The following is a 540,234-nucleotide window of genomic DNA, read 5'->3' as shown; positions in this document are numbered from 1 at the left end:
TTTATTTATTTAGTAGTTAACGTTTAACACAGTTCTGTACTGTATTTGCTTTTCTTTTTTGGTTTCTGCTGCTGCCTGATTGCATACTTCCCATTCCAAATGAGGTGTGTGGTTGACTGGTCAGTTCATAACTCTGGTGTTCGTAACTCTGAGGTTCTGCTGTATTTATCTAAAGGGAGAAAGCACTGACTTTCAGTGTACATTTTACTGTTTTTTTATGCATATGTTGTTTTTATCATGCAAATGTAACCCTTGTGAGAATTTACTTTTACAAGATGATCCCTCAGTTGGGTTTTCTCTGAAATATATGGACTGTGTCTAACTCAAAGTTGGGGCCAGGGCGAGAAAAGACCCTAACAGAGCATGCAGTGAAGTTGTAGCCAAGTTGCTCCCAGGATATTAGAAAGACAATGTGGGTGAGGTAATATTTTCTATTGGACCAACTTCTATTGGTGAAAGAGAGAAGCTCAAAATACCATTTTGAGGCATTTTGACTGAGTTCAGAGGAATTTTGACAGAGAGGACTGACGGGGAGGCCAAAGGCTCCATATCCAGTAGCACAGTGCTGTGTATATGGAATTGAATGTTTATTATTTTATTGTTCATGTTCACTCTATATTAATGTAAATTTTAACTGTAAAGTATTTTTGGTCTGGCCGACTGCTATCACGGTTTACCACATTTATGGAGAGGAATGGATTTGAGGCTAAGAAGAACTATTTCCTCTGAACCTAGGGATGAGAGATAGCACCATAACCCTGCATCAAATGAGTCAAAAAAAGTCATCTAATAATTTATTCAATGATGTAATGTGATAAAATTCTAATTTTTACAAAAGTATGATTATAGTTCATTATTTGTACTAGCACCTGAAGCATACTAGTGTTATGTTACTATGTTTGAGAATTATTTTCACATACATTCTACTGCAAATATATCAGAACTCAAAAAATCATCTCACGCGGCATAAGTCAGTGTTTACTGTTGAGATTTACACTTCCATGCTGTAGAATCAAGACTAGATTCTTAGCTGGTGTAAATAAGTATAGCTTCAGGATCTGGCTCTTTATATTTTGTGATTCTGATGCTTCCAAATGGAAGCAAAATCGATAAATTGAAGGGAAAAGTATTACCATTTCATTTTTCTCCAAATGATCCTAAATACAAGTCATCTGTGAAAAATATATCACTGCTTTTAAAGGTAACAAGCCAGCTCTCAGCTGTAGCCAGGTTCTATAGGGCACAAAGGAAGAGGATCCAAAAGATGACTTGTCATGTTTCTCTGAGCCAGAGCTGGTTCTCACCCAGCACTAATGCCTGCATAGATCACAGCAGCCTGGGAGTTGTTCTAATTTATGTCAAATGGCTAATGGAAGCATTGCCTGAGTGGCAATTTGCCAGCCAGAAATTGCCATAGGGCAATGCACGCGCCTTCCCATTCCTAAAACTGCTGGGGGACAATGGTGTTTGGGTCGAGAAGGCTGGCATACGAAGGAGCTCTCTATGCCTACTGGTGACCCCATGCCAGCAGAAGTCATAGTCAGTAGTTCAGGGTCATACTTAGCTGTCATCAATGTGGCTGATTTTATTTTCATTTTTTAAAGTATTCACAGCACTCTTATCTGATATATAATATTTTGTTTGAGTGGTTTCTCCTGGGACTTTTTCCCAGAGTCCTTGCAGATGTCCAAAAGGAATTTTTGTGAATAATGTTCCCTCAACACACATAAGTTTCTCAATCTGACTTTTCAATACATGTGTAATCTAATTCTAATTGGTCAACTGTAATTATAAATAGCACTATATAATTCAGTGTTCATACATTTGAGTCAGCTTAATTATGAGTTCCTTTTGTCACTAAAATTTATTGATGGTGTTTGTCAAGTTGTGTTTATTACATTTTTCTCTCAAGAGTTTTTTCCCAGATACCTGAAGGAGATTGTTTCTTCCTGGCTGTAGAGGTTGATTTTTGTTTTGCTTTGTTTTGTTTTGTTTTAATATGCCTCATCATTTTAATTATATTTGAAAAGTGGGGGGAGATTGGAAAAAATCCATTTATACTATTGCAAGTGTTTGTTATGTGTTTTCTGCATTAGTTTGACATTATTGCAGCTCACTCACTAAAACAAATTAACACATAATTAGAATCATGGGATTTATCAGACCTTTCAGTCATCAAGTCCAGAATCCTGCTTGTGTTGCTTCAGAGGAAGGGGGAAAAAAATTGTATCCTGTCAATTGTCCACTGCTTCACACAGCAAAAAAACCTCTCACCCTTGTAGCAATCAGCTTACACCTTGAATCACGAGATAGGATTCCCTTAGTTTAGCATACATAGAACTGCAGCATAAAATGTTAGTCATGAACATAAAGTTAGTCCAACCATTTAGAAATCCAGCTTAAGTAGTTAACTCTATGACCTCTTGTGGCAGTGAAGTTCACAGATTGCATGTTGTTGGATGAAGTATTTCTGTTTAGATTTTCTAGCTTTAGTGGCCATTTATTTAATCAAAAGACCACACTTCTTGAATTAGGAAGACAGAATAACATAGGGAGGGCCTAGTCACTTTTTAGTCTTCAGAATCCTGAATACTTCAGTTTAGTCTCCTCTGATTCTTGTCTTTTCCCTGCTAAATATCCTAGTTGTTGTTATATCTCATCATACTGTTACCCCTTTTTGACCCAAATGACTAGTCAAAGTTCAGGGCCCTGGGGATGTTCCAGCTGAGAGGAGATATTGATGGAGCCTGGTATTTTCTTTGATGCACTCTTGTTAATTTACAAAGAATGTACAAAATCCTGCTTCTCTGAACACAGGAGGAACCAAGAACAAGGGGTAGCTTCTTTGCCTAGGATCAGACTCAAAATTCTCCCTTGTGGCTTCACCCAGCATACAGGCGCCTGTGTGGCTTTCATTAGGTTCTCTCGGTTGCTCTTTGTATCTGTGTTCTGTCTTCTCTCTCACTCACCTCCACACACTTTTCTAAAACAATACTCAGACAAAAAAAAAAACCCCAACCCTCTACCCACACAATCCAAACCGTGTGCATGGGTTCACATACTCCTTTTGTCTAAGGTGGGGGCTTCTGATTAACTCAGCTTTACAATGATGCGAAGCAAACATTCACACCAGACATCTATCAATTGCCACAAGTTTTTAACTCAATCCATCAAGTTTAAGCCAGCTCACAACACCACATTAACTTTCCTGTATACCTAAGCCCTCGTCACTGCTGTCCTCTGGACCTTTTCAGCATCCACTACACCTTCCCTAACACAGGGGCGTTTCGTCATTAGACATAGTGGTTCAGATGAGGGCAGACACTTGTTCAATATAGGAAACATTATGCTCACGCCTGCTCTTGAGCAGCACTTGCAACTTGCATTGAAGCCATTGTGGGTAGGAGGCTGGAAGGCGTGATTAGCTGTGGGATGCATTATTATTTTATTAATTTAGCAGGTAGGCATTTGATTACACTATATAGTCTTTTAATATGTACTATTTTATTACTGTGTGGTTTGCAGTGGGCAAAGTGACTGAAGCATTATATAGGCACTAATAGAAGTTGAAATGAATAAATTAGCTACCCCCTTCCCCCCCCCCGCATATCTTGCTTTTCTGTTTCATGATCTACTACTCATGAACCAATTCTCAAATAAGTAAAACGTGTATGAATAAACTTGTTAGTGGTTGTCAACCATACATTTGGAATTAAAAGCTTCATAAATATATCAGTCCAAGTAACAGCATTGAGCTAGGAAGTTTTAAAATGTAAGCAGGGTCTGAAGGAGTTCTCCCCTGACAGCTAGCCAGGTGGAGGAGCGATTTCAGGAGCAAATTGTATTTATATGAACCCACCTATGCTGCCACGATATCCAGCAGATAGAGCTGTGTTGCTCAAATTGATCAACTTTGACTGGTGTTGGGTTACAAATCACTTTAGTACTGAACGTAGGGCAGGGGTCTCAAACTCAAATGACCATGAGGCCACATGAGGACTAGGGCATTGGCCCGAGGGCTGCATCACTGACACCCCGCCCTTCGCTGCCCCCGGCCCCACCTCTTCCCTGCCCCCATTCCAACCCCTTCACCGACGTCCCCACCCCAACTCCACCCCTCAGGGGGTGCAGGAGGGGTTCGGGGTGCTACAGGGGGTCAGAGTGCAGCGTGTGGCAGGGGGCTGGGGTGCAGCAGGGGGCTCAGGGCAGGGAGTTGGGGTGCAGGAGGGATGCGGGATCCAGGGTGGCAGTGGCACAGTGCTCTGCTCTGGGAAGCAACTGGAATCATGTCCCTGCAGCCCGGGGGAGCAAGGGCACAGGGCTCCGTGCGCTGCCTTGCTGCTCCTCTCGGTACCTCCCCTGAAGCTCCCATTGGCTGCGGTTTCCTGTTCCCAGCCAATGGGAGATGCGGGAGGCGGTGCCTGGAAGCCATGGCACTGCACGGAGTCCTCTGCCCCCCCCATCCCCGACCCCAGGCCGTTGTGCGGGCTGCTTCAGGGAGCGGAGCGGGGCTCGCTGTGCCACTGGGGGGCAATCCCTCGTGCTGTAGTTTGCCCACCCCTGGCCTGGAGGTAGGCCGCGGGCGGGCTGCAGGAAATAGCCCCCCTGAGGCAGACCCCTGATGTAGGGGGTAGTGAAACATTGTTGTCTTTATTGTACAAATAAAGGGGAGCAGACCTGTGCTTCACCTGTCTCAAATGGGGGGCTCACCCTCAGCTGAAAGGACCTCTTTAAACCAGGGGCTCTAATGTCAGACTCCTGTGAAAGTAAGAGGGGTGGGGACAGGTGTCCCAGCCAGGAGATGTAGACTCTCCCTAAGGGGCCCCACTCTGGTTGAGCCTGTTTCTCCCCCCCATTCAAAAATAGAGATAAATAGGCTTCATTAGGAGCCTTTTGTTACCCTAAATACTCAATAAGAGCTAAAATCACTTGTGGTGGGGCAGTGTTTCTGCTGAGAGCTAAAAATCACTAAGAGACTGATCTACAGAAGTTACAGCAGAGAGGCAGACAGCAGCAGGAGGTGAGTGACAGGTGGCCATCAGGAGAGTGGAAAGCAGTTGGCTGAGAAACAGTGGCTGGCCAGGCAGTGAGAAACTGTCGGGGTGGCCAGCCAGAGCATATGCTCAAATGGCACAGCAAGCAAGGTACCTTCTTCCCCTGGTGGGAGGTGAACTCAGAGTTGTGTCCTCACTGTCCAAGGGCAACTACCATGAGTGGTGTATGGTGAGGGGGCACAGTAATGGAACTGTTGGCTATAGAACTCAAGAACATGAGGCAGAAGGCACTGCCCCACACACACTCTAGGGTGGGTGTCCTGATCACAGTTTTATGATTGTGACATTTTCCCTAATTAATGTTGGGTGACTGCCCTCCTTTCATTAAAAGTTTCTTTTCCACACTCAGACTCTGTTTGTGAGTGGGGAAGTATTGCCTCTCAGAGGTGCCTAGGAGTGCTGTGTAATTTTCCCAGGTTACTGGGTGGGAACTCAAGCTGGTTCTATGCTGTATTGTTGAAAAGGAACCCCTAGATATTGAACCTGGCCCTGGTTGCTGCAGAAGGGTTACAAAAATATCTAATAATCCGAGTACCAAGCCAGTGTAATATAGGTCTAAATTTGAAAGCAATCATGACGCTCCATTTTGTATTAGAAGAAGACAGGTATTGGTCTCACTGCTGGTGTACCACTAGTCAGCAATTAGACTGTTGACAGGGTATGGAACTAGAGTTGGATAGAAATAGCAGTCAGCCAGGAATATCAATTCCCAATCCAGACTTTCCCAATGGTGGAGGTGCTTGGAGTCCCAAGTTTTGATTCAGTTCCACTTTAGATTTTAATTTTAATTTTTAAGGGAGGAGGAAGAGAAACAAAATAGCATGTTAGTTTTTTGTTGCAATTAAGTTTCAAAAACGAAACTTTGGGGAAAGGTGCGAGTTAAATTTGATGGTGTTTTCAGGGCAGCATGGACTGGGATTGCTGTGCAATTACTACATTATCAGTAACTCATATGGTTTCATTTTTGCCTTCAAGAATGTATAGTTATTGCTAGGATCCATCCATATTCAAGGTTTTCTTACCTCTGCCAGGAAAAAGATTGCTAATGGAAGCATTCTCGTTTCAATATAGCTGAGTATGATATTGCAGGTCATGTTCTTGAAGCATGATTTATTAAGCAGGTTTGCTACACTCCAACTGGAACTCTTCTTCTGCCCTAGTCAGCAGAAAATGTACACAAGGGGAAGCCACAGAAGGTCACCTCTATGTTTCCCACGCTGGGCTGAGCAATTAGCAGGAAATACAGTTGTGCCACAAAAACATTTTTGCCAAGTACATAATTGCCGGCAATAGAGGGCTGGTCAAGGACGATTATTTGTTTGGTTCTGTTCCCCACCCCCCACCCCCCATCAGCTCGTGCAGCCTGATTTAGCAGAGTTAATCTAGTGCTAAACTGCAGGAATGATGGAATACGCCTTAGCCAAATCCATGACACTGCATTCTTGGATGGAAATCAGGTTGCCTAATACCCAGACTTCTCTTATATACCAACACTTATGCATATCTGTTATGCTGGCAAGATAGCATGCTAATTTTAAGAAAGTGGAGGCAACCAAAGGTTTACAGGTGAATTGTCTGTTGTATACAGGAATTAACATCTCTTATTCAGGAAGATCCTCTGAGGGGCAAGTAATGCTAAAATGGGCTGGCTAGACACTTCAGAATAAGGGCTCACTGCTGATACTTAGGTGTTATAGTATCAATGAGGGTCTTCACCTTCTTTTTTCTTTTCTAGAGCATCTTGGTGCTCAGAATTTTGTACATGAAAAGAGAAAGGCATGTCATGTGTAACATGTTAAATAGTGACATTCTGAGGCCTTTAGTTAATTACTGTTTCCATTTAGGTCTCCCTCATAATTAATAAACCACTTAGAGGTTGAAGCAATATGATGAAACTTGTCACCCTACAAGTACATATTATATTATTATTATTATTAGAGAGGCTTTTGAATTTGTAAAGAAGCATCTAGCAGTCACAATCACAGGCATTTTAAGTAATAAGAAGATGATAATTTTACTGAGACATAATACTGCCTAGTTATTTTATTGCTGGTCACATCTCATCAAACAATTCTTTAATTTTAACAGGTAGGCCATAAATGTTTTCACTTCAGGAAAGATATAGAAATAAGCCTTAATAAGAAATTAGAAAGAAATTATTATTAGAAATTATTATTATCTTATTAGAAAGAATAAGAAAGAATAAGAAAATAAGAATAAGAAATAAGACAGCAGGAATAATTTCCCAGGATAATCATTCAAAATTCCACAAGTAAAAATGCCTCCTGAGATATTAGCTAAACAGTCACCATTCAAGAACTCTCTAATCTCTGGAGGCCTCAGCTGGTAAGAGAAAGAAAGGTGAATGCTGCATTCTGATTCGTTGGCAGAGAAAAGAATCGTAGAAAACACAATATGCAACACAAATAAATTGACTCCGTTTGGGATCGATATTTTGCCAACTACACTAGTCCAGATCCTCAGCTGGTGTAAAACAACATAGCTCCACATACTTTAGTTAGAGCTACATTAAACTACTACAGCTGAGGGTCTGGACCACTGTGTCTCTTCAGTTATCCAAAATTAATCCAGAGATGATAAAAACTAAACCAGATCCTTGGCACTTCTGTCTTTCCCGGCATTTAGACAGAACTACTCTTATGCTCATGACCCTTTGGGAGTATAAGAGGACATACTGGAATTGTAAACGAATATAGCACATAACCGATTATTTCATTGCAAAGAGTCCATCACCACACATGTGGCAGCCAAAAAGCCTAGATCAGTAGATCTCAAACTTTGGAGCACTTGCCAGTGGCTTAGATTGCTTTATCGTTAAAAGATCAACAGTAATTAAATATTGTTAAGGAAAAGTTAGCACATGTGACTCCATTTTGGTTTGGGGCCCACCATTGTCTAAAAGCAAGCACATCATGCACCAGGAGGAGTGTGTCTTCTGCATTCCTGTGAAAATCCTCCTCCTTGCCTCCAGCCTGCCTTGACTCCCAGTATCTGTTTTTTGTCAGTCCCTAACTCCCTATCTCCTGGCCTTTGATGTCAGGCCTCCCATCCTGATAATAAAAGTTACTGATGCATCGCTTTAGGACCATGCTGTGTAATTAACATACTAGTTTAGCACGAGGAATGCACCAAGCAGGGATAGGTGGTAGATAAGAAAAGGGTTTGTTTATTGGCTAAGGTTTCCGATGCACGAGGGCAACATGCTTTGCTAAAAAGTATATAACCTTTGCATAATCTGTATTCGGGGTTCCCTCCTGGCTAGCGGGGGGCACCACGCTCGAGTGTAATAAACTTGGTGTTTTTTGGGAACTCTGCAGTTGTGGACTTTGTTTATGTGCCTCAGCCTAGATTCAAACTGTGCATGTCCTACAAATTTGTAGCATTTGTGTGCGTGTCCTACCAGGTATAATTCGCAGCAGTTGTGTGCATGTCCTACTAGGTATAATTCGTAACAATATATGTCAAAATATTACTTCTCTAAATAAGCAACTGTAGTTACCACAAAGATGGTGTGTGATCACTATTAGGTGGACATGGACAACACGGTCACGAAGGGGAGAGGAGAACTGGGGAGGAGCCGAAGAGAAAAACTCCCTCTATTAAGTTTCAGAGTAGCAGCCATGTTAGTCTGTATCCGCAAAAAGAAAAGGAGTACTTGTGGCACCTTAGAGACTAACAAATTTATTTGAGCATAAACTTTCGTGAGCTACAGCTCACTTCATCAGATGCATTCAGTGGAAAATACAGTGGGGAGATTTATATACATAGAGAACATGAAACAATGGGTCTTACCATACAGACTGTAACAAGAGTGATCAGGTAAGATGAGCTATTACCAGCAGAAGAGTGCGGGGGGAGGAGGGGTACATTTTGTAGTGATAATCAAGGTGGGCCATTTCCAGCAGTTGACAAGAACATCTGAGGAATGGAGGGGGGGAGTGGGGGGAGGAATAAACATGGGGAAATAGTTTTACTTTGTGTAATGACCCACCAACTCCCAGTCTTTATTCAAGCCTAAGTTAATGGTGTCCAGTTTGCAAATTAATTCCAATTCAGCAGTCTCTCCTTGGAGTCTGTTTCTGAAGTTTTTTTGTTGAAGAACTGCAACTTTTAGGTCTGTAATCGAGTGACCAAAGAGATTGAAGTGTTCTCCGACTGGTTTTTGAATATTATAATTCTTGACGTCTGATTTGTGTCCATTTATTCTTTTACGTAGAGACTGTCCAGTTTGACCAATGTACATGGCAGAGGGGCATTGCTGGCACATGATGGCATATATCACATTGGTAGATGTGCAGGTGAACGAGCCTCTGATAGTGTGGCTGATGTGATTAGCCCCTATGATGGTGTCCCCTGAATAGATATGTGGACACTGTTGCCAACGGGCTTTGTTGCAAGGATAGGTTCCTGGGTTAGTGGTTCCGTTGTGTGATGTGTGGTTGCTGGTGAATATTTGCTTCAGGTTGGGGGGCTGTCTGTAAGCAAGGACTGGCCTGTCTCCCAAGATCTGTGAGAGTGATGGGTCGTCCTTCAGGATAGGTTGTAGATCTTTGATGATGCGTTGGAGAGGTTTTAGTTGGGGGCTGAAGGTGATGGCTAGTGGCGATCTGTTATTTTCTTTGTTGGGCCTGTCCTGTAGAAGGTAACTTCTGGGTACTCTTCTGGCTCTGTCAATCTGTTTCTTCACTTCAGCAGGTGGGTACTGTAGTTGTAAGAACACTTGAGAGATATCTTGTAGGTGTTTGTCTCTGTCTGAAGGGTAAGAGCAAATGCGGTTGTATCGTGGAGCTTGGCTGTAGACAATGGATCATGTGGTGTGGTCTGGATGAAAGCTAGAGGCATGTAGGTAGGTATAGCGGTCAGTAGGTTTCTGGTATTGGGTGGTGTTTATGTGACCATCACTTATTAGCACTGTAGTGTCCAGGAAGTGGATCTCTTGTGTGGACTGGTCCAGGCTGAGATGGTGATGGGATGGAAATTGTTGAAGTCATGGTGGAATTCCTCAAGGGCTTCTTTTCCATGGGTCCAGATGATGAAGATGTCATCAATGTAGCGCAGACCTAAAAGTTGCAGTTCTTCAACAAAAAAACTTCAAAAACAGACTCCAAGGAGAGACTGCTGAATTGGAATTAATTTGCAAACTGGATACAATTAACTTAGGCTTGAATGAAGACTGGGAGTGGATGTGTCATTAGAAAAAGTAAAACTATTTCCCCTTGTTTATTTCCCCTCCTCCCCCCACCGTTCCTCACATGTTCTTGTCAAATGCTGGAAATGGCTCACCTTGATTATCACTACAAATGGTCCCCGTCGTCGTCCCCCCCCCCATGCTCTCCTGCTGGTAATAGCTCACCTTACCTGATCACTCTTGTTACAGTCTGTATGGTAAGACCCATTGTTTCATGTTCTCTGTGTATATAAAATTTCCCCACTTTATTTTCCACTGCATGCATCAGATAAAGTGAGCTGTAGCTCACGAAAGTTTATGCTCAAATAAATTTGTTAGTCTCTAAGGTGCCACAAGTCCTCCTTTTCTTTTTGCAAAACAAAGATGCAAACAAGGGAACAGCTACATTACATGGCTGAGTATTCTGAACTCCACATATAATTCTGAAGACATTAAAGGTTCCCAAATTAAAGACAGGATCATCTGTGGAACATGTGATTCCAGCTTACGGGAGAGATTGCTGAAAGAAACAGATCTAATTCTAAAGAAATGTTTCCAAACAGCAAGGGCAGCTGAACTTCCCAGAGAAAAGATCTAAACAATGACAGCCTCTAGTTCAGAACACGTACACTGGCTTAAGCTAATGGAATGCAGGAAGTAGGACAGAGACAGACCGACCAAGCATGGAGGCATCATGGTCCCCAGTGTATAGATTTTGAAAAGTGATACAAAAAATAGAAAAATGCTGAGACTATGGGCAATAGTGTAAGGGTTGTGAGAAGCAGAAACACTATGTCCCAATGCCACAGTAACCCTAGGAAGAAAATTAATCAGTACAAGCAGCGACTGATGATATAGAGCCTTCCAATGAGCATTCCTATATCTTGCAACATGACTTGAGTAGATCAAAAGCTCTCAACATACATGCACTGCAAAAGAAAGCTACCAGCCATTCTACTGCCATATCTGCTATTGGATTAACAACTAATTTGATTCCGGATGGATTGCAGAGCCAGCTACAACATAATCCCAACAACACTGATAAGCAGCAATATTAGATTGGAGAAATGTAACTAGGTGCTGGTGAGATGCAACAAAACCATTCTGGGGGCAATGAGGAAACAGAACACTACAATATCCTCTACTTGAGAGAGGAGGGAGAACTGTCATCGTGGGTCCTGTCCAGCATTCTAACAATATAAGGGCATATTTTAAGGAGATTAACACCCAGGGGGCAAGACAAAGTTACAAATAGACCCTCATGTGCAGCCTGCTAGACTACTAAAATGCAGAATTCTGGAGGAGCCACTGCACAAGGAGTTGGCAAGCCTGTAAACAAGAGGCATCATTACACCCATTGAAACTAGCACAGAGCGAACCGGCAGCCTCATTGTGATAAGAAAACCTTTAGGTAAACTGAGGACCTGCATTGATCCAACACCACTGGAACAGAGCATTGAAAAGAAGTCACTAAATATTACCAATGATGGAGTACATACTACCTGATTTATCCAGGCCAAAAGTAGGAACTATATGTGATGTCAAGAATGGATTCTGGCACATTAAGCTAAATGAGCCAGCCACCTGATAACTTTTGCCACATCTTTTGGAAAGTATCATTGGGTGAGAATGCCTCTGGGCATCAACGCAGTCCAAGAGGTGTTCCAGTGTAAACTGAAATAGGCACTAGAGGGCAGTGGTGCTGGAACAATTTTTATAGTGGGGGTGCTGAGAGCCATTGAACCAAATTGTAAACCCTGTATATGATGGAAACCACTTCAAGCCAGGGAGTGCAGCAGCATCCCCAGCACCTCTAGTTCCAGCACCTATGCTAGAGGGAATCCCAGACAGCCAGATCATAGCTGATAAGATTGTTAATGTACAAGAAGATAGAATCATAGAACTGGAAGGGACCTCAAGTGCAGTCCCCTGCACTCATGGCAGGACTAAGTATTATCTAGACCATCCCTGACAGGTGTTTGTCTGACTTGCTCTTAGAAATCTCCACTAATGGAGATTCCACAATCTCCCTAGGTAATTTATTTCACTACTTAACTACCCTGATGGTTAGGAAGTTTTTCCTAATGTCCAACCTAAACCATCCTTCTGCAATTTAAGCCCATTGCTTCTTGTCCTATCCTCAGAGGTTTTCTCCCTGCTCCTTGAAACAACGTTTTATGTACTTGAAAATTGTTATGTCCCCTCTCGGTCTTCTATTCTCCAGACTAAACAATCCCAGTTTTTTCAATCTTCCCTGATAGGTCATGTTTTCTAGATGTTTAATCATTTTTGTTGCACTTCTCTGGACTTTCTCCAATTTGTCCACATCTTTCCTGCAATGTGGCACCTAGAACTGGACACAATACTCCAGCTGAGGCCGAATCAGCGTGGAGCAGAGTGGAAGGATTACTTCTCCTGTCTTGCTTACAACACTTCTGTTGATACATCCCAGAATAATGTTTGCTTTTTTTGCAACAGTGTTACACTGTTGGCTCGTATTTAGCTTGTGATCCACTATGACCATTAGCAATTATCTTCAAAAAGTCATGAAAGATGGGAGAGATTCCAGAGGATTGGAAAAGGGCAAATATAGTGCCAATCTATAAAGATATCAAGGAGGAGGTAATCCAGGACCATGATAACAGGAGGTAATCTGTGGAAACTCCTAAACAAATGCCAGGAGCAGAACATTAAGCTGAATGTGGACAAACTGAAGATGAGAACTGAGTCCCCAATATGGGACATCAATTGACCTCTCCACCAGATTCTAAGAAACACAGCCATTAAAGAAACGCCCACACCAAAGGATATGAAGGGATTTCACTAATGTATAGGGATGGCCAACTGTCCTGCCAAATTCTGCGCACACCTGTCCAAAGCTTGTGAACCCTTAACACACCACAGTGCTGTGTGGGAATGGTTAGAGACCCAAGAACAGGCATTTGAAAGAGTAAAGAGAATTATAAGCAAGGCACCAGTCTTTGGGTCCTACAGCCCTCCAGAGTCACTACAGCTACAGCATAATGCCCCAGAAGGAATCCTAGGAGCAGTACCGATGCAGTGCCCAGCAGCTCATAGCATTTGCTAACAGAGTCCTGACAGACATGGAAAGGGGACGTGCTCAGATCGAAAAGGAGCTACTGGCTGTGCTCTTTGACATAGAATGATTCCATCAGTTCGCCCTCGAGCTCACGGTGGACGTGCAGTCTGACCACAAGCCAACAGAAAGCATCAAGGAGAAGCTACTGCTGAGTGCACCCAAGTGACTACATCACATGTTATTGAGACTCCAGGACTAAGATTTGAGGATAAGATATTGCCTAGGAATGTCACTACTGGTGACAAATACACTGAGCAGAGCATACCTTCCAGATTACTATCAAGGGCTCTGTGGAACTGGAGAGTCTATCAACATGCTGTATCTTTGTATCTCCAGTGGGGGCTCCAGGCAATCCAACAAAGCACTGAACAGGATGTGATGCTACGGATTGCAAGTTAACAATTTCCATGTGAGAGATGAGCTGTGTGTGCAAGAGCAGATTTTGTTTAAAAGGACTGGGCAGTAATCCCAGCAGATTTAAATTCTACATCATGAGATGGAGACACACTCCACATGTAGGGATAGAGGCATGTATGAAATGAGCCAGGGAAGATATCAATTGGCCAGGCATGAATGCACAGTTATGAGTGGCTACACTGAACAGTGCAAAGTGTGCAAAGACAATAGTGATTGATAACAGAAAGACTCTATAGCCTGATGACATCCCAACCCAACCCTGGGAAAAGGTCAGAACAGACCTCTTAATTTTGATGGCAGGAACTACATGGTCAGAGAAGATTACCACTCCACTTTCTGGGAGATGGACTATCTGGAGTGCACTCTGGCAAGAACTGTGATCAGGAAACCCGAAGCACATTTTGCAAGTTATGGAATACCTGACGCACTATGCTCAGACAATGACACTGCACCAGAATTTAAATGTTCCAATGCCAAAAATGAGAATTTGAGAACAAAACATCTTCCCTTGAGTACCCAGAAAGCAATGAGAAGGTAGAGTTAGTAAAGACAGCCAAGAGACTCCTGGCAAAGGCAAAATAGACAGGAAGGGATCCCTACCTGACAATGTTGGACCATTGCAACACACCCTCTCAGTGACTAGGTGACTAGCCCAGGACAGGGACTGATGGGCCAGAGAACCAAGATTCTGCTACCCACAAGGGGTAGTCTGCTGCAGCCCAGAGGAAAAATAATAGACAGGACACAGAACCAGTTAATAGAATGCCAAGCTAGGCAGGCAACTCACTACAACAAAAAAAACAAGGACTTGAGGCCACTACACACACGTGATCAGGTCTGGGTCCAACAATCAAATAGCCACAAAAAGCAATGGCAAAAGTCAAAGCGACAGTGGGACACAGGTCATATGAGGCTACATATAAGCTACAGACACATGACTGGTTTGGGGACCAAATTGAAGGCAACTCCAGAGTAGTAGCAGACAGCTGGCACCCAAACAAATGGGACCAAGGCCAGGACTTGGAGGACTTAGAAAGACCTTGTCCATCAGCTGAGAGTTCAAAGAAATACAGTATCTGAGCAACAAAGAGGACCAACAGGATACCAATCAACAGAATGAAGGTAACAACAGGATAGAAGCAAGTCCCCCACCAACAGCGACAGCAGAAACAAGAAATGGAAGACAGGTTTGAAGACCTGATAGACTATCAGGTCGAACAGGCTACAATGGATGGGTGGCAAAGGCCATATCCCTATCAGGGATGCCGACTCCGTGGGTGCTCTGGGGATGGAGCGCCCACCGCTGGCCCCGCAGATCAGTGCCTCCTACCCACTGCGATCAGCTGTTTAGCGTGCAGGAGGCACTGGGGGGAGGAGGAGGAGTGGGGGCATGAAGAAGTGGGGGAGGGGTAGAAAGGGGGCAGGGTGGGGTGGGATCTTGGGGAAAGGGATGGAGTGGGGGTGGGGTTGAGGCAGCAGTGGCAGGAAGAGGCAGGGTGGGGATTATTAAAAGGAAAGATGTAGCAATCTGCAAGGAACTTGGAGAGGGAAAAGTTGGGACTGGGAGCTGCGGGGGGCCGTGCCTGCAGATAGTCAATATCAGCACAATGTCTTGTGGCCTGCAGTCAGATTACCCTGATGGGCCGCAGGTTGCCCGTGGGCTGCAGGTTGCCCACCACTGCTCTAAATGCTAGTGTAGAATCACAATTCGTGTTTTTGAACACCTTTGCTGTACTACATGGCTAGGAGGATGCACTGCTAGTTATATAAAGGTGTAGTGTCCCCATCAGGTTCTTCCTAATGTTAAATGTTTCTAAATTCTGCTTCCCTCTGATCTGTATTAGTTACACTGTATTGCTTGTACGATGGAATACTCATTGAGTGGTCAAACCTAAACACCCTCCTCATTTTACACTAGAGCACTCAATGTCAGAGCTTGCTTTCTTGTTGTAGTGCCATTTACAAGATGTCCAGGGCAAGCAGCTGCATGCTGTGGATATGTACAGATATTTCTGCTCAGCTTTTGTTCTTTGACCCGTACTGCAGTGAGACTGAAGCTGCAGAGGGGCAGAAAAGAAACCCTCCCTGTGCATTTCCTCTACCAAGCTGAATATTTCTGAACTAACTGCATTTCTGGGTTCACTGCTTTTGCAAGGATGCCAGCTTGACACTCCAAGCAAGCAAACAAGCAAATCCACACTATGTTTCAATTAGGTAAGACTTTGTATTATAGTATACATTTTTTTGTATCCCCTCAACAGCCGCTACAGGGATCTGCAACCGATTCCCTTGGGAGCTCCTGGGTAAAAACTTTCCATTCTGTAGAAAGGTTGTTTCTGAGCAGCCATCTCCAGAGCAAATCATGTCTGAGCTAGTAGATGGTAAACAAAAGCTAAGTCCCACAGGGTCTAGAGTGACCTGAATAAGGTTCACATTAAAAGGTAGGGACTACAGTATAGTCGTTTCAGATTGTGTGTGAACATGTGTGTATAATATTACCAATACCCTTAGCTAAGGCTAACGCCCAACAATTAATTCTTAAGAGCCTGGCAGCAGTCTAAGATCTACATAATGAAATTTTGTTTGTCATTCTTAGTAGGCTATTTTTGTGTGCACTAGTAAACAAATTTCCCACTGTGTCATGCTATGCTCTTATCAGTCATTGCAAGGCCCTTCTTTATACCCTTTGCTCTAGTGTAAAAAAAAAGTTAATATAATCTTTACATAACTGGGGGGCACCCACCTCTCACAGGAGCCCCCTGGTTGAGTGGGTGTGCCTACACTCTTAGTCCACTGTGACCTCTGTCGGTATTTTCTCAGGCAAGTTTTCAGTTACTCAGCCCTCCAGCCAAGACTCTCACACAATCTGTATGTGAAACAAAACAGACCCCTTCTGAGGTATATAGTCCAATAGGGCTTATCCAAGTACCCCTCCATTAATATCTCTGTAGCTCCCTGAGTCTTTAAATAGTCCCAGCCATGGTACAGGGCCATCCCCCCAGGGTTTCCTCCCTGGAGACACAGTCGTTGCCTGCTCTGGCCCTTCCTGGTCCCAGCTGGGCCACTAAACCCTCCAATCCCCTTCGGGGGGGTATCAAAGTCCTAAAGACTGACCCTCTGCCAGGTCTTCATCCCCTTTCCTGGGCTTATGTACATTCCCCTTCTTTGGGACTTATGCCACTTCCCTCATGGCTAGTGGGGTGGACCCAGGCCCGCCCACTACTGATTCCAGCCAAGGAACCCTATGAATATCAGCTGCCCATTGTGTCCCTTTAACTAAACTCTGTTTCCGTTCCCTGGGCCACTTCACCACAGCCCAGCACCTTCTCGAACACTTCACCCTTACTATATGGCTGAAGTCTTTTACTCAGTCCCAGCAGTTAGCCAGGAGCTCTCTTGCTCCCCAGTTCACTGCCAGTGACTGATCTGTCCATGGTCCTGTTGCTCCTTCAGCCAGCCAGGAAGGCAGTCCTCACTCCTTCAGCTCCAGGCAGCAATTTCCCATAACAAACACACTTAGTGAACTGCTTTTGCCCTTTCTACAGGGAAATGGGACAAACGGCCATTGCCATCAGTTTTAAAATGCAACATAGATTGGACCAGTTTTTAAGAAAACCAACTTTCCCTTTGAATTCCCCAGGTAAACGCCTCTCTTCATTTTATAATCTGATATCACCCACTGAGCTGTGGAATACATTTTGGATGTTTTCATTTTAGTTTTACGACATATTGGCCCAAATCCTACATCTCTTATGCAAATCTTCAATAGAAGTCAACCCCTTTCCCCCTCCCCTTGAATAATATAGACTGGGGTGGCCAAACTGTGGTTTGAGAGCCACATGTGGCTCTTTTACCATTAAAGTGCGGCTCACGAGCCCTTCCACAGCCCCCCACCCACCCATTCTCTGCCTACCAGATTGGGAGTGGGCTGCTCTGGACCTCTGCCTTGCAGTGGGGTAGTGAGGTAGGGGCTTCTGTCCAGTGGGGAGGGGGATCTCAGCTCTCAAACTTCTGAAGACTGTCGTATGTGGCTTGGAGGGCCAGTAAGTTTGGCCACCCCTGATATAGACCGAGAATTGTAGGCTTTAAACCTCAGCCCTGGCAGAAACAGATGCCGTTCTGTTTGCCTTTAATTAGAGTCGCACCCACTTAAGCCAGGCATGAATTTAGCCAGCTTAGGTGTATATCCCAGTTAAAGGGCCCAATCCTGAAAGCTACTGAGCATATGAATCAGTGGCTGTTACATCATCTCTAAGACTTGAGTCAGTAAAGGCAAAATTTTCCAAAACACCGAAGTGACTTAAGAGCCTAAGCCCCACTTCTTAAAATGCAACTGATTTTTACTTACAACAGGCTTAATTGACACCTACAAGAAATTAGCCAATAATGGTATGATAGAGGATTTATTAGGGATCACTTAGAGTAGACAATATATAAATCTTATACTTTTGAGTATTTTACACCTCTTCCCTAGTCATTATACACTGCTCATTTTATTGGCGTGTAAACTCTGTGGGCAGGGACTATATTTTGTACATAGCTGGAAAACAGTGCATAATGGTTGCTACCAGGATATAAATAATAACATGCAGTTTTTTCCCTCTTAGCCATGGCCCACACCTTTAACAAATAAAAATGAAAAATAAATGAAATTTTTGTCATTCGTTTGTGACCAGCGAAAATGATACAATTTTGAATAATAATCTTATCAAATTGTATCCACTTCAGTCCACCTCCTGCAACACAGATGTGAAAGACAGAGAAAGGTTAAAACAGTAACAACATGGCGTTTCATGTAGGTTTTCATTTCTTGTTGTTTTTTCACTCTTGACCTCTGACCTAGAGCCACAGAACCTCAGGCTGTGTCCCTGTCACATGTCACTAGCAGATAACTAATATTGAAATGTCATGTCTAAATCCTGGGGTCAAATCAAATTGCGTACTAAAGTTGCACTGCATCTTTTAACTAAGGGACACTGCTGCATTTCACGGGTGCGATGCTTTCATCTGAAGTCAATAATTTGAAAGAATAGTTAACTCCTTAATTATGTTTTTAAATGTCTGTCGAGACAAGAACTTTTACCAGATGTCTTGAACAACCAAGCATCCCCTTAACAAACCCTAATACCAGTAGGCACATTTCTCTTCACTTCTTCCTGAAGTGAGTAGCAATAGAATCATCTCTGGCTTGTGATGTCTCTTATGGGTAAGATTGCCCTCATACCATTCACTCTTAGAGGCTGGAGGGGAGAGCCATTTCTTAAACTAAGAGGAGATTATGTGATCTTGTTAATAATATTGTTCTGCATCTGATAAATCCCAACATATGAAACCCTGGTTTGCAGAGATGCTTTTCTCAGTCATACTAAAGACACAGTAGTAGAAACACACTGTACCTGAGGCAGGTACTGTGCATTCCATAGGAAGCCACCCTCCTTTGTTTTTACTGATACTCTTGTTTTAACTGAGCACACAAAGCTGTTCTTGCCAGATCTTTACCCTTTATATGACTTTAGCCTTTTCCTTCTATTGCTTTCTTTTCCTTCTTGACATGGAACAGAGCTCAAAAAGTCAATCACACAAGTCTTATGGAAAATTAAAAAGCATTAAGCACTGCATCATACCTTAACATGGTTTCTCACTGTACAAATAAAAGGTTTATCACCAATCCAAGATTTTTTTTAAATTTTTTTTTGTAGGTACTAACTACTGGAGGTACTTGCATAAAGCAATTTAACATTTAACAAGGAGAAAAAGGGTTTCCCGATATGAATAATAAAATCTTTGCCTTGCAGGGAAGACGCTTTGAAGTGGAATATGGGGCACATACAACGAGTGTCAGAGAGCAAGTAGTTCATGAAAATGCTTATAGCGTTACTAACCTAAATGCACTGAAACTGTAAAACAGGAACAAACTACCTGATACAGCAAAAAGTAGCTAAACTCATGTACATATTAAAAAAAGTGCGATTATTTCAGCAAACTGAATAATTCTTGGGTGAGTCTGCCAATTTTAAAGGCATTATTTGCAAAATTATGCACAAGTGAGAGCCCACATGTGCCTCTGACAGGAGAACTTGGCCAATCTCATAGATTCATAGACTCCTAGATATTAAGGTCAGAAGGGACCATTATGATCATCTAGTCTAACCTCCTGCACAATGCAGGCCACAGAATCTCACCCACCCACTCCTGCGATAAACCTCTCACCTATGTCTTGCCTACTGAAGTCCTCAAATCATGATTTAAAGACTTCAAGGTGCACAGAATCTTCCAGCAAGTGACCCATGCCCCATGCTACAGAGGAAGGCAAAAAAAACCCAGGGCCTCTTCCAATCTGCCCTGGAGGAAAATTCCTTCCCGACCCCAAATATGGCGATCAGCTGAACACTGAGCATATGGGCAAGATTCACCAGCCAGATACCAAGGAAAGAATTCTCTGTAGTAACTCAGATCCCACCCCATCCAATATCCCATCACAGGCCATTGGGCCTATTTACCATGAATAGTTAAAGATCAATTAATTGCCAAAATCATGTTATCCCATCATACCATCTCCTCCATAAACTTATTAAGTTTAATCTTGAAGCCAGATAGGTCTTTTGCCCCCACTGCTTCCCTTGGAAGGCTATTCCAAAACTTCACTCCTCCGATGGTTAGAAACCTTCGTCTAATTTCAAGTCTAAACTTCCCGATGGCCAGTTTATATCCATTTGTTCTTGTGTCCACATTGGTACTGAGCTTAAATAATTCCTCTCCCTCTCTGGTATTTATCCCTCTGATATATTTAGAGAGAGCAATCATATCTCCCCTCAACCTTCTTTTGGTTAGGCTACAACAAGCCAAGTTTCTTGAGTCTCCTTTCATAAGCCAGGTTTCCCATTCCTCGGATCATCCTAGTAGCCCTTCTCTGTACCTGTTCAAGTTTGAATTCATCCTTCTTAAACATGGGAGACCAGAACTGCACACAGTATTCCAGATGAGGTCTCACCAGTGCCTTGTATAATGGTACTAACACCACCTTATCTCTACTGGAAATACCTCGCCTGATGCATCTCAAGACCGCATTAGCTTTTTTCACGGCTATATCACATTGGCGGCTCATAGTCATCCTGTGGTCAACCAATACTCCAAAGTCCTTCTCCTCTTCCGTTACTTCTAATTGATGCGTCCCCAGCTTATAACAAAAATTCTTTTTATTAATCCCTAAATGAATGACCTTACACTTCTCAATTAAATTTCATCCTATTACTATTACTCCAGTTTACAAGGTCATCCATATCTTCCTGTAGGATATCGCTGTCCTCCTCTAAATTGGCAATACCTCCCAGCTTCATATCATCTGCAAACTTTATTAGCACACTTCCACTTTTTGTGCCAAGGTCAGTAATAAAAAGATTAAATAAGATTGGTCCCAAAACCGATCCCTGAAGAACTCCACTGGTAACCTCCCTCCAGTCTGACAGTTCACCTTTCAGTATGACCCGCTGTAGTCTCCCTTTTAACCAATTCCTTATCCACCTTTCAATTTTCATATCGATCCCCATCTTTTCCAATTCAACTAATAATTCCCTATGTGGCACCGTATGAAACGCCTTACTGAAATCTAGGTAAATTAGATCCACTGCGTTTCCTTTGTCTAAAAAATCTGTTACTTTCTCAAAGAAGGAGATCAGGTTGGTTTGGCAAGATCTACCTTTTGTAAAACAATGTTGTATTTTGTCCCATTTACCATTGACCTCAATGTCCTTAACTACTTTCTCCTTCAAAATTTTTTCCAAGACTTTTCATACTACAGATGTCAAACTAACAGGCCTGTAGTTACCCAGATCACTTTTTTTCCCTTTCTTAAAAATAGAAACTATGTTAGCAATTCTCCAGTCATATGGTACAACCCCTGAGTTTACAGATTCATTAAAAATTCTTGCTAATGGGTTTGCAATTTCATGTGCCAATTCCTTTAATATTCTTGGATGAAGATTATCTTGGCCCCCCGATTTAGTCCCATTAAGCTGTTTGAGTTTCGCTTCTACCTCAGATATGGTAATATCTACCTCCATATCCTCATTCCCATTTGTCATGCTACCATTATCCCCAAGATCCTCATTAGCCTTATTAAAGACTGAGGCAAAGTATTTGTTTAGATATTGGGCCATGCCTAGATTATCCTTAACCTCCACTCCATCCTCAGTGTTTAGCGGTCCCACTTCTTCTTTCTTTGTTTTCTTCTTATTTATATGGCTATAGAACCTTTTACTGTTGGTTTTAATTCCCTTTGCAAGGTCCAACTCTACTTGACTTTTAGCCTGTCTCACTTTATCCCTACATGTTCTGGCCTCAATAAGGTAGCTTTCCTTGCTGATCCTGCCCATCTTCCACTCCCTGTATGCTTTCTGCTTTTTCTTAATCACCTCTCCGAGATGCTTGCTCATCCAGCTTGGTCTACAATTCCTGCCTATGAATTTTTTCCCCTTTCTTGGGATGCAGGCTTCCGATAGCTTCTGCAGCTTTGACTTGAAGTCATCCCAGGCCTCCTCTGCCTTTAGATCCAGAAGTTCTTCAGTCCAATCCACTTCCCTAACTAATTTCCTTAATTTCTGAAAGTCAGCCCTTTTGAAATCAAAAACCTAGTCACAAATTTATTTTTGTTTATCCTTCCGTTCAGTTTGAAACGAACTAGCTCATGATCACTTGAACCAAGGTTGTCCCCTACAACCATTTCTTCTATGAGGTCCTCACTACTCACCAAAACCAAATCTAAAATGGCATCCCCTCTAGTCAGTTCAGAAACTACTTGATGAAGGAATCCATCAGCTATCACATCTAGGAAAATCTGAGCCCTATTATTATTACTAGCACTCGTCCTCCAGTCTATATCTGGGAAGTTAAAGTCTCCCATGATCATGTAATTTCCATTAGTATTACTTCGTTAAAAACACTAAAGAGGGCTCTATCCATATCCAAATTAGATCCCAGCGGTCTATAGCACACCCCAAGTACGATCACAGGGGAGGCTCTAGTAGTTTTCTTCCCCAAAGTGATTTTTGCCCAGATGGACTCTGTCTTACCCATTCCATCGCTTCGTATTTCTTTACATCCTTGATATACAATGCTACTCCACCACCTTTACCTTTATTTCTGTCTTTCCTAAACAGCACATACCCTTCAATAGCTGAAGTCCAGTCATCACTACTATTCCACCATGTTTCTGTTATCCCTATAATATCTGGTTTCACTTCCTGCACCAGTAGCTCTAGTTCCTCCATTTTGTTACCTAGGCTCCTCACACTGGTGTACAAACATTTTAATTTTTGCTGTTTGGCCTCGCTCACATTCTTTACCTGATTAGGCACGGACATTCTACAGCCAGTATGACCTATTAGACTGATGTCCACACTGCTCTTCCTCCTTATGTCCATTCTCCTACCCACGGCTGTATCCTCTCTTACTTTGTTTTCTTCCCTCTCAATGCCAAAATCCGACGTGGAGATTACCTGGACATCTCGCAACCATCTCCCCCAAATTCCTAGTTTAAAGCTCTCTTACTCAGGTGTGCCAGCCTCCATCCTAGAAGTCTATTTCCTTCCCTACTCTGATGAAGTCCATCCCGAGAGAACTGTCCTCTGTCCATGAATGCCTCCCAGTGGCCATACATCCCAAAGCCCTCCTTATAGCACCATTGCCTGAGCCATCTGTTGATAGTCATAATCTTGTCACACCTTTGTTGCCCTTCTCTAGGAACAGGCAGAATCCCACTGAAGATCACCTGAGCCTCAATTTCCTTAAGCGTCTTCTCCAGCCTGGCATAGTCTTCCTTGATACTTTCCAGCGAGAATCTAGCCGTATCATTTGTTCCCATATGAAGGACAATCAGTGGATTCTTTCCCGCTCCCTTTAGGATCCTCTTCACCCTCAGGTCCACAACACGTATCTTAACACCCAGCAGACAGCACACCCTTCTGTTCTCCAGATCAGGTCTTGTTACAGGCCTGTCTATTCTTCTCAGTAAGAAGTCCCCAATCATGTAGACCTGCCTTTTCCTGGTGATGGTGCAATTCTCCAGTCTATCGCCTGTTCCCTCTGGCTGCAAGTTCTTTCCATTCCTATTCTCCTTTGTAATCCTCTTCAAACCATCCTGTATCCTCCTGGGGCTCACATTTGGTGTAGTCTCCATTGACTCTTCCCCTTTTCCTATAGGCATTCTCCTCATAAAAGCAAGTAGTATATATCTGTGATTCTGAGAATACAAAGGATTTGCTAGAGGCTATTCAAAGAAGCTGCTTCTTACAGACTGAAATAAGTTGGCATCAGTCTTCAGATTTCTAGCCCCAGATCCAGGCTGGCTCCCCAGCCTCCACCTGTAGGCACTCTTGCTTTTCTGCACTGCAGGCTGCTCAGCCCCACATGCTGGAAGGGGAGAAGCTGAGCAGATGGAGCCCAGGCTACTCAGAAAAGGAGCCTGCGTCCATACCTTGAGAAGGGACTCTCTGAGGAGAACTGGAGGGGAATACTATTAGGGCAATTATTGATGGAGAGGATTCTATCAAAATGTAAAATTCACCCCTAGCCCCTCACCTGGGTTAGATCTTGAGGTGAACCCCAAGGGGAGGACTCCATCCAAAGGAGAGAGCACAAAAACAGAAAACCAGTCGTCATCAACAATGGAGTTTACTTTTTGTAGCTCTTGCATAAGGGTCAAGCGCAGATGAACAAATTCCCCCCTCCACACTACACAAATCAAACGATTACTAAGAATAATGGAATGCTGTAAATGTATGTATGGCAGCTGCCATCTTTACCAATACCAATACATTGGGAACTGAACCAGGGACCTCCAGAGCTAAAAGCATGAGATACTACTGCTTGAACTGAAACCTCTCACTGCGGCTATAACAAGCCTGCATTCTTTGTGGATCCGACATAAAAAGGGACCTGAAACATACGCTCAGCAAGTTACATATGCATTATATACAAATTGAGGTTTAAACACATTTCCAGCTACAAAGTACCCACAATCCATAAAAAAACAGGAAGAACACAGAGAAGACAAAAAGAAAAGGAGGACTTGTGGCACCTTAGAGACTAACCAATTTATTTGAGCATGAGCTTTCGTGAGCTACAGCTCACTTCATCGGATGCATACAAATTGGTCAGTCTCTAAGGTGCCACAAGTCCTCCTTTTCTTTCTGCGAATACAGACTAACACGGCTGTTACTCTGAAACAGAGAAGACAGAGGACCAGAATTCAGGCAAATGAAGGAAGTGAGGAGATTATTGGTAAAAGAGATAAGGTAGTTAAAATTCCTGGAAGAAGCAGATTTTAAGAAAAGTTTTGGAAGAGATGAAGACACTTGGCAAATAAGAAGTGGGAGCCTCTGCCATGCTTAGAGTGCTGCATAATAGAAATCACAAACCTGAGAATAGGAGGAGAAAAAAGGAAGCACCAAGAAGTGAGGATTGGGAGGTACATCAAGAATGAAATGGGGCAGGAGGACAAGACATGTTATGGCAAGACAAAGAGATGTGAAGACTGTCTTGTGCAGCAGGAGACAAGAAGCCAGTGAAGAGATTCTAGGAAAGAGTGTTGTAATAAGAGCAGCAGAAGTGCTTTGTACAGACAGGAGAGAGCTGCAAGGAGGCCAAAGAGGATAAGAGGTCCAACAATAAGGAAAACAGTCAGCAAGCTAAAGCTTTATTATTTGCATACAATCAGCAATCTTAAAGTTTTCCCCCCATGTTGACATTCTGCTGGTTTGAGAGAGAGAAATATCCTTTGTAAGAAATCGGGGAATACCACTGACATTTCTAGAAATTGTTAACTTGGACAATCTTCTTATGTCTCCCTCGATAAAAGAACTTTTATAAGCTTTTAAAAACATAACCTATTAAAACCCGAACTTGCTTAAATAGTGCCTCACAGATTAAATGCTTGTATTCCTGTTTCAGCTCCCAGATGCCCTTGGAGTGTCAGTGCTATGTAATGTGAACACATCAAGATGACAGGCACAGCAGACTGGACACTGCAGAATGAAGCATTTGCTGCAATGAGCCATTTATGAAAGAGTCTGGCAAAAATAGAGGACCTGTTCTACAGAACAGAAATATTCCTAGTCATTCACATAATTAAATCATGTCTGTGTACACTCTTCATTTGCCTTCATTGCCAGCAGTGACTCACCAGAAGTGCTTAACTGTGAAATCTCTGAGCTCCACAGATTATCTTTTGAGTTACGTCATTCCCTTAAGATCTCACTCAAAATAAAGAGTTTGGACTGCGTAGTGCTGCAGTCCCTTCATCAAGGTGAAATGCAAGATCAACACATGATAACAAACAGCATGGAGGGGGACATATTAATATATAATTTATACATTGGTGATGCTAGACAGCATTGCTATATCCCCTATATAATTTTACACCAAATATGTTTAAACAAACAAAACCAACTTATTTGCTATATAAAATACATAGCCTTTAAGGCTGCAGACCATGATAAAACTAAGACAAAAAAAAAAAACTAGTGGAAACTTGGTAAGAAACTTATGCTATGTACGATAATGGCAAGAGACCATTTGGCTTGCTACTGGTAACTATTAATATTTGAAGGAACACCCCACAGTCTAGCTTCCTTAAAGGAAATCCAAAATAAAAACCCAATCGCCATCAAAGCCCAGAAACACACAGTGGTGGTTCTGCTGCTGGACCAATTTCAGACTCTGAAAAAAAGAGAAAATAGAATAAGACTGAAAACCATTTATCACCATCCAAACTCTAGGCAGCATTTTCCATGTAACAGAACAGTTCTTTCAGCTGAAGCATCAGCGCTTCAGACTGCATGCTGCCCATACGCATATTCCAGCAGAAGGCTCTAAAGCAACAAGCAGGATTCACTGAGCAAGCTGACAGCCAGGCTGGAGAACTGAAGGACATCCGATGAAGTGAGCTGTAGCTCACGAAAGCTCATGCTCAAATAAATTGGTTAGTCTCTAAGGTGCCACAAGTCCTCCTTTTCTTTTTGCGAATATAGACTAACACGGCTGTTACTCTGAAATCTTCAGCAGAGAGCTTTAAGTAGGGCCACATCCTAGGGCCCCTTCTGTGAAGTGCTGAGCCTTCTCAGTCTCCACTGAACACTGCAAGGGGATTTGATTGGCAAGATTTGACTCTCAATGAACAGCCTCTTTGAAGGTGCTGTGCCTCATTTAACATTTTGATTTACAGCCATCACTAGAAACATAGAAAGAAAATTCTAGCAGGACAGAAAACTATTCATAAAATGTAAATATGTTCTCCTCAGTGAAGCAATGGATTGCTAAATAAATTATAGTTGGATGAAACAAGGTCATGTGTTCCAAAATTGATTTTGCAATTTTATCCTGACTAGCCAATCAATATTGTAGTTCCTTTTAAATACTGACCAGATAGAAAGTTGACTGAGCCAAGATCACATTACCAAGCTACTGAAACCTCAGCAGAGAACAAATTCATAGCTGTTGTGTATCTGAGGCAAAATAAAAATGGTATGGGAGTGTGTATTATATTCCTGTTCCCAAAACACTCCATTAACTTCAGTGGGCTTTGGATCAGGCCTAATGTAAAGTATGGCTATGTTGATGCAGTTTTTAATGTTTCCTGCGTTAAAGGTTGCAGTTCATATCTCCCTTCAAAGTACATATATTATTTAAACCAGTTTATCATAATTATTCACATTCTAGGGTCTTCTGTTCTTAGGGGGCAATGAGATAGGAAGCACAAAACCAAAAGTGGGCAAAATTAAAAGCGGTCTTTTATTTTAAAAGATCTTCAATTCATATAGCACCTTATCACACCAAAACATGTTTGGGTGTGCACCAGCATCATCAATCATATTAGCAGAGGTCTTGAAAGAATGGCATTTGTTCATTAACAGCTGTTGCGAAAAATCAGGGAAGGGTGTGAATGTGTGCAGTACTGTTTTTGTGGGGTCTATAAAACTAATGACTAGTGCTAGTCTTTTCTTTGTTTTAAATTTCTCACAGATAGCTATTTTAAAGAAACCTACAGTGGACCAGTTTCAGATCTACACCTTTGCCCTGATTTTCAGGATTGCCAAGCACGCACAACTCCAGCAGAAGTCCTTGGAGCTGCAAGGGACTCAGTCTCTCTGAAAATCAGACATGAATTGTAGAAGACTCTCTCACCATAAAATAATAAAGTACGTTACAATTTGCACCAACAGCATTGACAGTGACCTTTTATTATTAGGTTATGAACATATATAATATAGTATAACATAGGTTAGCATCCTTCCTGGAATATAACTATGCTTCACAGAAAACATAACTGTCACATACTCAGAGCTTCAGCTGGTCTCAGGGTGTTTAGGAAACTGATAATGGACTAAAAGTAGATCCTATTCAAAGCTAAGCTGGCAGTTTTCAAAATGGAGTATTCACCAGTTGTCCCCACAGGCAAGAATTCTGAGTAGTGACTTAAATATGCTACTATTAGTCTGTATAGCCTAATTGTCAGAGCACTTGCATCTCTGAATTGCTGCTCTGTATTGAGAGATATCAGTAAAGTGGCATGAACAAATTCAATCAAAGGCTGGCACACTGATGAATGACAAATCATGGATATTCAAATGTCACACAAGGTGCTCATAAATATTGCCAGCTTCAAGTATGTAAGACAGATATCAACTGGTTATGCAGAAAGCAATAGATGAATTCTCAGCCAAGATTCTCAAGGTGAAATAAGATGTTTAATTCTGCTGCTGAGTCCTATCTTCCATTTTTGACCCCAGAAAGAAAAAGCATCTCAGAGGTTATGAATACACTTTATCATCTAGCATTACCTAATCCATATCAATTCATTTTATGGGAAGAGAATTATCAAATAATTTGGGACTACTTTGCTGTATTGCAGGTGAGATCATCCATTCCATAGTCCCTGCACGAGTTTTCTTTTTTTCTTTTTCTATTTATAAACTATTTACATAGAAAAATTCCCTGGTACATGTTTCTTCTGATGCATATTTTTGTGTGAAATGCATATAATTAATTCCGTGAATTTCCCAAGGCAAAGTCAGTGAGCACCAGTGGACTTCATAGGAATTAAATCCTGGCGTGAAGGGATTATGTTCTGTGGAAATCAAGGTCTTATATGGTTATTTCTTTGGTCTCTTAATATTTGCTGCAAGATGTTTTCCTTATTTAAAGAAGATAATTCAGATATGCTTATATTTAGTTTTCAAAAATCTTCATTACAAATTCCACACCAGGAGACTAGATAGTTTAGGGACATTGGTAAGAGGATACAATTTCTTTCAACCCTAGGCCATTGTTGTGAATTTGGCCCAAGTTAGCAGTGACTGAAAGTAATCATTATCACATCTTTTGCGACCTAAGTGAAATGAGCTGGTTTTATCAGTCCAATTCCGAGTCACTAAGTTTCTATTTTGCACGTAGCACTATTTTTAGTACCTCGTAGAGTGACATATGAATTAATAGTTCATAGAGACTCAACCATCATGTCATCCCTAGACATGGTCCCTCCAGAACAAGGTTGAGGGACATTGGTGGGATGGGGTAAAGGTAAATTTGTAGGATGGATGTCTGTATTTTCTCTGTTCCAGTCTTATTTCAGCGTTAACATCTTCTATAAGGAATTTTTTTTAAAAAAAATCACAAAGTCTCAGAGAAGTTCTTCACATTCTTCTACAGTATTACAGCCAGACTATTATCCATTGAGGAAAGCAAGACAAATCCAAGAATCAAGCCCCTTTGGAGTCCAGAGATAGTCAATGAATGACTACATTAAGTATTTTTATTTGACATTTCCAATGCTATTTTGCAAATCATTTCTTAGAAACTACAGTACATAAAGGAACCGTGATGACTAATGCAGTTCCAATGCATCTCTTCAGTAGTGATTCCACTGTGACTTAAGGCAGAGTCCAGAGCAAAGGGCGCTGTTCACACTGCACCATGCCTCAGGAGTATCCCTGTAAGGCATGACGACTCCAAAACACACCTCAGGTCACAATTTCTCCCCTGCTTCCTCCACCCTTTTTGGGGGGAAAGGGTAGGGGAGGAGTAAGATAAGGAAGAATAGTAATTTGCAACTGACAGCAAATTAAAAACAGTCTCTGCTCAGCTGCCCTGGTCAGCAAGTCAAGGATGGAACCACATTCCCCACCCACTTACTCCATTGGAGGATAAAGGTCACATCACATGAATATAAAGTATGGGAGATATTAGGGCACTGACCTAGGATGGGGGAGACCCAAGTTCAAGTCCCTGCTCCAATGATTATTTATTTATAAAAAAGTGGAACAGCTTCAGCAGGAGACACTGGGAAAGCTCCATAGCAGAATATCCCATAGCCCAGTGGTGGGGGGACTCTTTTGCAATGTGGGACAACCAAGTTCAAATACCTTCTCCACAACAGGCAGAGAGGGAAATTGAACTGGGTCTCCCAATGCCCTAACCCCTGGGCTAAAGCTTATAACGGGAGACAACCACCACCACTACCTCCTCCCCTTGTGAATCTAGCCCTTTAACTTATGTCATAATGCCTGAAATTGAAATGTATTTTTCAACCTGTAACATGTTTCAGTGTTACCAAAACATTTCTATTTTTTGTTTTGGCTGAAACTATTCAGCAAATTCAACAAAAATTCACAAATCATTTCAGTTGAACCAAAATGGCATTTTTTTTGGGGGGCAACTAAACTGTTAACTGAAAATGCTTCATCTAGCTCTAATTTTAATATAAAAATATATATTAAATGTAACTCCTTATGGACTTATTCCGGTGATTTGGTAATTTATTTTATGTTTAGTCGATCAAATGTAAGATTAACATTGCCGCCAAATGCCATACGAGACACTTAGGTCACCCAAATACCAGGGTTAAATGGATGGCAATTAATTATTATTATTTATCAAATGCAGTTCCATGAAGTGCACATAAATGCAGAGATAACAGGCCTTTGAGCAAAATATATCAAGAGGAAACATGTTTAAAAAACCCTGTATGGTACAATGGCTACTGACCAACAACAGGATTTGAAAATTAATATACTGAGATAAATCCTGGGCTCCATTAACTCTGTAATTCCAATGAAAATACCAAACATAATGCTGAGGAGACTCATTACAGAAACGCAGCATAAGTAAATTGAACAGGCAGCGCCGCTGAATGAGTCATCCGTTAGACCACTCTAGAAAGCGCTGTATCTGTATTGATTCCCATATCTCAGAAAATCTATAACTGCTCATGAGGGAACAAAACTAAATAAAGCAATCTGGGTGAAACAAGCCTTCCAAGACTCAGGTTATGTCTACACTACCACGGTAAGTCGACCTATGCTACGCAACTCTAGCTATGTGAATAACATAGCTGGAGTCGGCATACCTTAAGTCAAGTTACCGCGGGGGCTATACCACAGGGGGTCAACGGGAGAAAATCTCCCATCGACTTACCTTATTCTTCTCATCGGGGGTAGAGTACAGGGGTCAACCGGAGAGCAATCTGCAGTCACTTTGGTAGGTCTTTACTAGACCCGCCAAATTGACCGCCGGTGGATCGATCTCAGAGCGTCGATCCCTGCCGTAGTGTAGACCTGCCCTTAGATTCTTCAGAAGTAAAAGGTAGGTTTAGGCCACTCTGGAATATCTTCTCATCTCAATGTGTCAGGAAGCTCCCAATAATGACAACTCTCCTTATTAAAGATTATACATATCGTCTCTCTCTCTTTCTCTCACATCCACACACCCTCTCTCTCTCTCTGACCCATATTCAAATTATGAAGCAGAAGAAAAGCAAAAGACAAAACTGAATTTCAAATACACTTCAAAGAGAAACACCAGTGTGCTTTAGAATCCCTTGTTTAAAGGTTAATTCTGCTATAGATGTCAAATAGGTTTTGATCATGTTAATATATTTTATATGAGGTTTTTCCCCCCCAGGGTCTCTGTTCTTCTAAATGAATAATTCAAAGAGACTGTAAGGGCTTGTATACATGGTGAGGTATAGCATGGCAAGCCGTGGTGTGAATTCACAGTGCACCAGCTAGCCACACACTAATGTTTTGTGTGGACACTGATACAGAGCACTGAAAATCCAGCCACACTCCAGGACTCTCACTAGGAAGGAAAACAATTTATCTGCATAAGGTATTTGACTTAGTACCACATGACTTTCTTATTAAAAGATTATCACTATGCAATGTCAATAAGGCACAAGTTAAATAGATTAAGAACTGGCTGACAGATCTCAAAAAGCAGTTGTCATTAGGGTATAAATAATTGAATGGGAGTGTTTCTTCTGTGGTCCTCAGGGATTAGAACTAGACCTGATGTTATTCAACATTTTCATCAATGATCTGAAATATGAAATGACTACTGAAAGAAAATAGCACAAATATTGGTGGAGTGGAAAATAACCATGAGGACAGAACCATCATACAGAGCAATCTGGATTGCTTAATAAGCTTGGCCATTCAAACAAAATGTGTTTTAATACTGCCAATTGCAAAATTATATGTATAGAAACAAGGAATACAGTTCCTTAAATATCCTAGGGTGAATTTCTTCAGGTTCTGCCAACTTGAAAGCATCTAACTTATCTACATATTTGTTAATCTGTTCTTTCCCTCTTTTTGGTTTGTGTTCCTTCCCTCCTTGTTAATATTAATTGTGTTGAGTATCGGTCGCCATTAACCTTTTTAGTGAAGACTGAAGCAAAACATGAGGTCATCAATTATTAGCTCTCCTTCTTTGCTAATTAGAGGATCTACACTTTCCTTCCTCTTGCTCCTAATGCTTGTATAGAACCTCTTCTTAGTGCCTTTTATGTCCCTTGCTAGGTATAACTCATTTTGCGCCTTAGAATTTCTGATTTTTTCTCTACTAGCTTGTGCTACTCTTTTGTAAAAAGAAAAGCCATCTAGGTCAACTGAGGTCTCATTGAATGAGCTGTGACTCTGTAAGTGGGGTGACATAAGCCAGGTCACAGCACATGCATATACAGGAAGCTATCCAAGAAGAAATTCTTTCGGTGAAGACTGATTGTCCTTTTATTCTGTCCGCCGCTGCTATAAACAATTGGGAGGATTTACAGAAGTGCCTGGTTCTGTCTAAGTAGAACACCAGAGCTCTTTTGATGTCCAAGGTATATAAACACTCCTCTTCCCTACTCAAATGTGGCTTCACGTAGAATGCAGGCACATAAATTGGCTGATTGATAATGGAAAGATGACCCAAATTTTGAGACAAACCTTGGATAAGGACAGAGGTAAACCTTGTCCTTAAAGAATATAATATAGGGAGGCCCAGGCTTTAAGGCACACAGCTCTCCTACCCTGCTGGCCAAGGTGATGGCCACCAAAAATGCCATCTTCATTTATAGATGCAGCAGAGAGCAAGTATCCAAAGGCTCAAACAGGGGACCCATAAGTCTTGACAACACTAAGTTTAGATCCCACGGGAGAATGAGGTCTTACACCTGGGGATACAATTTTGACTAAGCTTTCAAAAACCTTTTATGGACATGTCATTAGAGAAAATAGAACGATTATCCATTGTAGAGTGGAATGCTGAAATAGCTGTCTGATTGAACTAACCACCAAACTTTGGTGTTTCCGGTGCAAATAAGTAGTCCAGAATATGTTCAACATGATGGTGATACTCCATACTAACAAGATCAGATGGAAAAACATCTCCACTTAGGTAGGTAAGTAGCTCTTGTAGAAGGCTTTCTACTAATTAGCAGGATTTCTTGAACTTCTTTTCAGTAAGACCACTCTCTAACATCTAGCCATGGAGCATTCACGCAGCTAAGTGGTAGCATTGTAGGCTCAGGTGAAGTAAGCAACCACAATCTTGAGAGATTATGTCCAAGTCTAGTGGAAGTGAGATTGGAGATTTTACTGACAACTCTAGGACAGTGGAGAGCCTGTGGTGACAGGTTCATGGTGTGGCTATGAGTATGACTCTGGCCTGGTCCCGTCTTATCTTTAGTAATATCCTAAATGAGCAGGATTGGTGGTAAAATGTAGAGGAGCCTGCCTGACCATGGCAGTAAAAATGCATTTGTCACAGAACCCAGGCAGTGACCTCACAGGGAACAGAAATGCTGACATTTTGTTGTTCATTGTCACAAACAGGTCTACTTGGGGAAATCCCCACTGATGGTCTGTGGGGGAACACTTGATGGCTTTTACACATCCATGTCCGAGAGCTGAAAGCTAAATCTTCTAGGGACCATTGCCCCTGATTCGGACTATAGAGGGGCTGCTCCAGTTGGTGTCCAGGACCAGTGCCTAGAACCTTGTGATGGGGGAGTGCCACCACCATTGCTGGCTTCCCCTTAAATGATACTGATAGTCCAACTGTCCGGGAAGTAGGCAGCTGGTACAGTATTGAAAATTGCTCTGTTGGTGCCAGATAGGCCAACAGGGCCGAGGATCTGACTCCTGCACTGCCAGTGAAACTGGCACCAAACGGCAGAGCAAATTCCTTGCTGCTGCAAATGCCTGTGGGGTAGTCAGCATTGAGATTTTTTTCTTGTTGCAGTGCAGAAGAAGTTGACTGTGCCACTTCTGGCACCAGGCTTGACAGTGCCCTCTCTGGTGCCAGAGTCAACTATGCCGGCTTAGGCACTGATTTGAAGGAGGAGTGCTTAGATGTCATATGCATTCTACTTGACTCCTTCTCACCCCTCTTACCAGACTTGGATGGTGGTGGTCTTCCCATGGTCAGAGCCTCTGTGGCAGACTTGCATTTCTTCCTTGGCAAAAGTCAAGATCAGTGCAAAGACTGTGACAACGCCAAAGGCGCGCTTCTTACTGAAGCTGCAGGATTTGGCACCAAATCGGACCAGGACTGCTCCGATGGTGGTCTGAGTGCTACCTCTGTCAACAGGAATTTCAGCCTATCCTCCCTATCCTACTGTGTTTTACACTTGAATTCCTGGCAAATCTGGCATCAGTTTTTCACATGTGCTTCACCCAGGCACTTAAGACAACTACTGTGCAGGTCACTCACAGGGATAGGCTCTGGGCAAGAAGCACATGGCTTAAAGCCCAGGGTATACTCGGTGCCAGCAGCAGAACCCCAAAACAGGGGGAAGCAACAAAAATCAGGAAAAAAAATTGTTAAACCTAACAGCTAAAACTTACTAACTATAATAACTATATTAGCTACTAAACTAACTATATTCTATGCAGAGCTGAGAGAAACTATTCTGGCAATGAACAGGGGTTCCAATGACTATCACAGGCAGGAAGAAGGAACTGAGGGGGGCTAGTTGCAGCTCTGCCCTTTATACCTGCATACAGTGACATGTGGCAGTAGAGGGCACTCGACTCACTCAACTTGCACCACTGAGAGAAATAGTTCCCAACAGTCATGTGCTGGGCACATGGGCAGCAAAAGTGGAATGCACATGTGCAATCACTTGAAGAAGAAACATGAGCTTTATACAGTACCACTGGAAAAGGGAGACTGGTAGATTCCTATCTTCCCAGTGGGAGTCAGCCTTCCCTTCTACCCCTGGAAAAACCCAAGATAATGGGCTTTTTTTGTAGGTATAGAAAGGTTATTTTGGGCCATTTTCATAAGTTTTTATTATTTCCCCTGAGCCCTGTACAATTAGTACTCATAGGGCTGGTAATTAAGACATCTAGCTCAACAGGTGAAGAGGTACAAAATAGTCCCAATATTTAAAAAAAAAAAAACACACACACACACACAAATTTTCCTAAGATAGTTTTTCCTATACCAGAGAGGGCATATACAGAATATATGGCATGGTGTGTTGCATAGCCATTCATGAGTAATGTAGCCATCCCAAAATTGTTGATAAAAGCCTTATGTATCATGCCATTCTGTATTTTCTACATATATATTTACACAAAACCTACATTTTGGGTCTAACCTACCTGGCAATATCCATTGAATTAGCAGAGCATAATTTTAAAAAAATAGACAAATAAATCTTCATGTGAAAAATAGGTTAAAAGCTATTTTAATGATATCACCATCAAATGTATATATGCAATCTTTCTAATGCCAAATCCTAATGTCAGAACCATCCATTTTTCACATCAAGGAGATTCAATATGCAAGCATATTTTATCAGTCTGATAGTGAAATCTCTGCACAGTGTGACCTACTTTTTATGTACAGTGTGTCTTCTCTGATAGAATTAAAAACGTCATTGAAAAGCCAGACTGAAGTGACCTAATTTACTATCAAGAATGTAAAACTGTATTTCATCATAGTGAGAGAGAAATATTTTCACAAGGTTCTGTAATAAGTAATTTTCTGGCATGTTTTGCAGGTCATTTTTCCTGTTAGATACATTAATGCAAAATCCTCAACACTTATAATATATTACTGGTATCTTCATTTGCCTTATGTTACTTACTTACAGAAGATAACCTCACATGCCATAATACATAATTACAATCCATATACCAAAATTTGTATCACTATGTTATCTTTTCCCAAGAATTCTCCTCAGCATTAGTATCATTTTTATTTTTAATTTCACTACTCCTCAGCTTTATATTTGATTTTTGTTTTGAAATCCCTCAAAATTATATATTTTCAGATAATATTAGTGTTCACAGAAGATGCCAGCTTGACAGTCTTGGAGACTGAATTACCGTTCTCCTCAGAATGGGCACAGTATATATACTGGCAGTGCAAGTCTTCCGCTCTATTCCATCAACTGTCTTCAATAAACCATCTCTTGAAGTGTAAGGGGACTTTCTTCTCATTGGCCCTTTCAATACTTTTCTTCTCTTCTGAGTCTGTCTGCAAAACATTCCATACTTACTGTTGAGATCTATTTCTGAGGAGACCACCTTATTACTGAGAACTGGACTGAAGTCATTTAACTCATTTCACACTGGCCACAAGGACTCTCACCTGATGTGTCGCTGTGTCAGCATAAAAACTTAAACATAAATTAAAAAATACATTTGGTTAGATGTTTGTTTACAACAATTAAGTATAAATTTTGGACCTTTATACCATTATACATACTAAACAAATTTTGGGTCGAATCCCTGGTAACCCTTTCATGAGCAGGGATTACATGAACAAGGATTTGCTGGATCAGACATTTTGTGTGATAGATCCCTACTGCCACTACAATTTCTGGTATATTTCAGTCTGAAGGTTGGCCATTTACCCATGAAACTCTCAGAATTCCCTTAACAGATCTCTGCTTATCAAAATCACAAAACATACCCTTGTGTGTACAAGGATGAAGCATCTCTCAGTAAAAATGACCCTGATTCTGAAGAAGATAACAATGGAGAGCAGATGATCCTCAGTTAAATATTCCCCTCCCCTAATTCCTACACACACAACTCCTACAATTCAGGTAAAGAGTTTCATTTAATTTCAAAGCACCTCTCCAAGTGACAGAAATCTTCTGTTTTTTTGGAAGTGTGACCTTTCACAAGGTATGATTTTAAGCAGAGATAAAGTGCTAAAAAGGGTATAAAAAATAAGTTGAAATGGCAAAACCTTCCAACTGCGTATGACCACAGCAACACTTTTAGGCCAAGGATAGCTGCTTGTTATAGCGAGGACAGATAGCTCATAAAACACTGAGAACAGTCAGGCTTTTAATCGGCCATGTTATATAACAGTGGCTAAGTGTTAAGTGAAAACTGCAATGTTTATGCAGGAAGCTAAAGACTTGGCACATTTGTTCCTGTCTGACAGGAAGTCTTCCAAAGAGACACACGTTTATATACACTCAGAGAGAGAGAGAGAGAGACACACACACGCTTATATACACTCAGAGAGAGAGGTAGGGAATCATTCAGTTTAATAAGTCTTTTTCAAACATCTACAAAGTGGAAAAGAAAAGGACAATGATATCAAGGAGATGTCATGCACAAACCGTAAAATTAAAGCCACTACTGTATCTCTTCCCCTACCTATAGTACTTAATTACTGGGGTCAGATTCTGTCTTCAGATATACACTAGCAGCTCCTATTATTTCAGCAGAAATATATACCAAACTAGCACACTTCAGTGCTTCTGTAGGCTGAGCACATTGCACCCACCAGGGACTCCAAGCATCCCTCCATTCCACCTACAAGCTCCCTGTGTGCCACCCTCCCATTCCCCTCTATTTCAAGGACTCCTTGCAACCCCCTCATCCCCACACCAAGGACTGGTTATGTCCCCCCAGTTCCCTTTTCCTCCTCATGCCCCCTTTCCCCACTGCTCTTATTTCTCTTCTTTCTGTCTGGCAGAAAAGTCATTCTGGATATGAGAGAGGCAAGGTGGGTGAGGTAATATCTTTTATTGGACCAATTTCTGTTGTTGAGAGAGACAAGCCCGCCTCTCTCACTTACAGAAGCTGGTCCAATAAAAGATATTACCTCACCCACCTTGTCTCTCTAATATCCTGGGACCCACATGGCAACACCACCACATTCAGACTGTCAACATTTTAAACTGTACTGGGGCAACGGGCGGAGCTGAGATGGAGATATTGTTATGCTGGAAGGTGTTAATTGCTGCCATCAACTGATCTATAGATACTGTGTTATACACAAACCGAATGCCATGAAGTTGAGTGTAAGAAAAACCTCTCTTTGCTCAGCCAATAAAGCAGAAAATGGTAAGGAAGCTGAGCTAATTTAAAGTTATTTAATGATAACTCGGTGCTTCCTGTTCATGAGGGAATTACCATAATCTGGATTAAGTTTATTTTAGTTTTGAGTTAATTATTTCCTATTTACCAGGGAATAACTATACCCTGGGCAAAATCATCTCTGAGGCCCAAACCTGAGGTATTTATTACCCAAGGAGAATGCAATTATTAACAAGTTAACAGTAAGCTCCGTCAAGTTATAATGATACAGCAAAGTCTCAAAATTAAGTATTTTGAGACATAACTGGGCTAAAAATAATGGTGATATTTTAACTGGAGAAAAAACAAACTGAGGCAGCCAAAGTGATTGTGGGCATTCAGATGATTCGTTCTGAGGGCTGTAGTAAATCTGAGTGCCACATTTTATATAATGTACAGTTTTTATCAAAAGCTACTGTAGAGCTGACAGTTAATAATTGTACAGCAATTTTGAGCTATGATTGATCAGTTGAATCCTCTCAAATTTAACTGTGCTGTTGAATAAGACTGATGCCATTGGTTACAACACAGAACACTTCAAATCTGCTATTTTTATTTTAACCTATTTTTACTAAATTAAAGATTTTAGTTCTCCTAATGCGCACACATCCATTGTTAGGTTAAAAACAAAAACCACCCGAAAAGTGCAGTGCTTGACATGGATGCTCTTATAGTTAGGAAAATAGTTGAAAATAAGTTTAAGAGTTCTAGAATAAAATATTTGTAATCCCAACACTCTGGAATATGACACTTTTTCTTCCAGCAAAGCTTATGCTCAAATAAATTGGTTAGTCTCTAAGGTGCCACAAGTACTCCTTTTCTTTTTGTTCCAGTATTATCTATTCACAAGGTTGACAAAAAGGGCTTGATTCTGGCCTCAGACCAGTTGTACACTGCAGAATCCAATTCTTCTGTCGGAGGCTTTCACCCAGTAACTGGAAAAGTTCACTTTGGCTTCATAAATGAAACCAGACTATATTCACTAAACTAAATTCAGCTGGAGACAGAACCACTCGTGTTCTCTTAACACCCATTCACTAGTTTAAATAGAATTTTATTTTAATGCGGGATTTCTACATATTATCTTTTCTTTCCTTGGCTCATGAATCCTGTGCAGTTCATTCCCCAAAGACTGCTAATCAATTATTGCTAATAAAGCCCAACATCATTAAAATAGAAACTTCTGGCTGAGTAAGCTTTAAAAATAGACTCCCACATTTAATCTTAATTCTGGCATTTGCTGTCACATTTAGATAAGGTCGTCTTTACAGAGCCTAAATGCACAAACCAATACCATTTATATTTAATGACTGTAGACTTGGAAAGTGCATCTTGCCTATTTTAAGAAACCTCATTACTTTTGAAAAGTGCAAGTCCTGTCTGAAAGGTGTTAATGTTTGTCCAGTTAGAAATTCCCAGTGCACTGGAGGCTGCATAGACTGCTTAAGAGCTCTGTGTAGGTCAAAAGCTTGTCCCTCTGACCCACAGAGGTTGGTCCAACAAAAGGTACTTCCTCACCCACCTTGTCACTTTGGGAAAAAAATGACAGGAGTGACATCCCATCACTAGTCTGAATTGCATCCCAAAACATCATACACATCCTCATCCCAGTTGTAACCATTATAAGGTTGAAGGATTTATCTTCAGAAAAAGGTTACTAATGAATTTTAAAAGGACAGTGTGGCATTTTGGGGACTATCCAGACCAGTTCTGTCACCGCCTGCCCTGTAACCTTGGAGGCCTTTGTGATGTGCCTCTGTGGTTCAGATCTCTGACACTCAGTAGCCAGCCCACAAGCATAAGGTCTCATCCTGGCTCTCACCAACCCAGTTATCCTTTGCAGGTTGATACTAATAGCCCTCCTTGTCCTAATTCTCTCCAAATACATCCTGCCTTGATCATCAGACACTTGGACCATTCCCCTTTGGTTCCTCAGCTCACTCTGGCACACGCACTCCTTTGCGCACCAGAGACCTGCTAGGGATTAAAACAAACAAAAAGGTTAATAATAGAAAAACCACAGCAGATTCAAAGATGAAATAGTAAGGAAAAGCAAACATACACAAGTTACACTGAAAATAAACAAAGATGCAATCTCAGGCTTTACACTTTCATATTAGACTGCTCACTGCCGTGCTGTGACGCAGAGTTGAAGTTGCAGCCCAGAGTCTGAGCACTGTTTTCTCTGTACGCAAATTCATAGCTACACTCTATATATGTATCTCAATGACCATCAACGTCACAATATGACAAGCTTTCACAAAAGCCTTCAATATACTTTTATAGTACTATAGTACAATAATACAGCTCGCAGTCAGTTGGTTTAACTGCTTATTTTTTAAAGTTTAAACCTTCAGTTCTCCTAGTGGGGTGTCTGGACCACCCTGTTTGTCACAGACAGAAGTTACTTTCCTTCATTACCAGAATTGTACATGAGAGAAAATGTGTTATCAGAGAGAGAAGATAGGGCATGTTTGTAGAAAAAAAACCCTGGAACCAGCATTGCATGAAAATGGATTAAGTGCTTTTATCCAAACCAGCTGACCACAAAAAGGACAGATCAATAATTAGGGAAGTTAGCATGCAGGACAGGCACTCTGGGGAGAGTATTTATGCTATTTATCTTGCTTCTCCTTAACAAGAAAGTCACATCTGAGTAACAGGCCAGGCCCTTGCATACATGGATGATTCACTTCACAAATTAAAGGAAATTGTTTCAAGCCTGTGATAAAATCCACAAGATATGAAGCTAACAGAATCCTGCCTCTTTAAAAGCCAAACAAAGATTTCCCATTCTGTTCCCAACTCATTCCTTCCAGACTGCCTTTTGGATTCACCCCTGCTGAGAGTTCCAAGGAATGGGTGGTTTCCCTCAGCCTGTTCAGACACATCTAACCACTCCCCAAGCATCTTACCCTTCATCTAGCCCAGAGTTTCCAAAACTTGGGATGCCGCTTGTTCAGGGAAAGCCCCTGGTGGGCTGGGCCGGTTTGTTTATCTGCCTCATCTGCAAGTTGGGCCGATTGTGGCTCCCACTGGCCGCGGTTCACCGCTGCAGGCCAATGGGGGCGGCGGGAAGCGGCGGCTGGTACGTCCCTCGGCAAAGCATAAATGAGAATTCATTATTATCCCTCTTCATTATTAATGTCTTTTTTCTGTGGCACAACCTCCAACCTTTCTCCAGATAATTTCTAAAGCATAATCTCAGTTGCTTTTTGCTGACTTGTGGACACATACAGAAAAATACTTAACAAGAGTGATAGATTTTCTTCTGCCTTAATGAGCTTAACAAGCCCTTAAGAATTTTGACAAAGCAAAAAAAGCTTTCATAACAATGGGTTTTTTTGGCTAGTATTATTCCAGACAACAGAAATAGATGCTTAATTCTTACAGGGAACTGTGTTTTATATCAAGGCAGAGAAAGCATCCAATGACATTCCAAAGAACTGAAAGCATGCCCGCTTCAGTTTTCATCTTGGCCTCTTTTACCAGGTATGACTTGCTCCGAAAACCAAATTATTTTTCAAAGTTACTGAAACACTGAATGCACTTCATCTGAAATAGGAATGATGTTAAATGATGCTATACTTGCTCTCCGTCTTTTATATGAGATCCATCATGAATTTAACCAGCTTTTGACAGCAGCATACCTAGACTTAAAGGCAGCCTTCAATTCTGTCACTAGAGCTTCCTTGTGAAAGACCCTATGAGGCATCAGTGTTCCCAACATCCTCCTGAGACTAATTCAAGATCTACATAATGACTCAGGGGCACCAGGGCATTGGGGGACCCATAGGTCTGACAGTTTTCACACTAGATTCAGGGTGAAGCAGGGATGTGTCAGGCCCCCGGCTCCTTGAACACATCTCCACAAATATCAGTATAACTGTGGGTTCAACCTCTTTTACCAACCTGGATTACGTAGATGATGTCGTCGTCTTTGTTCAGGACAGAGTGATCTCAAAAATGCTCAAAAATGAGCTTTCAGCACAAGGCAGCTGCTCTTGGGCCAAGGGTTTCTTGGGCAAAAATAAAATCCAGAGTGTCGGTGCGAAAGTGGTGATACAAGACAACAGTGCTTCCAGACAAACTGTAGAAGTAGTGGATGACTTTATCTATCTAGACAGTAAGTGGTCATCTAACAGGCACACACAGACATCCTAAGTACAACTGGTTTAGCAGCCTTGGCCACAAAGGACCCGCATAGGGTATATAGCCAAAAAAAGGTCAAACTATATATAAAAGTATGGATTTAACAAACCTGCGTACTTCCAATTCTCTTTTATGGATCTGAAACGTGGACAGTGCTTAACCAAGCCATCAGGAGGCTGGAGGCATTTCATATGCATTGGCAGGAGCGACTACTGGCTATACGATCATTTGACTTTATCAATAATGGGGATGTATCATTGAGAACTGGGCCCGAGAGGACTGCCATCATCATCGGCCACCGCCAGTTGGCCCTTTATGATCATGTTGCCCTCCTCAGAAACAAAACCCCTGCATATCAAGCTCTAAAGATTGGATATGATGTTACGAGGGGACACTGCTCGGCCACAGACTGGTGGTGGGCACGCAGTTGACAGTGATGAATCTGGCTGCACTAGATGAATAACCACCACGCGGAGCTCTTATATGTTTGGAATAAAGCCATACAGTGTGGTCATGGACACTCAGCACTACAGACCTCCACTATCTAAGCATGCTGCTGTTGTGTTTGTAACCTCTCCTCTCCTAGTCACGGATTTAAATCCTTTACTGATATTAATTAAGCCTCAGCACCCCTGTGAGGTCTATTCAGCATGGCATCAGTCCTTTATTATTTATTTTATAACACCCACAAGTGTGCTTCAAAGAGAACACATAGAAGCAAACCTCTGCAATGAAGAGTGCTATCTAAGCCCCTGATCCAGTAAGGTGATCTGCATAGGAAGATCCTTATACCCATGAGGAACCCCACTAAATTTAATAGGGGTCTGCATGAGTCAAGACATCTGATCTGCTTGCTGAACAAGGACATAGATTAACCTGTAAGCCTTCGCAGTTAAGAATGCTCTTTGAGTTCTGTATGTAGAGAAACATAATGGCAAACAAAGTACTAGGGTCAACATTTATTTAAGTAAATTGTTGTGGTCCTTTATTTGCACATACTTGGATCAAACTGCAACATCCTCTGAAAGCAGAGGCTGAATAAAATGGCTGCACACCAAGAGGCAGACTTTTTTTCCCCCACAACAGTTTTCCCCAATTTCATTTTGTCTGTTTTCACAGAATTGTCTGAAAATGGCAATTTGGCTGAAAAATCATACAAGATTGCAAATTTCCATCATCATTTCACTGAAAAAAATATTTGGCTTAAAAATGGTCCAATATTAGAACACTTCTTTTGGTTAAAAAGGGGCCAATTTTGAATCTGCAATGCAATGCAAAAAAGACTGAAATTCGGAATACTGCAAATTTCATTGTAAATATTATACATCATCCAGGCATTCTAGCTTTCTTTTTACCTAGATAGGTTTAGGTAACAAACAGGATCAGAAGAACTGGGTTTTTTTGTTTTTTTTTAAATGACTGACTGTAAAGTACTGCTAATTTTAAAGTTTCCTTGTAGCTCAGTTTAAAAAAGAATAGGAAATAAAAGCAAAACTCATGTTGTTTGAATTTGTTGTCCTAGTTCCTTCACCTATCCATAACAGCAAAATATTGTAAGTTTACTGTCTTTGTTAACGCTAAAATCTATAACAGTTTGTTTGTTGTTATTTTTGGCAAACCCCAGGAATGTTTCTGTCCTTTTATCCTTACATTTGTACAAAAAACATACTGTAAATTGTAGAATGATGCAAGAAGACAGAGCCCAACATTTTATAGTTAATTTTATTCTGCTTACAGAAATTACTTTTGCTGTCAGCAGGAGTAAAATTTATTGCCACGGGAAAGTGTCTGAAAAAGTCAAATGTGCTTTTGCAAAATTACAGCATAGGTTGCATATAAATATAGCCACACCTACAAAGGGCCTCACCTCCCAGAGGGTAAGTCAGGGTCTAAACAGCTCTCTCAGAAGTTGCTGCAAAATTCGAAGTGGAAATGCAATTTATGCTCCCTTTGTTCAGGGGAAAAGAACTATATCTGCTTTGGAAAACAGAATCCCTTTTACTTGCTATTCACAAGTAAGGCTAGTTCCCCTAGCAACTGCCACATCACATGGGACTTTGTTTCTAGGCTGCAGAGCACATTACGGAAACTTACTGGCTTTTGATCTTAAACAACCATTTTAAACAAGCGCGGACACACAGAGAAATAAGCAAATGATTATATGAATAGAAAGAGCATATTTATATTTATGAGTAATGGCTTGGGTATTTTTGTATGTTTCTGCGCTATACTCGCCTTGTGCTGTTTCACCCAACAAGGGTGAAAATTAATACTATATTGATATATAGAAACATGAGATGTTTTGGGCATTGGAAAAGCAGGAACTTTGAGTAAACTAAGTATGACACACACAGTTCCCCTTAAGTATTGGAAGATCATACATTTTTAATGAGTGTGTATCACTCACACTTAGTTTATTCAAAATTCTTGTCCTTCCAGTAATTCAGTGGGACTACTCTGAGTAATAAGGATTTAAGGGCAACAGGAATAAAGGGTTTCTCTCTGACATTTAAATATCCACACCCATGTACCTATTATTTTCCATTTATTAAGCATACTATACATAATTCATGGTTCACCTACACAGTAATGGATAAAAGTCGCTAGATACAGTTTTATGGCCATATTGTTTCTCCCTCCTTGCTCTAAACAAATTTAATAGAGAATAAAAGTGTCACAGAACTTCACTAAATGAAGAGAGAAAGATAAACTCTGGGGAAAAAAGGTGCCCCTCATTTTCCCTCCGTCCATGCATTTCTTTACATTCCTGTTAACTTACCATTAGCTGCAGATCTCCTGGAAAATACTGCAGATCTTGTACCATTTAATCTTCTGTGCACAGATCCAGTAACTTTTTTCCTGCAGGCTATATACCATAAAAGAGAGTGTAATAGCAGTGTCCATTTTCAAATAGCTATGACCTAATTTCAAAAGCTAATGAAACCAGTAAGAAGCAAAGCATTAAAACACAAAAGTTATTTATACTTGGAGCCAAAACTGAGACTTCTATAAAATCTGTAATAGCAAATACCATGATCAAGGAGCACCCTATAACATACTCAAAGAGTCTGTATCCTTCAGTAACATATATATTTAAAAAATAGTTACGCTCCCAGTTAAAACCCCTAACACTAAACTCTGAATGTATATCAGTAAATGACATGAAATAATAAATATGACCTAAATATAGATTTTCATGAGAACAAAATATAACCTGATTTCCAACTACTTCTTTGTGCTATTCAACCCAACTATATCCTTTATATATTAATAGTGATGTTTTTTCTGTAGATATTATGAAAAATAATGTGTTAGTAGTTGCTGTATTATACTTTAAAATAATCAAGAATAATGAAGGTACATTTTTGGCAGGATATTAATAAAAATCCAGTAATGTAATATTTTAAGCCTTGATACACAAAAAAGGAAATTTATGCTGAACTCTAGTCAGAGATTTTTCTGTTTTTATATCATACCCAGAACAGCACTAAAACTATAGGAAGACCTAGAAGCCACCACTTAGTTAAACATATTACTATCATATGAATATACACACACATTCTATGTGCGCACGCATGCGCACATGTATATAAATACTCACACAATATCCCCCACAAACAAATGGCTAATATAAACACTAACACAGAGTTCCATAAATTGTCATGCTTCACTCTCTTATGATAATTTGTTTTAAAGCATAATAATAAAAATACAGATTTCAAAACTTAAGCAATACATTTTAATGTAAATAATTTCTGATGAATATACATCTCCCCATAAATAAAGTCACATATGGACAGTTCTTGAAGGGCTGGAGAAGAACCCAGGCTTGCATATTGCTACTGTCCTTGTGAGACTCCCCCACAGCATGCTAGATAACACTCCAAGCAGATTTTAGATGATGCAGTCAGACACAGAGAGTCAACAATGTAACAACATTACAGTGCAAATAGAAATAATGCTTTCTGACATCTGGCAGGTAAACTGGTTTTGATTCCTCTTTCTCCTTCCCAATCTCATGCAGCAAGTATTCACTAATGAAATACTCCTTATGTATTACACAGAAATACATTAATAACATTAAGATTGAGAGTCAAAGAGACAAAAGGGGGATACAAAGTTGAAGTTGAGTCACGCAAATACACGAAAAGATACACAGTTCATACTTTTCAGAGTTTGGGGTTTTGTTTGTTTGTTATTTCTTATAACATGAACTAAGTTAATCATTAATTTGCATATTCTAGGTTTTGGCAGTTGAGGTTAAAACTTTCATGTTATTTACTGTTTTGTTTTTTTGAAAAAAACAGCTATCATACTTTTTAAAAATGTATTTGTATTTAATGTGATAATTAAAACAGAGCGCTAGATTCTGCTTTTAATTACACTTGTGCAATCTAAGTGCTTTCTTTCACTGTGGCTAGACAAGTGCAAGTGAATGAGATATTTGGCCTATACTGCACGATATACTGCATCATATAATACTGCATACAAACAAAACCAAAAAGAACCACCAAAAATGAACCCCCTTGGCATTCGTACATTATTTAAAGGTCAGGAAAATTAGCATTAAATTTGAAAGTTTCCCCTTAACTCTCTGCCCTCATGCACATGGCAGAAATAATAATATGATGGACACTCAGATTTTTTAAACATAGCCTTACATGTAGCATGCATACTGCACAACCATGTAATACAGACACTTAGCCACATCCCACTCAATTTACCCACATGTGTAGTGACTTCAATGGAGCTACTTACATAAGTAAATCAAGCAGCGTTTGGCACTGCATCCAGTTTAGAAGATGAGAAACAGAGTAGCACTATATCAATGGTTCTCAACCTTTCCAGACAACTGTATCCCTTTCAGGAGTCGGATTTGTCTTGCGTACCCCTAAGTTTCACCTAATTTAAAGGTTTCAGAGTAACAGCCGTGTTAGTCTGTATTCGCAAAAAGAAAAGGAGTACTTGTGGCACCTTAGAGACTAACCAATTTATTTGAGCATGAGCATCCGATGAAGTGAGCTGTAGCTCACGAAAGCTCATGCTCAAATAAATTGGTTAGTCTCTAAGGTGCCACAAGTACTCCTTTTCTTTTTACCTAATTTAAAAACTACTTGCTTACATAATCAGACATAAAAATACAGAAGTATCACAGCACACTATTACTGAAAAATGGCTTACTTTCTCTTTTTGTCTGTATGAAATTTTAGTTTGTAATGACTTCACTAGTGCTTTTTATGTAGCCGGTTGTAAAACTAGGCAAATACCTAGATGAGTTGATGTACCCCCTAGAAGACCCTGTACACCCAGTGGTGCACGTTCCCCAGGTCGAGAACCACTGCACTATATCATTCACTGTTCTCCTCTCTCTTCTTCGTGCTAAAACAAACATTAAACCCACTGCTGTCTTTTGTATTCCTTCCAACTATGCAAATGTTCTTCAAGCCTTCTCATTTAAAAATGTGGTTCTGCTTCTTTTTTAGTCAGTCAAAGTAAGCACAGGGGCCCTGATTCAGGAAAGCATCCCAACTCAGGAAGTCACCTAGGCCGAGATTCAGGAAAGTACATGCCTAACTCTCCAGGAAAGCACTTAAACAAATGCTTAAATTCCATTGTTTTAAACAAATAATCTGGGATACCTTGGTAAACTGAGCTCATTTGAACAACATGTGTTTCAATACACTGTAAAACGTTTAGTAACACCATAGTCAAATGTAAGACCATACATCTAGGGATAAAGAATGTAGGTCACACTTACAAGGCTGTCTGGTAAGTAATGCTCTGATAGGGACCATGGGATCATGGTGCATAAACAGATGAACACAAGCTCCTGATGAATGCAATGGCTAAGAAAGCTAATAAAACCTTTGGATGTATATGTAGGGAAATATTGAGTAGAAGCAAGGAGGTGGTATTACCATACTATATAGCATTAGTGAGACCATTACTGGAATACTGTGTCCTTTTCTGGTCTCCAAATTTTAAAAATTATGGGGGGGGGGAATTGGAAAGGTTTCAGAAAAGAGCTAGGTGGAAAAATGGACTCACCAGTAGAGCACCCCTCAGGGCTGGATGTGGCTGCTCTTTCATCGTCTAGCACCCCGTGCTTATGCCGACGGTCACTCTGGTCCTGCAGCAATCTCTCTTCTTGTGACTCAGCCCTTGGACAAGGTGACCATTGTTTTTCCCCTTCTGGGGTAATGGAAAGTCCAACAAAAACAAATATCTGATCCCTTCATCTGCTGTGCCACCCTCTATTCTGGTCTCATGGTCTGGCACGCCCTTTTCTCAGGGCTTCCAGTAGTCCATATCCCCTTTCCAGGGGCTTCATGCCATCTTACTAGTGCTGGTAGGTGAACTCAGGCTCGCTCTCTACACTGGGTTCCAGTCCAAGATTCCTAAGACAGGCAGTAAAGGTTCATCCTGCCAGACTTCCTGCTGCCACCTCCCTGGATTACCTCTTATCAAGCCTTTCCCCAGACTTTGTCCTCACCCTGCCAGAGCCTTCCTACCCCCTACAGGTCTCTTCACTCCCTACTACTAGGAGAACAACTGCAGAAGTCCTCCATCTTTCCTTGCAATCCCTTTCTGCTCCACCCAGCCCCTCCCCAGCTGGATTGCATCATTAACGAGGCCTTGCCCACACTCCAGGTGCAAGCAGTTCAGTTAATTGGCCTCTCAAGCCCACATTAAAACCTCTTCACCAAATGTGGGGCAGGCACCCCAGCACAAGATACAATAATGATTTAATGTCTGGAAAACTTACCTGAGACTAAAGAAACTCAATCTATTTAGTTTATCCAGAAGAAGCTTAGGAGATGACTTGACTGCAGTCAGTAAGTACCTACCATGGGGAAAAACATTTCTGATAGTAGAGGGCTCTTTAATCTAGCAAACAAAGGCACAGCAAACTCCAATGCCTGGAAACTGAAGCTAGACAAATTCAGATTAGAAATACTGTGAAAAAAATTTAACAGTGAATATAATTAACTATTGGAACAACTTACCTAGATTCTCTATCACTTGCAATCTTTAAATCAAAATCTGATCTCTTTTTAAAAGATATGCTCTAGCTTAACCAGAAGTCATGGGCTTGTTGCAGGAATTACTGGGTCAGGTTCTCTGGCTTATGTTATGCAAGAAGTCAGACAATCACCATAATGACCCCTTCTAGCTTTACAGTCTTTGAATCTATGAATTATGAAAGATTGTCAAAGGAGTTTTTAAATTCTTAGCTCTAGAACTACTGCATTTGATGCTTCCAGAACACTATGTCCTTAACAGTACAATCCTAAAGCCAGGATGTCCTTTGCCAATGTGCCTCAAAACTCAGGTCTGCTCTTAACTATTAGGGATGTAAATATCCGTTTTAAAAGTTAACGGTTTAAATGACTAAAATTATGTTGTTTAATCGGTTAACCGATTAAAGGGAGAGGAGCTGGGGTTGTTCTGGCCGTCTGACCTGGGGTTCAGTCTGGGGTTGCTCTGTCCGTCCATCCTGGTGCTGGTCCAGCTGGCTGGACGGCCGGCCGGCGTGGCTGGGGGTTAACGGTTAGGGTGGTTAACCAGTAAGACTAATGCTTACCGTTTAACCATTTAGTATTTTACATCCCTATTAACCATAGTATCCTTATGCCCTGGATCATCTCAAAATGGCATTTTGGGATGTATAAGTAGGGGCATTGCCAGCAGATCGAGGGACGTGATTGTTCCCCTCTATTCGACACTGGTGAGGCCTCATCTGGAGTACTGTGTCCAGTTTTGGGCCCCACACTATAAGAAGGATGTGGAAAAATTGGAAAGAGTCCAGCGGAGGGCAACAAAAATGATTAGGGGACTGGAACACATGAGTTATGAGGAGAGGCTGAGGGAACTGGGGATGTTTAGTCTACGGAAGAGAAGAATGAGGGGGGATTTGATAGCTGCTTTCAACTACCTGAAAGGGGGTTCCAAAGAGGATGGATCTAGACTGTTCTCAGTGGTAGCAGATGACAGAACAAGGAGTAATGGTCTCAAGTTGCAGTGGGGGAGATTTAGGTTGGCTATTAGGAAAAACTTTTTCACTAGGAGGGTGGTGAAACACTGGAATGCGTTACCTAGGGAGGTGGTGGAATCTCCTTCCTTAGAAGTTTTTAAGGTCAGGCTTGACAAACTTCTGGCTGGGATGATTTAATTGGGGATCGGTCCTGCTTTGAGCAGGGGGTTGGACTAGATGACCTCCTGAGGTCCCTTCTAACCCTGATATTCTATGAAATTCTGTGCCAACTCAACATTTGGATAGTTTGGAAACTAAGAAAACCAGAGAGCAAAACTCTACCATACATTTGAGAAACTTCTAAGCTTAAAATGCACATATCATTAGAACTATAAAAATGATATTTTTAATAGAAATTTTGATTGTTCTTTATACAAAGAGGTCGACTGAACAAGCCAGCCATTCTGAATTTTTAAGTATCAGCCATTTCCAAATTATGTATATGAAAGATACGTGATGTGAACATAATAAGATTATACCATTTTCTCCTATGTATGCATAACTCAAAAAAGCTAAGTTTTTAAGGGACTCTTCTAAACTAAAATTTTAGATGATCTCAAAGCTAAAGCAGTTCAACAGTTCAATTATTCTAACCCAATCTAGCTTTCAGATCAATACAAATTCAGAGTACAACAATTCTAGTTCATGAGTGAAACTCAACTTTAAAAAATGATGAATCAAGCTTTTCCAAACTTAACTTATTATTTGATCTCAACAAGATGAATACAAGCTAATGTTCATGTTAATATCTTCAGCCACCAAGTTATTCAGGTGCAAACTTTTTGTTTGGAACATACGGGGGAAAATATTTATCATATATACACAACTCAGAAATGGCCAAACATATTTTGTGCAAAGTTTCCAATATTAATCACTTCTGGGCTGAGATAAAGCTAGTATAATGTCAGCATGAAAGGATGAGCAATCTAAGTGGGGAAGGGTGAACTCAACCTTCACTATTCAGTATTAGCCACACACAGTGTAATATAGGAAGAAATGTACCAGTAGCATCCACATTTCCATCCATAACAAATCTTGTAAAACAACCAAGAATATTACAAGTTAAATCATGCATACATGTTCAACAGGGTTCCTTATGTTGTTTAAAATGTGAAGACCAAGGCCCCATGTGAATAGGACGAATTATTAACAGGTTACTGACCTACAAAACAGCTTCATTTTTCATTCCATGTTACTTCCCACTCCTCCACTCAGTGTTCAAAGTGCTAAACGAAACCTGAGGTAACTCAAAACAATTCAGGTGCTAAACCTGGCTTTAGCAAAAGGTACAGAGCACCAAGGTATTGGGTTTTGTTGTTGTTGTTTTTGTATGGTTTTGTTGTTTTTCAACATATAAACCGCGGAACAGATTTCAACTGACCCATCAGTAGAAAAAAAAAATATTTTCTTTCTTTTAACCCTTTGTTGCATAATTATAGTGTTTGCCTGAGCTGGTACTGGATTCTTGCCGTAAAAAGGAATGGCCAGAGAATAGCTCCCACGAACCCGACTTACTCACAGCTATCTTAAGCCTAATTTTGCCTCCAGGGCTGCAAAATCCATGAAATATTAATGAGTTCTCCTGAGCTTCACAGCAGTGGAAGCTGCTCTCTGTTTTGCATTTCCTTCTCAAAAGGTAGCCACTTAAAATCAATTTCACTTTTATGAGGTTTCCCAAGCCTGCTCCCTTCCAAAGGGTGGAGTCCCATAATCCACTTTACTGTGCTGCCTTGTATAGCAGTGGAGCCATAGGGAATGACACGACATACAGAGCACGCAGATCATAGCCTCTGACATCCTTGGTGAGGAGCAGTGTATTCCTTAGCTGACTAACAAGTCATGAGCCAAGAAAAATTCTTAAATGGGCCGGGATTGCTTGAAGACCTCTTAAAATGACAACTTCAAAACAGACTTTAACCCGAAGACGACGACTGGCCCCCATCAGAATCAAAGAGATCTCTCCAATCCAATGGCATTTTGGGAGTAGGAGCTAGAAGAATATAGATACCATCTCACCTGAAAAAGCAATACAGGTGCTTGAAATGTATTTGTAGTGCCTGCTACTCTTTAATAATTTGTCATAAGAGAATCCTACAAGGTTATCAATGTTTATGGAAATGCCTAAGGTTTCTAGCCAGTGATTCAGTTTTCCAAGCCATTGTCCATACAAAGACAACGTGAATTTCAGTTGCCATCTTTAATTCTGTAGCTACAAAGCTTGAAGCAACATGAACACCAGGGGACTATCTCCATGGCTGCCATTGTGCTGCCACACTGAAGTTAGCCAATGACAGTTGGTTAGGGCGTATGTCCCCTCTGTCTGTTCCACAGACAGGGTCAAACCCGCTCTACTCCAGTAGAGCAACCAGCATGAAACTCCACCAGCTGAAACTCACCAAGTTCTCTCCTCCCTGAGTAGGAAAAACAAACATGCAAGAGGAAAATATAGTCCACAGATTTTACCAAAAGAAATACAACATATATTTAGGTAGGAAAATGGTAATATAAATTCATTAAAAGTATGTAATGTACACAAAAACTCAAACACCAAAGACATTGCTAACCCATTAAAAATACATCATAATATACTATTTTAAAATGTACATTCTTTACCCAACAGTGTAAACATGCACATTCACATTTAGACACAATCAAAATCCTGTGACGGTAGAGGATTACAACAGAACTGCTGTCAATACACAAGCACTGAACAATAATGCCATAATACAACATTACAACCCAAATGTTTTTTTTCACCTACACTGGTCTTCAGAGACTAATAGTGGTGTATGTAAAGGAAACTCATAGAACTATGAAAAGGCAATATATAAAGCACAGTCTATGTTTTCATTTTTCCAAGTTTAGGATTAAGTTTCCATTTCAGATAAAGGGCATTAATCTTTTTGACAATTTATAGTGTCCTGGTGATGTCATTTTATCAGGGTGATTAAGGACAGATTTAGTCTCCAATTTAGTCTTCCAATCTCAACCGGAGCTTTAATCAGAATGATTACTCACTGTGTTGAGATTGTCCCAGTGAATAGTGCATTACTGACCTTTCCTCCACAGAAAATTTAAACTTGTATCATTTGACCAGTCAGGATTATTTCCCCACCCTCCAGATCAGGATTAAAGGTGAATTTTCAAGATCAGCCACACAAAGTCACTCTCTCGCACATACGCTTCCATGCACACCCACCCCTCCCACTTCAGAGTGCTGAAGGAGGTTTTTCTCTTATTTTTAACACTTACCTGCAATGCACACAACCTCTCCCTTCATTCACTAAAGCTGATTCGAGTTCTTCAAGATTGTTAACCAGAAATAAAACTGCTGTATGCTTCATGGGCAGTACTTTTACAAATCAGTATTAAGTGTTAACTGCTGTCAATTAAAGGTTCTCTCTCTTTTCAAAGAGTACACTGTTACGGGGGCAGGGGAGAGCCCAAAGTCCCCAGAAGAATGCCTTGTGACAGACAAGTCACAGCTAAATGCAGTGTAGTTGTAGTCGTGTAGGTCCCAGGATATTAGAGCAGTATGGCAAGCAAGGTAACATCTTTAATTAGATGGGTTTCAGAGTAGCAGCGGTGTTAGTCTGTATCCGCAAAAAGAAGAGGAGGACTTGTGGCACCTTAGAGACTCACAATTTATTTGAGCATAAGCTTTCTTGAGCTACAGCTCACTTCATCGGATGCATGCAGTAGAAAATACAGTGGGGAGATTTTATATGCACAGAGAACATGAAACAATGGGTGTTAACATACAGACTGTAACAAGAGTGATCAGGTAAGGTGAGCTATTACCAGAAGGAGGGCGGGGTGGGGACCTTTTGTAGTGATAATCAAGGTGGGCCATTTCCAGTAGTTGACAAGAACCTGTGAGGAACAGTAGGGCGGGGGGGACGGGGAGGGGGGAAATAAACATGGGGAAACAGTTTTACTTTGTGTAATGACACACCCACTCCCAATCTTTATTCAAGGCTAAGTTAATTGTGTCCAGTTTGCAAATTAATTCCAATTCAGCAGTCTCTCGTTGGAGTCTGTTTAGAAGTTTTTTTGTTGAAGAAGTGCCACTTTTAGGTCTGTAATCGAGTGACCAAAGAGATTAAGTGTTCTCCAACTGGTTTTTGAATGTTATAATTCTTGACGTCTGATTTGTGCCCATTTATTCTTTTACATAGAGACTGTCCAGTTTGACCAATGTACATGGCAGAGGGGCATTGCTGGCACATGATGGCATATATCACATTGGTAGATGTGCAGGTAAACGAGCCTCTGATAGTGTGGCTGATGTGATTAGGCCGCTTCTGTAAGTGAGTGTTGTATTTCTCACCAACAGAAGTTGGCCCAATAAAAGATATTACATCACCCACCTTGTATCTCTAAGTCACAGATAAACACATTTTTGAAACGTATAAAGCTGAGGTAAAGTTTTTCTACTGAAAATTGCTCACTAGAAAGAATCTCATTTGTTCCAGAAATTTTTTGCCTTTGGGCTCAAGCTCTGCTTGTTTAATCAGTGAAACCATTACAAAGTAGTGGAGGTGGAAACCTGCAGCTGTTGGAAGGACTGCTATCAAAATGGCAGATTACAGCTTCACTTTATAAAGTCTAGATCCTGCACTATTAAAGTTAACGGGCATTCTTCCATTGAATGCAAGCAGGACAAAGCCCTAACTGAGGAAATGTGCTTCCTACTTACATACGAACTTTAAAAAAAACAACAATCACCTTTTACTTTGGGGCAGAACTGTTCAAATTACTGATAACAGTAATAGCAATAATGATGATTTTACATAGCATCTTCAAACCAAAGGATACAGAAGTGTTTTAGAGACATATATGTAAATTAGCATTTCATCCTTCACAGAAATGCACCCGTCACCTCTAAGGTGAAACCAGTAGCTGTTTCACAGCAACACAGTAAGTAAGGACAGAAAATTAAAAATATCATATAGAAACTATAGGGAGAATTGAAGAAGGCAGAATACAGTTCCCAGTTTCAGTGTTCCCAACTCTCACAATTTCAATTTGAGTCTCTACAACATTTGGTGAAGTCCCAGGTTCTGGAATCAAGAGACTACATAATCTCAGCTTTTCATTTAAAAAATAAAAAGTTTCTAGCCTTCCTGAGAGCAGAGAAAAACTTGATACCATGAAGCCAGAGAATCCTAAAGGCTCAAAACTAGGAGGCAAATAAAAATACTCCCCTCCCATTTATTATTATTATTATTTTTTAAATAACATGATTTTAAGTCAATTGCATGGTTTTGGAGGGCCTGCCTTAAGATTGTTGAACACATGGACTTGTCAATACTTCAGTTTCCCTACCCACATTGGAACTTTGCTAGGTAACTGGGGAGAGCCCCTCTAATCTTGCGTGAGGTCTTTAGCAACCGAAGTTTTATTTTGGATCAGCTAGCAGCAGTGTCCTCTACCTTCCACACCATCATTCTCAGGCATTGCTTCACGGCTGATTTAGAGGGAGAGAGCCACACATTGACTGAATCATCACCACCACAACTTCCTGCAACTCTTGGAACTTCCTTGGAAACCTCTGCATCAAGGGCTGGCTCAATTGGATTCAGCTGAGCTTGGGAGATAGTCTTAGAAGGTACAGATCTAGGCCAGATGGTGCTCTGTTTTTCTAATCATCCATTTGTGGATTTGAATATTCAAACTCCAAAGTTACCTTTTAAGGGAAAGCATCTTAAAATAGTATCTTTAGACATTTGTTCTTAACCCTGTAATTTCACCATTAAGGCTCATAACTCTCTGTGCTCCCTTCCTTTCACATGCAGCTGTTTAGCTTTTGAAGAAATTTTAAAGGGGGCTATTTTTAGCTAGGTTTATTGCTGCTGAAATGCCCCAGGTATTATCAGACCAATAGAAAAACTAATGTGAGAAGCTAGCATGCAATAACTGATCTAATTGATGAGAATTTCTAAATAATCTAGCCTTCGAAAGACCCTTTTGAAATGTTTAATCACGGACTGGATTTTATGAACTGCTTGAGCACCTCTAAAAGATGACTGTCTCACAGAAATTAGAGATGGGAACTGTCTTTTCAGATCCTCTTGTCCTGCCTCAGTTTCCTACAGCACAGCACTGAGAGCTTTTTTGTCCAGTTCTGCTTTTAGGCTGCCATCCTTTGTTTGAAAGACTATCCCCACCCAAGTTTAATAGATTTCATGGTTACCATCCCAGCCCCCATTAGCCTAAGGTGTTTTGTTTTTTTTTCTGGTTCTAAATAAAATAAAATGATTGAACAACATAAATTGAATTCTGTGAAAGATTTTGGTAAAAATTAAAAGGAGCACCTTAAATGCTATAGTGAGAAATGTTATAGAAAAATGCTAATATAGAATGACAGTTTGAAATCTTCAATGGATTTAATTACTTATAACATGATTGTTGTTCTGGACACCTTTCACAATTTTCCCTTGATTTAGACCCACATTTTCCTTCATCAAATTCTAAGCAAGTTGCTCTCAATCAGAAATATTAAATCATTGAACTAAGTTGTTAAAGAAAATAATCTTACATTGCTTACACTTTCCTGCTCTTTTCTCCCCAACCTCATATCCTTAACTTAGTCCTACTTCTGCTGGGCTCTGCCAGATCCAGCACTATGGTACTCTATTCCTCTCTTTGTACTTTCATCCATTTGCAGATGGTAGCTCACACAGTGCAGCTTTTCAGCCACTGCAGTATCGCATCCTGAAATAGAATGCTAAAAGCATCCCAGTTCCTAACACTTTTGTTAGATTTTTTGTACGTGAGAGAAAAATAGGTTAATGCACAGTACTACAGAAAATTCATGGCCTCCTCAGGTTTTCACAAGGCGCTCAAGCTTCTAACACCAGTTTCAGAATTGTGGCATGTTTCAGCACTCAGGTTTCCATGACCTTCAGAGAAATAACTGATCACCTTGATTTAGAGTAGGCAAGAATCTTGCTAAAGAGAGACTGGGTTACAAAGCTAGTGTAAAGGGTTTGTCATCTCAACACATGCTATATTTCACATTTATGCTGGAATACACAGATACATTTGGGAATAATTTTTAAACCAAAGCGATCTAATCAAAATGTATAGTATAAAATTTGTATGGTTTCTCTCTTCTCATTGCTCAGATTGCTCCTTATATTTTTGGCATTATCAATGAACAAGGCTGTAACAATTGGGCCAGCTGCCCATGCACGCTGACCAGAGCTTCAAGCTTCAAAGCTTCAGAGCTTCAAGCCACCTTTATAAGGTTGAGGGGCTGGTATACGTTACTTCTTTTGCAAACAGTGCGTGCAAAAGTATTGAGCTTACTGACTTTTTATTATTTTTTTCATGCGATTTCAGATTTTTCTCCCCTTCTCTTCCAAGTTTACTGAGCGTTCAGTACAGCCATAACCTCAAGTTCCTCCCATCTACCCCTAGCCTCAGCCCCCTCCAAATGGGCTTCTGCCCTCTCCACTCAACTGAAACTGCTTCCACTAAGGTCTCGATCAACCTCTTCCTGGCCTAACCTCAGGCCTCTACTTCAACCTTGACATCTCTCTGCTGCTTTTGACATTGTGATCATACCCTCCTCCTTAAACCCTTGTCTTCTGATCCTGCCCCGCACTTCCAGCTCATCTTCTTACCTCTCTAGCCTTTCACTTGACATTTCTCTTGGTGAATCCTCCTCCGTCTCCCACTGTCCCAGGAAGATGAGAGAGGTCTCCCACTGTGCTTCCCCTTTGGCCCCCTCCTCCTTTTGCTCCACGCAGTTTCCTTGTGTGATCCACTCATCTTTACACAGGTGACTCAAACATGATAACATTCATGCCCTTACCTGTCATTTAATTTTCCTCTGAATGGGAGTCTGTTGCTGATGGGCTTTTCCAAGTCCTGGAGGTGAACAAGAGGGTCCTCTTTCCCACTAGTGCAGTTTCTGTCAGCTCCTTCCACAAGTGTGCCTCAATGACATTATTTCCTAAGCCATGCTGCCAAAGCTAAGAGGAACATGAACGAAATCTACAACAAACAGATCAGATATTGAAACATCAGGCTGAACTTACCCTTCCACACCCAATAAAAATAAAAATAAAGATTTGTTATTTCCTCTCTAACCAGAAACATCGAGAATCAATAACCATCACCATACAACCAGATGTTCGAAAGTTGCCAAATGCAATAAACCAGGACAGGTTGTGATGAAGCAGGGCATGTTCCCACTGAAAGACAAAATTACAGGCAAGGAAATGAATATGATCAATCACTCTCCTCATACTGCCTAGCTGAAGGCATTAGTGTGCAATGCCTGGGGAGGATTCTAAGGAATTGCTTAATGAGGACTTGAATTTCACTTTAAGCAACACTTCCATGCCCAGTTAGGTTTTAAATAGAGCTTCTGGGTCTAAGAGTTTCTAAGATGACGTAAGGGAGCTTTTTGAATAAGTTTTCTATGAATCCATGATGTTCCATGGCTCTGTTTCTTATATCCCACCACCCGAAAATCCAGGTGCCTTAGTAATTATGAGTACAAACTGCACAGGATTCAGAAGGGAAAAATTAAAACAAATGAAACACTTCCAAAAATGACCTAAAGTAGCATTTCCATACATAAAAATGTCATGGCTTTACAGAAGACCTTATAGGACAAAAGGCTGCTGTTTCTAGCCCTGGAGAACCAGCAGACACCAAGAAAAAAAATCTAATTCTTGCTTGGGATTGGGTAATTGGATGGAGAGTAGGCATTCTATCTTTGGAGTAGGAGAGAATGGTGTAACGTTTCTCTGGCAGGGTGAATGGGGCAGGGGAAACAGGATTTGTTTGAAGCTTCTTAGGGATTTGGAATGTTGGAATAAATCCCAGGAGACAGTGCTGACATGATGATGTCTCACTCATCTCTGACTGTATCAAATGTCTCACCAATTTAATCAGGATCATACATACACACACAATCTTTTATAACATTTTGGCTACACATTTTCTGTATCTTTTTGAAGGTTACTACTACTTCGTATAGCTTTGGTTTTGGTTGTCTTTGCCTTAGCTTTCTAGAGCTAGATAGGTGCCTCTTTTCTTTTCTTTTTTAATGGCTGCATTTCCTTCTCAGATTTACGTTTTCTATTTAATACCTTTAAGAAACCATTCAGTGTTTCGTCTAAGACCATCCTTCATCTCTCCAAGAATTTTTTTTCCTTTTCTGCTTATGTTCTCTTTCACATTCCTCCCTTTCATCTGTTATTGTTTGTAGGTATATTTGGGGTATATTCTGCTTACTCCCAGAATTTATATGTGAAATTTAACTTAAATTTATACTTAACCCCGGCCAACCTGCAGATCTAGGATTCCTGGATTTGATTATATACCGCTACATTTTCTGGTCTGTTGCTTCTGGTGTCATCAGCAAAACTTGGAAACCACGTTAGTGATACTGTCACAGTCGAGTGTTTGGAAAGTATTGGCTGTCATACTGACCCTCATAGTACTCCACAACTCACCTCCCTAACCCCTTGCCTGCTGGATACCTTTTACTTTTAGCACTTTTGCCATGGACCCAAGCTTAAGTTCTATCTATTATTTCTCTTTGCATCAAAAGCACATTTTGAAACCCAATTAGACTTCACCAGTCCATAGCATTGTGCTCTCAGCATTATCTCTTCAAAAGCAATTACCCAATTTTTGACATGACCTAGCTTTTCTGAGACTGATCTGTTTTTAATCAGCTCATATTTCTCTAGCTATTAGGGATTCTTCTCCATTATCACTAGGATTTTCTCTACCACTTCTTCCTGGTCTAGGTCTTTCTGACCCTCCCTAGTCATCTTCTTTAAAATTGCAATTGCTTTTCTTCACTCTACATCTCCAATGAACTATCAAAATGATATATTCAGAATTCAGGGTGTAATACAAGTACAGCATATCCTTAATCAACATGCAGTGATATTAACACCCACAGCACTTGAAGAGTGCACATAATCCGTCTCTGCTACCTACTTCATTCTCCTTCTTAAACAACTGTGTTCTAGTCTGGTACAGTTTTAAACTTAGTTCTGCTTCTAACAGTTTAGGCACTACAACAGGACAAATAATGATTGGGGTCCCATTGTGCAAGGCAAATACAATGAAAAGATGGTTTTCTGTCAGGAAACTTCCAATTTAAATACAAGATGAGACATAACAGGCAAATAGACAGATATGGGGTGGAATAGGGACAAAGTACCACAAGGTAACAGTCGAACAATTACTAGTTTTGTAGGTGATGGGTTTTAAGGAGATATTTGAAGGAGGATAATGTAGTGGCTCTTTACTGGGTGCTCTCTTCCATGAATAAAGGGCAGCATGGCAGAAGGCGTAATGGCTCTTGTTGGAAAATGTGACAAATGAACAGCAAGGTCTGGTATTGCTGGTGCAGCAGAAGTGGGACATGAAGGCTTAAAGGCACATACAATAGGAAAGGCAGAAATAGGACACAAAGGGCCTAAAAAAAAGACAAGTAGTTTATGCTTCATGTGGTAGAAAAGGGGAAGCCAGTGAAGTGATGTAGAGGGGGTGTCATGTTCTTGAAGAGCTTGTGGAAGCTTCAGCTAATGCTGAAATCCGTGACTTCCTCTCAAAGTGCCCCAACATGTGTGTTTTTTGTATATCATACTCACAACCTAGTCACTTCTGGGTGAAATTCAAGATGCTTAAGATAGTCTTTAAAGCTCTGAATGGTCTCCAACAGTTATTTAAAAGGTTGCCTCCTTCCTTATGTGCTGCTGCTACATGTGAGGTCTGCTTAGGTGGGTCTGCTTTTGAAATCTGATTTCTGAGGTCAGTAGCAGGAGATTCTCAGTTGAGCCTCAGAAATCGGGGTGAAGTCCTGAATCCATCGAGGTCACTGAAACTTCCACAGATTTCAGTGAGGCCAGGACCTCAACCTCTGTCTGTTACAGCCAGAGTTTAGAAAAACTCATATCGTGCTACAAGTGTTTTGGTTTGATTAGGCTTTTGAGTAAACTATTTTAAAAATAGGTATGTATCTATTTTGCCTGGTTGGTTGATATCATGAACCAAACTGGAATTTCGGAAGGGAAAAGCTGAATTTTGAGCTGTTTTTAATGATTTCCTATAGCAGCTATTAGTCTGTGAACTATGTATCAGAATTTGTATGTATGTACTTCAACACCCATTTACTTCCCTGAATATGCTAAGTCAACTCTGTTTTAAGTGAAAACATTGTTTCTCTAGCTTCACAAAGCCCTATAATACTCCCAAGAATGTAAGGCTGGTCTCAGTACATCAGTAAGTTAGCCATGTTTTCCTAATTTATCATGAAGTTGCTTTTGTTTTGCTAGCCCTGCATAAGGCAGAAATAGTAAGTCTCACATTACCACCCTTCTGATTTTGTACTGCTACAGAAAAGACTTTGCCCACTCAAAGATTCTTTTTGTATTGATAGATCATTATAGACTGAAGCTCTATATTCAAGATAACCTGTGAGGATCTCACTTTCATGATTCAGAATTTTTCAGATTCCATTTCAATGCATCTTTAGAGTTTAAGGACTTTAATGGCAGACACTGCACCAGGAAAGCAAGAAGACAGCAATGGATTTCACTGGGCTGAGATTTTCGCTTTCTTGTAAGTGTAAGAGCCACTTTATATGCTCTGAAACCTTGACTGAGAGTATCATTGGTTGAGAGGATTCTCAAAGTATCAGGCATTCAATTTTGTATGTGAAATTGCATGCCTAATTGGCATACACCATTACCACAAATGAGCACATACATCTGTTATTTGCATGAGCAAAGGGACAGTTAGATGCATGCACTGACTTAATATTTCACATTGGCATTTGGTCACACGCATCCCTGCCAGTCTGCATGTGTAGCATTCAACTGCAGTAACAGCATGGATACTTGCGTACTTACAATTGCACATCTGACTTCCTGAAAATCAGGCCTCAGGAATCTAAATGCTTCATGCAGTCCCAAGCTAATACAGGACTTACGGTTTTGAAACACTTATCTGTCAGTGTCCTCCCATTTTCTGCACATCAAAGCACGACACAACAATATATATATTTACATCACTCTTTTATTTCATAGCCAGAAATACAGTTCCATAGGGTAAAAATCAATAAATAGTGATGTTTAATCATTAAACATAAAACCCATCTCTCTTTGGCATCTGACAGTATTCTGTTTGTGAAACTAGAGACTATATAGGAATAGTTTAGAGATCATTCTTCAATACAATAAGTTCACAGAGGTGCAGTTTACTTTAAAATATACATCAGCTGTAAAGATTCCTAACATACCTAAAAAAATCAACCAAACCAGTAGACTGCAAAGTATCCACAGGCTCTTCACTGTAGCCAACTACAACTGTGGAGTAAGTGAATGGATGAAAAGAATTCTTGTTTTTCCACAACACACACTCTGCACTAGTGCTTTCCATTCATTCTGAAGAAAATCAGAATTGTGCCAGGAATGACTGACCAATTAAAAATTATTTCTATTTCATAGACATGGTGCTTATTTAAATCTTTATCTTCTAAATAACTCGCTGAGCAAAACCAAGCATGGTTGCACACTGCCTCAGTAATAACCTGCACCTTTAAAAAAAGACAAAGAATGAAAAATAGTACTTTTACAAAGGCAAGCTACATATATTTTCCAAATATATTTAAGTTTGCAGTAGTTAAAACTGCATTTCCTGCCATGGTTGGACACGATTTCTTAAGCAACAAATTAAGCCAGTGCATTTGATGTAAATTGTTAAATCCAGATTCAGCACTTCAAGGCTGCTATAGAAGCACTCTATGCCTTCAAAAGAATTCAGGCATCTGGATTTTTAATTTTAAAAAGTGTTTAGTGCTGCAAATAACTGGAATTTCCAGTGCAGTGCTAAAGTTGTGTTTTTAACACCTTCCATAAGTACGTATGTAATATAATTATGATTTAAAAATCAAACATTTCATTCAATGCTACTTTCTGATGTAAACATTCTAATCTATATATTGGAATCTAAAGTGGATCCTTGTTTATATGTCACGACAATGTAAAACCCGCAAAATTTATTACAGTAAATCCTCTTAAAATTTAATGAAAAAATCTTTATTTCCAGAATGGTTCTTTTTTAAAAAATATTCCAAATACTTATTTAACCAAAGTTTTTAAAACAGAGGAAGAAAGAAGAAAAGCAACTATTCCCATGTGCAACTAAAAAATAACTGTTCAATAATTTTAAGTAAAAATAAACCTTTGTTCATTTGCATCAGTGAAACGTTTTTCTAGCACAGACCCAATTTCAAAATGTTTAAACTGGATTGTTTTAAATAACAAGTGGTTCAATTCAGGTTCACATTCTTTTCTGTAATACAACAAACCATTACCATACATACATTTTATTGTAAAGTATAGAAAATGACAAAAGGAGAACTTGATGCTTATCCCACAGCAACTTCCAATAGCAAGCCAAATTAGCAACAACTAAGCAGACACCATCACCAATGTCTGAGTGTCAAATCACTGTAAATACTAGATACCTGTACAAAAGCCTTTTCTTTGTTAAAAAGTGTCCCAAAGAAATGTCCACCAATTGCAGTCAGATTTTCTTCAGAAATTAATCTCTCTGAAAAGATTTTCCCCTCCAAATATTTGTGACATTTTGAGTGTTCAAAATTGTATTCAATAAATAACGTTCTGATAACACTTAGCTGATACAACCACCTACAATGTGGACAGTCATGTACACAGTACAACAGTGGATTTTTGCAGCAGTGAAGAAATTACCAGGAGTTGGCTTTAACTTCCACATGGTAGTTCATGTGTTGTTTCTAGCAAACATACGGTCCCCTCTTAGGGTAAGGTGCTGGAGCTGGTATTGTAGCACTTCTGTGTCAGCAGGTTCCTTGATGTTCATTTTGTCTAAATTGAGGTAGTCCAGGGATTTAGAGTGAGCCCTCTTACCTTTGAGGAGACAAAGAGGCAGAGGACCATGAAGTGCCTTGTAGGGTTCATATGGTAAAGCCTTAGTGCATTTATCCCCTGAGCTGGGCATCCGTCTTCTCCTCCTTCCATTTACAGCTGGGATCTCATATGGCTGATAGTATCTACTTCTAGCTTTGTACAACCGTGAGGAACGTGTAAGTCCTGAATCAAGTTGTTTGGAGCGCACAGTGGGCACAGCTTCCACTTTATTTTCCTCACTTCCTGTACACTTCTGGGCTAACTTCAAGAGCTCCTCACCAGTTGTGAAGCCAACCAAGTAGTTAGAATCCATATGAAGGATCTGATAACCTGAAACTGTCCGTCGCATCGGTGAGCATGGGGTGCTGGAGCATCGAGGTTTCTCTGCTTCCACTTTGCCTGTAGAACTCACCTCTGCAATAGGTAAGGGAAGCGTAGCTATGGTAGTTCTGGTCTCTCCATTTATGTCAACTTCCATTTTAATACAATTCTACTCTCCTAAAAATAAAACAGACCTGAATTAGAAATACAAAAACCACTTATGAATCCTTCAGATGAGCAGGATTATCTCTGGAAGCATAATGCTTCTAAACTTACTTGGGTCAGAAAATGCAGGCGGTACCTCTCTATCCAGTCTCATATCTCATTCTACAAAGTGTCTTAAAACAAGGTATCAAATGCACTTCATTTCTGTCTCTCAGAATTACTTGGCCAGTTTTAACCAAGAATGCCACAAAAATGTTCACTTTCAATACAAAAATTTGTGTTGCCTTTCTGTGAACACAGCATTCTATCTATTCAGTACAGGCAGTTTATTTCGTATAGTGCTATTTTTAACTGGACAAAGCACAATATGAATATTCTTTCCAGTTCCTACACCTGAAATCTTTTAAATCTGTTCTAAAAGTGTTACACTCCCTTTCCTCTAAGGCCATCTTCACAACAACCCATTATTGCATGTAAGGTAATTTCCAGATATGTTCAACCATAACAGGGAAATACTGGCATGTAATCCTAGTAAATGCTTGAAAAATTTACCCAATAGCAACTTGCCCAAAGACTAGACCTATTAGCCAAGTCTGAATATACTTGTGAAGTCATGGTCTCCTCCTCTCTCTACATTTGAAGAAAGGAAACAGTTGTGTATTAGGCCCTAGTGAGAGAGGCCTCTGGGTTGTTTAGATTAGCCCTTTTCATAGGTGGCCCCAACCCCCCCACTCAAAAGATTTAACAACTTTCTCCATTCAAAAGAAGAAACTTCCAACTCACCCACATGTGATGCAATTATCCAGGTAAACCACCCAGCATATTTTAATTTACCACATCACAAACATATATAAGAGTTATAAAATGCTATTGAACTGCACTTCCCAGAATACCACAACCTTAAAGTTAAGATTCACACTCCATTCCAGCCACAGGAAACACACACTTACAAGAAACTCCTTCCAGTAAGACCAGGGTAGTACTGACGTTCTAGCTTTTGTTCACCATTTTTTAAACATACCCCTTTTAAACACGACCGTGCCCTTCAATTTTCCCTTACTCCACATCCTCTTCACCACTTAACCCACTCTCAACAGTATTACTTGTGGGTATTTGGTGTAGTAGTGTGGTGTATTTGGAGGCAACAGCATGGTAAAATGGGTGCTGGAAAGCTGAAATCCTTAGAGTGAGGAGTTACGGCTGTGGTATACAGTAACAGTAGTGGAAAGGTGTATGCCTGTGGGTGGAGGGGTAGATGTTATACACTGGTGAGCAACTAAATTTTCACATCCTTGCTTTTGTGGTTGTGTTAGCAATTCTAAAAGTTTCAAAAAGTGTTTTATTTAATTTCTTTTTAAATGGTTAAGCAGTGAATGTAACATCAACATGCAAACCCAGACTTCTTTCTTCATTTCCAGGCCCACCCAGTGATAACAGATGGCTCCCTGAGGCCAATAAACTTCCAGGGATTCACCAAAAAGGAGCCTCCCACTGTAGCTTTCCAGGTCCTAGGACATGAAAGAGAAAGGGAAACAGGCAGGCAAGCTCCCCTGCGAAGCATAATTCTGAGCTCCATTACTGAACAGCCCCTGGATCTGACAAACTTTCCACAGTTTGCCACCAGGGGAACTATTTTATCACACTCCATGGGAGCTTTGCTACTGGTCTCCATTCTGAGGCTGAGGAGATTGGGGGTGAAGACAGAATCAGAAATTGCAGTGGGAGGAATGAAGGAAGGTGACAGATGCAGTATTGACATCTGGAATAGATTCCTAAACATCATGAGACTGACTTAAAAATCACACGATTAAGAGAAAATTATGTTGTTCAAACATCAGAAGGCAGAGGAAAATGTAACGGGGAGCTTCCTCATACACAATTTGTGCACGATATCTCAGATTCAAAATTCAACCTTAAATGCAAAATGTAAGACTGCCTCGTGTTTGCTTGGAGGGAGAAAGCCACTACTTACCCTCTACTAGGTGGTGAAGCTGCCATTATAGTCTTCCACATTCCTTTCCCTATCGTAACAGTGCCCACCTCAGTCTTCTGTTCCATTCATGTGCCCCTCTCCCATATTTGTCCTCCCTTCCCCCTCATCTCCTACCCCTCATTCTTTCTCATGTGCCCACATCTGTTTCCTGCCCCTCAGATTCTCCTCCACACATTCCACCTTTCCCATTGCCCTCCACATTCCCCTAGACACAAACACTCCCCCAGTTTCCCTCCCTGCTCTTGGATTTTACCTTCCCAGCATCAACTGTTCCTCACATTGCCTCCCTCTGTCTCCTCCTTCCCTAAAGGCAGCCTGGCTAATTCCCATTGGGATCAATGGAAGGCATTGGCCATCTTTGCTAGGGGAAGCCAAAGCTTCCTCCTGCCAAAACTGTAAAGAATTAGGCCTGGGCTACACTGTGGGGCTTCGAACTAAAATACGCAACTTCAGCTACACGCAAAGCATCTTAGTTCCACTTACCTGGCCGTCCTCACGGGGGCGAGTCAACCATGGCAGCTCCCCCCTCGACTCCGCTTACTCCTCCTGCCGAGGTGGAGTACAGGCATCGATTCGGGGATCGATTTACCACGTCTAGACAAGACGCGATAAATCGATCCCTGCTAGATCGATCTCTACCCACCGATCTGGTGGGTAGTGAAGACGTACCCCAAGAGGCCATTTTAACCTGAAGCCAGCCTGTGGCCTTGGTCCTATGTTAACAACAATGGGACATGGCAGCCATTTTGAAGCAATTTCTTTATGAGTTATGAACCAAATATTCTCTGGAGGAGATTTTACTCACCAGCCCTTGACAAATAAACTTTCAGTTATGAAGAGAAAGTGAATAAAAAAAAAAATCCTTTAACCCTAAATACTTCTTTTCAGCAATTACCCATAGTACTGGACCTACTCAAGATTAATCTCTATCAATTTTGTGTAGACTTAAACTCTTGTTTTAAAGATGATGACGACAATATAACATGAGAACCATGATAAATTTCAGCCAAAAACCCAACTTGAAACATTTCCTATTAAAAGGATATTATGCAAAAATCTAGCCAACACGACACAGAAGATTCAAAGGGCATAAAAACAAACATGGAAATTTAAATCTGAAAGGCCACCTACACAAAATAAAAATAGAAATTGATGCCCCAGTTTAATCTTAAGTATGTAATTTAATTATGGAGTCAATCCAACTAATAATAGAAGTAATTGGCATTTGCTATCCCTTGCATATTTACCTCCCTATCTAGGCATCAAGACAATACAGACAGTCAAGAATGCTGAGCTATTACAGTCAAAGGTATTCATGCCTTACAGTTCTTCATGTTAAATTATAATTTCTATAACATCAAGACCAAGGTTATTGGAGGGGCAGTATGGGAAAGCTTGCACCGAAACTTTTGGGCTATCCTGGGCCTGCAGCTAGAGAACTTCAACATCTAGCAGTGCCAGATCTTTAACTTTGATGTTTTATCCTCCCCCACCATAAAGCAAAGCAAAAATACTTAGAAATATTTTTGATAATACCTTTTAGAGAGATTGAGCAGTTTTCTTAAAAGATACTGCACAAGTATCAAAAAAGGTTATAAAATACTAGAAGGGTTAATTCCTAACTTTCTTGCATCACTTCATATCCATATAAATGATTAAAACTACCAAATCTGCTTTCTGTACTGGTGTTTTTACACCTTCTCTAAAAAAAATGAAAGTTATTTGTCTAAAATAAAGCTAAAAGAAAGGCATTGTACTTTACGCTTAAACCCTGAAGGCTGGAAATCAAACAGAACCGAATAAAAAGGTTTTATTACATCAAGTGCTCTTTCACTATTAAGTTTAATTCACTTCAGTTCAAAACACGGTGTCTCCTGCTATCAAAAAAAAGCAAGAAAATATCAGCATCCCATAGAGAGTTTAATTGGGGGAAAAGACCAGGATGGTCTTTATAGGAACAATAAAGTCTCTCAAGAGCCAAAAGTGGCATCATACAGAGTGCAGACAAGAACATCCCCAAAATCATCAGTGTTCCAAGTCTAGCACTGAAGTTTCAAAATGCAACACGATTTGTACTGTCTCTCTATGATGTTGCAATGAAAAGCTCTAAAAAAATAGATTGCAGAGGAACTGGGAAACATTTGAAAGGGATGGGTAGGATCTGAAAAAGCAGAGTAGGTATGTTTAAATGGAACAACTAGGACTAGATGAATATTAGAAGCTTCACAGGGAGGGATATGCTAATTACTGAAAGAAAGGATCCTATTGTTAAGGACCAGCTCTGAAACTCAGATGTGTGTTCAGCTCTGCCACAGAGTTCATGTGATATTTTGGGAGGTCAATTAGTTGCATTGTGGCTTATTTTCCCCACCTGATAAAAAAAGTAAGAATATACTTTCCTGTCTCAGAAGGAATAGTATGAGGAGCAAATCATTAATGTTTGTGAGGTGCTCAGATTCTGTGGCAATAGGGAATCACAAGTACCCAGAATCTAGATAGTGCAAAAGAGTCTGGCAAATATAAGCAAGGTTTCCTTAAAAGATTTTCAAGCCATATGACTCCAGGAAATGGGGGGTGGGAGGCCGCTATCTGCCACTGCGTGGTTCATTAAGAGTTTACTGGTTAGATAATTCTAATCTTTACCAGTATTGACTAGGGTGAAGGTGGTGACAGTGGAAGTAGTGACCAGGGCTCAAGGTCTCAATAAATAAATTCTCAATAAATTAACAGATGGCTGAGCATACATAGCACCTTGCAGGAAGTTATCAACAACTTGCGAGGTGGAACCATAAATCAGTTTGCCTAGTCCTCCTCGCCATTCTTTAAAGTTGAACTTTTACACTGAAGCAAAGAAAAAAGTTGAAGAAATGTGCCTGGTCAGTGTTTCTCAGTTTGCATTTTGATGCTGAAGAAGACTTCTCCTCAGAGCCCAGGTCCTGAGTGAAGTCTGACATCACAATACACTGTTTTGGAAGCAATTCCAACTCAGAGTTCAGAATTACGACTTCGCTGCAGAATCAAACAAGAGGAAGGTGAACAAGATTGGACTGCTGATCTAAGCCATTTCTTCAGACATGGTAAAGGGAATACATGGAATACATACCTAAAAGGTAAATGGATTATGCTTAACCAATACTTAAGCTCTCTCCATCTGCAAGTCATTTATTTAATTAAAATAATTTGATTTTACAACATCTTTATAAACTACAAATAATGTAACCACCACTTAACTGAAACTATTTACACTTCACAAATTTAAAAACAAACAAACTAACAAACAATAATTCAGATGGAACCCCTCATCAGTTTTAAACTTGCTGTGGACCCAACTTCTACTTTATGCATAGGTGTTTTCAATGCATTGTGCATTCCTCTAAAGCTGACAAAAAGTCTACACTCTATAACAATGAGCCAAACAGATAATGTTGTTTATGTGTCTTCTACTTCTTTACAAAGCCACTAAAATATCAGGATGCTTCAGGAACAGTTCACGGGTATTTGTTTTTCCCTTGCAAGACAGTTAGTTATCTTCCCATGACAGCAATTACCAATAAATAATCAGCTTGGCTTATACCAAGGCCTGGATTTAGTAATCTTATAGGCATGCTACACAGTCTTCTTTTCTCACAGGAATGTGGGAAAGACCTGGTTCTTAAGTCTTGTCTACACAAGCATTTGTACCATTTTAATATCTGTTTAGAAATCCGCGCAACCCCTCTGGGGAGGCAGTTATACCAATATAAAGGTGCTTACCTTGATACAGTTTATTTCTGTAAACAGATTCTATCCACATTTGTGCTCGCTTAATTATATCTGTTCTAATCAGATAAAACTGATATAAAAAAGTGACTAGACCAGGCCTTAGATTGGAGAAATTGGAATTACAGCAGTCAAATTAGTTGCAGTAGTACAGGTTGTTTGTTTGTGCAATCTGTACTCTGATATTTAGCGAGACAACTGAAATTTCTACTAATGACTAATGTTGGCGAAGTTACTGCTGTTTGTTTTAAAAGTACTGTGATAAGCCTAATGCTAGGGATAGGCTGTGGAGAAAATAAAACAAACAGTCCTTGCACCTATAGCACCTTTCATCTGATGATTTCAAAACACTTTACAAAGGTGATAAAATAGCAATAATTTACAGAGAAAATGAAGCACACAGATTAATGACAGATCAAGTTAACCTGTAAATCAGCGATCCAGTCAGGAATAGAGCCCAGGTCTACCCCTTAGTCACTTGCTCTGCTATCTATAGTGATTTTAAGAGATTATTAAAAATCATTTACTTTGTTATGTGTATAGTTTGTCTCTGTCCTCCTTTTTCCCCCCCCCCCTTTTTTTGCTATATGGATGTTCAAAACTAAAAGTATACTGATGATTGCCCTGGTCTCCCTGACTTTGTAAAATGCTCTCATATTGTTCACTGGTTGGGAAGTACCACCTCCACTGAAATAATGGTTCATTTTGGAGAATTGAGAGCAACAATGAACTCAGCAAAGCTTGTCAAATTAAGTTTCTCCATTCTGTTTTTGTTTGGGGTTTGTTTTTTTTGTAATAAACGTTAGATTTCTGTGCTCCAACCCTCAAACAAGCCCTTATAATACACACACACACAGACTCAGCACATTTATCTGCTTCCCATAAACAATAATAAAAACAACTAGCCTTTACACATTTTCCTTTCTGGAGACGAATTTGGCAGCTGTCTATTAGTGCTCATGTAAGACCATGAAGACATCTGACTCATGCAGTTCTTTAAATAGAACCAAAGACACAGATGAAGCGGGGTGATGTACAGAAGGTACTGTAGTCAGTATACGCCAAGTCAGTACAAAAATCTAAGCCACAGTGTTCAGAAATCTCCTCAATTTGGCCCAAGTCCCCGCAGCCAATTTGTCCAAAAAGAGATTCAGGCCAAGGGGTCAACTGCATCAGATAAAGAAATTAAAGAGGAAAACATCAGTAACAATTTTACAGTCCTTGAACCTACCACTTCATTTTGGTATTTGTGTTTTTAAAAACATCACGAAAAAAGGAATTTATATGTGTAATATACTGTAGAAGTATTGGCACAGAAGGGAAGATTTTGTTCTTTGCTCATTTATTTTAATACTTTAAAAGTGCTTTATATAAAAATTATATACATCACATGAACTTTATTTCTCTTGAACTTCACGAAAGAATGTAGCGAAGTGACACTTATGGCTGTGACAACTGAAGGTCGGCAACTAACGGAAGTTACTAGATCGCGGGCCCTGGTTCTCATGGGAAACTTCAATCACCCTGATATCGTCCAGGAGAGCAATACAGCAGTACAGAGACGACCCAAGAAGTTTTTGGAAAGTGTAGGGGACAATTTCCTGGTGCAAGTGCAGGAGGAACCAACTAGGAGCAGAGCTCTTCTTGACCTGCTGCTCACAAACCGGGAAGAATTAGTAGGGGAAGCAAAAGTGGATGGGAAGCTGGGAGGCAGTGATCATGAGATGGTCGAGTTCAGGATCCTGACACAAGGAAGAAAGGAAAGGAGCAGAATACGGACCCTGGACTTCAGAAAATCAGACTTTGACTCCCTCAGGGAACTGATGGGCAGGATCCCGTGGGAGAACAACATGATGGGGAAAGGAGTCCAGGAGAGCTGGCTGTATTTTAAAGAATCCTTATTGAGGTTACAGGAACAAACCATCCAGATGTGTAGAAAGAATAGTAAATATGGCAGGCGACCAGCTTGGCTTAACAGTGAAATCCTTGCTGATCTTAAATACAAAAAAGAAGCTTACAAGAGGAAGATTGGACAAATGACCAGGAAGGAATATAAAAATATTGCTCAGGCATGCAGGAGTGAAATCAGGAAGGCCAAATCACACCTGGAGTTGCAACTAGCAAGAGATGTTAAGAGTAACAAGAAGGGTTTCTTCATGTATGTTAGCAACAAGAAGAAAGTCAAGGAAAGTGTGGACCCCTTACTGAATAAGGGAGGCAACCTAGTGACAGAGGATGTGGAAAAAGCTAATATACTCAATACTTTTTTTGCTTCTGTCTTCACAAACAAGGTCAGCTCCCAGACTACTGCACTGGGCAGCACAGCATGGCGAGAAGGCGACCAGCCCTCTGTGGAGAAAGAAGTGGTTCAGGACTATTTAGAAAAGCTGGACGAGCACAAGTCCATGGGGCCGGATGCGCTGCATCCGAGAGTGCTAAAGGAGTTGGCGGATGTGATTGCAGAGCCATTGGCCATTATCTTTGAAAACTCATGGCGATCGGAGGAGGTCCCGGACGACTGGAAAAAGGCTACTGTAGTGCCCATCTTTAAAAAAGGGGAGGAGGATGATCCGGGGAACTACAGGCCAGTCTGCCTCATCTCAGTCCCTGGAAAAATCATGGAGCATATCCTCAAGGAATCCATTCTGAAGCACTTAGAGGAAAGTGATCAGGAACAGTCAGCATGGATTCACCAAGGGCAAGTCATGCCTGACTAATCTAATTGCCTTCTATGACGAGATAACTGGCTCTGTTATTCCTTGACTTTAGGAAAGCTTTTGATACAGTCTCCTACAGTATTCTTGCCAGCAAGTTAAAGAAGTATGGGCTGGATGAATGGACTATAAGGTGGATAGAAAGCTGCCTAGATCGTCGAGCTCAACAGGTAGTGATCAATGGCTCCATGTCTAGTCGGCAGCTGGTATCAAGCGGAGTGCCCCAAGGGTCGGTCCTGGCTCTGGTTTTGTTCAGTATCTTCATTAATGATCTGGAGGATGGCATGGACTGCACCCTCAGCAAGTTTGCAGATGACACTAAACTGGGAGGAGTGGTAGATACGCTGGATAGTAGGGATAGGATACAGAGGGACCTAGACAAATTAGAGGACTGGGCCAAAAGAAATCTGATGGGGTTCAACAAGGACAAGTGCAGAGTCCTGCACTTAGGACGGAAGAATCCCATGCACCGCTACAGACTAGGGACCGAATAGCTAGGCAGCAGTTCTGCAGAAAAGGACCTGGGGTTACAGTGGACGAGAAGCTGGATATGAGTCAACAGTGTGCCCTTGTTCCCAAGAAGGCTAATGGCATTTTGGGCTGTATAAGTAGGGGCATTGCCAGCAGATCGAGGGACATGATTGTCCCCCTCTATTCGACATTGGTGAGGCCTCATCTGGAGTACTATGTCCAGTTTTGGGCCCCACACTATGAGAAGGATGTGGAAAAACTGGAAAGCATCCAGCAGAGGGCAACAAAAATGATTAGGGGACTGGATCACATGACTTATGAGGAGAGGCTGAGGGAACTGGGATTGTTTAGTCTGTAGAAGAGAAGAATGAGGGGGGGATTTGATAGCTGCTTTCAACTACCTGAAAGGGGGTTCAAAAGAGGATGGATCTAGACTGTTCTCAGTGGTAGCAGATGACAGAACAAGGAGTAATGGTCTCAAGTTGCAGTGGGGGAGGTTTAGGTGGGATATTAGGAAAAACTTTTTCACTAGGAGGGTGGTGAAGCACTGGAATGAGTTACCTAGGGAAGTGGTGGAATCTCCTTCCTTTGAAGTTTTTAAGGTCAGGCTTGACAAAGCCCTGGCTGGGATGATTTAGTTGGGGTTTGGTCCTGCTCTGAGCAGGGGGTTGGACTAGATGACCTCCTGAGGTCCCTTCCAACCGTACTATTCTATGATTCTATGAAGTAGCCCAAACAGATTCTGTATGTTGACACTCTCTGCAAAAATACTATAATCTTGTCAAGGAAATAGCTGTTTTACATATTTGTTAAATGAGAAAAATAAAATGCAGACTGTGCACTTTATAATCGCTAAGGCATATTTATATATATGTAATATTTTGTATATGTATGATAGTAACTATATATACATTGCACACACAATTATGATGTGGAAATTCCAGCTTGTTTTCATGTCACTAAATCCCCTGATGGAATTGTATACTTGTATAACAATTGTTTATTTTTGTCAGAAAGGATTATTTCCATTATAATAAACAAGCTCAATAAGAATCCTACAGTACACACAAGGCAAAGTTGAATCACATAGCTGAAAGAAATAAAGTTCACCCAAAATAAACTCACAAGAGATGTCACTGTACACCTTCCAGAGGACCTTGGGAAGAAGCAGGCATATTAATTGGTTCAAACATCCTACAGACCAAATATAAACATTTCTCAAAAACAGATACAATTGAAACCACACAAATACAACTAACTGAGGAACTGTATTTCTGAATGCACTTGAGATGATGAAGACAATAATTATTAACTTAATGCCACAAATTATAGTGCTTGTCATAAATATAAAGGGAAGGGTAACCACCTTTCTGTATACAGTGCTATAAAATCCCTCCTGGCCAGAAGCAAAACCCTTTCACCTGTAAAGGGTTAAGAAGCTAAGGTAACCTTGCTGGCACCTAACCCAAAATGACCAATGAGGGGACAAGATACTTTCAAATCTGGAAGGTGGGTGGGCGGAAGAAAACAAAGGGTTCTGTCTGTCTGTATGATGCTTTTGCGGGAAACGAATGAGGAATGCAGCCTTCCAACTCCTGTTAAGTTAGTAAGTAATCTAGCTAGAAATGTGTTAGATTTCCCTTTGTTTAATGGCTGGTAAAATAAGCTGTAATGGATGGAATGTATATTCCTGTTTTTATGTCTTTTTGTAACTTAAGGTTTTGCCTAGAGGGATTCTCTATGTTTTGAATCTGATTACCCTGTAAGATATTTACCATCCTGATTTTACAGAGGTGATTCTTTTACCTTTTCTTTAATTAAAATTCTTCTTTTAAGAACCTGATTGCTTTTTCATTGTTCTTAAGATCCAAGGGTTTGGGTCTGTGTTCACCTGTACCATTTAGTGAGGATTCTTATCAAGTCTTCCCCAGGAAAGGGGGTGTAGGGCCTGGGGGGATATTTTGGAGGAAGACGTCTCTTTCCCTGTTCTTTGTTTAAAACACTTGGTCGTGGCAGCATATGGTTCAAGGACAAGGCAAAGTTTGTACCTTGGGGAAGTTTTTAACCTAAGCTGGTAAGAATAAGCTTAGGGGGTCTTTCATGCAGGTTTCCACATCTGTACCCTAGAGTTCAGAGTGGGGAAGGAACCTTGACAGTGCTGAATACTCTATTCATGCAAATCTGTAACCAGCTTAGGTAGAGCACCCAGCCAAATTAAGCTTCAAATATTTGCTCATCTTCAGAGTAAGAGGCACTATAACTCAGTTTCAAATTATATTTTGTTTTAGGGTCCTATTTGAAACTCAAGAATATAATGATTACATTAGGACAGATGGTGGTGAAGTGCAAAGTAAAAAAATTCATAATATGTAACTAAGTTGCAATAAGCTATTTGTTTGTACTTTTGACTCAGAGGCTGAAAACAGTATTCAGAGGTGCTGAGTCAAAATTAAAAACAGCACAGAATGACCAAAAAAAAGGACATTAAGATGGCGGTACTTTATTCATTCATTTTATAACGTTATCCGTAATGTTAGTAAATCAGTACTGCCATTAGGAATTCTATCAGTACACAGGTTCTGGAAAAACATCTTGTGTTGCAGTTCACAGTAAACTCAACATTTCAAGATCCTTTTCAAGAAAAATGACTTACCCAGAAATGAAAATGACTATCAGGTGGTAAAGGTGGGGGAAATACACATGGTTTATATTATCTTATCGAAAGGTTCAAACCCAAAACTCTTTCTGCATTAGAGAGGCTATTGGTATTAAAAAACAGACTCTGAAGAATTTAAATGAGGTATCCAACAGCAGACGGGATCCACAATTGTCAGACATTTCTTTCCTAAACAGGCAGATCCTGTGTTCTGGGGGCTTGGGAGATATCACAGGACTATCAAACTAGAGAGAAAACTTCAGAGATTAAAATACCCATAAATTGCACACATTCTTCACCAACTGATTTCAGAGTAGCAGCTGTGTTCGTCTGTATCCGTAAAAAGAAAAGGAGTACTTGTGGCACCTTAGCGACTAACAAATTTATTAGAGCATAAGCTTTCGTGAACTACAGCTCACTTCATTGGATGCATACAGTGGAAAATACAAAAGGTTCTCCCCCTCTCGCCCCTCCGCTCTCCTGATGGTAATAGCTCACCTTTCCTGATCACTCTTGTTTCAGTCTGTATGGTAACACCCACTGTTTCATGTTCTCCGTGTATATAAAATCTCCCCACTATATTTTCCACTGTACGCATCCGATGAAGTGAGCTGTAGCTCACAAAAACTTATGCTCTAATAAATTTGTTAGTCTCTAAGGTGCCACAAGTAGTCCTTTTCTTTTGCCCAACTGACAAATTGTTCCAAACATACAGAAATATACAGACAAAGCAAACAGCTTAAAAGAAAAACTGAAATGTTACCTCATGAGAGAAAAAATATTCAGATTGGAAAGAAATAAAATATAACAGATAGTTTTGCAAGAAGAGGCATGAAAACTAGAAGTAAACATAAGACAGCATGACATGACCCTGGCGACTACCAAGGATGGGAAAAATCTGAAGAAGAAAAACAGAAGCCTCCTGAGAGTAAAGTCCCAGATGGTTGGGTGAGAATGAAAAGATGGAACTGAAGTCAAACTGAACTTATCATTCAAGTGAAAGAATTTTATCTAAAAGCTGTATCAACCTGACAAGGAAGAATGGCAGCTTTCAAAAGGCAAGACAAGTTGCAGTCACAGGTGAAGTAGCAAAAACCTTTAAGGAAAAGTTGCCCTGAATGATTGTCTGAATTACATTGTAACTGATGCTCCAAACACTAGGAAACAGGGCTTTGGAGCGGAGCACAGCTCCAAAGCCCTGTTAGGAAAGACAGAATACTTGGCAGAGAGGACCCCCAAGACATTCAATACAACCTGTAATAACAGGTCCTACAAAAACAAAAAAAACCCAACAACCCCACACCACCTACTTCTAGTTAACAGCCTGCCCATTCTTCAAGGACAAAATTTAACAAGATGCTCTAAGTAGAAAACAAAGATGGCCCAGAGAAGTATGCCATAAATGCGATCAGAATCACAAATGAATTACTGAGGAATCAGAATTGGCACATGTGACAACCAGCTCATCCTGTAGATGTGACAGCCAGTGGACTAGACCGGCATGATTGAGTGTATACCTTATATGGACAAAAAGGCATGGACTTCAAAAGTAGCTTTGGACAAATGCATTTTGTATGAGTAGGCTAAATGAATAAACTTGCATGAGTAGACATTGAAAACAGTGAAAAGAGAAAGGCCAGATAGAAGGCCATTTAACTTTTAATGACTCATTGGGAAACAATTTAAGAAAATTCAATATTCTGGTAATATTTTCATGCATTACTACAGGAAATTCACAAATAATGTGTTTGACAAATTTAACTTTTCCTGAAGATCTACAAGTTCCTTTAAATTGTATTACAACCTTCTTGCTGCATTTAACCATCTGTTAACAGTTCAGAAAAATCTCCCTGCATTTTCTAATAAAACAACGTTTCCAACCATCACAAGGACATTCCTGTTTATAAGTGGTTCTTACTGAATGACTGGGAGCCTTGATTTGACAAATGAAAAAAAAATAACCCATACGTTGTAAACAAATTTATTTCCCTACATTGCTAATAACTTAGATTTATTAAAAATGAAAATTTTAAAAGAGCAACTTCTCTTGTAATTATTTATACACTCTGTTTACTTTTTGCATGCAAGTGACAATGCAAATGGATAAAGTACATTTCCTTTTGACTATAGTCAGTTTCACCTTAAGAATGAGACCTTGAATGTTTTGCTTTCAAACATGTTTATTGTTCAAAAAGAACTAAACTAACTTCTAAAGCTTGTTTTCACATTTTTAATTTTGGAACACCTGATTTACCCAAACTTCCTGCAATTAAGACTTCAATTACCCTGTTTAAAAAAAAATTAGAAGCAGAAAAATAATGAAAAAGTATTTTTACATATCACAAAATTCATTAAATCCTACAAATATTTTTTCATGAAGTCTTTAGATAATACAACTCTCCTTAAATGTAGCCTCTTCTACTACTTTGTTAGTCTGACCTATATAGTTTCACATATATAGCAGAACAATGGATGCACGTTTGTTATTACAGCATATGCTAGCGTACCTGGAAATACAGGTCTTTAAGGATTTTGAATGTGTCATTTCTGAAACAATACTATCCTAAGCTCAACCACTATGTTGGGGACAGCCACTCAAATGAAAAAAATACTATTTATTGCAACTCAGAATGGAAATTTATAACTAAGACTCTGTGTCATGTAATTCAAAATTATTGCTAGGGTTAAATGCTTTGTTGGTGGAGTGAGTGTCCCGGTCCATTACCCTATTCCAATTTTAAATAGATTTCTGCCTCAGATGACCCATAATCTGTGGGTACATCATCCTTTTAATTTTGCTTCTTTTCAAACACATTCCCATATGCTAAGAAATGCTGAAAGCTATAAATGCTCTTTATTCATTTATACAAATGTAATGTGAGTCCAAGATAAAAGACTATTAAAAGCCAAATTGCACTTGTTTATACACCAGACTTGCCTCAAATTTACTGTTAATGTCACCAGACAATTGAACTGAGTATTAGCAGTCAGTCAGTCCATCCGTCTTTATTGTAAAAGCAAGTGTCGGTGTCTGACTGTTTAAGCCTGGTGGCCAAGTAGGCAGCATATGGCCGCTCAAAGGAGAAAAGATAAGAGCCATGCTACAATGCCAGTAGTGCTATGCAAAAATTTAATTTCAGTGATCAAATAACTGTTTTAAATGCTGTTGCCTCATATCCTCTCTCCATCTCAAAATGATTGAAAAGTGCCATGCTCTGTGCTTATTAACCTCATAACCCCTTCTCGTCTAGCGAAACATATAAACAGACCAAACCATAATCCAGCAAAACAGCTGAGCAGCTAAGTGAGCAGCACTGTACATGACACTGGAAAAGGACAAGAAATCCCATTCGGGAAGGGGACCCTGATTTACATACACTTCCCCGGATGGAAAAAAAGAGGGTGTCTTTTTCATCATGGTGAAGACAACTTGTGCATCTGAGAGACTGCTTCTCAGCTCTCGTGTCAGTAACTCACACTCCCCTTCTGAGGTAAATCATTAGTCTCTCTCTCTCACTCACCATACAGAGTTCCACTGTGTTCAAATGATGGCGGAACAGAAGACATTCAACCACTGCCAGAGGTACAAGGTCATCGTCACAGCACATCAACCAGCCTCCCCTCTGCAATTACTAACCAAATGTCTCCTAATCATATCTGTATAACTGCAGTTCTCTACCCTCAATTCGCTACCATATTGCAGCTATTTAAATATATACACATAACTATCTGAGTGTCTGCTCAAGGTGAGGTTATGCATGTAATCTCAAACACATATTAGTACACATCACATGCATTAAACACGTCTCCATATATTAAACAGATGCAACGGTATATGAACATATTATATACAGTACATAGAAGTAGAGTGAGTTTAGGCTATAAATAATGGAAACAAAACTATATAATACGCTCTTATCAGCAGGAACACTGTTTTCCTACATATTTGTTGAGCACTTGGAACAATGTGCACCATACTCTGATTGGGGCCTATGGGCACTACTACAATCTAAATAATATGCTGAGGGAGAGGGAGCAGAGCAGGCCTGAGACACACATTACTCTGTCAAACCAGAAGCAGCTTGCCAGCTAATATATTTGACTAAGTAAATGTTCTGGTGTGTGTGGGTGTTGGATAAACACACTAGAGGTGTGCCATATAGACGTTATACAAGGTGCACTATATATCTCCACTCCAAATTTTTGTTAACTGAAAGTTAAATGCAGAATATAAATCCTAAACAACTATTTTAAGGCAAATGGAAATGCGGATGGTGGTGAACTTTATTACTTCTAGACGGAATGGTCTGAGGTTGGAGTTCAGGTTCTACATTTGAGTGGAACTTTGAAGAACTGGATGATGAGCACTGTGGTTGGTTATATATGGAAAATGAAAAGAAAGTTGTTGTGGAGCTGCAGAGTCTGTGTTTTAATCTGGGCATTAAAAAGATGTGGGTGGTGAGATCAATGAGCCAAGGCTGGTGCTAAATTTATGGATGATTTCTTAGGGTTTTAGTGATTGCATTGATAGGAAATGCACTTCAGCAACCTTAATTCAGTTAAAGTTTTTAATGTGAACATTTCCCAGGTTTCTGAAGATGGGTAAGCATAGATATCTATGTTAAATAGATTATTTATCTCCTAAACCATATCTTAAAAGCCCCACTGCTCTGCCATGCCCCTCCACTGCCCAGCCGCAATGCATTTTTTCAAAGTTTTTATATATTAACTGGGAGGAGCTGACTCCTGCATGAGGGAAATGGGGGTGATTGGGCAGGGGAGAGGCAAAACAGACCTGGAGAGAAACTCGACTTTGACACAGAACATACCATAAAGGAGCTCATCTTCAGCCCCACTTTGCCCCTCATGCTATCCACAAGACAGGTGGGGAGATTCGGGGAGAAGCCGTGCTGCGTGAAAGAAGAAGGGTAAGGTGCATGCATGCACTATATACATGGCTCTGAGTTGAAAATGGAGTGAAGTCTGTATTTCCAGAAGCACCAAGGGCTCCCAGCCCACCAAAAGGGCTACTGCCCAGGATGCAGGGGTAGCACCAACTACTCATGCATTGCACATGTAGACTAGGCTCCCTTGTCCAACCCTGCCCCTGCACAATCTCACTTCAAACACCTCACAACCTCTACTGCCCAGCCTAAATTCCATGGCTCAAGGATAATGAAAGCATATCTGAGGAATGGCTGGACAGCTTCAGAGAACTAGAGTAGGTGGCAGAATTTAACAGTCCCACTGGCTTTTCTTACTGAAGCTAAATTAGGTTAAGAAGAATAAAGGTATTAGCTCTTTCTGCTCAAGATTAAAAGTGTTAAGCTGTCCTCCTATCCCTGGGTCTTACAGATGAAGTTTGGAGTTTGTTGTACTGTGGCTATTTAACTATAGGGGCCTGATACCCTGCCACCATGTCACAGATACTCTACAATCTTTGCTTTATATCACTGCACATGTACATACATGCCAGACCCTGTACATCTTCTCTCCCACCACATGTTACACGCCACCGATGTTCTACAATGCACACACATGATACAACTGCTGAACTACAGGACCCTGCATACACACGCAACACAACACGGAACAGTATATTGCCGTGCATGCACACACCCTATTTCACAACTACACACTACAACACTGCTTACCTACCACAGCGACTCTGACCACTGCACAACATACCCTCCAGGCCAATGCTGTTCGGTGAACCCTATCACCACGCGCCCTGCAGCTATGCCACAGCGAGGCGCTCCAGCGAGCCGGCAATGGGTACCACCACCCCAGGCGCACGCAGTGTGGACCACCCGCCCGCCGGAACACGTGCCCCCTGACTCAATGACAAGCAGGGAGACGCGACGGCCCTGCCCCCGCACGCTACACGCCCCAGGCCCTGTGCAACCCCCCGCCCCGCGCGCGCGCTCCGCACACCGGGGGCAGCGGCGTCACCCACCGCCCCGCGCCGCGCAGCTCACGCCCAGCGCGCAGGCGGCACCCGGGCCGGGGGCGCACCCGCGGCCGCAGCGCCCCAGCCACCGCGGCTGCGCGCAGCCAGCCAGGGCGATGCCGCCGGTTCTCCCGCTCCACAGCCAGCGCCCCCCTCCCCGCTGGCACGGGGGGCGCCCTCCCTGCACCGGCAGGGCCCGCGGGGAGAAAGGAGCCGGCCCGGCCTTGCCCCGGCTGCTCAGCGAGCGGGGTCGGCCGCAGCGCCCCACCCCCGCGCTCCTACCTGGGGTCCAGGGCGCCGGGGCCCGGCTGGCAGCGGCGTTGGAGAAGGAGGCAGCGAACGCGGGCAAGAGACACAGAGACGCCGCGGAGTCCCGCCCCGCTCCGCCCCCAGATCACACGGGCCCAGGGCGGGGACTCGGGCGGGCAGGGCGCCAGCTCGCTGCGCTGCGTGCAAGGGGCCCCTCCTGGCGCTTCAGACAGCCCCAGTCCCACAGGCGAATGGCGGCGTGTGGGGCTGGAGAGAACCGCCTGCCACTGACCCTGGGGAATCCCCTCCCCACTTTCACGGCTTGAACTAGCCACCCCGCAAGCGACGTGAATTACACGGACCTAAACGCTGGTGTGCACAGCGCTGTACCCGTGAGAGCGCTTCTCCCACCGACACACATAGGGGGCTGAGCTACACTACCGCTTCCATCGACGTAACCTACCTCGCTCAGGGGTGTGCATACCCCCGGGCCAGGTAAGTAACATCGACATAAAGCAGCGGTCACACCGCACTATGGCAGCGGGAGACACTCTCCCACCCATGTAGCTTCTGCCTCCTGTGGTGGTGGAGTAATTATGCCGAGGGGAGAGTGCTCTCCCCACAGCTTCACCAGATAGGCTGCGCTGATGAAGCATTGTAGTGTAGAGTTGCCCATGGCTAGCGCCATTCGCGGAGGTGGTTTTACTGGGTTGCCACCTCTCCAAGTTTTCCCAGGATCATCTCTTTTTTGAGGCTACGTTTACACTACGGCCTATGAGAGCATAATTTACGTCACTCAGGTGTGAATAAGCCCCCCCCCGAATCATAAGTTATACTGACCTAAGCACTGGTGTGCTCACAGAGGTGGGGTTTTTATACTGAGGCATAGAGCATCTTCACCAGACATGCTGCAGCAGCACAGCTGTTTTGGTACAGCTGCAGCGCTGTATGTATAGACATGGCCTGAGGTAGCTGTCCTGGCTCTGGGAATGTTGTAAGCGTGCTGTGTATCCACTGCCAGCTCTCCAAGTTTTATGGGCTCAGGATCATGCTGGATGCCCTGGCTTCTGCATCTCAGAGCTGGCAACCTTCAAATTCAATCAGTCTGACAAACCTACCTTGCAACGGTGGAAGAGGCAACAGTGTGCGACCTCCACACTTATATCTGCTAAAGCACGCACATCCCACTGACCCTCTCCAGTCTCCGGTCACTTGATCTGCCCCAAATACCCCAACTTGACTCAGAAACAATCAGCCTACCTTCTGCAACTGGGGGATGGCTTCTTTGGCCACCAGGAAGTACACATTGAATTGGACACTAACCATATGACAACCTTCACATCACACTTAGGCCCATGACTAAACTTTTCAGGAGAGCAACTCTCATTATGTGTACATATAGCACACAAGTAAAAATTAACTCAAGTAGGAAGGTTTGGAAACAGAAAATCAAGTCATGCCCTGCCACTCAGATCTATAATTTTTTAAGCTGGTGAAGAAAGCCAAAAGCATCTGAATTCCTTAACAGATTGTTAGTATCTAATTTGAAGTGGGAATCTACCACTCACTCCAAGAACTCAATTATTTAATAAGCCATTGCTTGTTACAACGGACCTTAGTAAACTCACCCAGTAGTTAACATCCCCCCTCCTCCTATCCTCCGAAAAAGGGGAGGAAAGGAAAGGTCATAACCCGATTCAGTCACCCTCTCTACTTGGGCACCAGGTTGCTGTGAATAGACCCAACTGCTGGATCCCTCATGCTTCTAAGCCCTCTGGGTCAGCATAGAGCTAGGTCACTTTTCCTAGGTCTGGATCTCTCAGGGTATGTCTATACCCCCTCTCAGAGCAAGCCTTCCAACCCAGGTAGACAGACTCGTACTAGTGGAGCTCAAGTTAGTGCACTAAAAATAACAGTGTGGACATTGTGGCTCTGCCTCTGGCAGAAACTAAGGCTAACCACCCAAGCTCAGACCCAGGGGATAAGGTGGTCTTGAGACAACAGATGCAACATCTATACTGCTATTTTTAATGTCTTACCTCAAGGCACAGTTGCCAACTTTCGTGTAGTAAATAAGCACCCTGACTTTCACAATAAGCCAAAAATCAAGCTAATCCCATTTCAAAACAAGCCAGTACCTAAGAACCCCAACACTCTATGTGACTCGATCACCCCAGCGTGTAGTCTGGGACTGTGATGGGCCCACTGTGCACCCATGACTCTCTCCCCTGCTTGCCCCTCGCCCCCTGCTTGCCAGGAGCCCATCAAAAAAAAGAAGCAACAAGCTACAAGCCAATAACTAGCCAACAAGAAACTCACAAGCCAATAAAGCCAAAAACAAGCTCAATTTATATGTTTTTTTCATGACTTTGGCATGTCTGCCTCAAGGGAAGGACAGAGAAGATGTAGGCTGTGTAGGCAGACAGAAAAGGCCAGATTCTGGGAAAGTTACAAAGGAAGAAGTGGCATGCCTGGCTATGCAGAGCTAGAGAGATGGAGGAGTCAAAGATGACCCTAGTTTACACTCTGAATGACAGAGAGGATGGTGGTGTTATAACAGTGGACAGAAAATGGGGGCAAATCAGAGTGTTCAGAAGGAAAGATAAGGAGTTAAGCAGACTGCAAAACATCCAAGAGGAGCAATCAGAGAAATGTGCTGAGATGCAAGTTTGGAGAGAGAAGTCAGGAGTGGAAAGAGATTTGAGAGTCATTATCATGAAGATATTAGTAGCTGAAGCTATATAACCAAAGAAAGGGTATAAAGTGAGACAGGATCAAGGACACAGCCTTGTGCAACTTCCCATGAAGACTAAAGGAGCCAATGACACAAGGAAAGTTGTGAAGAGAGCAGAGGCAGAGTATACTGAGGGGAGAGTAGTAATCAGTGGGGATGGCTGGACTGAGCAAATACGCAAAACCAATCATTCAAATAGGGTGGAATTATCAGGCTACATTTAGAACATCAGCAGTCAAGCAAAATGGCAAAGCAATCAGATTACAAGTAGGAACGGTCATTTGGAAGCTTGTAGGGCAACTAGTTGAAAGAAGCAGGCCAATTTAATGGTGGTAGTAAATTAAGTCACAGTTGGAGTCATGGCTCTGATAACTACAGCAATGCTCAAGGGAATATTCATTAAGTTGCAGAGAGTACAAACAACAAGTAATGGGGACTGAGGCAGTGAGATGAGCACAAAGTGGGGCTAAATGCCATTGGAAGCTCTTTGCTCGTCTCCCAAGAGACTAGCAAATTGCCTTCTATGGAACCAAATCGTTGTAATCCCTTGTATTTACCCCATGCATGATCCTGGGATGCTTGAGCTTTTGGTTCCTCTTCTGCTGCTAGTATTGCTTAAGTGAAAAAATAAAGCATAGGGAAATGTCTAGAGAAATACTACATATTTGCTTTCTGCCTCCACCTATCTAGTATTACAATAATCCTCCAGTGCCTGTCATTTTATAAATTATTGTGAAACCAAAATGATAAAGTAATGGGGAAAATTACTTTTCCTAGGAACTACTGATATTTAGTTATCATATACTATTAATGTACAAAAAGAAAAGGAGTACTTGTGGCACCTTAGAGACTAACAAATTTATTTGAGCATAAGCTTTCGTGAGCTACAGCTCACTTCATCGGATGTATCCAATGAAGTGAGCTGTAGCTCACGAAAGCTTACGCTCAAAATAAATTTGTTAGTCTCTAAGGTGCCACAAGTACTCCTTTTCTTTTTGCAAATACAGACTAACACAGCTGCTACTCTGAAACCTATTAATGTACAGATTTCTAAAGCTATTTATTTTCTTTTAGTTTTGCTAAGCAAATAGTGCATAAATTTTAAAAAAGCACACATACACCTCCATATACTTGGGAAGACGGTCTAGCAGTAATGCTTTCTGTGGTTATGTGGTTAGATTTTTGCAATTCTAATAATGAGGTCAGAAGGCACTCATTTCTAGAGGCTGACTTTGAAATGGAGTTCCATCTAGTGGTGAAGGTTGAAAGTGGGAAAACAACAATAGTAAGTGACCTCAACAGTGGACAGATACCTTTGTGGAAAATTGTAATGCATTTTATCTAAGTAATTGTTTAAAATATTCAGCTGTTCGGACATATTTTCTACATTTTTCTTTTCAGATTTGCTCCCACAACTCAAGTACTTGAACATCTAAGTGACAATAATTGTACAACAAATTAATGTGGTGTAAAACTGCATCTGTAATTTGTCAATGCAAAAGAGGCCAGCTGCTGAAAACCTGTTCCTTTAAGATTACAATTATATTTGAAATCAAATGTTTGAAAATCACCTCCTCCTGTGCCTCGGAATTAGGTGTTTGCCTTCTTGCAACAGCTGAGGATATTTCATTAATACCTATACCAGTGTACAGAACTTTACAAAATTTTCCAGTGTTTGCAAAATCATCTAAGGTTTACACTGAGCCATGAACTCAAGCTTAAGAAGTTGATCATTTTTGTTCACTTTGAAAGTTTGGGTAGCAGGTTAGCTGCCCCACTTATTTCCCCAAATTCCAATTATTGTTGATAATTAAATATATCCTTTTTAAAACTCTTGCCTCTGCCGACCACTTTTCTCCCAGTACTTTTAATTCAGCTCTCCAGAACAACAGCTTGGTTTCCTGGCATGTATTCAAGAGGTCCTGTTAAAGGCAGAAGAAGGAGGAGACCTATATACATCAGCAGCTACTGTAGGACTTTTCTTATTGTCATTGTGCTGTACTTAAAAATAATCTGACAATCGACCAAAGCACAGATCAGCTGTAACACACATTGGTAGACATCTGTAGAAGCTGTTTTCACCCCTACGGCAGAATTGAAATAATTTTTATACACATTAATGGTGAGCTACAAAGGTAAAAAGGGACTTTTTTTTCTCCATCTATAAAGAATGCCCCAAAAGTTTTTGTTAAAAGGTTTTCTTTTCCTTTGATTGTTGTTGTTGTTTACATTATACATGGCAGTCTTGTCTTCCCTGGAAACTGTTGTGGTGACTTTATTACATCACAAACACTGAGAGATTGAAAGCTGAGGAAATGACAATTAACGTCCTTTTTTGTTAGCATGTAGTTAATTCCAATGCCGAATAAGCACTTGGGACAAAGGACATGTTTGTTAAAGATGCAATACTCCAGTCTCTTCAACAGAGCTCACAGTTAACATTTGAAACCCCTGATTTTGCTGAATATCAGAATGTTCATTCATGATATTTCCAGAGGTAGAACAAACATTTTTTAAAAATAACACTTTACGTCTTCTTAATACATTCTGACAAAATGAAAGAGGCACCCCCCTCAACTAACAAAAAAGTTATTTGCAGATCAACTATCTAAATAGATTTTGGCACAATTTCATTTTTATTTATTTTTTAATTCTAAAGCAAATTAAGCAAACAAAATGGGCAATAGGAGTACAGGCATGCAGCAGTCGGAACTGAATTGCAGATACCCGGTCACCTACAGTACAGCTGACAGTACATAGAAATGACAGCGCTGTGGCAGCACTGAGATGTGAATGCAGGAGGTGGCTGAAGAACCAATGCAATTTTTATAACTGAAAACATAAAATAATCGGTGGGACCACTAAACATTGTTTATATCGGTAAAAAAAAAATTCAAAATTAGGTGCAACACTATCTATTTAAGTTTGGGGAAATGAGATCAATTTGTGCTAAACAATTAAAAGCTCAGCCATTATTTTCCAACAAGCCTTTAAAAAAGGTCTGATAAAAACATGGTGATCATTTATTTAAAATCTAAGTGCCATGCACCAAGCATGTGATTTACTGTAACTCCATTTTTGTATGGATTAGAGATAATGACTTTTAAGGAGCTGTTAAAGGGCTCCTTATTGCATTTATTCTTTGGGCCAAAATTCATCTTAGCATAATTGAGCTAACTACAGTGGGAATTATGCCTACTAATACAGGGATTGAATTTGGTCCTTCATATCCAGTTGGAATAAAAAAAGAATAAAAAAGAAGAGATTACTCCCTCAGTGCAGTAACTGTGGTTCTTCGAGATGTGTATCCCGGTAAGTGCTCCACTGCAGGTACACATGCACCTCTCAAGCCCTCAATCAGATTTTCTATTAGCACTGTCAGTCCATGCAGGCATCCTATATATCTGCGTGCCATGCTTAGATGGCATATAGGGCTGTGTGGGCACCACCTTCAATTCCTTCTCCATCCAAACACCCCGCACAGAACAGTCCGAAGCAGAGGGGAAATAGGTTGGATAATGGCGCACCCATCAGGACACACATCTCAAAGAACCACAGTTACTGCACCGGGGGAGTAACCTCTTCTTCTTCGAGTAGTGTCCCTACAGGTGCTCCACTTCTGGTGACTCCCAACTAGTATTCCCATAAAGAGGAGGAAGCTTCAGAATTGAGTCCAGAACTGAAGATAGGACTGCATTAACAAGTACTGCATCTGAACTGGAGTCCTGGATCAAGGCATAGTTCTCAGAAAATGTATGTACTGAAACCCATTTAGCAGCCTTACATATCTCAGATACTGGAACGTTTTTGAGTAATGCTATGGACATTGTGAGAAATCTGGTAGAATGTGCTATTGACCTTTGCAGAGGTTGAGCACCAACTCCTTCGTACCATGTGACAATGCCCCTGGAGATCCACCTCAACAATCTCTGGGCAGAGATCATGAACCCCTTGGATCTGTATGTGATGAAAATAAACAGCTTAGGCGGCTTCTGAATTTGCTTGGTCCTATCTAGATAGAAGACCAATGCCCATCTAACATATACGTTATGAAAAGATCTCCTGTTGTGACTTACATGGTTTTGGAAAAAACACTGGTATGCATGGTTAAGATGAAAGTCTGATAGTACCTTAGGTAAGAATTTAGAGTATGGGTGTAAAAAGATCGTGCCTTGAAGAACCCCTAAATGGGGATTGGGGGTCTGCCATCAAGGCCCCAGTTTCTCTGACTCTATGGGCCAACATGATAGCTACTAAAAAGGCCATCTTCTGGATAAGTGAAGCAAAGAACAGGTTGCCGTTGTTTCGAATGGAGGTCTGATGAGATATCTAAGTACCAGGTTGAGGTTCTAAGTTGGAGTGGGGTCCCCAAACCCTTAATAAACCTTGAAGGCATAGGATGAGCAAATATAGAAAACCTTTCTACTAGAGGATGAAGAGTTGATGTTGCAACCAAGTGAATTTTAAACGAGCTAACTGAAAACGTTGATTCCTTTAAGTCCAGCAGGTGACCCTGGATAGCTGAGAGCCACAAGAATTCAGACACGAATCGGTGGCTTTGAAACCAGTGGCTGAATCTCTTCCACTTTTGCAGGTAAGTAATTCAGGCTGACTCCTTTCTATTGTTCAATAACACGTGTACTTCTGCAGAGCAGGTAGATTCTAAGCCTGTGAACCATCAAGGAACCAGGTCCTGAGGCAGGAGATCCCTAGGTTGCTGTGAAGTAACCTGTGTCTTGGGATACGAGATGATGAATGACTGGAAGCTTGATCACTGGATGCACAGATGAAGCAGTTAAGGATACCAAGCTTGTCTCAGTCAGGTCGATACTTGAAGGATAACCCTGGCTTTGTCCTGTCTGATCTTGTTCATCAGTCTATTAGCAGTGCTGGAGGAAATGCATACAACAGTCCCTTTGTCCAAGGTAGGAGAAAGGCATCTTCCAGAGAGCAATGGACTACACCACCTCCTGAACAAAACAGAGGACACTTCTTATTCCTGGAATATTGAAGTGGTTTACCTCTGGAAATCCCCAATCTTGGAGAATATCATGGAGAATTTGAGAGCCCAGTTTGCATTCAGAATCATGTGAGAAATGCCTGCTGAGAGTACTGGATGTGGTGTCCTGAATGCCAGGGAGGTAGAGAGCTGAAATTTGGATCCGATGGGCTACATACCAGTTCTACAATTTAATTGCTTCAGTGCACAGGGACGGGGATCTTGCTCCTCCTTTTTTTGTTGATATAGAACATGCAGCCACATTGTCATGATCCTGATTGATTTGCCCCGATAAGGGGTAGGAAATGAAGACAAGCAATCCTGATTGCCCTGAGTTCCAACAGGTTAATGTGGAGACAGGTTTCCCGAGTTGCCCATCTAACTTGAGCCATGAAGTGTGGTACTGAGGTGACCTCCCCATCCCAACATGGATGTGTCTGTTCTCATGCTTATTATTGGAGTTGAGCGAACAAAAGGAATGCCTGCACTGATGTTGAGTTGATTTTTCCCCCCACCAGTCTGGGGAGTTCTTTACATGAAGGAGAACTGCAGTTTGCTTGTCCAATCTGTTCAGTGAAAAGATTGTTCTGAGCCAGCCCTGGAAGCAACAGAGACATAGTCTTGCATGATTGGTCACCAAAGTGCAAGCTGCCATCTGACCCACAAGCTACAGACAGTTCCTTACTGAGGTTCGAGGATTCCCTTCAATGGTCCTGACTAGATTTGATAAAATCACGAGTCTGTCTGTGGGAAGGTAGGCCATGGCTGCCAATGAATCCAAGTATGCCCCTATGAACTGTATTCTCTGTACAGGCGTTAATGTTCATTTTCTTACCTTGAGATGAAGACCCACTTCCTAGAAAAGCAGATGATGTATGACGATACCGCTTTATAAACTCAACCCTGGAGCAGCCCGTCATCGAGGTACGGGAAGACTAAAATCGCCTCCTGCCAAAGGTAAGCGGACACTACTGCTAGGACCTTTGAGGACACACTTGGAGCCGAGAAGAGGCCAAAGGGAAGTACTTGGTATTGAAAATATTCCTGGCATATAGTAAAGAGTAGGTATTTTCTGCAAGAGGGGTGTATTGTTATATGGCAATAGGAGTCTTGTAGATCAAGGGGCAAAAACTAATCTGCCTCTAGTTAAGGGATTATAGTTGCCAGGGTCACCATTCTGAACTTCTGAGACTTCATTAATATGTTTAGTAGTCTCAGATTCAGAATCAGTCTCCACCCTCTATCCTACTTTGGCACAGGGAAATACCTTTAATAGAACCCTTTTCCTTTGTGAGGAGCTGGGACTCACTCTGTCACTGCTATCGAAGGAGAGTCTGTTTCTTGTCTCAGTGCAAGCTTGTGAGAGGGGTCCCTGTAGGGGGACAGGAAAAGGAGGAGTGGAAAGGAAGCAGGGTTGCAAAGTGTATTGGACCCAATGTTATGACCTCTGTGAACGACTTGTCTGTAGAAATCCACCTTGAAGCATGCTGGAAGGGAAAGGTGGTCTCCAAAAGGAGACAAGTGGGCAAAGGATTGCAACTGCTGAATTAGAGGTGTGGGAAGATTCGAACCCTTGACGGACCCGTCAAAACTGTTGTTTCAATGATGACTAGGTACTCGTGGAAGGCGGTTGAGCAGCCCTCTTTCTCTGGAACTTATGTCACTTTGTGTGTGTGTGGGGGGGGGGTTTCAATGGATCTCTGAAACCCACAGAAACAAGGAGGGCGAGATCTCTGGGGGGTTTGAGAGCTACAGAATCTTCTTTTGTTCTAGGTGTATATATTGTGACAAAGTTCTGTCCTTGTCTCAGAAGGTCCCGCACTTCCTGGAGGATTTCGCTAGCCTCAGAGGCTCACTGTGACCCTCCACATAGCCCTTCTCTCTCTAGAGGCAAGGGTCACAGCCTACTGAGCCATTTTCATCATAAGCCAGCAAAGAAGATGAGGAGAAGCCACCCTCCCTCGCACAGTCTCTGTTGTCTCCCAATCTCAGTGATTAATCTGGGAGGGGAGAGCCTGGGCCCACCCTCTACCCACTGGCTCACCACCTGCCATCTGCCTACTAGGGCAGTCTCCTGGCCCTGGGTCAGGATCCGGGTTCCCAAGGCCTTCGCGGTCTTCCTCTCTTTTATCTTCCAGGTCTTTTGGGGGGCTGAGAACAGATCCTGAAAAATCTCAGTGAACCTCGAGGGTTGACATTCCCTCGGTGACGAGTCGCTGTCCTCAGGGTCCCCACCTCCCTCCAGCCTCTCCGGGGGGGAGTAAATTATCAAACCCTGGATAGTCCCTCCCAATGACTACCGGATATGGGAGTTTAGGAACTATGCCCACGGTCACCTCGATGGGGTTCTTCTGAACCTCTATCTCCACCGGGATGGTGGGGTAATGCCTCACGGCCTCCTGTATGCACGTCACTGCTAAGCGTTTGGCTTGCAGCAGCTGACTACTTTTTACCAGCTTACCCGATATGAGGGTGATAGCACTCCCAAAGTCCACAAGTGCTGTAGTCTCCGCTCCGTTTATCCTCACTGACCTGGTGTAATTATGCGGGGCTAAAGTGACCCCTGCAAGGTGGATAAGGGAGCACAGGACCTCCCAATCCCCCAAGTTACATTGCATAGGCTCCTCAGTGCTGGGACACTGTGCTGCTATGTTTCCCCACTCCTCACATGCATAACATCTATAATTGCTTCTAATCACTCCCTTATCCCAGGGGATTAAGTCCCAGGGTTCCCCCTCACTCAGGCCAATCCCTTCCTTCTGGGGTCCCTGCTGGTTTTTGGCCCCCCTTCTTCCACCTAGGACTCCCCAGGGGTTTGGCTGCCCAACCTTCTAGGGTTGGGGTCAGGTGCTTGCTTCAAAGGAGACCTTCCTTGGGTAGTTGGGTCAATTCCCTGGCTATCATCTGTCTTCCTACCAACGCGATCATCTTGTCGTAGGTGGATGGATCGTTCTGGCCTACCCATTTACGGAGATCTGGTGGCAGTCCCCATATGTAATGGTCCATGACCAGGGTCTCCAAAATCTCCTCCGGGCTGCATGCCTCAGGCTGTAACCACTTTCGTGCGAGGTATATGAGGTCAAATAGCTGGGACCTCGGGGGTTTGTTCTCCTGGTATTTCCACTCACTGAACCTCTGGGCCCGTACTGCTGCCATCACCCCTGATCGTGCTAGGATCTCTGCCTTCAGCTGGGTATAGTCAATGGCATCTGTAGCAGGCAAGTCAAAGTAGGCCTTCTGGGCCTCTCCGCACAAAAAAGAGGCAAGAATGCTGGCCCACTGCTCCTGGGGCCATGCCTCACGCTGAGCAGTCCTTTTGAATGAGAGGAGATATGCCTCTGTGTCATCTCCCAAGTCATCTTTGGCAGACCACCAGTGGCCCTCAGGGTTTGCCTCCTGTCAGACCCCCGGGCCTGGGTGGTGAGGATCTTCAGCTGATCCACTACTTCTCGCAAGAGGGTACGATCTTGGGTCGCCTGGCCCATTAATAATTTATTGGTTTCTTGCTGTAGCCGCATAGACTTCTGCTGTGCCATTCCCTGAACCCGGGTGGCCTCCTGCTGGGCTGCCGTGGCTTGTACCAGAGCTCTTACCACCTCCTCCATTGTGGTACAAAACAAAAACAAACAAACAAAAAAAACCCCCAAAGAACTTTTTTTTAAAAACCTCTTTCTTCCGCCACTCTGTGAATGATGATCCCACTCCTCACACCAGTTTTGACAAAGCTCTGTCCTTGTCTCAGTGGGTCCCGCGCTTCCTGGAGGATTTCACTAGCCTCAGAGGTTCACTGTGACCCTCCACATAGCCCTTTTCTCTCTAGAGGCAAATGGCTCAGTGGGCTGTGACCTTTTCATCATAAGCCAGCAAGGGAGGTGAGGAGAAGCCACCCTCCCTTGCAGTCTCTGTTGTCTCCCAGTCTCAGTGATTAATCGGGGAGGGGAGTGGGGAGCTTGGGCCCGCCCTCTTCTCTGGGCTCCAGCCCAGGGACGTTAAAAGTAGCAGCTATGGTAGTGGACTTTTTGGAAATAGGATGTGTACAATTTCCTGGGCCACTTCACCACAGCAGCCCCCACTCAGTATTTCCTTCACCGTTACCTCAGGGCCTCCTTCCTTGTGCCTGATATTGTTTGTACTGCTTAGTTCCTCCAACAGCATGGCTTCCTCCTACAGCTCCTGACACACACCCAACTGACTAAGTGGGAGGCTTTTAACTAGTTTCAGCCAGCCCCTAACTGGCTTCAGGTATCCCAATCAACCTAGCTATCTTTCCTGCCTTCTGGAAAGATCTTAATTGGCCCCAGGTGTCTTAATTGACCTGGAACAGCTGCCATTTACTTATCCTGGTAACAGGGATTTGTTTAGCCTGGGGCTAATAGATCGGTCTCCCACTACTTTTCTGTAGCCATCTGACCTTGCCCCGTCACAATATATACCCAGAGATCTTAGTGTGGCCCTGAAGTTTTTCAGCATATGACAAGAGTGGTCTGTGGTTTCTGAGAACAACTTTTGACCATCAAAGGGGAGGTCCTCAACAATATTCTGAACTTCTCTTGGCAACTCTGAAACTTGGAGCCATGGTGCTCTGTGAATACTGCCGCGGAGATGGGCCTGGCAGCAGTGTCTGTGGCATCCAAGGACACTTAAAGTGACGTTCTGGCTAATAACTGATCAACTGCAATAACCTGAAATTGTTCCCTCTGTTCCTGTGGAAGATCATCAATAAAGGTTGTAAATTTATTATAGTTTGTGAAATTATATTTAGCCATGACTGCCTGATAGTTTACAATCCAAAACTGTAGGGTCACGGATGAATTGGACATCTGTCCAAAGAGGGCTAAGCACTTTTGTTTCTTGTCATATAGTAGAGACTTGGAGTAGTGTTGTTCACCCACTCGTTTACCGCATCTACCACCCGAGAATTGGGTTGGTGGGGGGAGGGAATAAAAGTTTGGAGTCCTTGGAGTATTTTTTAATCCTGCTTTCCCTATGGCAGATAAGTGTCTTTAGGTGGTCCCTATCATCCACCCCTCTCCGACTTCTCACGAGGTCCCAATGAGCTCTATCATAGGTGTCCTTCTGTTTTATGTCTTCCCGTGAATGTAGCTATTCAATTGACTTTAAAACTACCATATCTACATTGGTAATTTATGAATTTGCCTCTTCGCTCCCACTTAACTGGGATTGGCAATGGAGTTTCTCTCTTTAGAGGTGGATTGCATTGTTAAATTCACCTCTGGAAAATCATTGCTTGGTGAGGACGGTCCATTCTGCTGAATCCCAAGAGTTGAAAGGACAGATCCACTGTTGCATGTGTCTCTGGAGATGTTCTAGGTGGCTGTGGAAGGGATGTGGAGGCCCCAAAAAAGCAGTCCAGCTGTCATTATCCCACTGATTGAATTAGGGTGCACTCTATGGGTTGGGCGCAATCATGGCAGAGCTCCCCGTCTGTGGCTCGAGAGATCTCATCACAGTTGAAGCACATCTTTGTGCTTTTGGCTTCCTCGGTCTATTCTATTCCACCAGGATGAGGCAAAAAACAGTTACAAGGAATAGTATTTGTCTTAAAATAATAAAATTACAAGCAGCTGCCATCTTACACATGATACCGAGTAGGACTAAATTAGCATCACAATTTGGAAGCACCAGAAGATACTTAAAGTTATGAAATCTTCAGTTTTTAAAAACTGGTAAAGTAATTGTATAACTTCCTACAACTTTTAAGTTATTTCCAAAGCTTTTGAATTGTGAAGCTGATTTGTTTGGTCCTAACTCCACATCAAACTGTGTTGCTTGCTTTATGGCTGAGGGGAAAACCCTGAGTCACTGATTAAAGATAGTGACAGGGTGTGACATAAAACTGATTTTGAAAAATTCTTTACTTGTGCAAGGACCAGCGCCTCTGCATAGTTAACGATTGAAAGTACTTGGTTATAAACCCAGATTTTCAGCTCATCTTTATCTTCAACAACAACAAAGCAATCCACCTCAAATTTTCACATGCCACATCTCATGCCAGGGCAGAATGTTTCTGGAGTATGTACATTTTAATAAATTTAGCCATCAAATGTATTGCAACCTACTCTAGAATTTAAACACAAATTTGAGAGTCAGCTACCCCAGGCAGAAGCTATCTACTCTAAGTTTCACAAGTAGGCTGTTTGAGTGTTTGGATAGTTCCCCTCCCCCACCCCCTCTTTAATTCTTCTTTTAGACTAATGGAAATTGTACTGAATTTGTGTTTCTCTGGAAGTTGTTTCCCTACTTTTGATTTGCCCAGATCTTGTCCAAATTATTTTTCCTTTTCATATTTGAGCGACTTTAGGCCCTGATCCTTCAGTTTGTTGCATGAGGACAGACTGCTGTGCCCATAAGGACCCCCCAGAAGTCAATGGAGCTCTGCATGGGTGCAGCAGTGCACTCACAGGCTTAGTGTTCTCCTATCCCCATTTCAGATGATTGCTTTTAATGATGATGTACATAACTGCCTCCAATTCTTATACAAATTCATATTTCTAAACATGTTTTATTTCAGCTTTTTTGTACTGGGATGAGCAAAAAAGCAGGTAAATATACAGAAAGTGAGATACTATCTATTCATGAAAAAGCAGAAGAGACATTAAATTAGCCATTAACCTTGTTTTTTATTTAGGAGCGCATCAAAATTTTTTACCAGAGCTTTGGTTGACTGGAATGATATGCACGCTTAATTTTAATGGTGTTTTTAAAAAACAGTAAACATGATGTGTACATTCAAACGTGTGCAAGACAAACATTGTCCATACTACATGGTTACATTATAGAAAATGAAATGTTTGAAATATATAGCTGTGAACCCTTTATGTTTTTGGTATAATTTATTTAATCAGCACTTAATAGGACTATTTTCTAGAAGCCATTTCACATGTGCCCTATTTAAAGATTTGTACTGACTATGGCAAGTTCATAGTGTAACTGTAGTTACACTGAGAATTTCTGGATAAGGAAAACAAGGCTCTTATGCTTAAATATTTCTTTGACACTAAATCTCTTGTAATTTAAACTGGAAAAAAAAGTCTAACTTGCAGTTTATAAAGTCATTATTAATAATCAGCCGCTTGAACTTTCAAAAGGGGACAATGACATTTTGAATACATTCTATAATTCTAAATGCCACAGATGAAAGCACAAAACTGCTGAACCTGGATGATTGCTCTTCAAAATCTGACCATTTAAAAGCATAATCTGAGTTGCTAAAGCTTCTCATAGTTCTAATAAAGTCTTCAACAGTCTTAATGAGAGCCGCTGACAACAGCTGCGTTTAGAATGCCAATGGTATGAACATTACAGAAAATGCTGAAGCTTAAGTATTCAGATAAACTTGGAAACATTAAACATTCTGGTAACACTGCAGTTTCTCTTTAATATGAAAGGGCGGTAGGACGCACCACCTACAGAGGGGGTATTTAGAGTTAGATACCAGACCAACTGTAATCGCTCCTTAAAAACCTTGTCTTTTAATGTGGCCTTTTTTTAACTGACTTTTTAAAAAACAAACCTATATAGCAAATAAAGGCATCTTCTTCAGTAAACAAAAGAATTTCTTAGAATAAGAAAATATATAAACAGAAATCTTTTCTGTAGGAGGATATACAGACATATACCTTATATAACCGTGTATATTAAACAACAAAATAAAAAGTATATTCAGATGTTAGGAGTCTGATGTAAACTAACAACAAGGAGATTCAAAGTGAAAATACACTATCCTTACTTCACCCCATTGTGCCTAGTTACTGCAGCATATATGGTATTAAAAAATTCAAATGCAAGAAGCTCTTGTTTAACTCAAAGAGCCAAGCGATTTCTTTGGAAATGTATTCAAATAAAAAAATGCTCCTAACCAAGATCATGTGCATCAAATTTCAGCCCAGGAAAAAAATTCACAGCCACATTATAAACCCCTTGAAAATAGGAGTTTATGACTACAACTACAATGGCGCTTTGAGAGCCATTATAATACATACCATTGGGTTGGGGCGTTTTTCTTTTTGCTTAGTATACATATATAGTAAACAGACACTGGGAAAACCGGCGTGCAGCTTTTTCATTAAAGTTGTGCAATTCATTGAACTGCTGAGTAAACCTCTTTGCCTTAAATATTTTAGAAAATGAGAACAGACTTTTCAGCTGAATATATACAGTGTGCACTAGCTAAGAGTATTTAAATTTATATACAGGTAAGTGCACCAAGACAGACAGAGACATGAATGGCTTTGGAGAGTTGAGTCAAGGTTTAGTTTGCTTTTCTACCATTAAAAATGCACATTGAAGATTGTTTTTGAAGGAAGATGCTCCCAATTTTGTCTGAAGTGCTTCATTTCTTCTCAGTAAGGGTTTAATCACCAAATTTTATATCAAGCTAGATTCTTTAGGAGATGGTGTAACATCAGAGATGCCACTGGAGGGTCCGCTGGTAGCTGCAGAGAAGCAAAAAACCCTACACTGGTAAGATTGTACAGCAAAAGAAAGGTCAATATTAAAACTTACATCAATCTTGCTGTAAACTGAATTCAGGTAACCCATTATAATCACTAAGTAACAAGTGAATTAAGTAACTTTTGAGATGTTTGGACTTAAAGTTAGACCTACTTTGACACTGTTACAATGTGTTGAGCAATTCACTCTTGAAATTCAATAGTCTGCCACAGATGAAAAAAATAACCCACCAAGAGCAACTGTTTGTGAAACCCTCTAACATCTGCTCTTATAGAAATCAGACAGCCAGAAGAGGGAACACATTTTAACAAATTATATTTATCGGAGCTGCCCTGAAAGCCACAGAAAAACAAACAATGCTTTCTGTCTAATGAAGAGGCAGGAAATTGGTGGGAAATAATATTTTCAAGCTTCTCAGAGCTGTAGAACAAATAAAGGAAAGTTTTACAAACTGTTCTTGACAGCATTTTTAAACAGATTTACGTATATACTTGAGCCAAACAACTTAAAAATGTGTTGAAGCAAATTTCTAGTATAAACTGAAGACAGAGAAGGCAGTTTCAGTTTGGTATTTTTACAATAAGATGTTCAATCTTTTACTATAGTCATTTACAATAGTATTGAAGTTTTTCATATGATTAGTTATAGTCAAACAAATAAAAATTCTTGGATTCATGTACCTGTGCATAGGCTTTGTGGGAAATCTCAGCCAAAGGCTCTAAAACACTGGACCCAATAGGGGAGTTATATGGTATTCCTGCTGTGATAGTTAGACTGGCTTCAGTGCTCCAAACAGTCAGCTTCTTTTAAGCAGGAAGCAACAATAGACCCCAAACAGCCAATTAAAAAGGACAGAAGACAAACTTCAATATCCCTTAAATCTCTGGAGAAGATAAATGGTTGACTCGGGGGGAGGGGAATCACATTGCAACAGGAAGCAAAAAACTAAACAAGACATATCCTAAAGAACAAACATAAGACATCTTGAAGGGATAAAGATAGTTACCGCCCAGAAATATATATTTCTGGGAAGTACACTATTATAACAGCTATCAAAAAGATGTAACACCAAAGTATTAAATAGGGAGGGCAGAAAAGTCTGAGGTCCCTTCAAATGGAAAATTTTGTAACAGATAGGTCAAATCTAAAGAACAGCATTTTGTAAATGCACGTAGAAAAGACAATTCTGCTTCTTTTCAAATCTCCTGGATAGACATCGGGTAAGAAATTGGCAAACTCTCACAGAGTGAGCCTTGCTAGGCAAATCTAGAACTTGAAGGCTACGTTTATAGGGCTCAGTATTTAGACATGGTTCTCTTGGAGACAGAGCCTGTCAAGACTGAATAGACAGACAGATAGACAGAACCTGTCAAGACTGGATGAACTTGACAAAGATTTCAGTCAGAGCTAGAAAAAACCTAGGAACCTTTTTGTTTCTTAAATAGACACTGGGCCTGTGGAGAATGGCTTCACTGGAATGGATCTATTGGCAAATGATTAAGGTGAAAGTCAGTCACCCTCTTTATGATTCATCTGTTGCATAATATATTTATTGTGATTTACAGAATTTAGTTGTAAACTGGATCAGTCACTAGAATCTGAACCTTACTGTACAAGGTTAAATTTATTGTTAGAAAAATGGCTTCACTTTGAACGGTTTCAGAGTAACAGCCGTGTTAGTCTGTATTCGCAAAAAGAAAAGGAGTACTTGTGGCACCTTAGAGACTAACCAATTTATTTGAGCATGAGCTTTCATGAGCTACAGCTCACTTCATCGGATGCATACTGTGGAAATTGCAGAAGACATTATATACACAGACACCATGAAACAATACCTCCTCCCACCCCACTCTCCTGCTGGTAATAGCTTATCTAAAGTGATCATCAAGTTGGGCCATTTCCAGCACAAATCCAGGTTTTCTCACCCTCCGCCCCCCCCCCCCCACACACACAAACTCACTCTCTTGCTGGTAATAGCCCATCCAAAGTGACCACTCTCTTCACAATGTGTATGATAATCAAGGTGGGCCATTTCCTGCAGAAATCCAGGTTCTCTCACCCCCCCCTTTTTTTTCCCCCAAAAAACACACACACACAAACTCACTCTCCTGCTGGTAATAGCTCATCCAAAGTGACCACTCTCCCTACAATGTGCATGATAATCAAGGTGGGCCATTTCCAGCACAAATCCAGGTTCTCACCCCCCCCCCTTTTTTTTCCCCCAAAAAACACACACACACAAACTCACTCTCCTGCTGGTAATAGCTCATCCAAAGTGACCACTCTCCCTACAATGTGCATGATAATCAAGGTGGGCCATTTCCAGCACAAATCCAGGTTTTCTCACCCCCCCCCCACACACACAAACTCACTCTCCTGCTGGTAATAGCTCATCCAAAGTGACCACTCTCCTCACAATGTGCATGACAATCAAGGTGGGCCACTTCCAGCATAAATCCCAGTTTAACCAGAACGTCTGGGGGGCGGGGGGTAGGAAAAAACAAGGGGAAATAGGCTACCTTGCATAATGACTTTCATTATGCAAGGTAGCCTATTTCCCCTTGTTTTTTCCTACCTCCCCCCCCCCGACGTTCTGGTTAAACTTGGATTTGTGCTGGAAATGGCCCACCTTGATTTTCATGCACATTGTAGGGAGAGTGGTCACTTTGGATAGGCTATTACCAGCAGGAGAGTGAGTTTGTGTGTGTGGTTTTTGGAGGGGGGTGAGAGAACCTGGATTTCTGCAGGAAATGGCCCACCTTGATTATCATGCACATTGTGAAGAGAGTGGTCACTTTGGATGGGCTATTACCAGCAAGAGAGTGAGTTTGTGTGTGGGGGGGCGGAGGGTGAGAAAACCTGGATTTGTGCTGGAAATGGCCCAACTTGATGATCACTTTAGATAAGCTATTACCAGCAGGAGAGTGGGGTGGGAGGAGGTATTGTTTCATGGTGTCTGTGTATATAATGTCTTCTGCAATTTCCACAGTATGCATCCGATGAAGTGAGCTGTAGCTCACGAAAGCTCATGCTCAAATAAATTGGTTAGTCTCTAAGGTACCACAAGTACTCCTTTTCTCTTCACTTTGAAGAAACCCAAGAGCAACTGAAAAAAGAGCTCTGTTTCATTTGGATCATATTAATATCATATAGGACAAGAAGCAATGAGCTTAAATTGCAACAAGGGAGGTTTAGGTTGGACATTAGGAAAAACTTCCTGTCAGGGTGGTTAAGCACTGGAATAAATTGCCTAGGGAGGTTGTGGAATCTCCATCATTGGAGATTTTTAAGAGCAGGTTAGACAAACACCTGTCAGGGATGGTTTAGATAATACTTAGTCCTGTAATGAGTGCAGAGGACTGGACTACATGAACCCTTAAGGTCCCTTCCAATCTTATGAGTCTATGATCCTATAACAATGTGACAAGTGCCTCATGTACTTGATAAACAGCTGCAAAGAATTAGTCATGATTCAAAATTTGTTTAATTGGTAGTTTTATCTATTTGTTTGTATGCATCACTCCAAGGCTAAATTTCATCTGTTTAACACAGGGAGAAACACTGAATTTGATTACTATCAATTGCTAAAGCCTTCCCAAGTCTAACCCATCAAAACTAAAATCTAAAGCCTATGGGGCTATTGGGAGCCGTGGGACACTACTCAGACCTTCACCTGCATGGGTGGAATGATCCTTTCCTCTCTGCTGATTTATTTAACACACAGTAGCTCGATTATACGTTTGCATTAGGACGAACATCAGAGATACTAGATTTCTGAAGAGCCATAGTACATTAAAACTGCCTTGATCACCAAAATATTTGTGTGTTGCTGCCTTTTTTTTTTTATTATTAAACACACTGTGTCTAACTGCCTTGAGTCTAAATCGGGAAGTCTAGTCCTAACTGCAGATTGACTGCCACCAAGTCACCTGAATACAATTTGAAAGTTTGTTTGTAACCACCAGGGTACACTACATCTGTATTCTATGGAGGCCACAGTTCAGCCATTATTGCTGAAGTGTTATTTTTAAAGTAACTGTACAATGCCCTAATGAATTTATTTTGTGACTATCTGAATGATTCCAAATACAAGGATAGGACTGCTATTTCATAACATTCTTGAAGAAATTATTCAACAGGTAGATGGCACACTATCTTAAATATGTAACAAATCTTTGCATCTTGAATAACTATTGGGTATATTTAAGCAAAAAGAATGAGCTGTTCTGCCTCTGTGACAGAAGTTACTTACATAAGGCTGGTTTCTGTATTGCTAGCCTCTCAGGCAAGGCTGCAAGTGGTGTTGGTTGGATTTTTGCAGGGGTGTATGTATTTAACGAACTTTTTCTTCCAGACAGTGAACTCAAATACGCTGAAGCTGAAGGGGGGTAGGGGGGGAAAAAAAAAAGGTTGTCTTTACCATCATGAACAAAACGTTTGTCAATTATTTGCACATTACCAAAATGAAAAAAAGGCACAAAGTCTATACTTATGGAATCTGGAATCCAGCCATGGATTTTGGGTCTTTATTGTGGCTTCATAGTGTGGGGAAGGAGATGAAATCTGCCTGATCCATCTTAAGAAAGCAACACAAGAGCTTCACAGTGCCAGGAATAATCAGGTTAGTGAATAGCGATTGTTGCTTTGCCAGAAGTGCTCCTGACTTTTGATAGAGCACGTAATGCTGCGAGGACTGGCATTTTGTTTGCTCTACCTAGTCTGAGACATCTAATTAACAAGCCTATAATGGAGCAAATAGACATTTGGTAACTGCTAGAAGACATCATAGGAAGAGGACCAAAAAAAAAAAAAAAAAAAAAAAAGAGTCCACACAAATGAATTCTCCCCAAAGGGAAATAGGGTGGGGAAAAATACTTCTTTCCGCTGCCAAAAGCATTCATGCTCCATCCTGTCAGTAACGAGAGCACTGACCCTTCCTCCCAAGTACCAAAACTTGTTACCAATAAAATCCAACTCCATACACACAGGGGAGCCCTTTCCCATAGCCACTAACTAAGACTCCCTCCTCCTTCCAACTGCCAAACAGTCCCTCAAAAAACAGGGCAACCTGACCCACTTCCTTTCCAACAGTTAACCATTTAATTCTTTAAGGTCTCAAGCCCTCTAGGTTTCCTCTCAACATCACAAAAGACAATTATTTTTCTATTGAATCTTGAAAATTAAGATTGCATTTTAAAGGGACACTATCCGCTTAAAACCTCCTTTTTCCCCCTAAATGTAGTATACCTGCTGGTGAGCGTCCGTGTACATTTTACAATCATTTTTCTATTTCAAAAAAATGTTTCTCCATCTGTTCATGTATAAAAGACACATAAAACAAGATGGGGAATTGACTACACTGGGTAAAAAATGAAACGGACTATTCATAAAGTGCTGTCAAAGTAAAAACACTAGAAAGAGGAAACTAATCTTGTTTGTTATACCATATCAAAGAATAGCAAGTACAATTTTTACCACAAGTAGTATAATTTCTTTACATGCCCCTCAAAAGTTTGCATTTCCCCTTTCACCCTACACAAAGAGTATAAATATCACAGTGAAAACCACACATCTTGCAAGTCTAGCATTGCAGAAAACCGTTTCAAGAGAAGCAGCAACAGAGACACAGTGGAAGGCAATCATCCCCAGCACATTCACATCAACAAGATGCAAACTTGAAGTTCTATTCAGGACCATTTAAACATAAACATGTAGCACAGGGAATCTTTTATAGAAAGAAAATTAAATGAAAAGATATTGTGCATGTGGAACATTCAGATTCAATAATAAAAAAAGAAACAGGAAATACAGATGTTATGGTTCTAGAAGGAACATTAGCTCAGCCAGGTTGAACATACCATATTTTCTATTCCTGTATTTCTGGTTAACTGTGTAGTTTAACATCTGTTTGCCATAATATACATACCACAAAGCATACAAGACGCACAACACATTTAAGTTTGGTTTAGTTAACATTGGCATTAACAGATATCCTGTAACAAATTACATCCAACGTGGAAATGTAGCGTAAACCACAAAGTACTGCATATTTGACACTAGTAAAATTGATTTTCCCCTGCATTCCAGACTTGCAATAATGTGGGTGGGGAAGAGTGTTTTCACTAAAATAAGAGAATAATTAATTGGCTCAAGTATGATAATGTTCCCAAGTTTGCCATATTAAAAAGAAACCAATGACCACATAGTGAAAAAGTATTTCAAACATATTAAGAGTTGATTAACATTTTTGGTAAATTATAGAATCATAGAAATGTAGGACTGGAAGGGACCTCAATAGGTCACCTAGTCCAGTCCCCTGCACTGAGGCAGGACTAAGTATTATCTAGCCCATCCCTGACAGCTCTTTGTCAACCTGTTCTTAACCCCCGCCCCAATGATTGAGATTCCACAACACCCTCCCCCAGGTAATTTGTTCCAGTGCTTAACTACCCTTCCAGTTAAGATGATTTTCTTAACATCTAACTTAAATCTCCCTTGCTGCAATTTAGACCCATTACTTCTTGTCCTGTCCTCAGTGAATAACAATGTATCACCCTCCGCTTTATAACAATCTTTTACATACTTGAAGACTGTTATGTCCTTCCTCAGTCTTCTCTTTTCCAGACTAAACAAACCCAGTTTTTTCAATGTTTCCTCTTAGGTCATGATTTTTAGACCTTTAATCATTTTTGTTGCTCTCTTCTGAACTCTCTCCAATTTGATCACATCTTTCCATGAGTGTGGTGCCCACTACTCCAGTTAAGACTCCTGCTAACACATCCCAGAATAATGTTCAGTTTTTTTACAACAGTATTACATTGTCGACTCATATTTAGTTTGTGATCCTCTATAAACCCCAGATCCTTTTCTGCAGAACTCCTCCTTAAGCAGTCATTTCCCATTTGGTATTTGTGCAGTTGATTATTCCTTCCTAAATGTAGTACTTCGCATTTGTCCTTACTGAATTTCACCCTATTTTATTTCAGACCATTTTGTCAAGATCACTTTGAATTGTCCTCCACACTGCTTGCAATGCCTCCCAGTTTGGTATTGTCCACAAACTTTGTAAGTATACTCTCTATACCATTATCCAAGCATTTATGAAGATATTGACTAGACCCAGACCCAGGACAGATCTCTGTGGGAACCACTTAATATGCCTTTCCAACTTGACTGTGAACCACTTAACTACTTTGAGTATGGTTTTCCAACCAGTTGTGCACTCTCCCTTACAGTAGTAAGTTCATCTAGGTCAGGGATAGTCAATAGGTGGACCACAGGCCAAATCCAGACCGCCAGACACTTCTGAATGGCCCCAAATCTTTTTATTTATTTATCTTTTTAAATTGTTATTATTTTCTCCGGAGCCCAGACTTTGACTATACCTTGACAAAGAAATTTGGACCTTGACAAAAAATAATTGGCTACCATTGGTCTAGGCTATATTTCACTAGTTTGTTTATAAGAAGGTCATATGAGACAGTGACAAAAGCCTTAAAGTCGAGATATAGCATGTGTGCTGCTCTCCCCCATCCACAAGCTTTGTTACCCAGTTGGTTTGACATGATTTGTTCTTGACAAATCCATGTTGACTGTTACTTATCAGCTTATTTTCTTCTAGGTGCTTACAAAGTGATTGTTTGATTATTTGCTCAATTATCTTTCTGGGTACCAAAATTAAGCTGTCTGGTTCATAATTCCCTGAGTTGTCCTTATTCCCATTTTTATAGAACAGTACTATGTTTGCCCTTTTCGTATCCTCTGGGATCTCTCCTGTCCTCCATGAATTCTCAAAGAGAATTGCTTATGGTTCAGAGATTTCTTCAGCCAGTTCCTTAAGTATTCTAGGACACATTTCATCAGGACCTGCTGACTCGAAGACCTATGAATTTGCTAAGTAATTCTTAATTTGTTTTTTCCATATTTTAGCCTCATATCCTACCCCATTTACACTGATATTCGCTATGTTAGTCATCCAGTCACTGATAATCGTTTTGGTCTGTTCACTTTGAGAAATGGCCTATGGATCAACTATGACCAATAATGTTTATGGTTTACAGTAAAAAAAAAATTAATTACAACATAGATCAGTAGACATCTCCGGTAGGTTGTCACTTGAAGTAGCAGCAATGGAGGCAAGAAATTCATCCACCTGCTTTAAAGACAGGGAGTTGTGCAGGGTTTCTAGAGGGCAGATGGAAGGCACCATGGAATATAGTTCAAAACCTACAAAAATAAAGAGAGAGAGAGGATTTCCAGACATTAGAAATAAGACCAGAATGGAACTGTTGTACAGACAGGAAACACTGCATAAAAATGAACATAAAGTACATGTCTGATATCAAAACATGCAAACATACAATATCCTTGAAGTCATGACATAAAATGCTATGCAATATGGAGTTAGAACAAGGTATGTCAGATTCCATCATATAGTAAGCTCAAGATAGCGTACTACAGACTACAAAACCCATGTCCACATAAATCAGTGTACACAGATACAAAATATATCTTTGCTCAGTACAGGAAGTTAACAACTGTTCCAGACAAACTTATTCAATCATTAAAAAAGGTGCGGAATGTCAGTATTTTCCCTACTTGTTCCCATACCGGTCATAACAACATATAGGTAACTAATTCATTCAAGATGGAGTAGCAGCGTGGTCATGCTGTGAACATTTTTAACTGAGTTGTTCTGACAGAGAACAGCTAAAAACATTGGCATTCCTGACAGGCAACGCCTTGTAGCATACACTCTCTAGCCTCTCAGGTATCCTAGGGACAAGACTTGCTTTAGGTTTCCACTTTAAGGTCTTCCAAAACCACTACCAGCATTTTTTTACCTTGAGACTATATTTTAATTTTATAACAAACATTTATACCTATCTTTACTAAAACAATGATTTATATCACTAGAAATTTCACAACTTAAAACTGCAAATGATACCAAGTCAAAATTGAAGTGTTATTAACTTTGTTTCCCAATATTAGTATAGACATATTGACATTTCATAAACCAGCCATGCACATTTTTATTCCTAATGAAATAAAACAAAGCATTTAAAATACATATCTATGCTTAATAGTGCAGTTTTGTGAACTGATGTAAGCTTGATAGCACTCAATGAAATCTGCATCTCACAGCATTTCAAAAGAGGAGACACTAGTCCACATTAGCATTCTTATATACAGCTGCAACATTAAATTTACAGTATTGAACTGAAAAATTAGAAATTGGTATATTTCTTCCGAGATGTTTATTTCAATGAAAAGACAATACTTAAAGAATGTCTAAAATTTCAATTCAAGGTACATTTCTTTTTAAACATAAAACATAAGAATGGCCTGACTGGGTCAGACCAAAGGTCCATCCAGCCCAGTATCCTGTCTACCGACAGTGGCCAATGCCAGGTGCCCCACAGGGATTGAACCTAACAGGTAATGATCAAGTGATCTCTCTCCTGATACCTTTGTAAAGGTATCAATATGTGAACTTCCTCAAAAAACATTACTAAGCATTTACATAGAAAATAATTCTACAAAATTTCAACTCAAGAACTTTTGTATTCATATTTGGACCCAGCCTTGGATTCAAATGAGAGCCAATCCTGCTAAGCAAGCTGCTCAAGGGTACTTAAATCAGCTTCACTTACCCTATAACAGTTCTAATGTTGCATGTTTTTAGAAACTCAGATGTCATGTGCAAAACAAACACTACCACACAATGTCATGTATACTTTCTTTAATATGACAGCAGCTAAGCTGCAGTATAAGCATTAAAATAAATGTGTTTGGCATAAGTGTAAGATACTAAAAATACTATGCATGCGTGCAAAGCGCAGACCCTTTCTTTGCATTACAGTAAGTTCCACCAGATTTACATTTTAAGCTAACAGAAGTGTTACCAGCACAAAAATGTTTTCCAAAATATTTACATTTTAGTCTAACAAACAATTTAGTGGAACAATGTCAAGTTAGGTCATGACACATGCTTTAAAAAAAACAAAAACAAACCTACTTATATTTCAATGCCTATTCATGATGATGATGATTATTAATACTACTATGGTAACAGCTGTTATAGAAAATCCATAGGACTTTTCAAAGAAAATTTTAGAAGAACTAACTATTTATGTTTACTTTTTGAAATTTCATTTACCCAGACCACTCAAATAAAACTAGTAACTTTTTAATGGCTTTTTAAACAAATACCACAGAAACCCACTTACCCATATTATGTCTTTTAAATAGGTTGTCTTTATAAAAATTTTTAGCCAAAAATGCCTGACAGTGTGTATCCCTTTAAATAATATATGTGCCTGCCAACTACCCACCCTTGGGTTTTGGTGGTATTCACCTGTAACCCCTTCAACATACAAGACAATGAAAGGGTTAACACAGCAATTTAAAAAGTCATCCTACTGTCTTACATTTAATAGCTAGAAACACATACCACTGGCGCCTAGAAATTCCATAGAGGAAATGGACCAGCACTAAAGAGGTGTGGATGTTCTGCATAGACGCCCACAAAATAAGGTGAAGCACTGTCAGATTACTTGTTTCAATGTGTTCCTTGAATTAAAGATGAAGGGGCGGGGGGGGGGGGGGCGGAAAATAAGGGGGTGGAGAGTGTCTGTGAAATGGGTTAGAGGTTGTAATGACATCACAAAGTTATGGAAATAAAAGAGTGAAAGGGAGAATTAAATGACAGTCCAGAAGACAGACAAACAACGATAATTTTAAAAAGTTGGTAGAGAACACTTGGGAACCTGGAACACCTCAGGGAATGCATTTAGGATTCACAGGAGCACATGTGGCATGCATTAAATTGTAAAAGGTATGTGGAAAAATATTTATATTAAATGAATCAGAATACACAATGTACACAAAGTAATTGTGTTTAAATAGAGATTTTTATTAAAAAAATTATCCAGTTACAATAAGTTTGTTGCTGCCTGTTCCCTTTAGAACTAATTTTTTGAAACTGTTACATAACAGATTCTACACCGTGAATCTAGTCTCACCTTCCAACTTTCAAATGTTTTGCCAACACTGAGTTTTTAAGTACATCTCTTTTAAGTACATCTCAAGATTATCTGACTTGATTTTAATATAGAGTAAGGCCCACCTTTCTCATTTTCAAGGATGATGTTTAAGTCAGCCTTTTAAAAACTTTTTAATAACTGCAGGTTTGGTGGTGGTTCTAACAGTTTTATACTAAACACTTTCTTCAGGAAGCCACTGCAGTAAAAAAATTGACTAAAAATTCCAGATGGATACAATATTTCAAGTACTACTTCATGACTTTATTCAGAAGCAAAACCAAGTGAGAACTATGCTTTTTTTTTTTTTAACCTGAACCATCTTTTAAGTAAAAGGTTTGTTGGAGGTCAATAGGACAGATCTTTATGGCTATTTTCACTTCACTTTCAATGGCAGGACCTTATTACCCTGCCACTGTATTGTGTCAGTTTTAAAATGGTAATTAAAAAAATCTACACTAAGATGTGATAAATGCTGAAGATTGAAGCCAACTTCTATTTAAAGGGCATGCTGTAGGGCCTATGTAGTGAGCTAGAAAGTAATAAGTAACATATTTCATACTTTCAACTTGCATATGTTAAGATAGGCTTCATTAAAATATGGTAGACTGGAGATGAATTAGCTTTCACCATAGAGTTCAAGAGGTCAACACAAGACGAAGTCAACTCTAACTGATTATTAGTGAAGTATTCAAGTAACTGGCATACATGATGAACATATTGATCATTAAGTATGGCAAGGATAAGTAGCAGTTTTTCTGTTCAGTCATCAGAACTGCAGATTAACTGAAATGGATCCTACATTTTACTTTACTTTTTAATCAAGTGACACTTCAAGAAGATGGTAGCAAACGCCTGTTGTCAGATACTGTGATTTTATCTAGATTCAGAAGGCTTAGGGAAACAGTGGAGCACAGCAGCAGGAAGAGGAAGAAGTAGAATGTTAAACTATTGAGAAGTATATGCCATTCAAGATCAGAAAAGTTTGTTTTTATCATATACCATACACAGTCTGATCACCTGAGACATTGGAAAGAATTCAATTTGTCAAAGAATTCATGATTATAAGCAATATTTCCATTTTCACAAGATTTTCTGATGAGTGAATTTTGAAATCATATTTATATAAATGAATAATAAAGGAGGTATTTAAGACTATATCAATGTATCTAGTGATTATGAATATGTTTGGAACTGTGCTTGGTTGAAGTTAGGAAGGACAGATGATTGGACGAAACTGTACACCCCGTATTTGAAATAAAATGAAATTAAGGGATGAAGCAAGGGAATATTTTTTTTTTTTAAATAAAAGCAAAACGTACCATTGGTTGGGTGTCGAGCAAATGAGATAGAAAATCTTTTAACAGCAGAACCACGTGTGGTGTCTGAGAAAGAGAAAAACAGGTACCTGAAATTCATAACAGCTACCAAAAGAGGGACACATTTCAAAAAAGGAAAGAAGAAAAAAGATGAAAACGTTAGAATTAAGTGGCATGCAGAAAGGACCAGGGGAAAGGGACAGAGGCCAAAAAGAGGTAAAAAGTAGAAAATATGGCTTCATTGATAACTGCAAGGTATTTAATGAAGTGTATGAAAGAAAAGCAGGATGAGCTGGTGATTTTGGCATACAAAGTTATATCTGGTTAGAGCTGAACATTGAGAAGAGTGAATGTTGGAAAAAATTACATTAATACTGCTCGACCTTAGTGTTAAAAAAGTAAATTAGCACATTTTCTTTAAATGCTGAAGCCTGCTGTGAAAGCTATTCTACCCAAGATTACTGAAGCCTAAAACCTATCACTCCTCTATCCACACCCACCAAAAAGGAATCCTAAAATTTTCACTCAGTAATATCAAGCTAGTCTTTTCCTTTTGAGTCCTTGTAAATTCTGCATGCAATGTAATATGTTTCAATTCAATGTCAATACGTAATTATCAAAATCAGAGGCTTAAGTGATGAGCACTTCCAACTACATTTTCACCTCTTCATTGTTCTTAAACTGTACATTCTGAAAATCTTTCAATGTATATTGTCTACATGGTACACCAAATGGAGAAGCCAGGAACAAGGATTAACTGTGTCATTAAACTAATATAACCAAGCTATGGGCAGTAAAGAGGCAGTAGAAAGTCGTACAATTAATTAATGCTAAGACAAAGGATTCTACGATTCCACTGAATCAGTAGCCTAGGGTTCATCTTTAGAACTTCAATGTGTGCACATGGATTTGTGTGTGCATCTGAGAGAGTGTGCACATACCATCTATGCAGCCAGAAGAAGTCAGCTTTTTACGTTGAGTACGAGCATAATCCTGTAGGTTAGGTGCGCTTGAAGAACCCCCGAGTACTGAGGTGCTAAACAGGCCCGCACAGTGAGACCCTGATGGGAGTTAGAGAAAATACATACAACAACCAGGTGCTCTTCCATTCACATTGGGGATGCATGCAGCATGCAAGCACATGGCTCTTACCACACAAAAGGCAGCCTTTGGCAGTGTCTTGAACAGTTCACAATATGCTTATAATGTCACAGTGGTTGTAACTACCATAATTTATTGTAACTTCTACACATTTGACCACCCTCTGCTATATGTGACTAGAGAGGACTGGACTTTAACAAAGGGACTTCGTTTCCCGTTGTCAGGTTCGGTAAAGAAAAATTACCAGTTAGCATCAACATAAATAAATAAATAAATAAATAAATAAATACATAAATAAATAGACATGGAAGTTACATGTTTTAGAACCTGCAGTTCTGAAACAAATATAACCTGGCAAATCTTGCTTATTGCTTTCATGGAAATTGACCCCCTTGACATGGCAGTCTGTAACTTCAAGTACTCACACATTTTCCTCAGACTTTTCACAGAAAAATTTCACTTTCCATCACTCATGATTTAACATGAAACAAGTTAACCAAATTATCCATTCTTGTATCTGTATTTCAGCTATTGTCACAGCCAACTATAGAATTTTAAAGCAGAAGTTTCACCAGGTTTAGCTTCACTTCTTTCCTAAAAAAGACCCTTGTATTAAGTAGTCCTCCATGTAAAAACCTGTATACTTTTGTTGCCCAATCATGAACAATTTTACCATTACAAGTGGTTTAACAAGTAATTGATGAAATACCATTCATACACTTAAGTGTGAAGACATTTTGTTTACATAGTCCACCATACTATGAAAATCTCATCCAAATTAAGAAAATGGGAAGAAATTACTCTGTCTAGAATTTGTATTTTCCTTTAATCTTCATTATTATTCTGTAAAGCCAGTGTTATTACTTGATGGAGGCCCAGTTCAGATATCATTGTCTGTATTTCATATACATGGCAGGATATTTAAAAACAGCCACCTACCCACTGATTTATTGCCTTCCAACAGTGGGAAACATTAGTAGCACATGTGATGAATCATGGCCGATATAAATTGGTGCTTGGTCTGTGGCAAAAGCCTTTTCACCAAAGTAATACCTTCAACTATGCACGCAAATGTAACAGCTTCTACAAACTATACTGTGTCATATCGAAGAAGGGTACTATAATTTTAGCAAAAAGTTAGAAAGATTGGCTTCAGTAGTCAAGACCACAAGATGTATACATTTTACTAGGAAAATGTAACAGGAGTAAGAATATCACAGCAATAAGACATACAAATAAGTACAATGCCTTAAATGGAAAGATAGTGGAACTTTTACTTCTAACGTGCAATGCAAGGTATTTATGTGTGTGTTTTGTTTAATGTGTCCTGAGTTAGTTATTTCTGAAAACAGACAATTTTTTGCATTTACAGAAAAAGATACAACTAACTTACAGTAGCGCAAGATTTCCTATCTAATGCATAATAACCGTAATGCCTGTTTCATGGTAACAGCAGAAGAACATTTCCTGAATTAAAGCAAGTTAAGATGTTATAATTCACAGTTAAAATTAATTATTCTGTCCATTGATAGGAATATTTGAGGGTGGGAATGAGGGGGAGGTGCAAAAACCTCAGTCTCTCATTAGAAACTAAAGTTTCTTGGTGAAGGACAGGAGGCTGGGGTTTCTTTACACCCACTAGTATCTCTTCAGTTGTCTCAACTGACCACAGGAGAAGACATTTATTTTCGCTTGAGAAGTGTTTGTAACAGTTTGCATACTGCGGCTTTTGCTTTCAAAGAATTCCACAAAAATATTAACATGTCAGTCATAATTTAAAATTAAAAATAACCCTGAGAACTTTCTTTGGTCAGAGTAAAGAATCAGTGAACAGTCTCAATTGTTTTACTGTTCCCTAAGATCCCGTTTCCATTAAAAGAACTTTTTCTGCTGAAATATTGGTCAACTCAGTGGGTTATACTGTCCCAATGAATTAGTAGATACTATTATATTCAAAATACTTTTTGCTCTTGTTTACACAAGAGTTTTAAAAATCCAAGATCATATATCTGTGTGCAAAACAAAAAGCATTGGAAAATCTGCTTACTTGAAACAAAATTTCAATTGCATGTACATACCTAAACCACTCTGCTTTTGTTCCAGAATAGTTCTTGGTGTTCGTAAGTTACTATTGTTCTCTGAGAGGACCTGCATATGGAAAACAGAAAAATAAGAAAAAAATAGAATAGCAGCATGAAGTGTCCACTAAACTTGATATATTGGCCTGCTCCAGACCGACAAGTGTTAATAAGCTGTATGATAAATGTTAGTAGAAATACATAAACGAAATATGAAAGATCATGCAATATCCCCTTGTGAAGGGAGTCCATTTCACATATGAAGTCCTTGCAATGAGGTGGTGCAAAGCGGGCATTCAGAATTAAAAAGAACACAGACCAAGACAGAGATGAAACCACAGACGACAGTTGAGATAGATTTTACTTTATTTTACCAAATGCACACTCCTAAACTGCTCCTGTATTGAAAGGGGAATGGGAGCGGGGAAGGAAAGACAGACAGGCTGTTGAAGTCACCATACAGTCACTGATCCATGCACGGGCTCTATCAGCATAGCCTTCAGATGCTCACAGCCTTTACTGATACACTCTTTTACCATATACAAGTTCCTTAAATTTCCAAAAAGGAAATGGAAATTACTGAAACTCTTAGAAAAAGAAAGGGGCATGGTTAGAACACCATCCATTGTCCTATATACAGACAATATTTTGAATTGAGCAATCTTTAGATCGTCACCGATATTTTGACTGTGTCATGTCCTGCTCTTTCCCCAATATTTAGACAAAAGTCTTCAAAATATTGTACAATTCAATGGATGAAGTACTGTGTTTGATTTTTTAATTAGATATCTCCAGATATAGGAGTGAAGGCAAGAATGGTTAGTGCTAGAGTTTGTTTCCTGCTCAGTTAATACCAGGCCACTGAAAATATGATCTATACAAAACAAGTTTTGAATAGTAATATCAGACCCCACATCAATTATTTTAAGTGGCATCGTCTGTCATTTATTTAAAAAAAGTTTCAATTTACCTACCACCAAATTAAGCAATGCTGTTTTTAAAGTCTTAAAGGACAACTAAGCCAAAGCTGAAGTCAGTTTCATTAGACAGTAGTCTATGCCTTTTCTGGAGCGTTAATGTTTACAATTCCTGTAAAAAAACTAATTCATTGTGGAAATATCTAATTCAGTGAAAATTCTGTGAAAAACATGCATTTGCTTTCTCCTCCTTCCTCCCCCAATATTCTTGGAAGTAACTAGTATTTTTAAAAGTGCATTTTAATGACAAGTGTAAGAATTTACTTGGAATGTAATCCATAACAAGGGATTAGATGTCCTTAAAGACAGTTGGTTGCTGCTTGGAATGCATAATAATGTTTAATGAAGTAAAGTTTAAAAACCTGTTGCCATGAGCCAAAAATACTGGATGTGAAAGCCAATGATTTAGGGGAGACAGGGGAAGAAGTGATTTGTTCCCCTGATCTGCGTCTTCGACGCCCAGTACCCACACCACTGGTGTAATGCAGCCAGGTACCAATACACTCTGGGCTAGACACACTCAGGGGGCTCTCTTCCTGGAAGTGAGAAAGGGGGCAAAAAAACAGCAAATCATGCAAAGTTAGATTCCACAGAGCCAGTGATCAGAAAAAAAAAATACAGTTTGTTTGCACTCTTTCATATACAGCTTTAAAACTATTAAACAGTAATTAGGAATGACTAACACTTCAAACTACATCTTTTAATCCACTACTTTCACCAAGTTTCTGGTAGACTAAAATTTTACCAATAGCAAGATAGAAGAACAATGGTAGTCAAAAACTGGTCCACAGCTTTAAAAATGACTGGTAACAGAACACGTGTTACTCTGAACATACTGTTTAATAGTTTTTCCCCCTTCAACGTATGGTAAGCTTTTCTATCTGTTATTTAATAGATTTTTCTTTTGCATTTAAAGTACTACCACTTATTTCAAAGAGCCAGATGATTTTGGAATGGGACTGGAGATTACATGACTGACCCCCAAGGAGTGGCAAGAAGGATTTCTTAACCTTAAAGCACTAAGGAACTTCTGGCGCCAAAGAGTAGAAAGAGATTTCAAGGGACAATGTCAGGCTAAAAAAAGCAATATTCTTCTACCTGTGTTAATACCACCTAGATTAAACAACACTGAACCTTTTTAGAAATATAAGTTTGTTTCTCACAATTTATATTCTTTAGTTTTTCCATTTAATTGTAAGCTCAAGGAAATGAGACTACTCAACTTCATTTCTTGTCTCCATGCACTAGTACAGTGCAGCCATGTTTGTATTAGACCCTTCTGAAGACTATAATCCACATAAAATTCAAAACTTTAAATTTATTTTACTACAGATTATTTAAAAAAAAAAAAAGACTTAGGTTGAGCCCAAACTACCTGACAGTGTCCCTTTAAATGAATGGACTGGAGTGGAAAGAGTCTTATCTTTAAAAAAATAATACTAAGGCAATTTAAGATGAAGTCAAACTATACTTTCAAGATACCAATTGGTCAAAATTCTTCAAAGACTGTTTTGCAGATTTCAGTGAGGGCAGACACAAATATATTAGCTCTTCCAATTTACCTTTTTTGCACAAACTTTCACAGCTATATGAGTAAAATCAAAGACTATTATTCAATAGGAAGTAAAAATTTAGAATTTCCATAAAAGCTGGATGCTGGAACAGATTCTACTTGAATGTTTTACCTGCTGAAAGTCAAAGTTTAGCAATGCATATCAATAATACCTCTTGAAAGCAGCTTCTGAAAATTTACAAAGAATGAAAATGGTTAAAAATTTGAAATACTATAAAACTGCACGTGAACTTCTCTCTAGGAAGGGAGCTTGCATGATCAGAATGAAAGCCACTTTCAAAAACATTGATATTACTCCTCTCAAACATTGCTTATGTTAAAACAGGAAATGCAACCTGCAATACATTCACAAATATCACCTCTTAATTTTTTTATGTTATATATGGATCATAACAAAACCATCCGTATTATTCTCCACACGTTGACAGTAACCAAGTTACTTGGAATTCTTACTATTGAGGTACCCATTCTATATAAGCACCTATTCCTGAGACAATATGCAGGGAAAAGGGCATACAGTTCTTTGAGGTTTTAAGCAACTGAGAATAAGGTAGTAAACTGCACTTTTATGTTCTAGTGTCAGGCCAGGTCTACACTATAAACTTACATCGTTGTAACTATGTCCCTCAAAGGTGTGAAAAATCCATACCCTTGAGCAATGTAATTATACCAACCTACTCCCCGGTGTAAACAGCCGCAAACAGGGCTTCTCCCATTGACATAGCTATCATCTCTTGCAGAGGTGGATTAACTACACCAACAGGAGTAGCTCTCCCCTCAGTGTAGGAGCGTCTTCAGTGAAGTGCTACAGCAGTGCAGCTACACCGGTGCAGCTATGCCACTGTGGTATTTTAAGTGTAAACCTACCCTCAGTGTCACTGAGGTACTAGTGTGCACCAGCAGAGTCTTTACTGTTCAGCCATATTAATGGCATACAGTGAATCATCACTGACTTGCCCCACTATTGTGATGTTAGAGCACCTTTTATGACAGTTTCTCAACTCCTTGGTGTCATGGCCTCTATACCAGGAGCACAAAAAGTCTTAGGGCACTTATCTGAAGACTCTGGAAAACACACATTCCCTGCCCCTCAAAGCATGCTGCCAATTTGCTCTCTTACCTTCAATCACTGTGCCACTGGAATCAGCTGCTCCCTATGAAAGTTAATTGTAGATGGCGAAATTTTCTTGCAGCCACCTCTCCTTCCCCCACCCCAATCCCCACAAATGAAAAAGCTCAATATTTTGTTTCCATTAGCAGCAGTCTTGTGAGAATGCATATGCAAGCAATGTACGTTAGTCAGCTTGGAGAAGAAAGAGTTGAGACAAAAAAATGTGCACCTTCATTGTCATAGAATAAAAGTTATATATTAAGATTTGAAATACTAAAGGAAAGAAAAAGAATTTATATGGCCCAACAGTCATATGCTGTTTCTGAAATTCCTTTCAGACAACCATTGCCATGGAGAATTTCCCATGGAATAACAGCACCACTTTGAGAGGAATGACACCATTCTATTTTTGTGTAATCAAAAACAGAATAGTCTTTACTTTTTTGTTAGAAGTAAATGAAGAATTCATTTCAGTAGACATGCACTGTGACCGAAACACTTACTTCAACAGAACCAATCTTCCTGGATCTTGGAAGGGGTGACTTTCTGTGTATGTGAATTGGGTCTGACACCATTGGCTTGAATACCACTACTGATCGATCCGTTTCATCCCTTTTAGAAGTATGTGACTCCTCATCACTATCATTTTTATGGCAGGTTTTCTTTGAGCCTTCATTCTACAAGTAAAGATGTTATCTGTTCAAGTTATCTACATACGTTGTACTATTTGGACATGGAAATCCATTAAGGAAGTCAGTTATAGAATAATTTAAGCATTTTTTGTATGTAGTAAAGCATTAATTATATGCATGAAGTTTGGTGACACAAGGTTTTTAAACCATACAAATACTGGTTTTTATATACCTAGAAAAAGAATTTGCTACTTTAACTCTCTTCTACAACATGTGACAATGTGACGATATCATTGCTTACACCACCATGTCTTCTTACATGTTTCACTGAATATGTAAAGAGTAAAATCCTGGTTCCATTTAAGTCAATGGCAAAACTCCCACGGACTTCAATGGGGGCAGTATTTCACCCACGGAGTCTTAACATTTGTAACACCAAATTGTTTAACTATATAGATGTACACAGATACAAACTGAAAAATATAATCTATAGTCTCACTAGCCAATATTCCCCCAAATTCCAATTCATATTTTTTCTTATGCATTTGTCAGAACATTGGAGAAACAGGACTATCTCCAACAACAAATTAGGCAAAACCATAAAAGGTTGCAATTACAAAGGCAGTAAAAACAAATGAGGTGAGTATACACCTTTTATTGAAGTAAAGTATCTATTTGAAATCAGAGGGCCTGAATTATGACGTATAACTGTTACTCATAGTACACTAGTTTATTTTTATATGCATACAGTACACACAAAGTTAATTCAAAATCATGCGTCATTCTTTCTAACTAATTCTCCAGTGATTAACACAAAAGTTATTGGAACATATTCATGAACAGAGAATCCTTGAACTTTTGATCTAAGTACGCCAGAAGTATTACCTCTCGGGAGGCAGGTCTATATCCAAAACCAGCTGGTAAGTTTTTATCCTCTTCACAGCCTTTAGCTCCGGGACTAAAGTGAAGCTCCACATGAAAACGTTCCTCTGAAGAAAGTTCCTAAAGACAATGAATATCTACTCTTTAAAACATGGTTTGAACTAATCATATTTCTGTAGATATTTATCAATTTTATTTACTTACCTTGTTTGGATCCTCATACAGCATGATAACAATCTGGGTCATGTAATTGAGTTCACTGACAATATTGAGATAGTCCATAGCTCGTTTCCACTGTTCCTCTTTTGACTCCTTAAAGAAATGGAAACATTTTGTAACACATTTTAAATAAAAAACCTTTGAAAATAAAATTGAAGTGATTTAAGAGAAAAAGGTGATCTTAACTTATGAATATTTAATTCATATTTTAAAAATAAATTTTACATTCAACCCAAAATGCCCACAGCTCCTCCAAATGAATGAAAATGAAACAAACATTCTAGAAAAACAAACCAAAGACTAGCCCTTCAAGTTCAGATCACATTTAGAACCTTGCATTTGCTGAAATTTTATGGCTGCAGAAATGACTAGAGAATTTTCTGTGAGCCACAGAATGTACCCCTCAATAAGAATGCTCTTCCCTGTAAAAAATAAAAATACTGAATCAAATAGTGATCAATAAACCCATTACTGAGCTCATAGTAAACTTATAATAAGTAGGGCTGTCAAGCAATTACAAAAATTAATCGATTAATCATGTAATTAAAATTAATTGCAATTAATTGCACTGTTAAACAATAACAGAATATCATTTATTTAAATATTTTTGGATGTTTTCTTCGTTTTCATATATATTGATTTCAATTACAACACAAAATACAAAGTGGACAGTGCTCACTTTATATTTATTTTTATTATAAATATTTGCACTGTAAAAAACAAAAGAAATAATATTTTTCAATTCACCTAATACAGGTACTGTAGTCCAATCTCTATCATGAAAATTGAACTTACAAATGTACAATTACATCCAAAAAAATAACTGCATTCAAAAATAAAACAATGTCAAAACTTTAGAGCCTACAAGTCCACTCAGTCCTACTTCAGCCAATCACTCGGACAAACAAGTTTGGTTACAATTTGTGGGAGATGATGCTGCCCACTTCTTGTTTACAATGTCACCTGAAAGTTAGAACATGCATTCACATGGCACTGTTGTAGCTGGCATCGCAAGATATTTATGTGCCAGATGTGCTAAAGATTCACATGCCCATTCATGCTTCAACCACCATTCCAGAGGACATGCATCCATGCTGATGATGGGTTCTGCTCAATAACAATGCAAAGCAGAGCGGACTGACACATGTTCATTTTCATCATCTGAGTCAGATGCCACCAGCAGAAGACTGATTTTCTTTTTTGGTGGTTTGGGTTCTGTAATTTCCGCATCGGGGTGTGGCTCTTTTAAGACTTCTCAAAAAGCATGCTCCATACCTTGTCCCTCTCAGATTTTGGACGGCACTTCAGATTCTTAAACCATGAGTTGAGTGCTGTAGCTATTTTTAGAAATCTCAGATTGGTATGTTTTGTGTTTTTTCAAATCTGCTGTGAAAGTGTTCATAAAACGAACTTGTGATGGGTCCTCACCCGAGACTGCTATAACATGAAATACGTGGCAAAATGCGAGGAAAACAGAACAGAAGGATATACAATTCTCCCCCAAGGATTTCAGTCACAAATTTAATTAACGCTTTTTTTTTTTTTTTTTTAAACGAGTATCATCATCAGCATGGAAGCATGTTCTGGAATAGTGGCCAAAGCTTGAAGGGGCATATGAATGTTTAGCACATCTGGCACATAATGTTTAGCATATCTGCAATGCCAGCTACAAAAAGGGCCAGCCGAAAGCCTGTTCTCACTTTCAGGTGATATTGTAAATAAGACGCAGGCAGCATTATCTCCCATAAATGTAAACAAACTTGTTTCTTAGTGATTGGCTGAACAAGAGTGGACTTGTAGACTCTAAAGTTTTACATTGTTTTGTTTTTGAGTGCAGTTATGTAACAGAAAAAATCTACTTTGTAAGTTGTACTTTCATGATAAAGAGATTGCACTACAGTACTTGTATGAGATGAATTGAAAAATATGATTTTTTGTTTTACTGTGCAATATTTGTAATAAAAATAATATAAAATGAGCACTATAAACTTTGTATTCTGTGTTGTAATTGAAATCAATATATTTGAAAATGTAGAAAAACATCCAAAAATATTTAATAAATTTCAACTGGTATTCTATTGTTTAACAGCGCAATTAAAACTGCGATTAATCGCGATTAATTTTTTTAATTGCGATTATTTTTTTGAGTTATTCATGTGAGTTAACTGCGATTGACACCCCTACTAATAAGTAGTACAAATTCCACCAGAAAATAAAATCCCTTCTGCTCTGCACCACTGGGCAGAGCAGGAGAAACATGCTGATTAGTGCACCCTTATTCTGCCAAGGCTCAGGCAGAACCAACAGAAGGAGAGGTTACTCACGTTGCACAGTAACTGGAGTTCTTTGAGATGTATCTCTGTGGATGTTCCACTTCAAGTGTACCTGCGCCCTGCACCTTTGATCATGTATTTTTGACAGCAGTGCCCATCTGGCCCACACATATAACCCATGCATCCTCGTACCCCACACCGAGGCTTTATGGAGCTGTGCAGGCAAACCACCCTCGGGTCCTTCTCCACCAGAGAATCCCTTAAGGGCAATTCTGAAGAAAAGGGGAAGGAGGGCACGTAGCAGAGCACCCTTTCTTTTTTCAAATAGCAGCTCTGTGGGTCCTCCACTTCAGGTGGCTTCTAAACAGTATCCCCTTAAAGAGGTGGAAGGTTCGAAGCACAGTCCAATACAGAAGAGAGAACTGCATTGGCCATAGCTGCATTTGATCTTGCCAGGGGCACCAGAGTGTAATGATTAGAAAAGGTATGAACAGAGGATCAAGTTGCTGCTCTACAGATGTCTACAAGAGGTACATCCTTAAGGAAGGATGTAGATCAGGGGTCTCAAACTCGCGGCCCGTGAACCTCCCCGCAGGGCTCCAGCAGTTTTGGGCTGGGTCTCTCCTTTGGCCACACCTGCTGCCCCTGGGCGCTCCCTCCCCCACAGGTGATTTAAAACAGTTCAGTGCCCTGGCAGCGCAGCAGAGCTGAGCGGCGTCTACTGCTCGCTCCATGTGTCTGCCGGCCGCTCCCTGTGCTTCCCCGCGCTGCCCCTGCCCCAAGTGCCCCTGCAGCCAATGGAAAGCTGCAGGGGCGGGGGCAGCAGCGCTCGGAGGCCACCTGGCCCACCCTGCCTTGGAGCTCCAGGTAAGCGCCACACACCCTGACCCCCTCCCAGAGCCTGCACCCTCACCCCCTTCCTGCCCTCAAACTCCCTCCCAGAGCCTGCACCCCCTCCCCACGCCCCTCAAACTCCCTCACAGAGCCTACACCCCTTCTCTCACACCCTCTCCCACCTCCAAATTCTCTCCCAGAGCCTGCACTCCCTCCCCCCTCCCAGAGACTACAACCCCACCCTCCTCCTCCTGCACCCCCACTCTCTGCCCCAGCCCAGAGCCTGCACCAAGCACCCAAACTCCATCCCAGACCCCGTCCCTCACCCAAACTCCCTCCCAGAGCCCAACCTCTCACCCCTTCTGCACCCAGACTCCCTCCCAGAGCCTGCACCGCAATTCCCTACCCCAGACCTCCTCCCCAACCCAAACTCTGTCCCAGAGCCCTAGGCAGGTGGGGGGTGGAGTTTTGGGGAGCATGAGTGACATTATTGGCTCGCTGGGAGGATTTGAGGACGGGCACTGGCCCTAAAGTAAATTGAGTTTGAGACCCCTGACGTAGATAATGCTCTTGTAGAACGTGTTATCACTCCTGAAGGGGGTTGGACATGAGCTCTGTCGAAACAAGTCTTAATACAACCCGAGATTCACACAGACCACCACTGTTTCAAAATTACCAATTTAGTTTCTGTCTGCAACGGATACAAATAGCCTAAGAGATTTTCTAAATGGTTTGGTCCTGTCTAGGTAGAAGGCAAATGCCCGTCTCACATCTAGAGGCTTCTTGACTAGTCCGAAGTAGTTTTGGAAGAAAGCCAGAAGATGAATGCTTTGATTAATGGGGAATTCCGAGGACATTTGAGGTAAGAATCTTAAATAGGCCCATAACACTGCCTCTTCGGAAAAATACTATAAATCAATTCTCCCACCTTTCAGGCAAAAGTGATCGCTACCAGAAAGACTGTCTTCAAAGATAAATCTAATAATGAACACCTAAGCTAGTGGTTCAAACAGATACTTCATAAAGCCACTGAGAACAGGTTCCGGTCCCAGCTACGAGTAGGGTCTCTGATTTGTGGGGAGCTATTTGACAGACCTTGCAGGAATCTTGCTGTAGAGAGGTGAGTGAACAGAGAACCACACCCCCCGCAGCTCTCAGTGGCAATGGTTTGCCATTCCCGGCCAACGGGAGCTGTGAGGGGGCCGTGCCTGTGGATGGTTAATGTCAACAAAATGTCTCACGACCCACAATCAGATTACTCTCGTTGCCTACCACTGACCTATGAGAACCACCAAGCTGAGAATATCATGTGAAGGACTCTGCAGTTCAGTTCCCATTCATAATTTAGAAAGAAATGTCTGCCATAGTGTTTTGAATAACTATGTAGTAAGAAGCCGAGATGACTATGTGGTTCATTATGCACCAATTACAGAGTTTTATTGCTTCAGCAAAGAGAGATGGGGAACATGTTCCTCTCTGACACTTGATATAGAATCATAGAAGATTAAAGTTGGAAGAGGCCTCAGGAGGTCATCTAATTCAACCCTCTGCTCAAAGCAGGACCAATCCCAACTAAATCATCCCAGCCAGGGCTTTGTCAAGCCAGGCCTTAAAAACCTCTGAGGATGGAGATTCCACCTCCCCCCAGGTAACCCATTCCAGGACTTCACCACCCTCCTAGTGAAATGGTGTTTCCTAATATCCAACACAGACCTCCCCCACTGCAATTTGAGACCACTGCTCCTTGTTCTGTTATCTGCCACTTTGAACAGCCTAGCTCCATCGTCTTTGGAACCTCACTTCAGGTAGCTGAAGGCTGCTATCAAATCCCCCCTCACTCTTCTCTTCTGCAGAGTAAATAAGCCTAGTTCCCTCCTTTCTGTAGTGGGGGGTGGGGGGGGCAAACTGGACACAATACTGCAGATGTGGCCTCACCAGTGCCAAATAGAGGGGAATAATCACGTCCCTTGGTCTGCTAGCTCTGTCCCTTACTAATGCAGCCCATTATGCTGTTAGCCTTGTTGGCAACAAGGGCACATTGTTGACTCATATCCAGCTTCTCGCCCACTGTAATCCCCAGGTCCTTTCCTGCAGAACTGCCACTTAGCCAGTGGATCCCCAGCCTGTAGCGGTGCATGGGATTCTTCCGTCCTAACTGCAGGGCTCTGCACTTGTCCTTGTTGAACCTCATCAGATTTCTTTGGGCCCAATCCTTCAATTTGTCTAGGTCACTCTGGACCCTATCCCTACCCTCCAGCCTACCTATCTCTCGCCTTAGTTTAGTGTCATCTGCGAACTTGCTGAGGGTGCAATCCATCCCAGCATCCAGATAATTAAGGAAGATGTTGAACAAAACCAGCCTTAGGACAGACCCCTGGGACATTCTGCTTGATATCAGCTGCCAACTAGACATCGAGCCCTTGATCACTACATGTTGAGCCCAATGACCTAGCCCGCTTTCTATCCACCTTATAGTCCATTCATCCAGTCCATACTTTTTAAACTTGCTGGCAAGAATACTGTGGGAGACCGTATCAAAAGCTTTGGTAAAGTCAGGATATATCACGTCCACTGCTTTCCCCATATCCACAGAGCCAGTTATTTCATCATAGAAGGCAACCAGGTTGGTCAGGCATGACTTGCCCTTGGTGAATCCATGTTGGCTGTTCCTGATCACCTTCCTCTCCTCTAACTGCTTCAAAATGGATTCCTTGAGGACCTGCTCCATGATTTTTCCAAGGACTGAGGTGAGGCTGATCAGTCTGTAGGTTCCCTGGATTCTCCTTCTTCCCTTTTTTAAAAGATGGGCACTATAGTTGCCTTTTTCTAATTGTCCGGGACCTCCCCCAGTCACATCAGCCAACTCTCTCATCACCCTCGGATGCATTAGTCTGGACCCATGGACTTGTGCATGTCCTGCTTTTCTAAATACTCCTTAACCTGTTCTTTCACCACTGAGGGCTGCTCACTTTCTCCCCAGTGCTGCCCAGTGCTGTCTGTGAAGACCAAAGCAAAAAAAAGCATTCAATACTTCAGCTTTTTCTACATCTGTCACTAGGTTGCCTTCCTCTTTCAGTAAGGGTCCCACACTTTCCCCACACTTTCTTCTTTTTGTTGCTCACATACCTGTAGAAACCCTTCCTGTTACCCTTCATATCCCTTGCTAGCTGCAACTCCAATTGTGCTTTGGTGTTCCTGATTACACCCCTGCATGCTCGAACAATATCTTTATACTCCTCCCTAGTCATCTGTCAAAGTTTCCCCTTCCTGTAAACTTCTTTTTTGTGTTTAAGATCACTGAAGATTTCTCTGTTAAGCCAAGCTGGTCGCCTGCCATATTTGCTATTCTTTCTGCACATCGGGATGGTTTGTTCGTGCGCCCTCAATAAGGCTTCTTTAAAATACAGCCAGCTCTCCTGGACTCCTTTCCCCCTCATATTAGCCTCCCAGGGGATCCTGCCCATCAGGTCCCTGAGGGAGTCAGTGTCTGCTTTTCTGAAGTCCAGGGTCCGTATTCTGCTGCTCTCCTTCCCTTCTTTTGTCAGGATCCTGAACTCGACCATCTCATGGTCACTGCTGCCCATGTTGCCACCCACTTCTACTTCCCCGACCAATTCTTCCTTGTTTGTGAGCAGCAGGTCAAGAGGAGCATGGCCCCTAGTTGGTTCCTCCAGCACTTGCACTAGGAAGTGCTCCTCAACACTCTCAAAAAACTTACTAGATTGTCTGTGCACTGCTGTATTGTTCTCCAAGCAGATGTCAGAGTGACTGAAGTTCCGCATGAGAACCAGGGCCTGTGATCTGGAAACTTCTGTTAGTTGTCCGAAGAAAGTCTTGTCTACTTCATCCTCCTGGTCTAGTGGTCCATAGCAGATGCTCACCATGACAACAGCCTTGTTGCTCTCGCCTCTAAACTTAACCCAAAGGTTCAACTGGCCCTCAATATAATACACTCATGTCACGTTGTCTGTCATTATCTTTACTGACTTCAATCTGATTAGAGGTAGAAAGCATAGGCAAACATTTTTGACTGCTCTCAGGTCTTGTTCAGGTTCTTCCACCAGTTAAGTGAATGTAGAACTTATTGGGGAACACACAGTAACCTGCCTAGATTGTGTTTGTGGGGTTTGCACATCCATGTAAACCTTGGAGATGTAACCTGGCATGCTGCACTACACAGAAATATGTGGATATGCATCACAGCAGCTGAAGGCAATCTCTTACTGTAAGTTGAGCGCTGCCCTGAATTCTTGAGATAAGATTCACTAGTGCGAGAAATCTGCTAGTTGCTAGGTATGCTCTGCCTGTCAATGCATTCAGGAAGCCCCTACAAAATCTAGACACTATAGTGGAGTCAAAATGGACTTTTTGATATTGATTTGAAGGCCTAGGCTAGAAAACCAAAAACATGTGATCTTTGCTAACTCCAGCACTTCCCAATAGGATCTGTTCTTTTTCAGCCAATCGTTTAAATACAGGAAAATGATTATGCCCAAATGACAAAGCCTGGCAACAACTACTGCCAGCATCTTTGAGAACATTCTTCGTGCTAAAGATGGTCCAAAAGGAAGCACCTTGTGTTGATTGTTCATTGTTGATCTGGCAATGAAGAAACCTCCTGTGTAATAGGCAAACGGCATCATGAAAACGTGTGTCTAGTTCGCGATTCTTGACCTACAAATCTCCTAATTCGAATAACCAAATTATTCTGCCAGGGTCACCATCCTGAATTTTTGCTGTTTTAAATATCTGTTTAGAGACCTGTGGTCCAAAACTGGTCTCCATGCTCCCTTTTTTGGGGGAATATCTGAATGAAATCCACTTCCTCCAGGTTGCATAGGAATGGGTTCTATTGCTCCTAAATTTAGAAGTGAGGTCACTTCTTGTTCTAGTACTTGACCACCAGAAGGATCCCTAAAGAGGGACAGGGATGGATAGGAGGGATAGCCTCGAAATGGATAGCGCAACCAGAAGTTATGGATTCCAAAACCCATTTGTCCGATGTTATATGCTCGCATGCATCCTGAAAATGGGAGAGGTGGCATCCGAAAGGAGGGAGGGGGTAGGATGTTGCAGCTGGAAAGTCACTTTGATTGGGAACAGTTCAGACTCTCGACCAAATCATCAGAATTGTCACTTGGAGGACATGGATGGTTGAGAAAATGTAGTTATAGCTGATGGAACTTGCAGCCAGAAAGTTTGAGCCTCTTATGGTCCTTGCTGTATGGGGTGGACTTGAGCTATGTTGCCTACCTCGTTCATTAACGGCATCTACTACTAGGGAGTTCAGAGCTGGGTGAGAGAACAGAAACTCTGATTCTCCATCAGGAACATAATAGTTTTTATCAACTCTGCTGGAGGTAGGCAGTGTTGTAGCTAGGGTTTGCCAAACAGTCTTAGAGGGCTTCATAAGAGCTTCATTCACTTGAATGGCAATTCTCATCGATGACAAGGTGTGTAAGATGTCTAGGAGCTTATGGTGGGACTCCTGAATCTCCTCTAAGGTAGGGGGTTCTCAATATTTTTCTTTCTGAGGCCCAGCCAATATGCTTAAAAACTCCAGAGCCCACATGTGGAACAACTGTTTTTCTAAATATAAAAGCCAGGGTCAGAGTTAGGGAGTAGCAACCAGGGCAATTGCTCATGGCCCCACGCCACAGGGGGCTCCGTGAAGCTAAGCTGCTCAGGCTTCAGACCCGCCACGGCAGGGCTCTGGCTTTGGCTTTCTGCCCTAGGCCCCAGCAAGTTTAGTGCCGACTAATTGGCGAACCCCCTGAAACCTGCTCAGTTGAGAACTGCTGCTCTAAGGGAATCTGAAGCAACTTGTGTTGTCAGCAACTTGTGTCATCAGTTCCTGAAATGGTCTGAAGTCATCTTCCATAGAAGGTGGTGGAGGCATGACAGCTTCATCTGGTGATGGAGGAAACATTCATAAGAGGTGTTACCTCCTTGTCTGCCCTTGTTCCTCAAAGGTCTCTTCGTCTGGCATAGTTGGTTGTAAAGGGGGTTAAGGAGAATGGGTCCTTCTCTGTTCCCTCTGGTGGTGTGAAGACCTCATCACAAATTTCTGGTGACAGAACATCCATGGATCCCAGAAAGGCCACTGAGGGGGGCCAAAAGGCATAGGTTGAGGCATCTGTGTTTCTGCCAGGAGGGTGTCATTTGAGGTCTATCCTCTTGCAAAACATCAGGGCAGGAGGATTAGTGGTGAGTTCTAGAACAGACAAGGGAACACTGCACAGAGATCCAAGAATCTGAAGCATCCTATTCCACATACTCCAGAGTATGGTGGGAAGTTGTTCAGCTTGCAAAGACGAGGGAAAGCATGGTTCCTATGTAATACAGGGGGTGGTGACTGAGCAGGTCTTGACACTGACAAACCCCAGCACTCATTAATAGGGGAGACTCTGGCTCTGAAGAGCAGAGTCCTTAGGTACCTGAACTCTTGAATTACTGATAGTAGAGACTGGTCTGGGAGAAAGCCTGAGGTATGGTTTCTGTACCAATGTAATTGGCACTGAGAGCCTGGCCTAGGACTGTGTTAGTCCCAATTCCCTTGGTACCACATGAGATTTGGCAGTCTTTGGTACAGTTGACTTCCTTGATATTGGTACTGAGTGTTGTTCTAGGACAGGCTTATAACTCTTTCCACCTATGTCTCTGCCAGTCAGGATCCAGGTACCCAAACTCAATACCAAGTCTGTCTTAGACTGAGTTTTCTTCTTTGCCTTTGCAGTACCAGCATCACTCTAAGCCTGCATGGAACTCCCCTTGGGACCTGAGGTCTCTGTAGCTCTCCTGTGCTTTGGTGACTGAGATTCTCTTGGAGATTTACTCCCTACCTCCTCCTGTTTAGAGGCAGATGAGGACTTTGCTACTGCAGAAGTACTTGATGCTGCAGTACCTCCTACCTTTCTAGTGGTCTCTGTTGACTGAAGTCTTGGCATGGACGGGGCACTATTGGTACTGGGAGATCTATGTACGGGGGGGGGGGGGGGTCCTCTGCCCTTGGCTCTGAAGCTGAATGTAAGGCTTGCTCTATCGTTAGAAGTTCAAACTTGATTTCCCTATTTTTTTCAGGATCTACTTTTGAAGGATGTGCAGATCTTGCACTTACTAGGCATATGGGTATCACCCAAACAGCCGAGGCACTGGGGATGGCCATCACTGATTAGAATAGCCTGGTGGCAGGAGACACCCATCTTGAATCCCAGGGAACTCAGCATTCCCAAGGAAAAAATTACAAAATAAAAGATAACCCGAAAGAAGAGGAAGTTCTAAACTAAGAATAAAAAGATTTTAAAAACAATTTTAAGGGAAAGAACAAGAGAAGGAAAGTAACTAACTATCCAAATGCTGAACAGAGAAGAGGCAAAAATTGCAGAATCTGTCTCGGGCCAAAGGCAGTTAGCTGAGAAGGAATTGAGGGCTGTTTGTCTGCACAGCCCCATGTAGTCTCGGTGCAGGACACAAGGAATGAATGGGCTAAATGGGCATCATTACCAAAAATATCTGATCAAAGGTGCAGGAGCCCTTGAAGTAAAGAATCCATAGTCCTGCCCACAAGATGAGTGCCAATCTTTGTACCCACAGTGTTCCATGAACGGCCGCCAGTGTGGATCAGGCGATGGAAAATGGGAGGAGGATGATCCCGACCTAGAAGTCAAGGAGTCCTGGGCTTCAGGGGAGAAAGGTGGAGCCAGCCCTGAAGGTCTGAGTAACTGGTTGGACTCGTCCATACACCAGAATGAAGAGGGAACTGGCGCCAACGGTGGAAATGCTATCGCTGGCACTGAGTACACCTTTGTTGTTTCCGGCACCAGAAGTGGTGTCAACCCCGAAGTTGGCAGCGGCACCAACGTGACTGTGGCAAAGTGGAGGGCGGCGAGTGCTGTCACAGTAACATCGGCTGAGCCAACAGCAGGGGTGCTGAAGACGTTCTCTTCGCTAAGGACGTCCCTTGTGCTGAGCCTGGCATTGGCTCCTGCTTCCACTGACTATGGAAGGGAAACACCAGGGTGCGGTGCTGACAGAACCCCAGGTTCAGCAGCTCGCCTAGCCAACGAGCCTATAAATGACACAACAATGGCAAAGTCCTGGACCAAGGAAGAGGTTGAGACAAAAAGGCAGAGGAGATCCATTGTTGCCTGATACGCTGTTGACACAGAAACAGCCAGTGCTGGCATTGCCCTCGTTGGTACCAGACTCAACAAACGCCCCGCGTCCGAACTGGGGTCGACAGTAAGGGGTCTCTCACTTCCTTGTGCAGTACTAGAAAGTGGTTGACGGGACCTGATCCATCCCATGTACCAACATTCACATCATGCCAGTCTGCACTCTTTCTGAAAGGGACGGATGAGTCCCCACACGATTTGGAGTGACCTTGATGGTCTTACGTGTGGTCTTTTCTTGATGGTCTTTTCTTCAGTGCAGTTGAGGAGGAGTGACTCCTTGTCTCTTTGGAAAGGTGCCAGCTCCAGAACGCAAAGTAGCAGCACTCTCAGAACCCAAGGGTGACATCCAATCCAACGTAGACCTTGGTGCTGAAGCAGGCCACGTGGCCTGTTCAACCAAGTGCTGATTTAGACGAAGATCTCTCACCACCACTCCTTGGCATGGGCTTTGCCTAAGCACAGCAAACACCGTGTACGGTAATCATTCCTCCACATGACAGTATTTAAACCATGGTGAAGGTATCACCAGTGAAATATTTAAACTAAAGCTAACTAACACTATACTAAGGGTACTAGTTAACTATCTCCAACTAGAAAAAGTCACTAAGAAATAGAGAGGTTGTGAGGTTAGGAGCCACACAGAGCTGCAACTCCAGCCATGGGCGGTAGGAAAGAACTGAGGGGGGTTGGGGCAGCGCCACCTGATATAGCCAGGGCTATAGTTACGAGACACGAGCACTGCCCATCTACAAGTACTGCTAGGCAAAGTTATCCTGCTCTGGTGCATTGGGCGCGCACACACCAACGTAGAATATATGGCTGCATCTTCTCAAAGAAGAATTTGTGTTTCTCCCTAATCTCTCTTCTCTACCTCTATTTTACCATTGCCCAGACTCATATTAGTGCAGGATCCAACTCTTACACAGCAATCATTCTCTTGGTACCACATCCTTTTGAGTTAGGTTTTATGCTCTTCAGGATTTGTGTCCACAAGAAAAATATTTAACTGCTTGTAAAATTCTAAACACTGCTATGATGCTGCATAAATAAGATGCTATTGCCAGATATGACAAAGACCATGTTACTCTTTCAAATAAAAAGTGTACATTAGTTTTATGATTTGTGGTGCAGATGTGAGAATTTGACACTAAGTGTAAAAAATTAATTTTTCTGCCTATCTTACCAATAACCTGGGAGGAGAAATTATTCTTCTTAAGTTCCAGGGACAGAACTTTGGAAAGTGTCCTGCTTGATTTCTGATGAGGCAGCTACCAGGTGTAGGCTGTTTAAGCTAAGTGAAATATATTCATGTGTTGCATATTAGACACCACCAAGTTAGTTTTAAGGACCAATTGTAAACAATTTTGGAGATGGACAGTACTGCTCAGCTTCCCAGAGAAGAATTTCAACCTACTTACAAGAAATTCTTAAAAGGTATTTTGCATTACTGCCTGATCGGAATATAAGTATGGTCTTTTCTGAGCATGAGGAATTTAGAGCTCAAAATGTTAGCAAATACACTAATATTTACTAACTTCCATAAAAAAACCAAGGTAACGCTAAATGTTTTCCATCTTGTTTTCTGCTAAGAAAAAAATCTATATGGCAAAGATTAGTGTTATGCGCACAAGTCATATTGCCAAACATATTACAAAATCAATATGTTTAATAAAATAGATTGTGATTTTCAAGGTAGCCTAAGGGAGTTAGGCACTCAACTCCCATTTAATGTTAGTGGGATTTGGTCCCATAGGTTCTTCAGAAAATACCAGCAGCAGCATTTGCTCTAACAGAAAAATGACCAACTTACGTCACATAAGGCACCATAACGAAGAGTTGATAATAAGGAGTGGACATGACTCTCACTTGTGAAATATAACCGAGTACGAACATGACGTTCAGGAGACATAACACCTCTGGAGTATCTGAAATCAAAAATATAGGGGGAAAAAGACGTAGTTAATTATTTAAGACATTAAAATATACCCATATTAGAAAACTTACTACAATCTTACTATAAATCGTTTGAAGTAAGCATATCTTTATAAGTACGTGGTTATCTATCGAGGTTGCGGGAACGTTTAAGTACTGAAGACAATTGGCAGCATACATGTATTGAAAAATTCTGAACTTACAGAGGGTGAAGCTTGTTTACAGTGTCGTCATCCTGAGTCCTCTGAAGGTCAGAACGAATTTTCCTAACTAGAGGAGTGCAGTAGCCTTTGGCAATCTCTAGTTTCTCAGCCTTGGAAATACCATATTCCTGGATAGAAAGAAATTAAGTTTTTGAAACAAAACTATAAAGAACACTGAAGTGAATTTTGAATTCAAGACTCAACTGAAAAACAGTAGCTAGCTATCTGCCACTTCCTGTGGCTGAAAAACATGGATTTTAAGAGTCTGAACATGGACAAAGAAATTGCACTGGAAATGTACGAAGTATGAATGGAAAGAATGTTTCCTTTGGTGGCAGCAGAAAAGTACCAAGCTCCTTCATACCAGGATGAATCTGATTTTGAAAGAAGGTTCTCTTTTGTGGCCTAACTGAAATAAGGAGGCATTCTATTTTTTCATTTGACCTCCAACAGTTGCAAGAAAGGTACTTCCCTTTTCACTTCTGAAGGCACCATCTATTTCAGTGAGTAATTCAATTCTTAAATAATTTTTTTCATAAAACAGACACAAATTCTATTGGTAAATACATTCTGAATTTAAGAACATCTTATCTGTGTCAAATATTGCTATACAGACTATAAATAGCCTTACTAAACCAGGTATTCATTTTCAGCATTAACCCAAAGAACCAACACAAGCAAATCAGGTTGCTGAATGAGCAAAAGAGGAGGTTACTCATCCTGTGCAGTAACTGATGTTCGAGCTGAGTGTCCTTGTGGGTGCTCCACTCCAGGTGTTGGTGCGTCCCTGCACCTTCGCTCGGAGATTTTTACAGCAGTACTTGTACCGGTCGCGTACACGCAGAGCTTGCCCCCCACTCTGAGTGTACCTTAATAGTACGCGTGCGCGACCAGTCTCCTCAGCTCCTTCTCTACAACGGAGGCTACCCCAACTCTGAAGTAGAGGGGAGGAGGGGGGGCAGTGGAGCACCCACAGGACACTCATCTCGAAGAACATCAGTTACTACACCGGGGGGGAGTAACCTCCTCTTCTTCGAGAGAAATGTCCCTGTGGGTCCTCCACTTCAGGTGACTGAAAAGCAGTGTATCTCAAGGAGGTAGGGACTTTGGATTTGGTAGGAATGCAGTAGATAATACAGCTCTGCCTAATCGTGTATCAGAGGGACGTCCTTGAGTAAGGGCGTAGTGCTTAACAAATGTGCGTTCAGAAGACCAAGTGGCCGATTTACAGATGTCAGCCAGGGGAACTTTGCGTAGAAAAGCCACGGAGGTAGCCACAGATCTAGGAGTGAGTTCTGATGCCGGCTGAAGGCGTCACTTTCTTTATCTGATAGAAGTCAGATACACTCAGAAATCCAGTTTGAAAGTCTCTGGGTAGAAATAGGTGTCCCTTTGGAATGCTCCGCGATGGAGACAAAGTCTAGAAAAGTTCCTAAAGTTCTATTCAAATAGAAAGACAAAGGCCTGTGTACATCAACGTATGCATGGTGGAGTCAAAAGAGTTTGCATGTGGTTTAGGAAAGAAAGTTGGTAGGTGTATCGGCTCATTGATGTGGAATGAGGAATGCACCTTTGGAAGGAATTTGAGACGTAATCAGAGGGTAACCTTGTCCTTAAAAAATAGTGTATACGGTGGGTCTACCATGAGAGCTGCTATTTCTCCTGCCCGTCTGGCGGAGGTGATTGCCACTAAGAATGCTGTTTTCATAAAGAGGTGTAAGAGGGAGCAAGTGGGTAGGTGCTCGAATGCATGTTGAGTTAAGCAGGATAAAACTAAGTGAAGGTCCCATGGAGGAGTAGGAGGTTTAATGTCTGGGTATAGGGATTGGAGTCCTTTGAGAAAACACTTGGTGATTGGATGAGCAAAAACAGAGGTATCGTCGATCTTATTATGAAAAGTTGTAATAGCAGCTAAGTGGACTTTGATGGAGCTGAAAAAGGCCCGATTGCTTGAGGTCTAATAGGTAGTCAAGTATAAGCGGAAGAGGTGCAGAAGTAGGAAGAGCACCATTAGTTGAGCACCATTGTGTGAATCGCTTCCACTTTCGGAGACAGGTGATGCGAGTAGATTGTGTTCTGCTATGTAGGAGCACTCTTTGAACCTGCTCAGAGCATGCTAGTTCGTTTTGGGAGAACCATGTAGGAACCAAGCTTTAAGGTGAAGCATGGACAGGTTGGGGTGAAGAAATCGACAATGTTGCTGTGATAGGCGGTTCAGAGTGAGGGGCAACGAGATTGGTGGGCGAATTCATATTCTGGTGAGGAATGGAAACCATGGTTGTCCAGGCCACGACGGGGCAATCAGACCATGGAACAATCTGTCCGTATCTTTATTAGAACTCTGTGGAGAACAGGTATCAGAGGAAAAGCATATAGCAAGTCCTGGTGCCATGGGATCATGAACGCATCTCCCAGGGAACGTTTGCCCAGTCCCTCTCTGGAGGGAAATTCGGGACATTTTGTGTTTTTCGCAGCTGCGAAAAGGTCTATAGTTGGGTAGCCCCATATGTGGAATATGTTGGGGATGATAGTCTCGTTTATCTCCCATTCGTGATCCCAGGGAAAGCGTCTGCTTAATTTGTCCGCTGTGGTATTCATAGCTCTGGGAAGATAGGCGGCTGATATCCGAATGTTGTTCGCAAGGCACCAATTCCAGAGCTTCATGGCTTCTGTGCCAAGCGAGTGAGAGCGAGCCCCTCCCCGCCTGTTTACACAGAACATGCAGGTGATGTTGTCTGTCATTATCCATACATGTTGCTTCTGGATTAATGAGAGGAAGTGACAGCAGGCGTTGTGTATGGCTTGAAGTTCTAGGACATTTATGTGCAGGGAGGTTTTGGTTGAAGACCATAGCCCCTGGGCTGTGTGGTGGGACATGAGTGCACCCCACCCTGTGAGGGATGCATCGGTAGTCATGAGGGATGGAGCATCCTAGAGAAAGGGGACTCCAGAGCAAAGGTTGGAGGGAACTGTCCACCATAGGAGAGTCTGACTCTGAAAGGTATGGATAGAGGCTTCTTTAGAGAGTGCACATTTGGTCTGTAAACCGTGGCAAACCAAACTTGGAAGCACCTCATGTATAGTCGTGCGTTTTGGACCACAAAAGAGCACGAGGCCATGTGACCTAGTAGTTGTAGACAGTCTCAAGTGGTGACCTGAGGACTGTTGCGAAGTTTCGCTGCCAACAGTTTTATGGTGTTGAAGTGATCGGGCGGGAGAGATGCTATTCCCATCTGGGAATCGAGGTGTGCTCCTATGAACTCCAGATGCTGGGTAAGAGATAATGTGGATTTGTTTTTGTTTATTTGTAGGCCGAGGGATAGGAAACAATCAACGGTGAGCTGCGTGAATCGAAGCGCTTTGTCATGTGTTGAGGCTTTGAGGAGACAAATCGTTGAGGTAAGGAAATATTATGACCCCTTGTTTCCTGCGGTAGGCAGAGACTACAGCTAGGAGCTTGGAAAAAAATGCGGGGGGGGGGGGGAAGGAGTGGATAGGCCCAGGGGTAGCACCCTGTATTGAAAATGTGTTGAGCTGAGGGTAAAACGAAGGAAACGTCTGTGGGCCAGATGTACAGTCACATGAAAATAGGCATCCTGTAGGTTGAGGGCTGAAAACCAATCACCCTGCTCCAGCGCTGGGATTATGGTGGTGAGGGTAACCATTTTGAACTTTTGCTTTTTGATAAATTTGTTGAGCCGCCTGAGGTCGAGGATAGGTCGTCATCCCCTGGTTTTCTTTTCTGTTAAGAAATAATCGGAGTAAAACCCCTTTCCTCTGTGCCATTTGGGCACAAGTTCCACTGCTCCCAATAGAAGATGATGTACTTCTTGGAGGAGCAGTTGCTCGTGAGAGGGGTCCCTGAAGGAGGACAGGGAGTGTGGGTGGGTAGGAGGCAAGGATAGGAAAGGGATTGAATAGCCAATTGTGATGACCAATATAACCCACTTGTTGGTGGTAATGTTCTGCCATTGATGGGAGAATGGTCGTAGGCGGTGTCCAAAAATAGGGACATGCGGTGTAAGCGTTGAAGTGAGAACGCTGTTTTCTAAACCCTCAAACAAGGCTTCAAATCTGCTTATTAGTCGGAGGGAGTTGAGACACTGCCGAGGAATTGAGACGGTGACGCTGGTATCTGGCGTTGCTGCTCATGTGCTCTATGGAATTGCTGGGTATATGCAAGGTAGCGTGGACGCTGATAAGGTTGATATCTATATTGTCGCCTTCTGGTCTTAGGAGTTTGAATTCCTAGAGACCGGAAAGTTGCCCTTGAGTCTTTGCCTGAACGACGTACTTCATTCAACGGAAGAGTTTGTCACGGTCGAAGGGAAGATCTTCAATGGTATTCTGGACCTCTCGAGGAAAGAAAGAGGAGGAGAGCCATGAACCTCGGCGCATGACCACTGCTGTAGCAGTGGATTTTGCTGCAGTGTTGGCTGCATCAAGGGCCGCTTGAAGAACGGTATGTGAGATGATTTGTCCCTCGGAAACTAGAGCCATGAATTGTTGTTTCTTTTCTTCTGGAATGTCATCAATAAAGTCCATGAATTTGTTGTAATTTTTGTGGTCATATTTTGCCAGAACAGTAGTATAATTAGCAATACGAAATTGTAACGTGGAAGATGTGTATACTTTACGTCCAAGCAGATCTAATCGCATATTGTCCTTGTCAGATGGGGTGAAGCAGGGAAACGGGCATTTGGTCTTTTGGTTGACTGCATCTACTATCAGCGAGTTTGGCGCTGGATGAGTGAAAAGGAATTCAGAGCCCTTGGAAGGGAGGAAGTACTTGCAGTCCGCTCGTTTACAGGTAGGTAGGCTTGCAGCAGGAGTCTGACAGATGGCCTTAGCAGGTTCCAAAAGGGCTGCATTGATCAGTAATGCAATCCTAGAAGAAGAAGAGGGCTGCAGGATGTCCGTTAACTCATGCTGCTGTTCAGGAACCTCCTCCAAGTTAATTCTTAACTCACTGGCAACTCTTTTGAAAAAGTCTTGAAATTTTGAGAAATCATCCAAAGATGTGGGGAGAGGAGGAAGTAAGGCTTCATCAGGCATAACAACTAGGTCTACTGGGTTTGAGGCAGGTCATGCCGGATCCTGCAGTTGTGACGGTGCTGCCTGGTGCCTTACGTCAGTGGCAGGTTCGTCAGCTGGCAGGCCGGACAGGTGTCACGCCTGGTTGAGGTGGCATAGGGAGTGTGGTCTCGAGGATAAGATGCCTATGTGGCCCAATATTGCCACTGTGGTGGGAAGGGCATAGGTGGTGCCATCCAGGGGTTTACACACCACGGGACAGTATCCAGAGAGTAGGATGAAGTAATTTTTCTATGACCTCTATTGACTGGGGTCTGAGGATGGGAGATTTGATATGGTGAAAATTCTTCCTGTAGTCCAGCTTCCTCATCACTGGAGGAAGGCTGTCCGGACCCTGACTGAGCATTTGGAGAGAAGTAGGCATCGAGTAAGGGTGACTGCAGGATAGGTGACACCAGCAGGTCCCTTGACTGTGTAAACTGCAGTCCCGGAGCTCCTCTGTGAGGTGAGGGCTGTGCAAGAGGAATCTGCTGTGAAAGACAGGCAACTGGAAGCCTGAAGCCCTGGCACTGGAGCTTCGCGGACACAGGCGGGCGAGTTTTGTGCGGCGCCGGAGGAGCCCAGCCCATCAAAAGTGCTCAGCCGGAGAAGTGCCGGGAGAGAGGCTGTAGACCTGTCTGGGGAAGTCTTCTCCCGAGAAGTTCCCTTTGCAGGTGAGAGAAGGTGCCATTTTTTTGAAGTTTTTTTGTCCTTCTTTGAGGCAGGGGGGCTGTGGTGTGCTGCGGAGCCGGAGTCGGCACCTGGGTCTGAAGCTGACCCTAAGGATTTTTGAATGAGGAGCAGTTTTAGCCTCAGTTCCCTGTCCTTCCATGTCCTAGATTTAAGCTTGCTGCAGTGGGCACATTTTGGAGGGATGTGGGACTCCCCCAAACATTTTCTGCATTTTGAATGGCCATCTGACAGAGGGATGGCATCATTGCAGGTAGAGCAGCACTTAAAGCCTGGGGAGCGAGGCATGTCGGAAGTGGCAGCCACTGACAGGAATGAAGAAAAAAAATATTTATTTATTTATTTTGAGAGAGAAAAGGATAGAAAAATGGTAATTAAGTACTACTCGTAACAAACTAACTAGAAAGGTAATTGTAACAAAGGGAGAGAAAGTCTCTGACGACTCTGCTGAGCTCCATCTCAGGCCGGGGACAGTAGAGAAGGAACTGAGGAGACCGGACATGCACGCGTACTATTAAGATACACTCAGAGCGGGGGGGGGGGGGGGGGCAGGCTCTGCGCGTATGCGACCGGTACGAGTACTGCTGTAAAAATCTCTGAGTGAAGGTGCAGGGATGCACCAACACCTGGAGTGGAGCACCCACAGTGACATCTCTCGAAGAAGAATGACTTGTTGTCTATCCAGCTATTTGTACAAAAAAGCTTCACATGAACGTCAAGCCTTCAACAGCTGAACATTTCTGTAGTGCAGTACAGCACACTCCACTTTCAAAACAATCTTGATTTGTCCAATGGCATCCAACACCTTAATATGAGAATAGAGTCCATTCTTTCAAGAGCTGACAAACTTGTACAAAAATATTGTCAATAAGTATAAGTTGTGAAGGTTACAGATGTGCATAAGGTACAATATATGTATTCCAGTTATATGTTTATTAGTATCTTCTCAGGCTCTCAATGTCCCATGTCACAATATGAGATCTGATCCCCTGGGCAACTCCCAACAGCCAAGAGTTTTAAAGGCATTATAGTGGTATTTCAATTAGCTAGTTCTCTTCAGAAAAAAAGTTCTCTCATCTAGGCAAAGAACTAGTAGACAGAATTGGAAATAAGACCTTGCAGAGCAGATATTTTATCAGAAATGATGCTACATATTAAACAAAAAAATGAAGGCAAATCCATTACTAGAGTGAATGAATTAGTCTGATTCACAGAGGAAGAATTCTGGTTATATGAGAAAGAGACATTAACACTGAAGGTAATACTTAGGTTTTTTTCCTTAGTCTACTCAGCACAACACTGAATGCAGTTTAGATTTGACTGACAAAGGGATCTATGTGTTCATCTAGATCCAGTGAAATTCCATGTAATGTATATGACTTTCTCAGTTTTGAAATTGCACTGCAGACAGATTAAAAAAAAAAAAAAAGGGAAATGAGAAGTAGACAGATCTAGAACCATGTGGTGAAGACAATACTAATGTGCACTCATTTCCATAATCTTGCTCTGTGTGTTTTTTCCAGGAACTTTGCTATTTTAAGTTTTGTTTCCTTTACTGATAGAAGACAATTTGCTCCCACACTAACAGTGAGATAACTATTTCCTACCTCCCTGGTTCCCTGTTGAATGCCATTCGTTAGTAGATACTATTTTGTTCAGCAATATGGATAACTATTAAAGATATAATTTTACAGACATGAACCAAATTGTATTTTTTTGCCTGATGAGCATCTGTCTTGTTAGAAACAAAAGGAAGATGAAAGCAACAAGGAGTCCGGTGGCACCTTAAAGACTAATAGATTTATTTGGGCATGAGCTTTCGTGGTTAAAAAACTTCTTCAGATATGCCAAAATAAATCTGTTAGTCTTTAAGGTGCCACCGGACTCCTTGTTGTTTTTATGGATATAGACTAACACGGCTACCCCCTGATACTAAAAGGAAGATGGTATCTGTATTTAACTGCTAGCATATTTAAAACCAAAACCAAAATGCATTTTAGCAGTAGAAAGCTCCATTTTGGTTTAAACTCTTTACCAGTTAGCTTCAGTTAAGTGAAATTAGGCTAACTGTGTCCCTTACAAACAGCCTGAGAAGGAGTCTTGTAAGCAAAAAGGCTGACAAAAAAAAAATCCAACTTCAGATAGGGACATCTTTGATTACTCCAATTATACTGCCCTCCTTAATCTATGAAGAATAGTAGTTATGGGGCACTTAATTTTAGCACACTGGGCTAATGGGAACTAAGACCTAGTCCAGGTGTTGGGAAACTTTGTGGCCCGAGGGCCACATCGGGGTGCAAAACTGTATGGAGGGCTGGGTAGGGAAGGCTGTGCCTCCCCAAACAGCCTGGCCCCCGCATCCTATCTGCCCCCTCCCACTTCCCACCCCCTGACTACCCCCCTCAGAACACTGGATCCATCCAGCTCTCCCTGCTCCTTGTCCCCTGACCGCCCCATTCCGGGACCCCATGCTCCAAACTGCCCCCCTGGGACCACGCTCCCTATCCAACCATCCCTGCTCCCTGTCCCCTGATTGCCTCTACACCCCCGCCCCCTGACAGGCCCACCAGAACTCCACCCCCTATCCAATCCCCCTGTTCCCCATCCCCTATCCACACTCCCGCCCCCGACAGGCAGCTCAGAGCAGCTCAGGAGCTCACAGCCCCAGCGCGCAGCAGTGTAGCTGCAGGGGAGGGGAGACAGCAAGGGAGGGGCCGGGGGCTAGCCTCCCCAGCCAGGAGTTCAAGGGCTGGACAGGACGGTCCCACGGGCCACTAGTTTGCCCACCTCTGACCTAGTCATATTTATGCAAGCTACTGGAAAATTCACTCTAAATTTAATCGATTTGATGAACTACTAATTTATTGAGGCCAGTTAATCTGTACTCTACCATTGACATTCAATCTCTTCAGTAAACAGGTGGTCATCTTGGAGCCTCTAGTCACTGCAAACTATAGAAGCCTTCCAAAAACAGGAGACAGCAAGCATCTTTTACTGATTTTTATTCTAAAGGTGCCATATTAATGTTGTAAAGTGCTTACCTGAGGGATCACAATGTCAGCTAACGCCTTTGATAGCCTGTATATTTCCATTGTGTTTTCTAATTTTAAGGAGCCATTATGTTGGACATCATATTTTATACAGTCGTATATATCAGGGATTTTGCTGATGTCATATCGTCCATTCTTTGTTTTAAAGTCCTTTTCCAGCTTGGCCCACCTGCGCAGCATTAACTCTAGTGTTTCACTATGGTAAAGTTGAATATCTAGACAGATAAATATTTTACTCTTATTTCACTATTTAGGATTGACAACAAAAAAGTTAAACTGATTTAAATGTATTATTGAAATTATAGTCTTAAAATGTGTTTTAAGGGTAAAACAATGTTAGCTCACTCCAGATAACAAACGCATTGAGGCAAAGTGGTCAGAGGCCTGTGAATACTACCACAAAGATACTTGAAATCATTATCTGAAGGGCTCAAAATAGAGGGAATAGTTATGTGTATGGGTAGTTTTGAACTCAGTTTTCGTTGCCACTAGCATGGAATTATTACATGGTAACTAAGACAGAAGCATGTCTGCTCTAGCCCAAGCTCCCTTTTCCAAGTGCATCGCTAGGTCTTCAGGCAGAATTGTACCATGATAAATCATATACGGTGTGGTTTTAAGAAGTACTCAGGGACTTTTTAAAAATTTTAGATTAAAATATTTTTTTCTGGGGATGTGCCCCTTATTTCCCATACACTCCTGTACACATCCCAAGGGCAGAAGCCAGGAATATGGGGAGCCAGGAGACTGGCAGGAGCAGGGGCAGATGCCCCAAATTGCAGACTAGAGGTTTGGATGGGGAAAAGGAGCAGTAATGGTAGAACATCAATTCTAGTTATCAGTGCAAGTCCTACAGAGATAAAATGCAACTATTAAGAAAAAAAATGAAGTTGTTTTAATACTACATAATTTATAGAGCAACATTTCTATTCATCATGGCCCGTGTTTTAGTGTAGAGCAAACAAAAGCTTTAATGAAGATACTAACATTTAAAGGAAATCTTCCCTTAAATTACATTTAGAGCAGCCTGCCCTCTTTGTGAACTTAAAGTTTTGCAGCATATTTGAGTAATATTACGCCTGTCTATCACCTTAGTTTTTAGTATAGATCCCAGAAATAACTGGTTATGGCAACGTTACTACATAGTCTTTTGCTCTAAACCTTGTGCTAATTGCAGCAAACTCTCTCAGGGGAAAAGCCTGTACTCTAAAGCCATATCTGCTCAACTTCACGAGTCCCTAAAGTATCATTAGCAAAAATCTGTGAAACAGTGAAGCAAACGAGGAAAGGGTGCCTGCCTTCTGCATATCCATTAAAGTTAGTGGTCTCAAATGGACATAAGTCAAATTAAACACACATTTTAAAACATTTCAGTTACCCGCAGACTTGGGATCTTCCATTCGCTGCCTGATTTGAGAAGTTAAACTCTGAATCAAGGAATAAACCTTGTCACATGTTCTCACAGGATTTCTGATCACCTTCATTGATTTTATCAGAGAGATGCTTCCAGACGGAGTAAGCTGCAGTATGAGATAAAACAGAAATATTCCTTGCCAAATTGGTTATATCTAAATACCTAGGAAATCCTAATGGGATGCATTAACAAAACAAAACCCCCCACATCTCTCAACTCTCAGATTTCTAGACTCAACATATGCATAAAAGTACACAGTCCACACTTTCCTTAAGGCAGAATTAATACACTGCGATCTAAATTAAGAGTAGAAAGCTTAACCCAAGTGTCAAAAGCTAAGGCTGTATGAGATACTTAGAGGACAAACAATTCTGTATGGAATACCACAGCAATGTCAGGAATGGAATTAAACTTCCCCACTTATGTTAATTATTTTATTCTCAAAAGTGAGAATTCTGAGGAAGTTCACAACTTTATGCACATTTAATAATTTATTTTATTTTGTTTTTAACAACAAACATTTTGTTAAAAGCTTTGTCAAGAGAAATCAGAATGGTACACTGTGACTAAATACTTCCTAATACATCATGAAAGGAAATTTTACAGAACAAAACTTAATTGGAGGGAGCATACATGGCTGCTCCTGCACAGACTTTTTATTTCTTTCAAGATACAACACAAAAAAGTTACTAGCAGGAATCAACAGTCAATCCTCCAGAACTGAACCAATCATTTAACTTTAGGAGCCAAGCATGATCACCGTTAAGTAAGCCAGTAATGCTATATAAGACATTGAAGAGTGGCTGAATGCCTCTTGATTTACCTTCACTTTTTAGAAAGGTGAAGTGCAGGGTAAGCGAGTGGTCAATCATAATATTTAAACATGTATTTTCACATTTTAGGAGCACCTGCAGGACCTTTTCCCTTTTTTCAGACAGAAATCTGGCTCCCTGTTCAGATCGTTCCCCCACATAAGCAGAGAGCAGGCCAAGGAGTAGCAACAGCATCTGGGGGAAGCACATACTGCCTTACAATAGCCTACTAGGTACTACAAACAGCAGTAATCTAATTGCAATGAGGACAAGAAGGTAGGGGAAGCAGATCCCCTGTGCTCTCAGCCCCGAAACTTCTGGAGCAAACATGGGAAGTCAGGTGGTGAAACACTCTCCTCCAATTAACAAGAGAACACGGGCAGGTGGTGGCAAGGCAGGAGTACCTGTGCTCTCAAAGAATCTGAGACAGCCTGGAGGTCAGAGGGATAAGTAACCCCTTCCACAAAAAAGGTAGGAACAGATGGCTGCAGGACAGAAAAGTACTCAGTGGAACTACCTGGTGGAGGGTTGGATATAAGGATATATAATATGATGGTGTTTGCTCTGAATCTCCCATTCAGAATGGGTAAGGCTCAATCTCCTCCCCACCTGGCAGTTCACTATTCTCTCTTTATGCTATCTGAATACACTCTCTTTCTGGCCCTTTGTCGCTCTATTTGCCACCACGAAAGAAAGGACAAAGTGATGCCTCTGTGGTGCCTCACCAAGAATGTTTAGCACTCGTGCTCAAGACAAAACAATCCCTGGACTCCACGAGAAATTTTAAGGATGGAGGAGAAAAATCCCACTGAGGTCATCGGCAGTACTACTCAAGCATGTGCACGTGATAACACAGTGAGCAAAAGTTTCCTTACCAGAACGCCAGATTCTTGGGGGTAATGAACCTATATGTGCTTCCAGCTTCCCCTTTCCTCTTATCCCCTGTTACCTCTACCTACTCTGTTGACATTAGGTACTCTGTGCCCCCTCTTTATGACATAGTAATTCAGCAAAGGCAGGTCTCTGGAGAAAAAAGAATTAGGAGGGACAAGGCATGTGGGGTTCCTAAAATAGCTAAAATTAAAACAGTCACCATCAACTTAAAAACCAAAAAAGAAAAGGTCAGTCGTATACCATGAGTCTCCTCTAAAAGAGCAAAGTTCAGTAGTTGCTGCTGCTCTTCAAACCTGACTGAATTCACGTTACATCAAAACACACAAATGCCATCTAATTACGCAATTTTCAAATTGAACTATTGAACTCAATGTTCATGTGACACTGTATGGATTATGTGAGACACTTAATATTATTACCAATATTATAAAATTGCAAGGAATCTTACCAGATATGTTGTGTAAGGTATCAGAGGAAATGTTACGTTTTCCCAAGTATGATCATCTTGTTTATATGTTTGTATCATCTTTGTATTGTGAATTACAAATGTGTGTTGATACATCTGTATTTTAAACTTGTGCTATGCTTCTGGGTGACACCCCCCAGACAGATTGGCATCAGCACTATCCAGCCTGCTTGATGGCCTATCAAAGGCAATCAGCTATACAATTAATCCATTGAGAGAAGGCAACAGCTGCACCTTATGAAAGTCAGCAAAAGATGTAGGGCATGCCTGTGGACAGAGAACTCTAAGGCTTTTCCATGGCATGTGCGTAAAGCTTGTGTTTGGGACAAAAGAAGTACAGGCCACATGCGAAGGATATAAAAAGGCAGAGGCATCATCTCCATTTTGTCTTCAATCCTACTTTTCTTACCTCTGCAGCAACTTCTCTACAAACTGAAGCTTTGAACAAAGGACTGAATGACCCATCCAAGCTTTGGATGTATTCCTGAGGGACTTTCAAGCCAAAAAACTCACCAATACTGCTACGAGTCTGATATATGGACTCTGAAGTCTTATGTATGTATTTTATTGCTTGACCATTTAACAACCCGCTTCTTGTTCTTTCCTTCTTTTATAATAAACCTTTAGTTTTAGATACTAAAGGACTGGCTGGAACCTAGGCTTGCCAACTCTGTCTAAAGCTATTCCAGGAGATTTTTTTCCTTCATCGTGACATGACATCATTTTCTTAAAATATCCTATTAAAATCTCCCGGATTGCTTTCAATAGTCACTGGGAGATCAACGCCAATTCTGGGAGACTCTAGGCCAATCCTGGAGGGTTGGCAACCCTCCTGACAGCTTAGTATTTTGGGTAACAGCCAAACTAATATTGATCTGGCCATGTGGCTGGTCCCTTGGGGTCAGAAGAACATTTTGTATAGTGAACAGTGTTTCAAATAATTTCTTACTGTACTGGACCTATGTGCTGATTGGGAGATAGAGAACTGGAATGCAATAAAGGGGGCTGTGTGATTTCTTTTTTCAGCTTCTTGATAACCCGTGTGGGGGATTAGAAGCACAGTTTGTGACTGGTTGGTGAGTCTAACCAGTTTTAACCACCAGTTTTGGGAGAATCTGCTCTCCTTTTTGAAGCTTGCCCTGAACTTGGAATTTTCAGTGAACGCTACCCCAGGCACCTCGGATCACAGCTAACATATACAATAGTGACAAATATGTAGACCAGGGTTTCTCATACTTCATTACACTGCAACCCCCTTCTGACAACTACTACAAGACCCCAGGAAGGGGACTGAAGCCTGAGCCTCCCTGCCCCCTGGGGGGTGCCAAAGCTTGAGGGTTTCAGCCCTAGGTGGTGGGGCTTGGACTTTGGCATCAGCCCTGAGCCCCAGCAAGTTTAATGACAGCCCTGGTGACCCCATTAAAAAGGGGTTGCAACCCACTTTGGGGTCACAACCCACAATTTGAGAACCACTGATGTAGACTAATCTCGCACTGCTTTGATCTCTATGCCTCATATCTAATGGCAGCCTGGACTTCAACACTGTTCTGAATATTAGCAAGTTTCCATTTGTTTCTTTAGACACAGTGAGGACAGCCACTGGTAAACATGCTTATCTAATCATGATGAAATATGCCTAGTGTGTAGAACCAGAAGTGATCCCTTCCTTTTAATTTGTACAACCTGATGTAACCTGCATTACAGTACAATGTCTTAGTACGTAATGGAACATTTCTTTTATCTTCACTGGTTAGAAAGTAACAGCTTAGGGCACTTTAGAATTCCCAGGACCAGAATAGTGTTCTGTAAAGAATTCAATAATGGCAAACCTTTATAACAGATATATAATAGCTTTTTGAACACACACTGTCACCGTCAATATTACTACTAAAGAAGCAGAGTGTAAATGGTTACACACAAAGGCAGGTTAACACTATCTTTTCAGTTGTGGAACAGGTTGAAATCTTGCTTATGGAACAATAAGGAAGGTTTGCTGTTTTGTTCCCCAAACACATGTTCACAATCATACCCAAAAGTGTATCTGTTCCTGTTGTGGGACTCGTATAGCTCTATGTGACAAAGTATTACATGACTGACCATCAACTTCCCACACAGCCACTGCTATTTGCCAATTTCTTTCTTCACACAAGACATTACCAACAAGTGTACAAGATTGATTTTAGAAAACTATGGGATAAAAACTAGGGCTGTCAAATGATTAAAAAAATACAATTAATCACAAGATTAAAAAAAACTGTCATGATGAATCGCAGTTTTAATCACACTGTTAGCACAGTAAAAACCAAAAGAAATATTTTTCAATTCACCTCATACAGTACTGTAGTGCAGTCTCTATTGTGAAAGTGCAACTTACAAATGTAGATATATATTTTTTTTAATACTTAACTGCACTCAAAACCAAAATAATGTAAAACTTTAGAGCATACAAACTGAAGCATGAAGGGGCATATGAATGTTTAGAATATCTGGCACGTAAATACCTTGCAACTCTGGCTACAACAGTGCCATGCAAATGCCTGTTCTCACTTTCAGGTGACACTGTAAATAAGAAGCTGGCAGCATTATCTCCCATACATGTAAACAAACTTGTTTATCTTAGCAATTGGCTAAACGAGAAGTAGGACTGAGTGGACTTGTAGGAGGTGAACTGAAATACTATTTCTTTTGTTTATTTTTTTCTACACTGCAAATATTTGTAATAAAAATAATATAAAGTGAGCACTGTACACTTGGTATTTTGTGTTGTTACTGAAATCAATATATTTGAAAATGTAGAAAAAACATCCAAAATAATTTATAATAAATTTAAATTGGTATTGTAGTATTGTTTAACAGTGCATTTAAAACTGTGATTACTTGCAACTACATTTTTTAATCTAGTTAATTTGTTTTGCGTTAATCACTAGAGTTAACTGCGATTGACAGCCCTAATAAAAACATTACTTTTAACCAAATATTAGGATCAAGACAAAATTTTATTTATTTTGTTTCACAGAAAACGAATCCTGCTAACTATCTTGTAGGAAGATAAGCCTACATTGAGCCCAAGTAAATGCTGGTCTTAAACTGAGTTTGGATATTAGCATGAGCAATAGGCCCAAAGCATATGACTAAACAGAATTAAATTATGAAAAAGAAGCATTGTTTGTGTTAAATTTGTAGTGACAGTTGAAACCAGAGTGTTATTTTATTTCAGATTTGGGTTGAGGTAACCATGTTTTCTTTATTTTGATTAACTGGGCACCAGGTGCAATAAATAACTGGTTATATATAGTTTGTTTACAAAAAAATGCTTAGTCCTGAAGTTGGGAAGAAATATGGCAAAAGAAGGAAAGAAGATAACTTTGAAAAGGGGGCCCAACCATTAAGCTGGTCTAGACCCTGCAAAAGCGTAGCATCCAGACCTAAAATGGCTCTCTCTGGCTTTAGCTAAGGTCTTATAACCAGCAATGACATCACTTGTTTATTACAGTGTATAAAAAGGCAAGGATTTTAGGGATTTTCCTTACCCTTCTGGAATCATGCCCAAGCAAGATCCTGTTATGAATATTTGGCCAATGTGTGTAACTGTATTGTTGCTAGGATATAAAATGTGTTTATGCTTGTATTGGTATTTTGGATATAACCAACAACAAGTGGACTTTGGACTAATAAAGGAATACTTGTGTGAAAACTTAGTTGTGGTAAACTTTAATAAACGTATGTTGGAAATAATTTTTTTAGTATCTTCTAACCTTTTCATAGTCTTCAGGTGTAAATTCTCTGTCCCTCTGGAGTATTTCATGGAGCCTTGCTTTAACACGATGCTGGCAGCTGCTTAAAGAGTCACTGTCACTGTCCAACAGACCATTCATATTAGCACTTTTCACCATCTGGACAAGAATAGGAGTCAGCTCTCCCTCTAAAGCCAGTAATCCCTGGAAAGAACAACACAGTTATTCAGAAATGAACAAAGATAAAAATGTAGTAATGCATCTATTTCTAAACCAAGATGTAAACGTAAACTCCACATTATATTGTTCAAATAACTTGCCAGTATCTCAAATGTTGTGGTTACCGAAATTCAATCACTCAATGAAATCTTTATGTAGCAGCTTATTGTATGTGCTCTCTCATATATGTTTAGGATGCCTGATATATCCCTCTTCTTGGAGATGGGAATAAGCAATCAAACTTCTGCTAAAAGAGAAATGAGTGGAAAACTTAAGCAGGTACAGAGCTTCTGGACTGTGATCAGAGGACTGGGAAATTTGTCTGATATGAAGATAGGTAAAGTATTGTGAAAGTTTGGTCAAAAGTTTCTAATTCTACATGGAAGTTCTGAAGATTACATTTTTCACAGATCATGTCTAAAAGTTCACAGTGTTCAGGGCTATGGAACAGTTTTTATTAAATTTTACAAGATCACCCTAGAATTTTTACAGCACAACAAAATTACTACATGCATACTTGAACAGCATAATGATTAAGAGCATTTCTTTTGTCAGTTCGCCACTGTATCTCACCAGTTAATTATTTTGAGATCAACTAAATGTTAAGAAGTTTCTGCTCTAACAATCTTACAAAAGGATATTCCTGTAGTAAAAATGTTTATATAATCTTGTAATATCTTATCTTAAAAAGAAAATGAAATCAGGTTATATTAATTTTACATCTCTGGTGGTATCAAAGCACAAAAGCAATCTGGTCCTCTATGTGTAATTTGCCTTACAGTTGCATGTCACCTATGTAAAGTGAACTTGTGGCCTCAGTTCATTTCCTAAAAGATGCCTATATTTCACCCATCATGCCCACAATTTGTCATAGTTTGTTGGAACTTTTAGATAAACAATTAAACGGGCATGTAGACTAAAATACCCTTTTCATCCTCAAAATGGTCTACTGGAAAGGACTGATGCGCATTGCATGGGCTATGTAAATAAAAACTTGTACTGCAGCTTCCCATGCTGTATGTCTTCCGATGCTTGGAAGGCTTCAAATGCAAGAGATGTCAATTTGGATCTCTTTTCATGAGCACTAAATGAACTTTAAATAAATTTCAACTTTTCTTTTTATTCCATTGGCTGCAATAAAACTGCATTTCCCTAACTTGCTAGAGAACACAGACAAGATTCTTGTTGAGAGTTTCAGGTTTCTTTGTTGAAAATACAATTTCACACAGTACCTTTGCAAAAGCTGCTGCAGTCATCTGAACTCGTCCCTCATCAGAAGCATAGATTTTCAGATCATGTCGATAAGTACTATGTAATCTAAGTAAACCACATCCAGGAAATCCAGCATAATCTCCTACAAAACAAACAGATCTTCTTCTTCAGAGACTCTTGTTGTACATGTATTTTATTTTTATGTATAAATTAAAAGGCTAATTTATGCCATATAGCACAAAAAGATTACCTTGTCCACCTGGGTACATGCATCTGAAAGCTCTCCCTAGCTCCTCTGCCTGGACCCTGCCTGCAGGGGTCAGTTCTCCTCCCCATTTCAGAACCAGAAGTAGAGATGGTTCATCTCTTCTGTTATCTAATTATATGTAGACAGATCACTTAAAATAATGTACACACAAATGCAAAAATTTAAAGACTATTAAAGAATTATGATTAAATTAATATTAAAGAAATACTGGAAGTGATACATTGAGTTTTGTGTGCTTAAGGAAAGTGACTTCAACATTTGAGTCTCTTGCTATTCTAATAGAGAAATACCCCTCTAGTTCAGCGAAAGCTAATACTTAACTCTGAAGACACCCATGTTTAGGTACTTTAAAAACAAGTGAAACTTGTATTACAGTGAAAACAAAGTAATTGAAAGTAAGCACTAAACTAATCAGCAGTCAGGAAATTCACAGGTACTGGATTTTAAATACCTAGGCATTATTGTATATTTTAGACTTTTTTGTATGAAAGGAATAGGAGTACTAGGAGATTTATGGAAAACCGAATTTTTTCTAATCATCATCATCTTTGGTGAACAGCTTACAAAATTTCTTCCCTCCATATTTTTGTTATGTAGGAAACAATATTAAAATGCAAAAGTATATCTTAACCTTACTAACAGAAACTCAGCATCTTAGAGATTGCTAATCACAGTATCTCATTACAAAACAAAAATGTTTCTGAATACTTGGCCAGAGTACACGTCCTTGTTTTATTTAACACCGTATTAAACAATTAACTCCCTTATTATGTTAAGTTCTACATATTATGTGAGTGAGTACGTATCGGTTATACTATACCTTCTTCTTCACTAGAAGTTTTCGGACAGCCATGAGGGAGATAGGTTAACTGGACTTTGCGATTTATGCCAGAAAAATGCCCATACCTAAAGTGAGGGGGAAAATAAACTGACGGATTTTCCAATATATATTCAATACTACCATATCCCTCTATCAATTAGGGACATAATTCCTTGAATGATAATTGATTTGTATACTAACCTGCCCATTTTTGCTGATTTGTACTTGTACATAGCAAATAAAATATTGAATGAATACTTAAATGGTCATCAACATGTAGCACTTGCCATATTAAGTACTGTCCATTGCTTATTTTCATCACATTGCCCAAGAAACTTCATGTCTCTCTCACCAGAAATAAACACTCCCATCCACCCACTCTCCCCAACTGCATGATTAGTTTCTTCCACTTTGGCACCATACACCCTTATGGCTGTCAGTATTCAGATCTGATCTGTCACATACTGATAGCCACTATTTGTTATCCAATGAAGCCCCAAAATGGGATTCATAACACTTGCAAGTGTAACAAGCTTTTATTATTATAGGGCAAGTTAACTGTCTAGAAACAATTATTACTATCTAGTTAATATTTAATATAAATTTCAGCACTAAGTGTTAGTTAGAAACTGCCATACCTTAAATACATAATGAGATACTGAAAATTATTTAAAGTTTAAAATGAGTTTTCATACTATGAGTGGGTTACTGAGAACAAGATTTCATTCAATTGCAACAACACTTAATTACCATTTGTATTAGAACTGTGCCTACACATGCCAACTGAGGTTAGGACTCTATTGTATAAGACACTGTACAAACACATAGCAAGAGGCAGCCACTGCCCCCAAAAGATTATAATCTATATAGACAACATGGATAACAGGATAAGACAAAGGAAGTATTTTCCCCATCATACAGATGAGGAACAGGTTAGATTAAGTGATTTGTACAAGGTCACACAGGAAGTAAAACCAGACCTCCTCAATACCAGTGCAACGTCTTAATCACAAAACCATCATTCCTCTCAATATATTCAAAAATTCAGGATTAGTATTGTCATACATTAATTTATCAACTGACAATATAATGTAAGGGAATTCATTTTAAAAGCTAATGAGATCAAAATAAGAGTCATGCCAGTTCTGATGTGAGGATTAAAAATTAGATCCTTACATCTCCAAAACAGTCTTCAGCTGCTCAAGTTTTGCTTTGCTTTCTTCAATTTCAGAGTCATTGTTTTGCCCAAGTTCTAGTAGGAGCTGTCTTGCTATATCAAGCACCTCCTAAAAAACCAAAAACAAAACCACTATATAACAAGGAATTCTATTATTCATCAATTATAGAACCAAGAAAAAGAAAATCAAGACAGACTTACCTGTAACTGTTTTGGTTTCTTCAGTTTTAGCTTTCCAGACTTATATCCATCACATTTTTCGAAGAGATCAAAAAATCTTTAGGAGAAAACATACAGATTAAAAACATATCTAATAAGACTGTTAATATAAATATTAATACACTTTAAGGCAGGGGTGGGCAAACTTTTTGGCCTGATGGCCACATCGGGGTTGCAAAACTGCATGGAGGGTCAGGTAGGGAAGGCTGTGTCTCCCCTAACAGCCTGGCCCCCACCCACTATCTGCCCCCTCCCACTTCCCTCCCCCCCTCAGAACCTTCGACCCATCCAACCCCCCTGCTCCTTCTTCCCTGATCCCCCCCGGACCCCCCATGCCTAACCGAACGCCCGCCCGCCCACCCCCCCCCCCCCCCGGGACCCTACCCCCTATCCAACTCCCCCTGCTCCCTGTCCCCTGACTGTCCCAACCCCTATCCACACCCCTGCCACCTGACAGGCCCCCCGGGACTCCCACGCCTATCCAACTGCCCCCTCCTCCCTGTCCCCTGACTGCCCCCAGGGACCCCCTGCCCCTTATCCAACCCCCACCCACCCCCCCTACCCCCTTACCATGCCACTCAGAACAGCAGGAGCTCGCAGCCCTGCTGACTGGCCAGAGTCAGCCACACTGCTGTGCTGCCTGGCAGGAGTGGCGGGCCAGAGTGCTGGCAGTGTGGCGAGCTGAGGCTGTGGGGGAGGAGGGACAGCAGGGGAGGAGGGCTAGCCTCCCCAGCTGGGAGCTCAAGGGATGGGCAGGACGGTCCTGTGGGCCGGATGTAGTTTGCCCACCTCTGCTTTAAGGCAACAGGAAGATTTTCAATTAAAACAGAATGAAGAGCTGGAACTAACCCCCCTCATCAATCCCCAATTTAAACACCCCAGAATTATGAGAAAGTTTGTTCTGATATGAACCTCTCTGTTCAATGAGGTCTCATCTCACTAGCACATGCCTTAAACACAACTGCAAAATGAGAGAGCTTACAGTTTTTCTATTAGCTTACTAACACTGAAAAAATACAGGTACTACACAAAAGATATGACGAATCCTGAGTAAACAGCCATATCTGTTCAAAATTTAACAAAAAAATCAACACAACATTATTAGCTATAAAATACTAAACATATGGCTCTGCAGACTTACACCAAATCTTTCACTTAAAATTTGAGTGCAGAATCTATCCCTCAAATGATATTTTTATTAATTACTGTAGCACCTAATCATAGATTAAGGTCCCACTGTGTTAGGTACTGTACAAATGCATAACAAAGAGGGTCCCCTGGCCTCCCAAAATGCTTACACTTCAAGTACAAGGCAAGAGACAAAAGGTATCAAGAAACAACTGGGAAGCAATAGCTTATGAAGGCCTTAAAAGCAGAGACTAGTAGTTTGCAATTGATGCAGTAGAAAAGGGAGAGACAGAAAAAGGGCAGAAATTAAGAGGTGATGCGGTCAAAGCAATGAGCCAGGAAAATGATCTTTGCAGCAGCATTAGACAAACTGCATTGTCAAGGCTGGAGAGAAGGAGGTTACAGTTGCGGGAGATGTGAGAAGACGGAGTTGTGGGCAAGTGAATTAGCTATGTAGATCAAGATGATGGGATGCATCTTAGAGATGTTATGCAGGAAGAAGCACTAAGATTTAAATGTAGTTTGTGCATGTGCAATTCCCACTTAATTCATTGAGTTGAACCTGCATATCCCAGGCAATAATTTTGCCCTAAATGCCAAACTTAGGTTATGTCTACACTTACGGCAGCGCGTAACATACAAACACAGCATGCCCAGCTAGTATCGGGATAAAAAGCAGTGCAAATGGTGAGGCACTGCTTAGGCTAGTAGAATGCCCGACATACCTGAACGCTAGGGGATATACCCTACTTGGCTCTCTACTCGCCCATGCCGTGCATCCCACATCTACAATACTATTTCTAGCAGTGTCGTGTCCCACTGCTGGAGCTTTTCACCACTGCAATGAAAGACTCCAGCAATAGGGAAAGGCTCTGCACGGTGGAGGCAGTAGGAAGAAAGGCTCCAGTAATGAGCCTTTCCCCACTGAAGCCTTTCACTGCTAGGTGTAGCTACACACCGCACTGAATATGGATGCAGCCTGCCTCTCACTGCAGTGGGTAGCTCATGTACCCTACATGCTACTGTATGTGTAAATAAGGTCTGTCTTTACCCAAATTCAGACTTACTTTTGATGTTTAACTTCCATTTTCATTTTTTGTTTTGGTGTACGGTCCCCGTGACGTATTACAGCTATAACACATCTCAACTCCATCCTGAAATATAAAAAAAAGTCAAGTTACATTTCCCAGTTCTATACACCACTCATGGTTTTTATATTATTAAATGTGTGAGTCAGACAGACAATTATTTAGTCGACAAAAACATACTTTAATAAGTATTGAAATGTTTGTAGGATAGGCAAGAACATAAGGTTATCTGAAAATGATGTAAGAATGTAATTTACTATAAATACTGGTTTTAAGAGACTTAGCTAACTACAGAATATCTATTTTAAATAGTTTTTGAAACAGATCCATTTTGAGGTTTATTTAGTAAAAGCATGTTTATTAAAAATGTGTGTTAAACTGACAGTAGAATATTGATTAGCAATTAAGCAAGCTATTTTTAGAACAGACTACACTTGAAAATCTGCTGTTCTGTACTCAGCTTGACTAAGGGTAAAAAACTTCGATTGCTGGAACAGCAATCACAATTCACTTCTTGTTTTCATCACACAAAACAAGTGTCCTTAGCCAAAAGCTGATATACCTTGGGAGAAGAGAAAATTCACATAAAGGTTATGTAAGGACTTTGCACAATTCAGCTAAAGATACTTTTCTCTTACATTGTTCCAGATGTGGTTGGCACAATAGGGATATCTTCAGCTTCCAAAGGTATTGACCATGGGATTTGAAATTGTGGAGCAAGTTCTCGCATTATGATATTTCTAAATGGGGAAAAACAAAAATGTATGTCTAAATTAAAATGCTGAAATACTGTATATATTAATTTCTTTAAATGGAATATTCTGTTTTAGTCAACAGTTTATTAGACAAACACTGACCACTGGATGGGCACTTACAGATGTATTTTTATTTTTCAAATATTTAAATACTATTATGTTGAACTATTAAAGTCTGGTCACAATAACTACAAAGACAACAATCTAACATTATCTGTAAAATATAGGTATAATAAGTTCGTGTAAGAGCTTCTTATGATCTACTCTAGTAAGTGTCATGTTAAAATACACCAACCAGAAGTATATCACTGTTCATACAGATTTTATTCTGGAGAACTTTAAAGGATGGTGTAATGTATCTTAGATACTTAACTCAATCTAAGAAGAATGATCCCTAGACTTCTCAAACTTAGTGCAAATATGCTGTTGATTTAGCTCTGCTATAACAATGCTATTTTGAATATAAGGAAAAAATGTAGATGAAAGTTTTTTGCACCATGGTAGGAATCAAGACTAAGCTGACGGTGTAAAATTGGAGAAGTGCACGCAAATCTTCAGAATTCCTGCCACTAACTCGAAGCAACAAGACTGTAGTTATTATCTAACAGGAATTATTTCCCTCCTTTCAGCTCAGATAATTCAGCGTGGTATGGCCTTTTTGAACTACACCAGTAGTATAATTTTGTTGTAAAGACAGTTTAACTGGACAACACAGAATCACCCTAGTTTATGAGTGACAAATCAGTGGCATGGTAGCACAGAAAAGGGGGCACAGTTGAAGGAAGGGAAGGCACAGTCAGGATCCTTCTATTTCACTCCAATCCTGGTCTAAATTTTCAGCCCTTTAGGCTGTTGTAGCCAATATGAATTACAGTAGTCTGATGGCTGCCTCAACACAACATTGGCAGCAACAGCCATGCCCAAAGCCGCACCCGGACGAAGGCAGTGCAAAGGTGTGCTTTCAACCAACCTTTGTACAGCACACCTGCACTTTTTATTTGGGTTAGTTAATCTGTTAAGCAAATTTAACAAGTTAGCATATTTCTTTATTTTTCTCTCTAACAAAGATGTTCTCAGACTACTTTTGAATTCTGCAACTGTCACTTTTCTAAGGCATAAGGGAATGCACACGGAAATAAAAAAACTTTTATAAATTTATTTTTGATTTCTAGTTATTCTAGATGATGCTCGCTTTAAAAGCAAAGGCTTTTTCTGCTTTAAAGAAAAAACTATCCAAAAGATTCTTTGAACTTGTTTCAACCCTGGTCTAAAAGTAGCCCTCAAAAAAAATGTTTAAGACAGAAATACTTTGGAAACTGGATGAAAAAACTTCCATAGCAAAGACAAATGATTGCATGAACATATACACCAATCATATAATATCAATTAATGAACTCTTACCCAAGTATCTTCGCACAATCATCATAGTATTTCATGGAGTTCTTCACAAAACTGAAGCCATTGACGTCACAGACATAGGATTGTCCATTAGCACGCAACAAGTCAAAGCCACAAACTGTTTGCTGTTAAGAATAAATAGTGAAAAGCACAGTTTCCATTTCAGTCAAGGGTCTCGTGTTTCCAGACCTGCATGTTAAGTATGGTTCTGATCTGAAAAGGCAACACAAAAATGGCACTGTGGGTTCTATATTTATTGTTCTTCAGTGACTCCATATTAAATTTGTTCAGATTATACATGATGTTTCCTAATTACATGCCTGACATCCCAACCTGAGTTCTTAACTTCTCACACACCACTAGCAACATGAATTCTGCAGGCCAAATTCTGCTTTCCGTTACACTTTTGCATCCACATTATCTTCAGAACTCCCTCTGTCCACAGAATTTGGACTGTGGAATCATCGTTTTTAGTAGCGGTAAGAGATAAGGAGAGAGGTAAACACACACACACCCTTCTTATCTCTCAGAATTACCAAAAAATATGCTATTTATAAACTTGATGCAGTAATGCCATTTACAGTCACCTTTCAGAATATTATTTATTATTTGTATTACTGTAGCACCTAGGAGCCCTAGTCATGGACCAAGAGCCACTGTGCTAGGTTCTATACAAACACAGAACAAAAGACAGTTCCTATCCCAAAGAGCTGTGAGAGTAGAACCACACACCTGAAATTAGGGGGAATGTACTGGGCATGGCTCAGCTATGCCTCCGCTGTCACCACTAGTGCTATCATAGCTACACTGTTATACTTGAGCTAGCTTACTGAGAGCTAGTGTGAGTATGCGTACACGAGGAGGGGAATCATAGCCCTAGCTCATAGTGTAGATGTAAGCCTTAAAGAGTTATTAGTAAAGATATTTTGCTCCTTTCCCAGATTATTTCAAATTAGTTTTCAAATACAAAAACTACACATTTTATTTGGGACTCTTGGTTCTGACATCACTGAAGACTTTATAGGTTAATATATTCTAGCACTGGGACCAGTGCTGGCACCAGTTAGGAGCCACCCCTATGTGATTTACTGCAACTGCATCACAAAGGCCCATTGTTACTAACAAAGCATATATTTAAGATTATGCAAACTGAATGCAAATGGATTTGTTTAATACAAAAAAATCAGCCTTTACAAATTAAACTTTACAAATTAAACTGAGTGAATGTAAGTTAGCATGCACACATGCAAAACAGGACAGAAAAAATACGCATGTCACATTACTCTACAGTTGTATATTTCATGTATGAGTTTTCTGAATTCAGCTGTCTCTATTTGTCCACAATGGCAATAGTAGGCATCTTTCAGTCTCGAGAGACCATGGGAATCCACCCCAAGAGGTAAAAAATGTACTCAGTTGGTTTTAACGGCAGCCGCGGCTGTGGCTGAAGAGACCCATTCGAGAGATAATCTCTGCTGCATTTGTCACATTTAAAAGTGATGTTTCGACCCTTCGGGCTCTGCCTTCTGCAAGCTCTTTTCTCCTCTGCTAAGCTGGACTGCTTCCCCTCATAACTCAGGAGACCTTTGTTTAGTTCTTGTTTCCAAAGGCTGCATTCTTGAGTGTGATCTTCCCAGTTGTCCACACCCATGTCCATTTCTTTGAGGTCTCACTTACACACATCCTTAACACACAATTTTGGGTGTCCTTTGGGTCTTTTTCCAGATGCCAATTTGCCGTAGACAATGTCATTTGGGATGCGCTATCATTCATTCAGCACACATGCCCAAGCCAGCAGAGGCACCTCTGGTTGAGGAGAGAGACGGGTACCCAGAAGTCACCTACTACAGAACAGGCCCAACAAGGAAAACAACAGAACACCACTGGCCATCACATACAGACCCCAGCTAAAACCTCTCCATCACATCATCAACGATCTACAACCTAACTTGGAAAATGATCCCTCACTCTCACAGACCTTGGGAAGCAGGCTAGTCCTCGTTTACAGACAGCCCCCAACCTGAAGCTAATACTCACCAGCAACTACACACCACACCACAGAAACACTAACCCAGGAACCAATCCCTGTAACAAACCTCGTTGCCTACTCTGTCCCCATATCTACTCTAGCGACACCATCAGAGGACCCAACCACAACAGCCACACCATCAGGGACATACCTGCACATCTACTAATGTGATATATGCCATCATGTGTCAGCAATGCCCCTCTGACATGTACATTGGCCAAACCAGACAGTCTCTATGTAAAAGAATAAATGGACACAAATCGGACACCAGGAACGGTAACATTCAAAAGCCAGTGGGAGAACACTTCAGTCTCCCTGGACATTCTATAACAGATTTAAAAGTAGCCATACTTGAACAACAAAGACTTCAGAAACAGACTTCAAAGAGAAACTGCAGAACTAAAATTCATTTGCAAATTTAACACCATTAATTAGGGCTTGAATAGGGACTGGGAGTGGCTGGCTCACTACATAAGCAGCTTTGCCTCTCCTGGAATTGACACCTCCTCCTCAATTATTGGGAATGGACTACATCCACCCTGATCGAATTGGCCCTGTCAACACTGGTTCTCCACTTGTGAGGTAACTCCTTTCTCTTCAAGTGTCAGTATAATAATGCCTGCATCTGTAATTTTCACTCCATGCCTCTGAAGAAGTGGGTTTTTTACCCACAAAAGCTTATGCCCAAATAAATCAGTTAGTCTTTAAGGTGCCACCAGACTCTTTGTTGTTTTTCTGGTTGAGGAGAGTTTGCATGCTGGCCCACTTAAGCACCTCAGTGTTGGTGAGACTGTCCTTCCAGGAGATACCAAAGGTTTGATGAAGGCAACGCGTATGAAAGCTGTTGAGCCTCTTTTCCTGATGAGAGTACAACATCTCGCTCCCATAAAAAAAAAAGTGTGCTGATAACACATTCACAATACACACAGATCTTTGTGTGTAGTCAGTTTGTTGTTTTGCCATACCCTCTTTCTTAGTCTAGACCAGGGGTCTCAAACAAGCGGCTCGCGGGCTGGGGTTATTTTCTGCGGCCTGCCAGCTCCCCGCAGCCCCCCTGCCATTTAACTAGAGTGGCTCCGGCCCGGCGGGCACCGGGGCCAGGGCAGGCTCCCTCCCTGCCTCCTGTCCTGCACCTGCGCTGCTCCAGGAAGCGGCTGGGACCTGGGGGGAGGAGGAGGGCACGGGGTCTGTGTGTTGCCTTGGCTGCTCCTCCAGGTACCTCACCCAAAGTTCCCATTGGCACCTTGCACCCTGACCCCCTGCCCCACCCCGACCCCCTGCCTGAGCCTCCCTGGGGGCAGGGAGGGGGCGGAATCGGGGTGGAGATTTCAGGGAAGGGGTTGGAAGGGGTGGGAAGAGGCAGGGCCTCACAGAAGGGGTGGAGTAGGGGCAGGGCTGGTGGAGTGGGGTGTGGGGGGGTGGTCAGTGGTGCGGCCCTCGGGCCAATGTACTAGTCCTCATGTGGTCCTCCTGGTCATTTGAGTTTGAGACCCCGGTGTAGACATTGTGGTGGCTTTTCCCATGTGGATGTTGAGTTCCATTTCAAGTGAAAGGTTGACTGTGATAGTGGACCCCAGCTATGTGAACTTGTTCACCACTTCAAGTTCATAGCTGTTGATCTTGAAGGAGGGTGCTTCCTCAACTCCTTGGAGCATTATATTAACCCTTTTTAGGCTTATGGTAAGCCCAAAGTCTTGGCAGGCTTTGGAAAAACCATCCATAAGGTTTTGGAAATGAGTTTCTGTGTGGTCCGTCACTGCTGCGTCATCAGCGAGGAGGTGTTGGATAAGGGCCTCCCAAGTCTTGGTTTTAGATCTGAGTCTTGCAAGATTGAACAGCTTCCCATCAGATCTTGAGTGCAAGAAGATTCCCTCAGTTGAGAAATCAAAAGCTTGTTTCAGTAGCAAGGAGAAGATGATCCCAAACAGAGCTGGGCCAAGTACACAACCTTGCTTAACTCCACTACATATCTGGAAAGCCTCCCAGACTGAGCTGTTGTATTGAACTATGCCATACATGTTTTCATGGAAGGATCAAATCATGCTTGAGAGCTTGCGGGGGGGGGGGGGGGGATCCAATCTTTTCTAGAAGCATAAATAGTCCGCCTCTACTGACAAGGTCAAAAGCCTTCGTGAGATCGACAAAGGCTATGTAAAGGGGCTTTTTTTGTTTTTGTTTTTTTGTCTGTAGTTGTCTCAGCAAGAAGATCATGTCAATAGTAGATCTTTCAGCTGTGAAGCCGCACCGTGATTCAGGATAGATTTTGTCTGCAAGGGTCTGAAGTCTATTTGGGACAACTTGGGCAAAAGCTTTTCCCATAATGCTAAGAAGGGAAATGCCATGATAGTTGTTATATTCACTCCTGTCACCCTTGTTTTTATAGACTGATGACGTTGGTGTCTCAGTTCTTGTGGTACTTTGCCTTCTTTCCAGCACAGACAGAGCAACTTATGAAGATGTTGCAGTAGAATAGGTTTTCCTCTGACAGTATGCAGTAAGAATATTAAAAAAATTAATTTTTTAAAAACAGGAGAAGTCCACCAGATTAGGGGGTAAAAAAAAACGTGAGTGCAATTTCTTTTTCCATCCCAGGAGATCTCTAACAATAATACCTCTGTTTATGAGCACTGACTAACAGAATTTTCACATAGTAAACAATTAGTACTACACATTTGATCAGCTAGTAAGTGGTCTGTTTACCTTAAATGCAAGGCATACTTTCCAAGCAATCAACTTCTCTCTTGCATTCAGGATAACTGGATATCTCACTTCTTTTCCTTCACTGTCTCGTTCTACCTTGCCATCCAAAGCTGGGGACTTCCTCGCTTCAGCATGTGCATAGTCTGGACCTACTGTGTATACCTTTATTTAAAAATTAGAATTTATTAACTTAGTTACACCGAGTTTATGTCAAGTTCAAATCATGGAGCTGCATACACACGTCCAAAAACATTACTAGGGCTCGTGTATACAGCAAGTTATTGTGTGGCCAACTACAGGCCAACCTTCAATCTACAGCACACCAGCCGGTGTAAGTGTTCCCTTACACCTTAACCACACTTTTAGAACACATAGGGAACTGTGGTTAAGTGACCAGGGTGCTGGTTTCCATAGAACCCAGTTTTAAGCTCTTAACAGCATCCTGTCAGAGAGACTCACTGCAAATTAGATAATGCTCCTAACCAATGATGGGGTGGCTTCTAGGCTCCCTTTTTGTTTTGTGCTCACAGGACATCCAGCCTGATGGATTATCAGTTACAAACAAAGCAGGAAGGAAGATGGCTAGAGCACCAGTGGTGGAGGTCTTGTGTGAAGGCTAAAAAAAACCCAAAACATTTATGCTACAATTGATCAAACACATATGCTGTGGCAGTACAGGAAACAAAGAATAAGTTCTCTTCGTCCACCATAGGACCTGCAAAGTCTCAGACAGCAGATTTTATTTTATTTATTTATTTATTTTGGGGGTAAAATGTCTGGTTTTACCAAACTATCTCAGCTTGGGAGCTACTCCAAGTACCTCCTGTTGTGAGGAAATTGCTTGATATTTTGCAGACAAAACTGATCAAATTAGGGGTGCTTCTGTGGTGGCAGAGTTTGGTCTTGCGAGAAAAAGGGCCTTGTCTTCTCTGCTAGAATTTCAGCCACTAATACTTGCTGAGGTACTGAGAGAACTTCATACCAGAACCTGTATTTTGCATATATGTCCCTCCTGAGTGGTAAAGCCAATAGGAAAGTACTGGGTCCTTTATTTTTGGAGACTGTTAATGCCCCTGAGAGCTGGTAGGCTGCCTATTACTTTGAAGGAAGCTGTAGTGTGGCATTTAGAATATAAGAATGGCCATACTGGGTCAGACCAAAGGTCCACCAGCCCAGTATCCTGTCTGGCGACAGTGGCCAATGCCAAGTGCCCCAGAGGGAGTGAACCTAACAGGTAATGATCAAGTGATCTCTCTCCTGCCATCCATCTCCACCCTCTGACAAACAGAAGCTAGGGACACCATTCCTTGCTCATCCTGGCTAATAGCCATTAATGGACTTAACCTCCATGAATTTATACAGTTCTCTTTTAAACCCTGTTATAGTCCTAGCCTTCACAACCTCCTCAGGCAAGGGGTTTCACAGGTTGACTGTGTGCTGAGTGAAGAAGAATTTCCTTTTATTTGTTTTAAACCTGCTACCCATTAATTCAATTTGGTGGCCCCTAGTTCTTATATTATGGGAACAAGTAAATAACTTTTCCTTATTCACTTTCTCCACACCACTCATGATTTTATATGCCTCAATCATATCCCCCCTTACTCTCCTCTTTTCCAAGCTGAAAAGTCCTAGCCTCTAATTTCTCCTCACATGGGACCTGTTCCAAACCCCTAATCATTTTAGTTGCCCTTTTCTGAACCTTTTCTAATGCCAGTATATCCTTTTTGAGATGAGGGGACCACATCTGTACACAGTATTCAAGATGTGGATGAACCATGGATTTATATAAGGGCAATAAGATATTCTCCATCTTATTCTCTGTCCCTTTTTTAAATGATTCCTAACATCCTGTTTGTTTTTTTGACTGTCACTGCACACTGCATGGACGTCTTCAGAGAACTATCCACAATGACTCCAAGATCTTTCTCCTGATTAGTTGTAGCTAAATTAGCCCCCATCATATTGTATGTATAGTTGGGGTTATTTTCTCCAGTGTGCATTACTTTACATTTATCCACATTAAATTTCATTTGCCATTTTTGTTGACCAATCACTTAGTTTTGTGAGATCTTTTTGAAGCTCTTCACAGTCTGCTTTGGTCTTGACTATCTTGAGCAGTTTAGTATCATCTGCAAACTTTGCCACCTCAATGTTTACCCCTTTCTCCAGATCATTTAGGAATAAGTTGAATAGGATAGGTCCTAGGACTGACCCTTGGGAAACACCACTAGTTACCCCTCTCCATTCTGAAAATTTACCATTTATTCCTATCCTTTGTTCCCTGACTTTTAACCAGTTCTCAATCCATGAAAGGATCTTCCCTCTTATCCCATGACAACTTAATTTACGTAAGAGCCTTTGGTGAGGGACCTTGTCAAAGGCTTTCTGGAAATCTAAGTACACTATGTCCACTGGATCCCCCTTGTCCACATGTTTGTTGATCCCCTCAAAGAACTAACAGATTAGGAAGACATGATCTCCCTTTACAGAAACCATGTTGACTTTTGCACAACAATTTATGTTCTTCTATGTGTCTGAATTTTATTCTTTATTATTGTTTCAACTAAATTTGCCCAGTACTGACATTAGACTTACTGGTCTAATTGCCAGGATCACCTCTAGACCCCTTCTTAAATATTGGCATTATATTAGCTATCTTCCAGTTATTGGGTACAGAAGCTGATTTAAAGGACAGGTTACAAACCATAGGTAACAGTTCCGCAATTTCACATTTGAGTTTTTTCAGAACTCTTGGGTGAATGCTACTTGGTCCTGGCGACTTGTTACTGTTAAGTTTCTCAATTAATTCCAAAACTCAATTAATTCCAAAATTAACTCCATCACATTTACTCAAGAAGTCATCGCTTAACACTAACAATCTAATTATTGACCAGTATCACATCTTTCCCAGGAGAAGGTTGTGGTGAGATACCTCTCGCTGTATCTAGAGGTCTTTGACCTCCTAGGCCGTTGTCACACTAGGTAAAGGCATGGCTTTGGCACAGACTTCAGTGGTCAATAATCTCCTCCTGGATGAAGATCATTTGTCTATACAGGTACTACTACTACTTCTATCAGCTGCCTTTGATACCACTGATCATAGGGAGGTGTTTCTTGTCAGGACTACTCTGTCTTCAATAGCTTCACTCTTTTCTCTCCAAGAAGTCAATAGATTGCTGTGGGCAATTGCTCCTCTTCCCAAAGAATTCTCAGGTATGGCTCCTGCATGGTTCCATTCTGTCAGCTGTTCACTGTGTATATGAGGTTTTTAGAAAGCATGAGGCGTGGTGTTTGCAACTTGCTGATGATACCCAACTGTATGTCTCCATCACATCTGATGTGATTCAGCAGCTCAGCCAGTGTCTAAGTGAGATTAGAGAATGGATGACGGTGTGCTGGCTGAAGCTCAACCTAGCAGAGTTGGGGAAGTAACTGGATGAGATGGTGGAGGTAACATCAGTCCCTCTAATTGTTGGAATACAGACATTAGTTATGAGAGTTTGCAGCTTAGGGTTAATTTTAGACCCACAACTTCTGTTTGGTTGTATTACAACCCAGGCCGCCTTTTACCATCTGTGTTTGGCTAGGTGGCTCTGATGCAGGCTTTCATAACCTCAAGATTAGCTACTGCAATGTGTTCCATATGGGACTACACCTTAAAAACATCTGAAGAGTGACAATGGTGTACAATGCAGCAGCTTGCTTACCAAGTAAGGCATCTCACTGGGAGTATACAAGATCAGTACTCTGGGATCTGCACTGCACCATCTTCCTACTGGTCTCTAGGTGGAGTTTAAGATGTTGGTTATGACCCATAAGTTCTACCTAGCCTGGGACTAGGCCTACCTGAAAGATTGCCTCTCCACATGCCATACTGCCACAGTTGTGGGCAGCCAAAGTGTCCAAGTAGGATCTCTCCTTCATTATAAGAGGGGGCTGTTGGTAGGGCATTCACAGCAAGGGCTCAGAGACTCTGGAACTTGATCCCTCCCATGGTCCAAAATAACATGAATTTGGTGTCTTTCCAAAATCTATTTCCCATGCAATGAAGGGAAGGAAATTCTGTAGGTGACTGGCTGAGTTCCTGCTGAAATAATTAATGTAACGCTGCTGGGATTTTATTAACAATAATGCAAGGATGCCTAGTCTTTTATAATCATTTTAAATCTAAATTAATAAAAACTAAATATATAAAGAAAATGAACTAAAAAAACCCTGTGGATAATGCATTAACAATGTACTGTTAGTGTATTTTCTCCAAAGCAGTGTACATTTATAATTCGTCATAGTTTATTAAAATATACTAATACTTCTCTAATGTCTACTACTACTACTAACTAATAATTTCTAATACTAATAATTCTCAAACTTCATTGCACCGTGACTCCCTTCTGACAACAAAAATTACTACACAACCCCCACAAGGGGGGACCAAAGTCTGAGCCTGCCTGCGCTCTGCCACCCCACAAGACACATTTTCATCTCAAAAACTGCCAAAGATCTTGGAATATTTGACTGTTCTAAATAGAAATCAGAATGTGCGGTTTTCATACCTTTACATCAGTGCCATCTGTAGGCATGAACTCCTCATAAATGTATGAGCCCGTTTTTCTCACATTGCTTTCAGGGGAATAAACACTGCTCCTGCTGCCAATCTGAAAAATATTTTTCTGTTAAAGCCTCTCTTTAAGATAGACCCTTTCACCTCCTTAAATATGCACACTCTCGGAGCTTATTTCTGTCTCTTCTTCCAAAATTTCCCTCCCCCTCCTGGTTTTATGGAGAACTAACTAAACATATTCCACAAAGGAAGGCTTTATCAATACAAATATTTTAAACTATCTCGAGACTTGACTATGAAGTCATATCTATTTAATAGAGGTTGAAAATATTAAATAAAAAGTTTCCCAAATGACTGAGTACTTCTTTACCATAAAATGGTACCATGCTACCTCTGTGCTAATATACTGCAGCACTACCAGATTCTGAAATTACACAGTACAACATTTAGGCTATACACAAAGTTACATTACATCCAGCCTCAGTATGCATCCTCACTGTTAATTGCAATGACTTTTTAATTAATCAAAAGTTAGTAGGAATGCATTGTCACTAGAAAGAACCTTGTTTTAGTCAACAGATTCGGGTCAACAGATCTCTATAACAGCTTCAGTTCCGACCTGTTTGAGTATTCGAGGTGAAAATTCAACAACCTCATCAAGAGGAGTTTGTGTATGTTCTCTCATCAGTTTAGTTTAAACCACCACTATATTAGGCAACTTGTATTCTTGAAAATAAATCCATTCATATGCACAACAAGATGGTGGGCAGAGAAGCAGACCCTGGTTGCAGTGTGGATATCCTAGCGGACCTCCTCTATGTTAAGAAAATCGTCTGCTGAGCATCTGTAGGTAGATTACAGACCCTTTTCATACTACTTCTGTGGTACAAAGGCCATACCTCTGCTAGAGAATTTGGTCTTTTGATTCTGGTTTGTATAGATTTGCATCAGATTCTCCAAAGATATTTTGGGGTTTCGGGTTTTTTTAAGTCACTATAATAGAACCAAGATTACAGTCATTCAGTATAAAAACATTTTAAAATAATTTAAGTGTGGCAATTTCCGCACCTTTCGAAAAAGCCTTTGGCTTCCACCGCCAGCAGATGTTGGATAATAAATGTATACATTGTGGTCCTCGGCACTCACTGGCTTCTCTACAAATGGCTTTTGGAAAACTTCCCCATTCACCTCCACCTGGTCTTCTCCTTCAATCAAATTGCATTCTGGAGAAATGAGCATAAATTAAAGACGATATCATGTGGTAACAGTATACAATAAAAGTCAACTGCTCACTTTCAAAAAATTAATTAATATCTTTAGTCTTCAGTTTAAGACAAGAAAAATATTGAACTATTGAAATGGAATCACCAATTTAAGTTCTTATAAATCATGTTTGGAGCAGTTATTCAAGGAAGGAAGTACTAAGAACAGACCCAGATTTGGCACCAGAAAATCTCTCTTCTACAAACTGGGGATGGGCCTCTACTCTATTGTATTCAATTCAATCAGTGCTGGGCTCAGCCCAGCCCTAAAACAGTTAACCAGTGAACTTTGGTGCACTGTTGCCTGCTCATCACCCTCCTCTCCATAACTCAGCAGCTCTCTGCCATCCGTATTGGTGCAGGAAGGGAACTCACCCTGGCTGGGGAGTATCTGTGTTTCTTCCCTGCGGGTCACTGGGAAGTACTTTCTCAGTGCAACAGTGACTTACAAGCACCATCTAGGCACAGAGAAAACACACCAGCATCTCTACCACCCCTGCTTCCTGGGTGGAGTGATTTAAATCAAAGCAATTTAATTATGAGTTAAATGAGCATATATGAAACTTTGATTTCAATCACCAATTTTAATCACATTTTGCCTTTGTACATTATTTTCCTAAAGAAAGGCAGATTCCCAATGGTTGGTGTAATTTGGTACTTCGTTTTGCTACCTATACACATTTATTTATTTAAGCAATTATATAATTGAACATACATTTTTTCAGGTGCTTAACTGATCCATTTATTAAGGCAGAAAATGGTGAATGATACATTTATGTACTAGATTGATTTTCTATTCATGTCTATTTGTCATTTGTGGATGGAAACTTGAATTCAATTAAAAAGGTATAAAACTAGCATTTTAAAATTGTTTATTTGTTAAATAAAAACTACCTTAAATGTGCATGATACATAAGAAGAATGAGTTTTTCAAAACATGTTTTACATTTAAAACTGATCTGTTTTCAAAAAAAAGGATGTATTACCAATAGTTAGTGAACTGAACTGATTGTTTCTGGTAACCATGTCCTTCCAGATTTTAGAACTAATAGATCTCATCCTCTAAACCTCATTTTTATTCATATAGTGGAAGAGAAAAATAAGCTTTCCTACTTTTTCAGCTCCCAATCGGATTCTCAACATTTGATTAACTAGCCGCTGAACTCAACTAGTTGAATAAACCGAATAAAGAAAATATTCTCTGTGCCTGCAGAAGAAGCTACTGCTACCAAAGTCTAGTCCAGGGCTTCAACAAACACTGGTTCCACATGCTTAGCCAGCGAATTCCACAAGTTCACTGGTCTGTCTTTTAAAACTTTGGCGGCAAACATGCATTGCCTGATTTTTTTCATTGTATTTTAACGATTTTTTAATAAATTATAGCAAGTTTTGTTCTTAATGTGAGTTATGATAGTTTCAAATTTAATTGAAAAGTTTTAAAAGAAAACTATTGTATTTTAATAAAAAATGCTATTAAAAAAGATTTTTAAATCACTGATCTTTTTTTAATCCACTCTGCTTGCCTCAGTCCCTCAATTTCAGGGAGAGAGCGTGCCAGCCTCTGTGCTGCAATACCTGCTCATAACAATCCCCTTGGTATTACAGAACAGGGAAAGGAGCCATCATTGTCACATCCTTCCACACTGGGCAGAGCCAGCCTTGGCATATCAATGTTTTCTTCACCTTAGTATCTCTCCCCTCACCCTCTTACTTCAAGAAGATGCATATCCTTGTACATAACCTCAAGAAATAATTCTGTTCCGTTTCAAATATTGTACTATTTTTATGAATGATCTGTCCCAAAGTGTCTGTTTAATCATCTCAAACCAACCATGTTCACTGCCATATATTAAATTAAAAACTAACCCTTAGATAGAAATTCAGATTTTTGAGATAACTTATATAGCATGCTACAATTCTACCACCAATGAAATTAAAAATACAAAAATCTTAAAATCTCTGAAACTAAGTATTTATTAACGGAATAAACTGTAAGACTGCATCATAATGGATACAGAAACACTTGGCAAACTTTCAGTACCTTGTATTGCAATTTCTAACTGAATTGAGTTCACTTTTTTCAAGTTGCCTATTGCACAAAGTCCAGCGAGCTACAATATTTGCTTAAGCAGGCCATGTGCAATTTCCTGGCTGTGGTTTGTACTTTAAAAAGTTTATGATACAAGAGCTAGAATCTGATGAAAGTGAGTGCCTGTACTGGACTCAAATGCAATACACAATAAAAAGGGGGGCCACAAAGAGACTTCAATAGTTAAATGGATGATGTAAGTAAGTGACTTCATGAATTATTCTTGAAGTAAGATTGTTTCATTTATGGCTATCACAGCTATATTTACATCTTCATTCCTTCTTCCCTCTCCTGGCAACATCAGGTGTGAGAATATTTGTCCATATGTATTAGAAGGATCCAGGTTCAATGTCTCTACTATAAATGTGATTAAGACCTAGTAGGCAAGGGACATCCATTTCTCCAAAAATGGGTCTCTAATAGCCTTCCTGCCAAACCATCTTAGTGATACAAGTCTCAGTATCCATTAGTCCACTTCAAATATCCCATTTTCTTTCAAGCTGCCCTTATATGTGAAATGCCTTTCCTGAGGTAAGATACCAGGCCATAGTCTCTCCTCATTCAAATCCTTTTATGACTTTCTATTGCAGTGACATGAAATACTGAGTCTATATACACACACAACATTAACAAAAAAATTATACTTTCCACTAGCTTTTGCCGGGTTATCTTAATGTTCTAACTCCTGTCCGTCTAGCTGTGTTATATTTTGTTACACCAAGTCTGAAGTTCGATTGTCCCATTGTATTATTTTAACAGTTTCTAATCTGGGGTACTCGGAACTTTTTGAAATTCAGGTCTCTAACAGGAGTCAAGTTAAGCTTCCAAATTTTGAGGTACCAATGGGTACAATTTTCCAAAAATGTCTCATTAACTTATGAGCCCAAGCCCTATTTTCAAAAGTGATTTATACTTCACTGAAAATCAACTGAAAGTGATTGAGGCACTTAATGTTTTACTTTAAAATTACCGATAATTTTGGAAAATTCTGACCTATGCTCTCAGCTTGCCTTCAAAACTTCATAGTTTTTCCAGTTTTTGACAGACCATTCAACTCCCCCCCTCCCTCCCCCCACAAAAGAGGAAATTAGTTGTATTCAGGGAACACAATTTCCCTCAATCCCAAAGTTCCCTAAACCCTTTTTTGTGGATTCTTTCTCAGTTTTTAGCTATAACATCTTACAAGATTTACATAAAAACTAAAATTTGATATTTTTTTTTAAAGTATTAGGGAATCATCAGTAGGCCGATACGCAGTTAAGGATGCACTGAGATTTGCACTTCTAGTGAGGAAGAAACTTCTGTTTTTTTAAAAAAACCAAACAATATATAAATCGGATTCCAACGCAACAATCTTAAGCAGAGTGAATTTTCAAGACTGCCTCTCAAGGACTCAGACTTTAAGGACAGAAAGAACCATCAAAATCATCTAGTCTGACCTCCTGCATACTGCAGGCATAGAACCTCACCCACCCTCTCCTATAATAGACCCCTAACATCTAGCAGAGTTACGGAAGTCCTCAAATCATGATTTAAAGACTTCAAGTTACAGAAAATCCATTTACTATACTTTAAACCTGCAAGTGACCCATGCTGCAGAGGAAGGCAAAAATAAACCAAAAAAAAACAAAAACAAAAACAAAAAAACCCACCCAAAATCTGTGCCAATTTAACCCAGGGAGAAAATTTCCTCCCAACCCCAAACATGGTGATCAGTTGGACCCAGAGCATGTCAGCAAGAACCACCAGCCAGACAGTTACACTTTCTGATCTCCAAGAGGTAGCTTTCCTTGCTAATTCATCCCATCTTCCATTCCTTGTAGGCTTTCTACTTTCTCTTAATCAACTGTTTGAGATGCTTGCTCATCCAGTTTGCTCTGCAACCTCTCCCCATGAATTTTTTGTCCTTGCTTGGGATGCAGGCTTCCAATAGCTTTTGCAACCTTGACTTAAAGTAATTCCAAGCCTCCTCCACATTCAGATCCTTGAGTTCTCCAGTCCACTCCACTTCCCTAATTCTCTTAATTTTTAAAAGTTTTCCCATTTGAAATCAAGGACCCTAGTTGCAGACCTATTGTTGTTTCTCCTTCCATTTGGTTTAAACTGAATTAGCTCATGATCCCTCAAACCAAGGTTGTCTCCAACCACGAGTTCTTCTATGAGGTCCTCAACTATCCATTAATAGAAAATCTAAAACAGCATCACCTCTTGTTGGTTTGGTGACTATTTGGTGTCGAAATCTGTCAGCTATCACATTAAGGAAAATCTAGGCCCTATTACTCGTATTGTGGCATTTGTCATCCTATCTATATCTGGGAAACTAAGTGCCTCTTAATCACAAAATTCCCAGCAGTATTTATTTAATTAAATACAGTCTCTGTACTTCAATTCCCACCTGTAAAAAATAAATAGTAGCACTTCCCTGCCTGACAGGTGTGTTGTGAGTATAAATACATTAGACTGCATAGCATTCAGATACCTTAGTTAGATCAATAGAAGCTTGGACAGCCTGGTTTCATTATGAAGTTATTTGCATATTTGCCATAACTGTTGATGTTGACCCTTTTAGCCCAGGAGCAACATCTTTGTTGTAAGTCTGTTAACACGTTAACACATTGTCTGTGTAGGCTCCTTGGTACCAATTCATCCCTAGCATGCTTCAGAACGACAGCCCTCAGCCAGCTCAAAATATTAGCTCCTCCTACTGTCTCCCAGTATCCTGTGCCTTCTGTGGTCTCATTATACTGGGCAGAGGGAGACCAGCCAGCCAGACTGGTAAAGTTATTCAGGATGGGACTGCTTCTGATGGACCATAGCAAGTCCAAAAGTTAGAAGCATCTCCATAGCAAAGTTACAAACTACATTTTGTAGGGAACTTTTGCTGTAAGCATCTGCTCCTCCCCATCTCCTTCCCCCTTGCAATGAGCAGGAAGTCATTGACTGAATTAAAGGCAAGGGGCACAGAAGTGGGTGCAGGCAAGCAGAGGGTTCAGTAAGTTAAAGGTTACTATTCAAAATGTTTAACAAAATACTCCAAGTTGTAAAAATAGAACCTTAATAAGAAAGTTAAGAAAATCTGTTACCTTTGGGATTGTTTGGATCACGGTTCAGAATTGCATAACGAGGAAGTAAAATGCCTTCAGCTTTGAGGATGCTATACACTTCTCTCCTAAAAGAAGAGCACAAAAGTTATCCAACCAAAGCGACAAAGTTCGAACAATATTTACATTTTATAGTCCATGAAACACAAAGCTTACTTTATATAATAACTATCATGGTACTCTGTTCACGTACACAGTGCTTTAAGGGATGTCTATTTAGACAGTTGCACTTCACACCAATGTCACTGAACCAGTGCAAATTGCAATGCCAACATTTTTAGCTTGTCACAAGACTGGAACAGCAGAGTACGGAGAGACTTGTTCAATGCAAGTGCAATTTCAAATTTGTTGAAATGCTTGTGCATTGTTGCAACTACTGTTGTGTTTGAAATTTTACTTTTTTTTAAACTGTACAAAAGGCTCCAGTGTTTCTATACTATTCATTTGTTAATATTTGCTTTTCATGATGGAGAGAGAAAAGGTGGGTCAGATAATATCTTTAATTGGACCAATTTCTGTTGGTGAAAGAGACAAGCTTTTGAGCTACCCAGAACTCTTCTCCAGCTCGTGATGCAGACAGAGAAGATACTTTGGATGACAATGGGGACTCGGAACACTAACATCTGAACAGGCTTTTGCTTTGTACAAATTTTTTAGATAAAAACTTAGCAAATAAATCACATGAACTCAACAAATAATGTTGTACGTAAGTATAACAAATAGTATATGAACTGTAACAGCTGACTTTTTGGGACATAGCTAACTTCTCTGTGCATTTCAGTGAGACCCATCTGTTTAATACAGGGGTGGGCAAACTTTTTGGCCCGCGGGCCACATCGGGAAATAGAAATCGTATGATGGGCCATGAATGCTCACAAAATTGGGGTTGGAGTGCGAGCTATGGGGTGGAGCTGGGGATGAGGAGTTTGGAGTGTAGGAGAATGCTCTGGGCTGAGACCGAGGGGTTCGGAGGGCTGCAGGGAGATCAGGGCTGGGGCAGGGATGCGGGAAGAGGTGCAGGTTCCGGCTGGGGGTGCAGGCTCTGGGGTGGGGCTGAAGATGAGAGGTTTGGGGTGCAGGAGGGTGCTCCAGGCTGGGATCGAGTGGTCTGGAGAGCAGGAGGGGGATCAGGGCTGGGACAAGGGGTTGGGGCCTGGGGAGAGACTCAGGGGGTGCAGGCTCCGAGTGGCTGTTACCTCAAGTGGCTCCTGGAAGCAGTGGCATGTCCCTTCTCTGACTCCTATGCACGGTAGGGCAGATCTGCACACTGCTTCATCTGCGGGCAGCGCCCCTGCAGCTCCCATTGGAGTACATAGGAGCCAGAGGGGGGCCATGCTGCAGCTTCTGGGAAACGCGTGGTCTGGCCCCGACCCTTGCTAATATCTTTCAATGTTTGTCACTAAGTGTCTTGTGCAACGACAAAGTGAAATGCTCATGGAATAATACTTTGAGACTGGTTTCAGAGTAACATGTGGCACCTTAGAGACTAACCAATTTATTTGAGCATAAGCTTTCGTGAGCTACAGCTCAATTACACAGAACAAAGTTGAAAGTAAAAAAAATTAAACTCATTTAATTAATTTTAAAAACTCATCAGGATCTCACTGCTTGCTTCACAGACTCAACTGGTGTGGGTAAGGGAAGGACAGTAGGGACATACCTAAGCGAGATAACTTGCAATTACTATTTCGACCGCAGTAGTACCCACTATATGCTAAATCTTTCCAAACTGAGAAAGGCACCGCCCTTACTCCATTCTAGATTTACTTTCAGACTGTAAACAATTTGAGGCAGGAGTTGTCATTTAGTATATGTTTCTACAGAACCTAGCACTATGAGGTCCTGACCTAGACCAGGTCTCTAAGAGATACCGCAACATAAAGCGATAAATAATTCTAAAGTATTGATCAAAGGAAGTACAGTCCAATACCAGATTACGGTCAACAAGATACACCTATTTATTATTTACTAGTCATTTGTTTTGTAATTTATTGTCTTCTACATGTATGTAAGAACATAAGAATATGTATATATATATATATATATATATATATATATATATATATATATACACACACACACACACACTTTTGAGATATTGTCAAATGATGACTACTCTAGAATGATGCACATATTGGTGTTGTCATTGTGATGACAATCCCAAGATATTACATATCTCCAGTATTTCACAGTCTTAAATACTTATTTTATTTGCTGATTTTCAGCAAAATAGAGCTGAAGTGGTTTATATCTGATTTGTAGTTATTACTTACCTATCTTGTATGCGATACTGCATATTCAAGTCATTGATTACAAACGGATTCCTGAGTTTTGCATAGGCAACTGCTTTGTCCAGTGGAAATCCTAAATAAGGTTTATTAAGGAATATATATTAACTTACTAGTGTCATGTTTAAGTATTTGGCTAAAAAAAACCAAAACCCAATTTCAATATTATACATATGACCTGAATGAGTAGAGGTTTTTTTATTTTTGTTTTAATCAGTGTGATCTATAGCTGAATTGACCTAAGCACAAAAGTCAGAGTAGCCTAGTAACCCAGTAAATCAAGTTAGACTACCAGAAAACTCTCTTCCTCTGGCTCCTTGCCCTTTTGTTCCAACCATTAGAAAACTATGTTCTACGTCTCCAGGCACTCAATAATTTGGTATTTTGCCAGTATACAGAGGCGAGAGGTAGAGGGATGTGACTATCCAAAATGAAAGTTGTTTATAGAGCAAGATTCCTCAAGAGATGTACAGAAGTATTTCTTTAAGTGAGAATGGTCCTGTGCTTACTGGGCTGAGGTGAACAAGTACATCTGATAGCTTCGTAAGTAAACGTTATTTGCAAGGTCAGCCATTAGATTTCAAAAGCCACACCAGACTAGATGATCCCAAACAATTTAATACAGTAATATTTAAATACTGTAATAGCAGAAATACTAAAAGCTGGGTTTAAAATATTATAATTGTGATGTTAATATTTTTCAAATACCCCAAACAAAAAGCCCTAGAAACTTGTAATTCGGCTAAATATTCAAATAAAAGAATTTAAAAAAAAGTCTAAAATGAAGTTAGAGGTTCATGTTACTACTTGAAAAGCTTTACCTTTAGAATGAAAAGAAATGAGACAGTCACATAAAGGCCAGTTTTCTACAGGTTCATTCAAAATAACATCCTCTTCAAATATTACCACTGTGATGTACTTAAACATGGAGAGGCGTTCCAGAATTTCGTTCATTGGTTTGGACTTGGATTTCTTTGCCATGGAACATATCCCAACCACAATCAGCCTTTCTGGTGGCTAACACAAAAAATAAAGTTAAGAGTTAGTGGTTTGGGGGGTTTTTTTGTTTGTGGTGGTAGTGAAAGTGATTAAGTATTCCCAGCGTACAATAAGTGCTTTACTAGTCAATTAACAGGGACGTTTTATTTCAGTCCAACATTTGTAGATTTTACTTTTAAACCATCATCTAGCAATTTGCAATATTAGATGTTCAGAAAAAACAGTGTTTGACAATTTGCCTTACTATTGCCACGTGAAGAATGACCTGACAAATTGTCAGCAGTGCTAGCGTTGCAATAATTCTTTACCAGTTCAGGTGCACTACCGCACACTTATGAATATTGTTATGGGTCCTTTTCTCAGGCACAAATTTGAGAGAATCAAAAACTGAGCTGTGAATGTCAAAACCCAATGAGATTATGCAGAAGAATCCCTTGGAAATTAATGTAAATAATTTAGACATACCTAGAAGCCCCAAACCTCCTTTTATTTTATTACACACTATTTTTACAAGTAAAGTAGGATTATTGTAACAGATTAGAGAAAAATCTCTAGTTTTCCTGTTTACTTTGTGCATGTCACAACACTTCCTGTATAGACAGTTTCACACTCTCTCTTTATATTGGTTTCTCCTTTTTTCAGTGGATCTTTCAAACAGCAAAAGAGGAAAGCAAATTTTTTAGAGATAAGAAAATGTGACGATTTTAAGTGGATTTATTTAAATGTGTAGTGTACAACTTTTTCTTAATGTATACCACAAATATATGAAAAGCCAATACAGTCCAAGTTATCAAATGCTATTGGATGCTTAGTTTGCATTTCCAAATTGATTTTAACTGTGCAGCCTTATGATTCATTAACAGTTTATTGTGCTTAGCTTATAAGCAAACATGCCCACAATCAATGAAAATGTAGTCTAGTGACCACTTCCCGTAGAAGTCAGAAGTTATGCATCTGCTAGTATTATTTTGAAGCAAAGGCTGAGCTATGAACTGTAGTTTTAAAGAGTTATAGCATAATAATTTAGATGGACTGCAAAGCAAGAACTGCTATATCAGTCAAGCTAAGATGTTAGCAAATACACCAACTTTAACTCCAAGCTCAGAACCTTCTGAAAGACCATCTATGGTATGCTTTAAATAAATAAAAATAAAATAAACCTACTTCCTTGTGTGAGTTCCTAGAGACCAGTGTAACAAACAACAGGAGAGTGAAAAGGTGGCTGTCAATTACTGGAAAATGAGGAATAATTGAGGGAATGAAAAAAAATCTCTCTTATTTTCCATCCACTACCCTACCATGATAATCATGAGTGACCATATGATCACCCAAGTATCAATTTTAGATCACTGCTTTAGAAGCACAGTACAGTACAATGTAAATTAAATTGCAAGATTTCAGAGCTGAGTACTTGCTTACAGACAAACTTGTAGCACCAGAAAATTGCACATATGTGACCTCTGAAGCAACATACAAGGGAAAAAAAATTCAGAATTTTTTTAGAAGTTATTAGCATGTGACTTTCTTCATATAACATGATTTCATATTAAAGCTGAAACAAGGACCTTAATCAGTGATTTTCTAAATTGAAGTATTTTTATAAAAATATTTCTCTCTCTCGGTTAATATCTTGACTTACCAACAGCAGCAATTAAGACCCCATCTTTTTAAAGTAATCTGAGTAGGTACTTGTATACTACACTGATGAAGACCTAATAAGAGTCCTGTAGCAGCAACAGAAAGTAGCTACAAATATGTTAGTAGGCATACTTATTCTAAGACCATAAAGTCATGTTATTTTTATTGATGCCTTTATTTCTACATGTTGCACAAAGGACTCAGTCCTGCAAGATTCTGAGCTACCTGGCTCCAACTGACCAAAGCACTTAAGCACATGCTTAACTTTGAATTTAGTAGACTACTCATAATTTAAGTTAAGCATATGCTCAAATATTTTGCTGGATTGAGTCTAATGCCTCAGCAACTAACAGAATCAAACTCCTAATGCATATTATGATCACAGTACCCGTAAATTCTGAGAATATTTCTCAGCATTTAGTATTTTCAAGTAATGCCATTAACTATACCTTAAAAAAAAAAAAACACTTTCCTACAGTACTTACAGAATCATACTCTTCATCCTCCTCTTCTGCATGGTCATAGAAATGATCGAAGTTGACAGATCTGGATGAATCCAATAATTCATCTCCATCTTCGCCACCCACAAAGAACCTAGGAGGGTCACTCTCTGTTGCGCTAACCGACATCTTTACAAGCACTAAACTGATCTATGTTGAAAATGCAGCCACTCCAATAGCTGAGATACTGTGCATATTCTCCGTAGCCAGGGAACATACAAATCCTTTGCAGTTTGTCACTTTTTGCAGTCACTTGTTACTGTGACAAAGTCAGCTGCCAAATGCACTTTAACTGCTATCATCAGTTCATTGAGTTGTTGCTCCAACAAAACCCCATAGGATAAGTTTCTCTGAGAGGGCAATCTTTTATCCTAAAGGAAAGAACAAACAATTCCTGAAAAAAGTTACCTTTCATGGAACCATTCTTTTATATCACAATTTTCAAACTTATCATCTGGCGCAAAAAATACACAAATGGTCAGGAAAAAGTGCTAAAATAATTAAAAATTCCAAGACAGACTAAAAGTAGTTTTAAATAAATGTGTATTTTAGGGGAAAAGTTTATTTCTGAGACTGATTCACAGTTTAATCATTAATCCACAGGAATCAATCATGAAACAAAGGAAAATATTAGTCAAAAGCAGATTTTTTTCCATCAGGAAGGGTGGTTGAAAAAGATGAAGTGCAGAAAATATTTTTTTACCTCTGCCTTTGTTAGAGAAGTGAACAAAATCCTCTTTAGAAGTTCAGAAATTTAACTCCCATTCTTGACTTCAGCTACTTTTATACTACACAGTTTTCTGATCACATTACGCAACTAACAAAGACAAAAAGAAAGGTGTTTGACAAAATTAGCCAAAAATTAAAGGGAATCACCATGATTAGAGATTTTAAAGCCAGTTAAGTTCTGCAAATAGACCTACCTTCAAATAAAATTCTGCAGTAGCAGAGAAACAATTATACTTCTACTTGACAGCCTGATTTTTTCCAGCCCATTTAAAAAAAAAGATTGCAAAATAAATGCTACTTCTACACTAAATAGATAAACACAAACAAACATTTACAGTGACTTTCATTTCAGTATCAAAGCGGTTTTTAAACATAAAGACTCAATGCTTTTATGATGAAGACATATATTATGCCCATTTAAGCAGAAATCTGAAGCACAGCAAAGTAACTTGGCCAAAACAGTTGTCTATAGAACCAAAGAGCCCAGATGATCAATCCCCTGTTGTAATCCGTAGCTTCTGGGATCCACACAGACAAAACAAAGAATCACAATTACTTGTAAGGTAAGCAACTGTTCTTTCTCTGAGTCTTTATGTGGATCCCTCTTATGGAGGCTAGCTAGCAGTTCCAAATTAACAGGAGGCGTGTCCTGTGTCTTAACTACAGCTAACTAAGAACCGCTCACATCACCAAACCCAGGGTATAATGTTTGATAAAGATGTGGGCTGAGTGCCGAATAGCTGCTCTGCACGTCTCATATACACAAATATTTTAGGCATGTTAAAGAGGTAGTCTCGGCTGTAGTTGAATGGGCCTCAGTTCCTGATGGAAAGGACGTTTCTACCAGTTGGTAACAGACTGTAATGCACTGAGCTGAACACTAATCTCTGGGATGAGTTGGCGTGACCTTGCACACCCTTCCCCAATGCCAAAAACAGGGTGATTTCTTGAATGACTTTGTCCTGTCAAAGTAATAAAGAAACAAACTCTGAAAACATATAAAAGTACTTCCTCACAGATTTCAGGGAGAAGAAAACAGGAAGTTGATGGTTTAAATGGAAAAAAAAACCAAACACACACAAAAAGCCTACACCCAGACATCATCTTATCCCGGGAAAAGCGTCTATATGGGCCTGAATCTCACTAATGTTTCTGGCTGAGGTGATGGCCACCAGGAAGACTTAAGAGTGAGATGGTGAAGAAAGCACTTAGATAAGAGTTCAAAGGGGAGGTGGCGATAGTCTATAAAGCACTATTGCTGATAGGAGGAAACTTTCTGAACTGTCCCTGTTATCTTAGAGGGTCTTCTCCTGGGAGCAGGTATACAGACATCCAGGGATCTCAGTGTAGACCAAAAGCCTAATGGGAAGAAACTGTCTCAAGTACAAGTGTACTCCATTTTGCTTATTTTGCCTTATACTCCATTTTGCTAGCTTTGAATTAGCAAGAAGAAATTGTAGCCTTGAATTAGTAAGAAGAAATTATTCTGAGTTTATTCTTTGCTGATTGTGTTAACATTTGCTCTCAGAAGGATAGAAGTTTTATGGCTGTAATTGCCTTATTTACTGTTTGGTGTGAGTGAAGAATGTATGGTGATTAACTGAGAAAGGATGACTGGGCCGGATGGTCAGGAAGGGAGTGGAGGAGTCAAGAGGCACCAACTTTACCATCAATCACCTGGATGGCAGATCGACCACCCTAAAGCAAAGGCATACACCCCAAGGACGAGAAAAGGAGTTGAGCCAAAGGGACAGATAAGAAACAGCTGTGGATCCTCCTAAGTAACAACTCAGAATAATGCTCAACAGAGCAACATTGAATACCTCGTGATTGACAGCTCTGGTGTGACACAGCAAGGTCCATAGACTTGTATGGGGACTTATCACTATAAAAGAAGGGCGTATTGCCATGGGACTTTGGGTTCGTTCTGCATCAACATCGGAGCTTCGAACACGTTTGACAGAGCCCAGCTCCCCCTCCCTCATGTGCAGTTTCAGCTGGCCACTGGAAATGACTGAGCAACACTAAGGACTGGTAACTATAAGATCCAGCTGCTGAACCTTTAGATGTGCATGCGTATGGAAACATATGCTGATTTCAATGCTTAAATTTCATAAACGCAGCCTATTGCTTTATCCCCTTTAAAAAGATTCCATTTGCTTCTTCTAAGCATAACATCAGAGCAGCTCTAGAGTATTTACAATATGCAAGAACTCATCCATGCAGGAGCTCAATAGATCTGGACTTTCAAAGAGGAGATCTTCTTTAGTCATTTGGACTTCTGAGAATCCTTGAGGATTGTAATAAAGATGCCCTTCTCATGGTGATATCTATGGCCATGGAACACCTAGGCCACTTGGAGCCAAGTTCTGGCTACTAATTGTTCATCTTAAACAATGGCTATCAGGTCAGCCCTAGCCTCCTAGGGGAGCTCAATGAACAGTTATACTCTGTCCCAGGCTAAATAGTCGTATTTAGCAAATAGGGTTTGAGAGTTGATTGTCTGTAGTTGAAGAGATGCCCGAGTGTAGGTCCTTCTACCTAAGAGGTCAAATCTCTAGGGATCTTTGTCCTCAGGAGTGTGGTTTTAGGTGGTCCTGTCTGCTTGGATTTGTCCTGTGCTGCAGATACCACTAGGGAGCTAGGAGTCGGATACAAGTAGAACTACTCAAATACCTTTTGAGTGACTTGGTATCTTTTCTTCTGCACATTTCACATTGGAAGTAGAGAGGCTGAAGTCTGCCATAGGCCTTTTGCAGGCTTCTATGACTCCATTTATTTGCATTGCCAATCTGTCTGGCAGATTGGAATGGAGAGTGTCAATTTATCTGCTCTCTATCATTCCCAGTAACTCCTGAAAGAACTTGAAGTCATCAGGAGATGTTACTGGAGCAGCTGTCACCTCCTCACCCAGAGAGGAGCAAGTTAGACCTTTAAGGTAAGAGGTATCTCCTGTGGACCTTTGAGAACCTTCAACAACTCTCTCCTGTTCCTCAATACAGTATGCTTTCAAGGTGCACCAAGTTAGACTGTATGTACCCCTTATACCTTGACTGACAAATAGGCATTCTGTTTTACAGTTTAATCTGTAAATAGCTGTACTAGTGAAAAATTGTGGTTTTGCAGAAGATACCTAGCAATGGTAAAATTCCTTCAAAGGGAACGTCAACAGAATGCACATCATGTTCATACTTCCTGCTTTAAGTTACAAGCCTTGGCACTTCCTGTTTATGCTCTCCACAGTTCATTTCTTGACCATGCATAGCAGTAGCATACCAAACTATTTCGCACCTAAGCATGTACCAGGAATAACACAGCAAACTAATAAATCAAAACCAGAAATAAAATACATATACGCAAACTTAATCCTACCCAAACTAGGGATGTGTGTTCTAGTGATATAGACCTTCAAACATTCAGCAATAAAACAGCCAAATCAAACCTCTGAGTTTTTTACTTCAGTGAAGCGCCATAGGAGTTTTGGAATACAATGCCACCTCCCTCTTCTCCAAATGTACTCCAAAATAGGAATTATAATCCAATGTAAAACCGAATCTTCCTGATTCAAATCCACTTCCCTTCAGCAGTTTTCCCTATTCCCAGAAACCTCCACAGGAATTCAACTTGGGATTTACCATATTCACCTACATAAAAGTTAGTATTTCAGCAACTGCCAGAAACAAAGCAGCTGCACCATTAGTAGTAAAGGTGCATGTGCTCGTGTGGAAATGGCTCTGGATTTTACTGCTCTTATGAAACCCTGATTAAACCAAAAAGATAAGTACTGTTGCATCTGTGCCATTACTGTTGGTTGCTGAGATGGGGTACTAATTTTGCTAGTGTGGACACACAGGAAAGTAACGTAACATTACCTCTACTGCATTCTACAGGGGGTTAACCATCACTTTTAAAAAAATTAAAATTACAGTATATATGTCCTTTTGTTCTCTCTCATGAAGGGCTGTATCATATTCCTAGTAATGGCTAAGCATTGTTGGTAAAGTATGTTACCTACACAAATACTTCCTAAATCAAAAATTACACTATTACTGTCAAAACGTAATTTCACTTACATTTTGGAATTAAAACTTCTGACTTTTACAAAAGTCATACACCCTTAATAATTAGGGGAATTTGATTTAGTTTGCTTTTAAAAGCAGGTACCCATCATCTGGTTTCAGTTCTAATCAGAGGGAAGTTGGTCAGACTTAAGAGTTTCCTTCAGTTCTCTCCCATTCAAATTCCGCGGAAAAAAAGAGAGACGTACAACTCGAGTGGTCAGGAACTAAAGCAGAGACTGCAACTGTATGTAGCAATTAAGGGATCTATCCAAATTCTGAAGACTGAAATTCACCTGTTGCTATTTACAGGTCATTTCAGCCTAAATTATCCATGCGGGGAGAACAACAACAGAACAGTATTGATGGCAGGTATGTTATTTAGATACCCTCTGTAAGTTGTCAAAAATTGTATTCAAGATGCATACTATTCACTGGGACAACTATGCCATTGTCAAGAACCAAGTGTTAGAAATATTTGACACTTACTGTCAAATATGTTCTGTGGTCTGAAAAAAGCCAGCTTCACAGTGTAATAAAGCACATGTACAGAGCACATCAGATTCATAAGTGCAGTAACTTATTGATAACACAATTAAAACAAGGGTAGACACACTGACCAAACCCAGGCATTTGACAGCATTTAAAAGCAGTCAGTATTATACAACTATAAGTTTTTGCCTTTGGAACTTTATTTACTCCTCTATTCAGAAAGAAGCTGACAATTATGTTTGCTTAAGCTCATATGTTTCCAAAAGCTTCTTAAAAGCCTGAAAATAAAATGTTTCTCCTTACCACTTCACTTTCCTCATCTGCCACATGCAATGATTTCTTTCCCACTGCTATGGAGTTTTATTTGACTAAAAATTCTAGTTTTGCAACATAGTTGATGATGTAACAGAAGACTAAAGATAAGGTTTGTTAGGTTGCTGCTGATGTGGAGCCAAATGAGGGAGCCGAGCAGTACAATATGTAGAGCTTGGATAAAGTCATGACTTCGTTCTCAGGAGGACTGTACTCCATAGGGAAGCTTCAACTAGAACAACTCAGGATAAGGCTCTCAGGTTTAAGGGACTATTTTAAGTGCCAGAATTACGGATGCAGAACCTCTTACTATAGGGGATCAAACCAAAGGCAGATTGAAATGCAAGAATTACACTTTTAATAAGGCCTACCCCCCAGTAAAAGCATCTTCTCAAATCCACACAATCAGAAAAATTTGCAAGGGGAGGAAGGCAGGCAAGATGGAAAGAGGGACAAAACAGAGTGAACAAAAATGGTTATGAAAATATTACCATCCAGGGCACATTCAGTGCTTTACTTGTTGTAAAGTTCCATATATCTTACATGGTAATAAGACACATTATAAACACAGGTTTCAGAGTAACAGCCGTGTTAGTCTGTATTCGCAAAAAGAAAAGGAGTACTTGTGGCACCTTAGAGACTAACCAATTTATTTGAGCATGAGCTTTCCGATGAAGTGAGCTGTAGCTCACGAAAGCTCATGCTCAAATAAATTGGTTAGTCTCTAAGGTGCCACAAGTACTCCTTTTCTTTCTATCAGAAACACAGAAAGTGGTGTACATTCCCCACTAGTTTACCACAATTTTAAGAATAGATCTGACATTTTAAGATCTCTGATCCATTTCAAGTAATTAAATACTGATTGTGCCACTTTGATATTAATCTTCCCATAACAACATTACAAAAATGTTTAACACACTAAAATAGTGCCCAAGATGTGTCAAACATCTGCCAGACATTAATTACATGGATAGGATCTTTTAAAAGAACTAAAAAATGTCTATCCTACTACTAACCCCTGTCATAAATATAAAGGGAAGGGTAACCACCTTTCTGTATACAGTGCTATAAAATCCTCTTACCTGTAAAGGATTAAGAAGCTCAAGTAACCTAGCTGGCACCTGACCAATAAGGGGCCAAGATACTTTCAAATCTGGGGGAGCGGGGCTTTGTCTGTCTGTCTGTGTGATGCCTCTGCCCGGGGACAGATCAAGAAAGCAAGCAATTCAACTCCTATAGAGTTAGTAAGTAATCTAGCTAGAAAATGCATTAGATTTTGCTTTTGTTTTGAATTGTGAAATTCGCTGTGCTGGAGGGAATGTGTATTCCTGTTTTTGTGTCTTTTTGTAACTTAAGGTTTTGCCTAGAGGGATTCTCTGTGTTTTGAATCGGACTGCCTGTAAGATTATCTTCCATTCTCATTTCACAGAGGTGCTTCTTTTACCTTTTTTCTTTCTAATCAAGTTCTGTTTCTTTTAAGAGCCTGACTGATTTCTCTATGATCCTAAGACCCAGGGGTTTGGGTCTGTGATCACTTTGTAACCAATTGGTTAGGATATTATTCTAAAGCCTCCCCAGGAAAGGAGGTGTAAGACTTGGGGGAAATAGGAACTCCAAGTGGTCCTTTCCCTGATTCTTTGTTAAATCACTTGGTGGTGGCAGCGTACCCCCCAAGGGGAAAAAGTTTGTGCCTTGGGGAAGTTTTACCCTAAGCTGGTAGAAATAAGCTTTCATTTGGGTCCCCACATCTGTACCCTAGAGTTCAGAGTGGGGAGGGAACCCTGACAACCCCCTCCAGCCATGCAGACTTATTTTAGGAATTTCTGATATGCAGTTTTGATGAAAAAAAGGAATTTTCAATACAGAATTAGTTAACTTAGAAAAATTTACTACAGCATACAAAAAAGAATTAAATGAGTTTAATCCAGTAAATGAGATACAATAACTATTATAAAAAAGTGATAGAAAATTCACACAAAAATCTACGAATAGCCAAGAAATTATGGGTCAAGAACCCCCAAATCAAGAATCTTCAACTCTCATTGGTAGATACGTACTTTTCAAAGGCAAATTAAAAAGTTCATTCCCATCTTCCATAGATAGTAAAATAGCAGCTCTTTGCTTAATGCTACAGAAATAATCACAACCAATAAAACACTGTGTGAGCACAACATGTTTAAAGTTGACAAACTTCTCTAAAATTTTTCTTTTTACATCTCACACACACTAGTTGAGGAATTAAATTAATATGCAACTGAAGTCAACAAGTTGGCTATAAAGAGCTTGTTTCCAAGAGCCTGTGGGCCACAACCGAACAAACAAAATACCTAGTAAAGCCTGTGCTGTTTCTTCTCAACCTGATGTCAAAGACAACTTGTTGTTGCATCAAACTGTGTAACAATCCACACTGAGCTGTGGATTATTTCACAATGCCATTAACAGAGGGAAACTGTATATTAGGAAGAACTCTATTCAGAAGTTAACGCTTTCATTCATTAAAGCCATTTTTTCCCCAGTCATTTAGAAACAAGGGTCTATGCTGGACACTGATTGTGGATATCCTGATTTTTTCAAAACCACTCTGTTTACAGAGTATTGCAACTATTACTTTTTGTCTGGTGCTTAAGGAAAAAAAAGTAAAGAGCTATGTAAGAGCAAGGACGGGGGAAACCACAGAAGCACCATATTGAAACAGACAAGCCTAGTCAGTTTAAATCTAATTTCCTGTTGGGCCCTGGGGAAATATTCTGAATAAAAAGTGAAGTCAACGTCCCCTTCCCCACTTGTATCTGACTGAAACAGAGAGGACCCAAACTAGAGAGAATGAAAAGAGTGAGAATACAAGCCAAAAAATTTCCCACAACAATTTGATACGGAAATAGGAATGTGAAAAAGCAAAGTATGTGAATTAAAGTCTTTCAGCTACTAAACTAGATGTATCCAATTTAAAATAAATATGCTTGTATTAGTGCTGTATTTCATCAACAGACTGCTGCTTGTAATGTAATCTCCTCAGTGCCCTCCCAATGAATGCTACATTCTAATTCTCAATCAGAAAGGAGAGGTACAGAATGATATTCACGGCCAACACTATAGAGAGAAATGCTACAAATGAGCAACAACTCATCTGGACAACGTACAGAATCTAAATATACTCCAATAAGAAATAGCAAAATTCTATTTAACCTTAAGTTAAACACACACCTGAGATGAGAATGTTACACAAAACCTGTAGCTACACTTGAGTACCAGCAGGCTGTTTCTGGACTGGAGTATCATACTGCTTCCTTAAATCTTCTCAGCAAAACTGAACAATTTAAACATACAATATGGCTTTCCTCTATCAAACTTCACTGTGACAGTGCACCCCATACTCTTCACAGTGTCATTATGATATAATCATGGCATAATTATGATGAATTTTATACAAGACAGGTCACGTGAGATGTCATTGGAAAAGTTATGATTTGCTGAATATGACTATCCTATTTGTATGCACGTACCATTTTTGTATCTAAAGTTAAGAATATTGAATAAGTATCTGTATTTGAGCCGTGCTTATTCTTAGTGACACCCACAACTAGCCTTTCTGGTACAACAGTGAAGCAGCCAGACAGTGCTGATGGCCCATCAGCAAAGACAATGGACCATGGAAGAACTTAGCCTTCCTGTGAACGCTTTGGCCATCGGGTAAGCAATGGCTGCTATAACACAACATGTCTCTGACTCTATCTTGGGATGTCAGTATTTTTCCACAAACCGGTCTGGGAACCAAGTTTTGAAACAAAGGGTTCCCGCCATATGCTAAAGCTATATAAGGCAGGGAGTGACATCATTTGCTGTTCTCCACCCAAGACGACTCCTGGAAACACCCGAGGAACAAAGACTGAACCAGGGGAAGTGCTGGACCCAGGCTAAAGGGATTTCTAGCCTGTATGTGAAAAACCTGGGATTCCAAGCTGTAAAGCCAATGCAGCTTGTCCCTTAAGAATCTGCAGCCTGCTTGTATCATCAGCCAGGGTGAGAATTTGCTAATTTATACTCTATCTTTCTAGTATTTTAGGCTTAAGTTTGTGTTTTTGTCTATTTGCTAGGTAATCTGCTTTGATCTCTTTGTTATCACATATAATCACTTAAAATCTATCTTTTATAGTTAATAAACTTGTTTTTGCTTTATCTAAACCAGTGAGTTGGAGTAAAGTACATGGGAAATCGTAGCTCAAAGGGCAAAAGCTGTTGCATTTCCTCTCCACATTGAGGCGGTGGTGAACTGGATAATAAATTGATACTGGTTGGGATTTGGACCAGGACTGGACAGTACCACTCTGGGGTCCTAGGCTGGGAAGCTGGTGGTTATTTTGGCTGTAGCCTCTCTATTGTTGGTTCACATGCAGTGGCTGGTCAGAGAGCCTGCATGTAACTGCAGCTGGGTGTGTCCCCACCTACGTGTATACTGGTGGAAGTTTAAAACCAGGAGCGTGTCTGCAGCTTGTCACAGCAGCACAGTGAGAGAGGGACCCAGGCCAGTGGGTCAGAGGGCTCAGTGGTTCCCCAGTTTCAGGTGGCACCCCGCAGGGAACCTGTCACATTCATATAACAAATATTTGTCTTTCCAGGGCATGACAGGCACAACTGAACTGTACGGAAACACGAGTTACCAATACACCAAATCTGCCAAGCCCTACTAGTTTATGGAGCTGCTTTACTTCTTTAATCAAGAAGTACAGTGCAATATTCATCAGATCCCCTCTTAAGATGGGGGAAACACTAAGCCAAACAGATGTTTCTGTTATCCCAAGATCTCTTTCACATATCAACACTCAGCCATGACACACCTTGGCGAAGTAGATTTAAGAAAAATACATATAAATTTTTAAAGCATCTAAACATTGTAAAAAGACATCCTCATATTTGAAGACAAGAAACTGTGGAAATAAACTTTACTGTCCCCTAATATTCCCATTCCCTAAATTAAATACAAGACCAGACCATTCTATGTTTCAGCAATCATCATACTGGCATCTACAGCCAAGAGGAGAGGAGCCAACGGTTCAAGATGCATGTCATAACTTAGCACTTTCACATCCCTTTTCATTTAGAATGAGAGAAGTAGTATTCATAGTAACCTTACCATCATTTCAGATAGGAAAATTGAAGTGCAGAGAGGTTAAGTGAAACATTCTAGATAACAATGAATCAGCAACTATTGCAGTAACAGAACTCTGGACTCAGAACCGCACCAAGCTGTGTGGATCATGGTTCTATCCCACACTCCACAAAGCTTGCTTCTGGAAAACAGAGCTTTTGGAGTCACTATGGGGAGGATGGACATAGCTACACTAGGATTTCTACTCTCTGACAGACAGGCAACTGGTAGCTCTCACTATAGGTTTTTTTTTTTTTCCCTAAAATATTCAGTTTTGGAGCTGAAGTTTTCCATGTTTGGTCTCTTCCCAGTGGTAACATATTTTGGAAGCTTTAAGCAAAATCCTTCCAGTGATTTAGGAGGCAATCTGAGTAAATAATCATTAAATACAAATAGTTTATTCTGTGTTTGTAAAAGAAAATATTTGGTTACTATATGGCTGCACACCAAAAAACCTCAAAGTGGAGGAATGCAAAAATAAGGTTCCATCAGCAACAATGGTCTGGTTCACAGCCCTACTGTATTAAGTGCTCCTCAAACACAGGAAGACAATTTTGGAGACAAAGACTTTCAAATTAGATTTTGTCTTGCTTACAAACGTGTAAAATGAAGGAAGTGGGAAGTAACAGCAAAAATATCACACTACTACACAACCTGATGGTTCAAAAATCCTTAGAATGCCTCTTTCACCTTTTATAAATGAAAATCAGCTATCCCCATCTGTGGCTCAACCTAGTCATCAGTATTTGGCTTATTAATTACAGGTGTCACAGAAGAAGTGGATCTTGAGGAGAAACGTCAAGTCGGATTAGAAATTAGCTCAAGGAGAGCATTCCATGTGTATCATAGAAAGCAAAGAGAATTGAGAGAAACATACGCTCAAGTTGGCAGAACAGATCGAAAGGGTATTATAAGACACCAAAGTAAATAAAAATACTGTGCTTCCCTGTTTATGCCTATTTTAAAATACAGTAGAACCTCAGAGTTATGAACTGACCAGTCAACCACAGACTTCACTTGGAACTGGAAGTACACAATTAGGCAGCAGCAGAGACATAAAATAAAATAGCAAATACAATACAGTACCATGTTAAATATAATCTACTAAATAAATAAAGGGAAAATTTAAATAAAGATTTGACAAGGTAGGAAACGGTTTTGTGCTGGTTTCATTTATATTAAGATGCATAAAAGCAGCATTTTTCTTCTGCATAGTAAAGTTTCAAAGCTATATTAAATCAATATTCAGTCGTAAACTTTTGAAAGAATCACCATAATGTTTTGTTCAGAGTTAGGAATATTTCAGGTTACAAACAACCTCTATTCCGGAGGTATTCATAACTCTGAGGTTCTATTGTACATAAGTATTTGTACTCCACAAAAAAGCCATGATAGTGAATACCATTCAAATTTAGGAAGAGATTACTTATGTGCGCTGTGTAACCATTGTGTACACTATGGTTAGAGCCCTGCAAATCCGCAGATCCCCGCTTTATATCTGCAGATATCCGCAGATCCCCACTTTATATCTGCAGATATCCGCAGATCATCTTTGCAGATTGCTGATGTACGCGGATCCAAATTTTGTATCAGCGCAGGGCTCTAATGATGGTACATGCACCTGTTTAGACTTATCTGCTACAATCAATCCTTCTTTTAGGTATTCCGCCCCCCTCCAATGAGGCAGTTTCATATTATGCAAAAATAGGCAAGATATTAACTCTATTCTTCATGCAGAAATGTTTCTAAAGAAAAAAATAAGTTGTGGATTTTTTGGTGCCAGTACTTTATGACTGAAAGGAGTGAACACTGTGCATTAACTAGTTCAAAAACAATCCTGACCCAAGTCATTTAATGGGTGGAAAGGCTGCTAATCACTGCTATGTGGCGAAAAAACTATTTTCATGGAGTACATACCATGGTGCCATGGCAGCCTTAGGGTCCAAAAAGAAATCTGGTCAAGATACAAAGATATTAGCAGCTGTGCTGCCAAACACTACAATGAGCTGATGTCTGGCACAAATTGCAGATATCTAAACCATATTCATAATGCAGATACTCTTCACATTCATTAACCTCTAAATATACTTATAAGCTCAATCTGTCCAACATATCACACACACCAGCCATCAAGGAAAGTTATGCCCACTACAAGTTTGGACTTTTAAAAACAAATCACTGCTTTTAAATTAAGTGTATAAAAGACCCCTTTTCAAAAAGCAGGAAACAATTTTTCATAGCACCATAAACACAGACAGCTGAACTAGTTATTTTCAAATTTCAAAAATTCACATTGGAATGAGACAAAGACTGAAAAGTATCAAGGTTAAAAAGGCATGAAAACAGAGCCTTAAAAGTTCACGTGCCCTGATCCATTATATGATTCCACTGATATGAGAAAGTCCCTCTTGAAGCGCTCTGACCTTGAGTGTAAAATAAATATTTCATGTCACAGATTCAGAAGTTCAACATGGAAAAAACGTATAACTTGATCCGGCCCCATCTTCCTGGCAAGAATATATTTTAGGGCTGTCAATTAATTGCAGTTAATTCACGTGATTAACTAAACAAAATTAATCACGATTTAAAAAATTAATTGCAATTAACTGCAGTTTTAATTGCACTGTTAAGCAATAGAATACCAATTGAAATTAACTATTTTGGATGTTTTTCTACATTTTCAAATATATTGATTTAAATTACAACACACAATACAAAGTGTATAGTGCTCACTTTGATTATTTTTATTACAAATATTTGCACTGTGAAAAGAGATAAACAAATAGTATTTTTCAATTCACTTCTTACAAGTACCATAATGCAATCTCTTTATCATGAAAGTGTAACTTACAAATGTAGATTTTGCTTGTTACATAACTGCACTCAAAAACAAAACAATGTAAAACTTTACAGCCTACAAGTCCACTCAGTCGTACTTCTTGTTCAGCCAACTGCTAAGACAAACACATTTGTTTACATTTACGGGAGATACTGATAACTGCTTCTTATTTACGTCACCTGAAAGTGAGAACAGGCGTGCACATGGCACTTCTGTAGCTGGCACTGCAAGGTATTTATGTGCCAGATATGCTAAACTTTCGTATGCCCCTTCATTCTTTGGCTACCATTCCAGAGGACATGCTTCCATGCTGACGACACTCATTAAAAAAATAAATGCGTTAATTACATTTTCACTGAACTCCTTGAGGGAGAATAGTAGGTCTCCTGCTCCGTTTTACCCACATTCTGCCATATATTTCATATTATAGAAGTCTCGGATGATGACCCAGCATGCTGTGAATTTTAAGAACACTTTCACTGCAGATTTGACAAAATGCAAAGAAGGTAACAATGCAAGATTTCTAAAGATAGTTACATCACTCGATCCAAGGTTTAAGAATCGGAAGAGCCTTCCAAAGTCTGAAAGGGACGAAGTGTGGCGCATGCTTTCAGAAGTCTTGACAGAGCAAGACTCCAACGTGGAAACTACAGAACCCAAACCATCAAAAAAGAAAATCAACCTTCTGCTGGTGGCATCTGACTCGGAAGATGAAAGTGAACATGCAGCGGTCTGCACTGCTTTGGATAATTTTTGAGCAGAACCCGTCACTAGCATGGACTCATGTTCTCTGGAATGGTGGTTAGAGATGAAGGGGCATATGAATCTTTAGCGCTCCTAGCATATAACTAACTTGCAACGCCGGCTACAACAGTGCCATGCAAATGTCTGTTCTAACTCTCAGGTGACATTGTAAACAAGAAGTGGGCAGCATTATCTCTTGCAAATGAAAACAAATTTGTTTGTCTAAGTGACTGGCTGAACAAGAAATAGGACTGAGTGGACTTGTAGGCTCTAAAGTTTTACATTGTTTTGCTTTTGAATGCAGTTATTTTTTGTACATAATTCTACATTTGTAAGTTCAACTGTAATGACAGATTTCAGAGTAACAGCCGTGTTAGTCTGTATTCGCAGACAGTTTCCACAGTATGCATCCGATGAAGTGAGCTGTAACTCACGAAAGCTCATGCTCAAATAAATTGGTTAGTCTCTAAGGTGCCACAAGTACTCCTTTTCTTTTTAATGATAGAGATTGCATTACAGTACTTGTATGAGGTGAACTGAAAAATACTATTTCTTTTGTTTTTTACAGTGCACATAAATATTTGTAATAAAAATAAAGTGAGCACTGTACACTTTATATTTGTGTTGTAACTGAAATCAATATATTTAAATAAAAAGTATTCTATGAACAGTGTGATTAATCACATGATTTTATTAATCACACGATTAATTGAGATTATTTTTTTAAATTGCTTGACAGCCCTAATATATTTCTATTGTTTTGTCCAGCCTAATTTACATTACTTCCCTTTGTAAACAATTTCAGTTTGAGAAAGGTCAAAGTTTTTCCCGAATTTATCTGAGAGTTCCCCTTAATTTTGTCTCCATACAGAAATATACCCCATCTTGTATTACTATAAATAATTCTTCTTCATCTTTTGTTTTTACATCCTTCAAAATCCTCAGACTCAGTGACACCTAAGCTATTATTCAAGCCTTGCTTAGCTCTTTTATTCTTTCTGCAAATCAATCTTTATAACCCCAATATCTTCCACTGATATTCTCTAAATCTGTTCCTCTTTGTGAGCATCTTTTTAATAATATGGCACCCAAAACCCAAAGTACTATGAGGTATGATTACACCCAGGACTATCATTGCCTCCTTGCTCCATGTTTCTCTGTACGCATTCAAAAGGTGCATTGGCCTGTTTGTTACCATATCACATTGCAAACTGATGTCAGTACAGCTCCATATAAATTCATTTATACAATACTGTTCTGAAATGGGGTTCCAGCTGGTTGCTGCAAAACCTGGACAGTTATCTTTGAGCACCTCTCCAATGCAACAAAGATGAAAGTTCCATGGATAATTCTCTCCGAGGTCTGGTCTACACCTAAAACTTAGGTTAACCAAGCTACATCACTCAGGGCTGCGAAAACAGTCTCACAGGGCAAAAATTTAGGACAACCTCACCCCCACTTTAGATGCAGCCAGGTGGACTGTTAACCTAGCTACCGTCTGTTAGAGGGGTAGATTATCTACTTCACTTGAAAAATCCCTTCTGGCAACATAGGAGTGTCTACACTACAGTGGTACAACTGCAGTGCCATGGCTGTGACCCTGTAGCATAGACATACCTGGAGTCAGCTAACCACAAAGTAGGTGAGAGCAGGACATCAAGCCTAATGATTATGCCTACTATGTTTGAAAGAAAATATGTTTAATTTGCTAGATGATAGACAGAATATGTTTGGGAAATGCTGAAGTGTCCTGAAAAGCCAATGGAAATTCGGGTTTCAGAGTAACAGCCGTGTTAGTCTGTATTCACAAAAAGAAAAGGAGTACTTGTGGCACCTTAGAGACTAACCAATTTATTTGAGCATAAGCTTTCGTGAGCTACAGCTCACTTCGGTTTCTTTGCAATAACACATTAGGATTGTATCCAAGTTATCTGATTGCATACTTGGAGAAAATCACCTGGTGGCCCAAGAATCTTTATTAGTCTAATTTTATTTCTTATAAGTTCAACTAAGATTTTGCAAACACATTCATGCAATAGTCTTTAAAGGGTTTCAGTCTGTAAATCTGTGCATCACTCTAGTGTATTGTCATTCCACTGTCCTCAGGCTGACTCTACAATTAAGGAATAAAGACGTGACATCTTGTGAGTGATCATGTTTACGGAACAAAGCCCAGGGTCACCCACCTCAAACACGCGGTTACCGATTCAGGGGAGTTTTGTGAAAGTAAGAGTTCGCTTTCTCCTCCAGAAGTAACCTCTAGCTCCCTGGTTAAGATCAGCACTTGGTCCCTAGGAAGCAGCCCTAGCGCTGCCTTTCACCACGGTGTCTGTTCATGCTACACACGCGAAGCCGCACGGGGGGTGGGCGGGGAGAGCGAGCAGACCAGCGACACTGGGCACCTCCTGTGCCCCCACAGCCCTGGGGAGGAAAGGCGCTGCTGGAGCTGGGCAGCGGGGAAGCGGCCATCTAGAGCGGGGCCCAGGTGCCTGCCCCGGGGATCGCTGCTCGGGCGCTCCCCGGCTGCGCTGCAACACGAACAAGCGGGAAGCGCCTAGGGTGGCGCTGGCCACACGCGGATGTAAAGGGCCCCCGAGCGGCCCTGGGACTCAACGACCCCCGCCCGGAGCCCGGGGACAGGCACCCGACGCCGCGGAGATGGGCACGGACGCGAGGAGCGGCCCTGCCCCCCGCCACCTCCCTCGGCGGGGACCGGCCTGGCCGCGGGCGCGCAGCAGCCCCTTCCCCAGCGGGCTCCAGCTCCCCGCGGGCCCGGGAGTGCGGAGCTGTAGCGACCTTCGCGCCACGGGGCTACACCCCGCTGGGGAAAGCGGGCCCGCGCCGCGCCGCGCCCCCAGGCCGGGACCCATCCCAGCACCGCGGGACGGGGTCTCCTCACTTACCCACGCCGGCTTAGGTGCCGGCGGCAGCGCGCCGCCCGAGCCCATTGAGGAACGAACAGCAGCCACCCCGCCCTGCCCCGCCCTCGGGCTGGTGGGGCCCGCCCCCCGCGGGCCAACCCCCTGGGAGTCGTCACTTCCGGGGGCGCCACATAAGTCTCTCGCGCGGAGCTACTACTTTGTCTCGCCAGCCCAGAGAAACACGGTCCTGACCCTCCTCGGGGAGGGTATCGCGATAGCCAGGTGCGTGTTTATGAATCCAGTGGGTGATTGGTTACCGCTGTACGTGCCCGACTCGTTGCATGCTAGAAGCAAGGGGGACAATATCGCCCAGGGTTTGTTTCGCGCATGTGCAAATCCTCACAGGCAAGCGGATCTTAGAAACGGCCGGCCGGGACTGAAGACCCCGGCTTGCATCGCAGTCTCGCGAGGACTACCATTCTCAGCATACAACGCTCCATTTTCATCTCCATGGAGACTAAAGAGTTCCAACCTGCTGCGCCGCCTGGCCAGGCGATGATCGGAGCGGTGCACGCTGGGAATCGTAGTCCACGTGGCTCGGAGTACTCCCGCTGGCTGGGCAAGGGTTGCTGCCGCGGCGGAGAGGGAGGCTCGGCGTGGGCTTCCCCAGGGCCGAGGGAGGGACTCAGCCACGCTCAGTCTGCAGCCTAACATCTGCTCCGAGGCGCCCGCCCTGCAGGCCGCAGCACCGGGCACAGTGAGTCCGTGCGTGAGGTGGGTAGGGCTGGGCTGGAGCCGCCTTCGGCGCCCTGCCCCTGCCCCGCGATGTGACCGCCAGGCCCTTCAGCTCCGCCCAGGACCCTCAGCTGGGGTGTGGGATGATTGGGGTTGGGAAACTCCGCTGGCCACTCAGGCGCAGGACCCCTCTTCTGGCGCGTGGGGCTCGCCCATCGGTACTCGCGCACAGTAAACTTCCATGTAGAAAACCCTCCCTAGCATTTGCGGTTGCAAAGACCCCTTTGGAAATCTTAGACATAGTCTGCAAACCTCCTCGGGGGCCATGGACCAGCGGTTGAAAACCACTGGTCTACACTGAGGCAGTGATGTGTGCCCAAGCCCGCAGACAGATGGCTCCAGTGCCAGCCACTGCTGCTGGATAGCTCTGCCCACCAGCAAAGTGATATTAACAAGACTTTTTGTTCAGTTTCATGTTGCCTTGCAGCATCCTCCCGGCAACCCTGAAAAGCATGTTTTTGCATCCCCACAAAAAATGTTAAAAGAACATCAGTGTTGCAAAATCAAGCACTCCGAAGTTAAGGAAGGACAGCTGCCCATGCAACCTTCGTTCACTTCCTTGTGTGTACCCATTATGATCATCTTTAATTACACAGTCACAAACTTTTTTCCCCCATAGGACCCCTGTCTCATTCATTACACAGGATGTACTGTGCTCGGAGAAGCTGAATCAGGGTTGTATAGTGAAGGGGCTTTTGTCTGTAGGATTCCTGGTCCATTTGTTGCAGAAGTTACAAGGTACACAAGGAAAGAAACAGGAAACTGCAGGACAAGAAAAGATGGTAGTATGTGGTCATGAATTAAAGACTATCAGAATGCATATGCACAAGGAGGGATAAATTAAGATTGTACAGACAACTTTAATTTGACATTTCCCAGTAATTTCCTAAACTTCTCAGTGCTTGACTTCTCCTTAACATTATTTTAATGTAGCATTTTGGGATATAAATTCTTAATTGTTTAAAAATTGTTGAATAAACAGAAATTCCATCTTGGAGAACCATATTAAGCCCTCAATTTCACTTCATGGATTGGACCAGATCCTAGCCTCCCTGCTCTTGGGGCTGGGTTGCTTTGTACCAGCTGCCTGTTGCCCCTAAATTCTATTCTGGCAGCTGGAGATCAGCCTGGCATGGCATGGTGCTGTGAGGGGGAGGGGAGAGGAGATGCTGCTGAGGAACCATACCACTTGTTAGCCCTCCTCAATAGAGGGACTCCTTAGATAGCTGTTTAAGGGCTGCTGTGCACCACCGGAGTAGCAGAAAGTAGCTGGAATAGATTAAAAAATCTGGCCCAATATAAGCAGTAATATCTGATGAGTTGCAAGACACTTCCAGTTCCCTTTCCTTCTATTGTTTGTCATGTTCACTTGTTGAGACGTTAATGAGATTGTAAAATGTCTGGGTACATCCAGACTAGGAAAAGCTGTCATGATGGAGGCGGGTGTTTCCCCACAACCTGCTGACTTGAGTTAGGACTATAATTGCCTCATCCGCACTATGATTTTGACATGTGCTAGCTAACAAGTGGTTTAAAAAGCCCATCTCTTCTAGTTACTAGAGAGGGAATTCTGTGCCCCCTCCCCCCACCCAAAAAAATATTCTGCACAGAATATTTTAAAATTCTGCAAATTTTATTTGTCAACAAATAAATGCAGAGGCTCCACATAGCAGCCCCCAGACACAGACTTGCCAGTGAGGCTGCACCTGAACCTGGCACATCGCAGGGGCCAGGCCTGCCCCAGAGGTCTATGTCCTGGGTGTGGAGGGGAGAGGGAGGGCTGCAGGGTGATCTCTGACCTCCATGCAGCCAGTGGCCTGTGCTCCCCACTGCCATGCTGGAGCCTCCACATTTAATTACTGACCAATAAAATTAGCAGAATTTTAAAATTGTGCTCAGAATTTTTTTTTTTTTTTTGGTGCAGAATTCCCTCAGGAGTAGGAGGTGAAGCAACTCGCTAGGGTTAGCAGCCCCATGCCAGGCACACCAGCTGTGGGCAGGGAGGCTCAGCCCAGCAGGATCCAAGTGTAGAGGGGCTTAGTGTGGGGGGGATCCAGGTATGGGGTGAGAGGGTTCTGTGTGGGGCAATCTGGGTGTGGATGGCTCAAGTGGGGGGGGGCGGTCCAGGTGTGGGGGCAATGGGACTTTGCAGGGGGGTTCAGGTGAAGGTGATTGGGGCTCAGCAGAGGGGTCTGGGTGTGGGGGGATGGGGCTCAGAAAGGGGTCCAGGTGCTGGGGAAGTGGGGCTTGGCGAGGTGTGGGTCCATGGGCAGCTGGTTGGGGTTCAGTGGGATAGGGGTTTGGATGTGGGGGGCTCATGGGGTGGTCCAGGTGCATAGCGGGTGTGGTTCATCAGGGTGGGGGTTTGAGGTTGGGGGACTCAGCAGGGTGTGGTTTGGGTACGTGGGTGGGGGGATCTAGATGCAGGAGGGATGGGGTCAGCAGATGGGCTTGGTGGGGGTCCAGATGTAGGGGGGGTTGAGGCTTGGTGGGGGAGTCTGGGTATGGGGGATCCAGTTGCAGGGGGTTGGGCAGATGGGGGAGCAGCTCGCCGTACAGTGATCCCTCCCACTGCAGCTGAGGAGCGATGGGGGCAGGAAACAGGGGAGGTGCAGAGCCAGGGGAAGTTTCTGGGGCAGGTCAGACCCGGCCACTCAGTGCAGGGGAATTGCACTCCTCCCCCAGCACAGCCAGGACTAGCAGATGAGCCCAGTGCAGGGTAGGAGCCACTGGCTGGGTGCAGGGGATGAAGCTCAGTGGCTTGGGGGGCTTGATGGGGAGGTTCTTGTTGTGGGGGGGGGGGCGGTGAGGCTCAAGGGGTCTGAGCCTGGGGTGTCTAGATGCAAGGGGTTGGGTGGACAGGGTATGGGTCTGATCCGGCACTCGGCAGGGTGGCACTGGCCAGGGTGTCTCCAGCCTTGCCCCCCTGCTGTGATTTACCTCTCCACGAGATGCTCCAATACCCGAAATGATACGCCCATGCTGCTGGGGAGGGGCACATTACCATTCTTGCAGCTTCCTTTGGCTTCCCTGTCAGAAAGTCCTCTAATTTGGTGTGAAGAAAAGCACACAGTAAGAAAGGAAATACTAAAACTGCAACAATCCATAGGGACACAGGAAATTCTTAGTGTCCAGAAAGGAAGCTTATTTAGTTTTTTCCAGCAAAGCACCTAAGTACATGTTTAAGCATTTGTTGTAGTGTTTGTTGAGTCAGCCATCATACTTGTAGTCTACAGTATAATCTACTTATCAACCCTCTTTTTCAAACTAATATAGTTGCTACCATTGCTGGAGATGAGTAAAGACTTCTCACTTAACCAAAACAAAAGCAATTTTCCTGCGCAGGAAGACATAGGAGCAATTCTAAATAGTGTTGTGTGGTTTCGTGCTATTCTAACAAATGCTGTATGTTATGTGAAAAACATCCACTGTTTCCAGTGACTTGGTGTATGTGGTACTTAGAAAACTTATTACATTTAATGCAGCTTAGCTTTTTAATGCTGCTGTTCCAGCATGTCTTATCTTATAGCAATAGTATAACTCAAAATTGGAAATATTAATGTTGATTACTGATTCTGTTATTTTACAGCAGTTAAAACAGTCTCATTGCTGTGTAGCCCATCCTTCCTCTCCCCATCCGCTTCCTGATGTTTGTTATCCTATATATACCACTTCCACCAGTTGAGTCAGAGCAGCTTCTGGGTTGCTCCAATTTATGCTGGCAAATTACACTTATGCTGGCTCCCAAAGAGCCACTCTGCCAACCGGGATCACCAGAGCACATTGTGTTCAGGCCCCACTCCTGATATAGCCCTTCCCCATCCACAAGTGTCATCTATGCTGGAGGACCGGGATCAGCCAGTATAAACTTAGCTACCCCAGACCTATAGCTCCTGAGGAGTCTCTCCTGCCTTACAGCTGTAGTAAGCCCCCTCTGTGCTTCTGAAGTAGTACAAATGGAACTTATATGTACATGAAAGTCTGGCCCATGATGCCCAAAATTAGACATTCTATGGGGTAAAGACCTTGTCTTTCTGTTGACCTGTGAAGCACAATTTTAGGTTCCTTAAAAATAACAAAAGCAACACTTGGACCTGCTATGTGTTGTTGATATTTATGAAATCTCATTTATGGCAAACACACATGACATTTAATTTTTTTTTGGAGGGGGAATATACTGCAAATTCATGCCTACATAACTGTAGAGCTTTTTCCCCTCACAAGAGTTTAACAAGGAAGGTATAAACAGTAAACTGAAAATCAATAGTCCACTGATTTGTGTTTTTAGAGTTCAAATAGAAACATTAATGAGACCATACAAGACACAGTGGATCACTTCCAAAATGACTAGATAGTGACCCACATCCTTTCATGTATTTATACCTGCTCCTGTATCTTTTACTTCATACATCTGATGAAGTGGGTTCTAGCCCACAAAAGCTTACACCCAAATAAATTTGTTAGTCTCTAAAGTGACACAAGGACTCCTCCTTCTTTTTGTAGATAGTGTCAGTTCCTCTTAATCATTTGTTTCTTGTTAGACATGGTATGGAAACTAAAATTCTGATTATGTGCTCTGTCACACTGCGCATCTTGTGATGCAGTGCAAGGATGAGTGGGGAAATTGCTTACACACCAAGAATAATTTCCTAATTACAATAAGGAATGATATATAGCATGTCAGTCTGTTATGGCCTGATCTTGCTCCCATTGAAGTCAACTGGAGCAGGATCAAACTGTAAAAATGTAAACACTTGCTTATAAATGCTGGTTCAGACTTTTTTTAAATGGACTACTGGAAAAATCTATGTAACTTGCATGGACTTTTCTGTCTTTCACATGGAATTTATTGGGAATTATTCTGAAGCTACTAATGTTAAACCTAAGCTTTTCCTGTATTAATGACATATTCTATTAGTGGCATTTCAGTTTATTACCATGAACCGAGGAAAGTCAGCACTTGGATGGGGAATTAATTTTTACCTGTTGTGCAAAGTCTGATTTCAAAATCTAATTTGCCTGACAGATTAATGAGTAAGACAAGCTTTTATGTTAATCTCTATTCTGGGAGTTATTTTTGTCTATTTTTTTCCATCAAGATGCCTGTCTGTCTGGGTAGTTACTTATCTGATCCCCAACCATAGTATTTGAGAGCCTTATAAGTATTTAAAAATAGAAATAGCTGTCTCCCTCTGTGGTTTCATTGTCTTTCTAAGGGATGTGATGGAAGCCCCATCGCTTGGATCTTTTACAATATAATTGACTAAACAACATCATGTATAGGCAGAAGGATTGACTACATGATGTGATAGGTGTTGTGTATGTTTTACATCTGAGTGAAGGATAAGATAACAAATGATGGAGCATGATGGTCATAAAAATGGAGTAAGGGAACAGTGTGTTTAGCACAACAATTAATATGGCCAGATATTTACCTGGACCATGTTCAGATTCAGGAAAGCATAGAGGCACGAGTCCAGCATGTAGAACCCAAACACAAGAACGTGGTGAGGAAGTGGGAGCTTGAGTAGGACTGCGACAGTCAGACATTGTGTACAATTGATATTCAGCATAAGGGAATGAAGGGGCTAGAAGGGATCCAGTAAAAGTTGGAGCAACTGTCACTGCAATACACTAAAATATTTGTGCATTTTAGGCAAACAATGGTTCGTAGCGGAAAGAATGGTGGGCTACATCTGAAACAAATCTCCTATTACAAACGAACAGGAGAATATCATCCAACTACGTTAGCAAGTGAGAGAAGTGGAATAAGAAGAGCAGCCAAAAAATTTGTTTTCAAAGGTCAGAAATATTCTCTCCCTCTTGGGAAATGCATTACTTCCTGGTTTCCTTCAGGTGAAGACTGCTCATAGCACATTGAGAACAGTGTCTGATTTTTTTGTACTTGCTTTATAAAATAAAACTCATCTGTCTATCCCAGGTTAGCATACACATGAACATTCTACATAAATAGAAAATCTGTCCCCTTTAGCCTCTTTATCAGCATGTTTAATTGTATTTAAAGGAGATGGAGATCCATCTAATAATTAAAGCCCATTTTAGCTATTAGTGAAATCTGTAGCTATTGGGGGACCATGACTCAAGGAAACTCAAAATATAAACCCTCAACTTTAACGCCTGACAAGGAGCATTTGGTTTACCATAATAGTAGGGCTGGAAGGAATGGCATAGAGTGGATGGGAGGGTGCTTGTGTGGGAAATGGAGGGATGTGCAAAAAGTCCCTGGTGTGTGCAATGAGCTCTGCCAACAGAAACTGTAAAGCATGTGACCCTCTTAGTCTTAATAGATTATGCTTCAGAGAGACTTTATGGGGGAATGTCATCTCTCTTGTGCTCCTATGGGGATAAGTAAGGGTGCATTGCCCTGTATGCAGAGTTGGTGGAGTACTGCAGTAAACAAATATTCCCTGCAAAAGAGAGATGTGATATGTAATTGTACACAGCTGAAAATGGTGAATAACATGAGTTTAATAAAATACCTAACCAAGTATATCCAATAGTTTAATAGACTTCTGTGATTGTTCTGTCTTGGTGATGACACATAATCTGTAATGTTTTTCCTTCCAGAAAATAAGTTGTTCTATGTGGGAAAAGACAGGAAACAGATGCGTTTGGTAATTGTTTCAGATGAGGAAAAGAAGAGAGTGCTACACAAATGCCATGAAAGTGCTGCAGGTGCTCATCATGGCATATCAAGGACTCTGACTCTGGTGGAGTCTAGTTACTACTGGACTTCCATAACAAATGACGTCAAACAGTGGGTATGAGTCATAGCTACAGACTATCTTTATCTGATCTTTGTAATAAGCTTAATTGAGAGAGTGCTGATTACTTTGTATAATTCTTTTACAAGACTCATATCTTTTGCTTCACTTTGTTAACTCAAATAGCTGAACAGATATTTTGCTCATACTTAAAAATTTAAAAAAATGTGTGTGTTGGGTGCGTGTGCATGTTTGTGCTAAAAGTAAACCCTAAGTTACTTAAGAACATGTTTCTCATTAAAAGCCAATGGGACTTATGATCTGTAAGTACTTTTGAAAAAACCATTCAAGTCTCATTGGCTTCTATGAGATTTGTGTTTAAGTCACTTGGGGGCTTTTGAAAATTCCTCCTCAATTCGCTGTTGGGCTGATACCTAGCATCAGTTCAGAAAGAGAGACTATTTTCAGTGTTATGAGTGAGTGAAAATGTGCTGTTAGAAAAACTATGTTTGTGGGCTAGATCATTGGGACTAAACTTCCAGTGCACTGTGTAGCTTGGGGTCCTGAGTAGCTCTAAGACTCTGATTCAGCAAAGCACATGAACTTGTTTAGATTATTAAATTATTTTTGAAGTTACAGTGTTAGTCAGACAATAAAAAAAAAAAGTCAGAACTACAAGTTTAAGATCCCAGAATCAGTGTTTTTGTATATGCAATGTGGCCAAGGTGGTGGTATTTTCTTTCTCCTTTTCTTGTTAACAGTGTAGCTTAATGTATAGCACAATTGTGCATTGTAGGCACAGCCTGTACTGAGTGATGGTGAGAGGCTGTGCTGCCTCCGTGAGCGCACCAGGGAGACAGAATACATGTAGGTGCTCGTACGTACATCGAGGCTGCAAGACCACTGTTAAACCCATTTATGGGATACAGCTTACTATCCCGCACCACCCACGCTCCACCAGAATGGCTGGTCAGAGCATGGGAAGGACAGAAGTTGTGGCTCTGCCGATCTTTATCTCCTTTTGGGCATTAGGGGTACATGGGGGTGTTTCTTATTTGGGACACCCAATTGGAAATCTTCTTGCACCTCTTATCACACAAACACACACAGATTGTGCACCCACAGAATCTAGTCTTGAGACATAACATGTATTACAGATACATATATACATTTGTTCAGTGTTGCCAAATTATTGTTGCTCTTGTAGTCAGCTACATTTCCTTATACCTATGACCATTTATCTAACTTACATGTTAAATGAAAACAGTTCTTTGCATTTAGTTTAGCAGGATCTCGTCTTATATCTGCTTAATCAGATAAAGCTGGTCTGTGCAATGATATGCCAGATTCTGCCTATATAACCCGTGCAACTAGGAAAATCACCTTAGTGCAGGGGACCTTCTGGTGGCATAAAGCCAGGATAACTTGTCCTATGCACGTCGCCTCCCTCCTACCAAAGGAGGAAGCTTGACTGGAGCAAAGTGGACATGACCTGGGCTTCCCTACCTGCTGCTGGTGCCCAGCTGCTGTATTAATCAAAGATAGTGAAGGCTGCTTTAATTTATACTGTGTGTCTAGAACAGCATGCTGAGCCCCAGGATCACTGGTATTCAAAGTTGAACTGTAAATTACTTTCATACAACCACCTCCCAGCCTGTGCTGTGTTGTGTGGTTGTATTTGTTTTTGCTATAGCTGAATATCTGTCTCAAATGTTTAATAGTATAAAGAAATGTAAAATTAATGGGTTGGGTGGGGAATGACTGAGATGCTCTTATCTCCGGCTTTCTTTGGAATGATAATAGATATTTAAATTTTTATTCTTTTGACATTATACCTTCAGCAGACACTTGTTGTTAATGTCCCTCTTTTCTTGTTTCTGACCTAGGTGTATGCTTGCCAGCATTGCCAGGTGGCAAAGAATACAGCCATCATAGTACCCAAATTACACCCTATCAAAGCAGAGGATCCATGGACTGCAGTCGCAATAGACCTAATGGGACCTTTTAATACCACGAGCAGAAACCATATGTATGTCATAACGATGACCGACTTGTTCACAAAATGGGTGGTGGTTCTGCCACTCCAAGACACTTCAGCGGTAGAAATTGCTAAGGCAATTGTCAGTGTGTTTTTTTTGTATGGACCGCTTAAAAAAATGGTTATTGATCAAGCAGAAGAGTTTGTTCATCAGGTAAGAGAAGTCAGCCCTAAAAAGACTTTATTTTAGGAAGATGGTATGTTTGTTTACAATACACTTGTATTCTAGACAATCTGAGAGGCTTAGTTGCCAAATTTACAGTGACTTTTTTATAAAAACTGATGTGTTGCCAGTTACCTTTGCGGAGTTGAGGCCATTGACTTTACTCTCATGATTCAGGGCCTGGTCCAAGCTATCTGAGAGTGGGCACTAATTATAATGCCTTAGTCTTAGATATTTTTCCAGAGTGCTCATATCTGATCACTGAAAATTAAAGGATAAAACAACACTTACTCATCAAGACATACCAAAAAGTCAAAGTATTTTCTCTGTCTTGTATAGACATAAATGTATTTTTATTAGTAAGAGTTCTGTGAAGGAGTAATGGCAGTGACATATAGAAGACAGTCATGTTTCAAGAATAACTGTCTCTCTACCTCATGAGAGAAGGTTCTGTTCTTTCCTTTATTATTTGTAATGCTGTAGTATCCTAGTCATAGACCAGGACCCCTGCCTGTGCTAGGCACTGTACAAACACAGACAGTCCTTGCCTGTGGAGCTTACATTCTATGTAGTCTCCTTAGTATTAGTAGGAATTCTCTGCCTCCTGCCTGTACTACAGTTTGCTTATACCTTAGTGTATATTACAGTGGGAATCCAGTCTGTGGCCCGAAGATCACTTGTAGCTATCAATGGTGACTCTACTAAATTTGTACTTTGTGACAAAGTTCCTCCTGTACCTTGGTGGGTCTTGCACTTATTGGCAGACTTGTTTGCCTCGGAGATTCACGGCAGCCCTCAGTTTGGCCGTTTTCGTGAACCCACAGTCCTGATCAGACACAGGAGGAGTTGACCTGGAGTTGGGAGGTTTTGGGGGGGAACCGGGGCCAGCCCTCTATTCTGGGTTCCAGCCCAGGGCCCTGTGGAATGCAGCTGTCTAGAGTGCCTTCTGGAACAGCTGTGCGACAGTTAGTAGCTGGGCTACTTCCCCGTGGCCTCCTCCCACCACCTTCTTTATCCTCACCATAGGACCTTCCTCCTGGTGTCTGATAATGCTTGTACTCCTCAGTCCTCCAGCAGTACGCCTTCTCACTCTCAGCTCCTAGTGCCTCTTGCTCCGAGCTCCTCACACGCACACCACAAACTGAAGTGAGCTCCTTTTTAAACCCAGGTGCCTTGATTAGCCTGCCTTAATCGATTCTAGCAGCTTCTTGGTTGGCTGCAGGTGTTCTAATCAGCCTGTCTGCCTTAACTGTTTCCAGAAAGTTCCTGATTGTTCTGGAACCTTCCCTGTTACCTTATCCAGGGAAAAGGGACCTACTTAACCTGGGGCTAATATATCTGCCTTCTATCACTCTCCTGTAGCCATCTGGCCTGACCCTCTCACAACTTACATTTTCAATTTATAAGCATTTCACAACCCACACCCTGTGCTTGTAAACTGAAGTATTTTGAATCAACTTCATCACTACCTCTTCTTCAACTGCATCTCACCACTTTCCTTGCAGTCCCAGGAATACTTCTAGTGTGAATTGGGAGCACTCTGAGCAACAGCTTCCTTGCTGGCTGCCTGCTGCACTGCAAGGGGAGAAGAGAGAATAGCTATGGCTCCTCTATGGCCTAGTTCTCTGCTGGGCTGTGGGAGAGTAAGGCCCTGTCTACACTACAGTGCTTTGTCAGTGTACCTATACTGTCCAAGCCCCTTCATGTACAGTTTTTCTGTCTGCATAATACCCCTCCCCCCCCAAATATGAGCTATGCCTAAAAAAAGCCTGCTTCTGTCTGCATAGCTGTGTCTAGGGGGTTTGCTGGCACAGCTATGACACTAGTGTGTTTTTTTTCACATCCTTGACTGACATAGCTATGCTGACAAAACCTTGTAGTGTAGCCCTGGCCTAAGATAGGAGTATGACTGGCTCTGCCTGGGCCTAGATGAATACCTAGCGAAGGATTGCTCCCCTTCAAACAGCTAGGGCAGCCCAGAAGATAGGGGAGGAGAAGAAGCTGAGAACCAATCAACAGTTAGAGCTCCTGATTCTCCTCTTCAATTTTGCTGCAGGCGAGATTAGTATGGGTGCTGCTCTAACTTCTGACAACAATCCCCAGGAACCACCTGCCAGCTGGGGATAGCATTCTAGCCACTTCCTCTTCCTGCCCCTAATATGCCCCTTTGCTCCAAAGCAGTTCCTATTGAACTTGATATATTAAGCAATAAAATAACCAATTTTCATTGTAATGTATTTGCTCCAGTCTCTATTGACTCATCCAGCATAAGGACATTAAGTGGCTTTCCTGAGGTCATAGTCTAAGGCCTGGGCTACACTAGGGGGTGGGTTCGAACTACCGAAGTACCTTAGTTCGACTTACCTGGCCGTCCTCATGGCGGCTAGTCGACTGCGGCAGCTCCCCTGTCGACTCCGCTTACTCCTCCTTCTGAGGTGGAGTACAGGCGTCGATTCGAGGATCGATTTATCGTGTGTAGACAAGATGCGATAAATCGATCCCCGATAGATCGATCACTACCCGCCGATCCAGCGGGTAGTGAAGACGTACCCTCAGTTAGTGACTCAGCCTGAATTAGAACTTTTTGTTGGCCTCCAGCTCTCTGCTGTATGTTGCCTCTCTTTGTTATCTGGTAGAAGAACAGATTTGCCCCAGGGGGAAAATACTGTAATACTTAGTGATGCTGAAGAACTTTACATTTTCAAAGCACTCTACAAATACTAATTAACACCTCTGAGAGTTAGATTGATAGTAATCACCATTGTACAGATGGGGGGAAAATAACAGACTTTGATATTCTTGAAGCCATAGTGAGTCAGTAGCAAAACCAGGTTTAGAACTCAGCAATTCCTGGCTCCCCCACCCGTGCCCATTTCTTCAGACCACACTGTACTGCTTAAATTGGATCTTACATGTAGACGGGTGTATACAAGGCAATCTTTTCTGTCACCCATATGGTGGTAGGAAAGGTAGAAACTGTATTGAGTACATAATATTTACTGCAGTGTAATACAAGCACTGATTGTTCCTGTGCATTGTGTGTTTTTGTCTTTAAAGATCAACAGAGAACTATTTGAGCTCTTTGGAATGAAACAAATAGTATTATCGTATCCTCAGACAGATGACACAAATGAAAGAACTTGCAAGACAATCAAAACTTTCCTGAACAAATACTGTGCAGACCACCCCAATGACTGGGATGATGATTTATCTGCCATTGCCTATGCTTTTAACTTGACTCCCATGGTATGTGTACGTTATGTCTCTTTTGTTGGGAGTTAACCGAAGTTGTTATGCAAGTACCCACTAAGACAAGTACTAAGTTTACCTGTGTTCTCCCCCTATAAATAGGAGCCAGTCCAAAACACACCATATTTCAAAATGTTTAATCGTAACCCTTATGTGTCTGAGACTTCAAATGTACTGCAGGAAGCACAAGAGGATAATAAATGTATGTTTGCCAAAATCCTTGAAGCAATTAAACAGGCTGATCGAGTATTGGAGGAAAGGAAAGCTACAAAATGCCAGGTAAATACCTAATACTTAAGTGTTATCAACGAGAAGATTGAAAAGAGTTAAGGTGAACATGTTTGAAATATTTAAAAAAATCCATGAATCCTTCATGACCAAAGATCTTTATATAACACTTCTGTATACTTCATGGTAAGCTCTGTATTCAATCAATGTTATGAAAACATGCAACTCCTCTCAGGAAAACAAGCTCTAATTCATGTTATTTCTCTATGTAGATTGTGAAAAATAGGATTGATGAACAGCAAACTGGAAACAAGGTCAATATTAAAAGGAAGCCAAAGCAAGTAAATCCATTTCATCTTAAAGTTGGACATGAAGTACTTAGACAAAGGAAAAACTGGTGGAAAGATGGCCGTTTCCAGTCAGAGTGGATTGGTCCCTGTATTATAGACTACATCACAGATAATGGATGTGCAATACTAAGAGATACCACAGGATCCAGACTAAAAAGACCCATCAAAATGTCTCACCTTAAGCCATACATAAGAAGATCCAATGGACAAGGTAAATCTGTTACTTCTCTAATTCTACTTGCTTTATTGTCAGACAAGGGTATATTATTAAGCGAGAGGAAATCTTAGCAAATATATCAGTATTAATTACAAAGACCTTGTACAGTAGTCCGTGCAGTCAGTGCATTTTCAGCAAAGGAGGTTCTGGGCTGGAAACAGCATTAAGGAATCATGTTTAAACTAACATCATTTGGCCCTAATCACATTAGCTGGTAAACACATTAAAAGGTTGAACTATGTTTAAAGATTATTTCTTAACTCCCAATGAAGACAGGAGCAAAACTGCTGTGTTTTTGCATTTATTTGTTCATGGCTCAAAGGGGGTAAACTATTAATTTCACACATCTGGAATTTTGGATCATTCTCAGTAATCCAGAGAGAGCAAACAGCTGAATGTTACGAATTATGTAAAAAGCACCTATAATATGAAAAGTCTATGTATAAAGGTATGGGCAGTCCCTGTGTGTCCCCTTGTGACCCAGTGTGGTTCTTCTGCAGGTGTGGCCTCCCCTTAATTTCCCCTAATTGGGGTGGCAATAGCCGTGGGCCAGGGGGGAGAAGCCAACACACTAATAAATAAATAACATGTCGTCTTTTTAATAAGGCTCCAGCGCAGGACCAAGTACCATACCAGTTGATTAAATTCTCACCTCAGGGCCTAGGTTCAGAGCTCCCAAACATAACCCCAAGACTAAATCAGGCTTGGCTGGACTTCTGGAGCCGGAAAGAAACCACTGCCTGCTGCAGCACAGATGGCTCTACTTCCCCATTCTCTCTCAGCTTCCTCTTCCCTTCCTATTTATATATAGCCCAGCCACAGGGCAGGGACTCCTTGACTACCCTGTTAGTCTGTCCTTAAAGAGTAGGTGCCATCTCAATGGACTGTTTCTGGTAGGGTATCTTTCAACCTGTAGTGTAGAGGGGAAATGCTTTTAGTTATTTTGCTAACTATTAAGGGTGTGGTCCACAAGGTACCTAGATGCCAAATTCCTGTTTTAGGCACCACTGCAATCCGCAAAACTCCTGCTTGGCTGCCATCTAACCTTGTAGGTGCCTAAAGTCACTCATCCCCTACGCTTCACCTGTCTGAGCATGTGCACTACTGCCTCACTATAGGGGTCAGGATGCCTATCTCCCAAAGCCCCAGAGTGATTCACAAAGCAGGAAAGTCATTGGGAGCTGTGGGGGCGATGCCTGCAGGCAGAGGCAGCGCGCAGAGCTGCCTGGCCACGCCTCTGCCTAGCAGCTGAGCAAGGGGGATGTTGCCACTTCCAGGGAGCCCCACAAGTAAGCGCCGCCCAGACCCTGCCTCACCCTGTCCCGTGCCCCAACCCCCTGCCCCCTCCCAGACCCAAACTCTGCTGCTGGGTGGGGAAGGCGCAGAGCCAGGTAGGGAGCCTGCCAGCCCTGCCCCCTCCACCCCCAAAGCACCATCGGGGGTTCTGGGCTGCGCGCTGCCACCCGCTTCCCCCAAGCAGCCCTCCCCCAGCAACCGGCAGGGCCCCCGCCACCCCACCAAGTTTTATTCACTGGTATTGTTAGTAAAAGTCACGGACAGGTCACATGCCATGAATTTTTGTTTGCTGCCCATGACCTGTCCGTGACTTTTACTAAAAATACCCGTGACTAAAACATAGCCTTACCCATGACCTCTAATAACCCACCTTTACTCAAAAAAGATTCCAGCCGCACTCCCCAAGGGGTTTACAGTCCTGCTATGGGAAGAGATGGGTGAATAACGGATTTTTCAGTTTAGTGGCAATTCTGAAAAATTTGTTTTGACCTAAAATGAAACATTTTCCTTTCACTTTTGAGTATTCAATGGTTTTCTTAATTCTTTTTGTTTTAAAAATTAAAGGAAACTTCCAAAGTTTTCTTGAATTGAAAATTTGAAATGCTTGGTGGGTTGGATTTTTAGGTTTTTTTGTTTGTTTTTATTCTTTCTTTTTTCGTTGTTTTACCAAAGCAATGTGGCTAACTCACAATGAACTCGCTAAATGTTTTGGTGTAGCCAAGTCTCCATCTTTGGCTGAAAAAAGTTTGGGGTGAAAAATTTCACCCATCTCCTAGCAGAGGTGGGTTGCTCAGGCTCAGCCTGCCTTTAACAGCTGAAATGCCTGACTAAATTATGCATGTTTCAGTCCTCCATCCCAGATCTCTATGGTGACACTACAGCCAGACAAAACCTCCAGGGATCCTGCTGGAGTTAACCACACAGACACTTCTGGAGTGTGTTTTCTTTTGTTAAAGTTGCTGGTTGATCTTGTTCAAAAGATCCTAATGCAAATTAGCAGTTAGCTAAGTATTTCACTCTTTGGATTCCCGTGGTCAGCAGCCATGTGAGACAGGACTGTAAATCTGCAGATTTAGAGAACTCAGTAATTCTCTTCCTTTCTAAAAGGTAAGGAGTGTCAACCTGCACTGATTTTTAAACACTGAACAGCTTCAACTCAAATGAAAATCTTCAGCTCTGACCAGTCAAATTACAACCCAGCACTTGGGCACAAATATCATAGAAGGAGGCCTAATATCAGTGGTGCAAGTAGATTTTAACTCTCACTGGTAGGCTATTGCCCTCCCGACCCTGCTCCCCCTCACAATAAATGTTCTGTGACTAGAGCCCTACAAGAATACAAATTTATGCCTGCGGATGTGGATATCCGTGGATAGAAATTGGTATCTGGTGAAACCCAGGGCTCTTCCGGGAACTGCAGCGGTGAAAGGAGCAGAACGTAGGGCTGCTGCTCCCAGGAGCCAATGCCCCGTGCTGGCAGCTCCTCCGGTGCAGCTGTACCACCCCAAGCCCCGTCCCCAGCCCTTCCATGCAGCTGCGTCTCCTGTGTGGGGTCTGTACAGCTGTGCCAGAGGAGCTGCCGGCGTGGAGCGCTAGCTCCTGGGAGCAGCAGCCCCACATTCTGCTCCTTTCACCACTGCAGTTCCTGGGAGAGCCCTGCGGTTCAGCAGATGCTGATTTCTATCTGCATCCACGGGTATAAATTTGTATCCGCGCAGGGCTCTACAATTCATACTTGAAAATTTATCTTTCCTTTACAGTGTGCCAGCAATAAATGTCTTAATGGTATGGCATACCTAACCCTACCGGCTTACTTGCACCACTGCCTAATATACAGTAGCATTCAATCTTTCCTCTTAAATTCTTTCAGTCTGCAGTGTGTGTGTATATACAGTGTGTGTGTTCTATATATCAGAAAACATAATGTGGTGTAGTATAAAAGGTTTAAGGTTTTCTAGCATGCGTTTGGGATGGCCACATTTAATCATAAGTATATAAAGAAAGAAGAATCTAGGATCCATTGCTTAAAGCACTGATTTCAGCGGGAGCTATGCTAGTGCTCAGTTTGGCCCACAGACATATAGCAAGGTGAAGCATTAAAAATAAAGGAATGTACTCTACTATGATGGCATTACAAGCCTTATCTTAGAGGAGAGGAGACTGACAATTTGGTGCACATAGAAATTAAGGTGCTAAAGTTCTGTCCACATTGTAAGACAAAAATTCTAGCCATGCTCCTGAAACTGCTTTGAAAATAGGTTCGCACCCAGCATCATTTTTTTTAGTATTTCTATAATTATATAGAATGACTTTAAATCAAGTAGAAAGGGCCACTCTAACCAAAATGTTCTTTGTTGTTGCAGACAACCATGATCTCTTACAAGGTGCAATAGTGGTTGACCATGACTACGTTGGCTTATCAGAAAGTTCGTATGGGCCATGCCCACAAAACACCATTGTCGAAGGGGAAGTAAATACCCTTGCAGCAAACAATCTGCTGCCTCTACCTTGCAAAGACAGTGAACCATCAGAATGTAAAAGTCAGTCTGAGTTTACCGAAGATCATAGAATTCTGCCAGCTAACTCAAATCCAGAGCAATGGTCTTCAACCTGCTGGACTCTTCAAACCAAGCTAGAGGATACTTAAGTAAATAAAACCCCACAATGTTTCACTGGAAGAAATGGTCCTCAACTTCTCTGGTGGAATGGAAAGGGCTTTAGTAGCTTTAAATTCCTTAGCCAAGTTTTAAATATGGAATGTTAGATACTTGTATTTACAACTGTATATGTTTGGGAATAATAGTACATGTCTGGTAATTAATTTGTATATATGCACTGACATGCTTATGCTTGTTTTACAAGGAATATGGGAATAGTTTAGTAAAAGCACATTACACCACTATACAATGGGACTTAGTCTATAATCGCACTGCAGATTAGAGTTAACAGTGTGGTCTTATCCACAGCGCATTAGTCCTTAACCACAAAAGTACAGCATAGCATTCATTTTATGGCCTCTTCACTAGTCCTGTGGGTGGCTCAAGAGCTCTGAGAACCCCAGGACTGTAAGATGAACAACGTGACCACAGTCTGCCTCCAGCTCCAGGAAGGCGAGGTGGTTCACACCCTCCTATATTTCTACAACTTTGTTTCCAGCTCTTTGGGAAAGTCGTGAGCTCTGCCTTTTATACCTTCTATTCTTCATCGCTGGCGCAAGGCTCTGCCTTTTATACCTTCTATTCTTCATCAGCAGAGCTGCCAAAGTGCAGTGCAAGAACCGGTCTGCTTGAGAAACAAACAGTCCTACAGCAACATGGGCAGAATTTCACCAGTTTTACTCCCAGCCCATCAAAACACTGTTAGGGAAAGGAGGTTTTTAGAATCTGTTAGGCATGTTGGGGCTGCCTAAAGCACGTACAGGGGCTGTCTCTGCTTATCTCCTTATCATCTTCAAAGCAAATCTCAGATGTAGCCTCCTTGCAGCATGAGCACCACACCAATTGGTTTCTGTAGGTGCTTAGGACTGCCTGGCTGGATGCTCAGTCTGTCTCCGTCATTGGTGATTTTTATCATGCCATCAAAGATTTTGGCACTCATGTGATTGACCTGTAGTGACAGTCCTTGGTAAATGTGTTTTGTGTGGTTCACTGATCTTCCAGCTCTGAATCTGTCCTCAGTCTCCCTTATTATTCTTTCTTTTCATAAAAAAAACTTGCTCTAAACATAGGACGAGCCCTGCTCTTCCTGACATCCACACATCTTACCTTGTCTCTCTCTGAAAATTTGCCAAGGTGAGTTGTGAGCTGGGGGGGAATTACCATGTGTGCATGCACAGGAGCTGTTGTATTTATGTGCTTGCTATGGCGCACCTTGCAGAGTCCCTGAATCACAAATGGGGCTTGACCCAAGAACCATGGAAGTAGATAATTACCACCTGTTGGCTTAGGGGAAGGAGTCCAGGTCTGGGAGCTTTAGTCTCACCTCTTTCACTGACTGGTGTTACTCGTTTTTTGCACTTCATGACCCATATTGTTGACCAAGGCTTCCAAGCAGAGCATCTGGCCTGGATGTTTTTCACCAGATACTAACTGATCTTTTCTGTGTTTGTGTACTACCTAGGGTAGTGGGGCCCTGATCCAGACTGAGGTCTCCAGGCATCAGTATAATACAAATAATTAATGAGTGCTTTCATAGTTACAGAGCCCAAAATAGCACCAAACTGACTGTGTGTTGGACAGGAAAGTAAAGGGCTGAATGCACTAAAAGGAATGATACTAATATTTCATATTTCCTGGTAATTGCACAGTGGCAGCTACACATGAGCTCCTCAGCTCAGCGGACTCGATCCCTCTCCGGATATATATAGCCAGGAAGATAATTAATAGTTTTAGGCAAATTAGCAAAAGGAATTGGGAATTTCTGGTGACTTGTTCAAATTTGCTATGTGGTGAAACAGCCAGGGGCGAAATTGGAAGAATGGCAGGAGGAAGCCTGAACAATTGCTGCAGGTAGGGTTGACAACCAGCCATGCTCAGAGAAGTATCATAGAAATACTCCATATACTTATTACAGAAAATTATTCTTCTGACCCTGTTTATGACATTCATTGAGTTCTGTCTTCCAGGAGAAAACTCAGACACACTATTTCACCAAGACTGACTGCCTGCTCTATCAACTGCACATGCATTTAATTTACAAGGGGACACTCCTCAACTTCCCAAGTCAATTCTTTAAAGGGTGGTTTGTGACACATTGTGGTGTTTATAACTAGAAGGGGAAAAAATGGAGCACATATGTTCAGGGAATTCAGAGAGAGAGAGGTAAAGTTGGTGAGTTCCCCAGTAACGTAAATGCTTCTATCTGGTTAGTGTACTAAAATTATTTACATATGCACTGTTAGTTGAAATAAATGATGGAAATTCACTATGCTACAGTAAGAGGGTTTTGTTCAACAATAGGTGTGTGTTTAAACAAGGGAGCCCTGAGTATAACAATGATTTCTTGACCTTGCCATTTCTCCTGCTGGGGGTGGTTATAAACATACCACCCTAAAATGTTTACTTTTTAAGGACAGACAATGTATGGACAGTTCTTAGCTTTTTGCAATGGGCTTAATATGCCACAGCGGAGAAGGCTGTGATGAGTCATCGTGTGCTTTTCACAACAGGCGGCTCTTGGAAATGTCATTCTTCAGGACTAGATTAATTTCTTATTCATGTGTACAGCCAAGATCCATGACCTTTTGTGACACATGTAGTTATTTTAATGATCTATCATAATAAACTGTTATCACAGAAGCCCCTCCTGATATTTCAAAAGTAGATAATGGCATATGGCATGTTTTTCTTTTGGGAATGGAGCTGATGCAGACAATTATTGGACTAGCTAAAAATAAGACGGGTGAACTCAAGAAGCTCAGCAGGCCCTGGAAACAGAGGAAGGCAGCACATCAGCAGCCATCATAATCTGCTGGCCTAAATTGAGTGCATGTCTCTGTCTCTAAATTCAGTCTAAAGAAATGCTATTATAAGACTCTGATGGTAGGAATTGTTTTAAATTCAAAGAACAAAAAATGATGGGGGAGAAAAGAGAATTTAACAGTGTCTACCGAAAAATATAATGTTGCTCCGTAGCACATTAAATAAATTTCTGGGCCAAGGTAGAATTTTTTTAAAGACATCTTTTAGGCATTTCTAACCAGAATAATAAACAATGTCAGAAGGAAGTTTCTATCAAGTGGGAAGAGTCCTCTACGAGGGAATCTAATGTAAAAACACCTCATTCTGGAGGTGTGAATGATTACCTTTGGCTATTATTCTTGACAGAAATATTCCCCTTTCAGTTCTTGCTTCTTCCTATGTGACTTTTTATATATTATTACACACCAAAACCTACATTATTAAGGTTTTAAAGTCAAACAAACATGCACAAGTTTGGAAATGCTAGAATTAAGGCTGCCAGTGCAACCTTAATTCAGCCCCCCTTGGGTATCACACTGTGTACACAGTGTTTAATTATCTGATCACAGGACTCCCTGCCTCATTCAGTGCACAGGCCTACTTGGCCCCTATATTCACAGCATATCCCCTGGGGATCTATTTACCAAACCAAAAGGACCTCCCACTCTTCATAGGGGAACGGCCATAAAAGACCATAGGAATCCCCTGAATTTAGGGGATGACAAATGAGAAAACAAAAAGCAAATGCTGTTCAAAGTTAAAAAATCAGGGTTCCAGAGGGGCACATCAAGAAGAGAACCCCTAATAGCATCCATTGCTCCTCAAAAAGAGTCCAGGGAGTGAGTGGATGCCCCCAGAGAAACTCTGCCTAGAGATGTGATCAAACAAGTGATCAGAAGTGCAAACCACAGTTGCAGTCATGATCCAACCGCCTCCTTCTTGACTGATAGATGGCCACCCCAGGACTAGGCAAAGGCTAACAAGAAGGTCCAGGGACTTTGTGGGGCCATAGATAGGCTGTGACTAAATAAAAAAACCACAAGGGAAAAAAGCAGTCATCCTCCTCACCGGTTCCACATCCTACCTGCGTTGGGCAGCTGCAGCTCCCAGTCTCAGCTCCGCAGGTGAGACCATCCTGATGTGGGGGAGGAGGCGAAGAGCAGGAAGTGACAGGGGCGGGAGGAAGAGGAGTGAACAGAAGGCAAGGTACTGGGGGGAGAGGCGGGGTAGGGGCAGAGCCTCAGGGAGAGGAGGGGCCTGGGCGGTGCCTTGAGGGAAGAGGCAGAGCAGGGGAGATTCTGGCACTCCTGCTGGAGTGTCTGGTTTTAAATGTTACAAAATTGGCACCCCTAGATCCACACAGAACTTTACCTCCCTGGAGCACAGGGTGGGGCAACCCCATACACTGAGCCAGCAGGCCCGTCCCACTGACTGTAGTCCAGAAAGTATCTGACTTTGGTGACACCTCCCAGGACCAGCTTCCAACACACTGAGTGGGGCCTCTTCCACCTATGCTGTGAGACGTGGCTTACACAACAAAGGTTCATAACCTTGGCAGCTGTGATGGACCTGGTTACAGAGACAAACGTCCAGGAACCGGATCTCCTGGAAGATCACTTGGAGGCCCCTGCCTACCATAAGGGAGTGCTCCCCATCAGCGACCGAGATGAGATCCACCTCGGCACCAACAGTGGAGACAGATCGCAGAAAGGCAGTGGGGGGTGAGTGGGCTTTGAGTCCTCCTCCATAAGGAACTCTGTGAGGTGAGTGGCATCACCCCTCTCCCCCACCACTGCCAGAGCCGCCTCAGCCAGCTCTACCTGCTGGACTTTCTTGGGGGGCATGGAAGCAGGCCCAGCTGTGGCGCCCCCAGAGGCTTTATGGGAGACCTTCTCCCTCTGCTTGAGGGGGAGGTGCTGGGCCTGTGCCTTACAATTGCTGCACATTGCCTCCATAACCAGGACCCAGACCTCTTTGGTGGTGTCATTAGAGAGCTGGCCAGCAGCTGTGGGTCCAGGAGGCAAGGGTGATGGGACTGGGGCTTGGGGAGGCAGGTAATAGAGAGGGGGTGGTTTGCCTCCAAAACGGGTCCTCTCCTGGGCTCCCTGGCCACTGCCACCCCCTCCGTTTCATCAGCAGTAGGGTCAGCTGTGTGCATATTGGAGGCCACTTCTGGCACCTGAGCAAATTGTTGGCTGGTGGAGGATGAGGAGGGGTAACTTATTGGGTAAGGTCGCTGGTGGTGGCAGGGTTGGCACCCTTCCGAGTGCTGGGAGGACCCAGTGTCCCTCCTTGCTAAGCCAAGGAACAGTCCCTCCAGACATGCCCCAAAGTCCAGCAGAGGATGCACCGAGCCTTCCAAACTGAATAATGGATCTGGTATAGGGCACCTTGGTAGGGCACCAGGAAGTACCCCTCCAAACTTCCTGCGCCACACGCAACTGGATGGTAACTTGCCAGCAGAACAAGAAGAAGTGACAGAGAGTGAAGTCCTTATAGCCTAGCAGTGGAGAACAACTTTCCCAAGTTGGAAAGGGGAAGCAGAAGGGCAGCAGTGGGCAGGAAGGGTGGGGCAGAGGTGAGGACACCCTCAGGTCCTCCAAGGGCTTGAATGACACAAAGAGGCTTTCCAGCGAGATGCCTTTTCCCACCACCTTTTGGGCAGTGTTCCCCCAATGCCAGGCAGAAGACAACCTTCCTATATGTCTTGGAGGCCAGTACACTGGCCAAGGGCCCCACTACTCATGCGAACACCCACACACAGGTTTCTATGTGGGATAAGGTGGCCATCAGGAAGCAATGGATGTCATTCTTCCTATCAGGATGGGGAAGGGGTCCTGGCTGCTGTTGATGGTTGAGGTGGTGGAGGCAGTAGCAGGCAGAGGTGCTGTGGCAGATGGTGATGGGGTGGGAGACAGGGCCATGGCCACCTAGGTGCACACTCTGGGGGCTGAGGATCAAGCTCCCCCAGAGCTGCTGGAAGGGTTTGGAGGGGACATGGGGAGCCACAGCCAATAGTGGCCAATATGAGGTCCACAGCAGTAGCTCTTTCTTCTGACCGAAGGGGCTCCCTTGGCAGTGATGGGAGGTTTGGCAGCAGAGTCCCTGCTTGTGATGGCTGCTGCTCACAGGGGGCACTGATGGGCCTGGCAGTAATGTCGTGGTGATAACCACGAGGACAGATGGGGGAGAAAGCTAACGTGGGGCAACAATGGTGGCTGGGGATTCCCCCGGCTTCCCCCTCCATCATTCCCCCCAGGGGTGATGCAGCCAGAACGGAATCCTCGCACTTGGCTGAGTTGGGGATCTATTATCGAGGGCAGGAGAGCAGAACAGCCACCAGAAGGGAGGAGAGAAATAATAAAGAGAAGGGAGGGGGGGTAGGGAAAATGGAGGTTGACCCTTGTTTTGCATTAGGCTACATGTGTGGTAGGAGGGTTCAGACAAAAACTTGGAGGGGGGAGTTGTTAATGAAAAAGTAAGGAGGGTGTGGGGCACAATAGGCAGTGTTGGGGGGCACTGGCTCCTCTGATTACAATGGGTTAGTGGTAGCTGTAAGGGTGAGAGGTGCAGTGACTAGGTAATGAAACAAAATGGTGGGGGGCAATCACAAGTGCAGGGAAAGCACAGGTGTGTGAGGCAGGAGACAAAGGGAACAAACAGCAAAGAGGTGGGGCTGAGCTGGGCAGGTGACTACCAATCACGAGACTGGGGCTCAGAAGTGAAGGTAGCAGACAGTGAAGGGAGCAGGGGTAGGGGAAGAACAGGCAAGTAATAATAAGGGGACAGCAAGTAACAATCAGCAAAGTGGTGAGGGGAGGTAATAGCAAACTGCAAGGAGAAGAGGGCCAGTCAAGGGGGAGGGGGTTTGCGAACCACAAGGAAGAGGGGCAAGTGGGCAAGCAGGAGGAGGCAGCCCACCAGTTCAGTACAAAGTGAGAGGAAGTGAGAGAGGGAAAGTCCAAGGGGGTATGTATACTCACATGTGCTTGTGAAAGAATCTCCGCTGCCACCATCCCAGGTCCCAGAGGGGGTGAATGGAACCAGGCAGGTCAGCAGTCCAGCCAGCAGATGGTCTTCAGAAGCCAGAGCAGGAGTGGATGGACTGGGAGAAGGGCTCTATGCTGCTCCTCCAGAGATGCAGCACCAACCTCAGGGAAGCAGAAGCTCAGCAGCAATGGCAACCCCCCCTCCCCGCCACAGATGTGCAGGGAATGAGGGAGGGGATTGCAGGAAGAGAAAGGAGGGTCTCATGGTAAATTCAGTTGAATGCTGCCCTGGAGAACTGGATTCTACCTCTGCCTCTACTACAAAGTTCCTATGTGATACACTAACTCCTCACTTAACATAGTTATGTTCCTGAAAAATGTGACTTTAAGCAAAATTATGTTAAAAGAATCCAATTTCCCTATAAAAATTCACGTAAATGGGGGGGGGGGGTTAGGGTCCAAGGAAATTTTTTTCACCAGACAAAATACTATATTATATATATACATGCACTGTATAAGTTTTAAACAAACAATTTAATATTGTACACAGCAATGATCATAGAATAGCTGGGTTGGAAGGGACCCCAGGAGGTCAGCTAGTCCAACCACCTGCTCAAAGCAGGACCTATCCCCAGTTTTTGCCCCAGATGCCTAAATGGCCCCCTCAAGGATTGAACTCACAACCCTAGGCTTGGGGGGGGGGGCAATGCTCCAACCACTGAGCTATCCCTCTTCCTGCTAATGATGGTGAATCTTGGTTGAGGTGGTGAAGTTAGAGTGGGCTATTTCCCAGGGGATGCCTTACTGCTAAATGATGAACTCGCTAACTGGGCTGAGCCTTCAAGGGTTAACACATTGCTGTTAACGTAGCCTCACACTCTACAAGGCGGCACAAATGGAGGGAGGGGAGACAGCATGGCAGGGGGAGACAGAGACACCCTGTGTGTGGGAGAGAGAGAGAGATGCGCATTGCCCCTTTAAGTACCCTGACACCACGCTCTAAGTACATCGCCTTTAAAAAGATCGGGAAGTTGAGAGAGCAGCTGGGGCCAGCTCTCTCTGTCCTGAGCCCTGTTGTGTCTCCCCCCTGCTCTATATGGAGAAGGGGTAAGCAGGGGGGGGCACCCTGACACTAACCCCCCCCCCCTTCCCCACCTCCCCTGCACAGCAAGCAGGCGGCTCCCTAGAGCAGTTCCAAGGCAGAGGGCAGGAGCAGCACATGGCAGTGGGGGGAGGGACAGCTGAACTCCTGGCAATTGAAAGCCGGCTGAGCAGCTGCTGCACAGGGAACTTAGGGGAGCGGTGAGCTGATGGGGGTGGGGGGCTGCCGGTCCACCCTGGTTCCAACCACCCACCAGCTAGCTGCAACAGGCTGCTCTTCCTGCAAGCAGAGGACAAAGCAGGCGGCTGCCAAACAACATTATAAGGGAGCACTGTGCAACTTTAAATGAGCACGTTCCCTAATTGATCAGCAACATAACAACGTTAACCGGGACGACTTTAAGTGAGGAGTTACTGTACTGGACAAATCATTTACACAAACTCTCCATTATTGGGTGTTTCTCATTTTCCGGGTGCCCAACTTGAGAGCCTGGGGGTCTGATTTGCAGAAGTGCTGAGCACTCACAGCACCTGTAGCTCAATAGGAGCTGTGCTTTGAACATATAAAGTACCACAGGTGTTTGGCTGCCCGGGGAGGCACTTGACGGCGGGTGAGTAGGGGTCTTGGGGGAGGGGTTGGAGCGGGGGTAGGGCCTCAGGGGAAGGGGCACAGTGGGGGTGGAGAACCCCCAGGGAAAAATAAAGTCAGCACCTATGTAAAGTACCACATAATACTAGAGACCCCAGACTCCTCAAGTCAGGCACCCAAAATTAATGGACACTTTTGACAATTTGGCCTTAATCTCTCTGTGCCTCAGTTCTCCATGTGTAAAATGTGAATGGTATCCATCTTGTGCTCTGAATGAGGAGTCCGGTGAGAAAGAATAGTACGGGATCAAGTCAGGATAGACTGTATCATAATACACACATAGCAAGGGGCTGAATGTAGGTTGCAAAGTCAGCCATAAATTCTGGCATTTCCTAACTCTGGAGTGTTTGATTTTGCAACCTTAACAATCTTTTATAGCAGTTTTGGAAATTATTATTTGGACGTGATAGACCCTGACTTTAGCAAAGCTTTTGACACGGTCTCCCACAGTGTTCTTGCCAGCAAGTTAAAAAAGTATGGGCTAGATGAATGGACTATAAGGTGGATAGAAAGCTGGCTAGATCGTCAGGCTCAATGGGTAGTGATCAACAGCTCGATGTCTAGGTGGCAGCCGGTATCAAGGGGAGTGACTGACTTCTGGGGCTGGTTTTGTTCAAAATCTTCATTAATGACCGGGATGATGTGATGGAGTGTATCCTCAGCAAGTTCATGGATGACACAAAGCTGGGGGGAGAGGTAGATACGCTGGAGGGTAGGGATAGGGTCCAGAGTGACCTACACAAATTGGAGAATTGGGCCAAAAGAAATCTGATGACGTTCAACAAGGACAAGTGCAGAGTCCTGCACTTAGGACAGAAGAATCCCATGCACTGCTACAGGCTGGGGACTGACTGGTTAAGCAGCAGTTCTGCAGAAAAGGACCTGGGGATTACAGTGGACGACAAGCTGGATATGAGTCAATAGTGTTTCCTTGTTGCCAAGAAGGCTAATGGCATATTGGGCTGCATTGCAATTGCATCCCATTGCCAGCAGATCGAGGGAAGTGATTATTCCCCTCTATTCGGCACTGGTGAGACCACACCTGGAGTATTGCATCCAGTTTTGGGCCCCCCACTATAGAAGGGATGTGGACAAATTGGAGAGTCTCCAGCAGAGGACAATGAAAATGATTAGGGGGCTGGAGCACATGACTTATGAGGAGAGGCTGAGGGAACTGGGCTTAGTCTGCAGAAAAGAAGAGTGAGGGGGAATTTGATAGCAGCCTTCAACTACCTAAAGGTGGGTTCCAAAGAGGATGGAGCCAGGTTGTTCTCAGTGTTGGCAGATGACAGAACAAAGAGCAATGGGGGAAGTCTAGGTTGGATATCAGGAAAAACTATTTCACTAGGAGGTGGTGGACTCTCCACCCTTAGAGATTTTTAAGGCCCAGCTTGACAAAGCCCTGGCTGGGATGATTTAGATGGGGTTGGTCCTGCTTTGAGAAGGGGGTTGGACTAGATGACCACCTGAGGTCTCTTCCAACCCTAATCTTCTATGATTCTATGTATATAAAAATGTGGTTGTATTTCTTCCTTACAAACTTTGCCACAAGGTGTCAGTCACTCACTGCAATAGTTTAAATAAGAACTCCATTGTAAAGCTAGTCAAGTCAATAAACATGGATGAAAACTCTGTAGTAACCATTAGAAACAGATGGGGAAACAAATGACTGTAGCACAATTCTCTCCCAAACTATATTTTTGACAAGAAAGGGGGGGCACAGCACTTTAACGTTTCATGGTTCTTTGTGTGGTTTTATGCCATTATCAACAACCCAACCACTACAAAAATACCAGCTTGGTATCTTGCAACAACCTCGGAACATAAAACAAACCTCCCTATAAAAAAACAGCCACTATGTGCAATCAGATACATCAGTGTATTTCTCCGACTGCTGAAATTTTGTGCTCTGCAGGGTATTACACAGATGATATACTAGAACAGATACATGGGGTACAGCTTTCCAAAATGAAAAACTAGGGCTCCCATAATAGGAAAGGTGAGGTGACAGCAGTGCAGAGGATGGTTCTGGTGGCTATCTGGTTGATGAGCATGGGAAAATGAGAAAGAGAAAAGGGTGACCCATGTCTCCCTCTCCTTCCCAAATCCCTGGCTCCAGTGGCTTTGACTCTACATGCTGGGGAGAGCTAATTCAAGGACTCAGGGAGCCAGGGTAGATTCAGTGAAAGTGCTTGTGTGGGGAGAAGATTGTAACCTACATCTGTATACACCTGATAGCACACTATCATTTTCATGAGCTCATCCAGTAGTTGGCTCCTTTGGGTGGCCAGTTTGGAGGGGATTACAAACACTTACGTAAGACAGGTTTTGAAAAACACCAGGGCAGAAACTGAAAGTGGACACTATTAGTATTGTTTGTTTCTGTCTCTTCTTACTACACCCATAATGCTCAGTTTTGAGGAACACATGGCCCACCCTACACTGATGATGGAAATTATGTACCACAGGTTTATGCAATTCCTGCCATTACTAAATACTGCACCAAACACTAGCTATGTTTTGCAATTGCACACTGAACATCCTCTTGAACGCACACTTGAAAACCCATCGCTATCCACATGTGCCTCGCTTACAAAGGGTTGTGTAAGTAACAGAAGATGTGCATGAAGCCCACTCAACCTGCTCGTTTTCAAATGTGGGACACAATAAGTGATCCAAAATGAACTATAAACTATTCAAGCAAAAAACAAAATATTGTGGGATTCATGATTTTAAGGTAAATGGCTCTTTCTAGAACCTCAGTGTCATGCTGTTTTGTTTCTGGTGTTAATAGCTTTAACAATAAAAGTGAGAGGATACCAAAGCTCTGTGGAATGGAATTACAGAGAGTGACATTTGAGCTGTATATGCACATGCCTTAACTCTATGTCCCTATAGTTTCACCTACTGTGTACTTGCTGGAAGAGTTGTACAATGAAGTCAGCTAGGTCGGTTAGCTTCTCAGACAACAAGCGTCAAAAGCAGAAAGGAGTTGCAGGTTTTGCAGAGAGAAATAACAGATCTCTGCAGAATGCAAACCCTCCCTGTATGATAGTAAATTCCTCTCTGCTGTCCCATGCTGTTCAATCGCACAGATGAATCTAAATATTACACAGGAACAATAGTGGAAAAGTATCAAAGAAGGGTGATTTGAACAGACCATTCATGCAGATGCTGAATATTTTAAAATCACATTTTATGATAATTCATGATGAATCAAGAAGTTATATTCATTCTAGAGTAAGAAAGGTTAGATATAAAAGTAAAATGATGGGATGTTACAACTGTGCTGTGCAAGCTGTATGCTGCTATTTTAAACAGAAAACATGTTCTAAGCAACATAGTCATTTCGCTTGTGCTCTTCTTTGTAGCATCTGTTACAGGCGTGCAACCACACTGAAGTGCAGAGCCAGAATTTGACTAGCGAGTCAGAGATGAATTAGGCATCCCATGTCTAGGTTCAGAAACAGCGGTCTTTCCCCTTTTTCCTGTTACAGCAGTCATCCATTACACACAGCAAGAGACCAGAATAATTGCACAGTATGTCACAGGACATTGTTTCAATAAGAAAAGCACATTTAAAAGAACAATGTCATGGCGTCTCTGAATGTTTGATTTAATCCAGCGTAGCCCTTATTTTTGGCTTGCTCTATAAGCAGTGACCTTACCTAGTTTTTCTACCCAAGACATTTTATGTTAATATGTTGCTAGCATATTTGGATAAACAAACAATGTTTATTAATACAACACTTCTTATACACTTCAGGGTAAGGCAGCAGAAATCTGCAGGTTCCTCATGCCATGCCCCTCACAACTCTACCCAGCCACCACCAATTCATGCCCCTATGCGACAGTACCAGGAATCATACTAGGAAACTAAAAGTTCTCTGAAAGGATGTACATGAATCTAGCTTAGTGGAGAGCAAGGAACTGTTGCAATTTACTGCATTGATCTATAAATCCTCATTAACTACTACAGTGCACTGCTTAATTGGAAAACTCTACTTAATCAAGATGCCTCCTAGGGAGCCAATTTACACCTAATGGTACTTGATAGAAAGGACAGCTGCTTAACTGGGATATAATTTTGTTTAACCGGGACACCTTCAGGTGACTTAGTGGTGCAGGTCTGTTTGTTGGCTCTTCTACCAGGAGCCTACAGTTGCCTCCTGGTTTGCTCATTGTGAACTACCTATACTCAGAGGGGCCACCTCTCTGAGCTGCCCAGGTCAAACTTGGGACAAATAGCAGGTTCCTTCCCTGCCTTATCCAAAGTTCATGGCACTATTCACTAATGGGAGAGGGTCACTGCAGCTCCTCAGGCAGCAGTGTTGCCAACTCTCACAGTATTTGGTGTTTTTCTCAAAGCCCCAGCTCCTAGAGCCATATATGAGAATCTGAGCTTTCAACTAAAAAGTGTCTAGCCCCCGCAGTGGCTGAGAAAAGCTCAAAAAAAGTGAATCCACAAGATACAAAAAAATCCATTTAAAAAAAAAATCACACTATATGATCAGTCATGATTTTTGAAGGCTTGGAGTTGGCATTTCTTCCAGTGTTTATTACTTAACAAGCATTTTCTGTTAATTGGTGGACATCTGCTGTCAGTGAGATAAGAGGGCACATGCTATGTAAGCCAATTCTACTTCGACAACAAATAACCAATATTTTTCTTTCAGTAGATAACACATGGTTATTCTTTTAACAGATATTCTTTTGAGGAGGATCTGCTGGTTATTAAACAATTGTGCAAAAAGAATACTCTGATCTATTGTTTTCCTGCATGACTTTTCCATTGCACGTTATCTTTAGGTACAGCAAAAGATAGTTCTTTTTATTGCATCTCTCCTCTGCTTATTTAGGGCCAGACTGTGTTATTAAACACAGCCTTGAACAGGAAAAGCTGTGGAACTGCAGTATGCCTCCTGGGGAGCACAGCTGTGGTGGCAACCCACCCCTTTGGAGATTACAGTATGTGCCCTTATCCAAAGCTAGCAATGCAATACTGGCTAGTGGAGCTATACTGTGCCTGATTTCAACCATTTTTGGGATGGCTTGCACCACAGTGGGGTCTAGTAGAGAACAGTCCTTGCACGCTGGAGAAGGCATAGACTACAATTGTTTTATGTCCTGCTGAACAAGTCTGTCTTTTTATACTTCCATTTAAACCATGCTCAGTTGCACCCATTGTCAGCGATACATAATTTTTGTAGTGTAGACAGGATTAAGTAAGGAAGAGAAGGCTCATATGCACTCCACCCAGAGCCACATCTGAACAAGAGGCAGTCACAGCTGGCTTTTAAAAACCCCAGACTATTTTCGATTGGTTCCTACAGAACATTAGTGACCCAGGTTTATCATTTATAACAAGTGTTAAAGAGGGCTCCACTTTTAACAACATTCAACAAAACAATAAATGGACCCAACTGGTGTAACATTTCCTGTAAATACTATGGTGACTTTATGCTTTTTGGTCAAGTATGTGTTCGCCTGCACTCAAACTTGATAATTTTCATTTAAAAAACCACCACCACCCTCAATTGGGATGAGTTTGACCACCCAGATTTCAAATGCAGAAGTTATACACTGTCTTCTTCACTGCAGTTGTTTTCAGTTAATATTTAATTACACGCTAATCTCTGAGTGCATTTCCATACATTGTGGCTCCCAAGATAGTTAGCTCACAATTGCTAAATCTAAACATCAGAAAATAGACAGGCTCATAACAGCCCGTTTAATAAGAGTGCACATGCTCAGATGCACTCATTATTAAATATAAGATCTTGTCTTGTCCAATAATATGGTGCCACCATGGGTTTTGATTAACTGTATTAGTTAAAAGTTGGGCAGTGCAGCTCTCAACACAAAGCAGGTAACATCTTGCACCCTAATGAGGTACCCTCAACGGTTATGTATTAATTGGAGCAGGAAGAAACCTAAAAAAGTCTCATTATTTTTGCTTGTATGCAAGTTTAAGGCAAGAAAATGGCTCAGCTATAATAAAGTTGCACCCAAAAGAACACTAATGCTCTCCAGGGTCCCAGGTGTGAGACAGAGTCATTTTGTTAGGGGGAAAAAAACAGTACTTTCAGAGCTAGAGCATCAGCGCTCTAATGGCCTGAAAAATGGTTGCATTTTGGGAGTTTAACCCTGAAGAGTTACCACTTCTCTTCTAAGAAAAAACAGAGAAGGGTAGTTAAGTTTTTTACCCTTTGTTCCAGAAAGAAGAGGTACAAGGCCTTATCTGGTCAGGGATGAATCAGTCTGTGTTCCAGCAATACGATATATTTGCCCCCAAGAAACCTCCTTAAGCACCAGCAACAGCCCATTATAGTAAATGTGATGAAAGTTATTTCATAGGACCCTGTAGCAATATTTTGCGCTCTCAGCCTGTATGTGCAGATTTTAAATAAAATGAGATTAATCTATGCCTCTGATCCTCAAAGGAGACTGATGAATCATGACAATGTCACACAAATGAGTCACTTTAGATGACTCACACATTCAGCATAATTATCTAGCAGGTCTTCAGCAAATATAAAATAGTGAGTCATCACATTGCAGAAATGAGGACTATGTTGCATGAATGGGGGAGGAAATTTAGAAAAATTAAGAGTATCGGTTCTGTAAGCAAACTTATACTAGTTGCCTAAACTAATTTATTTTCATATGCAGTCTGAGACACAGGTTTCTTCTTAGCTCTGATCATGTTTTATTAAAATAAATACCCTGCAATTTTGATATACAGGCAAGATTCCTCTTTAAATGTTTGTTTGATTTTATACATGTATGTAAGTTATTAGTCTTGTTTTTTTCCCCTTTAAAGCTGCTACATAACAAAATATCTTCCAACTCATACAAAATAGCACATTTTTCACTGTAAGAAGTGGTCTGTGTTATTGTTACAAAAGTTGTGTACAAAAACCCTTCAAATATGCAAAAATTCCAAAATACACTCTGACAGCAAATGCTCTGCGAACACTTTATTACACAAATTACATTCAGCCTCAGAAAATAGTATTTTAACAGTAATACTATCTAAAAATAAGACATCTCAGAAACACACCAACTAAAGAGGAAGAAAAAAGAATTAAATAGAGACTTCTTCTCTCTCTCAATGCAATATTATGTTAGTGATTTTAAAAAAATAGAAGAAGATTTAGCAGCTTTGTTTTCTTGTGGCACTGTATTTCCTCGGTACTGCAATAGTTTAATGATATTGAACAGGAAAGGCACAAAAGAAAGAAACTGACAACTCAAATGTTATGAGGAAAATATTGTGCTAAAGCAGATAATGGGACTTATTTACAAATACAGAAAAGGTCCCAAAACAGAAATGATAAAATACTACTACTTTAAATCAGTACTGCCATTAAAAGAGGATTGTTTTCTTTATTAAGATGTTCACATAAAGACAACGGCACTGATATAAAACTTCCACACACTCCTCCACTTAAAAAAACCCCTAAACCAAACTAAAACCAAACTAAAACCAAAAAAATCCCAGTGTACAGCCCCACGCAGACTAGTACAGTTTACAATTAAATACACAAAATCTTAAACGTGCTAAAGGGAAAAGGAATCTGATGTTCTTGGTAGAATCATTCAATGTAGAAGAAATCAAAGGCTGGTTTCATGAGGAGGAAGATACTGGTGGGGGTGGGGGAGCTGAATACTCTTCTTCTGAGTCTGTACCATCATCTTCATCTTTTTCTTGATCACTCCCTTCAGTACTAAGTCGGTCAAACCCTTTCCGACTGTAGCTTTTGTGGCTTGCAAAGAAGTTCCCAAGGTTAAGGCCTCCACTACCTTTTCCTGTAGAAAGGAAATACCTAAGGTAAGCTTTCCATTACTGAATTTGAAAAAAAATTCCTACCACTCATCCATTAGCCACTTTAATGACCCTTATCCTTTTCCCAAAAGCACCTTCCACCAAGCCCTCGAAGAAGGCCAGCACATGAACCATCTTGGGAAGCTAGGCACATAGGTTGTGGCAAACAAAATTACAAAAGGGTTTTTTTAGAGCTTCCATTAGGATTCAGCTATAACAACCGTCTGAACAGCATCTCGTGTCCCTACCAGTCTGAACATAATTAGCCATCCCAGAGGCAGCGCTTCATTTCATTCACTATAAGAAACAGGGATAACTCACTTTGACAGGTACCAGCTTCTTGGCAGGAATGGCAGATCATCTTGAGCGGACATATAAAAGGTGGTAGGAGGAAGGCATTATATATATTTATAATAAAGACAGAGCTGAGGAGGAGAGACTTCCCCCACCTCTGCCCTTGGAAAATCCCACTCCCAGCACCAAGGTATTAAATATACAGTATTTATTCTCAAACATGTTTCTGTGTTGACTTACTTGAATAAAATCTGAGTTATTGGACTCTTAACAGTCAAAGATATCTTGCATTTTACTTACCTTGAAGTCTGCCCAAGATTCTTCCTGAACTTGATTCAAGTTTGTGATCTGCATCAGCTGAAAAGATAAAGCAAATTTCAAAATAAGCATCAATGACCCTATTCTGAAACAGTGCATTTTCTGATACTGATCAGCAGTTGAGAGAAAAATTGATATTGTCCAGTTTCCTGGTTAGGGTAGAATTATAACTCATAGTGGGGAAAAAAGGCACACTCTTTATTTTCAGTTTGTGCCATTCTTTCTATATGTCATTCCAGCCATTAAGATGATTAAATTCTCAGTCAAATCCGAGAACCACTTTCTCAACTGCTGGCTTTTGTGATTGTGAAGACTATAGTTGGAGAAGAACAACTTCATCACTTACACTGTCTGGATAATTATATTCCAGCACACTGCAAGTTGTAGTAAGACATGCCAAACAGTACTATACTTCTGTTCTCATTTGGACATGCATGTGGTACAGTTTGCTCTTGAAACACTCTAGATCCATGGTAGACACTTCAATGATCTCCAAATTTCTTGAGCTACTGGAAAATGATAGTGATTCTCCCATTGCAAATCCAAAGGAAAACAAAAAACTACAACCAAATTGTTTTTTCTACACTCTACTTTGTATATACTCATAAATCAGTGCAAAGAATTTGCAGAACTAAGTAATTTGTTTTTACCAGTTTAAATATATTCTAGATATTTAACAAAGTCCAGTTTTATCAAAATGTTCCCATCCACTGTAAATTCAGTTACTCCAAAATGCACTAGAAGGAACAAATCTGCATGCTGGGAGATGGACAGGTAGATTCAAGAGGTCTTATTCATATCTGCTTTTTATAATAATTTAGCCCTCTGGAGTGTTTGCATATTTAACACTAAAAACAACAACTCCTCATGCAGTATTACTTTTCAATGCTGAACATTTGCAAGCAAGATTTTCTTCCACCATTATCACTGCACTTCAAACTTTATGAATTTTGTGTGAGGATTTCCATTACATTGGGTCTGTAATAGTGGTGGAACTATGTTATTTGCACAACTCATGTATGTTTTATTCTGTCTGTGTTTTACCAATTTTTTTATGGCATACAGATAACCCAGGAAATGAACATTTAATTGCTAATTCATGTGACAGTTTCGAAGAAAGTAAAATGTGTTATAATAGGTTAGTACAGTATGAACTGGGGACAACGTCACAGTTTTAGCACTATAAATACGCATTAAGAAGGTCACAGCTGGATTTCAAAGGGATGACGGCACATACATAATAGAAACGTATGTATGACTCAGAAAATGCATGAGATAGTAAGTGAACTACCATTTATGTTCCCCTCAGACATTTTTTGTTAACGTTTGCAATTTGTTTATTTCTGGGAAATCCTGTAATACTGTTTATATCTTTCAGAGTAGCAGCCAGGTTAGTCTGTATTCACAAAAAGAAAAGGAGGCCTTGTGGCACCTTAGAGACTAACCAATTTATTTGAGCATAAGCTTTCATGAGCTACAGCTCACTTCATCGGATGCATCACGAAAGCTTATGCTCAAATAAATTGGTTAGTCTCTAAGGTGCCACAAGTACTCCTTTTCTTTTTGTTTATAACTTTATCGGTCATTTTTTTTTTTTTTAAAGCTGCACTTATTTTGAAGAAAAAAGTATTCTAAGCTTTCCCAACATGAAAAGCATCTCTAAGTACATTATACATTGAATTTTAAAATAAAGGATTTATCTAAATCAAAATAATTATAATCAGAAGGCTCTTTCTGGGATTTCAGAACCAGTTTTACCCTGATAACAACTAAAGGGAAGATTTAGAAGGAAATACTGAAAAAGTGGTTTATTAAGGTACAATAATAAATGTATTTGCAGACACAGTCATTTGTGGATGCCAACACAGGATTAGAATGCATTGCCATAGTACCTGTACACAGGATTAAATACAGACAACAGGACTCTTTTCATAATTTTGGCCCTGCCTGTTCAATGATGTCTTTGAATAATAAAAGTCTGTTGTTCTCGAATTTAAGAGTTATTCATGGTTACCTCCATAGACCCTTGTCTTCCTCCATCGAATAAATACAGCAATTGCCAACAGGACAACAATAGGAATAATTAGAAGAGTTGTAATAAGAACAAAGGAAATTCCAGGGCTGGCCTGTTCGACAATATGATGTTTTTCCCACTTCTTTTGAGACTCCGTTGAAACAGGTTTGTTTTTCAGTCTGGCTTCTATAACTGTCTCTGCTTCTTTAAGAAAAGAAGAGAATTGACATCGGTATCTTGGCATTTCAAGCAACATGCTTGAAAAGAACATGCTAATGCCCCGGAAATTTTCAGTAATTAATAACAGGCACCATTAAAACTATAAAATGACACGCTCACAGGATTTCTTAGCTACTGCTGGTGTCATCTCAAGAGCCATGCAAGGGGATAGAGATAACTTTCTAAAAGTCTGAGAAGATTAGAGTGTACTCTCTTTATTTCTCTAATATTTGCAGTTCAGAGGATGGAGATGGGACAACTGTCAGGGAGAGTTGCTCCTAAAGAATTCCAACATTTGAATGATGGGAAAATCCTGAAGCATTCCATTGTTATAACAAAGCAAGGCATGACATTACTTTCTCAGGAAGACATCCCCTTACATTAGCTGCATAAATCCTTTTGCAAGTAACTGGTTACATTTTTGTATTATCAAGAATAAAAAGGGAATGTATTTGTTACAGTCCTTGAAACAATTAACCCAGAGGGGACTTGTATGTGTGTGTATATATATGTGTGTGTTTGTTCAGAGCAGCTCGCACTTTGCGAGATAGACATTGTGTTGTGGTTGCATTTTATCCACAACTTTAGTTGTTAGAATTATGCCATGTGAAATAATTCCACCAGTTCATTTCCTTTTCCCTACAGTGCCATGGAGGAGGATGAATGGGAAAAGGAGGTTGATGCTATTGGTAGACTATAGTTATCAAGGAGGAACATGTGCCATATTGAGAAGGGAGCTGGATAATATGATCCCAAAAAGGTGCAATTTCAGCTGTGAAGTTTGACATGTGTGTATTGCTAGTAAATCTGTACAGCTGGTAATGTTTTGGATGAACTCCAATAAAACTATATACACTTCAGTATTTTCTACTGGGGTAGCCAAAGTGTGGCCTGTGGAGTCAAGTAAAGTCCAGAGAGTTCTATAATGCAGCTGTGAGTTCCCTTTGTCTTTAATATGGAGAAGTGGCAGCCAACGATTACCAGGTCCCAGCATGAAATGAGCCACTGAAACTTCTTAGGGCTTGTGTTCACTGGGGCATTTGAGAAAGTTACCTACACTTGAGTTAACTTCTCATGAGTTAGCCTTGGTCGAGTGAGAGCAGTCACACTGTAAAATGGTCGAGCTGCACAGTGGTTGGATTAGCAGCTGACTGAGTAAGCAAGTCCCCACTGCTTTACTAGCTGGAGCATCAGCAGCACTCAAACTTCAACCCACAGCCCCTGACAGGCCAGCTGGCTTTAGTTTAAAGCAGCAATTCCCAACATTTTCCCTGTATGACCCCATTTTCACATGTATTGCTTCCTGCGACCCCAGACAGCATGGAGGATGCCATTTTTAAATGGAGTTGTCCTTGCAGCTTGACCTCATATGCAGTTTATGTGCGAAGTCAACTGCAGTATGTCGGACACCATTTTGTTTTACAAAATGGCATCCTCCACACAGTATGACCTCGCACACATATGGTGTGTGTGAGGTCACGCTACATGGAGGGTGCCATTTTGTAAAATGGCATCCTCTGAACACTTGGGATTGCAGCAACCTTACTTGGGATCATGACCCAAAGTTTGGGAATTGCTGGTTTAAAAATATCACTTAACTCGAACTAAAATTTGTGTGTGCACAGGAGTCAGGCTAGGGGCAACACTTCATTTATATCTCAAGCTAAAACTTTAGTGACGACAAGCCCTTATTCTCCATGGACCACACTTCTGTAATGAAGATGAGAATTGTTGCAGACTGTTCAATTTTATGCCTAAGTAGGCGTTACCTTTCAGTTCCCAGAAAATTCTTTATGTTGCTCTCACTTTGACACAGCAGAGTTGGTACTGGGGACAGCCACTGTGACCACAGAGGGGACTGAGCTCTAGTTTAGCTTCTAGGAAGTGTAAATCAAGACATTTTAAAACAAATTTATTTTGTTTATATTCCATTTTCTCCATTTTTAATAAATCTTGTTTTTATTAAGACTACTGTTTGGGTGTATCCAAGGAGAAGAGAACTCCACAACTTCTATGAGGAGGGGTTGCAGGATGAAAAGTTTCTGGAACCTACATCCTGGACTCAATCTTGGCCAAAGAGCATGGAGAGAGGAGTCCACTCCCAGTGCATTGTGCTGCCATCAGGCTGCATCAAACGAACACATGAAGGGAAAAGCCAGAAGAACAAGGAGGGTAAGTTGGAGGAGGTGTTTGACCTGGGAACATAGGGTGAAACTTCAAGCAAAATGAAGACACAAATTCTGTTTGGAACTGAACCCTGTCTAACCCCAACCAATAAATTCACTCCTTTGAAATCTGAACACTTTAATTCATCCTGGAAAGTATATTGCCAGTTAAGTCATACAGCCGCCTTCTCCTTCCCAATAAGGTGCATACTGTACCCTTTAAAATTATAGCAATGGATAGACTAACCTATTTTATGAAAATCTCACTGATTACTTGACTGCTCATTGGTAACAGATTACAGATTGTGACTATTGAAAGGAAATAGGATTTAGGCTCTTTGCTCACTTGGGTGCATTTGAAAATAATACTCTGATTCTAGAACTGTATTTTGTTGCCACATAAGATTAGAAAAGGGGTTTCTAAGGAAATTCTTTAAATTTATTTATTTATTTATAAATTTCGAAGAAACTTTTATGGCATATTTTTGTGAAACATTTTTAATTAGTAAAAACACAACTTCATACTAATATCATGGACTAATTTATTTTATATTATTTTAAACTTTTTTAAAAAACTGCTGCATCAGAAACCTTTTCTGATATTATATTAGATGAATTTAAAAGCTTGCTATACGTCGTATGAACATATATATGCATATGTGCAATATTTGTATGTATATTTATAAAATTATATCGTTTGTTTTGTGAAATGCTCTCCAAGTTTTGCTATGTAGTGAGTCTTCATATTTTATGGGTCATGACAGAGAATGATTGTGGGGGCTTTTGTAGATCTTTAGCTGCTCAGGTAGCAGCTATAGCTAAAGGCACTTTCTGATGTTAATCAGTTTTCCAAATTTGTGTCTCATTTTGAGGTTAGACTACTGTAATAAGAGCACTCTACCATCTGTAAGTTGTAGCTAGTGCATACCACATCAATCCACATGAAGCAGAACATCCCACAGAAAGTATATTATATCTATACATTTTACTCCTGGGGGAATTCTGTGCCACTACATACGAGCAGAATTTATGTCCCCAGCAGATTTTATTTTCTCTGCAGAATACAGATTCTGCTGGAGAGGTGCTGCACTTACACCTTTCACCCACCAAGGGCTGCTGTGGTGCCAGAAGAGAGGGCAACCAGCTGGTGGAGAGGCTGCGTTCGTCAGAGCAGGGCCAGGTAGGAGGCACCAGACAGAATGGAGCACATGGGGCTGCTGACATGGAGTACAGAAGGGCTAATGGGGGAGGACAGACTGGGGCATGAGCTTAGGGGCTAGTAGGATGACAGCATTGTGCCAGGGGCTGAATGGGAGGGTGGCTGCAGGGCCCCATGGGGACAGGGGGTAGAGAGGCGCAGGGATTCATGGGTGTAGGAGGGGGAAATTTTTGGTAGCCCAAAGTGCAGTGGCATGCCTAGACCACTGCCCACAGCCGGCATACCAATTGTTATATTCATTGCTGAAAGCAGCTAGAAAGGCAGTTGCTGAATCCTTAGCACAACTAACAGACCAGCAGGGGAGGGGAAAGCGAGTGACAACAAGGAGTAAACATGACCCAGTGCCCTCCTGACTTGAGTTTTTGCTGAAGCATGCAGTTGCGCAAAATGAAAAATCTGGCCATAGTTAACTATTGTTATGTGAAATACAGCTGGTTAACTGAAGAAAAATTCCCTGCCTGACAGGCTGGAAAACTCCACACACAACTTCAGCTCAGCAGTTTTTTGATGAACAAGCCATGTAATACTAACAAACTGGGTATAAAAAGAGGAAGAGATCTGAGCTCGGTGGACATTTGAATACTTGGGATATTTTGGGACACCTCTCAAGTTCCCCTGCAGATGGCAAGCTGGCCACTGGAAGTCTACAGATATCCACTTGAGACCTTGGGTAAATATTAAACTGGGGTTAATTTGGGGTGCTCTACTAATGTGCTGCAGACATGTGCAAGTACTTGATGTGACGTTGCACTCCATACGTTTTATGGAAATATGCTTATGAATATGACATAACTGGAATATGCTTTATGCTAAATACCCCTTGTATGGTGTCATTAGAAAGCTTATAATCTACTAAGTGTGTTCATCCTATTTGTTTGCATGTATTATTTCTATGTCTGGAGTTACGAGAATAAGATATAAACTTGTATCACTGATGTAAACATATTAAGTGGGGGCCATTAAGGGTGGTCCAGAAACAATCAGTTGAAAATGGCCTTAGTTACTTGAAAGCCTTCCTGTGTACGTGTGGGCCTGCCCATGGGGAACGGGGACTAGGGGTCTCACAGTGACATGTGACCATGTCACCTGATAATGAAATCCATCTTAAATCTGGTACTTTTCCATTTAGGAGGAGGGGTGGGGACCCAAAGAGAAAAGATTCCCGCCTTGTGCCAAAGCTATAGAAGGGGGTGGAACAGAACAAAGGGGGCAGCCAGTCATGAGAAAGCCCCTGTCTACCACCTGAGATGTCTGCTGGAATGAACAAGGACTATACCAGGGGAAAGGATTGGCCCCAGACTAGGAAGGAGTGTAGTCTGTGAAAGACGCTTATTGGAACATCTCTGAGGGTGAGATATTACCTGTAATCAGTTTCTTTAATGTATTTAGGCTTAGACTTGCGTGTTTTTGCTTTATTTTGCTTGGTGACTTTGTTCTGTTATTACTTGAAACCACCTAAATCCTACTTTTTTTACTTAATAAAATCACTTTTGTTTACTAGTAAACCCAGAGTAAGTGATTAATACCTAGGGGAGCAAACAGCTGTGTATATCTCTCTATCAGTGTTATAGAGGGAGGACAATTTATGAGTTTACCCTGTATGAGCTTTATACAGAGTAAAACGGATTTATTTGGGACTTGGATCCCATTGGAAACTGGGTGTCTGGGTGCTGGAGAGGTAACCTGCTGAGCTGTTTTTGGTTAAAGTCTGCAGCTTTGGGGGCATTGGCCCAGATCTCGAGTCTGTGTTGTTGCAGGCTAGTGTGTCTGGCTCAACACGGCAGGGTTCTGAAGTCCCAAGCTGGCAGTGAAAATGGGCTCAGAGGTAATTTCAGCACATCAGGTGACAGTCCCAAGGGGATCTCTGACCAAATCCTTCACACTTTAGACTAAATAAAGTAGACGCTTAGAGTGAAAGCACCTTTGTTTGCCTGCTTACATCAACTATCTATTGGCCAGACGTGCCGTGTCCCCCATCGATTTATTTCCTGCCATCACCTTGCAAAGAGTAAAGTTACCAAGAGCTCTGAGTTCAGCAAAACCCCGGGTAACATGGAGAAGGGGGCTGCAGACACAAATTGGGACATGGGGTAAGAGGGTGCAGGGATACATGGGGACGGGGGCAGATGTGCCCAACTAAAATGGGAGAGGCTAGGGGTCAGCCAGGGCCTACATGGGGGAGGCTCCCCAACTCTGTACAATCCCTTCCCACCCCCAACCCCTCCAAAAACCTGTTCCATACTTCTCCCATCCACACGCAACCACTCTCCAGGTTTGCTCCCAGGCTCCCTCCCTCCCTCTACCCCAAGCCTTTGCACTTCTTCTGAGGGGTGCAGGAAATATGTTTATGTATTGTAGTCTAAATGAATTACTCAAAGTTCTGTATTAATATGTCTAGTAAGGAATCTATTTGTCAAAAAAATTTTCCTAGATCTTTTTTTTCCCTCTGTATTGTTACAGACATACTTGCTGACCGGTATTTTGAAATAAATTACCAACATAATTGAAACTGGCATGGTTATATTGACAAATGTAATAAGCAGAATTTTAAAATATTGTGTGCAGTATTTTTAATTTTTTGGCAGAGAATTCCCCCCGGAGGAACATTTGCTGCCTATTAGCTTCCAGGGGGAAGCTAAAAACTATTGATTTTAACCTATGTGCCCCAAAGTTGTATAGCAAGTGGTTATTTGAAAGACTCTCTCTGAATCTATGCGATACTACTGAACTATTCTAATCTAGATATCCCTGATTAAATGAGAGGCGGCAGCTAGCAGGGTACCTTTGCCAAAAGAGCCTCAGTGCTGCTATGGGCTTTTCACCCTCATCTGCCAGAGCCTGGATTTGTTGCACTTCCAGGCATATTTTTCTGCTGAGTACTTTGGGTGAGACTGTCTGATGAGAGAAGAGGATGCTAGTATTATCGTGTCTTAAAGGCAGTCTACTTTGTACTAATATGTTTACATTTGGTGATGTTGATGCTTTTTTCATATTTCCATTTATATCTAAAGCCTGGTGCTCTGAATTCTGCCAAAGTAAAAACAGTATAACTACAGTGCATTTTTTTCAGGGTAAATTACCACTTCTTCTGTAGAAGAGACTGGTGCAATAGACTATCATAATTTTAAAATAATTCCTCTTCATCTACCTTAGATCATTACCTTACCCCCTTTAAACCTTGTGCTATCTATGTTTCTTTACCTGCCTATTTTAAGTCCCTACGTTCTTTTGATTCTTTTCTCTCTTTGAATTCATTTTCACCCTGCTATTTTGAAAAAAGGGGAAAAAAAGTAGATTGGAGGAACAAATTTGAGCAAAAGAAAACGCTTTATGCCATTATTAATAATGTAACCAGCACTGTCAACATGCTGTACAGACTAAATAAAAAGAAAATGGAACCAACAGCTATTTCAAATATGCTACTATTTTTTTCTGGATAATTGAGACAACTACATACCACAGCTACTTCTGCATCTAACAGAGCTGATGCCGATGCTATTTTGTGGATAATGGAGGGTCATACAGGACAGTCCACTGGGTACATTTCTGAGACACACTTTTCACCAGTGAAGTTGAAGTGTTTGATTCTGCCATAACATTGGGTCTACCAGCAATGCAACATGCTACCCTATGTCCCCTCCCCATGCCAGTTCATTGTAACTCTGAACTACAGAAAATGATAGCAAAAAATTTAACTACTGTCAGACTAGTTAGCATTCCCTCCCTGATATTTCCTGGCAAGAGTATTTACAAAGCACAGAAACGCTTTCCAGTACAACTCTGGTATGCCCATTCCCATAAGGAATCTGACTAACCTTTTATTTCCTGCACTTCAATTCCAGCCTTTTTAACTGATCGATGCTCCATTTCTGTAACACAAAATTGCTCTTCAGGCCAACTGACATTTTAGAAAGACTCTTGACATCTTTACCAAATGTACAATCCTCTAGTAAATATCACATTGTGTCTGAACTTCACCAAAGAGCGTCAACTAACTATCAGTGTCATCAGAACCTTATGAAAGCATGAGCGTGATTCACAAAGGCAGTTCTCAATAAATGTCCAACTCCTGTGCCACGAAGTGGTTTTGTGGGCACATAAGAGCTCATAACATCTCATATAATTAACATGGTTGGATTTAATTAGTAATAAATGGGACATTACCAGGGGAAAAACCTAACCCCTGGAGGAAGGTGTGGGGATATAGTAAGTAGTACTTTGCCATTAGAGGCTTCATTGAATCAATACCCCAGTATGGCATTTGGGGCATTGTGATACTGGAGGTGGAGTCTTTCAGGTGAAACAAACAACCCAAGGTTCACTTGTTATTAAAAGTCCTACGGCACTTTGCACAAGAGTTGGGGTATTAAATCTAGTGCCTTGGCCAAATTCCAGCATAGCAATTTCATTCTCCCAACCCGAACTTACCTCTGAAATTCCAAGGGACATTATTCTTCGCTTCCTGCCCAAACTGTGTTGCAGCTGCTATATAATATGAAACAGCCACCACATTCTACCTCAGAAGTGGCTGTATTTCATCAGTGGATGAAGTAATTCTATACATGCAGTTTGCAATATGGTTTATAAAAGCATTTTGAGACTTTTGTGGAAGAAAAGGTTTTACATAACATAAAGATAAGTCATTAAACAGTGTAAGTGTCATCCTATCTGAAAAGGCACATTCTGAAACATTTCACTAGTTTCAAATTCTTAACACTATTTAGGGGAAAGAGGAGGAGGGGAATCAATGGCTGATACCATGCTAACATGTGGTCTTGGACAGGTGGGTGAGGACCAGTTTAACAATGTTACCATAAATTAGATGCAAATCCCATCTACTAGATGGATATCACTTATAGTTACTATAATTCTATACTTCTAAAATATAAACCAAGTCCCTCTCCTCAAACCTCTTAGCTGTGTTGACTGAACTTGTTAGTTTTGTGTTTTTATAAACCTTAGCTGTTCCCATCCACTTGTGAATGAAAGCTTGGAGGTGCTTCCTGTTTGGAGTTATTCTTCATAGGAAGAGACATATCCAATCAGACCAGTTGTCCATCTAGTCCAGTGTATTGTTACTAACAGTGGCTAGTACCATATGCTTCAGAGGAAAGGGCATGAAATGTAACAGACAACTATGGAATAACCGGATCCGATGGAAAGTATATATTTTTAATGATAGACAACTAGTGGTTGGATTTCTACATTTTATACATTTTCATCCTATCTAACGTAACGGTGGATTATATTGTTATTCCTAGAAAATGCCTAATCCATTTTTTAATCCTGCTAAATTCAATGTCTGACTCAGATCATATTCACCCCATCCCCCGGAAGTCTAACTGAGTATAGTAAATTGGGAAGTATTTCCAGTTAATGTAAATAGGACTTTAGATTAAACTGGACTGATTTGTCAAAGTGACCTACTCCCGGTGCAATTAAAATGGACTCAGTTTGGACTTCTGGCTTTACTTCAGCTACAGAGAATTTCCTGTATCACAACCTCTAAGTAAACAGAGGGCATTGTCAACAAATGATACATTAAAGAACTGGAAAAAATTAATCTTAAGCATTTGTTTAAATACGTACAAATGATGTAACAAGAAAAATACTCACTGGGATATACAATTTCATATGAAGCTCTGTGACAAATTAGTTAATCTGCCCAGGATTCATATTTGATATAGACCAGGAATTAATGTTACAAACGAATGGTAAAAAGAGCAGCCAGTTTTTTGCGAAACATGCTTATTTTAAGCAATGAAATGGGAACATGAACGTGGAAAAAGAAAATTCAACTGTTTAGCTAAAGCAATGAAACCAATCCTTAATCAAGGTACAGACAATGGACAGGGGATGTCAGTCACTGAGAACATGGTTTCAGGGAAGTATCTTTTAAAGTTCAAGTCAAAACAAAAGCAACATACTTTCTGTGGAAGTGAACTTCCATACTGTTTTGGCATAAGCATCTCCAATGTACACTGTTTTGTCTTCTGAAGCAACAACGTCATGTGGCATCTCAAAGCTCTGTCAAGATAAACAGCCACAAATCACTCCTGAATGACTACACAATGTATTAGAATTAAATCACAAATGCAAAAGGCCTGTTTAATCAAAAATTTGAGATACAGAGCCAAATTTAGCTCTCGTATAATGGGTGCTATAGCTTATGCTGGCGCCAGGCCTTCAAAGGAAAGAAGAGACAGGAATTACATCTCCATCAGGTGTTCACTTCCTCCAAGGGCAGTAGTTATTGTCATGATTTATAGAGAGCTTAACATGCCATACATTGTGCAAACAATTCAAACCTAGTGATTTACACTTTTTTGCACAGTCCATTTTTGTCAATATTTTGCTTAAACATGTAAAGAACTGAATGTGGATATTACTGTGCTACACAATTAAATTAAAAGCTAACATGTTTATAAATATAGTAGATGGACAGAGAAGAGGGAAAGTGACGAATATGTATAGCCATCACATAAGTAGAGTGCACGTATATTTTATAGACATATAATATGCACTAAAGTAGAAGATTTTTATGTATAAACCTCCACATACTTGTATAGGCAACTGGCGTTTCCTAACTTTTGAGTGCTTGACTTTACAACCTTGATGATATTTTAATGTAGGTTTTTTGGACATAATATAATATACTTCATCACTATTGCAGCTGTAAGCATTGATACAGAATCATTTATCCTCTACTAATTCTAGCAAGGTGTATACCAAGTGGTTAGTTACTTCCAAAGCGGAATAAAATTAGTAAACTTAAGAATTGGGCCCAACAGCTGTAAGCCAACAATATTAGTTTGCCTTTTCTCCCATAAGGTCTCCATATACTTTCAAGTCAGCAACTGTCCCAATTACTGTACATTCTCAGCAGCATGGAAAATGCTAAACCCCTTCACCACCTCCCTACCCCTGCCATGCAGTCTTTCAAGGATTGAGATATGGGAGTGAAAAACAATGAGAATGTTTCCCATGTATTTGGGAATAAGAATCATGAGGCTGATCTTGTCTCCTACATGATAATGCATAGTGATATCCACTGTGTCATCAGGCCTAGCTAATTGTGTCTGAATATTGGAAATAAACAATTATTTCTGAATATTTTACATACTAATATATTTTCAACTGTTGCAAACAACTGCATATTTAATTCTTGGAATAGGTGGATGAAGGGCTCCTATGTTAGTTAGGGTTGCCAACTTTCTAATTGCACAAAACTGAACACCCCATCCCGCCCCAGACCCCGAGGCCTTGCCCCTGCCCCACCCCTTCTCCAAGGCCCCGCCCCCACTCACTCCATCCCCCCTCCCTCCGTTGCTCACTCTCCCCCACCCTCACTCACTTTTACCGGGCTGGGGCAGGGGGTTGGATGCAGGAGGTGAGGTGAGGGCTCTGGCTGGGGGAGCAGGCTCTGAGGATTTTGGGGTGCAGGAGGCGGCTCCGGACTGTGGGCTCCAGCTGGGGGTGTGGGCTCTGGGGTGGGGCCGGGGATGAGGGATTTGGGATGAAGGAGGGGACTCAGGGCTGGGGGCAGGGTGTTGGGGAGGGTGTGGACTCCGGGAGGGAGTTTGGGTACTAGAGGGGACTCCAGGCTGGGGCAGGGGGTTAGGGTGCGGGAAGGGATTCTGGTTTGGGGCAGAGGGTTGGGAGGGGGATCGGGGTCCCAGCAGCACTTACTGCTGCTCCCAGGAAGCGTCCGCCAGGTCTCTGCAGCCCCTAGGTGTATGGGTGGCCAGGGAGGCTCCACGTTCTGCCCTTGCGCCCGCAGGCACCGCTCCCGCAGCTCTCATTGGTCACGGTTCCTAGCCAATGGGAGTTGTGGAGCCAACCAGACTTTTAACGGCCCAGTTGACAGTGCCACCTGGAGCCGCTGAGGTCCGTTTTCGACTGGGCATTCCAGTTGAGGACTGGATGCCTGGCAACTCTAATGTTAGCATGCTGGCAAAAATTAACTCCTAGCTTCGAGAAGTTGCATATTTTACTGGAGCAAATTATTAACAAACAGTTTTTTGTGCCAGATAACATACTGTGAAAGACAAAGCAGGGGCAATATCAAGGTACATAACAGTGTTAATTCAAGTCCATCTCGTAGTATCAATCACTAACTGGTTCTCATAAAACCCATAGGTAGTGTTTGCGGCAAGTGGTAATCTTTTCCTAGTTAAAAAGAATGGGGGAGGAGGGTAGTGCGGAGGAGAGGGAAGAGGCTGAAACATAGGGAAGGAAAGAATAATAAAATTGGACATTTGGCCTTTAATCTGCAGAGATCAGTCTCTTCTTCTGTTCGGCTTTACACATCAATTTAGTTTCTTGGCTGGAACGCTATCCTTAGTTAAATGACGGACTTCCATGAGAAGCAATAAGCTGCTTTGTACTGGGTAAATTCTAAGGCAGTACGTAAGTGTTGTGCAATTTAAAACTCATTTACTTAGGGGAAAATGGACAATTAAATATCTTCTTTTTTCTGTTGAAACTACTATTGCCGAATTTTCAGCAGTGAGCCTGATAGCTGACTTTAGCAAAGCTTTTGATACGGTCTCCCTAGTATTCTTGCCAGCAAGTTTAAAAAGTATGGATTGGATGAATGGACTATAAAGCGGATAGAAAGCTGGCTAGATCATCAGGCTCAATGTGTAGTGATCAATGGCTCGATGTCTAGTTGGCAGCCGGTATCATGTGGAGTGCCCCAGGGGTCAGTCCTGGGGCCGGTTTTGTTCAACATCTTCATTAATGATCTGGATGATGGGATGGATTGCACCCTCTGCAAGTTCATGGATGACACTAAGCTGGGGGGAGAGGTAGGTATGTTGGAGGGTAGGGATAGGGTCCAGAGTGACTAGAAAAAAATTGGAGGATTGGGCCAAAAGAAATATGATGAGGTTCAACAAAGGACAAGTGCAGAGTCCTACACTTAAGACGGAAGAATCCCATGCACTGCAACAGGCTGGGGACCAACTGGCTAAGCAGCAGTTCTGCAGAAAAGGACCTGGGGATTACAGTGGATGAGAAGCTGGATATTGAGTCAACAGTGTGCCCTTGTTGCCAAGAAGGCTAACGGCATATTGGGCTGCATTAGTAGGAGTACTGCCAGCAGATCGAGGGAAGTGATTATTCCCCTTTATTCGGCACTGGTGAGACCACATCTGGAATGTTGCGTCCAGTTTTGGGCCCCACACTTCAGAAAGGATGTGGACAAATTGGAGAGAGTCCAGCGGAGGGCAATGAAAATAATTAGGGGGCTGGAGCACATGACTTATGAGGAGAGGCTGAGGGAACTGGGCTTACTTAGTCTGCAGAAAAGAAGTGTGAGGGGGGATTTGATAGCAGCCTTCAACTACCTAAAGGTGGGTTCCAAAGAGGATGGAGCCAGGTTGTTCTCAGTGTTGGCAGATGACAGAACAAAGAGCAATGGGGGAAGTCTAGGTTGGGTATTAGGAAAAACTATTTCACTAGGAGGTGGTGGATTCTCCATCCTTAGAGGTTTTTAAGGCCCGGCTTGACAAAGCCCTGGCTGGGATGATTTAGATGGGGTTGGTCCTGCTTTGAGCAGGGGGTTGGACTAGATAACCTCCTGAGGTCTTTTCCAACTCTAATCTTCTATGTGCTCCACCCCCTACTAACACTGCCCTCAAGAGTTAATCCCTCTCAGAGCTAAGACAGTTTCATGAGTCTTGCACTAAGGAGCTATCGGCGCAGGAGTGAGAATCCTTTAGAGATATCTTTAGAGAAGCAAATGTTGTTCCTGCCTTACATGCCTTTTCCAGATATCTTTCACACCGTTCAAGACACAGATATCAACTGATCCCTCACTGGACAAATATTCCCATCAATGTAGGCACATCCTCTCTCTCACTCTTCAGCTTTAATTCATTGTCTTTCAGACTAATTCGGGAATTGTTATATTTCCAAAGAGATCAGTCTTAGGAATCCTATTTAGGATCAGCTTCCTGTTCAGCAGCAAGGAAACAACTGTCATGTCAAGCCTTTTCTGTTCCAAGTGAGTACACGGGAGGCCTGAATGAAAGGGTGAACTAGTCCTGTTGGGTTCTGAAAGGTGATCTATTTCCTTAGAACTGATCAATATATCCTTAACCTGAGAATCCCAACAATGATCTGCTATACACAGAGAAAAAAGTCACACTAAATATACGGGACCATCAGCTAATATGGGACAATTATCCCCAATTTCCTGAATGGGGTGGAGAATGATGCAGAAGGAATGATATAAATATTAACTACAAGCATAGGTGCAGTTATCCTGTCAAATCACTAATAAATATAAGATCTCCCTCCCCCATGTCAAACTGTTTTAGGTTATTTGTCCCTTCCTAGGGGAAAGGATGCAGATGAGTGCTTTACTTGCTTTTATTTGTAAGAACCTTAAAAACGTTCTTGTATGAAGAAATATTGACTCAGAGCTTAAACAGCTTTCATTCATTTACCTCTCTGAAGATATTCCTGGGAAAAAGAATTACATCTTTTCACTACAGGATATTTCTGAAAGTTGTGCAAATGGTTTACTATGCAGGCCCAAGAATCAAATTTTCAGCAATCCCCTTTAAGTGTGCACGAAAAGTTTGCCAATATAATTAAGGAAGTCAGCTTCAAACTTTGTCCTGATTATCAACATCCACTCCCTCTCAAAAAATAAAAACAACATCTCCACAGTCTTATAAGGTCTTTCTCTGCCTGGAAACAGTAGTAACACAAAAATTAAAAAGCATAAATTACTGTGTGGCATGTTTCTAAAACAGGTTTGTGCAAAACCATGAATGTTGGTTTCAAGCCAGTTTATTTTTATTTATAGAATTGTGTATTCGTGCACAGCAATTTATGAACACTGAGAAAGACAACGTTTGGCACAGCTTAAAATAGGATTGCAACAAATAGGGTATGAGATACACAATACTGGCAACTTCTGACACCCCTTCTTTGATTTACGATAGGCTATGAGAATTTTTAGTATATTGTGACGAAGTTCCTTCTCTCCCTTGGTGGGTCCAGCGCTTATTGGTGGATTTGCTCGCCTCAGAGATTCACGGCAGCCCTCAGTTTGGCCACTTTTGCTAGTGGCTCGAACCTGCCGTTCACTCAGCTAACCTCATCACTGGCTAGCATAGGGAAACAGAAGGAGAACAATCCCTGCTGATCCACCTAGTGGGTTGGGAGACTGGCCAGGGACCTTCCCCTCTGGTGGGACCCACAGTCCAGGACAACTCCTCCGGTATCGAATAGGGAGTTGGGGGAACCCAGGCCCGCCCTCTACTCTAGGTTCCAGCCCAGGGCCCTGTGGATCACAGCTGTGTGACAGCTACAACTCCCTGGGCTACTTCGCCATAGCCTCCTCCCAACACCTTCTGTATCCTCACCACAGGACCTTCTTCCTGATGCCACATAGCATTTGTACTCCTCAGTCCTCCATCACCACGCCCTCTCACTCTCAGCTCCTTGCACGCCCCCCACTGACTGAAATGAGGTCATTTTTAAACCAGGTACCCTGATTAGCCTGCCTGTCTTAACTGATTCTAGCAGCTTCTTAAATTGGCTCCAGGTGTCCTAATTAGCCTGTCTGCCTTAATTGGTTCCAGCAAGTTCCTGATTGTTCTGGAACTGCCCATGTTACCTTACCCAGGGAAAAGAGACCTGCTTAACCTGGGGCTAATGTATCTGCCTTCTATCACTCTCCTGTAGCCATCTGGCCTGACCCTGTCCCAATATTTAAAAATAACTTTAAATTACAACATTACTTGAGTGAAAATTCGGTATCCCATAGTTCTACACTGGTCTTCTGCAAGGAGCGCATGTAGTCACATTATATAAATTTATATCCCCAGACAGGAGTACTATTACTGTTTATATTGGTATATTATTACTGTTTAAAAAAATAAGAACAACTCTGAACCTCTACCCTTTCCTTAAACTAACTTGAAAGGCGCAGCTCAGTTTGGATAAGTCACCCAGTCTCATCTCTGACTTGCAATATCCACATGGCAATTTAAAATGTCAGGTGCGTAGTGTCTACTGAACCTTGGACAGCTGCTGTATTGAAACTTGTATTGTTCTGGGGTTTCACCTGATCAACAGTGTGCAAAGGATGCCTTAGAGTATATGAAGAAAAATTACAATCCAGTACAACATAATACAGCAGCCTCAGACCCTGGAATCATCCTGCTAAACGTTAAAGTTTGTATGAAGTGTGAGGGAGTTAGACATCAGTGTACCCATGTGCTAAATCCACCAAGAACACTGTGAAATACTGTACCTTTCTAACAGGAATGAAAGTGTCAATTATTTCTCCAGTGGAAAAATTCATCACAAATCCTTGCACTATGTCTCCAGGATACGGCATTCCATTAACTGCAAAGAGCACACCGCCTGCAACAAACACACACTCATTCATTAGTGACCTACAGATTATTTTCTTCTATTTACAAAATAGCATAAATAAAAAAGTTGCCTCAAAGAGACAGAATCAGAAGCAACTATGGAAGAACAAGAGCTCCAGACACAATTCAACATTTATTTAAATTGAATTACGGAATGTTGGAGGCTGTGTAAACCAATAGGATGGAACAGAAAAGTCCTCCGAGGGAGTTACCTGCACTTCACCAGATTCAGAATGAATAGAGGAAGGGAAAAAGAAACCAAAAAGAAGCATACAAATTCCCTGGAAGTTTAAAATCTAGCAGAAATGAGCTGGAGCTCTTCTCTGAAAAGATGATATCTGTAAGCATTTAAAGGTCAAAAGAAATGAGTCCTCCTTCTCTACCCTTTTTTGTCTTTTAAGCTTAATTTAAAACAAACAAAACGAAACACCCTGTTTTCATAGAATCATAGAAGATTAGGGTTGGAAGAGACCTCAAGAGGTCATCTAGTCCAACCTCCTGCTCAAAGCAGGACCAACCCCATCTAAATCATTCCAGCCAGGGCTTTGTCAAGCTGGGCCTTAAAAACCTCTAAGGATGGAGATTCCACCACCTCCCTAGGTAACCCATTCCAGTGCTTCACCACCCTCCTAATGAAACAGTTTTTCCTAATATCCAACCTAAACCTCCCCCACAGCAACTTTTGTCCCAGCAATGGGCTGGTTTGGATTGGATTGGACTGACAGAGTAAAAGACACCAGCTGGCACTCTGTTCAGAGTCAGGGTGTATGTGTGTGAGCATGATGAGAGATGGAGTACCTGTCTACCATAATGGTTAATTGGCTACTTCAAAGGGTGCTGTGATGGCAGATTGGTTCTTGTGTGCTATGTGAGAGCACAGAAGATCCTCTCAACCACCATGCCACTTGGCATCCTTGGTTCCAGTTGTGTCCAAGACAAACAAAAACAAACAAAACAAAAACCAACTCAGGTTGGTTGCTTCAGCACTTTTCTAGAGCTTTTGCACTTCCAAATCTCTGAACTGGCTCTTCAGGAAGCAGTACTTCCTGTTTATGACGGACAAGAAGTGCTGTTTTAAGCATGGTATTCTCTCCCCCTTTTGGTTTATTCTTTCTCCTGTTTTCCCCACCCTTTTATTTTTCTTCCTGTTTTCTCTTTTCTACTTCCTTCTCTGGTTATTTTGCTCTCATCACTGTCATCCTCTTTTACCTGACCATTTCTCTCCTTTCATTCCCAAATACACCTCTCCTTCCTCATGCAAAAGAAGCAACACATACCCATAGTTAGAGCACAAATAAAGAGATGAATACAGATTTCAAACCTGGTATGAAACTGTTTAAAAACCTTAGAAGGTATTAATGTCTACTGTTTACTTTGAGTTTTCAGGCCTCAGAATATAGGTGGTACATAAGATATCAAACTGGAGGGTTCTTTTTATTTTATTTATTTATTTTTAAAATAGTAGCCGAAGGAGAGAGAGAAATGCAGCCACAATCTGAACATCCCTGAACTCTGGATTTAACTTTTTACTTTGCTCCCAACATAAACATACACATTTGGCTATTAAATTAAAAAACAAACAAACAAAAAAAACCACCACCTTAAGTTTTGGTATTTAAAAACAGCAACACCATCATGTAATTATTTTTTATTCTCTGATTTTTATTATTGTTCTCTAAGAAATTTGACAATTTCTTTTCCTGTTGTTTGGAAATATATTTTCCTGTTTCTCTAATGGAGCTTGTTATTTGACTGTGCAACCACGAAGGTAAAAAGTGCAAACAATATTGCCTATTTGTTGGCATTACATTTAAGAAAGTTCATTTCTTCATAATTTCTCAGGAATGGAAAGGTATTTTTTTTCCAAAATTAGTTGCAAAAATCTATATAATTTTGAAAAAGAACAAATTTCTGGCCCAAGATATGAGATAGTCTCTTAATTAAATAATATTGTGTGTTGTGTTATCGAAGTGATTAAGCATATAACTTAAATATGAAGAACATGAAAAAAGCCATTACCTGGAATATATGAAACTGCAAATAATTCTCTTCCAAACAATTTGTGTTTGATTTCTCTTGTGAATTCTCCAGTTTCTGACCTAAAACACTGAATTCGTCCATTTTCCCTGTCTGCTACACACAGCTGACCAAACTCAGGTACCAGTGTTAAGCTGTGAGGGATTCGGAACTGGCCAGGTTTGGCTTTGCCTACTGAAGTCTCTGCAAAAGAAAATATCCAAAAAATTCGCAATCTGAAATAATCATCTTTGGCTAGAAATAGTGTTATTCTACATTGTGCAATATAACCATGGGAAAAAGAATACACGATTCTCATTCTCACCAACAGTTTAACCCTAATAAAGTAAATGGAGTTATTTTCACTTTAAACCACGACACTGAAGGGAAAAATCAGGCACAAATGTTTGTACTGAAGTAAGTTACTTCACCACAAAATGCTTGGCAAAGAAAAAAGTTTCATATATAATTTCTTGAGTTAAACAGGGATTTAATTATTTACAAGAATTGAAAGGACTATGCCAAAGCTTAAACAAGAAGTTACCACACCTCAGAATTTTAAGTTCTTATTCAAGCAATATTTTAAAAAAATGTTTATTAAAATAGGGGCATTTTATTGATAACCTAGTAAATTCATGTGCATAGTTGTTCTGGAAGCGTACACAGTCTTTTCCTTCTGCTTTTTAAAAGATGTGTTAAAAAAAAATCTACATATAGAACTACATATACATATAGAACTATGTATGATGGCATTCAAAAGATAAGAAGGCCCTGATATCCAATCAGGGCCTGTGAGCATTATTTACCACTTATTTCTGTTACAGTAATCTCAGTAAACAATTTTACATATGCTGCATTTAATAGTTTAAGACCACAGCAGGCTCAGTAGCTAGTTAAACATCAAGAGCTTTAATCAGTACCTTCCCCCCACTGCATGATGAACATTCCGTTTGGAGAGAACACAACAATTCGGCTGTTACAGTAGCCATCAGACACATAAATGTTGCCTGTGACTGGATCCACGGCCACATCGGTTGGTTGACAGAAGTGATTTTTGTCACTGCCTGGTTGCAAAGATCTTCCCAGGATCAATAAAGGTTCTTTATCATGTACTCCCAATTTGAACACCTTTTGTAGTCAATGGAAAACATAAGAGATTTCAAGTTATAGAAAGTGATGCATGATAGCTAGTCCAAGTATAATAGTGATTGTTTAGGGAAAGTATATAAATCTGCTCTATAGAAAGAACATTTTTACATGCACATTTATTTTATTAGGCTTTTTATATACATATCGCTTCAATGAAGAAATCCATCATCAAGAATGTAATGGCGTTGATTCTGGAAAAAATCTGCATAAAATATCAATCATCAGCAATTTCAGCCAATGAGGTAGCTGACCATTTAATACTTGTCTATATGGGGAAATTGACCAGCATAAGTTATTCTGCTATAGCAAAGTAATTATTTTAGAATTAAGTCACTTTTATTCCACAACAGTGTCCATACAAGACGTTATTCTGGAATAACTAATTCCGCTATAGCTACTCTAGTGAACTTCCCCATATGGACAAGCCTTTAGCGTATATCTTAACAGCCACAATTTAATAATTTTATTAAGCCTTTAGCAAAATATACAAACTAATTCAACTAAAAGTAATGAGATCACATACAGTACTTCCAGAAAAACACTGAAAACAGAAACATTGAACAAAACATTGTTCCAGAAAAACACATACCTGATGGAGAGCTACATCAGTGACCCAGTAGTTACCATCTTTATCTACACTCAAGCCATGTGGCAAATAAAATCTGCAAACATAAATTTAAAAGAACTGCATTTAAAAAACGAAAGTGATGTGGCAGATACTGTTACAATCCATGACTGGTCTATTATCTACATTAGTGTCTAATTTTTTTCCCAAGAGCAATTCAAGATTTTGCTCATCATCTACAAAGCCCTGTGCCCCTACTACTATCTAAGATACTGAGATACCTCTATGCCCCACTGCTGCAGTCGGTTGGAATGCTCTTGTTGTCAGCATACAGGGTTAAAGTTACGGGCAGCTGGACTTTCTTGGTAAAGGGCCCTCAGCCCTGGTCCTCACATTCAATCCCTTGTGCCAACAAGAGCAGCCTTTACAATGCTCTGCCAGATACGTTTGCTCCATACGAGTATTTGTTAATTTGGGTCAGTAGATGAAGGGTATTGATTGTTAGGGACTGGAGGGAGACAATAGCAAAGTTGGTTTTCATCCATTGCCTGCTGTTCGCAATACTGGTTGATTTTTTAATTTTTTATAAATGAACCCAAATGTGAGAGAGATGATATGTGACATAAGTCTCAGAATAAAAAAAATATACTGATTAAACTCTTCAGGATGAAATGTAGTATACAAGAATATAAAAGTTTTATTAATAAAAGTAAATACAACTTACAGATTTTTGCCTGTGGAATCAAGAATGTCTGCATTACTTGGGTCTATTACAAGAATTGTGTTCTGTTCAATTGGTCCAAGTCCTCTTTGTTGATAAACAAAGCTACTGTCAAATGAACTATAAAGATATATTGAAATACAAAGTGAATATGTTAGAAGTTTCAGTTCACAAGAAAGATACATGACTTATATACATGACTTGTAGACTAATAAGGGAAAACTCTTAAATTTTGTAAGTTTTTATGCATTTTCTTATACTTCTGTATTATCACGGAAGTGTTTTGGATTGCAGCTCTTCTCACAGATGTCATTCCCTGTGACAGTGAATGTGTGTAATCAAAATGAGCAGACACAACCAAGACAATCCTGTATTTTCAATCATTGTTAAAAAAGCAAATTTCAGCTTCACTTTTTATTTTCTTTGCAATGACACAGAGAATTTTTGTTGTTTCATGCTTCTCAGAGTACTCATGAAGATAGTTGCCAAGAAAGTCTTAAACCTGAATTGTTAACTTACTGTGTTAATTTATGTAAATTTTCTGTGCACTTTAATATTCTTGCCGGTGTTTATTCCAGTAACACCTACTTTCTTTTTCTACCTTTCAGAAAACGTTTGGTAGAAAAGCATGTCATACTATGTACATGTCCCCTTTCCTACAACTGCACCCCCAAAATAACTAAGTATACAGCAAGTAAATTCAAGAACAAGCAAGATTTAGTTCTGCCATCTCAACTTTTAACCCAAAATTTAGGGAGCTAAGATTTCTTAAATTCACAGAAAGTGAATTTGAGCTACTTATATGAGGTCAAATTTCCACATGCTTAACTAAGAAGAAAGTATTAATGTACGTATCTCTGTCCATAAATTGATTTCAAAAAGTGCTCCGCATTCAAGGAAGCTAAGCACTAACGGTACGTGCATATAAGTGGAATTTTTCAAACCAAAAATTTAATCTAATTAGGTGTAGAAAATGTAATTTAATTTTGACTAAAATGTTTGAACATACTTGAATTACTATTACTTTTTCTTAAAAGCAATTTCTTAGTCCCTACTGAGTTCAATCCAATTGTGATCAATACATTTTGGTAAAAAGGAAGCTACTTTACAAAGCTTCAGACATGGCTGTGAATAAAACTATTAATACGCTGTACATTACAGCATGAGCGGTATAAATATTTAATGTTATGGGGAAGTTATCTGTCCACAGTTTTCCATTTGGGAAAGTGATAGACTACTCAGGTCTGTCTCACATCCATTGATTAGTTGGTTGATTTGTTTATTAAGTTTATACACAAACCACAATTAGAAAATCTTTAGGGTTATATTCCTGTGTCATTAAAACGTGCATGACCTGACACTACTTGTTATATCATCATCTAGGTTTTATTTTTTGAAAGGTACCAATAAATCCCTTCCTTTTCTTATAAACGATGATGAACAGGGTGGCAGTTTCTAGAACATTCCTCTTTTTTTTCCATCCTAAACTTAGGAGCTAGAGCCCTTTGTACAGAGGCAAGGTAATTTACTATTCAGTCACTGATCAAGACACAGACGAATGACAGATACATGGAATGGATTTAAGCAGCAGGCTGCAACTTTATTTAACAGTGGGAGGTGCATTATGTGTCCTGTCTCCTATTCTCTCTTACCAGGGATTTAACTGGGTCCAGTGCGATGTTCATGTCTCCCACCATACAACCAATAACTCAGGGCACATCTGCCTGGGCCTAAACCCCCATCCACACTGCCTGGTAGCTATTTCCTGCCTAATCTATTTGTTAAAGCCATGGAGCCAGTTGTTAGCCCCTGCATCTGACAAATGGACTTCGCTGTCCCTGAAAAAAAGCTCAGGCCTAAGATATTATACATCCTTGTGTGTGATCATGGACTTTCTTCTGTTTAAATGATTTGGGAGTGGGGGAGGAGAACAGAAATATGGATCATGCTGACTAATACTAGGTCTAAAATCAAACCCAGGAGGCATGATACTTAAATATCATGCTAGTAAACTCTCTGTTTACTCTCAACAGACTGATTTTGCTGGCAAGCATTCTGATCTAGGATCAGAGTACATCTGGAGTCCTCCATGTTATGCTGGTGGCTCTAATTCCACCCTTCATGTATTTCCATAATTACAACCCCACCTCCTTTGTTAACGATGTTGCTGATAACGCTAATAAAAAAATCCACTATTGGGAAGTGCTAAGGGCTTCTCTCTCCGAACGCTTAGTTTGTGGTAAACTGGAGTGTACAGCTGTTCCCGCAGTAGTCTGCTGTGCACTGAATACCTGGGGTAGATCCTGCTGCCATGCATTACAACTTCTGTAATGCATTTTGATCTACCGCTTCTTTGAAACTGGAATAGTTTAAAGCGCCTAGGGAACTTTTAATGCAGAGTAACAGGGTCCACACAGATAGCTAGTGTAGGATAGAATTACACCCCAGCTTGCTACAAAGTAATGTTCATACAGGCAAGCCCTAATACTATGATGAATCAGGCATGTACTCCATCAGAAAGCAGACAAGTCACCTTTGCAGAGCACCTGATTTCCACTGTCCTAGAGAGCATAGCTCCAGAGGTCACTTTCTGATTAGTTATCCCTCACAGTTGTAACACTTGGCACAGCATTTTAAATTCATATTTCTAGCCTTTGCTAATTAGAAATGCAGCTTTGAGAGGCACTCACACCACAGCAGACTTACAGTTCAAAAATCTGATTTAAATCCTGTATTACATATTTTATAAACCACATAACCAGACTGCCTTATTTCATCATAAAACTGTGAAGATACTCACTTTGATCAGTTACATAACTGACTGAATAGTTCTAGTCTTTCCCACTTTGAATAGCCCTTGCTTTATAAAAACAGGAAAAGCTGTTCTGTAGTGGTCGCACCGACAGGGTATTTGATTCACTTAAGAAAAAATGTAAAATCACCTCAGATTCACTGAAGCAACAGAGCAATTTATAAACTAACCCTGGATTATAGAGGTTAGCATTGTACAACAATATTAAACTGCCTAGTTTAGTGTTCTAAAGCAGACGGAGTTTGCATTATAAGCCATACAGACCTTTCACTCAGCTGCATTCTGCTGTCTGAGGAGCCTCCTTGTTATAGCACATATTAATAATACATGGGAACCATTTGTGCAGTGCTAAAGCTCTGCAAATTTGTGTTTGCTTCTTTCTATCTAGCATGCTGGTGAAGCACTCAATCAGTGAAAATGAATTGAACCCCAAGGCCAAGAATTCATCAAATTTATGATCTGATGAAGGTTATTATGTTCAATTAATGGCTTTGCATATTGGCAGCCAATCAGAAACATTAACTTAGTTAAGACTGATATTGAATTGTGTGTGTTTTCCTGCTTTGCTTCTTCTCCATGTTTCCTTCACCAGGCACATCTAACTCTGCATGTTTCCGTCCCAGTTCCCTCTTCCATCTCCATTGGTAGGGCTGACCTCACTTAGAATAGGCAGCATCCAATATAATGAATATGCTACGTGGGACAGAAACACGTCTTCAAAGGCTGAAAAGGCATTTTAAAACTGCTCCGTACATATACCAGACACTCATGATCATTATTGGTAGGTTCAGTTTCCAGGTGTATGTTCTGGACTTGGGGTGAATATATCACAATTGCCAAACTCTCAAAACACAAATTTCAGAAGTGACAAATGATGATAGGAGTCACACAGTAACAATAACTGCCAATTATTCTGAAATGTTTTTGATTCAACTTTTTCTTCAATGACACAAAAAACAGCATTTATGTGCATGTGTGGGAGGGGAGATGAAAAGAGTAACTTCAATATAAGCTCTTACTTGAAGCCTGAACAACACAACCTATGTATGCGTCACCCTTTCAAATCACACAGTCCATGTTTATAAACTTCAGATAGAAAGATCACTTTGAAATACTGCACAAGAGACTTAAAAGATTTATTTCTTATCCATCATAGTAGTCTATTGGCTAAAAGCTATAATCAAATGTACTGTTTTCATTACAAGGATAGGAGACAGCTTTCTCAAGCAAAGAAAGCTATAAAATAATTTATCAAAAAGTACAAACTTTTAGAGAGACTATTAATTATGATAAAATTAAATTTCACCACAAAGATTGAAACAAACATACTCTTAAGTGTCATGTTTATGTATACATATATGTAGAACAGGTTACTCGCAAGATACATTAAGCCATTTTTAGTAGAGATGCTGTGTTTTTTTCTTCCTGAATGTTTTAGAATTTATCCATACAATTTTAATATATAAATAGAAAAAAAGAGATAGTTACATATCACTTCAAATAACAAAATATATTAATATACTTTTCTGAATCAAGACAGAGCAGCCATATACACAAACACAACTTAGTTCTTCATTATTAGTAAGGATATGATTTAGTCACGGAGGTCACCGATTCCATGACTGACTAACCTCCATGACTTCTTCGGCTTCGGCCCTCGTGGCTGCAACAGGGACTGGGGTTGTCAGCCCTTGTGGCTGCATCGCAGGCTGTCAGCCCTGCACAGCAGAGGCAGAGCCTCAACCGGGTGGCAGGGCTCAGACTTCAGTTCCCCCCACCCCACCGCAATTCTTAGTAAAAGTCACGGACAGGTCGCAGGCTTCTGTGAATTTTTGTTTATTGTGCCCCGCCTGTCCATGACTTTTACTAAAAATAACCGTGACAAAATCTTAACCTTAATTATCAGTGAAACCTCCTTAGAAGTCTGAATAAAATAACTTCTTCTCATAACAAATTAGTCTTTTTCAATGCAGCAAACTGATTGCTGCCTCCTAGTATTTCAAAGAGACCACCAGCCACCATGACTGCATTTTGTTTACCTTGTTTGTGCAACACTATCAGTGCTATCAATTGTAAAATTCATACTTCTACAGGCTAAATTCTGTTCTCAGCTGCATGCTTAAATTGATTTCAACATCAGCCCCATGTCACAGATGCTCATTCAGGGGTAGAATTTGGCTTGAAAGACAGTAGGTGGGATTTTCAGAAGTGCTTAAGTAACTCATCAGCACCAGTCCCACTGAAAGTCAGTCACTCAGACACTTGGAAAATTCCATCCAGCGTACTGACTACCTGTTACAGGACAGCAGGAGGAACTAACTTTATGGTATGTAATACCAAAATAGTGGTTTATTTTTGATTTTTTTAATTGCTCATATTTTGCTACAAATAAGTTGCTCTTACTTTTGGGATCTCATTTTATTTCTCCCTTAAACCCCAAGCAGTGGAGAAATAGCAATTTTTGGAATGAGAAGTTTTATGGGAGCACAAAAACACTGAAGTTTTATCAAATTAGTGGATCAAATTTGTTTTGGGGAAGCACTACATGACACACTAGCCTTATCTTACTGTTCTAAGGATCTAGTAACTCGGGAGACTCAAAACTATGTCATCTAACCAGTCACCCTCCCCATATCTAACTATTGTAAGCAGGAACATTCTATGTCCATTTCCTGCCTAAAGAAAATATGTTGAACAAACAGCATAGTCAACTATTTAAATATACTACTCGATAGAACATCCACTTACTTTCCATCCCACATGTGATCACCCCTGTGGAAAATAACCAGGTTATTTTTAGGGTCCAGGGCCAGCCCAGAAACCTGGCCTAGTTTGAGGTTTACTCCAGGCCAGTCCACAGCCTCTTCTATGTGGAAATCTAAAAAAGAAATTCATGCAGTATATTAATGTGAAAATATGAAATTGGTAGAAAATTCACTGATTTATGATAGAAGGACATGCACATTTCCTTACATGCAATATTTCTATTAAATATTAAATTAAAACACACTTAAATGTGTTGCCATTTGATTCCAAGCAGTAACTTTCTTATGATAAATGTATATCATGCACAAGCAGTGGCATCCTGAGCTATGAAAAATGACAGAAAAATTGAGAACCTGCCTTTGATTTTATTCTCTTCTCCATCTTAATAGCATATATATGCACAGAATATTGTTTTATTATCAATTGTATGTTCCTAGTACACTGAAAGAATTAATAAAATATATACAAAATCTATCTCAAATAATCAGCATGTATAGTTTAGAGATAATTCTATTAACACCACATTAGTTTGGCATTTTACTAAAATACTTTTAATGTTTTCTAGTTTAATTTTAATTGGAATGGTATCAAAAGTGGGTGACTGAGAGCAAGCAGGGCAAGCCTATCATGTTTTTCAAAACAAAAATGTTGTATAAAAAACACAGGGAGGGAACAAGCAAGCAATACAAAAGAAAAACAATGATGTGACCCAAACAAACTAGCAGTACCTTGCAGGATTTACTTATGTGCTTTTGGGAGTCAGTCACCTCCTTTACTATAGTCCGCATATCCTGAGATCGCGCATTACATAGTCCCAGGTAATTTACTGACAAAAAGAGCTAGAAATTATAATGAAGTATCTGAAAAGACCTAAAAAAAGTTGGGGTGGGATAGGTAAGGAGGGAATATCTGTCCTCATTTATCTCGTGACCCACTTTACATCTGAGGACATAAATATCTGGTAATTTTTACATAAGCCAGATCTGATTTTGACACTATATATCAAAAGCATAGTAATATAACAAAAGAGCCATTCTACTAATTTGAGTCAGTCTCCTTGTTTGTACCAAAAAAGAAAAAGAAATATGAAACTAGGAACATTTAAAAAATACTGACTTTGGTCAATTTTGTTTGTGGTTTAATTTTTTTTTTTTTTTGCTTTTACCTCAAATTTTCTGCAGTAACAAAATGATTTCAGTACTGAAGATTTTTTTTTCCCACCTTGTTCTTCAAGGAGTGAAATTAAATGAATCCAGGGACTTCTTGGCCTAAACAAAATAATTTAGAATCGCCTCTGAAATCCTTATGTCCCAAGATCTAGCATTCAACCATCTTTTGGGTCCTATATTGTCCATCCCAATCCAGGTTGGATTTACAGTGTAATACATACACTACCAAAGCCATTAGTAACGACGGCTATAATCTCAGAGTTAGTCATTATGATTTACACTTCCAGTGGCATCATATACACTATACTTATTTTCAAAAATGTGATGTAGCATTTTAAGTTTATAATGTAAATACCAGAGATTGATGAGTCTCTTGTATGACCCATCACTCTACTTGCAATGGTTTTGTTGTCTGAATTCCTGAGGGTAGCCAACAAAGCATAATCCATGCAGAACCTGAGTTATGTCCTTCAACAGTGAGATCAAGAGTGCTTTTGGTCTTGTTTGGTGCTCAGTATTGTTTATTTGTCTACATACACGCAGACATGATGCAATAGGAAAATAAATTGTATTTCTATATGACAACTGCTTCTCTAGAGGAGTATGTTTTTAAAATCCAAGTCTTTCTATTTTTATGTGAGGAAAAAGTAAGTCACTTGTAAAACGAGACAATCAGATCTGTGAAACAATATCTACTGCTTGGCTTCTGAAAGAGAAGAACAATTAGAACATACAAGAACAGATTCACAGGGTAATGGTTTGCCATAGTTTACATTTAATTTTATTGCAGTAGTGCAGATATTAAATCCAAATATGGTATTGTAAATACCCATTTTTAAATATAAGCTCTAAAGTCATTTGAACAATTCCTTCTTGCTTAAGTTTGAAAGGAAAGATCACCCCATTACAAAATATTACAGCTAGATTTTTTCCTTCATGGAAAAATGTGATTTCTTCCATACAGGAAAATGGTAAAAAGTTTCATGAGGCAGCATTATATTAAGAAGAATATCTTAATGGCAAGTATCCACAAAGCAACACTTTGTGATGTGCTGGAAAAGTTTCTGTACACATGAACAAACAGAGAATCGCCACTCATTTTTTCGCATAAGAGTTTTTCTTGCTTAAAAATATATTCTGTAGGCAGAAGGGGAGGGAAAAGGGAGACGACAGGAGAGGCTCCTCTTTCCCCAAAGGGCTTGAGTTAAATTTTCCCCTCTCATTTTCTGCATGGTATAGTTTCCCCTCAGGCAGCTGAAACCAGAACCCTGTTCTGCAGACTAGGCCACTGAGAACAGCAGAATGAAGAAGGAAAATAAAAAATAAAACATAAAACTCTTCCCATTTTTTTGCAGGGTGGGGGGAGGTGTCCCCGAAGCACTTCTTTTCCTTCTCACACTTCTTTTCACTGGTTCTGTCATTAAGTTGAGCCTGAGGGAGCTCAAGGTGAAAAAGGCCCCACCCATACATGTCTCCTTCACTCTCAACAAGATCTATTGCTCAGTTACATCTTGATTCCATTTCTTCTCCCCCAAAGCCTTGTTCTTTTGGTGCACTTTCAAGTAATCAAAATCAAAAGAAGTTTAGCACAGCAGAGGAAAATGAAAATAGCAAGGAAATAAGTAACCACACATAAGATTACTGAACTAGATAACACAGTTTGGCCAGCCAGTGTGGACAGAACCAAATCATGTTATAACTGGGTTTAAGTTGATATTTTCAACTCTAGGTGTGTGTTTCTCTCTCTGCGTAAGCCACTGTTGAAAGGTCTAAGTAGATGGGTTGAGAGACTTTTACAACTTGAGTGTGGAGAAACAAGAAAGAACAAATATGTTATATAGGGATTAAAATTACATAGATCTCTCACGCAGCACAGTTTTTGACATGGAACTAAGATAATAAATTTGATCACATTTGCAAGAACCAACAAATTAAGAGTCAAGGACAAACATCTCGGAGCCTGGTTTTGTCTTCCACCTTCCATTTGCTGTGCGACTCTTGACTACTTCATCTCAGAGGAGCATCCAAGTCAGAGCGCTCGAGGTATTCTTCACTTGCAGATAGCAATTCTTTGTATCCAAGACCAATGTTGGAAACAACACAACTTCTCTAGTTTGCACAGAACATAGGAGCCAGCTTCTCAGTGGTGTAAAGACATTGTGAGTACATCACTCTGTACTCTGCATCCTCCATTGGCTCAGCTCCAAATCTACTTGTTTTGCCAGTTCAGGGTCTTAGTTATAATCTTCAAAGCCATCAATGGTTCAGGACCCAGCTATATCAACCACCACATCTCCATCCACAACACACCAAGATACCTGCACTTTTAGATAATGCAGATAGATTCACAGATTCCAAGGTTGAAAGGGACCAGTCTGATCATCTAGTCTGACCTCCTGTATAACACAGGACATACATTTTTCCCTAAGTAACTACAGCCCATCTTTTAGAAAAACATTGTATTGCATTTAAAAATGGTCAGTGATGAAGAATCCACAACAACCCCTCGGTAAATTGTTCCAATGGTTAACTACTCTCACCATAAGAAGTTTAAGCCTTATTTCCTGTCTGAATCTGTCTAGCTTCAACTTCCAACCACTGACCCATGTTATACCTTTCTCTGCTAGACTGAAGAGCCCATTATTAAATATTTGTTCCCCTATAGATATCTATGGACTGTAATCATGTCACCCCTTAACCTTCTCTTTGTTAAGCTAAATAAATTGAGCTCTTTGAGTCCATTAATATAAGGCAGGTTTCTAATCCTTTAATCATTCTTGTGACTCCTTTTTGAACCCTCTCCAATTTAGCAACATCTTTCTTGAAGTGTGGGCACCATAACTGAACACAGTATTCCAGCAGCAGATGCACCAGTACCAACTATAGATGTAAAATAACTACTGAATTTTCCGTGCACTAGCACCAGTTGAACTTCACTGTCTTTAATGGTGCTATTCCTGATTTACACTTGTATACGGGAGAAGAAAATCAGGGCCATAACAGTGAACACTCCTCATCCTTTCCTCCCTGCCTCTCTTGCCTATAACTGTGGCTGTATTTCATTTAAAAGCAAGTAGCAACACCTAATACTAGAAGTCCATATCTCTGGTACTCTATTAAATATTAAATCCTGTATTTAGCAATTATTACACTGTATTTGAACTGCATGTGAGCAGAAAGCATTCCATGCTCATATTTTAAATTGCAAATAAAAATCAAATGGATGATGAATAATTTATGTTTGTAAGGAAAATGTATTTGGAAACAGCAAGCTGGCTGTTTGCAACATAAAGGCAGCCTGGGCTGCTACAGCTCACACACACCAATGGCTGCCATGCATACATAACAGATACTCTTCACATGCTGTATTATCTGCCTTTCCACATTAGCGAGACTAAACACAATCAATATCACAGAGACCACAACACAAGAAAAACAAATATGCTTTTATGGTTTTTGCTGTCATAGAAACCTGATGGGAATGAGTTTTAATCTGCTAATTAGAGTAGCCAATCCTGGTTTGAAATAAAGAAATAAATATTGACTTTCTGGACCATTCCTCAATAATAACTACTTTTCTTCATTTAGGGGAAAATAGTTAGTGGAACTACAAGAAATAGAGCTTGTAAAATCTTGATGTTTGACAAGTCAAGTCAGCTGAAAAAAAGTCAACAAGGGTGTGAAGATCGCCCCCATTAGTCATTTCAATGAAGCCAGTTGCAAAAAGGGAAAAATAAAACACTTGAATTCACTACTATATCCATATTTGTTTACATCTATTTAGCAGAATGCCAAATTAACCACAATTTATTCAACCCTCAATGTTTCAATTTAACAGCCCAAAAAGTGAACTATTTGGATTTGATTATTCTAACTCAATTTTTCCAGTACACTATAGCCTTTTGTGATAATGGGAGGGAAAAGTTTATGATTTATTATCATCGAGAGATGTAAAAAGACACTTTTCATCATTAGATATTTTTGTGAAAGTATTTCAAGCATCAACTGATATTCCCTTCAGATTTTGCTAATGTGGATCACAGCTCCTACTTTGCAGTAGTACATTACTTAAAATGAACCCCTAACCCACCTCCAGTATGTTCTTTTTCCGAGCTTCCCTCACCATGCTGTAAAGAGACATGCCTGTTCTCTGGTGGCCTCAAGGTGGATTCTAGTCTGTGAAATTTGTGAATTCTGTTTCTGGCGAGACTAGTATTGGCCCTTTCATCGTGATTTGTAACCTCTCTGGCATCAAACCAGCCAAGATCCTTCTTTTGGACTACATTAGCAATCTCAGCTACAAGATCTGATTCTGCTTTTTCGGTAGGGTTATACTTATGCACATGAACAACATCTTCCCTTTCTCCTAGCAGCTTGGAAATGAGTGAATAGAAATCACCTGTACAGAAAAGAGAAAAGATAAGGGGGAGGGGGGGAGGAGATTATAATAGATTATAAAGTTTTCTACAGTTTTAGCAAACTACAGTAATATAAAAAAGTATTCATACAGTCATTGTTATGGCTAGTGCATGAAGGAACTGTTTTCAGTCTTTCATAAATTTTAATGAAGAAAGCCTATGGCATGAAGAGATATCAACCCTTTATTAGCCTTAATTTACATAATAATGTCCAATTTTTCCTGACATTTCAGGACCAAAAAAGAAAACATCACCTCTCTAAAGATGTTCTTAGGGACAAAGGAATGCGTCCATGATTTCAACAAGAATTTCAATAGAGGATATTTACAGAGCACTCTGCTGGATTCAGAAGCCAGAGTACTGCAGACTTATAAAAGAAAGATGAGAATTCTGTAGTCTTGTCAATGTTATCATTTCTGAAGTCAATAATGATAATAGGCATACCTTTCAAAATACCTTTTTTTTAAAAAAAAGTATTATTGCTTAAGAAGCCCAGGCTACAAGAAAGAAAACCTAATCTGCAATAATTTCAACATAATGTGCTGCAGAAAGCAGACTCACTAGCTACTAGATATATTTACAAACAATTTTTAATTAGACATAGTAGCATTCTTCAGTCCATTACTGCAGATTGCAGAAGACTCCTTCCTAAAAATCATTCCCCAAGCAAACAGGAAGCAGTTGTACCTACAGTATTATAACAAATCAGCATGCTTTCCCATAACCTACCATGCCTGTATCAAGTTCTAGAATGTTGGTCCAAGAACACAGAAAAAGAAAAATTAACCTACGTGTAAATGTAGATTTTTTTTTTTTTGCCAAAAATCAGTTTTAACCGCACTGATTTATGTTTAATCTTGTAAACAGACTTAAAATGGTAACAGTGGGGGCTATCCTTAGGGATTCTGCTGCTCTAAGCCAAACTAGCCTATATATACTCCACCAGCTTGCAGTCACCCACACAATAACTGAACATTTTGCTGCTCTAAGCAAATGTCAGTTCTGTCTGTATGTTACAGCCAGAGGGGAACAGAAATTCAGCAAACAAATTATGCTTCTAATTTGTGGTAAATATATAGTGATTTCATTTCATTCTACGTACACCTAATGAGGAGATAAGTTATGATTAAGGAATTCATTATTTAATTTTTAAATTACACTCAGAGTACCATATACATTTTTAAAAAAGTTTTACATTAAGTATTAGGAAGTCAGAATGATAACTAAGTTTCAACTCATTCACTGATAATTCATGATCATTAACTTGGTAAGGGGGAAATTAAGTTTTTCAAAAAAAAAAAACCTAAGAGATTCTGTCATGTTTATAAACGGTCCTGGTTCAATGATTTCAACTAGGCTTCCAATCTCTGGCCTTCAAAGAGGAATATCCCAGGTGAAAACTTCTGTCGGATAATAATTGCTGAAGTAATAGGGCCAATTTCAGCAAAATGAACAAAGCAAATTAGACCTGAACAAAATTTGTTATGCCATCTCTGCTAGTATGCCTCATAAAACCTATTCTAAATGGCAGTCTACTGCTAAACTCAACTAACCTGTCCAAATGCAGATTTACAAACCAACAACCCCAGACATTTAAAAACACATTTCTATAATCAGCTTTGCCTACAATATATATTTATTCTTCCTCAGGGTCTATTTGGGTTTGTAGCTGGGGCAGTTAGCATGGGCCGCCATTCCCATTGCCTGCGCTACTGCAGCTAAGCTACTATTTTTGTCCATCACATTGTACTCTGTGAAGGGGAGAAGGACTCAGGTTGCTGGATTCTTAGGCAAACAGAAAGGAGGGCTTTATTTCTGACTAAAAGGCAGCCCCGTCAGCACAGTCCTAATAATTCTGAATTACATTTGAGCAGCTCTCTTTTCATTTTAGTTTTTGCTCTGCAGCAGGGATTGCCTGGAGCAGCAGTTCTCCATCAGGGGTCTGAGGTCCCCTGGGGGGGCTACAAGCAGATTTAAGGGGATCTGCCAAGCAGGGCTGGAATTAGACTCACTGAGGCTCAAGGCAGAAAGCCGAAGCCCCACTGCCCCAAGCTCAGCCACCCGGGCCTGAGCAGCTTCGCTTCCTGGGGTCCCCTCCCTGTGGCATGGGGTCCTGGGGTCAATTGCCCTGTTTGCTTCCTCCTACTGATGGCCCTAGCACAGGTGTACCGTGGAGTTTTTATAGCATGCTGGGGGTGGGAGGGGCCTCAAAAAGAAAAAGGTTGAGAATCCCTGGCCTGGAGCAAGCCTGCTTGCACTATTGAGGCTCTGGGGGAATTGGCAGATGCAGTGGAGACAGAACTGGAACTGTCTGGGTCTTCAGAGACTTTGACACACCCTCTTCTTGCCAGTGACTAACAGGACTACTTATACCTCTAAAGCTACTAATAGGGTGAAGGCCTGCTGCATGGAATCAATATGAGGATCTGTGGATCTGACTATGAAAGAGAAAGACTTAACAGGAGGGCAAACAAACATCCAGCAGCGATTGAGAGAGAATCCTTGAGACATGGCCATGTGGTCTGAGGAGATACAACAAAAAGGCCAATCTAGTAAGCAAGAATTGCATTTAAGAGTGCTGGGGAAAGGTATGTCAAAGAGTCTAAGGGAAAGAAGCACCTGTTTGAGAAAGAAAAATTAAAGAATCCTGGGAAAAAAGGGTTGGGTAGAAAAATCTATGTTGGAGAGGTTACAGGTTTTTTGAAGGAGGGAGAAGGGCAGGAGAGATCTTGGTGGATCAGTAAATTGTCTGGATCACTACTGGTAGTTGGCATATCAATTATCATGCTTATCGCCAAAAACAGCCAGGTCAATAGGTCTCTAGCGGGCCTATGCAGCAGCCTTAGCACAACTAAGCCAGAAGGGATATGTGTTTGAGCGACCACAAGAAGGGAGTCTTTCCCTGCATCCTTCCTGAAAAGATCTCTGTTGAAACTGTTGAGGAAAGTGGTTTTAGAAAAGAAGGAAGCTTATCTATATTTGCCCTCTGGAGGTGTTTGTCAGGACCTTCAAGCATGTGGACTTCACAAAAACACATCTGTCTAATTAATAGTCTCAGGAAACCCCTTGCTTAACCTTTGAAATTGCTTACTTGACCAGTTTTTTTGATTAATATGTTATTGTCATACTAACACAATAAATAAGGGGGGAGAAGTTTGGGCTAGTTGGATCACCTCATGGACACATCTGAGGATCCCCAATGCCAGACAGAAGAAAGGCCATCAGATGTCTGTCGTTCTACCACTTTAAAACCATGCCAGACTTTGGTAATTATTGAGGGTTGGAGTGTTTTTACTACCCTGTTGTAGATATGTGTTAAGTGCTTGAGACTAAATACAGCGTAGCTTTAAGTAAGAGCACTCTTGTATTATACTGCTTGTGTCAACCATCTATCAGCTGAACGGCCGTGTCCCCATTGATTTATTTCCTGCCACCGCCTTGCCAAGAGTAAAAGTTACCAAGAGCTTTATGTTCAGAAAACCCCAGGTTACAATATGGCTATGTATGAGAGAGATTTTAATGAATTTGTATTCCAGTCAGACTTAATCCATGTCATTGCCCATGCTACTCAATTTGAGACTACATTTACTAAAATATATTTTTGCAATCTTCAGATTCACAGTTTCTTTTAAAAATCTAGCTTTTCTATTTTTTAGAACAAAGAAGAGACCTTCATGTTATGAAATGTGATAAGCCAGCTGCATCCACATAATTATTTTCCTTAATATAAAATCAGGTATCATTCTAATAAAAAAATATTTTCCTTGACAATGTGGTTCTCATTTGTGTCATGCTTTTACTGGAATATATCTTCACTTATATCTGTAGTTTTATGATTGGTAACTGCTGCTGGACAGTCTTTTGAATGTTACAGAAAGTAAATAGGGAAAGTCCCTAAACAGTTAAACATAACATTACTTCACAAACCACATAAGCCTAATGGTAAATCCAGTGAAGACTGAGGATATGTTTACACTGGCAAGTTTCTGTACCACAAGTTATACCACTTTTATTAAAACGCTGGAATTAAACCGCTGTTGTGTGTCCACACTGTGCTCCTTGTAATGCTGGAGTACATCCACAATAGCAGCTCTTGCAACGGCAAAGACAGCAGTGCATTGTGGTAGTATCCCACTGTACAACTGGCCACGCGGTGCTTTGAGAAGGGTTTGCAATGGGGCAGGCACAAGTCACATGATGCAGGTTTCATGGGCATCCTATTACATTGCCAGCTACTTTTCAACTGAAGTGTGTGTGTGGGGGGAAGTGTGTGTGTGTGTAGGAAGGGGAGAGAGAGACTGTGTGTTCTGGGGGACAGAGAGTGTGTCAGCATGCTGTCATGTATTTTCAGACAGTGGCAGGAAGCAATCAGTCCTGAGGCAGGGGGAGGGGGAAACCTCGACATCAGTCCCCGCCTCCCTCCCTGGGCGCTCTCTCTCTCTCTCACACACCTGCCTCTGTGTTCAACAGCATGAGCATTCCACATTAATGGTTTGCTTTGTGTCCTGGAGCAGATCAGCACAGCACGCAACGGCCGTCAGAAACGGTGCTTTGAAAGGGGAGGGGTGCATGCATCTAGGGCAGCCGAGTTCAAAACAGTGAGCAGAGCAGTCACTTGAGGCATTATGGGACAGCTCCAGTGGCCAATTACAGTGCAGAAAGCAATTAAATGTCTGCACTGGCAATAGAGCGCTGGAGCCTCTGCTCAAATAGCCTTACGACTCTCATCAAGGTGGTTTTTTTTGCAGTGCTGCAACTGAGGAGTTTCTACGCACAAAGTGGCCTGGCAGCGTGTACATGTCTGCAGTTTGAGTGCAAAAAGTTGCTTTACTGCGCAGAAACTTGCCAGTGTAGACAAGCCCTGAAACATCCCATTTAAACTGAGTACTTGTTTTATTACTCTCTCTCTGCTCCTGGAATATGCAGTCTATTCCCACTCCCATGACTTTCTCTGCTCTAATTCTCTCTTGGATCACTGGCAATCTGGTTTCTCCCCTTTCTGCTACACTGAAAAGGTATTTGCCAAGGCCATCAACAATCTCCTTCTGATCTAATCAAAGGACTTCTCTGTTTTCATCTTCCAGCAGCCACTTTCAGCATGGTCAATCAGCATCGCATTTTTGAGCATAATGCCATCATGTAAAGTCCTGGTTCTCGTCCTCCTCTAACTCCAGCATTTTTCAGTGGCTCCACCTCCTCAGGGTTAGATCAGTCCTCCTCCCCCTTTCTCCCCATACTCTGTCCAGCGGTCCTCAGATATCACCTCTAGACCGAAGACTCCTAAAAATCCCTCAGCCTCTCAGACCTACACCTCTCTATCCATCATTTAATTCAGGGTGTCTCAGATCAACTCAGGTTCAGAATGGTGGAACCTGAACTTTCTCTTCCCTTTCAAGCCTCCCTCTTTCTGCATCAGTATCAATAATTCCACTATTCTCCCTGTCATCCAATTTGTAACCTCTATACTATATTGAGCACCTCTCTCCTCCTTTGCCCCTGATTCAGGCTGTCTCTAAGTAATAGTGCCATTGAGTTCTTCCTCTGCTACATCATTTGTAAGATCCAGAACTGCACTAAGAAGTTCAGGCAGCCTGAACAATGTATTTCTAGCAATCCCAAAATACCATTGTGTGCAAGAATTATATACAAAAAAATTACATTAAAATATTTTAAGATTGCATTTAAGTCAGGCGTTGAAAAGTTAGGAAAGGTCAGAATTAATGTTGCTTGTGCTACCTTAATTCGTCCCTCAAGTGCATTATGATACAGTCTTTAATTATATGATCACACGTTATTTTTCCACAGGAACCCCTGCATCATTCTGTGAATGAGGAGCTATTTAATAGCTCTTTGTACCCTCCTCATTTAGTGTGTGGCCTCAGGCCTTATTTACTGCACACTATCCAAACCCTAACTGAATAAAAAAACTATTAATTTTGTCCTGGGTGTCTCACCATTGTATAAATGTTTTACAAACATTAGTAACTATCTGCACAACACACCTGTGAGATTAGGGGGTATTACTATCACTGTTTTACAGATGGAGAACCGAGGCACAGAATAATGAAGACCAAAATTGGCAAAAAAATTATCCACTAATTTTGGGTGGTCAACTTGAAACACTAGACACTGATTTTTCAGAATACTTATTATATAACACAGAATATGTTCAAAGCACACGTCCAATCATTTCAACTGCATTGAAAGGGCTCAGAACTTCTGCAAATTTGGCCCCGGGTGTTTCATGTTGGGCACCAGAACACACAGTTAGTGTGAGGAACACAAAATTAGTGACCATCTACGAAAAATTTGGTTTATGTGACTTGCCCAGCATCTCACAGGAACTCTGTGGCAGAGGCAGGGATACAATCCATTTCTCCAGGGTGGCACAGAACTGCCTTAACCATGAGACTGTTCTTTCTCTCCCTGCAACCCTCTGCCTTATTCACTATACACCTTCCAACTTCTGCAACAAATGAAGCAGGGTCCTTCACTACACAACCCTGGTTCAGTCCCAGAGCAGATCCAGCCTGTGCACTGAATGAGGCAGGAGTCCTGTGGGGAAAATAAGATGTGGTCATGTAATTAAAGACTATTATAATGCATATGCACAGTGGGGCTTAATTAAAGTTGCAGGGCAACCTTAATTCTGGAATACCCTAACTTTTGAATGCTTGACTTTGCAACCTCAATGTTCTTTTAAATGAAGGGGGGAGGGGGAAGTATGTAATTTCCTAATTTAAAAAAAATTGAAAAAACACCAATTTAGAACCATACAGACTCCCAACTTGGGTCACTAGCAGGGTCGGACCTTTAGATCCACAGCACAGACCTCTGCTATTTGATCTAAGGGAATAACTGATAGCAGTGGTAGGTTGCCGTCCCCTATGTGGATCAGCCATTAAAAGGGGCTGAGACACATGCTTTCCCAAGGGATTTCACAGATACTTGCTGACAGCAGAAGAACAGTGAGACTGAGGAATCTCAGGTTCAGTTTCAGGTGTAGGGTAAGAGGTACTATATGTATGAAATATTTACAGTCCTAGATTCCTTAGGCCCAGACACAGGGACGCTTTTTTTTTTTAAAACTGTTGGTGCCCATTAAACATTAATGCTGATTACTAAAATGAAAAAAAAAAACAAAAACGAAACTTCTTTCTATATATATATATATATATATATATATATATATATATATATAAAATTCTACAACAAAACCATAACTAATCTAATGTCTTCCTTCAGTCTCTCTGGTTTATTTACTTTAAATCAATTAACAGTTCACAGTAGCTTTTCCAGTGAAAGATTTTTTCACAACAATATTTTGACACCAATACTGGACTCCGAGATCAAATATTTCTTCCTTTCTGTTCTTCTTCTTTCAGCACACACTGTTTCAAAGGAAACTTTTCCCTTTGTGATTAAATCAGATGCACAAAAAATGAGAGAGCTTCCCATTACTACAAGGATGGCCTGAAATCATGAGCTTTAAATTTGTAATCCAAGCCATGGCAGTTTGATAAACTATCACCTGTATCTGACTATTCTGTTAGGAAACAAATTCTGTAACTGTCATTCACCAGGCTTCCTACAGCTTTCTAGAGTATTCAGAATTGCAGTTGATAGATGCGTTCACTAAGTAAGCGATACCTTGCTGCTTTTTTTAAGCTAAGGGCTGGGGAAAGCTGACAGGTGCGGAGGAACACACGGTTTGGATAGAGTCATCCTTTAGGGAATGACTTATTAAAGGGGACAATGTATGTCCTAGTAAAAAGAAGAGGACAGAATTTGCTAATGTACAAGTAGGAACTGAAGAGAAACAGTCAAATGAAAGAGTCCCATTCAATTACATCACATGAACATGCTTGTATATAAGTGCTAGAAGTCTAAATACTAAGATGAGTAAACTTGAGTGCCTGGTATTAAATAAGGATATTGATATAATAGGCAACACAGAAACTTGGTGGACTGACAATAATCTACGGGATATGGTAATACCAGGGTACAAAATATATAGGAATGACAGAGTAGGTCATGCTGGTGGCAGAGTAGCCAGTATATGTGAAAGAAAGCATAGAGTTGAATATAGTAAAAATCTTAAATGACTCAAACAGTACCACAGAATCAATATGGTCAGAAATTCCAAGCTTGAATAAATAACAGTATAGTAGTAGGGATACACTACCAACCACCTGACCAGGATGGTAATGGTGACTGTGAAAGGCTCAGGGAGATTAGAGAGGCTACAACAACAGAAAACCCAATAATAATTGGGGATTTCAACTATTCCCATATTAACTCAGAACATGTCACCTCAGGATGAGATGCATAGATAAAATTTCTAAACACCACTAATGATGGCTCCTTGCAGTCTGGGAACCCACAAGGGGAGAGGCAATTCTTGATTTAGTCCTAAGTGGTGCACAGGGTCTGGTCCAAGAGGTGCATATAGTTGAACCGCTCGGTAATAGCAACCATAATGTAATTAAATTGAAAATCCTTGGAGGGAACACACACCAAAGAAATCCCCACAGTAGCATCTAAGTTGAAAAAGGAGAACACAAAAATGAGGAGTCTAGTTAAATGGAAATTAAAAGGAACAGTCACAAGAGTGAAATGCCTGCAAGCTGCATGGAAACTTCTTAAAAGCACTACAATAGAGGCTCAAACTATATGTACCCCCTGCACCCACCCAAAAAAAAACAAAAGCAGTAAGAGGACCAAAAAAATGCCACCATGGCAACAACAGAGTAAATTAGGCAGTTAGACACAAAAAGACATCTTTTAAAAACTGAAAGTCAAATCCTACTAATTAAATAGAAAGGAACAAACTCTGGCAAATCAAGTGTAAAGGTACAAAAATGAATGGCACATTTTTTAAAGTACAACAGAAGCAGGAACAAAATCAGTGGGGTCACTGGACACTCAAGGTAGTAAAAGAGCACTCAAGGAAGACAAGGACATTGCAGAGAACCTAAATGAATTCTCTGCATCAGTTGTCACTGCAGAGGATGAAGTTTCCCATACCTGAGCCATTCTTTTTAGGTGACAAATCTGAGGAACTCTCTCAGATTGAGGCATCAGTAGATGTGGTTTTGGAAAAATTGATAATTAAACAGTAATAAGTAACCAGAACCAGATGGTATTCACCCAAGAGTTTTGCAATTTCAGAACTATTAACTCTGGTACGTAAGCTATCACTTAAATCAGTCTCAGTACCAGATGACTGGAGGATAGCTAATGAAACACTGATTTTTAAGAAAGGCTCCATAGGCAATCCTGGCAATTACAGGCCAGTAAGCCTAACTTCAGTACCAGGCAAACTGGCTGAAACCATAGTAAAGAGTAGACTTATCAGATACACAGATGAACACAATATGTTGGGGAAGAGTAAACATGTCTTTTGTAAAGGGAACTCATGCCTCACCAATCTATTAGAATTCTTTGAGGGAGTCAACAAATTGTAGACAAGGTTGATCCAGTGGATAGAGTGTACTTGACTTTCACAAAGCCTTTGATAAGGTCCCTCACCAAAGTAGGCAGTCGTGGGATAAGAAAGGTCCTCTCAGTATCAGTAACTGATTAAAAGATAGGAAACAAAGAGTAGGAATAAACAGTCGGTTTTCACAGTGGAGACAGGTAAATAGTGGGGTCCCCCAAGGATCTGTACTGGAACCAGTGCTGTTCAACATATTCAGAAATTATCTGGGAAAAGGGGTAAACAGTGAGGTGGCAAAGTTCACAGATGATACAAAATTACTCAGGAAAATTAAGTTCAAAGCTGACTGTGAAGAGTTACAAACAGATCTCACAAAACTGGGTGACTGGGCAACAAAATGGCAGATGAAATTCAATATTGATAAGTGCAAAGTAATGCACATTGGAAAATATAATTCCAACTAGACATATAAAATATTGGGGTCTAAATTAGCTGTTATCACTCAAGAAAGAGACCTTGGAGTCATCATGGATAGTTCTCTGAAAATATTTGCTCAATGTTCAGCAGCGGTCAAAAGAGCTCACAGAATGTTAAGAACCATTAGGAAAAAAATGGTTACTTACTTTCTCGTAACTGTTGCTCTTCGAGATGTGGTGTTCATGTCCATTCCACTTTAGGTGTGTGTGCACCGCGTGCACGAGTGTCAGAAACGTTTCCCCTTAGCGGCTTCCGTCGGGCCGGCGGGCCCCCCCGAGTGGCCCCACTGCGCCCCGCATATGTACCCCCACCAGCCCGACCCCCTCCAGTTCCTTCTTGCTGGTGACTCCAACAGAGGGGTAGGAGTGTGGCTGGTGGAATGGACATGAACACCACTTCTCGAAGAACAACAGTTATGAGAAAGTAAGTAACCGTTTTTTCTTCTTCGAGTGCTTGTTCACATCCATTCCACATTAGGTGAATTACAAGCTTACCTCTGGAGGAGGGTAGGAGTCACGGAACAACTGCTCGGAGGACCACTCTGCCAACTGCCGCGTCCTCTCTGGCTTGCTGGTTGACCGCATAGTGGGTCGTGAAGGTGTGCATCGAAGACCAGGTGTCTGCTCTGCAGATCTCCTGGATCAGGACCTGTGCCAGGAACGCCGTGGAAGTCGCCTGCGCCCTGGCCAAGTGGGCCAGGGCTGCCAGAACACCTGCGAGCTCATAGCACACCTGGATGCAGCTTGTAATCCAAGACTAAATCTGCTGTGCCGACACTGGGAGGCCTTTTAACCTCTCAGCCACAGCCACAAAGAGCTGCATGGATTTGCGAAAGGGCTTGGTACGCTCCAAATAGAACACCAGCGCTCGACGCATACCCAAGGTGTGCAAGCTGCGGTGACTCGAGTCCGTATGGGATTTTGGGAAGAACACCGGCAGACGAATGTCCTGGCCCAGATGGAATTGGGACACCAACTTAGGGAGGAACTTGGGGTGCAGCTGAGCTGCACCTTGTCCTTGTGAAATACTGTGTATGGTGGCTCAGAAGTGAGGGCCCTCAGTTCGGACACCCTTCTGGCCGAGGTAATGGCAACCAGAAACGCCACCTTCCAGGAAAGGTCAAGGAGAGAACAGGTAGCGAGGGGCTCGAAAGGGGGTCCCATGAGTTTAGAAAGGACCAGGTTAAGGTTCCATAGAGGGACTGGGGGGACGGGAGTACGGGAACACCTCTCCAACCCTGTAAGGAACCGGCCCACCATTGGGTGGGAAAACACCGAGCCCCCCGAGAAACCCGGATGGAAGGCAGAGATGGCCGCCAGGTGCACTCTGAGTGAGGACGGGGCTAGCCCTTGTTGCTTGAGATGCAGGAGGTACTCCAGAATGGCCTGCACCGGGGCCTGGCCCGGCCGCATCTGTCGGGGTTCACACCAACACGAGAACCTTTTCCACTTGGCCATATAGGCTACCCTGGTAGAGGGCTTTCTACTGCCAAGCAGAATCTGCTGCACAGGAAGGGTGCACTGGCTCTCCAGGGCATTTAGCCACAGAGCCTCCATGCCGTCAGGTGCAGTGACTGCAGGTCGTGGTGGAGAAGCCGCCCGCCATCCTGTGTAATGAGGTCCCGGTGTAGGGGCAGGACTACTGGGGCGTCCACTGACAGCTCAAGGAGCGATGTGTACCAGTGTTGGCGGGCCCAGGCTGGGGCAATGAGGATCACCGCCGCCCTGTCCCTGTGCACCTTGAGCAGGACCTTGTGCACCAAGGGGAGCGGGGGGAAGGCATACATCAAGCCCCCTCTCCACGGGATCGCAAACACGTCCGCGAGTGAGCCCATGCTGCGGCCCTGGAATGAGAAGAACCGTGGGCACTGGGCATTGGCCCTGGTGGCAAACAAATCTACCCAAGGAAACCCCCACCTGTGGAAGAGCAAAAGCACAATGTCCGCCCTGAGCATCCAATCGTGCATGCGGTATGACTTGCTGAGGTAGTCCGCCAGCTCGTTCCGCACCCCCGGGAAATAGGATGCCTCGAGGTGAATCGCATGGGCTATGCAACGGTCCCAGAGGAGGAGAGCCTCGTGACAGAGTGGCGAGGAATGAGCCCTGACCTGCTTGTTTATATAAAACATGGCAGTAGTGTTGTCTGTCAGAGCTGTCACGCTGTGACCACTCAGAGTGGCGTGAAAGGTCTGGCAGGCGAGACCAACTGCCCTGAGCTCCTTCACATTGATATGGAGCGACCGCTCTGCCTCGGACCACAACCCCTGGGTCATGAGGTCCCCCATGTGAGCCCCCCCATCCATGGTCTGACGCGTCCGTCACCAGCGTCAGGTCTGGAAGTGGGGCAGCAAAGGGGATGCCTTCACAAACCACAGGCTGGGACTGCCACCACAGCAGGGAGTCCAGCACATCCCTTGGGGCTGTCACTACCAAGTCCAGAGGGTCCCTGCCTGCACGGTACACCTGAGCAAGCCATGCCTGCAGAGTCCTGAGTCTCAGTCTGGCATGCCTGACCATGTGCGTGCATGCTGCCATGTGGCCCAGCAGCCGCAGGCAGCACCTGGCCGTTGTTGTTGGAAACTGGTGCAGGGAGGCCACTGCTTGTTGGATAGCCCAGAATCAGGATACCGGAAGGCTTGCCCTGGCCTGCACCGCGTTCAGGACTGCCCCTATGAATTCCACTCTCTGCGTGGGTACGAGCGTGGACTTGGGGATGTTGACCAGGAGCCCCAGCTCGTGGAACAATCTCAGGGCCATCTCTACATGGCCCCGCACCTCCGCCTTGGATCGGCCCGCCAGGAGCCGGTCGTCGAGGTACGGGTACACCCAGATTCTCTACCTCCGTAAGAAGGTCGCCACCACCGCCATGCACTTCGTGAACACCCTTAGGCCTGTGGTTAGACCAAACGGGAGAACCTGACAATGTTCTCGGCCCACGGTGAAGCGTAGGAACCGCCGACGTGCTGGGAAAATGGCAATATGAAAGTACGCGTCCTTCATGTCGAGGGCAGCGTACCAGTCCCCCGGATCCAGGGAAGGGATGATGGTGCCCAGAGAGACCATGCGGAACCAGGCCTTGACCAAGAATTTGTTGAGCCCGCGCAGGTCTTGGATTGGGCGAAGGTCCCCTTTGGCCTTGGGAATGAGGAAGTAGCGGGAGTAGAACCCTTTTCCCCTTAGGCCCATGAGGCACCGCCTCTACCGCCCCCGCCCGTAGCAGCGAGCGGACTTCCTCCTCTAGGAGATGCTCGTGAGAGGGGTCCCTGAAGAGGGACGGGGAAGGGGGGTGGGAGGGGGGCGAACTGCAGCGAGTACCCATTCCGCACCATGTGTAAGACCCAACGGTCCGACGTAATGGTGGACCACGCACTGGAGAAATGGGACAGGCAGTTCAGGAAACAAAGGGACAGATCCGGTGACTGGTCTCGTACACTGTCCTCGAGTGCACCTTCAAAAGCCTGGCTTAGTGCCCGGCTGGGGTTTGTGCTGGCCTTGGTTCTGGCCCGGCGCATTATTGTTGTTATTATTGTTGCGCCGTCGCCAGTTACCCCTGCCTCGCCTATGGTAAGGCTCATGCTTATGGCCAGGCTGGTACTGGCGTTGAGGGGGAGGCTGCGGCTTAAAGGGCTTCCTCTGGGTCGCCGGGGTGTGCATACCCAGCGACTTGAGCATAGCCCGCGAGTCCTTAACACTATGCAGCCTCGCATCTGTCTGATCCGAGAAGAGCCCGGGGCCTTCGAAGGGGAGGTCCTGGAGTGTATTGTGGACCTCGAGGGGCAGGCCTGACTCCTGGAGCCACGCCGAGCGCCTCATGACCACCCCTGACGCGACTGTTCTAGCTGCCGCGTCTGCCGAATCCAAGGAGGCCTGGAGAGAGGTCTTGGCTGCTGCCTTGCCCTCGTCCACCAGGGCCGTGAACTCCTGTTGGGAACCTTGTCCTTAAGCTTCCCCACCATCGTCCAGGAGTTGAAATTGTGCCTGTTGAGGATGGCCTGCTGGTTAGCAATCCTCAACTGAAGGCCCCCAGATGAGTACACCTTTCTACCAAAAAGGTCCAGGCGTTTTGCCTCCTTGGCCTTAGGGGCCGGGGCCTGGTGTCCATGGCGCCCCCTTTTGTTCACTGCCGAATCCACTAGGGAGCATGGACTCGGGTGGCAGAATAGGAACTCATAGCCCTTAGATGGGGCAAAGTATTTACGCTCCAATCCTTTAGCCATTGGAGCACTGGAGGCCGGGGTGTGCCATATAGTCTTATAGTTAGACTGAATGGTCTTAATGAGCGGGAGCGCTATTCTGGATGGCCCTTCGGGGCTCAAAATGTCCACCATGGGGTCCTCCTGCTCAACCATCTCCTTGGCCTGCAACCCCAAATTTGGGCAACTCTGCGCTGCAGTTTCTGGTGGGCTCCATGGTCTACTGGCCGAGGGCTGGATATCTCTGTACCCACCACCGCCTCATCGAGGGAAGACGAGGAGGTTAGCTGCTGCTCGACCCCCTCTGGTTGGTCCTCCTGTTCATCTCCTGTGGCAGGGGCCCCCGGCTCAGGCTGGGGTGGGAATCCATGAGACGGCACCAGGCTCGGTCCCGGACTCTCCGATCTAAGCTGGGAGGATGCTGGAGGCCTGGATACTGTTGCCTCCGGCACCATCTGGCATCGGTTTGGGGACTGGGACTGCTGCACCGAGTAACTTGCCCTGGGCGGAGCCCCTTGGTGCTCCTGATAGGCCCAGGGGGTCCAGAAGGGCCAATGGCCTGGCGGCCCCCATTGACATTGCCAGCTCCCCTGAGGGTCCCTGCTGTCCGGGCCCCGATGCGGGTAGCTATAGCGGCTGGCGCCGGACTGCGGTGATGCCGATCGCGAAGGCCATGGCGGTGCCAATGATCTGCGCCGGTGGGAGAATGAGCGGCTCCTGGCTGAGCAGGACTGGGAGCGGTACCGAAACCCCCGAGACAGGGACTGGGACCGAGATGCATTCCCTGGACCATCTGAGGGAGATCTCTGGCGAGGGCTGTCTCAACTCCTCCCAGTGCCGGTCTCTGGGCAGTGCCGGAGAGCAATGTGCCCTTCCTGGCGCTTCTTTGCGTCGACCTGCTGCCAGTGCTGCAACCTCCTTCTGGGCCACTGGCAAGTGTGAGTCTGCGGAGTTGGCGCTTGACTGGGACCAACTCCAGGAGCGGTGCCGGGACGGTGTCTTCGAACGACACACCATTGCCGGCTTACCCCTCGAAGGCACCCAAGGCATGGGTGCCGGAGGGTTCTCCCCATACGGGAGGGGGCTCACTGCCGACAGCTCAATGAGGTCCTTTGCGGCCTCAAAGGTGCCAGGTGTAGAGGGCTGATCCTTTATGCCCTCGAGCCCATCGTCCACACTGAGCTCACTTAGGTCTGGGCTCGGTGGGGCTTGTGCCACCGGGACCACCTGTACCACGGCCTTCCTGCTCTTGTCAGTGCTCGGTGCCTTGGGAGGCGCCAGCCTCCTGTGCGGGGAACGACCACGCCTTCCTTTAGGCTGCGCCGGGGGCCGCACCGGGAAGGGCGATCGGTGCCGGGGCCTAGCCTGGCGCTCCGGGGCTGACAATTTACAGTGCTTCGCTGGTGCTGGGTCTCCTGACGGCTCTGGGGCACTACGCACTGAGGAAGCCTGAGCCGGCGTTGGGTGCTCTGGACCCGGCGCCTGCAATGTGGCCTCCATCAACAGTTGCTTTAGGCAAAAGTCTCTTTCTTTCCTTGTCCTTGGCTTGAATGCCTTGCAAATCCTACACCTTTCAGTTTGATGTCCGTCCCCCAGGCAACGTAGACACGAGTCGTGGGGGTCACTAACTGGCATAGGTTTGCGGCACGTCGCGCAAGCCTTGAAGCCATGGGCCTGCAGCAAGCCCTGTGGCCAGTGCTGGAGGCCTCCAAGCACCTAATCACTTAAGTGTTCACAATCTATATGTAAACAAACTGATAACAGCTACTCTAAGGCTAAGGGACTGCTCTTCTACGAGAGAGAGAGAGAGAGAGAGAGAGAGAGAGGTTGCTCCAACGCAGCCACGGACGGTAAGAAGGAACTGGAGGGGGTTGGGCTGGCAGGGGTATACATGTGGGGCGCAGTGGTGCCACTCAGGGGGCCCGCCGGGACCCAGTAAGGGAAAAAGTTTCTGAAGCTTGTGCATGCAGTGCGCGCACACCTTATGTGGAATGGATGTGAACAAGCACTCGAAGAAGAAGAAATAGATTCTAAATAGGTTTATAATGCCACTATATAAATCCATAGTACCCCTGCACCTTGAATACTGTGTGCAGTTCTGGTTGCCCCATCTCAACAAAGATACATTAAAATTGGAAAAAGTACATAGAAGGGCAATAAAAATGGTAAGGATATGGAACAGCTTCCATCTGAGGAGAGATTAAAGACTGGGACTGTTCAGCTTTGAAAAGAGATGACTAAAAGGGGATATGAAAGAGGTCTATAAAATCATGAATGGTGACTAGAAAGTGAATAGGGAATTGTTATTTATTCCTTTGCATAACACAAAAACCAGGAGTCACCCAATGAAATTAATAGGCAGCAGGATTAAAATCAAACTAAGGAAGTACGTCTTCACACACTGCACAGTCAACCTGTGGAACACACTGCCAGGAAATGCTATGAAGGCCAAAAATATAACTACGTACACAAAAGAAGTAGAGGGTATGAAGGATACATCCATCAATGGCTATTAGCAAAGATGGTCAGGGACACCCCCCCAGGTTCGGGTGTCCCTAAACCTCTGACTGCCAAAACCTGGAACTGGATGACAGGGGATGGATCACTCAAATTGGTCTGTTCTGTTAATTCCTTCTGAAGTATCTGGCTCTTGGCACTGTCAGAAGACAGGATACTGGATTAGCTGGACCATGGGTCTGACCCAGTATGGTCATTCCTATATTTTTATTATGTGAAAATACGTATAAGCATCTAATCAAATACTAGTTAAAGACACTTATAAAGAAAAATTAATGCTATTAAAATGATTTCGACAATTATGTAATCATTGGAGTATTCACAACATGCCAGCTACTACATTAGAGAATCTTGTAAGAGAACATAAATTTCATGCCTATATTCCTATTATTCTTTTAGTGAAAATGATTACAGCTACTGTGCATTCCAGTTCCCTTCTTTTTGTTTGATTAAATATGTCAATAGTAATTCATTTTAGTTAGCATAAAACCACTTGTTAAATTATTCTGTTTCACAGAAGGTGTTTGAAGACCTTTCACTACCAGAGGTCATATAGTGTTTTCCCTCTACAAATTATATTTTTGTCCTATCCTCTGTGTCTTGGGAATACAGCAGTTTGTGTTAACCTTTGAGCAGAAAGACTGATTATACTGTGCCACAAAGACTACAGCAGGGACGGTTTTGAACAAACGGAATGAAACACATTAAGGCCTTTTTCCACGAGGGGAGAAGAGATGCCTAATAGACACTATGGTGACTGGTATGAACAGATAATAGTGTTCTCAGTACTATATATGTTGTATCCAATTTGTCCAAGTTACTCTAGACAGACAAAAAAAAATTCTGAGTAAAAATTACTCACTTTGACTTTCCCCTATGACAGGCAAAAGGTGTAGTACTAGCTCTGCTTTAGTAATAGCAGAAAGCACTCAAGACTGTGAGCATGTCTAAATCAGAATATCAAGTATATGTAAACATAATGTTTATTAAAAAAATAAAGATTCCTTCCACCCACCCCTCACCACGTATTTGCATGATTGTGCTAAACATCAATGAAGTGAAGTCAGTTTCATTAAGCTAAACTCTGTTAAAAATCTTCATTTTCCATTTAAAGGATCTAATTCTGCCATCCTTACACAGTGAGTAGTGTTCTTCTCTGTGCTCAGTAACATTTATTTCAATGGGTTCACAAACTGAATAGGGTACTATTCATCATGAGTAAGGATGGCAGAATATAATTTATTTCTATTTTTCCCCAGATGCTTCCAGTATTGCAAAAGAAACAAATATTCATTATTCTGACTCTGAGATCAAGTTACTTATAAAAAAGCTTCAATTGTCTAAAGAAGAATTTTAAAGTACCACTGTTGCTTTGTCATTTTTGTGTCAAGCAACACGGATACTGTGCTAACCATTTTCCCCTCAGGTAACCACCAATATGAACCCTTTCCTCCACCATGAAAGGGCAGAATATGCAATCCCCTTCAAAGAACACATAATATAGCTTCTTTAACTCTCCCTCCCCCTTTCCTGACCTCCTCTCACCTTCACAAAACATCTGGCTTCTATTGGGATAAGGCGGCACATCTCTCAAAAGGCTGCAGCCATACCACTGAACTCACAATAAAATACATTTTACATCATGGACGTGTGCAATAATTTGCACAGACAAACCAAATTTCAACAAAATTGATTTAGTTGATTGATTTAGTTATAATTTAGTTGGGGATTGGTCCTGCTTTGAGCAGGGGGTTGGACTAGATGACCTCCTGAGGTCCCTTCCAACCCTGATATTCTATGATTCTATGAATAATCAGGATGGATAATGTGGTATTCAATACCTGGTAAAATACAGGTAATGATTTTACAAAAACTTTCTGGGCTGAAAGATACTTTCATGTGGGGGATTTTGAGACTCTGGAAATCGTGTTTTGAGACTAATACATTGATATAATAGCAGCTATTACCTACTTTGTCCTGCTGATCTACCCTGGAGCTGCAAATATTTTTTGCACATTATTTAATATCTCATTCTTTTGAGATAGTTATGGTATATACTCTAAATACCTGGAAGTAAAAAGGGGAAAGCAAAGTTGGTATGTTACAAAGATTCATAAAGAATGCAAAGCTTTACATTAATAAATCAGAAAACTATTTCAAACATGTGCCAGTATTTTTAAATGCTTCTCCAATAAGCAATAAAGATAATTAAGGATAAATTATCACTAAAGAACTATTCTCTGAGCAAATTTAAGGGCCTAATTTATTAAAAAAAGAACACTCAGAACTGCATGCAATTTAATAGGCCACCTTCAGTTCCCTGGTTTCTTCATACAACTTACTAGCCTGAGCCAGTCTTTTGTGAACATCAGTTGGTGTACTTGTGTCCACAGATGTCTCTGACTGTGTGGTTTGCAAAGGACGGTGGAATTCTCTCTCCTCTGTTAGCGCCTATTTTGATATAATTTCTATGTGATTGTACCATTGTAGCGGTGGCTTATAAATACAAAGAAACATGATTTATACCAATACTCAACAGCTGCTAGGAAGAAGAAAAATCTTAAAGAAAAGAAGCAAAATCAGTGGGTCTGATTTTCCCTTCATTGCACCTAGGTAAAAAGGAATTACTCCACTGAACTCAATGAAGCTATAATGGTGTAAAACTGGTGTGAATGAGAGGAGACTCTGGCCCAATCAACATTTAAGAATACAAAACAAAATACCCTAATCTAGACTCTTCAAGGGTTTTGATGTCTTAAAACACAACTAACTTCAAACGGACAATACAACAGCGATCCAGTTTCCATAGAAACAAGTTAGATGAAGATGTGCACACCAAATAGTGGTCTCACAGCAAACAAGACTGCATTGCAGATATTGTTCTTTGAAAACATCTGGAAGTGTTTCAAACCACATCTTTAAGAAAAATAAATGTGTTTTGAACATTACTGAATGCTCTCAAACAAACAGAAAACAAATCTTTCCTAAATATTATAGTACTCATTGCTAATGTGGCCACGATCAAGGTACAAGTTGCTTCTCATAGTAAATCTTGTTCGGTGTTTACAAAATGACTGATTTATTTGGTATTGGACTGGAATATCAAATAAGAACCATCAGCCTAAATTTATTACTTTATAAAAATATACATCTGGAATAACTCATGGTGCATCTACTCTGGAGCTAGAAGTGTAATTTTCACCTCTGGTAGAAATACCTGTGCTAGCTCTGACAGAGCTTGCACATTAAAAAGAGAAGTGTACCTGCAGCAGTGCGAGTGGCAGGATGGGCTAACTGCCCCAAGTATGATCCTATCTGAAGCCCTATGTACACACTCAGGTGGCTAATCCATCTCGTGGCTCATGCCACTGTGGCTATGTTTTGATATTTAGCGTGCAAGCTTGATTGGATTTATTGTGAGGATGTTTCCTTAAGCTGCAAATTACAAGGCCAACTCCACTGTAGACATACTTTAAGATGTGTTTTAAATACACAGTTGTAAAACCAGGCTTTAGTAATTTAAAGTACTTTTAGTTAAGATGCTCTAAAACTTATGATTTTCTGAATTCCAAATTTTTATTTATTTGTAACTTTTAGTGATTTAATTTATTTAACTTTACAAAGTGGTTTTTGCAAAAAGAAAAAGGAGTACTTGTGGCACCTTAGAGACTAACCAATTTATTTGAGCATAAGCTTTATTTGAGCTCACGAAAGCTTATGCTCAAATAAATTGGTTAGTCTCTAAGGTGCCACAAGTACTCCTTTTCTTTCTGCGAATACAGACTAACACGGCTGTTACTCTGAAAAGTGTTTTTTGTGCATGTGGTAGATTTACCACTTTGGATGAGATACTCAAAAGCTCTTAGCAATGGCCTAACTCTGTGCCCACCGAAGTCAAAGGAAGTTTTACCATATTTTTCAATGGCACCAGAGTAAGGCTCATGCTGAGTGCACTTTTGAAAATTTCATCCTTTAACATAAAATTAACTGTGACGGACACTCTTAACTCATTACAATAATCCACCAGTTCCACTTATGTATTACTGTGCACTTCCAAATTGTAAAGACCAGCTAAATTCAAGTAAAAATGCATCAAACTTCACTGACATCATAGTGGCTCCTTGGGAAAAGTGTAATATCAAATCAATATTCTTAACAGGTGCACTGGTATTATATCTGGTCCAAATGAACCAGAAATACTGCCAAATTTTAATATACATCTCAATGTCCGATGTGATGCAGTAACTTCTGAGAAGCATTACAAAGGAACAAGATACATAGCAGCTGTTTTGCAATCCACATATGTGCAATACACTGGTACATACATTTTAAATTTGTCAATTTAAATATAGCAAAAAGATGCTCAGTATTAACCGTTACACTATACTTAACTCATTACATATTGCATCAATACAAAGCACAAGATAGTACTCCCTTGTATGTATAGAGGTTTTCTTCTCATATTATTCCACACTTAGGAATGTAGGATTGCTACGCCACTCAATTCAATTTTAACTCTTAATTTCCCTGATTTTGTTCAAATGGTTTTCTAATAATAGATCACACATAGATTGTTAATTTTAAATATACTTTCATATTAAAGAAATGAAAATATAATAGAATAGTTATTGAATTATCGTTCTGCAGGACAACCACCACTCCTGTGATCCCATGCTATGGCACCGTGAACAGACAGATAAATTAGAATGGTGTTACACAAATTAAACCAGGAACAGGGAAATCTAATGAGATTAAATTGCACTAATGAATTTTACCTGCAAGGCTGGAGACCGGTAATTGACCAATTCCTTCTGAATTATTCATGATATAAAGCACAGCAACATAGTTGTAAAGAATGCATTACATTTTAGATGATAAAAGAAAAGATACAATACTAATACATTAATTCATAATATAATCAGGATATGGTTTACTGGTGATTTAAATTAATGAATCCTTTTTTTTTCTTTTAATATGGTTAGAGTTCATTATACATACCCTGATCCAAAACCTCTTCCTCTTCTCTTTTTGGCTGCTTCAGTGAAAAACTATCATCTGTTTTCTTGGTTTCTAAAGAAGGTTAAGAATATATCAATAAATCTCTTTGTATATAGACTGAATTTAACATTTTCCTATACATTTTTATTTTTAGCGAACTCAAGCATTTACTTTCTATATGTTTCTATTGCTCAGGGAAAACAAAGTAGTAGTACAGTAAATGATATACATGTAGGAGATTATTAAAACATAAAATATTACGTTTCATACAACTGACCAGTACAATTAAGTATTCTAAAATTAAAGCAGGAAGAGCCAGTGACATGACATAATATATTACTTTCAGCTCATAGGACGGAAGTGCTTTACAAACATTAAGTTTCACAAAAACTTTAGATTGGCATTACACCCAGAGGTGAAAGTAAGCCGGTACGCCCCAGCAACCTGGCTTCCCCAGGGGGCAATTTAAAGGGCCTGGGGCTCCCAGCAGTGGCTGGAGCCCCAGGCCCTTTAAATGGCCTCCAGAGCCCCACTGCTGGAGCCCTGGGGTAGTGGCTGCAGGGCCCTGGAGGCTATTTAAAGGGCCCTGGGCTCCCCTGCTTCTACCGCCCAGGCCCTTTAAATAGCCGTCGCAGCCCCGCCACAGCTACTCCAGGGCACCGGGGGCTATTTAAAGGGCTGGGGCGGTAGAAGCAGGGGAGCCCTGGGCCCTTTAAACAGCCCCCAGAGCCCTAGGGTAGGGGGAGGCTCCGGGGGCTATTTAAAGGGCCAGGGCTCCAGCTGCCTCTGCCGCCCCGAGCCCTTTAAATAGCCCCCGGAGCCCTGGGCTGCTGCTGCTACCCCGGTGGGGGGGGAGGAGGGGGCACTTACCTCACAGGATGGGCTGGGACTGGCTCTGACCTCCTCAACCCCGCCCCTTCTGGGGGCCAGAGCTGGCTCCAGCGTACCAGTAAATCACTCGACTTACTTTCACCCCGATTACATCAATTTTAAAAATGTCAGAGAGAGTTTAAAACTACTTTCTACGGAAGACTCTTACTGATTTCAATTGATTTCAGATCAGGACTACAATGAACTGGTAGCTGGAAACAGAACCTAGGATATCCGACTTCTAGTCTATGTTCTAACCCAGCAGACAACACATCCTCATTTAGGAATGTTTGACACACAGTCTAGAGCTAGAGCAACGTATGAGAGCGCTCAGGTGTGTGGCAAAACCTTTGGGCTCTCTCATGTCAACCAGCACTTGCTAAAAATATCACTGAAGTGATGTACTGGACCACACAGCAAACGGGACAGGGAAACTACAGTACTAAACGCTTCTTAATGGGAAATATAGGATGTGACACTTTGGAAAGACTGAGACACACCTTAGTTGCACAAGCCATGTAATGTAATGATAAAACTATGGCTGGACCATGGGAGGAAGGAAACTTGGCAATCCTGAACAAAGAAGTGGATAAAAGACTAATAAAGCAAACTTCCACAAATCACTGCTACCAATGAATCAGCATTTAACAACTGCATCTCAGACCTATGCATTTCATAAATTTCAAAAGAACATATCTAGATTCTTAAAAAAAAATCCTTATATACAAATTGCATAGTTAAGCATGTCTCTCATACAATAAACGAAGAATGAAACCAATTTCAGACAATTTTCTTTTTACCTTCATGATGATGTCCATGTGTCATCATGATCATATCAGACTTGACTGGAATAGGAATATTTGCCTCCTGTGGAATGTTTCTGAACATATCTGGGTTTATATTCTGTGTACAGGTCATGTATGAAACAGCATGTTTGGCCTCCATGTAATACATAATGTAGAAATTGCACATTTCGTCACTGGCTGTGCCCCTAAAGCAACACAATATAGAATATATTTTTTAAGAGTTAGAGAATAAAATGTGAGCTGTGCATTTAGATGTTATCAAATGCAAGAAAAAAAAATCTATTTTAGTCTGCCAGCAATTGATAAAAAGGTTGCACTGAAGCTCTTTTGAAAAATAGTTCCCAATAAAATACACACCACAGCTTTTCAATACATGCAGCTTCTTTCCATTTACACTGTGGAATACCAGATTGCAGAAATTCCTTAGTCATCCAAGAAAACCCTTGAGAATGGTTTGTGTTTTGAATGTAAAGGAAATGGCATTAAGTTAGTGGGGGGTTCAAACTGCCCTTCTCCCATTTTCTTCTCCCAGTCCCCCTTGCATCTCTCGGCATGTTACCATCAACAATGTGCTTGTTTTGTTGAAAGGGGATAACCACGTATCAACCATCTATTTCACCCCTTAAATATTCTTTGCTGCAGTGTCTTTCAACCTAGATGTTATGTCTTATTTACAAATCTTTACAAATAATTTACGTTTAATTTCAGTACCTAGCATTCAATGCGATTATCTTTTTCACAATCTAATTCTTCCATTTATTGCCAGAAATGAGAGGAGTAATGCAGCACCACAGTCAGTTTCACTACATAATAAAACACCATAAGCATCTCCCAGATCGGTAAGGTGGTACTGCAGTCTCGAGAAAAAACGTAATCACAAGCATCTGAGAGGAAGCAGCTTGTGTTGCAGGAATGATCCAAAATACAATTCAACAATAACTGTTCCTCATGGGCTTGAGGAAGACGTGGGCTATTCTGTATTGCCACATAACTCTGTCTTCAAGAGAAATCCATTCAATATGAAGAGCAAGTTTTTCAGAAACAATACTTCATGGCTTAAATAAATGACCTATTGTTACATAGGCCTGATTTTTTTTCTTAAAGCCACTCAGGTTGCTCTATATTTTATTTATAGCTGCATGTTGGTAGATACATTCTTCAGTATCCCTGACAATTCAATAGACAGGCTTTTTAATGAAAGGTTCACAAAAGGTGGCTTACATTGAGAAACATTTTTTAATTAGTTTGCACAATTAGCCAGACAGACTACACTCATAAAAAAGGTACGGGGGCGGACTATTAGCCGTTTGCAAAAGACGTCAATGCTGACTTTTCCAGTGACATCATCAAGCACTGCATTTATGTACCATAGCAATAATAACACCACCAGTCAGAGAGGAAGAGACAAGAAAAACCGTTCCAAAAGGTGAATTGATTTCTTCATGCTTTGGAAATGTAGTGTCCCTTGGGGACCACGGAAATCAGCCTCTGTCTTGGCAAGCTCTGCTTAAGCTTTTAAAAATCATTCACTCCCTCACTGTCTAACTCTGATACCTGCCAGTATAATTGCCTCCTCTTTAAAACCTAAGTAAAATGATGTGCAACTTAGAAATGGACTCTGGTTCACTTGACACATCTTGATAGTGTCAAAACATTTATAAGAAATTAAATGTAATATACTTGACATTATCTAGGAAATAAAGGAAATAATTTATGAATAGTAAGTTTTAAATAATATACTGAAATTCTAAATTCAGACATTCAGAATGAAATATTCAGTTTCATGAATGAAAGCTTTTAATGAATGGAAGAACTAATATAGAGATTCATGTGGCTACCCTAAACACACTGCCTCATGCATTAGCTTTGATTCCATTACTTAGCTTGCAGAGCCACAATAATCAGAGGGATTTCCAGATCTTATTGTGCAATGTGGACAGGTACAGCTGTAATGAATTCATAGATTATATGGCCAGTAAGTAGCACACTGATGTAGTTAAGAAATCTCCAACAGCATGCAGGATAGTTTTGCTATAGGCGCATATGAATACAGCCCAAGGATGTTTTCTTGCACATCTTTACTTATTTGCTTGACATGTGCATGAAGATTAGAGGGAAGATATGGGTTGCAGTTCAGTTTGTTACTGAGGTTTTGAGCTGTGGTACATATTGTGTGGGAGAGACCTCAATATTGATGCAAAAATGAGATTTATATAATTATTATAACTTAATATTTTCTAAGTCATTAAAACTTGTTTTCACCTTTACTGAATATTAAGCTATAGCTAGAAGAATAGGAGTACTTGTGACACCTTAGAGACTAACCAATTTATTTGAGCATGAGCTTTCGTGAGCTACAGCTCACGAAAGCTCATGCTCAAATAAATTGGTTAGTCTCTAAGGTGCCACAAGTACTCCTTTTCTTTTTGCGAATACAGACTAACACGGCTGTTACTCTGAAGCTAGAAGAATGTTATAGCCAGGATGCTTGGGATTATAGTAACATATATGTGTAGCTAGTTATGTTACAAAATGTTAAAGCTGATCAAAGACATTCTAGAAGCTTCCTGCTTCTATCTCCCAAGGATGAGCAAACCTCAAGGGGACAGAGCATATAAAACACTACAATTTTAAGCAGAGGCCTAACAGTAAAAAGAAATGTAGGGTGTGCTATCAGAGCAACAAATCTAGGTAAACTGGGCTCTACCAAGCCCCACCCTCTTGCAAGAAAATCTGCTTGTGTTCTTAAAAGTTGTAGAGGAAAAACATGTTAAGTTGGAGATGTTTTAAACTTTTGTTTTCTTCTTAAATGTTGAAATGACAGATACCTTTATGAAATACATACCTGCAAATAGGTTAGCTAAATGCAAAGCTCTTAATGTCACTGCTGTGTAAATAGTAAAATGCTCTGTGTACCAACATGGAATCTAGTGACCTTGCTAACCTAAAGAAAGAACCATTTACATATAGAATATTTATAGTGATAGGTAATTAATTATTGGCAGTGCACAAACAAACCCCTCAACCAACTCCAAAAGACAAGAATCATCCCTCCAAAGAAACAACTCTAAATATTTAAGCTGAAGACTTTGTAAGAGGTATTTAATTTAAAAAGACTGTGTTGAGAACTAAATCCTTTTGTATAAAGAACAGGAGCGTTTGGACTTTTTGAAAACAGAATTTTCTTTTTTTTTTTCCCCAAACGCTAATAAAATTGAAACTCTATCTCAAAAAATGGACCGAATAAAAAAAGTTAAAATTAATTTTAAAAGTAATCTGGGTCTTTCTTGCCATAAGAAGAACAGAGGCAAGTAAAGAAATGTTGCATATTCATTAAACAGATGGCCTACTCAGGAGCTAGAAATGTCATCTAAGCCAAACCAGAAGGCATGAAGCCAACGGGAGAGGGACAGCAACCAATCGAAGCAGGTTATGATTTCCTATAATTTCATGAAAAAAGAAGAAGGGTTTAAAAACACTTGAGCACCTCTCACACACCATTTACTACCCTGCTCAAACATAGCACTTCACAAGCAAACTGACACACATGCACACACGGCTCCAGAAGAAACCAACCAATGAAAACCTCCTAAAGACTTCAACATGGACTGGTGAGAGGAAGTTAACAGGGGATTCGTTTTAAACAGGGGTGGTGGAGCCTTCCCAAAACTAGGGGACCAGGGCCCCTCTGCTCCCACCCCTTCCCCTCTTCACCCTGAGGCCCTGCCCCTGGCCAACTCAGAAGCCAGAGTGGGGCCGGGAAACCTGGGCCCCTCCACCTGCCCGGGGTGTGGAGGACCTGAGAGCAGCCCCTGGCCCATGTCTTCGCCCTCCAGACTCTCTGCCCAGAGCAGGTGAAGAGTCTGCAGCTCCCCGCAGCTCCCTGGGCTCCAGCAGCTGGCCTGGCCAGGGGGCGGGGACTCATGGGAAAAGGAGTGGCAGGGGCAGGGTCTGTGGTAAAAAGTGGACCAGCAAGCCCATCCACTTTCAAAAAGTGGGAGGGCCATGGCCCCCTGGTCCTGCATCCCTGGTTTTGTAATGATTTTGCTGGAATATTAAAATGCTGTTGTAACTTAAGACTGTTTCTCCTGTTAATCAACAAGTGATTAGACCATATCCTGGAGAGGAAATCGGGCCTAAACATTGATAAACAGAGAAACAGTGGGACATAACTGGACTGAAGATTCCTAATATTCATAATTTACCTGTCTTAGAACAGATCCTTAAATGGATTATTGTAGGGAACTAATTTAAATATTTTCTTCAGTTTCATAGGGTTTAGTTAAGGCTGTGTACTTTCCCCAAATATAAACTGTTTGGTTATTTATTAATAAGCAACAGGATCCACTTGCCCCTACACAAACAGTTTTAGGTATCTAATAAAATATTAAAATTGAATTAACTATACTTTGGAGAAATAATATACTTTGGTCTTAATTTACCAGGAGAAAAGCACCCCCAATGGTGTCATCTCTGTTAAAGCCTTTCACAGAGAGATATACAGAAGAGATTGTACTGGACATCACCAGTTTATCTCTTGTATTATATCATTTGTGGTGTTTTGTTTAATGTTTTGTTTCCTTAATAATTGCAATTATTTCACTTGATCTTGATGTCCCCAAAGGCGACTAAATAGTGGGAGCCATACCCCTAAGTTGGCAGCAAGAGAAACAATTAGTAAGAGCTTGCCTACCATTTCTTGTTTCTCTGGACCAAGAATTTTTAATAATTTTTAAATAAAATTATTTGGTGGTCCAATAGTTTAAAACTGCCCTTCCCTTTTCACCCCAAAATATTATATCTTAAGCTGCAAGTGGATTCATAGACAGAGCTATGGGCAAGACTGCTCTTCTCCAGAAAACTATGATCTTTATTTTGGATTTGGAGCCTGCTACATATATGCATATCTGTCACTTTAAGGTTAGGCTAGCGTGCTGTGTGTCATATGGGCCTACTTCTTGACATCAATATTTGCTCTGAAAAAGAAGATTTACCTGTATAGTAACCTTCTTTTCATGTTCAAGATGTGCAGTCCTTATACATACTCCACAGCTAGTGACTGCATGTCGAGTGCACATGTCAGAGCACTTTCTAGTTACCAGTGCCTGTGGGGTGGTGCATGTGCCCTTTGCTCCCTTGTGCACCCAGTGAGGGTATAAAGGGTAGAGTCACCCCTTCAGGTCCTTCACCACTTGCAGAGCTCATAGCTTGTGGACTCTGAAATAGCGGGGATCGGTTGTGGAGTGAGTGAGTGTGGTGTATGGATTACACATCTCTAAGAACATCCATTACTATACAGGGAACATCTTTTTCTTCTTCCGGTGATAATCTGTATCATATTCCACAGCTGGTGACTCCCAAACAGTAGTCCTTCCTGGATGCAAGTACAAGGAGTTCACGCCAACAGGGACTGAAGCACGGTCTTGCCAAACCCAGGATTGGCCTTGGTTGCTTGCACTAGTGTATAATGCTTTGTGAATGTGTGTACAGATGACCAAGTTGCTGACCTGCAAATGTCCCTTATGGGAAGCCGCTAATGCAGCCTGCGCTCTGGTGGAACGCACTAGCTAGTACTCTGCCAGTGGGAGGTGCCACTGCCAGTAAAAACCATGAACTAATGCTCTGGGCTATCCAGCTAGATACTCCTGAGTGGACATTGCCTGTCCCCTAACCCTCTCTCCATAAGCAACAAAAAACCTGGCGGATTTCTGAAAGCACCTAGTCCTGTCCAAGTAGAATAGCAGGGCCCTTCTCACATCCAATGCATGTAACTGCTACTCCACCCTTCCCGCATGAGGCTTCGGTAAGAATACAGCCATACTGATGGTTTTATTGATATGGAATTTGAATACCACCTTAGGCAGGAGTCTAGGGTGGGATCTCATTATCCCTATGTCTGATAGTGTATGGTGCTCCTGTCATCAAAGTCTGAATCTCTCCCATCTGCCAGGCCAATGTAACTATCAGGAGAAAGGCAACTTTCACACACACACAGAGAGAGAGAGAGAGAAATGGACATGTTGCCAATGGCTCAAATGAGGCCTCCATGACAAGACCCAGATTGAGGTCCCACACTGAGGCAGGGAACTTAGGTGGCGGAAAGATTCTAGAGATGCCATCCAGGAACCTCTTTGCCCCTGAGTGTGAAAAGACAGAGAAGTGGTCAATCAGTGGATGTATGGTCAATATGGCTGTGAGATGCACCTGCAAAGAGCTTAAGGAGAATACTACTGTTTCAAATGACAGAGTGACTCCAGTATATCCTAGACAGCTGCCTGGTCCAGGGAAATTCTGACCAACTTCCATTGGTCCAACGAAAGATATTACCTCATCCACCTTGTCTTTCTCATGTCCTGGACCAACATAACCACAACAACACTGCAAACAACATATTCAAAGTAAAACACACCGGGACAATGCGTTTGCATTAGCTGGGAGAAAACCTTCCTTCCTCTTGTTTGAAGGGGGTTTTGGAAGAAATTGACAGTTACCTGGAACAGAATAAAAGAAGCAGGTCACCCCAGCATTAATCTATAAAGGGATCTCAGTGGGGAACTGGGGAAGAGAGCCATTTTGCATCAGAGCATGATGAGGGAGGCTGCTGCAGCAGGAGCATAGAAAGGGGGTGAAGATGCTGCCTGTCTGTCTGCCTGCCTGATGCAACACAGATGTTGCCCCAAGAACTCCCAAGGCAAGGGTGAACTAGTGAGGGACACTGTAGTTAGGATGTTTCATTGTTTTGGGAGATCTGTAATCTGTACTTTCAATGATTAAATATAGCAGAGCACTAAGATGTTAGACTGGGCTGTCTGACTACTGCATGTCCTCAAGAGAGTTAAACTGTAAACCAGAAGTTTCACACCTTTGGTGTGGAATCGTGGGAGAGGGGTGTGTTTAAGTACTGGGGAGTCTCAAGGGCCAGTGGAGTGCCCAGAATGGCTAGGCAGCTAGATAGCAAGTTCCTACCCTTAGACGGGGGTGCCAGATAGGAGGTCTGCACCCAGAGTGTGTGCCTAGGGATGTGAAGATTTGGGTCGTGGTTGGACACTGTTCAGATGCCAGGAGCTTGAAAAGCACAAAGGCTTGGATTCTTCTCACAGCATTCCTAGTGGGTGGCCTGAAAGAGATGCTTCCTAGGATCTGTGCCAACAAGGTCCAGGTTGATTGCTTCCTGCTATTTATCAGTATCTCCTGTATTGAGCTGGAGCATGAGCTCTCTGACAGCATCAACCAGTGAGTGTCCACACAGTCAGGGGGAGAGAGTGGAGGGAGAAACCAGCCCTCATTCTTAGTCAGAAGATTTGGTCACCAGGAGAGAGGCTGGGGGCACTATGGAGAAGTTGCACAGGACTGAATACCAGGTCTGCCTTGGCATGCTGGGGCCAGTAAGATCACTGTAGCCCTCTCATGCTGGATCTTCTGCAACACCTTTGGGAGCAGCAGAATTGGGCGGGGGGGAGGGCAGGGGGAGGGACGGAAGACATTGTAGAAGAGCGCCTTTATCCAGGGGAGGAGGAATGCATCCAACTAGGACACTGAGCCTCTTCCCCCACTTAAGAAATATCTGTGGCAAACAGGTCCCCCATTTGCAAAGACCAAGAAGAAACCCTCTCAATGAACTGACCATTCATGATTCCTCATGAAATGTCTACTCAGATTGTCTGCCACTATGTTGTCCAGCCCTGTCAAGTCAACTGCTAACAAACTGATGTCATGCCTCATGACAAACTTCCATAGTTGCACTGCTTCCTGGCAGGGTCATAATGATCTGGTCCCTCCTTGCTTGCTGAGGTAAAATATTGCAGCCATGTTGTCAGAAATCATCTGGATGGAATAGCCCTGAATGTCCAGCAGGAATAATCTTCAAGCATTGTGCATAGCCCATAGTTCCAGTACGTTTGTTGTGAGGACCTCTCCACCACTGACCACTGGCCCTGGGCCAAATGGTTGTCATATGTGCCTCCCAACCAATCATGGAAGCAACTTTAAGTATGATCCTGGATGGAGAATCTGGAGAAAATGGGACTACACCGCAGGAGTTGTGGGGAATCTTTCCACCAGTCCAGGGTTTGAAGGACTGACAGTTAGATGTATACTCACAAATCCAAATGCTGTCTGCAGCAAGTTGACAGCATCTATGCCTGCAACTGACTAAAGTGGAACCTTGCCTATGGTGTGTTGAAGGTGCATGCTGGCTTGAAGCCCATCAGCATGAGGCAGTCTCTTATCTGAGTTTGAGGGTTGGAATGTAGATCAAAGCACAAGTTCTGCAAGGTCCCAAATCTTCTGGGTGGCAGGCAGGCCAAGCCTTGGTGGCATCCATCACAGTCCCTATGAAGACTATCGGTCACGTGGGTGTAAAGGTCAATTTCTTTATGTTCACCAGCAGGCCTAGACATGACAGTATCTTAAATATTATTCTCATACTGGACTGCACCTGGGGCTCTGAGTGACCTTTGACTGGCCAGTTTTCAAAGTAGGGAAACACCTGGACACCTATCCTTCTGGATTAGGCCTCCACCGCTGCCAGACATTTTGTCAATAATGTGGGTGCTGTTGAGAGCCCAAATGGCAAAACTTGGCACTGGTAGTGATTGTCTCCTAATGCAAACTTCAGGAAGCACTTGTGGGCTTAGTAAATTGTGCTGTGGACATATGAATCCTGAAAGTTGATGGCAGCATGATGATCTAGGGACGGGATGCTAGATGCCATGGATACCATCCGGAATCTGAACCTTTTCATGTATGTGTTCAGGCCCTTTACGTCCCAGAATAGCTCAAAGCCCTCACTTTTTTTTTTTTTTTTTTGGATGAGGAAAATCTTTTTTTCCTTTGCTGCGAGATGACCTCTTCTATGGAACTGAGAGCTAAGAGGGACTGAACCTCCTGGTGTAAAATGCTCGGAGTGGTTGGGGTGTAGACCACAAAGAACCTGAGTGTGGCCCTAGAGTCTTTAAGTGACCTCATGTTATAAAACAAGGAGCAAACTTCAAAGGGCAGGTCCCTGACTGCAGTGTGTAGCTCCCTTGGAATTCCCAAGGAAAGAAGCCACAGTGAATGCAGCAGCCATTGCCCAGGAGTGTGCATCTGTGGCATTTAAGGCTGTCTGAAGGTCAATTTTAGTGTCCAGCTGCCCCTCTGACACCAAAGCCTGGAATTTGCTTCTGTGTTCTCTAAAGTTGCCACTAGTTCCTGGTGTGGACACGTGGATTCGGCTGTGGAAAAATATGGGCCAAGGATGACAGGCAGTACTCCTCTGAGAGTGGGAGAGTCCTCCCTGGCATTGGTAGCACCAATGGTATCAGTCCCAAGGGGCACAGAGAACTTCCTGCAGGCAACACCCGACCCAGGAAACTGGACCGTGGAATTGGCATATGGTGCTTGCATTCCTGAAGGGGCCAGGAGACTTCTCTGTGTACATGGCGGGAGGCCCTAACTCCCATGCCACTGAGGTGGACTGAGGCTGCAGTCTTGCTTGCGTTGTTGTCGGTGTCTTGTGAGGTGGAGTTGGGCTTGGTACCATGATGCCAGTATGGCTGAGATAGTGCTAGGCGATACCTGCAGCATGTCTGGGTCACCTCAGCTAGTGCTCATCCCAGTGCTCAGTAAGAGCTTTTCCTCAGCTTTGAGGGACCTTTGATAACTGACAACCTAGTTGTCTTCTGAGGTTTAATGTCTGAGCCTGGGGAAGGTGTTTTGTGCCTCTTTTCTCTGCTTGGTGTCCAGTCGATCCTGGTGTTTTCTCAGTAGCGAGGCTGAGTTGTGAGGCACCTTTGGATCATTCTGAAAATGCCTCAAGTGCAGACCTTGAATACTTCTGATCCCTGACAGTCTGGAAACATCAGGACAGGGGTCCACACCTGGATGCATGGACTACTTGAGAAGGAACGTCTTCAGGTGAGACTCCCTCAAATTCTGGGTCTGCTTCAAAAAGGACCTGCAGATCATTCACCAGTCCAGAACACGCCTCTTGCTGAGACAAATGAGATACTGGCATGACTGCTTCACATGAGGGACACAGCTTGAAGGTGACTTGTGGTCTCCCATGTGGAACCAAAGGTGGTACCAGTCCCGTTGGCGGACGGTAGTCTTGACAGTCCCGTAAAGACTGACTAGCTAACACTGCCAACTAAATAAAAGAGGTAATTTGCTCTGAACAGAGCTGTTCCATGGCAGTAAGAAGGACCTGAGGATGTTGGCAGGGGGTGATTCTGCCCTTTATACCCATCCTGAGTACACAAGGGAATGAAAGGCACCTCCCCACAGGCATTGCTAATTAGAAGATTCTCTGATGCATGCACACAGGATGTGCAATCACCAGCTGTGGAATATGATCTGGACTATCACTTGAAGAACTCTGGTGATAGGCATGGTATAAGAAGCTTGATAGTTTCTTATACCATGTCTATCACCATAGTTCTTTGAGTGATGGTTGGTAGTGATAGTTGCAAGGACTGCCTGTTGGTTTCCAGACACAGTTTAAAAACTAGTGATCTTGATCTATGAATCTTTGAATACTTTGGGACCAAGCTACTGCACAAAGTAAAACTCTCTACCCATGTTATATTGTAACAGTTAAAAACAGCAGAGGAACTCAAGCTTACAGAGGTAACTGATGTCAGGCAATTTTTGAAGAGGTATCCTGTACCTCACCTCAATAAATCTTGGAAACTGAGGTAATGGTTCTGCAATTGCCCAGTCACTTTCATAATCAGGGCCCACAAATTAACCTTGAATCTGGTCTGTCAGGGCCCACATAGACAGATCTTTGGCATGTGCAACATGACCCATCTATTTTCACAGACAGTTGGGGAAGGGGCAGATTGAGGGATGTCATGAGGAAACCGGGGAGGTTTAAATTCATAAAGCAAGATGATGTGCAGGAGTTAATATGTTGGGGGTATGTCTTCTTATTCCTCTGGTTGTGTGTATGTCAAGTTCTTTAAAAAGTTCCTTGAGCTCTGGGCGGGCACTTTTGTGTCTACTTTTGAATAAATATTGACTAAGGAGTTAATAGAAAAGGAATAGGAAAACTTGTTTCTTCGATAAAATAAAAGTTTCTTTGCCATACACAATAGAAATCTACTTAATAGTTACCTTTGTATTCAGATTATTTATACATCCAAGTGGGGTGCATACTTGGATTTTTTTGTCAAATTCAGCACTCATTATTAACAGTTAAGATAAAGAATCATGGAATAAGATTACAAAATAAGGTGCAAGTTAAAGAATATTTTCCACGCTTTCAAGGTCACCTCCAAACCAGAAGATCTTTTCTTTATATATTTCAACACAAACATTAAAAAACAAGACCAAGAAATTTTCACTTTGCAGAGGAATGGGTGGTACAACGTTTAATGGGAAAAAGCAACTAGATTCTAAATAACTTAAGTGGGCCAAAAGATGACAAATTCAGTTTTATTTATCCAGATATAAAAGTAAATAATATAGGAGGAAGGAATTGAACTGAAAAAAAAGTGTGATGAACAGGACAATCATCCAGCACATTGATTAGGAAAAAGAGTTTGGAGGTTATGGTAGAAAAATCATTAAAACCATCATTCTGTGCACAGCAGCAGTTAAAAAAAAATCAAAGAAGATACTGGTATGTATTAGCAGAGGAATAGAATAATAAACCAGAGTTGATACTGTGACAAAGCTCTGTCCTTGCCTCCGTGGTTCCCGCGTTTCCTGGCAGATTTCGCTAGCCTCAGAGGCTCACTGTGACCCTCCATGTAACCCTTCTCTCTCTAGAGACAAGGGTCACAGTCTACTGAGCCATATTCATCATAAGCCAGCGAGGGAGGTGAGGAGAAGTTATCCCTCCTTGCACAGTCTCTGTTGTCTCCCAGTCTCAGTGATTAATCAGGGGGCAAAAGGTGGGGTGGGGGTGGGAGCCTGGGCCGACCCTCTACTCCGGGCTCCAGCCCAGGGACCCTAATAGTATCAGCTATGGTAGGTGACCTTTTAGAAACATGACATGTACAATTTCCTGGGCTACTTCCCCCACAGCAGCCCTCACTTCCTCAAGCTCCACTTCACCCTTACCTCAAGGCCTCCTTCCCTGTGCCTGATATGGTGTGCACTACTCAGTCTCTCCAACAGTGCAACTTCCTCCCACAGCTCCTGACATGCACACCCACCTGACTAACTGGGAGGCTTTTAACTAGTTTCAGCCAGCCCCTGATTGGCTTCAGGTGACCCAATCAACCTAGCCTTCTCCCTGCCTTCTGGAAAGTTCTTAATTGGCCCCAGGTGTCTTAACTGACCTGGAGCAGCTGCCATTTCACTTATCCTGGTACCAGGGATTTGTTTAGCTTGGAGCTAATATATCTATCTCCCACTACTTTTCTGTAGCCATCTGGACTTGCCCCGTCACAATACCGAACAAGACATTTGTTAGACTCCAGATGGAATATTGTGTGCAGCCATGAACAGTGTAGAGAGAGATGTGTGAAGTAATATCTTTTATTGGACTAACTTCTGTTGGTGAGAGAGACAAACTTCTTAATTACAGAGAGCTCTTCTTCAGGTCTGGGAAAACGTATTAAAAGTGTCACAGGCTAAATGCAAGATTGAACAGGCAGTTTAGCGTAAGTAGTTAGCACATATTCTAAGGGACTATTCACGATGAAGTATAAAAAAATATTACCACACCCACCTTCTCTAATATCCTGAGACTGACAAGGCTACAACAACATTGCATGAACAATCTAGCACAGCTAAGTCTTTGTTGACTTTAAAGAGGTGAAGTATAACACAATAGTATGACCATATCTGAAGAATCTTTTATGAGTAAAGTTTAATGCAGCTGGATAAGAGAGGACCCAATGAAAGTTTTCACTGATATGAAAGAGACTGAATGCCTATTAACAAGAAATTTTTACACAGTTAAAAGAGTCAAGAACTAGAGAACAAAATCTGAATTTTAGATTAAAAAAATAATTCAATAGGGATTTTCTAAGTGTAGTAAGTGGTGTGTGTATGAATTTTTACATATATTTGATAGGAGGCATGGGAAGCAATGATGATGGTTAAAGTTATCTGACACTTTCCATTTTAAGCTTTCAGTTGCTTATAATTTTGCCAAACTAACTGTAGCATGCCTCAGGCTGAATTAGTTTGGAAAATTTCAGCTGAAACAGGTCAGCGGTTTCTGCGAATGCTCTCCCTGTTGGTGCTCAGGCAGCAAGGAAAAGAAGAATGTAGTCTGACTAGAATGCAGAGGGATGAGGAGTTGGGTCTGGAGAGGTGGCAGGGAGAATGTTAGGAGTATTTGCACTTCCTAACATTTGAGGGTTTGACTGTGCAACTGTAACATTCTTTTAATGTAGGCTTTTGTATGACAAAGGAAAAATAAGTTAATGGTAAAAGCAACTGAAGCCAGAGGAGAAACAGCAAAGGAGCTAGCTCTAGCAGCATTTGGGTTGTCTGACAAATACAGTCCAGTGTGGATAGGACAAAATTTGATTAAACCAAGATAAACTTGTTTCTTTTCGGAATCAATGTAAATTTAGAATTATTATCCTTTGCACAAAGAAACACAATTAAACAAAACAAGATGAACCTTTTCAGTCTTGACTAGGCAATTCACTGTGCATGGAGACAGGGCAAATGCAGAATCAGGGCCTTGTTTTCCAAGATTTAAACAAGGACTGCTAAGCTGTACCTCAAACAGAAGTTGTGGGCTTGATGCAGGAATTGCTGTGTAAGGTTCTGTGGCCTGAGTTATGCAGTAGGGGTCAGATTAGATGATCATAATGGTCTCTTTTGGCCTTAAAAGAATCTATAAACATTATATAGCTAAATCAACCATTGGTATTTACTGACAAATATAAATTCCAATTATTTTTGATACATATTTCCTTGTTAAATGATTTTTAAAGCTCAGAACGGGAACAATAGAAATAAAGATACGGCTACCTTATCCATTTTCCAGGAAATAATGTGTGTGGCTCAAAGACTTGTTATTAGTCAAGGGGACTATCTTCAGTTTCACAACGTTTTCATTTGTTTTTAAGAAAGATACGTAATCCATGCATTCTTTATAGTTTAATTGTATTAGTAGTAACTTCACAGATATCCAGTGCAATACTTAGTAATGTTACTTGTGGATCTAATTGTGTGATTTTCATCTAGAATTTTTAATACTTATTATGGTGGTAATTTCTTCTTACCACTGTATCTTTGTGCACTTCCACAAAATGCTTCAGCCTTCGGTGTAACTGCCTAATGTGCATGTGTTTTTGCTCCAGTTTAATGGACGTCAAGTACAAGCAGCATAATGAATTTTTAAGTTTTTTTTTATATTAAACATTTAGCATTAGTGTCAGGGCACATCTGTTCCCAATATTTATTTCAAGCTTTTATGTGCAGGAAATATTCAAACATTCTCGAACTGAATAATGTTTCGATTTACTGGTTTAAGTTTTCATATGCAATAGCAATGGATTTGGAAATTTCTACAGTATGGCTACAATGGCTGGTTGGACAGATATATACTGAGAGGGAGGTAATTCCAATGCCTAAATGAAAGGAATTAGCAGAAATTAACATGAGATTCATATTACTCTTAATCGTTGAAAGGATATTAGCACATACAAAAAAATCTTCCCTAGACAAGATATCCTCTTACTACCATTAAAAACTATATTATTGTTCAATAATAGTCTTAAGATTATTCTATAGTGGGGTACATTTTATTCATTGTGGAAGTTTTACATTTCTTTTTTTAAACAACTTTTCAGTTTGTATGTTACATTTGGATATATTTATATTAATTTTGTGAGCTTTATAAAAACCAGTTTTCCAACATACTCCCTCTCATTTCTCCTTCAGTTGCTGTTACCCACACAAGTACTTTAACTATTTGCTTAAAGAAATATGACTATCAAGTGCCGAACATCAAAATCTGTGCTGAAGTCAAGGGACTTGAGGGTGCTCAGCACATTGCAGGATTAGCCCCTTAAACAGCTGCAGTATCTAACTCCAGAAGTGGAAGACTCAACCTCTACATATCCCTTTTCCTACTATATCTCACAGAGTGAAGAAAGAATTCATGTTTTAAAAAATGGACCCTCACGTGAGAAGCTAATGTGTCTATTTTAAAAATAAAAATGTATACATAGTAAAATGGACAATTTACAGCCCAGGCATTATCTCCTGCTGAATAGCACCACTGAAAAGTAATAAATAATAAATCATTCAGAAGAAAATTTGAATCTTATTGTTGTCTGTCAGCCTGTACATGAAAGAAAAACTCAGTCTTTTATCCAACAATACTATTTTTCCTTTTTGGTACTTAAGATTTCAAAATGTAACCCAAAATAATAAACTTAGGTAATAATTACTCCTGGAAGAAAATATAAGAAAATCTGTAATGTGTAGTTAATCATGTGCTATGTTGTCCTTAAATTATCTTGAGCCATCAATGCCATCAAGTGACAGAAAATACTTTTAACTTGGAGCTTTTGAAAAAATACTCCTGTGAAATAGTCCTTTTAGATATACTTCTAAATCAGGTATTTGGCTGAATGGGTTAACTTGAGCAATGTGGTTAGAAGGGGGATTAGCAGCCAAAGTACAGGCAATTATGTAGGCCTGAATGGCCTTTTCCTGACCATGTTTATATTCCTAACTGTCTGGGGAGCAAGCCAAACAATTCCAACAGAATGAAGAAGTTTGTTCAGATACCTTTGAGGGGATCGAAAACATGAATGCATGTTCTACACAACCAGTACAATGGTAAAAGAGGTTTTTTTAATAAAGTATAAAAATCATACCCTATGTGCGTCTCCATAGTTCTACCTTCACCAGTGAAAAGACACCTCGCTGCTAAAGTATCACCAAAGCTAACGTCTACCGGGTGTTCCACAGGATAGAAGGCCTGAAAGAGAATCCAAGGAAAATGATGTATTAGAATTAGTGAACACTCTAAATAGGTGACGTCCTCTGTTTTCTTATTTTATCTGTGAATCATTTTCATATATATAATTTCATTCTCTATATTAAAATATATGCACACAAAAATAATATGAGTCTGAAATTAAAATGTTTTAAAGGTAATCCACAGAACAATTAACATAATTCTACCATGACTAATCAGTCTCAGTGAAAGAAACGAACAGAACATAAAACCCCAACAAACCTAAAACTATTTTAAGTGCCACACCTCTCTCTCAGTGGCTTTCACTACGTGTCTCAACACAAATCATGATGGTGACATCAGTTAGCAAAAAACCTTTTGAACACTGTATACTAGCTCGCTGGTGAATAAACAACAGCTGGTTTTGTTTGTTTTACTCTCTGGTACAACTTCACAATGTTTTAAAAAGGTAAAAATATGTCAAGGATATAAAATAATGAATTATTAATCTTGCTCACAAGACTGCTCCCTATATTACTAGATATATGCAAGGCACTGCTGAGAATGCAGACTGTCAGTGCAGGAGCTGTTCTCCTTTGTGAAGGATGGAGATAGGAAAGGAAAGAGAGCAACTAGGATTCCCTCCCCATCTTTTAAGTAACCGAATGGAGAAGTAAAGAGATAAAGGAGAAACTTTCTTCTACTGTTTCTATCTCCTTTCCTGCCAGCTGCCTGGTATGAGGAAAGAAGATTGCTTTTGGCTATTATGACACTTGTGCCAATCAATGTTTGTCATAAAAAACACAACATGCTATTACACTGTGATGTCTACATCATAATGGGGCTGGGGGATAGCTCAGGGGTTTAAGCATTGGCCTGCTAAAGCCAGGGTTGAGAGTTCAATCCTTGAGGGGGCCATTTAGGGATTTGAGGCAAAAATTGGGGATTGGCCCTGCCTTGAGCAAGGGGTTGGACTAGATGACTCCTGAGGTCCCCTCCAACCCAGATATTCTAGGATTCTATGATAATATTGCAGCAAAACATAGCAGCATTCGGTAGTGATGGCACAAAATCACATATCAATGAAACATGATGCAAATATGACTGTTACAGTATGATAACTTTGTGGCTCTCCAACTCCATTTGATGAGAAAAGTTAATTACATGTTATAGTCTGAACAGAATCCTATAAATTTTAAAAAACACAAGAATATATCATGGAAAGCTAAAGCAGAAATACATAAAACAAATTTATTAGACTTTGCTGCTAAGACTTAAATAAGCATAATTAAAAACAAGAAAAAACTAAACAAACCTGTGGTAGTTGCGGACTCTGTCTACCAATCAAGGTCCACTGACCATTTCTCACTCTGTATCCACTTACCACCTTACCTACAATAAACATTTACCACTGCATGAATGTCAGATGTAATACTTTAGAAAATCAATATATTTTGTATTAGCTATTTTTCTCTTAAAGATGTATTACTTAAATTAATAGAATGATTAAAGAAAGAAATATTTTAAACAATTATGTACATTTTCTGCTCAAGTTTAAATAATGCGGTAATAAGATTTTTCGATCTATATTTAACTGAGATTGTAAGTTAAGGTTGTATAGCATTTTAGTTATATTAGTTATAAAAGAGAGGCAAATACTTGAATTATAGTGGTAATGAAGTCTTACCTAATCGGTGTGTATGAACTCTATAGGCAAAGAGGTGCATTGGATACTTTTGATAATGGCAGGCAATATCTGCATCAACCACTGTTAAAACGAACAAGAATAAAACATTTTAAAAATGCTACTTATTCACTCAAGGAAAGTGACTTTTACAGTACTTCACTGAAACATAAATTTGGAAGTAGCGTACAAAATCTGCAATGTAGGTGCAGGTTTAAAAGGCAGTGGACAATAATCTCTTATATTTCTATAGGAACTTTAGGCCAAAATGATCCCCACATACTTTCACTAAGAAGCTGACATACAAATTATACACATGGATCACTTCAAGCACTACTGAAATGCATCTACTTCTGGGCTGAAACCTAGAAGCTATAGCAAATAGCTCTGCAATAATTTAGAACAATAAATTTGCTAATATATTATCAGGTTGAACAGTACAGAAAAAACATAGATAAGAGACAAAAAAGATAAACACACTGGGGAAACTCACGTAGGCAAATTAAGAGTAGTAAAAGAGATAACGGAGGTTTCATTTTAATGTATAAAAACCACGTATAATCACAAGGCAGTTTCAGAGAGTCAGATGCAGGCATGGACACTAACAGGGCTATGTCTAGGGTCCTGTCTTCTTGAGTCTCTCACACAATCTTATGCTTTTGTGGATGAGGGCTTCCTTTGGGAAAGACTCCAGCCTGCCTGAAGACTGGGAGCCATCATCTGGGGAGAAAATAAGGCACCAGCCTGCATAAGGGACATGTTGCCCAGCAGACAGCTCTTCTACTGGGGCCTCCTGTAACCAACCATCTCTTCTTTTTACCACGTCAAAATTGCTGGGCAGGTTAGAGTAAAACAGCCTATAAAGAACTGTTAAACTGGGTGAATACCAGGAGGTCCAAAGTTATTAGTTGAGCTGATTGGGAAATTTTCATTTAAATGATTTTTTTTTAAACAGAAAATTCAATTTCTGCAAAATGAAAATTTTCTGTGAGAAAGTTTCAATTTTTCAGATTTTTTTAAATTTTATTTTCTGTCTGAAAATGCATCAAAATATTTAGCTTTGGTTCAGACTGACTCAGATAAAAATATTAGTTTGCTGAACTGACCTAAAATGTTTCATTCAGTAACAGTTGAATATTCGACTGCATTCCATATGGTGGTGCATTGCCCCAGTGGAGTTGTGGTTAGGAAACAATGGGGACAATCAGGCATCCAAGCTACAGCTCCTGTGAGGCAATGTACCACCATAGGGAACTGCAAATTAATGTTAAACTGCTCAAAATGAAACACGTTAGGTCCATTTAATAAACAGAAACACCATTTTGATTTGGGAATATCAGAATATTTTGATCGAAAATGCCACAATGAAACATTTTCCCATTTCTGAACCAAAATGTTATTGAAATATTTGTTCCTTGAACAAATTTCAATATTTCAACTTTTCATCTCAATTTGGGAGAAAAACAGCATTTTGAAATATCAGAAATTCCTGCAAGGAAAGAAATTCAAATTTTTGATAAACTTCTTAGTAATTAAGGAAATCTGTGGCTCAGGGGTTGGCAACCTTTGGCATGAGGCCCATCAGGTAATCTGTTGGCGGGCCGCAAGACATTTTATTTAGGTTGACCATCCACAGGCACAGCCCCGCTCAGCTCCCAGTGACAGCAGTTTGCCATTCCTGGCCAATTGAAGGTACGGGAAGCGGTGGTCAGTGTGTCTCACAACTGGGAGCTGTGGGGGGCTGTGCCTGCGGACGGTCAAGGTAAACAAAATGCCTTGCAGCCCGCCAGTGGATTACCCTGATGGGCTGCATGCCGACAGTTGCCAACCCGTGCTGTAGCAGATTAAGAGAAAGATCCCAGAAACTTCAGATTTCAGTGGGTTGCAGATGAAGTCAGAAAAGGGATAAAGAGTGAAATATTGCAATCTTAGACAGTAGCAAATGTTCCTGCATGCATTACAGTTTTTAAAGAAAAAATAGTCACCTATTTTTGCCCCAAGAAGTGAACTTTTTATTGGAAAGTAAAATGTTTGTTTCTCTAAAGAGAAGAATTAGGCTATATATATATATATATATATATATATATATATATATATATATATATATAAATAAATAAATAAAATAAAATAGTTGCCTATTGATTGTGTAATTTTTAAAAACAAAATCAAAAACAATTTTCAGATTATGTTACATTGATAATTATTCTTCTATTCCATACTGTTAGACTCTTTGAACCTAGTCTGATGGAACAGCAATATAAATTGAAGAGTGTAGGTATTATTTTAGTTAGCAATAAACTTTCACCTATGATTTTACAATTCAGAGAGTCTCTGTGAAAATATTTTCCATATTAGACAGATGAACATCAGAAGATAAAAATTACACAGATTGCTTTATAAGGTTCTCGCTCACCTTTTTCCCCTGGTGGTATAACAGTATTCACAGACATCATAAGATACATGCCAGCAATCAAAGGCTGCCTGCAGAAAAATAATCACATTTACCTCAAAGCTCCATAAACCAACTAATTGGAAAATGGTCCTCTACAGGCGATAAAATCCATAACAAGTAAAGTCTCCATAGATACCAAACTTAAAATGTAGTATTACTATTAAAAATTAGTTTTCAAGGTGGAGAATCATAAAATCATAGGACTGGAAGGGACCTCAAGAGGTCTTCTAGTTCAGTGCCCTGTACTGAAGGCAGGATTAAGTATTATTTAGACCATCCCTGACAGGTGTTTATCTAACTTGCTTTTAAAAATCTCCAATGACGGAGATTCCACACCTGCCTAGGCAATTTATTCCAGTGCTTAATGACCCTGATAGTTATGAAGTTTTTTCTAATGTCCAACCTAAACCGCCCCTGCTGCAATTTCAGTCCATTGCTTCTTGTCCTATCCTCAGAGGTTACAGAGAACAATTTTCCCCCTCCTCCTTGTAACAATCTTTTATGTACTTGAAAAGTGTTATGTCCCCTCCCCAACCCCCGCCCAGTCTTCTCTTTTCCAGACTAAACAAACCCAATTTTTTCAATCTTCTCTCACAGGTCATGTTTTCTAACCTTTAACCATTTTTGTTGCTCTTCTCTGGACTTTCTCCAATTTGTCCACATCTTTCCTGAAATGTAGCACCCAGAACTGGACAATACTCCAGCAGAGATCTAATCAGCACGGAGTACAGCGGGAGAATTACTTCTCGTGTCTTGTTTACTACACTCCTGCTAATGCATACTAGAATGATGTTTGCTTTTTTTTTTTTTTTTTTTTGGTAACAGCGTTACAATGTTGACTCATATTTAGCTTGTGATCCACTATGACCCCCCAGATCCCTTTCCGTAGCACTGCTTTCTAGGTCATCATTTCCCATTTTGTATGTGTGCAACTGATTGTTCTTCCTAAGTGGAGTATCATAGAATCATAGAATATCAGGGTTGGAAGGGACCTCAGGAGGTCATCTAGTCCAACCCCCTGCTCAAAGCAGGACCAATCCCCAACTAAATCATCCCAGCCAGAGCTTTGTCAAGCCTGACCTTAAAAACCTCAAAGGAAGGAGATTCCACCACCTCCCTAGGTAACCCATTCCAGTGCTTCACCACCCTCATAGTGAAAAAGTTTTTCCTAATATCCCACCTAAACCTCCCCCACTGCAACTTGACACCATTACTCCTCGTTCTGTCATCTTGTATCACTGAGAACAGTCTAGATCCATCCTCTTTGGAATCCCCTTTCAGGTAGTTGAAAGCAGCTATCAAATCCCCCCTCATTCTTCTCTTCTGCAGACTAAACAATCCCAGTTCCCTCAGCCTCTCCTCATAAGTCATGTGTTCCAGTCCCCTAATCATTTTTGTTGCCCTCCGCTGGACGCTTTCCAATTTTTCCACATCCTTCTTGTAGTGTGGGGCCCAAAACTGGACACAGTACTCCAGATGAGGCGTCACCAATGTCGAATAGAGGGGAACCATCACATCCCTCGATCTGCTGGCAATGCCCCTTCTTATACAGCCCAAAATGCCATTGGCCTTCTTGGCAACAAGGGCACACTGTTGACTCATATCCAGCTTCTCATCCACTGTAACCCCTAGGTCCTTTTCTGCAAAACTGCTGCCTAGCCATTCGGTCCCTAGTCTGTAGCAATGCATGGGATTCTTCCGTCCTAAGTGCAGGACTGTGCGCTTGTCCTTGTTGAACCTCGTCAGATTTCTTTTGGCCCAATCCTCTAATTTGTCTAGGGCCCTCTGTATCCTATCCCTACCCTCCAGCGTATCTACCTCTCCTCCCAGTTTAGTGTCATCTGCAAACTTGCTGAGGGTGCAATCCACGCCATCCTCCAGATCATAAATGAAGATACTGAACAAAACCAGCCCCAGGACCGACCCTTGGGGAACTCCGCTTGATACCAGCTGCCAACTAGACAGAGCCACTGATCACTACCCATTGAGCCCGACAATCTAACCAGCTTTCTATCCACCTTATAGTCCATTCATCCAGCTCATACTTCTTTAACTTACTGGCAAGAATACTGTGGGAGACTGTGTCAAAAGCTTTGCTAAAGTCAAGGAATAACACCTCCACTGCTTTCCCCTCATCCACAGAGCCCGTTATCTCATCATAGAAGGCAATTAGATTAGTCAGGCATGACTTGCCCTTGGTGAATCCATGCTGACTGTTCCTGATCACTTTCCTCTCCTCTAAGTGCTTCAGAATTGATTCCTTGAGGACCTGCTCCATGATATAATGCTAATGACTCAGATATCGCTTTAATCAGCTCCTTGAGTATTCTAGAATATATTTCCTCAGGCCCTGGCGACATGGAGACATCTAACTTGTTTAAGGTTTCAGAATGGTAGCTGAGTTAGTCTGTATCAGCAAAAACAACGAGGAGTCCTTGTGGCACCTTAGAGACTAATAAATTTATTTGGGCATAAGCTTTTGTGGGCTAAAACCCACTTCATTAGACGCACAGAGTGAAAAATACAGCATCAGATTAGGCCTGAATAAAGACTGGGAGTGGATGGGTCACTACAAAAAGTAATTTTCCCTCTGCTGATACTCACCCCTTCTTGTCAACTGTTGAGAATAGGCCACTTCCACCTTAATTGAATTTGCCTCATTAGCACTGAGTCCCCCCGCCCCCCTTGGTAAGGCAACTCCCATCTTTTCATGTGCTGTGTACACACACACACACACACACACACAGCTTACTATATTTTTCACTCCATGCATCTGATGAAGTGGGTTTTAGCCCACAAAAGCTTATACCCAAATAAATTTGTTAGTCTCTAAGGTGCCACAAGGACTCCTTGTTGTTTTTGCTAACTTGTTTAAGCAATTTTTAGCTTGTTCTTTCCCTAAGTTAGTCTCTGATCCTACCTCATTTTCACTGGCGTTCATTAAGTTAGATATCCAATTGCTACTAAACCTTTTGGTGAAAATTGAAACAAAAAAATCATTTAGCACTTCTACCACTTCCATATTTTCAGTTATTGTTCTTCCCCTCCCCGCCCCCAGCATAAAAGGTCTACTCTGTCCTTGGTCTTCCTCTTGCTTGTAATGTATTTGTAGAATGTTTTCCTGTTACCCTTTATGTCTTTAGCTAATTTAATCAATCTGCCTTGGCCTTTCTAATTTTGTCCCTATATGCTTACGTTGTTTACATTCATCCTTTGTAATCTGACCTAAAAAACTTTTTGCAGGACTCTTTTTTGAGTTTCAGATCATTGAAGATCTCCTGGTTAAGCCAGTATGGTCTCTTGCCATACTTCCTATCTTTTCTACACAGTGGGATAGTTTGCTCTTGTGCCCTTAATGTCTCATTGAAAAATTGCCAGTTCTTTTGGACGGTTTTTTCCTAGACTTGCTTCCCATGGGATCTTGCTAACGTCTGCCTTCTTGAAATCCATTATCTTTATTGTGTTGTTTTCCCTCGTACCATTCCTTAGAATCATGAACGCTATCATTTCACAATCACTTTCACCCAAGCTGTCTTCCACCTTCAAATTCTCAACCAGTTCCTCCCTATTTGTTAAAATCAAATGTAGAACAGCCTCTCCCCTTAGTGCAGAGGTGGGCAAATTTTTTGGCCTGAGGGCCACATCAGGTTTTGGAAATTGTATGGAGGGCCGGTTAGGGGAGGCTGTGCCTCCTCCCCCTATCTCCCACCCTTGCTTCTCACCCTCTGATGCCCCCCCCCAGGACTCCTGCCCCATCCAACCCCCCCCCGTTCCCTGACAGCCCCCCCAGGACCCCTGCCCCATCCACCCCCCCTCCCTGCTCCCTGTCCCCTGACCGCCCCCGGAACCCCTGCCCCTGAATGCCCCCCACTGCCCATCCAACCCCCCCTCCTTCCTGACTGCCCCATGGGACCCCTGTCCCCATTCAACCCCCCCACCCCCCGTTCCCTGCCCTCTGACCGCTCCAACCCCATCCACATCCCCACTCCCTGACTACCACCCCTAACTCCCCTGCCCTCTATCCATCCCCACCTGCTCCCTGCCCCCTCACTGTGCAGCACAGAGCACCGGTGGCTGGTGGCGCTACAGCTGCGCCGCCCAGAGAATTGCCAGGCTGCCCAGAGCATTGCGATGGTGTTTAGTGTAGTAAATTGCTCTCTGTAACTGCTACCAGTAGCACATTCCTACGTGGAGCAGTTTAATACACTACATCAGCAGCATGGTGCACTGAGGCTGCAAGGGAGTGAGAACAGCGGGGGAGGGGCCGGGAGCTCACCTCTTGGGCCAGGAGCTCAGGGGCCGGGCAGGATGGTCCCGTTGGCTGGATGTGGCCTGTGGGCCTTAGTTTGCCCACCTCTGCCTTAGTGGCTTTCTCCACATTCTGAAATAAAAAATTGTCTCCAATACTTTCTAAGAACTTGTTGGATAATCTGTGCCCTGTTGTGTTATTTTCCCCACAGACGTCTGGGTAGTTGAAGTCCCCCATCGCTACCAATGACTGCACCACAACTAAAGGGGGCAGAATTTGTCTCGGCTTACCCAAAGAAGGGCAGCTCTGCTTTGTGGTGGTGCGGAGGAGGTGGGGGGAGAGGAATAAGGTCAGAAACTGCTGTAAAAGGCACTCGGTGGTCAGCTTTGTAGCAATGACTCCCCTCCCATCCCCCTCAAGGAATGTGCATAAAGGTACGAAACCTGGGTGGGGCAAGTCTCTATGTCCAAGCAGCGAGGAAGCCAGCATGTCTCCAGGGAAGCACAATCAGGATTGTTTAAGCAGCATGTCTCCAGGGGCACGGAGAAGTGGGGAGGCAGCCTAGCAAATGGCTGGCGCCTCGTTGTGGCGGATGTTCAGTGCAGGTACTCCAAAGGGAGAGCAGCCAGTGACCAGATAAATGGCCTGGCAAAGGACTTAAAAGGAGGTACTGGATAAAGGAACAGAATGGGGGGAGGGGGTTCAGGGACTCTGATAACTGGTATGACAGGAAGCCAACCCCTTTCCCCCTCTGTTTGCATAGCCCTCCTTAACCCTCTTACGAGGCTGGTGGATGGTAAGGTCCAAGCCATGGGTCGGCTGGGGGACCTGGATGGAAACAAAGGGGGGCTGGTGGAAGCCCCAAAAAAATGATTTGAATAAGCATGGATTAAACAAAGGGGGGGGGCTGGTGGAAGCCCTGGAGAATTGATTTGAATAAGCATGGATTTCCCTGCACTGTACACTTTATCAGCAGGGTAGTCCCAGACATCTATATAATAAAGTTGTAGCCTGATTAAAACCCATAACAAGTCTCCTGTCCTTCTTGCGGTGTACCCTCACAACTCCTGTGCTTTGGATGATTTTGTTAGTTGTTTACAAAAAGCCTCATCCACCTCTTTTTGCTGGTTAGGTGGTCTGTAGTTGAACCCTACCATGACATCACCCTTGTTTTTTACCCCTTTTATCCTTACCCAGAGACTTTCAACATGTCTTTTTCCTATTTCCATCTCAATCTCAGTCCAAGTGTATATATTTTGGATATACAAGGCACCACCTTCTCTCTTTATCCCCTGCCTGTCCTTCCTGAGCAAGCTGTACCCTTCTATACCAATATTCCAGTCTCATGTGTTACGCCACCAAGTCTTTGTGATGTCAAATGAGACGTCATAGCCTTTCTCCCCCACTTTTTTTTTTTTTTTTTAAAAGATGAAGTAAATTTGAAAGCTTTTTTCACAAGCTTGAGAAGAAATAGGGCAAACACTAAAACAACATTAACATGTATATTCCTCTTTAGTTTCTTTCCCACCCCTAATTTCTAATACCATACTAGGCTCCCAAACTAACATCTTCCAACGGTGTTATGATGTATGTGGAGCATAATATAAGAAAGTTACCTAAAGTGAGAGCATTTGACTAACAGGCAATAAATGGTGCATTTTATTGTAAAACTATAATGTTATTCAAAGCTTGTGTTCATGTGTGTTCATTTCAGGCTGTGCAAAATAATTTTGGACCTGTTGCCACTGAAATAAGTGACCAAACTCACATCAGCTTCTACGGCAACAGGGGACCCCTGGATTAAATTTGGATGAATTCCATTACATGCATTAGAAGTGCTTACCTTTGATGTGTCAGATGTAATGTTACACCAGAGCAATCCTTGTGTTTATCTGCACAAAACATGAAACAGGAGTTAATTTATTTAATGATTAGTAACTAAATGTTATGTGATTTTTACTTACTGGATAAAAAAGTGTCAAAAGATAAGATGTCTTTGCTATACATGTTACACTTATTCTCCCTGCACCAGTCTTGATGGTGAAATTGTATTTGCATCACAATCCTCTGAACTGTGTAAGGCTTTGAATTATTTTATTTATTGTTCAGAACTACAGCAGTCTGAAATCATAGCGCTGCACTTAGTTTTTAAAAACAAAACCAGGAGTGATCTCCAGCATGAAAAAGTAACAGAGACAGCATTTTTTGGCAGGATTAAAAAATGCAGAACTTTGTGCCTTGAAATGTATATGTGAGTTGGTGGGAAGACATTTTTGTAAAGCTCGAAAGCAGTCATTTTGCTACACAACCAGCTAATTTAAGTTTGGCAAAAAGGATTGAAAACGAATGATTTTGCAGAGGGGAATCTAAACTTTTTATCCATTAAAACAAAATTCACTGACAGAAATGGCCACACTGCCTCATTATAAAGTCAGCATTTGCACTTAGATATTGTACTTGAAGAAAAAAAAATCATTTCATACAACTATTGAACTATTCACCATCCTCCACTATGTTCAACATCATTAACGTATTGTGTAATCATTGCCCAACAATTGTAACACTTCAACTTAAAAAGGACACTGTTAACTTGATATCTAGTCAATTTGAAACAGAGTTAAAAACAGTTTCAGGTTTTTAACCGGCTTGACTTTTTTTGTTTTTGTTTTTACAGCCATATCTTCCTATTGTAGAAAATGTTTTACATAGAAACCGGCTATACTGAGATAATGAAAGTGTCTAAAGAACAACTGCTATTAAATAATGACAGGTTTCAGAGTAACAGCCGTGTTAGTCTGTATTCGCAAAAAGAAAAGGAGTACTTGTGGCACCTTAGAGACTAACCAATTTATTTGAGCATGAGCTTTCGTGAGCTACAGCTCACTTCATCGGATGCATGTATCGGATGTATGCATGCATCGGATGCTGTAGCTCACGAAAGCTCATGCTCAAATAAACTGGTTAGTCTCTAAGGTGCCACAAGTACTCCTTTTCTTTTTGCTATTAAATACACAAAGTAAATGAACTGGATAAAAAACACAGACAAAAATTCTTATCTCCTAATCTTTTTGTTAATCTTATGTGATAACTGTAACAATTATAGGTGAAAAGTGTTCAAACAAATGAATTTTTTTAACTGATGGTATCTTTAAATGTTTCAAATAATCAACCAGAAATAAGGTGCATGTAATGTGGTTCATTGTGATGCACAAGGAGAGACAGAATTGCTAATGACATTTTTTAGATAACTGGACTCTGGACTAAAAGCAGGATCAAGCTTTTTGTTACAGAATTAATTTGACCGATTAAAAAAGAATGGGGATATTTTCTGCTAATCAGGAAGCAACTGTACTTTCAAAAAAAGAGTCAATCTGAACAGTGTGGTGTATTTTCTTCACACTGGCATACACACCCTTACCTCAAGAAAGAGTGGTGAACATATACAGATATGAGAAAAAGAGTGATCATAGTCTGGCTAGTTACAAAGGGTTAAGATTTAAATAAAATCAGCATAAGCTTTTTTTAATAACTAGATATTGTGTTGCATACAACATCTCACGATTAACTGATAATCTTTGCTTCAGCTTTCTTTCACTAACATTTGAGTTTTCCTTAAATAAAACACAAACAAATTTAGGAGAAAATATAAAATGGACAATGGTGGAAAGTAACTAACTCTTTTTGTAGTACTGTGTACTCATGAATTATTAAAAATGCTACATCAGTAAAGAAAGTTGTCAAAACAATCTCTCTAGGTTCTCACTTAGTCCCATCACCATGGTATTTGAGCGTTTATGTTTCCTTGGTTACATTTTTCCAACAGGTATATCTACAGCAAACAAACTGAACGTGCAAGTCATTGGTGCTGAATCTTTCACACACCGAAACAAAGCAAAAAAAATCTTAATATGTATAAAGGAAACAAAACTGAATGAAGCTTTCTTATCTTGATCACTGTTATCAGCCAGATAAGACCCATTTACTATAGTCACATCAAATGTTCAGAAAGCAATGACTAATGAGGTTTCTTGAAAGAAAAAAGTGTGATGAAGCAGAAACAAAAGCAGCTGAAAACTTAAGTGTCAACACAGATAAGAAAAGCAGATCCTTTCAATATAAATGGAACCTCTGACTACATCTCAAAACTGTGTGGAGTAAGGCCTGAAATAGAAAGAATTCTGTAATTCTTAATGCTCTTTTACAGTGGGTGAAATATGGTTTCAGCAGAAACCACAAGCACAGAATTTCAATTACATTCAAAGTAACAGTCCTGCAAATTGCCACAACAACACAATGATATTCTCAAAATTAGCCATTATTGTTGTCACATCTCTCTCCATATTACAAAACAGCAAAACAACTTGCCAAATACACATGGTTCACTATGAACAATGGGAAATGAAGACTTTTGATGGGGGCTATTCTTTTTTAAATACCACATACGTTTTATGTAATATGACTGGTTTAGTACTAATCTTTTAAACAAAGCTTTAGTTAAGATAATCATAATGCCCAATAAGGGTGAAAGACAGTACTTTCCCACAGAGAGTTATAAAACAAAGCTCTTGTTATAATGAAAGATGTGCTCTATAATATGGATTTTTATTTGCTGAGAATTCTAAAAACCAGGAAAAATGCAGATCACTAACATGTATGCTTTTTAAGGAATAGCCTTTCACATTTTGAACTATTATGTTATTCAAAAAATTATGTGCACGGGACTGCATGTGAACTTTAAACCTGTTTAAAACACCTTTACTTCAGATGTTTCATATAATTCACAGAAACACATAATATTCAAATTCAAATGCACTAACACTAATGCATGTAGAACATTGGTTAAATTTTAACCTTGAAAGAATTCTTTTAATCAGAACAGGGCAAGCACTAAACCACGTTGTGTATGAAAAACATTCAAATGAGTGAGCAATGCATCAATACATTCACAAACGATGAAATACTCTATCAAAAATTAACTTGACCTATTAAATTCTGAGTGATGACACATTGACCACATTGAAGTCTTTTCCTCCCCCGATCTATTGATCTTCTCTCAAAAATTCCATTTTTTCTCCTCTCGAGATTTTAATATCAACATATTGGGGGGGTCTCTATGGAAAGCGAGAATTTATTTTCCATGCTCATAGGTCTCAGTTTATTTTGAACACACAATTTAGATATATAGGGAGAAAAGAGGAGGAAGGCAAGATTGAAAGCTAAAGCAGACCATGAAAAAAAATGCAGTCAGCAGTTGCTGAGGTCCAGGGGAAAAAAAGTGGTGAAGATACTTCATGCCAGAAAGAGCAATACTTGTCAACCACACAAAACAAATGCTGCTTCCAAAAGAACCAAGTCCAGGGTCAGAAAACACTAGGGAAGGAAAGTTATTGGACCTTGAGTAGGAAAACTGAAGAAAAACTAAGTAAGGACAGAAAGAGAGAGAGAAAGGTCGTTTAATTTTCTAAGGCATTAAAATGCTTCTAGATTACATCTATTTTTCACACAATCTTCATGAACAAATACCTATCCTGCCTGGCCTCATCCCCATAATTAACACCATGTTCATTCTATGTACCACAATCTTCATTTTTAGGATTCAGTTCCTTCTTGGGGTCTTCTCTATTTCACCTTCCCCACTTCAAATTGTGCTAAAAATTTTTTTTTGTTGTTTTATGGCACGGGCTGCAGTGCCACAAATCGTGGCTTGTACAAGGTTGAAACTGTATAATAGTTTACTCTGTAGCAGGTGTTAATGAAGGTTGGAAAATATTTGCTATAATAGAGAATGTTTTGGAGACACCCTTTTTTTACTAAGGGCCAGATTTTCAAGTGTGTTTAGTAATTTTTTTTTTTGCCTCATTTTTGGGGTCTCTAACCTGAGACACTTTTAGGGGGCTGATTTTCAGGAAGCAGCAAAAAATCTGTCTGAAGTTGGACACCCAAAAAACAGACCCCCCCCCCCAAATTACTAGTCACTTTTTAAAATCTTGGCCTTCACTTTTAGTGCATAGCGGTTTTCTTATATAAACATGTCAGATGTATTTCAGTTTACTCCTGCTCAAATGCTTTCTACATTCACAACTTTCAGAGAGTTGAGCAAACAGGCAAAGTTCCCCTTTAATCTGGATTTAGCAATACCAAAGTAAAGCCAAAACTATCAGCGAACAAGCTCACCTGTATTGCCACAAGATAAAGCACTCGTATTACTCAACTCGGAGAATCACATCATTGTAGATAATAGAAAGTTGACTTACAGTGCACTACAGCAAAAGCAAAATTAATACAAAGACTGGGCTAGATTTCAGACTTGTGCAAGTGATCGCCTAGAGAAGTTGCTAATTTTTGCAGGTAAATACGAGCATTTGCTCTAAATAGTCTCAGAATGTCTGCAGAGATAAATGTTCTTTAACAACTGCTTCCCCTCCCCAGAACTCACATTCCTGAAACTATCAGAGCTGCTGAGCACTCAGTTCAGCACAGTTGAAAAGAATGAAGCAATGGCAGCAGATGTCTCAGTCTCCAATAGAGCTTTCTAATAAATGCTGTTACAACTAAGCAACGGTGGTGAAATATTGCACAAATCCAACAAAATCTTAAAATCATCTTTCCAACCTGTCACTCTGGCTAGCCTAACTGCTTTAATTTTACATTTCAGCTATAGAGCAAGTACACATTGCTCTAGGACAAAAAAATTATTAGCTTCCATTTTGCCCTACGGCACATACAAGAAAATACATTCATCCACCTCAGAAGCAGGTTCCTTTCAAGATGATTCTCTATGCTGGATTTCCAACAGAGATCAAATAAGAAGAATCCTGCCTTTGTTCATATCTTTTATCAATGCAAAAATAACGGTGCAGCACTATGGTTAGAATGCAGCACTATGGTCTGAAATATAAACAGAGATCATTTTCTTTATCACCATATTAAGATTAACTTTTAAAAAAGTATTACTAAAACTAAGTCCAATAGTCAATGTGTGCTTAATTCAGTAAAGAAATGATATTGTGCGTGCGAACTGTGTCACTTTTCACCAGTTTTTATGGAGAAATGAGTTACTAAATGCTAGAGCTGGTTGGAAATATTCTGACAGAAAGGGTTTTTTTGGTCAGAAAATGCTGATTTGTCAAAATTTAAAATGTTCTGAAAAGATGTGTCAATTTCGGCAAAAATTCTGATGGAACTTAGGCAGGTTTCCTGAGAGGTCACCCTCCTGGCCTCTTCCCTGGCTGTATACAATCAGGTGGGCTGACACAGAACCAGAGCTCCCAGGGCTTCTGGGATTGTTTTAGTTTCCAAAACAAAATATTGAAGAATTTCAGTTCCATAAAAAAATTCAAGTGTTGGCATTTTATCCTGACTGAGGATGAAATGTTTTCCAAAATGTCAAATTTTTGAGGAAAAGAAATTCAGTTTCTCAGCCAGATCTACTAAATACTTGAGAAAACTCTTCCTCTAGAGATCTTATCTATTGTTGGAAACAAACAATGTCTAATTTTTAGTGCCTTTTGCCTAGATGGGTATTTGTTATGAATTAAGAAACCTGGTCTGAAATCTATCTTCAACGTTTTCATTATTTTATCCTATGTATTTATAATATTTGCATAGGATTCAGTGAATAGTATGGGAAGTTCTAAGTGGGCAATTTAATACCTATACATTTATATATATATTTATCCATTGGGCTACAACTGTCTTCAGTTAAGTATCTTCTTTAGATTTCAACCCTGTCAGGACTGTATTTTTTATTAAAAATTCTTAATTTTCTATCTTGAGAGTCAAACAGATCACTACATTTTCAAACCAATCATGGTCATCATCCAAACCATGCAGAATCTAATGAAAACACTTAAAATCCGTTTAAAAAAATCAAATTCAATACACATCATTCAATTTGTTTTACATTACATTTTTCTAAAAAGAGGTTTCTGAAATTCTCTATGGAATCCACTTTGCACTCTGCTGCCTTTGGATAAAATGTTTGATTATTTTTTCTTTGTAATTTCCAGTCTGTTCCTACTTTATTCATAGTACAATTTGTGTTTCTTCTGCTGAATAATTTAACACCTATGAATTCTCTTTTTTATTAGTCAAGGAGACTCTAGCTTAATAGTAAAAGTATTTGCCTTATATTTGGATCATAGTAACATAAATCCTGTAGGGTTTATATTTTTGATAAAAGATCCTCATATCCATTTTCTCTGTGTCATATCATAGTCATTTTCAGCACTTAAAGTGTAGTTATATTCTGAAAAAATGATGCTGTAAAAATGCTCAACAGATCTTGTCCCTGTGTGTATTCAGAGTCACATATGCTTACTGCAGTGATAAAACAGACTGTACTGATTTTTTCTTTTTTATGCTTCTGTCAGCTCTGCAGACTCAACGCAGCTAGGAGAATGCTAGCTGGATTCTATTTCTTCTTATAAATCAATAGAATTGTTTACTTTACTTTCCCAATTAGTTACACCTATGCAAAACTAGTTAAGGCAATGGCGTTGCACAGGTATCTATGATGTCATAATTTAGCCTGCAGTTTTTTTGTTTTGTTTTGTTTTTTGAAGTCATGAGGACGTATGAAAAGGAGAAACCTCACTGACTGTTAATTTCCAGGTTTAGTTTGCAAGGTTGTTGGTCCTTTTTCCTTGTGGCCTGAGAACATTAGATATGCAAAACAATATCCCATGATGCAATTTTACAGTCACTCTTCTAAGTAGCATAAAACCTCTATAATCAACACACGACTGCATGTGGATAGACTACACAAATACCGTATATAATTTTTTCAACAGCAAGCCAATCATCATGCAGATCTTTGCAGGAAGCTGGGAATTTTAACCTTATCAAGAAAATCAACAGACAATGTATTGTAAATTCTATAGTCACTTATGTTTTTAATGGAAAATTATGGTAGGTCTGCAATGCCCAAATCACATGCCCATTAACCAAGAACCACATCTATCTACTGTATTTGTAAAGTGTATATCACTGTAGTACCTAAGCACCATAAAACTCCTCCTAAGGAAAAAAATAATCACAGAAAAGTGTTACACCCAAGAAGGAATGGGCACAAGGTAAAACATGTTGGATGAGAAAGAATGGCAGCTGCAAAAAGGAGCGTTTGGGCGTCTAAACGCATGGAGCCAGAAAATCCAACAGAAATCTCAGCTTCAAAGTAGAGCTGGGTGGGAAATGATTTTCCCATCCTGTCAATATTTTGAGAGTTCAGACATTTTTCCTGTTTCACATCGGGACAAAACTGACACCTCTTGATTTTTTTTTATTGGGGGCAGGAGAGACCCACCATCCCAGAACAGCCCATAGGCTAGCGGTTAGACATGTTTGGGGGTGGATCTCAATGGGTATGCGTACACTGCAAAACAACGACCCCCCCCCGCACCCCAGCAGTGAGTTTCAGAGCCCAGGTCAACTGATTTGGGCTTGTGCTACAGTGCTAAAAATGCCAGCATACTTCCTGCTTTGGCTGGAGCCTGGGCTCTGAAACCCGATGATGGGGAGGGTCTCAGAGCCCAGGCTCCAGCTCAAGTTGGGAAGAATACACTGTTATTTTTAGCCTCATAGCATGAGCCTAACTCATTTGATCCAGGCTCCAATACTTGCTGCTGTGGGGCTTTTTTCCACAGTATAGATATACCCAACGTCTCCTCTTGGAACTGTAACGGGAGCTCACCTGGGATGTGGGAGAGTCAGGTTTAAGTCACTGTACCACCTTATTCCGAGGAAGGACTGGAACCTGGGTTTCCCACCCCCACCCCCAGGTGAGTGTCATAACACTGGGCTATTAGCTATTCTGGGGCAGGGAGTTTCCCTCCTGTTTCTTCCCTCCACAACTTCCACTCTGGACTTGACAAACATCTAGCTGAATCTGGTATCTGTCAAAATTGAAACTTTTTGTGAGAAAACCGGCATTTTTTGACAAAAAACCCTTTTGAAAAATTCCTAACTAGCTTTACTTCAAAGTTCTGAATCCTGGGACATCCATACAGAGTGCCTGCCCTTCATGCACCACCCAGTCCCCTCACAACAAACAGCAATGAGTGGTTCAGCCACTATTTTGCCATTGCATCTGCGTAGTAGAGCCACAGAGGACTTAAAGCTGGCATGAGCAGCACTCCAATTCACCACTTTTGACTGGAAAAAGGTCTCACAGATTTGTTGATCCAGAGCTGCATCCTTCAAACAGATTAACATTCAAACCAGTAGTATGTGTACTTGCTGCTTTAAAAAGGCTAATTCACAGGGTTGAAAACAATTATGAGCCAAATCACAGAAAAAGAATTTAAACAGAAAAATTGAACTGTTTACGAGCACTTTACTAAATACCTCAAAAGCCACAATCCAAAAGCAAGCCTGGTATAAAGAGAAAGTGAAAACAGCTATGCAGTATATAAACAAATGTAAAAAAAGGGGAAATGGATAGCAGTAAATATCAGTTAGAAGCTAGGAAGTGTAGAAAATTGGTAAGAGAAGAAATCTATGGCCAGCAGGCATCCTAACAATGGTACTGGCTGATCACTATATAAAAATGGTAGAATTGTCAATAATAATGCAAAAAAAGGGGGCAGTGTTCAATAAATACAGAACTGAAATATTTGGGTGTCAAAAAGCAGATGATGTCATAATGATGAAACAATTTCCACTCCAACAGTAAATACAGATGTTAAAAAGCAACAACTAAAGCTGTATTTTAAATCATCAGATCTAGGTAATTTACATCTGAGAATTCTGAAAGAATTAATTGAGAAGTTCTCTGGACCATTGATGTTGATTTTCAATAAGTCTTGGAACACTGGGAAATTGCAGAGGACTAGAACAAAGCTAAGGCTGTGCCTATATTTAAAAAGAATAAACCCACGTAACTACTGGCCTGTCAGCGTGGTGTCAATCTGAGGCAAATAATGGAATGGCTGAGATAGGACTTGATTCATAAAGAATTAATGAAGGGTAATACAATTAATGTCAATCAACATGGGATAATAGAAATTAGATATTCTCAAACTAATTTGATATCTATTTTTCATAAGACTACAAATTTGGTTGATTAAGTATATTACATTAGTACTATTACCTTTGACTTCTGTAAGGGATTTGACTTGGTACTGCATGACATCTTGATTAATAAACAAGAACAATACAAAATCTAGATGGCAAACATGATATAATTAAAAACTGGTTAAATGATAGCTGCCAAAATGTAGTTCTAAATGAGAAATCATTTTCAAATGGCTATGTTTCTAGTGCAGTTTCGCAGGGATGGGTTCTTGGATTTAGACTATCATTTTTATTAATGAAAGTGAAAGAAACCATAAAGTTGTCACTGATGACACATTGCGGACGACACAAAAATTGGGAGGATGGTAAATAAGGAAGATGGCAGGTCCTTGATACAAAGCGATTCGGATCGTTTGGTAAGCTGAGCACAAGCAAACAATGTGTGTTTCAACATGACCAAACATATGGACTTATATCTAGGAACAACAAACGTAGCCCATAATTACAGAATGTATCCTGGGAAGCAGTGACCATGAAAGAGACATGGGGATCATGGTAGCTAACCAGCTGAACATGAGCTCCCAGTGCAATGCTGTGGCCCAAGGGGCTTATGCAAACGTTGAGGGTATAAACGGGGTAATTTCAAATAGCAATAGTGAGGTCATAGTACCTATTTGGCACAGGAGCAACTGCTATTGGAATACCCTGTCCAGTATTGGTGTCCACCCTTCAAGGAGGGCACTGAAAAACTGGAGATGGTTCAGAGAAGTGCTACAAGAATGATTAAATGATTGGAAACCATGCCTTATAGTTATAGGCTCCAAGAACTCAATCTGTTTAGCTTAACATAGAAAAAGTTAAGGGGTGACTTGATCAGTCTTTAAGTACCTACACAGGGAACAGAAATATGATAATAGAGGACCCTTCAATCTAGCAGAGAAAGGTATAACAAGAAACAAAGGGTGGAAGTTAGAGATAGATACATTCAAACTAGAAATAAAGCAAAATTTTTTAGAGAGAGGATAATTAACCATTTAAACAGTTTACCAAGGGCTGTGATGGATTCTCCATTGCTGGAAATTTTAAAATCAAGACTGGATGTTTTTCTAGAAGTGTGCTCTAGCTCAAGTACAACGATTAGATTTGCAGCAGGAATTAAAATAGGGAAGTTCTATGCTCTGTGTTATACAGGATGTCATATTAGATAATCACAATGGTTCCTTCTAGTGTTAAAACCCTGTAAATCTATATAGGTGTGTCCACCTCACTGAAATATGTGACAACACTTATTTTGTCGAGGAAGGGGTGGGAGAAGCATTTTAGCTCCTGTGCCCTCCACATGTTCTCTTCCTTCTGAAGCCCAATGGTGGGTGCAGAGGTTTCTAGACTTAACTTATGAAAGTGGAGATTTTTTCAAAGGCACAAATGGCAGTTGGGGTCTGTCATTTGTGCATTTGAAAATCTGCCCCAAAAGTCTTCACCAATTGTACTTAAAGATACAAGGTTTTTCAAACAATGCAGTAAGTTAATTACAATGTAAAGCAAAGAAAAATATCAGATCCAAAACATTTCATGTGGATAAAACAAGTTTAAAAAAATCGCTATTAGGAAAGAATCAGCTTTTTAAATGATCAAGTTTAACAACACAGGGTAACTTGGTACATCCAAAATTCAGAGCTACATAGTGTGCATTTAAGAACCCTAAAATAAAGATAAAATAGGTCCTAACTGTATCTTGCCTGACTTCTCCCACCAAGCCTAGAGAGCTCATGCCCTGCAATACTGGCCCCATTTCAGCCACCAACCATATGGCTTCCACCTTCTCAGTGGACCTGTTGGGTCAAAACATTTCAGTTTCCCTAGAAACCAAAGCAGAAAGGGAAGTACAGATCGAGGTGCCAATGTGCCCTTTTCCATGACTGCTTCCCATCTCCCTCTTCTTCTTCTTCTATTCTCTCACTTCCCATATGCCATAAACCTCTTCTCCTCTTTTAGTCGATTACCATCCCAAAAAACGTGCATTAAGTAGTCAGCTTGACCGCTTCACTTGCGAGTTGTATTTTTTTCCCTCGGCCTTTGTTATTCTTAATTGTTTTAGACTCTTTGCGGGCAGGGACTACAACCTGGTATATGCAGAGCAGGATTAAGGCACACACATTACAAGCGGCCAAATAACATTAACTCTGCCCTGTAGCAATGGTATTGGGGGGGGGAGGGGGAGGGAATCCCTGCGCCTCCCAATATATTTTTAAAAATCAGTTTAATCCAATCTGGATCCATTCACACTGAAATAGATTAATCATAGTAGCAGGGTTATAGCATTGCACATCCCTACAGGGCAGAGTTAAAGTTGTTTGAGTTCCTTAATTGTGCATTTCTATACCTTAAAATATTCTGATTTCATTTACACTGAACCTTAATTTTGAATGTCCTGGTTTTGTAATGCTTGTATTTGGAATAATTGACATCTTTTTCACCCTTAATTTCATCATATGTACTTCTACAACCAAAATTCCACCTTAATGTAGTTTTTTGTTTAGGAGAATAAATAGTAATAAAACAAAAAACTGATTCTCCTCCCCCCCGCCATTCAATTTGATAACCCTTTTCTAAACATGACTGTTTTTACAGATCTCACTCTATATAGCAAAGTTTGTTCTTTTTGCAGTTAGGCTTTATTTTTTAACCCATAAGTGTTTTGGACTACATGTAGTGGTCTTTAACTTTGGTCTCTGACCACAAAACAGTAATGTTTAACTAAATACAGAAGCATTCTCATTTGGGCTGTATCTGAGAAAAATAGCATAATTTGCTTATTAACTGGTTAAATGAAATCAGTTGAAAAATTACAGTACAGATCTGTGTGTGTACTTTGGGAGAAAAGAATGAAAGTGCAAATGGGAGCAGAGTTGAATAATTAAAATATGTATAATTCATTACTACATCTACAGCCAAATATTTTATACTTATATATCCAGTAAAAAAGTATATCTGTAATGTCTTATGTCACAGTACACTGAACTTTGAATACTGCTACTGAATCCGTGGTCTGTTACTATTGTTTTCATTACTGAGAAAGTGCCAGATGACATGAATTAAATGAATAGATTTCATCCTTCATTCTGAATTATTACACATTATGTGTACTCTACTTTGTAAAAAAGTGCAACTATTATATTCTTACAATTGGAAATCCCTCTCTTAGCAGTTTAAGTCTTGGCACATATAAGACAAGTTTCTTTTGGATAATTTCTGAAGTGTTAAAAATATTTCTAAAGCTGTTCACAGAGCTCAACATTAAATCTGCTTGAGAAGCGCAATCAAGGTTTAGAGAGAATTATATCAGATTACATTTTTCCCTACTCAAACTGAGATTATCACAAGCAAGCTAAATTAGAGGCTTTTTTTGATCACAGAAGAAAAATGAAATATTTTGCATGTTAAAAATAAAAGGTTGGAGCACACAGTACAAGTACTGAAGTAAAACCAAATGGTATTTTGTCACACTTATTTTAATCTCTCTCTTCTAATAACTTCAGTAGTATCCAACAATCCCATGAACTATTGACAAAAAGTAGAGCTATTGAGATTAACAGAAATACTAATAATCTTCCCCCAAGCCCTTTCTTCTACCTTACTTTGGTAACTTGAAAAGATAGGTTGTGTAAGTTAAAGCAGTCACCACAATGGATTTTTGTGACAAAGAACAGAAGAGGAACAAAAATCTTATTAACTGTGAGATTAAACTATCAGATTCATTCCCTAATTTAAGAAATTTTAAATGCTCGTGTAGCAGGCAAACAACTTCAGGGGTTCATTGTTTTCCATTTTAAAAAAAACCACACATACACAAGCTTTATTATTAGAAATTTTATAAAAAAAAATCCCACATGCGACTTGTACTTAATACTGAAAAGGAACTCTCAACTTCCCCAAGCAATAACGAAGAGCAGGCTCTCTCCTAATACATTTTCTTCGGAGGGTTGTGATTTTAATTATAAATTCTTCTGGCAAATGACGATTCCCAAGGGTTTACACTGGCTCACCTGTATTGTTAGATGTAGAAACAGATTCTTTCTGAGCACAGATAGGAGCAGCCACAGTTGTGCAATATACCCTTCTACTGTCCACATAAAATTAAAACAGGTACAGCACTCTCCATTTGTGCAGACTTTTTTTTTTTGGTCAATTATTATGAGGCTTTACAGCCTTATATCCCCTCATATAACAAACATTTAAAAACTTTTAAAAATAAAAACAAGTAGAAATAGCAGGAACTTATTCAATCACTGAGTACATCTCCCTGCTTGTGCAGAATTATTTTCTACAGTACAGTTTCTAATGCTTTGTATACTGAAATCTATTTTTAAGTGCTTGAAATGACAGGGTTTTCAATACTGGAAGATTATACGATTTTGTAATATACTGTATCTTGCTATTAGAATTCAACCCCCACACCCATTCCTGTTATATAAACTAGTCATGCTCCTTTATGCCACTGTATGAAATGATGCAATTCCCCTATTTCATTTTTTTTTCTTTAGCGCCTACAAATATTTGTATTTCCCACCCTAAATCATCAGGGATCTTCATACTCAGGTTTAAAAGCCACATTGTAATACATCATGGCCAAAATCCAGCAGCATAATAATGTACAGTTTGGTCTGTTAAAGGATAACAGAAGGCCATATGGCTAATGCACCAATCCTGTATTGCAAACAGTCCTCAAGTGTGGAGAAATAAATGCACATATCCGAAAAATGTCAGAATAAGTCACTTTATGTTTGTTTGTTTGTTTTGAAGTTCTGCATTAGTTACACTGCTATATATATATATATATATATATATATATATATATATTTCCCCTTGTCCAGAAATTAGATTAGAGAGGGATTTATAATAATGAAATCCAAATGCTCACTTATACCAGTTAACAATATACTAGCTATGCTTGAGATGATTAATTTGAGATATCAAAAGATACTTACAAAAATGAAACCATCAAAACTAATTATTTTTTATAACTCTGGTCACAGCTTTTCTATTAAATATCAAGATATCATATCCATGTCACCAGAAATATAATGAATTCTTTTGGTTTTTTTGTGCAAGTATTCCACTGTAAAGCAAGAAGACAACACTTTAATCTGTTTCTGAGATTGGTATAGTTCTTGGCAGGTTCAAGTCACTCTGCTTTTTTACCTCAGGACCCAGTACTGAACATTTTAGTGAAGTCCTTGTTATTTTAAGGACAGGGAATAAAACTATGCTGACAAAATATTAGCAAGAGATATATTTTAATAATGGTGTAATTCTACACCAAAAAGAAAAAAAGATTTGATTTACCATTTAAAAAGGGGAATCGTTTCCTAACTCATACAGTTTAAGTTTTTGAAACAACATATAGAATTGACAAATCTTTTAAATGCATGTTGATCCAATTTAGCAAAGCTGAATGCTTTAAGGATTTTGAAAGTAAACATAAACAGCACTTTACAAAATAAATCAAACAAATAAAAGTCAGTGATCCTGCCTCAAAGCTTTCACTAACAAATTACTTTTCGGATCCAAACTTGTTACTGTATTTAATCACAGGTGTACTACCTAATTTATAAGAGCCATATTAGCTCCAGTTTTGAAAAGGATTAATATTTGAATAGCTGATTGTATTCATGCCTCACATAAATTGGATTTTTGTGGTGTTTAGATGAAAGTGTATCAAATGCAGTCTGTCCCTTTGGGTGACGGTAAACAGGGAAGCCACCATCTGGATTTTTGATTCGTGACTAGAGAACAAAACTACTAATTCAGAAAAATGTGCAGAAAACAGGAGGCTTACAAGGTGGGTATTTGCCCCTTATGTTATAGAAATTCACAAAAAATGTGTAATATAAATTTATGGTCCTCCCAGCCTTTCACAGATGCTGGTAGTACTGGTGTATATTTTAGATGTTCTATTAGATAGATATACTAGAGCAAAAAAACATATATTCTGGCTGTAGAGTCTATCCACATGCATCAACAAAAACAAACCAAAGAGCAATGTTTATATTTTCTTAACAACATGAGTATTTTGAGAGTATTGTGCTTCTTTGAATACTGATTGATTGATTAACGTCTCTCTCTCCTTAACCAAGATTCAAACCAGATATAGGCATAGCTATTTTGCACTGATTTATTGCACTCATTAACAGAACTGAAAAATCAAGGTTTATGAATACAAAATCTATTCTAATATGCTATTCTATTTTAAAGTATTTTACACTAAAATATAAACTTGAAAGAAAGATGCAAAATAACTTTCTCAGAAGAAAAAAGATGATGATAAATTGTTCTGAGAAGGAGTCTGACTCTGCTCACAGAGCCACCGTGAAGATGACCACAGTTGCCTTTTGTTGTTTTGTTTGAAATTTTACTAAAATATAACCTTGTCTTTCTCCTTTCCATACATCTTTTAAAAAGTTTAAGTCAAGCTTATATTTTTAAGTTAACTTCTTAGGTACTCACCTGAACACTGCATGCCCTTTTCTTCTACCCCCACTTGTGGCAACTCCAATGGAAATTTTAATAGGTAATAAATGCTTTTATTTTTTTTTTTGGTGGAGCAATCTAAACTTGTTCAGAAAGGAATATATGAAATCATATTTACAGACTACAGTTTCCAAAATACATACCTCTGAATGCACTGACATCCCCATAATGTACTTGGAGCACAAAATATTTGCTACCTGTTTCTCCTCCAACTTTGAATCCAACACCTTAAAATAAAGAAGATGAGTTAGGGTTATGGAAACAATACAAAAGGTGTATTTTAAATAGTTAGACACTAGTAACACTGTCTAAAAGTCCAAGACTGAATATTTAGACTGGCAGTGGAGGAGGAAAGTTTCATTTTAAGATGTCTGAAAAAACTACTGGTCATAGAAACTACAAAATAAATACATAACTAAAATAGAGCTGAAGTGTCACAGAACATAAACTTCTGATATTCATCAGTCTGAGTCATAGTCATCAATGAAGAGTAGACTGATTTAGGCAAATAATTCCTTCATTCCAATGCATATTAGGTAGGATTATAAAACAAGAAGATGCACGTGTTCTTTATTAGCCACAAAGGATCCTAATGTAATGAATGTTTATTTTCATTTCCCCTTTTAACAGTTAATTTAAGTGTAACAAGATGTAAATTGCTATGTATTTATGCATAAAATATTAAGATTAGAAATACGGAAACTTAATTTTCCACCCCAAAATGTTTAACACAGCAAAAATTGTTATTTTCATGGAAGTTGTCAAAATGTGCAAAATGGTTTCCAAGTAAAATAACAATGGGGTGACAAATCATCAATAGATATTACAGAGGAACTTGAAAGAATGAACACAAATTGCAGAGCACCAGCATCACTGATAAGGATCTTTCCACACCTGCCCAACAATGAAAATACTTGGAGAGAAGCAGAAAAGGCAATCTCTGCCTATTCAGCCTGTGAATCCCACTAGATTAATAACTGCCAGTGGCAAAGCTTCTCTGTGAAGAGGGTTGCAGAATCTCTACGCACAATCATAATATCAATAAGAAAAAAATAAGGAAAGAAAGGAAGACTGGTATCTCATTTAAACATCTGCAGTCATGAGTGGTTTAGAGACAGCAACAAATTGCCAGCTGGGGTTTGGCATGTACTTTAGCACCTTGGCTCCCTGGATTGTGCAGTTTTAGTCAACTGTAGCTACAATTCAAGTTTTTTTCCCCCATCCAAGTGAATATGCTCAGAGCTCAAATAATGTCCCTGCTGATTAATATACAAGGAGATTTCTAGAAAAGCTAGTCACTGTTCATGGAAATGGAACTCATGGATAAAGGGGAAAGGTGACTCAGTTTAAAGAGATTGCAATAAAATAAAGATATCCTTAAACGAAAGCTACACCTTCCATAGATTGTAAATATATTTCCAGTACACTCCAGAGGCTGTCCTGGAATAATGCAACAGAGTATTACACTGAGAGTGGCCCACTGAAAATCTGATGGGATTCATCCAAAGAACGTCATATAAAAATGAAGGCATATATGTGCTCTCCAATTGTTTCAAAACATCAAGCTGTGAAACAGATTGTGTACAGAAAGGCCTTACAGATCTGTAAGTTCCCAGACTCAAAATACACGACAAAATTGAAAGACACATATATTTACATGGAAGCCTCTAATCAGATAGTTTCTCTCTCTTTTTGGAGCTTGTCTGAAATGCACTTGTGCTATTGAATTACAAACAGGACCCATTATCTACATACGCAGTGGTGTGTGTTGTAAGGGGATAGATCTGGCATTTTAAAGGCTCCCAACTCCTTGTATAATTTTTGTCAACCACCAAGCTCTGCTTCCAAATTTTTCTTTTCCAAGTTAAATTCTTTTTAAAGTTGGGAAAGTTTATCAAAATCTTCCTCAACCTTCTCCACTTAATCCAGGGAGGATTTCGGATAGTCCTTGAATAACATTAAAAATGCATCTATTCGCCCAAGCTTTTCCTCAGAGGTAAGAGGCACAGAGGAGAAGAGATGGCACAACTGGAGGGAAAATGTGATTGAATCCGTAAGAGAGGTTACAGCAGAAGCGATATAGATTTTTGTGGGATTTTGTCATTGTCGCTGTGATGATGTTCTCTTTTCTTTACATTTCATAAGTTTTTTTTTTTACATATGTGATTTTAAATGTGTGTAGTGGTGCACCTAACACATGGGAAAGGTGAATCAAAGAGAAAATACCACCACCATGCATTTGTCACAAAGGCATGCCTGTCAATCATCTCATTAAGGCTGTGACTGCCTTGAGTTTTCAGATACCTGTCCTGGAAAATTCCCAGTCCTAGGATGCGCGTTGAGTTCTACAAAATAAGGTTTTTTATTAAGGAAGATTTTGATAAACTCCTATAGCTGTGGTGAGGAGCAAGGAGGTCTGTGGCTGCCTGTGCATTCCTTCCCCTTTTCCCTGCTCTGTCCCCTCTGTTGGGCCTCTGAGATTGGCACAGAAAGATAATAGCCACAGAGCAAAAAATGCATCCGATGAAGTGAGCTGTAGCTCACAAAAGCTTATGCTCAAATAAATTTGTCAGTCTCTAAGGTGCCACAAGTACTCCTTTTCTTTTTGCGGATACAGACTAACACGGCTGCTACTCTGAAACCAGAGCAAAACACTGTCTGTCCAGTCCTTTTCTATACCTCTGCCCGGATTCTCATCTTAGCACTCAGAGGCAACAGGGACAGCTGGCAAGCACTTTGGCAGGAATCAGGAGAAGGGAAAACAAGGTGCAGAAATCCCAGAATCTTCCCCACTTCCAAAAGAAAGGCAGACAGAGAAGACCAGATGCCTCCCAGAAGAGATACAATAAGGGAAGAGAGAAGCCCCAGAGGTCCCAGCTCCTAGAAAGAGATTAGGGGAAAAATCACCCTGAAGATGCTGGTGAGGGAAAGCCCATCCATCCATTACCTACATATGCCAGGCAATGTCCCAGAATTGCAGGTCCAGGGCACCCACTAAGGGAGGTGGGGTTGGGGACAGGGAATCACAGGGTTTTGTGGGGCCCTCAACAGGTTTGGTTAGGCACACAGAAGTTAGGATGCTTATATGAATCCTAAAACTTTACATGTTTCAATCATCATATTAAAAATAACCTAAATTCCTGAGCATGTACACAAAACTTTCCAGTAACTCCCCAGCCCACAGCTTATTTAAGCTATAAAGATTTAAATTTTGTAATTACAAGATCACTGAAAGGTACCCAGTTCAGAGGTGGTGCTTGTACAGACCTCAGTGACAGCATGTATAAATTCCTAACAGCCCTCCTTCTACCACCTGCCCAAACCAGCACAGACAGAAAATAAGGAAGAATACAGAGCATCTTCCAACTCCTCCAAGGCGTCTAGTAAGGCAAAGGGGATGGACAATAAATAAAACCAGCTGGGGACATGAAAAGAACGAGTTCACAATTTCCACCTTATACAAGCCTTGCTTCCAGAGGAATGCAAAAGATGCAAGTGGAGGCCAGGCAACTTCTGGTGGACTGCCACTGTATGTCCCTATATAAAATCTCACAATTCTCGCTTAAGAGTTGAAGGGTCTCTAACTCTGTATTTATGAAAAGAAAAGGAGTACTTGTGGCACCTTAGAGACCAACAAATTTATTTGAGCATAAGCTTTCGTGAGCTACAGCTCACTTCATCGGATGCAACTCACGAAAGCTTATGCTCAAATAAATTTGTTAGTCTCTAAGGTGCCACAAGTACTCCTTTTCTTTTTGCAAATACAGACTAACACGGCTGCTACTCTGAAATTTGTATTTATGCTTTCTCTTTTTTCTTAAAAACAAAAAACAAACAGCCCCTGCTCCTCCGTCCCCCCACTGTAGTGGGATGCAGTGCATTCAAGTGGCAAGGGCACTGAACTAGAAGTCAGAAGACCTGGGTTCTATTCCCAGCTCCACCACTGACCTGCTCTGGGACACTGTGCAAGTCACTTTCTCTCGCCCCAATTTCCCTATCTGTGAAATGGAGATAATGAAACTTTCACTTAGTTGAAAAGCACTCGGAGACCTATGCATGACGTGTTGTGCAAGAGCTAATTATTATACTGTTCTCCTTTAGTTCTGATTTATAATCCATAATGTTACATGGAATAAGAAAACCACATATGTTCATTAGCTCCTACAAAGTAAATAATATTAATTACCACAATTAATGAGATTGAAGTATGTACACTTTTAACAAACTGAAACCACTAAATGAAAGACAGAAAAAAGAGATTGCAGGAGGGAGCAGGGAGCGCCTCCTCCTTCTCTCCTATCCCTCCTGCCCAAAGAGGGAATTCCATAAAATGAAAGGTACCATACCTTTGGGTAGTCTGGTGGGAGGAGCATTTCTTGCCCAAGCATATAAAATGTTGGACTTGTCTGTGCACGTTCCCTCATCACAGTCCCTAAAACCATAGAGAAAAGAAAATATAATTTATTATATTTTGATTTTGCCAGTTGCAGCTCTCTCAAGCTCCGGGTGGACTATGTACATTGAAATGCTAATTTTACCAAAATATGTTTCATGAACCCTAAATACAGTGCTCCGACAAAGAAAACTTTCCTGGCTACCAATATGGCCACCTTTGCAGCGTACATCACAACCTCCTTTCCTCTCCCCCCAGGAAGAGACTGGGGAACAAGAGAGCCTTGCAGAATGTTTCGATGGTCACCAAACTGTCCATCTGGCAAACCAAGGTGAGAAGTGAGTTCCGTAGCTCATGAATCCTTACTAAGACAGCATTTCTTTCCATCCAATTACACCAAGAGGTTGTTAGCTCAAGTGCCTCAAATGACTGCAGCTAACAAAGTAGCACATGGGGATAGAAGCCGTGATGTCCCACATAGAAAGAAGACAAATCAGAGTTTCAGATTAAAACCAACACTTTAAAATTACCCCAGAAATCCACGAGCAACAAGTGCAGATGGCAGAGGGAAGTCTGTCTACAGCATGGGGTGGGGAGTGGAAAGCAATAGATAAGAAAAATAGCAATGCAATCAAAGAACAGCATGATCTTATTGCCTTTCCCCTCAACCTATCTATTTATGACCCTCACTTTATCAGGTCAGAATTATTTTAGACTGTATGCTCTCTGGGACAGTGGCTGTATTTTACTCATTTGTGAGAAATTTCTAACACTTTTCTTGAGTGTGCAAAAAATTAAATTATAATAATCGCAAAGGAGAGGTGTAATGCTCTTGTCAAGTGACAGATCACAAAACAGGGCACCAATTTTAACACTAACTGCAGACTCTAGAGGGTTTGAACCTGTAGCCCATACTAGAATACTAACTGATCCAACCCAAAGTGGGATAACCAAAGCAAGGTCCACACTTAACTATCGTGGGTGTGCCACGATAGTTAAGGGTGTGTTATTATGTGTGTTTAATGGTGGGCATTTCTAAGTCCCCTAAAATCAACATGCTTAGATTTCTTTAAAATTTGCTGTGCCTCGGAACAGTGCAGGGTACGGTTAATGACCCAAATCTGGAATCTGTTAAACCAGGGGGTGTGGAGATATAAGCCTCCTGCAAACAGCCATTTATATCAAACTATTGATGTGATAGGTTTCAGAGTAGCAGCCGTGTTAGTCTGTATCCGCAAAAAGAAAAGGAGTACTTGTTAGTCTCTAAGGTGCCACAAGTACTTCTTTTCTTTTTATTGATGTGATGTGGGTTGAAATGGCCTCAGTCTGTTGAGTTTTACCTATGGTAGGCATGGCATCAATTAAATCTTTGAGGGACCCAAACTGAGAACAGTATTTAAGAAAATGTACATATTTTACACTGCACATGTGCCAATGCAGAAAAAATGTCTAAGAGTTTTTCATTTCTTTCATCTAAAATCCAAATGGTTACTCAGATTTCTATGAAATTTGGTAGGCCTTCTGGGGCATATTAGTGATCCAAATTTGGGGTCTAAAACATGGGCAACCTTAACTCTGCATTTCCTGGTTTACCTATGTTACATGTTTTGGTCAACTGAACGTTCTGCCAGGGAATGACATTCCACCAAACAAGTTTAACATTGAATTAATATATTTTTTTGCCACTGAATTTGCTTTGGTGTGCATGTTGTCTTCCTAATAATGGAAGAAAATAAAATATGCAGACCATGAATTTGGGAACAAATCTGCAAGAACTGTTTCCAACTATGCTAAACTGTTCAAGCAGCTAGAAAATGACCAGAGATTGTTTTCTTAAAAAGAAGAAAAAATAATAATAGCTGAGAAAAAACAAAGTTTTCAAAACACTGACGGAAAAGCTACATTTGTATTTCAAGAACTCCAGGTTTTCTGATCTTCTAAAGTGTACAGATACATGCATATATTTTAAACTTTTGGTGCAGATTGAATGTGGGCTCAGTTCTCTAAATGGAACAAAACAAACTATACAACTATCAAGATGGTGAACAGTCTTAGCCGAGCATATGCTATGTCTGACCTGATATGAACTTATACAGTATGAATTAATAATGGAAAATTGAAAATCAAAAACTAAAATTGTTACAAAACAGGAAAAGACAAAAACACCATGGAGTTCAGGACCAAGTAGCAATAAATTGTGTTATTTTCAGCAATTTACAGCAAAGCTGCTTTCCAGTGCTCTCATTCCTAGCAGCTAGGTTATTATTTCAGGTTAGTCCTCATAGGATTCTCATTTATATTGCCCTTTTCAAATATTAATGTCCCAATCAAAATTTAAAATGTGTTTCAAAGCCCCCTTTTGACTTATTAATATTCATACCATATTGATGAGAATGCATGTCTGCAACTTTAATTGTCTTGAGTTCCTGAACCTTTGATATCCTCTTTGACAACCTCTTAACCTCCAGCTCGTAAGGGAACAATTCTATAGCGTAAGTGCCTTCAACTGGGTCAGTCACTAAATAGTGCTAGCCTGTCACTCTGAATTACCCTAACATGGAGGGTTAGCATGGCAAGCAGCCTCTTCTTGTATTTTGTTAAAGTACATTTAAGTTCCAAAGTTATCCTAGAAACATCCAAAGAGAGAACTGGAGCAAAAATCTAATCTTTACAAAACGTTGTAGTATTGTAAAGTTCAAATGGCTAGCTTTCAAATCTTACCAAGTTTACAAAATTGGAAGTCTCCACAACATCCCGCTCTTTCAATTATTTTTTTAAAACGGGAGCAGCCATCTTTTATTTTGAATGAATTACTTGATAAATAGGTCTTAAGCTTTTATCTACTCATTCTAAACTCTGGATTAATCCTTCCAGCTCTGCACAGGGGACGATCGCTGGAATGCACAGGCTGATAAAGGTCGAGAAGGCAACCAAAAAGGATGATCTTTTTAATAATCCTGCTGTTTAAAGATTTCTGAATGACTCTACTTGTGACTTGCAATAGTATCTGGATATTAAAATACAAACATAAACATACTATTAAGCAAACCAGAGGAAACAAATATGAAATTCCAACAAGAATGCCATACATTTTTGTTAAAGCCAATGAATACTTGCACAGTTTTTTGGGAAATTCTCAGATTTTTCTCTTTATTATACCCAACTGCTTTTCCCCCCAGATATATTAGATGCACCTGTTTCAAACAATTCAGTAGGGGGAACTTTCAGTTTCTCTATAGCAATAAAGTAACCTGCTAATGTTTATATGAAGTGTTCTGTAATGCTATCCAATTTCCACTGGTGGTGAAATTCATATACACAAATCTGAAACCCAGAATTTTTATACATTTCTTTTTGGGCTATTTATATTTGAGCATGCTCCCCAAAAAGCACCTTTCAAAAAGATCTGACACTAGACGGAAAAGATTCTCTGAATTCACACAATCCTATGGGTAACATGAACTAACCAGTTTTATTCCAGTTATGTTGCACTCAAGGATGGCTACACTGCACCCAGAAATAGCATCTTAAAATGTAAATAGTTCTATTTTTGTCAAGCAGTGATAACCTAACATGTATCATTGTCCTTCCAATCATTATTGGGGCTATTGATGCAGTTATTTCTGGGATTTCTACGGTTTACTGGTTTAGAAAAATATTACAGTACGTCAAGAGAATAAACTTCATTTGTTTTGACTATCTGTGTCTGTCACAGAGAACAGAATCATCTCAGATTGGAAGAGTTGAATCTACTGTAATTGTACCTTTCGAAAAACACATGCTCTAACTCAAACAGAAGTTAAAGGTGTGATGCAGCAATTATTGGGTGAAATTCTATGCCCTGTTTTATGAATGGGGTCAGACCTGACAGGTGATCATAAGGGTCGTCTCTGGCATTAAAGTCTATGAATCCTTGTGGAGTAGACTATGCTCCGATTTGTACGTGCAGGATGTTGTGAAGCAGAGAAAAAAGACACAGTTATATCTTCTTCTAATTTTTGATACTGAAAGATGATTGTTGTTAAGAAAATCTTGTTACATATAATAATAATAATAATTTCTGATAATGTCCTTTTCCCATCATTTCATTCTTCCTAAACCTTCTTCACATCCCAAACGATTTGGCTGAGAATTGTAAAATATTGTTCCAGAGCCCATCACCACTCATGTTCCTTAGTTATCCACAGGAGTTGGTGAGAAAAGTATTGTTGTTTATAGTAGTATTACCAAAGTACCTAGGTGCCCCAGTCATAGACCAGACTCCTATTGAGCTAAGAGCTGTTCAAACACAGAACTAAAATATGGTCCTGTACCAACGAGCTTACAATCAAATGTAAGATGAGACAATAGATAAATACAGACTGAATGACAGGGGAGTAAAAAAAATAAACTATATTGGTTAACATGATAAACAGTGGTCCTCAGCATACCAGCTGCCTAACTGTTAAGTTTTCTGTAGGTATCATGGAAAAGGATTGTTTTAAAGAGGGATTTGAAGGAAGATAATACATTAGTTTTATAGAAAGTTCTTCCGAAGCGTGAGGCGCAGCATCGGAGAAAACACAAAATTTAATAAGTGGTAGCGGAGGCCGACATCATGGGCCAATTGGAGTTGACAACTTGATACTGAATGAAAGATGATTGGTAGGGTTGGGATAGGCCATAAGGGAATTTGAAAGTAAAGACAAGTAGCTTATGTTTGTTGTGATACAGAAGGGCAAGTCAGCTGAGGGAGGCAAAAAGAGGGATGACGTGGTCAAAGCGATAGGCTAAGAAAGCGATCCTTGCTGCAGCATTCTGAGTGGATACGAGACAGATACAAGATTGTATTTCTCAAGGTCAGAGAAAAGGATGTTGTAGTAATCATTATGGAACATAAAAAGAGCCTGAATGAAAGTTAAACTGTGGGATGGATAGGAAAGACTGTTTCTTAGAAATATTACACAGAAAGAATAGTCAAGATTTAGACATAGGCTGGATGTGAGGACTTTGATAGAGGTCTGAATAGATGAGGACACCCCAGTTATGGGCCTGAATATCAGGCAGTACAGAGTTGTCCATAGTGATCAAGAAAGGAGGTAGCAGGGAGAAAGATGAAGAGCTCTGTTTTCGCCATGTTGTGCTTGAATGGATAGACAGACATCATGAGATGTCAGAAATACAAGCTGAGATTTTAGTTTGGATAGAAGGAGACTGTTCTGGAGCAGAGAGGTAGATTTTTGAGTCATCCTCATAGGTAGTTGAATTTGTGTTTTCAGATGAGATTACCCAGAGAGAGGATGCAGAGGCAGAAGAAAGGGACTAAGGAAAGAGCCCTGTATGCTGACCACAGGAAGCTGGAGGGGAGATGGGGAGGGTCTTCTGAAGGACACACTGAAAGAATGATTAGTGAGTAAGAGGAGAACCAGGAAAGGACAGTCAAGCAAGCCAATGAAGGACAAGATTTCAAGAGGAGCATGGTTGGTGGTGTCCAAGGTGGCTGACAGGTCAAACAGGATGAGGATGAAATACTGGTTCTGAGATTTAGCCACAAAAAGGTCATTAGAGACTTTGGTGAGGGTGGCTTCAGTGGAGTACAAGGAGCAGAAGCAAGATTAGAGAGAGTCGAGGGTGTAAATGGAGGAGAGGGACTCCAGGCATCAATTATAAACACTGCGTTCAATGAGCTTAGAGTTGAAAGGTAGACAGGGTGGTAGCTGAAGGGGCTAGTGGGGTCAAAGGTGATTTGTTTTAAGATTGGAGAAACTAAAACACGTTTGTATTGTGAGGAGAAAGAGCCCTTTCTCTTTTTTTGAGATGGTCCCCTCATCTCAAAAAAGTTATACTGGCATTAGAAAAGATTCAGAAAAGAGCAACTAAAATGATTAGTTTCAGAGTAGCAGCCGTGTTAGTCTGTATCTGCAAAAAGAAAAGGGAGTAGGGACGAACAAATTTATTTGAGCATAAACTTTCATGAGCTAGAGCTGTAGCTCATGAAAGCTTATGCTTAAATAAATTTGTTCGTCTTTAAGGTGCCACAAGTACTCCTTTTCTTTAAAATGATTAGGGGTTTGGAACAGGTCCCATATGAGGAGAGATTAAAGAGGCTAGGACTTTTCAGCTTGGAAAAGAGGAGACTAAGGGGGGATATGATAGAGGTATATAAAATCATGAGTGGTGTGGAGAAAGTGAATAAGGAAAAGTTATTTACTTGTTCCCATAATATAAGAACTAGGGGCCACCAAATTGAATTAATGGGTAGCAGGTTTAAAACAAATAAAAGGAAGTTCTCCTTCACTCAGCGCACAGTCAACCTGTGGAACCCCTTGCCTGAGGAGGTTGTGAAGGCTAGGACTATAACAGGGTTTAAAAGAGAACTGGATAAATTCATGGAGGTAAGTCCATTAATGGCTATTAGCCAGAACAGACAAGGAATGGTGTCCCTAGCCTCTGTTGGTCAGAGGGTGGAGATGGATGGCAGGAGAGAGATCACTTGATCATTACCTGTTAGGTTCACTCCCCCTGAGGTACCTGGCATTGGCCACTATTGGTAGACAGGATACTGGGCTGGATGGACCTTTGGTCTGACCCAGTATGGCCTTTCTTATGCTCTTATGAGCCACAGGAGAGGGAGAGGTTAAGAAGAAGAGTAAGGGGTAAGGGAGAAGGCAAGAGCAGGCACAAGTGAGACCGGGGAAGGAATGGGATTAGTGGGCCAAGCAAAGGGGTTAGAGGAGGACAGCAAATGAAAATCTCTCCTCCGTCTCCCCTATCTCAGACACAGAAATGTGGGAAGGGAACCTGAAGGGTGGGGGAAGATCCTTCATATCATGTCAATTTTCTCTTCGAAACAGATCAGTGAGTTCCTGTGTTGGGAGAGAAATTAAGTGCAGGCAGAACTAAAAGAGGAGAGAACAAATTTGTATTGGAGGAAGTTAGCAGTGCCATGGGATTTCCACCAGCGGGAGACTCCACAGTGCAAGAGCAGGAGCAGAGTGTTAAGGCAGGGCTGTTGTCTGGCAGGGCTGACCTTGTGACGGGAGAGAGGGGCTGAAGACTACTTTTGCATAGGTTCTCAAGCACTGCCATATTTTTCTCTGGTGGACGAAAGTTTAGGAAAAGGTATACAAATGCTACTAACTGAATAAGAGCTACATGAGATTTTCTTGTACCATCATAATATCTATAGTTCAAATCCAAACAGAAAAATCACTTCCTCACAATCTATTATTTTGAACTGAGCACCAAGTCAATCTAAACAGGAACCACAGCACAGTATATTAAAAGCTTCAGGGACTAACAAGTTCATGCAAATGTAGGAGATTTCCATATATATATAAAAACAACTACATACATTATTAATGCAATCTGCTTGTTTTAAACAAGACATAAAAGGCTGTAGTATGGGCAGGCACAAACTAATTTGAAGAGGCTACATCCTAAGAACTCTTTCATGCTGTGTATATCTTTTTCATGTAACTTAATAACTGTAAATATATTTTAATAAATGACAGAAGGGGCAGTTACTGAGGACAAAGAAAAGTGTTTACTGGGGCTGGGAGGAGGAATCAATGGAAACTCTGTACTTTCAAATTAATCACTTAACCTGAGCATAAAAAAAAAAAAATAAAGCTATGTTTTTCAAGACAAGATGGCAGCATTCATTGTGGTTACCAGAACTGGGTGATAAATGTGAGAGAAAACAATTTGGCTGAAAATGTTCTCAGCTTGGGAATTTGCTTACCTCCTCAACCCTTAAGCCTAAGAGCACAAGTCTTTGCAACGTGTCCTATTTACTCGGGCATTTTCCAAGTATAGCTTGAAAAAGGATCCGATTTTTTTTTTCTTGTGGTTGTACATTCATATTATTTTGTAATTATTTGCTGTATGTTCACTGAGTGGCCATAACTGGCACTATGTTTAAACTGAAAAAAAAAAAAAGTAAAATCTAAACTACATTTTTGATAATATATAAGAAAATGAATCCATTAATTTTAAGTGGAAGAAGTTTCTTTCCTCTGAATTTCTTTGCTTTCAGGAGGTGTAGCCCTTTCTTCCTTCATCATTTCATTTCTATTAAAAGTTTTTGTTTAGAGGAGCAACAGTTGGATGTAAGTTTAGGGGTAACTTGAAATTTTTGAAACAAAACCAATTTTCACGTCCTCACCATAAAACTACCATAAATGGGGAACCTTCCAGATTAAGGGCCAAATCCTGCTCTTCTTACTCCCATAGTTAAATAACTATTTACTCTAGTTCAAAGGGAGCTTCTGGATGCTCAGCATTTGTAAAAGTTAGGCCTCTTAGTTAGCTTCCTAAATATGGCCTTAGAAGCCTAAAAACTTTAGGCTCCCATTTTTAAAAATCTGGGCCTCCATGCCTCAGTATTGAGTTTTAGTGCTTCGAATTAAGGAGTTCTCAGTAACTTGAACACAGCAGATAACAGTACAACAAGGGGCAACTCAAATTCTGATGTTGGGAAAATTTTTAACTGTTCTACTTTATGAGCCACTGCTGTGGATTGGTAAGTCTTGCAAATTTCCTGGGACCAAAAATGTAAAGCTTATATTTGTATCTAATGTTTAACAAAAAACATTCAAAAATAAGGTTTGGAAGGAATAAGAACTGAACGTGTTTCTTCTCCCTTCCCTTCTTTTTTCCTCAATTAAAATCTGTGAGAGCCTTATAAAATGTGTGCATGAAGATAAGTCAGCATTAGTGACATGTTAAAGCAAAACAATTGATATGAGCCTGTAACTCTTACCAGTAATTCTCAGTAGAAGAAGGTACGTTACATCCAAAAAGTAACATGTGATGGACCGTGTCCATGCTTGCTTGAGGCCTGAAGTCAACTGAAAGACAAATTAATAAACAAGCATAAATGTGAGTTTTATTCTCACTACAGCAGACCATTTTGAGATTGTCCATTAGGTGCATAATGAAGATATTGTTATACCATCGTTTGTTCATGGTGTCATGAACAGGGATAATTTTTTGTTTTTTGTGTTCACTCTGATGTGTGGGCTCAACACTGCCAGAGTGTTTAAGTAACAGAAAGAAGAGCTGTATATTGCAAGTTGTGTTTTTGTTGTTTTTCAATGTCAATTTCTTACTACAGGACAAAAAGGAATTACATTGAATGGATTATACCTTCTTTTCCCTGTCCAGACATACTTCTAAATATCATATCTCAAATCCTACCACTTTCAATCCAACTGTGTCTCCATGATGCTGCGAGAAAGGCAAGAAACCCTACCAGACCTCTGCCAATTTGGCCCAAATTGAAAAAAAAACCTTCCTGATCCAAAAACAGGCATTTGGTCAGACCCACAGAATCCTAAAGCCACAGCTCCTGTAGGACAGATGAGGCAGCTAATAGAAGTTAGAGGCTTTTGAAAATCCCGGGAGAGACTTTAAATGGGGGGGGGGGGGGTTTACGGGAAGCATGTGAGAGACAATGGGTCAGCCCATTCCCACAGCCAATATGAAGATGGAGAACCCAGTCTTGCCAAGCAAGGCTCTTGCATCTTCCCCATTCCTCTCCTCCAAGCACTGTGTCACATCCCCTGAACATCCATTCAACCTTCTCCCCCAAACTAATCGATGTGGGGAGAGGGGAGAGCAGCTCCACTAAAACTGCTCACATGCTTAGACAAAATAGCCAAACAAATGGCTAGTTTTGCTCACAGATATCTGTATGTAATATCAGGTATCATACAACGATACAAATGAGTCAAGTCTTAGGGGTACCAAAAGTTCCCATTACATTCTGAAAGAAGTCTAACAACCATCACCCCAGATTCAAACATAACTCTGGCAACATCTGCAGCGCAAACATTGTTCTAGTTCATGCCAGAAACCACAAAAGAAAAAAAAGTAAAAGCTTTTTGTCAGAGCTGAAGGAATTTCTAGTAAACAAACAAAATGGTGAAAGTTAAATGACTTTCTTAAAATGAGACAAGGTGGGTGAGGTAATGTCTTTTATTGGACCAAATTCTGTCTGTAGACCAATATCTACAAAGCTGGATATGAGTCAAGAGTGTTCCCTTGTTGCCAAGAAGGCTAATGGCATTTTGGGCTGTATAAGTAACAGCATTACCAGCAGAACGAGGGACGTGATTGTTCCCCTCTATTCGGCATTGGTGAGGCCTCATCTGGAGTACTGTGTCCAGTTTTGGGCCCCACACTACAAGAAGGATGTGGAAAAATTGGAAAGAGTCCAGCGGAGGGCAACAAAAATGATTAGGGGGCTGGAGCACATGACTTATGAGGAGAGGCTGAGGGAACTGGGATTATTTAGTCTGCAGAAGAGAAGAACAAGGGGGGATTTGATGGCTGCTCTCAACTACCTGAAAGGGGGTTCCAAAAAGGATGGATCTAGACTGTTCTCAGTGGTAGCAGAAGACAGAACAAGGAGTAATGGTCTCAAGTTGCAGTGTGGGAGGTTTAGGTGGGATATTAGGGAAAACGTCTTCACTAGGAGGGTGGAGAAGCACTGGAATGTGTTACCTAGGGAGGTGGTGGAATCTCCTTCCTTAGAGGTTTTTAAGGTCAGGCTTGACAAAGCCCTAGCTGAGATGATTTAGTTGGGGATCGGTCCTGCTCTGAGCAGGGGTTGGACTAGATGACCTCCTGAGGTCCCTTTCAACCCTGATATTCTATGATTCTATGGTGAGAGAGAAGCTTTCAAGCCACACACAGCTCTTCAACTGTTTCTTAAAACGTCCATTGTTGAAGGACAGTGCTTTACGAGTACAAGCAGAGCATTTTTAATATCATTTTTAACTTGATGGAATCACTTTTAAAAACAACAGGATGTAAACTACCTTATCCTTTAATTTAATGTTATGAATTGAAGAAATGAGCACCTTTCAGGTGATTGCCCCATCTTGTTTTTTTGGCAATATATTAAGTACTTAACCATTGCACAACCGGGGGGGGGGGGGGGGGGGGGAAATCAATCAGAGGCAATACTGAAATGCGGTCTATTGACATTTTAAAAAGCATTGCTCCACAGGAGCCACAAGACTGTGCAAAAGCAGTTTACAGCCAGGCACTCTTTTGGAGAAGAATGCCTGGGGCCAGTTCATTATTTTAAAGCTTTGTTTAATATTACAAAAGAATATTTAAATATTTTAGTTATGCTTATGCATCGGAAAACAAAGCTATAAAGCAATCAGCAAAGGAATAATAGAAGCAGCAATTCCAAGATGACATCTGGAGTTTTACAATTCCCTCAGGACGCTACAAAATCATTTGTAAGCTGTGATACTTAAACTGACAGCACAGTATCACCAAAACAACTCAAAGTATGGTGTGAGATGTCTACGTACTTATTTTTTCCAAAGAGAAAATACTATAGTCTTGTAAGATAGTAGAAAGGGGAAGAAAGAATTGAATATAGAATCTTCTTTCGGTCTAACTAAAGTCTTTGGGCATAATCTAGGGCAATATCAATAAAATCCAACAGCCTGTGATATACTGGAAGTCAAATGAGATAATCTGATGAAGTGCCTTTCAGCCTTAAACTCTATGAAAGTATACATGCATCAAGTCAAGCTATATCTCAAAATCCAAAAATTAGCCTATTTTTATAAAAACTAGAATTTCTTGAGAAGCCCTCTTAATGATTTGTCTTCCTCAGCAATGCTTTCTCTCTCTCTATTTGCCTTTGACATCCAAATATTTTCATGATTTCTTCCTCATTATCCACCTGTCCTGAGAACGATCGAACACTGGTTGTGCTCCCCATGTCAGATACTTGCTGTTAATCACTATTAATCATTCGCTTATAAGCAGCTACAAATCTTTATTTTCAGTAGTGGTGAAGTAAAATCTCTCAGGATAGTCCCTTGACTTCAAAGCTAATGCCATCAAATCATCATATTTTGCCCGTAGGACCTCAATTAAATGATAAATTATCAGTGGATACTGAAAGAACTTCAGAGAAAACAGACCAGCCATTTGCTTCATTTTCTGAAAAGACAGGATATGGACTATATGTATTTTAGATGACTCAAAGAGGAGGTAGGGAGAAAATAAACAAACCAAAATTAAAACAAACAAACAAAAAAGCATGTGTTCTTACACTGGAGCTGATCCGAGAAAGTTTAGCTGATGGGAAAACAGAAACCCTTCTCCTAATTGCCTTACCAGCTCAAGCACGGGTCAAATACTCATGCTCTGGGTCTCACTCTTCCCAATTTACCAAACCTTATTCAAGTGAAACCTCTCACTCTATGAGAAAGGTCAACTGGGCACCAGATGCATACAGGAATACAGGCTACAACTGGGATTTTCTAAGGTGCCTAAAAGAATTAATCCCAATGAAGTGCAATGGGAGCTTGGTGCCTAATGCCCTTAGAATTCTTTAAAAATCCAAGTCTATCTTCCTATGTTATGTGACTGGGGGATTGCTAAGAACTAATACTTTTCAGAAAGAATTAAGAAGCCTGAAATAGATTTTAAAGTGGGGAGCTGCCTAAATAAATTGCTTATCAAAATTAGCTAAGACTGCCTCTCCTTCCAAAATACCACATATATGGTCTAGATCTACAGAATTTACTCCTGCTAAGCTACAGATGTGTTTAAAAGTGAATATGGCCACCTTGCCTAAGGCTTTCTGTGACTGAGTGCCTTGAAATCCTGGACAAATGGGTAAAGGTTAACGATTCTTTGACTAATAGCATTGTGGTTTTGCTCTTCACATTTTAAATGCTAGTGATCCAGTTTAAGCCATGTATACAGAGCATCCAGATCCCACTGTAACAGGCACATTACAAAAATATGTATTCAGTGCTGTTAGTTTTACTTTTACCTGTAGTCCATTTGCAAGCAAGACAAAAGCTCAAAGCAACAGCATACAACATTTTTGCCCGAAAATTCTATTTATTCCATAATCATAGAACAATTCTGTATTAAAGACCTTTTGTTTCCACCTTTTTAATCACTGTGTCTTAATAGTGAAATTACAATTAACTCTTGAATGAGACAATGTGTCATTAATGTGAAGTTCTCAACTTGGTTCATAAGCATTTTAAGCTGCTATTGACAATTTAAGCAAGAAATAAGTTTTCTAAAGGAGGTCGTAAATAGTTCATAAATGTGAAACAGGATTATCTTTATTGTAGAATCTGACACATGTGGAAATTATATTGTGAGTAATATACAGAAAGGCCAGCCTTCAAGAAAGTAATAATTAAAGGAAACACAGTTAACTTTAAAAAAAAAACTCAACCAAAAAACACACCACACTTCTGTCTGAATTTTTTTACTTGCTGTTTTAACTAACATCTAATATTTCAACTGTAGTAATTTCAGAGAAAATAAAATGTTTCTTTTAAAAACCGGAAAATGTAATTGTAAAACCATAAAAATTAGCAGGAGCAAATATACCATATATACTCGTTCATTAGCCTGTTTGTTTATAAGCCAACCCCCATGGATAGGTAAAAATACTATAAACTGTATGACCCTTTAATAAGAATACCCTGTATTTTAGGGGTTGGCAAACTTTTGCTCCTGGCCCATCAGGGTAAGCTGCTAGCAAGTTGGGACGGGACGTTTTGTTTACCTGGAGCGTTCACAGGCATGGAGTCCCTCAGCTCCCAGTGGCCGCGGTTTGCCGTTCCCAGCCAACAGGAGCTGCAGGATGCTTCCCATTGGCTGGGAACGGCAAACCGCGGCCCCTGGGAGCTAAGGGGCTCCTTGCCTGCAGACGCTCCAAGTAAACAAAACATCCCGACCCGCCAGCGGCTTACCCTGATGGGCTGGGAGCCAAAGTTTTCCAACCCATGCTATATTTTAAAAGCTGGCATCACAAGAAATACCCAAAAGTTTTGCTAGAATTATTTTAATGTAATTAACAAAAAACCGGTTATAATAATAACTGAACAAATATGTATTCACCTTCAGAATTACAGTCAATATTTAAAATCAGTAAATGGATATTTAAAACAAGTAACTTAGAACAATATGAGACTTTAAAAAGCCTTAAAATCCTTCAAAATCTGAATCACTTTCTGATTCACCAACCAACCAATTAAACTCTGCTTCAGTCACAGCTGCACCTGCATTGTCATTGTAGATGTCAGCAGTGTTGTCTTCAGACTCAGATTCCTTCTCATCAGCCTCTGTTGTGTCATCATCAAATATGGCATCATCTTCTGACCCGTCGAGTGCATTGCTGATACAGCATTTCCCAAATGATTTTTCTATAATTTCCGAGGAATGGACACCCATGCGTCCTTGATCCACTGGGCAACCAGATTGATTTTGGGCTTCATAAGATTCCTGCCTTTTGTCAACTTTACCATGCCTGAGCACATCCATTCAGACCACATTTTGCGTAGCCTGTCTTTAAAGGGTTTGTTCAGGCAGACATCAAATGGTTGTAGAACTGTAGTTAAGCCTCCAGGTATTACAGCCAAAGTAGTTTTCATATTTTTGGCCACATTTTTCACCTCATCCATCTTGTCTGCACTTTCATCCATCCATCCCTTTTTGTGTGCACGTATGACACGAGCAGGAAATTTCATGTTTTTAGGCAAGGTTTTTCTTTTAAAAACAACAAGAGGGAGCTTTGATCCATTTGCCAAACACGATAAAACCACCATAAAATGGATTTTTTCAGAGCCAGTGGTTTTAATTAAAACTGTTTTTTCACAAACACTGGTTACAGTTCTGTTACTTCGAAGATCAAATGTCATCGGTGTTCCGTCCATATTTCCTATTTGTGACAGTTCAAATGCATATTCCTTTCAAAATTTTACAATAGAACTTTGGAAAGATTCATAGATTCATAGATATTAAGGTCAGAAAGGACCATTATGATCATCTAGTCTGACCTCCTGCACAATGCAGGCCACAGAATCTCACCCACCCACTCCTGCGATAAACCTCTCACCTGTGTCTGAGCTATTGAAGTCCTCAAATCATGGTTTAAAGACTTCAAGGAGCAGAGAATCCTCCAGCAAGTGATCCGTGCCCCAAGCTACAGAGGAAGGCAAAAAACCTCCAGGGCCTCTTCCCATCTGCCCTGGAGGAAAATTCCTTCCCGACCCCAAATATGGCGATCAGCTGAACCCTGAGCATATGGGCAAGATTCACCAGCCAGATACTACAGAAAATTCTTTCCTGGGTAACTCAGATCCCACCCCATCTAACATCCCATCACAGGCCATTGGGCCTATTTACCATGAATAGTTAAAGATCAATGAATTGCCAAAATCATGTTATCCCATCATACCATCTCCTCCATAAACTTATCAAGTTTCATCTTAAAGCCAGATAGGTCATTTGCCCCCACTGCTTCCCTTGAAAGGCTATTCCAAAACTTCACTCCTCTGATGGTTAGAAACCTTCGTCTAATTTCAAGTCTAAACTTCCCGATGGCCAGTTTATATCCATTTGTTCTTGTGTCCACATTGGTACTGAGCTTAAATAATTCCTCTCCCTCTCTGGTATTTATCCCTCTGATATATTTAGAGAGAGCAATCATATCTCCCCTCAACCTTCTTTTGGTTAGGCTAAACAAGCCAAGCTCCTTGAGTCTCCTTTCATAAGACAGATTTTCCATTCCTCAGATCATCCTAGTAGCCCTTTTCTGTACCTGTTCCAGTATGAATTCATCCTTCTTAAACATGGGAGACCAGAACTGTACACCGTATTCCAGGTGAGGTCCTCACCAGTGCCTTGTATAACGGTACTAAAACCTCCTTCTCTCTACTGGAAATACGTCGCGTGAGGCATCCCAAGACCGCATTAGCTTTTTTCATGGCTATATCACATTGGCAGCTCATAGTCATCCTGTGATCAACCAATATTCCAAAGTCCTTCTCCTCTTCCGTTACTTCTTATTGATGCATCCCCATCTTAGAACTAAAATTCTTGTTATTAATCCCTAAATGCATGACCTTACACTTCTCACTATTAAATTTCATCCTATGACTATTATTCCAGTTTACAAGGTCATCCAGATCTTCCTGTATGATATCCTGGTCTCTCTCTAAATTGGCAATACCTTCCAGCTTTGTATCATCTGCAAACTTTATTAGCACACTCCCACTTTTTGTGCCGAGGTCGGTAATAAAAAGATTAAATAAGATTGGTCCCAAAACCGATCCCTGAGGAACTCCACTAGTAACCTCCCTCCAGTCTGAGGGTTCACCTTTCAGTATGATCCACTGTAGTCTCCCTGTTAACCAATTCCTTATCCACCTTTCAATTTTCATATCGATCCCCATCTTTTTCAATTTTACTAATAATTCCCCATGTGGCACGGTATCAGACACTTTACTGAAATCTAGGTAAATTAGATCCACTGCGTTTCCTTTGTCTAAAAAAATCTGTTACTTTCTCAAAGAAGGAGATCAGGTTGGTTTGGCACAATCTACCTTTTGTAAAACCATGTTGTATTTTGTCCCATTTACCATTGACCTCAATGTCCTTAACTACTTTCTCCTTCAAAATTTTTTTCAAGACCTTGCATACTACAGATGTCAGACTAACAGGCCTGTAGTTACCCGGATCACTTTTTTCCCCTTTCTTAAAAATAGGAACTATGTTAGCAATTCTCCAATCATACGATACAACCCCTGAGTTTACAGGTTCATTAAAAATTCTTGCTAATGGGCTTGCAATTTCATGTGTCAATTCCTTTAATATTCTTGGATGAAGATTATCTGGGCCCCCTGATTTAGTCCCATTAAGCTGTTCGAGTTTCGCTTCTACCTCAGATATGGTAATATTTACCTCCATATCCTCATTCCCATTTGTCATGCCACCATTATCCCCAAGATCCTCATTAGCCTTATTAAAGACTGAGGCAAAGTATTTGTTTAGATATTGGGCCATGCCTAGATTATCCTTAACCTCCACTCCATCCTCAGTGTTTAGCGGTCCCACTTCTTTCTTTGTTTTCTTCTTATTTATGTCGCTATAGAACCTTTTACTGTTGGTTTTGATTCCCTTTGCAAGGTCAAACTCTACTTGACTTTTAGCCTGTCTCACTTTATCCCTACATGTTGTGGCCTCAATAAGGTAGCTTTCCTTGTTGATCCTGCCCATCTTCCACTCCCTGTATGCTTTCTGCTTTTTCTTAATCACCTCTCTGAGATGCTTGCTCATCCAGCTTGGTCTACAACTCCTGCCTATGAATTTTTTCCCCTTTCTTGGGATACAGGCTTCCGATAGCTTCTGCAGCTTTGACTTGAAGTCATCCCAGGCCTCCTCTGCCTTTAGATCCAGAAGTTCTTCAGTCCAATCCACTTCCCTAACTAATTTCCTTAATTTTTGAAAGTCAGCCCTTGTCAAGGTTCCTCCCCCACTCTGAACTCTAGGGTACAGATGTGGGGACCTGCATGAAAAACCTCCTAAGCTTATCTTTACCAGCTTAGGTCAAAACTTCCCCAAGGTACAAAATATTCCACCCTTTGTCCTTGGATTGGCCGCTACCACCACCAAACAAATATTGGTTACTGGGGAAGAGCTGTTTGGACACGTCTTTCCTCCCAAAATACTTCCCAAAACCTTGCACCCCCCCTTTCTGGACAAGGTTTGGTAAAAAGCCTCACCAATTTGCCTAGGTGATTACAGACCCAGACCCTTGGATCCTAAGAACAATGAACAATCCTCCCAACACTTGCACCCCCCCTTTCCTGGGAAATGCTGGATAAAAAGCCTCACCAATTTGCATAGGTGACCACAGACCCAAACCCTTGGACCTGAGAACAATGAAAAAGCATTCAGTTTTCTTACAAGAAGACTTTTAATAAAAATAGAAGTAAATAGGAATAAAGAAATCCCCCCTGTAAAATCAGGATGGTAGATACCTTACAGGGTAATTAGATTCAAAACATAGAGAACCCCTCTAGGCAAAACCTTAAGTTACAAAAAAGATACACAGACAGAAATAGTTATTCTATTCAGCACAATTCTTTTCTCAGCCATTTAAAGAAATCATAATCTAACACGTACCTAGCTAGATTACTTACTAAAAGTTCTAAGACTCCATTCCTGGTTTATCCCCGGCAAAGACAGAATATAGACAGACACACAGACCCTTTGTTTCTCTCCCTCCTCCCAGCTTTTCAAAGTATCTTGTCTCCTCATTGGTCATTTTGGTCAGGTGCCAGTGAGGTTACCTTTAGCTTCTTAACCCTTTACAGGTGAGAGGAGCTTTCCCCTGGCCAGGAGGGATTTCAAAGGGGTTTACCCTTCCCTTTATATTTATGACAGCCCTTTTGAAATCAAAAACCCTAGTCGCAGATTTATTTTTGTTTATCCTTCCATTCAGTTTGAACTGAATTAGCTTATGATCACTTGAACCAAGGTTGTCCCCTATAACCATTTCTTCTATGAGGTTCTCACTACTCACCAAAACAAAATCTAAAATGGCATCCCCTCTAGTCGGTTCAGCAACTACTTGATGAAGGAATCCATCGGTATATATACGGTAATATATACGGTAATACCTGCAATTGCTTTTAAATATTTTTTTAACTGATTACAGTCAATCATAATTGATAGTCTCCCTTTAAATTCTCACAATAATGCACAATTTGAAATTGAATGTTACTTTATACACTGAAGAAAAAGACAGTGGTATTGGTCTGACACCAACAGATATCCAATCTATTGATCTGATACCAGTAGGACTGGGATTTTTTTTCTTTGATGTTTTGTGGTGCGTTGTGATTGGCACAATCTATATGAGTGCTGAAAGACCGATCAATCAAGGTGATCAAGGTTTTGCCTCAGGTTTTTGTTGGGATGTTTTAATCTAAGCCACAGATACAACTATTAGAACACTGCATGCTGAGAACACTAAGAAGAATGTTTCCTTATGTCTAAAGGTGAAAACAAATGGATAATTAGATATGCATGCATACTCAATGTAAGGGCCTGACCCACTGTTATTTGAAAGGCTCCCATTGACGTCACTGAACTTTGGTCTGGACTGTAAGTGTTCTTTTGGCTCAAGGAGTTCGTAAGTTTTGCAAGCCCACCTTGTGGTGGGGAGAGAATGGACGAGCCCACAAAGGGAGCTCTCCAAGACTGCTGTCCTGCAATTCTGTGTTCCAGCTGCACCCTGAGTGCCTAAATCCTTGGCACTAGAGGCATGAGAGACAGCAGGAAATCACCAGCCTCTACATAGAGATATATGACTATAGCTACCTCCCTTCTCTGACCTCTCCTCTATCTATCCACAATTGTAAACCACAGACCTGCACTTCAGGCATAAGCGATGAACATGCGTTTAGCTGTAAACACCTGAATAGTTTGTATAGCACAACACTAGACAGGTAACAGGAGCAGAGTGGCAATGATATTTGCAGATGACCTCAAGATTGAGGTGTAAAACCATAGCACCTATGCCCTTCCCCGGGGACAACCATAAACTCATCCAGTAAGTTAGGCCTCTTTCCCACTCCAACCCCATTACTCCCAAGCAGGCAGCCCAGAGAGCCAGATGGCCCTGGAATCTGAAAGTCCCCAACCTGGTGCAGTCTACACGGTGGGACAGCCCCAGAGGGGAGGTCACTGGGACATGGTTCTAGGACTTCCAGGCTCCCAGCTCTATGATAGTAACCCTGGAAGCCTTGAGAACCCTGGCTCAAATAGGGAGCCTAACAGCCCCCAGAAACCATGGCTTCAGCCTGGGCTCTGGCAGGATCCCTGCCACAGAGCAGGAAGCCTAGTGGCCCCCAAAGATCTGGTTCTAGCTGGGGTTCCAGGGGCTGCTAGGTTGTCTGCTGCAGAGCTGTGCCCTGGAACACCAGCAGATTTCCAACAGAAGCTTGCCTGTGTTTCAGAGAAAGTTTTGACAAATCTGCATTAGATTAAGTGAAACATTTTGCTCCAGAGAATCAGCATTTGCTGACAAAACTAAGTTTCGTTGTAAAGTTTCCAACCAGCTCTGTATATAATCCCTTTATGTTATTTATTAAATTCACCCAGCAAACATAGTGTGTGCATTATGTAGTTGAAAATAATATTCTTGCTCAAATTTTCACTCATACATCTTCCAGCTGGGATTTTAACTTCAACCTCAATGTATTTTGTAATATAAAAAAAAGTGATATAATTTATAAATGCCATTATGCTACACAGAGATTAGCCATTTTAATAGTCGAATTAAGAATTGCAATCTAGGGACATATACTAAATATCTGTATTTATATAAAGAAACTTGGCCTCCCTTCCCAACACAGAGCTCCCCATCAATTGTATTATGAACTCTGAGGGAGATTGGGGGGGGGGAGAGGGGGGAATTGATTCTAACTGTGTCTAGTTTAACAATTTAAACAACTAATGCTTTCTAACATGGCTATCCTTAAAGATATTAACTTTATATCTCGTACCCTTTTTAAAAAACAGTTCCCCCCCCAAACTTCCTAAAAATAATTTTCTATCAGATTTTTTCAGGAATGTAATAAGACTGACCAGGATATATGAACACTCACTATTTGATGGATTACAAAGGAACCTAGATGTGTTACTTTAGCAGTGAGCAATGTCACCTGGCAATGAGCATGTTTAAATATGCAATACTATGGTAACAAACCAGCAACATTCAGGAGTATGGGGAAAAAAAGCAATAAATCAAATTATTTCCATCTGCAAATAGGCTCCATCTCATTTGTAGAGTGCAGTTTGTCAGATAAAGGCTCAACATCAGTCAATAAGAAAAAAAGACATTTATTTACTGGTCAGCCATGTGAGCAAAAGTAAAGGGATGAAGATGACAGTCAAATTTCTTGGCTGAGTGGCTTGCTGTCAGACTCAACTCTTCTGAGTGTCTGTAGAACACCCTTCAGCTATGACTACCGTTCAGTAGTCAAAAACAGATTGTAGCAATGCCAGCACCAGTCGGAGTGAAGACACTTTCTATTTGCCCAAATAAAAATAACCAAACATTTATGAAGATATTTAGAAAAAATCTTGATTGTTTTAAGTATATTAGGAATTGTCACTTATACCTTCAAGACAATTCTCCTCATCTGGTTTACCTCACAGGCATTTAATTTCATTTTACATGATATATATTTATATTCAGCTTAAAGTCAATGGTGGGATCTACACAACAAAAATAGAAATAGTCTTTAGTCAAGATGCATGGGCCTAGAGGGGAGAGAAAGGTGGAAGCTCAACAAGTTCCAATAAGCATCCAATCCTGACATTTTGACCCTATCCCAAGAACATCATACAGTGAATGGGCAATGTCTACCAGAATATACATAGCTATCCCTAAAAAAGGCCATCTAGAATAACACTCAACAGCTAATTATGAATTTCATCTTCTAATAGAAGTCTGATGAAGAATTAACTTATAATTCCTAGTCAGTATAGTCTATGGACAGGCTCTGGATCAGGTTGGTCAATTTAGACAGAGGACTCTTGTGGCTTTTATCTATGCACAACATACAGTGGATACAGCTGCAAGTGCGACTCTATTGCTTCCAACTGTTTTATTTTTAGAATGAGATATGGTGGGTGAGATAACATCCTTTATTGGACCAACTTCTATTGGTGAAAGAGACTGGCTTTTGAGCTCCACAGCTCTTCTTCTGGTCCAAAAAAAGATATTACCCACCTTGTGTCTTTCATATCCTGGGACCAACACGGCTACAACACCACTGCAAAGAGCAGTGGAATATATCACATTTTATTTTTAGAAAGTAAACTTTGCTTGTAAAATGTAATATTTTATTTTGGGAATCTAAATTATGATGGTTGCAGTTTGAGAATTTTATTTCTGCGGATCCATTCCCTCTTGTTCTCCTGGATATCGATCGGCATCTGGAGCAGTTTCTTTTTGGTGGATCTATACAAGCTTTGCCTTGCCTTGTATCATACTCTGTGTCATTGATTGATTGAACTGTGAGTTTACACAACATTAACTTGTGCATTATTAATAATCATCCAGAGCACCTGGTACTGAGTAGGCAACATCCTTGCTCCAGAAAGAGCTGTGAAATAGTGCATCCAAATACCTCATGGACTAGTATCTCCGTCTCCTATGGTATGTCTATACTGCAGTTGAAGGTGTGATGGCAGCAGAGGTTGGCATACCAGCGTTAGCTTTAACCTAGCCAACATGCCTAAAAACAGCAGTGAAGACATGGCACCACAGGCAGTGTGGGTTGCTCAAGCACACCAGGGACACAGGATATGTACTATGCTATGTTCAATGCTATCTTTAGTCAGTGTGTCTAGACCGAAGCTAGTGCAGGTATGCCAAACTGGGCTGCAATCATACTTTTCACTGCAGTGTAGACATACCCCTAGAAGTAGGGATAAATTGGCCCTTTTGCTACACACAGGAATATCCTCAAGATTCTGATCTTAAACAGAAACCACGTGAGGAAGAGGAGAATAAGAGTCTCTGTACTTTGCTGCCTGCTGGTATCTGACAGAACTCAAATTAAAGAAAAAGAAGGCATTTTAAGGAAAATGAGAATGACAACATCTGTGGACGCAAGAGCACTAGAGACTTAAGATGCCCACAACATCAATACAAGGCAGATATAGGAATATCATTGTGCTGTTGAAATCGCCCATACACACGTCACTAAACTGCAGTGAATCATTCTGGATGGTGGAAACTGGAATTTCTAATTCACCTAAGGCGCTCACCTATTACACGTCCAATTGTAATAAATGCATGTTATGGAACAAGTGAAACAAAGGGTTTAAACCATCTAAAAACAAGAAGAGCAATTCCTCAGGAGACACAGGTATCCAAAAGCTATGCTTCTGCCTTTTTACAGACATGAAGGGGTTCATCTGGATCATCACTGATGCCTTACATGATTCACAACTACTGTGAATTCGCCCACGGTTGTGGTTTTTTTTTTTAAAACCATGCTCTTTGGTAAGTCACTCGTACAACAAACAACAAAACATTTCATACATATTTAATGCTTGTAAATACAAAAATTTAAAAAAGTACTGCAAAGAAAAAAAAAAGGTTTTCACTGTAAATTTCCTAAGAAAGGAACTGCTGCAATTTTGAAATTAATTGAAGTACTACGCATAAACTTGCCTATAATCTAGGTTAATATACATTTTTCTAACCAAACTAAAGCAGCACAGTCTACTACACACACTGTATGGTGAGTAATAGTTTATTAAAGAATGAACTATTTTGATAACCCTGTCATGCTTTTTTCTTTACAGGCATCAATCTCACAGCCACAAAATAATGCTGCAGCTATGGGCTGCTTCGCTTCTTGACAGTTCCTACTTTTTTATTTTTGATATGGCAATTAGAACTATATGGGGTGAAAAATTCAAGTGTATTTGTCCTATTGCAGATTTGTGGGTCAGTTCCTGTGGGGAGCTCCATATGAAAATATACTCAGAATATGCCACCAGCAACTATATATACTTTTCAACCCATTTATTGATCACCTCATACAGCGCACTAAGGCCGTTCTGGCAGAAGGAAGCAGAAAAATACAGGGGCTCTACCTTTACCATTGTTTTCCTTTCCCAGTATTTACAATGCATCATGAAAATGAAACTAACTTCAGTCAAATGAACCATTTGCTTGTCTCCTCCCTTTCCTGAACAACTAGATTGTTTAGAAGCAGAGTGGAATAAAACTGAAGCTACCCAGAAGACATACTGAACATCTGGTGCTTACTTTAGTGATCTACTTACTTGATTTAAACACTGATACACTACTACTATAGTAGGTCCTGTCAATTTATTTGTCATCTCATTCATGCCAGAATATATTTAAAAAAAAAAAAAGACGACTTTTTTGCTGACAAGTAAAATCTTACTGTGCCCATTGTTGATGGTAAGTGCAGAGGATTTACCGCCTGTACCAGCAGGTAAATAAACAGTCTGCTCAGTAGAACGGAATTAAATATCCAGCTACAGACAGAAAGCCAATACTTTACAAATGGGACTGCTTGGTATTAGCTGCCATAGGCATCTGCATGCAGCTCCTTAACTACTATTACTCATGAATCTCCCCAGATACAGTTTGTTATCTTGACTCTAAGTGGCTCTCTCTAGTTTGTTTCTGCATTAGGCATGATGAATGCATTTTAGAAACTTTGACAGAAAAAGATTAAGTTCTTATGAGTCAAAGAAAGCTGTGGAGTGATTTCAGAAAGTCCTGATCAGGTTTTTCCCTTTAGCTCATACTCACCTACATAGGCTTCCTCATCCACTGGCAGATGTAATGACATGCAGAGGTAGGTATCAGACTATTAAAGAAACAAAAAAGAATAAAAATTATCTTAAAATTGTACCTTGTTAGAATGGAAATAAAATAATTCTAACATTGAAACTCTGCTCTACTGACACATGGGAACAAGCAACTGTCCAAACTTATAGCCTCATAAATGGAAATTATTTGCTAAGGCTATCCAAAAAAACCAACAACTAAGAACACAGAGAAAGGGAGACTTGTTACTTGCCTTCTAATCCAATCATACAAAGTAAATCAAAGGAGCACACTAAATAAAACAACACCTTATTGGACATTTGAATATTTTTTCTCTATTTGATTATAATCTATAACTTACTGCATTCTAGAAAACAGCAGTAAGTCATGGCTAGATACACATCTACCTGAATCAGTAATTCTTTGCTTGTCCCTAGACTTAAGTAAGTGGTTTATTTCTGCCACGAAGCACATTAATATTGAAAATGTGTGCTAGAGCAGCAGCAATCTAAAAACTATATATTCTTTTTTAATGCATGCACCTCACTCCAATTAGAATGAACTGGAACTATGCCAGAGCATCAGGAAAAGAATGTACTCCTTTAAAAAAAAATAATGGAAAAGAACAGAAGCAATACAAAATATTATTTGCAGTTCTCTTCAACTGTTAATTGTACAGAACCATCACTTTTCAAGAGCAATTAGGTCACTGCTCCCATGAGACATAATGAGACTGGTCCCATGAGATGCAATAGGAAGTCCAGCCATCACATGTTATTCATGGTTACCATCTTCAAGTCTGTACTGATGCTTTTGGGGGCAATAAAACATTTGTTTTAGCATTAAATGCAAATCACTTAAAAATTGGAAGTGCTCAAGTAGATACTTCAAAATTAAACGTGAACTACTACAATGCCAGTTGCAGTCACTGTGAACCCAAGACAGTGGCCATGGTGAAATATCAGCAACTGCTTTTGCAGTTATGAACAACTTGGTTCATATTTTCAGAGATGCTGAGTACCCAGAACTCCAAATGAAGTCATTGGTAGGGAAGGAGAGAGGTGGAAAGAATGAACAAGAACAATGCTAAAGGAAGTTTTTCTTTATGAAAACCTAAAGCTTCCAAAAAAAAAAAAACACCAAAAGACTGCTTATCAGTCCTTTTGACGTAAAAGCTATCATCATATTTTAAAGGCAGGTTGCCAAATCCATTGTTTACCCTGAGGGTTCAGACTGGATTTTAAAATCATCAAAAGATGGACTGAATTAAATGGAAATTTTTGGATCCCTGTCAACCTAATAATATCAGGAGGCTCATCAGTAGAATGGGCAATAACCTACCAATTCAGAGCACGGGGTATGCTTGCTATGGTGTGTGAACTATACTGCAAAACAGAATAACGATGTGATGGACTGCACTGGCCTCAACGTGAATTAAATAGTCAATCCCATCTTCGCTGCCGGTTATAGGACAGGCGCCATAAAAATAAACAGGGTCCAGCAAAAGCACAATTAATAGCAATGCTCTTCTATAAAGATCTTGGCCAAGAAAACTGTACGATGTATGAGTTAGCTTGCTACCATGGTTTCTTTATATCCCAACAGATATCAGTTTGTCTCTGAGGCCAACAATATCATATTTATATTATGGTATCAGATGAAGAAAAAAAAAAAAGATACCATTCACTACTGCATCTTAACATGAACATTTTATAGGGCATAATTTCTTAACAAGAGAGATCATCTATTTTTATTAGACTAGCGCCCACAAGCTTCAGTAGGACAGGGGCCTCATTGTGGTAAGCACTGTACAAAATACATAGTAAGATAAAGTTTCTGTCCTAAAGAGCTTACAATATAATTTAAGACAAAATACAGCAAACATGCCTAAATAATAATAATCAGATATAACTGAGGAGGAAGGACAGGTGTAACGTTGATAAGACTATGTGGTTACATAGATCAGCTATGTACACTATTAGATAAGAAAAAGCAATATGCTAAGTTGTTTTGTCTTTTGCCAGGAGCTAAGAAAAAGGAGAGAAGGACAAATGATACAGCTGATGTTGGGTGTGGTTATATATTCTAGCTAGGTGCCTTTGTGGAGTCAACACTGAAAACATAAAACTCTCAAAGGAACTGAAAGAGCAACACACTCTGCACATTACTTTTTTTCATTAAATCTTTTGGTTCACAAGCAGCATGTTTAAAAAAAAACTTCAAGTAAATCAAGAAACAAACTCTGTTCAGTGTTTTGAAAGTCAACAAGAACTAACAGGTAGAAGCTGAAGTCAGACAAATTAAAATATAAAAAAAGGCACAAAATGTTAATAGTGAAGGTGATTAACCCGTGGAACAAATCACCAAGGGAAATGGTGGATTCTCCATTTCCTGGATTCTACAAATCAACAATGGATGCCTTCTGGAAGACATGATTCAGCCAAACACAAGTCATTGGGCTCAGTACATTGGTGAAATTCTATGGCCTGTGTTACAAAGGAGGTCATACTAGATGATCTATTGGCCCCCTTCTGGATTAAGAAATATATGAATCCATAAACATCATTGGAAATTAAGGGGCATTAAATCGGGTGGTGTGATGTGCATTTGTTTCAGCTGTTGTTGAATCACAATGGTGATTCTCTGCCCTACTATTACAGTATGTAACCAAGTAGTAAAATGTCCTGGGCAAGGTTTTCATTATTCTACACACAATCCAATCTAACACCACACACATTCACACCCATTCTTTTTTTACACTTACTCTCACAATGAAGTGTTCTATATCTTAGCATATTGCCACAGGCTCTTAAGTAATTTGTCAGAAAACTCAGACTCTAACCTACTGAAAACAGATGACACAGTAAAGGAAGGAATTAATCACAGTCATTGCTTTAGGGTCTTTCACTCTGGTACTCTGCCAGTCCTAAAGCAACAACAAAACTTGAAGTCTTAGAATCATAAAATCATAGAAATGTAGAGCTGGAAGGAATCTAAAGAGATCATCTAGTTCAACTCACAGTGGTGAGGTAGGACCAAGTAAACCTAGACCATCCCTGACAGGTGTTTGTCCAACCTGTTCTTAAAATCCTTCCAATGATGGGGATTCCAAAACCTCCCTTGGAAGCCTATTTCAGTGCTTAACTACCCTTATATGTCCCCCTCCCGCAGTCTTCTCTTCTCAAGACGAAAGATGCCCAGTTTTTTTTAAACCTTCTCTCATAAGACAGGATCTCTAAATCTTTTAACATTTTATTCGCTCTCCTCTGGACCCTCTTCAATTTGTCCACATCTTTCTTAATGTGTCCCCAAAACTGGACACAATATTGTATCTGAAGTCTCACCAGTGCCAAGCAGAGCGCGACAATTACCTCCCATGTGTTACACACAACTTTCCTGTTAATATGCTCCAGAACAATACTAGCCTTCCTGGCAACTGCACCACAAGATATGTCTACACTGCAAAGAAAAACCCTCAATGCTGAGTCTCAAAGCCTGGGTCAATTGACTTGGGCTTGCGTGGTTAGGGCTGCAAGGCTAAAAATAGCAATATAAATGTTCGCAGTAGGGCTGGAGCCGAGGTTCTGAAATTCAACAAGGGGGGAAGAGTCTGAGAGCTCAGGCTCCAGCCTGGGCCTGAACGTATACATTGCTATTTTTCTTAATATTGACGTGTTAAGTATCTGGTTTACAGTTTACCTTTTCAGTGAAGACAAGCAAAACAGGCATTAAACATCTCAGCCTTCCTGATGTCTTCTATTATTAGCTCTCCTTCCATGCTAAGTAGAGGACCTTCAACTTTTTCGTTGTCTGTCTCTTGCTCCCAATATATTTCAAGAATCTCTCCTTATTGCCTTTTATAACCCTGCCAAGGAGTAACTCATTTTGTGCCTTAGCCCTTCTGATTTTGTCTCTAATGTTTGTGCTGTTCTTTTGTGCTCCTCCTAGCAATTTGTTCATGTTCCCACCCTTTGGGGGATTCTTCTACAACTTTCAGGTCATTCTTGATGGAGCCATATTGCCCTCTCGCTATTCTTCATATCAAAATAGCTAGCAGTTGTGCATTTAATATTGTCTCCTTGAAAAACCGCCAGCTCTCCTGAACTTCTTTTTCTCTTGGAGGTGCTTCCCATGGGACCGTACCTTCCAAATCTCAGTTTGTTAAAATCTGCTTTTTTTTTTTTTTTTTTTTTTTTTTTTAAGTCCACTGTCTTTATTCTGCAGCACTCACTCCTTCCTTTCCTTAGAATCATGATATCTTTCATTTTATGATCAAATCCAAATTGCCTTCAGCTTCGCAACCCCATTCCTCCTTGTTAGTCAAAATCAAGTCTAAAATGGATGTCCCCTGGTTACTTTGTGCACCTTCTGAGACAAAAAGTTGTCCCTGATAAATTGCAAGAATTTATGGGACATTTTGTGTTTTACCAGAATATTGCTCAACTTCTCTCTTTTGCTATATAAAGCAACACTGGGAACTGTACAAATAAGGAATGTTTGCTGCAGACAATGTGCGGTTTGGAGACAGAGCCTCAGCGATACCATCCCATCGCCTGATCTCCCTCAGGTTCACTCATCCCATCCCTTACTCTTCTTAACCTCTCACTCGCCTCTGACTCTTCCCCCAAAAATGCAAACTTACTTTAGCGTCTCTCTCATCTTAAAAATCCTTGACCGCACTTGCCTCTCCATCTGCTATCACATTTCCCTTCTTTCTTTTCATCTCTAAGCTCATTGAATGCATTGCTTGTAGTTGCAGACCTCTTCCACTATTCCATCCTGGACACTGTCCAGTCCAGCTTCCGCCCCTTGCACTCAACTGGAACTGCTCTCATCAAAACCTCTGGTGACTTCTTAGTCAAGTCTCAGAACCGGTACTCCATCCACATCCTCCTAGACCTGTCAGCTGCCTTCAACACAGTCAACCATGCTCCTCTTCTTGAAATCTTGTCCTCCTTTGCCTTCTGTTACTGCGTCTTCTCTCAGTTTTCCTCCTACCTCCCTAATTACTGCTTCAGTGTGCTCTTTGGACGATCCCCCTCATCTGCCTTCCAGCTTTTTATTGGTGTTCCACATCACTCTGTCCTTATTCCTATGTCTTCTTCCTCTACCCCTTATCTCTGGGTAATCTGATCCACAAAAACAAATTCAACTATCTGTGGATAACTCTCAGACCTACTTCTGTGCTCCACACCTGTCTCCTTCTGTCGAAACAAAGCTCCAGTTTTGGTAATTCACCTCTAAATGTTAATATCCCACACTTCTCCACAGAAAAAAGTTACATGGGATATTAATTTTAGGAGGAACACCACTAATTCTGTTTTTTCTATGTTTGTCTCTTCTCTCTCTGCTGTAGGTAGGGTGTGTACACGTGCATGCGCCTCTCCTCTAACAGGATCTGAGAAAGATGCAATAATAAACTATTGCTGTTCAATATTTATATATCAGCAAAATTATGCAAGATGGTTTACATAAATGAAAAGAAACAGTAGCTTCTCCCAGTATCCCTTGCTACCAAGGTATAGCCAGAATTTTAGAAAAAAATCAGAAAGGCAAGAGGCCAACAGAACATCATGCTTAAGACCATTTTACATGAAGACTTTAGGAAAAACACTATTTTGTAGTCATTCATTTTAAAATAAAAGCACCCGTATAAAAATATATTGTACTCTGCTTGTCATCTTTTTAGAAAAGAAACGTCAACATTTATGGCCATTGCAATTTACTATTAAGCTAGTATTTGTAAATCTCTGAGTATTAATATTCACTATCTCAGGGGTTCTCAAACTGGGGGTTGTGACCCCTCAAGGGGTCGTAAGGTTATTACATGGGGGTCATGAGCTGTAAGCCTCTCCCCCAAGCCCCACTTTGCCTCCAACATTTATAATAGTGTCAAATATAAAAAAATGTGTTTTTAATTTATTGGGGAGGGAGGTTGTACTCATAGGTTTGCTGTGCGAAAGAGGTCACCAATACAGAAGTTTGAGAACCGCTGAATATCTCAGATACAGGTCCACCTTCTTTAATGAATAATTAAGATATACTTTTTGAGATGTTCCACCACTAAGTTATCCCTACTGTCGTTTTGAGCTGTGGGACATCAGGGATTGAAAGTTTTTGCAACTGTGTATTTTGCTATAAATGGGAAACAACGGATATCAAACTAATATGGTCTATTATTTGATATACCTCCATATTTGTTTTTAAGGTGTTGTCACTTTTCAAGAACCTGAAAAGTTCTTATTATGACAGAAACCTTTTCATACATTTGCATTTCTAACCTAGAGTACGCCACAGCAAAAGACAAACAGAGGGACGCCCACATCTTGAATACTGCGTGCAGATGTGATTGCCCCATCTCAAAAAAAGATATATTGGAATTGGAAAAAGTTCAGAAAAGGGCAACAAAAATGATTATGGGAATGGAACGGTTCCATACGAGGGGGGATTAATAAGACTGGGACTTTTCAGCTTGGAAAAGAGACAACTCAGGGGGGATATGATTGAGGTCTATAAAATCATGACTGGTGTGGAGAAAGTAAATAAGGAAGTGTTATTTACTCCTTCTCATAACACAAGAACTAGGGGTCACCAAATGAAATTAATATGCAACAGGTTTAAAACAAACAAAAGGAAGCATTTCTTCACACAACGCACAGTCAACCTTGGAACTCTTTGCCAGAGGAGGCTGTGAAGACCAGGACTATAACAGGGTTCAAAAAAGAACTAGATAAATTCATGGTCCATCAATAGTTATTAGCCAGGATGGACAGGGATGGTGTCCCTAGCCTCTGTTTGCCAGAAGCTGGGAATGGGCGACAGGGGATGGATCACTTCACTACCTGTTATGTTCATTCCCTCTGGGGCACCTGGCATTGGCCACTATCAGAAGACAGGATACTGAGCTAAATGGACCTTTGGTCTGACCCAGTATGGCCATTTTTATGGACAATGGAGCACAACTATATATAATATTCTCAAAAGATTAATACACTACTAGCCTGCAAAGCTAAAGTTAAACAACCTAACACACAGCTGTTTGAGTCAATGCTAACCTACTTGCAGTTCCACATGCCAGATACTTTACAAACAGTGATTGGGAACATAATTACATGTTCCACCTTTCACCATTTCCTTTTTAACTGTTCAGTAATATTTATGGATAGATTATGAGGGTTTAGGAGAAGGAGACAATATCTCCATTCCAATGCAGTTGCTGGGCAGCAGTGCTGAATTCTGAAGAGAATACTTTGTGTAATCTCAAAGCAATTAATTCAGAAAATGAACATTCAACCTTGTTTCATGTTACTGGGGTTAACTGTGCGTCATCTGTCTGCTTGGCTGCCACCATCTATCTCAGAAGTGACCGACCTTCAGTTATTTTGTACGTAGCTGATGTTATAATAATTGGGCCTACAAATTTATCCTAATTGTGAGCTCAACTCTGGGAAAGTGGATGTAAGTTTACAAAATGTTTCAGTAATCTGTAACAATAAATGCTAATGGGAAAAAATGCAAAAGGGAGTCAAAGACTGAATTAGTTCAAACTAAAAGCCCTACTGATATAACTCAAGGATTGTGTTAAGATCATGTCTGATAAACAAAAGAAGCGTGGAAATCAATGAACCAAAATTTAGGGTCCTTAAAAGAGAAGACTTTAGGGAGAAATCAGTGACGTGAAAGTGCAACAATTGCTGACTGAAAGAAGGGGACGGCACAAGCTTCACCATCATGTCTGCCACTGTCTCCTGAGTCTCCAGCATATACCATAATACCTTCACTGTTTTGATCCCGAGAGATGTTCTGGCCAGGCTAGGGCTGCCAATTTTTGTTGAACATATTCCTGGAGGCTTCATCACATGACAATCTTTAATTAAAGATTTATCTTTAATTCCTGGAGATTCCAGGACAATCCTGGAGGGTTCGCAACCGTAGGCCAGACCAGGCCAGCCCAGCAAAAAGGACCCAGATGATATCGCCACCTCCATCAATTTCAGCTAAAATCCATCCACCACCCGGAATGTCATCTCCCCTGCCAATGAGTCCTTTTCCTTCCCTGATGCCTTATTTCTTCTCTTTCCTATCCCTCTCCTTTTTGCTTCTGTTCAGTAGGAGTCTGGCTTATCCAGCCAAGACTGCATATTCTGCAACACTGCTGTAAGCCTGTGACCAGAAAGGCAGCTAAAAAGCAATGCCCTAACCAGCCCAATGTTTGTACAAGTTTGCTAGGTCTTGAATTGCTAATAAGACCATTTGCTGTGCCTCTGTTTTTCAGCAATGAAACTGCAAGTCAAAGTCAACACCAGAGACAGAAGCTGCATTTTCTATCTTTGCTGTTCTGTTCTCCACCTCTTTTGCTATTGCCTAGTTTTGTCTTCTAGGAATGGGATTGGATTTTAACAACCGTAACAGCTCCTGCCAAAATAAACTAACTTTTCCCCCATGTCAAGGTTCCTTCCCCACTCTGAACTCTAGGGTACAGATGTGGGGACCTGCATGAAAAACCCCCTAAGCTTATTTTTACTAGCTTAGGTTAAAACTTCCCCAAGGTACAAACTATTTACCTTTTGTTCCTGGACCTTATTGCTGCCACCACCAAGCATCTAACAAATATAACAGGGAAAGAGCCCACTTTGAAACGTCTCCCTTTCCCCCTCCCCAATCCCTACACCCCCTTCCTGGGGAAGGCTTGATAAAAATCCTCACCAATTTGCATAGGTGAACACAGACCCAAACTCTTGGATCTTAAGAACAATGAAAAAGCAATCAGGTTCTAAAAAAGAAGAATTTTAATTGAAGAAAAAAGAATCACCTCTGTAAAATCAGGATGGTAAATACCTTGCAGGGTAATCAGATTCAAAACATAGAGAATCCCTCTAGGCAAAACCTTAAGTTACAAAAAGACACAAAAACAGGAATATACATTCCATTCAGCACAGCTTATTTTCTCAACCATTTAAACAAAACAGAATCTAACGCATATCTAACTAGATTGCTTCTTAACCCTTTACAGATGAATGGGTTTTTCCTCTGGCCAGGAGGGATTTAAAGGTGTTTACCCTTCCTTTTATATTTATGACACGCCCCCCAAATCACAGATAGGGTGAAACGCTGGCTGTGATTTCTTCCTGGAGCTCTAGGAGAAAACAGAGTCTAACGCATATCTAACTAGATTGCTTATTAACCCTTTACAGGAGTTCTGACCTGCATTCCTGCTCTGGTCCCTGCAAAAGACAACACAGAGAGAACCCTTTGTTCCCCCACCCCAACTTTGAAAGTATCTTGTCTCCTCATTGGTCATTTTGGTCAGATACCAGTGAGGTTGTCTTAGCTTCTTAACCCTTAACAGGTGAAAGGGTTTTTCCTCTGGCCAGGAGGGATTTAAAGGTGTTTACCCTTCCCTTTATATTTATGACACCCCACAAAAGGACATTTATTAACATCTGAGACACTCAAACAAGGGTTCCCACTCCCCCTTCAAAATGTTCTCTACACCTAAAGGGAAGGGGAACAAGGGATTTTGTTAAAAAGAAAGACTTATTTAATACTTAACATTTTAAATGCTTTAATTCTTTCCATTATTTTCTGTATCTTTAATACAAGGTTAAAAGGACGTTTAATGGTGTGTTTGCTATGGTACTAAGCAGACTGACGTCTCCATATATCAAACCCCAGACCTTGTTCAGAACTGTTTAATGTTTGACAATTTCCAGGTCATGTTAACACCTTTGACTCACTGGGCCCATTTAATTAAAATTAATACAGCAATGGTTTGTAAAAGCACTCTAGAATAAAAGGAAATATATTAAAAGTAAAACATTTTTAAATGGATATTAGGTGGCCAATAGGAAAGTTGTTCTAGTTACTAGCTGACAAGTGCCCTCCCCCCCCATCTCTCTCTCTCTCTCTCTCTCTCTCTCACACACACACACACTCTTACTTCATTCTCTTTAGTCTCAGAAAGGTTGTGGAAGTGAGTCAACAAAAGGACAGTTAAAGCATTAAGCATTAATGCATTAAGCATTAAGAGGACAGTTAAATGACATTCCCGAGGTAAATCAGCTGTGCTCCAGAAACTGTAAATTCACTTACATTGGGGAAGAAAAATCTGTGGTTGCTCCCACATTCCCTGCAATAACATTACTTTTAATAGTAAGAGTTCAGGAATATGTTTGCCAAGTTTGTGATGCATCAGATCATATGCAATTTTGTCTGTGTAATTAATGTTTTTTTTTTAATTGAACTATTTTGTCATATTACTATTATTTGTGTCTAGAATACCCATGTTTGGGTGCAGAATGGAAAATCTGTTCTTATCTATTTGAAAATTTCTTATCTTGTTACTGTCTGCTCATTGGTTCACATTCTGAACATTTTGCCGTAAGTGAGTAAAAACAGTCAGGAAAGGAGGAAATTAAGGAATATCTCTACAGAAGTACTTAGAGATGTACTAAATTCCGGTCACTCCTGTCAGAAGCTGTATTAGCCAGCAGCAACTGGTCAAGTTTATAGTGTCCCCTAAACCCAGGAACCTTCGAGCAAGATTCATTTTTCTTCCTACATGAATTCCACTCGTTCTGCCTGGGAAGCTGCCATTTTTCTAATGAAGTGTACTTTGTTACAACTGGCTTGGCTACTAGTTTTATAAATCTCCGATAATTAACTTGATATCTACTTACTGAGGCTTTAAATACATTATTTCTGATTTACTAATTCGTAACAAACAACATCAGCATGATAATCTTAGTAAAACTGAGTGTGATTTAAGAATGTTTTGATGACTTTTCTTACATCCAACTAGGACCAGAATTTTTTTTTTTTGGTTTAGGATTTGGATAGGATAATATTGTTACCACTTAAAATTGGCAAGAATCAAATTTTGGGATAAGGGCTAGGTCTGTTCTTAATACTACCTCATCATTGCTGAATACACAGCATTGGTCCTCCATCAATATGACACCCAGTTCTGATATCCTGTGAGGAGAAGACAGATTTCCATTTTGAGAATTTGTGGACATGGCTGCTTCTGAGAAGGATATATTATTGGTCCAAATGAGGAAAGAATTTTAGATTTCATTTGTTAAATTAATAGATTTCTTAATAGAAAAATGATTTCCTCTAAGGCTGTAACACAATATGGGAACAATGGTGTCCTCCAAAAAGGAACCTACGTATTTTATTTAAGAGGTTACGCCAAAACTTGGATCAAATTTACAATAAAAATAATGGGTCAGGTTCTCTGCTGGTGTAAACTGACATAGCTCCTTTGAAGTTAATGATTTTGATTTACTCCATTTTAGGATTGAGCCCCAAAAGATGAGCTTCTATTAATGAACTTGATCCACATTATTGGTGAAAGCATTTTCTTTGTAGGTGAAGCAGGAATAGGCCCACTTCCTGTCACTAAAACTCCAACTAACCAACACTGGTGCTTGTTACAATTATTTGGACAGACCAATAGAATGGAGCCCACTTGTCTGACTGGTTCTGGTATGCGGCCTCCTGCTCTGTTGGCCCCACCCCATAATTATACAATGGCTGTGAATGCGAGTGTGCTTTGGGTAAGCCATCTCTTTATGTCAGTTTTCTCATGTGTAATACTGGGATAATATGTTTACTTCCCCCCTACCCAAGGATGTTGTGAGGATTCATTAAATTCTAAGTTTTGTGAAGTACTGTGAAGAAAGTATCAATTATTACTAGCTCTGGGGCACTGATCTGTTCTTTAAGCACTCTAACTGCATAACCACAAATTCAAATTCATACTGCTGTATTTTTGCCTATTTCATCAATTCACAGTGAATAATTCTTACACTATTTCCCTTTATCCATCTTCCAAACTGCCAGTGGTTGATACTAACCCCTCAGTTAATGGAGACACTGCTATTAATGAACAATATGACTGCAGAGAAGCAAATGTCAATTGCCCTGCAATCTTCTGTCATTATTTCATATTAAATTATAAACAAACATTATGTGTACGATCACAACAGCATTACCGGTTTGCTAAAGCTTGCTGTTAGTCTACAAATTGAACATGTTTATACTCTGCATACTTAAAAACATTTTCATAAACAGCATTCAACTTGCCTGAAAGTGTTGTTTTTCATCTTTCATATTGACCAAATGTTTTTAAATTCATCTCCCCCATCCATTCCCACTCACACTGTCTCTGAAAGAGACTCGTACATCTATTTTCATTCTATCTTTAAATGTTCCACACTGGTGAACAATGAACAAAGTCCATAATGGATCATTTTCTTGTACTGCTACCACCTCTAACAATTTGCTGAATAAAGACAGATTTAAGAACATCCTCCTAAAAATTAAATAAAATCCCCAGTACTCCTCCCAGATAAAACCCATTAGGTATTGAACCTCCAGCAGTAAGATGTACTGAAGTCCTTATAAAAAGAAAAGGAGGACTTGTGGCACCTTAGAGACTAACAAATTTATTTGAGCATAAGCTTTCGTGAGCTACAGCTCACTTCATTGGATGCATTCAGTGTGATCTCCTTATGTTACACATCTTACTTGTACTTCTCCTCATGTAACCCTACTATACAGAACATCTGGGACAAATGCCATCCGAAAGTTTTGGTATAGTTAGTAATAAATACCAGAAGAAATTTACATACTATGGGTTGTTGGTTTTTCACATGTTTGAGATAATGCATTATTCAAAGTCACCTATTAAAACTCCTATCAGATCAATAGGGAAAATATACCACTTCACATTTATTAACCAAACTGGAGAATTATTCTATTTCATTTATTTCCAGATTTATATTGCCTGAATTTGTACTTCAATGACCCTGTTTATAAGAACTGCTTAGAACTATTCCACATGAATGTTGCATTCTTTACACAAAATGCAGACAACGCTCTCGCAACACAAAGCTTGCTTTTCACAGTTAATGTACTCTCCTTAATCACACATAAAGGGCCAGTTCTGAATGATTCAACGAGGAAGATTTGTAGTTCTAGTACGTAAAAAAGGTCACAATACGCAAAAATCCAGAAAAAAATGGAAAACATTATTTAAAAGAGGGCACTTCAGATACTGCAGGGCTGCAGTATCTGACATGCCAATATGTTGCGTAGATTATCATGTGCTTAACAATTCTGGTATTCAATTAAAACAAATGTATGTTTACCATGGTAACCTTTGCTTCACATAGCCTACACAGGACTTATAAAATACAAAATATATTTTTTCTTAAATGATCTTTCACACTGAATTCTAGCACACAGAATTAATAAATGATTTGAAAACGTGACCCACAAGTTTTATCTTTAAAAAAATAATAATAATCAGGAAACTAAAGGGGTATGCATCCAATGGACAGCTGCAAGAGGCAGACATTCACATCTTAACTTTAGCTATAGTTTTAAATTTTGGGTCTCCAGAAGTAACACCAGCTGGCTCCTAGTAGGATGCAACATACTAGCATACAACATACAGGGGCACCACCAATGCAGCTGCTGTTGAAATCCTTCACCTGCCTGGAGCATGGAGTTACTCCTTAAAGAAATTATGTTTTTTCTCCATTGTTAGAAAACTGCCCAATATATTAAAAAGCCCACTACTTACAGGACCCATATGTGGACTAGCTGCATGCAGTTTAAGTAGCAAAGCTTCACCCACTTGTATTCAGTAAATTACTGGGCAGAAAAAATGCCAAAAAGATAATATTTGGGACAGTGAAGTAAATAAATAAGAGCAAAGGAAAGAAAGAAGTAGGATGGATTAAAAAAAGATTACAAATATGTTAATAAGTCATTTTCCCATAACGTACATTAAGAATTCTAAGCACCACCACCATGCTCCTATTTAGCACTTTTCATCAATAGATTTCCAAGTGCTTTACAAAGGAGGTCAGTATCATTATCCATTGGTAGTGCCAGAGACCTAAATCAGTCTTCTGAGGATATGTTATGGGCAGTGCAGACCCTTCAGGACCCAAAAGGGTACCCTCAGATTCTCAAGTCTACCCATGCCTCAGTTTCCCTAGGGAGGCAACATCCGCCTGTGGTGGAGGAAGAGCAACTTGAGGTCAGAGAAATACACCCAGAAGCTCAAGAGGAAGAAGGCAGCACCCTATAAACAAAGATTTTAATAAGGCATCCAATACAGTGAAAGGTGGCTGCTGCTGCTTGAAGGAGATCTCTCCTCCTGACACTGTTTGTTGAAGAATGTGTGCACCTGTTAGTTTACTTCTTTTTGGGTTGTGGCCTTAGTTTAATTAAACAGCCACGAGTTGAAGACTGTTTTGAAATCTGTCTGGATGAAAATAAACCAGAACTTTTCATAGGTGCTGGAACAAGGAGTGCTGCCACACCCCCTGGCTAGAAGTAGTAATGACAACCCAAATACATGGTTTCCACCTTCAACACCCCCACTATAAAAAATTTTCCAGCACCACTGGAACTTTTTAGGAAAAGCTCTATTTTCCCCCTTTTAAACTGTCTTTGCTTGTTTGGTAGGACTTTTGTTAGTAAGGTTTGCTACAAAGTGCATTGGTCCCACTGATCATAAATAAAGGAATGAATTGAGGATCACACAGTAGTCCTATAGAACAGGGATGGGCAAACTACTGCCCACGAGCCGTTTTAAGTCAGCCCGCAAGCTCCTGCTGGGAAGCGGGATCTGGGCTTGCCCCACTCCAGCCAGGGCGCAGGGTCAGGGGCGGCCCCGCTCCGGCCAGGGTGCAGGGGCCGCTCCGCGCAGCTCCCAGAAGCCACAGCATGGCCCCACTCTGGCTCCTAAACGCTCCAATGGGAGCTACAGGTGCAGTGCCTGCCAATGGGTCAGCGTGCAGAACTGCCTGGCCGCGCCTCCGGGTAGGAGCTGGAGAAGGGATATGCCACTGCTTCCGGGAGGCACTTGAGGTAAGTGCCACTCGGAGCCTGCACCTCTGAGCCTCTCCCCATGCCCCAACCGCCTGCCCCAGCCCTGATCGCTCTCCAAACCCCTCTATCCCAGCCCGGAACACACTCCTGCACCCCAAACCTTTCATCCCCAACCCCACCCCAGAGCCTGCACCCCCAGCCGGAACCTGCACCCCTTCCCACATCCATGCCCCAATTTTGTGAGCATTCATGGCCCACCATACAATTTCTATTCCCCGATGTGGACCTCAAGCCAAAAAATTTGCCCACTCCTGCTATATAACATGTCTATTAGTTGTCAAAGTCTCTGTTTTCTCTTTTTAGAGTATTCACTAAAAAGACAGGAGAGGGGAAAGGTTTGTTTGTGAGACTGTGACAGGGTGCTATCAGCAGCACACTGATCACTGACATTGCTGCAGTCTGGAGGCAGATGCAGGCCTACCTGAGGGCAATTACACACTTTCCATGGGGGACTGTGAGCACCTGAGTGATAACTACTGCGTTAACAAGATAATTGGGGAGAATATAAGGAGAGGAAACAGGAAGCAAGAGGAGCTCAGAATATGAGCCTGAGTTGGGGAGTGAGGGCTGCAGGGAAGCCTGTCTTTGCAATAAGCCTGTGTTGCATAGCAGACTGGGATCCCGCAGATCTTGCTGCCATAATAGCGGGAGCGGGTAAAATGTATTTTGTTGTGGGAAACACTTTATAACTTTTAGTACTTAAATTTAAGCAAGGGATTGAAAGATTTCATATCTATTATAAGAGGAGTTAAAATATTTTTTACGTGGTTTAAGCAAGATTTCTTTTATTCTTTGAGTGGCAAAAATTGTGTCTGAATTCCGTTTACATATTAACCAACCATTTTTTTTGTTTGTTTCTAGTAGCATTTGCAGGATCTAAGGTTTTTGCAGGTGGGAGTGGTATAAAAATGCAAGAAACAATGCAGGAGTTGTTGGGAGTGGGTATTGTAAAGTGGAATGGAAGTGGTATTAAAAAATAGGTTTCAGAGTAACAGCCGTGTTAGTCTGTATTCGCAAAAAGAAAAGGGAGTACTTGTGGCACCTTAGAGACTAACCAATTTATTTGAGCATAAGCTTTCATGAGCTACAGCTCACTTCATTGGATGCATACTGTGGAAAGTGGATGCATCCGATGAAGTGAGTTGTAGCTCACGAAAGCTTATGCTCAAATAAATTGGTTAGTCTCTAAGGTGCCACAAGTACTCCTTTTCTCTTTGTATTAAAAAATAGTCCCACATTGGGCTCTATTGTACAAGAAGATGTAATACTCCACAGTAACTTTGTTCTTATTGGCTATAAATTATTTTAAAAACATTTAAACAAAAAAATCATTAAGATGTAGAGGAGAAATTACCATCAAGTGGATTTTTCATCAATTTTGTCTACTTTTGCAGATTTCTTTAGCTTTTAAAATCAGTTTAGTTTCCAATAATCGAAATGCCATAGTCTTATTTCTTTGCCATTGATACTGATTGGATATAGCTGCTCAACTATTATCCAAGAAACTTTTATATCTTCACCACTACTTCTCTATCCTTCATAGAGAACACAATGTTAAGAGGGGAAAGTTCTGCCCCAGAACAAATAAGTGTAGCTTACTCCTGTTTACTCAAATTAGACTGCACTTGCTGGTTAGAACGATGAACTTCTCAGTTTCTGCACATCAATATTATAGCAATATAATGCAACGTCAACACATTTCTCTCTGAAGAAAAGCAGGACTCAGAAACAGAAGGCATGCACCCCTAAGCCATACTGGCACTTCTCTAAAGTTACTAACTTGCCCCCCTGAATCCCAGCTTTCATTTTTTTAAAAGAAAGTCTAACTGTTATGGTTGTGAAAAAACCCGCAAGAATGTGAGCCATGTGTAACCAAAGCAGAGACAAGTCTACACAGAGCTCATAACAGCAGCTTGGAGAGGTGAGAACTGCCCCATACATCTCATTGATGCCTGATAAATGTCAACACTGTTAATTATTTAATTCCTTGTGTAAGGAGGAAGACGGTGGATCATAATGCTGCAGACTTTACCGCAAGTTAAGTATCATTTTGGCATCATAGGTAGGTGATGTTTGAGATGTACCACTACTTATTTTTTCCTCCCGATCAAGAAGGAATGAAGCAAGAACACAGTTACATTTTGAATATCTGCAAGATCTACTATGAGTAGTATCTTATTTTGGCAACTCACATGGGTGGAACTTAGAAAAGTAGCACCACTTTTTTCCTTCCCACTCTGAGCCCCAAAGGATGGGAAATTATGATGCTTTTACATGGCAGCTGAAATTATCCATCAAGATGAATGGCTTTAATAGAGAGGTCTCCAGTAGAGCCATGTTTAAGAAGCACACGTCAGTCAACAGCCAGGAGCAAGAGTCTTCTGCACTTGGGTGACAGAAGGCATGAGACAGCAAAGAGACCATTGTATAGCTCCCCGCCCCACACATACGCAATGAACAGATATCTACCCTCCACCAGTGTTCTGCCCTGTCACAGCAACTGAGCTTACTGCAGATAAAGCTGCTGCTAGCCATCCCACACAGTAACCTTGAGCAGAAGGGGGCTACCTTCTCAGCCTGGGGAGGACGACTCCTACCTAAACTCTTGTAGAACATACCAAAGTTTATCTGTGACATTCTGATCAAAGACCAAGACCAAGTTTCCTTTCCAAACTGTAAAGGATTTCTTTGTTTCTTTTATGGAAGATATCTTTACTTATTTTCATTTGCCTATTTGGGAATTGGGTAGGGTTCTCTTATCTTTTTTTGCTTACATTTTACATCTTAGTTATATTTTTGATAGTTGCCTGAAGGCTCTTGAATATGGGTGTCAAGTAAATGTACGATTATCCTTAAGGGTATGTATCTGTCATGGATTCCGTGACTTTCTGGGACCTCCAGGACTTCTTACGGGGCAGGACTGAAGCAGTTGTCTGCCCTGGAGCAGCAGCCAGGGTTGGGTTAGTCCCCCGCCCTGTCCCCAGGGTATTTTTAGTAAAAATCAGGGACAGGTTGTGGGCTCCCGTGAATTTTTGTTTAGTGACCATGACCTGTCCCTGACTTTTTCTAAAAAAACCTATGACAGAATCTTAACCTTAATTATCATGATTCTCTCTCTATTAGCACTAATGGATTTTAGATGAGCAAAGTAAAAACAGATAGCTCCTCAGAGTTAGACACATTTTTTTATATCTTCGACTAATGGGTCTTGTGCTTTGCTAGCAAATACCTGTGAAATTCCATACACGCACCTCAGAATTCTTCAAGCACTCCCGCCCCACCCCAAAAGAATATTTTTAAATACTTTTTATGCAGTCAGAGGCTCCAGTAGCAGTAATTTTACTTGTTTTGCAATCATTAAAATGTCACAGCTGGCTCAAAATTATATGCTCCAAGGGGGTGGTCCCCAATAATTGAAATCCTTATATTTCCTCAATAGTTTTTCTAGAAGTGCTATCTGCAACAATGAGTCATCTACTGCAGCACAACATCCTGTTCTCATGCCACTGCAGCCCTTTAAAAGGAAAAAAGTACTACCTTTTAATAAAGGACATAATCCCAGGCACTGCATGGCCGCAAACAATAATTAATCACAATTTATCATGCTTAATAAAATTGTAAATGAGACAGTAGAAAGTTTGACTATTTTATACACACCTTAAAAATAAGGTACTTTTTAAAAAAATTATATATATTTTTTTTTAGTATTCCCTGCCAACAATCTATCATATCAATCTATATTTGCCCAGGATATGATAAGAAAATCATGCTGAGAAAACTATGCAATGAACCACGTTAGGGTCGTTTTCCTGAACTGAATTTAGTGTCATAAATATTGCAGCACAAATGGGGGTTTGTGCGTTGCATGCATTCTATTTCCTTTCTGTTTGGCACAATTGCCTGAAACAGCAATATAAGGGCTAGGTCCTGTAACCTGAGCCTCCTGGACACCCTCCCCTCCATCACCAGAGCCAATAGGTGTATCTTGGTGTATCTAGCTGTAACCTGTATCAGCGCTTCTCAAACTGTGGGTCGGGACCTGTTTTAATGGGGTTGCCAGGACTGGCTGAGACTTGCTGGGGCCTGGGGCCAAAGCCCGAGACCCACCACCCTGGGCCGAAGCCCAAGCTTGAGTGCTTCAGCCGTGGGTGGCAGGGCTCAGGTTACAGGCCCCCTGCCTAGGGCTCAAGCCCTTGGGTTTCAGCTTTGAGCCCCCCGCCCAGGGCGGTGGGGTCAGGCTTTGGGTTTGGCCCCCCCTTAACGGGGTGGCGGAACTTGGGTGGGCTCAGGCTTCGGTCTCCCCTCCTGGGGTCGTGTAGTAATTGTTGTTGTCAGAAGGGGATCGCGGTGCAATCAGATTGGAGAACCCCATACCTATACAAACTAATGTGTTAAAGCACAGTTGGAGAGGTTTTCATTTTAAGAGTCATTTTCCTTTGTTAATGCATACTCCATCACTGTGAATATTATTCTATTGAAAACACAACACAATTAGGCTTTAAGGATTCAGTTTATAAAACAAGTATAATCTAAGTAACATTAATCAAATGACAACATCTTATGTAATTTGAAAGTTATAATCTCTTATTTTACTCAATATTTTAGACTCTTCCTGTAGGAATCTATAGCTCTGTCTGTATTCAGGGGACTAGAAAGTTTAGCCTGTTGCTTTTTAGAAAATTATTAATGCTGTAAGCAAAATTCATTTCCTCTGGTTTTAAAGTGTAATGGAGAGGGACAATGAAATACTATATTCGTCTCACCTGCTTAGGAGTCACCCCAGGCATGCGAATATCCAATGCAAAATCTGTTAGACCAAGAGAAATCACTGGCCTGTTGTTTCCAAGGCATTCACTTGAAAGAGATCTAGTAGTATCTTTATACCTTAAGAGAAGAAAATTAAAAAATGGTTCCAAGTTTACTGATCAAGAGTTTGTATTTTTATATTACCAGAAAAAAAAAAAAAGCAATATGTATAAATTGGGATTATCAGTAGATCGTAAGGGAATTAGACACGTAATTCCCACTGATTTTCAATGTAATTTGGGAGTCTAACACCCTTATGATCTTTTGAAAAAAAAGTGAGTTACTGAATATTTTGGAGGTGTTCATGGGACTCATTAGAATAGACTGAACTATGAAGTACTAGACAAAAAAAGTTTACTACTAAAAATAAGCTCTTTATATGAACTACAGTTTAAGGTATATACATATATGGACATTTTTTCTTAATATGCCAAAACATATCATATAGTGTTATCAGCTGAGGAAAAATAGCAACACTTTTTAAAAGTTCAGATTTTATATAGAATTCAATTTGAACGGGGCAGAAAAACAAAATCTTTCTGATTTTAGATTCTAGAGATGCTAATTTATTATAATTGAATACATATTTGCCTACAGTATCTCCAGACTATCTACCAGTAAATTTTACAACTTCGTATGTGGGAATTAAGTGGATCTGTAGTAAATGCTACATGTAACCAAAGAAACAAAGCAAATATTCAACTTGTTACTAATGAGGACTACATGACAAAAACATTTAATGTAATGTAAATTCTAAATATATCAGTTGATAAATGTGATGTGGTAACTACAGGGTGTACATGGAATATATAATGCTATATTTTCTTATGTGCTAATACAGTGGATTTCCCCCACACATGCAACCCCCAAATTTATCTACATAATTTAGTATTCAAGACCTCAAACAAACACCAGATCCCTAATTACAAACTAACTGACACTATCTCATGAAGAAGTAACAGTTTAGCTAGTAAGCTCATGGGGACAGGGACAATATATATTATGTGTTAACTATGTTAGTGGGGCTACACACAAATCTTAAGTTATTATTTTATTATTTAATCTTAATCATATTGCTAAGGCAGATTCATATTTCAAGGAGCAACAGAAGGGGTTCAACAGATTCTTCTTTTTCAAGACTCCAAAATACAACAAAAGAACGTCTTTTCAAACTCTGAAGAGGATCTCAGTTCAAAGGAAGCTAGCTATACAAAAATGTGTCTTCTCTGTAAATAATTTTTAGCTAGTACATACTTTTTAATCTTTATAACACTTGCATTAGACAAAGTGATAGCATCACTAAGCAGCATGCACCGAAAATACCAAAGGATGTTTTCTGCATAACCCACCTCTTAAAGACAGAAAGTGGGTTTCTGAAACCCAAACAGCTATTTTGAAAAACAAGCAACAGTATTAGCAGGTTGTTAATGAGGCCAGCCATGTCCACCCTGCTGTTCCTGGACCGATTAAGGGAGCAGAAAAAGGGTAGTGCAGCTCTGTCGGCTGTGTTCCTGACAATTAGGCAGCAGCAGCTCACTACTTCGTTATTGTGTGTTCCGCAGGCATCTTACAGCTTTTGACACACCATCTGTCTTGGAAGGTGAAGCACTGTAAACCAGGAAGGTAGATGATGTTAGGTAGTCTTTATTATTAGCTGCAAAAAAGAAATCAGTTGAAGATTCTCGCTTTGCAAATAGGCTACACTGTACTTTTGTCCAGTTAAGGAGCTGAAGCAAGTGGCATTCCTGATGGTTTTTTTCCCCTGCTGTACTGTTAAACCTGCAGGTTACTTGTCAGTCCACAGTGACAGAGGCTCCGAGTGGCATCACACAAACCAACGTCAGTCATCCTTCAGAACCTATAAAAATAGAAGCAGATAAAGGATGACTAACACATTACAACATTAGTCCTCAGCAAATCCCTGTTGAAGCTTTTTAATACATTAGTACTTTCATAAGCTTTAGCCCAACCCAGTGAAGAATGCACCGAGTCTCTCACTGCCCTTCCATCATCGTAAATGCACAAAAACTATTGCAATTCCTACACTATATATTGGGAAAGTTATTCAAATGGAAGATGGCTAAGTAGCATGTGAAAAGAGAAATAAATAGTGCTTAGACCCAGCAGCATATGAGGTAAGGAAAGAAGCTTTAAAGAACAAAGCACATTATACACACATGCATTCAACATACTGAGGGAAAACCCACATGACAAGCATCAAGGGTTGTAAATAATACTGTAAATAAAGACCAAAATTATTATACAGAAAAATGTCTGCAGATACCGTAAATTCAGAGAATAAAATGCTTCATATTTTAATTAAACCTTTAATACGCAATTATAGCAAAATGGCATACTGTTTACTCAATATATCATTGAAATAATATCCACACAAAAGTACACATTTCTTAATTTTTATACTGTAGGTACTGTAGTTATCAACTAGTAAGGAATGGACACAGGATTTTAATTAAGAACTATTTTTAGGAAATAATTTAACAAGCATGTGATAGCAGAACATGCTATTTTCATCTAGTAAATAGGTGTTCCAGCCTTTTGTAAACTAGAGAAACTTAAGCTTAAGGTACTATTCCATTCACTGCTTTAAAACTGTTGGAATCTCATTTTTCTGATTTATGAGATTCTGCATTTTAATTTAAGGTTATAAATACAAAGTTTAAAATTTAAGAAACACAACTACCAAATAATCCATGTGATATTGCAGATGGACTAGTTCTCTCCAAAGGGAAGTGGAAAAAATCAGTTTGAAAATTTCACTTCCAGCAGTAAATACAAACATCAAATTCTAAAGAACGTATAAAAATTCTGAAATATGATCCGGTGTTTCTTATAAAATAAATTTTAAAGGATAAATTAACTTTTTTGCCAGCAACCAGAGACTGTGATGAAAGAAACCAAATAAAGATAAAGATAATAAAATATCTAAAATGAAATGTTTAACTTAAATTACTGTATTTAAAGTAAACTGCATTTCATTTTTAATATAAAAAATACATAATTTAACCATAATATTCATTTGCATGGTATTTTATTCATTTGAAGACGATACAAAGTATATGGTTACTGAGAAATAACCATATTCAGACCTCAACCCCCTAGCTCTTAACCTGCCAAGGCCCAAGTGTAGGACAAAGACGTCCCCAATATTCATACCATAAGTAACTGTCCATGACTTTAGTTTCATGATTCTTTATTTGTGATGTGCATGATTTTCAAGAATAAAGTGAGGGAATATCAAAAACAGTGGCAAATGGCGGGGGTGGAGGGTATGGGATGTGGATGTAGACAAGTTTGGGGGCAGGGAGGCTGTAGTGGCAGGGTACAGGGATGTGGGCAGGCTACAGTGGGTGGGTAGAGTGTGGGGATGTGGACTGAGTTTGGGAGCAGGGAGGCTGTAGTGGCAGGGTACAGGGACTGTGAGGGAGTATGGGGTGTGGATGTGGGGGGGGCGGTAGGGTACGGGATGTGGATGTGGGGTGGGGTATGTGGGCAGGTTGTGTTAGCAGGTACAGGGAAAATAGGGAGTTCTGGAACTAAAGTGAGTAACAACTATCAAAATAAGAGATATATGAGAGACAAGCCTCGGACAAAAATCTGATCCCTTAACAGAGGGCAGATAACCACACGCTTAAATGTTAATTATAAGGTTATGGGTCACTAACTGTACAGCATCCTGGCACTTTGATTGTACTAAAAGAGAATTCTCAGCCAATGTACATCAGACAGCCTTTAAAAAAATCATGAGTGTGTGTGATCACATGGAGGAGAAGAGAAATGTAAGTTCTGATCACCTCTTCTCCTCAATATGGGTAAATTCAAAGTTTAATGAAGAATCTTTTATGAGAAACCATTATGGCACTTTCCCCACCCACAGGAGTGGGACATTAAAAAAAAAAAAGCAAACTTATTCAGAATCCCAGTTACAGAAGCTTTTCGAGCTAAAGAAATGCTGTCGTGTCAGTAGTTACTCATGTGACCATTTTGGGCTTTTTATTTATTTAATTTTTATGGATTTTCTGCAATGTGCTACATAGTCTTCATAGCACTAATTTGAGTGCTAGAAGCAAAAACATTTAAAGAAATGAACCATGTTACCCTAATATCCTGACTTGAAAGGGTTTAAAAAGTTGGAATGCACCTAGCTGGCTATTATCGAATTATATCTGGTTTGCTATTTCAGAGGGATATGATAGAGATCTATAAAATCATGAATGGTGTGGAGAAAGTGAATAAGGAAGTGTTATTTATCCCTTCACATAACACAAGATCCATAGGTCACCAATGAAATTAATAGCAGGTTTAAACAAACAAACAAAGGAAGCACTTCTTCACATAACACAGAGTCAACCTGTGGAACTCATTGCCGGGGATACTGTGAAGACCAGAACTATAACTAGATTTAAAAAAGAATTAGAGAAGTTCATGGAAGACAGTCCATCAATGGCTATTAGCTAAGATGGTCATGGATGCTACCCCATGCTCAGGGTATCCCTAAGCCTCTGACTGCCAGCTGCTGGGACTGGATGATGGAATGGATCATTTGACAATTGCCCTGTTCTGTTCATTCCCTTTGAAACATCTGACACCGGCTGTTGTCGGAAGACAGAATATTGGGCTAGATGGACCTTTGGTCTGACACAGTATGGTCATTCTTATGAGACTGTACAAAGTAGAGAGCAAAAAACCCAAGTTACCTAATACTACCTAATGTTATCCTTCACTTTCACAAGCTGAACACCCTATAAGTATATATCTACAACACAAGAGCTATAAAAAACTTAGAGGCAGAAATAAGGAATATATTTACTGTCATTTGCGTAATCTTACAGTGTAGGAAATTATTCTCAAATTCATGAGATATAAATTTTGACAAAGTATTTTTCAGCATCTATGAAACAAATCTTTGGTAATTTTTACTAAAACATTATTTGAGATTATGTGCAGCAAACCTTATTATAAATATCCATCCACTAACTGAACCCAATCTTTAGAGGAGACTACTGATAAACCTACTGTTAATGGCGTCTCCCACTACTGAGGCAATCAGCACACTGAAATGTTTTCTGCTCTATTCAGTAGCTTTCAGTGTTCATTGCAGAGTTATGCATAGTAATAGTCTGTGCAAATCAGAATAACCTGACATGCAAGAAAACATGCTTTATAAGTCTGATGATTCACTGCCTGTAGAAGAGTACCCGCAAGAGCTAGAAAGATAACCTACTGTTATCTAACAAAGCTAAAATTTAAATCAATGGTGACTGAGACAATTACATCTGTATCCAATGATTATATATTCTACTAAAGAGAGAGAGAGAGAGAGAGAGAGAGAGAGAGAGAGAGAGAGAGAGAGAGAGAAACTTGCAATAAATTGGCACAATTGCATGCACAAGTGTCATACTGCACATCCAAACTGTGTGTAGCTAATCAGACCTTAGTGGAATTTCACCAGTAAATTACTGGGTGTTTTATATATATATATATATATATATATATATATATATATATATATATATATATTACACACACACACACAGTATCTAAAAAGTGTATTACCTACTTTAAAAAAGAAAACAGGATATACTGCTCAGTCCTGAGGAGATTGCACTCTAATTTCAGAGATGATGCAATGAGTGAGAGTACCAGGCAGTGAGAGGGAGAAAAATGAGGACAAGGGATACAATAAGAAGATTATACTGTTACTTAGGTTCATTATATGCACATCTTGATAACTGTGGTTTTGCTTCCAAGTTGCATGGGTTCTCCAGAGGGCGCAAGAGAAAAGAAGTAAAAGGATGGAAATAATATGAGAGAAACTAGAGCCCAAGGGACAGAAAGGAAAATGAGAATTATTTAGGGCAGGAGGGGGAATGTGGGAGAGTGGAAGAACAGTCATGAGCAGCTAGGAAGAGGATGAGGCCCTGACAGACTAGGTTGAAAAAGTGGCCAAGAAGCTAGAATTCCATAATGATAAAATATAAATCAGATTAACAATACTATCGGAATATAAGTTTATAAGGATCCAAAGCAAGCAGTTCAGAGGAACAACAAGAAGGAATGAATTATCAATATTGAAGAATGGAAGTGCAGACAGGAACTTGGTCACTCCAATAGTTCAGTGTCGACCGCAAGAACACATCTGAGAAAGGGTTGCAAGTGTTTGGTAGTCTCAATTTAGCCCTTAAAATCTTTCGTCCACAGCACAAAAACACCAAACAATTCAGTGCAATTGGTATTCTCTCCTTTGACAAGGATGCAAGGAAGAGAGGCAAATGGCCACAGTGAAGTAGACCGACAAAGCTTTATCTCGGAAGCTTACATAGTGCCCGTTTCCAGTTTTTAATTTTTCTTTCACAAATGCTGTTTGTCTTCTTGTTTCATAAATATTAAACACACGATACTGAGTGAGACCACCTAGGTTCTTTTTCCAGCTCCACCACAGATGGCACATGTGATCTTCAACAAAGCATTTAACCTGTGCAACTCAAGTTTCTGCATCAGTAAAATGTGGATATTGACTGACACTTACCTAATACATGGGGTGCTGTGAAATTAAGGGATTTTATAAAATGTAACAGGACGGTTGGATGGCAGAATAGCCAGTTGCAAATTATTCAACTGCATCTGTATCCCAGCCACCACACAGACTTTTATGGGGGGTGAAGGGGCATTCTTTCTGCTCTTCCAGAGCTTTTTATCTGTCAAAATAGGATGTTCTTTTGCAAAGCACAGCATTTTCCAATTCTCAAAGCTCTTTTTGAATTTTATAATACTGTATGAGTAGGTGCCTCTCAACCAGCTTTAAAACAAAATCCACACTATGCAGAGGTAAAGCCCCATTCCCTTCCTGGCATTTGGCTTTAATAACAAAACAAGTTCAGGTTTCAGATTAGCAGCCATGTTAGTCTGTATTCGCAAAAAGAAAAGGAGGACTTGTGGCACCTTAGAGACTAACAAATTTATTTGAGCATAAGCTTTCGTGAGCTACAGCTCACTTCATCGGATGCATTCAGTGGAAAATACAGTGCGGAGATTTATATACATAGAGAACATGAAACAATGGGTGTTACCATACACACTGTATGTAAAAAAATAAATGGACACAAATCAGACGTCAAGAACTATAACGTTCAAAAACCAGTCGGAGAACACTTCAATCTCTCTGGTCACTCTATTACAGACCTAAAGGTCGCAATATTACAACAAAAAGACTGCAAAAACAGACTCCAATGAGAGACTGCTGAATTGGAATCCCCCCCCCCCCCGCCAATAGCTCACCTTACCTGATCACTCTTGTTACAGTGTATATGGTAACATCCATTGTTTCATATTCTCTATTTATATAAATCTCCCCACTGTATTTTCCACTGAATGCATCCGATGAAGCGAGCTGTAGCTCACGAAAGCTTATGCTCAAATAAACAAGTTCAGTTCAAGACTTTTCTGTTAGATTTTGCTACTCTTAAGATCCCTTAGAACTGTTCAGCCCACACTGTAGATCCTCTCCCCCTAGTAAGCCATTCCCAACTCCGTTATGTCAGGGTGGTATAATGAACCAACATAGCCAGAGTCTGTTCAAACAGATATAAAATGTAATAGAGGCTAGCAGCCTCTATTACATTCATAACACATCTGTATCTATATAAAGTATACTGTACCAATGATATATTTCAATTAAGTGCATTCCTTGGTCTTCAAACTTCTCTGTTCTTTGACTATCCCCACAGAAAACATTACCAAACAAATTTTTCATGAAAGCTTTAATGTTTGACCAGTATCATTAGATGCTCTCCTACTTCACACCATGTGTAAAAAGTTCAGTGTTTGCGGGTTTCACCCAAGATGACAAAACACACCCCTTTTTAGCAGCATACATCATCTCTTCCCTTTAAATTGTGAATCTGCATTCTACAGTCCTCAGGAGAATTTCACACTGTACTGGAAAGCATTTACTGGTTGATGATAATGCAGTAGACTTCTCAGATAGGTACAGTATCCAGTTATGTCCTGTTCTAAAGCTACTCCATTTTCCCAGCAGGAAACATGCAAGAAATACTCCATTTAACAAAAAGCACAGAAATGATTAACAAGTCAGCAGGATCCCTAAAAAGAATTTAAAATTCCAGATGTCCACATTTAAGGGGGAGAAAAACTACTAACAAAATTACACAAATTATGTGCATAGAGCACAACTCAACATTTATTTTCTCTCATTTGATCTTCCCAGCCCAATTGGGAAATGGTTTCTAAAAAAGCATATTTATTATGCAGTTCATACATTTTGAAATAGTGTGCAAAAATTAGCTTTAATACATGTAAAGAAAAAATAAAAATGAAATTGTGTACAATATCTTATAAAATTAAGTAGCCCTTAAGATAAAATTCTTACATACTTCAGAATGAATTATACATACTGTTGTGCTTCCTCTAACCAAGTGTGTAACAGCTTTCTGATCAGCATAAGACTTATTTCAAAGACAGCTAGTGCTTATGCTTTGCAGATCATCTTTAGAAAGCATTATGATGTTGTGTTTTGTTTTTTTACAATTATCTAACAGTCCTTATAGTTCCATTTTTGACTTGGGTATCCATATCTTAAAGGAGCTTTTATAATATTTTAATAATGATTTAAAACCATTAAATGGAAGACATTTGTAAAATTTAATTTAATTAAAAAGGAGCTCAGTTTGTTGGCTACAGAGTTCTCCGTTCTCTTCAATGAAATTTCTTCTTAAAGAAACAGTCAAATGGAATTCTAGTCAATTTAAAAAAAAAATTAGTTAGGAACAGTTTCCAGTACCCGGGAAAGCATTTCTGAGTCCTCTTCCCGTCTCTGCGGGTTTACAATTACCTTTAAAAAATTTTTTTCTCTCCTCTATTTCTCTATGTTAAGACCCACAGTAAAGGAAAATTTAAGTAAATAATTGACCACAGGGAAAACAATTACAATGGATTATCAAAAAGAAAAGGAGTACTTGTGGCACCTTAGAGACTAACCAATTTATTTGAGCATGAGCTTTCGTGAGCTACAGCTCACTTCATCGGATGCATCCGATGAAGTGAGCTGTAGCTCACGAAAGCTCATGCTCAAATAAATTGGTTAGTCTCTAAGGTGCCACAAGTACTCCTTTTCTTTTTGCGAATACAGACTAACACGGCTGTTACTCTGAAACAATGGATTATGCACATGACAGAAGGTACAAACCCTTTACCAGGCAAGAACGGGTTAAAGAGCAGCTTTGGGCTCAGACAGCCCTGCTCCATCTCACTTGTGAAACATGCCAGTCTTGGAGGAGGACACTTAAAAAGAGAGAAGTCTAGTTCAGAAGGGATCAGCCTGCGGAGGTGGACAGACCTTTCATCCTCAGCTCCCAGAAAGGAGCAAGCAGAGATCCAAGCTTTGTTCATCTCTAGGAAGCACACAGAGGTAGGACAGAGGAGCTGGTGCTGCTCTTTATTTGTTAATTTAGTTTCCTCTCCTTTATTATCTTGAGAACTGGTACTAGGGGGGTCTAACTCTAGCACAAACCCCTACTGAGAATGTCAGAAAGAAGATGCAACCTTAATTCTATCACCATGTACTCATTCTGACAGTCTCTAATTGAATCATCATTAGCATTCTATGCACAGCATAGATGGTGTTCAGGGAATGAATCAGACAATATAGTGAAAGATAGGGGTGTTATCTGTAGGATTCCTGCCTCTTTTGCTCTAAAACCTGTAAGTTGAGCAGAGAAACACTGTCATGCAGTTAAAGCAGCTTAATACCATCCAAGAAGGGTATTTCCTGTCATTAATGTGCAGGCATTCCATGAGGGAGAACCCGCAGTGGGAGGGAAAGGTTGCGTCGCCAAACTGCTGCTAGCCTTTCCTCTGCCTGCATCCTATGGGGGTCCTGCCAGACTGGCATCCTGATCGTACAGGCTTCCTCCAAGTCCCTGGTCTTGACTTGCTGGGAATGCTGGCTGCATGTCCCTACCAATGAAAGCCAGGCAGAGGAAACCTCCTAATGTGAGAAGTATCCATTACTGGAGTCCCCCAGTAAGCACGAAAGAGAGCTGCAAGAGGAGACGGCTCATCTATGTAGCATCCAGGAGCATGAGAACTTCTTCAACATGACACACATGGAAACATCTGGGATGGAGACTGTTAGCCAACTACAGATGACTACATCTGCACTGGAAGAGGAAGGAGAGAACCAGTGGCTCCACAGGGAGAAGACTGGCTGCTCACCAGCTTGGGCAGCAGACAGTGCTCCACCCCCACCCACCCAGGTATCACGTTCACTGCAGTCAAGAACTGGCAATTCTGTAATGGCAACAGATGACGAGCAGACCCCATTGGCTGAGGAGGAGGAGCCACCTCATCCGAAGGCTGGGAGGTTGACAGCCCTTGTACCCTACAGGAGGGGACAGAGGGTGCTGGTGGTCAGGGACTCCCTTCTTAGGGGGATGGGCACACCCATCTGCCAACCTGACATGATGTCCTGGGAGGTGTGCTGCCTGCCTGGAGCCTGTATCCACGAGGTTACATAAAGGTTGCCAACGTTCATCCATCCCTCTGAGCAACACCCCATGCTGCTTATCCATGTGGGCACTAATGATACTGCCAGGTATGATCCTGAGCTGATCAGCAGTGACTGTAGGGTGTTGGGAGCAAGGGTGAAGGAGTCAGGAGCCCTGGTTGTGTTTTTGTCCATCCTCCTGGATGTAAGGCTTTTGACACAATCCCAAATGACATTCTCATAAGCAAACTAGGGAAATATGTTTTAGATGAAATTGCTTTAAGATAGGGGCAAAACTGATTGAAAGACTATACTCTAGGAACAATTATCAGTGGTTCACTGTCAATCAAGGAGTGCGTATCCAGTGAGGTGCCACAGGGATCAGTCCTGGGTCCAGTACTATTCAATATTTTCATTAATGACTTGGATAATGAAGTGGAGAGTATGCTTATAAAATCTGCAGATGACACCAAGCTGGGAGGGATTGCTAGAACTTTGGTGGACAGGGTAAGAATTCAAAATAACCTTGACAAATTGGAGAATTTTTCTGAAATCAACAAGATGTAATTCAATAAAAGACAAGTGCAAAGTACTACAAAGAAAAAATCAAATGCACAACTAAAAATAGGGAATAAAACTGACTGCTGAAAAAAATCTGTAGATCACAAATTGAACATGAGGCAACAGTGTGATACAGCTGAGAAAATATCCTTCTGGAGTACACGTGAACAGGAGTGTCATATGTAAGGCATAGGAAGTAGCGGTCTTGCTCTACATGGCACCGGTGAGGCCTCAGTTGGAATAGTGCATCCAGTTCTAGGCACCACATATTAAGGAAGATGTGGACAAATTGAAGAGAGTCCAGAGTAGAGCAACATCATAAAAAATGATTTAGAAAAACCTGACCTATGAGGAAAGGCCAAAAGAACCGGGCACGTGTTCAGTTTTAAGAAAAGAAGACTGAGGGAGTACCTGACAACAGTCTTCAAATATGTTTACGAGTGTTATACAGAGGACGATGATCATTTGTACACCATGTCCACTGAAAGTACTTGGCTCCATCTGCAGCAAGGGAGATTTAGGTTAGATATTAGAAAAAACTTTCTATCTATAAGGGTAGTTAAGCTCTGGAATAGGCTTGCAAGGAATCATCCCTGGAGATTTCTAAGAACAGGTTGGACAAACATGGTCAGGGATGGTCTAGGTTTACTTGGTCCTGCTTCAGTGCAGCGGCTGGAGTCAACTTCTCAAGGTCCATTTCAGCCCTACTTTCTATGATGCCATCAGAGAACTGGCTTCTATTCCAGTCTCTGACAGAGATTCCTACGCAATGCCAGGCAAGCAACTTAAATCAAAATTTTTAACAGGCGCCTCCTAATTGTGATTCCTTGTTTTCTAGCTGCCCAACTTGAGATGCCTTGGGCCAGATTTTCAGTAGTACTGAGCACTTGCAACTGAAACACAGATTAATGGAAGTTGTGGATATTCAGTATTTCTGCCAGGAGGGTAGCATGCCAGGGTGAAACTATAACAGGGTGGGGAGTCAGCAGGTCCTGAGTTCTAATCATGGTTTTGCCACTAAATCACTGTGCAGCCTCAGGCAAGTCACTTGGTCTTTTTCTCAATTTTTCCCACTTGGTAAATAGGGATAATACACACAGTCCCCCTCTTTTTGTCTCATGGGAGTTATAAAGATAAAATCATTAGTACTTATGAAGCACTCAGATATGACAATGATGAGTGCCATGGAAAACCCCAGGAGAAAATCAATTCTATATTCAGTTTAGAATTTGGATGGTGTGCAGAAATGAAGGCATGGTCGCACATTAAATGAAGCAGGTAAACAGAAATATCAAACAGCTTAACACACATGGAAACAGTGTGTTACCCATATAACAGACAACAAAGCTAAGGACAAAGACAATAATAATAATAATAACAACTGGCTCTTTCACAGAGGCAACGTGGATATGTGACTAGATTTGAGGTCTAAACTACCAGAAGGAGAGGTTACTCACCTTGTGGAGTACCTGGATTTCTTTGAGATGTGTGTTCCATGAGTGCCCCGCTTTAGGTAACTTCCAAGCAGTAACCCCACCCTAAGGGGGCAGGAGGTTCAGAACAGAGTCCAGTACTGAAGAGAGAACTGTGTTGCCTACTGCAGTATCCAATCTAGCATTGTGAACCAAAGCATAATGATTGGAAACAGTATGCACCAAGGTCCCTGTTGCAGCTCTGCAGATTTCAGCAACCAGAACATCCTTGAATAAAGCTACAGATGTAGACTGAGATCTAGTAGAATATGCAGTCACTTGTAGAGGAAGTTGGATGTGAGCCAAACATGTAAAAATATACCCAGAGTTCCATTTAGTATGTCTCTGCTTGGAGTGGATCCCTTGGACCTATCTGCAATAGACATAAGAAGCCTAGGGGACTTTCTAAATCATCTGGTTCTGTGCAAGAAAAAGCCTAGAGCTTTTCTGACATCAAGTATATGGAAGGTAGCTTCCTGGATAATCTGATGCAGCTTTGGAAAGACAACAGGAAGGCGAATAGTCTGGTTAACATGAAACTCAGAAGAAATCTTGCATAAAAAAACTGGGATGTGGTCTTAACTATATCTTCTCCCTAGAGAACACAGTGAACAGAGGGACTGCCATTAAAGCTTCAAGCTCAGCAACCCTTTGGGAAGAAGCGATGGCCATCAAAAAGGATGTCTTAATAGACAAATGTAACAGGGAGCACATAGCTCATGGTTCAAATGGCTGTTTCATAAGACAGTTAAGAACAAGATTGAGATCTCTAAATTTGAAGAAAGTGATTCATAAGACCCTGTTGTGGCTGGATGTGTGGAAAAAGAAAATCGAGAAACCTATTGGTGATGGGTTTGCAAAGCCATTACTGATCTAAATGAAACTTGATGGAACTCAGATAGCCCTCTGATGTCTTTCCATCAAGTAATCCAAGATTGTGAAAGAGATGACTGTGCCAGGTGAAAGATGTCAATTACAACGAAGATGAAACTGTCTCCATTTCTGGAAGTTAAATTAGTCACCGGGGATAATATTTCTTGGTGAGGATCCGTTCAGGCAAGGGGAATTGTTACCCCATCCTGTTAAGCCCACAATGTGATGCAAGGCTCAACTGTTTAATCTTACACACTACTAACAGTTTCAATGGAAAACCATCAGAGGCTTCAATAGACTGAACTTTTTGGGAAGTTTTCATTAGGAAAAGTAATTATTAATAGGTATAGACTCAGGTTGATGTTTTATTATTTCATTTTGTTACCATTTGCTTCCACCACTCTTTCTTATTTCTAGTTACTTTATTTTTTAAAACAAACCTACTATTGTTTCATTGTAAGAGCTCACAGGTGCTGTGTGGTTTACAGCAGCAGTGATTAAGGTAAACTGGGATCTGAGATTTTTGTTAGTAGCCCAGTGTCAGGAGCTAGATATCACAGAGGAATGCTTCAAAGGGATTCTTGGACTGGGATCAGAGTAGCAGCCGTGTTAGTCTGTATCCGCAAAAAGAAAAGGAGTACTTGTGGCACCTTAGAGACTAAAATTTATTTGAGCATAAGCTTTCGTGAGCTACAGCATCCATGCATCCGATGAAGTGAGCTGTAGCTCACAAAAGCTTATGCTCAAATAAATTGGTTAGTCTCTAAGGTGCCACAAGTACTCCTTTTCTTTTTTTGGACTGTGATGTGCCTATTGTTAACCTGCAAGTTGAAGACAGGGCACGCATAGCCCAGAAGTGAGTGCTCAAGTGCCTGAACGGCTGGTGGTGTTAGGGAGCTGACATATTGGCCAGGCACAGGCAAGACTCCATCACACTAGAGGCCAGAGGAAACAAGGTGAGAGACAGCCCAGAGTGCCCTGAGAATCCTCACAGAGATCTCCTACGAGAAGGTCACAATAATTTTTATAATAGAAAGTTTAGGGAAATTTAAAATAGGCATTACCACCACTTCCCTAGAGCATATTGCATTGCCATCCCCAGTACGTAGGGCCCTACCAATTTCACAGCTGTGAACAACGCATCACAGACTGAAAAATAAGCCAAATGTCCCCTTGTTCCTAGGAGTGCCACAGCAAAGGGGTCTCCTACCTCTGGCTGGGCAGGGGAGGGACAGGACTTATCCATCTCCTGCACAGCTGCTGCGGGGTGGGGCAGACCTAACTCCAGATACCTCACCCTGCTGCAGGACACTCTCTGGGACTGAGCAGCAGCCTCACAGGTTCCTGCAGCTGGAGGAGGCTTCTGGAGTTGGATCTGATCTTCCCTGTGGTGTTGGGAGGGCCCCAGCAAAGAGGACTCCTAGCTCCAGCTGGGCAGGGGAGGGACAGGACTTGCTCTTCCCCTACATAGGTGCTGTGGGGGGGGGGGGCGGGTGGGGGGGGAGACCAGACCAACTCGGGGAACCTCCTGCGGATGCAGTAAGCTCCATAGTTGCAACCTTCAGAGTTCAGGCAGCATAGCGGTGAGGGTGGCAATCGCATGACACCCCCACACATGCTATCCCCTTTTGGGTCGGGACCCCTCCCATGTTGCAACACTGTGAAATTTCAGAATTAAACATCTGAAAAGAGGCAATTTACCAATTTTAAAATCCTATGGCCGTGAAATTGACCATAATGGACCCTGAATTTGGTAGGGCCCTACCAATATGTTACGTACTTTACTTTGATACCCATTAAAGGTGGACATTTGTCTACAATCTTTTAAAACTAGTATTTTAAAAATGTCTTAGGTATGCAAGTGTAATATTAAATCACATGATAGGAACATTTATAAGTACAATTTTCTATAACTGGTGCTTTGCATCTCACTTGAGTGCAGGATTCCAAATATTCAGTTATTGAAACTTCTAGTCATATTGTCCTTATGCATTCTACTATCTGTATACTTTATACTACTTTTTCACTCAAAAGCCTATACTATATGTGAATTATCAATTTATATCCTCACTCTCTCTGTACCGTACTGGATCAAAGAATTTTCCCCTTGTTAGAAAGCAGATAACATTCTTTGATTTTGTGCACCATCAACACAGTTGGTGATTTAAATTCTTAACTTGGTATATTAACATTAAACCAGTTGTTTCTTGCTGTGAAAAGTTACATTTCAGGCCAATTCTAGCAAAGAAATATTCATTTAAAATATGCAGCACATATGCACTTGCTTTATTCTTCCAAAAAAGCATTTTCCTTTCAACATTGCTCATTTGGGCAGCTAGAAACTACCTGCAGTCCAAGAGACACACTGGTCCATAAGAAGAGTTCATACACTTGTACTTCAGATCCAGCACTATGGAATCAAGAATGCAGGTGCTTGCCCTCTAATAATTTCCAGTTCCTTTAAATTTAGATTCCTTAAATCTTTGATGAATAAGGGAGAAGGGGCTTAAGTTAAGAACAGATCTGCAGAGACAATACATTAGAACTACACACATACTGTTAAACATAGGAACTAACTTCCTCTCTAGCCGGAGGGTGCTTGACCCCCCTGTCCGCCCCAGGCCCCGCCCCCAACCAAGCCCCAGCCCTGCCTCTTCTCACGCCTGCTCCACCTCCATCCCACCCCCACTCCAGCCCTGCAGCACCCACGGAGTTCACGCCTATGCTGTTAAATCAACTTTCTCCTTCATGACACAGGAATTCTGCAAATCCATACCATAGAAGGACCAAGAGTGACAGTTCCCACGTGGAGGGCTTGGGTGTATTATAATTAAAGGTAGCAAAGAATACAAATTGATCATTCGCTCTGAACTCAACTTTGAGAGAATTCTTCATGAATCTGAACTGAACTCCATGTGTCAGCTTTACAGATTTCAACTGTGCAAAACTGGTAATTAAAAGATGCAAAGGTCTGCCATCACAACAGTAGAATAAGCTCTAAATCCTACAGGTAAGGAATGGCACCGATGTTCTAACACAGATGACCGCCCAATTTAATAAATTTAGTCTAATCCCTGAATTTAAATAACTTGGTCCCTTAATCTTTGTATCAAAAGTGACAAATAAATAGACTTCCTTAACAACTTCATTCCTTCTAGCTAGCAACTATTTGCTCATCTAACATCCAAGATATACTCATATTGCTATTAAAAGACTCAGGAAGATAAAAATACAGACAAACTAATTGATTTATATAAAATTTGGAAAGTATTGTAGTCAAAAACTTCTGGATGAGGTGAGTGTTGGCCAACTTTTGTAACTGAATCTCACAATATTTGATGATTTTTTCTTAAAGCCACAGTTCCTGAGTCATGTTACTACATGAGAATCTCAGGTTTCATTAAAAACAAATGACATTTCTAGCCCTCGTGATTGTGGGGGAAAGCTTGAAAACAAATCCTAGAGGCTCAAAGAACAGACAGCAAATAGAAAGAATCCAAGATGTATTTGTAAAATCTCATTCTTACTCATGATTTTTGAATGCTTAAACTTGGCAATACTGTGAGGTCTAAAAATAATGTTATCCTTAAGAGAAGTTGCTTCAAAAATGTCTGTCAAAGCCTGCAGCTCAGAAACTCTGTCTTATGTTACAGAACCTAAGAAACCAACCTTGAATGATGGATAATAGGAGGGAACATGCATGAAGAGGCTCAGTTGAAGCCTTCATGAGTCTTGTAAGGAACAGATTTTATGTCCCACGTTTATAGGCTTACAAATTTGAGGAAACATACATAGATAATAATACTAAGGAATGAGAAGGACCGAGCCTCCATAAACAGGGATATGGCAGGCAGAGATGGCTGATAAGTGTGCTCTTTAGTCATAAGCAAAGATAATCCCAAATGCATCAAGAATATGAAGAAAAAAAACCCATTAAAAAAGTTGTATATACTTCTACTTAAAGTACGTGCATGCTGAGTGGAAAGGATCTACATTCCTAAAACACAGATCTGATTCTCTCAGAGAAATGTGAAATTTGCTCAAATAACTCACAAACTGGACTATCAGATAAACATCTATTAAACTAGGAAGAGCTCCTGCCCACCCTTCTGAGACAACAGTTCTGTGCTCAGGAGACGAACAAAGGGCAGGTCCTTAGAAAGAGGTAGTTGTTCTACAGATGTGATCTTTAGATCAAATGTTAGGAAACAGCTCATTCTTACACTCATTCTCTCCCCTCTCCTCCCCCGCTGGTAATCGCTCACCTTAAGTGATCACTCTTGTTACAGTGTGTATGGTAACACCCATTGTTTCATGTTCTCTATGTATATAAGTCTTCCCACTGTATTTTCCACCGAATGCATCCGATGAAGTGAGCTGTAGCTCACGAAAGCTTATGCTCAAATAAATTGGTTAGCCTCTAAGGTGCCACAAGTACTCCTTTTCTTTTTGCGAATACAGACTAACACGGCTGCTACTCTGAAACCATTCTTACACTAGTAATTCAGTACAAACAAATTTTTGGGGTCAGTGCCAAGACCCACTGGGCTAACAGAAGTAAAGGAATTGAGGATAGTAATGGCATGAGGGCTTGTATATCTTCAATTCCAGAATGTTTGACCCCAGGATGTGCACCTGTACTGCTTACTGAATACTTTGTCAAGAGTCTCAAGGCACAAGAAGCAGGGCACGAGACTGCTGCAGCACAGATCTGCAGTAATAAGGTGACAAAGAAGCAACAATTCTTGTCAAGGTTACGTTAACCATTCTACATCCAGTGGATACAGATTTCAAGAGTGAAGTTTATATTGTGCCCTTCCTGTTTGCAGATTAATAGGTTCATAATGTATTTTGGATGTTCCCAACTAGCATCAAGGACAAAAGTTCCAAAGCTGCTCTGAAACATGTCCTACCCACATGCTATTACTCAGGAAGCCATCAGGCGCTGATTGGCATTGTACGTTTTTATAATAAAGACAATATAAAGTTCATAGCATCCTTGGAAAATCATCAAAACTTTAAAAGCAGTCTGTGAAAATAGAGATTAAATGAAATAAACTGTTATAGCACATCAAATGTGTTTGTCCTCTGCATAAACAAAGGCAACTACTTCCAATGGGATTTAGACAAGAATTTTGATTTTCCCTTCTATTTAGTTTATAGAGGTAGTAGACAATAATAATTATAACAACAACAACAAAAAATTAGAAAACCACAAGCAATCTCCTCTGTGATCTAAATGAGATAAATGGGAAGATATATAAAAATAGGGAACTCATAGCAGGGAAAAAGTTAGACATAATATAACATTCTTATTTTTATTTCCACGTTTATGGAGTATGTTTATGTAGGACTGGTGCCATCTTCTTGTATACGTTTAAACTGTACTACATCCTCATGTTCCCACCCTCTTGAAATGAACAGAAAGCATTCAGTCTAATCTGTTTGGAACATGAGCAACAGATGCACTCCACAATGATAAACAGGAAAATATTTACCCTGGCAGTGCAAGTGAAAACATAGTTACTTAGAATTTTAGGGTTATGAAGATAGATTAGCTATAGATAGCTTATACATAGGAAAAGGATTTTTTTTTAAATGAACTAGACTGGAAGGGACTGACATCAATAAATTTTTTATAATGGTAACTAATTTTTAAAAAAATACATCAGCACTGAAGTTGTGAAGGGAAAAGTTCTAAGAGGCTCAGATACAATTTCCTAACACAAAGCATGACCGGCTTATCAAACAAACACTTAAAATCAGGCAGATAGGTAATTGTATATCAGTGTTCAGAACTGAGCGAGCTACATTTCTGAAAAAGGAAGAAATACATAGCACTGCTATGAGATAAAATCTAATCTTAGTTTTAGAAATCTAAGTGGATTTAAGTTTCCTGAATTCCTAAAGAATAACAGTAAACTATAAGTCTTAAAATGCCAATATGATACTATTTGGTTTCCCAGGTCTGCTATAGCTATAAATAAGAAGCTTAAATCTTTTGTTTTTATTAAAATCCATAGAAATTACCCAACCATAGAAAATCTTAGATATATCTGCTGAATTATTTACAGGGCCGAGCTGTCACTGAATTTGCAATGTAACAATATCCATTACCTAGTTAATCAATGGGCTTGTGCAGCACAGCTATAAGATTAGGCTCTAACACATAAACAGAGGTTCTCCATTTCACTGAAGATCGTTCCCTGAAATTGTGAATCAGATTAAAATAATCTCCATTGAGCAATCTACCCAGTTGTACACCCGTATTCTCAGAAAGGATATATTTTATCCTTCTCTTCTTTACTCTTATACACCAATGTAGACTGTTCAATGCACAGGTGCTGACTTTTGTTTTTGCCGGTGGGTGCTCCTCTCTCCCCCTCCCACCTGTTTCAGCAGCAAGTCCCTGGAAAAATCATGGAGCAGGTCCTCAAAGAATCAATCCTGAAGCACTTACATGAGAGGAAAGTGATCAGGAACAGTCAGCATGGATTCACCAAGGGAAGGTCATGCCTGACTAATCTAATCGCCTTTTATGATGAGATTACTGGTTCTGTGGATGAAGGGAAAGCAGTGGATGTATTGTTTCTTGACTTTAGCAAAGCTTTTGACACGGTCTCCCACAGTATTCTTGTCAGCAAGTTAAGGAAGTATGGGCTGGATGAATGCACTATAAGGTGGGTAGAAAGCTGGCTAGATTGTCGGGCTCAACGGGTAGTGATCAATGGCTCCATGTCTAGTTGGCAGCCGGTGTCAAGTGGAGTGCCCCAGGGGTCGGTCCTGGGGCCGGTTTTGTTCAATATCTTCATAAATGATCTGGAGGATGGTGTGGATTGCACTCTCAGCAAATTTGCAGATGATACTAAACTGGGAGGAGTGGTAGATACGCTGGAGGGGAGGGATAGGATACAGAAGGACCTAGACAAATTGGAGGATTGGGCCAAAAGAAATCTGATGAGGTTCAATAAGGATAAGTGCAGGGTCCTGCACTTAGGATGGAAGAATCCAATGCACCGCTACAGACTAGGGACCGAATGGCTAGGCAGCAGTTCTGCGGAAAAGGACCTAGGGGTGACAGTGGACGAGAAGCTGGATATGAGTCAACAGTGTGCCCTTGTTGCCAAGAAGGCCAATGGCATTTTGGGATGTATAAGTAGGGGCATAGCCAGCAGATCGAGGGATGTGATCGTTCCCCTCTATTCGACACTGGTGAGGCCTCATCTGGAGTACTGTGTCCAGTTTTGGGCCCCACACTACAAGAAGGATGTGGATAAATTGGAGAGAGTCCAGCGAAGGGCAACAAAAATGATTAGGGGTCTAGAGCACATGACTTATGAGGAGAGGCTGAGGGAGCTGGGATTGTTTAGTCTGCAGAAGAGAAGAATGAGGGGGGATTTGATAGCTGCTTTCAACTACCTGAAAGGGGGTTCCAAAGAGGATGGCTCTAGACTGTTCTCAATGGTAGCAGATGACAGAACGAGGAGTAATGGTCTCAAGTTGCAATGGGGGAGGTTTAGATTGGATATTAGGAAAAACTTTTTCACTAAGAGGGTGGTGAAACACTGGAATGCGTTACCTAGGGAGGTGGTAGAATCTCCTTCCTTAGAGGTTTTTAAGGTCAGGCTTGACAAAGCCCTGGCTGGGATGATTTAACTGGGAATTGGTCCTGCTTCGAGCAGGGGGTTGGACTAGATGACCTTCTGGGGTCCCTTCCAACCCTGATATTCTATGATTCTAAGTAAGGCCTTGTACGGAAGAGGCCTTGAGGCAGAATGGGGGCAGGGCCTCAGGTCGGAGCAGGGGCAGGGCCTCAGGGAGGAGCCACAGTCCGGGTGCTGGGACCCAGAAAAGATGAATCTGGCCCTGCGGGTACTGTGCTCCCCCTATTTTTTTTTCAGTGGATGCTTGAGCTCCAGAGCACCCAATGAGTTGGTGCCTCTGGTTCAATAGTAAACATAACCTCACTGAACTAAATGCTGAGTGTTTTCTTTTTCCAAGTGAAACCTGTGAATCGTTTGTGCAAATAATGGAGTCCCCAGATGGACAGAATCAGAGGTAGCACATGAAATATAGTAGATGAGGAAAAAACACATGGATTTTAATCACATTAACTCTACCTAGGAATGAGGGAGGTAGCTTATTTCATCTGGATAATGGGATTTAAACGGAGCTTGGCATCAGACCGAAATTTGATTTAAAATGTTTACCTGGAAGAAATGAAACTTTTTTTGAAGACAGGAAAGTCTTCACAGTTCACTTGAATAGCAGCTCAAATGAGATCTAATTTCCCATTGCATAAAACCAAGAGTCAGAAAAACTCTGACTTAAGTGTTGACACCTGAGACCTTCCCATAACTATTATCTAGTTAGGTGTACACCACAGTAGTATTCATCTTCTGAGGTGAGAGATTTTATTTTCACATTTTCCTTATACCCTGTATTTTTTCAGATGTAAGACCCAAAGTAGGGACAAGAGGTGACAGGAGGCCGGCCACTCTACTTTCTACCTTGCTCAATCTACTAGCCCCCACATACCACGGCCCACCACACAGTAGAAAGTCAGTTTAACAGAAGAAACCATACCATCCCCAAATACATCTCTGGGGCATGTAACGCATGTAGTTCACTGATTTTTAGAAAACATTCGAAGTATTAAGAGTCAGTTTTTAAAGGTTCCTTCCATTCTGAAAATGGATATATTTTCATGCCAATTGCTAGACTGAGTCATGTAAAACTTCCACCACAGGCAATTTGTGGCCTACTATTACCTTAAATTCTAGGTGTTCCCAAAGTTCATTCATTATTGCATGCACAAAACTCACTGGTCCTCTCCAAAATTTTAAAGCCAGGCCTGTGTATAGTGGTGGGATTACAATGGACAGGAATCAGTTAACTCAGAGCAAAAGTACACATCCCAAAACTAAAGCTTAGCAGGTCTTTTAAAGGAAGTCTACCTTCTATAAAATACTTAAATCCATGGAAGCAAAATGTAATGAGTGACTCTGCCCTTGAATATATTAGAGCTGGTTTTAAATTATAAAAGGAAAAAGGTATATGAAAAACCTGCTCAGAGGGCTAAATGAGCACAAAGTGTTAATGCACTTTCACTCTGTTAAAATTCTGTTTTAGCTAATAAAAGAAAAAACTATTGGTAGTTCATTTCAGTCCCTGATGGACATATGTTCACGTCATAGAAATAACTCCCATGGTGGTACAGATGGCAGTGTCTACTTTAGACTGGTCCAGAACTGCAGTTAGCAGAAGTACAGGGACAACAAATCAGGATAGATTCTCTTGAAGAGCTACAGGTGCAATTTTGTATACCATGTTCTAAAGCTTTGCCATATGACAGAATTCTTTGAGCAACTCATAGCATGCTGCAGGCTTTTTCATGCAAGGTATGCAGTGAACTCCTCCTTCGTGCAACTATGAGACAATAGCATCTTCACTGTAACATTGGAGATGTTCGTGGAGTCAATGATGTTGTACTGGACAGGTGCAATACCATGGAGTCTCATCTTTCTGGTAATATTTTTAATTGATTCGTCTCCATATATGTCACACGAGGTGGACTTTGTCATAGGTCCAGTATTTTCTCTGCAGCCACATCATGAGGAGTCCAGCCAAATCTCAGTATATGTTAACAGTTTCTGGTCTGCTGAGAGCTTGTACCTCAGCTATATCATCTATGGCTGCTACACTGAAAGGCTTCTGCTAGCATAAGATACTAGTCATATTGTTAATAGGTGCTGACTTGGGGAAATCATGCAAGATATGCATTAGTTTGCTTTTCACCTGGCACATATGCATTGTTCTGTCATATTTAAACACCAATTGTGGTACCATAGAGAACTCATACATTCCTAAAGTCTCACGTAGATCAACATCATGCTGAGATCTGCACATGACCAGGAGCCAAGCAAACAGTGACATGACTGCATTTCCATAAAAGTTTAGCAGCTGCAAACAGAGTCTCCATATTACTGTTGACATCAGCACTTTACTCCCAATTTTGATAAAAGCATCAAAAGATGTGGTGCTAAGGATATACACTGTGATTCATTTCTGCAGATAGGATTTCTAAAAACTACATTCATATCCCACAGTTCGTCTTCAGTAAGTGCTTTAAGAGCCTGTTAAGCATTTATTCCTCTTCATTCCTGTTCAAAGCACATATTTCTGTGTACTTAGCCTCCGCATTGGCCATTCCCACCACTTTCCCATCCATTAGAGCCTCTACAAGGCAATTTATGAATTCCAGCTGAGTCACACATTTTGCAGAAGTAAAATCAGTATTTGTTTCTGTTGCTTTTACCTTTTGATAGAACACATTACATACACTCTTGGTGTAGCATTCGTAATATGCAATGTTGTATTCATCATTTGGGTCAACGCACCCACTTAAATTTACTTTCCATACATTTTCACTAAGAGTGACTGCTTCAGACAGTTTTTCACTCCCATGTTGAAACTGCACTTAATGGATGCCTTCAGGCTTCTGACTTACAACAGAAGAATCAGTGTTCTTCTCCAAACATAGGCCATGGGACATAACATAAGGGCAGTCTCTCCCACAACTAGCACTTATCCCAGCATCTTCAACTTTCTTCTGTTGCTTGATGTACTTCTTCTCCTGCCTTGGCAAGTTCAGTTTATGGGTGCACTTCTTATAGCATGTAAGGTGATACCAACTGTTGTGTTTAACCAGGTCCTCCATGCTAGTGTTCTCCAAAGACTAAGCTACTAATCAGTACTCATCTCCCCACTGATGGCTAAAAATGATCAAGACCAAAGTAAAAACAAGGAGTCTATAATACCTTACTACGGGAGTGTATGTAATCTAATGTATGTTATGTAACGATGTGCATACCATTTGTGGATGAATTCCAGTAATTTCTGGCTGGATACTGAAGTCTTAACCAATGGCTCATTATGACTATCAAAGCTGATAATCAATACCACTGAACTGCTTCTTTTTTTTTTTTAAACCAATAATAGCAAATCATCTTGAAGCACTCCTCCCTTTATAGTAATCTGTAACATTATAAAAAGTAATGAGGTATCACGTTCTGTGCATTAACTGATAACACAGCACTGTCAGTCAATGGACATAATTTAATTTTGTGGGGGCTGCATGTGTGACATGCCTGAGTTAAAGTATAGTTAAACATTGTTTTTTAAACATTTTCTTTAATATCTATCTACATAATTGTTCTAGGTTTGTCATGTTTGGTACTACTGTGTTTGAGGCAGAAACCGCTTTTGAGCGATACGTAACTTGACCCATTTCCACAACACTTAACAAAATTTCCACCAACCGGAGAACCTGAAGCTGGGAGCCAGGAGGGAGGTGCAAGTCCTCCTGCTAGGCAGCAGAGGGGGATACCATTGAAATTATAATTCTCAAATTTTTACAAATCAAAATTACACCTCCCTTACCTTTCTATCATTACCTTGCCCATGGAATTACACACACTTCCAGACTATAGATGAGAATATGGACAGCTTCACAAACTTACACTACAACAAGCCCAACAGTGGACTTTCCCACCCCAAAATGGTCTACCACAGACCAGTAGCTGTCTGGCATTGCCAGTTTCCAGAGGGCAATAGCCACCTGCTTCTCTACCAGTATGAGTCTAGGGAAGAGTGTGTTCTGCTGCCGTAGGGTTGGGGCCAACTCCTCATTCAGGACTCAGGAACATCTGCTTCCTCATTCTGAAATTCTGCAGCCACTGCTCATCATCCCAGTGTGATACCACCATACTGTGCTGGGTTCTCCTGGTCTAAAAGCAGCAGTCCACCCATGGACATACAGTCACAACACTGGCAGTCTCCTGTGTCTCTGTGTCATGAGGGGACAGTAAATCAGTCAACATCCTGGTCACCTATCTTCCACTTGTGAGAAAGGTCCAAGCCTATTCACCCAAGATTCTCGTCAGTCGTGTACCTGTAATGTGTGCACATTTGACCCGCAAGGAGGAGCGGGAGGAGAAACACATCATTGGTCATTTGCTCTAGGTCTTCCACCAAGTTGGGCAGGAGAGATGGGTGAGCAGGAACTGTTATCAACAAATACGTGAAGGCAGTGGCAAGTGCCAACAGCACACTGCAAAGCAGTTCCTAGAGTCTCCTGTAACACACAGAACCCTGGGACACTGCCCCATAATTGGTAATGCCAAATGCACGGATCAAAAAAAGCGGCAGTGGACATAGGTATACAGCTTGTACCCATGTCTAGTACAACACATGTGTACGCTCAGCGTCAGTATGGGGGCACATGCATGAGCATATAATAAGTACCTGAGTTGCACACCAGTTTAGACCTAGCCTATGACAGCATTAAAGATGGCCTGCACTTAACAGCTTTACTACCCTGGCTTATGTGCTACAATAAAATTTTATTGTGTGTCTTGGATTGTCCATTTTATCTTTCCCCTGCATAATCTACTCTTCTCAATTTCTATTTCTTGTTGACAATATTTTATTCTGCCAATAACCATGAACAGCACAGAGGCAGCAAGGGTTCAACATTGGAGAAACCAGCACACAGCCTTTTCCTGCCAGGCAAGTCCTACCGATCCCAATGACCAGTTTGTAATTACTAACAATAATATTCTATTTTACTGTAATAAATTATCCCCAAATGATTCAAACTATACCAATGTCTTTTATTCTCCTTTTCTATAGGAGAACTACGTACAGGTAATCTGCAGTAAAGACGTACGTTTTTGCTGGAATATCACTACTAAAATATTTAATATACAAAATCCTTGAATTCCAACTTTTCAGTATGTGATGAAATTAAATGCAGCATTTTAATAAACTCAAGATCCAATACTTTTTCTCTTTCAAAACATAAATCATTAAAGAAATTAATAAAAAAAAACTTGTTGAGATTACAAAGTGTACTTGAACACATGCTGGTAACAACACAGATAGATAAATGTGCAATTCCTGAACAGCATTAAATCTTTGAAAAAACTCAGACATGATAGATTTGCAAACGCACTGTAGAAATTTATGCAAACAGAAAATTCCTTCAGTATATAAAGAGAAAGGTTACTATATAAAATGAATTACTTGTCCAGCAAGCAGTGCTATTAAGTACACTGGAAGATCTGAGCTTAGAATTCATGAGTTCCTAACTCCCATTTCCATGCTCAGATGGTATCAATGTTCAGTTACCAACAGCCAGCTATGATCCTGTAACACAAATGCAGAATAAAACACTATGACTATTTTGCATATGCATAGTACCTTTCATCTGAAGATGAAAATTTTCACCCAAAATTTGCCAAATTGATATTAATTTGTAAAATGTTTTGGTTGACCCAAATCTGCATTTTCTGCAGAAAAAAAATTCTCCTCTCTGACGGAGTTATTTAAATTGTTGCAAACAAAGGGACCATCTGGTTCATCAAACCCATGTACAAAGCCAGAAATTATAACATTTTCATAGACTCATCACCACAAAATTGGAATTCTTCCTATAAAACAGACATTAGCACCTTTTTGGGCTACTTCCTCATAGGTTAGTGAAGGAGAAGCGTAAGATTGAGGTATTCAGTTAACCTGATTAACCTAACTCCATTATGCATGCAAATTGGAGATCTGTATGCATAAATATCCATTTAGAAAGGGCCAGATTTTAGAAGTGCTCAATACCCCCAACTTTGGCCAGATTTTTCAGAAGAATTCAGCTTCCATTTTGTCATCAAAATAATTGGCTACATTTTTGAAGAGTTCAGTAAATTGGATACTGAATACTAAATACAGACACTGAGCCTAATCCAGCAAACATATGACTCTCCCCACATGAATTGTCCCACATGAATTCAGTAGGACTACTCATCTGAGTAGAATTGCTCGTGTGCTTAAGTACTTGCAAACCTAAATCATGGTCCAGGTCCTATAATGACCAGAAAATGATACGCACAAACGTGCATCTGACTGTTTGAAAATCAGGACTTCAGAGTGAATATGATATAATATGAGACAGCACAATCAAATTACTATTTATATTTATTATTTCATATTATAATTTTTAAGAACAAGAAGGTATAAGTTAGTGTGAAAACATTTTCAGTCATTAATATTAGTTCAAGGAATCTCTAAGTTTTTAGTAAAGGAAAAATAGTGTTTTCATATAAAGTTTACTCATTTATTACTGTAAATATATTTGTATCTTAAAATAGTGGTGCATAACCAATACAGAAGACATTTAAATAAAGCAGCTGTTTCTGAAATAACTGATAATTGAGCAAAAGGCTTTTGTTTGCAGAGTTTCAAGATTTCTTTTGTAATTGACCTGTAGAACATTGAAGTTGGAAGCTCATAGTGTATTTCCAATCTAATATTAGCACAAGAAAAACTTTGGTTTTAAATAGAAGTAATTATTAAAAGCAGGCTCATCTTTATTTAAGGGCATATTACATATCTTTTGATAATGGAAAACTGATTTACTAAAACACAAACTCAGATGGTATGGAAATTGTAGTAAAAAAATTATGGGAAAATACTAGTTAAAGCTATGCAAAATTCACATATTTTCTTAGAATTTCAAACAAGTTTTCATTGTTATACTTCATACCCCTTCAAGTTAAACTTTATTTCAATTTGGACAAATGGCTATTTCTCATAAAAAGTTTTAAAAAATGCTTTTTTTTCTTGCTAGTGAAGTCTTTCTGGCCCAACAGTCATTATTACAGAAAATTCAAAATATAAAATTTTGCATAAAAATTGACACTGTAAATAAATGCATAAAATATTGATTTTTTTGCATTTATTACAAATTTTACCCACCTAAACAAAAGAAAAATTGCACGACAGCTTTTCAGTACAGAAATTATTACTCCTGTTTGAAAACCTCTGTGCATATAATTTGTTGCTACAAACAAAAATTATTCAAGATAATCCTCTGAAGAGTTTACAGATATCTATGCAACAAAGTTGAAAGTGTGCAGATTAAAAAAAACAGGTATTGTGCAATGTAAAAAATTCAAAGAACGAAGTTTTTAAAACAGTTTTGAAAGACATGCATACTGTTACTTGTGTTCTCCTGCTTAAACATATAAAAAGGTCAGCTATATTTACCTATTTGTTTCAGTTGAAAAACATTACTAAATTATAATGATTCTGTAGTAAATGATTCATTGCAGTTCATTATGTAAAACAACCCACAATGAATAGTTGGCCAGCTTGGGCACATTGTAGGAAACAGGGCCAAACTCCTCCATGCCACAATTCTTTGAGAAACAGGAGTATTCCTGTAATATCGCTTTCCAAAATGTGTGATTGTTTTATTTTCCGAAGGATTGGTTGTTAGAACTAACTCACCAGCAATGTAATTTGAAGTAATTTATTTGGTCAACAAAATTTAATTTATTTCATCCAGTTTGTTTTAATACAGTAGCAATAGCATTAAAATATTGTTTACAACCTTTAGATAATTTGAAGGTACCACACTAGTCCACAGACTAGAAGGCCTGGAAAGAGGGGAGGAATAGTGCAGGTGAGAGGTACAGAAGAAATACAGAAAGCTGCATAATGCTGGACCCATTCTGACTCCCCACTTGAAGTGCATTATGGGCAAAACCATGGGTAGCGTCTTTGAACCCAAACTTCTTCCCTGATGCTGCAGAGGTCCCTATAACAGCTCATGAACACAAGGGCTACGTGCTTAGGAAGCAGCTCACTGGCTCATGCTTTGTGAGAGCGTGTGTTGATCCCACAACACCACCAACAGGTCCTCTAACCGGAGCAGCATGGAGCCTAAATACACACAAAGTGAAAATGAAGATCAGAGACAGGAGAGAGAAAGAATAGGGAAAGAAAAAGTAGACCGATGAGTACTGTGTCACAATAGGGCAGAAGGGGATTGGGAGGGGGGTGCATGCCCATTAAAAGAAGTAGCTCCAACAACAAAAAGTTGTTCCTCATAATTATAGCTTGAAAACTCAGTATTTATCTACCTCATTACGCCTATGAATTATTGCAATACCTCACCACCGCAGATGACACTCCCAATCTCCAAATCCCTCCTGAAAACCTTTTTTATAGTCTTCTTTGTATGGCAGATTAGTAGTGAAAGAGTGCCTTAATCATTTAAAACTGCACTACTTTGTGACAGATACTACAGATTACCTAGTGCTGGGTCTCTGCACTGTATTGTCTAAAAAGATTAAAGTCTTTGAGGGAGAAACCTCTGTTCTATACAACACAGAGCTCATACATCACTCACCCCAAAAACATGACTTTCAGCTGTAATAAACTCTTCTGGCTTTGAGCACATACCAGATATTTTAATATTAAATACAATATATTTGAATGACGAAAAGACAACAGCATATATTATGGCATACAGACACACAATTTTGTCATTGCTTTAAAGATACCAAAATAATCTAATCCATATTATGGACTAAACAACAATTTTGTGTTCCTAATAGTTCTTGTTTCTTTGGGTAATGCAGAGAAGTGGTATTCCAGAAGAATACCTCTACTGACCAACTCACCCCCCCCACAACTCCCCCAGTAAACCCAGCAACACAAGGAAACACCACACACAGAATGACTACTCTAGGGTTCCTCTTAAAAAAACAGCATAATTGTTACAACTCTACAGTGATGGGCACATCAGAAATGCCTATTAATAAATTTCCATTGAGTTTCTCCTGATTTATCATGTATAAAAGTTGGAGGACTTTAAGTGGAACTATATATGATCATTTATTAAGAAATATCAAAATCTTTACTGTAGTATTTTCCACAGCTCTAAGTCCTAAACCCAGCTGATAAATCATCTGAATGCTTAAGGAGAATTTGACTGACCATAGTTTAAATGGATCTATGATGGCACATATAAATCCTCACTACAACTGAGGGATTAAGGAGCAGTTCTGGACCAGGTCTCTTTGGCCCCTCTCGCCACAGCTGCAGTGCATGCTCCAGGTAGAGAATGAGTTTAAAAGGGAGCCAGATAGCTTAGATATGGCAGACAGGGTAGGAGGACAGACCTACCCTGAGAGCTCCTGAATAACCATGTTGCAGAAGCCTTCATTACATGGAAGGTAGCCAGCAGCTGAAGTTCCAAATTCTTTTTTGTCATTTTTTTTTTGTTGTTGCTATCTTATGTTAGAGTTTGAGACTTTGGGGAGAGGTGAACTGTAGGAAGTGGCCCAGGGAGGAAGTCTCGGGGCACTCCAGGATACCTCAATTTGTTGCCTCTCATTGAGCCGGGGCCACAGCCAATGCCTGCGCTCCTCTACCAGCCAACCTTGTTACAGAAGGGACATAAACCTTTCCCATTTCTCCTCTCAGGAGTGAAGGGAGGATAAAGATAATGAGAAAACCCCAGGGTGAAGATGAGCCATGCTACTTTGGACTCTGTTATCCCAGAAAGGGGTAAACAAAAAAATGGTGACCCAACCAAGGACCAAGTCACCACGCACCGAATGGCAGGCCTCACAGTACTGGAGGAGTTGTCGACAAGATGGAGGAAGTGGCGGTCTTAACCACTTGGAGACGCTACTGGTAAACCCAGCCCTCCGTAACAGGCTCCAAATCCAAATGGGAATATTTACTGATAAATAATTATATTCATTGCCAAAAGAGAATTGGTCTTTGCTTTCTCAAACATCTGATCAATGGAGAGAAAAAATTTCTGTTTTGCCTTTTGAAGTAAGCTTTAAACTTAGAGAACACTGAACATAAAATATCCTCCATTAACTTAGATATGTCTGCAACACTTGCTCTCCGTATCCAAAGCATCCCATAACAATTTTTCAGGGCAAGATACCTGAAGGAGCAGCACTGGAAACTATTTTTAATTAATTTATTTAGAAAGGAACAGCAGTGCACAGCCTTCACAGCAGAAAGCCTGCACTGGCACACTGCCAGGAACCTATGTGCAGGTTTCATTAGATTTACAGAAGATTTCAATTATAAATAGATACATGCACACATTTTTATGTAGGCGCTGTAAGTATACAAAGCCCATTTCTAAACGCAGACAAATATGCTTTGAGGGCTATAGGAGAAGGAATATCCACAGTATGAATGGCACTGCTTTTCACAAACCAGCTTCCTGATATCAGACTATCCTTGCTGGAGTAGAATTATCTATTTGGGACAAGTGAAAACTGGCACTTTTGATTTGGCAGATAGTACCACCACCATTCTCATCTGTAGTCAGATGTCTTTCAGACCATGTTAGTTCCACTCCTCTACCAGGTCAGTGCTTTTTCTACAGTCCTATCCCACTAACCTGTTTTAAAGTGAGATCTTAAATTCTACAGAAAACATATGGACTGAAAGAAATAAGGCTGTAGGTTGTGAAGAGTAATTCCATTTAGCTAAATGCACTTTTCTGTACATGTTATATCTAACTAGTAGATAGGAAGCGGTCTCGACTTTCCTTTCACATGTCAATCATTTTGTAAAACTTTCCAAGAAGCACAGGATTACCAGCCAGATCAAGAGATTAATTTATATTTTTGTACGGATTACTAATACTGTTACCTTTCAAAAGGTGTGAGATTGCCCATTTCTCTGTCTCTTTAAAAAAGTCAATCTCGCATGTATCTCAAAGCATTCTTTAGCAAGGCAGCCACAGACAGTTCAGATGAAAATCTCACTTGTAGGATCAGGATAAGATCAAATATTGCTTCTTGCTAAAAACTTGATTTTTCCCATTGCAAACACAGGCTTTTTTAAACAAATTCTATAAATATTTTAAATTGCTGCATCTAGACCAATGGGGTCTTTCATAGAATCTGCGTGTCAGAGCACATATTAACTTACAACATATAGACATTGCTGACATTTTCATCTAAGGTGCAAGATTTTGGCTGTCTGAAGAAAAAAAAAACTCTCCTCTTATCTTTAATTTGTACAAGTACCCAAAAGAGCCAGTCCCCATCTTCCAAGCTTCATTATTCATAACACACAGAGGAGTCTGACACACACTTTCTGACTGTGGTAGCATCAGAAGTAGTGTCTACTTTATATCTAATTAAATTAAGGCTAAACCCAACTTTTAGAAGTACCAGTGGCCATTTTCTAATAATGTTCTCTTCTATAATACCATTTAAGTTTTCTAAATGCCAGTGAAACTAAACACTGATATCTTTCATTTAATCTCTGAAAGATGGGCACTCTGATGAAAGGTACTTAGTTTGTATTTGGGGGCCCATTTAAGGATCTGAAAAAAAATATTTCCTAGCTGGGTTCTGAAACCTTTTTGAAAGTTGGCTGTGTTAAATCTTGGAAGGAAAAACAATAAAAACCTCCTCACACTCAAAGATTTTTCCAAAAAAAGAAACCGTCATGTCTTAGCAGCCCACTAATGTTGAGACGGTCAAACAGGTTCCCCCTTGGTACATATGCACATCTGATTCAATATAGAAACTGAAGAAAGCCATTTCCATTTCTCTGGAGCAGCTGGCATTGGAAAATCTGACCATGGGGCCAGAAATGCAGCCTGCGAGTCAATCACAGCAGTATACTGTGTTCATTCACTGACCTAGACTTATAAATAAGGGTCTGCTTAAATCACGGAGAAATATCACCTTTTTCGTGGGTTGGTCAGGGCATAAAGAGCACATTTCACGGCTGTGTTCATACAGTTGTATATGCCACGTCTCCTTTATTTCTGTACTGCCTTCAGAGCTGGCCAGAAGCTGCTGCTCTCTGGCCACCCAACCCTGAATGCAGTGGAGTGGAGAAGTAAGGGTGGCAATACTATACTATGCCACCCTTACCTCTGCTGGCGGCAGCACTGACTTCAGACCTGGGCCCCTGGCCAGCAGCCACCGATTTCCACTCTGCCTTCAGATCTTTGTGGTTAGAGAGTAACGACTGCTGGCCGGGTGCCTAGCTCTGAAGGGTGTGCAGAAGTAAGGGTTGTCAATACACCACCGCTACAAAAAGCATGTGACCCCCTTTTGGGTCCAGATCCCCAATTTAAGAAACTTTTGTTTAGATAGGGTAAAAACACAAAAGGCCACATTTCCCAGAGACACCATATTTCATGGCCTATGACATGTACCTCACAGCCATGAATTTGGTAGACCCCTACTTATAAACCTGAATAAATAAAACCAACATTCATAGAATACAGTGGGCTGGCATGGTAGCCTGCATGCTGAATATGCTCCATTGAATATGCTCAATGGAATATGGTACCACTGAGATTTTAGTGGCTTGAAAACCAGGAAGAAGACAATGGATCTGTGATACAAGTCTCACTCTCCATGTGAGAGTAAAGTTTGCAAGAACACGCTCCAGCAGAGATACGTTTTCCCCTAGTTTCTGTGGAACTAAGCTTTTGGAAGAGTTTCTGAGGCAGACCAACAAAAGTGATATCTGAAACACAAGCAAACAAAATTGCAGCTATTTTCAATGCCTACAGGATATGTAAAATATGCTTAATTTATCTTTCTAGAGTTTACCAATAAACTCTTAAAAAATACAGATAGAATGAAGGCCAATATATTTTCTACTCTCCCTCTCATATTTAAAAATGATAATCACCTGCCTCAAGCTAAGGAAGGAAGGATTTTCCAGAGGTAATTAAAATAAGTCTGATTATGGAGATATATGTTTTCTTGCTCTTCTGAAGAGCCACATCAAAGAATGAACAACCATAATGAAAAAAAATACTCTGAAAATAGATATGGTGGAAGATAGAGTTAAATAAGCTCTCAGCAATATGAAGACAGACTCCTAATCCATAAATCACATGTGACTAATGTTGGAACATATTTAATTTCCCTTTTCCAAGAGAGGAGATTTAACACGAGAACACCAATTCTAAAAGCACGTGTCACAAGTCTTCAGGTAGAAAGTTTGAATGTAAAAATAATGCAATAGAAAAAACTGTAATTCTTGCTCCCCACTGTTTCATTACAGCCAGGGAAAGTAACATATCTCTGGCTATCACTATAGATGGCACGACAGCCCACATTGCCTTACTAAGCCTGATAGTGATCTCACACACTTTCAGCTGTGGACAGAATGAATCCTTAGGCCTAACAACCATCCACAATTATCCTGGTCCTCATATAAGTAAAAGCAGACCAACTCCAGAGCAATTCCATCTACTCCTAGGGACTATGCGCATACCAATACAACTCCTGCTCAAAGTTGATGCATCTAAAAAAAACCAAACACAAATGATTCCCATTAGCTGCTAGAAGATAATGATCATCCAATAATATCAATGTAACTTCTGACCTATACATAGATCCAAAAGCAGACTGGGGACAATTGAGAAAATCCAAGGGTTCTATTTGCTGCCAGAGTTGCTTTGCACAAGCAAAAAAAGGTTGATTTGACAGCTCCCACATTCCTGTCCCGTCACTCAGCCTTTCATTGACTTCTACATCATCAGTGATGATGATTTCTCTCCTGCTCTCAACCCTCTTCTCCCTGACCTCTCTTCCCTTTTTTCCCCGTTCATATGGTTTGTTGATTCTCTTCACCATTCACTTTCTTCCACCCTTAACTCTCTTGTCCCTTTCTCCCATCTCAAGGTCTGCCCTGCCAACCCCCCACCCTCACTCACCCCCAACACCTGCTTCTTCTGCGCCAGCTCTCCCATGCAGATTTTCTCTGGCGAAAGACCATTATTTGCCCAGCTTCCTCGGCTACAAATTCATTCTCTCCTCCTTCAGTTTTGTCATCTTTCTAGCTAAACAACTCTACTTCTCCAACTTAATTGAATCTCACAGCCACAATCCCAGATGCATTTTTGCCACCTTTGATTCACTCCTCAGACCTTCCCTTCCTCCTGTCTCCACTTCTCTCTGCACAGGATCTCACCAATTTCTTCCAAAAGAAAGGTGACTATATACAATGTAGCCTTCCTCCTCCCCTCAGCTTGACTTCCCTTTTCCTCCCACAGTTTTCTCCTCCTCCTCCCCATCAGTTTGTCTGCTCTGCACCTCTAACCCCTTCACCACTTGTGCCAGTCACCTCATCCCATCCCATCCCACCTCTTGATCTCCCTTGTATCCATTCTCTTCCCCTCCTTCTCTCCCTAACTCTTCTCTTTAACCTCTCTCCCTCTGGCTCTTTCCTCTCACAATATAAACGTGCTTTAGTCTTTTCCCATCTTAAAAAACTCACGCTTGACCCCACTTGCCTCTCCAATGACCTCTCCTGCACCTCCACCTAAGCTTATTGAAAGCACTGTTTACAATCACTGGAATGCCTATCAGATTCCATCCTAGACCCGCTCCAAGCCGGCTTCTGATCCTTGTACTCTAATGAAATCACTTTTTAAACCAATTTAAGTAGACAAACCCTTAGATTCTAAGGCACAAAATAACAATTGCCAGAAAAAAACAACTGTCTCTCAAAGCTTCCATGAACCAGCCCACTTTTATAAAATAAAAATAAAGAATATGCACTCTCACTGCTACTAATTTCTTTCAATTACAGTAAACTTGGGTGTCATTCGTAATTAAGCGTGGATACAAATTTTCAGATGCGAGATTTTCCTGTTGTTGGAATCCCTTTAATTGCTGTCTTTGTTGATACTGCAATCCTGAACTCTCTGGTTGAAGAAGATGGATATTTTGCTTAAATGGGGAGGTTAAAATTAGCTCATGTGACAATCATAAAAATTCTACTGAGACCACCCTATGTAAGCAGACTGAAGACAGATGGTGCCTATGTGTTCAGGACAGACTAATGCTGACCACAGTGTATCTGCCAATCAAACATTTGGGAAAGAAATGAGCTCCATCTGTGTTTTAATTACTCTAGTAAAACCATCCACTGTAACTGCCAAAGCTCCACATTTTCACAGTCTTGGAAACATGACCCATACTCTTTTCATAAGAAGGGTTACTACAATTACCATGTTCAATATTTCTGGTAAAAAACAAAAAAAGTTCTAAGGTTTAAAAGAAAAATTAAGGTGTTGATAACATTTTCAAAAAGCTGTTATACCTTAAATAAGTTTAATGTTTTCCATAAATGCATATAGTAAAATGGTTATTAAAATAAACTCATCCTCCCTCTTAGCCACACATTTAAAAAAATAGGCTTAAACATAAAAGTTTTAACTTATTTTCATATTTAGCATCAAAGTACACCTAAAGGAAATATTATGATTGCAAAAAGGTTTACTTTTTTTCTTCTATACTTGAAAAGTTCTTGTCCAAAGTCCAGGATAAAACTTCCAAAGACATAGTAACATTGCACACTATTGGGCTGTGTCCTACATGTAAGAGCATAACTAAATAATTACACAGAAAAGAGTTGAACTGTTTTCGTTAGATCAAATATAAAATGAAAAGCTGTGCAATACTAAAGCGTGCTTGGAAAAAAAACACACATTGAAAAGCACTGAACTAACAATTAAAGCTTTGTATAGCAAGAGAAAAAATAAATCTATTTGTCCATCGTTATGAGAGTTACAAAATTATTCCTAGAGAACAGTACAGAAGGATGAGATAGAAGAGGTACATTTTTCAGCACTTATGTAACAAAGGCTTTGTTTCTATTTCATTGTGTATTTAGGTACTTCTGTTTTTATCACTAACATCCAGGCTTCTCGTAATCATTAATAGATTTTATCATTAACACCTCTGTGATGTTGGGAAGCACTGTCGTCATTTTACAGATTGGAAAGTAAGTCACAGTGTAAACTAAGTAACATGCAAGGTACCCTGCAGCTGAACTGAAGACGTGTCTCCTGGATCCCAGTCCAGTACCATACCTGTTAAGTCATCCTACCTATTCCTGGATAGTCACATACCATCAATAATACAGTGGCAAACAAATACTGTAATTACTTCAGCAAGTTTTTCACCTTTTTCTGAACATGTATAATTGAACTATGAGTAACAGCTTATATTTTTTACCAATGGTATGTAAAAATAAAATTGCAGGCACCATAAATATGAATTACTAGAGGAATGAAAAACATACATTTTACAATTCACATTTGCTAATATAGAATTTAGCTAATTTCTATTAATAACTGGGGGGAGGATTTCACAAATCATTGAACATTTAGTCCTATGGGCTCTGCTCACAAAGGGCAAACTGGAAGAAGCCTGAATTACTCTGCTTTTTTGTTTTGCTTCCATAAACTCCTCCACAATTAGGCATTTCTGTTAATGAAGGGTAGACATAAAGTACAGTACTTAGGAATTTAGTTAACACCTCAGTTCCACAATATGGCATAGTATAATTCTTACTACCACCATCTCTTGTTTATAATTCCATACTTGTTCCCCCAAGAGATGATCCAGATACAGTAAAGTTATCCACTATGGTTGAAAATAATTTTTTATTTTGATGGGAATGGAAATCATGTTCAAATCGAAAGGGCAGAGGGATGGGAAGTGATAGAAGATTTCACTTCACACACACGCACCCCCTAATAGGCAGGAATGAGAAGATATAGTGAATCCAACTATACCGCCTTACTCCTGAACCCCACCCTAGTTTGAGTACTGTTTCTAAATTGAAAGTATACGATGTCCCCCACAAAAAATGGCAATATATCAACTATAAAATAAAGTCAAGCAAACCTGCATCCAAAACATTCAGTTCTCTCAAGAAAATCTCCTTTGAAATATACCTGCTTCCTTGTGGCAGAATCTTGTATTGAAGTTTCTTTATTTAAAAAAAAATATAAACACAAAATAAACTCTTGTCTATAGTATGCCAATAGAATTCCAAACCCCTGAATATTATAGTTTTAGAACAGGAAAATACCATTATGAAAATGACTGCACTACATAAAGGAACATCAGCTACCAATCAATATATACCAGAAGTATTAACAATCAACAAACCACTTCTAAAATCAGTTCTAGGTTTGTACTGGATCATGCTTCTGCTACAAACTGATTTCGAAAAAAGTCTGCATGAAAGAAACACACAACTAAAATATAAGCCAAATTCCATAACAACTTTGTCACGCTATGTTCCTTTCCACTGCACCCACACCAGTATGGAGAGCCAATGATAAGCCCCACACTTGCATCTGAACAGTTTTCAGGGAGATATGGAACCATTTTCTGAATTATGAAAAAGATAAATACACATTTTTATAGTCTAATCTGGTGACCCTTCTGATAAAGGCCCCAATCCTGCAAGATTTATGCATGCGTTTATCTTTAAGTAGAAGTAGTCTCACTGACTTTAATGGAACTACCAACTTTATGTACATAAAGTGTCAGGTTTCAGAGGGATAGCCGTGTTAGTCTGTATCAGCAAAAAAATGAGAAGTCCTTGTGGCACCTTAGAGATTAACACATTTACTTGGGCATAAGCTTTTGTGAGCTATAATCCACTTCATCAGATGCAGAGAGTGAAAAATAAGGTAGGCAGGTATAAATATACAGCACATGAAAAGATGGGAGTTGCTTTACCAAGTGGGGGTCAATGCTAACAAGGCCAATTCAATCAGGGTGGATGTGGCCCATTCCCAACAGTTGACAAAAAGGTGTGAGTATCAGAGGGAAAATTACTATTTGTAGTGACCCAGCCACTCCCAGTCTTTATTCAGGCCTAATTTGATGGTGTTAAGTTTGCAAATTAATTCCAGCTCTGCAGTTTCTTGCTGAAGTCTGTTTCTGAAGTTTTTTTTGTTGAAAAACGGCCACTTTTAAGTCTGTAATTGAGCGTCCATGTTGGATCATATTAAAGAAGTTCTGTATTAAAATCACAAATGAGTTTGATTCCCCATAGTTTAAATTCCAGGGTATTACTAATTAAGAGGTCTCTTGGTTTTTGGTACTGTTTCTCTCCCTCTGTGTGTGAAACTTGCAAGCTGCTAATTGTGTTAGTACATTCTAAGACAGAGTCTGTTCTCAAAGCAATTCACACAGAGAGACTCAAAGCAATACTCTGTAACAATAGAAACAGCACCCAGAGACTCCCCACCCTTTTGTTGTATTAACAATTGTGATTAAAAGAGAGATAGAGGATGTATGTGGATGGATGCTTGGTGTGGATAATAACTGAATGATCAGAGAGGTGCCAGCCTAAGAATCCAGTGTCCATCGGCTGAAGAAGGCGTCAAGTGGAAACAAACAAAGGACCCCCGGAGGGCAGACTGGAATCCACCCAACAGCCTCAAGAATGGGAGAACCAAAGAACAAGATAACATCTGGCAGCACGGAGCCGTCAGGAATGTGCCATCTGCTGATTGATTCAGCAACCGCATGATGAAGCGATTCCCATAGACTGGCATAGGAAGAAATTCCTATAAAAATGGACTCTGGAAAGTGAGAACTTTGGGGGTCTGATTCTGCAAACCAACTTCCAGGAGCATATCGATGAGCATCTGACAAGGCCCTGCTCCCTCCTCATGTCCAGGCTACTGGCCAGTGGCTTGGCATGAGCAACTCTAAGGCTGCTAACTATGATAACAACCTTGCAGAACCTGTGTGTGTGTGTAGGAATGAATGTGTGAATAAATATGAGATTGAATGGAATGTTATAACTATAACTAACTGCTTACTATGATTCTTTCTGTATTCACAATAAATGTGGTATTTTGCTTTTTTCCCTTTAATAAGATCCTGCTGGGTTTTTATTTTATTAGTACAACATCCAGGGAGATTGAAGTGCTCTCCTACTGGTTTTTGAATGTTACAATTCTTGATGTCTGATTTGTGTCTACTTATTCTTTTGCGTAGAGACTGTCCAGTTTGGCCAATGTACATTGCAGAGGGGCATTGCTGGCACATATCACACTGGTAGATGTGCAGGTGAACGAGCCCCTGATGGCGTGTCTGACGTGGTTAGGTCGTATCATGGTGTCCCTTGTGGACAGAGTTGGCAACAGCGTTTGTTGCAGGGATTGCTTCCTGGATTAGTGTTTCTGTTGTGTGGTGGGTAGTTGCTGGTGAGTATTTTCTTCAGGTTGGGGGGCTGCCTGTAAGAGAAGACTGGCCTGTCTCTGAAGGTCTGTGAGTGAGGGATCGTCCTCCAGGAGAGGTTGTAGATCCTTGATGATGTGTTGGAGAGGTTTTAGTTACTTTCTTTGTTGGACCTGTCCTGTAGTAGGTGACTTCTGGGTACCCCTGGCTGACTCTTGGGAATGGGCCACATCCACACTGATTGAACTGCCTCTTTAGCACTGACCCCTACTTGGTAAGGCAACTCCCATCTTTTAATGTGCTGTATATTTATACCTGCCTACTGTATTTTTCACTCCATGCATCTGATGAAGTGGGTTATAGCCCATGAAAGCGTATGCCCAAATAAATGTGTTAGTCTCTAAGGTGCCACAAGGACTCCTCGTTGTTTTTATATTAAGTGTGTAAGCCTTTGCAAGATTGGGGCCTAATTCCTTTATCTCTTGGCTCTTAAAAAGGTGAGCTGCAATTTTTCCCCCCAAGTTAAAAGAATGAGGAGGTAGATAGCAAACGCCTTTAATTGATTTTTAAAGATGTTTGCTATCTACCTTTTTTTTCATTGTAATTACTGTAATATAGTAGAGAGAAGGCAGATGCTATGTGCTTTTTTTTTTAAAAAAAAGAAAAAACGAGTCAGGAGAAGATTTATCTATGTCCACTCTTCTATAGTCTACCTGTGCAAAACAGGCTTAACGCACTGGGGTACTCCTTTTGAAGAGTGGATTATAATGCAGCAGAATTTTTTTTTTTTTTAAGTTAAACGCTTGAAGTCTTTGTCATTGACAGGTCTTCCCTAGTCTTGCTGCCTAGACACTATGATAAATTTCACCATCAGTTTAAAGAGCAACAGAATACTAAAGTTGAATCTTCAATCTCATTTATTCATTTAGCAGAGATTCCCCTAATATATTTTTGTTCTGAAATATATTGGCATGTTCTCATTTTGTAAAACAGACCTCTACAATATGTATTATTTGTATCGTAATAAGAAAGGAATTTTATTGATGTCAAGGTAGAGTTTGGCCTCTGAGGCTAACCTAAAATCTTCTGGTGCTAACATTTTTAGGCGCTGACCAGTGGTTGTTCAGCATAAGGAATTTAGGAAGGGTCAGCTCACCACAAAACAGATGGCAATAGGAAAGAGGAAATCTTCATTTTTTAAAATGTATCTAAATAGTTATTGAAAGAAACGACTAGATAAGGTTGACTAAGTTATGTCAACAAGAGTAGCCATGACAGCCACTATCCTGGATGATACACCAGGATGGTGGCTGTCATGGCTACTCTTGCTGACATAACTCAGTCTTCCTGAGCCTGAGCTCAAGCTGCTACAGCTTGACCTAAATAGCTCAGGCTCGCTAGCTAGGACTGTAATAGCTCATGTCCTCTGTGGATTGGGCACTAGAGGAACCTGTAAACACACACTCACCAGTGGGTTACATAACCGCAAGTATAAGCAGCCTGTGGAACACTGTGTTTTCAAATAGTTCACTAGAATAACAAGTGTCAAGAAAAAAAAACTTTTAAATAAGTATACAGAAGTGTGTCTTTTACATTAAGGTGGATGAAATACAATGTGTAATTCATGTTGTAAAGCCAATGTGCAGTTTTTATACAAGACCCAGCTAATGTCTAAGGACTGAGTGTTTGTCCACAAGGATGCTAGCCACTTGAGTAGTCACTGAAACTTGTCCACTACTGGAGAATCAAAAAACAAACCCAACACAGAAACACTGACACAAGTAACTAATTGCATGATTGAAAGGTCAAATTAATGTATGCAACAGGTAGAGATGCATATACCTACTCGGCCCTGACACTTCATTAACCATCAGTTGTTCTGGTACTGTACCAAGCTAAGTGAAATTGCTAACATATGACATTCTTTATATGCACTCAGTCTTAAAACACTAAACAGGATGAGAAAACTGCTAAAGATCAAAAGAAAATGGAAACGTCTGAAAAAGGGATTTAGAAAATAAGAACTGCCAGACTGGATCAGACCTGTGATCCATCCTGCCTCCACCTGTGGCCAGCACCAGGTGCTTCAGAGGAAGATATAAGTAACCCCAATGTTGACAGATGTGGGATAATCTGCCCTACACATTATGTGTCTTCCTTATCTTTTATAGTTATTGTCTTAAGACCTGATGCATGAGGTTTAATATATTTTTCAAAAATTGCTGGCATTAATTTTCTAAATTTGGATATCCTGGTTATCATATAGATGTCCTATCCCCTTTGAATCTTGCAAAGTTTTTGGCCTCAACATCATAACGTGGCAATAAGTTCTACAATTTAATTGCATATTTTGTGAAATATTTCCTTTTATTGGTTTTGAATTTTCCTTTTTTTTAATTTCATTGACCGTCCTCTTGATCTTGTACTATCAGAGAGGGACAATAGAAGCTTCCAATCTATTTTCTCTAAACCACTCATTATTTTATATATTTTTATAATGTCCCCTCTCATTCATCTACTTTCTAAGGTAAACAATCCCAATCTTTACAATCTTTCTTCAGATGAGTTTTTACACATCTCCTACTCATTCTTGTTAGCATTCTCTGAACTCCCTTTAACTCCCTCTAATTCTGCAATGTCCTTTTTGAGAGGAGGTGACTAGTACTGCACATGGTATTCTGGACAAAGACGCATCATTAAATAAATTAGGGCTGTCAAGTGATTAAAAAATTAATCGCAATTAATCGTGCAATTTAAAAAATTAATCGTGATTAATCACACTGTTAAACAATAGAATACCATTTATTTAAATATTTTTGGATGTTTTCTACATTTTCAAATATATTGATTTCAATTACAATACAGAATACAAAGTGTACAGTGTTCACATTATATTTATTTTTTGATTACAAGTATTTGCAATGTAAAAAAACAAAAATAGTATTTTTCAATTCACCTAATACAAGTACTGTAGTGCAATCTCTTTATCATGAAAGTTCAACTCATCCCAATAAGTTGCCAAAGATCTTCTCTTAAAAGATATTTATTCTTAAAAATGAACCAACAAACAACTTACAATATTGCCGTATCAGACATGTAAAGAGATTGAAAGAAAAGCTGAAAAACAAGGGGAAGACAACAGCCTGGGATCCTGTCATTACAAATAATTTTAAACCTAATATACACAAACAAAATGTTTAGAAGTCATGCAAATTTCTCCTCAGAAAGAGTAGAGCTTCTGTAACATTTTGTACATAATTCCAGATTTGAAGGTACACAGTAAAAATATTTGTATTGATCAGGACAGGTATAACAACTTTCAATAATAACTTACATTCACTCAGGTAGCAAGGATGGAGTTCATATAAAAAAAGGCAAAAAAAAAAAAAAAGAAGGTGGGGGAAGGAATATCTTTTATTTGACCAACTTCTGTTGCTGAGACACACAAACTTTTGAGCCACACAGAGCTCTTCTTCAGATCTGGGACACTTACTCAAAGGGTATGTCTACTCAGCAGAGAAAAACCCGAGGCTGGCCCATGCCAGCCAACTTGGGCTCAGGCTGTTTCATTGCCGGAGCCCGGCCTCCATGAGTCAGCTGGCATGGGCCAGCGCAGTGCTCTTTGCTGAGTCACGTCACAGATAAATACAAGGTGTAACAGAACGTTTAGCATAAGTAGTTAATATATATTTCAAGGTGAAGTGGCCTGTTAACACCCCTCCATTCAGAGAGAGGAAAGGTGGGGAGGGGGGACAGAAAGCAGCTGGGGGTTGTTAGTGGGTTACAGATTGTTCTAATAAGCCATAAATCCAGCATCTCTATTCAGTCCATGATTTTTAGTGTCTAGCTTAGTTATGAATTTAAACTCCCAGGTTCGTCTTTTGAAGGTGTTGTGCAGGTTTCCTTTAATGATGAGGACTGATAGTGATCACTCTATATCTATACCCCCTGATACTCTATATCTGACCTTTGTAAAAAGTGTTCATCCACAGGTGATGTGATGCTTTTGTCTTATTTTCCTGTGTGAGTTCATTCGAGAGCATAGTGATTGTCTGGTTTCCCTCACATAGTTATTGGGATATTTATTGCACTGGGCAAGGTACACCACATGTTGTGATAGGCACATGTAGGATCCCTGGATCTTGAAAGGTATGTTGCAGGGTGTGTGGCTTATTGTAGCAGTGAAGATATGTCTGCAGGTTTTACATCTGTTATTCTGGCTGGGTCTGGTGCCGCTTTGAATTGGTGTCCTGGTTTGTGAGGAACCTGGATGATGAGCTTGGAGAGGCTTGGGGGTTGTTTGAAGGCCAGAAGAGAGGGTTCAGGACAGATTTCTTTCAGGGTGGGATGAAAGTTGTTTGGCTGTAGTTGTCTGAGGATACCCACATAGGGGTGAGTGGTCGAAAGGGGTTTCATCTCTGTATTGAAGCAGGTCCTTTGGAGTATTTTGGTGGTCCATTCCATGATGCGATCTACTTCGCTGGTAGAGTGTCCTTGTTTGGTGAAGGTGGGTTTGAGTGTGTTAAGACAATATCCCTGATACACATTAACGATAAATTTCCACCACAATTTCAACAATCATCACTCATTCATTAAACTCTCTCTAGAACACTCCCACACCAGCATCAACTTGCAGGATGCCATAATCAGCTTCGACAACTATATACACAAGAAACCCACGGATCACCACATTTACCTCCACAGATGCAGTAACCATCCCAAACACGCTAAGAAATCTGTTATCTACACCCAGGAACTCAGATACCACAGAACATGCTCCAAAGAGAAAGTCTAGGATATATGCATGTGTTAACTACTTATGCTAAATATTCTGTTCCACCATGTATTTAGCTATGACTAAGGCGACGTTTATGTCACAGAGGTCATGGAAGTCACGGAATCCATGACTTCCAGAGACCTCTGTGATATTCTTGGCTTCAGCCCCAGGGGCTGCAGAACTCTGCAGCTGGCAGCCAAAGGGGCCCTAGCAGGGTTCCAGTGACAGCAGCAACAAGAGGCCCCCTGCAAGGTTCCAGTGATGGGTGACAGCCTTGCAAAGGAGGGGGATGCCTTGGGCGAGAGGCTGGGGGTGTCTCGTTTTCTCTTTGGGAAATATGGTCACCCTGCAGCTCCCAGCTGCTGTGAGCGGAGGGGGGCCCTCCTGCAGCTTCCAGCTGCCACAGGCAGAGGGGAAACCCCACAACTCTCAGCCACCATGGTGGTGAGGGAAACCAGGAAGGCACAACAGCAAAAGTCAGACAGGTCACAGCTTCCATTAATTTTTACGTATTGCCCGTGACCTGTCCATGACTTGTACTAAAAATAATCATGACAACATCTTAGCCTTAGCTATGACACCTGAGTAAATTTCCCAGACCTGAAGAACAGCTCTGTGTAAGCTCGAAAGCTTGTCTTTCACCAACAGAAGTTGGTGCAATAAAAGGTAATACCTCACCCACCTTGTCTCGCTAACATCCTGGGACCAACACGGCTACAATACCACTACATAAAACAAAAGAAGAGGCATGCAGAAAGTCCACACAAAAGTAGGCAGATGATTAAAGAGGCATCACATGTGGATGCCTCTTCAGGTTTTAAAAAAAACAAATCTAACAAATGTGCAAGCTTGATTTTTACAATCTACAGGAAAGCTAATATGTGAGGCTAGAGGGAGCATCTAAGCATCCCCATTCTACTTAAATCTCTTTTTTTTTTTTTTCAGTCTGAACATGCGGTAGTAGAGTTATGTTAAACATTTTGTTTATAAACAGTGTGCTTTTGTTGCTTATGAAGACACCCACTGTCCTAAGAGTGGGAATTGTTTATATTAAGATATTTGCATTTATTTTAATCACTAAAAATAAAAAGTCCTTTTTGACTTTACTAGATTTGCTTACTAACTGGGGTGCTGACCAATTTCTAACTATAAGTTTGTTTTTAGTTTGCACATTTTATAAGGTTAAAAAAGCTTTGGGAAGTTTAAATGCTGTGTTCTAGGAAACTGGTTCAAATACTAGAAGACAGAGACACTCTGAATTTAAGCTAGTGATGCAATGAGGAAAAAAACCTCCTATTTCACACAGCAGAAGGATATGTTTAAATATGAAGCAGAAGCCACTTACCTTCCGAGCTCATGAGTTTCCAAAATAATACTAGAAGATATAGCATATGGAGTGGGGCTTATGATCTTTAGCGAGGGGTGAATCATCTTCATGTAGATGCTCTGAATAACCCTTGTATGCATACTGACATCATCAGTAAAGACTTGGAGGCAGAGGATACTATGGTAACCATGCAATGTGCTGAGAGACAGAAGCCTTTAATTGCTTTAACAACTTCCTGGGGCTCTAGCTACCAGGCTTCGATTTGCTAAGTAGGAAATGAAGGTTGTCACAGAGGCACTGAATGTGACACTGAGCTGAAAGAACTCAATGAATCCTGAATCTATTAATTGTGATGTGATTTTTAATGATAAGAGTCACAGCTTGAAGCCATTACTGATATTCTTCCAACATCTACAGAAGTCACAGATCAAGTAATAATATTGTCAGGTATCAATTTCATAAGCAGTCCTATATTATTTTCCCAATTAACACATTAATATTATTACATTAAGGCAGACGTCCTTTTCTTCAAAGTGAAGACATTGTTTTAATAGGATGTACATGTATGCTTTTGAGGGTCAACGTACTGGTAGCAACAGAAACTGAAGCCCCCATTTACTTATAGGTCAGGTACTGTATAATACAAACAGGCATGCTTTAAAGCTTCCATATACCACCACATTATATTTATCCTACATTCACATGTCTCAGCTTTGATGACTAATCTGCCAATACATTACTTTGGAAGGACAAAGCTCAAGTTAACAGAGAGAAATGCGTAGTGACAGGATATCAAAAGAAGCCTACATAGCAAGGTTTCTTTAGTAGAGATTTCTAGCGAACCCACTAATGTCACATCATATCTTGCCATAAAGAATTCATCCTGGTTTTCAGGGTTTTTGTTTGCTTTTAAGGAAAACCACAGGTGATTTTAGATGTTTAGTACTGAACAGTTTGCCTTTTTGTTTCTTAGAAAAATCATTTTCTATAGCTTTGTCTAAATTGTGACAAAAGTTTGATCTGAAATCAGTTTTATTAGCTTATGACAGTTAAGATACTGGCCTGAAAGCAATGATTCAAGCAGTTGCTCAGCTTTTAATTATTTAGTGTATGTGGAGCATGCACACGTTCCCCCTCCCATGCTATTTCCCAACTTACAGCTCTGCTTGAGCACAAGTGAACAATTAAAAATCCCTTTCTATTTTTAACACAAAAACTTGGATCAGTGTTATCTGTTTCTTTTAATTCAACCTGAAAACTGAAATCCAAATATATTTTACTACTATTTTTATATTTCTAGTTATAACACCTGTGACAATTCATTTTTTAATATGAATCCATTTTTAAGGGGCACATTTTCAAAAATTACCTATATATTAATAGGAAAATAGTTGTTTGCACCAGTATTTTCCTCCATACTTGAGCAAATTGCTTTTAATCTAACATTCATTTAAAGTAATGTTTTCCCTTAATGTTAAACAGATTTTCATCTATTCTGAAATCTAATTCCCCTCCCCCACTACAAGTATTATGAAACCACAGAGACGGGCAAAACACGGTCAGCCTCACTTCAGTCCCTGGCAAAATCATGGAGCAGGTCCTCAAGGAATCCATTTTGAAGCACTTGGAAGAGAGGAAGGTGATCAGGAACAGTCAACGTCGATTCACCAAGAGCAAGTCATGCCTCACCAACCTGATTGCCTTCTATGATGAGGTAACTGGCTCTGTGGATATGGGGAAAGCAGTGGATGTGATATCTCTTGACTTTAGCAAAGCTTTTGATAGGGTGTCCCACAGTATTCTTGCCAGCAAGTTAAAGAAGTATGGATTGGACAAATGGAATATAAGGTGGACAGAAATCTGGCTAGATTGTCAGGCTCAATGAGTAGTGATCAATGGCTTCATGTCTAGTTGGCAGCCGGTATCAAGTGGAGTGCCCAAGGGTCGATCCTGGGGCCGGTTTTGTTCAATATCTTCATTAATGATCTGGAGGATGGCGTGGACTGCACCCTCAGCAAGTTTGCAGATGACACTAAACTGGGAGGAGCGGTAGATACGGTGGCAGGTAAGGATAGAATACAGAGGGACCTAGACAAATTGGAGGATTGGGCCAAAAGAAATCTGACATCATCTATTAGGTTCTATTGTACAATTAGTTCTCGAGTTAATTCAATTAAGGCCGCTTTCTTAGCTTGGAAATCAGACAGTTTTCAAATGTCACTGCTAGAGCTAGGCAAAGCTAGAGATTTCCAGTTCATGGAAAATTATACTCACATCTTTGACTAAAAGATGCATCAAATGAGCACTACCCCCACACGTTGTAAATTTCAGGTTCTCTTCATTATCTTCTTCTACATTTATCCTCATCTTTACTACAGTTGTAGCATTGTCTATGACAAAGTCACACACAGTACCTGACTCTTGGATTTTTATTCTAAGTTTGTTAAAGCTTTTACTGCTACTGCTTTTAAGTATTCTGCTGTGTAGGCATTTCCTGATATATCACTTACACCTTTAAGACAGACAATCCCATATTCTTTTGTCACACAAGCACATTACTGGATCATTGTATACATTGCTGCACTCATCAAGACAAATTTCTCGTCAATGTTTTTTGTACACTGTTCAATTTCCTTCTCTCATACTGTATGCAGCAACCTTCCAACAATGTCTGCTAAGCTGGGTGGAGTGTAACTTGGTCATAATGACTGAACCATGTCAATGAAATGTTTATTCTGAACAAGACAAAAGGGAGAATTTGTTGCATAAAACGAATCAAGCAATGGTTCATCTATGCAGTCTTGCTAGAATTTACATAAGAACTGCCATACTGGATCAGACCAATGGTCCATCTAGCCCAGTCTCCTTCTTCTAACAGGGGCCAGTTCCAGATGCTTCAAAGGGAATGAACAGAACAGGACAATTATCAAGTGACTCATCCCATCTTCCAGTCCCAGCTCCTGGCAGTCAGATGTTTAGGGACACCCAGAGCGTAGGATTGCATCCCTGACCATCTTGGCTAATAGCTATTGATTGACCTACGCTCCAAGAACTTCTTTTTTGGCCTTCACAATGTATCATGGCAACAAGTTCCACAGGCTGACTAGGTGTTATGTAAAGAAGTACTTCCTTACGTTTGTTTAAAATCTGTTGCCTATTAATGTCATAGGGTGATCTCTGGTTCTTGTGTTACGTGAAGGGGTAAATAGCACCTCCTTATTCACTTTATCCATACCATTCATGATTAATTAATCCAATTCTCCACAAAGCAAGCATGTTTTGCATTAAACCAGCTAGACATCTCTAAATCAAAGCTCAATAAAGGCTAACTTAATTTTAAATACTATATGTTATACTGTACATTATTTGGAATTGGGAGATATATTCTGTGAAGTAACAACATTCCATTGAATCATTGACAGAAGTTATTTTGGGGACATTTTATGGCCTGTGTTGTACAGGAAGTCAGAAGAGATGATCACAATGGTTCCTTCTGGCCTTGGACCCTATGAATCAGTGCCTTATAACTCTAAGATCCTACTATCAGTCACTTTTTAAATCTAGAAGAGTAGTTATGCACTGTAACTGTTTTTATTACACTATTTATAAACATGGGGAAGTAATAAGGGATGCAGTAGTTCCTCTATACTAGCAATACCCCACCTAATATAATGGTCACACTTAAAAGCCAACCCCACACACCTACCTCACACCTAAATCCACCTCTCCTAGTTCAGTGTTGGCCTAACTACTAAATCTGAACTCTTCTCTTTTCTTTACACTGACCAAGTACAAAGTCTAATAGATCTGATTCTCTACAAAAAATTTACAATACCTTGAAGGGTTAAAAATTCAAATGCTTCAATGAATTTTACATAGAGTAGAATGGTCACTTTTATCTGCAAAATGTAGTCATGCACCTTTCTCCATAGCCTGCCATGACGTTTTTGTAGTTCTTTGCTTGAATGCTTCCCCTGTGACTTCAGGTAAAAAAAACCCAGTGCCTTGCCACACACAAGGTGACTTTTCACTGAACCTTATTTATACTTTTTAAGCATTTGCAATAATGCAGCTGTATGCAGTGATATACCTTTAATATCACATTTGATATTTTGTAATTAGGACAAAATTACAACGCTGTCACATGCACTAATCTTGTCCAAATGATGTATTTCTATATATAAACACAAAGAGACAGCAAGGTCATTTACACTGAGAAGTTCACCCAAATGCCCTATAACTAGCTTAGCAAGTATACTGCACAAACTACATGGTATGCCATTAAATAGATCATTCCAGGCTCTCTCTCCAGTCTGTGCTCATGTAAACAGCATTGTCTGTCACAAACCTCAACATCTTTGTGTGCAGAAAACGAACTGTTGTAGTGTTTGTACAACTACTTTGAAAATGGGCTCCAGAATACCACATTCCAACAACATAGTTTGGAGCTCACTTCACCTCATCGTTCAACATCAACATGTCTTGGGTCATGGAACATATGTGAATATGGACTACATGTGCAAGCATATTTATTTCAATTACTTGGTCTGGTCCACTTCAGGCCCTGTAGTGCCAGACATGTGGTCACATTTGCCTTTTCTTTAAAAAGAATTTTATGAGGTAGGGTCTGCCAGACAGACCTTTGTCAATGTAACATGACAACAGTGCTCCCAAGACTTTTCAGGACCATGATGAGACTTAAATGCAGCACTTCCACTCATTCCTGCACATACCACTGTGGCATAGATGTTCCACCCATTGTGAAACACACACACACACACACCCCCCTCTGGAAACATTATTTTATTCTTCTTCCTTAAACGCAAGGTAACTTCTTTATGAAAGTCTTTTACCTGGTAAAGAGACAATCCGATAAATTATCTATAATACCAGAAACAAAGTCTTGCTCACAACATGATCAAAAATCCCAGATGACACCAGGTAACAACATTGTGATATTCACCCAGTTATTCCAATCCTTAATTTATCATTTTAAAGTTCACATCTACATATCAACGTTTAGGTGAAAGGGGTGTTTGGGGGAGGGGAGTGTTTGTATGGGTTTTTTGAAGTATGCACCACTTCAATTAGGATCTTGCTTAAGAGGCTTCTGTCTCAATTGGTTTGCTTTGCTCCATAGCTAAGAAAATGGGGGCGGGCTGGGGGGAGATTTCAGAAGGTCTGAAGTAATACTTTTGCTTCTAAAATGCTTTGTGTAATGTGTTTACAACCAGCGTGTGCCTAGACACTTATATTAATATATCCATATGAGAAAGCACGCAGGGGAGGTTTAGGTTGGATATTAGGAAAAACTTTTTCACTAGGAGGGTGGTGAAACACTGGAATGCGTTACCTAGGGAGGTGGTAGAATCTCCTTCCTTGGAAGTTTTTAAGGTCAGGCTTGACAAAGCCCTGGCTGGGATGATTTGATTGGGGATTGGTCCTGCTTTGAGCAGGGGGTTGGACTAGATGACCTCCTGAGGTCCCTTCCAACCCTGATATTCTATGATTCTAAGAAAGACATTCAGTAGATGTTTCCTGCAGTTCAAGCACAGCTCTGAAGATTAAAGTCTGCACCTGAATACAGCACTACAATACCCACATGCATTTCACTGCTTGTAAACATTGATCCTTTAAACGTACAAGCAATTTTTCTTGTCAAAGACAGCCAGCACTTCCTTTTAAAAATATACCAGAAAGGCGGGAACGGCAATGCTAACAATAATACCCACCAAAGTTTGAGAAGGTGCAGCAGTACACATTTATACTGTTTATGAAGGAAGAGTAAAAGTGCTGCCACTCAAATTATATTTCAGTTTACATTTTTTGTGTTAGTCAAGAATTCCAACCCCCTATTTTTATATGAATATATACACTGAGAGAGAGTGCGCGCGCTATTCTGGGGCATATACTAACACTAAAGGACCATTTATGTAGAGAACCATAGGGTTCTCTTCCGACAACTTTCCTGTTCAATGTTCAGCCTGAGGAGATGGCTTCCAGTACAGTCACTGATATGACAGTACAGCTTTACGTCTCTTTCACCGGACACAAACAGTGAGGCTGTTTGGTTTTTCCTAGCGTCTGGCTGAAACTGGTGCTTGGAAGACAGACAACTGACTAAAGCTCAATCCAGAACAGAAAGGAGATGCTGGTTAGCTGTAGGGAAAACCAGAGGGGATGGCAAAAAAAGAATATTTGCTCCTTTGAATATACCCACTTTTTTTTACAAAGTTCATATTCTAGGGGCTTCTGTTGAATTCTGTGCTGCTTCTGGATGTCCAAAAAAAAAAAGTGTCAGAGGCCAAGAGTGCTTTCTATATCTATGCTAAGCAGAGAGGTTGAAAATTTTTCCTCTGGGTGCAGCAGATCTTGTCTTCATTATCCATGCTTCTGGACACTTCCAGATTTTATTTCTAAAGTGAGAATTACAATGCATTTGTAACAGTGTGCAGATACACTAATGCCTAACCTGTTCCTGATTCACACACATACTCCAGGCAGGGGCCATAACAGCTGCTCCAAGAACAAGTAGGGAGAGACTGCTTGAGAGAAGGCCATTCTCCTAAGCCCCAGAGGCTGTGGGTGTGGGAAAGAAATCCCAAGCTATAGAGTATTTTTGTGTCGAATTTTGATGTTTGTTGTTGTCTGGTTCCTGTGACCAAGAGATACAATTCTCAGAGACCACGGTAAAATGCATCTGAGTTTTTTTTATGCTGAAACTCTTTACTGGTTTACAGTGTTGCACACATGAAGCATGTTGTACCTGTGTTCCACGCATTGGCTACCAAATAATTTCCAGGTGCAAATTACAAGTGTTAGTTTTGATCAATAAAGGACTTTATTATTTGATTACCAGGCATCTGGGAAACCACCCTCTCTCTACATGCTCTAGCCATCTGGCAGCCTAGATTAGCAGGGAGGCTGCCAATCCATAGATTCGTTCAGCTGTGACAAGGAGCTCTCATTCGAGGGTCCTCAACTTTGGAATTTGCTTCCCCGCTTTGATCCAACGTGGCCCAAGTTTAGCTCACCTTCAGGACACACTGAAAGGCCTATTTTCTTAGGTTTTTATTAGAAAGGAGGATTCAAAATATCCAATTTTGTTTGCTTGTTTTATTAAAGGGAGGATGGACAAGTTTTTTTTTTTTAATTAATTCAAATAAAGGGTGTGTGTTTAAATAAGCGAGATTGGAGACTGAAAATTTGACATTCTAAGGATAAATAGCATCACTATGAATCTACCTCAAGAACAGAATTTATCACCACAAAAATATTTGAAGTGGGATTTTTCCAACAAAGATAAATAAATCTGGAAACAGTGACATTTGGCCTCTTTTTGTCTTGCCATAGATCACCTCCCTACCCCTCATCCCTTGAATGTAAAATTGCCTGTGTAGAATATGTGTAATTAGTCTCCCACAAAAGAATACTAAACTTTAAGTATGCACTAGACTGGAAAATATTAGAAAAAATTGCTTCCAGGAGAAAATTTGCTATTTAACTAGTACTAGATCTTTTGTTGGCATGAGCCAAAAATTTTACAAAAGAACCAGTATTCTTTTAAAAAGAAAACTGAGAGGAGTGGAGCTTAAATGAGAATGTTCTAGCAATATACCCTTGCATACAAGAAAGAGTTTCTGAAGTTGTCCTTTAAAAAAAGATTTATGATCTTAAGCCCATTGTGACAAAGTGACAATTTTCTGTAATATTTTTATTCCTACGTGCGCCTCAGTTTCCCTCTCTAGTTTGCATTTCTTGAAGAAGGGTTAGGCCTGGTCTACACTAGAAACTTAAGTTGTCTTAACCAAGTCACTCAGGGATGTGAAAAACACACCCACACACCCCCTAAGTGGCATAGTTAAGCCAAACTAACCCTCAGTGTGCATACACAGTGCTAGATCGACAGAAGAATTCTTCTGTTGACCTAGCTGCTGCCTCCCTAGGAGATCGATTACTTATGCTGATGGGAGAATCCATCCGAGCAGGTAGTGTCTGTACTGAAGTGCAGCAGCAGCGCAGCTGTGCCACCGTAGCATTTTAAGCATAGACATATCCTTAGAACCTGCTCTTGTGGGTGTTTAGGTCACACAACTGTCTGATCCAAAAGAGGGACACAGGGAGCTGGGGGACAAGACTATTGTAGGAGGGTTGTCATATTGCCACTCTTACTTCTGCACTGCCTTCAGAGCTGGGTGGGCAGAGAACGGCAATTACTGCCCCCAGCTCAAGATCAATAGACTGAAAGGTGTCAGAATATGGGGATAAGAATTTGCTTTTGGGAGGGCCTCAGCAGCTCTCACCTGGTATTAAGGACAAAAGGAAGGGAGCCAGCGTCAGAAAGGGAGTCCATAACAGCTTGGCTGGCTGATTGCTGCAAATACTAAGAGAGCAGTGCACCCTGAAGGGGACTAGTACAACTCTCGCACAGGGGCCTGACTTAGCTGGGTTTGATGAAGCGAGCCAGAGATAGAGATCACTGGTACTGGAAGGCCCAGTCTCAGAGTCTTGAATGCCAAAGGTCTGCCCCTTTGGAACTGTGACACCCTTTGGGATTCAGCACAAGAGATTCGTTGCAGCCTGGGGAATAGACCAGACCCTATGGATCCAGGATACCTATGCCCACCCAGATTTTTTACAACTTTTGTTCTTAGTAGCAGGGAAGAAAAAAATCCACAATCCTTCATATTGTCAAGAAATAAACCAGAGTTGTCAAAGGATAACTGATGGGTATGATATAGCTGTCAGCATACCTGCTATGGAACACAGCCGAGAGAGCCGCAGCAGGTCAGACTGTTAAAAAACTGGGCAGACACTCCCACACGGGTGGTATATTCTAGAGATTTAACCAAACCAGCAACAAATGTGTGCTCCTGTATCAACACTGCATGTGAAGTTATAAAATTTTGCTATAGGATTGTAACTCAATACACTTGATACACACATTATAACAAGATGATAATACTCAAACGATGACTTTCTGAACGATACCTCACAAAGCATACCTTGTTCAAGATTTATCACAATTTTGTAACAGTGGTGACCATATTAGTGTAGATGGTCACCTTCCCCTTTAGACAGCATCACAACAGTCATTCTTGAAAACTCTGAATAGCTTTTTGAGAAAAAAAACAAAACAAAACTGTGACCTGGAAAATAAACTCCAGAAGACATCAGACTGGTAGGTAATGCCTAAATTGCAGACTGAAGCAAGACTAAAAGATGTTTTTCTAAATAAATCATCATTGGGAAGAGAAAGGGATGTATTTGCTTTCCCTATTCCATGTGCTGTAGAACAGAGAGTTTCTAAGCCAACTAGTCTAGTAGGTCCACTTTCTTCCCTTCCCCCTCCTTTCATATTTGTGTCAAACTGTGCCAAAATGTATTTTGCTTTTACAGCAGGATTAACTAAAGGGTTTATTTCCTTGGAAATATGTACAGTATATAATTTGTATCCACTATCGATACCTCAAAGTGTGAGGACAAGAAAGAAACTGACAACTCATGTACTGAAAAAGAAAGGGCCTCAGAGGATTCAGATATGTAAGATAACTAGATTGCTTTAAGACAAGATCCAGTTAGCTGATTTGCAAGGTCTCCATTAGTGCCCCCCGTTTCTGGTGGATATGTTAAATTACCGATAATAGGAGTGTTACAGTAGTAGTTTTAATTGGCTCAGATGACATACCTAAGTAAAACACAAATACTAATACAATGTATATTTTAATCCCCAGTATGCGCAATTCTGTTATTCAGGTTAAATGGAAGTCGACAAGAGCTGCAGGGGTTGAAATAACTGTCTAGTCACCTACCTGGGACATGTGATATTTTGGCCAACATGCTTTTTCTTTAAAAACAATCTCATCTGGCTTCAGATTGACACTGGATTGACAGGAAGAAGCAAATGCTCCAAGGTAGACAGCTGACTGTAGTGTACATCAGAAGCAAGAACACTACCCTTGGGTAAAGCACAGTTGGTAACAATGGCAGCCACTGAAATAAGTGACTGCTAAATTATGGGTGAACAGTGGTTGATATCCATGTGATGGGTATATAAGTAACCCTATACAACTCAGAAATGGACCAATAGATTAATTTGCCTATCTTAAAAACTGGAAGGAAAATAGGAAACGCTCAGTAAGTTAAAAACAAAAACGGCCAGCCAGCTAGTTTTTAAGTAAACAGCCTCAACAGTGGAATGCATTTGCTAGCAATACATAGAATACTGACATGTAGTAAAATACTGACCCACAAAATTAAAAAAAAGTTAAAAGAAAGTTATGAAATGTAGACCCCAATAATCCCTTTTAGGGCAGGTCTACACTTAAAACACTGCATCGGCGCAGCTGCACCGATGCAGCTGCTCTACTGAAGTGAAGAGGGGCCTGCGCCAACAAGAGAGCTTCTCCTGTCAACATAACTAATCCATCTCCACGAGAGGCAGTAGCTACGTCAATGGGAGAAGCTCTCCCGCCAATGCAGCACTGTCTGCATCGGGGTTAGGTCAGTATAACTACGTCACTCGGGCGTGGATTTTTCACACCCCTGAGTGACGCAGTTATACTGATATACATCTGTAGTGTAGACCTGGCTTTAGTTAGGGAAGTAATGCTGTGTCAGTCTAACTCTCCGCAACACAGATTTAAACAAACAAACAGAAAGGTACGACCAAGACATGTCCACACTGATCTATCAATGTGACAAACAATCAATAAACTTTCTTGACTTCACTGAAGCAGAAATGTAGTAAGTTAATTTAAGTACTCCAGCTTCAGAAGTGACGTTAATCTAATGTCCCTTTTAGTGAAATCTGAGAACTACCACAAGTTTAAAATCAGTAGGTATAATTATTGTCCTTGATAATATTCCCTTCATAAGAGACGTTGCAATAAAGAATAGCGTCTAATGAAAGCTAATATACAAAATTATTACAGTTGTTGATACTGTAGGATTTCAGGCCTCAAATAATTAACTTCCAAAAAGTATTATCACAGTGTTGAGTTGATGTTTTTAATGGTCTTATTCAAGTTCTTGAACTACTAGCATGGATAAATACATCTGTTCAACCACAAACTGACCTAGATAGCAGGTAGGTCAAGTTAGTCTTCATACGCACCAAAGAAATGTAACAATGGAGACATAAATCAGTGTTTAAAGCAGCCAATTTTATCAAGTGGTTAGAACCCAGAGAACCCAGCATTGAAAAGACTCTTCTGAAGAAAGACCTTTGCCCTAAGAACATAAGCTTACTGTTCTACTGGAAGTTCATAATGATTGTAGAAAGAGAGTCTTGTCCTGCCTACAATCTCCCAACGGTGCTGAGATAAGGAGTCTTACATGTCCTCAGGAAGCATGCTCCATTCTATGCTAATCTGCTCCATGACTATGAACTTCAGTCAGGCTGACTTCATCTAATAAAAATATAATTCAGAAAAAGGATACATGGCTAAAGATAGGTATTAAAGTGGAGAAACTTGTATTCCGAGATAGAAGATTTCTAAATCCCAATAAAGCAACACTTTAATGTTGGCTTCCCTAATTTGCTTAAGTAATTGAAAATCATTAACAGTTAATTAGGCATACCAAAAGCCATGTGACAAAAGTAAACCTAGTACAACAGATGGTGCAGAATTCACAAATTATAGTACACTGGAAACTCAAACATGTAGGAAAACAGTCAGATATAAGAGCCAACTATAGACAAGCACGTGTAGGTAATACATATTTTGATGATATAGCTATAGAGATGGGAGTTATGGAAAAAAAAAGAGGAGAAAATTAAGCTACCTAGGAAAAATAAGATTCTCAACTGTAGTATTAAATTAATGACTGATGGGGCTGGTGGTACCACCTATTACTAATGTTTGCTGACCGTTATCACTATAAAAAAAGAAGTCCCTGTTTTCAGTTGCTTATAAAACTTTGCCATATTTTAACCATTTGGGCTGAAGTGAATTTGTTTGAGATAATTTCATCCAAAACTGTTGAGCCATTTCCAAGAACAAGGCTAGGGAAAAAAATGTTTTCCTACAATAAAAATTTTTAGCGACCATTTCTTTGAACAACTCTCATGCCCCCATGCTTTGAACTTTGGCAGATGCAACACCTCCATGAAAGTAGGCCCCAATTTGGCCAAGTTATAAGCCTTTGGGGGGGGGAGGGGGGGAATAATGGAAGTTCACACATGCTTAGTAGAGACTACCTAGATGTTAGCAGCTATATTCCCTGAAGATTCCGTCAGACTGGGCTTGTTACAACACAGCTGAGAAGCCCTTTCCAGGCAACTGCACCTCTGCACTGCAGTGGGCTATGTCAGGTCCAGTCCAGACACTTGAAATGAGAGCAGAGAAAATGTCTCACCTGTGTTTCTCAGTTACTTCTCTGCTGGGTTCAGGCAGCATGGAGGAGGAAGCTGCCTAATTCAAATGTAGATGGGACAAGGAGACTAGGGAGGAGTGGGGGTGATGAGAATGGAAGCTTGGAGTGGAAGGGGGAGACTTGGAGCCAGCAAGGGAAATGGGGGAGGGAGGAATAGAAGTCTGAGATCAGATGAGGAGCTGGGGGAAAACTGGGACTGAAAACAAATGGGGCAGGGAAGACAAAGATACTGAGACAAAGCGTCAGAGGGACACACACTGATATTGGATGAGGAGCCGAGGAGCCCAGGAAGAAAGACTGGGACTGGGAGCCAGTGGGAGAGGAGACCTGGGCAAGGGTACTTGTGCAACTGCATCCAGAAGGCTGCTCTAACTTCGGCTGGGTACGGCCCTAGTAGGGACAATAATATGGGAAGGGACTTAAAGCCACCTTTGCTCTTCATTCTGCCGCATAATATCTTCCCCCCAAAGTTTACAGACTCATCTTAACAATTGATAAATTGCATCTTTTAAAACTGAATCTGCCACCATCCAAAGGAGCTAACAATATAAAGGTTTCCCCAGGTTCATAGTACACTGAATTGAAGAACTTCAACAGTATTTTAAATATTTCATAGTAGTACCAAGATAACTATTTGTAACCCAATTTCAATATGAACATACATACAAAATGGAGTTCAGAATGCAATCTGGAAAAAAAAAAGGGGGGGGCTGCCAACAGTAAACGTTTCAAGCACACTATTTATAGCTGCAAAAATCTACAAATTGACTCAAAATGACAGTAAACAACACACATACAAATAAAGAGATGGATTCAAGGTTAATGACATCACTATTTATTTTTAGAAGACAAACACTTCAGCGTGGCTTCAGGAAAGTACTACATGTTAGTTATTTCATACAGGTCATCCTGAATGTTTAAGGGGATTTATGTTTGTTTTATAATTACAAAGCAATGTTGAACAAAAATAAACCTTATGTGAAATTCACAAGTATTTATTTTTCTAAATTGTGTTACAGTTTGTTTAAGTTCACCTCCTAATGTTGACTAATTTTAAAAACTCTCCAGAGCCACTACCTACACCCACCTTTCCTAGCTCTAGCTTTTACTGCCCTAGAGAGTTCTTAAGGAACCGTGGCATAACTTAGTAGTCCAGGGAGCCTGAGGAGCGTAGCTTTATGGGGTAGAGCAGGGATCGGCAACCTTTGGCACGTGGCCCGCCAGGGTAAGCCGCCTGGCGGGCCGGACCAGTTTGCACACCTGCCGCATCCACAGGTTTGGCCGATCGCAGCTCCCCCTGGCCGCGGTTCACTGCTCCAGGCCAATGGGGGCCGCAAGAAGCAGCAGCCAGGACATTGACCCACAATATTCCACATAATTTACCATTTATAGGATAAAGCGTAATGGAAATTGAGAAACATGTGATGGGTTCATCACAGAAATTGTTACACAGCAAACAAACAAATATAAAATGTAAATGTATTTTTAAATGACACACACTGTCAGATAAATAAAGCCAAAAATCAACTTACAAAGAATATCTGGAATTCTTTTCCCACATAAGTTACATAAAACTAGGCACTAAAATATTTATATACAGGAAAAAAAATAGGTGTCCTTTTGATGCAGAGTGCTTTACTATTAAAAATACAATTAGATATGTACAAAACACGCCAATAACAAACAAAAATACTAGTAGTTCCTCAAGCACCATACAACCTACAAAATAAAGTAAGTTTTATTGTCTAATTTCCCTCCTCCTCCTGATAGAAGGATTAATACAGACCTCCAGTTGTGGGCTCCCCTCATAGCTCTGGGACCACCCCTCCAAACTAAGGTGAGCAGACAGCACCATCAAGTGGAGGTTTGAAGATGAGCACAGTCCAGAAAGGCCAATAAACCTTCTTCAGAGTAGTTTCTTCAGATAGGTTGGATCCAGTCTTTTTTAGCCTTTGCATCTCAACAAATCATATTTGCAATTCACTCATTTTTCTACTGGCAGCCAATGCAAAAAATATTCACAAGTGATCACATCAGAGAATAAAACAAATTCCCACATTCTGCCCGTGATGGAGATGCCCTGCTGGTAGCTCACAGCAGAAGGAGTTTCAATGGCAAAATCCTGTGACAGGAACTAGATCACTGTGAAGAAGGAGAATCTCCCAGGTTACAAGTCTGGTAGAAACATCCTGACTTCCTCAGAAAACTGATTCCTTCAGATTGTGAATAGCCAAGAACCATCTCCAATTTATTAACACATTACAAGATCTGGTTGTACCCTACACACAGATAAGAAGACAGATCAGAACACAGCATTTCACTTCCATCTTGATTAGGCTCAACAGCCAACTCTGGCTAATTTAGTTCAGATTTCCATCCACACAGGCCCCTTGCCCTCTCGACTGCTACATATTGTGAACATGACAGGAATTATACAGCTTGATGAAATCAGTCAATGAAACTAACTCCTTGGTTTCCAATCATTTTGCCCAAAGGCGTCACTTAACATTGAATAATATGAGTAGGAAACAATATAACTGCATCACATCACATGACAAGATTTGGGATGTAGACTCAAATTAGCCCCTTATCACTTTTTTTTTTAATCTATTTTTTAAAGTATCAACTGGATTAGTCAAGAAAAGCTGTGGATTCCCTTGTGACTGTGCTCAAATGGGGCGATATAATTCCATAGTCCAGACCATCAATGGTAGCTTTTGGTGAATTAACTGCTCATTCTGTTCAATTTATTCTGAACCTGATTTGGAGCTCACCTTTGATAATGAGGGGAAAAAAGAGCTGGTAGGCCTTGAGCATCCCAAATGAGAAACAAGGATCGATATCAAACTTCTCAAGCCAGTAAGAGAGAAAATAAAATAAAAAAAAAGATGGCCCACAACTCAGCCAGATAAACAGGATGTTCCTACCTGATTAATCTTCTCCACACAGAAAGCCAAAAAAGTCTCAAAGTGAGATGGACTCTATCCAGGTTTTTCTACTCTGCTTATCACACGGTATATTGTCACCTGACTGAATTACTAGTATGTTTGTCCAAGGCTAGAGATATTCCAGCTACATCAGATTTGCCACCACACAACATCTATGGTTCACTACTTGCTGTATCTATTCCTAGTCTCAAGAACAGTGTTCCTATAAGCCTGCATAAATTATGTATATAAAGAAGTCAGGTTAATTTGCAAAAGTTCATATGCCATCTCCTCTCAAACCTCTGGTTAAGTTATTTAAATTCAAGTTATCATTAAACCATGAGGCAGGCATTCTGTACTGATAAAGTCAAACTGTGGACAGAAGCCAGAAAGTCAAGCTCTCCAAACAATGAGATATACTAGCCTTCAACTAGTTTAACCACCACCAATCCCGGGGCAGCTGTGATTCACCAGGAGATCATCATCAACTCACACAACAATTTAAAAATATTCAATATATAAATCCTGTATAACATATGTCGAGTCATTTCCAACCTGAAATATTTATTACTCATGCACATTGTAGTAGCAACTTCTTGCCTGTTCTTTAAAAAGAGGACAACATAATTAAGCATATGAAAGACTATGTATATTTCCTCTCCTGATTGCTGGGGCTCCTTTATCTTCTCTTTGCTGTTCTAGGATTGCATATTGCATAGATTGATAATATTTTTATTTGCCTTTGTGTATTCTTGGGTGTTATTTTTAATACCATTGCATAAGCTGCAAAGAATATTTTTGATACAGTAATTTAAAGTTAAATATTGAGACAGACATTACTTCTGAAATGCATACATCCTAACCTGGAAAATTAAGGGTTCACTCAAACAAAGAGCCATTGAAAGCTGCCTTAAGCAGCTACTTGATGGACAAAATCAAAACAAAAACAACAACAAAAGGGCATTCTCCTAAAGAGGTGAAATATAAAACTATCCATTACATTTAGTGATAGCTTGAGGATGTCTCTTAAGACAAGAGTTTCAACGTTCAGGGGTAACTGCACCATTATCCCTTTCCCTATACTGCGATGGAATTCAGATATTCTCCCATGCCTGGACCAGGCCGTGGGCTACAGTACCCTGTGTATCAATCATTCCTACCCAGCAGGTCCGGCTGACTTTAGGTACCTGCTGTTCTTCCCCAGTGGTATATGGTGATCAGACAGTTCTCTGAAAATAGCAATATTGATTATTTTGCAGTAGGAACAAAGCATTTCAAGAAAAATAATTTTAAAACAAACAGCCTACATGTTTGTCTATCTTACCTAAAGACTTACCATCCCCTAATAATTTAGCAAGCCCTAACTTCTTCAGACCCCCATCCTTGGCTCAGCCTGACTCTCCAAAACAACTAACTTCCCCACTGTGTTTCCCTCAAGAATGTGTTCTTTAATAAGCCTGCCAGAGTTCTTTTGATCACCTGCATTGTGGTGCCTTTTCCTGTCCTGGTTTAAGCCAGCTTTGTAAATTATCTGGAGAGAAGGCAAAAATCTCCATAGCTAGTAGTCCTGGCATTGCCCCTTAACCACTCACAGGTCTGCAGAGAGGTACCTTATCTTGAGCCATTCTTTCTATTCCTGCTTGTTTTTTCAGAAAGTCTCATGTTGTGTTAAAACCAACAGTCATACAGAACACATCTCAATAACCACGTCAACATACAATATTAAGAAATTACAAAGCAGCTCCAAATGCATCACAAAGAGGATCTGCAAGAGCAGTCTTCAGTGTTACAGGTTTATTGTACCATAACTGTAACAGTTATAAAAATATTTTATTCAGCAACTTTAAGAAAATGTAACCAGCATTCACATGAACAAGTGATATCAGTCTATGTTCAGAAGAGACTGACATGTCACAGACATTTCTCCCCTACCCTGGCTACACCAAGTGACCATTCTGCATCCACTGCTGTGAATTACTGACCACTTAGAGAGAAATACAGATTGTTCTCACCAAGAAGAGTTATTTTTCCCACGATCCATAACTTTAGCACTCCTTTGGCATGATAAAGTTATTAAGCTCCTTTCCACAAAGGAAAGGCCATAACAACTCACTGCCACCATCATCACAGCTTTAGAGTTATGGGTAATATGAAAGATAACTGCCCTTCCCAAGTAAGTTATATGGGCAATTTTTTATTATGGAATTAGAAGGTATTTTTATATAAATCACTGTGCCTTATTAACAAACAATTTAAACTCACTTTAGATTTTGTGATTGAGTCATAAAGAAAACCTTTTCATGCCTGTGAAATTCTTATCAGAAATGGCACAATCATCAATCTGTTCCTATAGGAGGGGGCCTTTATTGCGCAGCAAAGGAGGCAGTCAAAGCTGTAAATCATTAACAGACCTCTGGAAGAGGACCCATCATTTCTTTAAGTTTCCAGAACGGTAACTAGGATAGTACTGAGAATTATAATTTAAAATCATTTTAGCATAATTACTGACTTCCACTTGTTTCCTAACTAGTGTCTTCAGAGGGAATGCCACCCCTTAAAGTGAGTTTGGACTGGTGAACTTGATCTCTCTATATTAAAAAAGAGACGAGAAAGCCAGAATAATGTACATTTTGCCTTTCACTCAACTAATACACACATCAACTTGTCACAGAGGGACATAACTAGCAATGCTTATGTATTTTATATCATACAGATGGAGTAAAGAGAAATCTTCTCCACAGTGAAATGCTGCAAATAGCCTTGCCAATAGCACCTATCTAGGCTATCATCATTTTCAGATGCAATAACTTGGAACAGGAGAGCAACCTCTAATTTTGGAAGCAAGTTACCTGACACTATTTTCTAATATGAACACTCATAATCAATCAAGTATATTTTAATATTAGAAGTATGAGAAAAATGTCTTAAATATCAAAAATATCAAACCCCACACACTGGTATTTCTAACCTTCAGCTTCCACCACAGTGAGGAAGTAGTTCCTAGTCCAATTATATTCAGCATCTCGGACTTCAAAGAGCACATGTGTGCACAAAGATAAAACTAACTGGGGTAAAACTGGTTTCAACCAAAGTCACCTCAATTTCAAAAAGCCCGTTGACGATAGCGAGTATGTATTTGAAAGCCAGTTAATAGTGTACCAATGATTTTAAATAAATACAAATATATAAGTTATCTAGAAGGGATTTTTTTTTTGTTACTATTACTTGTGTTTAATCTTTTCAGAACTTGTTTTCTATTAAACTGCTTGGAAATGACCATTTAAAAATTTTTATATAGCGTAATATTTTCAATTTTTTTGAAAATGGAGTTGGGCACTTTTGAAAATGTTACGCTTCATAGAGACATTTATTTTAAAAAGGTCATTTCCAAAAATTTAGAAGATTTTGTTTAAAATTATGGTCCACATAAGCAAATGTAAAAACGTACACAACATCCACATAAAGTCTACCATGAGATGAAAAATACCTCTTTATTCTAAAGAGAGACGTCAACCCTCCCGGAACATATCCTAAAAGCCCAAGAAATAGAGGAGTCTTGTTGCCAGCCCTGAAGATTGGCATTCAGGCAATTCATTAATGTGGTGGTCTGATAAGAATGTTCACTGATTAAGGGCTCCTCATGGAGAACGCTCTGCCAGTCTGAAGATGTTCTATTTTAGGAGCCTCTATTGATTGTAACCATAAATATACCACAGGGGGAGAAAAGGTTCCCGTCAATTAAGTTAGTCCAAAACCATTCAAGGCTTCATTGCTCAAAAATCAACACCTTAATTTCAGTCCGGGAGCATTGGAACACAGACATTCAGCGGAAAAACACTCAGTTCAATAAGCACACAGCCACATTCGCCACTAACTTGAGAATATGAACATGCTAAAAGGTGCAGAGCACACTGAGGGGACAAAGCATCCACCTGTAAAGGAGCTCTGCTTCTGTAAGAAAGCCCTGTAGCCTGGCCAGATGTAGATGAAGAAAGCAACAGAGTTGTAAAAGGATAATTTTATGGTAGCACAGATTCATAACCGCATACAAAATTGCAAAACACCAATTTCTATTGTGAATAGTAATTGATTATAATTTGCAGCACGAAAAAGGAAGTCTTTTAAATGTCTGGTTCCAAAAGCATAGCAAACCAGCTCCTCCATACAACATAGCAGTCATGGTATTCTATCATGCCTCTTGATGACACAATTGTGGTTTCACTCTTCAAAAGAAGTCCCTGCAACAGTTTAAAAAGCTTTATTTTCACCTGTAAAAGTACCTTCAAACACTACTTATCAGAGTTATAGAAGAAGTCTTAAGTCATTTAATTCATTGTCCTTATGTTTCATAAGTCAGTTTAGGCACATCTTTACTCATAAGCATATCACCATTGTAAAAGCAAGGTTTTTACCCCTGGCCAATAAAAACCCCACTTATTTACAGTAAACTCCCACTCCTGAAGCATCTGAAATCTACAGCATTGTTCTCGTACAGGAGATACTAAAACTGACTAGGCTATCTTCATTGTCTGAGTGCTTGAGTGTACATAGTAAACTAAACAGCATTAATAGAAAAAAACAGATTTTTTTAAAATTCAGTTTAATAATGTACGGTATCTTAGTAGCAATACATGAGGATTTTTTTTTAACCTCTAAGATTCTTAACCTGACATTTCTTTAACTCACTCATTGCATGAACCCTTTGAAACTTGGCGTTAAGATCCCCTCTCTCTCAATTCCTCAATGCTATTGTACAGACAATTTTTTGTTATTGTCTGGCTTGTCATGAGTATTGGACTTCTGGCACGGATTTTATTAAAAGAAAAACAAGGACCATTTAGGTATATTTATTTATATGAACTTTAGAAACAGAAATAAGACACATGAAGCTTTTCAACCTTGTAATTTCATTTAACAGACTATTTAAATTGTTTTGTCAGTTGCAGAAAGATGTATCACATAGAACACAGAGTTTAATATCATAACAGAAACGAACTAAGTTATTGTCTACATACATTTGTTCTCTGAAAAACTGAGCACTATATATCTCTGTTACCTAAACCTGTGGATTAATCTCATTTAATATCCTGATATAACAATAATGAAGCAAATTAATGCTATGGGAGGAAAAGACAGTGGGCTATAGTTATTAGGCATTATTATAGCCACCAGGGTCTATAACTGGATGCCTGCTGTGAAGAGAAAGCTCTTCTAAACTGACGATTGCAGAGCCCTTTCCTTAGACGGAGGTCAAGCGTCTCATTTCTATTCACCACTGTGAAAAGAATTCTTCCTAACAGAAGGCTCTTTGCACATTGTCTACTTACATCCTTCTATAAACGATTTACAAATTATTTATCTGCACAGTTAGGGTAGCTCACTAGACTACAGACCAAAACAATATCAAAATATCTTCTTAAAAGAAGAGTATAGATAACAGACTTGAAAAACAAAGCAGAAATATCTGACACTGAACAAAAAGGGCCAGAAATAGCCTGACGTGCAACAAAGTTATAAACAAGCTGCTTCTACTCCACTCATTGTAAGGAAAACTGATAATTGACAAGTATAAAAAATAAGTTCCACTCAAAAACTTATGTTTTGAGAACATTAATATCCAAAAGCTGGGGTGGGCCATGCAACCTTAACCCTGCCTTTTTTGTATGTACATTACAGTTTTGTCTTTAATTACATGGTCATATTCTTTTTCTCATAATAAAACAGTTCACTACAACCTTAGGTACAAGAGCAGCTCTCTGTAGTGTCTGTTACTCCTATATACTTATGATATTTACTCCCATCCCTTCTGATATTTTGACATTTGTTTTTATCTTAAATTGGGACAAAGTCATATATGAAATTTTTTCATGCAACAGAAAGTTCAAATAAAATTGGTTCAAAAATGTTTAAACAAAACATTATGACTTTCCTGAATAGAAACATTTCATTTTGGTTTGTCAAACTAGATCTAAATGTTTTGTTTCAGCATTTATCTGTGACCCCTGAGCTGCCGTGGTAACTCATGGAAATTCTGGTTTTGGTTCCCTCACACACTATTCTCATCTACCAGCAAAATTTCCTGAGCGGACTGGATTTCCCACAATGCAGCAGAAACCCCCCTTCCCTTTCTCTACCCCTCCTCCCCCCTTGTTGAACTGATATTGGGAAACCCAGCTCATTGAGAATGGGGGCATGAGTATCCAAACCTCATTTCCCATTATGCACTGCAACAGTTCCGGCAAAAACAGACCAACGTCTAACGCAGGGGTTCCCAAACTTGGTTCCCACCACTTCCTGCAGCTCCCATTGGCCGGAAACAGTGACCGTGGCCACTGGGAGCTGCGAATGGCTGCACCTGCGGATGCTCAGATTAACAAAGCGCCTCACGGCCTACCAGGGACTTACCCTGAACAAGCTGCGAACCAAGTTTGGGAACCTCTGGTCTAATGGATACAAAACAAAAACATTTTGATTTAGTTTGACAAACTGTACTATTTTGATTCATGTTGACCAGCTCCCAAACTAAATACTTCATTTTGGATTTTTTCCCCACAATGGAAAATCTAAATGTTTTGGGGAATATGAGATTTCCCTGCAGAAAACATCTATTTTGCAGAAACTGCATTTTTCACTGAAAAGACTGCAATGGAAAATTCCTAACCAGCTCTAATATGTTCACTAAATTCATGATCATACTGGCAAAGAAATATGCCAGTTCACTGTGATTTTAAAGCAGAAACACCCACTGAAATAATTTCCGTCTACAAATGTTCTACCTATTCCTGTTTCAACTACGGTCACGTCACATTCAGACACCAGCTCTCTGTATACCAATACCAATAGGGTCTCCACTGTGTGTGCAGATTTTACGATCAGCTTTTAAGAAATCACTGCATACACTGCAGCTCCAAAATACACACTTTCAACCATTGTGCTCAAAAGATACTATTTGAATATGCAAACATTGTACTTGTGCATGCAGATACTAATTTTTCATGTGCAACAAGCATTTTTGGCCATTTAACTATGTATTTATATTCCTCCTCCCAACCACTGTAGTGTCCGGGCTTCTCACAAGTATTCATGAATTTATGTTCAACTCCCATTTGAGGTAGGGATATATTTATATATGTTTAAAAAATGATGAACTGAGGTAAAGAGAGATGAAGAGATTTGTGCACCCAGGAAGTATGAGACAGAAGAAGGAACTGAATCCCAAATCTCACTGGGGTATATCTGTCGTGTACCTTAACTACAGACCACTCTTACCTCACCACAACTTAGCTGAGTTTTGAAAATTCAGCCCTTAAAAACTAAAGAAATGTGCCATAACTGGCAATAATTTTGAATGACACCGCTTTTATGAGCACCAATTCAAGTTTTCCTGTCTTATCTTAAAATAAATAAATATCTCTTTGCCACAAACCACCTAGCAGTTTAGAGGGGAAAAAGAATGAAATGAGTATTTGTTAAAAAACCTCAGATTGATAAATCTGGAAAAAGGTCTCCCTATATCCACAAAAACAGGCTAGAGAAAGGCATTGGAGGTATCCACCAAAGAGTAAGATCAAAACCGAAGCTGCATATAGAGTAGATCTTTCCTTCTCACATCAGCCCAAAAGCTCTGAACTGTGTGCGTGCACACACACTTCGAGGAGATGGAGAAATGGGGAGCACCCAAGATAGAAAGAGAGAAATCAGCTTGGTTGAGACTTTACCTATACAGTCTGAATATCTCTGTTGTGCCCTTCCAAACTGTAATTCTCTGCAGTCAAACCCAGTACTTAATTCTGTCTCAGAAAAATCTTATATTTGTTAAGCATAAGTACTGCAAAATAAGTAATGTTCATTGAACTCAGCTAACTAAGCTTGATATGTGAGGAGCAGAGTGAAATATAGTGTTAGATTTCCCCATTTTTTAATTTAAAGCAGAATATTTTCAATATTTCTTGTGTTACTTTAATGGACTGTAAGATGTTTATGATTATTTTTACAAATAATCTATATTGATATTTCTGTGTCTTACACTAGAGTTCTCTTTTTGCCTGGAAGTATTTCAACTTGGATTGAAATGGTAGAAACTGAATAAATACAAAAAATAATAATAATAATAAAGCAAGTTTTGATAATATACATAGGAAATCGCCATTGTAGATCAGACCCATGATCTAGTCCAGTAAACTGTCTCCAACAATGGCCAGAACCAGATGCCTCTGACAAGGTACAAAAACCCACAGTACATAAGTGAGGTGTAACTTGCCCCCATGAAGTCTCATCCTAAAAGTTAGATATTGGCTTAAACCAGGGTTTAAATTCAGCCGGAGCTGTTCAGAGCTTTTCAAATCCGCAAGGCAGAAGCTGCAAGCTCTGGGAAATACTTCTATGAGAATTTAAACCCTGGCTTAACCCCAGAAGCATGAGATTTTAATCTTACTTCCGAAGTTTGTCTACGTTAACGCTAAATATCTTTATTATCCATATAAACATCCAATCCCTCTGTGAATCTTACTAAATTTATGTTCTATTGACATCCTGTGAGAGTGAGTTTCACAGTCCAATTATGTGTGAGCAGAAAATATTTTTTCCATTTACAATTTTGATTTTGCGACCTTTCAGTTTAATTTTGAATGTCCCCATGTTCTTGCACTGAGACAAAGACAAGATTATAACCTGTTGTTTCCCTTTGAGCAGGGGTGAAAGTAAGCCGGTACGGTACCAGTAAACAGTGGCCCCGGGTACCGACCCAAACGCAGGTGATGTTAAAGCGCTGCCGTGGCAAACGACCCAGTTTAAAGCACTGCCGGGGGGGGGGGGGGGGCACTAGCAGGCAAAAGGAGCGGCTGCCCCAGGGCCGGCGATTTAAAACGGCCTGGGGCTCTAGTTGCTGCTGCCGTGGCAGCAGTCAGAGTCCTGGGCAGCAGGGGCCAGGCAGTGCGGATGCACTGGCTGGGGGACACTGACCCCACCTCCCTGCCCTTCTGCCTCAGGCCCCACACCTTCTGGGGGCCAGAGCCAGCCCCCGTTTTGGTAAGTCCTCTGTGTTACTTTCACCCCTGACTTTGAGCCATAACAATACTTAACAAGGAGGTAATATGCTATACAGAGGTTCTGCCCTTACATACATGTGTATAACTCATTGCAATCATGACAATTGTAGACATATATTCAAGACCAAACTTTGTCTCAATCTAAACACTGTGACACCCATTGCACATGTTTAAGTCACTTCCAAAATAATAGAGGAAGTAAGGTGTTTCAAACTAAACCCCTGTTGGGACTCCCCTGATTTGGAGCTCCCTCCCTTGCTTCATAAACAAATTTAACAGGATAATAAATACAATTTAAGACCTTGTTTTTGCAACTCAATCTGTAGATTTAGAACCCTGCACAAACCTCTACTGAGTTCAACGAGTTCTGTGCAGGTCTCCACCTGCACTGACCTAGTTGCAGTAGAAAGACCTAGATATTACACACACCTTTTGGTTATTAGCCCTTTCCCGACAATTTCTCATCTTTTCACCACTGGTACAACTCCCATGGTGGGAGCACTAGACCAGGGAAGGTGCCAGGTTGTCAGGAGTGTTTTAATCACCACATCATCTAACCCCTAATGCTGTTCTGAGTTTATTTTGTCATCCAGGAATTAGTTGATTCATTCTGTTAACAATGTGAGATGACTAGTCATTTATATTTTATTTTGTACTGTGAAGCTTTAAATCATCAGATAGGAACTTTATGTTTTATTTTTAAATAAATTTAAATTGATCAAAAAAAGTGCTAATTATAGTTAAGATTTCTGGAAAGTCGGCATTTGGCTTCTGGAATCTGGGACCATCAAAAGGTTCATTATATTTTTTTCAGTACACTACCACACAGGACATGTAAAGAATGGCCCAGGGAAGATAGGGATGGTGGAGCCTTGTTTGACATCTGGCAGTGTAGGAAGGATTCAGAATACCAAGCTATAAGCCTGTGGTTTTGTTATTTTTTTGTTTGGTTTTGAATAAGGAGCTTTGATAATTAGTGTTTCCATTTTAATACCCATACTTGAGTTACATTGTAGGTTAACATTTGGTAATTTATACTGTGTTTCTCTGGAGAGCTGTGTGTGTGTGTGTAACTCATTATTTCTCATGTGAGCATTTTTATGTCTTCATATCATCTTTACAGAGTCTTCCAAAATATGCTGGATGCAAAACTTTACAGGGATAGTGTCAATTTACATTTTGGCCTAATGGCTATGTTTTTCAAAAACAACCTTCTATAAAAATCTAACACCCAAAGGTTTCTACTTCTCAAACATTCACATGAGGAATTCAGACTTTTTTAAAACAAGTGTTCTCCAGTTGACAGAAGAAGCCAGAACATTTAGTGCTGGGTAGCTTAAAGTGAAACTATGACCAAAAGCATACATTTAATTGATTTTCATTGCTCACCTTGTAGATACACAGAAGTCAGAACATAAACAATTTCAAACGTGAAGTGTAAGAATGAAAAGCACTTTCAATAGCGGATAAGTCAGGTCCATGATAAACAAGATGGCACTACCGACAACTGCAATTTAAAAAGCTGCACCATCACCTTTAATATACCTGACTCTACTACCGACTCTTCCTCTCACCCCAGGACAAGTACTACGAGGTCTGTTGTGCTACTATCATATTAAAGATGTACCTGTGTGTGTATATATGTAAGCAATGCAGCATAAGAAACTTTGGTCAAAGGGAAGCTGAAGTGTTTCTTGGGCAAGGTAGAAAGAACAGCATATGAAGGTACAGCTAGAGGATGAGAAACACACACTTGTCAAGCAGCGCTGATCCACCACTCCAGACACAGGAAGGGGTGTGAGTCTTCCATTAAACGGGAAGCCATAAAGCGACTTTCTAAACCCCGAAGTAACCAGGAAAACACAAAAATGGTCGTTTCTTCGTAGGAGACACAAACCGCTAAGCAACAGGGGCTGCAACAGAGACCCCAACTACCGCCCCCGCCCGCACGAGCAGAGGGACCCGTTCTCTCCGCAGCAGCTGGGCGAGGAGCGCCCCCGACTCAGCACCGACCCTCGGCCCGGAAACCAGCGGGGGAAGCCCTGGCCCGGGAGCGGAGCAGCTGGTGGCCTCCAAGCCTTAGGGGCGACTCGCTCTACCCTTGCCCAAGCCGAGCCCGGCCAGCCCCGGCCCGGCCGCTGCCAGACGCGGGGGCGGCAGCACCCAGCAAAAGTTGCTCCCATGCAGTGGCCCAGCCCAGGCCGGGGAAAGAGGGGGCGCGCGGCGGGGTAGGTGCCCTTCCCTGCCGGGAAACACGTGCCCGGGGGGTGCCTGGGCAGGGGGCGCTTGTGCCAGGAGGGCGGGCGGGTGAGGACGCTGCAGATGCCCGGGGAAGGGAAGACGGGGGTGGCCGCACCCAACCCTAGGGAAGGGAGGTAACGACACAACTCCCCGGGGGCTACAGCCCCGCGCACTCACCCGCTGCCCACGGCGGCTCTGGCGTTGGCGGCTCCTCCTGGCCGCGGCCGCTGCTTTACCCGACGCTTCCCCCCGCCTGACGCCGAGCCCGCCCCGCCCCTAGGCAGAGCCGCCTGCCCCGGCCCGGCCGCGGCTCCGCCTCCCGTCCCTCCCCGCAGAGCAGCGCCGGGAGCCAGCCGCGCACCGCGCCCGCTGGAGCAGCCTCCCCAGCGCCTGACGAGCCGCCGCTCACGTCTTCCGGCGAGCCCCGCCTGAGGCAGCCTGGGCTGGGAAAGACACCGGCGTGCAGGCAGGCAGCGTCCCCGCTCTGGTGATGGGGTGGGGAGTGCAGGGTGTCTGTCCCCGCGCCGGGCTGTGGGGTGGGATGTGGGGTGCAGAATGTCCCCGCGCCGGGCGGTGGGGGACGACAACAAATGTAATAGAATAACGCCGTTCGTCGGGGCGTGAGTGTTTCTCTAGGGAAGAGCCCCCAGTGCGGGGGGGTATTTCACGGAGAAACCTCCTGAGCTGTCATAAGAGATCAAAGAGAAGGAGAGTCTGCTAGGGGAAAGGTGTCTTTGGGAGCATAAACCGTCTCTTGATTTTGGGAGAGTTTTTCTTCAGACAACGCTGTCTGAGAGAGGAGGAGGAAGAAGAGTTGGTGCGGGCAGGGTACAAGCAGCTGAGAAACTCCTTTTAAGGGAGTCTGGGGTGTTCCCAGCTAGGGAAATCCTTGAAAACATCCTGCCGTGTAGTGCTTTCCCATGCTGAATTCTCATTGTAAACAATCTGGAGAAAAGGGGGACAAACTACACTAGAGGCAAGGAAACAACATTGCTCTCACTGGAAAAGCTCCTGGACAATGAACAGCATCAATAACTGAAAGCAGATTTGTTATAGCATGCAAAGAAGAGGAGCTAGAGATCCTCTAGATGCTGGCGCTGTTGTCATGCTTTTGGAATAAAATTAACTGTAATTTTCAAATCTTACAGAGAAAAAGTAGCTTTGGTTGGCTTTTGGGAAGCTGATAGTGAAGAAGACTGCAGTGGCCCTTCTGTAGTGGGATGATCCAGCTGTGACAAACTCAATGAGTTTATGCCCAAATAAATTTGTTAGTCTCTAAGGTGCCACAAGGACTCCTTGTTGTTTTTGTCTTGGTAAAACACTCTACCAAATCCCTTTTGAGAGGTTTTTTGTGCAGATTTAAAATTAATACCAACAGCTAGATTGTGCAACCCTTACATTGGTGAGTACTTACTTGCCCAAGTTTTCCTATTAAATTAAATAGAAATAATCATAAGAGTAAATGCTCACCAACATGAGTAAGGGTTAGAATCATAGACTATCAGGGTTGGAAGGGACCTCAGGAGGTCATCTAGTTCACCCCCCTGCTCAAAGCAGGACTAATCCCCAATTGTTGCCCCAGATCCCTAAATGGCCCCCTTAAGGATTGAATGCATAACCCTGGGTTTAGCAGGCCAATGCTCAAACCACTGAGCTATCCTTCCCCCTGAAGGGTTCCACAATTTCAATGCAAATGAGTAAGTAGATCTTTCCAAATGAGTGAATGTTGGCAGGTCTGAGATTACTTTGGGGTTTCTCTGTAGTGTATATTACATTGTATGCCAATCCACCCTAAAGATAAGAGGAATGTGACTTGTGCACAGTTTGCTTGTGGACCAGTTGGGTAATAAATGGGTGGGTGAAGAGAGGTGGGATCTAAATAGGAAAAGGAACTGTGCACAACTAACTTAAATTATTTCTAATGAGTTGCTGATCATTCAAACTAAAAGTTCAGAAATGTGTTTCTTAAATTTATCTTGGAGGCCCACTAAACGAGAATACTAGTGAATACAAATATTAATTTCAAGAGGACTGTTCACAGTAGTAAAGTTAAGCAAACATTTAAGTGCTTGCATTCAGCATCTATTTTTAAATTTAATGTCTTAAGCTTGACACACAAAGCAGTAAGTGAGTGAATGGCTAAGGCCTTGATCCTGCAACTGGTACATACAAGCAGACCTTTACACCTGTATTAAGCCTCACTGAAATAATGCAGCGATCCACCTTCATGTTTGAAGGAGTGGTTTCCCCAGGAATTGAATTACGGGGGGGTGTTCGAATTTACAGGGTGGGTGTCAGGGCCGATGAGGGGTGACTGTGACGGTGAAGGTGGGCTGTATGGCACCATAGTAAAAACTGAAAAAGGTTTCATGACCATTTTATTAGATTTAACTCATGTTTTAAAATCATCACACAAATTAAAGTTAGCTACTCAAGCCTTCTATGAAGCACTATGTCTACATCCTTCTTGGTTTCTTGTTATAATTTTGCACAACTCGGTTAATGAACTTCTGGAATGCAATGCGTTCATCTTTGGTGGCTTCTCGTGTATCTGGTACTTCCATTCCTTCAGTTGATACGCTCATTAGTTCATTCACATGATCAGGCAGAAGGCGACTTCTTTCAGAACACAAAATTCTATTCAATGATGAAAAAGAACTCTCAACTGTAGCTGTTGTGACTGGGAGTAGCAAGAGATGAATTCCTACTTCTTTCATCCCAGGAAACAGAACACAAAGATCATCGGGTTGAGCCACTAGTAATGATAAAAAAGAAGTTGAAGTCAAATCTTCATTTATTCGTTGTATGATATTCCACTCTGTGTTCAAATTCTCTATTCTGTCCTGAGCACATGGCAGCCCCATTGCTGGTACTGCCTCACTCCACTCAGCTGTCGGTGTTTTATAGGACAGGCATCTGTAAAAGCTACATAGAGGTTGAGTAGAATCTAGAAGTCGCTGTTGTAGATTTTTAAGAATCAAGTCTGTGTACTTTTTCAGTTGTCTTAACAAACACTTCTTGTCTTCTTCACTTAAGGTTTCAATATAAATGCCTTCATTAGTCAACTTCTGGACTGAAGTCTTTGCTTCTTCCAGAACTTTTTCAATGGATACCTCTCTGATTGATCCAAATGTAGCTTCTGTTGCTGGACAAAGATCTACTACTGTTGTAGCAGATGCCTGAATGGCATTGTTTAATGACCCAAGTGGTTTCAACGTGAGAGAGAAGGGCAATAGTCTTCTCTGAACGTAGTAGAAAAAGTAATCCACCAGCCTCACTACTTAGATCCATCTCATCTTGGTAGATACTTTCCAAAGCCAGTAATAACGGCTGGAGTAATTTTAAGACAACAGCCAAGGATCGCTCATGAGAAAGCCAGCGGGTTTTCCCAGGTTGGACTAATGTGAACTTCAGTCCCAGTGTATCGTCTATATTTTCCAAGATATTCAGTCTTTTTGGACTCTTGCTGAAAAAAGAATATAATGAAGACATTAAATTTATAGCTTTTTTTAATGTCTTTTGAAGATTCTGCAGATCGTACCAGTGCTAGTTGGAGTAGATGGCCTCTGCAGTGTGTACAGGAGAGATTAGGGTTACACTTTTCTCTGAGCAAAGCTTGTACTCCACCACGTCTTCCAGAGAAGTTTGCAGCTCCATCAAATGCACAAGCAACCATCTGTTTGGGGTCCAATTGACAAGCATTTAACTCTTCTAAGATGTAGGTTGTCACAGATGCAGCTGATGTGCCTTCTATAACTTGAACATCTAGAAATGCATCTACTGGCCTACCCCTGACATCAAGATAACGTACACAGTGACTTAATACTTGATGCCCATTTGCATCTGTGCATTCATCATCCATGTATGCAAATTTTTTGAATGTGGTGAGAGAGTTCTTCACTTTTTCAACTGTTGAGTCTTTCACTGTTGCACCGCATGCTTCTAGCCAGTCAGTTGAGTTTGTTGCAGAAAAATAGTGAGCATTTGCTGGTCTTGTTCAGAACCAGCGTTCAACTTCAGGATGAATAAGTGACAATGCACTTAACATTGGCCTCCAGTTTGTCGTTTGTGGTATCTCTTGCTTAAGTAGAAAGTAGGATGCCACAGCCATGTTTGTTCGCATGAACTGTGTTGTGTCTCCAGCATTTTTAACAGACTCATTAAGTACTTCTAAAATTGGCTTTGAAAGTGGGCTTATAAGACTTTCTGCACCAGAGGCCTGGTGTTTTGCAGCCTTTTCTCGTAGTTTGTCAGCACTGGCTTTGCTGATCGGTCTGACAAACCAAGCTCCTCCACTTTTACCAATTATAGCATTGGGAAGCTTTCCTTCTTCGCAAGCTTTTTTGCAAGAGGTGCACCAGGAGCCATCTTTTGTAACTTCAATAAATGGGAACACTTTGACCGACAAATATTCACTGCCTTTAGGTTTTGGAGACACTGTTTCTTCAATAGGTAGCTGTATTTGTGCTTCAGGCTGGTCGGATGTAGATATACCACTTGAACCTTCAGATGACATGTTGCTATATTCTTGGTTCTTGATGCGTTCTTCACCTTGGTTAGTTTTTGAGGCCTTTGAGTGGAAAAATTGTTGTATTGTTTTTTGTCTTCTCATTTTCACTTTGACCTGCAACATATAAAAGAGATATGAATAAAGTAAATGTTTTGTTAGTATAATGCAAATTTAACATAAGGATAATGCAAGTTACACCAAAATACCATAACAGGTCTAGATTTCTAAAAAAATATAAATTAGGCTTGAATAAAGACTGGGAGTGGATGTGTCATTACACAAAGTAAAACTATTTCCCCATGTTTATTATCACCCCCCCCCCACCCCTTTCCTTACACGTTCTTGTCAACTGCTGGAAATGGCCCACCTTGATTATCACTTCAAAAGGTTTTTTTTCTCTCCTGCTGGTAATAGCTCACCTTACCTGATCACTCTCCTTACAGTGTGTATGGTAACACCCATTGTTTCATGTTTTCTGTGTATATAAAATCTCCCCACTCTGTTTTCCACTGCATGCATCCCATGAAGTGAGTTGTAGCTCATGAAAGCTTATGCTCAAATAAATTTGTTAGTCTCTAACATGCCACAAGTACTACTTTTCTTTTTGTGGATACAGACTAACATGGCTGCTACTCTGAAACCTGTCAGAGTTCAGAGGTGCTTTCACGTGATTACACCTCCCAGGTGGGGGGCAAGAAGGCACCTTGCTCGTTCCTCCAGCTGCTCACTGTTCGCCCTGGCCACTGCTGTTTGTTGTGCCACCGTTCACTCCACCACTCTGTTGCCAATGGCCCTGCACAGTCACCTTCTGCTGCCACTGTGACCTCTGTGAGTTGGTCTCTTGAGGTTCCACCCAGCTCTCAGTGATTTCAGCTGAGTTCTCAGTGGGGGAACCTCTCAGCTAGTGCAGTTTGGGCTGTGTCTTCCACAGAAACACTGTCCCATAGCAGGACTAAGCACTTAGACCTGCTTATCAGTGATTTCAGCTGCAGTGGTCACTTAAACACAATGAAAGACTATATATGGAGCCTAATCAGCTCTGTCTTTAACAGTGGAGAGGGACAGGTCCCCACCCGCTTTCTTGATGCCCTCAATCAGCACAGGCTAAGTACAGTTCTACTGCCCTTTACTCATACAATAAGAACAACAGCATTTCACTCCTCCTGCCCCCCCTCCCCGCCCATGGCATTCAAGTGATTTGTAACCCAACCCCAGCCAAAATCTATCACTTGGACAACACAGCTCTGTTTGCTGGATACCTAGTTAGATTAGGTGTGAATGTAAATACAATCTGGTCCTGAAGCCTTTCCCCCCAGTACCAGCTCATCACTAGCTGTCAGGGAGAGCTCTTTTAGACTTTGCTTACAAATCATCATCTGATATTATTAGGTTGGCCAACATCACTGAAATGAATGCATTGACATTGTCATAAAAAACAACAGCTGTATAAGGAAGCTAGTCTATGTTCATACTTGTCAAATCTATTATACTTTTTCAGATACATGTATTTTATCATACACTGTATATACTTTTAAAGTGTGTATTAATGTTTCAATTTCAATTCAAATTTCCAAACAGTCACTAAATTGGCATGTAACTAGTTCACAAAACTGGGGGGGGCGTGTTGCAAAAATTCAGGGGGGGTGTAGGGAAATCACGAGCCTATGTCTCCACTACATCCCAGAAATATTCTAGTGCAGCTATTACCAGCAGGAGAGTGGGTTTGTGTGGGGGGGGGCAGGGAGGGGATGAGAAAACCTGGATTTGTGCTGGAAATGGCCCAACTTGATTATCATACACATTGTAAGGAGAGTGATCACTTTAGATAAGCTATTACCAGCAGGAGAGTGGGGTGGGAGGAGATATTTTTTCATGCTTTGTGTGTATAAAAAGCTCTTCTACACTTTCCACAGTATGCATCCGATGAAGTGAGCTGTAGCTCACGAAAGCTTATGCTCAAATAAATTGATTAGTCTCTAAGGTGCCACAGGTACTCCTTTTCTTTTTGCGAATACAGACTAACACGGCTGTTACTCTGAAACCTGTCATGCACTGTGTGAAACTGTTTTATGCCATTTAAAATGGTACTTTCTCTATACCTCTATTGCATTATTCCTTACATTCAATACGTTACATTGAGTAATTCCTTACTCCATAAGTAGCCCTGCTGACTTCTGTGTGAGTGAAGGTTGCATAATGAATATTTCAATAGTTCTGCAGAGAGCAGTTATATTATCATTACTAAGGGTGCTATTCATCTAAAATTCTTGGCTCCCTAGGTATCAGCTGTGCACACACTCTATGAACTGACACTTCCAGAGCGTAATCATAATTCATGTTTCCAGGATTGAGGTATATTGATAGGCTTTTTTGTTTTAAATTACTGTATCCCCTATCTTTGGAAGGTGAAGACCTGCATTATTGCCGGTGGTTATAAATAAGCCTGATATAGCAAATCAAAATTAATCCATCCTAAAGGTGTATTCATTTTTAATTATAAGAAAAAATTACCCTGGATGTCCAAGTTTTAATCATAATGAATCAGGCAGAAAGTTGAACTGGTGTGGAAGGACTCATTTATATGCAATCTGCTCTCTGCTGTTAGAAAAAATTAGCCAGGCCATGGAAATTAGCTTGCCTGCTAGAAAACCAAGTTCCACAACTTACCACAGCTTTGGTGAGCTTACACAAAATGGAAGGTCATAAATCATTACAGATTAATAGATTGTAATTTAATCTAAGAGTCCCTGATACAAGATTTCAATTCCTACAAGTAATTCTCTCAAACTATTAAACAATTACCCAACATAGCAGTAAAAGAGACTTATAATTCCTTCTGTGAAGTCTGAGATTTAAAATCAAAACAATAAGGACAACTAGGTTCACTAATTTTTTCTTAAAATGCCAAAAAATGAAAAGGATAATTCTGTTCTGAAATAGAAATATCTGTTGCTGATGACAGTTTCACAAAAATGGTTATACCAAAATTGTAATAAAAACATAATTGTAGCATTTTATAAACCTCAGTATTTTCATTTATGGTTTCAATGAGGATAGTACCTTACCAACAGAGTCTGATCTTGCAACCTTCCCTCGCACAAGAAGTTCATTTTCACACGAGTTGTCCCACTGATCAGTGCTCCCACTGGTTTGAATAGGGGTTGCAGGATTGCACCATTGTACTGCATTTTAAGATCTCATAGAAAGTAGTGGGATTTTCCTCATTTGTGATTACACATATTTCAGCTCAGCTGCAGCTATCTCATTGGAACATAACCATTTTGTGTGTTTTACTGAGGGTTTGTGTATTTTTTAAAGGGTGTCTAAAGCCCAGGTCCCAAGTCTGTATTTAGGCTTCTAAATAAGTGGACTGATTTTCAAAAGTACTGAGCCCCCAGCAACTCCCACTGAAGTCAAACACCCTTATACAGGCCCACCCAAATCTGACGAGGTTGGCTCTCCAAGAGATCCTTCAGAGAAGAAATAATGTGTCCAACTGATGGTGGCAACCACTGTTCCCTCTAAGCTGTGTGCGTGTGCACGCACACACAGATCCTAAACCCAGCGCACATGGCGAAACACCGTGCACACAAAAATTTGCACAGAAGAAATTTTTTGTGCACGTGGTCTGTCAAAAATTTGCACAGAAGAAATTTTTTGCATACACGGCCTGTCAAAAATTAGAGGGAACATTGGTGGCAACCCTACTAACGTACAATGAGGAAACCAATTTCATTTTCAAGCTTTCAAGAGGTATAGACAAAAATGACTATAAAATTATGAAACTTCAAAATCTTGTTCTTTTACACAAAATACATTGAAACCTACCATTTTCAAAAATGGAAGCCTAAAGGTAAGCTCTTCAATCCATATCTAAAGTTCACTAAACAGGTGGCCTGCTTTTCAAGTTTACTGCATACCCAGTAGCTCCCACTGACTTTCAGAGACAACATAGTATTTCTTTAATAAAAGTGGCAAAGAGTCCCGTGGCACCTTATAGACTAACAGATGTATTGGAGCATAAGCTTTCGTGAGTGAATACCCACTTCGTCGGATGCATGTAGTGGAAATTTCCAGAGGCAGGTATAAATATGCAAGCAAGAATCAGGCTAGGGATAACGAGGTTAGTTCAATCAGGGAGGATGAGGCTCTCTTCTAGCAGATGAGGTGTGAAGACCAAGGGAGGAGAAACTGCTTTTGTAGTTAGTGTCAAATTTGCAAATGAACTGAAACTCAGCAGTTTCTCTTTGAAGTCTGGTCCTGAAGGTTTTTTTTGCTGCAGGATGACATCCAAATAAATTGCAAATTTGAAACCATCAGCTCAGGATTAAACAAAGACTGTGAATGGCTCGCCATCTACAAAATCAGTTTCTCCTCTCTTGGTGTTCACACTTCAACTGCTAGAAGAGAGCCTCATCCTCCCTGATTGAGCTAACCTCCTTATCCCTAGCCTGATTCTTGCTTGCATATTTATACCTGCCTCTGGAAATTTCCACTATATGCATCCGACGAAGTGGGTATTCACCCATGAAAGCTTATGCTGTTAGTCTATAAGGTGCCACGGGACTCTTTGTCACTTTTACAGATCCAGACTAACACAGCTACCCCTCTGATACTTGACAAGATATGACAGTTTCTCTTTAAAATTCTGTTCATTTCAAAAGAGTCTTGACTTCATGAACACAGAAAAGAAAAAAATCCCACATTTTTGTTGTTATTATGGTTCAGTGGTAATAAAGTTATCAGTCAGTTGCTTTCTTTATTTTTCTTTCACTACAGTAAACATAAGGCGACTGACTTAGTTTTTATGTTTAACACCCCAACTTATTGTACTGTATTTATTTCCATCTTCTAATATGGTTTCCATTATTCTGAGTGTTTGAAGGTTCTCTTGAATTTGATTTCACTTTCTGTTCACCTGGTGATCTGTGAGCTAAGTGATCACATACCAGCTCACAAACCCAGTGAAAATGCTCACATTGAAATGTGGAGTTTAACTTATGTCTGCTGCCCCTTTGTCCTTCTCTCACCAGACTTATGTAAAAAGATAATAAGGGCAGCATAACCTGGCAGTTCCTTGTGTAGCACAGTCAAAGGAAACTAGGTTCATTTTATTATTAAGCTGTAGCCTCTTAGCATAAAGCATGGAAAAATAAATACACCTGGTAACCAAGAGCCAGATCTTGTAAGGTGCTGAGCACCTACTGTAAGACAGGCTTCACTAAGACTTGAAGGGATTTGGCATTTTGCATGATTGGGTCCCTGCTTTAATGAGTACCAGTAAGAATAAAGTGGTTCTTCATGTTCTTTTTTATAACAAGATGATTCATCTAAGGGTAGGGCATTTATACAAAAAAAGAACATTAAGTATTGTGTGGGAGGGAGGGGGTTGGGTTTTTTTTTATTATTTTTGGCAAATCTTTACTTTTAACTCTGCAAACTGCTGTGTTAGGCCTTAATTCAGTAAGGTACATAAGCATTGGGACTAATCAAATGCTTGAAATTGGGCACATTAGGTACTTTGTTAAATTGGGGGCCTTAGAGATGAAACAGTTGATTATTCAAATATTGAATAAAAATGTTCATTAGGGCTGATATTCTGATTTAGCATTATTGCACTACACTGTTGTGTAGAGGACAAGAGGCTCAGTTTCCAGTCCTGTGCTCTCATTTTGTGGTATTTGCTGTTATGCTTTGAAGATTTTCTTAATTTTGTTCTCACTACCCATGCAGTTGTCACTAGCTGTTTCCAAACAGAAGAAAAAGCCCTTTATGCGCTTAAATAGTTTTGGATCACATCCTTCTGTTGCTTGCACATACTTGCACAACACAATGGCACCCTCACTGGCAGACCACTCAGAGTATATAGCATCATTTAAGTACAGTTACATATACTTGAGTAACTAAATATTTGAAAATATATTTTATAGGCCTTTTGGCTCCTTGCTTATTTGAAATGTGTATCATTTGCTCCAGACAGTTATTTCATTTTTTGTTTCATAGGCTAAGCCGAATGCTAGCCTCCCCTTTTCCTCTAGTGTATAGGAAGCACAGTCTGTATCTGGAGATATGCATGGGGATTTTACTTTGCAAATGGAAGAGCATGCTGGCAGCATAAAGGATGAAAGTCTTTGAAGAGCTCTTTTGAAAATGGAAATCAGCCCATTAACTCCTTCAGGCTACAATCTTATTCATAGTTATTTCCAAGGTTTTCTTTTTTTCCCCCCAGCCATTCACCAAGATAAATTCCAATTTAAAAAAATAGTCTCGGTAAGCTGGAGATGTATATAGAGCTATGTAATGCATATCGACAGTAGTTCGTACTTAAACATTTTAAACATCAACAAAATACAAAAATGCTATAGAACAAATATATTAAAAACCAAATTGCTGGTCTTAGTTCAGTCCCTGGTGAACAGAGGATTAAACAAAAACAGTTACCAATATTGGCATCCTTATCATTGAATGGCATAGACATTGCTTTTTTCCCTCAGTGCTGTAAGTGATCTCGGCAGATCATGGGTGAGATAAAGTGTTGGGGAAGTGTGAGAGAAGTTTGCATTGTTGTTGCCTGTGCAATGCTTTTTTTGTGGACAGATTATTTCCATTTTCAGCTCTGCCAAACCAACACTAAATTCACTTAAAAATGAATAAATAAATTGTATCCATGTTATAAGGACATATTATAGCCTACCAGTATATTGTCAGGAGGTGTATCACATTTTAAATACATCTGCTAATGATTCCAATAATGTGTAGCATCAAAACAGTAAATACTTGTTTCACATTCGTGGCTGTTGGTGTCTTAAATATACATTGGTCTTACAGTATAAAAGAAATTTCACACTATTGTAAATAGATATGATTGTAACAATGCTGGCTTTGGTGGGACCCAACTGAGAGTACCACATTCAGGATAAATTGCTTAAAACAGGGCAGTTTCAGCCCAAGGCTGGGGTTCCTTTGCACAGTAAGGTAAACCAAACCAGCCAATCAGAGAAGACTTCGGTTTTACCCCACTGGCTAACCATAAGTCATACAAGCAATTCCCTTAGACACTCCAGTTTTCCAGAATCACCACCAGTTCCACTCGTTATGGGGATGAATGGTTATGAAAACCAATACCCCAGTAAAAGAAAAATGGTTCTCCTGATCCCAAAGGACCAATTCCCCAGACCCAGGTCAATATACAAATCAGATCGTACCCACAAATCATGCTGTTGCCAATCCTTTAGAATCTAAAATCTACAGGTTTATTCATAAAAGAAAAAAGATATAGATGAGAGTTAGAATTGGTTAAATGGAATCAATTGCATACAATAATGGAAAAGTTCTTGGTTCAGGCTTGTAGCAGTGATGGAATAAACTGCAGGTCAAATCAAGTCTCTGGAGTACATCCACAGCTGGGATGGGTCATTCAGTCCTTTGTTCAGATCTTCAGTTTGTAGCAAGGTTCCTCCAGAAGTAAGAAGCAGGATTGAAGACAAGATGGAGGAGACGCAGCAGCCTTTTATAGTCTCTGCCTATGGAAGGACACCTCTTTGTTCTGATTGTGGAAAATTACAGCAGCAAGATGGAGGTTGGAGTCACATGGGCAAGCCACATGTCCATGTATGACTCAGTTCTTTACAGGTCGACACCATTGTTTACGTGTTAGTTTGAACGTTCCCAGGAAAGCTCAGATGTGGATTGGCATCTCCCACAGTCCATTGTCAGTTAAGTGTTTCTTGATTGGGCACTTACTGAGAATAGTCCCTTCTCAAGAAGCTGACCAAATGCTTCACTGAGGCTACTTGGAATCAAACACATTTGATATTCAAGTACATAGCCCATATTCATAACTTCAAATACAAAAATGGTACACACTTACAGCTATCATAATTATAACCAGCAAATCATAACCTCTTTATAGATACTTCAAATGACAACCTTTGTACAATATTTGCTGCAAATATATAACAGTGGTTGCAACAATGATCTGTACCATCATAGCTTATGTCAATAACATCACAATGATGTGCACCCTAACTTCACTTACATAAACTATATAACAAATAGTAGTGAGTTTTTGGGCCCAAACGCAGATCATACAGTTAGTTATGGGTTTACTGTATGTAACAACCCAAACAGAACTCTTTCTGGGAAATTATCTAAGTTCCTTCTTAGGCTTCTTCCCATGACTTCAAATACATCCTTGTCCCTTGACTTGCAGACTCAGTATACACACCTGACTTAATTAGAGCTTTTCCACACACTTCTCAGTTTCTTTTTCTTTATTGTAGAGAAGATTCCACACATCCTAATGATAATAATGCAAAAGATTTCCTAAGCCTATGCACTGTGTCAAGCAATTGTGAATCAGACCCAAGATTGTATCTCTAAAACTGCCTTAAGAATTTTAAGTGTAAAAAACAAGTAAAATGTTGACCCAGTGAACAGAATTACATTAAGTAGTGACTACAGTAAGTACCCAGCTCATTGTTCAATTCTACAGCCCTTACACGAAAGGCCCAGCTGAGTAAGGGCTGCAGGGTAGTAGCTTCAGTTTGCAGAGATATGGGTCACTACACAAGGTTTATTTTTAATAGTGCTAGTCTTGTTTACAAAGAAGGGATTTTTTTTTTAACTTCTAATGGTCTTTTATTGTTCCTTGATAGGCCTGGGGCCTGCTACATTTAGGCCTTGTCTACAATGGCGGCAGCAGTGTTGTGAAGGGTACAAGCACTACATACACACATATCTACCCACCACAGCACAGAGCGAGGTGCACCTGTACTGCAGTGTGTAGAAACACATAGCAGTGAAAGGCTCTGGCAGGGGGAATGCAATGGGGTAAGGCTCAGTCAGTAGGGCGGCAGCAGGACCTACACTGCTAAAAACAGCAGTGTAGATGGGGGAGGTACTGCTTGGGTGTGTAGAAAGCAATGTAGGGTACATACCCTATAGTCCAGGCATGTCTTTAATTGCCTAAGAAGTGTGTCGCTGTCTAAAATGCTATTTATATCCAGGCTTGGGGAATATGCAGTGTATGTACTGTACATGCCGATTGCTGCCATAAGGAGTGTGCACGTACCCTTTGTGTTTTGGGTTTCTCTGTCAATGAGTCTCATGAGGAAATCCCATAAGTATATTATATTTCAGTGGAGTAGCCACCTGCACCCAGCATAGAGTGGAGACCTGATAGACTCAATTATGAAGTCCTGAAGGTAGGATAGTTAGCTGTGAATGAGGGAAGAGGAAAAGAATTAAAGATAGAGGAAAAGACTAGACCAGACACAAACCTTATCCCATATAACATCCCTAGCTGAATGTACATTTACATTATTTAAATACATGGGCAAAATCTATTGAGCAAACAATTAATGATTCCTAGGGTTACTTTGGAGCTCATTTATTTTATACTAAAAGCAGTTTTTGAAAGATAAAGCCTAACCAATACACAGAGATTCAAAAGAAAAAGGAACGAGGTACAGCATTGGTATCAAAGATAAGTGAAAGAAAATTAATTATAGTTAACGTTACTTAGTACTTTATATCTTCTGATCACGGTGCAGACTAACTAATTAATCATTACAACAGCCCCACAAAATAGATAAGTATTCCCATTTCTTCCAGGTTTTACAGAATTTTAAGAACTGACCACATGACATTTAAGGCAACCAAGAAATAAACATTCTAAAGCATCTGCTCCAGGAGTCCAAAGTGATCCAAAGTCAGCCAGGTATTGGAAAGCTCACTGGGAGTTTGTGTGTTTACACGGTTAAGGAATCAAGAGCAAGAAGCTGTGCTATTGTTTGCCCAAATTCACAGATGAAGGAGATAGAAGACTGAGGCAAAACTGAGAACTTTGAATAGCTTGTTTCAAGGTTAGAGTTCATAGCTAATCATTGAGATCCATCAGCAAAAGGAACAAACTTCCTTATAAGTTAAAATCTTTATTTTTTAAAGCTTTAAAACTATATAGAAAGTTTGCTGAGTAAGCTATGGATGTAAACTTTTTTATAATATCTTACTTCAATTTATTAGTAGTTTAAGAAATTAAGTAGAGAGCCAGTGTAATAAAGTCTATGCCACTCCATGCTGAGGTCAGCACATGAGGTGTAGCTGGGGTTCCTTGTGCTCCAGCAATCTCCAGCTCCAGTAACAATCTCTTGGGCCCACTGGCATCTGTCTGAGTAGACTACTTTTCCACTCCGCCCGCCTCCTGAATTCCAGTTTGTGCTCCTTGGGCCTGAATCTCCACTCCATTACATACATTCTGCTGGTATGGCTCCACTGACCTAAAAAATGGTATAATGCAGTGTAGGATCAGGACCCTTGGCCACATCTGAGGATCAGAGTCATTGGTAATATCACTTTGCCCCAGTGCAAGTGATTAATCCCATAAAATAATGTATATCTGCATGTTCCTCTCAGCCAGCCTTCATTCACCTCAACTTTTCATCACACTATAGATATAATCAGGATTTTAGGAATAACAATATTTAATCCTGTGAAAACCACATCTTTTAAGAGTGCACGTATTTGGTATGGCACAGTAACAAAATACCAGGATAATCAGTCCCTGTGTGAGCTAGATGCCATATATCTTAAAACACCAAAGTGGCTAAATCTCCATTCAACTTTATTAACAGCAGGGGTGGAGTAACATAATTAAAACAAGCTATCATTAAACCCTCCAATTTAACAGCAGGGGAAGGGGCAGTGGGAATATGTTGTTGAAGAACAGATATTATTATTCATAGCCAACAATTACGCCAGCTAGTATATGAGAAATAAAGCAGAAGAAACTCATCTAGTGTCAACTCGAGTATATATACATACACAATTTTTCAATCCAGAAACATTCCAATCTAAGAAAGTTCTCCCCACCCCCGCCCCTCCAAAAAGAAGAAAAAGATAATGGGGAAAATAAAGGGGAAGAAACACTGTAAAACATAATCAATGGCGACATTCTGGCAAATATGAATCCTTACTATTATCTTTGAACAATATTAATTAATCCTTATCAGATGGTGAATCAGCTTCCTCCATGAGAGCTTTTGAGGAAAAAGCATTCTGAAGATCTTCTTTAGGGTTCCTGGGTTTCTTCCATTGGTGGAGAACATTCTTTCTTCACATAAAACAGGCAGCCGTTCTACCCCCAAACTGCCCTCCTGTTCACTGAAAATTCAACTCCATTAGAATTGCACTGTCAGTGATTCCTGAGTTGTTCTTCAGAAGTCTCTTTCCAGACTACTTCCAATGAGATCACCGTTGGGACTAAGCAGTTACAATCTATTAATGTCTTTAGATCAAACTTGCAAAATGAACATATTATGAATACACCCCCCTTCATCATATTTCACATTTTGCTATGTCGTCACAGATATAATCTTGCCCTAGACAATAGTCTTTTGTTCAGCACTGTTACAAAAGTGCTTGGGGGAACTCAGTTTCTGAAGCATATAACTTAGTTTTGTAATGAATATACTCAACAACATGATTAATAGGAGACTTAAATATGAAAGTGCTTTAAATATAACTTTCACTAGCAAATAGTGGGAAAGATTTCTGCAAACACCTCAGAATTTAGCTGGAGAGAGTCTAGTTCAAAATGATGTACTGGATTCAAAGTAGATTGTTAAAACATGTCCTGAGGATGATCTACTGCAGAGGTATTGAGCAGACATTTCTGATATTGGGCATGTGCTGTGGACATACCTGCCAATATAGGTTGTTTAGCACAAAATGGTACAGATCATGGAAACGCTAGAGGAGCAGTAATTTCTCAGTCCAGAAAACTAAGGACGCAACTCTGAAATCCTTACTCATGCAAGTACTCCTGTTCACTACAACAGGGATACTAGCATGAGCAAATGTAAGGATTACAAAATTTTGCCCAAATACTCTTGCATGATTTCACTGAAATTCAGAACACATCACAACTGAAGTGAATTGCAGATAGTGCTACAGGGCCAGACCCTCAGCAGGTGTAAACTGGCAGAGCTCTCTTGACCTCAATGGAGCTGCATTGTTTTACAGGCATTGTAAATTTGGTCCATAATGTGTGAAAAAGTTTTTACTATGAAAAGAGTGAAATCCAGATCTACTGATATTAAAGATTTGTTTCAGTGCATAAAGAAATAACCTATTTCGAGAGGCTGATACATCAGTTTAATGGTTTCAGGAGCTACGGGCAGAATTTTTGGAAATATAATGGTGAAGAGATATATGCATGATCATAACTGCAAGGAAGTGCTGCATCATCCAGACATCCATTTCCTTTTACTTTTTCCTAACTCCATTTTGTTTTCTTTTTTCAATGAATTATTTTCACTCTCTGTGGGTTTTTAACTCTCTTTTTCTGTTTGATTATCCACGTGATATATGTTTGTAAATATGAATAGAATTATCATTAAAAATGAAAGGAAAAATTAAAAGCTAGAATGCTCACAGATACTGGCTGGCACAGGCTCAACACTTTCTGCAATCCATGTCCTGAACCCTCTCCTAAACAAATGGAAATATAATTTTCAGTTCAGTACATTGGCTTCTATCCATCAGAGATAAAATGAAAATACAAAATACTCCCTACAGAGAGGTAGAGTGTACCCCAAATGATACATTAAGAAACCTGCAGCACCAGACACAATGGCATGGGAAAATGTACCTTACTGTTAACAAACACCACAAGTCTACCACCAGCCGCTATCTTGTTCACATCACCTCATCTTTTACATTTTTTCTTCCATTTCACCTTTCACCTTTATTTACCCCAAAACAATTGTTCATTCCTATATATTCCCTTTCTCAGTCTTTTCATCAGTTTCTACATGCCATTTCTCAATCTCTACAATGTCAGCAGTTAATAAATTATAAAAAATAATCTCTTATAGCTGTTTGTGTAAGTACAGACTTTCTGATTTCCAGTTAAGAAAGTGTATAGGCTAGATAATCTAGTTAACATGTAATTCTAAAATGCTGTTTTTTGCTGAATGACAACGGTTCTAGATTCAAATAGCTGGAATGTGTCTTAACTGTTAAAATTGGACTTGAAAGCTACAACAACAATGTTGGATTTAATTATTTTGATGAAGCTGATAAAATGTCAGATAATGGTGAATCCCCTTAGAAGAGAAAATGGTTCTGTCATAACACTGTTCTTTGTAATCAGGAAAAAAAAAAGAGCCTTTTGAAGAAATGTTCTTAATGCTTTACAACTCCTCTAATATAATTGTGGTTTTTATTCTAACTACAGCTGTGCTGGCTATTCCTTCTGTTTCCCCAAGACAGACTAATGCCCCATATGGAGTCAAATATAGGGGATTTTTAGCTTGCTTCATCAACAAAATATGACAAACAAAATTTGGTTTTTAATTTAATTTCTAAGAAAAGATGATAAGAGAAGCACATCTTTACCATGTCACATTGGCAGGCAGAAATACTAATAGCATAATTGACATGCAAACACAGGAAGCTACAGGCTTGAATGTGTATAGTTCGCAATGCAAATAGTTAGGCAAGTGCCAGAGGACAGCAGCTGTCTGAAATTTAAAGGGACAGAAGTAGTAACTTTCTGAGAGTGACAAATGAGCCTACAGCAATCCTGCACCCTGGTGTGCCCTTTTTACCTTCATAAGAGCTTGTTTGGAGGGCCATTAGGGTTGGCCCTATTAACCAGCCTAAGAAAGCTACACATGCAATTTCCTGCTGCTTTACGTAGAGACCACAGACTATATCTTGAAAGGGGAAACTTATTTTTTCCAATTCTTTTTGCCTTCTGAGAAGGTATTTTCTCCTATAAAAAAATCGAACATACCTGGGAGACTAAGTCTCCTTCAGAAGCTGAACAATGAGCTGAATAGGACCAAAAGCTTCTAGGATACTTAGGGCCATGACAGAACCGAAGAACAGCAAGGTGCATTGATTAAAACTGCTAGATTATGGTGTACAAGACCAAAGTCCAAACTAGTCAGGATCATGAACTAGAATTAAATAGTCCTCTCATGACTTCAAGTGAACAGCTCTGTTAGTTGAGAAGAAACTGCTTCTACATAAAAAGAACAGGAGTACTTGTGGCATCTTAGAGACTAACGAATTTGTTAGTCTTTAAGGTGCCACAAGTACTCCTTTTCTTTTTGCGGAAACAGACTTACACGGCTGCTACTCTGAAACCTGCTTCTACATAGGGGTTTAACTGATGCAGGATCATGTAGAGACTCCTACAGTTTTGTAGTGATTTTTCACTCCTGGTGACTTTATTTGGAAATGACATTTGTTTCCTAAGGCTCTTGCAAGTTTATTTTAGAATCAAAGGGACAATGTGTTTGTTTTCTGAAATCTACATCTAAGTATAACTGTAGTGGCAGAACAGTAAAATAGCTATTATCTTCCTTCAATATAAGTGAGCATGAAAAAATGCATATTTTTGTAAATGACTCAGTAATGTAGATTTTGCTTATTCCATTAACATTTTGGTCCACAATGTGCCAAGAAGTACTAGTAAAGCAAGTTAAATTTATTATATTTTATTTGCAAGATTTTACATCTCAGGGGCTAGCATTAGACTGCTCAATACTAAATTCATTTATAAAAGTGCTTATTGCTCCAGACCAAAATTGGGGACTGCAACAGCAGACCCTACAGCATTATGTACAGTACTCAATATCTACTTTGTTTTGTCCACTCCCCCCACCCCATAGTAGATAGTGTAAGAGACAGGAAGATAGTTCTGTGAGAATTTTTAACCTTAGATAACAGAAATTGAAAATCACATATGAAGTTTTCAAAACCAGTCAGCAGGTCTGAATTTGTTTAACTGATTATCCAGGGGCAGGTATGATGTCTAGCTCTATATTTGTATAGCGCCTAGCACAACAGGGCCCTGACCCTGATCTGAGTCTTAGAGCACTACCATTATATCAATGTTAAATAATAAGATTCATCAGCATTAACAAATGGAGTCAAGACGAAATTAAATTACCTAATTTTGTCTTCTTTCCTTCACTTCAGGTGATTCTTTGCAACTGGAAAATCTTGAATGGAAATATACCACAAGACTGGGAGGAGCCTGATCACAGATAGCAGTTTCAAAGAACAGAATACAGAGATCTGTTCTTTATTTCTTAAGCTGATATGAAACAGATGATTCTTCTGAGTATATGTCAGCATAGTACAACTTCATATCATAGGTTTTTATCTGTTTCACTCATCAAATATATTTGTACATGGTAATTTTGAATCATAACTAATGTGTTTTGTATTTGTATTTACAGGATATGAAATAGAAAATGCAAACTTAAAAGACCCTTTTTGCTTCATAGATGGACTCTCCATCTGCTTTCACTCTGGAACTGGAATTGCTATTGGTGGTGATGGACAATCCAATATACCTACAAAGGTGCATATGTTAATGTTAAAATTCTTGGCACTTGCTTGGATCCAGCTCCTGCTCCCATTAATGTGAATGGAAGTTTTTTCATTTACTTAAATTGGTGCAGTCCTGGAGTGCTAATTTTCATACCACAGCTTTTCAGGGCACTACTTCTGAAAGGAATGTAGGATTTTCAACTGCTGTTTTGTAGAGCACGCGCAGTTGGGCAAAACATGGCTTTTACTGAAAAGGAAGACCAATAGGAAAGTGTGAACAAGTGTTAAATTTAGCAAAAATTTATTGTATAGTATGGCTATGTTGTTATAACATGCAATTATCAGCTAAGGAAAGTAGGAGAAATTTAAAAAAAAAAAAAAAAGCACTAGCATCTGGGGCCCATGTTGGAAATGTAGATGTTGTAGAGTGTCTTGTGGGTGGAAGATGGATGGTGGTATAAGGGCAGACTTAAAGTTGGCATTTGAATGGTAATATGATGCCAGATTCTCAGGAAATTTAAAGTTCAACTTTAACAAACATTCTATTAACGTTGATTTAAAAGGGAATGTATTCTCAACCTTAACGATATAATCACAAAGTTATGTGCCTTGCAATATATGAATACCCAGCAGATTTACTCACAAAATTGGTTAATTTAACAGATTAGGCAGTAATTATATTACACCATTTACTACATGTGGGTTTTAGTTATATAAAAATGTAATAGCTTTTATTTACTATTTATTTAAAAGGCTTTTATAGTATGGATGCATAATTTAAATAATCTAGAAGAGCGATGAAGTGAGCTGTAGCTCATGAAAGCTTATGCTCAAATAAATTGGTTAGTCTCTAAGGTGCCACTAGTACTCCTTTTCTTTTTGCGAATACAGACTAACACGGCTGCTACTCTGAAACCTTATATAACAAACACATTTCCCTCACAAGTAATTATGTCCCTGTTATGTTGCTGGTATGCCTACAGTGCTTGAAAAGAGACTGTACTTAAAAAATAAACTCTGATCCCCTAATAAATATCAGTGATTCAGAAATAACTTGAAATTAATCGTTGAAACTGCACCATATTTAGTGACAGATTGCAGCCAAAAAGCAAATTAAAACCTTACTTTGACAGTCAAATGTTACCTCGTCTTTAGTGGGACAAAGCCCATTGTACCAACCAAGTTAGAGCTTGTGGCCAGTATGGGAAAGAGGGCTGCCCTCACGAGCACTGCAAATCTGCAGCTATGCCAGCTTATGTGCAAGGTATTGATCTCCACAGAAATCAGGAGTCATTCCTCCTTCTGGAGACTGACAGTAAGAATCATACCAGTACATTGCTTCCAAGGATCAGTCTGAACCACGTGCTGCTACAGAACAAAGCACAGACTGTTCTAAGGCAAAAAACAGAGGAATATGAGATATGAAAAATTAAAAGAAAACTAAGAATTAATAAAAGAGTCAAAAGTGAGGTTTTAATAAACGAGGTTAGAACTGAAAAGGGGTCCTCATAAGCTGCAGATAGGATGGAAAATAAGGTGTTAGCTGATAGCCAGCCAACACATCCTCCAGCTTGTGGAATTGGAACATGTTTTGTTTTCGCAGTAATTTTACACATTTATGCTAAGCTGTAGCATTTATCCACTGGCCTGAGTAGGGTGCAATAGAGAGCTGTACTGCCCTCCGGAAAGGCTCAGAGAGGGATTGTGCTTTGAGAGTCCCTGCGCACAGAGGCACTGGGCAAACTGCAGCAGGATGGTATAGTCTGATCAGATCCAGTGGACCTAGCAGGGTCACGGCCCAGCCTCTTTTCTGCCCCCTTTAGGCCATTGTCTGCCTTGTGACTGGGAGTACATCAAAGACGTCTCTGCACTTCCTTGAGCACACAGGTAGGCTTCCAAGAGCCCAGCTGTGATGGCTCTTTCATGGGCACTCAGGAGCGCCAAAAGTGAGGGGAGGCTCCTTGCATGTTCTCTCTCCCCACCCCCATGCCCCTGCATATAGGACCTTCATATCTGGTCCTATATAAAGAAGTGTTTTAAAAAAGACGGTATTCTCATATATATAGACAGCTATGTCAAATAAAATCTATATTATCAGACTGAACATACCCTTATGTGTACACGCAGCAGTGGCTCCAAAAAAATGTCATCCATACACAACATAGTCATAACTGTGGATGTAATTTTAGCTATCTCAGAGTAGGATTATTTTATTTAGGTTTCGTATGCATGGTATGTAAACCAGGATATGCTTATACAATTTACTAGCAATACCACTCTCACTTTTGCCCAAACCATGAGTTTATGTACTACTAAGTTTTCTTTGTTTTGCATCATCCATCATTGCTATTCATGGCTGCAGAGACTGTTGAAATCTGAAAAAGGGTAGATGAAACTGATTCATGCAGCCTCCACTGATCTGCAGGCTGAGGTTTGGGAAAAACTGAGGCATAAAGGTTTTCTGACAACTTTACTCTGGTGTATTAACATATGGAGATGGAAGTTATTCTTGTCTTCTTGCTTTTGTTATTTAGATTTTTTATTATCAGTTATTGTACTTAATTAACATCATGTCTCTCAAACCAGTGTCTTAGGCACGAGACCAGTCTTCCTTTCGCTTTCTGATGTTGTCATGACATTACTCCCTCTTATATTTTAGAATTCTACAGCAGGCAATCCCAGCTTCTTCCTTTTCAAACCTGACAATTAGATTTCTGTACTACCTGATTCACCCATCCCTAGTAATTATACCTCTACGTGAAGCTGACAAAATTAACCTCACCTTTTTATTGATTATTATTAATAATAATAATAGGAAAGAACTAGCTACAAATTAAAATCAATGGAGAATTTCACAGAAGGCAATAAATTAGACCAGTAAATATGATTATGAAAAAGAGCTAAGGAAAAGTCAATGGAACCTTATGGTAGTCACAGATATGAAGGAAAGGGTTATGTCACGAGAACTAAAGTGCATCAAGATCAGGCCAGGGGCCCAGTCACCCTTTCCTTATCACATAGGATACTCTTAACTGATCATTTTCAACTTGATATTTTGTCAAGGCTTCCTCAAATTCCCCTTCTCTTTCCCTTAAATGTGACTTATGGCAGCTGCTATGTATCTTCCTATATCCATAATCAATATAATTTCCTGTAATAAAATAAATGGAACCAAATATAGAGGCCTATGGAAAGCACACATCAGCAGAGTTTGACAGAAATATTTTCTAGGAGGCCAAGTTTGAAAAATACAAATAAAATCCTCTCCAGGATTTCTTGCTTTATTCACAGCTGGAGTGACCTAAAAATAAAGTGTAGCACTGTGCAGAGTCATGGGCTATATTATTCCCTATACAGTTTTACCAAAACCTAGAACTAAATCAAGAAAAGAAACTGTCCACAGTTCAGTTTCCTGGAGGTGTCTGAGCCTTCCATCTCTTTTTACCCCTTCTCAGACATCTTATTTAGAGTCTACCTTAATTGGTCTGTTTAATTAATGCAATACTGTTTCCTGTCCTAAATGACTGGTTTAGTCAGGAGTCTCAATGTTTTTCCCCTCACACAAGACAAAAGGAGAATTTCCCATCACACCTACTCTCCAGTTCTGCCTTCAGAAGATCTGTCTGCCATCCAAATCAGGATTTAATACAAGTCTTCAAGAGCCCCTGGCAGCAGTAGCTGGTTAGGGTAGCCTGCAAAATCTCAAGAACATTTGTAAGGATGTGAGGATATGCCTTAGTATAGAGGATGGGGTGTTTCTGTCCAGGAACAGTTTTTCCCACCAAGATCTGGAGGGCTGCTTTACCAATTAAAGGGGTAGGAGGAGACCAAATGAGCAAGTCTTTGTTAAAAAATAAAATAGTGTTATAAAAAATGGATACTGCCTCTGATTATTTTATGTAGTCATTTCCGCAGTTTAATTGATGCTATGGTGCTATTGGCAGGTGCAAGTGTGTGTGAATTAATGTTCATAGGATTCTTTTTGACATAGTAGCCTGTCATCTTCAATTTATGCTCATCAGTCTATGTCAGGAATTGTATGTGCAGCAGCAGCACCTTCTGGAAGATTAGTTACCATATTTACTTACTGTACAGTATATGATTTCTAGTCATTTTCCATTGTGAGTATACAGACCATGTCACAAGGTAGTAACGACATTCTCAGTGGTATTAATGAGCTGTGAATGAAGGATGCAAAACAGGGACCTTCACAGCAGCTGTAGCCAAAGCAGAATCTTTCTCTTTATTTTATTTTTTGCCAGAACTGGGGTGAAACCCAGAATCTTAATTGAGGAACAATGGATGAAAGCCACTAGGGGTTAAATTTTCCAAAATATTGGCAACTTCTCTTACACCGGTGTATGTTTTCACATATGTTTATTTCTTTTAAATTTAGCCCTGAATGCTATTTAAAGAAGACCTTCAAAGGAAAACATATGGCCTTTATTGACTATCCTGCAAGACAACAAATCAGACTTCCTTTTGTCCTGTTGTGCCCTGACCCAATGCAAAGCTTACTTCTTGTACAGGGGAGGTGAGGAGAAGCATGGATGCACGCTCAGTACCATTGTTTCCTTGTCTGTCTGTCTATCTCCATCTGTTGTCTCTTGTCTTATATTTAGACTGGAATCTGGGGAAGAGACTGTCTTTTTGTTCTGTGTTTGTACAGGCCCGAGCACAATGAGGTCCTGGTACAAGACTTGGGCTCCTACGTGGTTCAGTAATACTTCTTCTACTACTAATAATTAATAAGGTCTGATGCAGAAGAGAGGGGGGTTAATTGGGAGGCCTTATGGGTCACATATCCAGTCAGCCAGCTGCTATTAATGCCACTACTTAGATGCCTAGCAGCTCTTTCTGCAGGTGGTCAGTCTGCAGGAATTTACAAAAAACAGGGCAAAGCACTGATTTTTGTAAAACAGAGGCATTAAAGGACAATCCTGATTTTCAGGGACACATTGTGATCCTAGTTACGTTTCTTCTATAAGCCCCTACCTAAATTATCTTACTTGGTTAGTCTGTGCCAGAATCTCACACTACATTTCTGTACTTTTTGTCTCAGAAACCTGCATGTAAAAAGTATCTCTGTCACACTGCTACCATTTTATTCTTATTTTAAAAGAGAGCCTGTGTGTGTTGCTGGATGTTTTCAGCTTCAGTTTTATACTTCTAAGCTCTGGCTCAACAATTTACAAAGGAAGTTTCTGGAAGCTGTTAAAGAAACAAGATTCATCTTTTTTTGGATGGTGTGCCCTTCATCACAACCATTCTCTTCCATATTAGTTTGGTTTTTCTCTGCATACCTGTCTCACCCTCTTTATTCAGCAGCTTCTCTTTAAATTTATGCAGATTGGCTTCATTTAATTTTTTTTTTTTTTTTTTTTTTTTTAAACTTTGGATCAAGTGAAATAGCTTCGCTGAGATGTGACAGGAGGACGCTTTCATGTTGGAAAAAGTCACAGCTGCTGGTGTATTTGTACATAAAGTATCTGCTCACTTCAGGGAAGAATTATTTTAGTTTCATGCAGTTAAAATATGCTTTACTGAGGAAAGGGTTTATGAGTGACAGCTCAGTTTTCAGTGGCATTATGTGATGCCTCCTTTGAAGGCTACAGAACTCAAAACAAGGAGTTAACAAATCTTCAGAGGGGAAAAGTGAGCACCTGGATTACAATTCTACCTACATTTCTGCCTGTTAAAAAACTGTGTTCCTGTGAAGTGGCACACCTCTGTTTTCTACCACAGCCCTGCAAAACTGCACGATGCAGGCAGAGTCCCATTCCTGCACAATGCTGCGTCTGTCCTGAGCAACTACATTTTGGAAGGATTTTGCACTTTCAAAAAGTTACTTTTCAATGTTCTCATTCTTAAGAGAACTCTTTCCCCAGCCAATACGGAGAATATACAACCTATGAAAGTTGGTCTTCTTGCACTGTTCTTTCAACATTGGCTCCCCTTACCAAGGATAACAAGACCAGAACTTCAAAACTTCAGAGATATCACACACATGTTTTGTAAACTTCACAAACATTTAATACAGAATCAATCTTATTTTCAAATGTCAGTGCCAGTAGTTTCTGAAATGGTACTCAGTGTGTTTGGCAGTCATGTATTGATCCATTTACTTTCTGTTTCACAAATATGTTTATTATATCTAGTTTGACATAAGGTGTTACAGATGCAATATTTTGGGTGTTGCAAAATACATGCCAGACCTTGGCTTCACAGTAGGCAAGAACCATTTCAGCCTTGTAGAGCACTAAAAATATAGAAAACAAAAGCCATAGTTTTAGCTGTAGTACAGCACAAATAGCAAAAATATAGAACTTTTACATTTAATTAAATGTATTCCATAGAAGATGGATGCTGTCTCTTCTTCAGTTTTTACAAAGTCCTGGTCAGGATCACTGTAATCACCTTTTCAGGACATTAAAGAAGCCTGTATGTTAATAACAGCAACAAAAATATCACGCTTAAAAAAATCAGTTTTGGCACCACCTTCTCTCCTCTCTAGCTCTTTATGACTGTTTGTGATCTAGCCAAAAGCACATTCAAAATGAGTGCATAATGTGTGATTTCATTCTGACATTTCATTGCAAAAATTTCATTGTTTCTCTCTCCATTACAAGTGTATAGATCTCAGGCAACAACTTCTAATAAAGATAAGGTCCCTATTCCTGATATATACTGTTACAAAGCTCTGTCCTTGCCTCCATGGGTCCCGTGTTTCCTGGTGGATTTCGCTAGCCTCAGAGGCTCACTTTAACCCTGCACATAACCCTTCTCTCTCTAGAAACAAGGGTCACAGTCTACTGAGCCATTTTCATCATAAGCCAGCAAGGGAGATGAAGAGAAATTATCCTTCCTTGCACAGTCTCCGTTGTCTCCCAGTCTCAGTGATTAATCAGGGGGCAAAGGGGGGGGAGAGCCCAGGCCCACCCTCTACTCCAGCCTCCAGCCCAGGGACCCTAATAGTATCAGCTATGGTAGCTGACCTTTTAGAAACATGACATGTACAATTCCCTGGGCTACTTCCCCCACAGCAGCCCTCACTTCCTCAAGCTCCACTTCACCCTTACCTCAGGGCCTCCTTCCTTATGCCTGATATGGTGTGTACTACTCAGTCTCTCCAACAGTGCAACTTCCTCCCACAGCTCCTGACATGCACACCCACCTGACTGACTGGGAGGCTTTTAACTAGTTTCAGCCAGCCGCTGATTGGCTTCAGGTGTCCCAATCAACCTAGCATTCTCCCTGCCTTCCGGAAAGTTCTTAATTGGCCCCAGGTGTCTGAATTGACCTGGAGCAGCTGCCATTTCACTTATCCTGGTACCAGGGATTTGTTTAGCCTGGAGCTAATATATCTATCTCCCACTACTTTTCCATAGCCATCTGGCCTTGCCCCGTCACAATACAGAATAGACATTAAAGGTGAATTTAAAAAATGGATGCCTAAGGACGCCACAGATACAAAAACTTTTTGCAGAAGTGCAACCACAATTGTGCATGGAAAGCAAGACATTTTTGCATTCAACCATTTATACATTAATGTGGTTTCTTTGTGTATGTAATTGTCCTTAATGGAAGTAGAGTGGCATGTGTATCATGTTTGCCCATGAACATGGCCCTCTGTACCTTTCGATATTTTATCTGGAAAGGATTAAATCAACAAAGCATTAAAGAAACCACTTGGCCACTTAAAATTGATACTGGAGATTTTACAATCAGGAGATAATGTAGCAGCAGAGTTGTTCAAAAGTTGCTTTTGTCTTTAGTTACAGAGTAACACAGTACAGATCAGCCCAAGTCAGAGATCAGTTTACTAGTAATGACAGAGAAAGAACTAGACCATGTAGAGATTAGAGAATTGATTCTTAAGAGCTTAGATACACTTAATGAAGACAAAGCACCCCATCCAGATGGCATGAATCCATGAGTCTTTAAGGACATAAACAAGGAAATAAGGAAAGCTTTAACTGACATGTTTTTAAAAGTCCATTTGCTATAGGATTTGTTCCAGAGGACTGGAAAGTAGAACGTATAACTCCATTATTTTAAAAAGACTCAAGAGAAAGACTAGGAAACCACAAAAGAGTTACTTAAACATTTGTTGTGGAGAAAGCCTTGGACACTATCTCAAAGGACACAGAGAAGGGTGAGGAAGGGAACACCTGTAAAAATGAATGCAGAGCGCTCATACTTAATCTGCTGCTGTACTTTGAATATAATACAATACTTGTAATGTGTTTGGGGATTCAGTGTGTGTGAAAGACTATTCAAAATAAAATTGGTTTGTATTATAATACTGCTATAACAAATAAGGAAAAATGGGTGTATGTTATATAAATAGTGTTTGATTCCCCCCTCCCCCCCAGATTTGCACAAAAGGGCATCCTTACCCTCGGAGTTCCCCCTTCCTATGTGGAAAAAGGGGTCAGTTGCCTCATCCCCCTGCAACCTCAGGTGGTTTTACAGCTGGTCCTAAAGCTCACCAATTCTTCCACACAGGAATCAGTTCACCAGTTCTGGGGCGTGGAAGAAAATATGGAATTGAATGGAAAATGGCACAAAGCCTATTTATTCAAAGAAATGTTCAGCGATGGGTCAGGTGAATGGGACATGAGGGAAGATATGATTTGCTGTTTTCTTGCTGAACGACTGCGGGTTTTTTTGTGTTGGCTGCAATATGCTGCTTTTATGCTCTTCTTTTAATTTTATTGCCATGTTCTTAAACTGTTCTAATATGGAGGAGGAAAGGACTGAGGAATATTGTGAAAAAGGTGGTATGTTTTCATCTACTATTTGAGTCACTTCCAGGTTGTGCAGCTTGACTAGGAATTGCAGAGGATAAAGCAGAAATAGTCTTCCAACAGGTAATTTTTCTAAACTTGCCATTTAGTTCTGCACAGGGAGGCTTCTGTTCGAGTTGTAATAGAAGAAATGGCATGATAAGCAACTTTGCATATGTTGTGTTTCATGGCATATGCATAGAAAAGTTAGATAAAACACTCCTACTGGAAGGTTGCTATGTAATTCTTCTTCATTTCCTAGAATTTGGAACACATAAGAACCCCAAACCAGAGACAGACAAAGCAAGCTGCTCCCTAAAACAGTCATAACTTAGCCACCTTATGTTAGGCTGTTTGTCTGCTGAACTCACTCTAGTTGCACCCTTCCCTACAGAGCCCCTGAGCCTGCAAGCAGGATCAGAAATGCCCCACCACCACCACCTCCCCTCCTCTTAAAGTGATAGTTTACAATTCCAATACAGTCCTCAATATGCCACAATGTACACCAGAAGCAAACGGATCTTCTGTAAGATAGATGTAAAGACATGAGATATGAGAACATAAATAACTCAGACAAGCTAGATATAGACTTACCTTACTTAACAGTAGTGTAGGTCTTCACCTACCCACCATGTTTCTTTCTGTTTTAGACAATTCAGGTAATTGTTTAGGCCATGTCTGTTTGTTATTCTCTGAAATGGTGACATAATGCAGTCTGATTGACTGGATCTTTTGGTAATACTTTTACTGTAGCCACAAGAATAATGCCAAAAGTCAGTCAAGATAAGTGCAAAAGAAAGAACCTATTATATATTTCCATCGTAGTCCTAGGTTTGTTCTGCATGGAGGCAGCTAGCTAGCATAGATAAATACTCTTGTATAAGCCTATAGAATTGTGCCAAAGTTGCCAAGATCACTTTTGTTGGCTGGCTTACTCTCCAGCTCACTCCTCTTCTCTCTCCCCAGTATCTGCTCCTCTGATCTTCCCTTCCCACTCCTCCTTTAGTCCTTCATCCTCCTCATCCACTCTCTCAGAAACAAAGTCCGTGTCTTCTTCCGGAGTCCTGACACAATCTGATGTGACTTCCACTGAATCAGAACTGAGCAGACATTTGGATATAGGCCCAGACTGGCTCAGTAGATTCTGCATATGGAGGTAGTGTGATCGGGTTGCGTATTTAATTCATTATAATTCAAAATGATCTGGACAAACTGGAGAAATGGTCTGAAGTAAACTGGATGAAATTCAATAAGGACAAATGCAAAGTACTCCACTTAGGAAAGAACAATCAATTGCACACATACAAAATGGGGAATGACTGCCTAGGAAGGAATAATGCAGAATGGGATCTGGGGGTCATAGTGGACTACAAGTTAAAAGAGTCAACAGTGTAACACTGTTGCAAAAAAAGCTAACATCATTCTGGGTTGTATTAGCAGGAATGTTGTAAGCAAGACACGAGAAGTAATTCTTCCGCTCTACTCCGTGCTGATTAGGCCTCAACTGGAGTATTGTGTCCAGTTCTGGAGATAAGTAGGTAAGCACTCTGCTTATGAAATCCAGGGTTACCAAAACTATCCCCAGTAGTATGATAGCTTCCCTTCTCTTTGACATACCTAACAAACTTAGGTAAGGTAGTGATAAAGTGCAGGAATTCTTGCCCACCATTTCTCCAGGAGCGCCACTGACAGGGACCCGCCCAAATAAAAATGGCTTCCGCAAATTAAAGTGTGTCAGTACAAAGGCAAGTTAGTGGCTAAATAGTAACTCTTCTACTTTGCCTCTTCAACAAGGGAAGGGTAATTTATACATATATTATACATAAATACATTGAACAACACAACATAATACAGTAAGATATCCATTTAACAAGACAAACAAGACTAGAAAATACTGATGTGATCAGAGGACAAGCTAAGCTCAGGAGGAGTGAGAACACAAGATGGACGTATCCACTTTTTCAGTTCTCTGGATTCTGTGGTCAGCCAGGAACTGATCTCACTCCTGGTATAAACTAGAGCAGCCTGAGAGCTACTATAAATTATGCTTGGCTGAAAAGGATCCCCAAACCAGTTATAGCAGACAAGAATGGCTGGAATGTGGAGGTGCTCTGTCCACATCTCTATACCCCAGCTATGCTTCAAACACACCCTATCCTGGAGACTGCAAGGGGCATCAAGGGAATCCCCCTGCATCCAGGGAAGTCTCAAGCAGCTAGATTAGCAAGCTTTGCACCCTCTATGGTGGTGCAGGCCATGTAAAAGACTAACCCTGGAACCCAGAATTGGGGTCAATCTGCGTGAAATGAGGTAATGTTTCCGTCACTGAAGGAACGTTAACTTTTGCAATTCCTGACTGTGCTATTATTTCAGTGACCAATGCAATGATTCTACACTAAGGCCAACTTAACTGATGTGTTTCAGAGACAAAGGATGGTCTTTTGGTTAAGGCACTGGACTTGACACAGAAGTGCCTCATTTAATTCCTAGATCTGCCATGGACTTCCACTGTGATCTTGAGCACCCTTTAATCTCTGTCTTGGTTCCTCATTTGTAAAATTGTGATAATATTTCCTTTCTCTCCCTCTTTGTTTGTCTTGTCTCTTTAGACAGTAAGTACTTCAGGATAAAGATGAACTCTTACTATGTCTTGTATAGCATCTAGCACGAAGGTGGTTTGATTTTGCTTGGGGCCTCCAGGGCATATTTAAATAAATACATATATTAATAAAATAATAAGAGTTATGCAGCCTTCCATCTTACAGAGAAGTACATTTTTTATAACTGTAACTGAAATAGAGCTTAAATAAAGATCAACTTAAATAGAATAGGCCTACAATGGTCAGCAATTGATATAACCCAGAATACTGGATAGGTGAATTTTTGTAAATTGAAATAAATCAATAAAACTAAATAATATTTTTTAAACAATGGGTTGGTCTTTGTCAGCATACAGTATGCCGTAGACCAGCTTTTCATAATATTTAAAATATATTGGACTATCTCCCAAATGGCAATATTTCCTGTAGGGCTGCTGGGTGCTAGCTGTGGTTCTTGCTGCATATTACCAACTGATGTAGAAGGGAATTTCTCCTTCACAGTATACTTGTCTTATTTGCATTAAGAAAGTTATGGATGTGACTGCTTTATGTACTCATAAGATTTTTCCTTAGCTTGGCATCTGTGCTTTTTTCCAGTAGAATACAGGGTCTTATTTCACATGTGGGTTGGATTCCATGAACATGCCTAGTTTGGCTGCTCCAGTGTGTTTACTTACCACTACGGAGTGGGAGGCAGTTCCATATGTAGAATATCGATGAACAATACTATACTATGAAACCCTTTATGCTGTAATAGTTATCCAAGTTGCTGCCTCACATTATAGAATGTGTTTGGACTTATTCAGCCATGTGAAACAAATTTTTAAAATGCCAAATGTGTGCTACAGAATAGTCCCTTGAGGCAGAGGGAGTGACATTTGTGCAACTTTGCTGGTATCATCAGCCTGGGAAGGAGAATATATCTGGCATCACATTTAGTCTGATAAGCATGATGATAATAAGATAAAATTTCCTTAAGCATTGGCAGCATGTATTTACTACTACAACCCCATCAGGGCTGTCACATTGCATAAAAAAGGCAGCAACAGAAGACAGTTGAAGGGAGTAGGTTATGTAACAAGATCAAGCCAATGAAAGTCTGGCATCCAACGGTAATTCTTCTAACAGTGCACACTGTCTTCTTAGCCACAGAATGCTTTCTTCCCCTTACTCATGAACATATACTGTATCACCCGCAGCTACTGAAAGAGCCACCTGCATATAAGGACAAAAACTAGGCATAGCAGACTGAATGCCAAGGAACACAGAGGATTTCTTGCAAATAGCAAAAATTCATAGCTAAAGTTGATGATTCCAGTTCCTGACATTCATAAAAACCTACAATACAGTAACTCTCATCCTGATAAATATGAGTAACTGATTTTTAAAACAGTCTGAGAAAATGATTCAAATAAAGAAGGCATCGGAAGCTAATGAAGCAGGAAACTCTTATGTATAAATTGGTAGGTTTTCAATTGCTTTAGTTTTGTAATTTGACACCATTAAGGTTAATATATGGGCACCTGCCAGGACTGTCTTTTAAGGATCTGTCCATATTTCCATTTTCAACTACATTTTTCTGGGGTTAATAACTTGGATATAAAAATTCTCTGCAAACAGAAACTTGATCTTAAAAAAAGCTCAGAAGAGATTTTCTTTATATTTTTTTAAGACAAGGGCACTAGACAATGCAGTGGATTAATACCCTGGCCTTTCACCTCTGGAAACTTTCAGTCCAAAGCACTTTCACAGTGATTTTTCCATCCAAAGATATGAAAATATTTCACAAACATAAGGTCAAATTTTTCAAAAGCTTGTCTGGACGCAAACAGTCATTCGGATAGACATCTAGGGGGCAAGAAGAGGATGACCATCCTGAGGATCTTCAAATGGAGTAGCGTGGCGCATCTGGGTAGCCATAACATCCTTGGGCTTGAATGCTCTGAGCTGCTGAGTTGGGGCCATGGTCTGGTTGACTGACATTTAAAGTTCTTTTTTCAGGCCCGTGGTGGAGGTGGGGAAAACAGTCAGGTCCTGCTACCCTCAGTGTAGTAGTAATTGAGGCATAGCAAAGCTAGGAAGCACAAATGAAGCGGTTAGCCAGCAGCCCTGTATTGGCTTCTCTATATGTTACTCATGCTTCAGAAGAAGCTGGGATAGGGAGCCATCCACCCACATCTGTTTATCTTTCCTCCAATTTTGCTTCTGGCTGAAGTTTTTAGGGTTGCAAAGCCTTCAAAAATCCATTGTTCCAACATGGCCCCCGGTTCAAGTTTGTCTCTGTTTTCTCGAACATCTGGTGGCCCCCATCTGTTGGTGTATAATGGAAGAAGATGTTACGTTCTTGAACAGCTCCAGTGACTACTTCAAAGAGTGTTTGTCATGCTGGCCAGGCATTTGCTTGTTGTTATGGGAAGATTCGGAACTGTGCTGTCTAGCTGTGTGTCATTCTGATATTCCTCTTTACCATGAAGTACCTGGAGGAAGCGAGTGTTGGCATGAGGGCCTTACCTGTCTTCCTACCCATTCCCCATTCCTCATCCCTACCCCTCCAAAAAAGAGAATTGGAATGTGCTGTTCACCATGCTTGGGACAGCTCCATGTACTGAAAAGCCGAGGTGCTGAGGCTTCCCAGCTACAGGAGCAAAAATCTCAGGCATGATGTTTTGAGAATCTGTATTTAAAAAATATCAGTGTGGAGTCATTCCGGATACAGGAGCCTACAACAATAAGGCAAACCCTGAGAAATGCAGTAATTCACCAGAGCACATGAGCAGAATTCATTAGCTTCACTTTCCCTTAGTAGGGGTTTCTTTCATGGCAGTTGCCACTGGGATCCTTGGGATGCCATACTGGGCCAAAGGCAACCCATGAGAAGGGTGCTGTAGTTCTTGTCACTAGAAGGAAGTATGAGTGCGTAGGTGTGTGTGTGGGGGGGCAGGGGGGTGATATTTAGTGAAAGCATGGTCAGTATAGCATGGAATTGTACAAGAATAGTCTCTGGATGGTAGCTGAGAAGCCAGCAATGGCCTCCATCCCCATACACATGTATACATAAAAAATGGAACATTTTTAAAAACATGGACTGTCCGTGTATTGTGAAGATGTTCCCTTGTTTTATGAAGACATAAATATCAAAAGTTCAAAACCTAGGAGGTATTTTTGAAAATGTGTCTGTAACTGATTACACTTCACAACACTGCTTTAAGGCAGATCTAGTAAGTAATATTACCTCCAGTTTACAGCTGATACAGAGACACAGGGTGGTTTAAATGTCTCAGCGGAACAGTGTGAGAGCTTGTGATTACAACCCAGGACTCCTGATGACTAGTGTTAATGTTAGTCACAATTCCAACCCCTTCCTTAGACCAAACCTGAAAATAAATCTGGTCATTTTAATATAGTGCCTAATGCAGACTTGCCAGTAAAACAAAATTACTAACACATGTCTGACTGGAAGTAGATTGGATCTAGCCTGGAACTAGATCTGGTCAGAAAATTTTAATCAAAACAGTTTTCCTTTGGAAAATGCTGTTTTTGACTACATTGAAAGAATCTGGACAAAATTTTTTCAAAATCTTGAAATTTTTCATGGGACAGAAAATTTATTTTCCAGCTAGCTCTGGAAGCAGCCAGCAGTGAGTGCAGGTCATGAGTAAGATGCATTGACATAGTGATGTGGACTTGGGGGAAAACTGTAGACAGGAGCTGGCCAAAGACTCCAGCTGGTAGAAACAAAAGCAGCCAAAGCAGGGACTTGGAGACATTCAGAGAACTTTCTGCAGTCTTGACTGATGTTCTCTGCCCCATGCTGATTGGCTGTTTGCTCCAACACTCTCGCTCCTCCCCCCACATCTCAGCTTCACTCCACAAGTGCCCTTCTTACCTGCTTCTCCCTTACCCTGTCCCCCTCTCTTCCCTTTTCTAAACCCACTCAGAACAAAACAAACAAACAAACAAAAACCACGGAACTAACATGCTATTTGCCACCATCCCATTGTTCAGTCTGCTTGTGTGTGTTAACCATTCCTACACCCTGTGTCTGTTTTGGCTATTTAGATTATAAGCTGTTGGGACAGGGACCACTTACTACTCTGTGTTTGTACAGTGCCTAGCACAATGGGGGCCCTTTCTTGATTGGTCTTTGGGTCTACCATAATAAACATGATGATAATAATAGGTGGAAATATCTGTTGAGCACTTGCATTTTGCCAGCTTCATCCAGCTGTATCACCGCCTGACCTTAATAAATATCAAAATGAAAAGGATGAGAACATTTGGAAATTAATTCACTTGATAATTTGTAAATTAGAAGAATGTGAAAAAGAATACTAGTTACACTGGTTTCAGATACCTTCCCCATCACAAATAAACATTTTTTAAAACATAAAATTTTCAGATCTTTACTACTTAATAAATGGACATGAATCGACTCTTTTATGACCCAGTCCCGAAAATACTTAGATGAATGCTAAAGTTAAGCACACATCTAAGTTTTTGTAAGGCAGAGGGGTTAGTAGTTAACATTTTAAATTGAATACTTACATTTTAACATTTGAAATAAATGTTGTAGCTGGCTATTGTGCATGTACAGTAAAATTTATTCATTTTTGTTAGCGTCCATATCCATGTTAGCCTCATAATGATTTCATATCATAGACTTATCATGTTGTAGTAGACTGCTAATACAATAAGGGTTTTTAAATTGTCTGCATATTTAAGGACAAATCCTGCTTTTTGTTACAGGACTGTAACTCTAGACTAACTTTATTTACTTCAAAGATCTTTGAGCATTAATTTTCAAAATCTTTTCTAAAAATAGCGGTCATCTCCATAACTGGGAAAAGTGTGAATGGTTTCTATGGGAGCTGCTATGTTAACGATGAAGGAGCACAAGGCTGATGATGCAGAGAAGCACAGAAGAATTTTCAGATCCCAACTCTGGGATGAGTTCTGGCTGCTTTACAGTGCTCTGGTAACAAATACAGGGCCAGAACCTTGTGGATCTCCCCCCCAGCCAAATTTTGGTGGAACATAACACCAGGTGACAAAAGGACAGTGTAAGTGGGCCTATGCAATCCTCCCTTCATAGATTCTAGCATAGTAGCATGCTAGGATAATAAGGGGCATATTACAATGTAAGCGGTGTTCCCAGAGTGCTCTGGGTAGTCTGTATCGCTAGCAGCCCTTAAGACAGCTGTTATACAGACTACTCTAACTCAAGTAGGAGGCCAGGCAGGCCTCCATTTAGGCTCAAAATTCCTGCCTCCGTGCTCAGAGGTGCAGCTCAGAAAATGGCCTATCACTCTTTCTTACTCATTTGCCCTGTTGTGCCTAGATTTTCATGAAGGGATAACATGTGTCACACCTTGATGACAGGTAACAGTATACACTGTTCTATAATTGGTATGATACTCAGGCAGAACTAAAAGAGGAGTGCCAAATATAACTGATTTTTTTTGCAGTTAAACAGTTTTGTTTATTGTTTTTATGTTTTAATGAAATATAGGAATAAGATGCTCCATGCTAAGTAAGACAGAAGCAATTTAGATGCCAAGTATGTGGCATCCCCACACACTAAATGGCATGATGCCCACAGACATAACATTCCATTTACCCAGCTAACTTTATCACAGAAGAAAAATAAGGAACAGATACATTTTTATAGACTTCTCAGCTGAAACTTCATGCAGAAGAGCTAGACTTACAGTGAATGGGAAAAAACAAATTAAACAGGAACGAAAAATGTGAGTCTTTGGCTTCAAACCAAAGCCATATAAGAGCCAAGAACAGTTTGAGAATCAGTTTCATGCTAGGGAGGAAACACTAATAAAGCATGTGATACTTTATAAACTATTTACTAGAGAAGGTCAAAAAATTTTCATCAGAACAATTTCCCAATGAAAAATGCCCTTTTTGCAAAACCAAATTTTTTTAGTTTCGCTGACAAATTTTGATTTTTAGTTGAGAAATATCAAAATGACAGCTCCTCAGCTGCTTGCCTGGAAGACTGTCAATTTCACTGTCCACCAGAGAAACTGACAAAAGCTTTCCTAGAGGCTGCCAAGGCTGCTTAGCCTCTTTGCCATCCCCCTCAGCCTCTTTGGCCCGGGAGGGAGCTGGGTCAAGGTTGAGCAGGGGGGCTCTTTGCCTCTCCAGAAGGTGGGATAGAACTACTTTGTTAATTTCACAAGTGAAATGGAATTTTTCTTGAAAACCCTTCCTATGAAAACTTTTGTAGTTTTTAACATTTCAACCAAATTTGGGACAATTTTTTTTCCAAAAGTGTTACAATTTCACAGAAGTTATTTCCATTTTCTGGCCAGCTCTACTATTTACTGTACAAATACTTCTCACATCATACTTGTTCAACATTCTTTGAGGCTCTCAAAGTGCTTATACATCAGTGATTTAGGCCTCAGCTGCCCTATCAGATAGGTATTATTATTCCTGTTTTACAAATACTGAAACTGAGGTACACAGAGTGATTAAGTTAATTGCCCAAGATCACACAGTGGTTAGGTGGCACAGCGGGAATTAAAACCCAGCTCTCCTAATTCTCTCACCAAGATACCTGGGCTGGAGCTGACTACTTGGTTCTGGTTTGTGAAGTTTAGGTCAGAACTACAGAGTGGCAGTCTTTAATTTTGTGTGGCTTATCTAGTGTTTGTTAGAGTTTTGAGTTGACTGCTCTGTTTCCCATGAAGGGAAATCAGCATGAGGAGCCTGATTGTCCTCTCAGTCAATGCACACAGAAGGAAGCCAGATAGGACTCATCTGGAGTGTGGAAATAGTTACTCTTTCATAGAATCCCCTGGAAGCCAGGTGCCCTGAAGGGCGAGGACTCTGAGTTGTGGAGGGGTGAGGCCATAGGGATAATAGCTGTCGTGAGGCAGCATCCCTCCTTCATGACCCTGCAGGAGCTGTGATGCATAAGTTAATGATGATCCTTGTCTCTCCTTTCTTTAGCAAACTGCCCTGAAGGGTTTTTGAAGGCAAAGGTGGAGGGGGGTGGGGGGATGCATGGCTTTTGAGGGGCTATTCTGCCATGGGAGAAAGGGAGTGTGTCAAGGAGTTCTGCAGATATGGCCCAAGATATGTGTGTCCCCCATCACATGTATGGTTCTAGGAATGCGTACAGGTTTGGCGGGCCCTATCACTACTTGAACAAATGCTCTCACCTGATGCAGTGACCGTACAGAAGCTCTGCAAGTATAAACTGAGAGTTTATGTAGTTAATTTCAGAATGGGGAAGACATAACTCCAGTTTACTCTCCTCTTCTCCCTTCCTTGTGGCATGACTGTTAAACACTTGATGAAATGAAGACTAACTGACTATCCTCTCTTTTGCAAGCCAAACAGAAAGGGAAGTTACTCAAAACTAGTATTTCTGTGGAAAGACACTTAAGATACTGTGAGGCAAATCCTGATGTGTTGAAGCAACAGAAGTGATTGCACAACAAAAACTTAAGAAACAGTATTTCATCTCTTTTTGTGTGGTCCTTGATTAATGCAACATAATTACTCATCCTGTGTACCATTACATTAGTGACTTCCTCAAGGGCTCTAGAGTTAGGAAGCCAGCAGATGGCAAGAAGATGCTCACCTGCTATTTAGGATCATCCTGAGACATTGTAAGGAAGTGAGACAGTGATTAGGTGAACTTACTTCAGGTAAAATGGTAAGGGCCTAAGTGTATTTAATCATGTATTTAATGGATCATATATATATCATATAATAGCTAGCACTATATAAGCATATAATAGCTAGCTATATAAGCCATATAATAGCTAGCTATATAAGCAAGTGCATAACCAATGTTATGTTGGCCTAATTTTTAGGATGGCTTTTGAATAACCCTTTTTGGTAAGGAGTGTAAATAAAGCCATTTGGCTTACTAGGCTTTGGCTCACTAAGTATCCAGCTACTCAATTTTGGAAATGTCCTTGGTTGTAGGTACAGGACAAGGATGAAGTTAATGAGAGGTTATAATGAACTCGCCAGATATAATCAGGATAAACAAAGAAAGTCCCCAAAGTCCCTGTCAAATATTAAGAATGATAGTTCTGTTATTGTTAATAAACAAGTTATATAAACTGGTACGTAATACAGAATCTTATATTTGGTCAGAACTGTTATTAATTATTATTATGTAACAAACCGAAGGAGAATGATGTTTATAAAAAGCATGGTGTCATCTTGGGTATAAAAGGGTTTATGGAGACTTAAGTCATTGCCTTTGTTTATAAGCAGCCTTTGTCTGTATATACTCAGCCAAATCATTGGCCTGACATATCACAATTGATCACTGGGGTATGGCCCTTTGTACCTATGCTGAAATAAACCTGATCTTTGGATTTCAACTCTGAAGTTAGATATGGTTTTCGTCTGCTACAGCAGTCAGTGGCTGTCTGCTTTGCTAGGTTAATAAGGTACCCTACAGGCCTGTTGTTAGGCCTGAAAACATCCTTACAGGCATATTATGCTATTTCTACAAGGGTTCTCCTTTAGGCAGATATAGTTAATTTGTATCAGAGGGGTAGCCGTGTTAGTCTGTATCCACAAAAACAAGGAGGAGTCTGGTGGCACCTTAAAGACTAACAGATTTATTTGGGCTTCCGTGGGTAAAAAAAACCCCACTTTTTCAGATGCATGGAGAGTGAAGAAGTGCATCCATCCATCTGAGGAAGTGGGGTTTTTTACCCACGAAATCTTATAGTTAATGTGCTAATTTATGGGAGTTTGTTAATCCTTTTCTGGCACTTGCTCTGGACTCCTAATGGCTGCATTCCTCAAGTGAATTATTCTTCCTCTTTCCATTTTGAGAATAAAACAAGCAAGGTGACTAAAGGGTAAAACTACTCCTGTGCCATGTCATAACTTCTAATATAACCAACTGTTTATTCATAGACCTCATTTTCAGTGTGAAGCAAATGCATCCATCATAATTGCTAGGTTTGTTTGCTGAAAAAGAATTCTGAAATTCAGAATAAACCTTCTAGTAGAGAATTAGAAATGGATCTGGCAGATAATTAATCAGCAGTGATTATATTTTTAAAAGATTATATATAATTACATTTTTTAAAAATCTATATTCAAAGGACATCCAGATTGCAAAGTCAAGCGCTCAAAAGTTAGGGCTTGTCAAAATTAAGGTTGCTTGTGCAAACTTAATTTTATTCCCTTGTGCATGTGCATTATGATACACAGTGTTTCATTTCATAATTACATCCTATTTTTATTTGTGTGTATGCAAAGGTGGTGCTAACAAATGGAGCGGCTCTAATTTAACCTGGCTGGAATGGAGCTGGGGGCAGGTTTACTAGAGCATTTCTCCTCTTCGTGCACACTTGACTTGACTCCCTTGTGCTGGCTCAGGTTCAAGCACTTCTGTAAAATAATGTCACTATTGGTACTGCCTACCCTCCTGTCTCAGAAAGGGCCATGGCCCTATCACCCACTCTGCTTCTACCAGCTATTCATGGAAGGAGAACACATGACACCTTGGAAAAGGGTGACTCTGTGGTTCTTTTCAACTTCTGCTTCTGAAGCCATTGTCATTCGAGTGCTGGCAATTTACATAAAGCCTTTACCATGGAAGCCTGGGCATTATACATTTTATTGGTCAATTTTAAAGTGTTATCCATCTTGTGTAAAATAAAGGATAAAAAGTACTTTGGACCAGACTTGTGCTCACCTTGTGCCAGCTTTGGGACTATCAGATAGTCAGTTGTCTACTTCGCTGCTCAGCTCCAGTTTTGGATGTAGGTTAAAGCAGCCTGGGGGCTGATGTAATATGCACCAGCTGACTGTGAGAATACCCAGAGTGCCGGACACTGCAGACATGACTCCTGCACAACCCTCCCTATCTGCAGAACACGTCCCTATGCCAGGCTGCAAGGTGGTGCTGTGGAAGCTAGCTTTCAGCCTCCTGGGGATGCTGAGCTAGATCTGCTCTATAATCCTCCCATAACTGGTGACCAAGCAGGAACACTGTTAGCTTCAGCAGGAAATTTGACTTATATGTTGACATTTTCTGTCAATAAGCAATGTAGGTTTCAGAACTTTTGCAGACCTGGGGTAGATACCAGCCAGTCAGCCCAAAGCCTGACTAATTCCCCATAATAAGTTTATGCTCCTCACACCTCTCCAAAGCACAGCGCCTTCTAGTGGTCTGCCTGTGTTAGTGTGCCTCCATACTGATCTAGCGCTAAAGGATTCCTGCAACCTCATCCTAAAAGCACAGTCTAGTCCTCTAGACTCCTCCCATGGCATTTAGTACTGCATCCTACATACACGAGCCCTGGTCTCATATGGATCTTAATTTTCCATTCCTTATTCACCCAGTACCCCCTCTGAAGACAATGAGAGTTGTGACTCCAAAAGGAAAAGAGGATCAGGCCCTGAGATGGCGTGCTAGCTCATTAAAAGTCAGTGAAATGATTTGTTCAATAAGAAGGTTGATTATTGGAACAATATTGTTGACTTGAAATACTCCCAGTGCTCCTATGGGCCAAAGTAATGTGTATACATATTACATGCAGAGTAGGGCTTAGCTGTACAAACAACCTTGTGCAAAGAAAATCCTGCTGAAATTAAATACTCAAAGAAGACAGGTGAGTGGCGATTTTATGAAATAAACAGTGATTGAGGACAGAAGAGAAAACAGTAGGGTTCTGCATGAAGCAAATTAATTCATGCTGGAGTTTTATACGCTTCAAGAAATTAAATTGCCCACTTCCTAATCAACACAGCTCTCTGGTATATGATTTCTTTTCCTCGTACTCCTTTCCTCTCTTTTTTTTAGTGTGATTTGTTTTGTGTGAAAACCCCATCATTTATTTTGTTACTATATTTTAAAATTATTCTATATGAGGCTGCACTTGTTTATAGTGCTTTGAGGAATTCAGTAAGCAGTCACGTCTTTTCCTCCCCTCTTTTGTTGTTATTGAGAAAGTCAGCTCTGGGCTTGGCTACACTTGTGAGTTAGAGCACATTAAAGGAGCTCTGGGTGCACGAGCTCACTACCCATCCACACTGGCAAGGCACGTAGAGTGCTCTGACTCCGCGGCTAGAGTGCTCCTGGTACTCCACCTCGGCAAGTGGAATAACGTTTGGTGCGACCCCGCTGGAGTGCCATGGTGCCAATGTGGAAGACCTGGTGTCTTAGTGCGCTCTGATCGGCCTCCAGAAGTGTCCCACAATGCCTGTTCTAGCCACTCTGGTCATCACTTTGAACTCTACTGCCCTGCACTCAGGTGACCAACCGTCAGACCTGGCCTTCAAATTCTCTGGGAATTTTGAAAATCCCCTTCCTGTTTGCTCAGCCAGGTGTGGAGTGTTCTCAGCACATCTTTCCAGGTGACCATGCCTCCACACGCCAGGTGATCCTCAGTATGGAGCAATGGCGAGGTGCTGGACCTCATCAGTGTTTGTGGGGAGGAAGCTGTCCAGTCCCAGCTGTGCTCCAGCTGTAGGAATTACGATACTTTCGGGCAGATATCAAGGGACATGATGGAAAGGTGCCAGGATTAAAGTGAAGGAACTGCAGAATGCCTACCGCTAAGCTCACAAGGCAAACAACTGCTCCGGTGCTGCCCCTGCGACCTGCCATTTCTACAAAGAGCTGGATGCGATACTTGGGGGCGACCCCACCTCCACTCCGAGTACCACCACGGACACTTCAGAGCCCAGTTCAACAAGGCAGGAGGAGGAGGAGGAGAAGGCAAGCGGGAGCGAGGGTGCTGAGGTTGAGGAAGACACCCTGGAATCCCTAGATGCATGCAGCCAGGAGCTGTTCTCAAGCCAGGAGGAAGGTAGCCAGTCTCAGCGGCGGGTGCTTGGGGAAGGATAAACACCAGAGGAGGTTCCGGGTAAGCAGCTTTTATTTTGGGTAGGAAGTTATTCAGTATGGGCTCTTGGGGCGAGGAGGGTTAGGGTTGCATGCATGCCTAGATGCAGAATAGGATATTGATGTGCTCTCTCACATCGCAGTAATCAGCCTCAGTGATCTCTTCAAAGGTCTCATCCAGAACTTGGGCAATGCGCTTGCGCAGGTTTCTCAGGAGAGCCACTGCGGTCCTTGTCGCAGTGTCATAAATATAAAGAGAAGGGTAACCAAATCCCTCCTGGCCAGAAGCAACATCCTGTTACCTGTAAAGGGTTAAGAAGCTCAGCTAACCTGGCTGGCAGCAGACCCAAATGACCAATAAGGGGACAAGATACTTTCAAATCTTGGGGCGGGGGAAAGGCTTTTGTTTGTGCTCTTTGTTTACGTGGTTTTTCTCTCTTGGGACTGAGAGAGGCCAGACATTAATCCATCTTCTCCAACCCATCCTAATCCAAGTCTCTAATATTGCAACCAGTATAGGTAAGCCAGGCAAGGCGGATTAGTTTAACTTTTGTTTTATGTGAATTTTCCCTGTGTTAAGAGGGAGGTTTATTCTGTTTTCTGTAACCTTAAGGTTTTGTCCAGAGGGGGATCTTCTGTGTTTTGAATCTGAATACCCTGTAAAGTATTTTCCATCCTGATTTTACAGAGGTGATTCTTTTACCTTTTCTTTAATTAAAATTCTTCTTTTAAGAACCTGATTGATTTTTCATTGTTCTTAAGATCCAAGGGTTTGGGTCTGTGTTCACCTGTACCAGTTGGTGAGGATTATTATCAAGCCTTCCCCAGGAAAGGGAGTGTAGGGCTTGCAGGGATATTTTGGGGGGAAGACGTCTCCAAGTGGTCTCTTTCCATGTTCTTTGTTTAAAACGCTTGATGGTGGCAGCATACTGTTCAAGGACAAGGCAAAGTTTGTACCTTGGGGAAGTTTTTAACCTAAGCTGGTAAGAATAATCTTAGGGGGTCTTTCATGTGGGTCCCCACATCTGTACCCTAGAGTTCAGAGTGGGGAAGTAACCCTGACACCCAGTAAGGCTAACTTATTTGCTCCACTGTGCCATGAGGGGCGGGGGGACCATTGCTGCACACAGGCAAGCTGCATATGGGCCAAGGCAGAAGCTGCATTGCAGTAGAAGACCCTCCCTTGCTTCCCAGGTCACCCTTAGCAGTGAGATATCTTCCAGGACGAACTCCTTTGGAAAATGTAGGGACAGTGTTCAGTATAGGGGCCATCTGCTGCTGTTGGCTCTTCCCAAGGCACAGAAACCCAAAGGACAGTACAGCCATGAAACAATCACTCATGCTTGATCCTGTGCTTACTCACCACGGGGCTCCCATGGGTTATGTGTGCTCACTTTGGGATGGGCAAATTATGCTATTGTGTAGACTGCTTGCCTTTAAGTATGGCGGAATCATTGCTCTGTCTGGTGTGAACAATGCTGCCTCTGTTAAGTGTTGCATTTTGCCTTTACAGATGCAACCTTGAGATCTCAGCTGTCCATGTTACCACAGGCCGAAAGACTCCAAAGAATCAGAAAGAGGCCACGTAGAAACAAAGAAGATGTTGCATGAAGTAATGCAGCATTCAAGTAATAAAAATCAAAAAGTGCAGGAGTGGCTGGACAGTGAAAGGAGGATCCGCTAGCAGAATGAGGAGCACCAGCACAAAAGCGCAGTGCTCCGGCAGCAAAGCAAGGATTGGCTGATAAGCATCATGGAGGGTACAGCACGCGGATATACCCGCGGGGATACTGTCATCGGCCAGGTCCACCTTCCCATACAGAGAATGCCAGTGGCCCTTTAAATGGCCCTAAGCACCATCCACAGTCATTCTGCACCGGCTCAGCCTGTTGTTGAACTCTTCCTTTCTGCTGTCAAGGCTCCCTGTGTAGGGTTTCATGAGCCATGGCATTAAAGGGTAAGCGTGATCTCCAAGGATCACAATGGGCATTTTAACTTCCCCTATGGTGATCTTCTGGTCTGGGAAAAAAGTCCCGGCTTGCAGCTTCCTGAACAGGCCAGTGTTCTGAAAGATGTGTGCGTCATGCACCTTTCCAGGCCAGCCTGCATTAATGTCAATGAAATGCCCACGGTGATCCACAAGTGCCTGGAGAACCACAGAGAAATACCCCTTCCGATTAACATACCCGGAGACTAGGTGGGCTGGTGCCAGAATTGGAATATGCGTGCCATCTATCGCCCCTCCGCAGTTAGGGAAACCCATTTGTGCAAAGCCATCCACAATGTCATGCACGTTACCCAGAGTCATGGTTCTTCTGAGCAAGATATGATTAATGGCCCTGCAAACTTCCATCAACACGATTCCAATGGTCGACTTTCCCACTCCAAACTGGTTAGCGACCGATCGGTAGCTGTCTGGAGTTGCCAGCTTCCAGATTGCAGTAGCCACCCACTTCTCCACCGTCAGGGCAGCTCTCAATCTCGTGTCCTTGTGCCGCAGGGTGGGGATGAGCTCCTCACACAGTCCCATGAAAGTGGCTTTTCTCATCCGAAAGTTCTGCAGCCACGCCTCATCATACCAGACTTGCATGACAATGTCATTCCACCACTCAGTGCTTGTTTCCCGAGCCCAAAAGTGGCATTCCACAGTGGTGAGCATGTCCGTGAATGCCACAAGAAAACTCATGTCATATGCGTTACTCGAGTCGATATCGTCGGAGCCCGCACTGTCACTCTGGATCATAAGAATAACTCGATTGCCAAACGTGGCGTGCTGGCGAGACCCATCAGCATACTCCTCAGCAGTTTGGGCTCCATTCCCGCAGACTGAAAGGGAAGACAGATCGTGCAGTACAAAAAACTTTGAAAGATGGCACCAAATGTGGACGGAAGCACAGGGAGTGCTGGGATGTGAACCGATGCATCACGGGGTGTTGGAAAGGACCCAGAATGCTCCACAACCCCTGCCCCCTTTCTACAAGTCACAGCGCTGGAATGGGAAGAGGTGCTCTGTGGGATAGCTGCCCATAATGTACTGCTCCCAATGCCGCTGCAAGTGTTGCAAATGTGGCCACGCCAGTGCGCTTGCAGCTCTCAGTGTGGTCAGACTGCAGCGCTTTCCCTACTGCGCTCTCCAAAGGCGGGTTTAACTCAAAACGCTCTACATCTGCAAGTGTAGCCATGCCCTCTGTCTCTGCCATTAGTTTCTTTATTTCTTCTGTCTTTACTCTCTGTAAAGTTAAATTATGGGGCTATATCACTTCTACCTCTATCTAGTATGATAATATTTGATATCTCTTTTGGTATATCAAATATATAAGGTAATACTAGATATGGACCCAAATATCAGACTTATTGCCCCTACCTCTGAACTTTGTGGAACTTCAGGTGCAGATCCATAGATAGATCTGAACTTTGTGGGGCCTTGTAACAGGGAGGCTTGGAGGGGCAGTTGGCCTAGTGGTTGGAGTGCTTGACTTGCTGCCCCCTGCTTCTATGGTCAAAGTGCCTCAGTCTTTAAGGCGGGAGTGGGGTAGGGGGTCCTAGCCCAAGGCCCTGTGTAAATCAATCCTTGAACAGGGCAGCTACCAGCAGGGAGTCTATGTCCACTGCCATGGACTACTTCCTACTGTTGCCCCTTCAATTTGGGGCATGACCCCTATAATCCAAGTGACTTGTCTCTATCAGTGCCCCATCGTGGACCCTGGGGGGCATCCTGCTGTGGTCCCAGCTTCCTCCAGGTAGGGCAACTGTAAGTTTGGTGGGGTCAGAACACCGCAAGGTCTCCGTGCTTCAGGCACCCCAGTCCCTCTTAGGCTGGGTAGTCCTAGGCCTCTCTTGGCCAGGAAGACAGTACTTGGCAGGCTAGTGATCCTTCCCTCACATAGGGTGGTAGCTAGCTCCTGCCTCTTTGCCAGTCAGCCCTGAATTGTGCCAGGCTCCCTCCTTTTCTCTCCCCTCCAGGCCTGGCATTGGTTGCAGGTATAATGGGGTGGGGCTAGCTGGGCCCAAATGCTCTCTTTAACCCCTTACATGCTGGTGGGTATTTTTTCTGCTTTGCCACAGGTCTCTTTCTCTTTTTATAACAGGCTTATCCACAACATCATTAAGTATTATTATCCCTCATTTGGATGATCCCAGAATTAAGGCAGCACAAGTATGTAATGTGCCACCTGGGTCAACTGGGTCAGGAGCTCTGGTCTAATGGTCGGGGATGTTTGACAGGTGGGCTCCCTCCCACCTCTGTTCTGCACAAGCTAGTGGGGCACAGGTCCACTGCTCTATCTTGGCATGTACCTTTCTGCCACTGATCCCTCACAGCTGGAGAATTGGATTGACCTAGAGACCCAGGTGGATGGGGCTGCTCCAGTGTCTTTCACTTCAGGAGAGGGTGCTGGTCCTCAACCAGCTGGTCCTACCCATGTTCTGGTACTGGTTCAGCATCCTGAGCCTGCCCCTGGGCAGGGGCTGAACTGGGTCTCTCGGTGCTTGGAGCCTCCTTCTGTGGGAGGGCAGACAGGGCATGGTCTGCATCTGCAGCCTGGTACATTTCCAGACCCTGCAGGTACTGCTTTACAGTGCAGGCAGTCCAGAACAGAGCATGCTGGCGCATGCCTTTCTCCACCTGCCTCCAAGGGGTCCGTTGTAACTGGGAGCTCTTTTATTTTCACCTGAGAGGCCTCCCCCAAAACCTCTCCAAATTGCTGGTCTTCTATCAGGACCTCCTCAGGATCTGGAAGCTAGTCTCCGCGACAAGGTTCATAGTGGCCATCGAGGAAGATGATCTCGCAGAACCCCTGCTACACAATCCACATTTTAGTGTGCAGGTAGTGGAGTCCACCTTGGTATGGGAGAGCATGGTCCTGCCTGGTGCCACCAGAGTTGGAGAGCTCCTGGACTATGGTCAGAGGGACTGGGCAGGCCCCATGATGCTTGGCCAGCCCATAGGGCTGCCCACCCTGTGCGTTTCCCATCAAGTGCTTCAAGAGGTGAGGACAACCTTGCCTCCTGCTTCTTTTGCTTTCCTCGAGAGGGTACTGCAGGGTTGTGCTTCCCACTGACCCCTTAACCTGGCCCTCCAGACCTCCTTACCCCTGCCCCGTGAGTCTCCCTGGCCACATATTAATTGGCAGCTCCTCTAAGGAGCTATAAGCATGGACATGCACCTGGCATAGTTTACAAACTCCCCTGACACCTGTTTCTTCTGTAGTGAGAAAGGGACCCTGGAGCCCACCTATGTAGGGTGCATCAGGTTGCAGCCCTTCTTACGGCTCCACTAGAATCTTTTACTGAGGTTCTGGCTGCATTTCTCCCCTCACCTCCTCATTTATGCCCACCTTATCCGTGGCCCCACGAAATCGCGAGACTGTCATCAATCTCCTCCGTGCACTGGCCAAGATGACCATCCTTCATTCCAGGAGGAGGAAGCTGGATGGGGGTTGCTCTGTGACTGTGAGGCCTATTTCTGGTCCTTTATCCAATCATGCCTCCGGGCAGAGTTTCTCTGGGCAGTGTCCATGGACTCCTTAGATGCCTTTGAGGAGGAGTGGGTACCATCTCTGCTTGGTGTTCCCCTCTGGAATCCTGATTTTCAACCTTTGACCTCACTCCTCTCTCTGTTTTTTCATTTGTCCCCAGAATTTAGTTGTGGCCTGGGTCTAATGGCTCTTCCCCTTCAGTTTGAGAGGGGGGGCCTTTAGCTTTGGATGGGCCTAGACCTATGTCGCAGTACTCACAAATAATACTAGCATATTAAGTGCAGTCCATTGTTTTAAAATGGTAGTGGTCACCACAGAGAGAAGACATGAATACTCAGTATAAGCTATAAAGAACCTTGGGGGTAAATGGCAATACTTTGGAAATGCCATCAATGTACGCTCTGAGCTATAATACAAGCATTATGCTACACACAATTCTTTCAATTTCTTTTGATTGTTAAGCATTCTCAAAATAAATCCTGTTACACTTGTCCTCAACTACTTTGCATAAATTACTACACTCATTATCCATTATTCAGAAGCCAAGGTGACAGTCACAAATCTTTCAGTAGACAACAGATATTATTTGTGGGCATCGATCACATGCCACTAAAACATAGGAAGCCTCTGGGCTGGTTTCCCATCAGGCCATGTTTCAGGAAAGCACTTAAGCACATGCTTAAGTCCATCTCCATTCAGAAAAGTACAAACTTATACACATGCTTACTGTGGCGTGACACTCCATATTCTTCATAGAAATATGCTTAAAATATGAATATGGCATAACTAAGATATACTTCATGCAAGATGGCTCATGTAAGATATCATTGGAAAGGTTATAATTTACTGAATGTAATTATCCAACTTGCATGCATGTATCATTTCTATATCTGAAGTTAGGAATATTGACTATGTACTCCTTTTCTTTTTGTGAATACAGACTAACACGGCTGCTACTCTGAAACCTGTAATTACAACTGTGTGTGTACTTGAGGAAATGCCCACCAGACAGTAAGCAAACATCCTGAATGAGCCATTTAAAGGACAATGGAACTTTGGAGATAGTAATCTCCCACCATCCTCAGGAGTTTCCTGGGATGTTGCTTTAACATAGCAGGCTCATCTGATGATGTCAGGTAGTATGGAGTCCCACCTTAGTCACTGCTGGTACTTTTCCACTGGAAACAAAGGCTTCCTGCCTTATGTAAATGCTATTTAAGGCTGGGAAGGAAGGCTTTTAGGACTCTCCTCCATTGTCTACCCAAGAAGAAAGTACCTGAAGAGACAAAGGAACTAACCTGAAGGAAAGGCAGGGGTGAGATAGGGGTCCAGTCTGTAAGAAAAGATAACTGGAACTGTAAGCTACAGAAACTCTGCAACTTGCCTAAAATAACATTTAGATGAGAAATTACTTCCTGAAGCCAGTCTCTTTAAGATCTTAAGTTTATATGAGTGTTTTGTTTTATTTGCTTAGTAATCTGGTTTGTTCTGTTTTCTATCCCTTATACCCATTTAAAATCTGTCTTCTGTAGTTAATAAACTTATTTCTTGTTTATAACATAACCCAGTTTGTGCAATTCATATCTGGGGTGAGGGGCAGGGGAGGCAAGGAGCTCTGCATATCTCTCTTCCCATTGAGGGGGAGGGCAAATTTTTATGAGTTTGCACTGTTTAGATCTTTTTATATAGCGCAAGACAATATTATCTGGGGTTTACCTCTCCACAGTGGGTGTGCACGTGAGTGCTGGCTGAATCCTCTCACACAGATCTGACTGAAGTCTGTGTCTGCAGCTGGGTGTGGTCTTGCCTGGGTGTGTGCTGGAAAGGGTCTTGAGAGCCTGGCACAGCAACCCAGTGCAAGGGAAGCCCAGGCTGGCAGGGCCGGATGGCTGAGTGTAACCTCAGCACATCAAGTGGCATCCCGGACGGGCGTGGTGGGGTTCAACCCATCACGTTATACTTAAGCATTTGTTTAAATGCTTTGCTGATGCAGGGCCAAAGTTCTGAGCAAACTTAAACCTCTTTGTTGTTTGATGGGAATACATTCCTTATGCAGCACTCATTTTTGTTTGAACTTGTGAGATTTCCACCATTCCACAGGCTGTTATTTTTAGCTGAAATCTTCTGACAACAGCTCCCCAGATTTATGTCCCTATGCATCTAACCATATTCCTGATCTGGCCTCAAGCCCAAACACTAAGCCTCATCTTAAACCTGATCCAGATCTGTATCTGCACATATCACTGCCTCATCTTGGATAATAAAATATAGAGACTGAATTATTCTGTAACCCATAGAGGTAGTTCATCCAGGACAGGATTGAGGTACATTGTGGGATACTGTGTTGTGGAAAAACAGAGAATCTGTCTCCAGGGCCATCATGATTGCATCTTCCCAGCACTAAATTCCTTTAAAAAAATTTGCACTGCTAACCTTAAAGACTCAGCATCATAAATGTGAAATACACGACAAATGGGTTAGTTTTACTGATTCATTTCCAATTCTAATGTCATAGTAAGCCTGAAATTCCCTAAGATGTATTCAGACTATTGTAACACAAGTGACTTTTGCTAGGGACTGGAATAGTGTTTGCAGTTTTTCTTCAGGCTACTTCACCTCAACCCTTTGCCTCATGTAAACCTTGTTTTATTTTTCTCAGTGAGGAGAGCTGCAACTGCCTTCACTACTTCTTCCCTTTCTGCAGAAGGAGAATAAATAAAATGGTGAATCTGACTTCTAGCCACACCATATCTCTTTGCTTCATTCTTTATTCTTCTTCTGAGCAGCTAAGATGGAGCTGGCTCTAAATAGCCTGCCTTCCCATTTCTGTGGATATACTGAGGATTACTTCAGGTGGCGGTGTCTTTTATTCTGAGAGGTAAAATAAACAAGACCAAATGATAACATTTGTGTTTAACACAGTCAAAATGAGTTGACCTTCTGCTCTGACCTTTTCTTGTAGAGCAGCAAGTAAGGCACCTGTCTTTTTCACAAGAACAATGCTATGCACTCAAAACTTGCTTATAGTACTTCTGTCAAATCTTTTAAGATGAGGAACAGGCAGGCTTTTTTACTGTTGTATACAATGGCAGACTTCCCAGTTTCTTGTGCCTATACTTCATGGTGTCTCTGAAGTGTGTGAGATTTCCCACTCTGAAATCTCTTGTCAGAGGTATGATTCCTTATGGACTTATTAAGAAATTGTGTAACTGAACATCTCTGAACTCCCAAATATTTTACAGGTGGAGAAAGTAGGTGCAGGTTTACATGAATGTGTATCCTATATTTTATTATGTTTTAGTGCTAGGTGTTAAGTTCTGTTCCTCACAGTGTATGTATGAGGCTTGACTGATTCCTATATATGTGGCCCATTGATTCTCTACAGCTTTAATTTAAAATTTGCATTTCCAAAAGCACAAGTTTTTTACTATCCTCTATTTAGTCTGGCATCACTTTACTAATATCTTCTTAATATGACATCAACTACTAAACAGCAATAAAGGTGTTCAAGTGGCCATCTTTATAATCTCAATAAAGGGTTTACTATTTTAGAGGTTTTGTCTTCCTTATATCTTTGGCTTGAAAAACAGATTTGTTTTGAAAATTGCCAGACTGACTGAAAGGAAAGGCGAATAGACCCGCAACAGTTGAAGAAAACTTATCAACATGTTTTTAAATCATAGGTCATTTAACCTGATTTGAAAATGACCTTTGTCTAACATTTCATTGTCTCTCTAACCTAGTTAACCTGCTTTTTACTACCCCTTTAAGCTTTCCATGTAGTTAAATCTCCAGGAACACGCACCATCTATAGTTGAAGAAAATAGATGTTATTTAGGCAACATTATTCATATTTTTTGTGTGTGGATAGTTTGGTGTCCAAACTTCCTCCCGCTAATTCAACGAGAACTACGGTCCTGATAATGCCTCAACTAATATCAAAGAGAGACTTTTGCTATTGACTTAAGTTGTAGCATGACTGACCATACTAGCAGTAAAGGCACAGTAACTCAGGTTAGCGGCTTGAGTTACAGTAGTGCTGCTCTGGGGGCTCGGACGGCTGGGTGGCTTAGTAGTTAGCACACCTGACTTCCAGCCCCTTGTCTCCAGGGGGCGGCACTGTAGAGGTTAGGCCAGGAGTGTTTTGACCTCCAGCTGCATCTGGGCCTTTGCCCTTAAGGGAGCTGTTTGGATTTCCTCTGAGACCTTTCCTCTTGGCTTATCCAGAACACGTCATCCAGTTATGGAAGAACACTTCATCCAGTTCTCTGGGATCCAGAAAACTCCATGTGATTCCAGCAAATCACTCAGGATACTTTCTTAGGCACATAACAGCTTTTTGCCCATGCTGGTCAGGCCCAGTTGCAGGGGGCTGAGTACAGGGTGATACCACAATTCTCGTTCATGTCACACACCACACAGTTTACATACCTAGCTACTAACAGCCACACTTCTTGCATGTAAAGACCAATTGCTTTGTTTTGCGTACCCACCAATCACTTTTGCAGATTGTGTAAGGCTTGCCTATCAGTTCAAGGTGTTTCCCGACTACTTTACTATAACATACCCACACTAGTTAGTTTAGTTAGTTTCTCTCTCCCTTATTTACTATCAACATATTCACAGTAAGCTCGAAGTTGGTCCAGTGCAAGATATTGTCTCACCCCCCTTGTCTCTCTAATATTTGCAATAGTTAGTTCTTTCACCAATTACCTTTCCACGGAGTCCCAGCCCAAGGCCCTGCAGACAGCCTAAATCTGCCACCCTGGGCCACTGCCTAGCTATGTGCTCCTCCAGTTTGTGGCATGGTGTGACATTCTATACCTTGGGGAGCGTACTGTTACCCCCATATTTCTCATTTTCATATAATCATGATCTCACATATAAAGCATGCCTTGTAAGGTACCAGGGGAAAAGTTATGATCTGCTGAAAGTCATTTCTCTATCCATATATGTGTATCATTAATGCATATGAAGTTATGAGAATTGTGTTGTATGGTGGTCATTAAAACATGCTGTAAGTCGGGGAATCAGTCAGATACTAGCTCCCCAGAGGCAACAGCAAGGAAACTAACCAACACCCAGGCGGGGTGTCAAACAACCCATCAACAGCCATTGTCCAGCAAGGGAGCCACAGTGCAATGACTCACCTGCATGAGGCCACACCAGGGGAATTGCTCAGTGTCCCCTGGAGAGAGGAGACTCAGCAATGCCCCCCAGACATGCCTGGACTTGTGCTCCCCAAGCACATGGACTGAGGGTATAAAACAGAGTGGGCACATACTGGGCCCTTCTCCTGCCCCCACTTTTGTTGCAAGCACCTAAGACAATGAGAAGGAGACAAGACTGCAACAGAGGAGATTGGCCCAGGTTTAAGGAACAAACCTGTATATGAAGGGCTGCACTATCCAGTGGGGTAAGAAAAACTGCTTAATCTAGATGTTGCCCAGTCTAATAGGGTTGAGAGTTTAGACTGCGTGCTTATATTTTATTTTATTTTGGTAACCACTCTGACTTTTTGCCTATCACTTAATATCACTTAAAGTCTAACTTAGTAATAAATCTGTTTATTCTACCTGAAGCAGTGTGTTTGGTTTGAAGCGTGTCAGAGATTCCCATTGGGATAACAAGCCTGGTGCATATCAATTTCTTTGTTAAATTGATGAACTCATATAAGGTTGCAGCGTCCAGTGGGCATAACTGGACACTGCAAGACGGAGGATCCTAGGGTTGTGTCTTGGACTGGAGGTATTGGCTAGTGTCATTCAGTAGCACAATCCAAGCAGTTTACATGCCAGATGCTGTGTGTATGAACAGCTCAGGAGTGGGGGTTCTCATAGCTGAACAGGATAAGGCTGGCTCCCAGAGGCAAGGATTGGAGTGACCGAGCAGTTCACCGGTCCAGATAACACCAGAGGGGAAAGTCGCGCATGGCCCCTATAGTCCAAACAGTCAATAGCTTCCCAAAATATCCAGATGAGCAGAGCCCTATGGGACCTACTGATTCTCAATGGGGCCAGGAGGGGTGTTTGAAGAAGGCACTGCTGGGGGCCTTACCCAATCTATGGTCCTCTCTCAGGCTCAACCTTCTGTCTGGCTTCCCAGAGAAGGGATTCATCTCTCCTGCAGCCTGTCCACCACCCTTTGCCTGAGCTTCTGCAGCTTGTTAATTTGTTCCCCAACCAGAGCATGCTCAGAAATGTGGGGCTACCTGGGTCCAGAATTGCCTTTTAAACCCTTCAGGCGTAGTGTGGGGTTTGTGTACCCCATCACAGGGCTCCAATCATGGATCAGGATCCCATTGTGCTAGGCACAGTACAAAACACAGAACAAACATACAGTCCCTGCCCTGCAGCCTTTACAATCTAAGTGAAAGAGAATCTTTATTTGTTTCTAATTGCAGTCAGACAATGGCAGGTAATGTGCTCTGACCAAATGTACATACACATACACATACACACACACACACATGCACACACGACCTCATGCAGTCAATGGGAGTTTTTCCAATGATTTCAATAGCCTTTGGCTCAGACTCCTACGAGAAACTTCCATGACCTGAATGGACTTTGAACAAGTTCCTATGTTTGTACGGTGGAAGCAAGTTACCTGCTATTGTCTGATTGCAGCTTAGAAATCAACAAATTCTCTTTTAAGGGTTTGGGGGCAAGGACTGTCTTTTTGTTCTGGGTTTGTATAGTGCCTAGCACGGTGGGATCCTGATCTATGATTGGGGCCCTTATGTGCTCCAGCAGTACAAATACAATTGCGTAACTGAGGAACAGCATTTAAGTGACTTGCCAAAGGTTATATAGGAAGTTGGTAGTAGAAGCAGAATCAGAACCCTGATCTGATATGCCCATTCCTGATCCACTAAGGCACAATGTCTCTCATTTAAAATTGTTTCAGATCTCTGTACTTGTTAAGCCAGTTGTGAAACTGAGTTAATGATACTGACTTGTGTTTGTAAAGTGCTTTGAGATCCGCAGATGAAAAACATTGCAGTATGTGTGACACATTAATAGGTACATTTTTAGCTTACTTTAGCAGTGCTTTTCCATCTGCTGAGCTGGACACATGTGCGTGGCTAAGGTGGTCACATAGTGATTGTACATATATTGTCAGAGGCATATTGAACAAGGCAGAGCTCATCAGGAGCCATTATTGGTCAGCATGACTCACTTCTTGAATTTAACAAGCTAATGATCCATTCATCCCATTTATTTCAAATTTTAATACTATCATTATTTACCTACACAAAGGGAAATATGTAAATAAATAACTCTAGAACATCCCAACCCCAAAAGATGTCTTTAAAAATGAGTTAATGTTACAAAATACCAACAACATATTTACCTTTTACATCATTTACAAAACCCAAGCACTTAAGAGCAAGGAAATGAATATTAAGTCCTACACTGTCCACGTAATAAACATAAACACATTATTCTCATCAAGTATAAAGAAATGCATATTTCGTCATAAGGACCCAAAGGATTCCATAGAACACTGTAGCAGGATCAGTCTTTCCACGTCTTAGATGATAAGCATCTTGGCTTGACCTCAGCAACTCTTGTCCATAAATACTTTGGCACTCTCCTAGGACAATATTCTACTCCATTACTTATTCTTAACAAAGTGCTACTATAAAAGCGGCCAGCAGCGGAGGTTGGAAGTACACCAGATGCAATGCACTCAGCCACAGGGGAAGTAGGTGGGAGGGAGTGTCTGGTTAATTGCAAACCTTCCGGATGATTAAGAAGCTGAGTGCCAGTTGTTCTTTGCCAAAGGAATGGTGGCTGCAATATGAGACCTAGGAGTCAAAGTGTAATACTGTATATTTAATATTTTTGAGGACACAGAGAGTCTCAGGTTTCAGTGACGTGCTTCTATTTAACTATCACATCATTCAACAACACAATGGATGAAACCATATTCCGTGTTTTAATCACAGAACTCCTGGATTCTTCCCGTCTCAAGGCCTCTCTCTAGCCTCCTTCATGTTCTTCATATTAGATATTTGCAGTGTGCACAAGATGGCACTAGGCCACAGAGAACAATTGGAAAAAATAGGGGTAATATCCTGGGCAGATGAAAATATGAAGATTTCCCCCAAGAAAAACAGCTAAGTAATTTAATTTTGAGAAATATTTATTTTTATGCAATTTTAGAGCACTGCTGCAATATATTCCTGTTCAAAATAAAAATAATTACCAAGAGGACATTTTTTTTGCAGCAGTAGCAATTTTACACTATCTCCATTTCCACTGTAAGCACCTAATATTTCTATTATGTCTTTCATCAAAAAGAACATTTATTTTTTATGAGGTACTGACATGCAATGGTTGTGTAGTACAGTTGGTGGAGAATGGCTGCTGTGTTCCACCCTCGAAATGACTGCATTTCAGTGATGAGTTAGTGATTCATGCGTAACGCACTTTGGATTCCTTTACTAGAAAAGGTACAATGCAAGTTGTTGTTATTATTACTTGTGCTTGGATGCAGGCCCATTCAGAATGCTATGGCTTTATGGTATGTCTATAATCTCTGTGTAACATGTCTCCAGAACTCTGCATATAGAAAACACTATTACTGTTGCATTGTTTTAGCACAAGCTCATTTCTGAATTAGAATGAATCATCATCCTCTCTTAACCATCTGATGGATGCATTCTTTTGTTATTCGGAAGAAAATCTGGAATTAGTCCAGGAAACTGGAGAAAAAATATACTCAACATTTACCTTCTTCCCAAGTCCACAATACTGGGCTAATTCATCACTCATATAACCTCATAAATTTGGCCCTGTTCTAGATTTAAGAATTAAGAGTCCCTTAATGCAGAGGGAAACATTCTTAAAGAATTAGACTCAATTTTTGGAGCTGGAGGAAGCACAAGGTTTTGGCTATTATGTTAGCTAGAAAGCCCCATTGACCTTCCAAAGCCTTTAAGGAGGAGAGGATTTAGTGCATTTAGTGTTCCTATAAGAACAACAGCTTTGAAAAGTTATACTAAGAGTGGCTGATGAAAGCCTAGTTTTCAGAGATACAAGTTTTATTACTGCATTGCAGAATCCACTTTTCTTCATGTTGTCTTAATTAAAAAATCATCCTTGCTATTCTGTATGTGCCACCTAATTTTGTCAGAAGATATTTCAAGTCATAAATGATTGTCAAGGCAAATGGCATGCTTGCTCATAGTCTGGAGGTGGAGAATGGGAGCCCATGTTAATTTATGGGCCTATTAAAATGTGTTTTTATTTAGAGGCAGGAATGTGAGAGCTGGCTACGGAAGGGAGGAGAGTTGGCTCATAATATGCCAATAGGATCTGTTGCTGTAAAATTATTTAAACATTTGTGTAGCTTTGTGCACTTGTATAATTAAAGACAACTGAAAAGCACTGGAAGACTGAATCTTTGTTTGACAAGTTAAAAACGGAATTAAATTTTAAGTCTGATCTATACAGTCTATGAAAACGTGACTCTGCAGTAGAAATGCTGACAGCTCCAATTTGTTTATTAATGAATGATCTAGAGAAGGCCTGCACCTGGAAGATAGAAAAAATTGCTAATGACACCAAAACCTGGAAATATTCCTAATACCTTGAGTGACACAGATCATTTTAAAAAAAAATTAAACACAATAGAGTGGTCAATGAAAACGCTGATGGATTTTAGCATAAGTGTTCTAAAATGTGGATCTAAAATTCATTGGACCACCTACTCATTGCTGGGTAAAGAAGGAGAATGCGATATTGCTTCCATGTGGCAAAATAGTCATTAGATTTAGACACTGGCAGGGTCTGGGGGTGGGGGCTGTGTGTGGGGGGGAAATGTACCTTCCACTTCAGCACTGATTAGGAAAGGCTCTTCCAGTGCGATTAGGCTGGCACAACACCCGTTGTCAATTTCTTGTGATTGCAGGAGATAGGCTCTGGTGGAGTGTTGTCCTTTGTATCTAACTCTTTCTAGGGTTGTTGTATCTATGTAAAACTTAATGTGTTGATTGTATCTTCAGAGTGTCCCCAGAGCTTACTACAAGCAGAGTGTACTCCACTGTTTGAAAGGTTCTTGCCAAAGTGTACTTTGGGTTAAAACAGTGAATGGAGACACAGGTCATCTGGGTTCTGTTCCCAGCTCTCCCTTTGTCCTGTGTAACCAAGGGTGAACTGTTGACATTATTATTATGAATTTTATTATTATTTATTTGGATTGTAGCATCACATAGGGGCCAGCGCCCCATTGTGCTAAGAACTGTGCAAATATCTAACAATGAAAGGCCCTTGACTCAAGGAACTTGCAATCTAAGCATTAACCATTCTGAACTTCCCCAGCTATAAAATTCAGTGCGTGGGATTTTAAAAAATGCAGAGTGAGTTACTTTGTAGATCAATGGGATTTGTGCTCCTAACTTGCTCAGGCACTTCTGAAAATCCCACTTGTTTCTTTATCTGTAAATTTAAGACACGACTGTATTTACAAACTGTTATCCTCATGTTCTGAATGTTCATTGAGAGATTAATGAAAGGCACAGGATGCAGCATGCTGTTGCACTGCCCCAGGAGCAGTCCAGATGGTGACTCAGAATCACAATCTGCTTCCCAGTTTCCCACTGCTCTTTGGGGGATGAACTCTTCACGACGGCCTATAGCTGGAGTAGCATACTAGTCCCAGTATACCAGTGTAGCTAGTCAATGTGTTTGGGGACAGGTGGTGGAGCCTTGCATCGGTGCATGGGGATGCAGCAGCCCTGCGAAGGCTTCTCTCATCCCCATGCTAGTGCACCCAATCCAGATAACCAGCTCAATACAGTAAAGAAGTTCATGCAGTGTTGTCACAATGTTATCATGAGTCTGGTGATATTTGATGTTTTTCCTCAAAGCCCCAGTGCCTGGAATTCTGTGATTATGTGAGGATCTCAGCTTCCAGCTTTTAAAAATAGTAAGTTTCTAACTCTCATAGTTGTGTAGAAAAGCTGGAAAACCTGATATGTGTTTACCATAAAGCAGTAGTGGACAACCTGTGGCCCACCAGGGAACCGCGAACTGCGGCCACTGGGAGCTGCGGGCGGCCATGCAAATGTAAACAAACTGTTTCGCGGCTCGCCAGTGAATTACCCTGACAGGTTGCCCACCAATGACCTAAAGGCTCAATATCTAAACAACAAATAAAAAGGATCCCAGTTTGTTTTCAATCTCATGATCTGAAAGTCAAACTCATGATTTTTGAACACTTTGGGTTAACATTAGTGCCTATACTCCATTACTGTTTCGTACTGCTGCATAAGTGAAGCCACAATCTAGCTCTGCGTACATTAATAAATAGTAACAACAATTTCTCTTGAAGGAACTAAGGGACTGTGGGTGTTTGCAGAAGTGAGAGTTCAGATTAGCAGGCTGTGCAGGCAGGGGTGCTGAAACAATTTTTATTGTGGGGTGCTGATGATGGAAACCATGTATTTGGGGTTTGTTATTCTACTACTGTGTGCAGGCATGTAGCTACTAGTTTCTGCCCAAGTTTCTTGCATGAATAAAGACTATCTGTGTTTATACACAAGGGATTTGTGTGTGTACTGCCTCCCACATGGGTGTTGTGAAGGTGAATTCATTAATTTCTTTTAAGAGTTTGAGAAAAGAAAAGGAGTACTTGTGGCACCTTAGAGACTAACCAATTTATTTGAGCATAAGCTAGAGTTTGGAAATCTTTGAAAGGAAGGTACAATATAAGTGTAAAGTATTATTACATTTACCATTTATTTCTGATTATTTTAACTGGGAGATGGTTTATATCCAAGTTAGGGAAACCAAAGATACTAAATGGCCCCAGTCCTACAAACAGAGGGACACCAGGGGCTACAGAAGGTGTCAAAATATTGACAAGAGTTCTCTCAGGAATTTTAAAACAGAAAATGATAAACCAGACACATAAATCAAGGTAATATTTTCATAGAATTAATGTATGCGCTGAAGACACCAGGAAATGAATCCGGTTAATTAAATCCTCTTTGGGTTCAGCTGTTACAGAGTGGGTATTATACCTAAACAAACATAGAGCTTTGTGAGAGTAGTCTGCACGGATGTGATCCTTTTAAAGGACAACCAGGTAAACCAAACTGTCTTGAAGAGACCATGTGCAGTCAAAGGGTTAGTTATTTCCAGAACATGAAACGTGGGTAGTGACCAGGTTTTATGGATACCTCTACTGCCCATTTTTATTGGAAAATTGGCTGTTATCTATTAAAATACTTCCCCTCCATTTGGTTTATATACATTATTTGTGTATTCCTGGCTGGGAACAAATGGAGGTGCGTATCTGAGGAAATAGATGAGGCTTGACTACATCAAAATTGTACTGAGTAGATGCAAAGCACACTCATTCGTAAATTACTGTAATTTTATAGCTTGTTAAAGAACCTTCTGAGACATCATTATTCATCATCCAGCATTTAGCCTGCCTACACATATACTATAGGTTTCCTTTTTCTATGTGAATAATATCTAACCCTAGTTCAGTAACTATCTCATTCAGCGGAAGTGATAGACTGGCAGTCTAACTGTACCTTTGTAAATGCATGATGTAAAATAATATCTGTTCTTCCTTCCAGCACCTTTTGGTAATTAGCTTCTTGATCTTTTTACTAAGCAGATTTCAGTTCACTATTTAAATTGTAGAGAAATGAAATAATAAACATGGTGTCTGAACACTCTATTGTTTATAAACTATAATTAAGCTGTCTATTTAAAAAAACAGTTTGCATGTAGATCTGTTTAATGTTTCACTAGTATATAATTTTAATGTGGAATAGCAGTCTTTGCAGGGAATTCAGCCTGCCGCTGGATGTTTAAATTTTCAGTGTCTGTTGTCATGGCAACTAGAACTGACTTTGGTAGTCACTGTGTTCACCATAAATTAATTTAAAGTCATAGCATTTTGAAACATTTTTTAAAAAGTCTGACTTGCTTCAGATTTCTATGCAGTTAAAATAGCTACCTTTGAAATATCATTAAATACATTTATTTTTGGCTAATTATTAGTTTTACTTGCAGGATGCAGTAGTTTGAAATTAATAAATAATGTATGTAGGGAAATTGTTTCCTGGATTTCTTGTGGAATTATAGCTTCCAAATAATGAGGCATTTATCAGTCATTTGATACTTTGAACTCTTGTGTTTGTAGATTATAGTCCAAGTACCTTAAAATCTCTATGTTAAATTTAGCAAATGAAATGTTAATGTTTACATTTACCCTCAAATTTATTAAGTCCTCTGCAGCATTATCTTCCTTTTGTGAAAACAATATCGTATTCAAGCCACATCTTACATGTCCAGTTATCCAATTATTCTTTATGAAAGAGAGGTTTATAAAAATATATAAAGAAAATAATCCTAGGCATTTTAATGTTTCATGTTTGAGATCCCTTGTGGTTCTCATGATTCTAAAAAGGATTAAGAAGGGATATTAAATGTAGGTTCCGGGGGAGGGGAGGTAGTTCCATTGGGTGTAATAAGGTTTTTCTCTCAGTATTTGAGAATAGAGTACATTTATTCACGAATTCAATTTTTCCCCTCACACATTTGCAAAAAAAGAATGTTATGAAATAAAGCCACTGTTTAGCATGCCTCGATGCTGGGAGATTGTCAACGATTGTATTATGCATATCACACAGTACTGCTGTCTTTTGAAAATCTCTTTAGCTCAACCGTCCCTCTATTAGCGTGGCCAGCATTTTTCATACTGTATGCTTGTTACAATTAATATGACTACTGTTGAAAATGTGGCTCTTTTAAAAACTACACTTCAATCGTATTTTACTTTTAAAAGATTCTTATTCACTGATGCATGGATTTTTATGATGCAAGTGAATAAAATGTAGTCCTTTTAGAACTCTAGACTTCTGTTTTCTGTAGAAAATAACATTTTGAAACAATAAAAATGAGGCTTTCCTGGGTAATCAAAGGTTTATTCTAATGTTTATTCTAATGTCTAATGGAAACCTTTAAACATAATCCCAGTTTCTGATAATTTTAATATGGTAAATTTAATAATTGTCTTCCACAAATTGAGCCTCACATAATGGAACACATTGTTAAAATGCAATAAAGTAATATTTCATTTTAGACTGAGAAAGCACCCTGTGTATTAAATATTTAGAGCAGCAGATATTACTGCTGAAATTCAGATGTTAATGTCTCATTGTCAGTACCATTTTCTCTGTGTGTCTAGTAGTTATAAGCTTGCCATATTGACACATACTGTAAGGAGGTATTTAAGAAAACAAGAATCTACTGCAGCTCTGCATGACTCATGTGCACCGACTGCACATACTCATTAATAAACCTACAAAGACAAAACATCTGAATCCGAGGGTTCCTGTGGGGATTTGTTTTGCAACATTTCCTACAAAAACATTTGAAAACTTTGCTTATTTGGATTAAATCTTCCAAACCCTTCTATTACTTAATGAGCATGCTGTCACTCATTATGTTAAATCTTCTTTAACAATCTTCAGAGGAGAACTATGGCACAGATAAAACAAAGTCTTATAAATGGCTTTATTTATAGACTGCTCAACATAAAGTAAAAATGAAATATAGCCTTCTCATTTTTGTATGCTGTGTGGATTATTCTTTTATTTTCAGTTCAGTAACCAGCGAGCACAGTGAAGTTTACAGGACACATGCTGTGTGGTAAAGGAGTACTTTTTATGTAAATGCATTGATAAGATTCACGTAAGTGAACACGTCCATGTTTGGGTTGACTGAACCAATACCGTACTTTGTTTATTTTAAAGTTAATTACAGAGAGTTGAATAGCTACTTCACAAACCACACAATCAAGGGTTGAATACAAAAGCTATACTCTTGGTGTATGAGAAATGAATTATCACAGGCCAGTTGCTAGTGGACAGGTGCCCTATATTATAAGTACCAGAACAATTAACTCTAATGACACTCTTATTGCCTGCCTTGTGGTTTAGGATTAAATAAACTGTGGAGGAGGAACTAACCTCTCCAAATTTTCCAGGAGCCTAACCAAAGCCTCCCATTGATGTCGATGGACTTTGGAGTAGCACTAAAGCTGATTAATGGGACAATGTGTGGGGAGTTTGCACTTCCACTGTCTACCTGTTTTGTGACTAAAGAGATGATCTTTTTTGTCAGGGCTGTCAATTACACACCTTTCCCTTTGAAGTTCTCTGACTGGTGTTCCCCAGTGGCACTCTACTGTTATACCTTTGGCCTGACCCCTACTCCTACTTTTTTGTTGCTGCATTTAGTTGACAGCTGAGCATATGGCCCTTCCTCTATCTTGAGGGTGAGGCCATTGCTGTTCCTGTGATGGACACCCCTTTGGGTGCTGCACCTCCTTTCCAGAGATCACATAAAACTAACCAAAACATCTTGAGGGAAAGCTACCAGTCTGACTTGGCAAATTCTTTCCCATTTTCTTTCTTCACATGTATGCTTAGCTGACCATGGATTTGTTTGGTTTTCCCAGAGGGCGTGATGAGTTCCTGAACTCATTGGGCCAGTTCCTCACTTGAGGTCAAGTAGGCTGACACCTTTCATTAACACTAAATTCACATTTAAAACATCTGCACACTTGCAATCCTGACTGCACATCTGAGGTCTTTTCTCCATGCCTGATCCCTAATCTTAAATTCTAACCTCTTGTTAGAGGTAAATATACAGAAGAAAGACCCCTTTTGAGCACGACCAGATTAATATCACTAAAACATGCCTTTCATTTAAGCTCTGATTTGTCTACATTAATTACCAATGCCATACTGCCAAAGCATATTCTTGATAGAATGAATGGCTTCATTCTATCTAGGGTGATGTCATGGTGGGAGTCTGCTATAGACCACCAGACCAGGGGGATGAGGTGGACGAGGCTTTCTTCTGGCAACTAACAGAAGTTACTAGATCGCAGGCCCTGGTTCTCATGGGAGACTTCAATCACCCTGATATCTGCTGGGAGAGCAATACAGCGGTGCACAGACAATCCAGGAAGTTTTTGGAAAGTGTAGGGGACAATTTCCTGGTGCAAGTGCTGGAGGAACCAAGTAGGGGCAGAGCTCTTCTTGACCTGCTGCTCACAAACTGGGAAGAATTAGTAGGGGAAGGAAAAGTGGATGGGAACCTGGGAGGTAGTGACCACGAGATGGTCGAGTTCAGGATCCTGACACAAGGAAGAAAGGAGAGCAGCAGAATATGGAGCCTGGACTTCAGAAAAGCAGTCTTTGACTCCCTCAGGAAACTGATGGGCAGGATCCCCTGGGAGAATAACATGAGGGGGAAAAGGAGTCCAGGAGAGCTGGCTGTATTTTAAAGAATCCTTATTGGGGTTGCAGGAACAAACCATCCCGATGTGTAGAAAGAATAGTAAATATGGCAGGCGACCAGCTTGGCTTAACAGTGAAATCCTTGCTGATCTTAAACACAAAAAAGAAGCTTACAAGAAGTAGAAGGTTGGACAAATGACCAGGGATGAGTATAAAAATATTGCTCGGGCATGCAGGAGTGAAATCAGGAAGGCCAAATCACACTTGGAGTTGCAACCAGCAAGAGATGTTAAGAGTAACAAGAAGGGTTTCTTCAGGTATGTTAGCAACAAGAAGAAAGTCAAGGAAAGTGTGGGCCCCCTATTGAATGAGGGAGGCAACCTAGTGACAGGTGATGTGGAAAAAGCTAATGCACTCAATGCTTTTTTTGCCTCTGTCTTCACGAACAAGGTCAGCTCCCAGACTACTTCACAGGGCAGCACAGGACGGGGAGGAGGAGACCAGCTCTCTGTTGAGAAAGAAGTGGTTCGGGACTATTTAGAAAAGCTGGACGAGCACAAGTCCATGGGGCCGGATGCACTGCATCCGAGAGTGCTAAAGGAGTTGGCGGATGTGATTGCAGAGCCATTGGCCATTAACTTTGAAAACTCAGGGCAATCGTGGGAGGTCCTGGACGACTGGAAAAAGGCTAATGTAGTGCTCATCTTTGAAAAAGGAAAAGAGGAGGATCCAGGGAACTACAGGCCAGTCAGCCTCAATGCAGTCCTTGGAAAAATCATGGAGCAGGTCCTAAAGGAATCAATTCTGAAGCACTTAGAGGAGAGGAAAGTGATCAGAAACAGTCAGCATGGATTCACCAAGGGCAAGTCATGCCTGACTAATCTAATTGCCTTCTATGATGAGATAACTGGCTCTGTGGATGAGGGAAAAGCAGTGGATGTGTTATTCCTTGACTTTAGCAAAGCTTTTGATACGGTCTCCCACAGTATTCTTGCCAGCAAGTTAAAGAAGTATGGGCTGGATGAATGGACTATAAGGTGGATAGAAAGCAGGCTAGATCATCGGGCTCAATGGGTAGTGATCAATGGCTTCATGTCTAGTTGGCAGCCGGTACCAAGGGTCGATCCTGGGGCCGGTTTTGTTCAATATCTTCATTAATGATCTGGAGGATGGCGTGGACTGCACCCTCAGCAAGTTTGCAGATGACACTAAACTGGGAGGAGTGGTAGATATGCTGGAGGGTAGGGACAGGGTACAGAGGGACCTAGACAAATTAGAGGATTGGGCCAAAAGAAATCTGATGAGGTTCAACGAGGACAAGTGCAGAGTCCTGCACTTAGGATGGAAGAATCCCATGAACTGCTACAGGGATTGAATGGGATTGAATGGCTAGGGATTGAATGGCTAGGCAGCAGTTCTGCAGAAAAGGACTTAAGGGTTACAGTGGAGGAGAAGCTGGATATGGGTCAACAGTGTGCCCTTGTTGCAAAGAAGGCTAACGGTATTTTGGGCTGCATAAGTAGGGCCATTGCCAGCAGATTGAGGGACATGATCTTCCCCTCTATTCAACATTGGTGAGGCCTCATCTGGAGTACTGTGTCCAGTTTTGGGCCCCACACTACAAGAAGGATGTGGAAAAATTGGAAAGAGTCCAGCAGAGGGCAACAAAAATGATTAGGGGGCTGGAACACATGACTTATGAGGAGAGGCTGAGGGAACTGGAATTGTTTAGTCTGTAGAAGAGAAGAATGAGGGGGAATTTGATAGATGCTTTCAACTACCTGAAAGGGGGTTTCAAAGAGGATGGATCTAGACTGTTCTCAGTGGTACCAAATGACAGAACAAAGAGTAATGGTCTCAAGTTGCAGTGGGGGAGGTTTAGGTGGGATGTTAGGAAAAACTTTTTCTCTAGGAGGGTGGTGAAGCACTGGAATGGGTTACCTAGAGAGGTGGTGGAATCTCCTTGCTTTAGAGGTTTTCAAGGTCAGGCGTGACAGAGCCCTGGTAGGGATGATTTAGTTGGGGATTGGTTCTGCTTTGAGCAGGGGGTTGGACTAGATGACCTCCTGAGGTCCCTTCCAAACCTGATATTCTATGATTCTATGATATTACCGATGGCAAAATTGTGAGTTATGCTTTATCAGATAGTTTAGTTTCACCAAGAGGAGGGTAAAATTATTTAAAGTAATAAGAAAATCTGCTGCTGATATGAGAATACCAACCATATATCTCCGAAGGAAAAGCTCTCATTGTGATTTCTTCTAGTAACTGGACAGTGCCTTAAGGTCATGTGATGAATATGGACTGATAATTGGCCTTTTGATTATACAGTAGCTCTACTTTTGGAATTGGTAGGGAGCGCCTCTAAAATATACTTTTCTAACTTGTCTGTTTTATTATACACAAACCATGTGTCATTAACATATGCATGCTAGAGCAGCAAGAAGAAATCAAGGCTACTGATGATACTGCTTTAACATTCACTTACTTGTAAAAGTGAGGATTTTCCAAAGCTTAGATCAATTAGTTGCTGGGGTTTTTAAGTCTGTGTCCAAAGGCTGTGAACATAACGTAGTCTCTTTGGAGATATTTGCATTATATTGGTCTACTGCTACAAAAGAAAAAAAGATACATCCTAATAAATCTTGACATCATAGTTTTAGCTCAGCGTTACTGAAATCTTTATATTCTAGCAGCTAGCTTCATTCACAATTATTGAGAACATTTTACTTTTAATTACTATTTAATACCATTTTTCTAGTATTTGAAACACATCAGTTTAAGTGAAAAGAATAGTCCAAATTCAGAAGTGAGACAGCCAATTTATTTGCAACAAATGAACTAGTATGCCTGCCAGCTTCTGTAATATTCCTTTGGAAATTCTTTAAATGGTGTCAGTTTCTACTGTGATCTGGTTCCTGAGCATTCACCAGTTATTATTTTGTCTAGTAGCACATCTTACCTACATTCATAATAAATTCGCCATTACCTTGAATTGTCGTTTTTGTCAAGAGTCTGGACATTCAGGCAAACTAATAATATTTGTTTTGTATTTTGACTTTGCATGGGAGGGGAAAATTGCCATATTGGGTTCAGTATGTATTTCCCCCCTGTTAGAATGTCTGGTCTGGTTTCCATTTTTTTGAACAGTGCAGTCATGAATGCATTTAATGCCTTGCTGAGTTGAATAGTCTGAGGGTACTAGACCGAGGGTCTTGCTGAGTTGAATAGTCTGAGGGTCAGAGTTTTTGTATCTAAAATACACGTAACAAAAATAGTATAGCTGTAGAATTGGTAAACCTCGGGGCCTGGGGCCTGCTTGTCAGTTTTAAGGCTTATCGGTGTGTTACAATGATACCTGCCTCATGATCAGAGTTGGCCTCCTGTGCATTGTCCATTGACTCAGTGTCACATTTGACCTTTCCCTTCTCTATAGCATTAGCATTTATTTCAGGAAAATTCACTTCATTTTCTTTATCTAGTGCTCATTTTTCTCTGTTTTCTTTGAACACAGTGAGTCTGACTCTCATTTATAGTAAGAACCCTTTACACCACCCTGAAAATTTACCCACATTTTAAGGCCGCTTTACACTGCCAGCATAGTGAAAGGGGCCATAGTGTAAATAAGATTCAGGGCCACTCAGCGTTTCCATTAGTCTTTATGTCCTTCCAAGGAGTGACAGTTATTGGAGATAGGAAGAAAAGAATGTTCTAATTAGCTTCTTTATTTTTTTTCCTTCCCAACTTCTCAGTCTCTCTTTTGCAATCGCTACACAAGACGCATGATTAGATTAAACATTGTCTCTTAAAATTACCTTAGTTACTACCATTTCAGCATATTAAAACAAAACATTTAAAAAATCTATTTTCACGTCTTAATTAATGCTATGTGTTTGCTTTTTGTATTACATTTCGCTTATACAGCTAAAAGGGGCTAGTCATTTTCCCTGTAGTTGTAAAATCTAATCACAGATGGAAAAGATTAGGACATCAAGGGTATGACCAGTGAAGCCATTGGTAAAGTTCCATTGACTTCAGAATCAGGCTCCAAGTGGGTCTTGCCAAAGCAAAATTGTTCCACAATTGTACATTTCCTAATGCACTCTCCAGTCTAATTTTAAATGTCTAGTGGAATGAAGCTTCCAGTGCTTCCATTGGGAGATTATTCCACAGCCTTGTATATCTCACTGTCAGGAAGTTTTTCCCGCTAGTCAGCCTAAATCTTCCTTAAAGTTTATAATCTGTTTTGCATTCTTGCATCTCAAGCATTTTCATCATCTTGAAATTTTAGAGCTAAAAGAGTGATAAAAGAATGTTTAAAGCCAGACAAAAAGCTGTTTTATTGACATTTAAAGAAAACATGAAATATCATTGGTTAGGATTTTCAAAGAAGGCTAAGGGCAATTCCCATAGCTATTCTATTCTGGTATTCTATCAAAGGCAATTGGGTGCCTAAATACCTTAGGCGTCTTTGAGAATTCCAGCCCTTAATATTGTGTCTAGAATCAGATACTTTGTCTTTATGTTTGACAGTGTCTCCTGCTCTAATGTTCCCTTTTGTGGTGGGGTTTTACATAGTTTAATATGCAAACAGGCACATTTCATTATACCAATTGAAATTGGTGTACTTAGGCTTATTTGCAGATAAAAGTGTAACCATACAGAAGAGCACAGCTCCTTGGAAAACAACTGACTTGTATATTTAAGAAAAAGTGTGATAACTGTAAGCTTTTCCCAGAGTGCACTTTTACTTAGACTGTAAGCTCCTTGGGGGTAAGGACTGCATTTTCTGTGTTTGTATAGCACCTAACACAATGAGGTCCTAGTATATGACTGGGGCTCCTAGGTGCCTCAATAATACAAATAATTAATAATAATATTGGTCTGTTTGTGACCAAAAAGCCAGAATCTTTCAATAATAAAAATGGAAAAAAGGGGAGGTTCATAGTAATGGAGATACATCACCAGTTAGGAATTGCAGAAAATTGATAAGTGAAGCAAAGAGACACAAAGAAATCTATGGCCAGCAGACTTAAGGGCAATAAGAAGGAGTTTAAATATATTAGGAAAAAAAGAATTCTAACAATAATATTGATTCATTACTAGATGGAAATGGTAAAATTATCAGTAATAATGCAGAAAAGGCAGAGGTGTTCAATAAATTATTTCTGTTGTGTATTTGGGAAAAACAGATGATGCAGTAATATCATATGATAACACTCTTTCCATTCCACTAGTATCTCAGAAGGTTATTAAATAGCAGCTACTAAAGTCAAACATTTTAAAATCAGCAAGTTGGGATAACTTGCATTCAAGAATTTTAAAAGAGCTGGCTGAGAAGCTCCCTGGACCATTAATGTTGATTTTCAACAAGTCTTGGTGCACTTGGTGAAGTTCCAGAAGACTTGAAGAAAGCTAATGTGCAATATTTAAAAAGGGTAAATAGGATGACCTGGGTAATTATTGAACCACCAGTCTGACATACAGCCACTCCATTATCTTGCCTGGGATTATATGTGACTCAATGAATAAAGAAGAAAAGGAGAGTAATGTAATGAATGCCAATCAGAATGGGTATACTGAAAATAGATCTTGTCAAACTAACTTGATTTTTTTTTTTATGAGATTACAAGTTTTGTAGATAAGGGTAATAGTGTTGATGTAATATACTTAGCTTTCTGTAAGACATTTATCTTGGAACTGCATGACATTTTGATAAAAAAATCTAAAAAGATATAAAATTAAGACAGCACACATTAAATAGAGCAAAAGTTCACTAATTTGAAAGGGTGTGTTTCTAGAGGGGCACCACAGTGATCAGTTCTTAGCCCTATGCTATTTAACATTTTTATAACTGACCTGGAAGAAAACATAAAAATCATCACTGATAAAGTTTTCAGGTGGCTAAATAGCAAAGAGGACAAATCACTTACAGAGTGATCTGAATCACCTGGCAAACAGGGTGCAAGCAAACAATAAGTGTTTTAATATGGCTGATGTAAACATATATGTCTAGGAACAAAGAATATAGGCCATAATTACATGATGCAGGACTATCCTGGGAAGCAGTGACTCTGTGTTAATACCCATGGACCTTAAACCGAGATTTTTGGGAGTCCTAGGTGCCATCCCACCTGGCAGCTCACAGATAGCAGCTGGGACCAGGGTCCATGAAGCCCAACTGGGGCACAAGCCATGCCTCTACACTCTGATTGGGAGAACTCCAAGGCTCCAGACTGGAGCATAGCACCTATTTAGGGCCAAAGAGGAAACAGAAAGTTATCTGTACAACTTGGCTTCACCTTGCCATGAACTGCTGGTCTGATGTCTGTTCCTGCTTTCTGATCTTGACCTTTTGGTATCCTATCTCAGCCTGACTCTTGGTAACTACCCTCTGGTTCTGTCACTTGATCCTGATCTCCCAGAAGCCTGAGTCAGTTTAACTCTTGATCCCTGCCCTCCAGTTTGTCTCTTGATTCTGAACTCCTGGTGTTCCAACCCGGCTTGATTCCTGGTAATCAGGTCCTGGCCCCTTGGCCCAAGCCTGACACTAACTCCCAGGCCAAGCCTCCCATCCCACTGGTACTCTGAGCACCCACAGAGTCGGCACCTACGCCTTATAGTGATAGACTGGAGCTCAATCTATTTACCTTAACAAAGAGAAGGCTAAGGAGTGACTTGATTATAGTCTATAAGTATGTACATGGGGAACACATATTTGACAATGGACTCTCCAGTCTAGCAGCTATAATATAATCTAATGGCTGGAAGTTGAAGCTTGACAAATTCAGACGGCAAATAAGGTATAAATATTTAACAGTGAGAATAATTAACTATTGGAACAACTTACCAAAGGTCATGATAGATTCTCCATCAGTGACAATTTTAAAAATCAAAATTGGCTGTTTTACTAAAAGATCTGCTCTGGGAATTATTTTGGGAAAATTCTATGGTCTGTTATGCAGGCAGTCAGATTAGATGATCACAGTGATCCCTTCTGGCCTTGAAATCTGTTTGTTCTTTAAACAAGTTAGAATGAAGTTTCTTAATATTAGTAGGGGATTGTTTCCCCTAGTTCCATGTATGGAGATAGCTGTTGAACATTTGTGACACCAGTCCTTACTACTCAGATCCCTGCATAAGATCCTCCATGGTTCCAGGGATTTGGCCCCAATTCTGGAAAGCATCCCCTATTCAGGGCAGCACTTGAGCACATCCTCAAGTCCCTGCAAAGTTAAAAAGGCTTAAAGTTAAGCACACATTTAAGTGCTGTCCTGAATTGGAATCTTTGTGTGTGAGGAATGAGTGGAAGGGAGGAGGACCGGGGTGGGGCAGAAGTGCACAGACATTGCCTATCACTTGACATACAGCAGGAACTCAGAAATTCTGCTGCTGAGATAAAAACAACCCAGGTCCTACCACCTTTTCAGTGGACCCTTTCTACATAGTGGAATCATTCTTGAAGGGATTTCAGAACTTCAGAGTTCTTTGTGCAAATGGACCTGGCCTTCAGCAGACCATGAGGTTTGGAGTCAGTTCCACACCTTTCCTATGAAAGAATGTGGAGGAATTCTCCTCCTGTGGATTTTACCATGGGAACAGACAGTCTGGTCCATGATAAACAACTGTCGCTATGATGCATCCAAGTCCACTGATCTATTCTATTTTTGAGCACCTGCTGTAACAGAAAAATTGAAGTGGACTGATATCCTAAGGATAAATGTCTCCCAGTTTGGAAATGTTTGCTTCTCAGTGTTTATGTTCAGTAAATGTCTTTGGCTTTTTGGCATCTATCCAGCAACAAGAGACTTATCCTGGAACAGAGTTATATTCCAGTGACATTATCTCTTAATTAAAATAGTGGATGGATTCTAATGGTAAACATTGTGTCTGTCTTATTTCCAAGCTGAACTGTATGGCTGACTCTGTAATTCAAAACAGCAGCTATTGCAGATCACCACTGCAATCTGTTCCTCCCCTGACATTTTATAACTCACTAAGACACAATGGATCCAATCCTGTTCTAATTGAAGGCAATGGCAAAGCTCCTATTGATTTCAATAGAAGCAGAATTAAACCTAATATAAGAACTAAAAATTCAGTGAAGGGTATTGAATGATTTCTTTTGCACTTTTTTTATACTGTTTTGGATAATATATAGCATTCTGGCAGAGCAATAACAACCAGTCTATTGATCTTTTTTATCTGGATGGAATAAAAACACTGCATTCTACCAGCTATTTGATTATGAGAATTGCAATTAGCTTTTTCGTTCCCAGTGGGACTTTAAATAGCGAGAATTATGTTCCTGTTATGTTAAGCAAACCAAGCAATACAATATTTATTGTGGATTCAGTGACAAGGGAGATTGCATTATCTAAAACGATTGCATCATCACATCTGGCTTGACCCAGTAGGTTAAAAATGGTCTCGTTGCAATATAAATTTTCTTTATTGCATTTTAACCTAATGCTATCACACAAAGCATTGTCCTCCAAGATGAGTTCAAAGCAATTTTAGACAAAGGCCACTCTTACAGAGCTTTTAAGAACTGACAAATGTCACAAGAAACCTATAAGAAAAGTGGTGTTTTTCCATTCAAAAATTAGATGTAAATCAGATAAATCCCCCTCTCTTGTTTTCTCACTCTTACACTTTAGAACCCACTGTCATATGCTGAAAGAAATGCAAGATACCACTATGTATTGCATTTGCCTTTGCCTTAAATATAGATATCCCACAGTATCTTTGAGAAACATTTGTTTACTCATGCAAATGACTACTTGCACACACACTAATGGTTGGTTAAAGTGCTGTAATATTTCTGTATTATTTTGCTTAGTACTTATGGCTATCTGCTGCCTAAAGATAATACCTGCATTACATCAGCAGAGAATGACATGGTAAAACTTGTCAGACATCTGAAGCCTTTTGAGAATCTGTTGGCTTTTACTGTTCTCTCCTACTTCACACTCTGTTTCCCAAAAGCTACTTGGAAGATCAGCTACAAATATTCCCTTTTCCAGTGAGAGTCATTCTATCATCTTATCCAGGATACCAATTTGGAGGGCCTCCTTTGAGCCACTTTATTTCATGTAGACCTATACTTTTAGGGCCTTGTCTGAGCTTAATCTGTAATATAAATCGGTGTGCATAATTAGGGTGACCATAAGTCCCATTTTGGCCGGGCAGTCCCTTTTTTAAGCCTTGTGCTAGCCATCCTGACTTTTTTTTTGGCAAAAGTGGGCATTTGTCCCATTTGCTCTTGATCTGCTGGCAAGAGCAAATGGGGCAATTGGCCACTTTTGTCAAAAAAGTGGGGTGCAGAGGAACATGCAATGGTGCAAGCAGCGATGCCAGCCCCAGCCTTTGGAAAATATGGTCACCCTAGCTAGTGTGTGCATCACTGCTCCCCCAAGCCCTGCCTCCCACCTCTCGCCCTGTGGGGATGGGGACTCGGGCTATCCCCACACAGTGTCCCATTTTCTCTTTGGGAAATATGGTCACCCTATGGATAATTGGCTTTTTTGGTTGGCTGGCCAAAATAAAAAAAAAACTGTTTTAGGTCAACTCAAAGCAAAATGTTTCATTTTGATTTCAGGCATTTCCTCGCTTCTTTGTTAAAAGGAACAAATCTGAAAATGCTATTCACAAAACAGGAGGAGGAGGTCCCCTTGTCCTGTAGTTAGTGCTCTAACCTGGCTTCAAGTCCCCACTCTGTGATTCAGAAGAGAGACTTAAACTTGAGTCTCCTACATTGCAAGTGAGTGCACTAACTACTGAGTGAGAGGGCACATTAGGATGCCTTCTCAATGTCTCCAGTGGAAGCTGTTCCACTTTGTATAAATAATTACATATTCATTGGAGCAGGGCCTGGAACCCAGATAAACCACCTAACCACCATGTTATAGTCATTCTGGTGCTTCTTCTATCTGGCCCAATGAATATGTAATTATTTATAAAAAGAACAGGAGTACTTGTGGCACCTTAGAGACTAACAAATTTATTAGAGCATAAGCTTTTGTGGGCTACAGCCCACTTCATCGGATGCATAGAATGGAACATATAGTAAGATATATATGGACATACAGATAAGTTGGTAACTTCCAACTTATCTGTATGTGTATCTCTCTCTCTCTATATATATATCTATATCTTACTATATGTTCCATTCTATGCATCCGATGAAGTGAGCTGTAGCCCACAAAAGCCTATGCTCCACTAAATTTGTTAGTCTCTAAGGTGCCACAAGTACTCCTGTTCTTTTTGCGGATACAGACTAACACGGTTGCTTTTCTGAAACCTGTCATTACTTATACAAACTTGAACAGTTTCAGTAGGGGAGATTGAGAAAGATGTACCCTATATTACCTTAAACTCCAGTGTTTAGGGCACTCCCCTGGGACATGGGAGACAAGTTCAAGTCCTTGCTCTGACATAAAGCAGAGTTGGGACTTGAATCCTTGGTCTTCCACATCTAGGTAAGGACTCTAATTATGGGGCTATAAGGTACAAGGACAACAGTCATAGTACCACCATCATGAATAGTGTCTAAGTCACCTTGTGACCCAAGCCTCCTCAATTTTTTTTTTGCTAAAACTATTCAGTGTGTCAATTCATATATAGTTTCAGGTCAATCCTAGATTGCATTTTTCAGCAAATAAACATATTTATCTGAAATTTCCCCCCATTCTACTGCAATGTAGTATAGAAGAGGAGGAGCCGAATTGCTGAACTGCACTTCCTGAAAAAAAGGAGCTAGCCTGTAGCTAAAAGAATAAAGGATGTTCCTCACAGGTTTTAATTTGAGGTTAAACAAAATTTCTCACTCCTGGAATCACTAAAAATCTTTCTGAAAATACCACCTATGAACTATGGAAACTGCTCCAGGGGATGTTCTTTGATAAATCCTAGATTTCTCTGAAAAGTCTTTAGAAAACATTGTTAAATGTTATCTGTTAACAGTAATGTAACCCGATTTTTCTCGTACACCAGTTTTACACCACTAAAATCCCATTGGGTATATCTACCCTACATTGTAAACCCAGGTCTGCGGGACCCATGCTTATGGACTCTGTTTCCAAGCCCGTCCTTGAGCATTCACAGTGCCTTGTAAACCTAGACTTTGTTTTTGCTGGACCCAGGTCTCACAACTATACTAACTCATCCATCCTTCTGACTCAGGTCTATGGCCTGAGCTGCATCCACATTGCAAAACAACAGGACATGGACCTAAGTGTCAGTGGGACACTGGCTTAGAACCACCCCCACAAATGGGTCCTAGGAGCTGTGACCTGTGTGCTTGCTAAGCCAAGTCACACAGATTTGTGTGTGAACAGTAGTGAGGCTTGGGCTCAAATCTGAGACGGACCTTGGGTTTACACTAAATGTAGATATATACACTGACTTCAAGTTGGGCTACTCCTAGTTTGCACCAGTATAGCTGTCAGAAGAATGATACCCCTATATTCTATTGAACACAGCTGTGCAGACTACTAGCAGGCAATGGTGCACATACACACTAGACAGTTTATTATTACAGCATTAGCAGTAATAATGGAGGCGGCAGGAGGAGCAGGCTCCTTTCACAGTCTGCTCTAAGAACAGTGCACATGCACTGTGGTATCTAAACTCATCCCCTTTCTGGGGCTTGGCTTTATTAACAAAGAACTCAACAATAATATACTTTGCACAAGCTTTCTTTCCACATTTGGCTCCTCCTTGAGGACTGTTCAACCCATGCCATAGGATCTCTCTCCATAAAAATAGCATATCAGGGCAACTGAATCACAAAACCCCTTTTCACAACAGAATCAGTACCTCTAAACAGGGGTGTTTTAGGTCAACACAACTACCTTTTTACAGGGTAGGTCCCAACAGTTTAGCTAAGTCCTGGATGTTTATTTGCACTAACTGAAACCTTCCTTGTTTCCCCATCAGCTCCTTTTCTGCATCCTGTCTTCCTCCCTCTTTCTTTTTATGTGACCACTTCCTTCCCTTTCCCTGACCTCTAACACTACCTTTCTCTCTCTCTTTCCTTCCTTCCTTCTGACTCAGAACAGGCCTCCTATTTTCCTATATATTTGCTACTATCTCAGAAGGTTTATAAGTCTCAGAGACTTACTGTTCTCCCCAAATCTCTGACTCTGAGACATCCTTAGGGGAGAGGTGCTCCAAATGTATCCATGTCTGTGGCCCAAAGTAATCCCTGCCAGACTTGCTGAAATTCTGTCTTAAGAAATTCTTTCCTCTATTTCCATCTCCCTTACATCAGGAGGGAAGAAAGACCAATATCTTCCTCCCTGTTCACTGTGGCCAGTCTTCTGGCTTTATACAAATCACATCTATTCCCTCACAGGTGAGCTTCCTCCTAACCAGTGCCTTCCACTCAGCTTAAATCTCCCCATTTGCAGCTTAATTGGCTGATTGGGCCCACCTGGCCTAATTCAACTCTCTCAGGGCTAGTGTGGGGAGTACACCCCATCACAGTCATATAATAACATCTTCTAGTGCTGAGGTTTCCTTTTTTCCACATTAAATATCACATGTGACCTTACTTAACTAAAAGAGGTTTGAGTTCAAGGTTGTTGCAAGTTCTTATGTTTTTAGAACCAGTTTACTTATCCAGTATTTAGAGTCATTGCTTTAATTAAACTTACTGTTTTCAAAGTCCCTGCTTTACCAATGATTTGCTTTGAAAGCTTGTATGCTTTTTTATTTTTAAATAAACATGTTTGAATTAATTTCACAAATCTGTGGACTAAAGGAATAGTTTTGAGGTTGATGTTTTGCTAGATGAGCATTTCCAAATTATTAAAACTAAATGATGCCATCTTGTGGTGAGTAAAGAAAATACAAAAGTTAATAAGAACACTCTAGTCACATCCTAAACAGATGATATGCTAAATAAATGTGGTGGTTATTTAGAATGGGACAATAATGTTTCTATAGTTCAGAGTCTAGTAAGATTCTGTAAAAATACTCAGATAGTAAGAGGGAAAAAAACATGCACAAGTGACTAAATCAACAATCTGCAATAATCAAATGAAAATTGGACACATGTATAGCAGTTCATTCAATTTACTGAAGCCAGACTGAACAACATATTGAATCCAACATGTATAAATTAAAAGCAAACATAACATTATGGAAATATACTGTTTAATCATTAGGATAGTAGAAAGGTTGGCAAAGTGACATTGGGAGTAATTTTTCAATGTCAAATATTGTAAACAATCTTGATATCAGATTGAAGTTCAAGTGCTCCAGGCACATACCCCGATGACCTGTAGAGGAAAGGGTGATATTCTGAAACTATCTTTTTGTGTGTTAGTCTGCTTGTCTCAGTTTTACCTGTGTCATCTCCCTGACTGTAACCATTAGATGAACCAGGATACATTTCTAAAGAATCATAAAATTTACCTTACATTAGCTTTTGAAATTTTCCTCTCTTTCTCAGGCATTCAAAAGCTGAGTTAGTTTTCACAGTTCTCCAACTACGTCATCAGACTATCAAATTGGTAGCTTCCTCATATTTTTCATTGTATTTAAGGTGGTTATTTTTCATATATTTTAGTGATTTTGATGTCATTATACCATCATATATACAGTATCACATCAAATGCACCTTTCCTTTAAAAGGAAGCTTAGATACTGAAGAATACAGAAATGTTACCAAGGCCCTAATTCTGGGATGGGCTCTCTCATCCTCACAATAAAACCCACAAGAGAGCATCAAGTGCAGAATAACTCAGGGAACCTTGCGGAATTTTATCCCAATGAATGTGTCTGCAGGGAAAGGATTTGCCCATCCACAGAACAGGCTGCAGGAACCATTCCCCAACCCAAGGGATCCTCCTGGGGAGCAGCAGGAAGTCTGACCTGACTGCATTCAGGTTTGTCCCTCCCTGCTGAATCTGTGCTCCCAAAACCTCTTGCCCTGACTGTTCAGCTTCGGTGCAGTTGCACTGCCAGGTTCTCCTGTTGCTACAACTGCCCCAGGGATCTCCCTTTAGAGAGGTATCCCTACCACAGATGTGGTTAGTTTGTCAGAAAGGTAATACTGCCCTAAGCAATATTACCTTTAAAAGGAAGCTTTGAAAGCTCTGCTGGATGGAGAGATGGGGATAATATGCATTTTCCTCATAGACTTTAAGGCCAGAAGGGACCATCATGCTAATCTAGTCTGACCTCCTGCACATTGCAGGCCACAGAACCTCACCTACCCGCTCCTGTAATAGACCCCTAACCTCTGGCGGAGTTACTTAAGTCCTCAAATCATGATTTAAAGACTCCAAGTTACAGAAAATCCACCATTTACACTAATTTAAACCTGCAAGTGACCTGGGCCCCATGCTGCAGAGAAAGGTGAAAAACCCTCAGGGTCTCTGCCAATATGACCAGGGGGAAAATTCATTCCTGACCCCAAATATGGTGATTAGTTAGACTCTGATCATGTGGGCAAGACCCACCAGCCAGTCACCCAGGAAAGAATTCTCTGTAGTAACTCGGAGCTCTCCCTATCTAGTGTCCTATCACTGGCCATTGGAGATCTGTGAATGCTAGCAGTCACAGATCAGCTTCAAGCCATTGTAAGCAGTGTTATCATATCATCTCCTCCATACAATTATCAAGCTTAGTCTATCAAGCCAGTTAGGTTTTTTGCTCCCACTGCTTCTCTTGTAAGGCTGTTCCAGAACTTCATTCCTCTGGTTGTTAGAAACCTTCACCTTTCAAGCCTAAACTTGTTGATGGCCAGATTATATCCGTTTGTTCTTGTGTCCACATAGGTGCTTAACTTAAATAACTCTTCTCCCTCTCTGGTATTTATCCCTCTGATGTATTTTTTGAGAGTTATCATACCTCCCTTCAGGTCTTCTTTTGGTTAGACTAAACAGTCTCTTCTCATAAGGCACATTTTCCATTTCTCAGATCATTTAGTAGCCCTTCTCTGCACCTGTTCCAGTTTGAATCCATCTTTCTTAAACAGGGGAGATCAGAATTGCACACAGTATTCCAGGTGCGGTTGCACCAGTGCCTTATATAATACTACTAACACTTCCCTGTCTCTACTGGAAATACCTCGCCTGATGAATGCTAGGACAGCAGTAGTCTTTTTCACGGCCGCATCACATTGGCATCTCATAGTCATCCTGTGATCAACAAAAACACCCAGGTCTTTCTCTTCCTCTGTCTCTTCCAACTGATACGTCCTGATCCCTTACTCCTCTTCTGGCTCACTGTTCCCACCCACTCCTCCCTGCAGATCCCTAGACCAGAGGAGAATTTCTGTGAGGTCCAAGATTAGATGGGGGGTGATGCTGCAGAGACAGCTGTATTCTACGCCTGACAATAAGGTGAAGAAGAGGGGATATCGGCATGTGCTGGGTCTCCTTTGTGTGTAGATATGGGTGGCACAACCCTTCCCCACCCTGTAATTCCATCCACCATTCTGTGAATGTGAGAACCATTGTTCCTGTTCATTACCATTTTCTGTAAAGACAGACAAATGCCATGGCATGAAACTGTGGCCTGAAAGTACATGCAATCCACAACAGCTAATTAAAATAATATTTCAGATCTTTTTGGTCACTGATTTGCACGTTGTAAATGTGGTCTGAACAGTTGATTATATGCCTGAAAATGTCAATAAGCAATTTTCCAATCAGGTTTCTGCACCTGTGAACATATCTGCACCTGTGAACATACGACTGTGCAACAGGAAACATATATAGTCCTGTGTTCAGTAATTTTAAAATCAATTTCCTATGCTGCAGAAACTGGTGTCTGACTTTTGCCTTTGTCTGTGTTTAGCATTTAAACCTCAAATCATCTGCTCAGAACTCAGCCTCAGTATCTTGGCAGGGCATGACGAAATTCTGTGGGGAATGCCTAATGGCTGGAGTAGCTACCATTGCTCTAGTACCTAGGCACTATGGAGGAAGAAGGATAAAAAGATCTGCACAGTGGCAGATTTCCTGTCCAGCACTGCTCCCCAGCTTTGCATGCCGTTGTACAATGACCTCTCATCCACAGAAGCATTGTGCTTCTTTTAACAACTCCCACCCCTTTTGTGAAGCAGAACCACAGCACTTCATGTGAACAGAGGGTCCTCTTGCAATAGGAGGACAGGGTAGATTTGTCCTAATGAAAACAGTAGCAATATATGTTTTATTGAAGTTTGGGCTGCGTGTCCTATATATCCCATACCATCTACGATATGTTCATCAGTGACTCCCTGTGTAATAATAATGTACTGAAAATATATCTACAAGTTGCATGTAAAATTCTAGCTCACCTTCTTTTTTTAAAACTTGAAAATGTAAAATGATTGTGTAGCAAGAACAATGGAACTTGCAGAAAAAAAATCAAAACCCAGAAAGTCTAGCAGATTCGTGTTTCCAATAACACATGAATACTCCTGATGATAAAGTCAGGATGGAGAGGGAAAGACATGTACCATCAAGAGAACAAAAGTAATCAATTGGACGGTATGATCTACTAGGTCTTTTCCATCACTAACTTCTATGATTTCTCTTTTCAGGGGATTGTGAAATTTAATAAGGCACAGAAATATGAACCTGAATTTACTATATACAGGTAGGACACATGTAAAGACATAAAACAAAGCAAGTTCTTGCCCTGAAGTCCAGGACATACTGGTAAAGACACAGGTGGACTTGAAGTGTTGTGTTTTTTTAAACATTACCTACTTTTATTTTATATATAGTTGTTGCCTCACTAGTCAGCATAGGGGGAGTGCTACAAATTCTCAGAAAAACACATTGCCAAACAAGATAAAGCCATGGAGGAGTATGGAAATAATTATAGTATGGGAACATAGGAACTGCCATACTGGAAGAGACCAGTATCTGATGTGTGCAACAAAGAATATAATAACCTAATGGCTACCTGAAAGAAGAGAGTTTATTTTTCCAAGAAATCACAAATTTTAATCTTGCCTGGGCTAAGCCCATGGTTTGAGGTGAAATATTGTGACCTTATCTTATACTGGAAACAGGCTTTTCCTGAGCAGGAAAACCATAACCAACCCCTAGCTGCCTGGGGTTAAGATAACATTTCCCCTATAGGCATGGTCTTTCAAAATTGTCCATTGTGGGGGCTTTATACCTTCCTCTGAAGCATCTGGTACTGGATACCTTCAGAGACTGGTCTGATCTGGTATGGCTATTCCTATGTTCTTAGGAGACAGACACCACCACTATAGAGGCTGTGAAATTTCAAGGAAGATAGAATACCTCCGTTCTGGAACTGTGAACTACCCTATTCTTTATCTGATGTGGTCTATGTACAGAATTGGAGTGTGAGGGGATGGGAGGAGGTTGCATTCAATATGACTCTGATCAGGATGATTCATTAATGAACATATCTGGCTCTGGCCCGTCAACTTTGCTTATGCCAAATGACAGGTTTCAGAGTAGCAGCCGTGTTAGTCTGTATTCGCAAAAAGTTTCAGATGACAAGAGTCTTAAAGGCTGATTCTGAGGGGGTCCACCTCTGAGTTGTTTACTGTCTTTTTTATTCATTATTTTTATTACTGTAGTGCCTAACATCCCCCAATTGATATCAGGGACTCATTGTGCTAGGTGCTGTACATATATATACACACACACACTGTAAAATGGGAATAATAGCATTTCCTTACCTCATAGGGGTATTGTGAGGACAGAGGCATTAAAAATTGTGAGCTGCTCTGATACTATGATAATGGCAGCTACATAATTACTTGAGAGGTAGATTCAAAATTATCCACTGCTGGCAGGCCTCCCAATTCTGTAGTAATATAGCCTATTCCTTACTACGTTCTAAATATACAAAACAAAGTAACTAACTTGAAATCCACAATGCACTCAGCTTCTGCATCCTGCCCATTGTAGATAACTACAACTCCAAGAATTATGTCTCCCCTAATTTATGGCAGACTTACACTCTCCATATCTGTTGTCAGGTTTTGCTCTAGTTTTAAACTGTAAGTGCCTCAAGGAAGGGACATTGATGTTTCATTTTTGCCCATAAAATACACCTGCAACACTATATAAATCAGTAGTTCTCAAACAGATGTACGTGTATCCCTGGGGGTATGCAAAGGTCTTCCAGGGGGTACATCAACTCATCTATATATCTGCTTGTTTTACAACAGGCTACATAAAAGTACTAGTGAAGTCAGTACAAACTAAAATTTCATACAGACGACTTGTTTATACTGTTCTATATACCATACACTGAAATGTAAGTACAATACTTATATTCCAATTGATTTGTAATTATATGGTAAAAAATAAAAAAGTAAGCAATTTTTCAGCAACAGTGTGCAGTGACACTTTTGTATTTTTATGTCTGATTTTATAAGCAAGAAGTTTTTAAGTGAGGTGAAACTTGGGGGATAAGCAAGAGAAATCAGACTCCTGAAAGGGTACAGTAGCCTGGAAAGGTTGAGAGCCACTGGTATAAATAATATAATGCTGGGCCTTGTAAGGAGAGCTTTGGACATGCTAGAGATGGAGTATTTTAGTCTCAGTGAGAGATTCACCACTGTTCTGGCCTTTTTGTGCCTGCATCTCATACATCCCAGGCAAAGCCCTAACCTCTGGGGTATAGAATCAGTCTCTTTTTGGCCCACTGAACATTTAATTATTTATGTGAAATGGAACAGCTCCAACAGGAGACACTGAGAGCACCCCCACCCCCAAACTTCCCTAACCGCCAGGCTCTTGGGTTTCATCTGGGATGCTGGGGCCCAGCTTCAAGTTCCTGCTCAGAGTTAAGCAAACTGTCCTAACCAGCAGGCTATTACCTATTTTGGGGCGGGGGGCAGGTGTGCGTGTGTGTGTGTGTGTGTCTCTCTCTCTTTCCCTGCTCCCTCCCTCAGGGCCAGCTCCAGGCACCAGCGAACCAAGCAGGTGCCTGGGGCGGCAAATGCAAAGGGGCGGCAGGAGGTCGGGCTCTAGGGCGGCAATCCACCCTCAGCGGGGGCGGGAATTCGGCGGTCGCCCCATCACTCCGCCTCTGTGTTTCGGCAAGGGTGGTTTTTTTTTTTTTTGCCGCTTGGGGCAACAGAAACGCTGGAGCTGGCCCTGCCCTCCCTCCAGAAGTTCCATCATGAGCCTGAAAAAATGTTTTCATTGAATCTGAAAAAATTTCCATTTTGACAAACTGGTATTTTTCTGACCAAAAATGTTTTGTTGAAATCTTCCACAACAGTTCTACCTGTGACACATAGAGTCTTCTTAGTTACTGAAACCATTCTTAAGCTCTGCTTCTTCTTTTTCTACTTCCTCATTGGAAACCCTAACTTGAGCTAAATTTGTGTTTGGAAATTGCATTGCTTTGTTCCTTTTTTGTGCCTGTTATTTATATGACTATCCTTATTGTCTGTCTTTATATAATTGTTCTGTGGTTCAGGAACAGCTACATTTCACTGCTGGAGGTTATTTTAGTGCACTCTGTTTCCTTTTCCAGATATTCACTTCACTCAGTAGTCTTGTGACTGTGATGTCAAAGATTGCTCAGTGTGTTAAAATATTTTTTTTGAGAGAGAAATAAATAGAGTTATACCAGAAGCCTGTAAACAAACATGACACACCCCAAAAGTTGCAGTCTTATTAGATCTTACTGAAGTCAGTAGGAGTTGGATTGTGACCTATGTGCATAAAAACTCTTCTGCTAGATCTTATAGAGTTTATTTATTTGAATAGTTTAGCTAGATACTCAAGTAGAACAGGCAGTTTTAGTGTAGACATTGATCTAAATGGAAGATTATTTGCATATAGATTTCTTTGTGGTCTGGATTAGAAAAATAATTTAAGTGCTATCTGGGAAAAGTCTAAAATGCTTTGTAGCTAACTTTTATCTGGCTCTGAAATATTTAATCAGGATCTGAAAGAATGGTGTTCCATTTCTGCATATAAACACTGTAACCTTTACTATTCACTTCAGAGAAACAGACTCCCAGCATACACCCACCACCTCTCCTAGCTGTATGATTTATTACACTGGAATTTGCTGGGAATCTAGGTCTCTCTTGCAGCTATCAAAATGTAGATGCATATGAGACAATGAGAACTTTCAAAGAGTCAATGAAATGGGTATGATTATAAAGAATTGTTGCTGATCAGATAAAACCATTGCTGAAGCGCTCACTGAATTTTCACAACATATCTTTATCTATCTATCTAAATAGATATATATATAGATACGTTGTGAAATTTCAGTATATATATATATATATATATATATATATATATGATTCATTGGGTAGAACAAAACTGTAAAAATTGCATCCCTGTTGGTCTCACCTATCGCAGAATAAAATGAAAAAGTCCAAGAAGATATATAAATTTTTCCAAGTAGATTTGCCTATATGAAAGTGCTGGGATTTTTTTTTTTTTTTTTAAACAGTGCTCCCATTCATGTCTTTCAAAAGAGAAAAATCCAAGTATTGTCTGGGCAAATATTGAAGAAACTGTTACAAGAGCATAACACCCCACTGAAATGATTTCTAAACATTTAATGACCCTAAAAATGATCAATGGTTTGAAAGCTCACTCTGTCATAAAGACATTTCCTCTACCCATCTTCCCACATTTATTTTAGGAAAAAGACAATCAGTAGAGTAACATAAACCAGAAACAATTACATACTGAACATATAAACATGTCATGGTTAACACATGATGATTACAAACACTACACTATTGATCCTTGGGGTTGGATTAATTCATTCTGGCATATGGAGGTGAACTTACACTTCTCTGCATTCACTTGATCTCTCTCCACCAAGGAGAAGGGGGATGAAGGGGGGATTTACACTGAGGGAAGGCAGAAAGTGGTATTACTTCAACACTTCTTCTGCATTTCAGATGGGTAGGCAGCTATAAATTTCTCTAGAAACCACAGATGGAAAGGGCTTGTGTGAGCCCCTTGTTAGCAGAGTCAGCGTTTGAGCCCCATAGAAGAGAGGTAACATTTTGTACATCCGAACGCCAGCAGCGTTGCTTTGATAATAGTAGCAGTTATCACTGTTCCATTAGAACATAGTGGAGTATCCATGGGGGATAAAAGTCTTTTTTTTCTTTTTTGATATTTAGTGAATGTCCCTTCTGTGAGAGATATGGCAAGGAGATCTTATTGCATTAAGTTTAAAGAGCTGTGGAGTCCACTGTATTAACAATGAAAAAGTTATATATTATTGCAGGATTTTATTTAGCTTGTCTAGGAGGAGACATGGCCAATGTAAGCCCTGAGGAGTGTAACAAGCTTCCAAGGACTATTTTACACAAAGTGCGAGACAAGAATGAACTTCTGGGACAAAATTCAAAGGGGGTTCCCAAGAAATCTCAAACATACCACCTCTAGTTATGCAAGAACTCAGCCTTTTGAAACTTCACCCTGAGGAGGGGACCTCTGTCTGCTGATCACCTATTACATGTGGAGAAGTTCAAAGGCCCAAACTGTATAAAGGAAAGACTGAATGATTCATGGGTGTGCTTGTTCTGAGCTAACAGCTATAATGAACTTGTAACCACAGAAAAGCCCCTTGGTTGGCAGTACTGGATTTATTAGGGCACCAATGGTGCTATGGTGCCAGGCCTGCACTGGGAAGGGGACCCTAATGTCTCTGGCTCCATGGCCAGGATGGGGGGCAGATATCTTCTTTGGCTCTGTGGCACGCAGCAGAGAGCCCACCATGGCCCTGGAGCTGTAGGAGCTTCGTCTCCCCGCCATGGCCCTGGAGCCAGAGAAGCACTGTGTCCCAGCTACAGCCCTGGGTCAGAGCACCTGTCAACTCCTGCCATGGCCCTGCAACTGGAGGACGTGATCACCCCACCACAGCGGGCAGGGTTGGAGGTGGGATCCAAGGACCATGTTCGTTCCCCATGGGAGCCCACAAATATGTTTGGCGCTGGACCCGCAAAAGGTTAATCTGGTCCCCTTGGTGGGATTTGAGGGACTGATCACATGGCGGAGCCTTTGTTGGTGTTGGGGGTGATTTTTGGTAAGCTTATTAGTATGCGTTCAAATTCTTTTATTGTTTTTAAATTGTTTTCTCTGTAATGCTTTCACCTTAAGAATAAATGTGCTTGCTTAGAATGGGCTGTGTGGTAACTGCTAACTGTTGGCAATTAAGCTGTTTCTAGCCTCTGGGGAGAAAGCAAAGCAGGTCTCCTTTTGCAGATTGCCTTGCTGGGGAACTCCGTGTAGGCAGGGAACTGTGCAGCCTTGAAAAACCCTGGTCAGAAGGGAGAGAGATGTGGGCCACCACCCAAAAGAGGTGATGGCTGGGGTGTGAGAACCCTAAAAGTGCATTCCCTTGTTGGGCCAGAAAGGGAGCTTATAGGTGCAGTGGCCCTGACCTGGGACATCCTCCGTTTCTCACCCCTAAGTGTGTTATAGTTTCAAAAACTCAGCAGCAAAGTAATGTAGCAATTCACTGACAATTCAGGAAGGATGCCACAGCAACAGCATTCTTGTGAATCCTGTGAGACAAAAGATACCTTTCAGCAGAGAGGCTGACATTTATTCCATTACCACTGACAATAAGACTATATAAAGTCAATCACTTCATTCTCATGGGAATGATGATCTATAATGGCATTTCAGCAAAAAAGATTTCCAGAAATTTTACAACTACATTCTTTTCCATCATTCTAACTTTGCTTTCTTACAGTCATTGTCTATATTCAAATGTGTACCCAGCACATAAGATGCATCTCTTTTCCCTCTCATGTCTCACTATTCCCCCCATAGGATTCTTGTTTCAAAGATCAAGCAGTTTGAAGCCACCAGCCGCTGTGACAAACATTCTTGCTAGCTAATAAGGAATATGGTTGCTATGAAGTATATGTGACAGTGCTTTTGTCAACATTATTAATTCACTGGTACTGCAGCCATATCGTGAAAGATTAATGAAACACATGACCAAATCAATACACAGTTCATTTGCAATATTTAAAGATTATTTAAACAAAAGCCACACAGACTCCACATTACTAGCATTCAAGAAAAAAAGAGGGGGAATTTAATGGGATCTGATCCTTCTCCCATTAAAGACAATGGCAAAAATCAGGACTGGTCAAAAAATTTCCGTTGAAATTGTTTTTTGATAGAAAAAGGAGTTTTTGACTAAACACATTTTTTCAAGAAAAGTGCCTGCTTTTGCTGGAAATTTTCATTTTTTCATTGATATATTTTGGCCAAAAACTTGAAAATTGTTGTGGGGAAAATAATTGTTTTTGAACAGCTCTAGCAAAATTGAATTAAATGGGAACAAGATCCCATTGAATTAAATGGGAACAAGATCAAGCACTTAAGTTTTAACAGTATTTTAAGATTAAAATTGAATTAATGTTTAATTACAAAGATTTTTTTCTCATGCACTGGGTTCACAGAACTCCAGAGTCTGAAAGGATTCTTGTGCAAGCAGTTTGGAGTGGGATCCACCTTCTTCTAGCTCAAAAAGCAGAGAACATCTGCTAGAATCACACAGAGGAGTCCAACACAAACAATTTCATTTCATTGCAGGGGCAGACACTGAGGGACTTTCATTCTTTCCAACTTTTTCTATGTCTCTATCTTTCATAGAAGTAGACGTGTGACCTCCCCAGCTTGCGTAATTCCACTGCTTGGAAAAGCTGTGTAATTTCATGAATTATCTCAGGCAAAAAATTGCTATTCACATAAAAATATTTTCTTTTTTCTAAAATCATCTTTTAAAAAAACCCACTTAAATTAGACACTGCCAATCCATACCTCAAAATTTAAAATCAAAGGATTAAAGTAGAAAGTCACACCCCATTTAATGAAATCTTTACAAAACAGCAACATTTCTCATCCAACCATCATCTCTCTTTGAGAATCCCTCTCCTAATGACCATGCAAATAAATGCCTCACTGCATGCTGAGAAGGTGAACAAATTGGAGGTCTGATGGACCAGGGGGAGGTGGAATAGTCAGTTTCAGTACTGAGGCCCTGGTTTAATTCAGAAAAGGATCAGGTGGTGATACTCTTTCAAGCTCTGCCCATAAAATTAACTTTGCTCATGTCAGTTACCAAAACAAGATACCTTTCACAGTAGATTGTGTAGATGTTCAAAATATGATTGTACAGCTCTGAGATCCCTTGGGTTCCTGGAGCTTGATTCCTTTTCAGTGGGTCTTTCTTGAGCATACTCGTGGGCTTTTCTGGGCTCAACTCTTTCTTGATAGGAGGGGAAAAAGAGTGGTGACATCTCCCAAATACCATCCACTTGAGGCATCTGCGTGGGACATCACTCACAGTAAATTGTGCTGATCTGTGACCCTCTCCTTTCTCACTTGAGGAGAAAAATAGTTAATACTGACATTTAAATTATCACCACTGAGCTCTTTTCAAATTCACATAGACATCCCTGCATTAGTTACACCCTTCGTTCACATTTTTTGGTTTTCTTTACAGCTTCAGAGCAGCCTCAGAGTATGGTATAGACTATGAGCATGTACCAGCCTTTTCCAAGCCCTGATGAGGCCCTTCACAGAAGAAGGCCTGCTGCTAATCCTCTCTCAATCCA

At 40.6% G+C, this 540,234-nt stretch overlaps 4 protein-coding genes and 1 long non-coding RNA gene across 17 annotated transcripts; 2 read left to right on the top strand and 3 right to left on the bottom strand.

Annotated features, from left to right (window-relative positions):
- Positions 1–62,669: 62,669 nt before the first annotated feature.
- MACIR (macrophage immunometabolism regulator) lies at positions 62,670–82,964 on the bottom strand. 4 transcript variants are annotated; one of them, XM_074954012.1, is made up of 2 exons: positions 82,842–82,964; positions 62,670–65,028 (listed from the first exon to the last, which is right to left on the bottom strand). In XM_074954012.1, exon 2 carries the CDS (start codon positions 65,006–65,008, stop codon positions 64,385–64,387), a length of 624 nt encoding a protein of 207 aa, XP_074810113.1. In that variant the 5' UTR covers positions 65,009–65,028; positions 82,842–82,964; the 3' UTR covers positions 62,670–64,384. The 4 variants fall into 4 exon arrangements, with proteins under 4 accessions (XP_074810113.1, XP_074810114.1, XP_074810115.1 ...); XM_074954013.1 differs by lacking the exon at positions 82,842–82,964 and adding an exon at positions 82,264–82,372; XM_074954014.1 differs by lacking the exon at positions 82,842–82,964 and adding an exon at positions 81,439–81,458.
- A 14,204-nt stretch (positions 82,965–97,168) lies between these two features.
- On the bottom strand, positions 97,169–196,262 carry PPIP5K2 (diphosphoinositol pentakisphosphate kinase 2). Of its 5 annotated transcripts, XM_074952907.1 has the most exons (32): positions 196,174–196,262; positions 179,654–179,767; positions 178,936–179,321; positions 176,635–176,830; positions 175,799–175,889; positions 173,508–173,593; positions 168,142–168,296; positions 167,066–167,167; positions 162,513–162,674; positions 157,787–157,908; positions 156,269–156,370; positions 155,610–155,696; positions 153,397–153,472; positions 153,195–153,304; positions 152,019–152,104; positions 151,181–151,306; positions 150,951–151,072; positions 149,521–149,703; positions 143,558–143,699; positions 142,171–142,394; positions 133,367–133,494; positions 133,042–133,156; positions 119,936–120,043; positions 119,735–119,851; positions 118,721–118,894; positions 115,896–116,069; positions 114,557–114,626; positions 112,319–112,438; positions 111,381–111,443; positions 107,096–107,242; positions 103,269–103,394; positions 97,169–98,997 (listed from the first exon to the last, which is right to left on the bottom strand). In XM_074952907.1, the coding sequence occupies exons 3-32, from the start codon at positions 179,077–179,079 to the stop codon at positions 98,930–98,932; spliced, it is 3,726 nt and encodes a 1,241-aa protein (XP_074809008.1). In that variant the 5' UTR covers positions 179,080–179,321; positions 179,654–179,767; positions 196,174–196,262; the 3' UTR covers positions 97,169–98,929. The 5 variants fall into 5 exon arrangements, with proteins under 5 accessions (XP_074809008.1, XP_074809010.1, XP_074809009.1 ...); XM_074952909.1 differs by lacking the exon at positions 115,896–116,069 and having other exon boundaries at positions 196,174–196,260; XM_074952908.1 differs by lacking the exon at positions 179,654–179,767 and having other exon boundaries at positions 196,174–196,248.
- A 17-nt stretch (positions 196,263–196,279) lies between these two features.
- GIN1 (gypsy retrotransposon integrase 1) lies at positions 196,280–216,447 on the top strand. Of its 3 annotated transcripts, none has more exons than XM_074952913.1 (8): positions 196,280–196,413; positions 202,583–202,728; positions 203,515–203,708; positions 205,538–205,843; positions 208,910–209,098; positions 209,204–209,380; positions 209,602–209,890; positions 213,556–216,446. In XM_074952913.1, the coding sequence occupies exons 2-8, from the start codon at positions 202,590–202,592 to the stop codon at positions 213,837–213,839; spliced, it is 1,578 nt and encodes a 525-aa protein (XP_074809014.1). In that variant the 5' UTR covers positions 196,280–196,413; positions 202,583–202,589; the 3' UTR covers positions 213,840–216,446. The 3 variants fall into 3 exon arrangements, with proteins under 3 accessions (XP_074809014.1, XP_074809015.1, XP_074809013.1); XM_074952914.1 differs by lacking the exon at positions 196,280–196,413 and adding an exon at positions 196,621–196,888 and having other exon boundaries at positions 213,556–216,447; XM_074952912.1 differs by lacking the exon at positions 196,280–196,413 and adding an exon at positions 196,622–196,905.
- Positions 216,448–229,065: 12,618 nt separating this feature from the next.
- PAM (peptidylglycine alpha-amidating monooxygenase) lies at positions 229,066–451,075 on the bottom strand. 4 transcript variants are annotated; one of them, XM_074952903.1, is made up of 27 exons: positions 450,987–451,075; positions 379,539–379,687; positions 379,179–379,437; positions 377,787–377,907; positions 358,093–358,150; positions 342,691–342,778; positions 333,901–333,986; positions 329,698–329,781; positions 313,854–313,902; positions 307,723–307,790; positions 305,313–305,393; positions 304,941–305,017; positions 303,543–303,646; positions 287,755–287,945; positions 286,085–286,156; positions 264,134–264,442; positions 258,857–258,986; positions 253,300–253,416; positions 252,600–252,672; positions 251,782–251,989; positions 250,865–251,065; positions 248,722–248,834; positions 242,375–242,474; positions 240,263–240,316; positions 232,845–233,048; positions 230,813–230,869; positions 229,066–230,202 (listed from the first exon to the last, which is right to left on the bottom strand). In XM_074952903.1, exons 3-27 carry the CDS (start codon positions 379,268–379,270, stop codon positions 230,021–230,023), a joined length of 2,919 nt encoding a protein of 972 aa, XP_074809004.1. In that variant the 5' UTR covers positions 379,271–379,437; positions 379,539–379,687; positions 450,987–451,075; the 3' UTR covers positions 229,066–230,020. The 4 variants fall into 4 exon arrangements, with proteins under 4 accessions (XP_074809004.1, XP_074809005.1, XP_074809006.1 ...); XM_074952904.1 differs by having other exon boundaries at positions 232,845–233,045; positions 379,179–379,687; XM_074952905.1 differs by lacking the exon at positions 264,134–264,442 and having other exon boundaries at positions 379,179–379,687.
- Positions 451,076–451,143: 68 nt separating this feature from the next.
- On the top strand, positions 451,144–477,503 carry LOC141987512 (uncharacterized). Its single transcript, XR_012639553.1, has 5 exons — positions 451,144–451,275; positions 470,314–470,492; positions 470,577–470,701; positions 475,067–475,204; positions 476,075–477,503. It is a non-coding gene; the product is annotated as an uncharacterized LOC141987512 (long non-coding RNA).
- Positions 477,504–540,234: the final 62,731 nt, after the last annotated feature.

The sequence above is a fragment of the Natator depressus genome, chromosome 5, assembly GCF_965152275.1.
Source record: "Natator depressus isolate rNatDep1 chromosome 5, rNatDep2.hap1, whole genome shotgun sequence".
In the NCBI taxonomy this organism is placed as follows: Eukaryota; Metazoa; Chordata; order Testudines; family Cheloniidae; genus Natator; species Natator depressus.
The sequence above is the reverse complement of the archived record's forward strand: the minus strand, read 5'-3'. Positions and strand labels throughout refer to the sequence as shown.

Bases quoted from the DNA above. Each gene is read 5' to 3' on its own strand.
- PAM (XM_074952903.1), bottom strand. From the start codon at position 379,270: ATGGCTGGCCTCATTAACAACCTGCTAATACTGTTGCTTGTTTTTCAA. The intron at 358,151-377,786 runs GTGAGACGAATA...TTTCTTTAATAG, and splicing joins CTGGGGTGACTCCTAAGCAG to TCTGATACCTACCTCTGCAT. The intron at 230,870-232,844 runs GTAACCATGAAT...TTATCTTTTCAG, and splicing joins GAAGACAAGGGTCTATGGAG to CTGATGCAGATCACAAACTT.
- MACIR (XM_074954012.1), bottom strand. From the start codon at position 65,008: ATGGAAGTTGACATAAATGGAGAGACCAGAACTACCATAGCTACGCTT.
- PPIP5K2 (XM_074952907.1), bottom strand. From the start codon at position 179,079: ATGTCGGTTAGCGCAACAGAGAGTGACCCTCCTAGGTTCTTTGTGGGT. The intron at 142,395-143,557 runs GTAACTGAAATG...TTATCTGTCTAG, and splicing joins GGAAGATCCCAAGTCTGCGG to ATATTCAACTTTACCATAGT. The intron at 119,852-119,935 runs GTAAGTAAATAA...CATTGTCTTTAG, and splicing joins TGTATGAGGATCCAAACAAG to GAACTTTCTTCAGAGGAACG.
- GIN1 (XM_074952914.1), top strand. From the start codon at position 202,590: ATGGTTCGTAGCGGAAAGAATGGTGGGCTACATCTGAAACAAATCTCC. The intron at 209,099-209,203 runs GTATGTGTACGT...CCCTATAAATAG, and splicing joins CTTTTAACTTGACTCCCATG to GAGCCAGTCCAAAACACACC. The intron at 209,381-209,601 runs GTAAATACCTAA...TTCTCTATGTAG, and splicing joins GGAAAGCTACAAAATGCCAG to ATTGTGAAAAATAGGATTGA.